The sequence below is a fragment of the Pieris napi genome, chromosome 14 (assembly GCF_905475465.1).
Source record: "Pieris napi chromosome 14, ilPieNapi1.2, whole genome shotgun sequence".
NCBI classification, from domain to species: Eukaryota; Metazoa; Arthropoda; class Insecta; order Lepidoptera; family Pieridae; genus Pieris; species Pieris napi.
In genome coordinates, this window is record NC_062247.1 from 5,765,890 (window position 1) to 6,314,927 (window position 549,038).

At 32.5% G+C, this 549,038-nt stretch overlaps 30 protein-coding genes across 54 annotated transcripts; 12 read left to right on the forward strand and 18 right to left on the reverse strand.

The window, feature by feature from the left end:
• Positions 1 to 942: 942 nt before the first annotated feature.
• On the reverse strand, positions 943 to 2,004 carry LOC125056193 (proline-rich protein 36-like). Its single transcript, XM_047659195.1, has one exon. It carries the CDS (start codon positions 1,908 to 1,910, stop codon positions 1,242 to 1,244), a length of 669 nt encoding a protein of 222 aa, XP_047515151.1. The 5' UTR covers positions 1,911 to 2,004; the 3' UTR covers positions 943 to 1,241.
• Positions 2,005 to 16,251: 14,247 nt separating this feature from the next.
• LOC125055842 (ribosomal RNA small subunit methyltransferase NEP1) lies at positions 16,252 to 17,953 on the reverse strand. The gene is made up of 4 exons (XM_047658483.1): positions 17,800 to 17,953; positions 17,510 to 17,655; positions 17,068 to 17,311; positions 16,252 to 16,653 (listed from the first exon to the last, which is right to left on the reverse strand). Exons 2-4 carry the CDS (start codon positions 17,651 to 17,653, stop codon positions 16,331 to 16,333), a joined length of 711 nt encoding a protein of 236 aa, XP_047514439.1. The 5' UTR covers positions 17,654 to 17,655; positions 17,800 to 17,953; the 3' UTR covers positions 16,252 to 16,330.
• Positions 17,954 to 18,237: 284 nt separating this feature from the next.
• On the forward strand, positions 18,238 to 19,710 carry LOC125055845 (autophagy protein 5). 2 transcript variants are annotated; one of them, XM_047658485.1, is made up of 5 exons: positions 18,238 to 18,614; positions 18,682 to 18,887; positions 18,965 to 19,089; positions 19,204 to 19,401; positions 19,524 to 19,710. In XM_047658485.1, exons 1-5 carry the CDS (start codon positions 18,459 to 18,461, stop codon positions 19,628 to 19,630), a joined length of 792 nt encoding a protein of 263 aa, XP_047514441.1. In that variant the 5' UTR covers positions 18,238 to 18,458; the 3' UTR covers positions 19,631 to 19,710. The 2 variants fall into 2 exon arrangements, with proteins under 2 accessions (XP_047514441.1, XP_047514442.1); XM_047658486.1 differs by having other exon boundaries at positions 18,337 to 18,355.
• LOC125055844 (torsin-1B) lies at positions 19,698 to 23,177 on the reverse strand. Its single transcript, XM_047658484.1, has 6 exons — positions 22,858 to 23,177; positions 22,519 to 22,793; positions 22,288 to 22,439; positions 22,076 to 22,221; positions 20,858 to 21,005; positions 19,698 to 20,548 (listed from the first exon to the last, which is right to left on the reverse strand). Exons 1-6 carry the CDS (start codon positions 23,060 to 23,062, stop codon positions 20,419 to 20,421), a joined length of 1,056 nt encoding a protein of 351 aa, XP_047514440.1. The 5' UTR covers positions 23,063 to 23,177; the 3' UTR covers positions 19,698 to 20,418.
• Positions 23,178 to 27,564: 4,387 nt separating this feature from the next.
• On the reverse strand, positions 27,565 to 29,925 carry LOC125056011 (protein-serine O-palmitoleoyltransferase porcupine). The gene has a single exon (XM_047658818.1). It carries the CDS (start codon positions 29,448 to 29,450, stop codon positions 28,125 to 28,127), a length of 1,326 nt encoding a protein of 441 aa, XP_047514774.1. The 5' UTR covers positions 29,451 to 29,925; the 3' UTR covers positions 27,565 to 28,124.
• A 925-nt stretch (positions 29,926 to 30,850) lies between these two features.
• Positions 30,851 to 53,903, forward strand: LOC125055757 (ATP-dependent helicase brm). The gene is made up of 27 exons (XM_047658321.1): positions 30,851 to 31,617; positions 36,079 to 36,551; positions 36,634 to 36,931; positions 37,081 to 37,265; positions 37,798 to 37,936; positions 38,168 to 38,357; positions 39,036 to 39,174; positions 39,771 to 39,945; positions 40,187 to 40,294; positions 40,476 to 40,593; positions 40,805 to 40,940; positions 41,172 to 41,253; positions 41,496 to 41,653; positions 42,176 to 42,353; positions 43,304 to 43,546; positions 44,395 to 44,561; positions 45,631 to 45,819; positions 46,480 to 46,638; positions 46,848 to 47,019; positions 47,365 to 47,474; positions 47,876 to 47,996; positions 49,047 to 49,232; positions 49,920 to 50,116; positions 50,347 to 50,475; positions 50,740 to 50,866; positions 52,396 to 52,576; positions 53,112 to 53,903. The coding sequence occupies exons 1-27, from the start codon at positions 31,183 to 31,185 to the stop codon at positions 53,249 to 53,251; spliced, it is 4,935 nt and encodes a 1,644-aa protein (XP_047514277.1). The 5' UTR covers positions 30,851 to 31,182; the 3' UTR covers positions 53,252 to 53,903.
• On the reverse strand, positions 32,276 to 34,546 carry LOC125055758 (zinc carboxypeptidase-like). Of its 4 annotated transcripts, none has more exons than XM_047658322.1 (6): positions 34,188 to 34,546; positions 33,622 to 33,991; positions 33,327 to 33,444; positions 33,004 to 33,194; positions 32,727 to 32,811; positions 32,276 to 32,653 (listed from the first exon to the last, which is right to left on the reverse strand). In XM_047658322.1, the coding sequence occupies exons 1-6, from the start codon at positions 34,469 to 34,471 to the stop codon at positions 32,379 to 32,381; spliced, it is 1,323 nt and encodes a 440-aa protein (XP_047514278.1). In that variant the 5' UTR covers positions 34,472 to 34,546; the 3' UTR covers positions 32,276 to 32,378. The 4 variants fall into 4 exon arrangements, 3 of the variants coding, with proteins under 3 accessions (XP_047514278.1, XP_047514280.1, XP_047514279.1); XM_047658324.1 differs by having other exon boundaries at positions 33,021 to 33,194; positions 34,188 to 34,545; XR_007117958.1 differs by having other exon boundaries at positions 32,727 to 33,194.
• On the reverse strand, positions 53,895 to 57,091 carry LOC125055759 (zinc finger protein 37 homolog). 2 transcript variants are annotated; one of them, XM_047658325.1, is made up of 3 exons: positions 56,452 to 57,091; positions 55,742 to 56,369; positions 53,895 to 54,352 (listed from the first exon to the last, which is right to left on the reverse strand). In XM_047658325.1, the coding sequence occupies exons 1-3, from the start codon at positions 56,822 to 56,824 to the stop codon at positions 54,100 to 54,102; spliced, it is 1,254 nt and encodes a 417-aa protein (XP_047514281.1). In that variant the 5' UTR covers positions 56,825 to 57,091; the 3' UTR covers positions 53,895 to 54,099. The 2 variants fall into 2 exon arrangements, with proteins under 2 accessions (XP_047514281.1, XP_047514282.1); XM_047658326.1 differs by lacking the exon at positions 56,452 to 57,091 and having other exon boundaries at positions 55,742 to 56,445.
• Positions 57,092 to 59,193: 2,102 nt separating this feature from the next.
• Positions 59,194 to 61,609, reverse strand: LOC125055694 (60S ribosomal protein L5). Its single transcript, XM_047658175.1, has 7 exons — positions 61,451 to 61,609; positions 60,892 to 61,005; positions 60,672 to 60,821; positions 60,263 to 60,423; positions 60,020 to 60,178; positions 59,630 to 59,747; positions 59,194 to 59,426 (listed from the first exon to the last, which is right to left on the reverse strand). The coding sequence occupies exons 1-7, from the start codon at positions 61,451 to 61,453 to the stop codon at positions 59,229 to 59,231; spliced, it is 903 nt and encodes a 300-aa protein (XP_047514131.1). The 5' UTR covers positions 61,454 to 61,609; the 3' UTR covers positions 59,194 to 59,228.
• A 194-nt stretch (positions 61,610 to 61,803) lies between these two features.
• Positions 61,804 to 65,533, forward strand: LOC125055695 (1-acyl-sn-glycerol-3-phosphate acyltransferase alpha). The gene is made up of 5 exons (XM_047658176.1): positions 61,804 to 62,016; positions 62,094 to 62,227; positions 62,306 to 62,487; positions 64,665 to 64,830; positions 64,919 to 65,533. Exons 1-5 carry the CDS (start codon positions 61,826 to 61,828, stop codon positions 65,071 to 65,073), a joined length of 828 nt encoding a protein of 275 aa, XP_047514132.1. The 5' UTR covers positions 61,804 to 61,825; the 3' UTR covers positions 65,074 to 65,533.
• On the reverse strand, positions 65,326 to 69,983 carry LOC125055693 (protein-associating with the carboxyl-terminal domain of ezrin). The gene is made up of 7 exons (XM_047658174.1): positions 69,554 to 69,983; positions 69,285 to 69,470; positions 68,996 to 69,135; positions 67,567 to 67,676; positions 67,025 to 67,354; positions 66,647 to 66,834; positions 65,326 to 66,292 (listed from the first exon to the last, which is right to left on the reverse strand). Exons 1-7 carry the CDS (start codon positions 69,761 to 69,763, stop codon positions 65,552 to 65,554), a joined length of 1,905 nt encoding a protein of 634 aa, XP_047514130.1. The 5' UTR covers positions 69,764 to 69,983; the 3' UTR covers positions 65,326 to 65,551.
• Positions 69,984 to 71,945: 1,962 nt separating this feature from the next.
• LOC125056074 (NADH dehydrogenase [ubiquinone] 1 beta subcomplex subunit 8, mitochondrial) lies at positions 71,946 to 73,046 on the forward strand. Its single transcript, XM_047658991.1, has 3 exons — positions 71,946 to 72,109; positions 72,181 to 72,398; positions 72,757 to 73,046. The coding sequence occupies exons 1-3, from the start codon at positions 72,019 to 72,021 to the stop codon at positions 72,967 to 72,969; spliced, it is 522 nt and encodes a 173-aa protein (XP_047514947.1). The 5' UTR covers positions 71,946 to 72,018; the 3' UTR covers positions 72,970 to 73,046.
• A 147-nt stretch (positions 73,047 to 73,193) lies between these two features.
• On the reverse strand, positions 73,194 to 74,051 carry LOC125056075 (mediator of RNA polymerase II transcription subunit 22). The gene is made up of 3 exons (XM_047658992.1): positions 73,748 to 74,051; positions 73,563 to 73,664; positions 73,194 to 73,441 (listed from the first exon to the last, which is right to left on the reverse strand). Exons 1-3 carry the CDS (start codon positions 73,842 to 73,844, stop codon positions 73,224 to 73,226), a joined length of 417 nt encoding a protein of 138 aa, XP_047514948.1. The 5' UTR covers positions 73,845 to 74,051; the 3' UTR covers positions 73,194 to 73,223.
• A 2,091-nt stretch (positions 74,052 to 76,142) lies between these two features.
• On the reverse strand, positions 76,143 to 79,371 carry LOC125056270. Its single transcript, XM_047659300.1, has 2 exons — positions 77,848 to 79,371; positions 76,143 to 76,220 (listed from the first exon to the last, which is right to left on the reverse strand). Exons 1-2 carry the CDS (start codon positions 79,177 to 79,179, stop codon positions 76,143 to 76,145), a joined length of 1,410 nt encoding a protein of 469 aa, XP_047515256.1. The 5' UTR covers positions 79,180 to 79,371.
• A 1,213-nt stretch (positions 79,372 to 80,584) lies between these two features.
• Positions 80,585 to 86,956, reverse strand: LOC125056098 (argininosuccinate synthase). The gene is made up of 10 exons (XM_047659035.1): positions 86,778 to 86,956; positions 86,123 to 86,228; positions 85,700 to 85,860; positions 85,143 to 85,227; positions 84,819 to 84,964; positions 84,198 to 84,319; positions 83,795 to 83,946; positions 83,396 to 83,487; positions 81,318 to 81,466; positions 80,585 to 80,758 (listed from the first exon to the last, which is right to left on the reverse strand). Exons 1-10 carry the CDS (start codon positions 86,840 to 86,842, stop codon positions 80,598 to 80,600), a joined length of 1,239 nt encoding a protein of 412 aa, XP_047514991.1. The 5' UTR covers positions 86,843 to 86,956; the 3' UTR covers positions 80,585 to 80,597.
• A 738-nt stretch (positions 86,957 to 87,694) lies between these two features.
• Positions 87,695 to 99,078, reverse strand: LOC125055937 (protein ROP). Of its 2 annotated transcripts, none has more exons than XM_047658696.1 (15): positions 98,899 to 99,078; positions 98,073 to 98,219; positions 97,775 to 97,930; positions 97,071 to 97,174; positions 96,033 to 96,181; positions 95,797 to 95,857; positions 95,102 to 95,256; positions 94,271 to 94,422; positions 93,553 to 93,707; positions 92,468 to 92,548; positions 91,475 to 91,642; positions 91,197 to 91,286; positions 90,618 to 90,715; positions 90,206 to 90,288; positions 87,695 to 89,664 (listed from the first exon to the last, which is right to left on the reverse strand). In XM_047658696.1, the coding sequence occupies exons 1-15, from the start codon at positions 98,924 to 98,926 to the stop codon at positions 89,531 to 89,533; spliced, it is 1,761 nt and encodes a 586-aa protein (XP_047514652.1). In that variant the 5' UTR covers positions 98,927 to 99,078; the 3' UTR covers positions 87,695 to 89,530. The 2 variants fall into 2 exon arrangements, with proteins under 2 accessions (XP_047514652.1, XP_047514651.1); XM_047658695.1 differs by lacking the exon at positions 97,071 to 97,174 and adding an exon at positions 97,471 to 97,574.
• Positions 99,079 to 102,304: 3,226 nt separating this feature from the next.
• On the forward strand, positions 102,305 to 223,229 carry LOC125056218 (ras GTPase-activating protein raskol). 12 transcript variants are annotated; one of them, XM_047659235.1, is made up of 19 exons: positions 121,946 to 122,117; positions 123,226 to 124,151; positions 139,108 to 139,229; positions 151,759 to 151,939; positions 208,100 to 208,328; positions 211,304 to 211,373; positions 212,154 to 212,281; positions 212,838 to 212,981; positions 213,681 to 213,826; positions 214,133 to 214,372; positions 215,293 to 215,492; positions 216,264 to 216,472; positions 216,690 to 216,802; positions 216,982 to 217,148; positions 217,998 to 218,228; positions 218,639 to 218,736; positions 219,166 to 221,134; positions 221,374 to 221,489; positions 221,759 to 223,229. In XM_047659235.1, the coding sequence occupies exons 2-19, from the start codon at positions 123,347 to 123,349 to the stop codon at positions 221,991 to 221,993; spliced, it is 5,403 nt and encodes a 1,800-aa protein (XP_047515191.1). In that variant the 5' UTR covers positions 121,946 to 122,117; positions 123,226 to 123,346; the 3' UTR covers positions 221,994 to 223,229. The 12 variants fall into 12 exon arrangements, with proteins under 12 accessions (XP_047515195.1, XP_047515191.1, XP_047515190.1 ...); XM_047659234.1 differs by having other exon boundaries at positions 121,946 to 122,103; XM_047659236.1 differs by having other exon boundaries at positions 121,946 to 122,103; positions 123,264 to 124,151.
• Positions 223,230 to 223,336: 107 nt separating this feature from the next.
• LOC125056219 lies at positions 223,337 to 225,523 on the reverse strand. Its single transcript, XM_047659247.1, has one exon. The coding sequence runs from the start codon at positions 225,433 to 225,435 to the stop codon at positions 223,381 to 223,383; it is 2,055 nt and encodes a 684-aa protein (XP_047515203.1). The 5' UTR covers positions 225,436 to 225,523; the 3' UTR covers positions 223,337 to 223,380.
• A 9,320-nt stretch (positions 225,524 to 234,843) lies between these two features.
• Positions 234,844 to 299,968, forward strand: LOC125056020 (hormone receptor 4). Of its 4 annotated transcripts, XM_047658830.1 has the most exons (9): positions 266,915 to 267,081; positions 280,730 to 280,948; positions 284,723 to 284,827; positions 289,379 to 290,482; positions 290,558 to 290,769; positions 290,838 to 291,233; positions 292,072 to 292,264; positions 295,659 to 295,774; positions 295,985 to 299,968. In XM_047658830.1, exons 2-9 carry the CDS (start codon positions 280,933 to 280,935, stop codon positions 296,063 to 296,065), a joined length of 2,223 nt encoding a protein of 740 aa, XP_047514786.1. In that variant the 5' UTR covers positions 266,915 to 267,081; positions 280,730 to 280,932; the 3' UTR covers positions 296,066 to 299,968. The 4 variants fall into 4 exon arrangements, with proteins under 4 accessions (XP_047514787.1, XP_047514786.1, XP_047514785.1 ...); XM_047658831.1 differs by lacking the exons at positions 266,915 to 267,081; positions 280,730 to 280,948 and adding an exon at positions 234,844 to 234,932; XM_047658829.1 differs by lacking the exon at positions 280,730 to 280,948.
• A 1,604-nt stretch (positions 299,969 to 301,572) lies between these two features.
• LOC125055988 (eukaryotic translation initiation factor 3 subunit I) lies at positions 301,573 to 305,884 on the forward strand. Its single transcript, XM_047658792.1, has 5 exons — positions 301,573 to 301,733; positions 301,836 to 302,062; positions 302,143 to 302,275; positions 303,162 to 303,329; positions 305,349 to 305,884. Exons 1-5 carry the CDS (start codon positions 301,731 to 301,733, stop codon positions 305,805 to 305,807), a joined length of 990 nt encoding a protein of 329 aa, XP_047514748.1. The 5' UTR covers positions 301,573 to 301,730; the 3' UTR covers positions 305,808 to 305,884.
• A 606-nt stretch (positions 305,885 to 306,490) lies between these two features.
• On the reverse strand, positions 306,491 to 308,660 carry LOC125055753 (serine/threonine-protein phosphatase 6 catalytic subunit). The gene is made up of 6 exons (XM_047658314.1): positions 308,382 to 308,660; positions 308,091 to 308,236; positions 307,871 to 308,012; positions 307,166 to 307,323; positions 306,898 to 307,010; positions 306,491 to 306,753 (listed from the first exon to the last, which is right to left on the reverse strand). Exons 1-6 carry the CDS (start codon positions 308,547 to 308,549, stop codon positions 306,563 to 306,565), a joined length of 918 nt encoding a protein of 305 aa, XP_047514270.1. The 5' UTR covers positions 308,550 to 308,660; the 3' UTR covers positions 306,491 to 306,562.
• A 779-nt stretch (positions 308,661 to 309,439) lies between these two features.
• Positions 309,440 to 318,267, forward strand: LOC125055752 (RNA-binding protein RO60-like). Of its 2 annotated transcripts, none has more exons than XM_047658311.1 (12): positions 309,440 to 309,564; positions 309,845 to 310,167; positions 310,353 to 310,527; positions 310,921 to 311,079; positions 311,240 to 311,451; positions 311,803 to 312,008; positions 313,720 to 313,856; positions 314,199 to 314,330; positions 314,851 to 315,024; positions 316,091 to 316,221; positions 317,191 to 317,441; positions 318,104 to 318,267. In XM_047658311.1, the coding sequence occupies exons 2-12, from the start codon at positions 309,970 to 309,972 to the stop codon at positions 318,237 to 318,239; spliced, it is 1,911 nt and encodes a 636-aa protein (XP_047514267.1). In that variant the 5' UTR covers positions 309,440 to 309,564; positions 309,845 to 309,969; the 3' UTR covers positions 318,240 to 318,267. The 2 variants fall into 2 exon arrangements, with proteins under 2 accessions (XP_047514267.1, XP_047514269.1); XM_047658313.1 differs by lacking the exon at positions 309,440 to 309,564 and adding an exon at positions 309,611 to 309,628.
• A 4,083-nt stretch (positions 318,268 to 322,350) lies between these two features.
• LOC125055944 (coiled-coil domain-containing protein 28A) lies at positions 322,351 to 323,869 on the forward strand. The gene has a single exon (XM_047658704.1). The coding sequence runs from the start codon at positions 322,603 to 322,605 to the stop codon at positions 323,197 to 323,199; it is 597 nt and encodes a 198-aa protein (XP_047514660.1). The 5' UTR covers positions 322,351 to 322,602; the 3' UTR covers positions 323,200 to 323,869.
• A 712-nt stretch (positions 323,870 to 324,581) lies between these two features.
• Positions 324,582 to 467,924, forward strand: LOC125055941 (GTPase-activating Rap/Ran-GAP domain-like protein 3). 2 transcript variants are annotated; one of them, XM_047658701.1, is made up of 25 exons: positions 324,582 to 324,912; positions 366,297 to 366,402; positions 437,777 to 437,846; positions 444,638 to 444,733; positions 445,793 to 445,874; positions 447,524 to 447,627; positions 448,138 to 448,269; positions 448,875 to 449,001; positions 449,516 to 449,614; positions 451,485 to 451,588; positions 455,644 to 455,749; positions 456,340 to 456,482; positions 457,136 to 457,258; positions 457,579 to 457,738; positions 458,349 to 458,489; positions 459,135 to 459,401; positions 459,700 to 459,809; positions 460,663 to 460,776; positions 461,405 to 461,516; positions 462,070 to 462,159; positions 463,024 to 463,145; positions 463,383 to 463,528; positions 464,073 to 464,206; positions 464,921 to 465,038; positions 465,667 to 467,924. In XM_047658701.1, the coding sequence occupies exons 1-25, from the start codon at positions 324,861 to 324,863 to the stop codon at positions 465,758 to 465,760; spliced, it is 2,952 nt and encodes a 983-aa protein (XP_047514657.1). In that variant the 5' UTR covers positions 324,582 to 324,860; the 3' UTR covers positions 465,761 to 467,924. The 2 variants fall into 2 exon arrangements, with proteins under 2 accessions (XP_047514657.1, XP_047514656.1); XM_047658700.1 differs by lacking the exons at positions 324,582 to 324,912; positions 366,297 to 366,402 and adding an exon at positions 408,661 to 409,238.
• On the reverse strand, positions 402,096 to 404,196 carry LOC125055943 (ZZ-type zinc finger-containing protein 3). Its single transcript, XM_047658703.1, has 2 exons — positions 403,912 to 404,196; positions 402,096 to 403,732 (listed from the first exon to the last, which is right to left on the reverse strand). The coding sequence occupies exon 2, from the start codon at positions 403,721 to 403,723 to the stop codon at positions 402,755 to 402,757; it is 969 nt and encodes a 322-aa protein (XP_047514659.1). The 5' UTR covers positions 403,724 to 403,732; positions 403,912 to 404,196; the 3' UTR covers positions 402,096 to 402,754.
• Positions 467,925 to 468,023: 99 nt separating the features above from the next.
• LOC125055942 lies at positions 468,024 to 471,602 on the reverse strand. The gene is made up of 5 exons (XM_047658702.1): positions 470,001 to 471,602; positions 469,723 to 469,783; positions 469,187 to 469,302; positions 468,461 to 468,636; positions 468,024 to 468,172 (listed from the first exon to the last, which is right to left on the reverse strand). The coding sequence occupies exons 1-5, from the start codon at positions 471,428 to 471,430 to the stop codon at positions 468,093 to 468,095; spliced, it is 1,863 nt and encodes a 620-aa protein (XP_047514658.1). The 5' UTR covers positions 471,431 to 471,602; the 3' UTR covers positions 468,024 to 468,092.
• Positions 471,603 to 471,725: 123 nt separating this feature from the next.
• Positions 471,726 to 473,116, forward strand: LOC125056053 (39S ribosomal protein L30, mitochondrial). Its single transcript, XM_047658916.1, has 3 exons — positions 471,726 to 472,030; positions 472,198 to 472,324; positions 472,762 to 473,116. The coding sequence occupies exons 1-3, from the start codon at positions 471,918 to 471,920 to the stop codon at positions 473,056 to 473,058; spliced, it is 537 nt and encodes a 178-aa protein (XP_047514872.1). The 5' UTR covers positions 471,726 to 471,917; the 3' UTR covers positions 473,059 to 473,116.
• LOC125056052 lies at positions 473,102 to 474,006 on the reverse strand. Its single transcript, XM_047658915.1, has one exon. The coding sequence runs from the start codon at positions 473,804 to 473,806 to the stop codon at positions 473,165 to 473,167; it is 642 nt and encodes a 213-aa protein (XP_047514871.1). The 5' UTR covers positions 473,807 to 474,006; the 3' UTR covers positions 473,102 to 473,164.
• A 1,709-nt stretch (positions 474,007 to 475,715) lies between these two features.
• LOC125056081 lies at positions 475,716 to 483,662 on the reverse strand. Of its 2 annotated transcripts, XR_007118002.1 has the most exons (14): positions 483,467 to 483,662; positions 482,974 to 483,166; positions 482,581 to 482,699; positions 482,324 to 482,418; positions 482,173 to 482,236; positions 481,860 to 482,083; positions 481,170 to 481,324; positions 480,903 to 481,053; positions 479,958 to 480,055; positions 479,459 to 479,550; positions 478,996 to 479,184; positions 478,066 to 478,434; positions 477,301 to 477,707; positions 475,716 to 476,895 (listed from the first exon to the last, which is right to left on the reverse strand). XR_007118002.1 is itself a non-coding variant. In XM_047659015.1 (13 exons), the coding sequence occupies exons 1-13, from the start codon at positions 483,507 to 483,509 to the stop codon at positions 477,397 to 477,399; spliced, it is 2,103 nt and encodes a 700-aa protein (XP_047514971.1). In that variant the 5' UTR covers positions 483,510 to 483,662; the 3' UTR covers positions 477,208 to 477,396. The 2 variants fall into 2 exon arrangements, 1 of the variants encoding a protein (XP_047514971.1); XM_047659015.1 differs by lacking the exon at positions 475,716 to 476,895 and having other exon boundaries at positions 477,208 to 477,707.
• Positions 483,663 to 483,942: 280 nt separating this feature from the next.
• Positions 483,943 to 544,867, forward strand: LOC125055751 (probable E3 ubiquitin-protein ligase HERC2). 2 transcript variants are annotated; one of them, XM_047658309.1, is made up of 89 exons: positions 483,943 to 484,370; positions 484,453 to 484,627; positions 484,770 to 484,914; positions 485,106 to 485,270; positions 485,604 to 485,858; positions 485,978 to 486,133; positions 486,731 to 486,859; positions 486,960 to 487,080; positions 487,389 to 487,557; positions 487,986 to 488,196; positions 488,608 to 488,756; positions 489,477 to 489,636; positions 489,716 to 489,813; positions 490,102 to 490,257; positions 490,332 to 490,437; positions 490,518 to 490,623; positions 491,027 to 491,240; positions 491,377 to 491,521; positions 492,116 to 492,198; positions 492,403 to 492,485; positions 492,568 to 492,710; positions 493,415 to 493,611; positions 494,295 to 494,511; positions 494,640 to 494,877; positions 495,073 to 495,243; positions 495,763 to 495,981; positions 496,584 to 496,746; positions 497,275 to 497,393; positions 497,513 to 497,685; positions 497,822 to 498,351; positions 498,549 to 498,673; positions 498,757 to 499,124; positions 500,096 to 500,262; positions 500,973 to 501,112; positions 501,873 to 502,056; positions 502,713 to 502,949; positions 504,042 to 504,160; positions 504,311 to 504,503; positions 504,877 to 505,028; positions 505,403 to 505,496; positions 505,964 to 506,115; positions 506,606 to 506,747; positions 507,165 to 507,293; positions 507,655 to 507,819; positions 508,952 to 509,053; positions 509,513 to 509,614; positions 509,933 to 510,159; positions 510,825 to 510,893; positions 510,994 to 511,165; positions 511,568 to 511,663; positions 511,964 to 512,118; positions 512,404 to 512,631; positions 512,860 to 512,979; positions 513,530 to 513,631; positions 513,943 to 514,098; positions 514,777 to 514,938; positions 515,611 to 515,841; positions 516,110 to 516,233; positions 516,695 to 516,813; positions 517,414 to 517,569; positions 518,013 to 518,244; positions 518,735 to 518,874; positions 519,226 to 519,372; positions 520,068 to 520,187; positions 520,636 to 520,771; positions 521,347 to 521,499; positions 521,746 to 521,913; positions 522,573 to 522,670; positions 523,450 to 523,606; positions 523,957 to 524,141; positions 524,713 to 524,993; positions 525,489 to 525,709; positions 526,084 to 526,178; positions 526,658 to 526,764; positions 527,289 to 527,466; positions 528,064 to 528,187; positions 533,359 to 533,488; positions 534,503 to 534,609; positions 535,005 to 535,132; positions 535,981 to 536,130; positions 536,550 to 536,672; positions 537,507 to 537,717; positions 538,078 to 538,272; positions 538,733 to 538,905; positions 539,636 to 539,766; positions 541,989 to 542,152; positions 543,100 to 543,254; positions 543,869 to 543,981; positions 544,234 to 544,867. In XM_047658309.1, the coding sequence occupies exons 1-89, from the start codon at positions 484,134 to 484,136 to the stop codon at positions 544,397 to 544,399; spliced, it is 14,409 nt and encodes a 4,802-aa protein (XP_047514265.1). In that variant the 5' UTR covers positions 483,943 to 484,133; the 3' UTR covers positions 544,400 to 544,867. The 2 variants fall into 2 exon arrangements, with proteins under 2 accessions (XP_047514265.1, XP_047514266.1); XM_047658310.1 differs by having other exon boundaries at positions 492,412 to 492,485.
• The last annotated feature ends 4,171 nt before the right edge of the window (positions 544,868 to 549,038 follow it).

Here is a 549,038-nt window from a genome sequence, read left to right on the forward strand (position 1 = left end):
GTAAACTATACATTAATTAACTATTATTGTTATCTATTGATTAATTATTAACAACCCAATAATAAGACAACAAAATACGGATACAAAGAGGTACTTATAGAGTGAGAAAATTAAACTCATACCTCTTTAATGGCCTATAGCTACGAAACAACACAATTTGTGATGTGGTATTTTTTGATAATTTCAATAATTACCGGGAATGTAACAAAATTACGAAGAGATTCCTCCCTCAGGAGTTAACTTAATGTGAGCCCATTCGGCTTAGATTACTTTAAAATAATAAGACTATATTTTAATTATCATAAATACTTATGATAATTAAATTAATGGTAGATGGTGTTACTCTCGAGGACGTTTAAAAAATATAAGACCGGTGGCATCTACTTTAGTATCCTTATTTACTTTTTACCTTGCAATTACTGAAATCACTGAGTAATGACAAAACTATACCTAGTACTAATATTTACTTGTATTCATGAGTGAAGCTTATCTCTAATGACGTTGTTGCTCTTGTGGCTTCTGTTATCTTTTAGGTGACTCTTTATTGAACAGTGAACACATAATTATTAAGTTCTTGAAGACAGTACCTATGTGCATTTAATTAAATTTCGTTTATTTCCTACAAAATACGTAACAACTCAATTGAAACGATAAGTCACAATTCTATGAACAATGAATTGAAAATGAATCTATTGATGGTGCAGGTCTTTCTAAATAATCAACTGGCTGAGCTGAGTTTAAATTGTAATTTTAAAGTCATGAATGAGCGAACCATTTATAGTTACGACCAATGGAAATATAGGTATTGTTAGGACTTCTGAGTAACAGTTTCTTTGTTAAGGGATTACATTTTATCAGGTAGAGAAGGTGGCTGGCGCCGGCGCTACCTGCCTCCTAGTAAGTCCTGATAGAGGGTGAACAACAAAAATGAAATAGATAATATATCATAGTAAACAACATTTTTATTTGTAATAATAATAATTAAGTATATCATAATAATCTGTAATAGTTATACTTTATAAACCGCACTTATAAAAATACATTTCAATTCTAAATCTAATCTATAACTCTATACAAAATAAGCAGTTATCTCGAGACAACGGCGTAAAGCACTATGGCGACAAGTCATTCTTAGAATATTAAGGCACGGTGTTGGAGGGCTACGCCCCGGGCGGCGCCAGACGGGCGTCGGCGGAGACTAGATCACAGTAGGTACGGGGCCATGCCCCAGCGGCGCTGTTTCATCTTAGCGGGGTCGGGTAGGCAGGTCCTAGCGTGCCCCAAGCGGGGCACACCGCGCCTCCGCACCCCGCAGCGCTCTGTACTGGCACGAATGCAGACACGTGAACGCCACTACTAACGGGTAGGGACGCTATGGCTGGCCTCTTTGCTTCGTCTTCTATTAGGTATGGTCTGAACAATTTAAAAGGTTTTCTCGAAGGTTCTGGAGCCAAAGGCAGCCGTGGATACGATGGAACCGGTGCTGGAGGTGGTGTAAGGCGTTTTAATGACAAATCGATAGGTTCCACGGTAAAAGGCGCGATTGGCACGGGAGCTGCTATCGGTGTGGGCACTTGGATTGGCAAAGCCGCCGGCGGAGGTGAGGGCAAGCGAGCGCTCTCTGGCGAGCCGACGGAGTAAGGCGGTGGCGAAGGAGCAGGTTGCGGTGCTCTCCTCAAATGCGCTGCACGTAGAGCCGGTTCGGCTTGTAGCCATTTCTGGATTTGTCGTCGGTGAATTCCGAATTTTCTCGCAGTTGCACGTTGATTTCCTCTGCATTGAGGATCTCTCCTGTACGCGTCGAGAACTTGGAGCTTAAATTGTGGTGGAAATATGCGGCGGGAACCAGCGCGGCCCTCTGAACGACGGTCTGAGGGCGCGGGGGCCGAATGCGTATGGGCAGCGGCCATGTTGCGAAAAAGACGTGTACGCGTGATAGCTGTCGGCGCCGAACTGACTGTCGCTCGCTCGACGCGGCGCGGATGTTGGCGGCGCGCTTGTTGCCTGCGGCATGGAGCCCACAGCGCGCGACTTGAGCCGCGTATATCCATTAGCCGGCATTCATAATGTTGCTATAAAATAGGTTACTATTTAATTATTACATAATAGTCATATAATTAAATAAAAGCTCATCTTGACCCAGGCAAGTACAATATAACGTCGAAATTAATTTTTACAATATTTTTGTATGTATCAAATTAAGATCAAAATGTTTAAGATCAGTTCAATATGGTTATCTTAAATAACATTGTTCTTATATAAATAGGAAACTATTTGTTTAGTTAGTAAATTTTGACATAGATAAGCCTTTGAAACGTAAAGGAGTTTAACAATTCGTTAGTTCTATAATTGATGTACAAAATTAATATACTTAGTACTTGTGAGTATATTTGTACATAAGTTATAAAACCCCCAGCTCACCAATAAAAATCTGGCAAAACTAAATTGAACCATTAGGTGATTATAATAGTGTTTTACACATTATTAGGTTCTCGTTGTTTAGATTTAAAATTAACAAGGTTAGTATGTTATCAAATTTTGAAGTTTTTTTTATTTTCCAACAAACAACGTGAACAAAGCTTTAGGCATTAATCTCGCCTCATTCTCGGCGTGAAAAAATGCCGCAAGTGGGAGCCGATAGCACGTAGCGCCACCATTGCTATCTCTTTCCAACTTGATCAATTAAATAGGTGTGAATGAAATAGATAACGTACCAAGCCCTGCCTTGGTCGCTGCCACATCCGTTTACGAAACAAGTTTGCATGCGACGTTGTCGAGTAGTCAGAGAGCGCGGGCGGTTAGTGGGCTCGGGGCCGCGGGGGAAGGGCGCAAGCGGACAAGAATGTGCACGATGCGGCAACGTCGCTGTCCATGGCAGACAGGGTGTCGCCGGCACCGCGCCGTAGACAGGCCGTCGCTCAGCGGCGCTTGCCCCCCTTCACCCGCTTACGTCGCCCCACACCCGCGTTGCCTCAGCTCACATCAACAAGTTATTTCAACTCGAGCTACGCAACTTCGAAAGGGTGTAAGTACCATACAAGTTTAGGGTGGTTAAAACATTTCAATATAAGTTGATTTCTTAGCGCCGTTGTCGATTCGAGGAAAGTCAGTATATTTTTTGTGTGGGTTGAGCGATAAGCCTGCTTTCCGTACCTACCTCGGGTCCGGTGACCGTGAAACCAAAAGCGGCCTTTAGCTTGCAAATGATAGTAACATAATATGTACATATTACATTTTCAGGTAGCATAAAGCTCAATGAATTTACCCTTATTCCTAGTGAACAATAACGTTCAAGATGTATAATTTTTTTAAAATTTTCTGCTTAAATGTTACTTATTAAGTACATTAATTATAAAGACTATTCTATAGTTTGCTAAGGATAATCAGACTGTTAAGAAAAATGATATAGGGGTATAATGGTAGATTTAGTTACGTAAGTAACTTAAATTACAATTATTGCTATCACCAATATATTGTTTTACCACCGAGATTCAGGTAGGTACAGATCCCTACTCGCCACTCATTAAGACATAGTTCAATATTTCCTCATAATCTTTGAAAAAGGTACCTAATATAGAAAAATTGAAGCACATTTTTTAAATAATTAATGAAGCTAGGTATGTGGCGTATTAATATCCGGCCCAAGCGTCTTGATTAGAATTCATCTATTCTTATTATGACAAGTTATGAGAGGCCACAACTGGGTTTACCAAAAGTTTTAAAGCATTAACATTTTATTGCATTTTCCTGAAAGCTGTGTTAGTTTGAGTTAAGTTTAGTAAATTTTATAAAGTCTGTGTGAGAAAAAACCGTCATGGAACACGAGGTTGACGCAGTACTATTTCCTTTCTTGTTATGTTGGCAGCATTGGTACGTCATTAATCATTATAGTTCGACTAATCATCTTCATAAAAATGCTACTATCCTGATGCTTATTGGAATTACCGCCACGCCGGTTCTCTATTTGCACAGAGTAACTACTAATATTAACTACCTACTTTATAGACCATAAACAATTCTTGCACCAAAAATTTAGGTGCTCATATACATACGTACCATTTAACGTAATATGTCAATCGAAGCATGGCGTAATGGTTGCAATTACCTTGTTGTCAAAACTTGCGATTAAAAAGAGTCGCGGAGAGTTTCTTGCCCGTTCTTCTCGCACGCTCTACGCCCTTGAAACTGGTAAATGTAAATTTGGAGTTATTTTTTTAATGTTGACTTTCATAAGTGTACATAGTTGCCAATATGATTACAACAAATATGATTTGATTCATCCAGAATTTAGTCAATATTGACTAATCCAATTATAAATAATGTTTTTATTACCTACCAAACAATATCTAATTATCGCTGGTAATTCTATTTCCCTTTATAACCCTCTGACTATATTCAGGAAGGCTAAGCAAGGAACATAGAACGATTTTACTGACTTAACAATCTATAGATATCTTAAACTTTATTATAAATTCTATGGTAATTATTTTTTAAATTGATGTTTATTGTTTGAATTGACAACACGTGATTCATCATGTCTAACGATTGTTTTGTAATTATAACGAGATCATTTGTATTTATCTACGTTATAATGCATAATTGGTTGTAATTAGCACTATGCTGACTTATAATTTTTTTGTAGGTGTAGAGTTTTGCAATATCTAAACCTGTTTATCTTATTAAGAGTAGAGAGGTTTTTGTAGAAAAAATCATGTGCGCCATTTGCAAAGGAATACCTGCATACCTTACATCCAACGTTACACAGTTAGGCTGATCACCTACTTACTTAACAATAAAAAAAACAATTTCAAACATACATCAAGTGTACCAATCCCATGCCCCATGGTGGGCTTTAGAATGTAAATTTGTCTAATCAGGTAATGTCATCATTTTCTTGAAGGGCATAAAAATATAAGTACATCTTTCTGTATCCGCGATATTCCATGACCCCAGAGGTTAATCCATAGTGTAACTTGCGTTTGATCAATTGATTTACAGAGGTTGTATAAAGTACATAGATTAATGTAATTTATACTCTAAGTTACAAGTATTAAGTACTGACACAAGGCCAAGTACCTTGTAATTTAAGCCACCATGACATCATGTAATAAACAAGGCCCGACTTTTTGTACTTATAAACTAATGTTTGTTGCAATTAAATCCTATGTTTTCCTTTAACCAATGACGTCTATTAATAATTGAGTATAGTTCAGCTGCACATGCAACTTATTCTATACATTAGGATTTATTGGATGTATGTCTCTGTGTTCTTTAAAATTCCTGATGAAAACAAAAGACACTTATATTGTTTAATCGAAAACAGCTGGTTAACAGTTGGTTATGTAACGATATATCGATATAGTTCGATAGTTAATTGTCGGCCTTCTGGCTTCTGGCATCTTAAGAAGATCCAAAGTATACTTAAAATTTATCGTCTTAAAGGCTATTAATCCGATGTTGGGACTATGTGATACTATAAGTCTACTAGAACATATTGTTTTAGTCAAAAACCGAGGGCAAATGGAGTGTCACATGATGCTTATAAGGTTCATGAAAGCAGCGTTTTAAGTATTTTTAATAGAACTAAATACAAAATTAGTAATGTTTTGGAAATACTAATTTTACTTCAGTTTAGTCTAATTTCTGGGCATTTGAATGTTGTTTCCGTTAAATTGTTATACGACTAAGATAAAATACGATTCGTAGCAATTACAATTGGTATTTAGTTAGAATCCAAATAAGACCATAACGCGCAATTGAAATATTCAACTGCGTTGTTCACATTCATTTCTATGTGACTCATGATCTAGTGGGTGTAATATACCTAGTTATAGATGAATGAATGCATATACCCTTTATATGGTCAGGAATAAATATTTGTTGTATTATGCGTTCCGTTCTAGTTGACTCAGCAAGTTTATAGAGCTTATCAATTAGCATACAAGTTTCTAACTATTTACGCACTTGTGGATATTTTATATGGTCATTAGGGATAGAATAGTAAAAACAACAGTCCCCGGCGACTTCGCATGGTTTTTGTTGTTGGTACGGAATGTCCTCTTTATACGCTTTCGGCAGCTTATTCTTGATAAATTACGTGCCGCACACTATCTATAATTAATAATTTTATACCTATCTGAGGAGCCGATCGAATGGACAGTCTAGAACGATGTCGACTTTTAGAATTTTAAATGTCTAGAATTGACTCTTAAGACCTTACGGAAGTTGAGGTAAAACTATTTTAGGGTTACTACTTTTACACCTAGAAGATAGACATTTATATGGGGGCTTAGGAATAGAAAGGGAAAGATTACGTATTTACTTAGATAATATTGGCCCTGTGTTTCTAGACAAACAGTCGCCTGTCGTTAAACAGCTAATAACTTCTGAGACTCAGCGACGCCCGCGCCGCATCGCCCTATTGATGACTTCGATAGCACACATTTATAAAACACTAATGTAAATTAAACTCTATATCAAAGCAACAAGGTTAAATTCACAGTACCGTGTAGAACAATTTATAATTCTATATCGATGAACACGTAGGCCATAAGATCTCTGAAATTTGTCTTTATTCCCATGCAAAACGGTGTATAATCGTGCTTACATGCGTTGTTGAACCAACACATCGAACATCCACATGTTACAACATCCATGTTTGAACTTTGAATCTCTCGGGTCTAAAGAGAAGAAGATTTTCACCGGACAGATTATACACATGATTTTTGTTTTTTTTTCTATTTCAAATAAAGAAAGTATTTTTGTCTTTCGTTTCATATAATATGTTATTCGAATAGAAATGACATTGCATAACAGCTAGCCTTATCAAAATTCAAATAAAAGTCCATAAAATATAAGACTAGAAAATAATTATGGAATGTTGTTATTGATCCTGTAGAGATGAAATCTAAAAAGTTGGTGATTCAACTGATGCTGGTCCATGTGTAGCGGTTTTGTCTAACATGAAGCAATCCAGTTAACCTTCTGCCTTGTAAAATATTATTTTTCTGTAGAAGAGACATTAGCATTCATACATCACTTTTCTCGACGATAGTCTTTAAGAAACTGTGATTATGTTGCTCTGTAGTTGCCGCCACTTTTAACGAAAAGTTATTCCCAAACAAACGCATAAGGCTAGGAAGAACTCGTCTCGGGGGAGATCGTTACTGATATCGTCCTTGACGCTTTTAATGAACATTAGCTTCGCATTCCATTGTCTATGGGTCAAATAGGTCTTTACCTGCGTGAATGAAATAACTTCTTTGGAAAAAAGAATTTCGAAGATAGACATAGCGGCTCAGGTGCTTAATTGTTACTAATCTAAATAATATTGGATCTATGGGATTACTTAGTACTTAGTAGTTTATGAACATGAATATAAGCCGGAGTTATTATAGCTTAATTTCCCAGTAAAACAATACTAATTGACTGATGAGACTTGCCTTAAAAAGCTATCACTAAACGTTTTACTACGTTTGTGTGACTTTTTCTACCTTATTATTACTTACTATGATATTTTCTACCCTATCGGAGCTTCAAAATAAATATGCAAAAAAGCTTGACGTGATATTATTATGACTTTTGCCAACACGTTAAAATTCGGTATTTATGTGTAAACATCAAACCTCGAATGTGTAAAACTTAAATTCACAAAACATTCTTACAATATAATACTAGATTTATCAATGACAAACAAATTGATGACGAACTACATAAATAGACAATTATCAATACGACCTTCTGAAACACCATCCACTTCGATATAACCGATTAGATTAAACCTAAATCACCAAACAAGCTAATAAATGGTAAGAAAATCTGTACCACGTGCTTGCTTGGTTATATTGACAGAATTAATAACTAAAATGAAAAAAAAAGTAAAAATTTTATGGACCAGATAGATTAGGGGTCTATAAATAAAGCTTATTCAATCTATAACAACTCCTCAAATTATTCTAGCAAGCTGTGTTCCTGTGTATATTATGTGGACTACGTAATTAATGTTTTATTTGATATAGAAAGATGGTATCTTTGGTGTCTTTGGTGCCACTAATGGCAGATCAGAGCAAAATAATTATGTACCTAAACGCGCTTTATTGGGCGCTTGCAAAGAGATTATTTTTGCATAGGAAATAGAGCGGGCATTATACACAAAAACTAAACCTTAACCAAATTATTTTCACTAGGAAACAATTCCTGTATGACATTGAGGAAACGTTTTACCGTTCCTGGAAAATTGATGAAGTTATTGACGCATGACAACACAGATTTTGTTTGACAATTTTTCCGCTCTTTACAAATACTTTGTATATCTTTGTATCCCACCTACTTACTTAGATATACATATTTATAAATATACATTACATTTATAAACTGCATTCCTAAAACAGTTAAGAGCTAATTTAGGTGATAATTGCTGACAACTTGAATGTCTTGGTATGGACTAAGTTCCAATTAATTACTCATGGAATTTCCATTTCTAATTCATATCAGTTACCTACTTAGTAATTATGAACATATTATAGGTAATATTCTAATACATTTGTCTATTAAAACCTGATTTTAAATGTTGAAAGTCGTAAGCGCGAAACCGTTACTTGAACATCATTGTAGTTTTATTGAGCCCAACCTACTAGTTGCTAGGTGGTTCTTGATTTAAGCTTTTATGGAGTCTTCACAATTATTTGTTTTCTTTACTTTTTATTTTAAATGTATTAATTGCTTATACGGCTCTTTTAGTAGGAGGTTCGAAGATGCTTAAAAGAAGTTCAATTGTTAAATCGTACATATATTTAAAATGCAAATATGTATTATCAAGTAGGATATAATGACTATTAAGTAGAATATGCGCCTACGTGCGAGACCGCGCGTCGTCAATGCATACCTACTTTGTACAAAACAATCTTTATCAAGAGTCAAGACGCTTATTTTGAATAACCTAACGATATCATAGGTTCGATATTTCACTATATATTGCATAATATTAACTAAATATTGCTTGACGGTTGGCAAATTATTAAAACTTTTGCGAATGGATCTTGTTTCTGTTTTTAGTGAGTAGTTCTAAATCTATCATCACAAATAATACTTACAACCCTTACAGTTTAATCTGAATTTTTTATAGAACAGAGGGCTAACGGGGACAATCTCAATGCGTTGCCGGCCTATTAAGAATGGGTCCACGTTTACTTAAGGAAATACATCGGAGATACATCTATTTCATAAATCTCAAGCTGCTTTTGGTTTATTTATTGAAAGTCATGTGAAATATAGTTACTTACCAGATTTTTATTATTTAATCAGAGTTGTGACCAAGGTTAGCCAGGTATTGGTGTATTAAGTCCTTTCTTTATCTTAAAATAAAAAGCCATGACCTATAGGCTTTTAACTTAGGTGCTAATTTGTAATTACTATTTGGCAATTAAAATGACCAAAGTACGTCCGTACCATAACTAAACAACATTTACAGTTGTTTAGTAATATATATTATTACTTACTTAAACTAAAATCTATGCAATAAGAGATGCACTTTGTACTAGTATACCTTACCTACGATGTTAAGCATGCGCTTTGTGTCCTATTAAGTTATTTATGAAGCCAGCTTTCACCTGCACATGCGTTTGCGTGGTTAGAATAATGACAACTTGTAACTACTTGGTGCGGTGCATAGACTAAACTAAGAATAGAACAAAAACTAATAAGTGTTAATACCTAATCATCACTTCACTCACCACTTTGTTCCATATACAATAGTAAGCAGTTTACCACGAGATTAACCAATGTATTAAATGTGCCAATCATTTGTTATATGATCCTATCTTAGCACATTATTTTGCTTCTCGATTTGATTTATAGCCCATACAATATTTTATGTATTTAAAGAAGTACTAATAGTTGATGTCGGTTATTAGAGAATGGAAAAACTATATTTTATCAATGTGAAAATAGTTCTCTACCACTGAGGTGTTAAACATTATTGATCAAAAGGAATTAAACTCTCGTCCTCATAATATTTTCTCTACGGCCAGAAATGACTGTATAATAATTATAAAACAAGTTTAGCGACTTAAATTGCCGTCTGTGCTAGATCATAGATAATAATACGTTTTGTAGTTGCAAGAGTTGTGCAATGGGCAAACAGTGGCGCTAAGCCAGATCTTGAATCAGGGACGTGTTCGCAAATTTATAGCTGCAGATGTTTGACATTAATTAACTTTCTGCTATTTGTTGGTTTTAGTTTAGATTGTTCTTTGTTACGTTTTCAAAGCTAAGTGATGTACAGGCGCACGCTTATGGTAACTTGTCCAGTACATAGAAATACTTAAATATTATACTAGTGAATAGTGTAACCGTTTATGAATACGCGGTTAATACAAAGGTATTTAATATGTGCGGGAATGATTTAAGGAATTATTCTTAATTAAACATAGTATTTTTTTAAATATATTTATTTCGCGCTGCTACCGATATAAGGGGATAACGCAGAAGAGTTTAGGAATTTTCCCACGTTATCGGCTACGTTTGGACTGCAAGTGTACATGAATGATGTCAACGCAGCGTAATGTTATCTACATCCGTTTGCCACTCATGCGCTGGCTATATTTACTGTTAACTATGTAGATATGATTATGACGAACCGATACCTCAACATATTTTCTTATTCATAAAAGCTAAATCAGTCAAATTACACCCATCTCATTAGTCTAATTGTGTTTACGCTGTGATGGAAAGAGAAAGAAGTTATTGATGAGATGGGGATGTTTTGAGTAAACTTCTAAACTAAAGCAAACTAGCCCTAGTTAATATGCTGTTGTAGGATCATATTATAACAAATGATTGGCCCATTTAATACATTGGTTAACTTCGTGGTAAAAGCTGCTTACTATTGTATATGGAACAAAGTGGCGAATGAAGTGATGATTTATATACATACACCTTCCTACTCACCTATTTCACTTATAATTTTAATTAAGGCATGTGTGGTTGTGAAAATCTGGGTATCTATCAAAGACCTATCTGGTTACTATTTGCAAAACCAACTAAACCAGTGTGGTAACTTATAAGAAGTAAAGAATATTCAGCTTTACAGTAAAACTAACTAACACATATTTCTAAGATTAGAAGTTCGTTCGTATTAAAGAAGTTTCAGCTAGTAAATCGTACTTGAATAGTAGTATCCTGTATTCTAGAGTATAGAGTAAAATAGTACCTTTTGTGGTGTTTTAAACGAAAGGTACAAATGTACATAGACTGGTCAGTGGTCACTCCTGGCACGACTTCTACTATAGTGAGTAGTGTCCCATTGTTATGCAGTCCAAAATTACTTAAAAGTGAATATATTAAATGAGAAATTAATAGTCTACAAACTTGTATAGAAAATGGAAAGCCAAATCGTAAAAGTAGATAGATAGACTCGATCGGTTTCCACGCAGGTCAGAGTGAGCGGAAACCTGTTTGGTAGCCGGCCGTGGGCGTCTGCCACACCTAACTTGATACTTAATTTTAATATTACAATACTTCAGTTGTTTCATCAATCTCTCGTATAAATAAAAAAAATCAAGGATAAAATTTTTCATAATTAGATATTTTACCATAATCTATAGTTTTCCATTCTTTCCAAATAAGAAAACTCGACTATGTATAAATTAGTCCCACTATTTTAATAAAAACAATACCTAAGACAGGGAAGTGCCTTAAGACAGTTTGCAATGGAGATTTTTTTAAAGCTTTTATTATAAAGGATTTAGTAATTTCGACTGACCTTTTATAGGAATATTATGTACAGTAGTGTTAAACGTTACACGCATTATTAACGTAATATTCTATATAAGTACAAATGTATAGTAGGTATATATTTTATGATGCGTTCTTAATTGTTAATATTAGTAAAAGAACAATATATTAAAGTATGTTTAGCTATTAGAAAATAGATGACGTATGTACCTATATAATTTATAAGCAAAGTGCGTAATAACTATTGTTTAAATTACTAAAAAGTAGAAAAAATAAATTTCCGAGAAACTTAATTTTTTTTACTTTATTAAGCTTGTTCACTTTTACATCCTTTCCTTAACAAAGTGGACTGAACAGGTTGTAATTTTCTAAGTCTGGTACACCGTCCATTAAAGAGTCCACAAAAAATTAGGTGCCAATAAAAGGACGGAAACCCATTGTTTGACGCCGTACGTATCAAGAATTTGATAAAAAAAACATTAGGGTCCGTTCCAAAGAATTGAACAGAATACAATGAGCCCTTTGTGCGCAGGCGCCGAACGGTCTGGCTGTACGTCGCGGGCGCACGAGGCCGCCGCCGTCAAGTCTAGCGCACACAATGTTCTCGTTATGAAGTATGTCTATGACGTTAAGGTTGAAATTCGAGTACACGTCGGCGTTTCTTAACTTCATGGTTGTTTATAAAGCGGCACTTTGTTCAGCGTCTTATATTACAGCATTGGAGTCGACGCTTTTTACGCATTTCTATATTCCCGGTGCCTGGGGGAACCGTTCGAGCAGTACTCGTAATATCTGCACAAAAAAAGTTCATATTCTTTGTTGTGGCGCTTGAGATTGCGTGGGTTCCAGTTTAACGTAATCAAAATATATTTTACACCTCGCTTTCGAGTACTTAGGTATGCCGTATGTATTTCCCATACCTACAACTTAAATTTGAATGTCAAATATATTTCGCTACAAAGTATACTAACGTATTTCGCATAGTTGCTGAAGCTGAATTTAAAGGCTCACACTACACAAATAATAAGCCACAAACAATGTTTTACGCTTATAAAAATGCCAACCTACACTTGTTTACGCTCTTGTTAATTCCAAAAACGTGGCTCTTAGTCATAGTAGGTACAACTATATCACGCCACCTCGGCCTATGACTCGGCTTACACACGTTATAAACCTGTTATTTACTTATTAACATTATGCGTAATAAATAATTTATATTTTGCGGGCGGGACAAGGTACATTCTACTTTTTTTTGACTATCATGATGTTTCTCAAAGAAGAATACGGTTTCTTACTTTATATATTTTTTAACGAACGGAATGTTTATATATTTGGTATATAATATATTATGTATTGAACCAAATTTAACACAAATGTATGTAATATAAAACAAATCCACGTAGTCCCATTTATCTTTATTCACCATTTTACTTAAACTCTCGATTCTAAATTGAGGAGCGGCGATTTGGTTTCACCAAAATTATATTACTTTTAATGTTAATCTACATAATTTCTTCGAATAACTAAGAATATTAAATGTATGTGACTTAAACTTAGCAAATTTTACTAAAGATAGTTATGTTTAGTTAAGAATTAAAAAAAAAGTTTATTGTTGAGAGATCTATATATCAACAGAACAGTTTACTTTTTAGATAAGTATAGATAGGTAGAGATTTTTTTAATTTCGTACCTAGCTAACATAATGTAGCCTACCAAATTATTTTTAATACTAGTTGACTATAATACGTGTTGACTATTGAACGCCCATTGTTAGTGCAAAAGCCATTCATAATTCATTGTTTACCATATTCGGTATTTTAGGAAGTTCATTCAGAAAAAGATAAGCATTGTAACTATTTCTACAAAAACCATAAGATTAAAGTTTTTTTCGTTAGTCTTTCTGCATTTGGTAACGGAAATTTTACGTTTTATTTTAATTGTTTGTATTCAACGTGTTTTATAAAAAAGAAATATAATACCAGGTAACTAGTTTAATTACCTCACATTTACACATAAAGTACATAGTAAACTGCGAGAGCCTAAGTAAGTACTGAGAAAAGGGAACACTTGCACTTCCAATTGCAATGATATAGTAATGGTGCCATTCATAACATTTGTGTTGTACTATTACACTATGAGGCAATTCAGTTTTTATAGTGGCGAACACCAATAGCGCAATGTCAATGTCATATTCTGGATTGACCATACTTACTTTGTTACTTTTTTAATTTACTTTCGTATCAAGGGTGGATCTAGAATGTGCCCCAGCAATTTGCCCATCTACTATATAAAAATAAGTCGGGTTTTCCTTCCTGACGCTATAACTCCAGAACGCACGAACCGATTTCCACGGTTTTGCATTTGTTGGAAAGGTCTCGGGCTCCGTGAGGTTTATAGCAAAGAAAATTCAGGAAAAAAATTTATCAGAAAAGCGGGATCACCAAAGGAAATGTTACATAAAACGAAGCAATCTGGTGGCGAAACGGAGTTCGCCGAGTTTGCTAGTTTCATATATATTAATATTTTTTTTATACCCACATACGTTTGTTTAAAGTATTATTGTATTACCATTAGTAAAATTAACAATTTGGATAGTTATAAAAAATCTATAAATACCCACTTACAAAAGTTATTTTGTAACCATATCATTTAGAATTTAGTTATACAGAAGGATGCTGTCTTGCCCTCTCCACCCTTGTTTCATATGTAAATGTAGAATTTCTTATCACCGACCTGCTACCGAGATATCATTGTTTAAATAAATAATTTGACCACTATACGGATTACATTTTTGTACGTTATTATAAGGTAGTAAATGCACCCAATCACTTATTTAAGAGGTTTGACAGGTCTTGAACGTAGGTAAAGGTACTCAGTAAACTTAATTACTGTGAAATCTCTACTTAGCGTGATTGTACACCATATTAATAACACTACTGGTAGCAAGGACTTATTCACCATTCTATAAGACTGTGTAGGTACTCCATTTATAAAAGATAAATCACAGAACTTCACACACATCAAATATTTGTCATAAATATGTATTTATTTTTTTGCTTGTATTCTACATAGAATATAGCTAAATAGCTATTAGCTAACATCTAGTTATATAATTGCTCCTACTGGAATTTCATAGCAATCTAGACTATACAGCAATTCTTCGTAAGGCTTAAAAGGTTTAAAAACCACAATAGCTGTACTATCTACTGCTGCTGCAGCAGTAACAGATAGTATAATTATACCCTATGATAATAACTATGGTATCATCCATTGAAATTATAATCTGTTTTAGAATAATAATTTTATGTCCGCGTAATTAACGATTGATTTAAGCAAAGGACAATGAAAATATATTTGTAGCTGACGAATAGATCTAAAGTAACTGATAACCTAATGACTCTACGTAATGCTGTTAACTTTATAAAGCTAAAACTTGTAAAAGTAGAAACTACATTTCTTTTTAATTTGGGATTCTAAACCATGACCTCCACCAAACACAGGGTCACTCAAATGAGTATAATTTTTAAAACTTGTTTACTAATGAACACCAGATTTAATTGTCTTTAAATCATGTTTTTATAAAAAAGCGGCCTTTACAAAGAGAAAATACGGTACTAATTTAACATTTGCAAAGAATTAGTCGGGGTGTTTCTAAATATGTCGGTAATTGTGCGGATGTCTGTATTTCCGTTTTGAAACCGAGGGAAACTTTTTTTAACTTGTTCGACACATATTGGGTGAATTTATATACGGGTCCATCGACGAAAGTTTGAGTGTCCATGGGTTTTGGTATCACTTAACATTGGGTGAGCCTCTTGAGCGTTAACACCGTTCTATAAAAAAATAGAAAAAATCTTGAATAATTCATATTGTATAGAAAATTTTTAAAAAATCCATTCTCATAAAAAAAAAGTCTTGGAAATAGGAATCAGGAGCCCTAACTCCCACAAATTGCGCGGTATTTAGCTTCACGTCACGCAACACGTACCGTGTTTGTTTACTTGTATCGTACCGAAATGCAAAAACACTATAAAAACACCAATAAAGTGTCACTAGGTATTCCAAGAAATGCGCAAGTACAAAAACAATAGTGTAAGATTATGAAAAGGGATAAATTATCTCCAATATCATGTTTATATGTAGTGAAAATCATTAAAAACATATTAAATATGCTATATTTCATACAGTAAATTAATATTGTAAATTAGAAGCAACTTTCTATAAAATATTGTTGTTACTTGTTCACGAAAGTTCATTAAAACTTTTTGTCTGAGCTACTTAATATTCCTAAATCAGTAAATAAAAATTTTAGTTAAAATTAAAAAATTAAAGGATAACCATTTTTAGTAATCATCCTAGTTGGCCTAAAAATCACAACAGATATATCTGGGATAAATAAACTAAGTTTTCTTACAAACTTCTCTTTTAATGAAGAATAAAAATAGCTGCATTATACTATCCCATAAGTACTGTAAATATTCCAATCAAAGTAAAGTATTATGGTAAAAAAATAAAATATTATAAAAAAAACAGTTTATAGTGTATGTATAGTTTATAATAATTACATTTTATATTACTATACAAACTATATAAAATTTTATTCTACTCCCCATACTTCTTCAAATGCTGAACAAATCTTTGCACAAGTCAATGCAGCTGATAGAGGATAGTTACTTATAGATATCGCATCTTCTGAATAGTCCACCTCTATTTTACCATGTGCCATTGCTCCTATGATCATAACTATTGGTTCTTCTTTAGGAACTAATTCCCGACAAGTCTTAACAACTTTGGAACTGAATGACATAGTGATTTTTTTCACTCCAACAGGCATATGTGATGTTATTGGGTTTTTAATAACTTTAAGGAGTTTCATTGGGCCATCAGATGCTCGAATCGAAAATTTGTGCAGTAGCTGAACTGAAAAATTTACAAGATGTTATTATTTCTAAAGGCACATGGTTTATATACTAAAAACAAGGAGAAAGTATTTTTATAGAACAGGGCGCTTGATGTGATCTTTTCTTGAAGGACCCCATGTCGAATTGGATCTAAAACAGTTCAGTGGGCAGCTGTTTCCACATAGTGTGGGTGCATGGCAAAAACTTATAAAAATGCTACATTGTGGAACAATGGATGTCGAGGTGATACGGGTGGAATTTCGTATTCTGCCTCAATATCCAATGATTTAACTCAGCTACAGATATTAATCTAAACAACTCCTCCGAAAACTCTCCAGGGTAAATGCAGTAAAATATATGGAGTGATGGTGTCTCTACACAATTCCAAGGGATAAAGCCACAATATATAAAGCTAGCAAAAGTTCTACCATACCCATTAATCCAGCAAATCTTTTGAATGTCCTGGGAATCCGAGTTTGTGGATTTATTTCTATTAAAACATTTTTCTCTGTGTGAATATAAACTTGCAGGAGTCCCGCTCTATTTAGTGGTGAGTCCATTAACATTAGAAGAGATTGATGAGTGATATCTGGACGACATGAACCTGGATCTCTGTCATTTTTTCGTAGAATGTTAGCATGATCATCACAATTTAACAATTCAAAACTGTTGCCATTCTGAAATCAAAATTAATAACTTACAGAAAATGGGTGGCAGGGCAACTTGGATAATAGAAGTTTCATCAACCAAAATGTGGTCAAATAATTTCTCATCACAATTTAACAATACAACATTTCACTGTTCATTCTAAAATTATTCATGTGATATTTAAATAAAACATAATATTTTGTAATTATAAAAACTTCTAAATTTACCTTTACTGTTTCTAACTGAGCATTCTCTAATACAACGATTAAACGTTTTTCTTGTTTCTGAATGTGCGATGTTACTAAATGTCGAGGTATAGGATCGTATTCAAAGTCATCTGTAGTTTCAGCATGTTTCCTTTTTTTACCCATATCTGGAATGAAAAAAAATAAATAAGCACTATAAGAATACGAGTTACGAATTATAAAGGACTAAAGGGATCTTTATCTAGGTTAGAAAATATAAACACCATTACGATAAGTATTAACAATTAAGTATAACAGTAATTAAGACTTACTGTATATTTATTTTGCCCGTATTTTTTAAATATGAAAAATAACAACCACGAGGATGTATGTTTTTTTATTTGAAATTGTAAACAAATAAAACGAGCTCAGCGGCTAGCTTCCATGTGAGCCGTAGGCCGTAGCCACTATAGCCTTTAACACTTAACAGTTGACACTTGACAGTTGACAGTACCTTATTCTCAATTGCTATCTCATGGGTAAATTCAATATTGAATGAGATAGCAATAGATTGGGGCTGAGCCCTGAGGTAACTATTTTTTTTAACAGAAATTCTACTCTATGAGGTATCTAGAGGTCGTGGTTTGTCGGTCTTGGTCGGTCGGTCACTAAATCGGTGTGTCTGTCTAAAACTAAATCCCCTACTATATTTGATATCCATGGCCTAAAGGTCTAGATACCAGGCCATAAACTCAAAAAAAAAATTATATCCAAGGAATAGGATGTCAACAGTCAACTCTCAACTGTATAGTTTAATTTGTATTGTTTTTATATTTTGATATTAGATTTCGATAAGTATTTTGTTAATCATACTAAAAATATGTTATTGTAAGTCAGTGGTAATACTTGTATCAAAAATAAAAAACCTATACTTTAGTATCTATACTTTAATAAAAAAGTATATAACTCTAATATACGAAATCGTTTAGTTATGGCGAACGACCGGGAGGTTTTGCGTGAAATATGGGATGGAAAACTCCCCGTTTGTTTTCAGCTAGATCAAGAAGAGATTATGGAAATACAGCAACCAGACCCCTTTTATGTAATGGTTCCCCGGTTAAGTTATTTTCCCCTTGTAATTGATAAGGTAAATTTAATTAACTATTTTAAAATCTTGTTTAAAGCAGATCACACATCATAATTTTTATTTTAAGATGAAAAGGCATTTTCTTCGTTATATATCCCAAGAAAATGCTGACAATGAAATGTGGATGGATTATAATGGTCAACCATTGAAATGGCATTATCCCATTGGATTCTTATATGATTTATATTGTGGAAATGATCCCCAAACACCTTGGACTTTAACAGTGCATTTCAGCAAGTTTCCTGGAAATATTTTGCTTCACTGCCCGAACAAGTAAGTTCAATTTACATGTATAATAATAATAATAGCTTAATTGTTTTAAAAATTAATCTATACCTTTTGCATTGTAGAGATGTAGTAGAGGCTCACTATATGTCAACAGTAAAAGAGGCTGATGTTTTAAAACACAGGGGACAAATCATGTCTGCTATGCAAAAAAAAGATCACAACCAGTTATGGTTAGGATTACAAAATGGTATGCATTTAATTAAGACAGAAAAAGTTAAATCTAATTGCAGTATTGAATATTCATAACTTATGCAACATTCCACATTTTATATGAATGTAACAAATTCAATTATCATTTCAGACAAATTTGATCAATTTTGGGCAATTAATAGAAGACTTATGGAAGCACATGGGGATAATGATGGATTTAAACATATTCCCATTAGGATATATTCCGAAGACGGTACATGCACACAACGGTTAATTAGTCCCAAAAACATTGATGGAAGTAGAAAAATAATTCAACAGCTTATATCTGAACTGTATCCAGAAAAACCAGGTAATTTCTGATTCAACAATAAGGATGTTTTGAAATGAAAGTAATTTTAAAAATGTTAAGTCTATATTGATAATAAAAGTACACCTTATATTAGATTAAGATTTCAAAATGTGATTTTTCAGTAAAATTAAGAACACATGGCATCACAATCCCACTTGACACACCACTGCAGTGGCTATCGGAACATTTAAGCTACCCAGATAATTTTCTTCATGTCTGTGTGTGTTAGTGCTTCTTTTTTGCTATAATATTATACAGCTTAGTTCCAGTATATTTATGTTAAAATGACAATTAAAATATATTTACTAACAGGCAAATTTTATTTATATCTTAAATATTACAATTTTTCTTTGACAATAACACAGTTACATTATTATTTTTCTAAAGGAATGTCTCTGGGTCAATAAGTGAGATGGTTGGTAAAAATTTGTTACTTGTAATTCAATTCACAAAAGCAGATACAGTCAAAACCATTTATGACGACATTGTTTAGAACAACATACTGCTTATATTGTCCAAAATTCTGCTATTGCTGAATTCTATTCTACTAGGTACTTAATAACAACATTGGCTGTTACGACTATCTGTTTTTACGACCAAATATGAGTATTGAGTAGTCCCTTCGATGTTGTTATAAGAGATTGTGTCTTTTGAACTGATATAAATTACTAGTTACAAGTATGATGATTGCTTGTGATGAGGTATTTTACAGTAGCTGTTGATTCATGTATCTTGGTTAGGATTGAAGAACAAATATAAATACATATATGAATGATATAACTTTGAAATCCAGAAGAGATTCTTCGTATCTATTATAAACCAGTCCATCTTCCATACTCACACTTGGATCTGTATTTAAATCAATCAGACAACAGAAACAAGAATTTTAAAATTAAACATTCAGGTACAGGTACTCAGTTGCCATTTATAGTAAGTGAGACATTAGCTTTATAAGCTGTTATTTTGTAAAACAATAATAAGACCTTAGTAATTTTTCTACAACTGGTTTTAAACCATTCATAAATCACTCTTGACTTTGTGTTTCTGTATTACATATGGAATTTGTTTTGTAAATCTTTTACAACCATTATTTGCAAAAATAGGCTGATCCTCTGTAGGTCCATATGTAATAACTGACAAGGCATCTCTAAAAAAAACAATATCTAGTAAATTACACAGTAGTACACAATTATTGTAAAGATTCTAAAATTTCTCTTCAATTTAGAATCATTTAATATATCTAGTTCATAAAAAAAATTATATTCTCTATTATACTAAATATCATCAAAACAATTTTTGCCTTTAATTAAAATTCTAAATCCATAAATATGTATAAAACTATTAAAACTTTTTAAAATCCTAACATCTCAATGTTCTTACATTAAGCTATTAGAATGTTAATATAAATGATGAAAGAACATTACTGATTATATACATAATAATATTTGGAACTTACACCATCATTTCTTCTGTTGGGTGATATACCCCATGAGCTCTAAATTCAGCTAATGCACATGTCTCAACATGTTGTTGTTCTAGGGGTAAAAATGGTATGTAGTGATCTATTAAATTTTGAGCTATGGTAGCAGATTTTTCAAAACCACCTTTAAAAAAAGAGATATATACAGGTTACACAAACATTGTTAGCTGATTTTGATAAAAAAAAATATTTAAATAGTGTTGACACAAATGACAACCATTGAATAGTATGTTATATGGTGCGTTCCACTAAGCGCTCACGACGATCAAAATGCTCCTTTAGCCATTCCACATACCGACCGCGGTCGTTGTGGTCACGGCGAAAACGTCACTCGTGACGTCATGACTAATGCTCACGCAACGCTCACAACGACCCATCTAAAGAGGTGGGTCGTTGTGAACGTTGAGAATAATTTGGCGCAATTTTTGATTTTTTTTTTGAAATATGACAAATAATAATATTATTATATTCAAAGCTTAAAGATGGCGACAAGAAAAATCACATTTTCATAGTCAATAATACGTGGCCTAAGTTGTCGGTTTTCACGATTATAATTTTTTATAATTGCATCCCATTCTTCATTTGAGCTAGATGAACTAGTTTCTGGAGCTTTATTGCGATGCATAAGCAAATATCCAACTGCCGTCAAAGCCATTTCGATTATATTTAAACTTAAGTTGTTTGATAACTTCACCAAAATTATTTATAAAATATTCAATTATTCTTCACTTTTAACATAAATAAATTTAAGTCACAATTATTAAAACTTATTGTTTATGATTACCTAACCTCCTTAAAATTCTACTATTTTCAAACTTGACATTTGTAATATTTACATGAACGCCCGAAACGCTCCATAATCCATTCCACTTGAGTTAACGACAGTAACATTCACAATCAAGTGGAATGGGGAAATCAGCGGTCGTGAGCGTGAGCGTTGTGAACGCTTAGTGGAACGCACCAATAGTAGTTATCAAGTATGGCCAAAACTTTACACATACTTTGAGGCTCATGAAATTGACATAATCAGTAATTTAAATTTGTTAAAAACTAAACTATGTAATATATATATTTTCCAGTTCATAGTTTGTGGTCTTAATATTATAAGTTAATTAGTTTTATAGATATAATGAACACAGAAAAAATTATAGATATTTCATAATTGATTCAATAAAACCCAAAATAATCATTTACCTGTACTGTATGCTGTTCTTCTTATAATTGGTTCAAAGTTTTGAAAATCTACTTCATTCCTCTTTAAACCTTCATTATATAATTCCAAGAGCTTACTAGATATTTCTTTTCCACCAATATTGGAAATAAAAACAAAAATACTATCCCTGTTAAAAACAAATTATTAATTGAGTTGCATTATTAAAAAAAATATATAAAATTAATACTCATACCTAAAATCTATTCCATCAACTGCATGGTGATGGTCTAACATGGGTTTAATTGCATCAAGAATAGTTGGACACATTTCATGGATTTCATCAAATATAATTAATGAAGTTGGACAATCTTTAACAATCATTTTGACATCATGGATCAGTTTCATCTGCAAACAGGTGTAAAAAAATTTGTTAGTATAAATATTAATAATAATATATTTTGTTTCCATAAAATCAAATCCATACCTGCGTTTCATGTATTTTAGTACAATCAAAATCTTTTTTTCCCATAAACATTTTCACAAATTTGCTCTCCATTCCCTTAATGAACAAAGATTCTGCTATCATACTTGTAGCATAGTTTTTGCCCACCCCAGACCAACCATGCAAACTTATTACGAGAGCTTTCTTGTTCCTTTTAGTGTCATGATGCAAAGCTTCTTTATGAGCACTCAAAATATTTATTAACTCGGTTACAAGAGGTTGACCAAACATTTTCTGTGATAGTAATTCTTTTAGTTCTGGAAATAAGCATAACTTAATCAATATCCGAATGAAATAAAACAATATATTCTTAAAACTTACTGTTTATATCATATGGCACGTATTTTTTATCGCAGCATTCCGTGAAATGACAAATTGTGTTGGACTTTATTGCATCCCATCCAAAATATGAACCAATGAGTATGGACGACCCTGCTATTATAGAAATTGGCTCGGTAGACACATAATAAATATTGCTTAGACAAAAGAAAAATAAACAAGTTACTTTAATTTTATTGCTCTTCATTATTTTGTTTTAATCATTAGCAGAAACCTTGCAAAACATATGTGTATTGTACCAAGTGCGAAATTATTGATCGTTTGAATCGGCTTAATAAATAGGATACTAATTTAAGTAAATATTAGTCTACTTCTTAATACTAGTAAACAGAGGAAACACTCGCATTCGATAGGATATTAATTTTTATTATATCGAAAAAGGTTAAATCGTAGCCACTGGCCACAGCTCATAGTCGATATAAAACTTTTGATACTTCGGAATTCGGATTACATGATTCTTGTCTTGTCAGAGATTTAACGGTTGACAGTACCTTCAAGTCAACGGATTGCCTATGCCATAATGCCCACCAGGAAAGGATTGTGACAGGATTGTGTGGTTTTATAAAACCACGGTAAAAGTGAAACTTTTTTTCAAATTATAGACATTTACCTAAAATTTTTTGGAATAATATTCCATTAAGGGTATAAAAATCGCTTTATTAATCTTAATTTTATACTTGGAAAATTGGAATGATAATGGGAAATCATAAAAGTAGACTTATAACTAATATTTTTATTGAACTCTGTGTCTTAGAGGGTACGACATTCATATTTCATAATACTTAACAATTATTTAGATTATATACACATATTAAACAATAGTCTATACACGGTCAGCTGCTATAAACTATAGAGTACCTATAGGCGTCGCCATATTGGCCTTGGCTGCTATGACGAGCGCCTTTCACTTTATCCCTAATCCGCGGCCGACCGTCACGCGACATGCAACACACAGACGAAAAAGTTTGAGACGATATTATAAAAGTTTCACTTTAAAAAATCGTTAGATGCACTTGGTGGTCTGTAAACACTTAAAATAATGCAGTTCTCAATCTCTACACACGGTGATGTTAGTGAAAAAGATACGCGATCTTACGGATGAGAATACAGCAAAGCTCGTTTATTTCAGCTATTTTCATAGTATCATGGTATCATATGGTGTTATTTTGTGGGGTAATGCAGCTGATTAAATCGATATTTGTAGCGATAAAGCGGGCTATAAGAGCGATCTGCGGATTGTCCCCACGGGAGTCAATCCGAAGGAAGGTCAAAGGATTACATATTTTGATTTTGCCAAGTCAATACATTATGAGAATATTTTTATGTGCGGAAAAATATAGATATCTTTAAAAAAAATAGTAGCGTCCATAATTATAGTATTTTAGGGGATTGGTTCAGAGTTGCTTGGTTGTGATAAAATAAAACTCCCTAATTGTTTGTAGAGAAGAGGTGAAGATGGAATGATATTTTATTTTCAAAACTATGTACATTTATGTTGTAGCTTTGGCAGTATTGCACAATATAGCCATTGATTTAAAAGAGGAACCTATCTCTGATGATGATGAAGAGACCCTGCCCTCACTACTAACAGTGCCCTCATCTCAAAATATACTGCGTGGAGCAGCAGTGAGAGCCATTTTTATTGATGAAAACTTTTAAGTTTGATAGTTCTTAATTTAGGTTGTTTTAACAATTAAGTTATTTAAACAAATAAAACACTATTTATCTTTAAAAAATATTATTTCATTATACTATTTATTTTTAAGTGACTCTGAGTAATGTCTTCATCAGAATTTCGGTTTGTAATTTTAAATTAATCATTACTTGGTTGTGTTCTATTTGAAGCCGCTCATTTTCCAGAGCCCGAAAGCTCATATGATACGAGGCTTCTCCAAAACTAAAACTACTACTTGCTTTCTGCAACAAATAAGAGAATATTAATTTAAGCTCTGTCCATGCAAAACTTAAAAAAATATATAATTCATATTATACAAATCCTTCCTGGAAGAATAGTCTATATATTACCCAGATCAAAATCCGTTGTGTAATTTAGAAAAACTAATTGCACATGCTACAGACCTGGATAGCAACTTTGTTTTATTCTATTTAGAGATAGAGATAATTTAAATATAATACCGGTGTCTTCCTTGTAGGTTTTTTGGAGTTGTTGTTCAGTCCGACGTGATTTTCTTTAACCTTTGGATTATAATCCTACAAAATAATGAAATTGTTAAGTTATGTTGTCACTGTTGTGCACACCTTTGTATGGCTTTTCTAGTATTCAAGTTATGTCAAAACTGATTTATTACATTGTTGGCTTTATTTTCTTTTGGGATATCAATTATTTCCAAAATGATTTTATTTGTAATATCCTGAAATATATAAATAACATCTATTAATTTAAGTATCATGTTGAGTGGTTCGTACTGAGGTGTTAAGGTGTATTATACCCACTCTCCATTATAAGTGGGAATGGGCTCACTTCTGGCTGGACAGAGTTTTGGTACTAGAAGTGCAACATGGATGTTCTGAGGTATTAGAATATCTCTGTAGGGGAATACAGTACTGTTGTAAGCATATGCTTATGCTTGAGAGGTTGAACCTTGAACATCACCATACATCATATTTATAATTAACTTTGCTACCTCGACACCATCACAATCAAATTCACTGAAATCGACTTCAGACTGTTGCGGTATCATCTCTGCCACGTCTATTGTGTCTGGAGAAGGTGATGGTGGCTTTGGTCCACCTCCAGTTTTTGATGTTTCACGGCGATAAGATGACAACTCTTTTTTGTATTCAATTTAGTGCACTTCCACTGATTCATCAATTGTTTTTTGTCTCTTGTCCTTATATTGGCTAGATTAAATCTGAAAAATTACATGTTTTGATTAAACAATGTGGTCATTTTTTGGAGATGCCTGCATCTTCAAAAGATGCCTCCATACTTATTAAAATGTTTACTTCTCTGTTATATCGCTCCAAGCCTTCATTTTCTCCTTATTAGTATTCGTGCTTAAATCTTTTTGCAAAAGCAATGAATAACTTAACTTAATTCTTTGAAAAACTCCTTTATTTGTTTAAAAGGTACTACAAAGGTAATTATGGTCATTCAAAATTCTTGGCATAGCTGCTAACTTCACGCATATTATATTTCTTTTTACTTGTAGATTCTCTTATTCCCATCTCGTTCGCGCACGCTCGGCGCCCGGCTGGTTTAAAAAGAATTTGTTAGTAGGCAACTTCAAACTGATAATTTTGTGTCACGGTGCGCGCGCATCGTAAAATTTCTTTCTCATCAATTTTTCATAACGCGCCTAAATAGCCATTGATTTATAATTAAATATTATTATTTAATAACTTCAAAAAAGTTAAAAACAATCCGACCGGGAATTACTTATAATAATAACTTTAAGAAATACAAATCTTCCATTTCAAGAGGATCAGCTAATCAAAGGAGATGCAACTTAGGAGTTTCCCCTCCTGGTCCAATTTACACATAAGTTATTAACATTACCTCATAGTAGCGAAAATGTTGAACGACTTTTTCGCTACTATGAGCTTCACTCATAAAAAAAAGTACGTAGATCTACGAACGATAATTATTTTTTTCTTTAATCAATTTTTACTAAATCTACGTAATTTTCAAAATCCGAGTTGGCAACACTTCTTACGGCCAAAATAAGTACATGATGGTACACCGTACAAGTATGAACTAAGAAGTTAGAAGTAGTACATCTGTCATGAGTCATCTACAGTGTAAATTGTAATGTGGCACTGTATGTAGTTGTTTACTTTTATTAGCTGAGTTTACTGTTACACAAATACTTTCAAATACATGTCATAAAAATGGCATTGAATTTTAAACTTGAATCAGGTGTTCAGTTACTGTCACGACTATCAAAAAAATCAGTAATTGAAAATTTTTATCCTACTTTGTTCAAGTGTGGTCCGAAAAAAGATGAAGTTATTGAAATATTTAGTAATAATAGCGCAAATCCGCTGCTGTATGATTTGATATCAGAAGCCCTGCTCCCGCATTTAGTTGGAGGTGTTGAAACTGGAATAGTATTTTTTAATACTGATGGAAATTTTGATAAAAACAAGTTCATTGAATTATTTAAGCACAAACTTTATACCAATGTAACCGAAAAGAAAATAATCAATTTGAATGATGAAGCAATGGATATAATAATAAATAGTTGTTTAAACAATTTCACTGTAATAGATGTTTATGATCCTTCTCAATTCATAGTATCTGTTCAAAATTTAGATAATATGTTAATGAAACACTCAAATATATCGTTAATAATATTTAATACTTTAAGTGCATTTTATTGGTCAGAACAAAGTTTTAAAGTTACAAAAATGGATTTATATTTAAAAAAGCTGCTTAAGTTTGTACAGAGAATAACTAAAGACTTTAAAGTAGTGATTTTGTACACTAGACCTGAATATTTTTGTAGTAGTAAAGAAGCTATAGAAAATCTGGAACCATGTTGTTCCATACCAACTGAGGAGAGAATAAATTACCGGTTGCAAGTTAAATATTCAACTAATAATAGTGACAGCAATTATGTTATTGTACAAACTGCTGATAAACTTGTAAAAATACCATTTATATTAATTAATGGAAATATATCTTGGCAGAGATGACTAATTATGTTTTAAATAGCAAAGGTAAACTTGAATAAAATAATACACATACTTTTATTGATTTTGCAAAATAAAAAAATATAAATTAATTTTACAAGTATTAATACTGATATAAAACCTTATTAAACAATTATGCATGTCTTCTATAAGATTTAATACTTCTGATAAATAAGTTCATCAAATAATTACTTTGTGTTTTTAATATATAAGTTTGTTAAAAAAAAAATGAACATTTTACATTATATTCATATAACATTCTAGAAAAATTGGGTTGGTGAAGTAAATATACCCCCTTATTAATAAGTGCAAAATCAGTCTGTTGTAACTAAAGTAGTGCTAATCTCTTTCTGTTAAATAGTATTTTAAAAGTTGTGACAGAATGATACAGAACAGTGTTTAAGTTAACAGTATAAGACTGATATTTTTTTTATTGGGTTTGTTTTCATTGGACTGGGTGTTTTGCATTTGATTATTATGCATTGATGATAGACTAATTAACTGTCAACCTAATTTTTATACTGTAATAAGGCAGCTACACATGTAATCAGGTATTTTTCTAAAGGGTTTACATACAGGATTTGAGACTTCACTTACATCATTAAATATATCACATAGAAAAAAGTAGCTAGGCCATGGTTAAAAAAATCTAAATTCTCCCATTTACTAATAGTATGAGAAAATGAATATCCAGTTTCTTGTATTGAAAATGATGCTTCAAACATCACTCCCAAATATGCCAAGTGTATGACAGTTATTAATGAAAATAAAGTGTTTAAAAACACTGTTAAAATGCAATTTTTCTTATATTTATGCTCACACTGCTTTGTACATGGGTTTGCTAGGCAACATGCTTCTAATGCAGATGCTACTTTAAGTCTAAAATTATATTCAATGTAAGAAAAAGTTCCTATACTTAATAGTACAGCTGATAGCTGAAAGTTACATCCATGGAGGAGTGATGATACAACATATGTAGATAGTATTGCAAAGAACTGTCCATAGGCATGACATGATTTAAATACATAATTCTTGAGCCATTGGTGCATGGGAATGTTCCAAAATATAACAACTTGCACTAAAGATCTTGGTAACTCAATAAATAAAGGTTTTGTGATTTGGATTTCAGAATGGCAATCATTTGTCAACCCAAAACCAGCACTCAACATAGAAACCATAGACATGCTTGATACAAAATAATGAGACATCCTAAAGGCCTGAGCATCTCTATATGCTAAAAGCCACTTGGTACTATCATCGCTGATGATCCAAGGCACAATACAATTAGATAAGTTTAAAAATATTAATGCCATTGCCATGTTTTCTGCGATTACTCTAATCCATCTCTTTGTTAAGAATTTGACACCTAAGTATTGATCATAAGAGTGGAATGATATCCATGGACCCAACATACAGTTAGCTGGGCAAAATATGTATCCGAAAAATTCAACTGGGTTTATCATTTTCTTAAATAAACTTCGATCCAGTTCTATAGCTACTGATATTATCTTCATAGAGGCTATCATTTGAATTCCCCGTATTTGTTGCCACATCTTCGGGTTAATTAGGTGTAACTCACACAAGAGCAGAAATGATATAACACACAGACAAGTTATAGGTCCTCTCACTCTTTTTCTTGTAGACAATGATAAAATTAAAATAAGTATATATACACTTAATGTAAATCCAAAGATCCAAATAATAGCTAATCCTATACTATGATACAACAGTAGGCCCCCAATAATGAAGCTCAGGCTATGACGAACATTATGAGGCATGGGAATATATTGTATAGCCATTCGTAAAGCAACACTTGCTATTAGTAAATCTTTTGCAAATCTTAACCCTTCATAGAGGGTAGGTTCAACACAAAAAGATAAATATGACCAAGTACTTTCAATATATTCCTCTTCATCCATTTTTTTACTTTTTAAGATAACTAATCAGATAAGGAGACCGCCCTTGTTATTAAATTATTCACGGGGAATTATAGCATAATGTTTATTACTAAATTTTTTGTTTGATAAAACGATGGTTCATAGCTTCAGCTTGTTGTTTTGCATATTTATTCACTTATCTTTAACTAAATTAAATTAGAATGATTCCTTTTAGGTAAAATATTCACTTCTCTTTTAAATAAAAGTATTCACAATTATTCACAACGCTTTAAGATCTTATTTTTCTTTCTTGGACTTGACGTAGTCACTCCGTTAAATTTAAAAATTCACATCACAGAATACAGATATCTTAATATTGGTCTACGATTCAACTAACAAATGCATTCAGCACAGATTTTAGACATACTTGCTGTAGCTTGTGTGTTTATTTAAAACATGATATGTATAATACTTATTTAATTATACATTTTGTTTACTCAATCATTTTCTTATTTAGAATAATGAATTTACAAATAGACATAGACATAGAAGAAATAAGTCATAGCGCGCTGTTTTCAAATTTAGTTTTCGACTTTCTACATACACTACTGTTAAGGCATCTTGTCTAGGCCCCCTTGACTAATATCAACAGTTATATAAAGTTACAGATGATTTTTTTTTAAGTTTTAAGAAGTGAAACTTCTTTAGAATCGTTGTGATTTCAAACCGGATGCAACGGAAAAAGCGACAGTAAAAAGAGACAGACACATAAATTAATAGGATTTGGCGTGGGAGAGAGTGAGATAGGAATGCTTCCTATCTCTAAATTCATTTCAAACTTTTATTATATTAGTTTTTACTAAATAAAGATTGAAATTAAAGTTATAAATTAAAATTTAACATTAAAAATTAACATTTAAGAAAAGGTCCTACATTTAGATAGAGAAAAAGTCTAATTTACATATTTTAATTATAAAAACTACGTTTTTGAAGGTTTTACTTCTACCACGTGTGAATTGGACACATATTGGATTTTTTTTTAATTTCGTTGTATATTAGTTTTTTACCCTCCAATTCCATTCATACAACACAAAACAGCTTACCACAATTTACATAAAACTATAATTTAAGATATAAATAGTTTATCTTGAAAAGATTTAATTAATAATATTAAGTTTTAAATATTATATTAAGTTGCAAACAGTGAGAGAGTTTCGTGGATTAAAAAATTAGTAGTATTAGTCAGTATTTGATAAATATTGTCTTTTAACAAACTTCATGTATAGTTGCAATATTGTATTCTTTATTTTATGAAATTTAAAAGGATCAAGCATCAGTATTTGATAAATTACTGTATGTCGTATGACGACCAAATTCCCTATCCTAGTCCTCAATCTATGGTGGTCGCTTACATTTTCTGTCTTTAATATAATATGTATTCTGTGATCGGAGGGTTCACTAGTCTGTGGATTTCACATATTTTGTGTAATTTTGTGAGTTCATGTACATTGTACATAACTTTTGAAGAATCTAACTCAAGAGAGACAATATAATGCGATGATTGATTGTGATAACTTTATCATATTTCACTAAAAAGAACTGTATTTGTGTATAATAACATTGTCAATTAATGTTTCATTGAAGTGTTGCAAGTGACAAGTGATTGGTTTGGAACGCTTTCACGACAGTATTTCGTTGCAAAGAGATTTTGTTTACTTAAACTTCTTACTATTGCGAGTATATTTGATATGCCACGTTAAAAAAAGTTTCAAAGATGGCTAGTCCTTCGCCCCAGAACAGTCCAATGCCTCCACCCCAGGCCCCTAGTCCTATGGGGCCGCCGACGCAAAGCCCGGCTCCGCCGCATTCACCCCATAGTCCATACAGTCAACAACATGTGAATGGTCCACCACCGTCTCATCCGTCTGGATCAAGCCAACCACCTATTTCAAATCATATGCCAGCATCAGGTCCTCCCCATAACATCGCGCCAAATGGTAACGGTCCGCCTGGGGTTCCACAACATCCAAACATACCGCCGAGCAGTCATCAAATGCCTTCCCATATGGTTGGCCCTCACATGTCAGGACCACCTGGTCACCCTATTAGTGCTACTGGGGCTGGCCCTAATGGACATCCAAATATGCCTGGTCAAGCTCCGCCACATGGATATATGCAGCATCAAATAGGTCATATGCCACCAAATCAGGTAATATATATTTTTTAATATTACACAAAAATATTTGGGCAATAATGAGACTTTGTCCGACCTTTTATACATTTACCAATAAAAATTATCTATAGGTCCAAGTAGGTGATTAGCTTTGTGTTGCTATAAACAATTATTGTTTTCCAAGACATCTATTTCAGCTGCTAGATTAAATTAAAATTGATTGGATAATTATTGACACATCTACATAATAGCATGTTAGTTTTGTTATGCTTATTATATTTCTTTAATTAATTAAGCTTTGGAGGTGATTGGTGTCTTATGTCTAAATATAAAAATAACTCTCTAGTATTATACGGACAAAGCATTTAGTGTATTTTTGTGTCTTTAATTGTAGAGTTTCAACCCAAAAATAAATTTATATTATATAAATTAACACTATCAGTAATCAACATAGTCAAAATCTTTAAGATCATAATATGATCAACTACACATTCCTACATTTCCATTTGCCAAAGCCTATTAAGAAAAGTTTATGTTTCTATCCACAAAACTTCTACAATACTTGTCATTGTTGATGTTTAAGGATAAGCCACTGTACCTTTTTAATCTTAGAAGATTACTTTTCACAAATAAAGTAGTATTAAATGTACTATAAGTAAGAAACTAGCCATTATGTTATTATTTTTTTCCATCCTCTTGTGTTGTTTTGGAAATAAATAAATGTGACAAAACATTCTTTGACTTTTCAAGCTACATACAAATAAAATCAATATGACAAGTCAATCAACAGCAAATAATTATAGAGTGAAAAGCAGTAAGAGTAATTTTAGGAAAATAGTAATTTTAGTTTTTGTATATACAGATATTGTACATTGGTTGTTAAACAGTGGTCCATAAATGTCTTTTGCTATTAACAGAGTTTCATTCAATGTTGTATAGAAATGCTGTGTGAGTTGTAAAATATGATCAGGTTTAGGAAGAACATAGTTTTCATATTTCAGGTATTGTGTAAACACTATAGGAATATTTAGCTTTGTCTTTACCCAATCTGCCATGTTACCACTGAAATTATCTGTAATATTAAATACATTAAAATGTGTTAAAGCAATTCATAATGTGATTTAAATATTGGCAGTTATTCTTACAAATTAACCGATTACTTGTGTCAACATAATAAGTTACATTGTAGATTTTGTTTACTGTTGTTGACGCTGATGTAAGTATATCCAGCTGAAAAATAAAATCAGTATATAAAAAATATACTGTTGTGTCATCTTTGCAACAAAAAGTTTCAACATTGCAATTGCATCAGCAATGTTCAAAATTAAGACCAGTTATTGACACTATACGGTTAACTACAGACAAAATGAAGAACATAGAAATTATTCTCTTAGTTAGAAAAAAACTATTGTTTTCACTAACAACAATATCATGATTACTGGTTGGTTTCCTGTGTGCATAAGGAATTGTTATAAATTTACTGAAGCCTTTTAAATTGATAAATGCAATCATGTTTATAGCAAGTCCATTTAAAACGTAAGACAAGGTATGTGTCTCCTCTTCAGACAATGGTTCATACCCTGTGTAAATATTTTTACATTCTTCTTCCATCACTGCAATAAATATTAAAGATTACAGTTGATGAAACCTCGCTTACAAACACAATCAACTTATTTAGGCATGAATGTTATAGGAATAATATTTATTTAAAAATATTCTTAAAAATAAGTAAGTTATATATTTACATCTTGAAACTTTTTGTTGAAACCAATTCCTGTCAATATTTACTCCAACAGAAAGGGAACCGTTTAAACAGGAAATTGGGGGAAAGAATTCTTTTCTGTTTTTGGACCAAAATCTATCCTGGAACACATATTATATTGAAGTATGATCATTTTTTAAAGTTAATGTTAAGATGTCAGGGCAATTTAATATATTATATTGCTACATTATAATACACAACTAGCATAATTTTGAATATTTATAATTGTTTTGATTGACAATTATGCTTTAAGTATATAATGAAGTTGAAGTACATACATATATTTTGCTATACACAAAGCCATCTGGATTAATAATTGGGGCTAAATAGAAATCAAAATATTTCAATAAGCTGTTATCCATATCATTATCTTTAAGTAATTTTATAAGAAAGTTTAGAATCACTGATGATGAAACCCAATCTTTCCCATCCTCACTGCCTACAATAAACACAATTGGCTTTTTACTTCCATTTGATATTTGAAGAAGAAATATATCTCTCCGTTCATATGTCTTTGCAATCACAATTTTCTGTACATTTATATTTTTCTTTACTTGAGCATCCACCCATTGTGTTATGCCATCCCACTCAAGGAATGAATTAGAGATATCAATCTCTTGAGTGATATTTAATTTTTGTGTAGTATCCCTGAAAAGAAAAGGATATTTTTACATTTCAATAACTATGCTGTCAAACAATATATAACTAACAATCTAGCTTCTGAAGAAGACTGTTAGGGTAGTAGAAATTTTATATATTTCACTCATAAATATTTTGTAGAATTAGAAGGGTTGAGCATTTTGTGTTAATAATTTAGGATACATAAAAAGTATAATAAACATACATAAGATTTCCTGTAAAATAAAGATATTGAATGTTATAAGTTTGAAGTTTTGTTTCAAATATATGAGCATACTGCTCTTGCACTGCCACATCAATTGGTATTGCTGCTTCATTTGAAATCCCATTCAAAAAGTTTATTGTCTTTTCTTTAGTGTAAATAGCATACAATACCCTTCTTTCACGCTGGTTAAAAGCTGTAATCTTATAGAATCTATATTTCGAACAATTAACAGTCAGAAATGTATGTAGTGCAAAAAGGAACCAAATAAAATTTGTTTGTATCATAATGTATATTTGTTAACACACAAGATGGTCATGATATACTTGATTTGTCAATTAAGTTATTTTTTTTATTAACAAGGGGCAAAAGGGGGCAGGCTCACCTGATGTTAATCCTCACCGCCGCCCATAGACACTCACATTGTCAGAGAGCTCGCAAGTGCGTTGCCAGCTATTTAAGTATTAGTTTCGTATAGTAGATAGTTTCGTATTTTGCCTCGACGTCCGGTGATGAAACTCAGCTGCAGGTATCCGAACAACTCCTCTGAACACTCTCCGTGGTAAATGTACGGTAACGGTAGAAGATGCAGAGAGATCCTACATCTCTACGGAACGCTAAGGCATCAAGCAGCTCGGAAAGTGACTGGTCGTCGACGATTCGCATGCTTAACGTTGAATACAGTCAAATAGAAGGAGCTGGTCCTCGGGAGCTCTCACCCAGAGGTTAGAACAGTACTCAATGTGGAGCCGAATTCGTAGTTTATGAAGTAGCAAGCGGTGTCCCGGAGTGAAGTGAGCTCACCAACTTAGACCTTTATTTAGCTTTCCCTTTCAAATGACCGCGAAACTGAACGTCATTCGATATGTCAACGCCCAGTATTCCGATGCTAGCTGAGGCCTTCACTTCAAGCCTTAAATGGAACGCCTCAGAGCGAGGTAACGCTTCAGAGCGAGGTAACGCCTCAGAGCGAGGTAACGCCGCATGAGTCATGTTTTTTCGACTCCATCCAATTATAAGACGTTGTCACGTCAAAATACCTGCCCGGGCTGTATAAATAGTAGACCCAGTTCTGTCGTCTGCATAGTAATGAATGTTGCTAAGTTGCAACATATCATTAATATGCATAAGAAACAGGATCGAGGATAGGACATTGCCTGGTAGGACCCCAGCGTGCACGAGTTTGAAGTCGGAACATGCTCCGTCAATGACGACCTTTCTGCTCCGATCAGGAAAATCTGAAAACCTAATTGCATAATTTATCGGCGAGCTTCGAAAGTAGCGCTCTGAATCACACCCGATCGAAGCCACTCGCTATGTCCAAACTTACCGCCAGCGCCTCCCCTGTTGGACTCAATTGCCTCTGCCCATCTAGATGTGTAAAGTAAACAAGAACTCATCACCAATTGAAAATCACGACGAAAGCCGTAGTGACGATCGCTAATCAGCTGTTGGCCTTCTAGATATCTCAGGAGCAGGCCGTTAATAATGGATTCCTTTTTCTGGAGAACAAGGTTTTGGCTATTGGGCGATAGTTGGACGGAGCGATCGGTGTGTGTACCTATAGAAGCGTTCTTCGAGCACTTATGAGCGCGTTATGACCGGACCCAACTCAGGAGTACAATTACGAAGCACAATTGGGAGAATGCCATCAGACCCGCTCGACTTTGATTTGCCTAACACATTCTTAATATTGTTGTAGAAATCTACTTTATTTAAACATTTGACTACTGACATCTTACAACTATATGATAGTTAGTATAGTATGATATGAATGAATTATATACATATATTAAGGCTTAATTAAAAGGTTGTAATGCAAGCACACAAAATAAGAATATCTTATATTGTTATATGTTTTGATACATTAGGATTAAATGCTATTTAACTCCAGGCTCCATTGGGTATGCCCGGAGGTCCGCCACCCCCAGGTCAACCACAAGGACCCCCTCCGCCCGGAATGGCTATGCCTCGAGGAGGCCCACCACCACACAATCATCCTCAAAGCATGCCACCAATGCCTCCACATCACAACATGATGGGAGGATATCATCCAGCACCATCTCCAGGGGCTTCTACACCGCCCGCATCTGCTGCCGCAGCGCCTCCGGGCCAACAGCAGCCACCTCCATCGCAAACTCCTCCACATGGCTCAATACCACCGACGTCAGCAGCAAATGGTGCACCATCTTCGTCGCCAATGCAAGGATCTCTAGCGTCTGGACCAGATAATTTGAACGCGCTGCAGCGGACAATTGATTCGATGGAAGAGAAAGGCATGCAAGATGATCCCAGATATTCGCAGTTGTTAGCGATTCGAGCAAGAAACAGTCCACACTTTTCAAATGCTCAATTGAATCAGTTGAAGTGAGTATTAATTTTAAATATTTAATCTTTTTTTATGACGATAAAGTTTTGTCTATTACAAGCAACCTTACAATATTTACAGAGCCCAGATCGCAGCTTACCGTAATCTAGCCCGCAATCAGCCAATAACGCAACAGATAGCGTTAATGGCCACTGGAAAACGTAGTGGGGATTCGCCTTCGGAATGTCCTACTCCCCCTGCCCAGCCACCATCCCCCTACGGTGGTAACTCGGGCTCTGGCCCAGCGGGGACTGCAGGCGCTGGGTATGCGGGAGCTGCGGATTCAGCGCGCGGTGGAGGCGGTGCTCCGCCAACGCCTCTTCCTATGACAGGTCAAATGGCCCCGCCCACGCAACCGACGCCGCCACTTGTTAATCCCGTAAGTATATTTAAACCCTGTATTAACAGTATTCAGCCTTTTGTGCCTTCTAAATCAAAAGATTTATTGTTTCTAGATTGAAGGTTCAGTTTGTTTCCAATTCAGCATTAAATGAGAACATTTTATTAGTCTTAAATTTTACGTTTCAGCCTGTCGGTGGTGCCCCACCAGCGAGGGGTGCGGCTCCCGTTCGCCCGGCTGCCCCCGGAGCTCCAGGTTCACAGCCAGCGCAAGCGGGGGCACCCACCCCTGGGGCGAAACAAAACCGGATTACAAGTATCCCTAAACCGGCGGGTATAGACCCACTCACGGTGCTGAATGAGAGAGAGAATAGGTATGCACAGTTTTCCTAAGCTTAGATCACTTCAGGGCGGGGCATCTCTGTAAAACCGTTATTTATTTCCAATGTTTAACTCAATAGTTGTTAAGGCGATCAGTAATATAGCGATTTCTTCGGAAACCTAATTTTTATATAGTTTTTTATTATTTTGCTTACGACGAAAAGTTATGACTGTACCATATTATCAAAGCCTGAACAGTTAAAGTTATGGAGGAAGCTTGTTGTACTATTGTCATACTTATATAAACTAACGATTTAAATTTTTTTAAAGTATTTTTCGAAGTCTAATGAAACACATAAATTTCGGTCTATTTAAAGAAGGTGATCAGCCACCTGTACCTACCCACCCTAAACAACTATTGTTCCGTTGTGAATAGCATCCTGGATCTCGGGCCTATAGCGTTATTTATTTAGAATTATGTTTGAGTGAACTCGTTACTATGCTTATATGTGCACGCGAATAGGAACAGTTTCATAATTTTAAATTCAATTAATCGTAATATTCTAACAAATATTTTTTCCTTAGAATCGCATCGCGTATATCTCACCGTATGGAAATGTTATCAAACCTGCCGGCGAACATTCCCGAGGACTTGAGACTGCAAGCGCAGATTGAACTCAGAGCACTACGACTTCTTAATTTCCAAAAACAATTACGATCTGAGGTGAGGATTAGTCATTAAATACTTGTTTTGTTATATTTTTTTCCATCCCAACCATCATTATATTAAAACAGAACAAGATAGAAGTAGTAAGTCTAAAAGCGCCAGTCTAGCAACTTTAAAAACAAATTATACCATATTTTTCAATAGGTAAAATAATAAATCTTTTCTGAATATATCTCACATGTAACATTTCGATTATAAATGAAACATTCAATTCATTTTTTTTTATAGATATTAGGCCAAGTTCGTCGCGATACTACTCTAGAGACTGCAGTAAATATAAAAGCGTACAAACGAACGAAACGCCAAGGTCTTCGCGAAGCTCGGGCTACGGAGAAATTGGAGAAACAGCAGAAACTCGAAGCGGAAAGGAAACGTCGGCAAAAGCACCAGGAGTTCTTGCAAACTGTGCTGCAACATGGTAAATTTAATAAAGAAGTTTTTCTTTGATTTTTGTTGGTACTGATTTTTTAAGGGGCCTCATAGCCTAGCGGTCTTATTAAGTGGCAGCTAGGTGAGGGGTACCGGGTTCGATTCCCGGTTCGAGGGCAAGTTTTAATTTAATTTAAATTTGTTCTCGGCCTTTTGGAGGGTTGTGCGGTACCGGGCGAGTGCCTAAACCGTACGTGGAGGACACGGTCAAATTTCTAAAGACAAGCACGAATTATAAAAAAAAATCCTATACTTGACGCTGGCTAATGCACAAATCGTGCCAGAGCCTTAAAAAAAAAGAAGTTTTTCTTTGATTTTTTTATTAAGTGCGAGTAAATTCTGAAAACTCCAAAAAAGTCCCGTCTAATGTGGTCACATTCGGCGTCTATTATATTGAACCCAAGACCTGCAGATTCAATGCTTTAAGCGATTGCTACCTATTTGAGGGTACAGCCAAAAAATCTTAATATTTTGCCACTATTTATGAGGTAATTTTTAAATCGGGTATATAATTACCTGATCTATAAAATGAAAAAATAGTCATGTTAACCAACACAGTTTAATTAGTCTACCTATAATATGAACATGTATATGTACAACATTGTAATGTTTTTGTATCTTTAGTTATATTCCTAAAGTATTTTAATCGGTAAAATAATTCAAACAGCAAAAGACTTCAAGGAGTATCACCGAAACAACGTCGCGAAACTTTCTCGTATCAACAAGGGTATAATGAACTATCATGCGAACGCTGAGCGTGAACAGAAGAAGGAACAAGAACGGATTGAGAAAGAACGTATGCGACGGTAAGTTAAAAATGCTTATTCGTTTTAAGTACATATACATTGTGTATGTTTTTTTAAATTTAAAAGTATTTTATTGACTTTCATATTGTTTTACTCAAAATTAGTAATGCTTTATATATTTTCAATCCATATCCGACACTTGATTTTCAAACCTAAAAGCCTGGAAAGTTAGAACTCTAGCAATGTAACAATTGATTTTTCTTAAGATTTGAAGAATTGCATGCTCTAGCTGTTTAATTTAAAAAAAAGTTGCTTGAACTAAAAAATGTACTAGGTGGTTCACACAGATTTTAATATACTAAAGCGATATTTCCCTTGATATATTATGTAAATACAAGTTGAAAACAATCATCGTCATAATATTAATAGAGTATTTGTAGGATAATACAACCATAAAAACAAGCAATTACAGCAAATTACTTAAAGACAGCTACCTAAGCTGTGCGACGTTGCCACGCCGTGCAAAGTTTTTTAATTTCTTACTAAAAAGAAAAAAAAAAATATTAAAAATGTTACATATAAGCAGCTTAAATAATTCAAGATATCCGATAGTCTGTCTCCGACACATTTTATTTATATATATTTTCTTCTCTTAGTCTTATGGCAGAAGATGAAGAAGGTTACAGAAAGCTTATTGACCAGAAAAAAGATAAGAGATTGGCGTTCCTTCTATCTCAAACTGATGAGTACATTGCTAGCCTCACTGAGATGGTTAAACAGCATAAGCAAGAGCAAAGAAAGAAACAACAAGAAGAAGAACGAAGGAAACGGGTGAGTGTATGTATATCGTGGGGGGTATATGGTTTGTGGCGAATTATGTATTTTAAAAATACTAATTACATATATAATTATAAAAAAACGCAGGAAGCTTTCTTAAAAGCATTGGTAAAAAAAAAGATATTATTATGAATGTATGTATGAGATTTTATTCTATAGCCTAGAACTGTTTCTGAATGGCACCTGCAAATGCTGTCTATGGTATAATTTATAAATATTTTAATACAATTTACAGAAATCGCGAAAGAAGAAGGTTCTAGAGGGAGGTGAGATCGACGCGCTTGATGATAGCTCGCAGACATCTGATTCGCGGGTTGCCGTCATGGATCCCAAGTCGGGAGAGGTACAACAAATACTCAATATTAACTTAATCATGCAAAAAATTTCTTTAATAATAAATATTATTATTTTGATTTAAGGCCTTGTAAGAATATTTTCATTCTTTTTTAATGCTTACAGATTAAACCAAGGCGATAGTGTCGCAAATACAAATAATATTAAAATATAAAATTAATTCGTTATAGACTTTGAGGGGCGAAGAAGCTCCATTACTATCGCAGCTGAAGGATTGGATGGAATCTCATCCAGGATGGGAAGTGATGTCTGATTCAGACGATTCTGGAGATGATAGTCAGGATGATGGTAAGACTAATATTGGCTAAATAATTAATAAAATATTTTTAAGTAGCCGTGAAAAAAAAAACAGTGAATCAAAAATTGTGTTTGTAGGGAATATTATTGAAACATATTCTGAATTGGCATTATTTTAAAAATTGTGTTTTCATTATTATTTTTGAAATCAAAAGCACTTTGTCATGCATGCAAAATATAATAATTTTATCTTTTTTATTAGAACATGGTAGGAGGAGAGGGCACAGAGACGAGAGGACTGACAAAGAGAAGAGTGATGAGGATAAAGCCCGAGAGATGATCAAGAAGGCCAAAGTGGAGGATGACGAATACAAGACAGAAGAACAGACGTATTACAGGTATATATATATCTTATAAGAAATTAATCAGATCAGAATTGTTGTTTAAATTATAATCTACTTGTACAGCTAGCATGTATGTGTATAAATCTCAGGAATATCTTTATAGTATAAGTAGTGTATGTATGCAAGCTGCACTATATAACGTAATATAAACATGTAATAAATAAAACCCAACATGCCCTTTTCAAGCTTGACTTTTTTATTTTTATTCGCTTTTTTTTATTGTAGCATTGCCCACACTGTGCACGAGTCTGTCACAGAGCAAGCCAGCATATTGGTGAATGGAAATCTTAAGGAGTATCAAATTAAGGTTAGTTTTATATTGGTGTTTCTACGCCACATTTTTAATGAATTATATATTATAAAGGTTTGTTGTATATAAAAATGAGTTGTTAATATTCGACAGATAATAGTCAAACAAACAAAATTATCTTTCATCATTATTTTAGTTAGTTAGATCTATGTAATTAATCTACTTATGTAAATGATTCTCGACTAATTATCTGTTCACACTAATTTAAATTTCATTCAATACGTTTGATTTATAACCAGGGTCTCGAATGGCTGGTGTCACTATTCAATAACAACTTGAATGGAATTTTGGCCGATGAGATGGGTCTCGGGAAAACCATTCAAACTATAGCATTGGTCACATACCTCATGGAGAAGAAGAAAGTCAACGGGCCATTCCTTATCATTGTGCCCCTCAGGTAAGGAAAAAAAACATCAGTATATTAATGCAGTATAATACATACTTTCCACTTATTTATTAAAAACAAACATACCAGTGTTTTATGATCATTTGTAAATCTAATAGGCAAGAAGGTGTCCTGTGTCTGACACACGCCATACACTTTTTGGAGTTAACTAACTTCACCGTTCGAGCGTATTTTAAATGCACACATAGTTAAGTCGGGGATTGAACCTACGATCTCAAGGATGAGAGTTGCCCGCTGAAGATGAGGCCAACAATGCCTTATGTATAAAATATTAAATCTTTCATGATTTATACTATTATTTACGATTCGTCGCAATTGCTTTTTGTATTTTGAATTTAGAATTCACGGGGCATTTTATGAAAAAACATGATAAAGTACAAAAACTATTTGTGACTTTCACTACCATTTTGTACTATATGTCACATTTGTATGACAAAATAATTAATATAACACTTTTAGCCATTTTAATTCATCCTTTTGTACACAATATATGCTATTTTTATGATTTTATAGTACACTATCGAACTGGGTGCTAGAATTTGAAAAATGGGCGCCGACAGTACTGGTGGTGTCATACAAGGGTTCGCCGCAATCCCGTCGTCTCGTACAGACACAGATGCGTTCGACCAAGTTCAACGTACTGCTCACTACGTACGAATACGTTATTAAGGACAAGGGTGTACTCGCTAAGGTATGTATTAATTCATCAGATTTATCGAAAATTAATCAACAAAGCTTTTTATAAATTTGAGGACTACTTAATGATCCTAATCCTTGGGATTGATTTGCTCCAGTTCAAACAATTTGTATGACTCAAAACTTGGCGATTAAAAAGAGTGGCGGAAAGTTTCTTGCCAGTTCTTCTTACCCGCTCTACGCCCTTGACTTGCGAACTGGTAGTAAATGTAAATTTACGATTAATTTAACTTGACGATTCAAAGTGTACTTGTTAACTACATGAATAAAGATATTTTGAGTTTGAGTTTATTCTTGAATAGTGATTTTGAAAATGAAAATGTTTTTTTCAGACTAGTGTTAGTAATTACATAAATCAATTCTTATTTGAACGCTATTGCGTATAGTATGTTATTATCACCTGATGTCTTTTGTTGCACCAGTAATTATGTTATACTTTTTTACTTATTTCATTCATATCTTGCGATATTGCAGCATCTTTGTGATAAAGCACGTACAAGCAATCCCAATTTGTAAACAAAAGAACGGATTTCTTGGAAAGTTCGTTACATTTTATTATTTAGTTGTCGTTATTGAGGATGTGTGTATTCCAGAGTGTATCATTTTATAGAAGACAGGCTTAACCAACCAAAGCCGAGTGACTTCGACGCTTTAGAGGATTTGTCGTTAAATAGAGACACGTTACATGGAGTTTACACTGCATAATTATGTATTAAACACTATATTTATTGTTTTTTATCTAGAAGAGTAATTCCCAAATTGGACTACTACTATTTCTACTAAAGTTAACATTTTTACCACATAACAATGACACTGTCGATAAAAACTTTAAATATGTCTAACAAATAAAAATTTAAAAGCTTTAAGCAAAGAGTGTTGTACCCGGCCAATGTTTCGGGCCGTTATACTGTTTACGAAGATTAAATTCTACTTTTATACCCTCAGGTACAATGGAAGTACATGATAATTGACGAAGGTCATCGTATGAAGAACCACCACTGCAAATTGACCCAAGTGCTTAACACCCACTACGTGGCGCCTCATCGGTTGTTGCTAACAGGAACGCCATTGCAAAATAAGTTGCCGGAACTTTGGGCGCTCTTGAACTTCCTCTTGCCCTCAATCTTTAAGAGTTGCTCGACTTTTGAGCAATGGTTCAACGCCCCGTTCGCTACTACTGGGGAAAAGGTAATGTCAAATTCAAATCATTTATTTCAATTAGACCACCTAAAATGGCACTTTTGAACGTCACACAAAATACAAAGAAGATTCTAGTTGCCCCTTCCAAAAGGTAGTTTCGTGTGGAGAAGAATGGACATGAAACTCCACACTTTCTCTTAAAATAGGTTTACTATATTTTGTTTACATTAGTTAAATAATTATATGTGAAGACAGTGTACTCTTAGAATAAAACTACTAAAAAAGTTACAATACATGTTCCTCACATATTTACAAATATCGAAACCGTAGAATATTGTACATTAAAGAGTAAAAAAATAATATACATAGGTACATTCTTATATTTATAAACAAGCTCATTCACAAAAGTCTTTCCACTCATTTTGATAATTTTAATGTGGGATACATGTGACCATTGCAAAAAATCATACAATTCAATGTTTTTTTTGCTAAATTCGAATACAGCACATGGGAATTGTGGCGTATGAATGTGTCATTTATAGAATTCCCTTTTAAATTGGTCTCATTGGTCTAGTGGTTAGTACCCCTGACTGCGAATCCATGGGTCCCGGGTTCGATCTCCCTGCTGAGACAAACATCGATGTAGCATGCATTTGGTGTTGTGCTTAGGTCTTGGGTGTTTAAATATGTATTTATATGTCTATCTATCTATAATATGTATGAATAGCCGTTGCCTAGTACCCATAACACAAGCTTCACCAGCTTAGCATGGCACTAGGTCAATTGGTGACATGAGCACAGTCGATATCTATGAAATTTTGTAATAATTATTTTTTTGAGTTTAAAATAACTTAAATCATACTTATTTAATTATGCATACCAATTAAAAATTTCAGGTTGAACTGAACGAAGAAGAAACCATTCTTATTATCCGTCGTTTGCATAAAGTGTTACGTCCATTCTTGTTACGGCGTCTCAAGAAGGAAGTGGAGAGCCAATTGCCTGATAAGGTGGAATATATCGTTAAATGTGATATGAGTGGTCTGCAACGTGTGTTGTACAAGTAAGTCGAATTTATTTTGTAGATTATAATGTACTAGTGGACCCGACAGACGTTGTCCTGCATGATATTTCAAGCAATTAGTAAAGCAAAGTATGAAAGTACCGACTGCAGCGCCATCTGGCGGGCTGATTTGTAAATCTAAACCATTCCCAGATCCCCTTGAACACACACAAAAAATTTCATCAAAATCGGTCCAGTCGTTTGAGAGAAGTTCAGTGACATACACACTCACAGAAGAATTATATATATAAAGATATGCTCTGTACGGTAGTAAATTTGCAAAAAATACTTTTTGACCTAGTTTTTGATTTTCCTATCTGCCTGCGTTTTGACTTATAGTATCGAAAAATAGTGCTGAATTTACATATGATATAACATCCGTTTGCTTTGCTTATTAACAGTTTGGACAATTTGAAAAATTTATTTCATTTTCTGTAAATTGACAATCGAAACCTTTTAGATTTTTCGTTTCGTGTCTTCGAAAACACAGACTTTGGTATAGTCAATTCAAATGCGTGACTCGAAAATAGAAGTGGCATCCACGAAAGCGAGCTTTTACCCTTTGATACAATTATTGAAGTGAAACTTCTTTATCGACGTATGGGAGAAATTTTGTAGCACATCGTCACTTTTTCGGTTACGCGCCATGTTGATTTTTGAAGTCAAACTTCTTTATCGGCGTTGGAAAAAAATTTACCGTCACATTTTTCGGTTACGCGCCATCATTTTCTTGTCCCTACCACGGTTGATCCGAAGAGATTCGAAGCCATTAATAATAACAATATATAATAACGATAACAATGAGAGTAATAATTCTATTACAATTAATGAAATTCTGTAATAATCTTAGTAGTAATAAGGTAAAATGAAATAATTGTATTTGTATTGTTATTGTTAAACATTATATAATTTAACTCTATTTAACCAATTTCTGTAAAGTTGCATATATAGTAGATCATTTTTCGAAATATAAGGTCATTAAGAAGTTTCACTTCTTACATGTGTACACCTAGTACACGCACACATTTTATATTTAAGCCACTGACTTAAGTGAATTTTTAATTTTTAGGCACATGCAGTCGAAGGGTGTTCTTTTAACCGACGGTTCTGAAAAGGGTAACAAGGGCAAAGGCGGTGCTAAGGCACTAATGAACACAATCGTACAATTACGTAAACTGTGTAACCATCCCTTCATGTTCCCGCATATCGAGGAAAAGTTTTGTGACCACGTAGGAGGCGGTGGTGGGATTGTTTCTGGGTAAGTTATTTGTCTGAAGGCAATACAGAGTTGTATGTTTGAGTTTCGGCTTTGCTGCTATAAAATGTTGTATGTCCGCAATTAATATTTGCTCTTACGTTGACAACATCGTGAGACTGAAATCATCACTTGTCTATAATAACCAAGATTTTTTGCGCCACTCATTTACCCAGACTTTAGCAACCTGATAGCGTTAAACCTATTTAACATCTTAAAAAAGCAAATCATAAATATCAGGTAGCAATCAATTTAAGCGCTGAAATCGAGATTATAAAATCGATTAATTTTCAGCTTCGTTAGCAAATCATCAAACTAATTTCAGTGTTTAGATAAAAAGGAAAGGGAAATTGAAATGTACTGCAATTTCAAGTTCTCTTCTTTAAATATTGACTGTACAATAATGGAAAACAATTTGTCGTATATTGGTCTTTAATCTTTTTGTTCTAAAAAAATTTCTTAATTTTAGCATTTTTTTTTATAAAAAAGCAATAGCAGCATTTTTGCTTTATATTGTATGTTATTTACTCGAGTATATACAATTTTCCGAATTAGCAAGCGTTTTCTTATGGCAATTTTACAATATTTGAAAAATTTGGCAGTTAAAATGAATTTAACTTCAATATAACATGTCTACATATAATATGTTTTTTTTTTTTTTAGACCGGATCTATACCGTGTCTCTGGTAAGTTCGAGCTGTTAGACCGTATCTTGCCGAAGTTGAAAGCGTCAGGACACAGAGTACTAGTCTTTTGTCAGATGACACAATGTATGACCATTATTGAGGACTACTTGTCATGGAGAGGATTTCTTTATTTAAGGTAAGTTATAATTTGAGATAGGTTTAAAATGTTATGAATATTTTGATACTATTTATTGCTTAGTTTGTTTTTGAGGAAAATGACTATTTTGATTTAATGAATAGATTAATTAAAATTAAACATTAAAAAGTATTAATGATTTTTTCAATATGATTATTTAAATATCAGCATATATTGGATTTGTATTTTAATGTATGGTATGTTTTTAGACTTGACGGTATGACAAAAGCCGAGGATCGAGGAGAATTATTAAAGAAGTTCAACGATGTGGATTCTGAATATTTTATGTTTTTACTTTCTACGCGTGCTGGTGGTTTGGGACTTAACTTGCAAAGTGCTGACACTGTCATTATATTCGATTCTGACTGGAATCCGCATCAGGTAAACCAAAAATCTTTAAGTTAATAAGTGTGATACATTATTTTAACTTTTTTAAGGTAGGGTCAATAGGGTAGGGTAAATTGTACTTTAAGAAATTAACCATTAGTCGACGATATAGCCAAAGTCTTGTCACTTGTGTTTGATGACAAATCAAAAAATCATATTAAACCAAAGGAATATTGCTTGTTCTTTTTTTCTTACTTTTGAACAATATTGAAAATACACAATCACGAACGTGAGCTAATTGATTATTACTGAAAATACGTGTTTCTATTTTCTGTTGTAAAATTTAATTATTAAAAAATCGATCATAAATATATTCATCATTTCATTTATATACTTCAGGATTTACAAGCTCAAGATCGTGCGCATCGTATCGGTCAACGTAACGAGGTGAGAGTGTTGCGACTGATGACTGTCAACTCTGTGGAGGAGAGAATCTTGGCAGCTGCTAGGTGAGATATAATAATATGTTTGTATATTTAATACTTGGTATGTTAAACACTATAAGTACAATAAATTAAACAAAATAATTATTTATAGAATAGAATTATAAATAAATAATAAAAGCAATAACTTTTTCTACTATAGGCAGTTGAATAAATAAAACAGCACAGTAATGTTGTGAGAGGGCGTGCTTTATTATAGTTAATTATATTCTTATACATTTTTATTAATATATCTTATTTTTTATTTGTTATATTTGCTTTGGCACGTTGAGAAAATATAATAAAGTACTTATTTACATTGCCTCAGTTTTTTTCCGGCAAAAACACCTAAATACTGAGATAACCTTATAAAAGTATAAACAGCTTGCCCCTAGGAGTAGCTTAAACATATATTTTTAATGTAACAGATACAAACTGAATATGGATGAGAAAGTAATTCAAGCCGGTATGTTCGACCAAAAGTCAACTGGTTCTGAGCGGCAGCAATTCTTGCAGAGTATTCTTCATCAGGATGGTGACGATGAGGAGGTTTGTTTAGTTTTAACGTATTTATAGATACTTGGTAATATATGCATCCTTACTTGGGTTAACGGCAGAATATAATAAAGTCTATGAAATGTTCTTTGAAGTATGAATAATATCTTATGAATGGTTAGACAAAAATAAGTATGTATACAAAATAATCACATATTTATATAGCTACTCAATTTAATTCCCAAAGAATTTTGAAAGGGTGACACATCACACAAGGTGTGATTAACCAAATTAATAAAATAAATTAAAGTGAAATACACCATGTATTCCACTGATCATTCATAATTTTTAGACTACATTGGCCAGAAATAATTAAAAAAATAACTATGCAGTCGAATTAGATTCATTCCTATTATATAATATCATAGAGTATGGTTGTAGTATTAAAGGCCCATTTTTTAAGTTGTAATTAATGGGAAAATCCATATCTAAAATGGCTCAAAATAAATTAAGAAATACGAATTAAACGTGATAAAGATATTTGTATATTTTAAGGTTTAAGAATAACTTTATTTCTCATAAAAATTGCATACATAATTCAGTTACTGAGAAACAATATTTAAAACTAAGATTAAAAATTAGAAATTAGAGCGCACAGATGTAGGTACATATATAAAATAACAAAACAGCACCAAAAATGTGGGTAGACATAATAAACTTCATCAGTCAACCAAGCAAAACACAGATGTTCGAAATTGATTTTTTACTAGATGTGGCATTGATGGCATAGTCTGATATATAAAGTTTATATTGATTATTTTATTATTTTTCGTAACACTATTTTATTTTTAGTTTATTGTTATATTTATATATTTAGGGTATATACATGGTTTATAAAAAAAAAATTACAAACTAAAATCACTTATAGGCAGATTTTGGTGAATATCAAAATGCATTCCGCAATCTGTACGTCATTTGATCTATAATTGTTTAGTCAAGCCACACTTCTTATACCTTACTGAAATACCTAATTTTAATTTCTTTATTAATTTATTTAAACGCTAGAAAGTAATGGTTTAATAGAAATATTATTTTTAACCTTAGGAAGAGAATGAACTACCGGACGATGACTTGATAAACGAAATGATCGCTCGCTCTGAAGATGAGTTGGAGATGTTTAGACAAATTGACATAGAACGGAAGAAAGTTGAAACTCAGTCGCGGCTCATCGAAGAGTCCGAACTGCCGGACTGGCTGGTCAAGAATGATGATGAAGTCGTTTGTAATAAGGTAAGGTTTTAAAAATTTCGACATTTCACAATATCGTATTTATCAACCATTGTTATTATTCTATTTCTGTAATGATAGTTTTTGCTACTTGACGCATTACTCGGAGGGCAAAGTTGTTTCTATTCCTCGCAAATCGTTTGCGATATTTAAGAATCAGGTTGATTGCCCCAACCTTTTAATTATATTTAAAAATTATCCCATTTGTCACTCCTTTCAGAAGAACGCGTTTTGGTCATAACTTACCATTATCCAGACTGAGCATTCTAATCAAATCGATTATTATGTTTTTTTTCTCTTCTTGTTTTATGTTTTGCCTATAAGTGCTTGTCACGTTAAATAATGTATTTTATTTTTCTTATGTACCAATGATGGATGAAGACGAAACTCTTGGTAATCCATACTTGCCGAGCGTTGGCAAACTTGTAAATAATATTAAACATATTATGAACAGATGCAGAAATGTGTATACCCCATGACCTGTTGGGTACTTTTAACGTCGTTGCCTGGCAACAGCAAGCAATATTATCTTATACTGTATACGGTGTATTAATTTATACTTTAATTAAATTTTAATGAATTGTACTACAGTAAGATTGAATTTGGTACTAGACTCATATATATTTCACCATTTTTAAGGCTTTTATTCAAAGTACTAATACCTCTCATTGTAATGAACTAAATTTTTAGGGCCAGGGTTGGAATTATTTGGATGAAGACGAAACTCTTGGCCGAGGCTCCCGTCAACGCAAAGAAGTGGATTATTCAGATTCTCTTACTGAAAAGGAGTGGCTGAAAGCAATTGATGAAGAATTCGAAGATGACGAAGAAGAAGATGATGACGATGAAGTTCTTGATAAGAAGAAAAAGAAGGGACGAAAAAGGCGGTATGGTTATTTATTTATACATCAGAATTACACATTGTTGTAGAGGCAGGCGAAATTCGTAATACATACGAATAAAAAAATCTGATATTTTCTTTATATATTAACTTTTAAATTGCCTTATATCACTCAAAAATTCTAAAACTTGTACGGTTTTCATTAATGACAAATATTAAGTTATCTGTTATTTATGTTTTAATGCTTGAAAATAAAATATTAAAATGTAATTTTAGCCGCAATCAAGAAGAATCTGACGAAGAAGAGGCTCCCAGTTCCACAAAGAAAAAGAGTAAAACTGAAATTAATCAACTTAAAAAGAGATTGAAGAATATTATGAAGAAAGTCATCGATCACACAGACGAGTAAGTTACATTTATTTACTATAGTAACTTTAGTTAAGAAATTATAATACTAATATCGCAAAATAAGCAAGGGGAAATGTATTTTTGTTATGTTGACAACATTGTTACGTTATTATAGTTCGACAATAATCTGTATACTTACTAGGAAAAAAAATAAAGTATATAATTTTTGTGAATAAATGAAATAACAATAACAAACCTCCTTTCGCACAGATTACTATTCAAATATTGTTGGAGGTTTATTTAAATTGATATTTATTATAGAGCTGGGCGCGTTTTATCAGAGCCGTTCATGAAACTACCCTCTCGTAGAGAGTTGCCGTACTACTATGAAGTCATTAAGAAACCAATTGATATCAGGAAAATCAACAATAGGATAGAGGATGGAAAGGTAATGCGATACTGATTTTGTATTGATTTCAATAAGCCGTTTGACGCCTCTAAACAATTTAAACAGTATTTAGATTATTTTTTAAACTAAAAATTAAATAAAAACAAAGTGGCCATAATGGCGGATACAACATCGATTTAATTTATGCTAAATTATTGTTAAATAAGTAACCACTTTAATTTATAGTTTACTCTGTGCTCTATAACGACAGGGTTATTGATATTTGACTTATTCCCGTTAAGAGGTAATAGGAGTGACTTTTTCAGTCAATTTTAACCTACGCATTATGCAAAAATAAACCATTTTTGAGTTATCGTTTTTAGATAACTTCAAAATAAGCCAAAATTCAACATCAATAATTTATTTAAAAACCATCTATTCAATTAAATCTCAATTTTTCTTCTTATTTATAAAAAAACGATTAAACGCTGCATCTGGTTATTTATCAATATTAAAACACCAATTATCGTTCCAAATATAAATTCCGCATACTCTGTGGTGAGCGCGCTCGCAACGCGCTGCCAATAGACCAATAATAGACTTTTTCCATTGGAGCTATTTCGTACATACGAAATTGGGTAATATTTTGTTGGATAAAACTTTAGTAGCAAAAATGTCAAGCAACACCGACGATACTGATGGAAATTTAATTCCATCTGACATTAGAAACAGCTACGAAACTGACGAATAGTCTTTTGCCAGAAAATTCAAAAAAAGCTTACGACAAATGTTAGCAAGACTTTATTACTTGGAAACATATAGCCATGAGATTAAATAAAGTAGTAAAATAATCAGTAAGTCAAAACATTTTTTAAAGCAAGCTTTTTTTCCCATTTCATCTTTTAATACCTAATTATATGCAGTTGCATAAACTACTATTATTTCACTATTAGTGGGGAAAAAAGCTTGCTTTGAAAATTGTTTTGACTTGCCGATTATTTTAAAAATATAACCGTTCAAATAAGGTTGTATACTTTCTAAATACCTGTGTATCTCTCTGTAGAGATACTGACAAAGTTGTGAGTTAATTACACATCTACAACCCTCGAATATGTCAGAATTCTATGCATTTAAGACGCTAACTAAATAATAGTGGATCCATTATCCGCTATCTTCCATGGACTGTTTAAACAGAGATAATATAAACAATGTGGTTATCCTAATATATTTAACTTTGTTTTTAATTATTTGTTATATTTAACCCACCAAATCACTGTTGCAGGCCACTAGCAACTTTATTATGCTAAAAGTAATTGTTTTATTTTTGATTGTGTGTTGCATTAGTTTTATATATTTTAACCAAATAAATAATTATTATTAATTTTTCCTTCCGGTCTTCCATTGAAAATGAATGTCTTATTTGTCGTGACACCTGTACTAATTGTTGTCTCGTCATTAAGGAGAGATGCAATTATGTAAAATAGATTAACTTTGTTTTTTAATGCACAGTATTTTTATAACATTTTAACGTTGTTATTGATTACGATGTGCAGATGTTATGATATATAAAGATTAATATTTTATTTCAGTACAATGACATATCAGATCTAGAACGAGATTTCTTTACTCTGTGCGCAAACGCTCAAACATACAACGAAGAAGTATCTCTCATTTACGCGGATTCTGTGCGCCTGCGTAACGTCTTTATAGAAATACGAAGGAGATATGAAAATGCTCAGAATTCGGATGATTCAGATGATAATGAAAAAGGTACATTATCTCGTAATTAATAGTAATCGTATGTATTCAAATTCTGTATTATTTATAGTAAAAATTGTAAAGATATAGGTAGCTAATACTACATTATTAAAAAACAAATACTAAATCTAAGCAAACTTCTTATGCCACTGAACAGATTTTTATGATTTTTTGACAATGATGTCCAAAATATAAAATACAATTTTTTTATTTTATAATTAGGATTTCAGTATATTCGGCGAAGTCGAAGTTATCTTACCACCAACCCATACTATATAATAAATACCTCTTCACTTAGCGTTTATATTGTAAATTTGCAAAAATCTTGGAAATGAAAACTCCACACTACCTATTTACAATGGAGCGACATCTATTCTTAAAAAAATAATTACTAATTCTTACGAAACGTCAAGTTAAAGGTGTTGGCGTTTGATAACACTTTAATTTAGCCGTTACATATAAAATGTTCACACTTTCGTTAAAATAACTTGTTTGTTAACTGTTACTAATAAAGTAAATAAATTTTCTTTATAATTAAACTTTACAGATGAGGAAGACTCGGATGGGGACTCAAACCGTTCAGTGAAGATGAAGATTAAAATCGGTAAAGGAAAAGGCAAGAACACTCCTCGAAAACGTAAACAACGTAAATATATATCTGACGATGAAGATTATGAGATGGATTAATTGTAAGAGTACATTTTATTAATGACCCTATTTTTAATAGCAGGACTATGATTTATTAGTATAAGAACTATGTAGTAATTTAGAATAATTATAAACCTATTTAGTACTAATTTGTGTTTTCAACATAGACTGAGTAGGACATTGATAATAAATTTTCTAGAAATCAGAGACATTTGGGATTTTACTTATATTGACTCTTACTTCCATTTATTATCTGTGGGCTAGTTGCTTAGTCTATGTAGTCACAAGGTTTTTATGAATCTAACAAGTAGATGCCGGCAGTTATTTAGTTATTGGTGGTAGAAAATTGTCGTAAATATCGCACCATTCCTAACTTGTGAATTGGTAAGTGTTTACTATTGAAATTATAATATTTAGTATAAAAGATACATTTCTTAATGCTACTGAATAATCTCTCAGTTGGTTTCACAAGATGCATATTTATCTGTAAGAATACAAACTCTCAAAAAGTAACATTAGGTTAATGTTTTATTTCCTTTGACATTTTTCTATGTAATAATTTATGAAATTCAATATGTTCCACACTGACAACTGTAGTGTAAGCGAATATATTTATAATTGATTATTGACTGTATTTAGACATAATGAAAAATTTTTGGAATCACATTCAAATAAAAAAGTATTACATAAATATTGTTTTATTTTTGAATAGTAAATTTGTATTCATAACCTCATAATAGCATTCCTTTGAAACAATAACATTTATATCAGACAGTTTTAATTGAATTGAAGGAATACTTCAATTTATATTAGACAAGAGCCAAAAAACCGTCTGCTCTGAACAGTAGTACATATTCTGGGCTATTCCTCTATTGATAACATTTCTATTATAATTTTATTTGAATTGAGCTTTTAACTGTCCTTGATTCTTTCCACTTGAAATCTGCCCATTTATACTTTATGTTATGGACAGTCATCATATGTTTGTTAAGGCTTGTGCTATATGTGAACCGTTGTACACATACTGGGCAAGTAAATGGTTTTTCTCTTGTGTGGACTCGTTGATGTCGTTGAACATCTCCACTTGAAAAGAATGCTACGTTACATACTCTACATTTGTAAGATTTGTCACCAGCATGTCTGTAAAAGGAAAAGAAGGTAGTTTGTACTATTTCGTGGTACTTTCAAATGCGCAGAAATTTGAAATAGGCAGAGGCAATTGAGTCCGAGGGGGAGGCGCTAGGGGTAAGTTTGGATATATCGAAACCCGATCAGTACTGGAATAAACTTGTGTCAAAAGTTGAAACTCTGATGGACTCTCGGACTGGGGGACAAAATCTAGTACAATTTCACTTCAAGAAGACACAAGTTTGCGCGTTTCCGCTTAAAACACCCTTTGTCGCTACTCCTCTCTTCGAAGACACTCTCCTTAAAGCTTCAGCCAGCATCAGAATACTTGGCGTTGACATATCGAACGACGTCAGTTCGCAGTCATTTGAAGGGAAAGGCTGAATTAGCATCGGAAGTCGAGACATAATACGAAATTCTACCCGTATCACCTCGACATTCGTCGGTCCACAACTTGTTTTTATTGACCCACCAAAATATGTCCGAACCAATTCGTCTTAGGGTCCTTCATGAAAGAGTGTACCAATTCAAAAAAAGGCCGGCATTGTCAGTGTACGAGCGAGAAGTAAGCGTACGTACATAGAACGTCTGCCGACATAAATTGTATAAAGTGAACTTTGGGAAAACAGAATTCAAACCCAGGACAACTGCGTGCCGCAACAAAGACGGTGAAGTTGTTAATGAGCTCGATGGTATACTCAAAAGATGGGCCGAGCACGTCAGTGAACTGCTAATTGGAACTACGACAAATGCAAACGTTACACCTGACCAAGATGACCTGACACTTGACACTAATCGGAGAGACGACATGGGGTATACAGGCGACCTGGATCTTGTCACACGAAACAAAAACCACTTAGCGGAATGTTTTAAAAGCCTTCGAAAAGCAGTAAATTTTATGGGCCTGTCAGTAAATGTGGAAAAAACATAGTATATGGCGACAACACCATTGGAAGCAAGAAAACGGGTTTAGAAAGAAGAAAAGAGAAGGGGGGGGGAAGATGTAAGCTTTGAACATTATGGTATTAATGGTGAGTAGTGATAATAATCCCAGCCGAAAGATCAGTAGACACATGATAGCAAATCCCTGCTACTATGGCCTTCGTAACAATAGGGGTTTGAAGTTGGACGCGGGGAGCACTGGATAGATTGCGATGGCGAAGTGTACTTGAGGAGGCTAAGGCCCACAAGGTGCTGTATAGCCATTGATGATGATGATTATTGTCAGTGTCCATGGGAGCTGGTATCAACATCAGATGAGCCTCCTGCAGTCTGCCTATATAAAAAAATCAATTTGCTTAACTTGGAACAAGAGAATCTACATAAGTTCACATGCAGAAAAAATATTATTAATATAAATAAGCAATTGTAATTAAGAAAAAGAATTTGACTGTTACTTACCTCTTCAAGTGAACAATAAGATTTTTCTTTGTATGAGTCTTATAACCACATAAATGACATTCAACTTTCTTTTCTAAACTATGCTTCTTCTTATGGTTTAGCAATTCTGAAGATGTCACAAATGTATCTCCACAATCCTCACAATTGTAATTCCTCACATTATAGTGACGGTGCATATGATCTTGTAAGCTTTCTTGTGATTTTAACTTTTTTTGACAAAGATTACATGAAAATGTGGCATTCTCATGTACTTTAGAATGTTTTTTCAGCGTAAAAGCATGTTTGAATTGCTTTCCACATACAGTACACATGTAGTATGTTAAATTACTATGTGTCTTTTTATGGGCTGAAAGACTAGAAGATTGTGTAAATGACTTCCCACATTCACAGTGATATGGTCGCTCTCCATTATGTCTACGCATATGATTTACTAAAGTTTGACTGTGTGGTGTACTATAGGTACACCTTGAGCAGTGATATCTTCGGCTAGCACCAAATCCTGTTATTTTTCCCACATTTCCTTTGTGTGTCTTCATGTGCTGTTTAAATAACATACCATTTTCTAGCACTTTATCACACATCCTACATTGATATTGGCTTAAACCTTTATTAACATTTTCATGGGAATCTAAAATTTTAACATTTTATTTATATGTAATTGTAGTCATTAAATGCCAAGATAATGAAACAAGCTTCATTCAGCAACATACCCAAAATTTCATCTTGATTAACAGGTAGCTCATGATTAAAATTATCATCTTTGTTATCTTTTTCTACACATTTTCTTAAATCATTATCAAAATATATTTCTTGGCAGATAGTTAAAAACCTCTCATTAAAAGTAATACATTTTTGGCGGAACTTGTTAGCCGTCTCCAACTCATCCACACATTCATAACAAATAAGATGTGGCAAATTCTTTTCATTTGATAAAACTATTTGAAAACATTCTAATAAAGTATTGAGTATGTCTTTAGATTTTCCATCTGGATTAAACAAATCCATAGCGTTATTTACGCAATTTAAGCAGATTCTGCAGAGAGAAGAGACGTCGGCCACTTTATTAGTATTCATAACACTCATTGAGAATACATAAAATACTAAAGCTAAATAAAGTTTCGGTATTTCTAAAATAACTAAATAAATTTATATTTTTATCGGTTTGTGTTTTAAATTAAACTCGTGACGGCTTTTAAATTTTGTCTAAAGTAGATGTGTAAATATTAAGTTTTTATATACTCATGTCCTCTACTAAATCTGTGAGAATGTTATTAGGTATATAATTACATATAATATTATAATAAATAATTATTAATTATACAGTAACTTTAACCCACTGCCCACAGATCAAGTGGAGAATGGAGATGTGAATAGAGGTCTCCCGTCTCAGGTCAGCTTTGTCTGTTTACATGTAGCTCTTTGGTATTAACCATAGACAGCGAATGGGGCAATATTACGGACGATTAAAAATATGAACGCCTGGCGCCTGATACTAAGACTGTGCATTACACTTTGGAAGTCTTTCCCTCGATGACGATTGTAATAAGAATGGTTCTAATATCAATGTATAAAACTTCACAAGCCCTCGACTTATTGTGCTAATAACGAAACCAAACTTTTAAACACAGTAATAATTATTTATTTTAACAAAAATAATAACCTACGGGGTTTATTTGCAAAACTTTCAACCACTTTATCATTAAAATTATTTAGGTTTTTATTTATTATAGCCCTATGTACATTCATCATGGTCAGACCATTGAGGCGATCTTCTGCCATGGTGCTTCTTAGCCATGTTTTTAGTCTTCTGAGGCTGCTAAACGATAGCTCTACTGTTCAGGTCGTGCATGGTAAAGCGATCAAAATTTTCAATGCTTTTTCGTTTCGGGAAATAAGGAATTTGTTTTTTTAGGACATCAACAACTGTAAGATTTGTTAGATTAAGCCTATCGTGCCACAATTGCTGCCAAAGTTCGATTTCATTCTTTATGTTCGGTAAATCATAAAACTGGGCAATAGATTCACAAGTTTGTTTCAGATTTTCAGTTGTCATCTTTTGCATCTGCGCCGGGTGTAACTTCGATAATGAGAATGATGGCGGAAGGTGATAATTCAATCCAAGTATGGTATTACTAAAGACCTCTTCCAGTATTCTGAAGGGCTTTCTGCTGGATGATTGCTTCTATGACGTTGTTTCCCCGAAATACGCGGCATTAATGTAATGTCCGACTTCCTCCGCAACAGCAGTAACTTCCTTTATAATTTCGTTTATCACTTTTTCCGGATTTTCATGGTGGTTTTTAATTAAAAAAAGTAAAATCCTTTTAACGTGTTCCGAGGCTTTGACCACGTCCAAAGCTACAGATTGGAGTACGTTGACAACAGGTTCCATCAAAGCCGAGTATTTGGCTACCAGCATGATCCCGAGAGTGAATGAAATTTTGGAAGTAGCCGCATGCAACCAATTGTGTAACGGCAACCGGTGAAATGAAACCCATATCATGAGACATGAACTGTCATAGAGTCAAAACTTCTTCTAAGTCCTTTAATTTCCGAAGAAAATCGAATCTCCTATGCTCTTTTTCTCAATGCCTTACCATAAAAAGTGACTCGCTCGCAGCGGCTCACGTCTTTATAATATATACCCAAACGATTATGTCGTTGAAAGAAATGTATTGCACACACACACACACACCATACCTACCTCCTACCTACATATTTTTACACTGTTTAATGGCTTTGCGTTTTGACAAATCTGATATAGTCGTAATAAAAATGGCGGCGATTTTAAAAACGGATGTCAAAATCTTAATGTAATTCGGAATATTTCAATACTTTGTACATTATACATTAAATAAACCTTGTGATGTGGCATTTGATCCCTCTCTTCAACTTCCCCCACTTGGCGACGCTCTTGTGACCAACGCCGATTGGTGCGCGCGCATTCTCGCTAATCCACGCGCCCAGTGCCCACTAGCGAACCTACGGGCTACGCGTCATCAAGTCATCACTCATCAGTCTGAAGTTGGCCTGCGTCAGAGTTGATCACGATGGATTCGGACGATAAATTAATTTACCTGGTGCAAACATATGAATGCCTATTTAATCCAAAATGGCAACTACGTAAAAGAGCAGTTTTTTTTAATTTTTACACATACTCTTAGCTTGGAAATGAGAATCTACTTAAACACAATAATTGCTTAAGAAAAGATATGCTGTTTATTTACATCAATGAACTTTTGAAATAAAAGTTAAATAATAATTCAATGTCGCAATGTGTAGACCGTGCCAACATTTCTTTAATATACCCTTAATTTATTAACTAGCCTGACAAAATTTTAATCGTAACTCGGCTGTATGCAACATTTAGCACTTATGATTTCAATTAATTCACATTTAATATAGCTGATTATAGTTTTAGGAACTTTATTTAATATAAAATAATAATACAGTTCAATTTGTATGGCTTTATTGATGTTAAGGGCCACTAAGCTTCCTGAGCTTGAGATTGAAGTTTTTTAATGTAAGACTCCTTCTTTTGACTGACTCTGTTCTTCCTTTCTGCCAATGTCAACTTGCGTTTGGTCCACCTCTTTTTCTTGGCAGGATCCTTCTTGGATTCTTTCTTCTTGTATGATGGGTCAGCTCGAATGGCTTCATGAGCTTTTTTGTATGAGCCTTCCACCTGTACAAAAATTTGATCCATTTATTACCAGCTCAAAAACAGATTTGCATAATAAAGTTTGTGGCAATATAAAGTCAAATTCTCTGCAAGTAGCAGAGGTATAAGACAATATAAGAGCACATTAATTTTGTCCAAATTCGACACTGTTGTAATTAGGTATTATTACTCAGTAATTTGGTTGGACGTTAAGAAGTTACACTTACCGCATCTGCAGCAACACCAAGTTTGATGTATTTGCCAAATTGTCTTTTGAAGGAATCTTCATCTTCTTGTTCCAAATTACGCATGTATTCAGCAACATGAAGACCAAAGATATGGGCTCTGAAGAATTAAAATAAGGTATATATATATATATATATAGGCAAAATACATAACAGTGATTAGAAATAGCATTATTGAAGATGTGATTAAAACCGGTTCTAAAAATTAAAACTTAATTTTTATTACAACCAAAAATCTTAATATTAATGTGGCTCTGCAATGCTGATTGAAAAATAGTTAAAGCTACTTTTCAAAGGATGAGTAGAGCAAGTTCGAATGTGTGTTTTATACAATCATCATATATTTAGCAATAATTTGATTTTATATTTTACCTGTGAACCTCAGCATTGAATTTCTTTGCTTCAGCATCATAACCAGGGAACCTTTTTAGGGAGTGTGGAACGTTAAGGCCACCATCAACTGCACCCTTCATGGCACCAAAAACTCTTGCACCTGTAGTTGTTCTTGCAAGACCAACATCTAAGTAACACCTAAAAGAGTATCCATCAATCAAATTAAATTTTGATGTATGCTAAAATAAAATTGTGATAAATTTAAGAGCTTAACAAACCTACCTAAATGCACCTGGTCCATTGTCAACTGGCTCTACATTGTACTCATCACCTGTAACTTCAGTTGCTCCAGTGTAAAGAGAATCTAACCCAAGCCTTTGCAACAGACGTCTTGCCAGCAATAAGCCTGTGCAGTAAGCAGCAGCATAGTTGGTTAAACCCACCTAATAAAAAAAAAACAATATTACATACTTGGTGTCAAAGTAGTATTAGAATTTGACAAAATTGAATGTTGTGTATTCAGTATTGAACATATAACAACAGGGTGTTATGCATTTGTACAGTGCTTCAGACCGCCCGTTCAAAATCATCATTTTGCCAGTATAAATAATTTGACATGTACATTTATCTCTTAATATATTGCACCTACACCATCAACACCTAAGGAAATAGAGTAAACTTAGATCACTACCTTAACACCATAACGAGGTAATTCATGGGAGTATGCAGCACAAACAATGTGGTCTCCTTCAATGCGAGAGTATGCAACCTGGCAGGTGACATCCTTGTTGGATAGACGGACAATCAGCCGGTATTTAGGAGTATTGTATTTGTTCTTGTCCTGAAAAAGGATATTATATTAAATTAGAACGAAATTTTTGTTGAACTAAATATGGCCAACTAATAATTACCTGAACAACAAGTCGCTTGCGGGCATAATAGTCAGTTTTTCCTTCACGACGCCTCCTAAACTTAACTTGATAACGTTTGAAGTATTGTTTGTTTTTAACTACTTTGACGAAACCCTGGGGAGTGAACACATCCTTTAATAAATGAAATCAACAAAATTTATGAACATCGATTAGATCGCCTTATATCAGAGACACTTTAAAATCATTTTCGTTGCTTCCGAATACAAATTACTGAATATAACACACAAAACGTGTAATTATAAACAGACAAATTCGTGCCCGTCCACAACATCAGATGACGCGCATGTGTCGATTTCTCATCATACAAAGTAGTAAGTACCTAACTTTAAATACTACAACTAATTTAGCCTGTAAGATTATTGTAAAAGTTAAATCACAATGTCAAATAACATATTTAATGTAGCGTTGGGTACACGTCAATAACTTGATCACTCAATACTATAGACATCACGGAGTTTACACCGAAAATACTTAAAAAACAAGTAGTATAACAGATAGAAGGAACATTAAAAATATATATTTTTTTTATAAATCTCACCATTTTAATTTATTTCAATTTAATTACGAGCACTCCGGCTCCGGCGAAGGCGTGCTCTTAAAAAGAAAGAATTATCAAAATCAAATATGTCAAGACTCAAGACTAGCCAGCCACTACCACTAGGGAAGTTTAATATTGTCATTTGTCAAATCAATACGAATTGTCGACGACGACAATTGACATAAGTGATGCGAGTTGAACAGGTTTTTTAATTTATAATTTCAATTTATTATGCTGCATTAATAACTACTACGAGTATTAAATTGCCAATTGATTATTATAATTTTTTTACCTTTGAGGTTTTAGAGCACTGGCAACATTTTATTAAAGGAAAATGATAAAAAGAGATTCTATTTCCTTTCTCTATGGTTCGTTATGGCTTCCTTCTATTCATATCCTGAATTATTTTTGGCGGGTTTTATATTTACCTTGCCTTTTTTGTATGAAAAAAGCAATGTTTTTCGATATTACTTAAAGTTTTTTCTTTATTATGCCTATGTCTTAATTACTTGTACCGTTCTGTTACCAGTAGTGCTTCTTTATCCGCGCGATGTAACAAATCTAGTGTAAGTTATTGATTATTTTTATAAATATTTTCTAATGACCTTTACTTGTTTAAAAATAAATTCAAAAAATTCTGTAGAGTTGCTTCAAGATTTTGCCGATATGCCTCTCATATTGTAGGCATAGAATGGGAATTGCGTGGACTTGAAAATTGGAATAATGAGGAGTGCTACATTGTTATTTCCAACCACCAAAGTTCACTTGATATATTGGGTAATATAGAAAATACATATAAATGAAACATTCTATAGTTGTGTCTTCCACTTTTATGTATTCTACTCATTTTTCAAGGCATGTTTGAGATGTGGCCAAGGATGAAGCGTTGCACTGTTGTAGCTAAACGACCTTTGATGTTTGCTGGTGCTTTTGGATTTGGTGCTTGGTGCTCTGGTCTTGTATTTATAGATCGCTTAAAAACAGAGAAGGCGCGAAAACTAATGAAGCAAGCCACTGAAAGAGTAATAGCTGAGAAGGTATTCTAAGTTGATTATATACAGTAGGGATTTAAATTAAAGCATAAAGACAAAAAGTACATTTTCAAAATTACAACCATGAGAAAACAGTAAGTTAAAATAATAGATTAATTAATTATTCTTGAAAAAATTGGTACCTACTTCTAATTATTTTGTTTACAATTTTCGCACTGCATTTCAAAAGCTCTTTCTTATTCGACGGAGAAACATAACTTCGTGGCCATCAAATTCGTTATCTTCTGCCCATTTTAAAGCTCCTACTTCCTCTGAATTACCAACTTTTTTTGGGAGGCGAGATCTTTTACGCTTGCTCATCATCCTCACACATTGCCGCTCGCACAATCACCTCATTAGTTAACTCTTCATATCTTTGTACTCACTTTCGGCATCACCAGCAGCCCATTCTTGAGCTTCTGCCTCACTTATTTGAGGATTATTGGGTCCTCTCAATCGAATAAAACAACACATCGCAATCGAACATCATCTTTCTTCCCAATTTCTGGGAGAAAATTAGGGTGCAAATGCCTTAAAATCGGTCCAGCAATTAGCCAAAAGAAAAACTGTATACTTTAAAGATTTAAGATGAGACCATGGCATCTCAGAACATAATGCAAGACAGAGACCAACTGTCATTTTCGGTAATTTAACTTTACATTTTGTACAACGTTTGGTCCATTGGTTGTATACACGCTTAATGGTTAAGCGGCAGAAACATTGCAAAAAATTTGCCGTCTTCAGAGACCAGTTTATCTGCTGATGGATGCCCAGTACAATTATCCAACAATAACAGTGCCTGGGGGGGCAAATTAACAGATGCCTGATGGCGACGACCCGCGTGAACGAATTCATTTTTCAACCACTCAAAAAACAAGAAACAAGCTTTCGTAACCCATGCATATATTTTTTGCACGATAAAAAACAGGAAGACGTGGTGATTTAAATGCCCGCAGGTATTTGATTTTCTGACAACAAGTAATTGAAGTTTAGGTTCCACTCTCATCTGCATCATTTTCCTTCCGGAAGCCGACTGCTCATTGCCAGAGGCTAAAGTATGATGGATCAAAATCGTCAGCGTAACAAAACATGTTACGCAGTTAATATTTTTTTGAAGTGAAACTTCTTTATCGGGGTTGGAAAAAAATTTAGTGTAACATTTTTTGGTTACGCGTCACATGTTTCGGTTACGCGTCACATTTGACCGTTACGCGCGTCTTTTTCTCGTCCCTACCACGGTTGATTCGAAGAGATTCTAAAGCATTAATAACAAAAATTTATAATAACTATAACAATGATACTAAAAATTATATTACAATTTATGAAATTCTGTAATAATCTTAAATGAAATAATTGTATTATTATTTGTATTCAAGTCTGTGATATTAAAAGCCTTTTGTTAAACTTTATCTAATTTAACTTTATTTAACCAATTTATGTAAAGTTAGTTGCATATAGATAATTTTTCGAAAAATAAGGTCATAAAGAAGTTTCACTTCTAACGTGTGTACACTAGTACACGCACATTTTTATTTTCTTTCATAACTATCAGTTGAACTCTAGTTGAAATGGTCCGATAGCGGCTTCATCAGTCGACAGCTTTCCACCGACAATTTTTTAACGTCAGTCCCCGTGGCGTTTTTTAAATTTGTCTAACCGGCTTGCATTAAACCCGCTGTTGGAGTTTATAATCTGGCGATAAAAAATATGAGTTTATGCAGAAATCATGTCACCACTAAAAGGAACATCTAATCGCCTAAAACTGTATTTTCCGATTTGATTTTCGTACACCGGGACCACGTTCTGTTAGGCAAACAAACTTCAAGATTTTGTCTTTGTTCATCTTTATGTCACCTACAGTTGACCTGCCTATACTAAACTTCCGAGCAATGATAAGGTACCTGTTACCTTTATCTATATTAATTTTAATGTTGAATGTTTATGTGGCGGCGCCATGTCAGCGAACGCGCTAAGTTAACACGACATGATAGGTGATGAACAAAAGACTAACGACGGATTGGCTCATGGAAGCCCGCACCTACACCCAGTACCCACCTCCCCGCGAACCCCTTTGCGAGGCCGGATTACAGCGATCGGCGAACAAGCGGGAGTCCGAATTAACGAGGCCCTACTGTATTTCCATTAATATTATTCATGTAACATTATTTTTTATATTATTTCAGACCAAATTGTGGGTGTTCCCTGAAGGGGCACGATATAATAAGGGTTCAATTCAACCATTTAAAAAAGGAGCATTCTATTTAGCTATAGATGCTCAGATCCCAATTATGCCTGTTGTATTTAGTCAGTACTATTTTCTTGATAATGACACAAAAACATTTGAACCAGGTGAGTCTTCGAAACTTTAAATAATCAATATTATAGACAACATTAGTAATGTTAGCTCAAGATAATTCATTATTATGATTGTTACCAGGCAAAGTGGTTATAACTACTCTTCCACCAATTCCTACTAAAGGTATGACCCGCAATGATTTGGAAACTCTCTCTGATATGGCACGACAGCAAATGACAGAAGTATTTAATGAATCCTCCAAAGATCTAGTCAGACAGAGCAAAATTGCTATGTAACTTCTGACATTTTAACATGTGTTAATTTGTTTGCTAGTGACATTGTTTTAAGTTAATTTCAATCAATCTGTATTTTTTCTAGTCACACTTAGTGCTTATAATATGTTGATATAGTTTGTTGTCATATATACATTTGGCTTAGCCATATATTATCTGTAATGTAATTTGGCTGTGTATATACCTTATGTATGCTCATTAATTGTGCGGTTGTGAGACTGGGCGCTTCATATTAAGTTTAAGAATCAAGTTATACACATTTTTAAATTGTTATATTTTAATACATAAAGAAGTGTAGCAATTTAAATATGTACAATATAACATCACATGAAACCATAAATACAAAATTCAACCTTGAATATTATGTTGTAATCTCATTTCAGGCATTGTTCCAGATACATGGTATTTACATTTATAATATATTATCCCTGTTTTTATTTTAAGCAATAAATAATTATACTAACTATGTTTTTGCTTACTATCAATCATTCCATGTATCCTCCCAACCAGCATTTTCATCTTCTTCATTACTAGGTACAAAGTTTAATTTACAACTTAAATCTTGATTACTTTCATCTTTTAATAAAACAACTTTCTGTTTCTCTATAACAGGTGTCATATCAGCAAAAAAATCAAAATCATCATCTCTCTTAGTCTGTTCAACTTTACTTTTAATATCCAATTCTGAAATGTCTTTAATTTTTCTTTTTGCGTCTAGACCAGCTTTTTGTAATAGAACAGAATGGTCTTGTTCTTCGTGAGCAGAAATATTACCATGTTGTAAGATATTATTTGTTTCTTGATCATCTTTTACAGAACTATAATCATCCATAGGAACTAGACTACGATTTGTATTTTCCCAATCTTCCCATTCTTCATCGGACTCATTTTTTAAATTTGAAATATATTGTGTACCTTCTATATCCACAGCCTCGCCACCCACAGGAGTAGGGCGTTCATTTAAAACCAATGTTTGATCAAACATAGAATTTGAATTAAATATGTTCTCAGAGCATTGCTGATTCTGTAAACTTTTTCTATTTGCATATTCATCAGAACTTTTTGGTATAGAATCATTGGAGTTTGGTCTGCCATCAGTAAAAAGTTTAGTACGCTTTCCTCCTACTACAGTGTCAGCTCCTAATATTGGAACTAGTTCACTTAAACACATCAGGGTAGCAGAAACCAAGTCATCATCAGTATCCTTTATACCAAGTAGTAGCTGAAAATAAAAATGGATGAGAAATATTTAATATTAACAACCATCACAGATAATTAATTACACTTTTACAGATCTAAAAAAAGCATTGTTATTCTGTAACATGAATGAGACAAATTGGAATCCTACAACTATATGTAGGATTATCTACAATAAATATGCTCATTCTAAAGAAAAAAAAAGCCTTGTATTATTATTTTGTGTAAATTTCTTTAATCTATCTGTCTTCTATACACAACATACTACTTCAATATAATTTTATGAATTAAATATAAAGGGAATTGAGCCTACAATCTAAATACATATGTGAAATGAATGAGGGTAAAGCTGAGTCGTATAGAAAATATTTGTTTTCACCTCTGGTAAAATTTGGTGAGCAAGCTCTTCATGTGAAAAAACATTGACATATTTAGAGAAGTGGTTTAATAATAGCATTCTTATTTGACTATCTCTGACAGAAAAAAGCTGTATTACTCTTGGCTTTAAATACTCTTTAAAGATAGAAACACTAAAAAATCCATTTTGTTCTCCATTCTGTGTTCTGTCTGAAAAATAAAATTAATTAAAGTTAATAAAGTTGCAATGTCAAAATGACATTTAATCATGTTCATGAGTAGTTTTAAATATTATTTATTATTAATAAAATAATATGTCCAGAGTTAGAACAATGTTCAGCATTTTGTAATGAATATGATTTACAGCATACTAATAGTCTTAAGAAATAAAAATATTTACCATAACGGGGTTTTAAAATATATGGTATTACATTCTTTCTCGCTGTATGGTCCAAAAGGGTTAAACGGGAAAGCAATAATCCTCCAAATTGTTTAGCAACAGTTTCTTCGTCATAATATTTTAGACATTTTAAAATATCAGAAAAAAAATGCATTTTCTCATCACTTCCCTTCAATGGTAAATTACTCAAGAATTTGTATACTGATATAAATTCGTGGTTGAAAAAGTTGTGTTGCAGTATTTCTATCAGATTTGGTCGCTTCTTGCAATCAGAATTTTGCAGGAATTCTCTACAATACTCCTTAAATTCATTTAGATGTGAGACTTCATCTGTGAAAAGAAATAAGTTTGGGCTTTGACCTTTAAATTTTCATATGTACTGGTGTAACCACTCTTAAAATACTGCATATGAACAAAGAGACAAAACATTCTTAAAGCAAGTGAGGACAAGCCTGCAATAATAAGAGTTGTATTTTTATATGGTCAAAAAAGACACTTGATCAGAATGTTTTATTAAATTATATATACACATATATACATACCATTATTACATCCCTTAAATACATCTTCCACCAACACTGCAAAGGCGTACTGGTCAACTTTAGTTGTTACTTGGTTAGAATCTTCATTTGGATCCACAGCTTTATCATACCTTAAATAGTGAACATAACATTTTTGTTGTAATACGAGCCCCGATGCAAAATAGTTCGTCTAGTATCGAAAGTATTGCAAAGCGTAAAATATAGAAAGTAAATATTGGTAATAAAAAGTAAACCACAATTTGAGGAACATTTTTGAAGTTTATTTTAACATAACTGAAATTCTTTCATGACTTTACATAACATAAAAAAAATTCCACCATAGGGTTTCGATCGGCGACAAGTCCGGGCTGTTAGATGGTCATTCGATTGTAGGGATGCTTTTCGCCAGTAGCCACGTCTTTGTTGTACTGGCAGTATGGCAGGAAGCAACATCCTGTTGAAAAATTAAGGAATCTTGATGCAAAAGTGACGGAATAGAGGGTAGTAAATTCTCTTCCAAAATGTTTTGATACCCTGCAGCATTGATAGAACCATCCACAAACTGCATACCACCAACACCTTGTGCAAACATGCAGGCCCATATCATAAGAGACGCCGGAAACTTCACTTTGCGTTTGAGATAATCAGTATGAAATGCCTTATTTTTGTTCCGAATCACTTTTTTCTTTTCAACTGTCACTTCAAATTTGGACTCGTCACTCCAAATGATAGTACGCCACTGATCGGAAGTCCAATTTAAATGATCACGAGCAAACTTCAACCTCTTTGTCTTTTGTATAGCAGTCAACAGCGGTTTCTTTTAGTGGTGTAAAATCCGTAACCCACTCTTTTTAGGACTCTTTTGCAAGTATCAACTGAGACGTCTTTGTGAATCACATCCTTCCATTGCACCGTTCACAAATTCAAATTATGCAAAATAATTGTACAAAGAAGGAATAATCTTATTTAACGCACTGATGAAGAACTCTTTTGCATCTAATTTAAAACAGGACATGTATAAATTTAAAAAGCTAAAATAGTTTATTGGTTCATAATTAAAAAATGGCATAAGTAACGCGAAATGTGATAGTAGAACAGCTTAATTTTAATATTTTATATAGATATACAAAAATAATGAAGTTAGAAAGAATCTCAGAGAAAATTTCACACTAGACAAACTATTTTGCATCGGGACATGTACAAGACTATCATATAAAGTTGTCATCATCACTAAACCATTTTCTTATTTAATCAAAAAAGGACCACTCAACTGAAGTCAAATACATATAAAAAGTACTTCTTTACTATGAGATACCCTACTAAATCTTTACACTACTATTCCTAAAATAGAAATTCAAATAACCTATATTTTTATTGTGTATTCACCTTTTATGGTGTAACATAGTTTTGAATGCACCTTGCCCCTAGCACCTTTAACTTTAGGATTTACCTGTGAATTCTAGCTTGTTTAAGATATGCTGGAGTTAATTCAGAAAAATTGCATAAATATTGCAGACCACCCAGTTTCCATTGTCCATCACCAGATAAATATATTGAACATATACTTATATTATTGTGAGACACACCACCCTAAAATAAATATTGTGTTTAATAAGTTTATATTTATATTAACAATAAATAAAAATGTATTTAATTAAATTAGTCACTTTTACGAGGTTACTGCTATTGAAGCATATTTAGATTGCATTAGGATATTAAGATATTTAAATATTACTTACTTGCTCATGTAAAAAAACTAATGCCTGTAGTATATTATTAATTCCAATACATTTTTGTAGAGGAGTTTGTGATGATAATACATGTGCTAAAGGTTGCACAAATTCAGTTGCTAAATGGAATGTAGATCTTTGTTGCCAAGCTGATAAATATCTAATAATAAATGGATGCCGATATTTAAGGATATTCTAAAAATAATTGTGAAATTAATAAATTTGAAACATTACAAGTAACACAAATATACCTTATATAACTATCAATTTTGTCTTACATTGCAAAACTTTTCTAGTGGTGATGAAACTGTCCATAATGGTCCCATAATTGTTTCTCCTTTGAAAACAGACACAGATCCATCACCGTTTAAACCAAAATATCGGCAGCTATCTCTAATTGTAGCTTTATAGTGACACCAAAAATCTGTGGTCTCCGTCGGTTTTTCGTCAATTTCTAAGCCTTTTAACTGAGAAGCATCATTTCCCATGGTGACAAATTACCAATTTTATTTCTTTGAGATCAGCACTTCACGCTAGATTAACATGTCACATTTAGCTTAAATTTAAACCCAACCAGAAGCGAATTATATTAATAATATAAATTAAATCGATACAATAATAACTAATATATATTATAAACAAGATATTAAATTGATTGAAAATATTGAAATTCACAAATCACAGATAACTATTAATTGTTAGTATTTAGTAAGACCGCGAGGACGTAAAGTTGCCAACTCAATTTTGAAAATTGCTGTGGTTTCCCGAAAGTAGTGTAGATTTATTGAATTTGAAATTAATAGTATAACATAATGAAATAAGAGAAAACCTTTTTAATAAGCTAAATTAACAGTAATATATTTTGGTTACATTTGATACATTGACAAAAAACACTAACAAAACAGATGGACAATGACATCTCACATCAGTTTATGGTTGATAGTTTCATGTAAGAAGTTTACATCATTCTCCCGCATTATTTTAAAATGCTGGTGTTTTACGGACGCGTCCAGATCTACGAAGTGTTGGCTCAGGCGGTGGTGATGATGGTAGATCGGTCTCTAGCTCTCTGCTATTATCAAGTACCACAGGTCCCGTCTCATTAGATGAAGGAACGTGCGAACATGCGACGTTATGATAGTCATTATTTATTCGCAGATCTACCCCTTCTGAACCCAATGGTGCTAGATGACGATTTGATACCGTTGTTTCTCGGCCATCTGGGAACCGAATGTATGAATAATCAGGATTGCTGTGTATCAATTTAACCTCTTCTACTAATGGCTGATATTTATTTGTACGATTAAATTTCTTCAACAAGACTTGTCCAGAATTTGTAAGCCACGATGGAACAGAAGTGCCGTTAGTAGATCTTCGTAGGTGTCTCAACATTCTTTCATGTGGAGTGCAATTTATGGCTGTACAAAGTAATGATCGAATTAAATGTAAGGCTTGTTTTAATACTTGCTCCCAATTTTCTACCGAAAGATTCTTCGTCTTCAGCGCCAAAAGAATCGTTCTCCAAAGAGTAGAATTCAATTTTTCTACTCGACCGTTACTTTGAGGGTTATAAGCTGTAGTTCGAACATGTAAAAATTCCTGTACTTCGGCAGAAAAAAAATGCTATTCCGCGATCTGAATGAACGTAAGAAGGCATGCCGAATAGCATAAACAAGTTGTTGAGGTGTTTAATCACATCTGAGCATGGGAAAGCAAACGGAAAACGTAAAAATTCGTCAATCACGGTTTATAACTATGAATTTGTTATTATTGTTTGTTGGAACTGGTCCTTTAAAATCTACGCTAAGGCGCTCAAAAGCAGCCGTAGCTTTAACAAGTTTCCTCTGGTCATCAAAAGTATTTCGGAAGAATCTAGGTTTTACTTCAGAGCAGGTTCGACAAGATTTTGTCATTGTTCTGACTTCTTCAATGGAATAGGGAAGGTTTTTAGAGCGAACCCAGTGAAACATTCTCGTTACCCCTCGATGACAAGAGCCTCATGCAGCGAGAAAAGTTTTGTAGTACGTGTTTCTACAGTGGCACCAACTCCGGATAGTGAATCAGCAGCATAGTTCTCTTTCCCCGGTCTGTACATAATATCGTATTTGAAAACAGCAAGTTCCAGTCGCCATCTTTCAATCTTATCATTCTTTATCTTACTTGAATGTTTCATATTAAGCATAAAAGAAACCGAGCGTTGGTCAGCTGTTACCAACATAAAGTGTCTACCAATAAGGAAATGTCTCCATTTCTTCAATGATTCAACCGTGGCGTACGCTTTTTTTTCAATGGCGGAATAGTTATACAATATAATATCGACAATACAATAATTACGCAAAAGCGGTAGTGTATGTAGAACTTACAACAACACTTAGTACTAAATCGCCGTCCAGAAAAAATAATACCTGAGATGATAATTTGTAAAAATACTTTTTTAATAATAAAAATAAATTTTATACTCTTGTTACATGATGATATTAATTTATCCCTAATGGGAAAGGCAAAGGAATAGTCCATACAGCCAGATCTTGTTCTTGGTAATAATTACAGATTTTTTTAGTTTTAAAGGCCGAAGCCACGTCTTCAATGTTCTTGATCGTCTTGTTAGCATACATTTAACATATTTTTTACTAAAAGTAAAAAAAAAAATTAGAAAATGTCAAGTGAAATTTATGTCAATTGTCAAATGATATCACTAAATACGGATGTCCGAATAAAATAAACGTGATATTATCCATGGAAAATGGCTTCACTTTTAATTAAAAAGGCATATTTGCATAAACCAAATGCTTTTAAAAATACTGTTGCTATAATAAGCAATGCAACACGAAACCGTAATTTTTGTTTCATAATTTATTTCAGTCTGTTATAAATGTTTTTGTTACGTCATTGCGATTATTTTCAGATTGGAACTACCAATACAAACCTGGTCAATATCCTAAGACACCAGAGGAAAGGGAAGCAGCAGCAAAGAAGTATGGTTTAACAATAGAGGAATATCAACCATACCCAGAAGACATGGGATATGGAGATTATCCCAAACTTCCAGACATTGGTGCAGACTCGAAAGATCCACATTATCCCTATGATAACCCTGAGCTAAAAAGAAACTTCAATGAGCCTGTATGTATTTTTCTTCTATCTTTTATATGTTATCAGAGATTAAATCTTTGGGCTTAGAATATATTGGTCTGAACATCCAATGGCTTGAATTGATTTAGGTGTACCAATTTTTTTCACTCTTAGGTCAGTATAAAAAATTTGCATACTTATAAATAATAGTTAGTGACTTCTTTGTTAACCAATTATTCTTGTTTTCATGCTGCTGTAAACCTTTTTCTGAATATTGCATTACAATTCTTTATCTGTATTCTGTTGTATGGGTGTTCTTTGAAATTAATAAAAAAAACATTTACTCTTAAATTTATAATGTAGTGCAGTAGTATATGTTTTACTATAATACTTTATCTTTCCTTTTCAGTTTCATGCAATTGCAGAGCTAATAGGAGAGGATCGCTATGACATTAGCATGAAACCAAGAATCCCAGTCTGGCAACAATGGAGTTGGTTCTTTGGAGTTATTGGAGGTTTCTTTGGTATATTCTATTACTTAGAAGATTACAAATTTGGTAGACCAGTAACTGCCAAACAGTACCCTCAAGATGGACCCCACTATTTATTCAATGCAAACTGATTTTCAATTGAATATAGCTAATTTAAAACTTAAATTTAATTGCATTATTAGTATCCAAAATAAATAGTTTAAAAATTTATACTTGTTTCTGTGATTTTAATTTATGCCTAATTTATAGAAATAGTTTCTAATATAAATATCATTCCAATAATGTTTAAAGATACATACATTATTTACATTGGTGGAAAAAAGGATATTCTTTTGAAGTTAACAACACAAATTATTTTTAATTATAGTAATTTTATTGATCATATTTACTTATATATACTAGTAAAATATTCATCTTCCAAATCATACAAATCAGCAGCTATGTCATCTTTAAGGGACATTAGTTTTTGATCACATTCTTGCTGTTTAGTTCTGAATAACTTTGAGTTTTGTGTAATTGCTTCATTTACAGATGGAAAATCATTAAGAATTAAATACTGTTTAATATCTGATACTAGTTTCATTAGGGATTCTCCAGCTCGAACTGAAATAAATATTTCAAGTAAAAACAAGGCTGTACAAATATCTCGGCTTTTACTGGCCAAAGGTCACATTTTAAGAAATTATTTACCAGTAAACTATTTAAAAGTAAAAGAATATCTTACCAATATTGGCAGCTCTGACTTGCATTTCAAATGTGTCTTGTTCGATCTGGGTCATTCTATTAAGCTGAGATTCATTATCACCTTTAGCTAACTTTATGATTTCTGTAAAAGTATAGAAACATTACACCACAATACAACACATTATGTTCGTAATTTTAATAAAATATCACTTTTTCGCACAGTACCTTCAAAGTTTTCTAGCATACTTTTAACGTCTTCTTTTAATCGAGTTGTATATGATTTAAGTAATGCTTCTTTATTTTGAGGTAAATTACGATGCATTTTGTTCTGACGAAAATGTTTGGTAGTAGATAATATTTGATTATATTGTCGATCTCTCAAAATAAACAAAGTACAAACAAATTATTATGACGAGGATTTTACTGAACCAACAACATCTTTACTACATAACAACAATAAACAAATGTATTGAAAAATTTCAACTTTTTTTTATTAGCACCACAGTCCACAGATATAGTGCAGCTAAATCACGAGTATAGTCCTTTTCATGAAAGAAGTCCCCCAGACGCGGCGCTGCAATCGCATGACGTAATGTTGCCATTTATGAGTAAAAAAATTACCTATTTTATTTACATTTAGCAGATGTAATTTATCAAATAATACTATTTTCTGCATACTTCGATGAAACAATATTTATGTTATGTAAAAATTATATTTTTATTTACTTATATTAGCGGTGTTCTACCTACTTACAAATAAGATAAGATAATAGATAATAAAAGATATAGGGTAAAGAAAAGCAATACAATTTTTATTCAGAGTTTTTAATGCATAATTGTTGGATTACAATTTTTTGTTACAGTTTTCTTTGACACACCTGCAATTAAATTATGAACAGTTAAAAATAATAGTAACTTTAAGTTTATGATGAAATTATATAGTTTCATCACGTTATGTATTTGTTCAATTTTGTCGCAAAAACGAATTTATATCATAAAAGTCCCATCAATACAGCAAAAAATTATTAAATGGCAACTCTAAAAAGTACCTGTTATGGCGGCAATTCTCTTCCGAACATTGTTTAGTGGTATTAAAACACCTTGATTCTTATGTTCCGCTTCACAGAACTCTTTCACCTTTAATATAATTTCTCGAGCCGAACTTTTTACAACTTTTGGCATTGTAATCAATCTACAAAATGCACTAAGCTAGTTAAAAATTCACAAAAATACACCACAACAAACGAACTTGATAACATCGACGAATGACAACATTGCCGACCTGTCAAATTTAGTTCCAAAAATCACCGCGGGACTTCTTTCATGAAAAGCACTATAAATACAACACATGAACACAGTGAAAACCATAGACCATCACCCTTAGCCAAACCAAAGTTTTTAATCTGTGACTATACCCTGGGTGCCCACCCATAGTCATGTCGGTTTTCGAAAATTTGTTGAAGTAATCTACTATATAAAAATAAGTTGGGTTTTCCTTCCTGACGCTATAACTCCAGAACGCACTAACCGATTTCCACGGTTTTGCATTCGTTGGATAGGTCTCGGGCTCCGTGAGGTTTATAGCAAAGAAAATTCAGGAAAAAATTCAACAGAAAAGCGGGATCACCAAACGAAATGTTACATAAAACGAAGCCATCTGGTGGCGAAACGGAGTTCGCCGAGTTTGCTAGTAACTAATAAGTATCATTATGAACAGCTTGGGAGAGAGGGGGTTTCCTTGTCTCACGCCTCTACCGTATTTAATGTATGTACATATTGAAATAAGACAAAACCTAAAGAATATAAGGTTTTAATAAGCTAAATTAACAGTAAAATATTTTGGTTACATTTTGATACATTGACAAAAGTTAGTGTCTAAACAGATTGACAATGTCATCAGTTTATAATAGTATCATGTAAGAAGTTTACAACAAAGAAGTTTACATCATTTTCCCGCACTATTTTAAAATATAATCTTTTAATAATTCTGGTATTTTACGGATGCGACCAGATCGACGAAGTGTTGGCTCCGGCGGTGATGATGATGGTAACTCAGTGCTAGATATACGAAGTGTTGACTCCGGCGTTGGTGATGATGGTAGATCAGTCTCTAGCTCTCTGCTATTATCAAGTACCACAGGTCCCGTCTCATTAGATGAAGGAATTTCCAAGTTTTGGTCTTCTGTATCCGTATGTGGTTCTGTGACGTTATGATAGTCATTATTTATTCGCAGATCTACCCCTTCTGAACCCAATGGTGCTAAATGACGATTTGACACCGTTGTTTCTCGACCATCTGGGAACCGAATGTATGAATAATCAGGATTGCTGTGTATCAATTCAACCTCTTCTACTAATGGCTGATATTTATTTGTACGATTAAATTTCTTCATCAAGACTTGTCCAGAATTTGTAAGCCACGATGGAACAGAAGTGCCGTTAGTAGATCGTCTTGGGTGTCTAAACATTCTTTCATGTGGAGTGCAATTTATGGCTGTACAAAGTAAAGATCGAATTGAATGTAAGGCTTGTGGTAATACTTGCTCCCAATTTTCTACCGAAAGATTCTTCGTCTTCAGCGCCAAAAGAATCGTTCTCCAAAGAGTAGAATTCAATTTTTCTATTTTACCATTACCTTGAGGGTTATAAGCTGTAGTTCTACTAGTGGCAATACCTCGAACATGTAAAAATTCCTGTACTTCGGCAGAGAGAAATGCTGTTCCGCGATTTGAATGAACGTAAGAAGGCATGCCGAATATCATAAACAAGTTGTTGAGGTGTTTAATCACTGTTTTCGAGCTCATATCCGAGCATGGGAAAGCAAACGGGAAACGTGAAAATTCGTCAATCACGGTAAGTATGAATTTGTTATTATTGTTTGTTGGAACTGGTCCTTTAAAATCTAAGCTAAGGCGTTCAAAAGCAGCCGTCGCTTTAACAAGTTTCCTCTGGTCATCAAAAGTATTTCGGAAGAATCTAGGTTTTACTTCAGAGCAGGTTTGACAATATTTTGTCATTGTTCTGACTTCTTCAATGGAATAGGGAAGGTTTTTAGAGCGAACCCAGTGAAACATTCTCGTTATGCCTGGATGACAAAGAGCCTCATGCAGCGAGAAAAGTTTTGCAGTACGTGTTTCTACAGTGGCACAAACTCGGGATAGTGCATCAGCAGCATAGTTCTCTTTCCCCGGTCTGTATATAATATCAAATTTGAAAACAGCTAGTTCCAGTCGCCATCTTTGAATCTTTTCATTTTTTATCTTACTTGTATGTTTCATATTAAACATAAAAGAAACCGAGCGTTGGTCAGTTACCAACTTAAAGTGTCTACCGATAAGGAAATGTCTCCATTTCTTCAATGATTCAACAATGGCGTAAGCTTCTTTTTCAATGGCGGAATGGTTTTGTTCGCTTGAATTCAAAGTTCTTGAGAAAAACGCCACTGGTCTAGAATTTTGAGTAAGTACTGCTGCAATGGAATGATCGGAAGCGTCAGTTTCGACTGTAAAAGGTATATTTACATCAATTGCATGTCTAGAAGACTTTGCGATATCATTTTTCAGGCCTTCGAAACATTTAATTTGCTCGCTTGTGAGCGGAAAAGTAGTCGTATTAGCAAATGAGTGGATCCGTTCAGAAAAGTTTGGAATCCATTTAGAATAATGTGCGAACATGCCGAGTGTCTTTCTTAAGGTCGGTAAATCGCTTGGTGCAGGTAAATTAATCAGTGGCTTGAGTCGCTCACTGTCAGGTTTAATTATGTGGTTTTGAATATTATAGCCTAGAATATTAATTGACTCTTGAGAAAATTTGCATTTTAGCATACTTAGTGTTAAACCGTATTTCTTTGCGGCATTCATAAAACTTTCTAAGTTATGATCGTGTTCTTGAAGAGTACGGCCACAAATAGTTATATCATCAAGATACGCATATGTGTTTTGAAGCTTTTCTTTCCTTATAATCCAATCGATTGTTCGTTGGAAACTCGAAACACCATTTGTTACTCCAAAAGGGATACGCCTGAACTGGTACAAATTTCCGAGCGCTTCAAAAGCGGTAAATTTTCTTTCTTCTGGTAGTATAGGTACTTGATGGTACGCTCTTTTCAAGTCTATTAGGCTGAAAAATATATTCTCTGCCACTTTCGAAACTAAGTCCTCAATGTTTGGTAAAGGGTACGCGTCGAGTTCTGTGTAACGATTAATCGTCTGAGAGTAATCAATCACAAGACGTTTTCTATGAGTTTCGGTATTTGTTATTAGTACTTGGGCCCTCCACGGTGATTTACTTTCTTCAATCACGCCTTCTTCTGTAAGGTTTCTGACTTCCTCTTTAATAAATTCACTATCCTCTTTGCTGTGCCTTCGAGACTTAATAGCAATAGGTTTGCAGTTGGGAGATACATTTGCAAAAAGCGGTACAGCTGGTACTGATGCTTCGGCTACGTTACATACTTGAAGTGGATGTTTTGGCCCACCGAAAGAGAACTCTAGCGATGAATGTTCTTTGAGGACGTCATGGCCGATAATTATATCAGCACAAAGATTTTTCACGATAAGAAGATTCACGTTATCATATTTATGATTTCCAATTTTCAGGCTTTGCAAAGTTTGACCTTCTACTTGTGAAGTATGATTAAGAGAGGCCATAGAAATAATCTGATTGCAGGATTTTCTTTTTAACCCGCATAGTCTTGCAAAACTGTCATTTATAAAACTGATGGAGCTGCCCGTGTCGAGAAGTGCCTCTGCTCTTATATCTCGAATATACGCGGGTACAGTTGCTTTGTATAATGAATAAGGTGAGGCTGCTGTGATACAAGAAAGATTTTCAGTACCTACTACCATACAATTTGTAGGTTTAGAAGAGCTTCTGCAAACAGTGGCAAAGTGCCCCTTCTTGTTGCAGAGCTGACAAGACTTTTCAAATGCAGGGCAGTTCTTACGAGGATGTATTTGTCCCCCACAAAAGAAACATTTTCGTCGCCGAGGATTATTAACAGAAGAGCAGGTCTCGTCGTGCACAGTTTGTGATTTGGTACAGACTAATTTAGGTTCTTCTTCAACGGCATTTAAAGACACAGTATGGAAGCTTTGAGAGTTGATCTCTGCAGTTTCTAGAGAGAGTGCTTGGTTATAAGCTTGATCAAGTGTTAGATTTAAGTTTTCTAAAAGCCTTTGTCTGATTTTATGCGATGATATACCGGATATGAAAGCATCACGCACGCTATCGTTTTTGTTTGATTCTGCATCAACAGCCGCAAAGTCACAATCTTTAGAAAGTAGTTTCAAAGCTTGTAAATATATGTCGATACTTTCTTCTGGTCGTTGTTTCCTTGTTGCTAACATGTGTCTAGCAAAAATCAGATTTTTTGGTTTTACATACAGTTTTTGCAGTATTGTGATCGCTTCTTCGTAGTTCGTGGCTTCGCTTATATATGTGTAGATATTTGGTGATATATGATTTATCAAAAGCTGAAACTTTATGCTGTCCCATTTTTCTGGCGGAGGAACCGACTGTGCATCTGTTTCTGGAGCGGTCGGTTTCTGCACGAAAATGAAGTTTTCGAAAGTCTTATGCCAGTGTATCCAAGCTTTCGTACCAGAGCTATTTGACGGGTCGATATCAAATCTTTCAGGGCGAAGATATTTATCCATGTTGCTTTTATTTAGCTTATTAAATTGAAATAAGACAAAACCTAAAGAATATAAGGTTTTAATAAGCTAAATTAACAGTAAAATATTTTGGTTACATTTTGATACATTGACAAAAGTTAGTGTCTAAACAGATTGACAATGTCATCAGTTTATAATAGTATCATGTAAGAAGTTTACAACAAAGAAGTTTACATCACATATATTTCTTTTTGACGATCTTAAGTGTACATTGTGTTACCTATATGAATAAATGATTTTTGACTTTGACTTTGTAGGCTCTTTTCGTGCTTCTGTACGTGTTTATTTTTGTGGTCGTACGTAAAAGTGGAAAATGAAAAAAATAATAATCGAGCGCGTCAGGTTTTCTAAGGGGGTGTTAAGTGAACCTAAAAAAGCTCTCATCTTATAATCTGATAATTTGGATGTGACGCAAACTCGCAGTCATTATATGAATGTGAAAAAAAATCGAAATTTTGAAATACTCAAGCGCATCAGATTAATATATATATATATATGGTTCATCTTTATATCCTAGACGTGATGCCTCATAATCTGACGATTATCTGGAGGGATTCACCTAATCTAATAATTAAAAAAATATATTTTTAATCATTGAACTTAATTGATTGATAAGCTCTGGAAATAGCAAAAAGTGTAAGTGTTGTTCAAGTAGAACTTGTAGTTATTATATAATAATTTAAAAAAATGCTTATAAAGAATAAAAAGTAAAAATTAACCGGAAGAACCGGTTTACTTCGACGATATTCTACAATATTTATAAATTTTTCTAATGTTTAAACGTAAATTTTATTTATATTATAAAGTGTGTACTTTTTGCAAAGTACACACTTTATGTTAATATTACTCATAGTTAATATTTTTAAACTAATATAGGCAGCCGCACGTACCTATTAAACTTTATCGACAAATTTTTCTGACTCCGGCTAATGTGGAAATCGTCAGATTATATATTTTTCGTCATCCTTGAATTAATTTCTTCAAAAAAAAAAAAAAAAAAATCAGCCACGCTCGAGAATGTCGAGATGACGTTTGTTTTACAACTTTGCCTGAAGCCCTCGGGCATGCAAACTCCCGCCCGCGGTACAAATTAATGTTCCAATTTGTACCTCGGGTAGGAAAGGTAGAAAGTATCAGGCAGGGAGGATATCTGAATCGCGGTAAGAGAGAGCAAGGCCGGCTTCGCAATCTCTAAGTGGTAGTAGACAGCGTGGATGTTGGAATTGTGCCCCATAACATTTGTGAAATAGAGTAAAAAAAATACGATAAAAGCAAAGATTGAAAAGATGTCACTAGCCACTGTTGGTCTGTGTGGTGTCGTATCGACGAGTGGGTGCAGCTTGGGTGAAATGTTTTACAATAGTATACTTATAAATAAAAATCCAAATTAGTTGTTTTATTTATTTAGCGTTGTTGGAATAACGAGAAAACTCTTTCAGACGAATAGCATTTATATTAATAAAACCGGTACTATCCTCTGGTGAAAATCCTCCCGCAATATCCATAGACACAAGATCCTTATTGTAGAGACTAGTGGGACTTTTTCGCGCGGAAATAGTTACTGTAAGCAAAACAATCTCGTTAATAAAATTTGTATATATCTCGTCAATAATGCCGAAATAGCATATAAATGGTCAGATAACGTCTTTGTGGCCTTTGTGGCAAAAAATAAGACGAAAAAAACGTCATAGATGCCATACATTATGCCCTAAAACAGAAGTGGTAATGGGCGGGGCATATAGCAAGATACGAGTATATAGATAAAAGATGGACGTTAAAGATAACTGTATTGAAAGGACCAAGCGGACGAAGGAGAAGAGGGCGCGAAGGGAAGCGAATGGAGAAAGAAAGCCATGGACAGAGTATATGTAGGATAACAAGATTAAAATAATGTATAAAATGTAAAAAATCTAAGTTGTATATTTGTCATAATTAGTAATTAAACGGGCTTTTATTATTATTATCATAACTTCTTTGTGTTTCTACGTCGATATTTATTATACAGTCTTGTATAATTTTGAATGGAGTTAACAATTAATAATTCATATATCAGTGATGTTAAAGGTTGGAAATATTAACTAAAATTATTTTATTAATATCGTGTAAAAAAGGGAGCATACCATTGCCTTTAAAAAGCTGCACAGTAACTTCACCGGTGACGGATTGTTGCGACAGCTCTAAGCATTTTCTTGTGTACGTGGCCTCGGGTGAGAACCAGAAACCATTGTATACGAAGTCGGACATTTTATCTTGAAGGATCTTCTTAAGTCTGTTAATTATATTTCCGTTTAATGACAAAGCATTAACAAGAAATGTATTGCGTAAAGTTACAAAATCAATATGATTTCTTGTTTCATAACGTAGGCATGTTTGTTACTAAGTTTAGGTCCGTCGGTCACTAAATTTGTGCTTAGTTAATACCTAATTGAATTATACAGGGTGGTCAAAAAGTCGTGGATCAAACGCAAATGGGGTTGAGCTTAGAGACCTCCCGTAGAACAATTTTTTGCAGCTGATGACCTCATCTTAGACCAGTGCAGATAGCCTTCAAAATAAATAAAAAGCGAAAAAAATTACAGTAGGATGAAACCCATTAGAAAAGCAGGGGAATATGATCAAAATGAAAGGAAAAATAAATTACGGTCGATCTGAGGTCGGGAAGGGGTAGGGGGGGGAGGTTTAAGGGTAAAAAACGGTTTATCTCGATTTCCGGCAAAACTAAAAGTCCTATCGAAGAAAGTTAAATGGCAAAGTTGTAGGTAATAAAAAGATCTAAAACTTTTGTATTCACACATTTTTCACATAACCTCAAAATTGGTGTGAAAAATTCAAAAAACCAAGTTTTTGGTTTTTTATTTTTATCTTTTACAAAAGTTTATTTTTTTAAACGAAATTTGGTGAAAACTTACCTTATTATGTCCCAAATATACTGTAATTTATTTGATTAAAAATATTTATTTTTTCACCTTATTTTGAATTAATATCGAAAAAACACCCTAATTTTCAATCGAAAATTCTGACGTCAAAATTTCAGCTTTTTTCAAAAAGTTCGTATGCTTTCAGTTCGTTGAAATCTCTACTTTCCTATGGTAAAAAAATATATATATATTACCATAGTAAATCTTCTCAGAAAATGCAAAACATCGTATGCAGTAACGCCCAGACCCGTCATACCCTTCCCTACTTCTCTATGAAATACGAAAATTTTAGCTCATCTAAAGGCTAAAAGATTTTTTTAGGTCACTCAGGTATATTTAAGTTATCTTAAAATAGTAATAAATAGGCATCTAATTATAATTTAAAGAAGATTCATAGAGAAGTAGGGAAGGGTATGACGGGTCTGGGCGTTACTGCATACGATGTTTTGCATTTTCTGAGAAGATTTACTATGGTAATATATATATATTTTTTTACCATAGGAAAGTAGAGATTTCAACGAACTGAAAGCATACCAACTTTTTGAAAAAAGCTGAAATTTTGACGTCAGAATTTTCGATTGAAAATTAGGGTGTTTTTTCGATATTAATTCAAAATAAGGTGAAAAAATAAATATTTTTAATCAAATAAATTACAGTATATTTGGGACATAATAAGGTAAGTTTTCACCAAATTTCGTTTAAAAAAATAAACTTTTGTAAAAGATAAAAATAAAAAACCAAAAACTTGGTTTTTTGAATTTTTCACACCAATTTTGAGGTTATGTGAAAAATGTGTGAATACAAAAGTTTTAGATCTTTTTATTACCTACAACTTTGCCATTTAACTTTCTTCGATAGGACTTTTAGTTTTGCCGGAAATCGAGATAAACCGTTTTTTACCCTTAAACCTCCCCCCCCTACCCCTTCCCGACCTCAGATCGACCGTAATTTATTTTTCCTTTCATTTTGATCATATTCCCCTGCTTTTCTAATGGGTTTCATCCTACTGTAATTTTTTTTGGTTTCAAAAATTATCGGCACTGGTCTAATCTATCATCTATTTGCGTTTGATCTACGACTTTTTGGCCAACCTGTATAAACCAACCCATTTTTGATCAAATAAAAAAAGAAACAGTCTTTATTCAAATCTACATTAAAAATGACCGGCTCTCAATAAGTACGAAAATGCATTATAGAATCATGTGTAATGAATCATAATATTAGGGGCAACCTAACCAAGGTTGCCCAGAATATTTTTTGCTAAACCGATCTCTAATTACCTCAGAACTTCCCTATCCAAGGCATATGCTTCTAAATCAAGGTGAGCCAAGTGAAGGATGGTTCCAGCGGGAGTTTCATACAGTCCTCTACTCTAAAATTTAATTAGTCACATATAATAACGTCACTCATAAGAATCATAAATTCAGTCTAAAACTGGGTGAAAAGGTACTTTTTTTTAAGAAAACATTTTCTTAAGTCTATTTAAATGGAAAGTTGCTAGCAGAATAAAACGATCCCATTCAAAAACGTGCTATAAGGATCTTTTAGCACATTAATTTATATGAAAAAATAAATAAAAAGTGATTGAACATTCAATAGCTATTTGAGACTTATAGTTATTAATAAGAAGTTAAATATCGAAAAGGCTACTAACAAAATTTAGTAAGTTTCATATATACCTTAAGACCGAGAAATCTGTTTTCTACGATATCTATTCGACCAATGCCATGTTGCCCTCCCAGCTTGTTGAGAGTCTCAACTATCTTCAAAGGGTCTCTAATTATTAAAGACTTCTCGTGGCCGCTTGGAATGTTTAAGGTTACCGGTAAACCTACATATCGTATTACTTTGGATTATTATTGTTTAACAAAAAATTCGTCAGAATTTACCACGATCCTTAGACTGAACTGAACCAGTTAGTAAGAAATTATTGATGTATCGTGTAATTATACAATACAAAATTCGATGATATGCCTCTGAATCTGAAGCACTTACAAAATTAAATAAAAAATGCATTCTGCAAAATTATTATAAATTATATAAAGAATAAAATAAATAGCTGGAGCTGTTTTATTCTTTTACCTTTTTCAAAAGTTATATCAATGATGGTAGGATAATCATCTGCTTCTTGAAGATCCCGGGTCATTTTGTAAATTCCTTTCGGCGGGATTGAACCCGGATCCTCTAAAACTCCGGATTCATAGCTATGGTAAAATATTAATAAAATAAATTTAAAAAAAAACGACTGGTTGCACTCCGGGAGTGCCGGCAGAAGTGATGTGCATTTTTGATATTTTGAAATGGTAAGGGAATAATTTTGCACGAATTGTTTGAAATATCAATATAAAAGTATGTACTATCATTTATGTGGTAGAATACAATATTCATTTAATGCGATATCGTACACAAACATGACAATTTATATTACATTAAATACGCCGCGCCAGCTGTCTACTCTCTATCCGTCTTACGAATTTCCGATTAGGTCACGTGTCCTGACGCGAGTTTAAAATTTTTTACCCATTCCAAAAAAAGTGTACAACGCCGCTATAGAAGTTTTCACTTCAATAAACAAAATCTAAAAAAAATATACTAGCTAGGTGTTCCAGTCAATAGACCGCATACACATTAATCTGAACAAGACAAACAGAATCAGTAGGTTAAAACTGAGTTAGGTAGTCGTATACGCGTATATTTTCTTACCTAATGTGCATTATATTCTCATCTGTCGACCAAGGAGCTTTAGGCGTAGCTGATACTGGAATTTGTTCCTTCTTCGCATATTCAAGTAAGTCGCTTCTTCCTTGGAATCTGTTAAAGAATTCCGGAAGTCGCCATGGAGCAATCACCTTTAGATTTTGAACAAGGTTATTATAAAAATTGTAAAATTGACCCGTGACTGTTAAATAAGTATGAAGCATTTCCATAATGTTTACATAGAATCACGAAACAGTACATAAAATTAATAATAGTTTAAAAAAGTATTTTTTTATTATTTAAAAATGTTTAGTAGGTTTGTATACTAACTTTGCCATCAGGCCAAAGTGAATAAACACTTAATTCAAATCTCACTTGATCGTTACCCTTGCCCGTCGCCCCGTGTGAAATGTATCTGTAAAATAATAATTAATTTTCTTGGTACATACTAAATAACTACGTTCATTTGCCTCTATTATAAAATCTCAGTCTAAAATAATAACTTATCTAAGTAGCCTGTAACAGTAGCCTCAAGGCATAGAAGTTATAGATCGCTGCCATGTAATGTTTTCAAGGGGAAGGTGAAGGGGGGGTGAGGTTTTTAAGTCAAGGTGCTTTTATAGCGTGACCGAGTATTTAGACCTTAAGTTTAACAATTACTTATAAATGACTTAACTTCTTATTATGACATTTGCATGCCTATTTATATATGGCTGATTGTGCGGATTTTTCTTGTTGTTCGATTTTTTTATTTTTCTAATTGTACCACTAACTGAGCAAATAAAGGATTTATTATTATTATTATCATGAGTATACCTTAATATATTAGTCTCCATTTTAAAAAAAACACCTTTTACCAATAATTGCGCTGTTGTTAAATTACTCACTTTGCTCCCAACTTCTTAGCGGCGTTAACAATTCCAACAGAGATACACGGACGGGCTAAGGAAGTACCAAGATAGTAGCGGCTTTCGTATACCAAACCCATTTGGACGGCCGGGAGCATATAATTAGTCACAAATTCACTACGTAGATCCTCAATAATTACCTATAAAGATTGAATTTCATTTCAAAATATTTTTTCACCGTGAATCCTATTCAATATGAATTCTATTATTATATTTGTTTGAAAATTTGAGAAAATTAGTAAGTACATATTAAAATAACGGTGTACGTTAATATCGAACGGATTTCAAAGTGTTACTCATCATCATCATCAACACCCTTTAGCGCCATGTAGAACGTAACAATCAGTATATAGTAAATAACGATAAGAAGTTCTGAAAAAACATATGAGTTTTTCGTCTTACATCTTTAGCACCGATACCCAGAGCCTTCGATTTTGCTTCACCAAAGTTTTCATCTTGGCCTATATCCGCCATATAGCAGACGACATCGTAATTCTTTTGTATCAACCTAAAAACATAAAAATGATCTAAACCCATCAACTACACGACAATAGAAACTCAAGTTTTTTATATTAACTACATAAAAAAATTGTTTATACAATATTCGTCATCTATATAAAAAACAATGAATCGCAAAGATGATGCTATTAGTGGAAAACTCGAAGACAGCTGGACTAAATCGAGTATTTTCTTTTAAATTAATTTATTTTTCCACAGGTTTTATGGAGAGAAATCAGAAAAAAAAAATGTACTTAGGTTTTTCTTCCGGAAAAGCAAACAGGCTCTATGGGGTAGCATAGTATAACAAATGTTACATATGTTGGTATGTAGCTACTAAAATGGTAGGATAAGTAAAAAACATATTGAGGCGAAACGAAGTTCGCGGGGCAGATATTATATAAAAAAAATTTTTTTCGCATGTCAAAAAGGAGCACAGTAAAATTATTCCACTAAAATGTAGCATACCTTATAATTAATGTTTTATGGTACTGTTTTTCTTCTAATAGACGATATAATTCTAATAGTGTCCACTAAAGCATATGCATACTATACATACCATTTTAGAATGCAGCTAGTATCTAAACCGCCGGAGTAAGCCAAAATAATAAGGTCTTTAGCCATCGTTGTCCACACCAAACGGAAACTACACTTGAACAGCGACTATAATTGTAATTAGTCGGTAATAATAAATTTAAATATTTACTTTTAAGATAACCCTATTTGGACGTAACTCCGCAATCGAGAAATTTAAAACACATTTACACATTCAAAGCGCACACATACACACGTAAAGTGACATATCAGTTTAATACTTTGAATATAATTTATTTACTACTAAGTGCTATATAATTACTAAATATGTACTGACAATATATTTAAATTACGTGTGACGTTGTTTGTCCGCTATGGACTCCTAAACTACCGAACCGAGATCAACCTCGAGGTAATCTCAGGTGGTTCCGAACATAACAAGCAATGTAGATTTTTACAATATAAAACTTCACTGCTTTTTCTAAGCATGATATACCTATAATGTATTTGAAAAGTAGACGTCCTCGCATTTGTGTCTGCGCACACACTTAGGCACATCTTCTGTGTAATCCCCGTCTCAATAAAGATCCGCAGTGATCGGGTTGGCGTGAAAGTTGTATGTTTAATATCTATGTCCATAACATGGACCTTTTACAGTATGAACTATTGATAGATTTGATAATTTTTTTAGTTTAAGGTTGCGTATGTCAAAATAATTCTAGAAGAGGTACTGATTGTTTTAGTTCCATGCTATAGTTTTTTTGGCACCGTGTAATGTTAAATTATGATATACCTACCGTAATTTCTTGAGTAAGGAAAAAAAATGCTGTAACGATGCTATTAAGGTTTATAAGTAATTGTTTTATATAATTCCTTTAAATTCCTGCAAAACCCATCGTCTCTAGCGTCCTATCGACTCATATCTACAAATAAAAACATAAATAATGATTACAAATAAATATTTAATAACATATGAATACTGACAAACTTTATATTTTAATATTTCTACATAATTGCACAAGAACATTTCTAATTTACAGCGGAAATACACAATTCAAAGCAACATTTTTAATTTCCGCTCATAACTTTAATGTTATTTTATAATCATTATTAACCGTTAGGTGATAGTATGAAGCGTATATTTTATCAATTCTTATTTTAAAAATCCACCACATATTACATTTCGTAGAATTGGTAAAACTCAAAAATACCGTCTCTATAAAAGAAGTATTGATAAAATCTCGCAATTTTTGTCGTATTTCAACGAGAAATTTTTCTTTTTAATAGAAAAACTTTGGCTCATAAAGTTTTTCTATTACAAGAATGTGCTTGACCACACAATTTATTTCCCTAAACTATACAAATCTGCGACAATTATTTTAAATTACAGCCCTAAACATTATTATTATTAGTAAGAATAAACATATTTGCTAGAGATAAAGTCATGTGACTGAATGATTAAATCTATATATCAATATGTAAACATGGAATGTAAACATTGCTATTGCTAAGGAAAACAATTACTTTATTTTTATATTCCGACATATACTTAGATAATTTTATGCCCACAACAAATAATGGGTACAATATAACTATTATATAAATTGTAAATATACTGGAGCCGATTTGGCTACACACACAAAAATTACCAATATTCTCTTCTCGTGTTCGATTATTTTAATTGAAAGCGAGGATTCTGTATATAATTGAATACTGTATATCTTTTATCTCTAAGACATAGAGAGTTTTAAATTTTATTAAATCGCAATATTTTCCATTCTGCCTAGCCAATATCAGTTATGCATTAATACACACAAATTTTAATATTCATAATATTTTGGGAGACTGTGCTACCAAAACAGTTCCATTGCCATTTAATGTTAATTATAAGGTATCAATACACAAAAACTAAATTACAAATAGATACCGTTTATGACATTAAATGTATTTAAAATCTAAGTGATATTTTGAAATATGCGATAAACACTTAATTCATATATTTTTTTCTACTAACATGAAATGTTATTATGTCACACTTACAACACTTAATTATTTAATGCGTTTAATTTAAACACGCCACTATCTATTTTATATTATAATCATAATAAATTAAGATAAAATAAGGTATACAAGCCATAAACTATAATACTTTTGACGAAACATAATAAAATTTAAGTAACGGCAACAATAATAAAATCTAAATGTAAAACAATGATTATCTATTCCATAGATAATGTGAAATTAGGAAATCGACATGGGTTGTCAAAATTATGCTTACTAAGTAAACTTTTTGGTAATTATTCAAACACATTATACTCTACATTAATGTTAGGCTCTTTTTTACGACGAAATCTATACAAAGCAAGAGATAAGTTTAAATATAGAAGCGATCACATTTATCTTCTGTCATATTAATGACTTCATCTTAATATGCAGCCTTAAGCCCATATTTTTTTACTAAGACACCACTAGTTTTCGAAACATTTTATATTTCAAAGTAGTATATAGTACTACCACGCAAAAAAAGGCAAATGCAACGAGGTGTTAATAAATAAATAAAACCTTGAAATGTTCATGAACGGAGATGCTTCTTTTTATAGCATACAAATTAAACGAATACATGTATTTCCATATTATATTCGAAGCCAACCTCAAGGATTTATAAGCTGTCATGAAATTATTTCATTGGACGTTCAGTTAATATTGACTTAAATGGGATTCAAAGTTTTATTGAATTTTATATGAAATAAAAATAAATTACCAAATAAAACTGTCAATTTAAGCAGTGAGAGAGCTGAGGTCTGAGAGGAAGTTGTCGGGCGTAAGGAGGTGAGAGGATCCGATGATGACCTCCCAGTTCTTGAGAGCGGCAGTCACTTCATAGGCGGCACGCACCTCTGAGAAACATACACCTGTAAACAAACACTTATTATTATAAATAATCTAATACGATTGCACTACGCTATTTTTTCAACCTTATTTGTAAGTCACTATAGCTTTATATATGAAATAAACTGCTAAATTTAACGTACTTAGCAAATATTGGTATCAGAGAAAAATCATAATTTTCATAGTAACTTTCGTAATGTAATAATTGAAATATTATTTACTTTTCCGTCATTTTCTACTTCTGTTATAAAAGTGAAGATGTTTGTAGGACTATTTTTAAAAAAGTGTACCATAATCTTAAACATAGAATTGCAAAACAACATTATTATGCAAAGCGTAATAATAAATACTGATTACATTTTATTTTGCTAAAACCCTCGACTTAACACTTAAATATTTTTTCAAAAGCCGTCAAACTTAATGGTTTGACAGTTCTCAAGACGAAAAAATAAATTAAAATTTGTACAATATTGTGTAACGTGGAGAAAACAATTAACAAGGGGTCTTAGACTTTACAAAACTCTTAAATATTGAAGTACTTTAAATATTTGGCTTAATTCATACCTCCAACAACAAAAACGATAAGTCTCGGTACATTTTTGACTGTCTGCTGCGCTTTGTCCTTGTGCCAATGACCGTAGCGTACACTGGAATAATAAAATTGACCTTCATAAGATTGATATTCTATTATTTATAGTGTTGAAGTTGTTGTGGGCTTATCTTTTTTTTTTTTAGTACAAGAATTAAAACACTATTAGATCACATTCTGTTCCTTAAATAACAAAATCAAACACAAAAAGAACATATTTTTAGTTATAATTTATATATATAAATATATTTCATGAACTGGTAAAATACACAGCTTTATATGAATTCATAATAATTATAAACAAGCAAAAATTAAAATAATGGATTTTTATTTTTTATATTTTAACAACGTGGTCACACTTTTTAGTGTGCTGGTCAAAAAGCTTACCTAGTAGGTGCTTGATATCCCGAGGTCTGAGCACGTCCAGCGAGGAATGGGAAGTGACGTTGGTCCAATTTGTCATCGATAGCGTCTTCCATAATGTCCTATAAATAAATTTACATCATACAAATAAATCATGCCACAATAATGTTCTAGTAATTAATAATAGTCATACATTCTTTAGTGTTCTATTAGCAAATAAAATTGATATATTTTGATTAATGCCGCCTCCGCGCCGTATCGCTGATGGTGTATAACCGTCTTGAGTTCGATTTTGTTGAGGTCCATAAATACTTTTTACTGTTGGCAACACTAGGAGACACAACATATACAACAAAACAGTTGTGCCTTACGCGTTAGCCTTTTTATTTCAAGATCCTAACAGATTTTAATTGAAATAATGTAATGACGGACATTTGACATTTACCTTAAAAAATAAATAAAAACTTATTATGAAGCGTGGATTAAAACTAAAACTTTAGCCAAAACAAACATATGTTATATGCGATAAGAAACAGACAATCGATACTAATAAAACCATGTTTAATTTAACAGATCATATACTTTAATACTTTTAACCCTAACCTTAAGAACTGGAGTCCATCGCGACATCTGGTAAGTCTGTTCAGTAATCCTCTCCTTGCGGGGAACTTGGTACTGCTTCTTTCTGTTGCCCTGTATATGAAAATAATTGCTTCATTGGTATATATGTTTTCTATACTTAGGTGAGTGTTGTGGGAAAGAGAACGCACGAGTTCGGAAAAGGTAAAGAAAAACCTCAGTATGTAATAGCCCACATCCCGAATGCCATATTTCCCTGCAATACGCCACTTTTTGAGCAACTGTATTAAAAAATAACTTACATCAACGACCACATTCAGTCCAAGGTTAGCCAAATTAAGCAGGGCTTGCTTGTCCGAAGGTTCCAGTTGCGCGTGAGTCACCAGTTTGTTCAAATTGTCTTCAGAGATACCATTCTTCGACATGATGTATAGAGCGATTATACGCATCTTGTCGTAGTTTTTCACAGCCTGTTAATAACATAGATCATTATTATGGGTTATTGTAAGTGTATGTCTGCAGGAAGATAGGAAAAAATGTCACAGACTACATAATATAACAGAATTAGTGCAGACTAAATATTTCCGACAACCGCTTTGTATTCGATAATACTGTTTTATAATATAATATAGGGTATGTTCCGATATACACTGCGAGTACTGTATAGTGCTCCCACTGTTCAAAAATTCGTTCCGCTATGGACTGCCAGTATACAGCCGCAGCGTCCTAGGGAAATATATGACGTCACAAATCCCCGCTAGACTTCTACTGCGAGCACTGGCGTTTTCGAGGTAAGGTACTCGCAGTGCGTTGATCACGTGATCAATCAAAACCACTTGAATGCCTAACGGCTGATATAACTTACAGTTTAATAACAAACATTTAAAATTCTAACTTACTTTCTTTGTAGTATTAATTCAATTGACAGTTAATATTAATATAGATTTTTTTAATGCGATAATACTCCAATAATAGTTTTTCTTGTTGAATTGAAAAACTTTGATGCACTCATTTGAAAACTGTGTCGAAAAACGAAGCTGACTAGTATACTGGACTGCGTTCCGTTTTAAATTGTAACCAGTATAGCTGGCTATAGAGAAACGGTTTCACAGTATACTAAATTGACGGTACTCTGTACAGTGGTCGCAGTGTATATCGGAACATACCCTTTAACTCTGCCTGAAAAGTAGAATATTTATCAGCTACTAGGTTTATCAAAATACTTTTTTGTATGCCCGCTAACTTTGAGATGCTTAAGCAAAAATGAAGATATTAAAAGAAGTTTAATATATTACCTGATCCAGAAGCACTGGAACAATGCTTCTCATGTGATCCTTTATCTTTTCACCCTCGGCATCAGTTCCCATGGCAAGGTCCTGCAATTTACATAATCTTGAAGAAAAATAAGGACTTTCCAAAGTTAGGGTAAGATGCAAAGTCGATCACCTTAGGATGTCAAAATCTAATGTTATTTATTTACCTACTTATAATTAATTATACAACTACTTTAACAGCTTATAGCCAATGCGATATAACTCAATTACCGCAACATAGGATATTTAGCGTAATTTTTGCGTATTCGCTCTGAGAACATATAAAAATATCAACCGTTTCGCTTAGTACGTATTGTACGTTGAGAGTGCCTGGTGCCACAAATTCGTTCTGCCTCTAGGGACTGTAAGTAACCTTCGTTTCTGCCGTTTTTAAATAGCCGATTGTTACAAAATACTGAGTTCTTTATCTTACTTGTTGTATCCAATCATCCCTAACACAAACAACGTTGGGTACATTAAAGGATAGATAGGATAAGTATCATAAAGCCGTTGGTATAAAAACCGTGTAAATTTATTTCTATACTCTGATTTTTTATTCCGTAGAATTCTGAGAGCTATAAATTTTTGATATGTCAGAGATTACAAACCTTTTTGGGCGGACACATTTTCCAATTTCGGTACGAGTCTGAACATTGGAGTCCACATTAAAAGTGGTTTTACGTGATAATTACGTCCCTTTTCATCACAAACAGTAAAAAACTAACAAAAAAAAAAATAACCTGTAATTAGTAGACAGTGATGCCAGCTAAAAGAATAAAATAAAGTAATTTAAGTTAATTCGATATTGTTCGTGATATTGAAATATTTGTTATTTTTGTATTAGGTCACTTGAGTAAATAAATATTAAGATTTACCTTTAGGGAGGTAAAACATAAAAAATACCCTATTATTGTGTTATTGCCTTCAAATGAGTCTCCCCCTTTTTCGGCTTTTTTCGGAGAACTTTTTTAGTAGCAACACTTATGAAATGTCAGAATTCTACGGAATGAAAAATCAGAGTCTAAATGCGATCCATCATGATATGTCAATGTTGTTCTTTATAGTACCTGTTCAACTTTGCACAACTTGTCGACGTAGCCTTGGTAAACCTTCATGCAGTCTTCGGCCAACCGCAGATGAGTCGCGTATTTCGATAACTCTTTTTGGTACTGCGGCATCTTCTTTATCATAAGCGATAGATCCCTCATTGATTGTTTGTCACCTGTTTTTAATGTAATTTATATCTTTATATATATAATTCTTCTGTGAGTGTGTATGTCACTGAACTTCTCTCAAACGACTGGACCGATTTTGATGAAATTTTTTGTGTGTGTTCAAGGGGATCTGGGAATGGTTTAGATTCACAAATCAGCCCGCCAGATGGCGCTGCAGTCGGTACTTTCATACTTTGCTTTACTAATCGCTTGAAATATCATGCAGGACAACGTCTGTCGGGTCCACTAGTAAAGTATAATATGTGAGTTTTATTATTTTCAGAGTAAAAATGAAATTTATCCTAAACAAAGTTTAAATAAATTATTTGGGTGGATTAAACATTAGAAACATTGTGGCCGATACATCGTGTGATAACAAGCGATTTCTTCGGAATCGGAATAATCAGGAATGTCAAGAAGAGTGCTATATTATATAATTTATAATCAATATATTAAGCTTTATCTTAAACCTTTTTTGTTTTGTGCAGGGGAAATTATAAAATTAAACTTAAAAAAAAAATAGTATATATTATTATCTTTAGTTTATTAAGGGATTTATACGATATCATACCTCCCCCCATTCGCTTTGACTCTGTGAATTTCTTCAAGTTCTTGGTGACTGAGGTGGAGACCACGGCGATATGCTGATGACGAAGTTCCACCCAAAGTTCATCATTTTCATCTAGAAGTACTTCCTTCATAGAACCCGCGGAAGCTTCATACCTTCAAACCAATATAATATCTCATCACCATTCTTTATAAAGAGTGAATTTTTCAAGGGTTCTTTTGGGTAAAAAAATCCAAACTACAAGGATTATTGGAAAACGCTGTCAGAAGCCTCTTAAATGCAACGAAACTTTTAATTTTATGACAATAATTATTGTAAGTAGAATTGGTTTTCAAATTTGCTTATAAGTTTGAAAAGTGTACGTCGTATTATCAAAAAGTTTTTTTCGTTTGGATGAGACACGGTAAACTAATTTCTAAAATTTTAGAGTCACAAGAGTCCTAGATAAAGTATATCTGACAGCTGTCATATGGATATATTTCTGAATAGAAAACGCATCATGCCTATTCGAAACGAGAACATGCTTCATTCAATAATAAATATACATATTATGTGGATAAAGTATTGTGATTCAGAAGGAACTTTTTGGTGAGCTAGATTCGCCGTGTCGCCGGAATATTTTTAAAAAATAATAAAGGAATGTAAATGTAAAAAAAATCGATGGTTCGTTTGATTGTAATTAGTCAAACGGAGGTAATGGACAAATCTTTTGCCTTATCACCTCTAATGAAAGTATGGTTTATGGTTAATTATGGCAGATTTCTGCTACACATAATTTTTCTAATATTACTAGACAAATTTTAGAGTTATGGAAAATCAAAATATATTTTTTACCTGTAGACGTCGTTCTCAATGGGCAATAGATCATAAGCCATAGCCTGAAGGGTGAGCTCATGCAACAAAGGAGATACACAGTCAAAGCCGCGGTCCAACACTAATAGTTGGGACCGGGCCTTTTCTGGTCCTTCACCCATTGTTGGCTCATCAGCCTGTAAATATTTTTTATTTATATAAACTGAAGCATATTGCTCTTATGTTTAATGTTGTGTTTGGTTTATGAGAGTACAGTGAAATAAGTTGTCTTAAGAGAGGATATTCAGACAAATTATTATTCACATAACTCCATGTTTCAACTATCAAGACGAGCGTTTGCCTGCACTTTGGTGGAAGGTTTAGTCCGGTTTGTGGTATGTCAATAGGTCAACGGGTCCGTTGTGCGTAGAGGTACAGTTTTAGATGGTAAGTCACGCCTGACTAAAAGCTCGCTCGTCTCGATTCACAGAAGTCTATAGTAAAATGGGTGTAAGCATTAGGGCATGAGCAAGGCGTATTATTGCGACTTATTCGCCCTCTACGCAACATCGAATAAATTATTCGAACGGAATAGTACCTATAACCCGTGGCTTATATGAAATATGTGGTTTACGGTATCTCTGAACATATTAAAAGGATGTTACATATGGCAATATTCTATAATAATCTTTATTGTTAGTAGCAAAACTAAGCACACTTTTATAAAATTGTCTTACCTTATACGCGTCAAGTTTCTGTTGAATGAGTTGAGCAAGCTCCACATTACGTTCCCAGTCACTGAAATAACAAGAAGTTGTTTATATTCGAAATTTCGAGTTTGGTAGTACAAGTGCAATTTAAAAAGTATGTAACTGTTTTGTGTGACAATACAAAAAACAATGTAAAATGAAAAATATATTGTTACTATGTTCCATAGAAATTCTATTTCTTATGATTTATCAAAGAAGTCTACCTGCGATAGCGCACTGATGGGTACTCTCCAAGAGTGGCGCAGAGAGTAGCAATTTGTTCTGCAATTCGCTCCATGTTAGCATTACGAGTCTGCGTCAATGCTGGGTTGTACATGCATTGGAAGGTCTCCGGAGAATCCAATGAGAATACCTAAAAAAGTTTACACATTTGATATCTTCTATATTGACTCATCATGTGAAACCAGACATTCAACTGCATAAAGCAATCCTATGTTCTTCTCTCAGTTTCAAAACAGATAGTTTTGTATTTATAATATTAGTGCTATTGGTATAGTGTGATTATGTAACTCATACTCATTATTATAAATTAAAGTGTACATTTATATAAATTACATATAACTTACTAGCAATCTAGAAATCAGACAATTGTATATTGGTATGTCTTTAAAGGTTTAACAAGAAAATTCTTAAGTAAAAAATTAACTAAGGGAGCGTTCAAGTATTACGTCACGCAATTTTTAGAGATTATCGACGCCCCCGTGTAAAGGCCGATTTACATTATCTTAGTGTTTAGGAGAGTGCTTTAGGATAGTACTTTAGTTGAAACATGTAAACGCTACTTGCTTTAGTAAACGCTACGCTAAAGAACTTGCCTTTCAAGTTGTACTAAAGCACTCTCCTAAACACTAAGATAATGTAAATCGGCCATAACTCGCCGTAACGTTTTTCTGTACTCAATTACAGTACTGTAACCAAGTATAGTAAACGTTTCGTGACCACCTAGTGACTCTATAGACCTAAAAGTTACCATTATGTGGTGTAAAGTACTGGAATATCGAAAGTAATACATATTTACAATAACGCGTAATTCAATCCCCGCCCCGCATCGTAACGTTTTACAAAATGTCCCCCCCCCCCAAATTCGTTGCGTAATACTTGAACGCTCCCTAAGCCCTAAATTAATAAAGCAAACAAATTTAATCAAGAATCTAAAATCTATTGATTGATCTGTTAAGATCTATTTGCATGAACTTCTAACTACTCAAATAAACAAAAATCTTATTTCAAATATATTTCACCTGACTCTCATATGGTAGGAAAGCAATGTTAATTTCCTTCAATGTTTTAATTTTTCTGGCTGCTGTGGACTTGCAAAGTTCGTTGAACAATTCCTCAGGACACACTTAGCAGCGTGCAAAATAATTCAACATTACATATACCTTAATGATTGTTGCTATACAATTCTTTAATCACCACAAATCTCAAATGATAAATATATTCAGTGTTATACCTTTGCTGCCATTACATTTTTATTGTATGGCTTATACTATATATTAAATAAGTAATTAAGCATTTATTTGTTGAGCGAATTGTATGGGAAATCATACTAACAAAATATACCAACTCAAGATTTATGTTGATGTGACATATAAATAAATATTGGGGTTATGTGATTTAAACAAGCAAAATAAAACAAACCTGTTGTTCATAAGGTATATAAGCTATGTTGATTTCCTTTAATGTTTTGATGAACTTAGCTACGCGACTACGGGACAATTCATCAAATAGTACATCAGGACAAGCTGGAATGAATTTAAAATGAAATGCAACTAAAATCAAAATTGAGTAAAGTAATTAAGCATAAAAGTATATTTAAATAGAAATAAGAAATAATATAAAGGGAATAGTATAAATAATGGTAAAGGTGGAAATAGGTTGATAGGTTGGAAATCGGTTTACTACATCTCCCATTTGGTATAAAATGCATATTTTCATTGTTTACCTTCAGTAAAGAACACGTGAGCAGCCTTGTACATAATACGATTTCCAATAGAGAAGTCATTTATTAAGGCATGCACAGACTTCTCAGAAGGAGTTATCAAGTAAATGCCATCCATGGTGTATAAGGGTTCTCTCTTCTTGTGAATGTCTTCTACCACTAAAACAAAAATGTATTTTTTACAATGATAGGATACTATATAATTTTAAATAATAAACTACCCTATCGCCATGTTATAATATTTATATATTAAGTTAACTCAATAATATATTATAAATGCCATATTGCCAAATATACATACAAGTAATTCCTTCAGCAGAAATGTCATGCATTTTACAGCATGCTGACACCATCCTCATTGACAATTGGTCTACAATTAGGATCCTCCATTCTACCTTTTGATTATCTTTTCCCTTTGGCCTATAGCGAATTACTTCATTCATGATCTCTGTAAGAATTTTAAACATGAGTAAACAATATATATATTCTACATAATGTCTATAACAATATTCAGGTTGGCTGGTGTTATACAATTATGATTAGTTAAGTTTATAAATATATCTACATTAAAAATTTCATAATGTTATTAAATGAAGTATATCTAGTTGTGTGCAATTACATTTATTCATTGTAATGAGATCACAAATGACTTTTTAAAAACTATATTTTTAATTTAAAATTGCATACAAAGTGGACAGTTCATAAACTGCAGAATGACGTTTTCGTTTGCCACCATTCCCACCCCACTTTGAGGTGTCAAGAAAATCAATAACCACCTACTGTAGCATGAAGTCAATATTTCTACTTCTAGGAAGAATTAAGATATTATTTAAAGTATAAACATTATTCCTTGTAATGTTAAAACACAATAATGTACGCAGTGAAGTATTAAGGTCTTTTTATATACTTCTTTGACCTATACACGACGAAATTTCTGTTATACAATTATTCATGAATAAATTTAATAATAATGTAAATCAAAGGTGATATTTTGTAGTAAAATTATAAATTAAAAACATCATCTTAAAAACCAAATCTTAGTCATCAACGATGTGGGATGGTCTAAATCGATGTTACTCAGCCATTTATTAAACAATGTTAATGTACAAAATGTCAGTTCTACTTACTCTGACCCACAAGAGCTTTTAGAGCCATTTTAAGGAGTTTAAGTATTTATAGCACAGCACGATAAAAGCTTATTTCTTTTTTAGGACAGAAATAGTTGATGATTATTCCAAAATCCGAACACAAATTGTATTGCACTCTAGTCTCTAACACAAATTAAGAATTGAGATCAATTGCTAGAAATTTTACACTTGACATTGACGCATAAAGAAATATAATGTCAGCTGTCGGTTGACATTTAACTTAGACTAAAGGCTGATTTACACGTATTAAGTTGCCAAGTCTTAACTAAATTTTAACTAAATTTCAAGTGACTTAATTTTAAGTAACCGTTTACACGTAAAAATACTTGTAAGTATTAGTTAAACTCATTTATTCGCTCAAGATGGACGACCACAGAACAAAATATTTTAGGATTTTCTCTTCCTGATTGGGGATTTACTGTATTGTATGCTCCAATACATGATTGTGAAGGTTCTGGGGACTCAACGTAATACGTATTTGAAGAAGGCGAAGGAGTAAAACGGCTACTATTATTCATTGGGGAAGGGGTTCTACTGCTGTTCATTAATTGTTGTATACGCATATCGGACAAATAGTTTTGGATATGTTTTTGAGCTTCCAGCGCCGAAAGCAAAAGCATAGCTTTGCAATGACTCCGCCAGCTTATGCTTTTCACTTAAATTTAACTAAATTTTGCCTGTCCAAACGTGTCAAGTGATTAGCCACTCCCACCAACTTAACCGAAAAATAGACAAAATTCTATTCTACCTTGTTTAGTTGCAACTAAATTTTAACTTGCAACTTCTTACTAAATTCACTGTTTACACGGGTTAAGTTACTTAAAATTAAGTTAATATTTAGTAAATTTTTAGTCAACTTAATACGTGTAAATCGGCCATAAGTATCTATTAGATAGAGTGTATGCCACATGAGTTAGATATACAAGCTTGAAAACTATGTTGGATTGATTGGGTAAAGTGAGGCAAATTCGAAATAAACCAGTGCTGCCAAAGGCCATAAAATCATGTACTGCCGAAGTGACTTTAACGGAACATATTGTTGGTATAGGTCTACCGGAATCTCAGGGCATAAAACAAAAATAAAAAATGAGATTTTCATATGGCAAAATCAAAGTACGATACTGGTCCTAAAGGTAAAAAAAAGGGTGCGTGTACTTATGTACGCGCGTAAGAAGTTATACTTCTTTGGCATTAATAAAAATAGTTTTAGATTGCATGCAAATAATTAATTACAAGTAAATAATCAAAGACTGGAAAAGGAGTCATTATAGTCAATAAAGTTCAGTTTACATTTGAAAAATTAAATAAATTAATATTTATTATTATTCTCTTACATTAAGTGTAACATAAATTCTATTATTATTCGAATGTTGTTTTTAAATTATGTCCAATGCCGTAGCATCTTCCGTGGGCAACTTCATTCAGTTAATTTTGTGTCACGGTGCGCGCGCATCGTAAAATTTCACTCTCAGTCTCTCTTCAATTTTTCATAACGCACCTATGGAAGTGTCAAAAAAGTACGAGATGTGTCAACCGCTGCTGAGATTTTGTGACTAAAGTTTTTTGCCTTTCCCATTAGGGATAAATTAATATCATCATCGTGAGATTTTGTGATTTTCGAATCGATGGAACACCCTTCATATTCATCTCTAGATTAACTATTTCCGCGATTAAAGGAACATTTTAGCGGCTGCAGTAGTTGCCGTAGTATACGATTTTTTAAGGTATCAGGGAGAAGGTTTTTATAAGGGAAATTGAGCTTTAGATAATTCATAATAGATATAAATGAAAAATAAAATAACATTTAATAGAAAATAATTGTGTCATTTTTTTTATTGAATATTCCTTAGAGACACCTCTCACTGACACTTTAAAAAATATATGTTAATTATTAAATTAAATCAAATAATTAACATATATTTTTTCATAAAGCCAAAATTCGGTCAAGATTTGATTGTTGTAAGAAACCTAAGTAGCTTTGAGAAATTCAGTCTCAAATCTTTATTTCTTCTGCTATAAAACAAACAGTAACACGACGGTCCCCAATATTTAAACTTTAAATTATTTTATCAGTCTCTACCGATGTAGGGCGACCGTTGCGAGATATGTCGTTAATAGAAGATCTTCGCTTGACCTCATCATACCAACGTACAACCATATAATATGGAGAAGCATGAACCCCTTATGCTGCTCTTAAGTCTCGATTTACCAGTTTCGTAGTATGTAGTACATATTTTATCATCGCGCGAACTTCAATTTTTTAAGAACACGTTCCGACACGACGCAGAGAAATGTCTTCTATTTAAAAAAAAACAAAAGAGAATGAATTGCTTTAATTATTATATATATTTAATTATTAGTGTATATGTAAATATACGTGTATATCAGTTCAAAAGTTTTATATTGAAGCCATGATATTATAATTGTTTATTACACAAGAATACTAGTATTAGAAATAATATTACTTATATTATATGAATTATGCACGTAGGTTCTATACATAATATACAAAAAAAACTTAATACCATATATTGTCAATATGTGGCCTGACTCATTACCTGCAACTTCTTCTGCACGCTAATTATTTATATATTCTGTCATATTTAAAAAAGTTTTGAAGTAGTCTTCAATGGTTGAGTAAGTACTAAAAATAGTCATAGTTTACTTATAAATAAAGCTAACTAAAAAAAAATTAAATATAATTTACTACATATAAATCAATAATTAGTTGCGCGTATTTATGAACCTAAAATTGTATTTGTCAGTATTGCACTATTAATATTAAGCATCTTTAAGCTCATCCAATAGGATCTATCGGACCTATATTGGTAGCTTAAAATATGAGTGGGAGAAAAGAATTGGAACAGCATAATATTAGAACTGCGCGCGCATTTTCATCAGTAGGGTAGCTGATGATAGCCACGTGAGAGGGTCAATACGAGATGACAGAGAGATGCTATGATAGAGCTGTTTCTTTCTCGCATAGTCGAGCAACCATGGCAAAATTCAGCTCGTTCTTCGGTGGCATTCGGACAAAGTCGCGCTTCGCTAACGAATCACACCGATTCACATATCACAGATTAGACAAATCACAGTTCAGTTTTTTGTAAACTCGTTAGGTGGTGGATGTGAATAATGTTGGAAGAACTGTTTTGTCACGTGTGCTAGTTTTAAATTTCAAATACTTATTTTTGTTGAGGTGATTGTTTTAGTATTAAGAAGTTGAAAAGAGATATTGCGGCCACTTTAGAAAAATATTTTAAATTTTCTTATTAATAATATAATCCAATATAACTCTTTTTTATCACATGTGGGTATAAATAATACCTTTATAATTAGTTTAAATTTTTAGTTATTTTTAATAAAATATTTTTATTTACTTTGTTTTTAGGGCCATTATTAGTAATGGTCTCACTATTTGTGGTTTTTCAATAACAAGTGAAAGTGTATCTTTGTTTTAGTAGGTTGAAACCATTGATAGTTGATTTTAAACTTTCTTAACTATAGTGTCGGTGATTGTAAATTTCTTGGTGATGCAGTGCGGTTGCAATTTTTTAGCACTGAATTTCTAAGAGACAAGATGAATGATGATATAAAATTAGTCATCGTATACCCTTGTCGAGCTGAAGGCTGGTTAGACAGATGCGGTAAGTAAACACTTCATTATTTTGCAGACAAATGTATTTTATTCGTATTTTTATATCAGGTCAGTCAGTCAGGTCGATAATAAGATTTTAATGATGATCAAGCCTAGGAAGCTGTTGAATCCAATACAACGTGTATGTAACAACGGCCACCAAAGGATTGCCTATTATTTTTATTATCTGGCTTATACTTATCTAGCCAGTAGACTAAAGTACCTTTATAGTCTTTATGATGATGGGGACTTTTCGGTACTTTAGCCTTACCAATTTTTCATTGAAAAATAGTTCTAAGAATACATTCTTACAAGTTTCGTAAGTCGTTACTACGTACCTACCTGGACAGAGCTTATGTATGTAGTTTATTAGGTACCAATTTAATATTTTAAAATTATGTATATTTAACATTGTAGAAGAGCACGAGACGGCTTACATTAACAGTTATTCTAGGGTATAAGAAACTATAAACTTATTTGTGCCTTATATCATATTGTTTATAATATTTTTTTATTATTCTGTAATGTTAGGGCTTTTGGATTTCTACTATCAAGTTCCGTTTCGCGATTGATCGATTTGCTTTCTAGCTATCTTTATTTAGACATACTAATAGGTAGGACATCTTTTCCACTTCGCCATAGTATGTAAATTCCATCCACATACGGTACAAGCGCACTTATTTCCAGAAATGGCGCAAATGAAACTTCTGCTTAATTATTTAGTAAAATGGCATCTCTACCTATAAGTACGTAAATTAGCGCCCTTAATTTATAATAGCGTGTTTCAAAGTAAAATAGAATTAAGAAAATGTTAAAGTAAAACCTTTCCCACATACGCCTAAACTCTGGGACACGTCTATGGTTTTATTACGGCAAAACCATCCTATCAAATTCTACCTTGGTATTGAATTTCCAAAAATTGTGTTCTGAAATCCACATCCCAATTAATACTTCTACCTCTGTTTAAATTTAAGCAGAAAAATCTGGTTAAGTTTCCGGTTTAATTCAAGGTTTTGAAAATCTTATTACTTCGCCATGTTTAATATTATGCTGTAATTAAAAAGCGAAGGTAGATTGATTATACTACTTCCTTAAATCTTTAGATACGAAATATTTAGATCAATTTAGAAAATACATAAGAGTTTTCTCTCACTTTACATGACTAATAGATGAATAATGCAAGAAAATCCACACCCTGGTCGTGCCTTGAATGAGTAAATGTTATTCGTGTTTCATGATGCATATAACTCAGGATTTACATAAAAAGTGAAAATTTTCTCGGAATCACCAATTGAAGAGTAAATACCAAATCACTTAACGTCAATGAATGTTTACGTTTTTCTACTTTTGTACAACAAAGACAATCAGCTAACATATTTTTAGTTTCATGGATTTTAGGACAACTATACGTATATATTTTCTAAAGCTTATACATATAACACTTTTGCCCCAGACAAAGACAACTGTTACTTTTGACTTTTTCCTTTTCCAGAACATTATTTTTAGGTTTAAGGTGGTAGCACGGATAGTCCGTGTAAGCCTGGGATTGGGAATGAATCAGCTTTAAATTAAAAAAAATAAAGGTTTGTGTCTTACATTTTATTCAATGTAAGCTACACGTACAAATTGACGTGCTCCAATGGTGTGGGGACCGTTAGATTGTAAGACGTGCCATGCCTATAAAGTACATTCTTATAGAAAAACTGTTTAATTTTGTGTTATTTCAACTTTTTTATGATCATTACCAACAAGTGAAGAATTTGAAGTCATGTTTAGTTATTAAATTGAATTAATTACGCGAACCACACATAGTAAGTAAGTATCGTGAGTTTTACTTTACTTCTGTAATCCCGGCTCATCTAAATTAACCTGTACTTAAGGGAAATTATTCTGTATTTTAAGTATCATGTGGTACATTATAAAGTTAAGCGAAAACACTTAATAAGTGCGAGGGAGAGTGGCAATATCGAGGGTGCTACCGTGCTTGTGAGGAGATAATTATGCCTCCCGGGGATGTCTGTTAGGTCATTCCAGGCGTTCGCTAGGGGTCGACGATAAATCAGGATAAGTATACGATCATCACTGAAGCTCCCATTAGTAAATTAATTGCTTAAATTTAGATGTCACAGAATGGAATTGGGTTCAGACCACTTTAATAATCCTGTCTCTAGTTAGGGTCGATAAGTTTTTTTATCTGTGAAGTTTACACTGAGTATCTTTACATCATGAGTAGCTTTATTGTAAGGGACGGCGATTGTTAAAAATAAACTAATATACTGCCATAAATCTATCATTAATGGGTCTTAATAATTAAAATTCAATTACTACATTAAACAATTAAATGTTAGAGTCTAAATTACTTCTTTTAAACGGTACAATAAAATAGCATCTGAGAACCTTAGTAATCTAATAAAAACGTTTACATTAGGTAAGACAAATTAATAAATTTCTTATTAGTTACGATTCGATATAGTCTGGACAACATCAACATACAAAAAAATCTCAAGCACAGAAGCAATGTATGTACGAGTCACATAACTTTTATTAATTTGTGTATAATAAAAGTATTATGTACAATATTTTTCGTTTTGATATGACAAAATATGTTAGCAAAAAAAATATAGAAAAACATTCTTCGATCGTAACACAGAATGCACAATGTACACACCTATACTTAGTTACATCATGTAAGTTCCATTATTGTGTAATACTAATAAGTAAAGGGAAACCAACCTGTGTCAATACGATATACAACTTTCTGTTATTTTTACATAGCGACACCTTTTTTCTTTAATTGCAATTGAACGAGGTTTAAATTTAGTTCGGTAAACGTAACGGTTACAAAATTAGTATTATTATTGCTTTATCTAGGCAAGGTGAGAAATACCTAACGCTATTCGTGTTCCATTGTTTCAGAGATACTTTGAGTATATTTTTTTAGGGGAAATTTTCAAACAATGTTGTTATAGGTAAGTTTTCCAAATATATAATGTTAATTGTTATAACGATTGTTTACCCGATAAAAATATTAAACATGTAATAATACATTTTTAAGTGACAAAAATGTATTCAAAATCAATAGAACTTCAATATTAAAGCCACAGTTTGTTAAAATTACCATAAGTTGGTGAAATTGATCAAAAATTTTAACGAAATCTGTTTCTCTGAAAAAACTAACGAAAACTTTAAATAGTATTTTGAACTTCTAGGCTCGTTTTGTTGGTTGAAAATTCCTCACATGTATTTTTTTAACATACTAGTTTAACTCATTGAAATTGTTGAAGCAACGCTACCCATATTTGGTGGTCCATTATTCAATTATATTTGAGAGGTCAAATACTCCCACGGTCAGCTGTTCAGTGTTTATCAGCCGATATGACCCTGCATTGCGTATTCATTGTTTCAACGCAATTGGGAATTGTATTTTTTTTTACAATGCAATCGATTAATTACTGTAATTAGGTTGAATATGGAGCAACAAAATTGGCTGGCACAGATTAACGAAAACAAGTAATTTCGCATATTGATTAGTTTTGATTATACACACAAATTACGGTGATAAAAATAGCTTTGCTTATAATGCCTGAAAAATTTCTTACTACATATATATAATAATATCCTGTTAAAATAGTTATTGGTATTTTTATTAGTTTATCTTAATTAAAAAGCTATGCAATGGCGAACAATCAGCGTAGCTGTTCCATCTAAAAATAAGTTTTTGTCCGAGTATTGGCGCTAGAGCGATGTTTTCTTTTTATTTCCCAGTGGCCTAGCTGTCGAATGTCAAGACAATGAAAAGAGCAACGTCATTCTATTGAAAACTTTCAATATTCAGATTGGCTTCTTAAAAAATAGGACGAACGCTGATAATGTTTAAACTTACTTGTTTACCGTTCGTCTAAATAAAATAGAGAATTTATGTCTAACTCGTCCCTTTAACTTTCTAACCTGGGCTTATAGAGCTCAATCATGACCTGCGATTTCGGGCCACTCGAGACCACTCAAGACCCCAGCCTTGAACCATCGGCCAGTCTACGGTCAACCCCAGACTCTCTCTCAATCGCTCAGCAGGCTCCTTCTGCAGCATTACATTGCTTACAGAAGGAGACCGGCTATGAGGCCTTTAACCTAACCTAATCTAATTCACTGGGAACTGAGACAATACTATTTAAGTACATCATGCATGTAATAGGTATGAACACTTATTTGTTTAAATTTTAAGGGGTCCAAAGTCATGCTCCTTGTTAATATTACTTCGGGTAGGTACTACATGCAAGTCATAAAGAACAACAGAAAAAAATTTGGAGCAGTTTTAAGATGGAGCCATGATTCGACAAATTTACCGAAATAAAAGTTTACATTACCTTGGTTACACATTTAAATATAATTACCGCATGCCGTGTTTGCTCCATAAGGGTGTGCAATTAATTTATTTTTATTTTGTACGATTCTAGATGTAAGAGTTTATTGCAAGGCCCGTCCGAAATTCTTTAACCCACATAAACGGGAATATATTGTATTAATCATATATTTCTACGTTTCGAGTCCTTCAAAATTCGTGGCTAGCGGGACACCGTCTCATCAAGTTGATAAAACTAACTATAATATTTGGATTACAAATACACTCTATTGCCAAATTTTGCCATATTATCGTCATTTACGATCGCATTGGTATTTGCAATATCCCGCTAGGTTTTTAGAAAAAATACTGATTGTGCCGATTAGCTTGTCATACTTAGCACTGGATTAGCACATTCATATAAACACTTCTGAAAACTTAAACCATAAACCATCAGTTTTAAATAACAACCTGTATAAGGTACGCATGGAGAAAACAAATTTCGTAATACCGACTTTTTTTATGTAATGTGTTTTCGGTCAAATGCCGGTTACCGCTACATTACAACTTTCTCTAGCCTAAAGACATGGCAGTTGAAAGGATACTTGATGTGCTTCCTTTGTAGAATAAGTAGATTATTTGTCTTATTATATATTGATATCTCTTTGTATACAATCCATCCAGAATTTAAAGAACTTCGGTTGTAGCATAAAAACAAAACCTTATGGAGAATATTTTCCTGCGGGGTCTTTTACTACTTCAAATTACTTTGCCAGATCCGTCTCATAGTGAATATTCACATAAACAACGAATACAAAAGAAATGTCTTTTATATTCACATAGCGATAAAAAACATTGAAATGTACTGTTATTTTATGACATTTATGTGTACCATTTAATATTAATAATACGATATTTCAGTTGGCTTGGTTCAGTGGAGCGAGTCTCAAGAGACTGGATGACATTCTCTTATTACCATGAGAAAAATTGACTTGGCTAACATGGGACATTTACTAAATTAGTTTTCACCACAGCTTTATTCGGCTCTGAAAAATTTTTATATAACTTAGCATTTTAGTATGTTTATAAAATATATTCTGTAACTGAAATGTTAGAATGTAAATACTTCAAATTATAGTTTCTTTTCAAGTAGATTGTAGAGTTAACAATGGATCAGAATAAAATGGTGATTTCATGCGAACTTCCAACTTAGGTCGTTGCTCTGTCAACGGTTATTGACATGTAAATAAGTACTTAGTTAGGTTTTTTTAGTTACCAAGATTGAATGTAATAATTAGATAAATCGAATCGAATGTAATAAATGAAAATCTCAATGGGTAAATATTTAGTGCTTTTTACTATTGTATAGGACTATAATATGCTAATGCGTTGATAATATTAAAAAAAAAAGATTACGAAAGTACAGCAATTGGGGGGTACGCTTAATATAACTAGGATAAATAAGAAGATTATATATACAAATTTGGAAAAAAAAAAGTTTTTTTCAAACTTATAATACTTAAAAACTACGGAAATACGTTGAAGTATAATTAAAGAACAAATCCTCAAATTAAAATGTTAATTACGTCCGTGTTGTAATTTGTACGTTGGTAGAACTGGTATATTATCTCGCATCAAAAGATATGCTTTAAATTTTCAAGATCTCAGACTTAGTCATCAAATCTTAATATTGTGTAAATTTATTTACTGGAAAAATTACACAAGCTGGTTAAAGTTTAGTTGTAAAGGAGAAATAGTATTTATATGTCAAAGAATTAGTCTCCCCTAACTTCCACGATTTTATGTCACGACTTTCATGGCTTATTGTTGTTTAAATTCATGAGAACTACACAAAACGATATTACAATGAGCGGGCGTGCATTTTTCTGCCCAGTAATTTAGATTGCAAAATACAGGCAAACTGTTTCCATGGTTGACATAAATGCAAAGCGTAACTGAAGCCGAAGCTAGACAACGGGCTTTTTACTCCACCCTCAGCCCTCGGTTGCATTGTGCATGCCTACAGGGCACCCTCGTTGCCATGACAACGCCTATTTCTGCGAATTATTGACAGACGCCGGTCCAGACGCTTCCCAACCCCTACTGATGTGTCGATATCTTCACTATTCATTTGCAAAAATAATGATATTAACATAGGGGAATATTATGTAGGTTGAGGCTAGATTCCTATTACTAATACGTTTTATTTATCACAATAGAACAAATAGCAAAGAAGAAAATTGCATACCTAATTCAATTATCAAACGAGGTCACACCGTTACTCAATGTCTACCTGTAGTCCGATCGTATGATTGTCGTAAAGAATTTAATTAACCACTTATTATTTTTAAATTGGCATTTTATGAGCTAATGCTATAGGCATGATCAATTAAAGCACATTAATGTACGAGTTGTATACATTTTCCTTCTTATTATGAAAATGGGATAAGAATAAAGAAATAGTTTATTTCGCTTTCATAGGCATACATAATATAGAGAAAAAGTACTGAAACATAACCTATCTGCAGAACTTTTAATACGATGGGCGGGACATGGCGTATAGTAGTTCTATAAATAATCTCACCTTTTATAGTGTTCATCTAAATAATGTCACTATTAATTGAGGACAGTTAAGTGTCAACTGTCCTTTAAAATTTCTAAGTTGTTTGTAATTAAGGTCAACTGTTGGTAGAGAACGAAAAACCAGGCAAGACGATTATCATCGCGTGTTAAACTGACACATAACTTATTCGGCTTGCTTAGAAGATATCGCTTATTAGCGACATGTTTGCTCTATTTTTAAATTAAATGATTTTTAAAAATAATCATTCCTTCTTTCCTTTAAACGATAAAACGTCTTTTATCGTTTAACATCTTGCACGTGACCTACAGTCAAATAATAACATAGGATGCAAAAAATTAGTGCTATTATTGATCCGCAAAGGTAAAACACAGTTCCTGTAAGATATTGTTATATTGGGGATATTGAAGACGTGTTGATTCTGTCAAGGCAATCAGTATGTGCCTTCTATTACCGAAACCATTATTGGTTCACTAGGAATCGAAATCGAACAGCCTGTTACCAATCAAAGTCCCATAGCCGGTTAGTTGTACAATTATGAGTATATATCATTTAAACGCTTCTAAAAATGTACCAAATAACTATTGATTTATTAGAATTTTAGCAGACTATAATATATAGTGTTAACGTTCCGATTGATGTCGGTTGCCATAACAGCGATAAACAAAACAACAGGCGATGTAATTCATTATACGTGATGTATTGATATTGATTTTTTATGATATAAATTATCAGGATAAGAATATAATTGATTAGTCTATTTTAATTGCGGTAGATTAATTATGGGGAGCTGTTCTGTATATTAAAACCGAATACTCAGACCGTATAGGTACGGATTTACTGTACACTAAGGTACCTATATATATTATATGTATATATATACTAGCCGTTTCGCGCCCGCTTTGCTGGACGAATTAAAATAAATTTTATGTTTCATTATTTTTTTTTTTTTCATATTTTTATTATTCTTCTTTTTAACTTCCCGCTAAGAAAATTGAAATTTTTCGAAAATAGAGTTTTTAACAGATGTTGACGTTTAGAGGTTCTAGGAAGCCTCCCCGAATGTTTCCGCGGTGAAGTCCGTATGGATAAATTTTCATAAAAGTAAAACAGCAATAAAAAAATGAAGGAACGTTGGAATTGGAATAAATAAATAGCCATAACCATCCACCATCTCTCTCAACCACCAAAATTTCGCATCGAATGGTGGTAGTTTCATGTCGATGCGATCAGTGGTTTAGGCGTGATTGAGCCTCAAACGAAGACCATTTTCATTATATATATATAGAAGATTGCCTTAAGTGTTAATGTATTTTTATAGTCTTTGTAAATTTGTGCTATTCATTTGTCTTACTTAAAATACGGCGCTTAATGCATGACAGATGAGAAGACCGATAGTGGTATTGTTATTTAATATTTACATTTATATGGACTTTTATTTTATTCTTCGAGGGTCATTGTAGGTGAATATAAAAATTACAGAACAGTTATTTCATTTCATTTACATAACATTACTAAACTATGTAAATGAAGGTGTGGAGAATTTCTTTTGGAGAACATAGTTGTTTTAAGACAAAATTATTAATTCAAATTAATTTCATTTTATGTTACATAAACAAAATTACAAAGGTTAGTTTTCTTCAGCACACTACAGTAAACAGGGAACCTTATATCACGGAAAACATTTACCTTTCGCTTTGAGATAATGGAGTCCTCAAGCCTGCCCTCTTTTAACAACCCTATGCGAAACTCCCTAAACGAAAAAAGAAAAATGTTTTCGTGAAATTGAAATGCACTCTATATAACCTTAACATCATATTACAGTTTTCTTAGAGGTATTATCGTTCGTTTTAGAGGTATTACCGTATCGGTTTAGAGATAGACATTTAAAAGGGCCTGAAAGATACCCCATAAGGAATAATACTATAATTATGTATATGATTATGAAAATAGTCGATTTTATTTCATGTGGCATTATATTTGTTGTGTGAAAGTTTATTTGTAATATATATATATATATATATATTACAAATAAACTTTATATATATTTGTTATATATGTATATAACTATAAGTATTTCCTTTGCTACTCTATCGTATTTAACTCGATAATATAATTAATTTTGGTACTAGGCGGATACAAGTTTCGTCTATCTTTTCGTTACAACAGACATAATAAATGCATGGGAACAAGCGAGATCTTTATAAAAATTAATCGCAAGATATGTCGCAAAGCGCAAAACTCGAAGACGGCTGGACCATTTCAATTTTTTTATATTTATTCCTTGAACTCTGAAGAAGCTTTTTATGGAGATAAATTGGAAAATTTTGTTTTATTTAGTACTTAGGTTCTTATTTCGGAAAATCGAATAGTCTCTATGGGGTAACATAGCAAAATGTTGCATATGTTGGTTTGTAGGTAAAAAGGTAAGGCTAAAAAGCTAGGCTAAGTAAAAAAAAACATATTAAGGCGAAACGAAGTTCCCGGTGGCAGTTAGATTATAATAAGTGCAAGTGTAACACTTGTAACACTTTCATCTCCCTGTAAAGCAGGGTATGGCTATTAAATTTAGAACATCATTTCAACTGCAGAAATTTGTGAGTAGGCGCTGTTTATATGTATCGTAATTGTGTTGACATTTTATATCTGTGTATCGGCTTCCTGTGAGGTTGCTTTAGTTTATATTGTAAAGTTAAAGTTTACTATAAATCTATTACATTATTATTTAGTTATTTAAGATAAACCGTTTTGTTTTACATTTATTTTTCCCATACTAAAGATACGACATAATGGATCGTCAAAGAGAATGTAATTTTAGTATTAGATATAAAATACTTAGTTAAATAGAATAAAAAACAAAACAACCGAATGTTACACCCTCGAATGTGTCCCCTATTTCGTTTTATTGCATTTTGAATTGGGATTTGGGGGTGATTAAATATTTGCTGATTCCTAATGATGTAAAAATCTTACGAATAAAGGGGAATTCAATTGACATTTCTTTTATCTCCTGAATAAGCGATTTGACTTATGTAAGTTTTTTAAAAATATTTATTGTATTTATCTCCACAGATAATTTAATCGAATGTAACATTATTCTGCAGTTTTTTAAGTATCTTTTAAATGTTTTAAATCAATTTGCCGTATTGTTAAGGTGTCGCTAATGTCTTACTCTATTCAGTACTTGCCCTAGATAACGATTCGCTGTAGTAAGTGTAAGGAAGTGGAAACTGAGTAGAGAGGAGACGAATTACCGTCAGTTCTCATCCCTCTTCAGTCATCTTTATAGGTGTAATTGATCGGTTCGTTTGTAAAGAAAGGCATTTAGAAACATAACTTTCTATGGTGTGCAGAACGCATTTAATGATATTAAAGTACCTACGCATATTATGTCTGAAGAATTTAGTTTCATTGTGTTCAAATTTTTTATATAATTACGTTTATTATTGCGAATGTGTGGTATTCTGTTGAAATACCGAATGTATAATACCGAAGTTATGTATATTGCGACAGTAATTTATTCAACTAGACGGTTTTTAATTTTATTAACATAACAAGTATATAGGCAATATATTGCATAATTAACTGTAATAAATACATAAATTATATTCATTTTGAGGGCGTCTATAAAATTAACCAATTTAACAATGACATTGAATCCAGATTCTATAATCCCTGGATTTGTTTGATCGCAAATAGTCGCAAATGGTCACCCCTATAACCTCCTAAAGGGAATACCTACGTCAAATTACCAATAATCGTGTATATACTACTTCCAATACAAATAAAGAATGATTTAAATATAATATAGGGAACAGAGCAAGCATTACAAACAGAACCCGAACAATTTTAGTATTGAAAGTAAATAAAGGATCCTAGTTGCAGGTTTTTTTACTGGTATCTATGATATTTTTTGGCTTCAGAATTAAAACCTAACAACTCACAAAACAACTTTAGCTAACACACATTGTGACTTTTAATCCATATGTATTTATTTAAATCCGATTAATTTGGTTGTCTTCCTCCTTTTAGGCTTAGTTGTTTAAGATTCAATTAAATAATTATTAAGCCTGAAATCTAAAATATTACATAATAATAAACTTGTCGTCGTTATTATTATTATACTATTGTATATAAAATTGAAATACTATTTACTTAGACTTTTTATTAAATTAATAACAAAATAAATAAGGCAGATTTATTTTATAATATAAAAAGCATAATACATATTACTTATAGGTTTCATTAAATAATTTGTGACAAACACATTGTTCACATTTTTCTTCTTTACATGTCATGCTTATTGTCCGCTAAATTAGTATACTCTTTGGTCTTAACAGAATTCTATAAATAAATTAAACCAGCGAAACTTTTTTCGCCCAGGTTTTTGAACCCATTATATAATCCGAAATTTTGAACCTAAACGTATTTAATAGGAATGCGTCTACTTATTCGGACATTGATTTCTATTTGCGGCTATTAAATTAAACACGGAAGTTGCAAACTTCATTTTCTCTAATATTTTATTGATTCAGCTAAACAAGTTTAATAATTATAGTGTATCACACAGTCATCAATTTAAACACGTACGAGGTGTTTTATCATGCGTTCTAGTAACAGCTGATTATAGATCAATGGATCGATTGTTTAAAAGAATCCATACTCAACACGACAATCCAATTTACGTGTTTTAAGAACATAATTGAAATAGTTTAAACACTCTTTTATCCAACCATGCTTAAATATACATATGAATTAATGAAATTCAAAGCGTATTAACCACGATCGAAAATATTAAAATTAATACTAGATTCATCTTTGTAATTTTATTTCTTTGGACAAACCAATTCACATAAAATAATAATATAATCATAGCAATAGCGACATTCATTTTATTAATGTTAGATTATGTGAAATACACATACATATCAAGAAAGCTATTTTTAATAAAAGTTACTACCTATGTACATTTAAAGTGGAATTGAGGAATTAGTAATGATAATTTTGTTCAAGTTCATTATATATTCGTAATTAACCGTACGTCTGCGTTGCACCGGATGGGTGAGGAGTGAGGACTGAGGAAGGACGTGTCCAGGCGTTTACCAAATCAGTGATCTCACCATACCAATTTCGTAAAATATTTACATATGCATGTCCTTAACTCTGTACAATGCCATATTCAAGCAAAGTAAAAGAGCCACGATTTATTTTTAATTTGGTTTTCTGCACCTACAATACCTGCAATGTTATATTTTATTTATTTATTTATAGTAATATATCTACGTTTTTGGCTCCACGGCGTATTGATGATATTTTTTAATCAGAAAGTTTGAATTTACATATTACATATAGATTGTCTAGTAGTTTTTTTTAAACCTGCAATTTTTTTATTAGTATTTATATCATGCAACATTGTACATCGTGCAATATAATGTTAAAAATAACCATCGCTAATCACATTACTCGTAAAAATAAAATTTATATACCCAAATATTTTATACTGAACTTAAAACATTACACATTAGGGTAAGATTGATTGCTTCAGAGATTTGACTAATTGATATACCGATTAAGTCTTTATAAAACATATAATATTTTTTCTTGAGATTTGATAAGAGCTGAAGATTTATTTACTTTCGTCTTTTAATATTTATCCGGACTTTCTTAAGAGATAGAATACGTTTATTTAAATACAATATCAGGTAACTTGTAAAAGTATTCACGAGTCGACATATGTAAATATGGACGGCCCTTGTTTCCTTCTGTCCTGTGTAATTCGATATATTTTATGTTATGATATTTAATGGCTTATGTTTAACTTACCACCAGGTATAGTAACATATAACAGACAAAAATAGTAAATGATTACCAAAATTAAACCCGCATTTTAATGTAAAATTACAACCTAAGTTTTAACATCTCGCTATCCTATTTAAGCAAACTGGCTCCAAAAAACTCATTGTTAGCCCAAAAATAGTTAATGAAAACCAAATTATTAACCATATTTTAATTTAAAATGAAATGCAAAAAAATAAAATCTCGTTATCCGATTAAAGTAAATTACCCTCGGCAAAAAAAATATTTTGCCAAACACAGTAAAGTAAATTTACTCCTAACCTTTTTGTCTCCAAATTGATTAACCACTACAAAAAAAAATTATCTTGAGCGTTTCGTTTACAACCAAATGCTATACCTAAAATAAAAAATAAAACTCTTACAATTTCAATAATCCCTTTTTTAATTATTGAAACAATCATTAAAAAGATAGTCCTCTTAAAACTAATAATAAACAGTTCAAAGATCTTAAAACTAAACTAATAATAAGCATTTAAAAAATCTTAAGAAGAATCAGTCTTCTGTATTAATTCACTGCACAATTAATGCTTTCTTAGCTTTGGCTGGTCGTCCTCTTTTGCGCTTCATGCCAATCGGAATAGCTCTGGCCTCTGAAGGTGGCTGGACGTGCTTAAGCCGAATCGCCAATCCAACGAGATGTCCCAGTGTGGTGGGAGAGGATCGTAAGCCGCAGACATAACTTAATATGGCATCATAATGCTTCATTTGGTAATAAGCCTACATTTTATGTCAATCATAGTGGTTTATTTAGGCAGAAATAGCGCATTAATTTGCTCGCTAAGATTTGGTGATCATTTACTACATTTGGTGTTCGAATACAATTTGAAGTGCAGTCGTGACTAAAATAGCTAGTACTATTGTAATTTTAGACGTTATTTATCTGGTGTTAAGTATATATTTTTGGTAAAAGAACTAAGGGTATCAAAGCATTTTATGGTGATCATTATATTTAACCCCATATTTAATCATAATATACCATTATTTTGAAGCACAGTTCTATTTGTATTAGTCCTGCCATCTAGTGCTAAGTAGATATATTAAGAAGATGTATTAGCGCCATCTGTGCAATGACTTTTGACTCTTTGACAAATATTGCGTCCTAAGTAAATGGAGATCTTTTACTAGATGGCAGTACCTGATTATGAAAATATATTTAAAAAAATTATATAAATATTCAAAATAATGCTTTTAATAAATTTCATTGTGGTTATTATTAAACATACAACTCCAAAGTTTTTCTTGGACACTACGCAGACATTATATATAATATAGGATACTCAAATACTATTTACCTCGTAATCGTTCCTACCTAGGTCCAAGAGCCTGTTAAAATAGTAGTTTACAAATATAATTACGTATAGCGCAAAATACTCGCACTTAAAAAACGCTATCATAAAACAATCTCCATATTAATTACCTATATACTTTTTGTCTGGTTATATTTTAATTATTTTACACTAAGAATTTTTGCAACTCGATTAATGGTTTGGTGATTTGAAATGACGGATGTTGGTGTTACAGTGGGCGTCATTGTTCTTTAATTGCCGTGAAGTTGATGAACCCAATGAGGTTTAGTTGCTAAATTTTTCACACCATACATATTTTTTATATTGTACTTTATTCTATAAAATCTTTTTAATTTTTATACTTTATTAAAATAAGAAAGAGATTTATACTCATAAGTATGAATATGAAGATGTTGTTTGTTGATTTCGTTAAATACGCCAATCTTAGCAGCAGCTATTAATTAGTTCGAATTGAAAAAAAAATTGTGTTGATTTATAGAAGAAATACATACGCGGGTGACATTGCGGGACATAGCTAGTGAGATAGTGTCTGTGTATAATCTACATTGCATACAAAAATTAAAACATCACCACAAAAAATTGTCTTATTTGAAATATGATACCACGATACTGTATATTTACCAATGCTCTCAGGAAATATTGACTTTAACTTTAGTAAACTGAGCGCCATAAGCTTAGTTTGTCTATACGTGTAGCTAGTAGCTTCCCGTGTTAATCGAACTTTTATTTATATAAGCCTTAATTTAAAAAAAAAAACACGATTTTTATTTTCTAGAAGTTTCTCAATAATGATATTTATGTAACATAAAACCAAAGTGTTAATACTTGTTACATTTATTTAAATACTTTAAATATACATATTTTTGTCCCAGGCGTCTGTCCTTCAAAGCTTCAATATTTAATAAATAACTCGTTCACTCAACGTACGTATGCACGTTACATAAACTTATTATTTGCTTTTCGCAAGCAAAGCTAAGAAATAAATGTTTAAAGATAAAATGTGGTAATAAAACTTAAAGTTCGCCTCGTTAAATCTAAACACGGTCTGCGAATGCAAATACGAACTGGTTTGAGACTAATGCTCGCGTGTGTTGCTGATAGTACACCCGAGGGGTTCAAATCACCCTCTTTTTAGCTATCAGATAAAAACTTACAAGCCCCTGTGTTGTCGAAGTCAAGTGGATATGAGTCGGTCTAATGTTTCTTGTCCACTGTTGTGAAATCGAACTCATTTTTACAAATAATTCCTAATTTAGGCTGAAAATGGTAATGAACAAAAAATACTGGTATTATTGTGAAAAAGCGTGGGGCGCTCTGTGCCATATTTTTCGTCTATAGAGCAACCCACGCTTTTTCACAATAATACCAGTATTTTTTGTTTTTCAGCCTAAATTAGGAATTATTTTTCACTTTTTAGTTTGATGTGCTTTAAAAGCGTGTTTTTTAGTTTTTTTTAACAATTTTTTATTTTTTAGTTTAATTTTTTTTTCGGATTATTGCATTGTCATCGATCTTTGACAGGTGCGCAAAATTTGTATAAAATCTGTCCGTTTAAAGTGGGTCAAAATCGAGTCCGAAGGAGTCGGTTACATACATACATACATACATACAGGTGAAGCTAATATAAAGCGTGTAAAAAAGGTAACTACACAGAAAGACAAAATAAGGTATATTAATTTAAGTATAAGTCGTATTTACCAGATGTACATCTCCCTGATATCCATTGTCACTTGTGTTATAGAATATGGGATTGTTGGGGTTACGATGGTTCCCCCAGTAGTCTTTTCCCTCGGAGATAAGTTTAAATCAAAGTCAACAATAGCATTAAAAATGGGATATTATCATGTAGAGTTTTGAATGCTTTTTATGATTGTCAATTGTCATTGCTGTATCAAATTGTGACATCTGGATTTTATTAACCGTCACAAAGAATGTAGGGACTGGTTATTAAATATATTTTGAAAAATTATTCTTAAATATTGACAATAATTTAAAATTGTATGATAATATTTTCAATATTACGAATCTGTATAAAAACAAATTGAGAAAACACAACGCAAAAAGTTGCTACTTTTTACTAGATTATTAAAATGCGGAGTTTTCCGTACTATGAAGATTTAGCCACTGAATTTTAATTTATCATTTTAAGTTATAAAATAAATTATGATACATTAAAATATGTATATGCAATATTTTAGTTCATATTTAAAATATCATTTCTAAACCTAATCAAATAAAATCGAAACTAGAAAATAATGGTTCCTTGCTTACGGAAATAATTTAATTTGAAAAATATTAATTTTTTCATTACATTCCCTAACGTATATTTAAGATCAATTCAAGAAAATGCATTTAGATTGTTTTTAAACGGTAAAGATAGTGCCGGTATTTGGTTCAATACTCGGGCCATCTAACAATTTAGATATTCTCTTTATAAACTAAAACCTGCGTGATATGAAATAGCCATGGGAATTATTTATATGAATAATATTAAAAGGATTCTGTGATCATGCAACTACGAAATAAGTCTTACCATTCAATTAATTCTACTGAGCCGGTACATTAACATTCAGAGCGCACATAAACCTCGTACCTTTACTTACGACGAGATGTTTCCGTACTATGTTTATGATCCAGCCCCATCCTTAAGCTCCAGGCTATTATTTTATACTAAATGCAGAATTCATGTGACCTTAAATGATGTTCTAAGTTTAAATTATATATTAAACTGGAACGTATTTGTCTGGACTTGATTTTAGATTCGATGTAAACTAATCTATATATATAAAAGAAAGTCGTGTTTGTTACAACACTTATAACTCGAGAACGGCTGGACCGATTGCAATGGTTTTTGATTTGTTGGATTTGTTTCCGTCCCGAATAGCAGAATAAGCAATAAAATATCGGATAAGTTATCGAATAACAATAAATTAATAAATTAATTTTACGAATGCAAAAACCATATGGTGCCATCTGTTGACAAAACTACGCATCATTTTACGTCGAATTCGTGTCAGTTCAAGAAATTCCGATCTTGAGGTGAATGAGGAGATGCATAACCATGCTTTGATCCTGATCAAAAGATGTTGGATATCAGAAAGTGCTTAACATGCAGTATCGCCATATTGACGCTAGAGAGAAGATGCCTAATGTGTAAAACTGCCATTCTTCTTTCGCAATGGCAAGCAATAAAACATTTCTGTATTTGCAAAAAAGTTGTATTAATGTAATACTTAACATTAATGAAATCCTAAAATAAGTTAAATTAAAGTAACAACGATATTATAAGGTTGTAGGGCGGAACGAAGTTAGCCAGGTCAGCTAGTTTGTAATAGATTTAATGCAGATATATTTATGTAACTTAACACTTATTTGCCAAGTTGCCACTTAATAAGCCAAGTTATGCTATTCATACCAATTGTTGTTAGCGATTGGCGCTCACTCCTAGAAAATCTGTCTCTTCTTTTATTCAAACAAAATCATAAATGATTTATTTTTTATGATCAGGTTAAATTTATATTATCCTTTGTGATCGTCATGTGTAGCGGCCTCATTTATATTAGTAGTAATATTATTAATTATTATAGTTATTTACAAAAACCTGTAGAATGTTTAGTCCTCCTGCCTACACTGGAGTCAGTATTTTCTACTAATAATTGAGGCTTACAGTCAGTTTATGATACTAAAAAGCTCAAATATATAAGCCACTAGATGTTACTTGTAATCACACTGTCCGGAAGGTGTACGTTTTTGAATTACGCGACTCAATTGGATTTGTAACGTAAGCTTCGCATTAAGCTAGAATATTGGTTCATTTTTATTTATTCGTAATTACATACATTATCAATTGAATTTGCTTATCCTTTATTAATATAGTTGACGGTAACTTCTAAAAATGCCCTAGTAGTATTCAACGGCGGATCCAGGGGGGGGGTCATGGGGGACATGACCCCCCCCTGAGCAGGACTTAGGTGGACCACTAATTGAACATAATGATTTTATATATAAATTTGTCACCATACAGATTATATGTAACTACATACCTTCAATATTTAATTAATTTAATATAATAACTTTGTATGATGGCAAACGTTTGGGAATGAACGCATCGAAAATTTGAATTTTCCGCGCCACACTTGCGCGCGCTTGTCGCTATGAAACGTCTAGCTAGACCTTACCTCAATCGGAATCGGAACGACTAAACTTCAACATATCATAACATAGTCTTATTTTAAATTGTAGCATCAATATGTATCCTAATATTTGAAAATTAGATACACTACCCTGTCAGCGAAGCGACAGCAGAAAGGTCTTTCTCTACGTTGCGCAGAATTAAATCGTCGCATTGAAACGAAATGAAACTTTACGATCTATTTTACAGTTTAAATGCTTCAATGATTTTTAGCCTATCCACCAAAAAAAATCCACCGATTACAACAAAAAAAATACCAATTAAGTACCATTTTTTTCTATGGTTTTGGTAGCTTAGAACCCTGCGGAGTTTCTAAATTTAGCTAGAAGCTATGGAAACTTCTTTTTGTATTTTTAAATAGAAGTCGAATGTTTGGACAAATCCAGCTAAAAACTAAACTTCTAACTTTTTTTTTTTTTAGTAGCTTTAACTAATTTTAGGAAGCTGATATATTTTTTTATTTAAACAACATTTAAGACAATCATTTCACAGAAAAAAAAACTGCAAAATACCTACAACAAAAAAATATAGGAATTTTTCAAACCTCGCTGGCAGAAAACATTAAAAAAACACAAAAAAAAAACTCGAAAACTACAAAAAATCGCGGAACATACATGGGGTATTTCGTATGCCCCTAGGTGTGAGGAATCTAAAAAAAATTATTGACGTCACTAGTTGGACCAACCTGTATGTACACAATATTATGTGTTAAGTTTTTCAAGAGTACAATAAAGAATAAATATTTTTAAGTGCAATACTTACGTACATTAATAAAATATCTACTTTTTACTTGTATCTATTGTTATCAAAATTAAATTATAAGTTCTTGACTTGACCACGACTATGTGACCCCCTCCTGGCACCAAAGCTGGATCCGCCCTTGGTAGTATTATATGTTCAAGAAAACAAGTTAAATTAACCATAATTTTGCAAATGGTTGCTCAAAATATGGCCATCAAGAAAATATATTAAGTTTAATGCAATGTAATCATATTTGCAAAGCTTGTACGAGTTCAGATTTACCTCAAAATAAAAAATATTTTGTGTGAGAAAATCGTGGTGTTCAAAATTCAAGCCCCAGTGTAAGACGCCCTGCGCGGTTAGCATCCAGTCTGCCTGGGCGCGACTCGGAACGCGCACCGTTGTCATGCGCGCACGCAAGCCGATAATATTTTTTGTGACAGTGTTGAGCGGAGTGTTTTTTAACGGTTTTACTACTTTTGGCATTACGTATTTCATTGATTGTTTTCAATAGAGAGTATTAGTGAATAGGTAAATTAAACTATGTATGGATTGTGTGCTTTAGGGAAAATTAAGTTTAATATAAAAATATTGTATCTGTTTATTTATAGGAATTTATTGGGTAACTTTTTGAGAGTTGAAATTCTACGTACGGTACAATACCAGCTCAACCAGTATGTAGGTAAAAGTTAATAAGGGGAAGTTAGATGAGATGACATCTGCAGACCTGGTTTAAAATCCTCATTTCGCCATTATATACAAGTTAATGTTGCCGAAGATAATTAAATAGTTAAACAAAACTACATATTAACTTCTAAGGGTTTATGTTTATAAACAAAAAGATCAAAAGATTTTATTTAACAATATAAATTCATTATACAGATATTTCTTTTGTAAAAACTAAATTCTTATTTTGTATTCATGATAAATTATGTTCCTGTGTATTCTTACCGAACCGGCCGCAGTATCTATACAAGATCTCTGGCTGCGGGCATCACGAACTACAAACGATTAACTATTCACTTTTCACGAAAGCCTATTCTGGTACAATAAGCTTAAAGACTGGACAGGCCCGCGTCTGTTATTATCAGCCCGCTATAACAATTTCAAAGTACTTACAAAATAATTGCGTTTTCTAAGCACGACTCTCAGGCATTGACCTTTTATACTTACACAATTCCTCTTTACCGGATGAAATATTTAAAATATCTACACATTTTTTAATTAGCCTCAAATGTTGTAATTAATCGATAGCTGTTGCCTTTATAACCTTGTAATTTTTGCAATGCCTTAATTTGAAGATTTTCCGCGAACTGCCGAATTTTGTGTGAATAATCTGATGTTTTATTCTCTTCTAGATGATAAAAGTATGTGTTATACAAAATCTAAACGCTTATTATTCGACTACGATTTACTACGAAATTTTAATTTTTAAACTTAATAAGTGCTTAATGTTTTTATAAAATAAATAATATAATGTATAATTAATTATCAGCGATAAAGAAACGCGATTAGATTGTGTTTAATTATTAATGCACATGTATTGACAAATAAGGTTAATAACGTTATTTAGGCTTTCAACATGCAAAAACAATCATGCGTACAATGATGTCATTCTAAGTGCATAACTGGTTTTTATTAATATTTGCGCAGTTGCGGATGCCAACCGTAGTGAAATTGATTTTCCTCAGTTACTAGAAAGTGGGTCATATTTAGTGAACTATGAGGAAAAGAGATTCGTATTAGTGATTTAATGGAGTGATGGTGTTTAGCGATGCCCGACTGGCGGTACAACGTGCTGTCGACGAGTGAGGCGTTCATCGAAGCCGAAGGGGGTCCACCTCGTGACCCCTTCGCCTCTAGCTATCCTCGTCGTGCAGACCGTTCTCGACCCTTGCACACTTGCCCTTACACAACTATCTTCCATGGCGCGCGCTCCCACGTTCCTTACCGCCTACCACAAAGCGATGGCGGAGATCCCTACGCAGATGCATATTCCGTAGATAGATCTTCAAATTTGACTGATACATCGAGTTTCGCTCGTTATGAAGACTGTCGCTCTCCCTTAGAAAGTGTCGCGCACCAAAAAGATCTTAATTTCTCCAACGAAAGATTGGATAGTAATGACGTTGTTCAACAAAAAGTGCCATACGCATCTAATGTGTTTTTTATATCGTCGCAAGAAGCTCAACAGAAAGATGTAAATGGAGCAAATTTGTTTGTCGTGAATGGCTCGGAGTCAGATGCTTTGTCATCGTGTACTTGTGACAGTTTTGAGCGATGCGAGTTTGATTGTAGAGACTTTGAACCTTTCTCTGATACGTGTTGCTGCGATCCTCTCAGTGATGGCGTGTGCAGTCGCAGTCCGAAAGAAGTGGAATCACCTGAACAGTTTTCCGATGGGGCTGTGGAAGAAGATAGGACATCAGTGCGAAGTGACATGGACGGGTTGGACTTAGCGTTATTTGAGCCAGCTCAAACCGACACTAAAGAATATAACACTATCGAACAAAACAACTCCACTCCAGTCCCAGCAACACTGTGTGGAATTTTGCATGTGCTAACAGACGCAAACAATGGTAAGTCTCATGCTAAGGGTCCTTAATTAAATATCACAAATATGTATTATTTACAACGATGTTTATAACAACGTCATTGAACTTGGTACTGTAATGTTTTATGTCCATACATACCAGCTGTATTGGATACGAGCAACGGTGTCAGGAATTACTATCGCATCAATCACTCAAAGTCATTGTCATAGTCGCAATATCAGTAAGCTATTGTGAAAATCACGGTCTAACCTAGGTTTAAGTATATCTCGAAGAATGTTAACTGCCATATGTGCTGCATCGTTGCATAAGTTTTTACACGAGATTTTAAAAATCCATTTCTTTTCTGTTTTTTTTTACATAATGTGTAAGAATTTATGTTAGATAATAAATATGTGCTTTTATGGCAACACCTGTTAAATTCAATTGTCATATTATTTCACATGCGTTAATGACTTAGTAAATACATGGATCTGCACTAAAATCTGTCACTATTAAGAGATAACTGTATCTCTAATATGAAACTGTTCATCACGGAAGCTGAGCTTTTATGGGAGTGGTAGCGCTGACTTACCGTTATTCACAAGTTTCTAATTACCTGTAGATAGGACGATTGTTAACTTACATGCAAATCCGATGGATCTCGTACAAGATAAAGATGCACGTGAATTCATTAATGAATAATGAACGAGTAACGGTTCTGCTGCATACATAATGTATATTGAAATTCTCCCTACGAGATCGCTAAATCAGGCAGGTTGACAAAATAATCTAAAATTTATTTTATTCAGCTTATCTGTATAGGGTTTTAGCTTTGAATCGTATTTTGATTTGTTATGAATCTATTTTACGTATCTACGTAGTAAAGCGGCAGTCATTCTAATGATCGTACATATAAATGGGAACATATAATGCTGTTAACAACTAAAAGCGATGGGCTCGACTTTTTAAAATATTTTTTTATTAGTAGTTAATGTATAAGTAGTCTAGTCAGAGCTTATCTTTCATAACCACCCTGATGAATTGATTAATATATAATAATTTGTCAAATTTTGCTTATTGTGTAAATCATTAAAAATATTTCGTGTTATTTTAGAGATTACCTTTTAAATATCATAATACAATATTGCTGTTAAAATTCATTGGGAATTATAGAAAATGAAGTATAAGCAAAGAAAAGTGGATCATCACAATATTCGCTAAGTCTTAAGTGTTTTTAAATAACAAGTATTATGTCGAATAACGTATTATTAGACCGTTTTAAAAATTCTTTCATTTTAATGCCCGTTGGGATTTGATAACAGGTTTATGAAATCAAGTTTTAGCACAAAATATAATTTCGATCGATGATATTATAATAATCGTATATATTGTTAAGTACCGTAACCAAACACAATTTGAAGGCAATTAGGTGACCATACTTCTTTGCCTGTCAAGTCCAAATATTAATTATTTGGCGGTAATTGAACTCAGGACCTCAAGGTTTGTAACATAATTACTACTATAGAAGTCGCAAGGACTTATTATTTCCTTTATAAAGTCCAGTCTTAGTAAAACAATCTAAACGAAAATGCAATCCTAATTTGACAAATTCACAGAGAGTATTTAAGTACTATTAGCCTTATTATTATTAAGCCTTAGTTCTTCGGTTAAAGAAGAATCTACCAAAAAGGTAGTAGACCTTTCTTAAAGTAGAGTAAATATGTATTTAATTACATTACACATACAATGTTATTTCAAGATGAATTCTCTGAAATGTTTTAAAGTGTCAAATAAGCTTTACGACTTTTCAGTTTTTAAAAATTGAGTGCTCCCATTGTTATACAATGTAAAGTCACGGCTGCTGGCCACAACTGGCAAGTAATAAACACTACTCACGGTCATTGTTATGGTGTTCTGTTGAACATGGGATAATACTTTATAATTTTTTGTACATATATTTAATATTTGTTCGTATCTACATTGTATTCCGATGCAGACGGGCTATATAATCATTCACATTAACTTCTTGGTCCTATATAAAATACGCAATGTAAGTGCTACATCGCAAAAGTGTTTTTAATAGAAGCGCTATCAAATCCGTCTTACATTATGACTAATTTGAACTGCAACTTCGTTTGAGTGGACACAGGATAACACAGAAGTTTAGCACAAAATCTAACGATCACATTTATTTAGAAGATTATCAAATTTCTATCGACTAATTCACGCACGTCTATTTCAGTTGTTATTATTTTATCTAAAGAGGTTTTATTTAAATATGTACGCGAAAATTAAACACAATACTAAACGAACTTCTACATATAAGTTTAGTATAAATAGTAAAAATACAAGCACGGAATTTCCAAGTAAAAAACTGTACTCAATTCGAAGCCTTGATGTAATAACTTTGTGTACTGTTCTAGTCATTTCCTGAGTTCCCGTGTAGAGACTATTTAGCGAGGAGCTAATCACTCGCAAGTTTCAACTGTTAGTATCTTTCGTTTTCTTGTTTCTAAACAACTGCATTGCAAGAAATACTTACCTACTTTATTTTATCGGTGTGGTCACTGTAATATTTACGTCTGTACGTTCCTCTGAACGCAATAAACTCTAATCTACGGAACTAATTTTCATACCTTTCACTCGTCAGTATAATTCGTGAGAAAGTTATTTAATTATGACGAAAATTGTGCAGTCAGAACAAACCACTGGGGTTCAGGCGTACGAGCCCTTAATAAAAAATCAAGCTAGGTCGGGTTTCTGGCACGGTACTGACAATGAGAGCGCAGTACATTATTGCTTAAGTTTCATTGGTCTTCCTTGTTTTCGGCGCTGCTGTTTTCACATGGGAATGGCATTCGTTCTATTCTGTGGTCTTATTTAAAATAATTTTATAAACATTTAAAATATACGCACCAAAGAAATGCACTTTACAGTCCATCTGAGTGAGACAGTTATTGCGGTATAGCGATCGCGTAATGGCGAGCAATTTGTGTGCGAAACAATATGAAATTGAGCTTACGGTATCTAATTATGGTCGTTTTGATGTGGTTTAAATTTCGATCATTACGTGCCAAGCCTCTAAACATTTCGAGTTGTTAGTCATACGCATAATTGTTGCTAAATCTAATTTACACTGTAGGTCAAGCTTGTACTTACTTTAATGGATCCAATATACGTAATTTTCTCTATATTGGCAAACTCGTTAAAACCGTAGATACTCAAGGTATCTATTAATTAGAACTTGATCCAAATTTCTAAACTACAGAAAAAAACATTAAAATGACTAAATATTGCTAATAAAAGTACTCACTAACTAATTAAGACTTATAGGAGTTACTTAACTTCGTCTATTATTGTAGTCGTTTAACGTGGTCGGCTTAGTGCCAATACGAATTTTTCAAGGATTCATAGCTACATATCAATAGATTCCAGTGAAACGCGATGCTTATCTCTATAGCTGACGGAAAGCATCGATGAAATAGGAAATAACATAAGGTCTAGCGGACCTATTAAATGACTTCAGATAAGTTAAAACCTCAGATAGGCGTAGATAAGCTCGAAGCGAAGCCCATTTTATGTGATAGCTTTTGTGTAATTACGAATGTGTGCATTGCAAGTAGTCCGCATTTTCACTTAATAGCGCAGACATTATTCTGCGGCTGAGGTGATCACCGTTAGAACATAAATAGAAAAAGTAAAAGGGCTCGAATGTTTTATGCTAGGATCTTTCTACGATCACCTTATGGTTTTACCGTTAGAATTGCTGTTTTAAAAAATCTTTATTATTTATTCTTAGTTATATAAAATTTTGGTACGTAACGAAAGCTATATTAGCTTTTTATATACTGGTTTTATAACCAATACGTATATTAATTGTATTAAATGTTTTGTAATGGCCGTACTTATGTCAAGGCTACGTAATAAGATTCCATGTTTTTCATTAAATACGAGCGGTGACTGTGGGAATTATAGATATCATGTGCTGAATCATATCGCGTTACTCTTGTTTTGTCTCATAATAATATAGGTTTTATTTAATAGCTTCATTATACACAGGTGTATATTTTGACAACAATCGTATATAATTATAGCGAATCTGTAGTTAACTACTTGAAAATCAAATTTGTTTATATGTATGTATATTGTATGTGTTAATTGATATTTAAATTAATTAAATTGTTATTTCTGAAATTGAACCCATCACATGCGTTTAATCGAATTAAAGGTCAAATACAGGTAAAAAAAAAAACAAAAAAGATATACCGAACGCTTCACCAATTGGCCCAAGACCATAGACCATACTGGAAAAAATCTGCTGTTGCACTTTCTGTACTTTGTACTTTAATTGAATATTTATAACGTACCATAAACGTCAACTGATTTACCAATCACGCCATCGACACGTCACTTTCCCGCCGCCCCCCTTACCAGTGATACCTAAAAATGGCTTCTGCGAAGGCAAGGCCATTTGTTCAAGATGTTTGCCGGTATCTGTACCTTCAGTTTGACGAATACGAGTACTGACGTTCATATCTCTATTTATATGAAAGAATTTTCTTCTTCCATTCTCTTTCAGTTCTGCCTAGTCTTGGTTTGGTCTCTTTCAGTATCATCTTGAGTATTTTTGTTGGTTATATCTTATGTTTGAGGTCAGTATAATAATTTATGGTATGTTATAAATATTCAATTAAAGTACAGTCGGCATACAACACATTTTTATGAACATCTTTATTCTAGTACTTAATTCAAAAAAAGCTTGACATTCAAAAGAATGAGCATATGTTTTAGAACAATTGTAATGCCATTTATAATTCGTGTAATAAAACGGAGGAACTTGCAGCTTGCAGTATGCGCACGCGCACCTGTATTTACGGCTTGCGGTCACTCGCCAAACTGGTTCAGCTAAATATCTAAAGTGACGTCATACTAATAATACCAAAAACAGCATTTAATCAAAACAGCCTGCTTCATTAATAAGTCTGATTTCGATTTAAGAGAATTTTAACTAAGTACTAAGTACTTAAATATGCCAAAGAAGTGTCGGCCTATTAGTATTACTACTCATTCTACTAACGTAATTAAAAAAAATGTTCCTATCACATTCATTAATCAACTATAGTAGTATGCTAAATAAAGTGGATTATTATTAATTAAAGTGTTTATAAACCTCGAATTTAATAAATGCCTTGTTTCTAAGTTCACGCTACCGAACAGTCAAATTTTTTATACAACATCTTACTAATGTGGCAAGGCGGTTCGTACATAGCTTGTGTTCATAAAAAGTTTATTTTACGAAGGACACAGGCACCGATATTTTTTTTTAATTCACCTGGAATAACATGATGCTAACTAAAAAAAACACATTTCCACGTCTAATTAATGTAATATTACAATATTGGCGTATTACTTATTTGTCTTACGTATAAATAATATAGCCTATTGTAAAACGTAAACAAAAAAACATTTAAATCGGAACGTATTTGTTACCATCGTTACGAATTTATGAATTAAAAAATGGTAACTATGGTAACCATTATACTCTAGTGCAATTTAAGTATTAATAATAATTAGTCTTGTGACATTTAGCCGAATAAGTTTCGTATAGTAGTTAATCAATATTCTAGCTGCCTAAGTTCGAACGCCTAATAAACCATTCTTTATTAGGCACTAAATATTTGAATAATATAGTCGGGTGTAACTCGTTTCGTGACTTGAACTCAACCATTAATAAATAATCCCCTTTCACAGTGCCACAAGTGAACTGAAAAATTGAATAGAGTATTCATAAGGAGTTCTTTGATGCCGCTTTGAATAAGGCCAATCGCGACGTGATGTATTAAGAATAAGTCAGCTTTTATTAATGGGCACGACTAGATGAATTCGTCTTTGCTTGATAATATAGCCTAATGTAATATATAAATTGTTAAGGAACTGACAGACCCCGTTTTATTATGAAGACTTTTCTATACGCATCGTAATCTGTCAAATCAGATTTTGGACAAATTCTTTAGCGTCGAGACATTTTAAATTTACCATTAAGTATATGTATCTCAGATTGTATATATTGTTTGTAAGCAAAGATAGCAGATATATCAAGTCTAATTATTCTATTTATTTTAATTGAAGATTAGACATAATAATTATCGAAATATTTTCTATAATAAGTATGATCATAATTCATAGCATGCAATCTAAGGTTGATAATTTAAATAGCTTGCGTGATAATTTTAAGTAAATAAATATTGGTGGCATAGATATTATAACACTACTGGCCATACTTGTATTGAAAACTGGTTTTAAATGGAGTAAAAGGAGCTTAAGAAATATAGCAAAAAATAAAGTGATTATTACTAATACGTAGTGATATCTGATATGGTTTTTTATTTGTTATGTGTTTGATATTTTTCTACATAATACATACTTATGCACCGTAGAGTCTTATTAAGGTGCGACTCACACGTTTTTTACAAAATAAAGTCCTCCCTAATGTGCTTATTTTTTCCTGACAACGATGACCCAATGGATAATTTTAGAATAGAGAGAGATCCCACAGTACTCTGAGACATCCTTAAGTACTTAACATACAGAAATAAATAATATACCTATATAATAAGCACAGTAGATGCATCTAGTAATTCTGTAAATTTTTCAGTTGCCTATTGTATTTCATATGTAATTTATTTTATTCGATCCATATGTGGTAGTTTAGTAAAGTTATTTGTCTTCCTAAAGAGTATAGCAGTGTAGCGTCTCGGCTTCGATTTATGATAATGAACTATTGTATTGACGTGTTAGAGGAAGTGCATCTTCATGGAAATAGCTTACGTGTTTCCTGTGCCAAGACCTACATCAATGGTGAAAGTGCTTTTATGGCAATATGACATCTATGTCATGTACTCTACCATTATGAGGTAATTATGGGAACAAGTTGTAACAAACTCTTCCGCTTTGAATGTGTAAATGTGTTACGTTGTTGTAATTATATACAGTTAGTTTATGTCGATGATTTTCTTTGGAGTTATTTAAAAGTAGTGCTATCTAAACCGCCATAAATCTATATTTAAAATCTAAAATTACGTCCATTGTCAGTAATCAAAATTTGTTTTAAACTAACAAACATTGTTTATGTTTGTTTCCCGAAACTAATTTTTAATCACTCATGACCGTCACATCTTTATTGTTTCTAAGCTTTTGAATCTAAAACTTTAGTTTCACCGACTCGATCCATAAAAATTGTTCCACAGTGATAAAGCTTGTAAAACAATAATTGTTATTACTACATTCTACTGCGCATTTGTGGGAATGCATTATGTTTATAATGGTGTGTTTCCTGAGGCATAAAATTGCATATCGCTTTCAGCTGATACATTTGTTTTCATTCATTGTGTGATTCATCTACCTTTGATGACATAATGTACCTTAAGATAAGCTAACCTTCATACTTCAATACGCAAATAACTTAAATACCATTACAGCAGCAATAAATAAAAATTGCGGTTCATATATTGAGTAGGTGTACCTATATGTATTTGGTATAGTCCGAAAAAGGAACTCCCTAAGCGGATCCCATAGATTTGATGGTCATACAGTATAATTTCATTATTTATTACCAGCCCGTATTGAAGAATGTTTTTTCACTAATGTTCTTGGGAATCTTTCAAATTTTCTTTAGGATAGATCAAATTCATATTGTAAGTAAAAACTATTATTAAGTATTCCTCCTGTTTCATTCATCATTCTTACGCGAAGATTAATCTTAATTCGTTTGTTAGACTGGCTCCAGTCTATTTGTGTAGTTGCTTTCTCTATGTGGGCCGAGATTGGCCCCTTGCCGCCTACGCTATGTAAATTGTAAAATTAATGCTTAATGTACATCAATTTTATCTAATATGTCACATACATTAGGCGTATATATATTGTATAATTATGTCGCAATTTATAAATTTTGCAATGATTAATAGCTCTGATCTAGATCATTACACTATTTAAATATCAAGAAAAACAGCTTACCTACTATGTAGAAGCAATTCTTTTGACTTGAATGGAATAAAAGTTTTAAACTAGTTGAAATGGGTTACCTACTTATAGGGTAAAAGGTTTAAAAAGGTTAAGGGTAAACCTTATACGTTATTTGTTAATCTGAAACTCGAAACCACATTACTAACTAACCTCTGAGGTACAAAATCACTATTAAAAATTAAAGTTCGTTTACTTAAGTAAAAAAGTTCAAGCTCTCTTAGTCGAAACATGTTCATACTTTTGTGTTTTGTTTGAGATTTATGTTGTTGTAATTTTATATTCGAACTTCAGGCACGTACACGTTAGAACTGTTAACTATTCATACATAAATTCTGTCTACGTCTAATAATCTTACGGCATATTTATCACGATTTTATAGTTTGTCAAAGAACGTATCCATTTTCCTATAGTGTAGGATTACTATTTACTACAGTTATTAGAAAAAGGCAATATAAGAATTGCATTTATACCCGAACTATTTTAAAAATTCTTGTTCGTTCGTTGCTTTCTTTAAAACGTTAAGTTTGATTTATTTTTCAGAAGATAAATTTTCTACACGTCTAATTATCCCATATAAAGTAATACTAAAGGTTTATATTAAATTAATCTAGAATATAAGTTCCTCAACATATTAAAGAAATAATAATACCTAGGGTGGTCAAACTAATGACTACATGTTTTTATGTTGCGTAACTTAGAAATAACAGAAACATTCTCACGATGTATAAGTTCAATGCCAATGAACGTATGCGAACTAAGTTATAATTAGGGCTTTGCATACCATTTACACGTGTCGTAGTGTAATCGCAAAACCGGACTTTAAAAAAAATGTTTTTAGTTGTCATAAACTGTATCTTCATTCTTTATTTTATTAAGCTAACTGTAATACTACTGTATCGATACTCCCAAAGTAAATTAAACATTATGAAAAAATTTAGTCTGTCTTTTCTAGCCTTAGATTTCATTTGCACCTTGGTCATAATTCTTGAAAGGCAAGTAGGTGATCCGCATTCTGTGCTTGATATATGAGATCCTGATAGAAGGAGAAATCCGTTGGTGCACCGATGTGGATTGATCTCAGGACCTCAGGTTTGAGAATCGTGCGTCTAGCTACTAGTAAAAGTACTACTAATACTAACACTAATACTAGTAGACATGTATTGGGTTGAAAAGTTATATACAGTAAGAATCGGATTAACTCGCATTAGAATTTATATTCAGTTTGGAAATACGCTTCCTTTTGATTATTAATTAAAATATTCTTTAAATAATATAATTATTTTCTAGTATACTAAAACTAATTCAAATATTTATATCGTCCTGCAACATAAACGATTGTCTACACTGCAGCGTGAGTCAAAGCCCTTAGTCGATCAACGTGACCTTTAAAACTTACTCAGCTAGGGAAACCAGTTAGAAAATTGATTTTTGTGTGACATATCACTTGACCTTTGACATACAAGAATTTTCTAAAGGTAGCACAGTGTTGTCAACGTCTTTGTTTAGGCTTGATATTATAAAATTTGAACAATGGCTTGTCGACGAATAAAGAGTTTGAAACAATTAAACGAAAATTGATTATTATTTGTATGCGTCAGACACATTTCTTTTCTTCAACCTTTCTTCGAACACTTTCTTTCTTCATAGGCCCCCCCAGCCTACCATGAACTCTTATTGTGAGCCTATTGATAACCTACAACTGAGAAGCATCGCTAATTCGTACCATGACATCGAAGAAACGAGACAGTTTATGTTCCCAGGTGACCTTAGCGGTTATCAGATTTCGTTCGTTCAATTTGTATGAAAATTCGTACCATGACCGCTCGGCTGAACCGAAATTTGACAGTTGCGCCTTCCAACTATGACAGAATAAGCGATTCTAAAAAAGTTACTTTTTGTTCAACTTTTTTGTATCGAAATGTCCAAATAATCTATATCTATATATATAAAAGAAAGCCGTGTTTGTTACAACACTTATAACTCGAGAACGGCTGGACCGATTGCCATGGTTTTTGATTTGTTGGATTTGTTTCCGTCCCGAATAGCAGAATAAGCAATAAAATATCGGATAAGTTATCGAATAACAATAAATAAATAAATTAATTTTACGAATGCAAAAACCATATGGTGCTATCTGTTGACAAAACTACGCATCATTTTACGTCGAATTCGAATACTTAACATTAATGAAATCCTAAAATAAGTTAAATTAAAGTAACAACGATATTATAAGGTTGTAGGGCGGAACGAAGTTAGCCAGGTCAGCTAGTAGTGCATAAAAGAACCTATAAAACTCAATATGTATCTACTATGTTTATGTTTCGGATATTTGAGTTTAGACAGTGTGATTATAAATAAATTATTAAAATATCGACGGAGATGATAAACAAGACCCTTCTACCGACTTCGTAGATATCGAGTTTATTATTTGCTATAGATTAACGACTTTGATTCGTTTAAGTTTTCAGTGTACCTACAAATAATTGCACAAACTGTTCAATAATATTCAATTAATTATTTAGGCATAGACAAAAACATAATTTCCGAATATATCATATTTTATAATAAATAAGCATGCCACATCAGTAGTAGATATTTATTATAGTTAAATTTTTCCTCATTATGTTCATGAATTGTATGATTATCCTCTGCTTTCTGTTGTTTAAAAATACATAGGTATTTTTCAAATAAATAAATAAATAAATAAATAAATAATGTGTAAATAATAAGCCATTTGAAAATATTATAATAACAGTATTTATTTAGTTAGGGTGACTCCATCAAGATAGAAAAAAGTGTCTTCAGGCAATGTTCAATTGGATATAAACATATATTTATATACTTCATTCTCTCAATTCAGCGAGTTTGTCAGGGTTAAGCTGTAAAGAAAATATAATTATTTATATTTTATGAATTAGTTAACGTATAAACTAAATTTGTACAATTTGAAGGAAATAATTTTTATTATGATTTTCGAGTAATAAGTTGATTTGTAATATCTTTTGCAAAGAGTTTTATATCAGGAATTAACTTCAATATAGGTATTTATTTTTAATAAACAAATTTGTGAACAATAGTTACCCCATCATATTATTTTATAAGTTAAACAATTTGTAAAACTATATTTACAAAACTTAAATTTTGTAAACACCAAAATATTGACAGCTCCAATCAAAATTTGACGGAAACGTTTAAAAATAATACGTGTCAACTATCACAGCAGCAGAAAACTTTGTTAAAAATATATCAAAAGAATAGTTTTATATTAAATAAATATATATATTAAGACATAATAGCTTATTGTGATTGATGAATTATTGAAAATAATTTTATATTTATTTATTTTTATAAAAACATCTGTCTAAGAAAGTTTGACAGTTAAATTTCAAAACTAACATAGAAACCTCAAACAAAATTATCGTTCTTTCATTCGGTCTTGCGATGCAAATACCTTTCAGCTTATAGGCGGTCATTGTACGAAAAAATGCTATTGACTAGGTACCTAAACTCCACTGCATCTCAACTTTCTTAAAACAAAGTTCATGGTAGGCCCCCAGATCTCAGGAATTGATTAGAAGTCGAGAATTAGCGCTAAGTATGACTCCCATCAAAAAAATATGCTCACAGTTCTTGCTAAGTCTCGATAGTTGATACCAATCTCACGTTGTTTGTCCGCTATGGAATCCTAAACTACTTAACCGATATCAATCAAATTTGCACACCGTGTGCAGTTTGATCTTACTTAAATGATAGGATAGCTTACATATATAATTCTACTGTACGTGTGTATGTCACTGAACTTCTCTTAAATGGCTGAACTGATATAAATTTTTTTTTTGTATTGGTTGGAGCCCTGGATGGCTTAGATTCACAAATCATCCCGGCAGATGGCGCTGCAGTCAGCACTTTCATACTTTGTTTAATACCCTAATCGCTTGAAATATCATGCAGGACAACGTCTGTCGGGTTGTAGTATTACCCTTAATTTTATTCCTGGGAGACATAATCAGTCAAAGAGACGTTTCCTTTATGTTACAGTTGTGTACGGTTCCTAGTCATAGGGATGCTGTAAAGTGTAAATAATAGATAATACTATTATCACTCTATATAATACCACTCACACTGAAACTTTTGTTGTACACAAAATAATAAATGCTAAAAAAATATCCTATGCATATAGTGCTGAAGAGAGTGCCTGAGTCTGGCTATACTCTCGCCGCTCGCGACGTAACTCCGACGGTTTAGGTAATCGCCGCACTTATAAAACTAAAAAAGCCTGAGTGAGCAGCTTTGCTTAGCTCGTACAAAGGGATTACATAATATCTCATTTTCTTACCAAACTTTCCTTCAAAATTCATTACAATGTATACTTGAATTTGTAAGTTGATTTACATGTATTTATGAAACCAGTTAATATTAGCCAAATTGAATTTATTTTATCGGCCAACGTTACGTGTTTTAAACAATTACACGCGAGAAAGGACAATTACAATGCCATATTTGGATACATTTTAACAGGTACTACAGAAACTTGATTTTGTATTTATTTCGATTGCAACAGTTGTTTACGGACAGACTTAATAAAAGTTTAATTTAATCCGTTAATTATTACTATATACAATATAATTAGATATTTTTTATTTGTAAGCATATTCCTTATATGCTATTTATATCTATGTAATTGTAAGTATACAACAATCGTTACAGCACTTAGTTTTAAAATATGGTTGGTTGTATGTAACATTGTATGGTAGATATTTTAAACTTAAAATATGGACAGCAAACATCCTCCCACACTTTACCGAGCTTACATTGTAAGTTCGCGTGGCGATGCATAAATCAGCATTATAATAGGAACTTTTCAGTTCAATGAAGTGACTCGGTTTGAAGATTCACGTGTCGGCGACACATAATTTACGTCTGAAGGAGTTCCGTCTGACGAGCACAATGCATATTATATCCGTAAAACAAATCATATTTTTATAAATGATATAAAAAACTCTAATTAATTTAAATATGACATTATTCTAAGATCGAGTGCCTTCTCATTTGTACTTAATGATAGAGATTATGGTTGCAAAAGTTGGAAAAGCTACTCATATCCCGTCATCTATATCCGTTTTCTAGAAGTAACAATATATGAATATTAAGCATCAAGACAAATTTTATTCTTTCCTTTTTTTTTGGCATAAATATATTAACGTATAAATTATGTTTGTGTAATTAATTAAGTTCTTTTTAGATCCTATCTATTCTTAGGGTCGAATTTCTTTGGCTTAGTGATGATATATTAATTCATGCTGTGTATAGAATAAGTGGAGATTTGGGACATTAGCTAGCGCTGGTGTAAGTAGCGCTACAATAGGGCACGAAACTACATAAAACAAAAATGATTATAATCATGACTGAGACCCGAGTGATGGCCGCAATACAGACCCTAGAAATAGCTACATAATATTTTAATGCGTCCTATACAATTAGCAATGCTTACGAACATTACAATAGAATAGTTTGCATAACAATAATGAAACGGCAAAACAAAAGCAATCGCATACTAGCTAAAGGTATGCATCAAATTCACTACAATGGCCACTCAGACTTATTGGAAATGTCTTTGTCTAATTATATTACATTTTAGTCTAATTAGTAATGACGAGATTATTGGACACAATTCAGCTTGTACCCGGGTTTAGGCCAATTATGTGTCAAATGCTCTTTATACATCATGCTTACATATAACTGCAAAATTTAAATTCAGACATCCGCCGTTTTTGTTATTAAGTTCACATAATTGTAGTCTGCTATATTGTGGTTAATTTTGTTGTTACTTTTTCAATTGAAAACATAAAATATTAATCATTTATGTTGCCAATTATTGATGAATTAATTTAGAATCATTACTTATAATTTTAGAAAAGCAGATTTATTTTTACATATGTCCTTCGAGTCGTCGTAGCCTCCTAAAAAAGTAGTTAATTATTTTAATATGTCATTAGCTTTGTTTTTTTCGAAGTAATGCCAAAATACATGATTTATATGGAAACTGTGAATCACAGTCTATGCATAATTCAGATCAAATCATCAAATCAAAAGATATCGCAAAGCTTGTCAAATACTTTGAGAAATTGGTTCTGTGGTAAGCCAAAAAACAACATCAAATAAAGAGACTTAAGACTAGCAGAGAACATTGAAAGCATTTCTAAACTTCTCTTAGATAAATTAATACTGTGCTGTTAACTGTACGTCGAATAGTGTTAAATGAATTAAATGGAACACATTAATCCAAGTGAAGACGTGCCCCAACTTTTATGACTTATCCGCTACGGACGTTCTGTACAATTGCAAAGATCAATCTTAAATACATAAAAAACATCAAAGTTATTTAGAGCGACCCGTTTTATAGAATTGTAGTCAGTTATATTGTCTTATTAAATCACAAATTAAGTGATTATGACGATGCTAAAAGGTTAGTTTTGGCATTACTGAGCAAACAATGTTTTTTCTCTTGCCTTTTTCTGCGTAATGACTTGGAATTGGATTTCTCTACGAGGAGAACGTAAAAATTAACTGTGTAATATATGTATTTCAGTTGGCATAAATACTAAATAGGTCTCTTTACTGTGCCTCTGATATAGTTAAATAAGAACACCAATTGAGTTGATGGTACGATGCAGCTTGAGCATGACTTAAATGATAAGGGCTTTTAAGTGACCGTAATTTATTTAATAATCTCCTGCCCGTAAGTCTTGTTTATACAGTGTATTTAAGTCAGATTCTTATTTAAAGTCTGCTTCGCTTGATCTTGATGTTTTGTAAACGGCCACGGCAATTCTTGTAAATGTTAGGTTATTCATTAAAGTTAACCCGTGCGAAATGATAATAAATAAAGCTTAACAGTAATTTAGAGCTTTTATTACAGGCATTTGTTTATTTGCTAAAAAAATATAAAATATAACACAAGACAATATCTCTTTTCCAGATGTAGCACCAAGCGCTTCAAGCGGTGCAACATTGGGTGTTCCTCCTTCCTGGGAGCCGTTCTACTGTGTTTTGCAGCAGGATCGTCGTACACTCACCGCTTACACCAGCGAAGAACTTGCTGTAAGTGTTTCTTTTACTAATATGTAGTATATTTGGATTAGCTAGAAGTTTTGTATATTTTTGAAGGCATTGTATTAGGCTCATCTAGCGTACCTACGACGACCTACGACGCCTAAAAGTAAAATTTACACAAGTTTTTTTTATTTCTCTTATAAATATTCACTCAAGTACAATATTTTTTGTAAAAGATTTAATGCTCTTTCTTCCTGTTTGCACAATATATTAACAATTTGTTGATTTAAGAATTATAACATACAGTCAAAACCGTTTATAACGACATTGAAGGGACCGTATAGTTGCCGACGTTATATCCGATAGTCGTTATAAGCAATGTCATATACACAAGTACAGTACATATGTATGTACATAGTTATATTATCATAGTTATCTATCTAGATTAGGTAGGTATGGGTTATAATATGGTATGTTAATATTATTATATGTAAAGGAGTCAAAAAAGAAACAAAAATATTTATTACGAAATAATTAGGTACAAAAGTAATCAGTCATTTTGGTCTGTCTTTTCTTTAGCCCAGTCTCAAATATTTTTTGCATTTTACGTTTCATGTGACATGAGATTTTTATTCAATAGAAAACACTTTTCTCTTTTTTTGCGACATGATAACACATAAATGCACAATTGCACAGTCTAAACCACTTTTAAATCAAACTGTTACTCACGCAGTCAATTAGCGAACTAAACATGTGTAAAGTATGCAAGGTCAAATGGCCGGGAAGAGGTTCAGATGGGGCGGGAGAAAGTGCGTAGGTAATAATATGCCTAATATTCATTTAATGCTTAAAAATAAGATTTAAAATCGTTTCTATTGTTTTGTTTTGCTGAGAGAAGAAGCGGTTGGTCGTTATAGCCGATGAATATCGATAAAATTTCGTCGTTGTAAGCGATATGTCGCTGTATCCGATGTTGTTATAAGCGGTTTGTTTACTGAATAGTTTACTAGGGATTCGGACGGGACCATACAATCTGGTTGTAATAACCGATAGGTCGTTGTAAACGATGTCGTTATAAACGGTTTTGACTGTAGTTTCATATCCCTTTCCAATGTTTCAAAATAGCAAATCATCAAACTTATTTGTAGAAATCAGAAAATGTTTTTATACGCTGTACATTTATCGAATAACATAAATTGCTTCGTCATTTTCGGTAATGCAAGCTTGAACATGGAAGTCCATTACCAAATGTGAAGTTGTATTTGACATAATTTCTTGAACCCAAATGTTGAAATAATCATCTGATGAAATGACTCTTTTATTTAAATATCATATAAAATAATATAATACTAATATTATAAAGAGGAAAGGTTTGATTTTTTGTTTGTTTGAAATGAATAGGCTCCGAAACTACGGGACCGATTTCAAAAATTCTTTCACCGTTGGCAAGCTGCACTATTCCCAAGTGACATAGGCTGTTTCATTTAAAAAATCCTTATCAAAATAAATAGCAACGTTTCACATAAGCTACAATTTAATGGCATAAACACCAAAAAAGCATGATGGATTGGTATTCTCCTGTCCTTGAATAGTTTACTACTATGTAATATAACAAAAATCTTAGCCACAGCAACGCTTAGCCGAGTCTACTAGTTTACAATAAGAATATTAAAATATATCGAGGATTGAAATACACAACCAAGATTTTCAACGAAATCATGAAACTTTCCACAGTTCCCGCATGTAAACCGGATGAATGTATAAAACAAAATAATTTCAAAACAATCACAAAATCATTTACAAGTACTACACTCGTGTATGTTAAAAATGTAACTACTAATTATATTTCATAAACATTTTAATCTCTACGTGACCCTCTAATAACAGTTAATCAAGTAATATTTGAAGGCAACGATTATTATCTACTTGAGTAAAACGACTCACGACTTCGACGTAGATGTCGTTAAGGCGTTTCAAACATAAATCAAAATTACACAGCCTAACAGCAATTTTACGACAGAGTATACTATGTTTTATCTACAAAATTGTATGTTTACGTCTTCTTAAGTTATAAATATAATCTAGTCTAGACAATTAACAAAAATACATTAAACGGAACGTTCATATTTTATTTTATAATAGCTGAGGCAGATTTTATGATTTTTTGTCGTGTCAATTATTTTTTTAATTAGGATTTACTATGGTATTGTATAAAGGCAACAAAGACATTCTCATCGTGATTGAAAAACTAAAGCATCATTTAACTTTACACTTAATTTTAATTTATGAATATATTTAATTATTCAACATATAAACTCATTAAAACTTGAAGCTTTTAAAATAAATATTGTTCATTCATGATTTAAGAAACGTTAATGATATAAAAATACAAAAACATGTAGTTGTTATGTAACTTGGCCCTCTGGGTAACAGGCTATCTCTTCCATAGTTCAGCCGTCTTCAAAAATAACTTCGTTTGAATCTGGTAATTATTATACGTACGGTGTGTTGTTAACCGTAACCGCGATGTATCATACATGTGGATCTGAATTTTGACAATGTACGTATGTAACATAATCAATGTCAATTCTCAACTTGTTATGTAGCTCTAAAATTAAGTGTCTTGACACACCAGTAAATTTAGGGGTGGGACCACCCTTATTTAGGGGGATGAAATATAGATAGTAGTCGATTCTCAGACTTACTGAATGTGCATAAAAAAATTCATAATAAGCGGTCGAGCCGTGCCGGAGGAGTATGGGAACGAAAATTGTGCGAATTTTATATACATAGAGATAACGTATATTATTCCGATGTATATCATAGAAAGCTGTAAAACGTATACAAACATTTAATTAATAAAAACATCAATTTGACATAAATTAAAGTTTATTAGTCCTCAACGGAAACACACAGATGTCGATCCTTTGCAAAAATGCAAATCTTTTCACTTTATAATGCTAGTGGAGATATGCGATATGCAATGAATATTCCCGGTGTGTTATTAGGAAAGTGGAGTATGATCGAATAGCAGGATGTCGTAGGTATGAGAAAGGAAGCGCGGTGTTACTGTATGTAGATAATATCTGAGATGAAGATGTATGACTGTACCATTTGCTTAGGAAATTAGACTTGTAATTTTGAGCAATGGGCTCATGTGATACATTCTATTTCCTTATTGTATAGAATTGAGTACCGTTAAACAATCTACGGTAAAACTTACTTAAAACTATATCAGTTTGGTATAATTATGTGGCAGACACATAATTACTGTTAATTGAAATATATCTCATTTGAAGCTGTTTTCCTAACAATCAATAAATTTGCTAACATAACTATTACTATTAGAATTTTTTTAATACTTTATAAGCAACAATAGCTGTTGGTTTTAAATTAAGTTCATATAAGTAATGTATAATTTTCATTTTCATGCGGCCAGTCTTTTCCCGGATTTTACGTCGATAAGGTAAGAAATATGTGTTTGGTTTCTAAACGTTTGGCATTGTTTTTTTTCGTTTGATTAATTTAATTTAAATTAGGAACTTTAACAATTTTGCATGTTACTTCTAACACAGGCTACAAGACCTGCGTGGACCTGTATGATATTTAAGTTATTAGTTAAATTTGTCTTATAAAATATTAATATCACACTATCTGAAGCAAACGCACAAAATGGTGAAACAATGAAAAAATGAAAAAAAATTTCAAACAATGTACGTATTTAAATGTTTTATATGCAACTTTTAAACAGTATACTTTATTGTAACACAGTAAATATATAACGGATATTGGTTCATAAAGATTTATATGTATAACGCTGAGTTGATCAACATTGTTTCAATGGATAAAGAAAGAATTTTAATTAGACTTGACAGCGATTAATTAACTTTTGTAAATCTTTCATAAACTGATAACGTAAAGTAAGGATATTGCATTATTAGTTCTATTACGAAGATATAAACTAGTTAAAGTCTGCGTTTCGAGTCGCAACATATGTTCTATTATCCAGAGGTTATGGGGGATAGACAATTTTTTATCAGCTCCTTTGCTAATTTAAAAATTGTTAGTTAAACCATTGTTGAATTCACATCACTTATAACCAATAGAAAAGTAGAAAATGGCCGCTTCACAATTTGACGGTTTCACTTCGATAGATTACAATCTACCGAATAATAATACGTTAAATTGTAAGCAGTATGTTGAGTTGACAATCTTTCGACACTTTATAATCTCGCGAGATAGATTACAATCTAACGGTTTTTACAATTTTACGTTAACACATATATCTTTCTGTCACCCGATTTTGTTCACAGATAAATTAAGTTGATCTGAGTAGTGTCTTTAATCATAATTAATAATAATAATTTAAAAATCACTATACTACATTGAGTATAGTATAGATTAGGCGTCCTTAAGTACATCGTTGCTAAATATGGTTCGCCTGAGTACAGTGCACTCATAAGTCGTAGTATTTTTATCGCGCACGACACGCGCCCCACTTTCCATTTACGTAATAAATCAAATTCACTTTTTAAATACTGTAACCATTAGTTTCATAACAAAACAAGTATTTTTGAGTGTGTATTGATTACAACCTGTTAAATTTGGGTAATACAAACTTTATTCAATATTAATTATGAGTTTTCAATGTGTCATTAACAAAGACGAGGCCAAAGTAACTACTTAAATTGTGACTTGCGAATATAGTTCTAACAACAATTAATTTATAGCAGATACTATACTAGTAGGTCGTTTTTTAACAAATAAGACAAATGTACTTATATTAATTTCTACGATAATTAATTTCAGTTATAAAATGTGTCATTAATTCATACTATTTATGTATAGCTTTTGGTAATTTAGAGTCCTACAAATTATATGTTTTGAAGATCCAATATAACAAAATTCAACATTTTGGACAACTTTTTATTAATAATATACTAGGTCATGCACACCAATAGAGAAGAAAAAACCAGTTACGTAAATTTCATATAAATTTAAATGAGGATATTATTTATTATTAATAAAAAAATTATAAGTATATATTTTGTTTATATTGGATCATGAAAAACACTTAAATAGAGAGAAAACAGACCTACATTTAGGTATAGTATTCCGCTTTAAATTACACGTTTTTGTTAAAACTACGTCAACGCATAAATATAACTGTAATATTCGTTTATTAGGATTGAATTATTTAGTCATATTTATTTGTAACCATTACGTATGATTGATTGCAACATTATTATCCTTCCTGCTCCCTTTCTCGGAAGTATTGCTCGTTCGAGTAATGTCCTATTTTAAATTCACCGTCAAGACAAATCATCATTTCTGTCAGTTTCAGTTTACATACAACACGAAAATAGATGTCCTAGTTTTTATATTATGTAAGTTATCAAAGAACTTTGACATTTGATTATATCATCTGCAAAACCTAAAAAAAAACTACTTTACAAATTATCAAGAGACTAATGTACTTCTGAATATCTAAAATAGATATTCTTATAATAGATACGCTGTGATTAACGTTGTCTTTTTGTATGACAGAGGAACGAACTAAATATACAGAACATTAATCATATAATTCATAAGAATATGTGCTTAGCTAAATATATCCTCGCGGTTATTTCGTACAGTGACATCAACAACATATGGTTTCGATTGTTTTTATACAGATTTGTTAATCATTGAAGATGTGTTCCAAGATTAAAATTGTTTGGCTTTTGGTTGGGATTTTTATTAAATGAAATGTTACTAACTTCTCTTTTCTGTCTCAAATCGGTTTTCGGAGCCAATGTATGTCAGCCATACTATATGTTTACGGAACTATTTTATTTATTAGTCTATAATGCTTGGATTTGGTTTAGAATTCATGACACCTTTAAATTCTTTTCGCAGTTCTGCAAAGTTTAATGGAACTTAGTAAGCATTATACTTATTTGAAAAGTTGGATAATTAAAATGAGTTGTCGCGTCGAGTGATTGGAGACGATATGTCTCTTTGTGTGCATTTGCATGATGTAAATTACGCTGAGTCACACATGTTGTTGAACTTCTATTTAAATTGATTTTAACTGACGCTTCAGGATGAAACAATTAGTGTTATCATACTAACAACACTTTTAATTTGGTACTAGCAATTGCATTTTCGATATACTGGAAGCAACTTGTTGCTAGCAATAAGATCTAATTTATTACTTTAATACGATTAGTTATATATAGTTTAGTTTTGTTATATATACGTACTAGTGGACCCGACAGACGTTGTCCTGCATGATATTTCAAGCAATTAGTAAAGCAAAGTATGAAAGTACCGACTGCAGCGCCATCTGGCGGGCTGTGAATCTAAACCATTCCCAGATCCCCTTGAACACACACAAAAAATTTCATCAAAATCGGTTCAGTCGTTTGAGAGAAGTTTAGTGACATACACACTCACAGAAGAATTATATATATAAAGATAAAGATATAGCTCTGGCACCTGCTCGTCACCGAGACGTCAAATTATACAAAATATATCTTTAAAGTTGCGTATTGTATAAAGGTAAAGTGGTCTCTCCCAAGATAGTTGAGGCCCACTGAAAATCGGTGTTACTGGTTATAGTAATAGTGTGTTTTTTGTGTGTGTGTTTAGTTTTTTTTCTTTATTCTATCATATCATCAACAAAGTAATTAGATCTGATGTTATCCTTCGCTTTTATCTAATCAACAAATAAGCCAATGCCAAAGTTATGTGGAAGTTAATACTATTCATAGAGAACAAAACAAAGGTTTCGCTAGTGGGCGCCAGTGCCTGGGGATAATCGTCAAGTCGACTGAATATAAACTAACCATCAGATCTCGCTTCTCACCTCGTACAATGACTGTCTAGGGCAGGGATTACAAACCTTAGCTTAAGATATGGATAAGCATGGATGAGTATAATATATTTTATCCATTTAAATTTTAAAAACAACTTGTATAGTCTATCCTTAAGAGACTTGTTTAGATGTTTTTATGTCTGTGTTATCTAAAGAAAGAAAGAAAAAAGTTATCTTGCGGTTTATGAAAATTTGTTTTAGTTGACCAGATTTTTTTTCGCAGTGAAATAGTAAATTTTTGATGGCAGTAGGGCGTGACCTTATTGCTTATTTTCTATCCCGCAAGGATTTTAGTACTAGTTCAAAAAACGACCACTAATAATTGATTAATAGCTAAATAAAAAAAAAGAAATGGCTATTGATTTTTCTGTTGTGATTTCTGTACATAAACACATGTAAGTGATTCTCCCGATGTTTCCTTCACCGTTCAAGGCAATGTGCGTTCCGTTCATTGAAAGAAAAATCCATTGGTGCACAGACGTGATTCGACCACAGGACCTCAGGGTTGGCTGGCACGCTCAAGCCAAACGCTAAATACATTAAGAATGAAAGCGCATTAACAGTAGAATGTAAGATAAGTATAAGGCAATTACTAATAGTAGTAAATATTTTTTGAAATGTCAAGGACACCGCTCACTTTATGCCAACTTACATACAATTTCAAGTTATAAAATAAGGTACAGTTTCCGCGATATATTTATGAAGTATATATTGTTTTATTCATGTTCAACACCCCTGAACTTGGCTTTTAACACAATGCGCTATTTTAGTGCAAAACTTTTATTGCACATAGAATACGAACAGATAAGGGAAGTTTATTTATAAAGTGTTTCTTTGAAATACATTTATCCCTAAGCATACTTTATTCATAGAACTTTCAAAAGTGGACTCTTTTTTCTTCTAGTTATTGGCAATTGGACGAATTGTCTATAAGTATATGTATACTCATTTGTGGTTATAAAAATGAAAAGGTAAACCAGTGTCGCTACTACGGTTAGTCTCAAATTTCTGCATATGTTTCGTGATCATTTTTATTCTTATTAGGCAATTAGGTGATTGGCCTTACGATTATCAATAATTAATTTTACCTAGAATTCTTATTTAATTAATAAAAACCTACGTATACGCTAAAAACTCTCAATAAATATAAATTAATGTTGTCATAGTCACAGTTGCTATACTTTAACGTCGATGAAATCTTGCAAATAAGCTTCCAACTTTTTGATGATGTTGAAAAAACAAGATACAGCCTTTTGAAACAACCTTAATTGGCTTTTATTATCCGTAAAACAATATATTTTTAATGATATGTCATGTCTGGTACAATTAAAGAGTACTGATTTATGTAGGGACAACTTGCTTGAACTTGCCTCCATTTATTTCATTCTTGTTTATACGACAATTTTACCTTTTAGGGTAAGAATAACTTCCATTCACATATCTTACTCGGTTTTAAACAAAAAAGGGCCTATATAAAGAACTATTTTCGGTAAATATTATTCAATTCGGTTTACTGGTAGTTTACTGGAAATCTATGTTCTATAAATCAGTCTCGTTCAATTGTTTAAATATATTTTTTCTCTTTCTGACAAATTAGGTTTACACTATTATCTAAAGAGAATAATCAGTGCTTTAGTGAAACAGAGCTATGAGTGAATCTTTAAGTAAATATACCCTATATTTGTAGGTACGTTATTCTGTATTAAATTACAATTTATGGTATCAAATAACGTCTCCTTATACCGTAAATTGAAGGAAATTAATTATACTTCTATTAAATTCATTGCTTAAATTCACACATTTTGTTAAATAGAACCTTTTCAAAACAATATACGGACAGGAAATTGTATCAGAGTCACGGAAGACATTGCATAGCCGTTCGTGATTGGGGCCGAAACAATCTGAAATCGTTTCCTTCATAAATGCAATGGGGCAATAACTGACCAAATTATACTTATATAGTTTGTACCTATGTGACTTATGGGTGTTGTTCAAGCTTTAGAAAAATTAAAATGTTCCCTCTTTGGATTTTGATGCCTGGGATTTTTTTAAGTTATACATTTAGCTACACTATTTATGTCTTCATCTTTCAAAAGTTTTTAAGAATAGTGGAGTGAACGCAATTTAACTAACTGTAATCAGATATTTTAATTGTAACAAAATGTTTGGACTATTTGTTCAGACCTAAAACCGAGCTAAATAGAAAATATAGCTACATACATAGAGGAATACGGTAGTAAGTTTGAAATTGGTTTCAAATGTCTTTTTTTTAAACTTGTGTATTAATCAAGAACCCCTCTTCTTACCTAAATGTCAAGTAGTCAATATTCGGACTTCGATCACGTGGAAATAATTATATGCATTCGACCGTTACAGGTCATATAACCTCGATATTCTAAATAAAAAAATTTACACGGTTAGTGATTCATAGCACTTTTCAGAGGTAATTGGAGCGCGTTTATTTATAACCAAGTAATTAGGATAACAGACTTTACCATATTGTCGCAATTAAGTCCCTCCCTGACCTCAATGCGACCAAACGACGTGACATCACTAAGAAATATGAGATGATGATTGCTCTATGTTTTTGATTAACATTTTTATGGCTATGGTTTAATTTTTATTAACCTCTGTTGTAGATGTGTTTCACATGTTTAGGTTATAACAAAAATTTATTTATAGAGCCATAAAAATTAGTAAGTCACACAGAGTGTTTTGTCACCTTTATTTATTATATTACATTTACACGACAACGATAAAGAATATAAATCAATAGCTAATAATATAGACAAAAGACAACCGTATAATAAAACATTCTCCTTTTATTATCAACTATATAAATGACCGGACTATATATATATATATATATATATATATATATATATATTATATATATATACTAATTGGATAGTCTATTACATTTTTTTTAAATACACCAAAGCCAACAAAATAAAAACTTGTGATGCAGCAGTGTGCAAGCATGACTGATCTCCATGATTCCCCCTCTGGATCCGCCAATTCATTTGGGCTTCTTCATGCGACTCTTAAGGCCGATTTACATTATCTTAGTGTTTAGGAGAGTGCTTTAGTACAACTTGAAAGGCAAGTTCTTTAGCGTAGCGTTTACTAAAGCAAGTAGCGTTTACATGTTTCAACTAAAGTACTATCCTAAAGCACTCTCCTAAACACTAAGATAATGTAAATCGGCCTTTACAGTTAGTTCAAGTTAAGTTTTAAACTAAATATAACTTACGAATAAAATGGATGACCTAAAATGTATTTATGTCCCGTTTTATGATCGTGGTCTGCTTTTCCTCAAATAGATAATGGCTTTAAACGAAAATAACATATAATAACATAAAAGGGCAAAGCGTTTAATGGCTTCTTTGTAACCATAATTATTACAAAGCTACCTATATTAAATGTAGTAGTCGACTGGATTCGAGACAGGAGCCATTCGATTTATACGCTTTAATTTATTGAATTTATAATACTATGGCAAATAAGTAATATATGGTAACTTTTAACAAGTTATTGTCAATATTCGTTCGTTATTTTATTTATATATTCATTATTTTTAAAGGATTTTTTCTAATTCCATTCGTTTTTCTAATTAAGTTAAATCTAATATAAGCTTTGACTGATTAATTATTTTGAATTATTATGAATTAATAAAAGCATATTGCACGCATTTTTGCCTAGATAAGTCTTACATACATCTTAAAATTAAATAAGAATAATTTATATTGCACAAAGCAGATTAAATTAATCTACGATATGAAAGAGATCATAACTCATTGCGTCAAATGAAATAATTCAGGCCACAATGGAAAGGGCTGAATAGTGTATTGAACGTGGGAACTGACCATTGAGATCTAGGAACATATTTTATAACCTATACTCTTTTAATATCCAAATTTTTTTTAACACCTAGTAAGTAGCAATTTTTCAAAGAAACAATAGTTATTATAAATTTTGTTAATACACTCTTCACTAAAAACGGCTTAAATTCGGTAAAACGTGGGCACGTGGACGTGGGTAAGTGTAAAAATATTAATGGTCGAAGATAAAAAGTGACGAAAGCCGATTACTTTTGGTAACTAAAATTACACTAATCACTCGATGTTTCGATGGTATACTTTACTGTGCGCTTGCGACTTAGTTATCGTGAATACGTAGTCACACAGCTTGCAGCTGCCAATCACACTAATATAATTATATGTCGCAGTATTGCATAAATCACCCCAGAATAATTTAGCAGTATAAAATCAATTGAATAATTTTTCAGAGCCAAAGATCTTCCTGCAAACAATCTTAAATACATAAAATACATTGTCATAATAATGTTCTTTAGGCTGACTCAGTCATGGCGGCCAATCTCTATTGAGACTGGAGATTTTACAATGCATCTGCAGAGTAAAAGCGGATCCTCTATCCTCATACTCCGATGGCCGGATGTCCGACACGACCGCTTATGTGACTTACGTGAGCTTTAGGTGCTCATCGCACTGCGATGTTCAGACGTCACCATTATTTAAGGACTTAAGCCTTTAATAAAAGTCTTGGTTAAATAGAATAGACTTTATGATCAGCATAGCTGCTCTTTTTATTATAGATTAGGCAACAGGTTTGTGGTCAATACTCTCTTTTAACTCGTAAGAGAAAGCTGATTTATATGACCTCACATGGCTTTACCGACCCTGGGATACTTGTATTTATTTAGATAAAACCTATAGGAATTATCATTTAAATGTCAGTGTTGTTAGTTTGAAAAGTTGTAGTTGTCTGTCTTCCGGCAGAGTTTACGCTTAAAAGTATTGTCTACGGTTTACTAAACGTAAAAACCTTTTAACAACAAAACTTTTAGTGCTATGTAATACATTCGCGTTTATAGCAAATTTAATAAAAAGTAAACCGTATCTTCTTAATATTAAAGTAATAAAATAATATGGATAAAACTATAGTATAACTAAATTATACACGTCATACAAATTCCTGTCACTATTGTTTTTATAATAGCAGTTATAAAGGTCGCGTGCTCTGGATTCCATACGAGTAATCTTTCTTACACATACAAATTGATGTAAAGATGTGTAATAGCATTGCAAATGTCAAGCTTTTTAAGTGTAAGCAAATTATACAAAAACTAATAATCTTAGATTATTAGTTTTTTTAAGGCAATATTTTTTTTAAAAACATTATTTGGTGACTTATTGAAATTAAAACTCACCAAGATGTTATAACTTTTGAAATGATGTTTCGATTTAAAGAGGTAATAAAAAGTCGAAATTAGAAAGGTATAAAATTCCTAGTAAGTGAAAACCTTTCGCCCAGCCCGTTGGGAAATAGCATGTATGACTTATATAACGTCAGTTGACGTTATAATTGTAATTTTTCCTTTGGGACCAGACGTGGTTTTAACCATGTATGTACGTTTATATAAGGTGAAAATAACTATTATCATAATTCTAATTGGTAATTTATGAGTGCATTGGCAATCTAACTTCCAGCCATTTACAAAAATAATAGGCTCACTTAAATACAACTAAGTAATACTATTGTGCAATGTGAGATGTATCTGTTATTGTTATTTCTAATATCTCCATCTACACAATATTTAACTTCATGTATTTGAAAATAAAAATAATGTCAGTTGAAATTGAAATCAATGTTCTGTATTAACTAATTAGTAAATAATCAAATTTTTCACATTTCCAGAATTCGAACAATGGAGAGTACGCCACACGGAGTTTACCACGAGTAAGAATTGATGGTGGCCAAGCTGGTAATCCAGGAGTGAGATTACGATGCTGGGCAGCTCCACCTTCGATTACAGAGGAAGAGGCTGAGGATGAAATCGAAGAGGATGCTGTATCTCTACGAGCTCTTCCTGTACAAGGTATTTATTTATTATTTTACATTGTTTTTAATTACTTTAAAGTAAAAACCAATTAAAAAACTCAGTCGCCCATGTTTATTTTGATTTTTTTTTATATCTTTTATATTATATAAGAAGAAGTTTTGTTATATTTCAATTTAACTGTCTTAGTTAAACGCCATCTATTAGGTATAAATGTGTTCCTGGATGTCACATAACGTTATAAGTTTATTCTATTGAACAAGAGATGTCGCAATTTACATGGTGGCGTCATCTATATGATGTCTTTATATAGCGTTTATATTTTGAATAGCGCCATCTATTAGATAAGTTTGGATACGTAAAAGTTAAACTAGATGTCGCTTTTACAAATAGCGATTGTGATTACGATACTTATTAGTATTTCTATTGGATACACGATGTCGCTAGAGCATATCTTTATACATTCTATGATTACGTCTTATTGGTATTAGCGGCCGTTTTTCTTATGTTTTATATTTCGTGGACTAAACTGAACTGACATAAAATTAAGGAGCCCTATATAAATATCATTTTGGTTTTAGCAAAACGTATACCTAGGTCGAGGATTTAAATTTAATTTTCGATTATGCAATAGTTTATTTTATTATTATTTGGTGAACTTAATAAATTACTCTCCACATCACTGGTCATTAAAGCTCAGAAGCGGTTGAAAATGTTAATTGACTCGATCTCAAATAAGTTGGGTCTTTCATGCAGCCCAACAAATCGATTTGAAGGATTGTCATGCCTAGTGTAAAGTTTAGGGTACAGCGGCTACTTTTAACATTTGAGACATAAAATTTTAAAATGGACTCTAATTCAAAGCATTTGTTATTTCATGTCTCTTCTGGAATTGGCAATTTTGATAAACCCGTTACTATATATTTACTTAAACTCAATTATAGGCAACACAATATATGTTTGTCCGGCTAGCCCTTGGTTTTACTAAAGCGAACATATTTATTATACAGCTCGTTTTAATTGACATTGTTCCCTTGTCCCGTGTTCACATTAAAACAATGTACCACTTAAAGGACTTTAACCCTTTGTTTGAACTTAGACAGCTTGTATCAAAAACTCTGAGTATAAAGATGAAGAAAAAAGTATAATTCAAAAACAAGAAAACCTATTTGCATTTTTAAGTATTTAATAGTTTTTGGAAGTGCGTCGAATTACAAACGTTGTCTATTTTTAATCTAATAAAGACATTTTTTAATTTTACATGAAAAAGGTAAATGAAGTATTGAAGGATTCCATGCTTTGGCTAAACTTAAAAATACCTCAGACGTTTTTCAAACCAAATGTTTTAAAAAACCAGCAAAGCAAGAAACTACGATTGACGACTCGGAAATAGAAGACGTTACCGGTGAAGCGAGGAATAGAAATTTCTAATTTAGTACGGTGCTTTTTGCTGCCCTCAATGCGTTTATTTTGTAACACTTGGTAAAGGATTTAAAAGATATCTTATCTCGCAAGAATTAACTAACCATAATCTTTTCATAACACACACGCAATATATAGGACAATATCGGTAAATGAATGCTTTTGCTGAGTTTAACAGCAAGACAGAACAACACGCTTGACGATAGACTAATTATATGACACAGAACATTAATTATTTATGAACAATTTCTAATGGCCACTGAACGATACTGATGGATCAACAAGGTGGAGAATTCCCTTTGCTTGACGAATGATGGCTATCAAAGAAGTTTGTCGCTTCGAACGCAAAGGCAATGGAGTAAGTTAGAAATCACTTGTAGAACTCAGCTTTATTATTGTAAGTTATTTATGAGAATCCTTTTAATTAATGAAATACTAACTGAAAATGTTATTATTATATGTGTGGCGCGCGATATCTTTGTTATTTTTATCTAACTTTTTTATTCGTGTGATCTCGTTCGCATCACCTACATTAATTCAATTAATAAGTAAATATTTAATATATTTCTAGTATCAATAATTACTTGGATCATCATATTATTTTGGAGGTCATGACCATACGTTTCGACTAACAATACTTTTATAGAGGACAATAATGATGATTGTGCCATATTGGAGAAGCGTTACTGTAATGAGTGATATGTTTGATAATTTAATTTATCCTCTTTATACAATGTTTATTTTTGGGTATTTACATTCCAACACTTAGTATTGTCTTTTATTTACATAACTTTTACATAATTTTAAATTTAACGTCGGTGAAATTTATAATGTAAAATAATTGTAAATTTATAATAAAACATAACTTCAAATCCGTTAAAAAAGTGTTTCTCTATTCCAACACTTGTTAAAATTCTTTGACATCAATAAAATGTTCTTGTTTAAATTACTAATAAAAATAAATTAAAATATACAACCATGTTTACATAAATTCGTAGTAATATTAAAATTCTTTTGTAAGTCCAGAAATATATATTTTTGAAAAAAACAATTAGCGAATAAATAAGGTTTGTGATTAAGAGTCAAGCCTTTAAAAAAACTATAAGTTTTATTTGAAGAAAGAGAACTATATTTTTAATTTCCATCATAATTATAAACATCTGTTAATCCATACAAATGTTTTGCCGGTAGGTTCTAGTTATAAAGCCAAAATCATAAATAATTATGATTATGATTAATATAAAGAAAATGATTTCCTCGCAAAACCAATTGACTCACAATGAGACTAAGACTTGGTATTCCTGTTAAAAGAGCTGACCTGAATACTAATATTCTTAATGCGGTTAATATTGTCATCATTTTTGACCACTATTGTTTCTGTTAAGGCAAGTAGAGGTCAGACGGGTGGACGAAAAGTCCGTTAGTTTTTATATAATTCAACACCTCGCTATGAAGTAGTATTTGCGTAGATACAAAAAAAATCCATAGATAAAACAATTGTTGCTGGAAATCGAAGCCAGGATTTCCAGGAGGAGTTTTATACTCCACATACATAACACAGTCGTTACTTATAATTCGTTCTATAGCCAGATTAAATAAGTAAACGAACATTTATAAATAAAATTAGATTGAGCCTCAGTGAATCATTTTACAGGAAAACCAGTTTATAATTTAAACCACAAAAATAATCTATAAGGAACAGGAAATGAACTGTTTTTCTTACATAATCAACTTGTTGTAGTATAATAATTGTAGTTAATTACTTTTAACTATTTGTTATTATATTATAAAACTATTTTTTTAAACGAATGCGCTAATATAGTTATATATGTAATTACATTCCTACCCATCCATCTCTATATTAAAATATATCAAATAAAAACTTAAGAGACATGTACCAATTCGAATGGAAAATTGATGTACCGGTTATGGCTACTTATATAATGTGAAAATTCTCGAATTAAATGTCAAGTTTCTCACTGTACGTACTTGAAATCGTGGTTTCCTTTTAAGGCCCGTTCTCGCTCAGACAGGCGTTATTGAACTTTCGTACCTATCTATATAGAAAGGATTAAATTGTATCTTCTAGAAAACTTGTGTATGTGTTTCTCAAGTCAAACAGCTGTAGAATTGTTTTTAGGAAATATTTAGACTTGGATGTAGCGGAATTTTATTATTAAGGTTGGTTCGTTTTATTTTATTTATGTATATATTAAGGCGTGATTGACTTTTTCCCGAAGGGGTAGGAAGAGACCACGGATCTCCTCTTGCAACGGGCCTGACTATACCTGTTCCGCTTCATTCACTTTCACAACGCTGACCATGCTCGTTGGTTATGGGTGCTTTTGACCTGTCCCTTCTCTAGTATCTAGGAGATTATATTCAGGTATGTACGACGAAGTTGACCCAATCTCACCTTCAACGGTTGCCTTGTATATCGTACTTGTAAACCGCTTCTCAATCATAATTTCTACACGATCAAACTCTCGAAGCATTCCCTTTCGTATCCTTGTCATTACGTAATAACTCGTAATTATACTAAAATAGGTTTATTGTAATTAAATTACTGATATCTATGTACTAAAGCTCGTTAAAGTCACTAATTATGAAATAAAGAAAACTCCTTTAGGGGTATTATTAATAATACATGGTAACATCTTTGTTGTATGATTTTAGTTTGTCAGCTAAATGAAATACAACAAAAGGGCATCACGATTCGGAAGTATTATAGTTCTTTCATTCACGATCCGTAACTACAAAATTTAAGTTTTAAGATTTCGCTTAATTATAACTTACGCTATTCAGTTAAAACTTTTAGTCTGAGTAGTATTTTCTATTTCTTACCAGGATGCGAGTATAATCTTTCGCGCCGCGGTTTTTAAATCCCCGTGTCATTTGCAGCAGATCAAAGGTGCAGTGTCTGAGTCAGGGTTTTCAATATTCATAGCAGTATAGTATCTACATATCAGCGGCGCTGATGGATGTACTGTCTATTGTCTTCACTAATGTTTGTGTAGGGCTACCAATCGTCACTTTAAATATAAATAAATTATCGACTGTTTGAAAATCGATATTGTTGCGAAAACATTTGCACATGTTTTTCTCTATGCATATTGAGTTTCTCGGTTTTCTACTATATCACGATTATTAGAGCGTTCATAATTAACAAAAGCAAGGTTTTTCAAACTATCGCCAATTTTGTATGGAAATCGACATCTGATATATTTCACGTGACTATTCTGCTTACATTAATTTATTCAGAAACGCATACAGTATCTTAAAGGATATGGTTGACATCAATATATATATAAATGCGATGTGATGTTATCACTTGCGACTATTTTTAATTACATTTTAAGTAAACTGTTTTATGTGTATTTATAGCTTCAAAGGATTCCGACATTTAATTATACTTCATCTCGATGAAGGTAGAGACAGAAGTTGAAGTCTAATGATTCACACAATAAAATTGAATGCTTCAATAATGGACATAACGCTCTCGATCTGAATGTTAAGAATTAAGCGGAAAATAACATGCAATTAAGCATTTGACGCCCCTGCATTTCTCCGCCAGTTGCGACTCGCTCGAGTCAGTGCGTTACCTCGCTTCCGAGTCGACACACATCGATCGGTCGGTTTCATTTTTTTTACGCACACGTTGCTTTTATTAAAAGTGTTACGAAGTGCGATTTCAAGGTGTTTATTGTGTTGTGGTCGTGATAGCTTTTACCGGATGTAAACATTTTGTAATTTGAATCATTAAAGGTTTGTTATTAGAGTAACGTGATAATAGTATCACAAATAAGGCTAATAGTTACAGTAAATTGGCTAATTAGCTAAAAGAAAGAAAAATATATTTAATATTGGTAAATTAATTGGATTTTAAACGTTTGTGTTACTTAATGTAGGCACTTTTACTGTACTTTGATAAGACACGCACACTCAATCACGTAAGGGATTTAATAATATAATAACTTTATTAATTTCAATCACAGAACATCTAAACATAATATTTTATCGTTTGTGATAATTTGTTAAAATAAACTAAAGAATTAAATAATATATTGTAATTGTTTTTAGGAATGTATATGACTTAGAACTCTATAATCAATAATCATATATCAACGCCCGGATTCTCTAAGACATTCTTAGTATGTGCTACGAATGTTACATTTTTGTTTAAATGGCTGTCAATGGGTACTTTATACAAAATGGAATATCTTACTACTAATAATTTTGCTGTGGAAGAAACATTACTTAATGTTGCTGTCCAATTAAAAAAAATATATTATAAAATAATGACTAGTTGCCTACAAAAGGCAGGGTTTACATAAGTTCATTGTACATGTTGACCAAGCTTTTTCAACTTTAGGATGCACTCAAAAACAATGCATGCATTTCAATAGTATGCACCCTCCGAAATTGTGCAGCTCCCCTAGAACTTGATTTGCCAATCAATAGTAATACTTATAAAGAGAATATACTGAATAAAATTTTGCAAATAGCAAATATTGGTAACAGATGAATTATATTTGGGTTGTTTGATGCAACTCCCGGAGATGATTATTCTATTTAGACACGGGTTTAAGAAATACCAATTAACAAGTTAATCAAGTGAACGTAACAAAACACTTTGAACCTTATAATTAAAAAATTAACGTCATCTTGGTAACAATAGATTATCTTACCAACATGATCATTTAAAGTTTGAACACAATGTACAACAGTTAATTTGGTATTTAAATTAATTTGGCATTAACTAGAAAAAATATTTCAAAAGCAAAGAAACTTGAAAACATTAAAGCTTAATTACAAATGGCTTTAAAAATTAAACTCAACAAATCCTTCTATTAAAAAATAGACTCATAATCGGCAAATATGTAAAAAATATATATATAACGGACTGATAGGTACAGATAACTATGACTCTTTAACAAACGTTTGACTTAGTTCTCAAACGAATCGACTTAAAATATTACCTACTATTTCCTTAAAATATGTATGCAAAAGTATTTCATGTGTGAAATACGAGTACATCTATTATAATTTGCATTTAGGAAACTTTGTAACTGGACCTTTTCTTGAAACACCTGGACGCTTGTTCACGGCTCTTGAACACAGGACAAGAAAATACTTTCATACGAACATACAAGGTACAGAGTGCAGTAAATGAACAATTGCTGCTTAAAATAGCACTTTTCATCATAACATCCGCTTGATACCGAGTGTAGGCGTTAATGAACTAACATTTTGCTGTTTTAAATTGAAATGCGATAGGTCAAATGCAGATTTTTTGCTGTATCGTTTTTTGGTTGATGTCTGAAAATTATAAAGAAATCCGATGCTTTATGCTGCGTAAAAAATGCAAAGATTATAAAAGACTTTAAACTACAAGTTTTCAGCGTTCTTTGTTTTCATAGTAAATCCCTGTAACGCAATGCAGACCAGTCATTTCTGCGTGAGCATCGTTGATCAATTTTTTCGTTATAGACAAGTCCACAGAGTTCTTTGCTTTCCATAACTTTTGTTTAGACGAAAACCTCGGTTGAACGCATAGATCATAAGCGATTTCCTGATCTTGTCTTCTTATAAAACTTCAAAGTAATCTTCGGAGCAATTAACTATGGCACTGAAAATTAACTTCTGACGGATGAACAGTATTATTTGCAAATCCGTTACAAATGGAACTGTAAACTATAAATATTTTCGTGTTTTACATCACTTTGTCTCTCTGTACAGTTACATTTCCTGTGTGATGCAATGGACCAATTCGTTCTGATTGTTATGTTGACGATATGCTCGGTGCGATCACGCGAGACACTTTCTGTTCTCGCCAAAGATGGCCTTGAATGCATTCTTAATGTCTGTTTGCATCCATATTCCATGAAGCCATATACTTGCATGAATGAGAGAAATCCCTCAATATTTATAGTTATGTATATTATCTGTGGTTGTTCTAGTCTAACAGAGATCAAAATATTATATAATTACAAATTGCTTTAAATAAATAAAGCGATTTCGTATGCCACACTATAGATAATCAATATTCTAAAGATTACCAGTAGAATATTTTAAACTATTGCGGATCAATAAATATGTTTAAGTGAAACAGGATACATTTAGTAAATTCCTTATGTCGCGGTTTGGTTTTCATATTTCGGTTATTCCCAGTTTGTCTTATATTTAGCTCAGCCGATATACGGACTGAGCAAACAATGATAAATACAGATTACAAACGTCTAAAGACAACAAAGATAATCAGGAGTATAATGAATATATATTATATAGAGTGCATATTATATGATATATGTAGTATGTGTATTCCTTATATACACAATGTGTATGTGCGTACACATTCTACCAACCATCTACCAACGCCTGTATTCTTTAACTTTCAATAGAGACAGCTATACCGGTCCCAGCGTTTTTGTATTCAAGTTCGATGTAGTTCCTCAATATCCGTAGCGCTGATGTCGTAACCTTGGGTTCGCTCGGGATAAAAACTCATTATTGGGATCGAGATCGCTTTCGCTATTAGAGTCAGGGCTCTGTCCTATACTAGATCACCATATTATCCATACAGCTCGAAGATTCATACCTATATGATTTGATAGTAAGGCTATTTTGGTTCATAAGCGGGGACGAAACAGACGGCTAATCAGAGATCAACCACTTGAATGTGACAGAAATTAAAACGTCCCCATGGTATACAGGCCACGTGATGTTTGATTCTTCATAATAAAGTTTGATTGGTTAGATAAAAGTTTTAAGCTTTATAAAATATAAACAAAACAAATCTTGTTTCTAGACTCGACAAACTTAATTTAATTATCATTATAGGCAGCACGATTTTAAGAGTTAAAGCCGCGCTTCACACGTATTTATCTAAAGTTACGTCTTTCAATTAACTAATTAACATTAATGATATTAATATAAACGTGTTAAGACACGGGGTCAACGAGATCTCGTTAAACCCACAGAGAAACCGGCGAAAGCTGATTTGTGATGTATGAGATTTATGGAAATTGTGATCGTTTCGAATATATTGCGTAATTGACTCTGCTGATGTGAGATACTAATTTATTATGACACGTGCTTCGGTCGCGTGCACACACAACTTCTGTTTAGATTTATCAAAGACTTTTTGGGGTAGGTTTATTAAGACTTTCGGCTAAAAATATTAAAACTATGGATATAGTTAAATGGTTTATAGTTATAAAATATTGTTGATAGAAATTACACGGATATAGTTAAGTAAGAAAATGAACTTTAAATTGCGTATCTTAATTTGTGTTCTTAAGAAATAGAATAAACAATTTGTGATTACCACGAAAATGTAATTAACAAAAAGCAAATAAACTTTAGCGACGCATTAACGTAGTCTGAGGCCATTTGAACAAGATATGAAATGTTACGGAGTTAAACTAATTATTTTTTTACCAGCGTCTTGATGAGATTTTCTTTCCCGTTTTCGTCTTACGCCTGTGCAATTTCCACTTCCTATATAACTTCTGGTAGGACGAGTTATAAATAGTGTAATATAATAATAAAATCGTCGTTATCTTGTTAAGATTAACGAACGAAACACTCGGTATTTTACATTAAAAACTCTGACGTTAAAAAAATTATTTTAAATATATATAACTATTTTGATTGGATCTAAAACTACAATTAATATATTTCAGTAAACACTGAAGAAGTAGAATAAACATAACGTAATAAAATGGTTACTATTAGTCATATGTATAATGAAATAATTGATATAATTTTCTAGACAAAATTTCCGTTAAATAATTTAATTTAACATAAGTTATATTTTACGAATTGTTTGAGAGATGTCATACCAACCGTGAATGCGTAAAAATGCTGTGATGTTCGCATTTTACGGAATGCGTTTACGTAAAGTACCTAGTGCTCTAATTAAATAGGGTGACGGTAGCTTTAAATTGTAAGCTCAGCTCATTTCAACCCTGCCTTCAACCAAGGGGGAGAATTCATTAGGTATCATCCGTAACGCCTGGGGTAACCTAGGACCCCTTCAAACTGCGTTAGGGTGTCTGAATCCATTAAATACGATGGATTCGACAAAACAATAGGTTCATTTTATACTTGAATAGGCTTTCGAGGTTATTCATGTATATAGATCCTTTGTTTCGGATTTTTCTGTGTAAAATTGTTGAGTGTTTCAATGGTTTTGACGGGCTATTGTAACACATATTCGAAATTCAAATTGGTGCGCCATCCGTAATGTAGTGTTTATTCTCTATGGTCTTATGATCTAACTCAACATGGCGTAGAATCATTCCTGCGTTTTTTTATTGATCCCTTTTTAAGACAAATAAGCGATTAGTCTTTTAATTGTGCCTACCGAATATTAATTATTTTGCCTCTTATCCTATCCAGGGCCTTAGTTATACGATCTGAACATTACCCACTAAGCTAGATTATTGTAAGGGTATTCAAAACATCTCATTTCAATAATCGCTACGAGACAAATGCCAACCAACTAGATATTAATCTAACCCTAGTTAGATTCAAAGGCTACTAATCATGAGAACATTGATTTATCATAATTATATTAGCTAATTTATCTGCCATTGCAGTGTAAATTAATTTAATAATGCGACCATCGCAAGATAAAGGTGCCAAGGTCAACGCGAACGTCTAAACAAGCTTCCTTTAAGAGACAATGTTTAGACAAGTGCAATATTATTTTAATTATGCATTTCTATATCGTAGAAGAAAGCCACACATGATTAAAACTTATATCGCACTTGTCCAAACATAATTATTTTTACCGTATTAAAAATATACTCATAAATGTAATTGTAAAATAGTGGTAATGCGTTTGCTTTTCAAAAGTCCAGGTTAATTGTGACATTAATAAATGAAAATATTATTTAAAATAACTGCTTCTTGTTTAGAGCGCGTATAGAATCATAATTATAAACGGTCACATTATAGAATATTATATTTTTACAAGTTATCAATAATGGTTGAAATTCTTCATAATAGGGGGTGAAAATAAAACAAAGACGAACTCGAAGCGTTTCGTTTGATTGTGATTGGTCAACCGCATCTTTAGCCCAAACAGACACGGCAATCCATTTTTACGTTTTATTTGACCAACCGTGCATTCGTTTTACATTCTGACTTTGACGTGAAGTTGTACGTATATGCATTGTTCACATCAGAACTTACTCGCGTGATTTAAAAACTTAAGTAAAGCCAAATCTTAAGGTTTTTACTCATTTTATACCTGTTTGACTCAAGGTTTTTCTCATAATATTCATTACGCGAATAACGTTACACGAGTAGTATATCTCCTTAGCACGTGTCTGGAAAACAGATGAGTACGAGAGGCACTTGGAGTCTTATTATTCCTGTTTTATTGCCGTACCATAGAATACTTGTATGACAACAATAATAATTTAAAGAAAATAACGTATTTTCAAGAACGTAAAGCGTGGCTGCCACATTACTATTATGTATAGTCTTGTTTTCATATTATAAACTACGATTAAACTGGCAGCTGATAGTAACGCTATTGCTTCAACTTTATGATATAAGTACCAATCTTTATAGAGTACCTATTTTCCAAGTCAATAGTAACTAAGATTGATTTTAGAAAATTCTTATCTTATTAAGTTGTTATACTATTGTGGTACAAGTATATATATTGCTGATGCCTGACGTTAGCGTAGAGAAATCAGAAGTACCCTTTATATTAAATTGAATAATTTGATATTTTTCTTGCTTTCATATGGCTTATATTCTATCTAGATCTACGTTCGCCTGTAATGTACACTATCAAGGACAAATACAGTATTGATAACATTTATTCTTATTTCTTTAAAATTTTGTTAACTGATTCATAAGCTCTTGTGTTTATTAATTTATTCTACTTTTAAAGAACTTCGATTACCCTTTCTCAACTCTTGCTTTTCATACCACATGTGTAGTATATTGTGGTAAAATCATACAAATTGTAAGTACATTAGATTCCGAAACCATAATAAATACTTTAAATATAAATGTGATTAGAATAAATTCTTTGTTTAGGTGTGTATCATTATAATATTAACGTATTTCAAGCCAAGGACAACCTGTTTATACACACAAACAATATATAAAACAATTTAAAAATTGATTATTTTTTATATTATGTCATAGTTATAATACCAAGGTTTATATAAGTCAGTTGAATGAATTAATGTGTAATATAGATTAATTGAGTTTTAGGAAAGTAACTCAAAGAAGGCATTAGAAAATGATCATCCTAAACTTTGACCTTATAAATTCGGACCATCTGTCAATGTTAAAATACTCATAGCAACGGATTGTACATAAATAATAATTGTAAATATGATGTAAGAAAATACGTCAATGTATTGATCATCGGACTTGCTTAAACGCATTATATATTTGTATACGTAAATACATATTACCAAGACTTATAAATAGTCCTATATAAAATGTTCGGTAATCGTAAACAATGAACTGGCGCAATGCCATAGTAATTAGATTTTTAATACCTGTTAAATCATTCAGTGATTCTGCATCCCAAGGTTAGCAGGAAAGTCAATCAGTTTTCTGATTAAAACAAGCTGAAGGAAAAATAAACGTATTGTTTCCCTGTTATATATCATATATAATCTGGAGATCGCCGGTTCGTCATTTAATTCAACTGGTCAACATCACCAGTCTGGGTCTCAATGCTGTCAGTTTATTCAAGTATAAAGAGTACTTAAAGTTTTATGTACATATACATATTTGTATTCAATTTAACTAGGTTTTCGTCCACCTTAATTGAAAGCGACATCGCTTATTTCACAAATGCGTAGTTCATCTTACCTTCAACCGATGATCATTCGTGGGCGTGGTACTCAGACCCACGTGCGAATGAGTAATGTTTAACTTGATTTCAAAAGATTAACGCCTTGTGACTATAATTACTGTAGTGAAGATAGTTTTATATAATATACGTAGGTATGACCACAATGCTTGAGGCTAACTATAACCCACAAAATGCCTATAGGTATATTAGATAAATTTGTGTTTATCATGGAATATATACATAAATAGGATTTGTCGGGCCTTTAGTACTAGAAGCAATTTAAATTACACTTGGAATTAAATGGTGGTAGCATTTAATTCAAAGGTGTTATCTTTTTTTAAATTTAAACTGTACAATACTACATTTACTTATATAATTAAATAATATAGTTTAAATAAGATTTTATTTACAATACAGGTTTTTGTTTAGTTATAAAATTGATTCTGGAGTATGATTGTAAGTAAATAACAAGATTGTTACAAGATTTTATTTAGTGCTATTAGCGATAGCCCTTTGTGGGCCTTAGCCTCTAGCGTAATTGTATAAGGTTTAAGAAGAATAGTAAGGTACTATGTTAGATTTCCATAATAAAGATTATTTAAGTAGCTAGATAAAAAGATAGATTAATCAACCCGGTTACAATAAATCGACTGCAGTGTTCAAACAAAAGAACGAGGCACAAAAGATAATGTTTGCAACGATTTGTAACCATTTGTAGTGAGCAGGATCTGCATTTAGCGTATCGACCCGTTCACCGAATAGTCCACTGAAACTGCTGAAAATAGCCAATTTCCTGTCGCATGGAGCTTAGTTGCATCTGCATATGGATTAATAGTTTTAGTGCGACGAAATCTAGAATTGTGTTACTGAAATTATTCTTGTCAATTTGATAAAATGGTCAGGATAGCATATAAATAGTTGTTTTAATTTTAAAATATTTAAGTAAAAATTACGAAACATTGTTTAATCAATTAAACTTTAAGGCTTTATAACCATTAGTAGTTACCTTGGCGGTTTATAAATTGGGATGTGTGGCTCAGAGTGAAACTGGGTAAATGAGCTGAAGGATTTGAGCTTGTTATACGAGTATGAAGCAAACTTTGATTTTTTAAAATTATACAATGCTTTAATATAACATACATAACTTCAACACATACCACACGTGATATTAATACAAAGCAAAGAAGTACATACAGTCTTCCAAGTCCTATAGTAGTGTCTGAATATAGCTAAAATTCTTTTAATAATTACTAAGCACTGGTGATTCAATATTTTGTTTCGAATGGATGACCCTCACTTAAATGACAATAGTTATGACGAGCTTCCGGGGGTCATCTTGCCGGTAGCGTGATTATTATGACCATTGTATACCAGTTATAGCAATGTTGCTAAATATAGTATGGAGAAGATAACAATAGGTTTTCGATGGATAAATCTGATGATAATTTTGAACCCTACTGCGTAAATTACATTCTGATATTTTGTAATTAATGGTCAAATTTGAAATTTACTTTATTATTTTCGTATATAAATTTAATTTCTTATTGATAAAAAGTACCAATATGTTGTTAAACAAACAACATTAAAACAATTGTTCTTTTTTGAACAAGCTATGAGTCATAGCAACAGAAAAGAGCGTACCAATTCTTAAAAGGCCGGCAGCGCGCTTTCGAGCCTTCTGGCAGAGCGAGTGTCCGTCCATGGGCAGCGGTATCACTTAACATCTGGTGAGCCTCCTGCCCGTTTGCCTCCTGTAACATAAAAAAATAAAACAATATCAATATATGATATTTCGTAGGTTTTATTTATTACAATTTTTATCCAAGCATTGAGCAGATGCGGCAAAATACAAGTGGAAACATGAAAGAAGGTGAAAGTAATGTGAAATTAATGAAGAAAAATTACTTCAAAAAATTCATAAGTGTTCACATAATTGTTATTATAACAATAGTATCACACGAACGTTATCGTACATTTTGAAATAAAACAAATAAAAATAATTACAGTCTCTCGGGGTAATTAGTGAATACTTAGTATGAGAACTTTAAGTAATTACTCAGACCTCGTGCATTCAGATAAAATATTGCTGTTTATTATCTCGCTGTTATGACATGTGTTTTATCAAAAAAATTTCTCAACATTCCTAAAAAGAATCACTACAACAGCCTCGGCCAGGATTCGTCTGTATACACGCAGGCCTTGCGCTAAAAGTGATGTTGTTACAGCCCAAATTTGTTCTAGAACCCTTAACAAAAAATATTTGATGAAGAATCTGGTCTTATCATTTGACGTGCTAAGTTCTCGGGCTCAGTGCATTTTAGTACTTATCTATGGCATTTACTTTATTGTATGTTTATTTTAGTCACATTACTTATATTGGTATTTTAACATATTTTCCATATGACTGCATTAACGTTCACTTATTTTTGAGTACGTTCAAAGGCGATAAGGACATGACATATTTGGTGCTAGTAACCTCTACAGTCCGCACCTGTGAATTATTTTCATAAGTGTCACGAACCGTTGGAGTCGAATTTCACAGCTAAATATGGGTGAAGTCCGTTATAGGGTACACACGTTAAATTACTAGTTTGGCTTCGTAATGTTGTTTTATCATCGCGAAATAATTACTGGTACTGTAGCTTTTTCCATGACAATTATTATTCCTGATTGTTATCTACATTTACTGTTCTTCTCTTTCGAGCCACGACTTATATTCTTCAGTATACAATTTTGTAACTTTTTTTGCCAAAATGTTAACCTATACTATGTTTCTTTCGTATTCCCGGGAATGTTTTAAACATATCAAATATATGTTCTTTCTAAAGTAGTTATTTAAGATACTATTTTTTATCGACAATCACATTAGGCCAGACTTAATCGATGTTTTTTAGGCAATTAAGTGATCGACCTATGCATATCAACTCAAATTATAATTGTTTCGGTGACATGGCTATGTGTGTTATCAATTGTTTATAAATAAATAAACTCTATACAAGAAGGAAATAATAAATTACCTCATATGGAAGTAATGTTTCCAATAAGTAAGCCTAGTTTACTTGCAGAGTAGGACGTTTTCTATGAAGGGTCAGGCGGAACTTAGCAATGATAAAAAGCTGGTCTTAAGCTAGATTCCAGAACTTGCGGACTACAATTTCTCATGGAGGAAATGCTACTAGTACTTTTTATATACAATTTCATATGGTTTTATGTCTAATTGTCTCGTAAGGCGAGTATCATAAATCCAATTGAGGATCGCTCTTATAATCATCGTTACTTCAAGTCTTAAATAACTATTGAATATGTTGTCCTTGTCGTTCTCGTGTATCATTGAATGTAAGTAAACGTGACAAAATATAATACGTTCTGAATAAGATCGTGTCAATTAAAGCGTATTTAATATTAGCGTAAATAAATAATGCAGTTTCAACATTAATGAATTATTATTAAAAATTTATTATTCTCCTTATTGCGAAAATAATATTACCGTAAAATGTGTGTTTTTTTTATTTGGTTAAATTAAATTACTTAACATCATAAAACTATTATTAAATAAATTTATTTATGAATATTATGTTGTCACAAACCTCTTTGTTACTAATATTTTTATCAGACAGTCAATATTTTTGATAAATATTAGGAGCTATTTTAATAATAAACTTGTAAAATAGCTGTAGTTTGCGAAAAAATATATTTCCTTATTAATGGCGATGTATGATTCTTAGCCCGTAATGGATTCTAAACTGATGTAACAATAAGTGTATCCTGATTGAGTGACGGACAGACAGTGATTTGAGTACTAATACAGCTGAGGGCAGTGCCCCTATTCGTCGGACGCCTTGCCTTAGTTGACAATTGTTTAGACAATTGTTACTTGGTTCTTGCAATTTCTTCTGAATTAAAAACGGACACAATCGGCGCGAGAATTGAGGGGCGAAGGCCCTGTTTTTTAGTTACGTAGGTATGTAGGTATTTATAAAAATAAAAACAAAAAATAATTTAATTTCCTTATTCGGAAATATAATTTAACCTGTTTAAAATATTAATTAAGTAAATTATAATGTTAATATACAAAATCAATCAATGGAACTGAAACCGAATAGCTTTAGCATACAACGAGCCTTCAATATTATTCATATTACAATTAAAAACAGTGCATCGTACTTTAACTATTCCAAAATAACTTTCAGTAAAAAGATCACGATCGCAACACGATTATAATATAAAATTTTTGTGAAGTGTTAAAAGCAATGTAAATGAGTCTTCAAAGACCGAAAAAACGATTTAGAATGTGGAAGGCGATTATACAGAAGAGAAGAAAATATTCGGAATCTGATGATCTGCAGTGTGAGGAAACCTATTCAGCCCTGGCGACACTGCAAGGCGGTACTGCAGCCACACTACCGCCATCTCTTGACGCGCTTCGTGCATGTAAGTGTTTCTATCCGACAATAGATGGCGTTGTCTGTTTTGTTCAATTTTATTTTATTTAGTTTCAGATTGTCGATCAGAGACTAGTATTGGTACTATCACAAATTTCACAAAATGACATTGTAGGATCGTTAATTACCAGTAAACGGTAAATTTAGATATTTGGTAAAGATTTTAAAAAATCATAATTGTCTATCTGTGACGCACATTTGAACAAGAAAAAAACAAATTACTACATCTATGTTGGCTACCTAATAATTTAAGCTTATTTTTTAAGACAATTCAATAATATAAATAAAATTTACTTGAACATATGTTACTAACTCTAAAGTATTAAAAATATTACTTGAAGCCCCCTTGAATGATAAGTATATAATAGTTATTTAGGTATTTTAATAGTGGCCTTCATAAAAAAATACGTAGACAAAATACAAAACTCTACCACAGCGCACGCAAAACAAATTTTGAAGTAAAATTTAAATTTTCTAGTGAACCAATACAATAAAATTACAACGGTATTGTAATTCTCAACGGTTACCAGAGATAACTTTTTATATAGGAAATTATAAACTATGGTCAGTTATACCAATTTTTATTGTGTGAAAAACGTGATTCATGCTATTGTGTTTACGAACGAGCGTATCAAAAGTCGCTGGCCTCTAAATAAGGTTAATCTGGACAATTTTGGTGAATTTACCTTCGTGTACCATGAAAGCGACGACTAAAGAGAAAATGTCGTACAAAAACCTCTATACAAATAACAGCGTCATAGTAGATTTATGCGAGTTTAGTAAATTTACTATTTTCATCGTCATGTTTATTAGATTTTACTGATATAAACTTACTCTAATTTATCGAACATATCGAACAAATATAGGCTACATATTTGTTTAAACAACGTTTTAAAAAACTAAAGTATTTTGGTGTCAATACAGGTTTATTGTTGTAAGAATTTTCTATTATTATGTATATCAATACTTTAATTGTAACCCAACTAGAATAATTTTAGTTTATTTAAGTTTATTGAAAGTACAATTTCAATAAACTTAATTATTTAAGTAAAAATAATTTACTCGTGTTAAACATACATTTTAATTAGAATAAGGCAGATATGAAACAATATATGAAAAGGAAACGAGGTAATATTCTGTTTCAGCCACAATGGATCACAAAAAGCATCTCATTTGAGCCTGGACTTATTCGAATACAATTGTCATTGTTTAAGCAAGGCGTAAAAGGACAGTGCTATATGTAGGGATACCAGTCATATTACATTTTTCCTCTTTCTTCTTATATAGAAAAGCCTCTATAACTATACTGTGAAGCTTTGTGAATAGATTGATGAAGTATACAACCTTTAATTGGTTTTTACTTGTAAGTTATGAGTTATCTTCGATCTTATACACAGTAATAATGAACCTGTATTTTGTGCCAAAAAGTAGATGCTTCCGTCCTTATTGAAAATATGTGACTTTAAAGCAGATTTGCCGTCATTTTGGGAGTGATAGTAAAGCGTGAATTATTAGGTTTCTTATATTTGAAAGACTCATCGATGTAAATTATTTTAAAGTAGTTATACTCTTATTCTTAATGTTTCAAATTACTCACAACCCTGAGTAGCAAGGTCTATTTGTATAACAGTGAAACAATGCGTAGACCGTAAATGAAACTGAGCCACATAAGCTGCGACTGCGGTTGCACACACCATCCCACAATGTACTAAAACATACAAAAAATGCTGTTCACATACTTGCTAATAAAAGTAGTTATACTGTAGGAAACTTTTTATATTTATTCCTTTACAAAAGAGGCAACTTAATATACAATAAATACTAGCAACATAACTAAAATTATATATATAAGGTATGTAACGCACATAGCATATTATCGGGAACTTATAGGTTCCCGTCAAACGATAATTTTGTACAGAAAGATTAAGAAAATTCTAAACGAAATACAAAGAAGTTCTTTCTGCAGAAGCCCTTTCAATTTTGGAAAACTACGAAATCATTTATATCTATAAAACAGCTTTTAAAAAACTTAATGAATCTATGTAGTTATACCTGATAAACAAGCAATATCTACGCAAACGAATTATTAGAATAATTTATAATGACTTGTGCCCACGCTATCATAAATTCGTCTTGTTTATCAGAAATTTAATGAATTAATAAAGACTAATTACGTTATAATTAACTCAAGGCTAATAATAGTACGCTAAAGATAAGTTTATATAAAATTGTGATTTGTGCAGATTGTTTTGTTGTTGTACAATGCGTCTCCCACGTCACAGTTTCCACAAGTTTACGTAAAAACAACTCGTTACTGATTTATACAATGCTCAACAATAAATGTGACTGAAGAGAAAGAAAAGGATGGTAAATTTTGAGATATTATTCATTTATTCAAGAAAAACAAAACAACTTTATATCGACATCGATTATCAAGGACTTTTAAGTGCAAAACAGTTGAAACTATAATACATAAGGGCTTATAATTACTACTTTAGTTAACAACGCAAATGAGTGTTGACATGTGTAATATATTTAGTAGTTATTTAAAGAATTACATAAATGAAAAATAAACTGTATTAACAATTCGAAAACGCGCTTATATTTTTACAAAAGTTAAATGGGAATCAAACGCAGTCTTTGAGTTACGTGATTTGGGAAGAGTGCTTATTGTAATTTAGTTTATACTATATTTATTCAATACGTGGATAATTTTTAAATCCATGTAATCGTAACTGCTTTATTACAGCGCGCTTCAATCACTCATCGATCTGAAAGTCCATCGAAAGATTCAATTAGAAAACTACGAAGGCATAGTATACAATACTTTCGTAGTATAAGCGTATACTTTCGTAGTAAGACAAATAATTTTTGTGTAGGGTAGAGCGGGGCTAGTTGAGCATAGGGGCAAGTTGGGCAATCGAAATATCTCGGAAACTATTCACCTTACGCGGGAGTATCAAATACCGAAAAGAAGGAGTCGTAGGAGAGGTAATCATCGCACGATAGCTAGTGGCAGCTCGACGAGTGAGTGGAGTGTCACGGCGTTTTGTTTATTTTGTGACCAAAAAGTAAAAACATTGTTTATCGCAAGTTTTCGTCTGTCTTTGTCAAATGTTCTCTGTTTTCAATCAGGAGAGTGTTAATCTTTCAGAAGATTATTGTATTTTTGATTTGTAAATAGGTTTTGGGTCTAATTCTAGGCATTTATTTACAATCCTACTTTTCTTTTAAAATTCCGGGTTGGGGTAAGTTGAGCAACTATAGCTCAACTAACTCCACGACTTAAACAACTGATGAGTAATGAATCTTTTATTTTTGTTTGGTTGCTTACAAGAGGAGGAGATGTTCTTACACTACTGAATACTTAAATAATGCTGCAAAGGCTGTCCACGACGAGGGAAAAAGTGTGAATACCGCCGCTAAAGAATTCGGTATTGGTTGACGTTTAAATAAATTAAATGAAGGTGATGATTCATTTATGGGCTATACAACACCCAGGGAAGTATATCCTCTCTCACAAGAGAACTGTTGAAAAAATTCTTGCTACAAATGGTATTTTTCTCCAAAAGACGTCCGTCGCCTTGCCTAAGAGTGTGCTGAAATTCCACCAAGCTGAATTGCAAAAAAGATTTCCGGAAAAGAATGGTTGATGATGTTTTAAAAACAAAAAAATCATAGCCATCCATACAGAAACCAGAACCCACCAGCCTTGGTAATCTTTTTTAGAAATTATCGGAAGTAATGGATAGATATGGATGCTCATGTTTTGTTGATTCTAGTTTCGGTTAATTATACAAAGAAAATTTCTTTAAATTTTGTTGTTCTGTCAATAAAAGACTATAAATAAAAAGCTGACTGTCTAACACATATTTTATTTCATCTCAAATTAACAAAGAACCCATGGTTTGGCCTAGACATTCTTAGTGCTCAACTTGCCCCATACCCTTGCTCAACTTACCCCACCTATGGGGTACATTGAGCATACTTGACTTTCTGCATTTAAACATTTGTAGCTATTATATTGGACTTGTTACAAAAAAATACTATGGACACTTTTGTTAAGGGATAAATTACTAATCCATCAGGACACATAACAACTCATTGAGACTTATCATTGAGGAGCTATATCCAAGCAAGTGAAAAATTGCTCAACTAGCCCCGCCCTACCCTACATTAGACGCGGAGCTGTTGCAATACCTCACTGGTTGACCCACTTACTCTCGCCATATGCGATGTGTCTTTGTGCTTATAACAACAGCTAGCATATATGCATCGTCACTAAAAGGGTTTTGGCTAATAAATTACATTTAAAAAGGAGCATGTTGATGTTTTAAATGCTAAATCAATTTCGTTTAATAATAAAAAGTATTATATTCCGACCTGTTAACACAGGATTTTTTCTGTCGCTCTACATGCCAAAACTGCATGGATACTATTATGGTGTTATGTGAAACTGCTACTCATGAATTATCACCACAAAAGTCCCGAGTGCATTCTACACCATCTTATTTATAAAACCAGGAAATATATTATTGATAATTAACACTAAATCAGTGTAATTGACACTTTGTTAACTTTAATTTGTCTCTTTCTATTAAGTTGAGTTTAAGGTATGATGAAAAGAGATGAGTTCTTTAGTTATAACGGTGTGATTAAGACGTACTTATTTTTTTTTAAATAAGGTATTTGGCCTAATTTCTACATATATACGCAATAACGTTATGGACAAAGCACGATTAATGTCGTTGACGTGTTTTAAAAGTATAAAGATGTCAGCGGAATGGCTATAAAAATAATGAACACCGAGCAAATTCCATAAAGACAATTGCAGCTAATTAAAACCATTCGTCAGACGTCTTCAAAGAATCTACATTATTTTTGCCGCACTCATGTCAGTTTTAGTGAATTTCAAGAATAAATGTAAAGGGAATTAAAATAATTATGAGAATTATTAAACTCTTTTGTTCCTTGACCCCGATTCATTAAATAATTAAATACAATAAGTAGAATAATTTCTTATTCTAATAGGCAAACAGTCCTTGCTAAGATATCAAAATGCATTGCAGACTCGAGAACATTGAAATGCGAACTTAGTTCCTCTGAATCACGTTTCCACTTAGCTCATAAGATGTTTCTGTCTTGCTATTTGTATGACACTCGGCAAGCAAGTACATGTCTCGCGGGAGAAAACTTGCTAGCTACAAAAAACTAGTTACATACGTTCGGATGAAGATCATTATAAATTCTCAACTGTTTTTACTGGTTAAGCTCGGAGAAGCAATTTTAAAAGCTGGAAGTACTTTCTCGTTTTTCTTTAGCATTGAAGATGAGGTAACCTTATGCGGTACCTTGTTCAACCCACACTTTTGGTTGAATTAGAGATTAGTGATTCAACAAAACTCATTAGGAAATGATTCATCAAGCATTGTGCGGGTGGAGCTTTGTGCTCTTCATTTGAATTAATTAATTATTGTGTTAAGTATTTTCTTGAAAACAAAGTTTGTTTTGTTAGCTGAACTTAGTCGCTTATATTTTACACATATAACCTTCAAAGACAGTTTCAAAGCGTAACGTTTGTTTTGGCTTGCCTAGGTGGTGGATTCTTACTTCAATTAAAAGTTCATTTAGAAACTACTAGCAAACTCAGCGAACTCCATTTCGCCACCAGATGGCTTCGGTTTATGTAACATTTCGTTTGGTGATCCCGCTTTTCTGTTGAATTTTTTCCTGAATTTTCTTTGTTATAAACCTCACGGAGCCCGAGACCTTTCCAACGAATGCAAAACCGTGGAAATCGGTTCGTGCGTTCTGGAGTTATAGCGTCAGGAAGGAAAACCCGACTTATTTTTATATATGTAGTAGATTGTAAAAATGACAATTAACATATTTTTAATATTATATAAAATTCTATTTTTGAAATAGTTTAAGTTTTGACTGTTTCGATGTTAATATACTTTTTGTATTGTTATGAAATTCCGCACGGATCATTATATTATATTATCGTGATATTTTATGATAAAAAGCATAGATTTTACTTGTTAATTATTTCTGTTACAGGTAAGTACACCCGCCAATTACGTAGTAAAATAATTACAGGTAAGTAGGTACGATAGCGAAGAAATTGCTTACATTTGTTATGCTCTGAAAGTAACCAACGGATCCGTCAGTATTTTAGGTATATTAAATGTTAATTAAGATAACTGCGAATTAGCATTCTTTGATCGTGTTTTTATTGCCTTCGTTTAAGGATCTCTACGCATCGTTTTCCGCTTTTTGACCAAGTAGGTTAATGGTAATTGCCCTGAACTCTACAATACGGTCAGAGCCGACCTAAGATCAATTTTACAAATCAGTTTCATAATTAAACTAAATAGTGTGAAAATTTGGTAATATTTTTTTGCGTAGTCTTCGTCATTTGAGTATTGATTAATATAACGAATGATTTTGATTACATAATTTTATTTCAATCTCAAAATCACCGAAGCTGCCATTTGTAGTCGGCACATGACGATAGCATATTCAATATTTCAAAGTAAACAAATTTAACAATGCAGTACTTTTCCTTATTGTGTCAAAATGAAACGCATATAGTTGACCGGTATCTCCGGATGTCGGCATTAATGTGAATGTTGGATACGAATATATACCTACCGTTATACTGCATCAATGCATCCGTTCGGATCAGGGCTGCACTTGAGGTGTATCATACATTCTTAATTATATAAAATATACGAACAGTGAAAATTGCTATCCATTTTAACGCGTCACATGTATTATACATAATTTTATACTATGTTCTTTTCCGATGCTCGTGTTATCTTATAATAATTGAAATAAATATTAACACTTAAAAGTGTCCAAAGTGTCGATTTTGTAATTTTTTTTTTAATTTCCGTAAAGATTGTTGCTTGTAAAAGTCTACTTAGTGTGAAGTACTTAATGTAATTCTATGCAGGTGACGTTAAGCATCTGCGGGTTATCAATAATTGGCGGCTTCCACGTAATCTACCCGTTATGACTCTAGTTTAAATGCCAAAGAAATTTATAACAATAAAATATATCCAAATACTGAAGACAACCCTTTCGACTTAAAAGCGTGAAGATAATGTTTGTTTACGAAGACATTTCAAATTCATCGCCTTGAATCTTCTCAGAATTTCCCTATTCCTACCTGATACTATTTTGAATTCATATTTATGCTTCTGGATTTAGTTGTAAACAAAAATGATAAAATTCGTTTATTTACCTAGTCTTTTAAAAATACATAGCAATAAATACATGGGGGTAAAACTCGAAAATAACAACAAGCTATTTTGATATTTGAAATGTATATAAATAAATTGTAAAGATAATTCTTTATTTTATATATTTGTAAAGAAACCCAGTCTGAATTAAACATTGCACTATTTAGTGTAGCAGTTTTTGTTTAAGATAAAATGTGTGATATCTATTTAGAGATTAATTTTTTAACGATGTGACAGTTTAATTACGTACGTTACGTTTTCAGATAAATACAATTATATATTTTCCTATTTGTAGCTTATATATTTGTAATGAAACTTAAATAATTCATAACTTTTAATAGAATCTTAACTAAACCTGTACATCAAAATAATAATAACTCACAAATAGAGATTAATACTATTATCAGTCAATTTTTACCAATAAAGCCTTTTTATGTAGTGATAAAATTGTGAAAAGGCTCTTATTTATTGGCCTTTGAGTTGTGGCCTAATTTTAAAATGTGCCAATAATTTAACAGCAATGCAGATGCATTTGCTTGCGGTATGTTTCATAATGCAGTTGTGCAACGGAGAAATTGTTCTGATGTTTATTGAATCTGTTGAAAGATGTCTTCGTGAACTAAATACATAATGTGGAAAATATATTCTTAAATAGATTGTAGGATTAATAATAACAAATATTACCACGAAAAAATATTGTTTAAATTAATTGTAGGCGATTGTGGATTGTAATAAAGAAAAAAAGTTTTTATATCAATTATTTATAGTGTCTTGTTTAATTATAAAAGATTCTAGAATGTCAAAGATCTGGTTTTGTCAAAACGTTGTTTTCCTTCAACGTTTGACATGTTTGAATACGAGATTGTAATTTGAAATAAGAATTGCAAAAGTGGTCTAACATTTACATAGATATTATTGGTATATATAAGACAATAGTTTAAAAAAAAAAAACTGCAATACACTCTATACTACAAAAAATATAAAAGTTTTTTTTATTTACCGTACATATTGGACTCTTGGCATTGGTAAATGTTAATTAGGTACAAGTTTTATAAAACATTGTGTTACACAGTAATAGCGGTATCCCTATCTAGCCCAATTTAGGAAAACTAGTTTCTATTTAAAATTCCTGACATTTTATTCAAACATGTCTTATCGCATGGCCAAGGATCTTGTTACATTATCAAACGTAAGCCCACGTGCAGCGACGTTCGTGACTCATAGACAATTTCCTAAGCTTATTGGTATAACGCGGTGGTGCTGGGTTTGGTTACAAACAAATACAAATTGAGTCTAAGATATCTTTAATACTCACTCTTAGTATATAATTAAACCGCTTCATATCTATTGAATGAGTTGCCAGTACCTAAAAGGGATCTACATATATCCAAAATACCGATTTGTAATTTATTGTAGCTATTGAAATCAAAATTGACAACGTTTTTGATATACATATATATACTACAACTATCCTTATAATCAAAAGCCTTATCATGTGAATACATAACAGATGACAGAGATGAGATAACAGTTTTGAAGACAACTTCAAAATTGACCAAATATTTTCGTTATATTACAGAACTGTCTACAAGTCTAGTTAACCCTAGTGCGTTTGTTCAGAACTTTATTAACAAGTTCTGTTCACGCCACGTCTTGGCATATTCATATATGCCAAGTACTTTTTGTAGCTAACATTCGTGGTTTGTCTCATAAAAAGATAATCTATTCATGTGGTAATTATAGTTTGGTTTATTCAATCATCCGGAACTAACTTATATCGTCAACAGGCTTTTACAGTTACATTATAAATCGTTTTAACTTGCCCTTTCATGTTGGAGGAAGAACGAAAGGAGTAGAGGGTACTACAGAGCCATCTATTCAAATGCGTCTGAGGTTGAAGTGTCCTGGATATGGTAGCACATTATACCAAGGGTTATATAAGATTATACTATGCTTTTCATAATTCTTTATATATATTAGATTGACATATATATTATATTGAGATATATGCTATTAACTACGCTAAATGCACTATAACGTTAAGGAATAAAAGACATAGTTTAATCACGAAGGATCGTGAATAGGTTGCGGCTTATATTTATATATTGTATGATTTGACGAATACGAAGTAGACATTTTGTATAGAATCAAATCATCAAACAAAAAAGTCCATCGATTAATAGCATTCCAAATTGATGTGAACCTAGTATTTAGAATGTTTACCGTAAAAGTAATTACATGAGCCATTATCGTATTATATAATAGGTTTTCGCGGCCTGATGTTTATGTTTTAGCTACGCCAGATATATTTAGTCAAGGGTATCCTATTAGTTCTGCTCAATTGTTTAAACATTGCGTTTATCCAAATTTATGAGAAGACAAAATAATGAATCAATTTCTCATCGTTCGGCTGATGAACGTTATAGGCCACCTAAGTATATTATCACTGTTTAATAATTTATATTGTTACCTTAAGTCGTCACTTTGACACCGAAAGTGAGAAAGAAATTAAAAAGTAAAAACACAACAAAACAGCAGATAACGGTATCAAATATGAAATAGTTCATTGCATAAGTAGCACACCAAGTAATACTACGAAGCCCGGACGATATGATAAAGCTTATCATACGTGCTCATTTTTTCTATGCACGGTACTACGGTTCGATGGTAACCACTGAGCACACCATCCGTTGGGTAATGGGTTTGTACAATGTAAACAGCCAGTTGTGTTGCGATCTCCGAGCGCGCGTGTCGTGTTTTGTTGTCGAAGACCGGTATGCACCGACCGTCATACTAGTTGCCGCTTCACAATGCGCAGGAACTTCGGTTAACTCCGAATCAACTTTTGTGTGTGATCAGTGATACATTGAATTTGTGTGGTAAAGTACTAACTAGTATTTATAAATATCGGTGGCAGTGGCCCTATAGTGCGGTGTACCATCATTAATTGGCCAGTCAACGTATTGATTAGCGTGGCCTTAACATCACATCTCACGTCGTTGGCTGCAAGACCTAAATATAGCCCAAGCCAGCCCTTCGCGACGACAACTGTAAACATACGCTTATTTAAACTATGTGCCGATCCTTTGAACGGTAGTAAAACGTTTAATAATCTCACACTAAATAAACGCAGGTAAATAAGAGCATATATGCAAATTTAGTCAAAAATTTCTCTTTTGAAAGTTGAACCAGCAGCGTTTTAAATGGTTCAACATTAATTACTCGTTTTAAGGTACGTTAAAAGTACTCGAAAACAACGCGATATTCTGCATACTAATGTGGTTTTTCGTTGCCACAAAAACATGTCGGTCTTTAATACTGCATTTACGTAACGAATAAATTAGGATAGCGCACCTGCCTTGCTATTAATGTGTTATAGTATTTTATAGAAATATTTGCCAATCTTGTAAGTACTTGAAAGCATCTGTCGTGCCGGGTGGTAAAATCACGCATCGCAGATGGCACACCATCTTGCCCGCATCTCTGCTACCTGCCACACAATGCATTGTTACTATTCCCTTGTAGTTGTTACAATGGAGACCTGCTCACCCTGTTTTGTTCCAAGAAACAAAAACTCCTTTCAAAAACTCTCATTACTGCACTCAATGGTTTTAAATTTAAAGCGTCTCTTAAAATTTAAGAGACCTCATAACGTTGGGGTAATTATTACAAGTACTCATGAAACACTTAAAAACAAAGTAAAAAAAGTTTCGGGTAAATAAATACTTTTGTTAGTAGATTGATTGGAATGTTTGATACCGTTGAGTGGAACTTTTAATACGCGAAACACGTCAGAATCATCTATGCACGGTGCATTTGTATGCGACAGGAATTTTGAGAACATGTTCCCATATTATTTAAATTGCATACTATTTGTCATAGATATTTGATATTACACAGAGGACACGATGATACAGATACCCAATACTATAATTTTAATAAATTAACTAACACAAGCAATGCTAGTAATAAAGTAAATGATGATTTTACTACCAGTATACTATAAAAATTGATTCGCATACTGCATGTGCACGTTTATTTGGCGGCAAAACTTGTCATTATGATTTTAAAAGCCAACAATCGGTGAAAGTCGTAATGAAATTAAAATAGTTGAACCAAGATTAAAATGTGTTCAAACAGTCTATTTAACCGTTAAATAGACTGGTTTACGATAACATAAATCGCATCACGTTCCCAGTGACAGATAAGTATGGTTATCGTCATTGGACCGAATTTTTCTATCCGATAACATGCCGTGAGAACACCCCAAGGATCATCGTGGATTTATTATTTTGACAAGAGATTACGTAGTTTAATCTAACGTTTAAAATGGCTGTGTTAAGTTGTGCCACCCAGGCATTATGATGATTGTTTTAGTACTATTTATTTGGTACTCGTTTTTGGTATTTTCTTTATAACCAAGTTTTGTAACAAAAGTCTCAAATGTTTTAAAATATAATAGTGGACAATTTCACATCGTTTTTATGTGTATGTAAATTGAAACCAAATTTAAGAAGTATTTTCCTGCGACATCTGATCCAGTTTTGAAGGTGGTCTTCACAGTTGAGTAACGTTGTGTCCTCCAATGTTTAATTTGGTCGTGGAACAAGAATTTTGTAATGTGTTGTTCGGTGTTCCATCAGACATTCGAAATTCCACAGTGTAGATTTTATTTCAATCACGGTTAAATAATTTATAATGCGTTGGTAAATTGATGAAATTGAACTACTTAATAAGTATCTCCACGGCTCCGTAGCTTCTAAGTTTTTCGAAACTCTGATTGCGGTGAATTCCCAATTTCCTATGTTTTATATACACTTCATCGCTTGCTTGTGATTTTATCCTACCTTGATAATGTGTGGACTCAATGAATCTCATAGATTAAACTCAAACGTAGAAAAATTCACACCTGTCAACGAAAATATACATGTAATTATAAAAACGAATTGTAAATTAATTGAGCGCCTCCTTTTTATTACGTTAATTAAAATCGACTAATTATGAAAATAACACAGATAAAAGCATATACTCGATAAGTTACGAAACTAGTGACATAATAACTGGCTTTTGAAGATTTTTCTGCAAAAGCTTAAGTGAAAGTTCATGTTCAATTACATAAGTATCAAAAAACATGTTTTTAATTTCACTGATGATATCACAATATATCGAGTCTGATAAACTTTTGAATAATAATGTTTTATTTACTCAAATCGCTGTCGTGTCGTCTGTAGGTACCTACCTACCTGGGTTTGATTATTAAATCAAGAATAGTTTTTGTATTTGTATTCTGGTATCAAAGAAGAATAATAATATGCTGAAGAAAATATGTAAGCAGTGAAACAGATACAGAAAAAAGTGCTCAATGCTAAATTATGGCATCACTTTTCTTTGCAGGTTTACTGGTATACCTACTTAAAACGCACATTAAAATTACATTTGAAAGTGCGCTTAGTACGGTACTACAACTTTCCCTCTTCGAAAATGTAAAATCAATGGAAAGCAAATTACAAACCATCAAAACCACCGATAAAATTGAATTCGCTTAAACGACATAATATGCCAACGCAAATTGACATGAAATGATGACGTTCTTAATATTTGCTACGTCAAAACTACTTTCTGAGGTGGGCATTGGTTAACTTTAATTTATTCCAGTACCATGCCAAGTCTTGGGGTCATAACATATTGCTGTTAAGAAGGGAGACGAACAGTGATTAATCTAACTTGTTTTACGTTCCTTGAGATTTTTACTGGTGCTTGATCGACAGTGTACAAATGTCGTAATTTACTAGAAAGGGGTATAGAAATCTTAATGAGAATTTATGTTAACAATCAGAAGCTGAACGTGTGAGCCATAACTCGTTAGTTGACATCTTTAGCAGAGAAACCAAACAAGTAAAGCAAGTATGCACTTCTAAGAATTGTTTAACCTGCATTAAGTTTATAAAGGTGTTGTATTGTATTAAATACTTTAATACTTTTAAACTTCTTTTGATTTTCTTTAGGGCTTCGTCGACTAGGGGTCTCGTGACTTATCCTAGCATCCATCCGCGTATCTGTTATCATGTAGATTTAGTGTTTCTAATTTATAATTATCCTATATTACTATTTCAGGATATTTATGACTGGACTTAATAACTCTATAAGTATTGCATACAAATTATGTTTTAATAGAATAATATAGGACGCATAGGATATAGCAATTGCGACTGCTATTTCAAGTATCGAACGCGGACGTAAATCTACTACATATACATATATACACCAGGTAGTTGTCGTAAAGCAAAAATATGATTATTAAACATTTCTAAGCTTGTACAATAAAACAAAACATCTCGATTTGTGTACACAAATAGATGCCTCGTACTTAAGTAGTTTAGATACCATAACTTTGAAACATTGGTAAATATTTTGGTTCAATTACAAAATGATTATAATAGGGAGTTTTGGTTAATGAAGCGGTTAAATTTCGCTGTTAAATAGGTTATTTAATATTGCCGACAAGTTCCATTACATAGTTCCCGTTAAAATACAGGGAACAAGGCGATCGCTTCTGGCGTCCTTCCAAACTAAATTTTATAGCTGACACTGTTTGCTAAACTGGAGCGTCACGTAAATATGGCGGACTTGACTTTTTAGCTTTTCCAATAAATCTAGTTGGTTAATCTTTGACTATCCATGTTATAAACATGATGATTTATTCTTTTTGAACTTTTGAAATTTGAATTGTTTTATGTTATATCTTTTCGTAGACATTAGTTGTTCAACTCGTCCCTTCTTTGCTGGCCCTTTTTGAAATCTGTAAAACTGTTTAAGCAAGTGCGAAAAGTTAAAATCGGGATTATTGTCTTAGTAATAATTCAGTTTCCTTGGATTACATTTAAAAACATAGATAATAAGTGGAACGTTTTAATTATTATCTATGTACTAATATTTTAATTTCTCATCAACTGTTATTGTTTCTATTCCCTAGTTTAAACTATGCAAAAGTGTACATAACGTATATTTAATGAGGAATTTGAAGCTTGTCCTGCTGAAAATAGTTTTATGTTCCAAAATTACTGTTATGTATGGCATAGTTTCTGTTTTACGACAACCCTAAAATTATATTTAGATCGCCCGGATACGGAAACTAGTAACTGTGAAATGAACACACGTTTTGGTATGATAAGCATATATTTTGTGTAGTTATAAAGGCAACATGTCATTATTACTTTAAGAAACCATATGTCGTTCATTGTATTTAGACACAAAGTAACTCTGTTTCTATATGTATATTAAATATTTAATGGTACCGATATGTAAGTTATAAAAAGTAGAAATCTTTAATATATATACTATAAAATAAGAAAGGATTATTAAAATCATTGGAGATATATTTAGAGATATATTGATATTCTTGGGAAAGAGACGGTCTTGATCAATTTTCTTGTTTTTTCATAGATATGTTCTTTTATTGTCATAAAATTGTACCCAAATACTTATAAGTTTAAACACAAATCTAATCTAATCAATGATAATCTATCTATTTTAACTCCTGACGTGAACAGAAGTTATTTGTATCTGTAGCGACTACATCTCAAAAAGCAGACTAAGGACTTAACAATTATTTTCAATAAAAATTTAATTGAGCTTGCTTTTCCATCTATGAACTTTATCGGTTGTACCTTTACTTGTATCCGGCTGTCCATCCATACAATACGTGTATGTACATATAATGTGTACTCTTTTCCTTAGCGGGACATGATCCCATTAGGTTGTCGGCGGAAAGTGTGTCAGTGTGTTCGTAGTGTTGGTAATGTGTTGTGTGCACCGTGCTTAATCTCTTTCATTGAGCATTTATTCTGATCTCCTATTATGTACATCGTTTCTGATTAATTGGCTGCTAAAAGTGATACATGCTCATGTGAAATAGACTCAAATATATTGTTCTTTTTATATTTTTCAGTAATCAGATATCATTAAATATTTTAGAATATTTAAAAGGGTTTATTAAATAATTTAAATTAAATTGTATATTAATATTAGTACCTTAAACTTAGATTATCAGGAACTCATATTAAATACTAATAAGCTGTTCTTTATTTGTTACGTCTACCTTAGAATGTCATTACAAGTAACTAATGAGATTAATTTAACTGTAAGGCTGATTATGTATAATTTCATATATCATCAGTTTCACTTACAATAACGGTTATAACATGCAGTTATTTGCTACACTTCCCGCCACACGCACTGTTCGCTGCGCATACTATTGGCACACTAACAGCACAACGAAAGTTTATTGTTTATTCCACTTTTTCTCTCTTATCCAGTTTATTTATTAGTGACGAGTGCAGCACAAAAAAGCAAATAGGAGTTAGTGTACCAACCATTTTGTATTTACACTATTGACAGATCGATATAAAATATTTTTTTTAAAATGAAGTGATTAATATAATTTATTGCGAATAATAAAAGCAACATTCTCATGTAATCGAACTCCGAAGGGCACATTTGCGCAAGAAACATTCGCTAGCCAAGTTCACTCGCCCACTACCGCCCTGGCGTCTCCCACACTTAATAACTCAAGCATAACGATACGCCTAAATTACATACACTTCGGGGACTTTATAGTGAGTTATATAAAATTTACCTAAAGTAGCACAGAAAATTACGTCTTCTTATTGTTCCATATAAGCTGATAAAATAACATGTAATACAAGTAAGCGTAATAAATTGTATTAGGTAATAAATTTACACCTAACATAAAGTTTTCATAGATTTGTATCGTCTAGTATAGACGAAAGTTATTTTGTTTCCACATACGATTTTACAGTATTTCATACAAAGTATCAGCTTGTCAAGGCATTTAAAGAAAATTTTAATTAGGCTTTATATTCAGAAATGCCACATTATTTACTCGTTCCCGTCTAGTTGGTTTAAAATAATTACACAAGTGTTACAGACAACCCTTGTGCGGTCGTTGGCTTATGTCTCCCTTCACCTGGCGTATTCAATGAAGAGTAAAAGTGTTGGATATTAACAGGTTTCGAATATCGCTAATCGCTATTGTGAGCTTTCACCAAAATTCGAAATCTTTACAATGGGCTCTCGATATCAAGCGGAATCAGAATTTTTTTAAAGTTTTTTTAAATATATTACTATAGAATCGAATCCACATTATATAGCGTTAGTTTTTTCCGTCTAATTTCAAACTTAAAATTATCTCCTATTAAATTACTTCAAACTAATAAACAGTTGAATGATGGTACACGCTTTAGCATGCGCGCGCGCCTCCGTAGTTTAATACGCGCTTCAGTGCGTCACTGACTCTGAATGAAGACAGTCACGCGGTACATCATTCGTGTATTTTTAATTGATAACGTGCTGTGCCAAATCGATATTGCACAAACTTTTGTCTTTATCAATAAGGTGATGTTAGTGTTGTGTGTAGTGTGTTATATATTCTTGCAATTTCTCGGATGAATTTATGTATATACCTCCTATTTTAGCAGCGGGTTATTTTAGTGCTCCGTGTGAATAAACAGTATAGCTGTGAAGTCAAACTTGAACGATGTTTACCTCCTCGACACACATGTGTTACAAGATATATTGGAATTATTATTGTATTAACATTGCTTTTAAACATTGATCTGATCTTGGCTACTTACGTAGATAGTAATATATATTGCTAATATTTACGAGGAAATACGTATGTAGAAACGTTTAATAATCAATATCTGTTTAACTTATCCATTTAAGGAGTATCGGATGTATATCCGTACAATTGCTTTAAAGACATGCAAACTAAAGTTCATATTTTCGATTTCATTATCGAAATCAAATCGCAAGGAAATCTAAAGACGTCCACACTTTTAAAGAGAAGTGAGGTCAACAGTTCATTGAGCAATTGAAAAGTTCACTTTTAATATTAAAGTCCTGTTTTGAACTGTACTAAATTCAGGTCATTTATAAGAGCCATTAATAATGATTCGAGCATGTATAGCAATCTGTCGCAAATCGACCGCTTCCTCTGAAGATCGTTGAAGTCACTATTATAACATGATTTATATACCTGCCACGTCATTAGTGTTGTCATTGTCGCAAACGGATGCGTTTATTTGCCTCAACAGCCTATTTGTTAGTGAATAACAAAAGCTTTTAACCCTTTTTAATGCATCTATACTAACACATATGACTGTAAATACCGTTATAATATCTTACGCTATGCATAGGTTTTGTCGGTCCATACATGTTTTGCTTACATAGTCTTCGGTTGTTTATACCCTTAACTACATATATTGCCAAGATTAGTTATCATTCCGTCAAAGAACGGTCTAAATGCATACAAATTTAAGTAAGATAAACAAATTTATCAAGTAACATGCTGTGTTTCATCAAGTGAAAAATAAATCTGATTATAATAATATAATCAGAGTTATTCAATATTGACATATATATTTTGTGTTCTTATCAATTTCTTTGATATCATTTGACAAGGCCATTCGATTACTGTAAGCCTTGAGAATAAATGTTCTTAATTGCGTGCTAGTAAGTGCAATTTTCTGGACTTGCTGGCTTGCCAATGTACTCCCACTGGACTAGCTTATCGTGAAAATATCGCTCCGGAAAGGGTTGGCCGTTCGCCAGACTTGACGTACCTAATCCTAATATTGCTTCAGTGTCACCATTTATCGCCTTTTCTTTATTACTACCTATTTTACGGTCATAGTGAATGTTATTATTATTTAAAGTAAAAACTCCCATTATCTTTCAAATTGGTATAATATTACGAACTTAAATTCTTTTTCACGCCTTAAATTAGAAAACGATTTTTTTGCAACTTCTATACACATGTATGTTTGTTATTGTAATTGTTTGTATGCAATGCAATTTGCATCATTCTTGGATAGAAAAACCATTGTAGAAGAAAATTTACATTCATGAGAAATATTTTTTACAATTTTTAAATCAACATCTCGCGAACGAAATTACCGCCAATGTGTGCATAACTATTTTTGTCTAAACATACCTCTGAACATATACTGAGTCATAACTTCAGTGAAATTAATAAAACGCCATATTCTATTCGGGTTATTAAATCATTATGCGGACTGGAGGTATATCGAAGCGTTACCGTTGCGGTTGGCGGCACTTTGTATTGCCCTTGAAAGTTAACATTTTCATTTTCATTTTTAAAATATTACAGACATTGTTAGAAACAAATACAAAACACAATGTATAATCTCAATTTTAGAGGTAAGTTTTGTAGGTAAAGTAAAAATAAATACTTACAGCAGTAGTAAACTATGGTTAATATTTATTTTGAAGATTTTTGGATCACGTTTAAATAAACGTTTTATCAATTCAATAAAACTTAAAAACGTGATACAAAAAACATTTAATAAATTATTTATTGTTGAAATGAAAGTAAATTAGCTTAAACCGAAAATTTATTTTTAAATTTACACATTTGTTAAAGTTTTTAGCAAAATCATAAGAATATCAACATTTTAAAATTTAGCACAAATTGTACCTTACCCACGTACCTGTAATACTTTATTACATATAAAAGGTCTTCCGTGGTTTCTAAAGAGGTTCTTACGTCGCGAAGCTCCCACAGTTTCCACAAAACAATAGCTTGTTGAAGATTTCACTTTTTTGTCATCAAATTCGCTTATTGTAAAATTCTTCCTCTTCCTAATTTTTTACAAATGTCTAAACTATTTTTCCGCCTTCACTTCGAACACCGAACATGTAACCACCTAATATAGAACTATTGTTCATTAGTAACACTAAATAATGTTGAGAGTTATTTTAATTGGATTATGACTAGTCCATGCAATGTTTTTGCTGAATAATTGTTTTACTCCGAAGCAATTTGTGAAGCACAAAAAAAGATGACATACCAGTGAACCATACATTTGAAATGATCTAAAGTAACAAGAGGTGATAGATGCTTGTTACTTTTGTCAAAAATCCATTCATTAGTCCAGACTCCAGAGTCAATGTCACATAGGCATTCTTTGACAGGTCACTGAACCCATCTGCGCCTCCGCAAAGTAGTTTCGTTACTGTTGTGGACGTATTACTTTATTAGAAACTAGCTTGTTACGTTTCCTTGACTAGAAACCTTCAGCCGCATTTTTTGTTATTCTACTGAATCACATGACTGTACCAGGTACCTATACCTATTTTAAACGGACTACTAACGGTCTGAGGTCCGTTTTTGTTAACCAAATCGATGTATTATGTAATGCCGTTAAACCGAGAAATTGCAACGATCCTTTATAAATTACCTACCACATAAATTCAATGCTAATGAAATAAAATTACAGGTGATATAATAAAAGAAAAGTGCTGATATTGACATATTTAACAAGCGTGTAAAAAGTGTGAAGTAAATAAAAATATCAAAGTGTAAAATAGTTTTGAGAAAGAATTGTAGAACGAATCTACCTTAGTGTTGTCTATGGGACATGAGTGATAATGAGTACGGAACGACGTCTTTCACGGAGTTTCCACTCCTGTTTGAAGGGGTCGTCCACGGAGGAAGCTGCGGATGAAGAAGAGAGTTGTTACCACTCTCTGGGAGGACGGCACACACTCAGCAGATATCCTCAGGTGTATGTAGAGGATCTGTCAAACGTCACATTAGCCGACTTCGAGTCAGATGATTTAGATGGTGCGTATTTCGTATATTTTTTTTAGTTGATGTCGAATTAGATAAGGTTTTAAGTCTTTGTTGGTGTTCGATAGTGTAGTAAAATTGAAAATAAGTTTAGTAGGAAGTTTTCTTTTCTTAACAAATTCAACTATAATACAGCATACATTTTATGATACTTTATTTTAAATTTTTGACTTATTTTTAGTAAATAGTAAAAAAATATCATATCTTAATTTGTTAAACAACCAATGCATTATTACGTGAGAACTAAAAATTAATAAAACATGAATGTAAATATGCATAATTATCAACTACTGTTAAAACATATCACTTTTTTAATCACAACGTCATTTAATTGTAATATACGTTCAATCATGAAAAGATAAATACGTAATATTGCTATTAATTAAATTGTTGAAACAATTAAGTGAAAGTGAAACACGCACCCGTTAGGAAACAATTATTTTCGTCTAAAACATGATAAATTATCATTTTTGTTTTTATGAAGTATATTGTATATATATACTCGATTTATTTAAGCGCAAAACGTTTATTGTAATTTAGCTTTAGTAGTTATATCCATAAAAAGATCATATATGTATTGTAGAATCCGAAATTTCACCCGTGTACGACGTCCGTCGTTTCACAACTGAGCGTTTTTTAAGGCAGTTTAGCCGCGCACCACCACTATGTGGAACCAGCTGCCCACTGAAGTATTTTTGAACCAATTCGACTTAAGGTCCTGCATGAAAAGAGCGTATCAATTCTTAAAAGAGCAGCAACGCACTCGCGAGCCTTCTGGCATTGAGAGTGTCCATGGGCGGTATCACTTAACATCAGATGAGCCTCCTGCTCGTTTGGCCCCTGTTCTATAAAAAAAAAACACACGGACAAATAAAATGAACATTGTGTTGAATAAGTTTATCCATACAAACACTATAATTGCAAACTTTTCTCACTATAGTTTCAATAAATAAAACGCATTAAAACCAATCCTTCGAATTAATAATATTCATTAATAATCAATACAGTGTGGAACTTACTTGGCTCAAATGTATTTTAATTTCATATTTATTATAAGCAACCGCGTGTATAATAACATGCACTAATAGTGATTATGATATACTCTCAGTAGAATGATCTAATTAGTTACTGTATACTGGGTATAATAACATTCCAAGTTAACTGTATGTCCACCGCAGTGTTGATACACTAGTGTTTAACATAATATGCCTTACTCTTATGCAATATTCAAATAACATCCTATTTTATACGATCGGTAGGATCTTTTGTAGAAGTACGTCATAGCGTAAGGCAGTTCTTCATACGTTATGAAGTGAATCATATCTCACCGGATACGTAGTTGAACATTTTTTCACGTATTCGCAAAAGTTTTTACTCAGGATTATATTATATGCTGGAGTATTTGTTTATAAAGTGGTCAAAATTCTTAAATATTGCTTTCATTACACCGTACCACCACATTCAATGCACTTGTTTCACTTATAAATCTTGTAATAAAATTATTTCAAGGGCCGGAGTTGATGTACCTATTGTTAATTAGTCAGAAATTACAGATGACATAAGCTTGATTTCTTATTTTATTTCATATCTATAAAGATTGATAAATGTGCAAAATGCATTAATTTTAAATAAATTTGATATGAAACGTTCTCAATCTAAGCTAGTCTTTAAACATGATTTAAAAATATATTTTGTTATAAACGATACAACCTAGCTCTATTTACTACTGACTTATTAATCGATGTTTTAGGTTTTGTTCTTGTCAGTGTGTTTACATAAGCGCTTCTTCATACAAATACTTTTATTGTACGTATTATGTTATAAACGTGTTCGATAAAAACTTTCTATTGTTTACGTCGTCATTGTATAGTTCCAGAAGTCATAAATAACATTACTGTATACACTAATAATACATATTTAAAGTCGTATTTAAAAATTAAAAGTCTAAAAAGTAGCTGTTATAATAGGTTATAACAAACCGCCCGTATCGGAAGTGTTGTGAATTCCATCGTCTCATTTTTATACCCAGAACCAATCAAAGAGGTTGTTATAGCGACCTATTAATTCAAGGACCATCCAGTCTATGAATAAAAGACTGTTTTAGCACAGACAAATAATCATAGATGAATGAATGCTGTACTATATCGGCATACTAATCTAGTTCCTGTCGGCTTAATGTAGTCATTGTTAGTTGGCAGCCCCATATTCTAAACGGCGAATGAAAAAGTTTGAAATAGCTTTTTATATAATCCATTTAATCATATATTTTTCAGTATTTGATATAGGAATGATATAGGATACTATAACAATTCTTACGGACAAAATAAACAGATACAAATAAATAAAGTATTTAAAATAAACTAATAATCTTAAATTGTCCAATCACTTCTTGCAAAGTATGAAATGCATTCGGCTTTTTTCTTTGTTTACATTTCACTCCTAAAACAGGGTTCTTTTATGGGTACACACGTGCTAGTGTCTGACGATTCCCCGCACGTATGTGGCTCCAAATAGGTTGATTGTTTACGTATCACGTTTAATGTCAGTAAGTTAGATATTCGGCCCGTGTCTGCACACCTGCGCCTCACCGCTTACATCCGTTTCCTGTGTTTTTCAACCCTTTGTCAAAGATCTTAAAATCCGGTAATGTCATTTGATTAGTTGAGAATGTCCGATTAGCGGAACCATTGATGTGATATCTCAAAGAATCCGACATATTTTATGAGATTTGATTATTTATTAATATATCACACACATAGGATTACAACATGAGTAATTATTATAGGATTTTAACGTTAATTTGACATTGCAGCAATCTATTTTGAAATCAGAAAAGAAAAAAAAATTGTTGATATAATTTTGTAAATATTTTCCACATTACACATTAAGTTATAAAAATTAAGTTATTTTCACAATTAAAACACACAAAAATAGCAATATCACTAATACGTTTTATTTGAGCTTGTCGAAATTATAAAAACTGATCGAAATCAGAGACAAAAAAGTAATTTTTAACACAAAAAATTTCAAGGAAATTTCATGATATTGGCTTATTGTTATTACTTTATGGTATTTGGTTTCAAAGCTTGCCACGGAAGCTGAGTGCCTTTGTGCATTCCCCTTTGACATGAATGAAATTTGTGTAGGACCGGATACGGTCTACGTGTTAAACTTTTAGGCAAATATTAAAACTACCTGTAAGAACGTACTAAGTTTTTTAATATGTTCATATATTCAAAGTTCGTAGGTCTAATCTTACTTTATTACAACGCGAGCATCGGTTCATTTATAACAGCTAACATTTCAACTATTTACATTAAAAATATAATTAAATTCCTTATAATTCAAGTGCCTCATTGCGTGGATAAAATAGTTTCATGCATATATACCTCAAATTATCTAATTGTTCGTAATCGCATCGATTTTCATGGAATAGTGTTATTTGTTTCGTATACAAATGCAGATATTTTAGTTATGGCGCGTCTAAACGGGCCATGTTTTGCTGCAATTGATGGCTGCAACACTGTGGCCGGCAACATTGCAAACAATAGCAGTCACACTATGCAATATTGCAGTAATGTCCCGGCCATATAGCCAAACATGTTTTGTATAGCCACATATGGCCGATGTTGCCCCGATGGGTGGCCGGACGATCGCTAGGCTATCGAATTCAACTGCAATATTGCACAGCCAGTTCTCGTGTTGTTTCAGTCACTCTCTTTGTTATGGCATAGTGTATCCTTTTCTACGCGACTTGACGTTTGCTTTGAGTGAAGGGTGCCTGTTGCTTTATTCTGTGTTTTGCGATCAGCTGTATTTGACGTTAGATTACTACGTAAAAATGACTACTTTTGACATTCTAGTTCTTGATTAATTTATTATCAAGACTTATTTCTAGACTCAAATTGTCTACAGTTTCACGCCTATTTAAGTAAGGTCGAATCCACAATCTCTTCTTTTTCTGTTTCTTTTTTAAAACAATATAAGCTGCTGCGACAAGTGTGATTTCGTCAGCCATTGTTGCCGGTTTGTGTGGCCCGTTTAGGAGTCTGCATCATGGGCCATACTATTGCAGACATATTGCAACACATTGCCCAGCCATAGATTGTTCGGCCATCAGCTGCATTAAAATATTTTTCTAATGGCCGGACAATTAGTTGCCAACAGTGCAGCCATCAATTGCAGCAAATCATGGCCCGTTTAGACGCGCCATTAGAAAGCTATCGTGTCAAAGTCAGTTGCCAATAATGAAGGAAGAAAAGCAGGAAAACGGATTCATAACAACCCATTATAGATAGACAGCAGTAATACAGATTTTCCAACAGTTATGTTTCATGGAAATCAGATAAATATATTGTAATTAAAAAGGTCGTTATGACTGTGCATGAAGTCATTCTCGTGAGCATGACTTTACTGGTACAAATTATTCCATTTACAAAGTTAATTTGTCTACGCTTAGTTCATCTTGTATGTCCTAGTTTATAATAATAGTGATTAAGGTTTATTTAATTCCAAAAATAACACGTTACAAGAAAATGATTAATGATAAATAAAACAAAGATTGTTTATATTTTCAATTTATTGCCTCCACTTTTCTTGGATCTCCTTAATTTTTCCTAGCACTGTGTAGCTTAGCAACTAGTTACAATTTTAGGTCAGGTGTAGATTAAAGTACTTATTAATTACTATTATCAATCTACAGAGAATAAGCTGCATGCAGATTGCTGTGTGTGTATGACACACAGCTTTCAATCTTCACAACGTTCAAACCTCTACCACATTTCAATTGCTCCATAACTGTGACAGATTATTATCCACCGATTACACATGCGTAGAATATTTGTTTACCTAGATATCGTACTTCAGTTCGTTAATAACAGCGACGCGGTAAGATAAGTCAAACGCAGATTTTACGTAGCATATATTATACCTTGTCAAACTTAAGGTATAACTCATAAAAGGTAAAAAATACATTATAACTGCGACAATTATCCTTTGCACTAGGTATATTATTTAATTTTACAATAAATTTAACCTCCGTGTAAGCGTATTGGGAACTAAACGGAGTCATTAACAGAAACAATAGAACGATCTATTTGCGCATGTAGGTATATGATATGTATGATAAAACCATACGTTCAATATATAGAAAAGTTTGTGCTAAGGTTACTGCGTTCACATTATTTACGTAAACGTATCACGTTGAAGAAAGTTGAATGACATACAAACATATAAACTTACTTATTTAAAATTCCTGAAAGACTTGCGTCAATATGATTCATTAAGTTGCTTCTCTTGTCAAACATGATAGACGTGTTTCAGTATATAAAGGCCAAGAGAAAATCAGATAATGTCCAAGACTACCATAACAAAGGTTAATTGTTTCGTGTTGTTATTTAGTTTCAATGTGTGACAATTTTTTTAAGCTAAAAACATATATTTTTGAGAAAACTACGAAACACACCTACTATACAAACTTATATTTTAATCTCGTACGTTGCACCCCTTCTATTTTTACGATTGTGACAAGTTACCACTTGCCAATAATAAATTCTACGCCGGCACCAAAATTATAAAGTCATTCATAAAATGCACCACTTTTGTTGTAAACAATTAAAACAAGAAATTCGTACCTACTTTCTGATAAACGTTCAGTTTTTATCGCAAGTGAAAAGTATGCCACGGGAAGTGATAGTTACAAATGTTAATAGAACTGAAATTACTGCGAATATTCTAAGGAGCTAGTTCTAATTTACCATCTGTTAAAATGCATATTATGTTGTCCTGTTTTTCTTTTTTGAGTGCTGTAATATTTTTAGTTTTATTATAGTAAGCAATTTGAGAATGAATAAGCAACATGCAATTTGAGATTTATTAAAAAAATATTTAAATATATTTTTTTAAATATTATGGCAATAGTTTTAACTTTATGCCAGTTTCAAGTAAAAATATCATAAATCTACCATAGCGCCATCTATTGTACATTTAATAAAACTTAAAAGTTATGTTTCACACTACTCGCCGCTAGAGGGCAATATGTTGTCTAAAACCAAAGTTAATATCCCTAATAAGTAAATAAAATAAAATAAAAACCAATAACAACGGGAAAATATTAATTCTATTGTAATCAACTATTATAAGACAAACAAAACAACTTAGCATTAAAATTAATAACGATTGATGAAAAATAAATAAATGCTTTAAAAACGTTTAAAAATTGATTATTATCACCGGATTCAAAGGTATTTAGATGTAATTGTTGAAGATTATCTGTTTTTGACATTATTTTCATTACTAAATAATTAATGTAAATTGTAAGTAAACTATAGACAATCGACTAAACCAGTTTAGTGGGTTCAAGATCGATGCGTTCACTTTGATTACCTATTGAAGTTTACGAAATAAAATATGTTTTTGAAGTAAATATACTTATGTAGTTTTTATGAAAAGGGCACTTATCTTATAAAATTTTTATTTAAAAAAATATTAAAAAAATATACTACCTTGCCCAGGATTTACTATAATTTTTTTAAATATTTCCTAAAAAAATAATAACATTATTGTTCTCAAAATATAATTTTATTTGTAGTTATAGTAATTACATACAAAGTTATGCATTATTAAATTATTGTATGTTGTGTGAAGAGTACTTTATCGAAGAGGAACGAATATAGCCGACTTTTACCGACACTTTTAAATATGGCCGCGAAGTGCGCTTGGCGGTTGGCCCCTTGTTGCTTGTCAACAAAGTTATTCACGCCAGCTATGCGGGCGCGCGTGTGAAATATTAAATATAATATTACGTCTCTTATATAATTCGTTTAATGATATAAAATATGTGCAGTGAAAGTGAATTTTGTGTATAGTGCAATATTGGATTTACTTTAGAAGACAAACAAATAAAAAAAAACTTGGGAATATTTTCGGTTTGCTTATGATATTATTATAATTATTAATTTACTAGCGCAATCAGTTATACAAAATAAATACGCAATAAATAATAATTAAATTTCAACTAAAATTTTGGCCCTTTTAATAATGGTTTTTGTCTTTCGTTTTTAGCAGCTAGGCCTGCGTTATAATTAATAATCGGCTTTGGAAAATCCTAGTCTATGCTAATTTGAATCCACCAATTAGAAAATTGCAATCCAGGCTTTTTTCCATGTTATATATAATATAGGCTATTATAGGCTGGCTGGCTTGTGTTTCAAAGAAACCAACCTTATTACGTTGTATATAATATCTAATTATACTAAATACTATAAATGTATGTGTAGTTGCACCTTGTAAATAAAACCAATACACCCACGCCGACTTTCTAAATATTGAATGTTCGTAAGAGTAAGTTCACATGAGTCATTGAATCGTCCCATGAGGTCTGGGTCACATTCCTGAACTAAACCGGACTCTAGCTGTGCGACGTACCTACCCTTCCTTTTTTACGTGACAACTCTCTGTTCAAGAATAATTCGAACTTCGATCATGTTCGCTCAAGTTTCTGGCTTGATAGAACTTGAAAAGGTTGGATTTAGTTTTAGAATTCTAGCACATTTTTTATCTATTTCCTAAATATTTCACGTCGTAAAATACAATTCAAGAGCCAAGAGTAGTAAGTCTATATGAAGGAGTTAATTCTTTCTGCCATATTTTAAAAGTGTTTGACTTGATTTATTTTATGCATTTTTCGTTTGATTTTCAGACCCGCCAATTCTGGTTGAGGGCGACTGAAATGTAAAATAATCAGTGAAGCAGAAACGTATCGTCACATGAACATTACGATTTGAAAATATAGTTTAGAGTAACTGAACATTCTATGAGTTGCAACACTTAACATAACAACGGATACAAGAAGCTTGACTAAATTTAATCTAAGCATTTTTAAGGGCCTATAGCAACAAAAGAATAAAAACAGTCTTCATATTAAAAAAAATTTAAGTCAAAAAACTTTACTTGATACACACGTAGATACAAAAAGGGCTCTAGTTATTGTGGTGGCTTTAATTACACTAAACATATTTATCACATGTTTTATGCAAATTTTAGTATAGGGTATTTTCTGACCCTTCATATTATTGATCGATATTTATTATTCACATTTACACGCGGTCATGCTTTCGCCTGTCTTTCAACTTCCGGGCCCTAAGTTTTTTGTTCCCCATCTGTTGCGTTACTGGTTGGCAGGTGTCTTTTATAAAGCAGGTGTTATTTTCAAATCTACGTTAGGACAAAAGCTTGATTTTGAATCATGGTAAAAAAGTACCCATAACCGACGAGCACGTATGGTGCATGTCATGAAAGTAGATGAAGAGAGAGAGGTTTCAGAACCCTAGCAATTGGAGATCCGTGGTCTCTGCTTACTTCTTCGGGAAAAAGGTGATAACATAAATAAATAAAATTTGTTATTATAAACGTTACGATCAACCGATAATAAGGTCCCATTTATTCCAAAAATACATATTATATTCAGATAAATTAACGAGTAATCTGTGCCGACTGGGAAGATACAAAATAAATACATAGTTATATTTCTTATATTTTCGAGCGTTCGTATGTCCTACAAATAATACCATGTTAAATTTATACAGGATATATATATAAAAGATAATTCGTAACAAATCCTTTGTTATTATAATTTAGCCTGGCAGTTTTCCTGTTTATTTAGATAAGTATGTTCTCAGAATATACCACAATTTATTCGAAATTTCCTGCATTTACCAATAATCACGTCTGGTGACTCGAAATCGGTCACCCAAATTAAGTTGTAGTTCAATATCATATATTAACAATATATACCTATATGATTTTTGTTATTTTGTTTATAACTTCCGTCATACATTATAACACTGTTTATAATCTTTATAAAGACACAGAAACATGAATACTTTGCGGTTTCCTAAAGGATTTCTCACGTATAATTTCTTCCAATAATTCATTTGTAAATCTCACTTTTTACTGTTCCCTTTATGCTGTAAGATTTATCTTTTCTACCTTCTATTTATTTACCTTCAGTAGACAAGCCTTAAGGTTGGGAAATGTGCGTTCGTGCATTCAAATTGTAAAGTATTGCCCATTGTCTCTATTTTATGCCTCATTTGATGGGATTGTTTTGTAAATAATGATTTGGAAACTGAGACACGCGTTGAACTTCTTTAAGATACAATCTATGTAGAAGAAGAAGGTAGAAAAAGCATAATTTGGATGAGAATATATCTAACATTATGGAAATGTATGATTACTTAAATGTTTAAATGAAAATAATCTTTTGCGATCACAAATTAATAGGAAAGCAGACAGTATTGTGTTGTTGGTTGGTGTAATTTGTTGTTTTAATAATTTCTAAAATATCTTCAGGAATAAATAAAATGGCAACATTTTAGAGGTTAGAGTTGAGTAACTTAATAACGATTTGACCCCTGGTCACATTTGAGAGGAAACAGGGTTATCTAAATGTCAGCTAATAAAATATGCTCTTCCTATTAATGTTGTGCGATATATTATCAGCCTGAGGTATGTTAAGTTGAATTTATCATTGCGTATAAACAAATTTAGACATCCTAATAATATATTTTTGTAATAAATTATACGTCATTATAGTTTTTTTTCGATAGAATTGAATGTACAATTGTTCAGAAACATATTTAAAACTAAATGAAACGTACCTTAATAAATGTATGTAGTTTGCTGTTTATTTTTTTTAGAGATTGCTATATTGGTACGACCTTTAACACTAAATCACTGTGTGTATATTATTATTGACAAGTAGTTAATATTTCGGTAAAATGTTTACAAGTATAATAAACATTGTTAGTTATATAATTAATCAAACATGACCGATAAGGCGTGTCTTATGTTAGACATATTAGAATAATGAATGGTTTCAAATGCGTAAACCTTAATTTTTAGGCTAAAATTAAGTATGTCAAACAAATATTGGATTTGACATACGAAATCCATAATTAGCGATTCTGTTCTTTATTTTATAAATAAAAGTACAATTATCCGCCTAATATTAAGGGATTTCATTAACGGATCAAATAAGCATCAGATAACAATATATATCACACATAAATTAGTTAAACAGCGCTAATCTACTTTCAAATGACACGGGAGAGCCAAAGAACAAAGATTCAATAGATGCTTTAATACCTGTTAGCTTACCTAACAAATATCAAAATTTATCAAAATCAGTGACGAAACAGAACTATTTAAACCTTAACTAGAGGTGCATAATCATGTAACAATCATACTCTTTGTGATCGTGACCTTTTGTTGGTGAACGGTGGTTATCTAGGTCTTGTGTAATATTCGTCACGATCACGATAATGTTACGCTAATATTAGTTGCTCATAAGTGCCCGTTGTAAGATGTAATTAACGTAATTAATAATGGCGTATATTTAGGACATTTTCGTCAGTCTCAGTGTCAGATTCACAAACACTAAGAATACAAATATATATATAGGTATAGGTATAGGTAGGGCTATACTACTTTCAATCATTTCTAAATAAGCTTGTGTTGCCTAGCCTCCAACGTATTATTTGTCGTTTACTACAGCCTCCGAATGCAATCTTCCGGTTAGCATTCTTACAACTAACACATTCAACAAGTTTAAGTAAATTACGTTAATTTATTTTAAAACGTGCAAATTTTTATGTTTATTTAAATATCGTCTTTAGCTACAGTTACAAAAATTAGCTACAGTTTTAAAAAAATTGTACAATTATTTCGCTGAGACAGGCGCTTACAAAAACGTTCGTTCGTTTCATTTCTCAACTTGTTGGTTTTCATGCTCAAAAAAGGTAGTTGATTGTTATCTATAATTTCCTTTTACGTTGTTTTATATCAGCGGATCATTTATGCGTGCAGGGCATACTACATTTAAGTACATAGCACCGCACGTGCAGTTACATAATTTCAGAACTTGTTCTCATTCTAAGTAACGAAGGGCTTTTACCGTGACCCTTTCTAACCTATATCGCTAAGACTGATGACATGCATCTCTGGTGAGGGTCGTTGCAATATTGTATTACGAAGAAGCCCCGTTATGCATTTGATAATCCCCGCTAATTTTACTTTCGCCTTGCAAACAATATGTCTATTGACCCAACCCAAACATCTTATAAGAAAATTTTAAAGATTTCTTTATAAGTTTTTGGTTTTGTTACCATCTGCATTTTATCAACTAAAGCCAAAAGAAAAAATTATCACTTACTGCATTAATATAATTCTTAGACTATATGATTATAGAGAAAGGGTATAAGATATATTATAATGGGACCAAATAAAGAACTTGAACTTTCGAAGTCAATCATGGTATTCTTAACGGGATAGCGATCAGTTTTTGCTTCGTTAGTATGTCCTACTTAAATCAAACCTTGTACTTAAGACCAGTTTATAACAGTTATGAAATAAAGTTGTATCAAAGATGTATCAAAATCAAATTGGTCCCCTTCGTGAACGTCTCTTCTGAATTGTCATTATTTTTTCCTGAAATGAAATGTATTTACTTATATATATATATGTGTATTTGAAACCAAGAATTTTAAAAAAACACGCAGTTTCTATACCCAGACGGGTAATTGGTATGTCTCGTAGAATTTTGTATAAGAAGCGCATTTGACTGACGTTGAAACTTAAAACTACACACACCCTACAACATTTATATCGCATATTATATAATATAAAGTATATTATACTTAAATATAATATGAATTATAAAGTACAAATTACTTGCCTAAGATTCATGGTTTTGTAATTTCCAAGCTCTATTAAATTCACAAAGTTCCACGTGGGATGAGAAACCTGATTATAGAGGTATAGGAATTCCGCTGTTAATACTTGTTTAGAGGAAGTCATTACAACCGCTATTAATAATTCTTATACATGCATATTATTATGGTAATCCATACCAAAGTGTAGAAAGTAGCCTTCAATTATTGCTGGACAAAAAATATTATTGTAATTAGAAATAAAGTTCCAACCCTTGCGCACCACTTTTGTAAAAAAGTATCGAATCAAATAGGCACACTTCCCAATGCCTGCCTATGTTAAGTTTTATAGCCTCTGAGTCTCTGCAAGTTGAAGTAACTCGCAAGTACTTTCTCTTATAAAATATGCTCCATTTAAGAAAGTTTTCTAATAAAATATTGTATTTTAGCGTCATAGCCTTACTCAGCAGTAACAAAGTTAAGGAAATTTAATGAACATTTTTGCATTTTGAGATTGAAACTGCCATGGCGCTGCACTTGCTTTGTGTAGATTCCGACACGTGCGTTAGCCGTAAATTGCACAGAAGCCTTTTTTAGGTCTTTTGCTTAATCTCGTGGTAGGGGAAAGTTTCCCATACCGCATCAAAATTTTACCACAATACGTGCCGAGACCGATAATTTGTAATAAGAAATAAATTTGCTTGATATAATTTCAAAACATACAAATAATCGGTTCGATTATTAATTTCTGAATAGATATATTTTATTACCTTACCGCTCGTTAGTACACTGTTTTCTTGGTCTGAAATTGGTTCGTCACTTTCAATATAACGTTGCCAAATTTTAATCAAAATTGTCCATTTTGCAAACGGTCTATTAAATTAGTAGCATTTGTCCCAAATATTATTTAAATTAAATGAGTGCAATCGTGCATATTTATAATAAATGACAAAATTTAGACTAACAGGTTCCTTTTATATATACAAAAGGAACCTATTTGGTGATAGTTTCGTATAAATTATAAAAAAACTCCAAACAAATAACAAATGTTTTAGTGCTTAAAAGTATACAGAAGTTAAGAGTGAAAATGGTTGTGGCAGTTTAATGTTCTTTGAACATGGAATGTGGATAATTCTTTGTTGAATTATTTTCAAGGATTGCGTGTGAAAAATATCGCTGCGGACACGTTGTGGTAATTTATTTTTATGCATATTGTACACAGTCGGTGCGAAAGTTGTGTGAGAATTTGTTAGTTTTCATTATAAAAAAACATGCTACTATTACTTTATTCTATGTCACCCTGTTAAAATCTGTAGCTATAAGGACGTATATATGTTGAGTATTCTTAACTATTACTAACAGTAGTAGGAGGCCAACGAGTTCTACTTTTAAAAGAGAAATCAAATGACATTAAAAGATAACGTCCTTTGAAAAAGTTTTTTTTTGTTTTTTGTTAACTTTCGTCGCATGCGTGTAATGCAGAGCGAAGAGCAATGTATGAACGAATACATCAAACAAAAGGGAAATAGTATATCTTATATAAAATAGTATAACTTAGCAAATTGCAGTATCTCTCGGCAAAATTCATGTAACATTTGCTTGCCTTGAATCTTGATAGCGTATTAGTCATGCCAACTTCAACTCTAGATGCCAGGATTTTGCTGCATTTCTTAGGAATTTAAAGGCATACAAAGAACAGGATACATATTTTAAGCCATCCATAAATATTATGCAGAGATTGTTTGTTCGAGTTGGAAGTTGTAAGGGTTGTATCATATGGTTTTATAATCTAACTATGAAAACAAAAAAAAACCTAGCAAAATTCAGTAACTAAAACTGTTATATATATATAGAAAAAAAAATTTAAATCGAGGTCACGATATAATGAATGGAAAGTTAACGATATGTTTCCAACAGGGGTCGAAATAATTTTATTGGATTTTACGGAGTAATTATATAAAGTTATAAAACGTATGAAGAGCTTTGAAAGCGATGTGGCAAAAGAAGGCAGCACTATAAACATGATAGTTTAGTCGTAGTGTACATAAAATGTATTGATTGTACTGTACAAAGTAAGTCTTGGGCCTAGCACATGTGTCTATTTTGTTTTATGTTTTCACATAGCAGACCGGTTAATAGCGTTCGTTCCGCAAGCTTTATTTGCTCGCCTGTACTCATAACACGATCTCATTCTACATCACGACATCCGGGGCTTGTTTTATACGTTTTGTTTGTCTTAAATATTCAACGGATCAGGCTTTTATTACAGGAGTTTAATCGGCGGCTCGTTGTTTTAAATAAACACCGATAGGGTAACTTTATAAACTGTATAATAGATCACTTTTACAAAATTTTTCGAAATGTAGTGAATAGAAGCGAAGGAATTGAGATCTACATAAATGAATTTCTTTATTACATCATATATTAATTTCATCTAACTGAAATATTCAAAAGTATTTTATTAAAAAGAAACATTCTATACCTGTTTGTTACCATTTTTATGATCGCGCCATTGTGTGAGTGTACCATACATATATATATATACATAACATTCCGCATTTCATTTCATTACCTTGCTTTTGAATTAAAGTAAGCATGAGAATACATAAGTTCGCAAGTTAATTAACAAATACCATGTTCAACGACTAATTGCGTACGCAATATACTCGTAACTATTCCTAAATATATTTGCACGACACTTGCTCCTAGCTGTGGCACATGTGTAGAAACATTTTGACCTACTTCATTATAACCATCTCAACCGCCTCCGTTTAATTGTTTATAACCAGCTATATTTGTTAACTATAAAGGATTAATAATATTATGTTTTACGAAATTAAAATTTACTTGAGTCCGAAAGAGAACCGGCATGCGGCTTGGCCGTTATTTACCATGATTGTACATTTATTCACAAAAGTTATATAGTTTTTATTTTTTCATATATAGCACTGTTGCGATCTCAAATCACATGACGGCTTTTTCCACCTTAGACTCTATATTAATGGTTAATGAAACAGCTGATTTGACCGTGGAATATCTCTTTTAATAATTAGGAACATTGTCTAATGTTATTGCCATCACAATACCTTTCTGAAGCCGATTATTATGAGAGTGGTGGTAAAGTACAATGACTTGGCCTCCTTTACCCATTGGGTACTTGATTGGTTACCGCTGCATAATCTTATCGCTCCGTGATAATATGAAATTATTCATAGTTGTTGTTTAACATCGATCGATAGAACTTGTGAATAAAACTTCGTGAAAATGTTTCACACGACTAGTGTAAACTGATTTGCTGGTACATATTAATTTGAAACATGAAATCATAACTAAATATTCCTATGTTTTGTTCTTTTCAATAGAGTGAGAGTGATGCAATAATAGTTACAATGTTTAAAATTGATTAAAGTGTAATGTCTGTGTGGATGCAGTGAAACGAATAACGTTAATGCGACAAGCCTTTTACGTGGTGCACAAGCTGCCATAAAGTGGCATGTTTCCGTTATCGAGTAATGACCAGTATGAGTTCAACACCAATGTCGTCCCCCGCCTGTAGTGAGCAGGGTAGTCGTAAATCAATTTTCTATGTGCCATTGTTTGAGAGTTTTGAAAATTACCTGCCTCTAAGCCCAGAAGAAAAAGAATCACTTATAACTGGGCAAAGATTGGACGTACCCGTGAAACCAAAACGTAAATATGCATCAGACCGTGCAAAACTACAGATTACAAACCATGATTCATCCTTGACCGAAAGCGAAAGCGATGTTAGTTTGTTTAGCCCACGGCGGTATCGACCTTTATCGTCAACTAGTTCAAATGAAGCGCTACCGAGAGTAGGTCAGCGCGATCTCACAAGCCCTAGACTAGTATCTGGAAGTAAAATAAATAATTCGAAACCGCGACTCCGAAGTTCCACTTCATGTGAGGCACGGTACGATAGAGTTTATCACCCATCCACCAATAGGCTTAACAACTCCATCGTGAATTTACCATGCAAGTTACAGCCGCCAACAAATGTAAGAAATTCTAATTTGTCGTTAATAGCAGATTCTCCTAGATTACAAACCTCAACTAGTGAAAAATCGAAAACATTACCACAAAATTTGAACACACCGTCACCAATACGAGGAAGCAGTAGTTCTACATCAATATTTAAGAACCCTAAAATAACTATAACACCTGAGAGCCCCAACAAAAGTGTCGGAAAGATTTCTGGATTGAATTTTATTCGAAGATCCAGAAGCACTAAGCTTACTAGAAGTAATTCGCTATTAAGGAGTATAACTGCTAAAAATGTTGAGGAAGGCTTGGAGACCTCTACTGTTATTACTGACTTACGAGATAATTATGACGACTTCATAGACGCTCATGGTGGTGAAAAAGAAGTTATTGGTGCTCTAATAAAGAAGAATGAAGAGCAAGTAGCCAATAGTCCTTTGAGTATTAGAAGAGCCTATCTGGATGTAGATGATGAAGTAGCTGTACATTCAGGTAAGATTAAGAATGTTATTTTTACATGACGACGGTAAACGCAATAGTTTTAATACATAATATTAATTATACTGTAATACTTTGTAAATTATGTATAATATTTAATAATTTTAGAGAATTTAAAAGTATTTAAAGGTAAAACAGTATGTATATATTATATAATACCGTTACATGTACTTAATTTGTATTCAGCAGGCTTTTAGGAACGAAACCCCTTTCCAAGTTACCGTTCACTCAAGTGTATTATGAACTAAATTTACATTATTGAAAGTTACCTTTGAGAAAGTGGTCTAAATATCCCTAAAACATAAACTTTACCACACAGTATCTACCAATTTCTGTAAATAATTAATGAAATTTAGTAACTAAACCATTAAACATTATATTATAAGTTGAGCTCTCCTATAAATTAGTACTTCCTCGTGGGCGTTTATCAATTTTGTTATCAAAACAATGTTTCATTGCGCAACTTCCATATAATACTTATCCTTTAAGTTTGGTATGTTGTTGGCGCAGAACTTTATTTGACCTGTTAATAATTCAGGAAAAAGGATATGTATATATTCGCTATGTATAATTTAATAATTTATAAACTCTGTGACATTTAACGACACCATTCGACATAATATATATATAATATATATATAGGTAATGTACGTTTATTGGTCGAAAATAATGAATGAATTTATTTCTTGGAAGTCTACAAAGAAAATAAAACCTATATCGTTTACGTCGAAGCCTGTCTGGTTCCACGTAGTCCAGACTTGCAGTAATTATGCAGTGACTCACTTGCCAAACTAACGTGGAAGCTTATTGGTCACTCACCTCGAGGGTGAAACTTTAGGTATTCATTATCGGGATCATAACACTTAGTTTCCTAACGGTTTAGTATGTATCATTAATCGAAATATGAAATTGTGTAAAAATGTAATGAAATAAATGAGAAAATTTATGTTATAGCTGAATTTAGCTGCTTTTGTGTTACTCTAATTATTCAAGACACTTAGCAATTCTCATTTTGGCCTGATTTTAGGTATTTTTTACGATTTATTTAATATCAAGAATGGATGTGATTTTTTTGCACATGGACTGAATCCGCGTAAGCCCGAATTTACTCAGCAACGTCAAAAAAAAACTTATATAGAATACTTTATAAAGATATTGAAGTGGTTGGTCTTGGTTTCAAATGAATAGTTTTTATGAAGAGACACCGGAGTCTGATCATCTGCTGGCCTATAAAGAAATGTGTCAATGCCTCACTGGTGCCACAAGGGACTCTACTCAACATATTATATAAAAGTAAAAACTCGCGGTTTTTCGCAAAATACTAGCTAGTTAGCTAAAGGTTAGGGTAGATTAATATGTAGCTTATAATATTTATGCTCTTCATGGATTATGCAATTCCTACACTTAGATTTTTATAATAAATTTAATACGAAGGTCAAAATAAATATTTCTTGTTTTTAAATTTCAACGTTTCCACGACTTAAGCTCTATCAAGCATCTTTCCGCCCACTTTCTTTTTGTATTCATTCATCTGAACGCATTTCTTTAGAAAAAATATAATGACTTGCCAAGAACCAAACCTTACCGTAGTTCCTTTGAAATGGTATGCTTCAAATTTTTTAAATCCCATTAATTATAATGTTTAAGACGACCGTCTACTTTACATTAAATATATATATATAGTCTTTAAACTATTTTCCGGAAAAATTTATTAAATTTTATAAAATGTAATAAAAAAATATTTTATAGAAATAGCTACTAAATTCATATTGTGTAGTAACAGTTTTTGTATTTAGTTTAGGTGCACTTATTATATTAGTCATAAGTTTTTAATTTACTGGAAATATCGCTTATTAGAATAATGTTCCCTTATATGTTGAAGATTTATTGTTACTATAAGACGTCGATGCAATAACGGTAATGGCTTGCAAACATCTGCTTGTTCACATCGTGGTCGTTGACTTGTTATTCCAATTATGTTGAAACCATTTTTGTACTCATATGGGTTCATAAAAATCATTGACTCTGGCCTAGTTTCTTTAAGTCTTGTATACTTCTAAATGTTCCTCGTGGGGGTATAGAACTTCCTGATTAAATGTGAGACTAAATAATGTGCCTAAGCGGACCTTACCGTTTCTAATTCATTTATTCTTTTTCATAAAACAATAGAAATAACAAGCGTGTTGTAGCGGTCACGGGCGTCGTGCGCGCAACATCCTGCGGAAACCATGCGCTTGTATCGCTGCGTCGGCAATGTTTTGATTACATAGCTTTCGTAATACGATACTATAAGTGTATTGTACATACGATAAAAATAAATATATAATTCTCTTATGCAAACTTAAAACGATTAGAACAAAATCAGTCAATTCTGTTTCCGCATTTCGATATTATTGTTACAAATTTTATGTTATTACTATTATAAGAGCAAAATTATTTTATTTCGTTAGAAAAAAGTTCAACGATGAGAGAGATTAGCGAGTAAATGAACCAATGCATATATTATGTGTATTGTGTGTATACGGGAAGTGTTTTGGGATTAAGTTTATGACGCGATTCATTATCTTATTTGATAATATCAATTAAATGACTTATATCAGTTAAGATTGTGTTAAGGAAACGACGTGAAAGCAGACCGTGAAATTTACTGCTATTTATTATAAAAATATTGTCGTATTGATAGAATTTCGTGTGTACCAACCTTAATATATAAATTTATTGCATGATTGCTGTATTCAATGCCACTTAAATCGAGCGTCTTTGTAAATTTGTTTCAATTGTGTTAAATATGAGGTTCTTCCTTCATTCGCTCTCCTGTTTAGGTAAGAAACGTGTTGTGTAAATAATGAATGAAGCTTATTTATTTAGGTGCTGATAACATGGATGTGTTTTAATTACGACGGATTCGTTTGTGAAATTCTCTACATTTGTAATTTAAATATGTATTTAATTATTAATGTGGTAGGAGAAACTTTCATTACTTTCTTACGAAGACCACGGTGGTACATTTGATATTCTGGTTAATTGAATGTCTACATAACATTATGTGCAGTTTGTATCGGCATCTAATACTTATTTCAATTGAATAAGTTATAATAAGTAGCTGGTAATTTCAAAGTCAAAGTAATCGATATTCAGAGAAACTTTAAAGCACTTTTCATCTGAATTGCTTTAATTACAACGGGTTTGAAAAGCCGGTTCCACCGAAAAGATCCAGCACGGCAGTAATTAATCTTTTATTGTAATCATCAACATTTTCAAAAGCAAATTAAAATTAAAGAGAATAATAAATGCATGGAAAATACTTTAAATTATATGACAAAACATAAATATAAATATCTCTTAAATTAATATTTTACTTCTTTGTTCACAGATACATCGTATGAAAAAGCATGTCGACGTGGGTCAGCTCCGAGTACTCCGATCCCCGGTGGACAAACGCAGCACAGTCCATCGCGGCTGGCTTCGTTCTTCTTCTCAAAGCGATCTTTTCGAAGTAACCCCCTCAAGCGAACCAAATCAGCAATTAAGTTAGAGCCGCCAAAGGACAGGGTGTCGGCAGTGCCGTCTCACCCAGCTACACATGCCTTACGGACATCAAGGTAAACAAATATTACACACATTAAAATATGATGATGTATTAAGAATTAAATGTACTGGAAACAGGAATTAAAAAATATCATGGTTAAAAGCGTTTTGTCAAGATGTAGGTAATAATTTTAAGTTAGGTAAGAAGTAAAAATCCCACGTATGAAAGTAAAATAATGAATGTTCTCTAAGCCTATTTACACACACAGCTCCACTTTTTAGACCAGTGCAGATAGCCTTCAAAATAAATAAAAAGTGAAAAAAATTACAGTAGGATGAAACCCATTAGAAAAGCAGGGGAATATGATCAAAATGAAAGGAAAAATAAATTACGGTCGATCTGAGGCCGGGAAGGGGTCGGGGGGGGGAGTTTTAAGGGTAAAAAACGGTTTATCTCGATTTCCGGCAAAACTAAAAGTCCTATCGAAGAAAGTTAAATGTCAAAGTTGTAGGTAATAAAAAGATCTAAAACTTTTGTATTCACACATTTTTCACATAACCTCAAAATGTATGTGAAAAATTCAAAAAACCAAGTTTTTGGTTTTTAATTTTTATCTTTTACAAATTTCTTTTTTTTTAACGAAATTTGGTGAAAACTTACCTTATTATGTCCCAAATATACTGTAATTTATTTGATTAAAAATATTTATTTTTTCACCTTATTTTGAATTAATATCGAAAAAACACCCTAATTTTCAATCGAAAATTCTGACGTCAAAATTCCAGCTTTTTTCAAAAAGTTGGTGTGCTTTCAGTTCGTTGAAATCTCTACTTTCCTATGGTAAAAAAATATATATATAACCATAGTAAATATTCTCAGAAAATGCAAAAAATCGTATGCAGTAACGCCCAGACCCGTCAGTTTGAGCAGTTTTTATGTCTAATCTTATATATTGTGTTAAATAGAGTCATTTTCAAAACTCTTTTTACCCTCTTCAAAATATAAACACACCGAACTATATATGGTATTGATTTCATTAATTAGGTTTGAAAAATATGATAAGTGATAATAAATTGTGTAATAACTAATTTCATACTTCTGATAAGATATTTTAGTACTTAAGTTAAATTTAATTTAAAAAGTTATTTTTGTTTTCTATAATATAATAAGGTTGCTTTAAAATTATTTTGCGGTTCTTTTAAAGATAAAAACAATTTATTTATATGTAACCGATTACGTAATTGTTTGTTTAAAATATAATTGCGAATGCATCGATCTAGGTTAATTCTCACTGTTTAGTGAGCAAAATAAAGATAGATTGATTTTATTCAAATCACAAATGATGTGTATGCGAATATATTTATATAACCTTGTTTAACCTTTGTGTTAAGTTGTGTAAAATCGTTTTAGTTCGTCTAGGAAGTGTCCCAAAGGCTCAACTGATTGCTTCTCTGAGCATGTCTCTTGCAGGATGTTGTATTGATTTTGTCTGACATTCTTTAAATATGTGCCTAGTAGGTACAGGTATTGAAAAATTTGGCGATTGTATATTTTAATACATAATATATGATGAATGAAACTTCAATGTGTTGATGAAATATTTATAGATTTATTATATACTTAGTTTTAAAACAAAAGATGTTAGGACTAATAATTAACCAAAAACTAAATATACTTGAAGACAAGTAATAATTAATGATAAATCAACTACGTAAAATAATGATAGAAACAACATTTAGAGTTTGTTATTTTATAAAAGTCCTGCAAAACAATTATTTTAATGAAATTCCCAATGAAAATCCGAATGTATCCAAAATTACTTCTTGAATTTTTAAGTGACAAGCCAAAACTCGCGTCTTTCTCAGACTGACAAACTCTCAATCTTACAATTAAATAAAACGTCAGTTTTGACACGTGACAAATAATTAACATTCTAAAAGAAATAAAAAATTTTTTTTACCTATATTAAATTGTAATTATATTAAAGCTTTCTTAATATACCTTATTGCACAAGTACAACATGAGACCTATGTTGTGGTAAAATATTTATAATATACTATATCTTATATGTAATTATAAATTTATAATATGCTTTGATATGGTTTTTCTAGGAAGTCCTCAAATCAGTTGATGCCTGAAACCACATACAGCCTTAGTTTAACACTAATCTATAATTATTTAAGTTGTGACATTTGTGCTTAAAAAAATACAAAAATTCGGGATATGAAAGTTTATTTTTAAAAGTAAGGCAACATTAATGGAATTAATGTAGTATTTGCATGAACAATACAATAGTAATTAGAGTGTGTCGTGACAGCACCATATTATTAGGTGTCGTAACTTCATTAAGGTGTGTTGCCACGCCTCGTTAGGCTATTCATTAAGACTTTTATTACCTACTATTACACTAAACCTATTGTCTAATACTTTGTAGTAATAGCGTATTACGTGCCTAGTGCCATAGGCCATAGGGTAAGATGTAGAAACAGGGCTAAATGCGAACTAACTATTCCAGCTGTCATTTGTCAGCTGATTTTGATAGAGGGGTGATCCAGTTCGTGTATTATTACAATATATACTTACTTCTTTCGTTACAACAAAACAGTCGAACCACACCGATATTGTACTCCTTCATAATTGTCTGTGAAATTATATTCGCGCTGTTGTAATCGAGAGACACCGTGTTAAATGGGGATAGTATTTAAAGAATGCATATTGAAACAAAGTTTCTTACGATCAAAATCCTAACTAAGACATCAAAGTCAATATATTACTAAAGCAAGTGATAATCAAGACTACTAAAATAAGTAAGCGAAGTGGTTTTCACCACACGTATTAAGTAGGATTATATATTATGGAAATATTCTGTAATATCTGTTGACGAAAGTAACAATGATGTAATGTAACTCATGATAATCTTTATTAAAGCAGTGTCGGGATTTTGAAACAAATTCAAGTACTAAACTGCACGAAAAAGATAGTACGTAATTTTGTGTTTCGCTAGATTAGGAATTAATCAACATTAAAAGAAACATTTTGCGGTTTCAGATCGCATGAGAGTTTGTTATCAGCACATTCCCCCGCAGTTTCTACGATGGATTTGGGACCTCCAAATCAGGTAAATTTTATGACTTTTTTCATGTTTTTTGGAATAAATATAATGTCTATCTGCTGCTTGATATAGCTACAATATTTTATCACTTTTCCAATAACATTAAAAATCATTATAATACTTAACATTATAAATGTTTATCTTGTTATTATTACCTCACTCTGCTTACTCATCTTCCTACTGAGATCGGATTCACTTTAAAGGTTTAAATCCTTTGTTCGTTAAGATTACTTATTAATAAATTTTCTTAACTACTTAAGTATAACCAGAAACTAACTGTACAGCTAAAATGAAACTGACGCTAGAGGTTATACCTGAAGCCAGTTTCTAGATAACAAAAAATAATTACATAGTGTAAAAAAATGCAAATTGGAAGATAATCTAATATACAATCTCGCTGTGAGTCACAAAATTGAATTCTTTGATTAACATGTTTGACCCCGAATTGCATGTCTACAACGTTGTATGTAAATTCGATTTCTTAATATGAATTAATAACACCTTTATTAAACAATTAAGAATATTTGAGTGCGAATTTTTATCATCATTGGAGTGTTAAAAATTGTAAAATGTAACATATTACTATCATAAGTATCAGTTATATTTAACTATAGAGCTAGACAACTATTAGAACGGACTTTATAAGTTCTTAGTTTGTAATCGTTAAACCTGCATTAATATAAAAATAACTTCCTTCACTGTTCTTCGTTATATAACGATCAGTTTCGCTATTATAATTAATATGCATATTTGTAGTTTCTTTCATTGTTAATTTAAATATTACAGGTAGAAATTCGGGCACTACACTCATCGGTACTGGGCCGACCACATTGTTTCGCGTTGAGTGCGGAGAATCGCGCGCCACGATACTTCGCGTGTGCCTCACGAAAGGAAAGAGATAGATGGATATATAGGTATGTTTTTCTTTTAAGATATTTAGAGAAAGGTGACATAGCACTAGCACAACATAAAACGAAATACATTATCAGTTTGAAGTTAACATATAGCTAATTCGGTTATGTTCATGTACCCAATATGAAAACACCCAATTGAGTAAAAGATTCAGGCATATGGTGATTTGAATTTTTGAAGTTATACTTCTTTAGGCGCGTTTTGAAAAATTTATGAGAGTGAAATTTTACGATGCGCGCGCACCGTGACACAATATTAACAGAATGAAGTTGCCCACAAAAATTTAATAAATATTTATTTATTTAATTTTTCAAATGTAAACTGAACTTTATTGACTATAATGACACCTTTTCCAGTCTTTGATTATTTAATTGTAACTAATTATTTGCATGCAAAAACTATTTTTAATAATGCCAAAGAAGTATAACTTCTTACGCGCGTACATAAGTACACGCACCCTTTTTTTTTAATATTCACGTAGAACGGGAGTTTATTATTTAATCATATATATTTTTATTTAGTGCCTTACTCAGCATTTTACTTGTAACTTTTAAACAGCTTACGACAAGCAGCTCGTCCAGACGAGATCCGGACGAGGCGGTGTGAAAGAACAGTGAAATTGTGGCTGCTAGAGGCCAAAGCCATCCCACCTAAGAAGCGGTACTATTGTGAAATTTTACTGGATGATACTTTATACGCAAGGTTTGTACAATTTTATCGAAAAATGTGTTTTAAAGAGTGGTTAAAAAGGGAATATTTATTTTATTGTTCAAATAACTGTATTTTTAAGTTAATATAACTATATCGAAATTTCTTGTAGTCTAACAAATATAAATAAAATTTTTATTACTCTTTAATGTTAATATTCTACGGTTTCGATATTTGTAAATATGTGAGGAACATGTATACTAACTTTTTTAGTATAGTAGTTTATTCTAAGAGTACATTGTCTTCACATATAATTATTTAACAAATGTAACAAAATATTGTAAACCTATTTTAAAAGAGTAAGTGTGGAGTTTCTTGCCCATTCTTCTCCACACGAAACTACCTTTTGGAAGGGGCAACTAGAATCATCTTTATATTTTATTTTTTTTGACGTTCAAAAGTGCCATTTTAGATGGTCTAATTGAAATAAACGATTTGACTTTGATTTAAATGTTCATTGATTCACAAGGTTAGACCACACTATCAGGTCTCTTGATTGTAAATCGAGTGTGTATTTATCAAAATGATATATTTTTTCAATATTGACTATTATACTGATTTTGATCTTACTGATATTATTTTAAAAGAGGCGTATTACTTCCAAAGGTGTTTCTAAGACTGCTATAATCTTTTAAATTTTATGACAGATGTGTCTCAGTAGTTAAGTTCTAACATTAACTTTCTTCATTTCAGGTCTTCCTCAAAATTAAAATCAGAACTGTGTTTTTGGGGTGAAGTGTACGAGTTTAGCGTGTTACCAGCCGTACGGGCGATACACGTAAACGTATACCGTGAACCCGAGCGGCGCGCACGCAAGCGTGACAAACATGCACTCGTTGGTGGGTATATATTTATTTTACCAAACACTTTTAGCTATTAACCTATTTATATGAATAATCGTGAATTAAAATTAAATAGGGTCTCTATTTAGACATATAATATGTAAGTTAGTCCCAAGATCTGCCATACCATTCTTTATGCTGTATTTTCCGTGTTAGCATTGTTGGAGAATAAATAAATAAAGGATTTTAGTGCTGTACTATAATCCTAAAAAAGTAGTATAAGTTCAAGAAATAAGCTGTTATGGCGTGAAGTTACACTACTTTACTTATAAATCTAAATTAATAAAACTTTAATTTTTCCAGGCACAGTACGAATACCAGTTGACGACGTATCATCTCGTTACCTCAATGAGCGATGGTACCCAGTGAGTGAAGGCGATAAGCCTCAATCCCCCGGACGGACACCTGCGCCTATACCCGCCTTACGTATAAAATGCCGTTACCAGTGTGTAGATGTACTGCCGTTGGACTGCTATGCACGCTTCTTGGATTATCTGAAGAGGAATTATAGGCGGCTATGCGAGTATCTCGAGCCTGTTATTGGTGAGTTGATTTTAAAGGAATATGAATTAAATAAGTGTCATCTTTCAATACTGAACTTAGTTTTTTTTCCGCCCATGGCGCAGGCTATAGTCTTTCGACCATACCGCCTAGTCTTTCGTAGAATTTTTTCTTTATTTATATATTAGGCTCATTTATGTCTTTCTTTTATTATTTAGTAAGTATAATGTTTTGTTTCTGTCAAAATGTATGACGGATATAAGATGTTAATAATATTCTGATTCTTCTGTTCCGAATGAGACCATATGCATTCGTTTTGAATGTTTTCTTTTAATTTAAGCAATATTTTTAAAATATGGAAACTTTATCAGTTAGAATAATTTTAGAAATGGTTATTATGGGTTATATTCTTTGGCAGATTACGTCAACAAGACAATAGAATTATGACATGGTCAACTAGCCGGAAAACTTGTCATTAACTATTGTCTCAGAATTTCATTGTTGGGCCGGGGACAAAATAATTTTGTTTATCAAGGTTCAACACAATAATGACAAAAAATATATTCTACACCTAAAGCAATTACTGCGACTATTTTACAACCTTTTTTCAGACGTTTTTCCTGTAGATTTTTTATTCTTATACAATTGTCACGGCCTTCATTGTATGAGGAAATGCTTATTGTGTAATAGAAAGCATCATGATAAACAGCTGGAGTTTGAACGCCCATTCGAGGGTTTCGAACTAGTCTTACACTCTCCGCTCTACATAAAAACTTTCAAATTAAAAATCGTATCTTATCGTAGAGTAAATAAATGGAATATTCGGTATTTTTAATTTTTAGAAATAAAATTTATATATTCTCTTTAACAACGTTATTTTGCAGTTAAAGATGGGTAAATAAGATACCTTAGTTAAGCCAAAATATTAATATAAAATTACTCAATTAGTGAATCTCTTGCAGGTGTAAAAGCGAAAGAAGATATCGGTTGTGCCCTTGTACTTTGTATGGCGGGAGCTGGTTTGGCGCCGAGATATTTAGCTGATGTTGTTGCGTTAGATGTTCGGAGGACAGGAGACCATTCTCTGACATTCAGGGGTAATTCCCTTGCTACCAAGAGCATGGAAGCTTACTTGAAGCTTGTGGGCGATCAGTATCTGCAAGTGAGTAACGTACAATCATACAACCAAAAATATTTTTAATTATATTATTTAAGACTGATGTCAGAGTACTACATAGCAAATAACTCTATCCAAACATTTTTTCATATTGCAGCATATAAGTTTTAAAAAAATCAGTGGCGCTACAACCTTTTTAGGTCTGGGCCTCAGATTTCTGAATTTGTTACATGATCGTTTTTCAATCTAATAGGCAAGTAGCTGATCAGCCTCCTGTGCCTGACACACGCCGTCGACTTTTTTGGGTCTAAGGCAAGCCGGTTTCCTCGCAAAGTTTTCCTTCACAGTTCGAGCTAATGTTAAATTTGCGCACATTAAGAAAAGTCCATTGGTGCACAGCCGGGGATCGAACCTCCGACCTCAGGGATGAGAGTCTGAAGCCACTCGGCCAACACTGCTCTTGCACATAAGTTTTAGTGAACCATTAATACCACTTATGTTACATTTATTCTTCGCATAAAATTCATTTATTAATTTATCACGCCAGACACACTGTTTATATTATTTTATAATTTATTAGGATGACTCTTTCGTTATCATTTCATTTGTTTTCTACTTTTGAGTAGTAGTTACATATAAATAATATTTTATATATTATATATACTAAAGCAGTATTTATAAAAGCAATGGTTTTGATTTACGTTGATTAAATCACAATAAAGTTACAGATTCTTTTCCGTAACAAAATCTAACCCTTCGTAATAAGGAATTAATTTTTATGTACATCATAATAAATGAGTATCGTTAATCTTTCAGGACACACTAGGCGAAGCAGTATGCACGGCAGCGGGTCCGAGTGCGGTAGACTGCGAAGTAGACCCTCAAAGGGCGGGCAGCAGCGCAGCCTTAAGACGACAGCAAGCGGCGCTAAGGGACACAGTTACGTTGGCCTGGCGAGCTATCGCAGCCTCTGCGCCTCGCTTTCCGCCTCCATTGCGGGACTGCTTTGCCACATTTAGAGAGAGGTAAGAGTTAGTTGCGTAGTGGCTAACGCACAAGGATTATTAGGAAATAAACAGAATTTTTTTTGTTTCTTAGTTCAAATTACAACCAATAATCAATTAATTTTTAATTAAATTAGGTATTTTTGAATTTTGTTCGTTTGCTTTTAATTACTGCTAATGAATAATCCAAGGTAACAAAAATGGTTTTCTGTTAAAAATCAATTTCTTTTAATTTCAGGCTAATTGCGATGGGCAGAGAAGATATATCAGACAATCTCATCAGTGCATCAATATTTTTAAGATTTTTGTGCCCGGCCATACTGTCTCCCAGTCTTTTTGGAATTACTCATGGTTAGTCTAATTAAAAAAATTATAAATTAAAATTAAAAACCTTTTTAATGTATGCTTGCGATCGCATAAAATTTCAATGGCCTACTCCAAATAAAAATACGTAGAGAAATCAAAGAAATAAACAGGTCTTTAATAATAAACAATATTTAGTAGAATAAAACATTATTCTTTAAATTTAGAATACCCGAACGAGCGTGCGGCACGCAACCTGACGTTGGTCGCGAAAACTCTGCAAACCCTCGCGAACTTCACTCGGTTCCAAGGAAAGGAAGCTTTTATGGAGTTCCTCAATGACTTCTTAGAACAGGAGGCGCCCAATATGAAGTCGTTTTTGAGAGCTATATCTGTAAGTCATTTTTATATTGTTAAAATACAGTACATACATACAAAATACTGTTTTTATTTTTATCTCTCATTTACGCAACTCGCAAATTACTTACAATAAGTGACATTTTATGTATATATAACAAGTTTATGATTTATGTTCTATGATTTTCTCTATTGATACCAAAATTTATCAAATAGGTGAAGTAGTTTTTATAAAACAAACGTTATCAAAAACTACACATACATATTTATATAGATCGATATTTATATGAAAATGGAATGTATGAATAGAGGATCCATTTCACTTAACCGATTTTTTAAGTAAAACTTCTTTAGGCGCTTTTGTCGAAGAAAAGGGAGAGAGCGATTAAGACCGATAGAGAGAGAGTGAGTAGGGTGAATTACCTTATAGAAATTCTATTTTTAAATTAAAATTTCGTAAAGGGAATTTAAAAAATATGTATTAGTATTTTATATTTTATGCAAAATAATTTATCGAAATCTCAAATGACGAATTGTAAATTAAAATGCCACGTATTTTTATTATCGAAGAAATATTTATTTATAATTTGTATTATTTTCGACATTTTTAATATCTTAATAAAAATCTAATTCATTAAATTCCTAACATATCTTCCCTTTTCCCTCCCTCTAAGTCTCGGAAACTTAAAGTTTTAGATTTTTATAATTATGAACATGAGTTAATTTGCCAAAGAAGTTTTACTTCTGACATGTGTTAGGAATTTAACCTACTTTGTACGCACGCGCTTTTTTTATATGTTTAGACACCAATAAATATAATTTAATCAACAATTCGTCTTCATATTATTTGACGATTAACTACACGAAAATACAATATGTTTTACAGACTCGACCTCAAGAACAACAAAATCAGCAGCAACAACAACAGCAGCAGCAACATCAACCACAAGACAGTAAACGGAACTCGTCAACATCACAAGGGTCTGGGTGTGAGAATATAGCATCAGTAGAAGCTGATCCAGAATGGGCGCCCCACGTTGACCTTGGAAAGCAGTTGGCGACACTACATGGGTTGCTGGTTGATAGCCTACCTAAATTACCATCTGGGAGAACACAGGTACATAAATCGCCTAAAATCTACGTTTGGGTTTTCAATTACATAGTAATTTTACTATTCTTTCCATTGGATAAAAAAAAATACTTATATAAATTGATACTTAAATAATATGAATAATATTTTAGGTAAAATCGTTATGTTTATTTGCTATCGTCGTTTAACCACAACTCTGAACCCTCAATACATAACCTATACATAATTATTTCTTCAGTTTTCTTGAAACTTTCCTTAGAATATTTTTTTTATTTCTGTAACATACCCAAGGATTAATCAAAAGTCCATTCTAGGGCATTTGGCTTTACCGATATTTTGAGTTATTTCAATGATTTTATTATTGCGTTTTGGTTCTGTTTTTTTAATTAAATTATTTTTGTATATAGTTATATATATATAATATGTGCCCTTTCCAGGAGCTTGACCCACTGAACGACATATTGGATGAGCTCAGCAAGAAGTTAGCGAACAATGACATTGGACCAACGACGCAAGTGGCTGATAATATTTTTAGGTGAGAATATTACTAGTATTTGTAAAAAAAACTTCACCCAATTCTACGAAACTAGCACGCGATCAACCAGTTTTTACGTTGGGTTAGGGGTTAGGGTAGTAGGACTCCTTTCTCCGCAATTAGACTCGTGGTTGGTCCGTTGTGCGTGCGAGTCCTGGCTAATTTAGCCAGCCTAGCTCCTTCCAGAAGCACAGAAGTCTCCTGGGCACTTCACAGGCTTCCCGGAGCGACCTCACCGTTCCGAGGATTTTTTCACTACGTTGGGTGAGGTGATGTGATCGAGATTTTATTTATATTTCATAATTTTTTTTTAATCAGAAATCCTAAATATCTTAACAATATAAGCTAGTATAAAATTTAGTTATTATCAGCTTTCTAGTTTCATTAGAAATTTCGTCTTTTGCTAATTCATCAAGATTATATTTTCAGGTTCAACGATCCCACTTGCAATACTCCAACGAAACAGAGCACCGAAAACGTTGTATCAAATGGTCCACTCAATAACTTTGCACACAGTTCACCTATTATGAACAAAAATGGCGTTCAGTTCAATATAAGTCCATCGAAATCGAACGCGGAAGAATCAAAGTACAAAGGATCTTTTGTAACTGTCACAAAATCGCCCAGTTTTAATCTACGATCAGCCACACTACCACGAAACGGTTACGGCTCGAGCCCTAACCAAAACGTCAATCCTGACAGATACAGTTCCCAATACAACAACCAGGAACATTGCGTCAACCTAAAAGTGGTACAGATCGGCTTCGGCTCAGACCAGTTCCCCAAAGGCATCAGTAACGGCTTAAACGAAAGTTTAGAAAGACGCTACCAAGACAGATACAAGCTAAACAATTTCAACCAACAGCAATATAACTCTAATTATAGTACGGAACGATCCCCGAGTGGCGACAGCATCAATCATAATTATTGCGCTAATGAGATGCAAAATATTATGAAAGAAACCGCCACTTTAGACGAGTTATCAGACCTCTTGAAGTATGCGGACGATTCTGATATTGTCGACGAAAAAGTAATGAACAAGAAGAACATAGCACAATCCAAATCTAATAATAATATTGTGAACGGAAGCAAAAATTCTTATACAAATAACGGTTCAAACGTGTCTATCAGCGGTTTGTCAAATGTCGCCAGCTCCGGTTACCAAAGCATCGCAACGTACAGCCAAAGCTCCAGTCCGATCGAAAACACCACACACCTCCATCAGCCTTATGAAAATGGCGGTCAGCCCTTGAGCCGCTTTTCGCAGCTAAACTACCAAAAACAGAGAGACAAACAGTATTACGATAGTAAAAACGAGAAGTTCTACCCGAAGAGCCCAGTGCAGCAAAAAATCGAGTATGACATCCAAAAATATGGGATACAGAATTTCACCACGGCTGATAATGTACAAAATAATAAAAATTCAAGTTCAAAAGTAGCTCCATTAGTGTTCACTAACCCCGTCTACAATATGGAGGACAACCGACAGTCACAGGAAGCCAAAAAAAGTGATAACAGAAACTCCAAGCGATGTCCATGTGGCTCATCCAGTTCATCGATCGATGAGGAGGGCTTGAGCACCGACAACGCGGAGACTAACTCTGAAGAAGGTTCTACCAACTTCAACGACGACGGTAGAAACTTTGACCAACAGAATCGCAACAATACCCACCGAAAACTCGCCAGAGATAATTGTAATTTTGAAGACGTCTATCAGAGGAGCAATCATAGCAACTCGCCTAGGATAAGGGACGACGAATCGTCCAGCAATTCGCCGAGTCTACGCAAAAGTAAGACGCGAATGCCCAGAACGAACCCTATGCTCTCTTACTCCACAAATCAAAACCAGAACCTGAAGCACTTCGGTCAGCGAGGCGAGTCCCTCTACGAAAGCAAGCCTCATCATATTTCCACAGACTCCGGTTACCCCATGAGTCGTTCAGATTCTAACGTCGAAGAAGTTAATAAAGAAATGTATCGTTTGCAAATATCGCGAAGCCAAAAAGCATTGTACAACATGGAGGCGAAGAATTCGCCTGAAAAGTTTGTGAATGACAATGCAGTTCAAGAGACGAACTATCCCTTGGATAGAGCGTATTCGGGGGCAAAGTTGTCAGGTAGTAGGTTAAATGAAGATATGGAGAGGCAGGAATATTATGGGATAAGAGAGAGACGGGAGTCGCCGTCTCGAGTGTTTAGCCGCGAATCTCACTCCAGCGAGGCAAGTGAGAGGGTTCCAGTGCGGAGTGAGAGGGAACTACCAGTGAGGGACAAGCTTCAACGGCGGCTTAGCTTAGAGTCAGCGAGGGAATTAACAGATAGTTCAGATGAGTTGGATGACACCTTGTATAGCACAACAGGTCGGAGACGCAGCAAACATCACAGAACTATCGAACAGGTAAGCATACCACCCTTCTCATATACTCACTAGCTATCAGATCTATAGTCCTTATTACTCCTAAGTTACTTGACGAATAAAGTCACAAAATGTTAACTATTAGAGGCTCATAGTACAACAGAAGTCTGTCTATAACAACAAACTTATTAAAACAAGTGATTTGTAAATGAACTTATGGTAGATTTTATTATAAAACTTTATTAACCTATAAAAGTAAAACAAATATTTTTTTTTTTCAGTATGAACGTGAAATCGAAAGATTGAAATGTTCCGTAGAGCTGTTACGAGGTCGATTAGGCCCCACAGAGTCTGGACAAGATCACACGGATGCCAAAATGAAGGCAATTATATCCAGGTACCTACCATAACATAATTTTCGGTAAATACAACAAGGTTCGTCCGAGTGTTTTATGAAAAAAAATGGCGGTATTCTGAAAGTTATTTTTTCTATGAATTTTAATGAATCCGATTATAATATGAAAGCACATCACATAGAATATACTTAACAATATAAGAGCATTATTACTGAGAGTACTAATATTTATTTTGGTTATTTATTGCCTCATATTAGTGTTATGTAATAAATAAAAATCTAATATGGATAATGGATATTTGCAATTACAGATTAATCTGCGTAGAAGAAGAACTAAGACGGGAACAACGCAAAATGGCGGCCGCACTATCTCACAAACAGAGGGTAATAGAGGCGCAGGAACATCGAATAGCCGCGCTAGACGAGGCCAACACACGCCTTTTGTCAGCGTTAGTACATCTACAACAGAGGGCGCCACACACACCCACACATAACACACACAATAACTCACACTCGCCGCACTCACACCAAGAACTTCAAATTTAATCTTATAAAGTACACCGTATTTTGCATTTTCAAACGTAAATTTTTCAACTGTAAGTTTAATTTCGAATAGAATTTATTTATATTTTCTCGTACATTTTACTTTTTAGTATACGTATATTATTGAAATACTTCAAAGCTTTTGACCTCTTTCGCTATCGATAAGTACATATATTTGTTAATTATCTATAATCATTATAATGTTAGTGCTTCGTCGAGTATAAAAATTAATAAATAAATAAAATGGGTTTATAATACAAATTTAATCGATAGTTTACCAAAGATGGCAAAAGAGGTCGCTACTTCGTTTAGGGCATTATCAAAGATTCACGTGACTTTCACTTTTATATAGCGATTGGTAGATTCTAAAATATGCACAAATAAACGAACAAACTTATTTAAATGCATTTCTAATTATGTTGTATTGAATATTGTTATATTTAAAAATCTTTAATCACAATTGTTTTGCCATTTTTGTTTTGTTACATTAGTTTTAATGAGTTATGCTTTAAATCAATTTCGTTTATCAGTATTCTGTATAATTCTGGTTTCAAGTGACATTTCTATAATGATACCAAAGACAATGAATCCCTAAGGCTATGTACGCACTGACGGGGGCTTCTCTACTAAATACCGGTTTATCTCCTCTGCTTAATATTTCCATGGTGGCACTTGACGGTTCTATGATTAAGTGGCAATGTGTTGCAATAATTATAACTACGGATCTTTTTTATAAAAGAATACTTACTGTACGCTTGTTGGCTAAATAATGTTTTTAAATAAAATTTAAGTCAGAAATACTTTGATTAGCTATCCTATACCCCCAAAATAAAATACGCGTTTAGACGTTGATCCTGTCACCTTAGCATGCTTTAGCTTTTATGCCTCCCGTCAGTATATACGTAATCTAACTAGAGTGAAGTGGGTATACTGCGATTCTCTAGATTTTAATGTGTTATAGATTTTATAAGACTTGTATTATAAGTATGAATAATGTAGTCGGTATTGGATAGAAGAGAAATATTTTTAATACCTTTGAGTATTATGTGTGTATTAGACAGGAAAAATAAATTTCACATTTTGGAAATGTATCAAATTATATAAAACCGTTTGGATTTGCAATCGATAGAAACAACTTGGTTGTTCCATAATTAATTTTTAAGCCATAATTTTTTTGTAAATATACCTATATAGGTATATAATTATATCTTTACTTATCACATTAAATTATGAATTACATACATTTTTTAATTTGCCACTCCACTAATGATAAATTATTATTCCAAACTTACGTAGGTTATTGTTTTAAGTGTAAATTTATTAAGTATGGAAAGACGTACGCATTAACTGAAAACAGTGTATTGTACAATTTAAAATCGACATAAAATTTTTACTCCTCTGGTTCGATTCCGGCTGGCAAACATATGTATCGCTTTTTCGCTAACTTGAATTTACGTTCTATCGCCTCTTTAGAACTGTACGGGTGCATTAACTGCAAATCTTCTATCCGACTAAACAAATACGAAAAGTATATTTCACGAAATTTCTTGTCAGGAAACTGCGCTTGGTTCATCGTTGGCCAAAGCATATTATTGACATTAGCCAGTGATCTGTATAGTTGTAATTTGTACCTTTGAGTAAACTTACGGAACTTATCATTCAATGCCTGTTTATGTACCCATGTCGTGTGCCCAGCGTATATTGGATCCTTGGGTGTGTCAACGTGACCGTAACCCTTTGCTGCTAATGTTAAAAACATCTGCCAATAAATTGAACTCTGACGCAAGTATTCCTTCTTGTCTGCTGCTGTGTGTGGACCGTAGATTCTATAGCGCATCCATTCTTTTAATTCTGGAACGAGATGTATATCAGGCAATCTAGCCGCTATATTGATTTTTCTCATTTGTCGCAGTGCACACCGTAAATAATCTTCCGGTTTAGGACTTTGTCCTAAACATGTGGCTGAAGATCTTTTGGTGGTTTTCTTCTTCTTTTTTTCTTTCTTTGCTATAGTGTTAGGATCAGGAACGCACAAAGCGCTGTCAGTTTCCCAAATTCGTTTAAATTCCTTCTCGACATGAAGATGTTTCTCGTCCAAGTCATAAATTGTTTCGTAATTAAATTTATAAGGTGCGTGACGCGTGGGTTTTTGGAAAAATGGTAATTCTTCTGCTGGGAATACTCCTTCATTACCGTAGTCGTAGTGATGACCGCAGTGACATTTAGTACTTTTAACATAGTCAAGCGCTACCGATTGCCATTTATGAAGACATTCGCATGGTTGAGACTTAGGCGGTGGTGGCCATCCTCTAATGCCGCTGTTTATGTTAATATTTTCCCCTCCGATATTACTATAACCACCATGTATAAGTTCACCCATAGAAGGTAATATTGTGACGTTTGCTATCACGAACACCGGCTTCCCATTAATTTGGTGCACTCCAGTGATCATGTACTGAGAATTCCATATACCAGTACTAGGTGTATTAACTTTCTTTCTACCACGACCACGTTTTGGTCTACTCATACTAATACCGTAGGTTTTCTTAACTTCAGTCACACTGAACTTTGATCCCCCTCGTGTCTTGTGATGTCGACTCGTTCGTGTTACTGTTTTCATTGTGACTGCGGTTATCGATGAGTGTGGTTCAATATTCATTACTCCTGCCATTCTATCACAACAAGCACGTGGAATTCTCTTTTTTCGAGGCGGTGGTGGAGGAACAGGTGGCGGTGGTCTCATGATCGGAGGTTCTTCCTCATACGGCTCATTCAAATCTTCTAAATCGGGAAGGGGTTTGGGCTTAAAAGGTTTCCTTCTCGGTGGTGAGTAAAGAACTGCGATCATATCTTGCAAGTATGGTGATTTCAGTTCAGGTTTTGATTTAGGTATAGGCTTCTGTTTACTTTTCTTCTTTTCTGGGTCCGCTTGAAAACGTTTCTTTAGTAACTCTAAGAGATTGTTTAGCCCTAAGTAAAGTATGGCCGAAAGCATTAGTCTTGCATTAAGGGCATATGATAGCTGCTTACCATCAATGGGATGTCCATAGGTCACGTAAAAAAGCTGAGCTAGCGTTTCTTTCGGATCCTTACGGCCAAGGTAAAGACAATTCATGAGGTCGCCTTCGTTTGGGCGCGGATAAAGGCCTAAACGTCTCATTACGTTGGCACTGCGAACTGGCTTTCCTTCGAGAAGATCTTGATAGATGGAAAATTCTAGAGAATCTAAAGCCTCTCTTTGGGGTACGCTTAAAGCTTGGTACCACCTGGGACCGATCAAGTCTCTAACGGTCTTTAAGATTTTCTTGTCCCTCCGTTTGCGCAATTCCTTCAACTCTTGCATAAAGACTTGCCGTTCTTTTGTTTGTTTGGAGTAGACGACTTGTAACCGCCGCTCTGCGCGCTCTTCATAGCTTGTTTCGGGTCCATGATCCCCGGCAACCATCTTGATTAAAAATTCTTTATATCAAAGGAAATAACTACAATTTTGAAAAAAAAATCTTTAATCACAATACAGCATTTGTATATTTCATAAAAATAGAATAAAAATGACGTTTTATTGTTTTTTAATTACATGTAAATAGTCTGATGCAAAGAGGTTAATATAATTTGAAACAAATAATACGATTCAATGATTTGCATTGATTTGCAATTCAAATAATAATTTATGATCTATACATGTTGATTAAACAAATACCCACAACTTGAGGAAATGGAATAAAGGTAATTTTTAAACATACACCAAATTGGTGGTCGAAGTCTGTTCAGCGGTGTAAGCGTAAAGAAAGCTTTGCGAAAATGCAAAAGTATTGTTGCTGTCAGAGAATTGTAGCGCCACCTCTTGTCGAATAGGCATACTATTAACTATGTGTTCTTTCATTGGCTATTCTATTAAAGGTAAAATAAATAGTTTCCAAAAACTAATAGGTGAGGTAATCTTAATATCCTGATCAACTAAATATTTATCTTAGTTAATAGATATTACCTACAAACAAGTTAAGGTGAGTTCTATTTATTGGCTGAGACTATTGGCCACAGTTTAATAGAAAGGCGCCTTCATCGCCATGTGCTACTGACAATTCACTGTATATAAGAATTATTCTCCGAAACCCGAAAACTAAGATCGCATTAAATTTATGAAAAATTCATCCTGTAACGTCACCGTTTCCATAAATCACGACAAAATTAACATGTAACGGTGTGATAAGACGAAACAATTTGTTAGTCATGCGGGGGTCTGACGCGCGGAGATCAGCTGGTCGTAACTCGGCCGGTCCACGACCCCAGGGGGTGAACGACATTCGGTAACTCATTCATACGCGAATTCATCTCAATATTTAAGTCTTATATCCGGAAAACATCACTCATACAAGGATAGCTGGGGATGTCGCGAAATGGTAATGGGATCTTATAAGAAATTCTTATTGTCATTCAACTTTACATCTGCATCCGTGTCGTAGACTGGTAATCGTATAACATAAAATTTTGTTCTGTTACTAACCAGTTTATGTTATATAAAGCCGAGCCTTTTAAATTTTTTCCCCTACGAAATCTGGACAATTGTTTAACCTTTTCTTATTTCAGAGAGAGACCATGTATATCTAATGTTTAAAGTTCCGTAACCTCTGAATGAGACTTGGGGCTCTATATATTCCAGTACAATCCAGCTTCAACCGATTCTATGTCAGACTTTTTTAGTTCTTAGTGCATATCCGAAATATATAATAAGTTAGAAAGTTAACTACTAAGATCCGAAGGCGACATATATATATATTTTTATAGCTAAAAGTAGCTTCGCAATAAAAGGATACGTATAGATAAATTTGATTCCAATATTTATTATTAAATTATTTAATTTTTAAACGTAACTGAATTTATCATATGCATGCAATACATATTATTGTAAAAAATTGTTATATATATATATATATAAATTATTTAGTCATAAAGGCATTGACCCTACTTTCTTGCATTTCTAGATAGTATCTAGCATATTGCCTAGGCAGGGCTGGTGACTGCGCTAGCGACGTTCACTTTCCACGTGTCAGGAAGTGTCTAAAGGCACTTTCACTCCATTCAAGATCTCTCGTTCCGCCAATGCTATTCTTTACTATAACTTGTAATATAGTACGTATTTCAGTGTCCATTATTTTATAAAAGATTATATAGATTCGCTAATGGGCTTGACATACTACAAAAAGTTTTTTTTTTATTTATGATGATAAATGGTTTATGTTTTGTTGAACTTTAATTTCCCTGCATTACTTTATTACTGGATAAGTAAGGTAACATTTAAAATATGGTGCAAAAACGCACCACGGAAGACGACGCAAGTCATCCAAGTTTGTAATTTTGGTTATTGTATATCTTAACCTGGAAGCATAATTATACAAACATTTTATAAATGACAATACGATCAATCGATTGGGTTCACTGCTTTTTTCAGTATTTACAGGCGTCATTTCGATAGAGGGTTCATTGACCGAGCTCTTATCTGTGTGAAGAATGTGAGCATGTGTGTATGTTGCGCTTGCGTCTATTCTGTACGTATTTACATGCACTCGTAAGTGCACGTTATTATGCAACACACAGGGCGGATAAGTGTATTATCGTATATCAAAAATGTTTATTTATAAAGTTTAACCTCTTGTTTGAATTAAGTATCCTCTTAAGCCGATTTTAAACATTTTAAATATCTGAAAGGAAATGTGTATCACGACTAAATAATGTGTATAGTAGTGAGTTAAAAGATGCATGTATGGATGTCTTCATAGAAAATAAATCGTATCAAAATACTAAATTATGATACTGTTTTCGTGGCTTTGTTGATAACACAGTACGTATTACTAGTATTACAATAATTGTTTTAGTTTGGACGAGACAGAATGCCGTGACCGTAGTTCTAAGACACTCGTCCATAATTTCAAACGAAAGTTGACATATAACTTAAAAAAATAGAAAAACAACTATCAATATGACGATCCTTCAAACTTTAATGATTTCCTCAGAGCAATACGACTACTGCCTTGCGTTTCTGTAACACACTTTTCGAACTCACACAGCGGTTTTCACAGCGGCAAACAATAAACTACAAGCTCCATCCTTATCAGAATGCCAAATCATAAAATGACTGCTTCACGACTGATCTGAGCGCGACCGCTGCCGCGAAAACCGCTGTGTGAGTTACAGAATCGCAAGGCTGATATCACAGGATTCACCTAGACATATATGTACGTAATTGGGTTTTATATGTTTGCTGAAATTTTTTATAGTAGTTGTGGGAAAATTAAATTCTCCGGCCCAACACTCATTTAAACCTTTAAAGCCGCAGATAAATTCGTATATAATTTAAATAGTAAGTAAATATATTATGTACTTGGATGGAACAGGTGGTTCTTTTCATCCGAAAGGATAAAATGCTTCACGGAAATTAAAAAAAACAAAAGCCTAAAATTGTCCTTTGACAAATAGTTGTAGGGAGGCGATGCCCAAATCTTGGGTGAACAACCTCTTGATGCTTAGCGGAGACATTTTATTTTTATCCAAACATATCTGTTGGCCTCTGAGTAGGTTTAAACATAGTTAAATGAATTTAAGAGATGCTCATTAATATTATTAACAGTTTTGCACTCATACAGTTTCATCGTAAGAACGCGCCAGCAACTTCAACGGCCTTAGAAGAACCCGAGGCGATTTTGGTAGGTATAGCCCACCTCGTATTGAGTAGCAAAAAATCTAGTTAACTTCCCTTCGGATGTACCTACTCGTACTAAGAACATAAAAAATACTGTGTAGTGGTATATTTTAAGTAGTCGCTGATATTATATGGAGATATGATATTATATGACAATGGAGATAATATACATATAATATATATAATATAGATACAGCAAAGGGTTCTGAACGAAGAGCAGAGCAAGCTTGGAAATCGAAAAATAAACATTTAGTATTTATTAAATTAACATTAAGAATGAAGTTGCTGCTGCAAGACATAACAGGGACATCTATGATATAAGCGTTTACTAATCATATGTTAATTGCTTAGATATAATAAGTTTAAAGCAGCCTTATGTAAAGTAATATCAAAAAATCGAACAGCTTAATTGTATAAGTATTTGATACAACTACATAGGCCATCTATACCAACAGTAAGAAGTTATGCGAGTCATAAAGTAAATACGACTACTATAACAGCTTCAACTATGCCTACGTATATATCCAGTATTCCAAATTGTGTAAATCACTACCGGTGTACCATTATAATCGGGAAACATACATAATAATAATTAATCTAATTAAGAACCACTTTCTTTGCAATTGGTTAATTTTTTATATAATATCCTTACATTTTATAAAAATTTAATATTTAGGATTTTAAAAAATACCAAATTTACGTCACATTTGTTTATTTTACTGCCAACATCGCACTTTGCCCGTACTTCTAAATTAATCACTATCCAGAATTTTATAAATAAATGGGAATAGTATAGCGATATTCTTTGATTTCTTTTCGCCAGACGCCGTGAAAAGATGTTTCTTGCAACGCCATTCTTAAACTTTCAACGCTTCAAATAATATTTATATTATTCGTCACTGAAAAAGCGCTAAAATATTTTGCAATATTTTAGCGGGCGATGATCTCGATATCTTTTATTTTTGTTAGTGTTGAGTTAGATAACGAACGATAATAACCTTCTTAAATGAATATTGCATGTAAAATGTGTAAGGAAATAACAAAAAGGCAACTCATTTTACTTTATATAAAAATTTTAGATTTTTAATAAATATATTAAAATGAAGCCACCTTTGCATCGGGGCTACATATTTATTTTTATTTTAGTCAGGAATCTTTAGACCAATATACATACAAATATACCTACATACATAGATCGATTTCATTATACCTATTATTTACCTCATTATTTGAAAAATTATTGACGGCATTTTTTTTATGTTACAGGAGGCAAACGTGCAGTAGGCGCACCTGATGTTAAGTTACCGCCGCCCATGGACAATCGCACTGCCAGAAAGGCTCGCAAGCGCGGTGCCTTTTGAGAATTTTTCCTCTTGCAGCAGACACGCGTTTCAGCCTACATAGATGACTATTTCACCAAGCACACAACATGTCTGTCACAAAGAAATTAATTGATTACTAATAAGCCTATGTAAAAAAGTAGTAGCTTAATAAATATCGATAACGGTCATGACAGTATTATTATCAGTCTAATTATGGCAGGGCAACGACTGAGTCAAGGGTACGTTCACTCGGTCCCAAGTTCAAAGGTCATGGAGGTCATGAAAATGCTGAAATTCGGCAGTGGCCGTGAACCTTACGATCGATCGCAGACTATTTATGACCTGGCTAATGCTTCCTGTCTCGTCAAAGAAGTCTACGCCAGACGAATCGTCACTTATATTTGGACTTATTAGGTAAGTAATTTTACCAAGAATTTTATAAGATGCAAGTTGCGTGTTTGGCTTTGTCATCTAAGAATTATCACCATTCCCATGCACAGTTTTGTAAAACGAAATAACTTAAAAAAATAACTACATAAAAAGAATATGTTGTTATAAAACTAACCAGGAATATACTTCTTCTCTGGGGTGCCACTATCATGACCTCTATTCCACCAGGTGGTAAAAAAATTGCGAGATTAGATGGCGCATCAAAATAATAAGAGAAATACGTTACGGATAATTAATTTAGTTTACATTAGGATTTAACATAGCATTGATCCGACGTGACTTCGATATAATTAAAAACAATACTTTCGAAAAATTCAATAAAATGGCGTTATTCTTACGCACTCATGATAATTGTGATTCTCGGTGAACCCATATGCTATAATTCCTATATTTCATTATTGCTTTTCAATTTATAGATTCAACATAATATAAAAATTTAACCGCATTATGGTGACAATAAATGATTTCTTTTCCGTTTCCTACATTGCAGTTCGCGGTTGTGTGAGTGAGAAAGCGTATGTGTGCGTGCAGGATCGCGTTACAGCTGAAACAGGGGGCGCCTGCCGAAAACCGAGTTCGACGACCCGGTCAGGAGCATGGCCATGTAGCGCGCTTGACACTACTTAATCTTTTGTCTGTCTATAATACAGGCTAATGGACATGCTAATTTGATGTTGATAAATCCCTGCATGTGGTAATATTTCATTTTAAACTCACAGTGTTCAAGTCTTTGGGATATGTCAGTTCAAATGAATTTTTAAATATTACAATAAAATGAAAATAACAAAAAATACACACGAAAATGGGTCATGATTGTAGGATATAATACAGGTACATACATATGACATTTATTGGTAGTACAAGGTTTTTGATTTCTTTGCATTTCAAAATCACCACAACGTAGTATATTAGTTTTAATTATTGCCGCAAGTTAATTTTACGTTATTTTTAAACGATGTTATTATTGTAATAAGTATTGATGTATAAAAATTAATAAGGTCGTAAATTCAATAATTCTTCAGACGATACGTAGACACAGTTGGCGGCTCAAGGTCTTATCAAAGTATCAATAGCGTTCAAGTCACGCACACCGCTCGGTGATATATTTGGTGACATTGAACCGAGTCCATTGCCAACGACCTCACTCCTCGGGGAAGCTCCGCGGTTTGCGTAATCGTTGTGTACGCACGCACACATGCGCGACCAGTCAATACAAACTGTAAAAAGGTTTTAGCCTTTACTCTTTATGCCTTAAAGGAAATTGGGGCTGGCATAAAGGATAGCCTTGAGCGTCTTAAGTACCTTGAATATAACTTATTAGTAGGTATATACTCAGATTTTAAAACGCATATCCGTCGTGACGATACATTTTGTAAAATTTTCGTCGTATAATTTTGTACTATATTTTATCATTTTGGTTTAATAAAAAGTTTACAAATCCGCCCAATATAGTGACTTTGAAACTGGTATATAAATATAATATGTAATAAGTACAAGTAATAATTTAGTGAATTTCGCAATGGAATTCGTGATATAACCTTGCATTTTTATAAGCTTCATGTTTCATTATTTTTTTGCCAACCTACATATAGTAGCGGCGTAGTATCCAAACAGTCAAGGCGCAGTAACACGTTCGCAACCATGAGGTCGTGCGTACGAACGAACCCTGGCTGTTTACGTATGGATTTTAAATTCTATACTTAAAAGAGATTGGTAGGCATAGATAGCAGATAACTTGCTATAAAAATATAATTTGAGCACACACGTAATAGACAAATTTATGTGTGTTTAATTAATAATATTAATAATAAAACTTGTGTCTCCACGGTTTCGTGTTGGAAGGTTGGACTCGAAAAACTGATTCCTTATGAAGAAATCAACATGAGAAACCGTATTGAAAAATATGATGGGTATCAAATTAATTTTGGTAAAATAATACAATGAAGAATTATAAAAATTAAATATCAATGTCTGTCCGCCATCAATGTCTGTTTGCAACATATAGTCATCCGCCATCTTAGCGTGCCATTACACGTGGATATGCCAAAAATTACCGGTATAATTATGGCTGTTGTTATGATGAACGTAAATTAAATTAAATTTTGGTAATCTTTAGTGTTTTCTTGTTGTTTTTTTTTAAATTTGCAAAATTATACATATATATTGAAGATAATATAAGTTTTTTGAAGGTTAAGACAAATCCATAGTATGCTGTATTTTTTTATTGTTTAACGAACAAACTCGTTCGTTCGAGAAGTTCTTAATTCAACTATTTATCCCATTGTAAACGTCTGCAAATTTATAGTCATATATAACATAATATTTTAACCCTTGTATGAAAAGTTCTAAAAATAATCCTCCTTTAATACTATATTTAGTCGTATTCGGAAAAACTATATTCTAGAGACTATATTCTATATACGCGGATACCGGCTTAAGAGCAAAGCTCTCATTGACGTGTTCGTCGAGAGGCCTCGGTCAACGTTTACATAGACAAAGGGCATCGCCTTTAATTACTTTCTTTGCAAATAGAGAGCATTATATTTTAGTGTCATCGCTATCGTCTCATACTCCAAACATAAATACGTTTAATCGTGATATAATAGGCAAAAATTGTATAACGTAATTTATCCGTCCCCATTGGCAGATCGGACCACCCCCGCAACTTGAGGAAAAATCTTCAAACTATGTTAAAATTTATATTTTATTTATTAACACTTCGTTGCAAGAAACACAGCATAATTAAACTAATAAGAAGGGTAACGGGCGGCCTTATCTCTTTCGAACGATCTCTTCCAGGCAACTACTATAACAAAAATAAAAAAGGTGATGCGCTCAAGTGCCAAACTATATATACAATTACTCAGACATAACAATGGAACAAAACAAAGCAATTTTAACATAATATAGTCATTGAAAAAGGGCACATGAAAAAGGACACATGACTCATGATAATTTCAAATAGTTCTATAATTACGAAACTAAGGGATACGATGTGAAATGTACCTTTCCAAATACAAAGAAATTTGGTACATTGTATAGGCTTTCAAGGTTTGAATAATTTCTTTCTTAAGTTGGCCGATTACACCATTTACGTTTGAACATTCTCACACGAACGATATGCCATTGAATTACACGTGTTTATAAATATTGACATTCGACGCATTGTCTTTATAAAGGTCAGAGACATTGCATTTTAGGATCAACATGATTCTAAATCTGCAAAACGTTATCTGGAAAGAGTTTGTAGCAAATCTCCTTAAAAATTGTTTGAACGTAGGATGCATTTCTAAATTGCTCTCAGTCCCACAAGATCCAAGATTAAGAATAGGGAAAAGGAAAAACGATAGCACATGTGGTTCGCGTGATTGGGGGTCCGATCCTGGCGGAAGGGTCCCGTAGGAGTCAGGCGGGGCGGCGCGAAGTGGGCCGGTCAGTCACCGTTCTGCCGTAGCGTTGTGCGCTCGTCAGTGCCCCGTTCTTCGCTTCGAGCGTATGTTTATGTACTTTTCATAATTTCCGCGTATACCAGTGGATTGTGAACGTTTCTGTGTAAAGTGAGTGACTTGTTGTGGATTTTTAAGGATTTTCATGGTGATGCTGGTTGCTGCTGTATAAAACGTAGAGGTTGTTATTCAATTGCAATTTTACGTCACATTTGGTGCTTACAAATTAGTATAAGCTAGCTAATATATTTTTGATGGAGGAAATTACGCTCGTCAATAAATTTACACGTTATTATAATTTTATAGTGATTGCATAGTTACGTTTTAAATAAAATGTAATGTTTAATAGTGAGATTTATAATATTGTAATAAAATCCACCTATATAAAGACGTTTATTTGCATGGTATACTCTACTTTAGGAATTTATAGAATTTGTCTGAGTTACTCGTTAATTTAGATTAAAAACCAAAAATATTTGAAAATAACGAAATTGATATTATTTTCCCGGATTCTATAATATTCAAAATTTCACCTGTAAATACGCGTCTTCTACAAAAAAACTCCTAGTTTTCTGGAGTAGGAACTAGAAGAGTCCCTCTCTTCTAGTTTAGGAGTCTACTAGGAGTTTTTCGTAGAAGGACGTTTCATTAGCATTTACAAGTGATAGCTTAAAATCGATGATTTTTTTAATTGTATAGTTTATAATGTTAAAAAAATAATAGCAATACACCGGTATGGATTTCGGGTTGGTAAATTCGGTCTGAAACGGCTAATCTAATATGAACTTAAAATGTAATAATGCATACAAAGTTATGGAGTTATATAATTATTCTATTTTTTTAAATACAGCCAATTATAGTCATGTACACATTAACAAGGTTGGTAATAGTACCCTAACTTTAAGGCTTATTTTAGGTTTCTTAAATTCTGTATTTCCCGCAGGTTCCCACCCACCTTATCTTCACTCCCCTCTAACAGAGATGAAGGAAAAAGGCTGAACGGATACAAGTATCGACTAAATATAAAAATGTAAGTAAAATTATTTTGAAAAACACGGTGGATGTTGGAGCTTGTTTATTGGTACTAAGAAAACTTGGGTATAAACTATAGGTATATAATCGAGTAGGTACTGGAGTACAATATTATATTTATTAAGAAATTTCAGTCCTTTCGAAATACATTTTCGTACCATATTGGTATAGGCCCTATTTCTAAACAAAAAAAAATAAAGTATTTAATATAAACAATTGCAACTGAGTCCTATGTTAATCGAGCTATTTTTATCCATGAATTAATAATAATACTATTAATTTTATGAAATAGAATTTTACTTCCCGAATATGATTAAAAAACTTAATACCATCTCAATAATTATATATTATTCTGTTATAAAAGCTTAGAGACTTTAAATTTTAGTAATCGCCCCGTAAAATTCCTTTTACCTCACAAAATTATTATTAGTTTGACTTAGTCATTGCTAGATTTTCTAGTTTAAAATAAATCTGTCTAAAAAATAGAAATTCGGACGAGTGTAATGACATCCGCCCTCGCAAATAGTGCCGGAAATGCGACAATACTTGTTAGGACATTGTCCTGAAATAGGTATCGTTTTACAATTTTACAAATTAAATGTAATTATAATTAAACACTTATTCAAATTGTAACAAGGAAATGGCTAAATATGGAAGTACAAAAGTGAAATGCATTGATGCAATCGCACGCTCTCGTTTTAGATATTATTCAAGCTATAAATGAGCATTAAACAAAATGATTCCGCGAAACACATTAAATTTGTATTTCGAGGTGGCTATTTTGCTCCGTATTATAATGGGTTACAGTTTATTATTGTTTTTATGGAGTGTATTGTGCCAGCCATAATGCACGGTAGTTTACGAGGTCTTTCACCCTCATTATATAGGTCAGTTAGATTAGCACTGTGCCTTCGGCGCTACTTGCCTTGCTTTTACATGATTAGTTCGGTCAATGAAGTGAAAGTTATGTCATGCAATGGGTCCTACTCATCTGCACGTAAGTATGGGTGGTTTCTTCTTTTATAACGGGACATGTGTTACTGTTCATCTGAACTCAAAATCTGAACTGAGGAAATTGTATTTCAAACTCGTAGTTTTTCAAATTTCGAATTTTTTCGCTTTTTCAACTTCACCTAAGCCTTAAACTCGCTAAGTTTTCATTAATCCTTGTGTATTATATAGACGTCATTATCTTGTCGTAAATCATGAAACAGCTAATCAATAGTTTTTAAATATGTTAAGTAGGTACGTATGCACTGCGGTGGCTTGATGAGGGTTGATTTATAGCTTAACAAATTGAAGTTTTTGAAATCTACCCGCGCGCTCTAGTTTTTCGGGAGGTCAGTGTCCGATCGTGAACTCTGCAATTCGATCGTTCTGCGCCATATTTAAGGCCTCAGGTTCCCGAAAAAACATGAAATATGTAACCGGGAGAAAACCAAGTTATGTTAACGGTACTCCAATGTATAATGTTTATACAACTTATACTTAATATTTTTTTATCAAATTATATGTGTTCTATTTTAATTTTGACTTTATTTGTAGTTGGTAGCTTTTCCGATGTTAACGGAGAAATACATTATTTATTTGAGAAAATTAATAAAAATAGTATTAAAAATTAATAATTGTTTAATATTAATAAGTTGTATATCTGTCCATAAATTATCGTGGAAGAAATTAAAGAAGCGGGCATTTTAAATATTTTTATTGAAATTTTAATGTCCGGTATATTATATATTTTAAATAGGTCATCTTTATGTGCCATTTCGTGTGTATTTTATCGCCAAACGTGTTTTCAAAAGGGGAAAGCGTCGTTTTTGAAAACTTCAAAAAATCCGGTTTGCAGTTTTGAATTAAGGATTAATTTAATTAGTATACTGTGTAGGGTAAACGAAATTGATACGTTTCAAATTTTGAGTGACGTCGTATTTAATGCAGTTTTGAAGTTAGGTTTCTGAAGGGAAGAGTTGATCGAATTCCTTTCGTCCATTGCGAAAAATTTGCATATGAAACATTTTACTTTGCGCATTAAATTTTTGTACAGATGTAACATGGGGGACGCATTGAATACTGGAATTGAATGTGTAAAATAAGCCTTTACATATATTTACCGCTCAGGCTTCCCATGTCATTGCAATTGTTTTTTTAAAATATAAATAACGTAAATCACATTGCATTTTTGGTTTCGTGCTAATTTCAATTAAAATTCCTATAGAGATGCACCAACGCAGCTGCCTCAGCCACTTAACCTTATTCGTTATAACGCACACAATTTACGGATGCCAGTTATTGTTAACTGCAGTAAGGATGTAGAGTAATTTTGTAGTTCGCCGGTTAATAGCAGAGCGGTCTGCGCATAGGCAAAAGGGAAAGTATTGGCTTCCTGCTTGGGCTTGTACGCGGAAGTGTTTAGTTGATACTATGTATATGCACTTCGCATCTATCTTGTAATGAAGTGATCAATGTACTATATGTATTAATCGTATCGATCAATGTATTATTATTTAATTTTCTGCCTGCAAATAACAAATTACTTTAAATTTTACTAAGTAAAGATTTATATTTTTTTTTAAAACACTACCTCAAAAGACATTTAATTTTTGGTTGTCGGTTCAATATTAATTATAAGCTTTAAATTTCAGTCAAGTCATTATTATTTTATGGTCTATTACGTATTTATTGAGTTTGAAATAAATCAAGCAAAATGCAAAATTACTCTTAGGGAAGTGTTTGCTTTTTACTGGTAACATCGCCCATTGCCTTTCTAATTATTCTTTTTGGTCATTTTATACTACACTACAATTTAATAAAACTATTTCAGTTAAATACCTATATAATAAATAAATTTAAACACTAACGGTAATTTTAAGATCTCCATATAACTCAATTGTTGTCAGTTGAATAAGTTGCGGATATTATAGATCTACTTACTTCGATATCAATATTCAAAAAATCACGGATGGAGCTGTCAAACAGTACCTACTACGCTCAGTTGATCAGACCATTTACATTTACCCGACTCCGGAGTTTTTCGTAATTCAGTATTCTACTGCCATGTTTTTTAGATATATTAGAAACCGCTAAGTTTTTGCAGGAAAGTTCACTTATTGTATTAAATTTTCGTTTATAATATAAAACAGAAATTTTTAATAGAACCTGTAAGCGATGAGCAATTACATATAAAAATAACTATGGAAAATTAGATAAAGTTTTTATTTTTTCATTAAACTACGTTTGCTAAACGCGGCAACCGAATTCCTTATATATATCAAATTCGATTTAATCAAATCCTTGTAATGTTATCTAAGTACACACTTCTTTAACAAAAAAATATAACGTTTATTTTATTCATCACTAAATGTACAGTTACCTACTGTTAAATTTAACATAAGCTTAAAGCTATAAAACCATATGTATGTGTAGTATTAGTCTTACGGTAAGTGATACGCAATCTTTAGGACCTGGATTAGATCCCCAGCTGTTAACCAATGGATATTTTTCTCTGTGTCCAATATATACTTCCTTTTACGGTACTAAAGTAACAAATTTCGACGCGTGTCACGCACAGAATGTTGATTAGGCTCTATAAAAAGGACCAAAATACAGGATTCATAATAGGTTGTAGAGCTACCGGGCTTTTGACTATAAGTATAATTGTATTTACCCATTAGATATATTTGTGTGTATGAGTATACCGACGTGAACTCGAGAGAATTGTGCAGTGCAGCGTCTCTTCCGCCAACGTAACATGCACTTTCTCCGCTGCACTATGTTGCTGTCAATAAATAACAAGCTTTCTTCTCGTAATTAAGTAATAAAAACTTACAAGCGTTTTTGTTTTGTTAATTATTGTTTGATATGATAATGAAAGATTATTTTTATTTTTCCCATATGTTCGTTTAGTCAAATAATCAATTTATTATTCTTTTAATTTAATCTTTGTAAAAGTTAAATAAACCAACTACATATAAACCTTTTGGCAGTCAGTGTGACTATCGCCGACCGTGCCCGTTAACCTCCTGTTCTATAAAAAAAAATATCATTAGTAATCAAAGGATGTTTTATTTTGTTGTTTTAAATTTTCTTTAAGTATTTTTTAAAATTATACTTCTTTTGGTGCATTAGGGAAAAATTATGAGAGTAAATTTTTAGGATGCGCGCGCACACCGTCACAATAAACCGACACCCTGAATTTATTATTATAATAGCATAGTCAACATTTTAAAATAAAAAATGTCCATTTCTTTAATTATGTAGAAATATTTTTTTTTTGTTATATTTAAATTAACTTTATTTAACTAGATAATGCGTTTTAAACTTTAAACTTTCAATGTATTAAATACCTTTTTTCTATTGTTAGTGTCATTTTTTCTACAAACGTAGAAAAAGGCGTAAGATAACATTTTAACGCGTGTACATGGTACACACACACATGTTTTTTTTACATTTTGACGAATTTTTACTCAGTGACATAAAGCTACGAATTATCTTACACTGTAGTTATCAAGGTATTATTTGTTCGTTTCTCCCAGAAACTGAGTCTGGATCCATTTAGAAGTAGTTAGTTTAAAATGCAATGCGTGTCCCAACTCCCACGGGAATACCAATATAATCCTTAAGTAAACGAACGCGTCTCCAATTAAGTTAAAACCTGCACAGTAATTGTTAACTTGTAGTTAACAAATGTTCAAACATCAACAAAAAAAATTAATTAATTATTATTATTATATATAATATATATATGTAAGATATATCTTTATCTCGTTATATATTTACGCAAAACATAAAGTAAAAGATGCACATGCTAAAAAAATTGTAGTGTTACAACTTATTTGGTGATCATTTGTTTTTACTGATATAACGGGAAAGTAAGTAGCCTCCTGCACTTGACACATTCCGTCGAATTTTTGATTCTAAGACATGCCGGCGTCCTCGTGGTGTTTTTCTTCGCCTTACTAGAGAGTTAAGTGCGCATATACTAGATATAAAGTCCATTGGTGCACAGCCGGGGTTTTGAATCTACGACATTAGTGATGAGAGTCGCACGCTGAAGCCAATACGAAAACACTGTTCGAAATTATAATAATAATTACTGCTTACTTACTTGTCTAATTACTTAACTGAAAACGAAAACACATAGAAATTAATAAATTTGTCAAAAAAAATATTAAATAATTTCTATAGGTTATACCTAATAGGTACCTAATGATTTATAATAAAATTTTAATCTGAGAAAATACGGAAATATATTATTATTTGAGGTATTTGTAAGCTAGTTTGTAAGATGTAAAAAAAATAGGTTTTTAAAATGATTATTATGTAATATGTAACTTGTTAGTGACGCCTTACTTGTCGCTTTGCTATCCAACATCACATTACACCCCCCTTCAAGTCGCGCCAAGACCGATCGATGATTTCAACAAAGTACAGTTAAAAAAAATTCTCTATAATGGTATTTAAAAAAATTAAACATTGACATTCGTCTATGTAAATTATGAAAACAACAATTTATTTGAATAGTGTGATACGTAAGAAAGAGATGGGTATAGACTGTGCGCTCCGTATGCGGTAAGGACGGTCGACGACCCCGGGCCGACCGCGGCTGAACTTCGAATATTGTGCGTTTATTTATCAAGTCTTAGTAGTAGTACTATTGCTGATCGGAGATTCTTCCGCGATTAGACTTCCGTACGTCTTTATTGAAGGCAAACAGCCTTAGCGGAAAGGTTATATGATTTCCTGGTGAAAATATAAAGGAATTAATGGGTCATTAATCGCATCTATAAGATTAACATGAACATAATTGAAACTTAAATGCATTTGGATTTTATCAGGACAATAGGATTTATTTTAAACAATTAAGGTTATATTTAAAATCGCTCTATGAGTTTTTTTTTTTTTTTGCTCTATGAGTCTACGGGTGTTAAACCCATTTTGAACCGGTAAGACATTCCTTTATAGAAGTGATCGTATATGAATGACGTCTGAATTTTATGTATGACTAAGACTATCTAATCCAATCTAGACAAAATTGTTGTAAGCGCGATGACTACAAGAAAACTTCGCAACCCCGTATCGCTCTATTTTAATATGACAAAAATTTCATCTATTCCTTTACTGCATTTACATATTTTGAGAATTCATATTCTAGATGGTTTTATTTGGGTAAATGTATTAATAGTAGAATTTTGTGGAGCTTCGTTTGTCCACATTATTACAGTTTCGTAGCAGGATCCAACTTGGTTTTATAAAATGATGAGATATCATAAAATTTAAGGCCTTTTTTCGATCGTTGAGTGTTGTTTTTATGAGAAGCGAATATTTTAAACGATCTAAGCGTATGTAGGAAGAGACCAAAATTTAACTAACCAAGGTACTGTATCATTTGATAAACAGTTTTCCTGGTATATCACGTCGAATTTATACGTCATTTGACGTAGAACTTTCATAGACCTTTGATTGGTTTCGCTTTGCAATGACGTAAGCGTCAATATTATAGTATAATAAAACTTGAAGTAGACGTATTTTATATTAATCGCCGATAAATCATGTATTCAAATTAATGTTGTCTGATGAATGAAGATGTGAGTTCCGATAGCCATAAGGGCAAAGTCAATGACACAATTGAAATAAAATTGGTTTCAATGTCCTCCATATTAAACGATCTTACGCTGCTATTAGTCACTAGTTCGTCACCGGCTATTCAACCTCACATTTTTGTACGATTCATTGACTTTTACACTAATTTATGAAGTTCAGTGTCAAAGTGTTTCGTTTTCGTTAAACAAAAGTACGTAGTTTATTATTTATATTTCAGCCACATCTGAAATAGGATTTTTAGATTGTTCTGTAATACAACCTTGCTTAAATAATGTATATGTAGTAATTTTACTAAATAAATATTAATTTATTACGATAACACAAGTCTTATCTCTTGAATTTATTTTGTTTCGTGTAATTTCTATTAATTTCTCTGTAGGTGTGATTGTACGTTTATCAGCACATATGTAACCGATATAGACCAGAGTCATTGTCACGAATGTTTACGTACCTTATCGATGATGACTGAGCATGAGTTACACTTCAAGATATAAGATTATAGAACGTCACACTCTTCAGAAGAAGAGAAGAGTCAAAAAACACAGGAAATTTTGTAATCATTGACATGCATATAAGAACACTAGCGACGTATAGTAGGAGTATTAATTAATAATTAAATAAATTTAACATACATTCATTATAGGAATGAATGAATGAATTTAGACTTTAATTCATATGAAAATATTAATTTGGCGTCACGCGTAAATCTCCTCTAATATAATAATCGTCTCAATTGCGGTTCCATCCATTCTTACCTCATGGCTCGCAAGACCAGTATGCCATTGATTGTTTTGTTGTTTTAGTGATTTTTTATAGAAAACTTTGCCTCAAAATATTTGTAAAACGTATATCTCATTGTACAGCAATTACCTTATATCGGGTTCAAGTTCGGCCGGACGACAATGAACTTGGCCATGACTCATGTCCGTCACTGTAATGTTATGAAACCAACATCTGCAAATGCAACTCAACACCATATAACACTATTGTTCTAATATATGACAGTTGAAATACGTGACTAAATTTAAATTGGGTATGTGGATGCTGCTTTTGATTCATTGATTTTTATTTATAGACAAGTGATTAGCTTTTCAATCTGATAAAAACTTTCACCATAAACGTAGCTGACTTTCGTTTATTTAGTTTGTGTCAACGGAGCCATCGAGGGATAAAAGCGCAATGTTAATGAAGACATACAGTTAATGTTTGTAATGTGTTGATTATTTTTATAAAAGCAAAACCCGAATTAACAATGCCGTAACAATACCTAATACATCTACGTACGTCAAATATATGGTCTTCATTTTTAATTGTTCCTTGACAAATATATCTTTAAAAGTTGATTAAAAATAAGTAACAGAAAAATTCATCACATAAAAGGGGAAATAATAAGCTTATATGATTCTTATAATTAAATAACAATAATAAAATAAACAATCTAACTAGATTGGCCTGTTATAAAATTATTATTTTAATTGAAATTAGCACTACAAAACTTTTTGTTATATGTATGTATTCGTATTTTTTACTGTGAACGGTTTTGTGATCTTTTTCTAGAATACTATGAGTACATTAGGAACAATCCCACGGTTTAAGGCGTACTGGAGCTTGTGTGACGTTTAGGCATTCAGTGGTACATAAGGAGGCATTGCTTAGCATTATAAACATGTTAGGAGTTAAGATCGTTGAGGCAGTTAACGTTTCGACCGTGACATTGAATACAGAGTGACATTATACGTGTTTCGTGAAGTGATTTCATTTCCACAAGGTCTTCAAAGGCCACCTCGACGTCGAACGCTATTGGCATACTTATTCGTACCAGTAAACCGTTGTAACCGACGATCCTAATCTAGTTTTACATTAAAATATGTGGTATTATACCGCTCTATCGCCAAGGTCACACGCCATCATTTCCATAATTCAAATATTTAAAATCTCAATTCGAGTATTATCTTTAAACCGGTTTCCGTGCAAAGCAGTTAAAGCTCTTAAAAGAGCTTTCAGCTTATAAAGCGGCTAAAAATAAAACCTCTTCAGCTCTCATTGTTCGATGTCTCCTGGTTTTAATCGAAGAAAGCCGAAATGCGCCGAAGATTTCCGAAGGGATGACAACCGAGCTTTCCGTGGAACGCGGAAAACGTCGGCACATGTTGAAAATACGGATGGGCATTGACCCTTGGGCCTGAACTACAGCTGTTTGTGAACTAGTGCGGCGCATCCTATGCGTTTATTTATATGCCTGTGCGTGTAAGTGTCTACCGTTTATCTACTAGATCACTCATGCCCCGCCCAAAGGATGGCATGTGAGACGACAGTGAGCTTTTATTTTAATTCAACCTAACATGTGGGAAATGTTTGCTGGCAGGGTTTTAGAATAGTGTGGTATTTACGGCCATTTTTTAAAAGCCAACATGCCTTTTTGACTTACCTGATTGTTCTAATTGTACTATCATATATCCTATGTGTGGGACATGGTAGACTGTATCTAATTATGAAACCAAGGTAGATAAGTCATTATAGATTTATTTATTCGAGATAGAAAGGATGGAAACGCATTTTTATTTAATTCAATTACGAGAGCCAGACATGAAACAATGTTTAAGGAACTTTATTCTGCTGAACAAAAATTAATATTATTTTATATGAGAACTAAGTTATTAAATAAATTCGTTGCACGTTGCCATCGGACCGTTTTAATATTTTCTATCTTCTAGGCTCAGTTCTTGGGTAGGTACACATTAAAGGTTTAATGTCTCATTAAATTTATCAAATACTGCAATACTAAGAATTTTTGAAGGTTTTTAATACATATGTTTATTTTAAAAAACAATTAAATACTTAAATTTACGAAATTCCCAAATCTCATTTTACTTAACATCCACAAACTTACAAACTATAAACAAACAATTACAAGAAGTATGCAGATTCTTCCCCACACAAAACGCTTCTTTCGTCGAACTAATTAGGAATAAGATTTATAAGTTAAAATTTTAAAGCAATTAAGCCGACATGACTTTAAACGAACCGTCAGACGTGGTAACTTGACAAATACATTTAACGAAAGTAAAACTTTATCTTAGTCGTCACAATCCTGTTTCCGTTTTGGTACATTCTTTGTTATTTTTAAACCTTTTAAAAACACATTATTTTGTATATTTTGGGTTTATAATTTGGGATGTCAAAAGAGTTATTACAGCCTAAGTACTTAATGCATCCAATATTAAGTCGTAAACGGAAAGTTTAAGTACATTTTACCAGGTAAGTGAACTTTAGCGAAAAAATTCGGGCCTAGACTATATTGACGTGGAAACATATTTTTTGTTCTAAGGGAAAATACCGAATTAGGGAATATTGACTCGACGTTGATTCTTTTCCACACGGCCTTTAGCTGCTCAAAGGGTCGTTTTCACCCTGTACGGGGACAACAACTAACCACAACGGACTTATTGATCCCCGGGTTTCAGCCTCCACGTCGTCTTAAAACTCTGTCAGAACATACGACTGAGGGGGTGTGGTCTTACATTCAAAACAAACGGTCATAGATGTTCCGAAATTAAAATCTATGTAGAAAAATGGTTGGACTAGTCCACTATATTATTTACTATTTGGATACAATAAAAAATGATTATAATTTGTGTCGACATCTTTTCGTTATTGACCAATTCAAAGAACAATTATTCTTCCCTCTTTACTTATAAAATATATTTAAACATTTACAGTAGGTAAACAATTCATAAGTATTATTGTGGCATTGCATCCGAAAATTAACAGGCTCTGTAAAACACCTGACAATTTTATATTCCCATAATGAATAAATAAAATATAAAGAATGGTACCTAAATGTTAAAATTATTTAAGGCTATAACAAAATTTTCTCATAAATTTCTTTTGACACTTTATCGATATGAAAAAATATTTATGTAATAATTCTCTAATATCTAAATCATTTAAAATAGATACTAATAGGTACTTGAGTGTGCCAACTTTATAAAATAGTTGTGTCCGGAAATGGGAATCGTATGGAAGGTCGATGAACCCACTGCTGAGTCAATGTCAGAGCGGGGTCCAAGATTCGGCGTTAAGGGTGAGCACGGGGTAGCAGGGTGCATTCGGGGTAACGACCGACTCGGGGTTAACGCCCGGCGCCACGCGGCCGCGAGAACAGGCCATCCGATTGATTGGAGCAGCGCAACACTATACCGTACCCTTATGATTCAATTACCCCCGACCAATATAGGAAATTACACTTTGTTCCGTGACTGATAAGGCGTGATTTTGCCTGCCGAATTGCAATTTAATACGACTTTATTCCATACCTAATGCACACCTATACGTTAAGGGAAGTAGTTTTGCTCAAAATATTGATTTATCCGCGGGCTTTGCGGCCTCGTGGTGTGTGGTTGTGTGCGTGAGTCTATTTAGAATGTAGCACGTGGTCGTAGCTTGTTGACATGCGTTTTTTTATGACGGCGAACTCTTTATTACTTTACATAAAGCTTTTTTGAGCTTTAATAGTTGAGTATTTTTATTTAAATGTCTTATTCGAATTATTTTACCTTACGTTTAGAAAATTAATAATATTTATAAATATCAGGTTGATATTTATAAGAATAAAAGTAGATTGTGATTTAATATTCCATTGAAGTATTTTAAAATATATAAAATATGTATATGAACATATAGCGCTGACTCTGCGACAAACCTAAGCCAATTTAATGCTATTCTATGTATATTTCTATTTAATGCTCTTCCATGTACATATATTTATTATTCAATAAAAAAAATTCAGTGGCGCTATAACCTTTTTAGGTCTGGGCCTCAGAATTCTGTGTTTGTTTCAACTTTCATGATTATTTGTTAATCTAATATTTATTATTAAAAGTGATGTAAAAAAGTTCATTATACTACGATATGAAATTGGTATGTACATGAAATTGGTTATCGACATACGAACTCACGCACACATTAACACAACCTTACCCTTGATTTTGCTCAAGGTCTCTACCCTCTCTGACACGCATTCATTTCCATTGGTTTCCCCATAAAGCCATCCTCTTCTAAAGTGCGGACATTGTCGAAATTCAACGATCGGTCGTTGGGGTCAACGAACGAGACAATATACGTAATAAATAAACATTGTTACATAATGAATATCTATCAATTGTTTTGATTTGATTTCCGTCATGCTGCAAATAAATTTCGTTGAGTACATAACACTCATTGTTTGGTGTGAGAACAATAATATTTAAAGAACATGCCGGTACTAAGGCAATTGAATACCTATATAAAAAAACATTAAATAAACTTTACCTTCACGTATACACCAAAATAGTTTTTCACAGTAAGAATTTCAAAAAACCCTTTTAATTATTATACGTTAGTGGACACTTGCTAAGAATAATAACTGTGATGCTATATCTAATAAATAATATACCCTTTATTATTATACCACGTCTAGGTTTATCATTATTTAGTCAGAACCGAAATACGGATGTTGATCATAATAATCAATACCTTTAAATGAATAATTACAATAACGAATTAGCTACGAACATATTTAGACGTCAGATATAACAAGGACAAAATCGCTACAAATTAACGCCGATAAACAATGCGAAGTGCAATAACAGGCGCCGACGGTTGATTACGTTAGTACTTAGTGCATCGGGGATGGGACACGACCTACCCCCCAGGACCTAGGGCAACGATGCACCCTTGTCTACATATAGACGTCTAGATGGTCTAGATAGATGTCTGGCACTGACGCACACCAATGTAAGTAACGTAAATATTGCCTGTTTGGTAACGATGGATTTTCGGCTGTAGGTTTTATTTAAAATTAGTTTGACGCGTTTTCCTGTTTTGATTTATATAGTAATAGTGAAAATATTATTGATCGATTTAAATTACAAAAAAAATTCTATCGAAGCTTATTACGGAAGTTGATGTCCAGCGAGTACATCGTTGTTGAATTGGTATAAAAAGTAGAATTGTCTTAATTGAAGTCATCAAAATCGCTTCCATACAAATACTGTTTTAGTAAAGATTGGAGTTAAAGAGTGAGTATCTTTCATTTATTTAGAGTTAATACTATAAACTAGTTAGAAATTAATAGTAAATAACTCGGGATTTGACATATAACCGAACATTCCCGTGTCACTACAAACCATAATTTATCTAACCACGAAAGAATATTCTTATAGAGCAATGAGACATTACTTCAGTTAAAGACCTACCCCAACGAATCCGAGCGTTGCACTCAGATCTAGACAAGTCTGTGTGCCTAGTGCATAGGGCACACATATGCAACTGACACTCGCCGAAGTTCAATTACGTTATTGGGGGGTTGGGAGGTTTTGCATGTGTGGGACTACGTTTTTATAGCGATATTTTGCGTTGTTTGTTATTTACAAAAAGCCATTATATAGTGGGTGTTGAGTTTTAGTTTTTGGTTTGGCTCGAACAACTTGTTTACCGTGTTTTAATTTGGTATAGATTCGTATATGGATGGACTTGCACAAAATTGTAATACAATGAATTGGGTTGACGAAGCGTGCACACTTTTTAGGATTTTTAACATAATATAAAATAAACTGGTAACGAGGTTGTCTTGTATGTATTTACAAATGGATATTAATGTGTAATATAATAATCATTATAACAACCAATTGATTTACTCTCCGTTTTAAAATATTCATATTAGTGCTTTAAACGATAAATCACGCAACATCATTTTTAAGAAGCCAAACATGGCAGAGTTTTATGGAGCATTAATTTATTTTATATTTAAACAAATTTATATTACTAAAAATAGTACAGCGATATTTTGTGTTGGTGAGCATATTGTTTTCTGTTAGAATTTAGATATTGGTTGTTGAGATTAGAACAAATTAAGTAACCATCAAAATTTAGTAATGAAATGGTTTTTTTTTTTATTTATGTCCATTAATCTGAAATTACAATCATTTTAAGTATGTTTTTATGTATTTATATAATAACAAATTATATAATATATATAATTACCTAATACTTCATTGATATTAGATTTCTTTACTAGAATTATTAATAATATAGAATTTACGATTAAAGCATAGTCGAATAAAGCTATTATGACGTTATTATAAAAATCAAAATATGTTATTGTTATCTGGAATACTGCCACCTATCGGCGAGTGGCTCGACTTTCTTGCGTCCTGTTGTCGATAGATGGCATGACTAACAGAAAGTACTGCACTGCGTGTTTAATATTCATCTTAATTACTATATGAAATGCTACATATTTTAAGTTATGAAAGTCATCATTGCTACATAATTTGTTAGGTATGTTAGATTATTATTTTACATACAAAGAGAATATTAAATATCATTAATAAAAAATATTTTATTTTACTAATATTTCATAAAGGTTTCTCATTCTGATTTTCTTTCATCTTAACAAAGTCTTATTATCTTGCTACATATCTGTATCTTGCAGCAGTTGCCTAAAAAATTGTTGCTTTAAAAAGAAGACACACTTATATATAGCTTCTAGTCGGTATAATAGCATTTTCTTAGAATCTGCCATTCTAGGCTCGCAATTTCACCTCGCGGACGATGACTAATTATGTTTGGGCAGTGTGCCAGTGTTATGTGAATATTTAGGACACCGCCACAGACTTTAAACAAAACAAATTTCCAACTGTTAGGTAGATACAAACCGTTGAATGATCTAAGAAAATGACTTTCGTTTTCACTCGTTTTACGCTATGAGGCCGAGATGATTAACTGTGGAGACAATGGAACAAATTTTAGTATTCTGTTCCAATTCTATTGCGAAAGAAAGCCTAGAATTATATACTGATGTTCGCAATTTCATCTTTACAGAAACTAAAATAAATTGTATCATAATCGGTGCTGCCATTTGTATTTAAAACAGGACATTCTTAAAAAATCTTATGTAATTTAGTTTAAAAATGTTTAATATTTGTGTATTATATCACCAAACGATTTCTTCTTTTTAAGTGAAACCCTTAATGTATCTCAAGCACAGTCTTATATTTTGATTTTAAACCTTATAGAGAAGATTCAAAATTGCGTGTAGGTGGACTTCAGATTGATATATAATATCAATCTCAAGAGAATAATATATAATATGTTATTGATATACGACACGAATAATTTCAGCAACCTACTTGACTCCTAAATTGTAATCAAATTCCTGGTCTGAGTGTTGCAAGCGATGGTGATCTATCAAGATAACCCAAATTGTATGGGAACTAAGCATACAACTCTGAAAACCTTATAAACAGATTTCTCATATTTAAGATCAACAATAATTATAGTGTAAGACGATTAATATTCAATGTGTTTTGCTTACTGAACATTTTAGAAATACGTTTTATTCCACATTTATATGCCGTGTGATTATTTATAAGATATAGATAGTTTAGTGCCGGTGCCGTCGACATATAATCAAGATTAAAAGCCGAAAATTATCTATAGTCGGGTATCGAACCCAAACCAAAATCACATTGCAAAATCATGTGCGCAATTTAGCCGCAGCTAAAAATAATCAGAGTAGGTATCTACTGCTATCTCATCCCTACATTAAACCCTAGCAATACTAATGTATTAAAGCTTAAGGAAATCACATTCGTAAATTATAACAATGCTATTTAGTTCTAAACGCTCTATAGTTGAGTAAAGTAGTTAAATTTCTTTGTAATCTAACGAAAACGAAATCGCGGCTATAAAAATAAAGATATTCTAAAAATACGTGATTAGTGATTGCATGAACACTTATTGAGTTCCGAAAATAGACACAGTAAGAAAAGCACTTAGAACTTATGAAATATGAGATGTTACGAAGATTTTTGGTTACGACACAGAAGCTAGACAAGACTGTTGAGAAATTGTAGCGAACGAATGCTTGTTGTTATCACAGCCAGTATCTACGACATTTTTATGTTAGTAGAATTAATCATACTACATCACTTAACAGATTTTAATAAATTTAATCTAGAGATAAGCGATGAGGTTAAACTTTAACCTAATTATACAAGTGGTAATAAATGTTTGGTATTTAATATAATTTTTTTGTTTTATTTCTTTACATTTTTGTGGTAAAGGTACTAGCACCGCCACGGCTTGCTCGTTGCATCCGCGTTTAGCCTAGGTATGGTGTAAGTGTAGAGTGTTTATCAAAAAAAAATTTTGACTAAATATTATGTTATATTCAATCACAGAGAAAGATAAAATTAGTTGCTTAAGAAATAATACTTGTATGGTAAAAAGAACACATGATATTTTGGGACTTCTGCTAATAAATATTTATATTTGGAGCGCCAAGTAATAAATAAATATTTTAGTACTATTATATGATATATAGATCATAGCAATCGAAGCCACGAACACTTATTATGCTACAGATATTATTAGCTTGTTTTGGCGTTGTGTTGTGGGTTCACACCGAGTTCTAGGACGGTGTCGCAACCAAGTTCGTTTATCGTTATCAAGCTACACTGTCACCCAATTTAGGCGATAGCCTCCTTATTTAAGTCTAGACCAACTTTTTTGATAAGATTTTATGGCGGCCGAGTGCAGATTTGAATTTATTTTTTTATTCGGAATATTTTTATCTTAGCTCGTAAAAACTAACTTAATTATATTAGTAATTTAAATAAAATTAAAATTACTGTTATTGGATTGTTTGCGTTTATGACACTTTATTACGTTAACAGCTAAAGTAAACTAAAACATTCCCTCACCAGCAGGATTATTAGTTGCGTCGCAACTGTTATATGAGTAAATATATATTATATGATATGATGATATAAATAAGTTATAATAATACTAGACTGTGGTTGATGCTTGATTGAGTAGCAGTGTTTTAATAAAAAGTGTTTAACTTTATCATAGATATAATATTAGATTTGAAATAAGCTTTTGTATCGGCACTACTTATACTTCGAAAAATGATTAATATTTGTCCTCGTTAACAGATTATATTCTACGCAGAAACGGTCCTAACTTATAGACGATAGTTTTGTCTATTAAAAGATATGTTTTCTATAAAGCATGAGCTAAGCCAATGATATTAATATAACATTCGTATATAACGCTATTTTTTTATTAACACCAATAGACAACCCTAGGTGTTATAGAAATAGAAAATTCGTTTGTGTGCGTAAATTCGTGTTAGTGTTAAGTATATTGTGTGCAATAAGTACTGTTTCTATCTCTTTCATTCTCGACATTTCACTGATAGGTATGGCCTTGTCTAGTCGCATCTAATGCTGGCATTAGTCTGTTTACACTGCGTAGTACCATGGTTTAGTTACTGGTACCATTTATACTTCGAGTATAAACATTTGCGCAATTACTAACTATATTTTAGGGGTTAATATATAAAACTTAATAAATATTTCATATTATTAACTCTGAATCTTTTATAATAATTTAAATATTGTACCAATTATTTCAGTCATAAAAAATGAAAAATTCACTAACATCTTTACAATATAATCTCTTTTTAAACAGTTTAAATAACTTTATTGGTAATTTTGTAGGTTATGAAATATGTTTAGGATGTAGGTTATTGAACGTGTGTAAACAGGTGGCCGGTTATAAAAAGAATTTACGACGCTAAATTAGGTTCATGTTGAAACTCATGTACAAAATTTTAATACATTTCCTCCTTCTTTTCAGGTGAGTGCAAATCGTTTTATTTGGGACGAGAAACCGCAGGTAAGGTTTCATTAAGTTAAACACAAAACACAAATTCATGAAATTCCTCATTAATATCGAAAACAGCGTTATTGCAAAGCCGTTATTTGTTGATATAAATATTGTTATCTCTTTTCGGGCAGAACAAAAACATAAATGCAAAAAAATCCTTTTTATATATTTCTAAAATAAGCTTACATAAACATAAGCGTTTTTGTATCTTGAAATGAAATGAAGGACCTATTAATCTATAAACTCAAACTCAAAATATCTTTATTCAAGTAGGTAACTAAGTACACTTTTGAATAGTCAAGTTAAATTAATCGTAAATTTACATTTACTACCAGTTCGCAAGTCAAGGGCGTAGAGCGGGTAAGAAGAACTGGCAAGAAACTTTCCGCCACTCTTTTTAATCGCCAAGTATTGTCATACAAATTGTTTGAACTGGAGCAATTCAATCCCAAGGATTAGGATCATTTAAGTAGTCCTCAAATTTATAAAAAGCTTTGTTGATTAATTTTCGTTGATTAATTTTCGTATAAAGTCACTGGAGTCACAAAAGCTACTGGAAGTGACGCAGTAAGACAGTAGGCTGTGTCGTGCGAACGAGCCTTATGTCCCTGTAGCGAGTGTTGACTGTGCCGGAGTGTTGACCGGTATGTAGGTTACAGCAAGTCCCGCGCGACGCAGCAGATCTGTGCAGTTTTAACAAAATGCACTTCATTCGAATACACTTCAATGGCTCACGAAAATAGGTTAATAGGAGCTCCCTTTGACACTTTGTCTTTGCTTTAAACAATTTATTTAGACTTGTGAAATCGTTTAGGAGTTTGCTAAGCTTTTTAAAACTTTTATATAACTCCGATGAACAGAGACTAAATAGCAATATGGAAAAACGTCGTTTGACTAATAGGGCATTTCATGATGAAAGAATGTATGGATTTCCGTTACCACACGCAGAGACCGAATATAGCAAAGTGACATACTATACTAAGAAATACTCGTTCTGATTCTTATATCGGACATGTGCCATTAACTCGATCACGGGACGTGCTTCCATTATATTTATATCAATTGCCAACGTTGGTCACTAGGGCAAGTTCGCTTCTTTAAACGCAATAAAATCCGGACAAGTTCGAGACCGTGGCCGCGCGAATTTGGCGATTAATTCAGCTTATTCGTGCCAATTTATATTATTCGAATAGCTAAACAGCGATTTATTTAATCTTACCAGTTGCACAGTGACATTTTCTACCCAGGCTAAATTCTTGAAAAACTGAATTCATACAGACTAATATATCAAAGACCTGTCTTTGTACTCTTCTTATATTACTTCATACTTAAACTGTTAACTAATTTGGAAGGATTATGTTTGTTTGTGAAGGAAAAAACACACACACATAAACACAGATATAACGTTAACGCTTTCTTCTTTTTCCCCTCTAATTTCCTAATATTTATTTTAAATGTTTTTAAATTGATATGCATATATGGATATAACTTTGAACTAGTAGTTCTACGTATATAACAAAACATATTATGCGAGATAACATCTACAATTTAAACAAAAAAACATCAAATACTACGTCATTATTACATTGAAAAACTGGACTAAATTATTAAGGAAAACAACAGGACCTTGGTACCTTGTTCCTCGTATACCGTGTCCTTAAAATGTTTTGCCTCGCTATCTTAATATCACAATAGATAGCGTTAAAATAATAACGATAAGTTTCAATTTTACGAGATCGACAACCGACCGTGACTCCGTTTACGATACACATTGACATAAAAAATTTGAAGGATTTCGCGATAACATGACACAGAAATTAGAAGAATAATTCACAAATTTGTACCTAAATGTTATAGTTATAAATCTCGCAGCGGTTGTTGTGAAATAGTTTTAATGATCATAGGATTCAGCAACATTATTGAATCAGTTGCAACTGCTCAGTTTTGATTACCTATATTGAGATAATTTTATTTCCTAACTTATATTATTAATTTATTATAAAAAAATTACACTACACTACACCAAAACTCAAAACTGTGAAACATGTCGAATATCCTGGAAATCCTAGGTTAAATTTACGGCAAATGAATGTTTTTTTAGTTTCGTAGTAGGCTGACCTACTTTTCTTAAAATATCAACGAGACAGACTCCAATGCTTATCAGTCATTAGGCTCATTAGGGTTTAAAAAAATATATCAGTAATACTATCTTGGTAGTTACTAAGAAATATTTTAAAGCATGTCCCACAATCCAATCTGAGGTTTATTTTTGTGACTAGTTTTAGCTTGTTAGTATTTCGAAATAATACCAATGAATTCCGAATTCTAAGCCTATGTATGCAACGAAGTGCATTCAAGTGAAAGTGAATTTGCGATAGTCAAGGTTTTTAACATTCACTGTTGGGCAATTGCACATTTATGGTTTAACTTCCCAAACTCGAAATCTTAATAAAACTTATGGCTTCGTGTAAAAATATTTTGTGTGCGTACTAGCATTTACAGCTGGTAGTGTAGCAACTTCAGGTTAAACTAAACAGTTTTTTGACTCTTCCTGGTGAAACCCGAGTCCGAAGCCAGTTGAAGAAAGTTGTTCTGATTGTTCAAAAGTAGGTACTTAACAAATAAGTTTATTTAAGTAAAATTCGCTTTGTCTTTGGCTAGGGTTTATTGCCTAGGCTGTCGTGGAAAGGCGAACGCGATCTTAAAGGAAATATATTAAAGAAAATACCAAATCCAACTTTTCATTCAAAGCATCGCTGCTATTGCATCTAATACATTCATCGACACTAACAATGTTGTAAAGAGTGCTGTATCTTATTAATCTATTATAATATTACATTATCAGGTAACCTTATAATTTAAACCGGTGAGACTTAATAAACGATAAGTGATCATTGCGGAACAACGTGCAATGATCTTTCGATTCTAACGCTGGGTGAAAACAATTTCACTTTCTACAGTGTAAGCAGAGTATAGTATATATTAGACACATTAGAGTAATGGGAATGCGGATATAGTGTAGCTATAACGCTTTATCTATGCTATTGACATTAATCGAAATGTAACCTTCACGCTAAGTAATAATCCAATGTTGTAGCACAAAACGACATCGCCTTAGATTGTATTTGTTTGTGGTCAGTTTTCTTTCAAAATGGGGTTGGTGATCAACCTTCTGTACCTGACAAAAAAATACGCCGGGTAACTCAGTTTTACCGTAGATGCGAGTGTTAATTGCGCACGTAGATAGAAAAATCCATTGGTACAATGGTATCCAGACACTGATTGTGCCGAGTTCGTTGTGTTTAAAAGATATTAATGAATCAAACGCATAAGCGTATTTTCCCTATGCCCTTCCCTTACTTCCAATATATATTTATTATATATAGAGCACATAGTCATGTGGCACATGTCAAAGAAATATACGAAGTATGATAGTTATGTAACGAAATTTCAAATGGTCTTTTAAAGTAAATTGTAAATAAATAAAACAGATTTCTTTCAGTGTAAGTGAACCTTCCTTGACATTTATCAAACAAAACCTGAAAAAGAAGCCTGTGCGAGATACTTTTGTGAGTTTTGAACCTTTGTTCAGAGTAATTTGTCTTTGGCACCGTCACGCGTCCGGATTCAAAGACTGGCTGGTCCAAGTAAAAATACTTAGCAGATAAACTTTAATTTTGATTGCGTAAGGAATTTTGTTTGATAAAATTGACGCTCAACGTCTACAGAAAAACATTTTTATGACGGAACTAGACAAATGCACAGGCTTTACTTCTGTGAAAACGTGACAGCATTCGTTTGATAGATGGCTCTGTTCAACGAAGAACCATTTGTTGGAATGAACGGGGTGGTCATTTCACAATTCTTTAGCTTACGGACGGATTTCGCTAATTGACTAGTTATAAACGCGTAAGGAATTTAAAAGTTTACAAAATATCTGGGGAAAGCCACAAGGAAATGAATTACAACTAAAATGATGTGTATTTGACTAAATAATTATGTAATCGAAATTGTTGCCGATGTCACTCACATGACTAGAACACGTGATGAACCTGCTGCATAACTTGCAAAACAATTATTGACAACTTTTTATTTAGTAAAATTTGAGGTTAATGACATCAGCTAATAATATGACAGACGTAATAATACAAAATTATTGAATGGTTTTTTTTAATAAAATGTCAGAGATAGTGGAGTTCCCGATTAGATGTGTATTATTTTGTTTAGAAATAGAATAATAATAATAGAAAAGGAAAATATTTATACTGATTTAATTAATAAATATTCAAGAGGTTCACTGTACAGTATAAAATAACTGAGCGTAAACATTAACCACTCTCCCTGGTTTAATTTAACTTCACAAAACTTTCTTGTAATCTATAAATTAACATATTATTATAATAACTTGTAACGTACATACCTTATGCATGATGTACTGATGACAAAAACAGTCCCTATCAGACTTTGAGAGGTGATTGTGATATAAAAAAGAATTAGTGACATGCAAGACTCCACTTCCTTATGTCGCCAACTAACTTGAATTTCGCTTATGCCTTGGACCATGACAAGCGGTCGGCGGCCGGCCTAGTTTCGCTCTAGGAATAGGCGCCGCCCTCCCCGCATCCCCCACAAGGCAAGTAACCACTCTTTAGTAGTTAAGGACACACGACACACATGAAATTCACACTAGAACAACTGCACTATAATCGCCAAAGTTAGCGTCTAAATAAATTTATGCGGTCTTTTGGTAAATAAAATCAAGCTTTGTGGATCACCGTATTTTATTTTATCGGAAGTCGAACCGACGACCAAAAAAAAAATGTAGCAAAATAAAAACGATATATTCATTTTTTAATTAAAACTAAATTGTTTACCTAATATTATATGAAAAAATTGATAAATGCATGCACGGCACTAGATGATGATGAAGTTCTCTGCAATCGCTATTACTGATCATTACATGTAATGTGTGATTAGTAATATATCCATCGTCAGTAAAGAATGTCATCCTAGACACTTTACAGTTCTGTATCCACTAGAAATAGTACGTAAATTACAAACATATTATTTATCACTGTATAACAAATAATTTAATTCATATAATTTACAGTGTAGATTTTGTTTCAGTTTGCATTTTTTGTATACATAGTTTATTAAATCGAAACTTGAAACTAGTTTTAACTTTTTAAATTTAAAGAGCTGCCAAAACTATTTTTAGTGCGAAGTTTGACATATATCGATAGTGCTCAACAAAGTTAACACATAACAATTGAGATCTAAGGAATTCACAGACGACACACCTTTATATATCAAAACGCTATTTACTTGAACGTATACAGTTAAATTTGAGAAACCAGAAGCGAGTCCCGATCAATACCCGGGCTGACCGGGTATATCTATAGGGTAGGAGGAAGATAATCTCTTACTCGTGTATCGCGTGAACTTCGACCTGGGTTTTGGAGGTCATTAACATTTGGATAGGCCGCGGAACTAGGTCGGTGCGACTGCAGCGTTGTCATGGTAACGGCGCCGCCCTAGACGCCAATATGGCGTCTTATTTATAGATCAACAAGGCTCTCCGCTTGAAGGCTTTCTTGTTTATACAAGCAACAATGGCTACTTAGCTGTTTACTTTAGCTTAAATGGATTTCCTCACTACATTGTTACAGGAAATAACGGACAAGCGATAAGTAATTTCTAAATTAAAATTTTAATAATGAATCTAACGTCTTCTTTGAACTGTTTTTTTTAGATTAAACGAAGACGGCTTACATTAGGATGAATACATATATTATTAACAAGAAAGTAGATTTTATGTTAACTATCAACTAACTCAATTCATTGAACCTTAAGTATCGTGTCATGTCTCAAAATTAAGGAAAGCTACATAATCCGGTCAAATTAGACTAAAAAATAGGGGTAAGGTTACAATAATTCGCACTTGGCTGAATATTGGTAGGATTGCTCAATACACTATTATAAAGGAAATGTGAAAAGTCCTCATTGATCCGGCACGTGCAAAAAAATTTACTCGGGTTCAAAGGTCACAAAAACGGGGTTTTCGCGATTTTCAGCAAAATGGTAAGTTTTATCATAAAATTAGCTTTGACAAAAATTGTAGATCAGATAATTATCTATAAAAAATGTCTAAATACTTTTTTTCCTAAGAGCCACCGTTTTTGAGATAAAACGATTCAAAAAGTTGAAAGAGTTGTAATCGTCATAATATGCACACGTTTCCAAGCCACCTTTGAGGTAGTGTACTTAGCGCGTTTTTTTTTAATGTGGTTTCCCCGGTAGGCCTATTCCACTGATCTTATATGATTCTGTTTAATTTGAAACTATGGAATAACTGTAGATATTGACAAAGGGGTGTATATTACAAAAAATAAGAAAATTTATCCGTCTGAATCTAAATCATCATTAACTTCTGCTTTCTCTTGTTCTTGTTCTTCTAACAACAATCTGTAATATATTCATCAAACAGTTTATCGACTTTTGCAAAGTGTCAAAATCATGCACTTTTTTTACATGCAGTAACTGGTTGTGATTCAACATCTACATTTTTCAGGAGAGGTAAAACAACAAAGTTTAAAATGTTTGAAAAACTAAATTTAGTTCAGTGTGCTGGAGTTTTTAAAAAGAGTAATTCATTTCCACAAGAAGTTATCACCAACGGAATTCGCTTTCTTCTCGCTATGTATGGAGCTCCTAAAAAAATTACGTGCTTAGATAAATTCAGATATGCTTGTTTCGTTAAAAATACTCGAAATAAAAAACAAGTGCAGTTAGCATGTCTTCCTCCAACCCCAGCGGCTGCTCATCAACATCTTTTTCGGGTATATTACCAAGTTCAAGTGTAGCTTGGTAATCAGTTAGACCCAAAAGACTGGGGTTGGAAGTTGGTCGACAATTCATTAGAGCCAGTTAAAACTTTACTTCCACCTGCACCAGAAAAACTACTAAACACCATTTTTTGCAACTGTTAAAAGGGATGTAGTACTAAATGTGGTTGCAAAAAATTTGGACTGTTTTGTTCTGTAGCATGTACAAACTGTCAAGGCCGGTCATGCTCCAATGTTGAATTGCCAACAATTGAAGATTCATTTGATGTTGACGAAGAGACATGCGATGTGTCATTATTGGGACAATTTATTAACACCCAGAATAAAAAAGATAAAGAAGAAGAAGGAGAAGAAGGAGAAGGAAGAGAAGAAGAACAAGAACAAGAGAAAGCAGAAGTTAATGATGATTTAGATTCAGACGGATAAATTTTCTTATTTTTTGTAATTTACACACCTTTCATCATTTTCAGCCCTTGTCAATATCTACAGTTATTCAATAGTTTCAAATTAAACAGAATCATAAAAGATCAGTGGAATAGGCCTACCGGGGAAACCACATTAAAAAAAAGCGCTAAGTACACTACCTCAAAGGTGGCGTGGAAACGTGTGCATATTATGACGATTACAACTCTTTCAACTTTTTGAATCGTTATATCTCAAAAACGGTGGCTCTTAGGAAAAAAGTTTTCAGACATTTTTTATAGATAATTATCTGATCTACAATTTTTGTCAAAGCTAATTTTATGATAAAACTTACCATTTTGCTGAAAATCGCGAAAAACCCATTTTTGTGATCTTTGACCCGGAGTAAATTTTTTTGCACGTGCCGGATCGATGAGGACTTTTCACATTTCCTTTATAATAGTATATTGAGCAATCCTACCAATATTCAGCCAAGTGCGAATTAGTGTAACCTTGGATGTCTAAATTGACCGGACTAACAGGTGCCCGCTTGTAATTTAAGAATGTTATCACATAAAGTATCGATTTAATATGAATAAAGATCTCCGATTGTGTCATAGGTACATATGTGCGTCACTCGGGAACCCGAAATTAGGTCAGAGGGGGGGTCAATCCACTGTCACTGCCATGCATATAGCTCACATTGGCGTAACACTGTCCAAATCAACCATTTATTTATTGCGTTATGAAGCGCGTATGATAAAGTATGGATTTAAATTAGTGTTGGTACTTACCATATATCAATTACAGGACACTATTCTCTATTACAGCGATATATGTCTGGTAGAGTCCAAGCTGGTTCGCTTGTAACCAATATAACAATTGTCATGTACAGTAGCGTTTTTTTTATTGTATGTTCATAAAACATATTATTTAAATAGACATCTTAACTTATATTTAATATGTAGGCATGACTAAGGTATAAAGTTCATATTTATATATAGTGAATTGATGAAATGTCTTAACTTAAATTAACTTGATTTACATACTTCCGGGATACAATTATTTGGTGTTTTATAAATACAAAGCGATGGAACTTTTGTAGGTTTACATTTCCTTATTCCCATTAAACAATCCCTCACTTTGAGAGAACAGCATTACCAATAACCATGACTGGCATAAAATTTATTACCAGCAAATTGTTTCAAAATTGTTGCGTACACATGAAAAATACATGTTTTGCTTCTCTTGAATCTTCTTAAAGCCTAGCTTAAAATACCACTCCGTAGCACGACCTTCTGATTATATTAAGTATTGTATTTGAAATACATTATCGTTGTAATATCTTAACGTACAATAATGAAAGGTGTTTGCACTGCTAATTTTTAAAACTTTCAAAAATTCACTGTTCTATTTTTCAGTTTATTTGAGTTGACCCTATTTAGCTAGAGTTATTCCAAATAGTCATGAAATTTTAGTAAATAATGAAAGTAATCTATTGCTGCAAAACCTCATAAATAATTAATAAATCCATAATTATATTTTATATTATTTAAAACGTATGTTATGTACATAACATATGTTTTGATGTAAAGGACACGAAATAGGACGCTTTATATAATTATTGCCGACACTTGTTTTATCATATTAATTTCAATTACCAATAGCCATTATTTTCATGAATCAAAGACTTATCATCTTTCACTTATAACAAACTTAATTAAGACACTCATCACATTCCAAAACTGATATATCCTTTGATGGCAAATAATATTATCTATGCCAAAGTATGTATTCTATAACTTAAAATATATTGAACATGTGATTGCTTCACCAAGCGATTGGCGTGTTCTTAGTGTTAATAATATGTTTTATTTAATTGAGTTGCGAGAGAAAATCTTAGGGCCCCTGACATTGGGCTCTGACCTCACTTCGACTTTTGGCTGTTACCTTGGCATTGCCTATATATAAGCCTGAATGGCCGACGCATTGAAATTTATACGAATTTACAACCAATAAATACGTAGTACGTTTCGTTAATTTCGTCTTTTGTAAGCTATTTTTATTATATTGTATTTTTATCTCAATGTTTCTCGACGTTTTGGCAACACAATAACAATTAATACGGCGTCATCGTTCTGAACTTTTTTTTTTGTTGACATAAAGCATTCGCTTAGGTTCCAAACTCTGGATTCTGTAAAAACTTGTCGTTTGAATAAAAAAGGATTTAACTAAGAAAAACTCAATTGTTTTAAAGTATGTTTCAAAACATTTTAAATAATATTTTTTTTACTTTAGTTACTTATTACGTTTTAGTTTAAAATAAATGACAGGTCTATAATTTATTTATAATGTTAAAGTTAAACTCACGTAAATATGACTTGTGCGATTAATTTTTATCAACTCGTCGCGTTGGTTGTTTGGTCCGACATTTGCTTCTGGAAAACACGTCCTTAAATTTCAAGGTTTAAATTATATACTGCCTGATAATGCATAATATTTTAGCAATTTTAAGCCAAAGTAATTACGATAAAAGCAATGCACTTTAAGCATTCATCAATTGGCAGATAGAAAATAAGCAATTCAAAATGGATGCACCGAGTTAATGGGAGGCGCCTGCGCGGTGTCCCACTTACACGAGGTCACGGGGTCGTTTCCCCGGACGTATTGATCCGAAGGAAGTGGGGCTCCAGTGCACTGCTCTTGGTATTTTTACCTTCATATTATATCCCAACCCCCTCCAATGATTCCCTGAAGTATTCGCATTTTTCGCGGAATCAGCGAAGGGAAGTTTACCACTCAGTTGTTGTAGAGCTCTAGAATTGTCTACTACATAAGAATTATGTTGTTAGTCCATGTTATGCATTTTATTTAATAAGACTTGTGTACCTAGTTAAGATACTTATGATTTTTATTACGTTTCTTATCTATTATATATGTTCAATATAAATTAAATATATTTAAAGTAAATTTTGTGGTAATTAAAATGTAGGTACTTAAACATCTAATACTCTTTTGTGATATTAATATAAATTAGTATTCAAGTAATTACCATAAATACTAATGAAATGTAGCTAAACTTGACATTGATATTAACTGCAAAATCACGGATCATTTTGGAGTTATTTATTCGTAATTGATACATGTTAATTAATCTTTGTAATTTTGCTGCTATTACTTTTTATATTCGCAAGATTTGAACACTACGGTGACTGATTTCTCTTAAAAAATATTACGTTTCTTAGATATTTTCCTTTTTATTTCTAAAATAATTTTAGTAATAAGTTTTTTTAGAAGCATAACATATTATGTTTCAGTAAATAACACAGATCTACAATTAATCCATTTAGAGTTTTTTAAAGGGTTCAAGAAGTTCACGTCTCATTAATGCCCTTAAAATTAGATTATAGTACAACAATTAAAATCGCAGTTAAAATATTTTACAAGATAATAAATAAATAGAATGTTCTAATTATAATTTTAGTTTTTTTATAAAACTTATCTTTTAATTTCCGCAACATTCTCAAATTAAATAATGGTATATTAATAATAACCAAAAGAATGATGCGCAGAACAGTAATAGGAGCGCAAACAAGTGATATCGGCTTGTTATCATAAGTAGGCCTCGGAGGTAGGTCAATGACGTTCGTTCAACCCCTGCACTCGCACGTGCTGACCTCGACCACCCCTCTCCCCACTCCCCCCACTTCCCACTTCCACATCTTGCGATACTCAAAAAGTAACCCTTATGGTAGGAGACTTCGTGACATCTTCCTTTAACTATCTGAAGAGAGCGAGCACGTTCAAAAGCCTTTTGCATCTTCATTTAACTTAGGTTCATATGTTAACTATTTTGAGACAGACATTAATTTACAGTTTTTATGACATGACTTGACGTATAACGCGGTGGCACTGAATTTTATAAATAAGTTTGCATGTTATAATATCCTAATGTTAAATATAATGTTTCGGGATGGAAGGTTCAAAAGATTCACCTGCAACAAACAAATAGCTATGAAGCAAGGAAATTTTAATAAAAATGTATACACAAAAATTACATTATAAACAAAAAAACATTGAATAAAAATGTATAAACAAAAACTACATTTAATTGAACTACGATGGCTCGGCATAAAAAGATGAGTATTTTATTATTAATACATATATGGAAATAAGAGTCTAGTAGAGATATTTATGCGCTGTAGTAAACTCAGCTTATCATTTCTATTCTTATCCTTGCGCGCCAATGTGAGGCAGTGACAAATTGTCGTCACTTCTTTTATTTGTAGTTTTCAGTTAAGTTAATTTTAATTGAATAGAGTACTTGATATTATTAGTAATTGTGCGCGTAGGAAGGCTTGAGGGTGGCAAACGCCTACAGAGATAATTTAATAGGAGTATGAAATAAAACTCTTTTGTAAATAGAAAACCTAAGATGCATCTAGACAGTGCCAGTGTAGTCCTGAGAAAATATGGAATATTTCGCGAAAAAAGTTTAAATTTGCAGTGTAACGTTTTCATTAATATTTTATATTAAGCTCTTTCTCTTTTTAAATTACATTTTTGTATAAATTCTGTAAGTAATTACCCTCCAAATTATGATCCCTATACTTTCCTATTTTCTCAGCCTTTATATATATTGTTAAATTCCAGCGTAAGGATCCAATCTCATATTAATTAAGAAACACTACTTCTATCAACTCAATATTTACATCAAATTTATTTAGCACATACCTTTAGGAAGACAAATATGTTTTCGTAATATTATAGGCATATAAACAAACTTTTGAATAGTTTTTTTAAATTCACTGGTTCGGAAAGTGTGGTATGATAGTTATTTCGGTACAAAAATCAATGTCTGTTACCAAGCTGTTCTAGGTAGGGGCGAACGCAGGCTGCGCGCAGGTTGTAGTTAGGTCAATGACGTTCGATGACCCGATGCAGCCTGCGCCCTGAAACTAGGGCGAGTACCCCCTATTAATCACTTGTTTCGAACATATTAATATTCATGGTCATATCAGTCGAGAATAGCTAAAGGTATTGATTTTGGAGTTATAATTGCCGTACTTTATAAAAACAATGTACAAAAATTTAAATACGAGCATCTTACAGGCACATTCCGGCACCTAGATGTAGAAGTGATACATTCTTTTATTTTTCAATCTTCTAACCATGTTCTTTCAAATTATATTTTTAAATCTCTTTCACGCAGAAACATCGTATTATTTATTATGTGTACAGACGATGTTAAATTGCATTTAATCGAACATAGTAATATTAACTTGACCTTCATAAATCGGCTTTCAATGTAAATTACTATTGATAGTAATATTTATTCACTGATCTGACGTAATATACAGTTTTAAACCACACTCCTATTAATTATAAACACGAGAGTGGTCGCACAGATGGATAGATTTTTGTTACTTTATAATGCAATTACTAAACGGTTATTTATGAATCAGAATTATTTAATAATTGATAAATCAAAGTTTCCGTCAGTTATTGGTAGAAAATAAACGAATATCCGATCATTAAAACGTAATGTGCATTTGGAATGAATACATTAAGAAGGGAATGGTTTACACCATGAACATTATTTTTGCGTTTTTAAGTCGAAATATGTCCTCTGAGCGCTATTCAGGTTTTCGTACAAACTAAACGAATTGCGTTGTAGGTTTTGAATGCCTCTAGATACCGTTCGTCGTAAGTTTTCCGCATAAAACCTTACAGAATTATCTTTTTGGAACTTTTATATTTTCATTCTCTTACGCAAAGCAATTTAGGGAACTAGATATAATTAAAACTATTGACAAGTACAGGTATAGATATCATATATAATTTAATTATGATTTTAATAATTAATATTATAACCTCAATTGTATAATCTGATAACACTGCAAAGTATTGAGGCTATACATATGTTGTATGTTCTCTGGAAGAGCAGTAATAAGCTTTGTTCAACGCTTTTGTGTCGTTTATAATAAACAACATTGCAGAAAAGTCACCATAGCAGTATATTAAATAAAAATAAAGAGTGTTTATAATCGATTCATTCTGGACTACAGAGGACCTATATAAAAGTTTACAGTGCATGTGCAATCTTGCAGTCGCAAAGTACTAACCTAAGTACCAAGTGCTGGAGCCTTCGCGTAATGTACTCGTAAAAGTAGATAGAATGTCTAAGTCAGCCAGGCCAGTAAGAGCCAAGGCTATATTGTGTAATTGCGTTAGAGCGATTTGAGCCCTATATCGTTTGTAACAAAGTACAGAAACCATAGCATATCACTTCAATGACGTTCGTTGACTCTAACGCTCGGTCGGTGCATTGCTGTTTTCCTTCTCTATCTTTCATGCATTAATATTAGAAACTATTTATGTCATTTCAAATATCAATATTATTTATATTTTAATGTGTTTACGATGCAAGATATGAAGTTTAAATCTGTAACTAAAACTAATAGAGTATCTACTTTAACGAGATGATTCTATCTATCCTGTCTTATGAACTCTAACAGTAATTGGTAACAAGATGTTATTTTAGTCCAGTTTGTCATGAGCTCTGTTATTTCTTTACGTTCTCAATTATTGTCTCGACTACTAAGTAACGGTTAGACACAGCGAGGTCCAAATCAATTGGTCGGTTTGGACGTGAGGCGGCGTAGCTCGTGACCCAATTTCGCAGCTGCTGGTTTCAGCAGTGAGGGGCGCCGCGGGGGCAGGACGGGGGAAGGGGGGCAGCGCAGGCAGTGGGGAACGGCCGCGTGTCAATGCCGTCCGTTGACTCCAGCAGCATCGATGCGGCCTCTGCCTTACATAACCACCGACAATAAGCACTCTGCGAATGCGTGTGATCTGCCACCACATTCAGTACATTCTATTCCATATGTCAGATTTGGCCGACTATAGTAGACAGTTTATTGATTAGATTATATCAAAACGTATTAAAACAGTATTCAAATCCTATAAGGTTACGGTTTTGTTTATGCCATTATTTTTGACATTTCAATAATGCCGATCGAATACTTTGTTCACAAAAGATTGCAACAAATATACGTTGGAACTTCTGATTCATGGCGCTACTAAGTTCAAACTATTTTCCTGTCCATTGCTCAGATTACCTATTTTAGAAAATAGCTAATAATATAAGACATTTTCTAGTAGTGTGGGTACGTCATTGCTTTAATTATTCACGTGAGGGCTCGAATTGTGAATGGAAGGGTGACCCGCTCATTTCAGCAACGTTAACAAAGCCTGAGGGCGGGCGGCTCAAAGCCCGAAAGTGAAAGATGCGCGGGCGCGAGGTGGGGGCAAAGAGTAAGGGGGGCGCCAAGCGGCGAGCGGGGTCGCACGCCAGCGTTAGCGAGCTGAGTGCACCGCGCCGCAGCCTCACGCAAACAAAACTTTAGTTACTAACCTACTTCCGTACGAGCGCGAACCGTGACGCGACTCCCGCTACGCTCCACGCTTGTGCCGTGTATGTATGTGTGATGGACTATTTCACTGAACTGATAATGATACAACACAGTTGAATGGATAGAAATACTGTTCTGAGAAAACCGGCGAGTTCGAACATGTATTACGGTGAGATGTTTTACGGTACATAACAGCTTCTGTTTTGTTTGTACGGCGGTATGCACGCTCTCTTTTTACTTTTCACGATTTTTTTAACAATCACGCACATATCCCAAACACATTAAAAAACATATTGAAGGCTTACTGTTTCATTATATTACATAAATATTTTTGCAACAAAAAATAGAAATACGAGATAGAGTATTTCTGTATTTTTATGTAAATAAAAAATACACCTTTTATATATAATAGTTGACTAGTTTGCGTATTATTTTACCTTAACACTGTAAAGACAAATAACAGAGATTAAATAGTAAAAAAAAATATTTTAAGAAATTCACCCCCAATGAGTCGATAAATTTGATTAAATATCATATGTAGGATCAAAATATTGTATATAAATTTGAAAAATATATGTTATTATTTGTGTTATCTTAAATAATTGAGTAACCGCAGTAATTTAACAAATAGGTGCTCGCCGCCATATTGGTTTCGCTACGAATAGTTGACAATATCGCCACCTATCGGTATATTGTAACATCAATACAATAGATTTTAATCAATATATCACTGGGGAGCGATTTTATTTATTACTCAAATGTACTACAATAACTATACTGTCTACCAAAAAGAAAGGTAAACATACCTGTTGATTCACTTTCCTAATAGAAAATAATTTAACATCTTCTATTCTAACACCATAAAATGTATGGATAATAGATTTGACCACCACTTATTAAGCGTAGTCAGTAGTGTTGTATAAAGCGGAATACTGCGCTTTATTTAATAACATTATGGAACATTTCCTTTTTCATGAAATCCTTTTTTTACAAAAGTAAGTAATAAGATTAAAAATAATTATGTTTAGAACATCAGTACTAAATTTTAATAAAGACTTTACAAAATAATATTATATTTATAACATCATAGCCCGTAGCAAGTGCTACGAAAGCTACGTTGTAGACACTTTTCTGAACATAAAGTTAATCGGCATAGCTACTTTTACAATCTACACTTTTAAAATGTTGGCTAGATATGTGTTTATTTGGTAAACATGTACCGCACATACACACATGTTTAATTTATGAGTGTTTGTGTAAATTTTACGAAAACGCACACAGACGTGTTAGTTCTCGATTGAAAACTAGGTCGGTTCAGTGACCTATATGTTTATCTAATGATTGTAGCGGAGTAATGCCTTATCATATCAATGTTCGCGTTTTAGTTTAGGTTATCTGCCGGGCAACCTGTCTATTGCACTATTCTTTCAGATAACACCAATGTAAACAAGTTCCATTTCCGTATTTAACTTTACGTTACTTTAAGCCATTGGTATTTTACTTTGATCCGAAAATGTTTACTTTTCAAATCATACAAAAGTAAAAATGTCTATGATATTTTTAATACTAAAGATCATTCGATTTGTTAAAATGTCTAATGGTTGCATGTTAATATAAATTTGATAATGTTTTGAACAATTTTTTTTCCATTTTACGCTGTGAATAATATTTTGAAATCTAACATAGTTTTACTCATATCACCTGTCAATGTAAAATGTATTATTTCTTTACTAAGTTTGTTGATTACCAGTGATATACATTTTTAAAAAGGATGTAAATGCAAAGAAAAATAATCATGTCAATTTTGAATTCAAGTAAATTGATTAATAAAAAGTAAAAGTAGTCGATTAAGCCCGATCTCACTTGGTTCAAAATCTCGTCAGATATAAAGTGTATTAAAGTATCGCAATCACGTCCCCTTATCTGCACTTTCTCTTTAAATCCCACATTTAGGTCAAAGTTGATGCTCTTACGGATAAGATCGCGGACAGTTTGAATGATGAGAGACATTTGAAATAAATAGTTTTCGTATAATAAAAATATAACGTATTCCTAGTATTTTTTTCGGTCTAAGTGTGAAAAACGTTTTTTGTATTCTTGTTAATTCGGAATGAATTTCCGGCGAAATAAAAATTATTTCGAGAGGGTTTAGATCACGGCTCGGAGATATATCTGCAGAAGTTACCTAACCGCTAGAAAAATAAAATAACAATTTAAAATAATCTGAAATCCATGTAGAGGATTACTAATGCCAGTCACTCGCACACAAGTCAAAACCATAATCTTTTCCCCGTATTTTAAATTAAATGAAGTAGTGATAATATTAACTAAGAAGAAGAAGTCTTGGACTAATTGATTAAAGTACGACTCAACCCTCATGTCGTGCGGTCAAATCAGTATACTATTTTTTTATTATATGAGCAATTAACACTTACTCGTTCGGCAAAGGAATCTTCGTTTGCTCAAAGAAACAGATGCTAAGTCTAAAACCGATTTAGGGTTAAAGCACCACTGGGTTAAGTTGAGTAATAAACTCGGGTATATGGTAATCGTTTAAAAAGGACGGTAAGCAAAATATGTCCATTTACATTTAATTAATAGTAGGTATGTTTGATTTATGTTTTGCAGATAGTCTTTCTTTTAAAAATGAATAACTTTTTTCTGTATACAATTAAAATAAATTTACAAAGCGCATAGAAAGTTAAATGTGTGTGTCGTAATTCTTATTTATCTCATTTGGAAGGCGTATTATTGTGTCTTTGCCAAGGTCAGTGAAAGTTAGAAAGGATATGCAAAGCGTTAAATGTACTGAGCCCAAAATCATTTCAATTTCATCAAACTGTTTAAATTTAGGATAACAAATATTTTATTATAGTAATTATGTGTTTATCATTATTAATAATTTCGGTTTCAAAATTAGCCTATACTTTTGGTCTGGCTTTAAAATATTCGTAACGTAAACATTTCTTTTAAGCTATCGACACTATTCTTCGCATATATATGTTTTGCAAGTTTATATTCATTCTTGTACTTCAAGTTATACCAATTTTCATGTAATTTAGGAACAAGGTTCAATCATAATTAGGACCCAGTGTTTGTATTGTTTTACCTTCAAATGTACGAAGTATTAGCCCTTCATTTTTGTTAGATACCTAAGCGAAGGTCGACGCAAACTTTATATTTGACATCTGACTCTATCTTACTTGTAATTTAGGTGTATGAGTGAGCAGGATAGATGTTAGTACTTCGAGAGGTCACGCTGCACGTAGATGCGTCAACGCACGCCAGCAAGGTAATGTATTGTCGCTAGGAATGTATTATTGAAATGGTGCTAGATGCGTAATAGAATTGAAAAATTCATCATATGTAACGGATACGTATATGAAACTGTACTTTTATCAAGTGAATGTAAAGTGCAGGTGATTTTCCACTACAATCGTTAATTTCAATATATACTTTATTCATAAAAACAAAAACAGTGATACTATTTAAACAAAAGTGCTCAAGTATCTCAACTATCTAACTAATTGTGTTGATAAAATGGTCAGTGCAATAAAATATTTAAATGGTGGGGTGAATTTTTATGTTGCTACAAAATATTTAATTCGTACAGTAAAAAGTTGTGTTATGTTACCTTAATTATAAATTGTGTTTTATTGATTGGTATCTTAGTACGTATTCATATAAATTTGCTAATTTCAAAAGTACTTTATACCTTTACATATTGTAAGCAGAAACTTCGAACATTACTTCGGACATGGAGTACTTTCCCAATAGACTATTACAAGTCGCGTAAACTGACGTGCGAATGTTGCATAACGCTGCATTGTATTTGACTGTACTCTGTACAGTCGGGATGACTGCCCTAGATTCAAGATTGAAACCGACAATGCAAGTACATTCACGCACACAACTCGTCACGGTTCGTAAATAGTTCATAATATCGCCAACATAGTCTATTATCGCTCCCACACGATAACGCTAGTAAAAGTAGAAACTCCAATTTGAATACTAAGTAAACTTATATTTTAAATAGCACGTTTCCGTTCGTGTTTCTATTTTATGGGTGTAGTATGTAGGCCATTGTAGAGTCTAGAATATTTCACTCTAATCTTGGCATTTATACACAAGCAGTTCAATGTTCAGTTACTCACACTGCGCGGTTTTAATTCCGTAGATTTGTAGTAAGGGTAAAATTCAAAGGCGAGTCTTAGCGTGAACTTTGGCTTCCATATGTCAAAATACCATTCGTTTTAATATACGTGATATACTTAGCGTCATGTCTACACACTAAAATCTCACTTTATCTTTGAAGACGATTGAATCCAAAATGTTTAGAGTAAGTAAGAAGATATTTTGTTGCCCTCTTAAAATAAATTTACCTTATTTTGATCCTCAGTTAGGCTTATTTAAAAATAAATTTTATATTGATTTTTTATATTAATATATACATAATATTAACCATAATAAAATATTTCTTATTTATCACTATAGATTTTAATTACTATAGAATAGCATAAGAACATAATATGTAATCAAGTGCTGTCAAGAAATTAAGGTCAATGATAGTAAAGTCATAAAATTGACTCACCAATTCGTGTACCATATGTAGGAATGTTTCTGCGAAGCTCAGAACGGAACATGTCGCATATTTTGTTTCTTAAAAAATATCTTAAAATACACACGAATTGTTATTCATACTTATTCAACTTCAAGTCAAGCTAAAATATATGAAATAATATTCTTAAACAACTAATTCAAAAAAATAAAGGGTACTAAAATACAAACAAATGTTTCGATTTATTTATTTTAAATTAAAACTTTAGGGCAATATAAGTCCATAGCTGTTGATTTTTTTTACATAAAAGCTTTGTTAGAAATCAAATGTGAAAACTGTACGAGGATATTTCAAGGAAAAAAATTACTTCAATAAACTTATTAGATACGCGAGATATTAGTGACGCAAGAGTAACAGTCGCGTGTTTAAATAAAAACTTTTTGTCCCAGATTATCAACAAATAAATTATTAATAATACATAATTCAGTTAAAACACTAGAAGAATCTATAAAGATCTTAAATTAAATTTATTTGCCAATGAATTTCCCACGCAGGGCTTGAGCGTACCGACCTTGCATCTGAACCTTAGTGACAATGATGTAGGAGTCACGGACTTATGCTACCTCGCGTTTTCCTCTAGATAAAACGGATTTATACTTATTATGATTTTAATTGCATCATTATTCCGCACTGAAAGAGTTAGCTTCTCCGACTTAGTGGACCAAACTTAGTACATTTTATACGGAATCTGGAGAAATAATAAATATTTCGGGTTCGTATAAATGTAATTAAATAGTTAGTAAATCAAGCACAATAAAATGTCGAACCGATACCTTATTATATGGAGTATGAGTCGATAACAAACTTACACATTTTATTAAGTATCTCTTCAGCATAGAATTGTAAATTTAATATTTGATACCGTAATGCAATAATAGATGGCGTTATAAACAGTATTAGTTGCATACACTGTTTATAGCTTAATAATATTATCTATTAAATAATTTATATTTGTATACTTAATAGAGGATATTGCTTTTGTGTTAACTTTACAAACAAACTTTTCAAACTCTCCTTGAACATTTTTAACGCAGTAGAAATAACGCGCTTTCAGCGTATGGATTTTCAAATAAATGTTGTGATCTGTTTATTAAATAATTTCTATCTAAAAATGTATTCGTATGGAAAGTGAACGCATATTAATAGATGACCTTTCAATGCGTCAGCCAAACTTGCATGATGTAACAAACCTATAACATCTATGTGTGCGCATCGAAAGAGAAAGTGGTATAGCTTGACCAGTGCCGTGACTCGTGACTTTATCTATCGATGAAGTATAGTTAAGTTAGATATAAATTTCTTGTTTATTTTCTCTTTTTAAAAATTTTAATCAATGATTATCACTCAATATTTTTAACAAATTTTATATTTAAAGACTTTATTAAGACTTCGTAAACTGTGTGTAATAGAGAGACACTTTTGTGTAAGGGTATTTAATGTGCGTGAAATATAAATGATTCTAAGATCTCACACGTTAATATAATAAAAAAATTGTCGATAACATAACACGTCACTCGTATTGAATAAGACAGGTCCTACGGGATTTACCGTAAAGCTTTAAGTGACGTCACGATCTACACCCGATACCGTTGCATCGTCTGCGCTTGCGCATGCTAGACCGTACTCTCACTTTCTTTTACTCTTTTTACTTTTCGATCTATTGAACGGGACTGAACTTAATGCTACACTTTCGTTTATAATTTAACGAAGTATTTTGATTAAGACAGTATTGTACTATTAAGGATTGAAAATATTTCCATTTAGCTAGGTATATCAAAGGATTAATAAGGTCAATTTCTTACCTAAAATACTGTCTGCAGTGCCGTGTTATTAATATTTGTAATTTAAAACTTTAATGATTATGTAGTTAAGTAATTAGTTATTAGTTATTTTTTTATGATTGAGAAAAATAACTATTCTTGAGAAAAATACTTTGTAGTCCGATTAAGACAAATATTATTTACATCAGTGATGATAAACGCAACGCAATGCACATCACAGTAATTAACATATCTATTGAAAGAGCTTTGTAAGACGGTGACTCTTAAGAAATCGTGTATGAAAACACTTGTAATACAAATTTGACGGCCCTTTACCATAATCGATAAATGTTAATTCAAAGATAAAATCTTAAAGATCTTAAATGCTTAACTAAACCTTGACCACGACTGACATTAAAATCGTACGCCTTTCACGCCTCAAATGGCCGTTGTATAACTGACTTTCCATTTTCTTTGGCATATCTACTACTTATACAAATATAGAGAGCGCTTCGAAGTTGTTTCCAGAAATAAAATTTGATGAAATTATTAAATTTCGAGAAATTACGAAAATAAAAGTTTTACTTTTAAACTTTTTCAAAATAAACTTTACATAATTTAATAATTTCCAATATAAGGCTATCCAAAAAAATCATGATAACAGTAATTTTGTTGTAAAAGATATACCTATAAGCTATTAGAAAAGCGGTGATTCCAGAAATTATGAAATTCAGTATGAGTACAAAAATATTTCGCCATATATTGTGGCCGACACTGTTAAGGTCGATGTGTGGCAATTTTCCCATTTCGAAGAGAAGCAAAACCTTGACCTAGGTGTTAAATTTCATTTCGTCATTTACATATAATTTACGGACTTAAAAAATCGTTACATTCATTATTCAACTTCAGATTTTCTTACCAAAAGTACTTGTAATGATAAAAAAGATTGATCGTCTATTTTTGAGGTACATTTTGGTTTTAGTAGATTTTTTATTTACTGTGAACAAGGTAAAATAGCGATTAATTATTTTGTTTTGATTTTTTCAAGTTTGCAAATGGCGAAAAAGACTACAAACATTACAATTCTTCCGAAAAAGTAATACATACATATATTTATATATGTATATGTTAGGCAAAAATCAAGCGAAAAATTCCATCAGCCCCATACGTCGACTCTAGGTCGGTAGAGGGGCGCCCGCGCAGGTTGCGCCACTCTTTACGCAACAAGGCCGTTCACCCCGGAAGGCATTTTCCTTAGTTTCTTTAATGTGTTACTGTGGCATCGCGTGATCGCATGTTCGTTGCTAACACCCTCTCAGCTGACTAACCCAATTATCCCAATATATATTTAAACAACTGCTGAAGAAGAGTAGATATTTATTTTAATATAGTACACACATGTTGAGGTTTAAAATATTACTATAGAATTTGGCATGTAGCATAGTAAAAAAAATGTATTTTTCAAGAGTACCAGAGTAAAAATAATCTAATTAACATAAATTTATGAATAATCGTGAAAGTAAAAATTCTGTTAACCTCTAATACATTATTGTAGTATATCCATAGAAAGATATATGTCTTTCCTGTATAGCGTGAAGTTGCATGCCAACAGAATGACCGAGTTAATCGCTTACTTAAAAATGCTACACTTGATACAAATAATTAAATCACGAACAATGTATGTATCTAATTCGCAAGTGGATTTACAGTGCACCTAATGAAATAATAAAATATTTCCTTATAATAAATGATATCAATAAAAATTTAAAACCTTTTAAAATTTACATTAAATGAGAAATTTTCTTTAAAGTGTAGCAAGTCTATATAATTTTGATGATTTTCAAAGATGTTACAATCTCTCTATAACTCTATTAAATAAATGTCTAATCACTGTACAGGAAATAAATTTATAAAGACTTTCTGAATCAATCTATACACTGAAGCAGTGCATCTTTTTTACGTAATCTTTGTCGTATATCGTATGGTTTTCCTGTTTATGTTACCCAATTGTTAAATACCAAAAGACTTTAAATACATATTATATATGTCAAAAAAACGATCCAGTGATATGTACGAGTTTCGTAAAGTTATATGCTTATCAAAATGCTTTTATGAATGTAAAACATAAAAAATATTCATGTAAGAAATTACTTTAATAATATGTTAATTGAAAAATGTATTTTGGAATCAACTTTTGACAAAGTTATTTTAAAACACCACTTAAAAAAATTGTCCTAAATAAACAAGGGTAAAGACCTTTTGCGTAACTCATATTACGTGGCCCAGTGAGAGGCAATGTCAGCTTCACCGTACTGTTATGATAAGTTAGCAGAATTCATTGTTTTCTTATTTATATATTATATATTTCGCAGCCAACTAGCTTCATTAGCCGTTCAATTAACAGCCTAGCCGCTTAACTAAACGGCGCCGTTTAACTAGCGGCCTGAAAGATGTTGATTAAACAGCTAGGCAAATGACTTGGATCGATCACGTTTCATTACTTGCCTAGGCTTTTGACTGTTAATTTAAATTTAATTCTACTTTATGCTACTCTCAAACTTGAAACGAAATCTTCAAACAGTCAATATGGCGTCGGCAAACACAACTTTGATGGTGTTTTCCAAAACTGCATGAAAAACTTCAACTACAATGGAAAAGTGTAGTGACATTAATAATGTGAATCTGACTTAAGCAATTTAATTTTAAAAGAAATATTTTTTATGTCATATGTTTATCTTTTTTATTTCTGCCAAATAGTGACTCTATCGTACGAATGGCCTTATTAAATGTTGCAACAAACGGTACGCTTGAATATCTTTTAGGCCGTTAGCTAAACGGCGCCGTGTAGTTAAAAGGCTGTTAATTAAACGGCTTATTAAGCTAGTTGGCTGCGACATATATTTTATGTATATCTTGAAATAAATAAGGTTCTGAATTTACCTACGAAAAATAAATCTTGGCATATCTTACTGTCAAATGTTATAATATCATATATTTAATAAAATACCTGTAAAGAAATAGTATAGCAATCTCTGACATTTAGTAAAACAAATGAATAACGTTACACTATTATGAAACAAGCAACAATAACCTAAGACAACACTGGTAATTCTGAATCTCAAGGTTCTAGTGTCTCAATTAAAATAAACCTTTTGTTTCGATGGTGAACAAGTAACCAAAAAAGGTCGTTGACCAGCCTCGAGGTTTCTACAACTCCTTGATAACTGATAACAGTCTTTACACATAACGTTGCCAGAATAAAGCCAATGTTATTCGGAGTGAATACGACTTAAATTAAGATTCGCACCCACTCGTCATACGGCCTTCTATTTAAATATTCGCTACAATACATTTTCTACTATTTCGGATGGGTTTTTGCAATTTGAACTTAAGTACAAAGTATCAAGACTTAGAACTATGTTTGATATCTTACGATATTTTCGAAATTATCAAGTAAATGTAAGGTGTTTATCGGCGAGTTCTTGACAGCGAAAAAGTGAAAACAGTGGTGGTGGATGAGTTGTGAAACCGGGTGACGCAGGCGAAGTCGGCGCTGCCCGAAGGCACGCGGCGCGTACACAATGCTACCATTATGTAACGCCGTGTATACTTCCAATCACGTACGTGTTACTAGATTGGTTCTATTACTATTTTACAAATATTGCTTTTATTGTTAGATCTGCTATATAATATTAGTAAAAACAAAAATAGATGCAGATCTGACGGTTTTCACGTCATTGATATGTTTGATCCAGCACAACATACTGTCCTATTTTTAATCTCGGTCTTGTATACACTAACCCTCTTATAAAAGTAATGTAAACCTCAAATAGCTTTTGACTGTTGTATCCTTTCCACTGTTGTGTCGATTTGGAAACAAACAATACGATAAAACATTATTTAACTACGAAAAATATCTGAATCAGATGGAACAAGCAATATAAAGTAGAAAATACTACAATATCTGTGATATTTATATCTTATATATAATTTATAAAGAAACTCTAATCAAAAAATATCTAGTGTTTTATTTTTTATTAATGTATTTTTTTTGCCTTCAATAAAGGAGGTTCTATATCTAACTGTGTGTTTGTTTTTTTATATTAATAAGTCTTCGTTTGGAGTGAAGTTCGGAGATGAAGTTCCCTACTTCATGTAATAAACTTTCTATAAATACTTAACTAAATGTATAAATCTAATTTGCAAGTACAATAACCAATACCTCCAACTTTCTAATGATACAATCTCGGTTGACAGTTTAGGCATGCATTTAATTGTTACTTGGTTACCGCTAAACTGATTGAACAATAAAGGCGCTTGTGTCAATGACATGACAACTATTGTTTAAATGTACTACTTTCAAATTTTGCGTTCGAACCTTAAGTAATTAAACAATTGTTTATTATGGTTGATTCATAAAGGCAGTGGCTAAACCACAAGGATGCGAACTTGCAGCTTTGACAGTTGATTAAAATTTTAATCTCAGAATATTTTGAAAATCGCACTCACGCACGTAAAATAAGATATTTTGGAAATTGTCGCGGATGGACAGATATATACGAAAGAACATTATTCAGCAAGAATTCTGAAAATTGATTTAAATTTGTATGTTCGTGAGCTTATATTACATTATTTCGGTGGTTATTAGTTTTGAAAATTTATATTTATTACAAATATTTAAATTGTTTTAAGCTTATTACTTAATTTTATTAGAATTTCAACCAATGTTAGTAACTTAAGCGTAAACTAAACCCCTTAGTTCACGCGTTCGAACTCACGGTCCTCCATTGGATTTTTCTTTTTTAAGCCCTTGTGCGCTTGTACGATAAGTTAAAATATCGTAAGTAATCCTGCTTATCTGACATAAAAGTTGATATGTACAGATATTTAACCTTTATTTCGTAAAGAAGGCAACCCATAAAGGGTTGCAGCATTTGTAAGTTTAAAGTAACGACTGGGTATTATTAATGTGCCTGTATCAAAATTAAAGGGACATCAACCCATGAATATGTAAGTTCCAAATATCGCCGATAAAAGTGTGAATGACCTCACTTAGTTAACAGTGAGGAAAATTGCACTAATGACTGTTTTGTTTCTATGTATCTTGAATTTTATCACTATGTTTTTTTTAAAGTAAAAACAATTTATATGTTTGTGTGTTCCAAAGCGAAAGGCTTCTATTGCAATCAAGTTGTTTGAATAGAAAGAGTAGTACCAATTATTGTGATCTAATTTCTTTCCTATAAAGTTTTATCATAAACTTTGCCAGTCTCTCATGTTCTGTTTAGAGTCACAGAAAGCCGCTTATTTATTTGCATATATTATGTTAAAAATTTATAGGAAATACAATGCCACTTCAATTTTAGCCTCTAACATTTTTTTTTAAATTGGAGTTAATTTCAATTTCTGTTCTTAATATAATAAAATATCCGACTGTCCTAGCCGACTAGCCTAGGAATAAAACAATAATATTGTTTTTGTCGTAGAAGCCAAAGAGCAGTTATCACTTAAATTTAAGAGGGTATGTTACGAGTCCCCTAATAGAAACTCATTGCAACCTTATAAATTATGTTTTGTACGATAATTATCAACAAACCTCTTCGTTGTCTGAATGAAATAACAACTCATAAACTCCGAATATAATAATTTTAAATATAGGAGGATATTTATCAGCAGGTGGATACAATAGCCCACTAATAAACAAACATTTTAATCTTGTCTATCGGATATGCGTCACTTATCAAACCCTAGGTTTATTAACATTGCAAATCTCATAAGATTAAATTCGCCAGTTAGGTCAATCACCTTTACAAAAATCTTTAGACCTAAGAATCTAGGCGTACAAGAGATAAGATCTTATCAAGTCAATACCTGATTAAACATTTAGTTTTTCCCTTACGAAAAATGTCTTGTTTTTTTTAAATAGAAATTGGAAAAATTTTGTTCACACTTCTATTATATTGTTTAGTTAAAAAAAAAAGTACAAGTAGCTACTACTACTGTACTATTTACCTATATATATATACATAGACATATTACAGTTATACGAAAAACGACATACAGTTCTCTGAGTGTCGAAATTCAACACTGATTTTGATTTCATCGTTATTGATGTCGCCTTTCCTGTTTTTGAATAAAAATGGGTTACCTCGAGTTCGCTTTCACCTCTTTTTAGTGCATATTTTGCGTCACTTTGGGTATTATGTACAAGAGGATAGTTAACCCAGTTTCACACTACCAGCTAAATATATATTTGACTACCTGACTATGCGCATACGACGACAAAGATATGTAGATACACCTTGGACATTTTTAAAAATAAATGTGTTTCGTAATTTCATTCTCTGTTTAATATTTTGTTAGTTAAGGGATATAATAAGAAAGGTAAATAATTACAATTAATTATTTTAATGTATATTAATACACTATATATAAAAAAATACAACGTTAGTTAATTTAATTAGGTATGACTCAACTTTTGAAGACTTTATGTTGTAAAATATATATCTTTAATTACAATACTTTGAATAGCTTCCTATCTGTTTAATACAAATTATTCATTGTTAACACAATGAATCAGTAATCTAGATATTTTCAAATAGAGGCCGATGCGAATGAACTCTATTTTAATGTAATACAACACCAAACTGTGCCATCGCCCGTCTAACCTTTTGGACAAAAACTAATGGCTAATGTAGGTTAAATGAGTGCTTATTTTTTTACAAGTTTAAATTTGCATTGCCGTAATTGATGCGTTTGTATGATTTTCGTTAATTGTTTCTTATAATAGTTTCATTTATCAATCTGTACCTGGAATTATTGTAATAAACGCCCAAATAAAGTTAGCAGATGCTCATATAAAGTGATGCCAGTACAGCGTGTGCGCACGCTGCTGACCTACTTAACGATGTTATTGAGAAGTTCCCCCATCGTAGGAACCGCACATGCCTTGCCACGCCGTAACATATTGGTTACTCACATCAAAGTCAACCTAACACTGAAATTCTACTGCACATCTAACGAAATCCCTTGTCGAGTTCATCGACCCCGCTATCGAAATCGCACACTCACACGCGCGTCCTCGACCAAGATAAAAAAATGAAACAAAAAACGCCTCGCGTAACGGTGAATGAATTCAAGACAGAGATAACTATATTTCGGTGGTGAGCACTTCAGTCATAAGGTCGACTACGAAAAACACTAGCTCAATTTTTACAGTACGTAATTACTGAGTTGACGGTGTGTGCGTGAGCGCCGAGAGCGACGCCCGCGTCTGCCGAAACGGAGCCGGAATATTTAGGTGAAAGTGTTTCGAATTTCGACATGACGACATTTGCGCGCAGTCGTTATCGTGGTTTTGCCGAATCTAGAGGTTGAGAGAGCGCGCATGCTGACGCTATCAATCTTCACTTGTGTTATCCCCGTGTCTTTCTTCGCAGGAACGTGCATAGTGCTGCGTTAAAAAACTATGCTGATAGTTGGTGTTTCTTTTAGAAGACGTAAATTGAAAAGGTGATCGGTGGTTAGAAAACGTTGAACTTTGTGTTATGTGCATTTTGCCGTGCTAAGCAAGCTGTCGGCTGGCGAAAAGCTGGGGCCCGAGGCGTTAGACGCCTCCGCACACGCAACTCAACTGCAGACGATGACCTCTACAATGGGTAATTTATATATATTTTTTAAATATAATTTCATTTAAAATCTTATATTTAAAAAATTTAATAATATATCTTGCAGAGCCAGAAAATTTCCCTGGTTTCGTAGCTCGTAGCAAGTGCTACGCGCTACGCGGTGTTTCGTTTGCATTAATAATCGCAATATAGAATGTGTTTTAAAAAAATGCAATGTCAACGATGTGAATGTTTCGTAATCATTGTTATTAATTATTTTACTATTGCTAAAATTCAAACTAATCGGAAACCTAAAAATAACTCTTGAATTTGTGCAAGTGTGTTTAAACATACATTTTAATTTCATTTTAATTGAATGCATTTTAATACTATGTGTTTTAAAATAATATACCATATTCAAACCTATGTTTACAATTTTATAATAAAAATGTCAGGCAATTGATATGAAATATGTATGTATATACGAATTAATGGAAGTATTAAATAAATTTGCAATTTTATTACTACCAGAATAAGTATTGTCTATTTGGAAATAACAATCGGCGGATTGCGAAACAACGACACGTTTTGGGTTCGCCATGACATTCTCAAATCGTCTCATGGATCACGATCACGAAAATTATTTTAACGGAATATGAAATGGAGTAGAGTGAGTCAAAACAGACTCTCTTGTGTTAAAAAAATACGTTTATTTATATTTCAAAACTATTTTGCTTTAATTAAATCCAAGTATGTATTAATTTGTATGAACTGCATAAATGTTTGGCAAACAAAAACAAACAAAGGACTTTTACTTTAAAATATGGCTGACCTATGTCTATACTCTATGATTTGTTAATGTCAATGACCTCATGGTTTTGTCGCTGCCAAAATGTGTTTTTTACGCTCACTTTCCAATGAGGTGAAAGCGAAAAGGTATAATGTCACTTCCTTTCAAAACAGTATAGTGGGAGGATGCCTGTTCAGATAATAATAGTTCTGTTAACAACCATAATGTTCATTGTTGAATTTGAGAATTCGTGACTGTTATTTTACTTACATGTTTGATCAATATGAGAGCTTTTATAAATATATTCGTTGTCAACAATAACAATATTCAAATTATGTCGACAAACAATTTCGTTTACCAGGAATACTTACTATTAATTTTATAAATAACCTTTTTCGAATTTTTCTTTAGTCTATTCTGTCCTTATTAAATAAAGAATAAGATTTAGTCTCATAGAAATATTCATTAAACTCAGTCACAATAATATATATATCTCACAAAGTAAGAGCATTATTTATTAAGAAGTTTTTTAAATAATTATCATACAGGAAGTACAAAATCGGAAGTAACTAGAGGTTTTAAAATGGAACGATTGATCATTTTAATCGTGCGCAGCTTAATGTCAAGGTGCGCACGAAGGCTATCTAAATCCTGATCAGGATATCATAAATCGAACCTCTGGAAACATGTAGGAAAACTATATAAAAGCTATTCAATATTTAATAAATTTCTTTAAAATATATAACGTGATGCAGTCACCGGTTAAATAAATAAATATTACGTTATAGGTTAAAACGAAAATAAAACTACTCTCGTGTTTTGAAAGTGATTAAATATCACCCAATGAAACCCAGCTAAAGTATTAAATTGTCACCGAAACAAGTCGGCCTCGCACCGGCAGTGACATTGTAGCCGGAACTGTTTATTCTTCCGACTTCCAATGACCGCTAAGATGAACTTCATGCAATGAATTTATATTACCTTCAAGCAGAGCATATGAAATATTTTTAAGACAGAAACTTGGTGGGTAACTAACAGATACTTACGTCAATCGATTTATAAAATAATTATGTGCTGTAACTAGTTACTTGTCCATGGCCTTATTGGTAGCACGTAGTGCTTATAAATGTGGTTATCGTGGGTTCAAATTCCTGTGCAAAGTTCGAAGGCTGAGCACTCAGAGAGAGAGACAATTAGAGTAAAATAGACAGAGGAATGAGTGCTCTATGATTCTTAGAAAAAATACTAATTAACGACCTTTATTAGACTAAAATATTTTGATACTTTATGTGCGTGACTAAATTTCAAACAAACCGAATTAGTCCACCCGAAAACTTTGACCCCACTTGAAAAGGTCATTACTCGTTTAACCGGTATAATATTTTATTATTACATTTAACGTTCAATGGCGTATGATCTATTTTTACTTACAAATAAATTATTGATTTTAAAACATCTTAAAACAGCTGAAATTCCTTTATTGCTATTATTAAAAATCATAATTTTAAAAAAGGAACATGGTCGATTGCTTACTGGACTATATTTCTGAATATTTATGGAAGATAAAGAAAATTGGTAATTAATAAATGTTAATTTAGTCATATTATAAATAATTATATCGAGATCAAAAGTTCTTATGTTTACATATTTCCTGTCTTTTAAAAATAAACCTATGTAAAATATTTAACATAGCCGTTTCCTATTGAGTTGCGGAAGTTTAAACCGACCTTAAACAAAACTTATGTAGAAGTCCCGACGCACTACACAGACATTTTATTTGCTTCATTAAAGCGACACTATCAAGGTCTTTGACACGAATTTGTAATTGATAATACGCGAGCCAAAAAAATTTACACGTCTGAGTTATGTTATTTATAAAAAGAAAATTTGAAAATACGATCGACCGACGTCTATTATAAAACATCTTAGAATAAATGTAAGGAAATGAAATGTCCTTCTAACATTTCTAAATAAGGTTTATTTAAGTGTTTAATTTGATAGACACATCGTCAAAAAACTTAAAAAAACCACAAAAATATCATTCACTAAAACAAATCAAGTTGATGTTTCGTCATTTTCTACGTATGTTATATAAAATATTCAAGTAAACATTAAGATATGAAATTTTTATCGTTTTCTCTTCACGGCAGAATTATCTATGATCGTAAAAGTATGACGAAAGTGGTTTCTTATTGATCATCGTAAGAGCCTTTCTACGTACACTATTTCGACTGCGTCAGTTATGACGGTATTACAGCGTATATTAGTGCTAGTAATTTTAAGGCAGTGACACACTGTACACTTCTCTGGAGATATTTAAATAAAAAACCTTGAAATCAGTGTTTTATGTATTTAATTTAGTTTACAATATGTTTTCAACTTCTCTATGATATTGCGTAAATTAAACTTGTTGATCTTGCATTTTAAAATATTCCGAATGCTTATTTAAAACTTGTTGAAATGCGACGGAGAATTGAAAATACGCGACATATTAAAAATGTCGTTCTTTAATGAATTTTTAGGTATACCAGCTGAAATAATTTGGTAATTAAATTAAATATTCATATAGTGATTCAAGTTCATGACATGTGCCAATGTCAAGGACCTAAAATAATGTACACTTATGCACATTGCTATTTAAGTTATGACGTTACTCACAAGTCTATATATGTTAACTGTCATGGTGACGTAAGTTCATACATACATTGAATTGTGTACCTACACGATTCTATACGCGTCGATTTACAACGTATGCGATTATTGATTACTACTCAAAGTATGCATATGATATATTATGTAGGGATTAACACATGCTGTATAAAACAATATGGTTACTGCGTTGTATTTTATTTGAACGTACGATTTTGCTGCATTGCAATTTGTCCTTCGTCAATCGATGTTTAGATTATTACTGTTAGTTGACATATTCATTACATTATAATTGTAGTACGGAGTTATTATCCTATAAATAGTATATAATAACTAATATCTATAATACATTGAATAAAATTTAAAACTATAATTTTTGTTAACAGGAATAATGACACTCAGCCGCGGCCCGTGTGACCTCGACAACATGAGTCTGTTCCAAGACCTCAAATTGAAGAGGCGGAAAGTTGACTCCCGATGTAGTAGCGATGGTGAGTAGCATATAATGAATTGTATATAATAACCGGCCAGTGTATCATTCAACAATGCGACTCATTTTCAAAGCCGATCTCTTCAAAACAGGCAATCAGCCGTCAGTCAATAACCGTTTCTGTAACATATTTCTGAGAGCCTTCAAATGTTAAAGAACTACATTTATATCGAAGATACATTCAATTTTGCATTGTAAAGGAAAGTTCCAGTAAACATTTCGTAGCAATGCTACGTGCTACGAACGCTCTTTGCACCTACGAAGACCCACACATTTATATGATTGCAAATGTTTTTTTTTAATCTTTATTATTAGTTATGTAATAAAATCCGATTAAATATCCATTAAAACAAAAACGTTTTGAACTAAACCAAATTCTTAGTCGTATTATTGATAAAATGTATGCCTGTAATTGTACATACCGTCGCTCTATCAATGTCACATTCGAGCAATAGAATCACATTAATCAGTGGAAGGTCAGGAACGAATTGTATTGTTATTCCAAAGATCTCTCGCAGCAAACCGTACTCCGCTCACGATTCTCTAGTCACTTTCGAATGCGCTCCGTACAGTAATTTCGTTTTCATTTCAACGTGATTCAATTGCGATTATAATGCTTACGTTTTTAAGCGTTTTAAATTGCATTACATACAGAAATAAAATCAAATTACAGGGCAATCTCCTCGACAATAACACTTTTGCAAAACTATTTAAATTCATTCATTGACAGTTAATGAGTACCATAATTTAGTAATATAATCATTATAATATAGTAAATATATAGTGTTAAAGATAGAATTTACTATTGTCATTAATTTTTTAAACCTTAGTTGCTGAACTGATGTTATAATTGCATTTTTCTTTTTTATATGTGTATTTAATACCATATCTTTAAACTTTTTAATAAAACGTTCACGACATTAGTTTCAATGGCTCTTACTACAAAAACTTTCAAAATGCGTTTCAAGTATTTAATAGTTTTTATAAGTTTATACGAGTGTGAATATAAAAAGCTAAAAAATTTGGGTCGCTAAAATGTATATATATTATAGAGTCTTAATTTATTATTATTGTATAAATAACTGGTTTAAACTAGGAAATGCGATAACTATTAAAATTTACAAGGATAAGTCAATGTCATGTTATTTGCGCTTAATTTATAAGATGAATAAAAACAAATATGTTGTTTTTATTTGTCTCAATACCAAAATAGTTAATGCCTATTTTATTTCGCGCATCAAGAAGAAATATCCATTATAAAGTGAGTGAACTATGATAATTTATAAGAGAATATTAAATTTATATATTCTCCAATGTAGAATTTTGCTATACTCAGACATAAGCTTGCATTGAATAATATAAAGAGTATAATGTAAAAGTGATGTGAAATGGAACTTTCACTTAAAACGTGAAATAATAATTTGCCGAATACAAATCCGGTTCAACACGTATCGCTCCAATGTCGAGTTACGAACGAGTCGTAATATCTACTTATTATTCATTCTTAATTCATTTCACTTCCTAAATACGCTGGTAAGGCACAATCTCAAGTCTACTATTTCAACTGCTCGAACTAATATATATGTTTTGTGGTACAGCATATAACTGTCTTATTTAAATACGATAATTCACTAAACATTTTGATGAGAGTGCCAAAATAAGTAGTTTAAGTACGTTTCAAAAAACCCAAACAACAAACAATAAAATGCGATGACATCGAATGTACCAAGATAAAACGTAAACAGACAAAAGAGTACGTTTAATAATAATGACGATTTAGTTCTAGTATTAGTAATACAGTACCCGTAGGTATCCAAAAAAACAAGTTCAAAGTAAATTCAAAAACAAAACAAACGATGGTGTAACGTTCTGTTTTGAACGTTTTCATCTTTAAGGGAGAAATTTAAATATCGAGAAAGTAATCGTAATTGCAATCGTGACCTTATGAATAATACAAGAGTGAAAGACGTGTTCATTGCCGTACATTTGGCTCGAGTGCCTGAGAATCGCTGGGCAATTGGGCATGGTAAGCTTCGGTGATGAAACTGAAAACGAAACTTACAAACTCATATTAAAAAGTAAAAGCGTTTCAATTTGTTTATTTTATCGAGGTCTTAAAGTTTGGTAAAGGTGTAATTAAAACATTATAGATGAATAACATAAATAATCGCGCTTAAATCCGAAATATTTAAAAAAAATATCCTTATTTTTTATATGGTTATAAAAATCTCTTAAACTCATAACAACATGTATAAAAATGAAACGTGTATAAACTCAAACATTATTTAAAAAAATACCTTAAATGCGTTTCCTTTCAAAGTGTGTTTGTGTTATGTTGGATAAATTTGCATCTAAGAATATTTCTAAATATTTTTACGTAATTTCTTAATAATTTAGTCTTAATAATTTAGTTTTGACAAGATAGTGATGTGAAAATACGCATGCGTAAACCGGGGGAGTGACGTTTCATGACGCCACATCTAAACGTCATGACGCACCCCTCGCGTGCTACTTGTTAAGATAAACAGGAACGTGCAAATGACACGCCTCATTGCGTAAATGTTTCGCTGATTTAAGTTTTTTAGATGCTCTTGACATTGCCAATTATTGTACCTGTTTTTAAAGTGCCATTCAGTCGTATCTCAGTATCTAATATCGTTCATAGCATATTCTAAAACTGTTAATGGACCCAACGCTTACATTAACTTGTATCAAATTCGAAAATTTATAGTTATAATATATTACGAAAGAATATATTGTTTTATTGGGACACCAATCACGATAAATATGAGAAACTTAGGAAACACAAACGGACCGAACCTGTATATGGGAAAAAGTAGTAAGCTTAGAAAAAAGATTTTACGTATTAATCTAAAGAAATTAACTTCTGCACGTCTTAGATATTTATGACTTATAAGAAACGCCACTCATATAAATATATATGAGTGATATAAATCAATAAGTATTTTTTTCTAATAACCGAAACTATAACAAACCTCCTGAACCCACTTTAAGGGTTAACTTAAACAGCCATTGCGTACCCAGGTCTATATACTTCAATATATAATAGGACAGTTATGAAATTACGGGTCTGTTATGTAACGCTATAAATAGAGTGACTAAGGGCTCATGGGTCGCCCCAGAGCGACACGTGGCGTCAGGGTGGAAGATAGGGGGTAGGACTGACCTACTTTTCTCGGTTGATGACCGCATACGACCTTCGTGCAGCGATCGAAAAATAGACTATTACGCAATCTCTGTGTTTCGTGATTTTAGTTTAGATCTCAAGTTTAAAAAGTAATTCAGTGAAGCAGTAGCCAAATAGCATTGTAGGAATATGATGAAACTATGAGCGAAATGTTGATTCCTAATTGTAGCATGAAATCTCAAGTTGCAACGGACAAGTCTAACTATTAATACAGGGTTACCAATATACTAATAACTAAAGTTTAGCTATGCAAGACTAGGACCTTAGAGCCAATTGCATCACGCGGCTAGAAAGATCGGTCCCCACCAATGATGTGGCAAAGGACGCTGAGTGAAATAGAGATCGTCCTCGAAGCGAGAGCGGTGCACGCGTGCACTAGTCATTGTGCGGTTGCAGTTCGCACGCACGGCCGTGTGACCTAATAGCTGGAGGGGGAGAGGGGAGAAGCCTTGCGGTAGGTCGGGCTCATTGCGCCTAACGCCCGACGCCCGACGCCCGCTGGAAAACTTTCTTCCACGCGTAAACAACCGAATTTCCCGCGCGCGTTATGTCGCGGACGAAATAAACGCGGTTTGTGCTACGAGACAAGTGAATTGCTATGTTTAAGGGTAATCAACGCATATGGATTTAGTAAAAAGTCGGTAAAGTTAATACTAGTGACATATTAATATTTGGAATTTATAACTTTTTTACCTTTCTCGTATGGACAAAATATTATGACATAATGTTTTATTCGTTTAAATCAGGATAGGTAGTTTATGATATAGTTATAATTTGTAAGATTTATAGTGTTTTATAGGAATTATTAATTATATTGTTACTTTTACTATGCAATATTATACATAGGGTTCTCCTTTGTGAGTAGACTAACACGAACTCAAGCTTCCGGGCGGCACACTGCATCTGCGCGCGCGCTGCTTTCACTTTCTCTTCGCGCTCCACGCCGCATCTCGCGTTCGTTCACTGCAACGCGCGGCCACGCTTCCTATATTTTCAATAAATTTTCCATATTTTCCGTGTTCCGCATTCTTATATAATCTGTTAACTATTCGGTTTCAAAGTTAAACAATCGATTGTAGGTACTTGCATGGACGCCGGTATGTACAAATTACTTTGAGAAGATTTTCATTTAATGGATTAGTTTTCAGTGTGGTCGGGGCCGCAACACTCGCATCGTGACGCAACCGGCTAATCTAGTCGGCGGCGCGGGAAGTGCAGTGTCGCGTCCCCGCCTCTCACCCCGCTCTAAACTACCGCGCGGTCGTTGACATTTCACCTAGTTTCTATTTATCATTTTAAGACTAAGTTTCTTTGGGCTATTGTTGATCGTGATTGGTGTTGCAGGCGAGTCGGCAGCGGACACAAGCACGTCTTCGCCGGACCCTGGCCCGCCGTCGCCGCGCATGGCAGACGCCGGCTGCAGCACGCCGCCGCACCCGCCGCCCGTGTTTGATGGCGGTGGCTCACCCTCACCCTCTCCTGCAGCCTGCCACCCAACCGTTATTCGCTCCGCCCCACCTAACTCCGTCATTAAGTTTGAAGGTGCACCTGCACCCATTAAAATTGAAATCTCTTCTGCTGGAAAGCATGACTCTTCCCCATCCTCCCATTATTCATCTGTCAAATTAGAAGGGCCACCCCCAGATCACCCGCATTCCTATAGACCTCGCGCCCTCGCTCCTCCCCCGCCAAGTCCCCACGCCTCTTTATCGCCAAATCATTGGCCTCCCGCAGCTTGTATTAATGGGGTAAAACCTGAACTCATCGGCGGTCATTTTCCACCACAACCATTAGAACCAAAAGGCGCAAGAAGTTCGACACAATGGAGAGGAGCACCCGCAGTGATTATGGGCGAATCTGGTGGAGTCCGGACAATGTTCTGGACTCTTCCTGCACCTACTTCTGGCGGAGAACCATCTCCGGGAGCTTCTCACACTCCAACACCACCTGCATCAGATCCTAACACATGTAGTGAAGAATCAGCAGCTCGACTTTTGTTAAATCTAGGAGGTGAGTTAAGGCGAACTCAAGGGCCAAGACTAAACATGGAACTATTGTGGGCTGGGGACGTTTCCCAATTACCGGCTCATCAGCAAATACATGCCTTAAATCTTAGTGCTGCTGCTGGAGGAGTTCCTGGTATTTCAAATGTACCAAATCCAAGTCCCTTAGCACCACGACCCGAGTTAAGAACATATGCACCTGAGGCTGAGCGTGATGAAGATGAACAGCCGATGATCTGCATGATTTGTGAAGATAAGGCGACTGGTCTCCACTATGGTATTATAACTTGTGAGGGTTGCAAGGGTTTCTTTAAAAGAACTGTGCAGAATAGACGAGTATATACATGTGTGGCTGATGGAGGCTGTGAAATAACAAAAGCGCAAAGAAATAGATGCCAATATTGTCGCTTTAAAAAATGTATCGAACAAGGGATGGTTTTACAAGGTATTGTATTTTACCATTTACATTAATAATGTAAAAATATAACTTTGATTTAACCTATATCTTTTATCTTTACAGCCGTGCGAGAAGATCGTATGCCTGGAGGTCGAAATAGTGGTGCAGTGTACAATTTATATAAGGTTAAATACAAGAAACATAAGAAGCCAAAAACATCAACTGCAACGAGTAGGGCGTCTCCCCCAGAAAAACCTAAAGACCCTTTACCACCCCTCCCACCGAACCTCGTCAATGGGACCATACTTAAGACTGCTTTAACAAACCCAAGCGAGGTAAGTCGAGTTTTTACTTTACATAAAGTACAAAACTTTTTGATTTACGCATAAAATTTTTTGTCCAGGTGGTTCACTTGAGAGCAAGACTGGAAAGTGCTGTGTCATCGTCGAGAGATCGAGCGATACCTATAGATAGGGCCCTGCATATGATCAGATCACTGATCGATTGCGATGCAATGGAAGACATCGCCACTGTACGCCATTTACCTGATCTCCTGCACGACACGTCAGAAATAGGTGATAAACTATGTAAGATTGGCGATTCAATCGTCCACAAGATGGTCGCTTGGACGAAAAAATTACCGTTCATAATGGAAATTCCTATGGAAATACATTCAAAACTATTAATGGAAAAATGGCATGAGATCTCAGTATTGACGACAGCGGCATATCAAGCAATGCATGGCAAACTAGCTCATGCGCCACCTTCATCAGACCACGAACATGATTTTATGCAGGAGGTTAGTAAAACCTAATTATTGCTATATATAGTTATGTATGGAATATAGAGTAACTTTCTAAATTGCTTCCATATATAGAACTAGCGATAGAATTTGATATAATGTTATTGCAATCTCGGTAACTAGCCTCACTCGAGTGGTAATCGAGCGGTCACATTCGCTGTACACTTCCGCCATATGCGCGAGCGCAGTTACGTGATCTGCATCGTTGCATAACCGATAGAAAGTCGTCTCAGCTGCACTCCAACAATCATGCAGATGCAAAACTCTATTAAACGCATTTTCAAATTGTGTTTAAACCAAAAATTAAGAAATCAAATAGATAACTGTAGAAACTTGGTGAATAAATGAAAATAATTATTGCATATATTACATAAAGTGCATCGGTAATCGCGGTAGTTACACAAAAACTGTTTTCATTGTCTAGTGCATTTCCTTTTGCTTATGTGTTACAGTATTACGTGAACAGCTAATGAGTCTATATACTTTTTGTTTGTACGTACAATAACACGAGAATCTGATAATAACTTCGTTGTTGATATTTAATATCCAATAATTTATTTACCTAAATGGAAGATATTATATAAATAGCATTACAATGACTTAGAGAAATGATTATATGTATCGTTGTATTTCTATGTCTAACAAAGTATTAAATAATATCAACGTTTCGCGTACTTCACATCATGTTGACCAATGTAAATGTAATAATCGAGGAGCGGAAAAACAAAAATAGTAAAATAAACTAAAATCGTAAATTATTAGTGTAAAACACCGTTAATCAACTTGCATTCTCAGATAATACTTAGTCAATGTTATAATAATTGTATTCTTCCAGGTTAACGCAAATCTTAGAACGTTACAAAACTGCTTAACATCACTCATGGGAAGACCAATAACTCTAGAACAGCTAAGGCTGGACGTGGGTTTAGTGGTAGAGAAGATGACCCAAATCACTTGTGTCTTTAGGCGCATCCAGCTTCGAATGGAGGAGTACGTCTGCTTAAAAGTCTACATTTTGTTAAATCAGGGTAAGTTTATATTTTTACCGAAATAAATGCAGCGTAGTAGTGAACTCTTTTTGTTAAAATATAGGAAAATTTGGCCGGTAGAAAATACTTTGAATTCATTGAAAATATCTTCTATAAATATATATCAAGAAAATTGTGAAAATCAGTGCGTTATTCAACGACTAGTGCCAATTAATTGATAGTGGAAAGTTTACTTGCTGTACTAATTTTTCGTGGATAACCTTTCACCACTTATAGTAATTAACCACTTTTTTAGGTTACTTAAATAGAATTGTTTCCGTATCTTGATAATGTTTAACGTTTTCAACAAGATTATATTGTAAACCCCAAAAGATATTTAATTAGTAATGTGGTTATTTATAAATTTTAACAACGATTTAAGATAATTCAAAAAATTTTGGTAGCCATTAAACAGATAATTTTTTTTGATGTCGATAAAATATTTTTTCCTAACAATTAAATGAGCGTTAAAATAGTTAATAAAAGAGGCCGCATAATAGATTTATGCTTGTAGTATATAGTACATGCAGTAATCCACTTATAGACCAGTCAGGGGTGCATCGCCCCACGGTTAATGTAGGTCAGTTACGAGCTAGGCATCCTATGACGTTGACTCACTTGACGAGTACTCGATATTGCGACTTACGGAATATTCGATATACATTAGTTTTTGGGTAATATCTTATTACAATAATAGCGTTTCAATCTTAGCATGTTGTAATGATTTTTAATGAATTCTGTACAATGTTCCCTTAAATATCTTATTTCTAAAAAAATGTTTTAGTTTCAAAAACCAAATGGTTTTGTATTTTGTAATCAAATCTCGTTAATCTTCTCTTGGTTTTATATATTGACTAGCAGACTCGGCCAAGCGTTGCTGTGGCTAAGATTTTTGATACATTACATAGTAGTAAACTTTTCATGGGAAACGGCGGAGTACACCAGTCCACCATGCTGTTTTGGTGGTTTTGCCATTAAGTTGTAGCTTATGTGAAACGTTGGTACTTTCAACACAGCGCCATCTGTTAGAATTGTGACTATCAAATAATAAACAAATATTTTGCAATAAAATAATATTGCGGGTATAAATTGAGATGTAAGCTATCCTATCTTTTAAGTGGGATCAAAATACACACGGTGTGCAAATTTGATTGATATCGGCTCGGTAGTTTAGGAGTCCATAGCGGACAAACAACGTGACACGTAATTTATATATATTAAGAAGATAGTTTACTAATTACGCAAGACTGTATAATAGGACAAACTTATTATAAACTATGCGAATTAATGTTGTAAGTTAGTTAACACGAAAAACATTATTAACCAAAAGAATTATCCTATATTGAGTTGAATTTCACAAACATCTTTCAATTGGTGAGTTCGGACATGAGTTCGTTAAGATCATTATGATTTATGGAACAAGTAACCCACTTACAAGCGACGTTTCTGAAAACGATTATAGTACGTTATAATTTAAGTTATTACTCGAAATAATGATATCAGGATCAGTAAATGTGATATTAATAGCAGATTGTAAATTACTTATTTAAGTTAAAACTAGCTGCTGACCGCGCCATTTTCCTAGGTATGACTAATAATAAACAAAGCGATTTTTTTTAACTTACTGCCGTAATTATTACTGAACTGAACGTGGAAATGTGTAGGAGGAAATTAGGAGGCTACGGAAACCCCGGAGTCCCATACTCTTAACCCGGATTTTAATCAATATTCATAAATTTTTGGTTAAATCTTAAGGTTACTTTTCAATTTAGATTTCGAATCTTTTCAAGAATTCAAACTGATAGGATGCGGAGTGGTATACTTGTAATTCTACCACCACCAATAACTCTGCCACTTTTGAAGAACTAAAACATTAAATTCATCGTATAATTTTATAATTAATAATTATAAAATAATAATTAATAATTTTATTAATTAATTTTATTTTTTTACACTCAACGTAAATATCGCAAGTTAATGAAAAATTATTAGAACGTGAAAAGAAAACTAGCTTACCGATATAGCATATTCCCAACGTAATGAAAATATGACATCCTGCATTATCGCAACTGGGTCAGCGCTCGTTATGTTTTAAATTTATTTTCAACGCTTGCAATGAAACGCCGCCTTGGTCCGTGATTTATGGTTTCTATGTAATTCCTTAAATTTTATGCATCCACTTTATTCATTAAATTTACGATACTTAATACTATCAAATAATCAACAAAATATTCAAATGCGAGAAAATTAAAAGCAATAAAATTTTTATTTAGAAATATTAGAAGGAACAAACTTTTATGTAGGTACATTAAGAGCATCGTTGAAGTGAAATGGAAAGCGCTTGCGCAACGTACCGCGCGTTGGCGTATATAACTGTATAGTACCTACGTTATGAACACGTACTAATCCATTATAGCAACGCCGCCATGTGTCTTGGCATTTTAATTGAAACAAATAATTGATTAATTTAATTAAATGTAACGGTTTCACGCAAAAAACTTTTTAAAATATGTTTTAAAGATAAGTCTTGATAAATCAATTAAGTAATATTTCATTATTATTTATGCAGTTATAAGATTCTTAAAAAACAGTCCGGAAAAACATTGTTGCCGAGGGCAAAAGACGTATTCTATACACGTACCTAAAATCTCACTGCCAAGATTTATAACCGTAACGAAGAGCGCAACAGCACAATGCGTTAGCTAAGTTACGTCAGTCGAACGGGACAGCATTTCACTCTCAGCGAAAAGTGAGATGCGGAAGGGAACTTTCTCTTTTGCTAGCGGTGAAAAAAAGCAGATTAGCCGTGCTAACTCGCTGTCAGCGTTATTGTGTAACGTTCACAAACACGTTTGATACGTAATTATAAACTACGAAGTGATTGCAAAATTATAAAATATTCTCGCTTAGACTCTTTGTCAAGGACAAAAATACTGTTTGACCAAAATTTTTAACGAGATTCGTCAATTAAAAATCATTCATTTGAACGTTAATACCGAAAATTTCAAATAAATACGTATTTATACGTAACGTAATTAATACGTATGGAAAAGCGCACGCGTGTGAGAGAGATAGTTATAGTGAGTGAGGACGCGAGGAGCTCGAATGCGCGGAGGTCAACGGCTAGCCGCGGTCGTTGCCCCGCTATCGGAGTGACCTACTGAGCGAGTGACGTCACCGCCGCACCGCACGCTGGCATTGGTCTTCGTACGTCTTTGAGCGTCATCTAGTGGCGAATAGGGTTACTAATTTAGAACTGCAAAATTAATTACCGTGTAATTTTTATGTTTAATGTACAAGCATTACCAAGATAATTAGATACCGTATTTGGTCCACCCCTCCATGTTTTCAAGAATCGTTATTGATTATTTATGATGTTCTATTTTTTTTTCAGAAGTTGAGTTGGAGGGAATTCAGGATCGATATGTGCAAGTTCTACGGAGTTATTTAGAGCATGCTGCGCCACATCACCCTGGTAGACTACAAGAATTATTCGCAAGAATACCGGAGGTACATTTTCATATAAAATTCAATATATAAAATTCATTGAGTGGTTGCACCACCAGACTTTCATTTTTTTAATGAAGTTTTGCATATAAATTATTAAATCGTATATCCATTTGCAACATTGAATGAGTGGTCTTATTTCAAGCACAGGGATAAATCACTTGAGAAAGTTGGTTTGAAATAGAAAGCTCCTAACAATTGGTTCACTTTCAGATACAGGCAGCGGCGAACTTGTTACTAGAAAGCAAAATGTTCTACGTGCCGTTCGTGCTAAATTCAGCTGAAATCAGATAGTATATGGCCGAGCAGGGTTTGTAGTTCTCGATGTATGAGCGACAACCTCGCTCCCGCCGCGCCCTTGTCTTATGAAGCGGTTCGCGTCCACCACCTGTGTTCACCAACGCACCTAGCAATGTTCCTACTTGTTTGAACACTGCGGTCTAGAACTTTCCCTCTAACAAACCCTTTAAACCGTGTTGTTGCCGTTTATGGACGATTTATTTCGCGATTCTTCAATGATTGTGCGACGAGTGTAGACGTTATATGTGTGTGATGGGTGAAAAATTATAACGTCCCAATTGACAGACTGATTTATGATTAATAGTTATTTTTAGTAAGGGACTTGAATGCGTGTTTTATACGTGGTAGTGTATACTACTTAGTGTTAATTAGAATATATATTGCTATTTAAATTTGTCAATCGGAGAACTGCATAATATATTCCTGTAAATATAGAATAAGTTTTTGATAGGTTAGTCGTTGTTTTTAGGAGTTGTTTCTTTGTAAATTAATATTGCTGTTTTAGTTTGCATTTTATATCTAGAGTTTAACCGGTAGATTTATTTTTTACTGGGTGTGTATTATCGGAAAAATTTAGTTTAATTTTGTATGACTTATTCATGATAGTAGCACTAAGGACTTATTCTCAGTGTTTACCAAGACTGCTTGTATACAATTGTACTGTTTAATCCTAACTTATATAGGAACTTGGCGCAGCTCGCGTTCTAAACTTATACTTAGTCACAAGATATGCATTTTTACTGCAAAGACTTCGCATAAAATTGTGCAAACTTTCCTTTGATCTTTACCCTTGAACCGCATGTAACTGTAACGTGTAATACTTACGAAAGTTAAGATAAAATGTACTGTATATTGAACGACCTTTCATAGCTTTACGTATCCGTAAAATTATTTCATAAATACGTTTTGCCGTTTACTATTGTATAATGTTAATGTGTTCAATTTAAATAAGTTCTCAATTCTTAAATGTCCAGTCCGTTGCACACAAACCTGAATCCACGCAAAATAATGAAATAGTTTTCCTTCGATTCAAATTTAAATACACAGACTGCGTGGTTTGCTAACACAATTCAGTAGTTATTAACCCAATCATTTCACAACAAGTGCTATAAACATATCTGACCCAGTGATGAACATTTATACTGTCAACTTTATGATCAGATAGTTTAATAGCACTGTAACTATTTATACCATTAAACTAACATTTTCTTTAACATTTGTCGTCATGATACATAATTATGATTAAATCACCTGATAAGTACATAATTATATGTAGGGATGTAATATACCACACATTAGTCATAAAATCATTGTATTAATTAGGCATAACTAAAATCCGGTATAATAGTGACACGCAAAAACTTTTTTTCTGTACGAATTATAAGTTGCTAAAGGATATTTGTCTGTTAGTAATTTAAATTATATTAAACTCAAAAATAAAATTTGGTCAACATTGGTGATACAATTCTGTAAAACCTTCGAAAACTTCAGCGAAAATCTAACTTTTCTGTCACTATTGCGCCGGATAAATTATTTTAAGAACTTTTCGAAAACCTAACATACACTGTCAATAATCACTGCCTCCTTGTTTACTTCATATTGTTAACTATAAAATAGTGTAAAAACGTTCCAACAACGGTGAACAGTTACCATTAGCTTTAGCGGCGGTTTATGCCAACCTAAAATTAAGTAATACAACCAAAAAGTTCGTTGTAGGGACTTAGGTTCTAGGTTAAAAATTTTGGCTACGTTTAAAAGATTTTTATGACATATTAATACATCAATCATCCCATATATTTATAACATTATTTCATCAACATTTTCAATCATACATTGACCATTACTCTCATAATTAAATCATGAAGTCCAACTGTTTTGAGTTAAACGACCCCTTTTTTAGTTCACTTCGAACTCATTATCACACATTTCATTAATTAACCAGCTTTCATTAAAAATATCGTAACGTTGTTGACATAAATCCGTAAATACTGTAAAAATTGTTTGTATAAATAAATTAGGAAATTCTGTTACCTGAATGAGCGACTTACGTCCGTTCCTCATCGTGTTACCATTAGTTAAGTTTTAGGATACATTTTGTACATATTAAAAAAAACAACCAGTTAAAAATACTGCCATTTTATGCCTAAAGTCATGTTGTTGTTTATTTAATAATTAGATATATTATAAATTGAAACAGCGACAAAATATCGAAATCGCCCGATATTTCAAACAAATTCAATAGATCCAGGCACACTATTGGCGAACATTCATTATCCTAACAAAATGGTGCTTTGGATTTTGTAATTTTGTCCATAAAAAGGCTTATCTACATTCTGACTAATGCATATTAATTTAATATATAACTTAATCTAATAATTAGTTCTTAAAACACCATCAACACGACGGTGTTGAATCTAAAGTCTGAGGTAAGGATGCCTTTATAGATTTTTAACATGTATCAAGTTAGAATAACCGCGACTTGTTCGCTCGTCTTATTCGTTAATATTATAAGAATTGACACTTATTTTGTTAGTAAAATAGTTTATTCAGGAAATTAATGGCGATGTATCAAAGGATAATTAGAATATAAGAACGTTATTTGTGTTGTACAAAGGATAGTATTAATGAGAAAATTGGCGCATTACTGGCGAGTACCTAATTAGAGTAGGACGTGAAAGCCTATTGAGGCTATATTTTAGTACATTAAATTACCTACCAGAAGTAATCAGTAATCTGCTTTCTAATACTGCGTTAGATAAACAAAATTTCAGGCCGTTATAGTTATTGCTTTGTAGAACTACCATCGGAATTGGTACCTTTGATTAGTAATCGAATACTAAAATTCTGTCTTTTATAACCATTTGTAAGAAATGTTTTCTATGGCATTATTTATGTATTTTTCTATAAATATAATTGTTGTATTATACACGGCGTATAACAGTATAGACTAACTTCTTATATTCAAATACTTGTACACGTTTTGACAATCTTGAATCGTGTGTGCATATTGCCTAGATATTATTGCGAAAAATAATTTGACTGATAAATTAATTAATCTTAGCTTATGATGTTAATGTATTTATAAGTTTCAAAACTGCATTTGACATCCCTACAATTCATAAGATATTGTAGGATTGACGACATATTTTCACATTTTAGAGTAAGATTGTTGTGTATAGCGTTTCATGTACGTATTTCGGTAAAATGGAGGGTTAACTGTACATTACATTATAATATAATTTAATAGTTTCAAAACAAGCGATTGTAAACCATAATATTCTCTATATTATATATTTGGAAACGTTGATCAAGTGTTTTTGTAATTACATGTCACATATGAGCAAGTCCTAAGGCATATAATAATGTCTACATATTATATACATTTATTACTACAAGTTATATACTCCATGTTTTACATAATCATGTTCGTTATGTTGACTCAAACACGTTCGCTTCATGTTACTCGTTTTTTACGTAAAAAACACCATATATATATTCACCACGCAGTCTCATAAAAGTGCCTCAGATTAATGATTCATTGAGTGTTTACGTAAATAGTTGGGCTCGCTCAATTTCAAGACTTATCGCTTTCAGTAGTTATTTTTAAGTAACTTTTAACTGTAGAAAATCACATTAGCTGTCTGCTGTACTGTTCTCGATGGAAAAGGCTGTTATTCGACCAAGTTAACTGACTGTTTTTGATGTATTTAGAACTCTGACTCGTTCGAGTGGTGCGCCTGGTAAAGTTAAGATTGTGTACTGGTTTGCCAAGAGAAGTTACCTACAGTTGTGTTTAGTTAGCAATGCAAAACGTGTTTGTACTTTAATTTGTTTTTTAGTTGTACTCTTGGAAATCAATGGTTAATAACTTAAGAAAATAAAATGTATGTGAAATAATTTTGTCTTTATTTTTTGCATAAGCTTTGAAAGTAGTCCAATAATTAAGTAATACAATTGATAATTTGATTGATCAATAAACAGACGAAATCGCGAGCACCAACCAATTGTTTGAGCCGATAAAGCAACTTCAAATTTCAATAATACCTAAAGAACTAAACCAAATAATTTTAAGAGATAAATTATCAGATTGGACCGAGAGCTCAAGAATTTTGAGATTATATAATTATTTCATTAAAACTAGACAGGCATTTCACCACAGATCAAATCTGCTCCCGTAATCTGTAACATCCAATAAGAACAGCGATACTGATCCCGACTTTTCGTATGCGTGTTCGATGTAGTTCTCTCAATATCCGCAGCGTAATCATGGGAAAGCGCTGACGAAAAGTCATTATTTCGATCGGGCCTCTCCAGGTGACTTTTTACTACCTATTGGGTTGGAATTAGAAATACGTCGCCTGAATTTGACGATACTGATTATCATACATAATCTCGGGGGACCTTGATTGGAACCCCCAAGTAATTTTGGCTGCCGGAGTTCCGTCTAAGTCAGTGATTCCCGAAGTGGTCTATATCGACCCCTAGGAGTCTATGACAACCTGCAAGGGGTCTACGTCAACGACAAAAAATTTGGGGGTCCATGAAATGCCATGTCCAAGTAATACAGCAAAAAATTATTAAATGGCAACTCTAAAAAGTACCTTGTGGTAGATTTTTGTGAATTTTTAACTAGCTTAGTGCATTTTAAAGATTGATTACAATGCCAAAAGTTGTAAAAAGTTCGGCTCGAGAAATTATATTAAAGGTGAAAGAGTTCTGTGAAGCGGAACATAAGAATCAAGGTGTTTTAATAATTAATAGAGAGTTGCCGCCATAACAGGTACTTTTTAGAGTTGTCATTTAATAATTTTTTGCTGTATTGATGGGACTTTTATGATATAAATTCGTTTTTGCGACAAAATTGAACAAATACATAACGTGATGAAACTAGGTAACTGAAATTAAAACATATATTACATATTACATAAGCATTATAAACTTAAAGTTACTATTATTTTTAATTGTTCATAATTTAATTTCAGGTGTGTCAGAGAAAACTGTAACAAGAATTACAAACGAAGGTATAACAGCGGCGTGTATTTCGAAAAAAATTGTAACCCAACAATTATGCATTAAAACTCTGAATAAAAAATTGTATTGCTTTTCTTTACCCTATTTTCTCATCTTTTCACCGCTAATATAAGTAAATAAAAATATACTTTTTACATAACAGAAATATTGTTTCATCGAAGTATGCAGAAAATAGTATTATTTGATAAATTACATCTGCTAAATGTAAATAAAATAGGTAACTTTTTTACTCATAAATGCCAACATTACGACATGCGATTGCAGCGCCGCGTCTGGGGGACTTCTTTCATGAAAAGGACTATACAAGGCAATGTTAGAAAAATGCAGGTTAAATATAAAATATCAAATTTTGTAGTATGAAGTGATTTATTTTTTGGGATTTTAATATATAGTGAAACTTTAACAAAATTTCATATAGATTCCTGTATCACAATGACACCTGTCACTACTCTCTTGTTAAACAGTTCTTTACCTGTGGATAATGGCAATAGACATAAAATTTAATCTGTGAATTGTGATTTTTATTTTAGCTAATAGCTTGTTCCCTAATTTTGCGGTCTGCCACATGTTGGAGGAATCAAAATTTTACTCATAAATATTCTTTATTTGATTATAATAAAGTTGAAAAATGGTAAGAAAATGTTTCATATCGTTTCTAGTGACAATCATGATTAGAATATAAAATTTGTTTGAGTATACCTCGAATTAATTTCCATGTATCGTGTCATTACAGAAACCTCTAATGCTGCAAGGGCACGAACGTGCAATAACACAAATTAAATACAATCGTGAAGGAGATTTGCTATTTTCCGCTGCAAAAGATTCCAAGCCTAATGTTTGGTGGTCACTTAATGGTGAGCGCTTGGGTACTTTTAATGGGCACGGTGGAGTGGTATGGTGCCTTGATGTTGATTGGCAGAGTATTCATCTGATCACTGGGGGTGGTGACAGCTCGTGCAGGTCAGTTTACATTTAATTATAAGAAGAAATTCACATTATTTCTTGTAACAGTTGAATAAATATTTTATTTAATGTTTTAGACTTTGGGATTTGGAAACTGGAAAAAACATAGCTACAATAAAAACAAATTCTTCAGTGCGCACATGTAACTTCAGCTACAGTGCCTACCAAGCTGCCTACACTACTGACAAAGCTATGGGTCATCCTTGCGAGGTAAATGTCAAATCATTGTTATTTTTTAATGCCCAAAATATTTATAAAAATATTTATTGCTTAATGAAGTCAAATACAGTGTAAACTCCATGCATTGTCTCTTAATAATACAACAAACCCACTAAAGCATCAAAATCACTCGGCTATGGTTGGTTTAGCTTGTCTTCCATACATTGATACACTCTACATAGATTACACCCACCCTCAACAATGACCACAATTAAATACTAAAAAGTACTTTTTAAGTTGCCAATTTAGTTAAAACTGCGGAGCTGTGTACATTGTATTGTTGCTTTATTGTCCTAGTGAGAAATAAACTCTACTGTCAGTACTCATCATACATACCAAACTATCCAAGAAATCCCTTCTTTTATTTTTCATATTGCGCATGCTTGCATCACGAAGATGCCTCAATATAGCAAGATATGAATTAAAAATACAACCTAACTACTGGTACAGTACAAACATAACAGGCATTGCATTCAATAGCATTCAAATACGATTTGTTTTTATGTAATTTCAAGGGACCAAGCATTATTTTTTCATTATAGAGAGTTATTATATTATATTCGTTATACGGAGGGAAGAGAAAAAATAACATATTTTTTTTTTAAAAATAATTTTAAATTAAAAAAAAAAAATACACTTAAGTAACTCTTTGTAACATCAAAATAGGCACAGTCCCTTGAGTGTTGTTATATAGTTAATACTGTACTTGATACCACAATTTGAAATATTAGTCCGTTATGTATAAAATAAAATAAAAATGTATATTATGATATAATGCATTTCCTGAGTACTTTTGTGATTATACAATTAATTTTTTTGGTTTTTACATTTTATTAAAGATTCAATTTCAGACTTAAAAAAATATATTATCTTCCAGGTATTTATCATTGACACTAGAACTATTGATGATTCAATCTCATCTGCATCATCAATTTTAAAATGGGAAGTCACAGACTCCAAAGTGACTTCTATGATTTGGGGAACACTTGATGAGACAATAATTACTGGCCATGAAGCTGGTGATTTAATCCAATGGGATTTAAGAGTATGTATAATTAAATTTAATAGTAAAAACTTTGTAAGGATGTATGAATGTTACAATAACATATGTATTTTAATACTACAGTAAAAATTTCATCTTGGTAGAAATGGGACAGAACCAGTTAACATTTATTTGTTCATGAAATATAGTTTAATATTATCATAATAAAACATTACTTGCTAAGTTTGGGCAGATCAATATTGCATTGAACACTACCGATCTTTGGGGTATTTCTGTAAAAATAATTAGTAGCATAATTGATGTAATTGCTCCCCATATAGCTATAATTTTCAACAATAAAAGTGGCGAGTTTCCCGATCTAATGAAACATAGTAAAGTTATTCCTTTATTTAAAGCAGGTAGTATGTCCGACCCCAGTAACTTAGACCAATTTCCGTACTACCTACTTGTAGTAAAATATTTGAAAAAATTATATTAAATCAACTGGTATGTCATTTTAACGTAAACAAATTATTACATAATAATCAGTTCGGTTTTACCAAAGGTCGCTCGACAGCCGATGCTGGTGTTGAGTTATATAGATATATAGTTAAGGCTTGGGAGGAGTCGCATGACGCTTTAGGTGTTTTCTGCGACTTATCCAAAGCATTTGATTGTGTCCAACACGAGACCTTAATCGGGAAACTCCGTCACTATGGCATCAAGAATACCGCACTGAATCTTCTGACTTCCTATTTACACGGAAGAACTCAGAAGGTTGAAGTGAATGGTAAGAGGTCCTCTGGGTCGGCAGTAGATATGGGGGTACCACAGGGCTCAATTCTTGGCCCTTTCCTCTTTCTTGTTTATATAAATGATCTACCTTTCATGGTAGAGAGAAAACATCAGATAGTTTTGTTTGCTGATGACACGTCCTTGATTTTTAAAATCAAACGACAAATAACAAATTTTGACGATGTCAACAATGCTCTGTCTTCGATTGTCCATTGGTTTAGTATGAATAACCTTCTACTTAATGCAAAAAAGACAAAATGCATTAAATTTTGTGCAAAAAATGCAAGGGTTATGGATACTAGACCAATTATAAACGGTGAGGAATTGAATCTGGATGATACAACTGTATTTCTCGGAATCACCATGGATTCAAAACTTCAGTGGTCCCCTCATATTAACGGATTGGCGAAGAGACTTAGTTCTGCAGCCTACGCGGTTAAAAAAATTCGCTCACTTACTGATGTCGATACAGCTAGACTTGTTTATTTTAGTTACTTTCATAGCTTAATGACTTATGGCTTATTATTATGGGGTCATGCTGCTGATGCTGAAACTATTTTCATCCTGCAGAAGAGGGCTATTCGTGCAATCTATAATTTAAAATGTAGGGAATCTCTTAGAGATAAATTCAAGGAAATTAATATACTTACCTTTCCCTCGCAATATATTTATGAAAATATTATGTATGTATACAAAAATAGTGATAAGTTTACTAGAATAGAACATACGCACAATGTTAATACACGGAACAAACGCAGGCTGCAATTTCCCCGTACTAGACTATCTAAAGTTAGTAATTCTTTTTTGGGGAAAGGGATACTCTTCTTTAATAAAATCCCAGAGGCTCTTTTATCACTGCCTTTCAATAAATTTAAGAAATGTATTAAAGAAAAGCTGTGTAAAAAGGCTTACTATAAAGTCAACGATTATCTAGTTGATAAAAGGGCCTGGGACTAGTGCTAGACAGGCTACTTCTAATTCATTTGCGATATTTGTTTTAAATAAGTGTTGTTTGATGATTTGCTGTTTTAAAAGAGTACCGAGAGTTTTTTACGCCGGCTTTTTCTCTCGGCCTACCCCCTCTGTCTTCTTTGCCGATGAGTAGGGATGCCTTCAAATTTAATGACGTGGAATAAGTGATACATGTATCTTATGTTCCATAATAAACATATTTTATTTTATTTTTATTTTATTGGATTAATGCTTTAAAACTTTAAGCTCTTAACATCAAGATCTGTTAAATTCAATAAACAGGCTCAGGATAATTATATTTTAATTCTTTTTCAGACTGGAAAAAAAATACACTCGATTAAAGAACACAGTCGTCAAATAAATGACATGCAGCTATCCAGAGATGGTACTATGTTTATTACAGCCTCTAAGGACCAAACTGCAAAGTTATTTGACACAAGCTCTTTAGAATTATTGAAAGAATATAAAACAGAACGTCCAGTAAACTCAGCAGCCCTTAGTCCAATATTAGATCATGTTGTACTTGGTGGAGGTCAAGATGCTATGGAAGTAACAACAACCTCTACAAGACAGGGTAAATTTGATGCTCGCTTTTTCCATCTTGTTTTTGAAGAAGAGTTTGGAAGAGTCAAGGGACACTTCGGGCCCATTAACAGTTTAGCATTCCACCCAGATGGTCGGAGTTATGCATCTGGTGGAGAAGATGGTTATGTGCGAGTGCAGAGTTTTGACCAAGCCTATTTCGATTATACTTTTGATTATAATAGAGACTAAAACTACTCTGAATTGTTTTTTGTAAAACTTTCTTTGTTGCTCTATAGATCATTATATCATAAATAATATTATAAACACAATAGTCTTTTACTTTATACAAAACTTCCAAAGTTCAGCCGTCATTTCTGTAATATAATTTTTTGAGGGCATAATTATTTAACATTATTGTCCGTGTTAAATAATATTTTGAACATGTTGCCGTTGCATTTTACAATGATATTAGGGTATATAGGTGTAGGGTTTGCTACCCTTGGCTTTCGACCGCTCTGCTGGAAATATGTACGGCGTTTACGGATAAAGTATCTGTATATGTGTCCAAAAGGAATTACACAAATGCTGTACAGTAATAAATTACCTATATTGCTTCAGTCTGCAACTATCGTCGAATTAAAAATTTGCACCGACTTCCGGTACCATCACTTTAGTACGCCACTAGGTTTTTCGACATTTATTTTTAATCATCTATACACTATAACAAAGCCGTACATATATAATTAGTCGAAATTCCTCATTTGTACCTGAGAAATTCCATTCACTCACGTACTCACATGTACCGCTCAGAAGTGACGGCATAGTGCTCAGAGTTATTTTCTGATATAGTAACAGCCTTCTAAGCATTATTCACGTTGGTTCATTTCACAGGTTTTTCATGGGCTTGTAGTCTATAAGTACTAAACAAGTCCAATAATAAACACATTTATTGTACAAAATTACATTTATGGAATAATTAACAAATAGGTACTAGACTAAACTTTTTACAGAAAATAGGGTGTTGCTTGTTGTGGAGGGACTTCTCTTTCACTGTCGGGCACTGCATTAAAAAGTTTAGCATTCCTATCATTCACACTGTTAAATTCCATAATTGATGCAACATTTCCACATCTATAACAATAATTTGGTGCTGACCAAATGGTGACCAATCTTTGGTCAAACATATATTTATAACCTGAAAACATTAAATGAATGAGAGCATATAATTACTAATTTAAAGCAAATTTAGTGAAAAGGCAAAAAATACTTCCTTTTATAAAAAAAGGTCCCAATGGTCAAAATGTACACATCTAATTATATTTTCAAAATTCATACATACCATCATTTACTAGCTGATGTGCTCTACATATTAAAGTGAGATCATTATAGCTCATGAAAAGCTCTGTGACCACTCTCCCAAAGAGCCATCCAGCACCACGAGGGCTTACTGACCTGTGAATTTAAATAATTTGCACAACTACTGTCTACTCTAAATTAACATCAGTTTTGCTAATAAACACCTCATGCAAGCAAAAAAATATTTTTTTGTGAAATCTATTCTGTAAAAGTTCAGATAACACTTACATGATTGTCTTACATGATCTTACCATTTAGTATCATCTTCAGTAGGATCTGACCACAGTAAGTCACAAAATGCACCCTTGTGAGGTATTTGTTGATTTCTATCAATACAACGGATTTGATCCAACATAGATATTTCAGGAGAGAGACCACCGTGCACACAAAGGACAGATTCATCAATCAACTGAAAAGCAGATTAACACATTTTCAAGTTCCTTGTTGTGCAAATTAAGCATAATCCGTCAGATATAAAACTACATCTAATAAGAATCTATTATTATTATTCTTATTCTTCTCTTATGCTTGAAAAAACTTTGATTATCTTCAAATATTTCACACTAGATTTACTCAAATAAATTATTTTTAATAAGAATTTTAAATAATATACAACATAAAAGTTTGAAACAAGTTAAAATGTTGATGAAACTTATCTACAGTTGAGATTCGATTAACCAGACTTAATTATTGCTAGGTATTCAGATAATGGATGTATGAAGAAAATTGTTTCCTGTTATAGAATAATACATAATGTCAAGTACTTATAAACAACAAACAAACAAAAATAAATTAAACTTATTAAGTAACAAAAATCAATATAGACATGTTAGTGCACACATGAAATCAAATTGAAGGTACACATTTATTTGATTAAAGTTGGTAGTATGGATACTTGTGAATCTGCATAACTGAGGGAGATATAAAAAAGAATTCATTGTAAAAAAACTACTTACAGCCGCTACAGTAAGAAGATCAAAAACCCTGCAACAGTCTTTCCAGGCATTTGCATTTCCATATTTGTTTAAGCACTCATCATAGAAACCATAAACTTTTGTTATTTGACATGTTTCATGATTTCCTCTCAATAGAATTATCCTAAAGATTAAGAGAATGAAGATTTGAATAGTACTGAAAGCAAATGCCTCATTCATCACTACAAATACAAATTCTCACCTATCTGGATACCTAGCTTTGAATGCCATTAATAATGTAAGTGTTTCAAGACTATAGTACCCCCTATCTACATAGTCTCCCATAAATATGTACTGTGTTTCTGGTACTTGTCCACCAATGTTGAAAAGTTCTTCTAAATCATAGAACTGTAATCAATAAATAAATTCGCACGTATCAGATGTTATTGTTATAAATGTAACTGGCCAGAAATCAACTGTTCGGGCACTTCTTATTCTCAACTTTTAATCTTTATATACTGCACGTTGTAACAAGAGTATACCAATAAAATACCTGTCCGTGAATATCACCGCAAACAGTTACAGGTGTCTGTACCGGTTGTACATTCGGCTCCTCTAAAAGAAGATCACAAACAATATTACACAGCTCTCGCAAATCGTCTTCTGGGAGATATTTACACCTTTTGGCAATTTCAATCCACTTGTCTACATCTGCTATCATATTTATTTACGATTGTTTTACAATTTAAATATGAAACTACGTTCAATGCAATTGATTTGGAAATAGGCAAATGAAATCCACAGAAAAGAGTTAGTTAGAACTCAGAGGTAAGAATCTTAGAATGCTTGTCAGTTGTCACACCGTTTTTTGTGGCGACATCTATTTATATCGATCCTACAACTTTTTTTTTATATGGCTCTGGCAAGGTTTGTGCATTAGCCAGCGTCAAGAATAAGATTTTTATAATTCGTGCTTTTTGCCTTATACATTCGACCATTGGTGCGTTCCACTAAGCGTTCACAACGCTCACGCTCACGACCGCTGATTTCCCCATTCCACTTGATTCTGAATGTTACTGTCGTTACCTCAAGTGGAATGGATTATGGAGCGTTTCGGGCGTTCATGTAAATTCTAAAATAAACAAATAAAATAAATTTACTAAATATATATATTAGTAATGATGATAAATATCGTTTACTTATTGAGTTAGGTTATGCTATCCATTATTCAGGAAAAATATATAAATAGCTGTTGAATATAAACTAAAATCAATTGTATTAAACTTATATTGCATAATTATATTTACCTCTTTCTGCACGAGCAGCTTCAGCTTCATAAACGATAGCTTCTACTACAATTTCTCTTTCAGAATCATATAATGTTATTTTTCTTCTTCAAGATCTTTAAGCTTAGAATATCATATTTCAAAAATAATTCCAAAAATTGCGCCAAATTATTCTCAACGTTCACAACGACCCATCTGAGTTCCGACAGACTAGACGTTCCCAAGCTTATGGGATCACCATACGAATTCGTTATTAGCTTGTCACACCTGTCGTAAAGTGATTTTGTTTTATCGTAGACGGACTATGGTTCTATACTCTATCTACGTGTTTTATGGTTAATGGTCTGTGTAAGACCAAAAGACTGTCAAATTACAAACTATGTAAATTGTCAATTTGCTCTATTCATTTCATTAATCATTATTCATATTGTGGCTGGTGAAGAATAGTAGGTAGGAACGAATTTAGTAAAATTTATATTTTACATTGTCTTGTCTTCTAAAAGCCACTGTTATAGTATGAACTTTTTACATCCTTTTTATTTTTGTGATTGACTTTTGTGATTGTTTTTTATTAATTGCAATTTAAATGGTGTTTCGGTAACAATGTCCATTTTTTCTGGCCACATCCTCAGTTACGCAGAAACTGGCACATGTTTCGCTTGAATACCGACAAAAAACTAATACACTAGCCGTATGGTGCATGTACCACTTCTATCTTTATGTTTTTTAGGAGCAACGTAATAGCCGAGTACATTTTTTACGTATCGTCTTTGGATGGAAGTACTGTCCTTTGTTGTTGACGGTTGTTCATAAGCGTTCTGAAGTCATCCACGACAGTTTTTTACGAGGCGTAAAATGACGGCGTCATCTACTATCGATCCCAAACTAAGGAATCGTTTATTGAGATATCTTCATACTGGTATCGAAATACCAAAATATTTTCCTGGATGCTGGGCGGCGCATAAGTATTTTGAAGACTTTAAGCCACCTGTACTGCAGGAATTACTTCTAGCTAATAAGAATAATACTGAGGTTGTAAATATTATCTTAAAGGTAATTATCTAATTTATATTTCCTGTTTTAGTTTTTTTTAATAAATCTATTAAAAAATAATTTACAATAAAAACATAAATACTATCTAATAAATAGTTTTTTATCATACGCAGATTACAGTTTTCAAAGTTTGAAATACTTTTAAACCTATAAAGATGTAGTGCTGTATTGTATACTATTTTTAGGCATTTCATGATGGCCACTTTACTCGTTTTGAGACCTTTGCATTTTCTTTGGCAAAATGTCTCTGTTATGGCTCAGAAAGAGTAAAAGAAGCAACATATCGGGCGGCTCTTGAAGTTTGTAAAACCCCTGAGGAAATGTTGATGTTCAATAACTTTCTACGACTGTTAAATACTGGTAAGTACAGTTGATTTATTTTATAAAACAGAATTTGTGTTTATTATTTACTATAAAATTTTAAGTTTCTGTTTGTTTGAGAGACATCTAATGTCAAATGATTTGGTTTGGAATTAAGGATTTGGGTTGTTAAATTGTGCATTGTGCAATATTGCAATGTTACAGCTTAAGAAAATGTTGTGTGGAAACACACATAATGTAATGAAATTAATGATTATTATTTTATAGACAATATATAAAATCTTAACTTTTGAAACAGACATAATAGCACTTAAGTTTTTTATAGTATGTAAAACTACACACTACTGCACTTAAAATAAATTATTAGTTTTCTTATTCTTTATTATATATACAATATACATATTGAATTTTAGTATTATCATTTTATTTAAGGTAATGGCAGGGGTTGGTGTAATTTTATAAAAAAATGGTATTTAAATAAAGATCCCATGGAACTAGCAAAAGAGGTCACTAGAGTACGTGCCAGACATGGCCGATCCCATAAAACATTGGTGGCAAAATCCCACATGAAAATTGATGTAAATGATTATGGTAAGAAAGAGTATTCAAATTTTTATTTATAACATGTTTAACTGTTAATCATAAGTATGTTTTCTAGATCATTAGAGAGTCATCAATAGAGATTATTTATATAATAGGCATAAGTAATGTAAAATTTTCCTGAATTTTACAAAATAATATGTTGTTCTAGCACGAGATGCTATCATAAAGTACATAATGTTTGGGCTAAAGCGAGCTAAGACCATTTTGGCCAATGCTCAAGGAACAGAGGATATCTTTGATTACATAGAAAAGGTTGAGAGTATGCGTCATTGTGAAGACCCTAAGGATGCTGCTAAAATTGCTGAAGATAATCATTTCACCTTAGATCATGTGCCTGGACATCTTCTTACGTCACAGGAGGTTAAATTTTTTTATTAGGATCTTTAAATTCTATAGCTTATGTTGAAAGAACTAAAAAAAGGTGCAGTGCACTTCATTAAATCCTGTTCTTTTTAAGTGATGTGGGTTGTTTTTGTTTTGTTGAACAGCTGTAAGTTTTAAGTTGTAAGCCTGTTAACTACTTAGCCACTAGTTCGGTAAAATATTTGCAATTAACTATTTGAAATAAAAAAAAAACATTTTAGGATTTTTGGGTATTAAAAGAAATATTATTTTTATTAATGAATCCTCTAAATGTCATTTTCCATTATTAACAAATCATACATAGTTAGCAAATATATTTGGAACATCATTCAAAATTATTTTTTTCAGGTATGGGAAGTAATATTGCCTCAAATGCCGTTGCAGCAAGTGTTGCATAACATTCAACGGATACACAATATGGGTTTTCTAACAGAGAGTTCTACTACCACGGCTATTCTGTGCTCTCTACTCACAAACAACGACAAGATTAAAACATCGAAAGTAACGCCTATTGAAGTGTTCATTGTTGCTAGCAACTATGAGAGGAATTCTAAGTAAGATTTTTAGATTAACTTGCTTTTTTATTACTATTAATTTGTTACTTATAAGTAATACCCATGCTAGATTTTACTATGTTACAGTTTTTACAGAGTTTAAAATCGTATTTTTTTCTAGCAGCAGTCGCCGAAAATATTAATTTGTATTTAGTTGATCATTTAATCCAAGGTTTAGGGGTTAAACACAAGCAAAGGAGTCAAAAAGTAATATAGTTTGATCTGCAAGTTTTAATATTACGTCCTTACATATGAAATTGGCGTTTTGTATGGGAGGACAAAACATATTTTTTTAAAAATGGTATCTATTTAATTAATCAAAGGATGTACTTTTGCCATCAGCTATGTAGACCTTTACTAAAAAACAATTCGGAGGCGAATCAATAAAATCTTTGAAGGCGGTTTCGAATTCTGCCCCATCAGAGTTGAATTTTTTACCTTGATAGATGTTATACAAATTTCGAAAAAAATGCTAATCTGTTGGAGCAAGGTCCGGGGAGTGTGGTGTCTTCTCGTCTTCTGGTCTTAGATATTCCTATTGAAGCTCCTTTAATTTGGTAGCAGTCTGTTGTGCAGTGTTTGGTCTAGCGCTGTCGTGAGCAGCAGTGGCCTAAGGCGATTGACCAGCCTTGCTTGTTTAGCAGCTAGCTTTTCTATCATAGTTTGCAGTTGCTGACAATAGACGTCTGCCGTATTCGTCTGGCCAGATTTAAGGAAGTTATAGAAACCCCGGCACTAGTCCATCAAACGCTCACAAGTAACTTTTTTGGAATTCATTTTCACTTGGGGTACGGTTTGGCCGGTTCGGCTGGGTTCAGCAATTGATACACTTTTCATCACAGTTAATGTTTCTTTTTAAAATTCGATTTAAAATCCCTACATTATTGCGCCGGTTGAGTAATGTAACAGTTGACGCGCGTTTGTCGAATTGCTTCACTCATTTCGTGAGGTCCTTTCAAGCTTTTTCACCTTCCCAATTAGCTTCAAATATTATTAGGATTAATACAGTTTTATCAGTAACACCGACGCCTGCAGCTATCTCAGACGTAGTTCGCGATGGATCCGCTACCACAATAGCCTTCAATTCTTCGTTATCAACTTTGGTCTCCGGCCGTCCACGGGGCTTGTTCTGCAGGTCGAAATTTCCAGAACGAAAATGCTCGAACCAAAAACGCACTGTGTTTTCTTTTGCGACACCGACGCCATACACATCTCGTTGGTGTATTGGTGGCACTGTGGGGCAAATGAAACGAATCATTCTTTTCGAAAAACAATTGCACAAGTAAATAGCTGTAAAAATTTGAATTTGTAATTCCTAACCAAAGAGGAGATATTTGAGGTCAAAATGGCCAGTACGCCAAAACGTCAATTCCATATGTTCTTTACATACCTAATATCCTAAGAGCCCAGGGCTCTTTGCTTAGGCCAGATCTTCGTCATTTTATAAAAGCTGAAAGTTCTTCTGTGCGTGTCCCTTATACATGTAAGAACGACCAGAGACTGTAGAGTTTACTACCTGTTATCTGCCACAGTAACCACTACCCAAACTCTATAGTCTCTGGTCGTTCTTACCTGTATAGGGGACACGCACAGAAGAACTTTCAGCTTTTATAAAATGACGAAGGTCTGGCAGTCCTGGGCTCTTGATCTATAATATAAAAATGTATTCTCCTTTATAGTTGGACGAAAATAATTTTTATACTATTCACAGGCCGTTAAAATATGAGAAAGCTATAGCGGCTCTGGATAAGCAGCAACGCCGGCGGCAGAGACAGACATTTAATCCAGAAAATAAAGTTTGGGAGTGGACTGTCACTCAGCGACACCCAAGGGAAGTTAAAATTTGGGGTAAGTTTTTTCTGTTTCCAATAGGTTATCTATTGTGGCTTATTGCAGTAGTTAAGAGTGGGATTCTTAATCACGAGGCGTTCTAACTCCTGACTTTGAGCTAAGGTTTTTATAAGAAAACTATTGAGGGACCTATCTTACGAGCCTAAAATTGGTCTATCGGTTGTCGTGTATCATATATTTACACCGCATATATTTACATTTTAAGCTTCAGAAAAATTTCCAATACAAAAATGAACAATTCAGTCGGTCCCGTTAGGGGTTGACGGCTATTATATGTGGAGCATAAATAATCTGAAGTAAAAATCTATTTCTTATATTAATATCTCCTTAAATTTATAGGTATCGATCAAAAGCCGAACAAAACCGTGATTGCTACATTGCATCTTCTCATCAAGAACACCTGGACGCTGACTACGCCCACTAAGGCCCGTTACTTGATCACGCTTGACATGAGAGACCATATGTTTAAAGGTTATTAGCTTGGCGATGATTTAATTGTAAATGGCCAGTAGGTTTTAATAAAAACTTGTGTGCCTAAATTGTGATAACCATAAAGAACTTACCAAATTGATATAAAAAAGAAAAAATTTAAAAATTATGTTTATGTTAAAAACACATGTAAAAATTATAGATTTTTTGGATGACATAAAAACTTGCGAATAATGTGGCCCAGCTAAATATATTTTGTAAATAATGATTTATATGGTGAAAAACTAAACTAAAATCGCCGCCATGGTTAATTTAATTTAAGACGCTTCATTCAACATGAAATACTAGACAATAGACAAACTAATTCTAATTTTTGTTAGCAATAGGTACCTCAAAAATCAGTGCAATTGCACCGTTTTAAAAGTACTCACCTGTCTCTTTTTTTCAAATCGGAAACACAATTTGATAGAAACGGATGAAAATTAATTAGATTGATTGAGTGTATTTAGATTGATTTGATTATTATGAACAAGGGGTTTATTATATAAAGTGATATTTTTAGGTCGTCATTACTGTGAAAAGTACACTCTATCAAAGAAAAGCAAGAAGAAGGATGTTGCAGCAAATAATGGCGGCGGAGGCGATGCAGACAACGTACAGCCAGCTGTGACTAGGACCAAGATGCGACAATTTGCCGAGTGCTTCTATAACTCACACGTCTCACCTGGAAACGCCGGTAAATAATTGTTCAGTTCTGTTCTGTCAATGTGACAGTAGTAATAGGGGTTTTTAATATAAAGTGATAATGAGTATGACGCAGTTATCTTTTATTATATGTTATTTCATTATTCGACGTAGTCACCTTTCAGTTATTTACACTTTGTATCTTTCTATAAAAACCCTGTTTCTGATCCCTTAAATCGTGTACCACGGCGGCTACTGCGTCATTATCTTTAAATTTATGGCCCTTGAGATGCCCCTTTAACCGCGGAAATAGGTAGAAATAACTAGGAGCTAGGTCCGGAATATGCAGGATGTTCCGTTCATTCAAAGCCAGTTTTTTTAATGGCGCTATCGCAACTCTGGACTTGTACGTGGGGGCGTTATCTTGGTAAAACAAAACAACTTTAGCTAGTTTGCCTCGCCTTTGTTTTCCTTTTTTGTCACGCAACTTTCTTATTTGTCCTGCGTACAAAGCCAGTAATAGTGGCGCTATGATTAAGGTATTTAATCATTACCACCCCTTGGCTGTCCCAGAAACACCAAATTTCTTTGTAGTTGGAAATGCCGGTCTCTTTCAAGTCATCGAATGTTTTTTGTTCCTCGCTTGAACTCAGCACACCGACGTGTAACCGTAGAATATGGAGGAGCATATGAACCGTTGTTCTCAAGTCTTGATTTACGAGCTCCGAGTAAACATTCTCAGTCATTACATTCAATTTTTAAGAACACGTTTCACAAACAAATGGCTTCTATTAAAAAAAAAAAACAAAAAAAGAATTGCTTGCTTTTATCATTATATCTAAGGTCTGGGTATTTTATTTCTTCCGGTATTTTTTTTCATGGAAAATCTATAGCATTATCACTATTTATTGAATAATAGATACGAGGGATTTTTGTCGTATTTTGTTGTTAACATATTGTGTTTGTTTTTTCTTAGTAGGGAAATTTTAAAGCAATATTTACGATGATGTCAATACGATGTTGTACAATGCATCTCAAACGAATAAATAGCCAAATAAGAAGTTAACGAAACGGCGAATATGAAGGAATTGAATTAATTTAGATATAAATAATTTCAGCTATCATCCTGATGCTGCAACTCCTAAAACGCGAGAAGCATGTTAAAGTAGCAGTTTTCACTGAACAAGGCATTGAACTGATCGATGGAAAGAAATGTAACGATATTGAGGACACGGCGATGTATCTGAAGGTAAAAAATATATTTAAGCATTTTTCTTGCAGTTGATTTTTATTAAATGTAGCGATTTTGCGTGGATTTTTTTAGAAGTTCTTATAATACAAATTATGTAACGTGTTTGTGATTTTCGTTAAATGCTAAAATGTTAACATTCTCTGATAATTATTTATAAATTATTTAAAACATTTCATAGACTTTTCAAAATCAGATTCTTATATTTTCCCGGCGTTGAGACGTGACGACCGACGAATCGCCCACAGGTGAAATAACCTGCGGCAGAGGTTAGTTTGCCAGCATAATAAATCCCAAGCCTAGTGGAGTATAGGAAACCGGCGTGAAGTCATGCAATAATAAATAAATAAAATAGCCTATATTTTAGACAAGTTCCTTTTCTTTACTCATGCAATGACATAGGCCTCCTACTACAGAACCTTTTATTCTGCCCTTTCTCGCCCTACTGATGACCAAACCTTACCTGCAATCAGTCAAATCAGCAATGTGATACAATAGGTACACCTTATTTTACTCGCGTGTAAAAAAGCAAATAGAATGACCAATTGAGATTAAAAAACTCATTATGACTTATGGTCTAGAGATATGTACTAGGAACCTAAAATAGCTGCTGACTTTAAATAAAACTTTAACAGATATATATATATATACTGACCAAGGCCGCTGTAAACCATTCAAAACGTTGAGTAATGTAAATAAATTACAATTTCGCGTTTATATCCATTATAAAGTATTTAAATATATATCACTCACACTTTAATATACATAAAAGACACAATGTTTTGTTTTATCAGTCTTACTACATACAGTTAAAATAACCGTTAAATTTACCGTTTTGAGATTATAATATGTTAATGAATAAAACTTAAAAAAAATTATAAATCATCATTATCATCACCCATCAACAAAAAAAAAAATATGGTTGACATTCCAAAAGTTATAACTTATTATTGTCAATTTTTTTTACAGAAACAGAAACTTGGTCGCGTACAATTGGACGCACCAATCGAATGGGCCAGCAAATTGAACGAAAAGTTCGACGTGTTTATCAACATGATCGACCGAAGTACCCGTTACATGGAGCTGGAAAAATCGGCCCGTGGAGGCAGAGGACCTGGGGGCAGATTTGGCCCTCCACCCACCAACAATGATGTCGTGGACCACTGCCCCGTGAGAGCCCTTGAGCGCTATAGGACGAAGACGGCAAATCCTGATGCTAAGTAAGTATACATTAGATATTAATAAAGCATTTAAGCACATAAAAATAAAAAGTGTGCGTGTACAAAGTACACATGTCAGAAGTGAAACTTCAGTGGCAAACTAATCTTGAAGTGTTGTTCATATTTATACAAATCTAAAAGTTTAGATTTCCGATACTTAGAGGGACGGAAAAAGGAAGATATGTTAGGAATTTAATGAATTTAATTGTCATTAAAATATTAAGTGTCGAATAATAAATAATGTGACGGTAATTTTTTTTCCAACGCCGATAAAGAAGACTTCAAAAAGGAACATGGCGCGTAACCGAAAAACGTGATGCGTAACGAAAAAATGTTACACTAAATTTTTTTCCAACCCCGATAAAGAAGTTTCACTTCAAAAACACTGAAAACTTGATAATTGAGAAATAATCAATCACTGAATACCAATTTAATTTCATAAAATTAATAACTTACCTTACCATTAAAATACCTTTTTGTTCAACTTCGCTCATATGAATTTTTTATACAATCAAATATGTTTTTAATTACTAAAACGTAAAAAGTCCATCAATACAAATTATAATGCTTTTAGTTTGCGTGAGCGTTTTGACCTCAGGTTTTTATCCCAGATTTGAGGTGGACCCATTTTTAGATAAATATAATGCATTATTTTTTTCAAGGTTGATAGTGATGTCGCTAGCATCCCATCGCTTGCAGACAACAGACGGCAGTCATGAGGGTGTTCTTGATATCGTAGGAGTCGACGAGCACGTACCTCAAGTTATGGACGCGTTCGTTCTCGGAAAGTTCAAGTAAAATGTCAACAGATAGCGCTGTTCTAAAATCTCCATAAATTACGTCATACATACATACGTCATACAAAGTTAAAATGTGTGTGACGTAACTTACGGATTGCATTATCTCATACTTATCTGTTCCATTGATTAACTAAGGGAGCTTTCAAGTATTACGTAACGCAATTTTTGGAGATTATTGCCCCCCCCCCCCCCCCCCCCATGTAACTCGCCGTAACGTTTTTCAGTACCCAAGTATAGTAAAACGTTTCGTGACCGCCTAGTGACTCTTTAGTTACTATTATGTGATGTAAGTCGAAAAAAATATTAACAATAACGCGTAATTTAATCCCCGCCCCGCATCGTAACGTTTTACAAAAGGACCCCCCGCTCCCAAAATTCGTTACGTAATACTTGAACGCTCCCTAAGCTTGAGTATAATTTCAAAGTTAATATGTCCTTGGGGTAGATAAGTCTTTGGTAGTTTGCGCTGCGCCTATACATAATTAACATTGGTATTATTCTATTGGAATATTTAGGAACAGCGACTAGGCTTTCCGATGTGTCTATGAATTACTAGATATAATGTAATGTCTTAGAGTTAAACTATAATACTGAAACCCCTTTTTTGGGATTCCGTTTTGGCTTTTAGCTCATAAATATACATGACATATTTCCTATGTAGAAAACTTTTCAACTGTTTACCTCAGTATTTATGTTTTCAAAATATTTCTATTTAAAGTTTTAATCATATGAGAAAATCTCAATTTTACATTTGATTTATTTGGCACAAAGGCCTACTATGAGTGAGTCAGGCAATTCTATTATCACCAACTCGTTTATGCTGGCGCCAATATAAAATTGGTAATTATACCACACCACTATGTGTTCCGGATCTCATATAAAATTACATTTGAATGTTTGCCTGAAAATACGTATAATGTCAATTTACTGCACATATTAAATGTATCGTGTATTATAAAAAGAATCAGAATGTTACGCTTTTTTATTACAAAGAACAGGGTTTTATCCAGTTAAGTTTTAGGTAAATGGGAAATGTGGTCTGAAAATAATTTTCAAAATGTAAGTTTTTGCATTTCCTATTTGTTAATTATATAAATCAAATATATGTTTAATACCACGTAACATTCTGCAATTCTGTCCTGGACCATTGAATTTGTATTGTGTTTTTATATGTGCGAACATACAATGGTTGTATCTTCCTAATACCTTTGGATCTCTATGTGAAACTTGGTTTCATACTTAAGTTTTTGTTAATGTGTTATTAGGTTTGCAATACCATTACAATCTAGTTTGAGCTAATGTTAAATTTTATAGTTGTGCACGGACTTTGTGAATTCATTAATTTTGGTAAGTTAGAGCGAATCGCAAACAGCAAAGCCATATCCTTCTTTGATTAAATATAAGGCAAGTGATAATCTTCGCTGACGATTATTAGAAAGATCACGAAAATATTTTTGAATTAATTAATTATTCACACTATGTGAACAATTAATTAATTCAAATTCAATTACAGACATGTTTGTTTTAGATTTTGTAATTTAAATGCCAAAACATTCTATTTTTCTATGCGCAAAGTCCGTGAAGGCAACTACAATTTTTTTTAGTGTTTTGCTTATAGGAGCTTTTATCCATATATGTAGTCTTAATCATAATAGTTGTAGGGATACGTCACAAGGCGTGAGCAAATTGCTGTATTTTCTTCTAAACTCTTTTTTATTTAGAAATATGATTCCATAATAAACAGAAGTCAATAGAGCACGACACTATAAACGATTACTATAAACTTTTGTCATCACTAAATTTTGTCTTGAAGGCAGTAAAATGTGTCAAACGACCTCTTTAAAAAGGTTTGAAGACGTTTTTAATTACTAGCCCTAGGCTATGAGCTTATAAATAGGATGGTAAGAGGTATTATATTAAAAGCGGCATTTTAATATTAAGTCATATTTTTTTTTTTCTATGTTCTTGCTCACACCTCGTGACCTGTGTTAATCGTAATATATTGTTGTGGTGACCCTTAGATTGTCAAATCATCTCAAATATATCTAGGGTTAGCCTTTGTATTCGTATTGCTTAGTATTTGTAGCTTAACAGGGTCTTTTTGGTGAAACAAAAATCTGGCACCTGCTCTCTACAATCACTGCAAAGTGTTCAAAAAATAGTGACGGAGGTGACGTTAGGTAAAATTACTTTTATTTCGAACTATAAAAGCAAATATTTCCGATACATCCGTCAATATATCTGTAACAATATTTGAACGCTAGTACTCATAGATATTCTTTTTATTTATAATTTATGCAAAAATTTATTAGATTCCTAATTGCCAAAGTACATAATGCATTTTTATTACTAGTAACTGTACTAGCTTTCAAATATTATTCTCTATCTAGCTAAGTAATAATTCTAGCATATCTTTTCTCCTTAGGAAAACGAAAGCTGGTACGTGCTCATAAACGGTTCATAAAATGTTATTTAGCCAGAGAATTAATCTAGAGTTACCAAAAGCATAATAGCAGGTCTGGTTTCGAACTAAAACTTTTGTGGAGGTAAATTAACATTAACGTGATATAAAGACTAGATTTCGTTGCAAAGTCATAATCCTGCTGTACTCATAGGAACTTTCCTGGTACTGGGCAAGTATCAGCTTTCTCCCGCGTGTAGTTAATAGGTAAAAACTAAAATCCGTTTCAAAGTTGGTTACTTTTGTACTAATACGAACGGATTTTTCAGAATCTGTGATCACTTGGTACTCTCTTGGGATTAAGTATTTTTTATAACTGAATGTTGAAAATTTGTAGGAAGCTCGAAATTACTAGTTGCTCTGTGTAATTGTGTATGTTGTTTTGTTATATATACTAACGTTTTGGGTAAAACGCTAATAATCAGCGCAATGTTTATTTATTGTAAAAGCAACCTTGTATGCTATGTGGCAAAATTTGCTGAGCCCTAGCAGACCACATTTGTTTAGTAAAACGAATATATTACAATTGCTAATTTAATTGAAAGCCGATCAGCTTTTTTTAAACAATTAAAATGTCATATTATTACATCTTTAATTGCGACGCTGAAGGTAAAGTGATTCATAGGGCTATACCTAACCTGGTAAGGTTATTCTCATGTAATGAAAAATATACCTATATCAAAAGAAATTTAACTTAACTTGGGAGGAGTGTAGCTCTGTGACCGCCTCTAATTGCTGTGATTCTGATAAACATTTTTATTCATGGCTCACTGATTTCCTTCTGTTTATAATATACTTATAGACAAAAGTGTTTATGTTGAAATAGTGTTCTGTGATTATGATGCCTTCACAGTTTTAGATGTCGTGATGTCGATGTGTAGTCACACAGTATCGGATACAATAGACTTTTTCACAAATTGATCAAATCATTCTCAAAATTGTTTTAACTTTGTTATAAGTATCATTGGTGGTTAATGATATTATTTGTGCTATATATTGTTGTTGTTTCATATACATAAGACTGCTTTAAATTTCTTTTTATATGCATTCTACACAAAAACGCTGAATGTCAGTCCGTCCCATTTATTTTCAGTCAGCATTAGTTTATAATTTTATTTAACCATTCACAGCAGCATATAGTGCACGATATGAATAACATAGTGTTACAACATTTCAAAAATGTACTTGCATGTTTGTTTTCATAATGAATAAACTTATGATATCTAATAATGTGTTTAATTTTTTATAAGTACGGATCTCCTTCATAATTTTACCAAAGCTGCACTAATTACCCTATGACTGTTGTTGCCTTTCATGACTGTTGTCTCAGATGTAGATTGTAGGATGAGTCCATCAGTATATAATTAAAATAGTGGTCCTTTTGCCACGGAATATGTAAACACAGTCATGAAGTTTTGTACTCTGTACAGGAATAAACCGTACGTCGGAAACCATTAGGAAGTTAATTTTTTTACAAGAACTATGTCTTGCCTTAGGAAAATCCATGAAAAATTAAATTCAAGGAGGGAATGACAACATGAATTATCTTTTTGCAATAGTCTGTAGTCAAATGCTACGGTCGTGTGACATGCTTGCCCAAGCCCCATGGCATGAACCTGTGCTCTTCTATTATCTGTGTAAATTTGTATTTACCTGTGGTGTTTATCTCAGCTGGTGTACTGTAAATGTAAACTGTGTAATGAAGAACAAATATTTTACAAACAACAAATATTTATTTACAAAGTTTACTATTCTAATTTAATTCATACGCATTAATCTGTATTGTATTTAAAAAATTGAGTTAAAATAACGTACTAGAAATCCATAAAACGAATAACTCTCCTAAATATTTTGTAATGCAAAATAACTGATAATTGTGTAATATAAAAACGAAATCTACATGAGCTTAGATTTGGAACAAAGTATCGAAACACAACAACTAATGCAGAATGAGGGGGAAGATGAGGAGCCGAAGGTTTCTCCAACAGCAACCTCTCCGGTAACTAGTAATAAAATGTCGAGCGGTGCAGCAAGTCTTACATCTAAAAATGCTCAGGGTTTCTCAAACACAGCCAACAGTCTTAATGATTCCACTAAAATGTCGTATGTCAATGAAAGAAGACAACATCGTGACTTCATGCGTTCCTACAATAATAGGCCTAAGCATATACCTAAAGAAACACCAGATGTCAAGCACATGGAGAAGGCTCTTTTAGATTTACTTGAAGATTTCCATACAGGAAAATTAAGTGCATTTAGTACAGGCTGTAGTATGGAACAAATGGTTAATGTTAGGGATCAGCAAGAGCATTTGGCTCGGCTGCATTTTAAATTATATGGTGATCCAGAGAAACCATCTGAGGACAATTTTGAAAACTCTTCACCAAAAGATAAGATGACTCAACTTGTACAGAGTTTAGAGCAATTGTCTGCATCAATTGAACATTTGCAGTCAGATGAAGCTGTTAGTTCTAGTAATGATAAAAAAGAGTCATAAAGATCAATGTTTTTTTTTTCATTTCTTTCTGGATATGTATATAAAGATAAATAATATAGTAGAAATATTATATCTTATTAAATATAAAACAGTTTCTGTGTAAAACATGAAGTTACTCAATAAAATTGTTGTAATAAAATATAGATGAACAATGTATGAAACTATTTCAGATTTGAATTATTCATTCATACATTTAATATGTTATAGTAATATTAATTTTTTGCTTTAATGTATGTACATAGTAACTGTGTGTGTTAATATTAGGTGATTTCATTAGTATGGTCTCTAACTAATTAAATAAAAATATATTGTATTATTAGCTAACATATTTTATTGATTAATTATTTATCTTCAAGTATGGCTTATAAAATGGTTATGCATATTTTTAATGTCACTGCAGCCCTGTTGAATATATATATATATTTTTATATGTGAATTTTGATTGTGTCCTATTAAGTAACACTCCAGACGCTGTGGAAGATGATAGGATGTGTCAAAATAAATAATTCTAATGTTTGGCTACATATAATTAATTTTTTTTTTATAATCATGGTTAATTTTTAATTTTTTTATCTATTATTAAATAGTTAATTCTTCTGACTTGGTGATCTTCTATTGATTCCGTTTCTATCAAATTACTGCGACGAAATAAATAATATCTCAAATTTCATATACACGTTTTAATTTTCTCCTTATTCCGCTTATTTACCTCTTATATTTAACACCATAAGGACAGACAGTAGATGTAAATCTCATTTACAATTAAAGCTAGAAGCTTGGGAGGAAGAAATGAGGTGTAGGTGCTTGTTCACTGCTGTGACCAAGCGTGTAAGTCAGTCGCGCTTCACATCGCATTGAGTGCGATCGTACCGAGAGTAAAATTACTGAACCTTGTTCACAGATACAACTTTTGTGACACAAATACATAGAAAAAGAAATTTAATTCGATTCTGCGCTTAAATTATTTTCATAAATATAATAAGTGTGAGGTAAATATTTTTTTTTTACTTTTACGTCACAATTTTTTATTTATTCACATCTTTGTTATTTTAATTTATTTACTTAATTCATTTTATATAGATTGGAATCAGTAAAACGACAATAAAATACTATTTTCTGAGGCTAAATATATTTTTTCTCTTAACGGTAATTTAAAATAGTTGTTTTATTATTTATTAACACATGCCTTCGTGTCAGACTTTTTTATAGGAAATATTAGTTCTTCAGTGAAAGAATGTTCAGTGATCATTAAAAGTGTCTACATGTTTATGTACAAAATTCCGCATACAATAATTATCGTAGCAAACGCGTAGCAGCTTCATAAGCGTAGCATTCTTTGTACTTTCTTTCATTGTAATGATTCATATTTGTTATTTTTATTGAACTGAATTGATATTTAAATTTTGCTCTCTAGATTTCTAAAATATCTATTCTTTATATTAAATTTTCCCCTTTATTATTTTCTGTTTTCATTGTTTTATTGAATTATTTTCCACAAAAACATTGAATAACAGAGAATAACGCTGAACAAGTTTATTTAAAAATGTGTCCGTAAATCAGTTATAAATAACATAGTTGGACAGAGGACTGTTTGAATAATTTATTTTCTAATCCATTACCGCACTAGAAATGTAAATGAGGGTGAATATGTATTGATTGAGATGGAGAGGCGAGAAGACAGTCGAATTCGGGTACCAGCTCCTCAGGAACAAGGTAACATTAAATTATGATGCGACACGCAAAACAATACTTAGTACGCATACTAGCTTTATAAATGAGCACCTACGGATGTGACCTTTCTGTTAATGGTTCTAGTGAAGGGAATGGACCTACAATGGATAGAAATTTCTCATAGAAAAGTCAACAGCAATAGAGATTTATTGTTTTATAAATAAATTAGTTTATATTCGTAAGATTCATCTCAGGGTTAGGTTTGTCTGTTGGTATGTTTTGGTATAACCCAAAACAACATTTTGTATTTTGTATTTTGTATTTTGATAGGTATCAAGTTATTCTTAATAATATAATATGTAATTAACATTTTTGTTCTCATATAAGATACCTCTATTATATTAGTAAACTATATAAATTTACTTATGTAAATCACCGCGAATATACCTACTACTATGTTTATACATATATACCTGACAACTTACTTTCTTTTTTGATGTCTATATAAATGTGAAATTGTTAAGTTTCTCATGTTACTACACTCATGACCATGAGTAATATGAATTTGAAACTTTTTATAATAATGTAATCAATATAATTAGGTGATTAAAAAGCATTAAAAATTGTACATTAGGTATTTACCATAGTTTTAACCTAACATTAACAAGATTTAAATAAATACATTGCTCTTAAAATTGAGATTTCTTTCTTTTATCTCAATTGGTTCTACGCAAATGTAATAAAATGCCATCCAACCATAAAGTAAGTAACATTTAAGAACTTTTACCTCCTATGTATGATGTCGTCTACCTCTTCCACCTATTCGTGTTGGTCAATATAAGATATTTCGTAGATCATTTTTAATACATACAATAATGTATGTCGTCTGAAATAGAACCCCATGACGATAAGATACGTAGGTAACATTTTGTTTCTGTAAGTAAGACGAGGAGTCAGTATTCTAGTAAAGAATGTATTTTGTATGCAGAAACAGTAATATTATTTCGAATAAAAATACGAGAAACATTTCATAATTAAAGTTACGTAAGTCACTACCTAAGAATTTAATTATATTTACTCGTATAAATTTATTTCGTCACAAATCAACAAGTCTTTAAGAGTTTCTAGTGAAATGCTATTGAAGAAATATTAAATAAATTATTTCTGGTTGTTAAAATGATTAAGGAAATAAATGCTATGCTAAAAAATATTATGCCATTTTAGGCCTATTGGCTATGCTATTGGTATTACTCCGGAATGGACGCCTTTTGAAGAAAATTCTCTTATCAAATCGCGTTAATTATGTCAATCATTAATTTTAAGTAGAATTCCATTAGCACATAACTGTGAAAAGATAGAAAGCATACGCCGTTGCCAACTTTGCCCACAAAAGAATTTGATCTTATATGGTGGCAAAATGAATTGTCAATTTATTTGTAATAAAAGATTATTTAGGACATTTCAACAACCATTATTTTGGTATTTTTCAAATTAAAAATGTTTTATGATATATATATATATATCTATATTATATATTGTGAGCAGGTGCTTGAAATCACTTCCAATGTTTAGTGTAAGCAGATGGCAATCCGCTACCTTTCCCAGATCTTGCCTTGACACGCCACATTCTGACATCACCGAGTGAAACTCGTAATTCTAGTGACCAAATTTCGCAGTAATACCCGAACAAAAAGGCCTAATGAAGGGCTCAACGTCCTCAAACTTACACCCTTACAAGAATGGTGCTGAACAAAATTTTTGGGAGGCAAGTATCCAGTTGCCGTCCTGACGCTGTCCCCGATACTTGTCATTAGTTACCGACCCAAGAAATTACGACAAGTATAACATAACCTTTCTCAAAATAGTTTCAACTAAATAATGGGTTCACAGAGGCATTTCTCATTAATTACTGAGCTCCTGACACAAGACGAGATTTGGATGAACCTGGTTAAATTCTAGAAATTAAATTAAGTATCTCTCAGCATCTAACGGAACATGTATAATCTATATATATAAAAATGAAACCCGTTTTCCGTTGTCACGACATCACATGAAAACGGCTCGACCGATTTGTCTGATTTTTTTTTTATTTTGTTTGTCATTGTCAGGAGAAGGTTCTTATAAAAGAAAAAAAGAAAAAAATTGCGCGGAAAATTAGAAAATTCAAGAATACTTAACCACCATACAATTCGAACTTTTTGGTGTAACCTTATGGCGTTTGACATAACACAACATTGACAGAATGCGTGCTGCAAATATCGTCAGAGGATGTAAGAAAAATGAATATCGTTCAAAATAAATGCTTCGATCGGAGTTATTATATTGATAATATAATAATATGCGAGCCAGAAAAACAAACAAAGAATGTTGTATAACATAAAGCATTAGAATAATAAACACTTTGTTTCTGAAATATTTTTTAATTCATTATACCAATTTGAAATCAATATCCATAGTTAAGACAGGACAACGTCTGTCGGGTCCGCTAGTTTATTAATAAATATCGAAGTCAAAATTATGTTTTAAGTCCTAAAATGAGCACTGATTATGTTGATTATACTTTAGAGTTTAATCTAAAATATAAAAATGTAAATAAGCATTAAATATTATACTGCAGTTAATATAGTTTAAAACATTACAACAATAATAAACATAATATAGTTTAAAAACATAATAAAAGTAAAACTGTACAACACAACAATTCATAAAAATTAGGTATTTCAATTATTTTTAATTAGAGGTGTAGATATTTAAAACTCTCATTATACGCTTATTATTTATAACGATTCAAAGAAAATATTAAATACAAATTACATGTTTGCAAAATTAAAATGTATATGACAGTTTAATTAAAATGTAGCGGGTCTAATTTCAAGTATTTTAATTATGTTAGATTTTAACTTAATCTCCGTGTTTTAAATGCCAAAGCGATTTTTTTTTGGTTGTTATTGATTACATGACCTCTATGACACAAATGACCTAGGTTTGATTCTCTTTTAAATTACTTGGGTAATGTTCATAAATAAATTTTACTATAATTTTTTTCAGTTCATAAATAAATAAAATATAACATTTATAAACGTAAAAAATACTTAGGTTCAATTAAATCAAAACCTTATAAAATAGCTTATAAAAAACAAATCTCGCTCGTTAAAACACTCTTTGAATTAAAAATCTGTTTTAGAACAAACTTTGTTTTTAATTTGTCTGACTGCTATCAAAAGCGATCCGAAGTTTCATTACTTTATATCGAATTTAAAGCTTCGCTGGCGTTGAAGTATACATATTGGAATACGATTAATTCGATTTATTGCGATAACAAAGACCAAACAATACAAAGAGATTTTTACATAACTGTTGAAAACAGTTAATATTTCTTTATTTGCGTTAGTTAGTAGTACGACTATTGTCTTTAAAACGTTACAAAAATCATTATGTTTTGGCATTTATAAATGGTTTGTCCCAAAGCATTATAATTGCTTATCATTTTATTTTCAGAATTAAAATTAAATATACGAAACATAATATTTTACTTTGATATCATCTTTTAAATAGTAATTGATTAGGTTTAACATTTTGAAAATTTTCCTATAGTGAAATTTGACTGTCATGAAAATACACGTTTAAAGGAAGCTCTTAATTATATTGGTCATAACGAGAAGTATTTTTTTTATTATACTGCAGTGTATTTGTGCTCTTAAATAGTTTGATTGTGGTGTGCTAAGCTCAGTAAAATAAAATAAGGGGTTAGAGGTTGTATGGAAATCCGATGTATTGAAGGTTGAAATGTCAAATCTCATTTAAGAGTTTTGCTTAGAACTCAACTATAAAGAGTGTAACAACCTTTTTAATTAATTAAAGAGTTGTTCGTCCATCGATTTTTCTTTAACTAATTGTATTCACTTATTGATTTGATTTATCCTAACTTATTAATACAATAATTAATTGTCCAATAAAACCTAGAATCTTTAATAAAGAGGCCTAACGGCTATATATACATAAGCGAAATAATTATATAACCGAATATTTATCGATCCAGTCTCTCGACCACTAGTGGCGCGTAATATCAGGCCAGAATCACATACTTTATCTCTTTGAGGGTTTTCCGTTACTACGCTATTGACGTGTGATATCGTACGGTAACCGATATTGGTTAAAACTACTACTCGTTATATATTTCCGTAGCAATGATTGCGTCTGGTTTAAATTCGCAGAACTCTTATCTTTATATATATATAAATCTTCTGTGCGTGTTTGTAATTAAACTCCTAACTGGCTGGCCTGATTTTCATGATTGTTATGTGTATGTTCAAGTGTATTCGAGACTGGTGTAGATTTACAATTAGATTACTTATTGTTTTGTTTTATAAGACGGTTTTTTTTGTATTTAAGACGTCTATTCAGGACAACGTCGTCAACGATAACTGAAAAAAAAATGGGCTTGTTTCAAGCGTAGAAGATAAACTCTGTATTCACATTCCACATCCGAATTTCAAATGAATGAATGAATTTAAACAAATCATAATTTATTATCACAAGCTAATTAATCAAATATCAGTATTTTTATAAAAAGGGCCAAGCGGTGGGTACATATAATGCTAAGTAATACTTCCGCCCATGCTCATAAGTGCTTTTTGGAACTGCATTAAAATATTTACTTTTCCTAGATAAACGAAAACGATATGAATAAAGCTTAAACATTTTTAATCAGTATCGTGGTTGTATGCACAAAGATAAGAATATAAAATTCCGTTTAAGCTCTATCTTTATTCTTTCAGCTAAAATGGGTTTGTTGAAAATATACACAGTTTGTTTACTTTGCAGTTCCGAGCGTGTTTGCGTGCTCGTGTTAATATACATTCGAGTTAGGTACTTACTTGTTTTTGCAAACTACGCGAGGCTAAATTAAATTTACAAACTATAAATGCACAATTAGTGAATAAAATTATTCATAATTTTCTGTACAATACAAATCTCAAAACATTCAATAGTGGTAGGATAATTGCAGTTTTCCATTTTGTATAGCAGTTTTGTGAGAAAGCTAAACCTTCTGTTCAGATTATACTGGCAATAAATAGACACTGTTGAAGTATTAATTTTCGGTATTCGATACTAAGGTAAGTTCCTTGCGCTTCCATTTGAACTAGTTTCAGAATATGACCATTACAGGTTTTGGTATAGTAATTGAATAACACGAACAGAGCAAATTCGTTGATGTTGACGTCATTCATTATCCTAGGAACTACGATATTAGTTCGCATTCAAAACTGATTTTTCGAAACAGAAACTTCAGTTTCTGTTATCGATTCTAACTAACCTTGCCGCAGTATAAATGTAGATAGTTTTTTCCTTAAAATGCACCACTTTAACTAACTATGATTGTTTTCGAAACAATCACAACCACTGTTTTATGTACGTAATGACTAAGAACAGTAAGGAAAGGACCTTCACTATCAGCTGATTTGGTTTGTAAGGTATTTGGTGTTGCTGGGTTCGTTTCTGGGTAGAACAATTTCAGTTTGTAAGTTATATTTGCCTATAAAGAATAACAATCAGTGCATTGGACACAAGAATATCGGTCACTTGGGTAGGGGGTAGTTACTAAGGAATTACGGGACTACGAAATAACGACGTTATATAAATATTAGAACCAGTTTTTATTTGGTTAAAAATGCGTGTGTCGCACGCAGTGACTCATAATAAGTTTATAGTTAATATGTCATGTAAAATGCTTTGCAAATAAAACAACTATCTACAATCACAAAAATATGGTCACCATAAATGTAGTCCAGAAATCAATCAATTTGATAAAATTCTCATTAACTAACGAGTAACAAGTGATCTATACTGCGAGAGAAAACACAGGTATAGCACTACCGGATGAGGCGAGAAATAACATTTTGTAGAGAAAAGCGTGTATGAATGACGTTTACAAATGGAACGGGCGATAAATATAGAAATATTGTATTTATGGTAGTACAAGTTTTATTTATTCACGTGTATTCTGCATCTAGATAAAAAGTTGCCGCCTCCCGTGCTTACTTTCGAGTTTCAACTCTTAAGGGGATTGAGTTTGATTATCTAAAGCAGTTATTTTCGTTTGAAAGGTACAAAGCATTCTAAAAAAACATTATTGTAACAAACGCCATAATATGTCAGACTCTTGCCACTTTTTAGGGGCATTTAGGAATTTCGCTTACAAAAATATTACTTTTATAATTTAAACTTTACGTTTTTACGACTTAACTATCTATGTATAAAGACCGCAACGAGTTGTAATTTATTTATTATATATTTTTCATTATACATAAAGATTGTACTTATATTTTTATTTCCAACACACAAATATACAGTATCAACAATATTCTTAACCTATATAGTAACAATAATAACAAAAAAATTATAAGTAGAAAATTAAAACAAATTTTAAAAGTTTGGTCAATGTGGCAGTGTACCTTTAATGCTGACAACATTTCCTCGCTGTATTGTTATACTTATTCGTTGAGCGAGAAAAGCACCAGCTATGGAGTCACCGGGACTATCTACCAGGCGCCAACTTAATTCCTTAATAATAGCGCCTATGCACTTGAACCCCACAAACAAATTTGGACGAAACGCGACAGCTTTTGTGCTTGTCCGAGGGAGGTTAACGTGTCCACACAAGTAGCATCCCATACCAGAGCCCGTTCCATCCTCTAACCGAACGATCAAAGAAATACCGTTACACGCTAATTACAAAGGAAAAAGTTCCATGATATGAGCGTTTTTCAATTAATTTGAAGAGTAAGATGATACTTACCCATAACATAAGCTTCACCAGCTTAGCATGGGACTAGGTCAATTGGTGTGAATTGTCCAATATAGATTGTATAGGAACACCTATAAGAGTCTAATTTTATAAATATTATATAACTAGTAGGTATATTTTTATAAAGTTTTATACAATAGTATAAAACATTAAAATGTATCGTTATTGCAAGGTGATGGATTGGCTGTTGTTTCAGAGCGGTTCTTGTTATTCACAAAAGCAGCAATTTATATCTGTCGCTATAATGGTACATTGTTTGCTGAATATATTCACTTACGTGAGATTTGTATCATATCTTTTTTGATGGAACGGCCATCTGGATATGTATTTGGATATTCGTTTCATCGAAAAATTTTATAGCAAATTAATTTGCCAGATTTTAACACGCCAACAAACTAATTACAAGATTTTTTATATAGGTTTTAGCAAGGTCAAAAGTCTCGTTAGTAGTTCGTACCTAACTATTACCATTGGTATTTTAAATATAAAAACCAGGGGAATTCGAAATACTTTTTTTATAGAACAAACGGGCATGTGACTCAACTTATGTTAAGTGATACCACTGCGCATGGACACTCTCAGTGCCAGAAAGCTAGAAGAGGGTTTCTTGAAGGTCTCTAAGTCAAATTGGTTCGGAAATACTTCAGTGGGCAGCTGGTTCCTTGGTGGTGCGCGCTCATTTGTGGAACGACGGACGTCGAGGTATACGAGTGGAATTTCGTATTCTGCCTCGACAACCGTTGATTAATCTGAACAACTCCTCTGAACAGTCTTCATGGTAAATGCGGTCGTCCGCATAGCAATAAATGTTGATAAGTTGCAACATTTCATTGATATGCAGAAGGGCGAGAGAAGGGAGGCGGGCCAATCTCTTGTCAAATCTGGCAGATTTGCCCTGGCAATCTCCTGTTTAAAGGACTTGGAGGCAGAGTTATATGCTTTTTTTAAGTTAGCTGGTAAATCTAACAGAAGTAAATAATGGCGTCGTTACTTAAAAATTAGAAGGCATAATAACTGTATGTCGAATATAATGTATACAAAATAGGTAGAAGAAAAATCCTATTTGTGATCTTATATCGAATGTTTAACCCAAACAAAATGTACCTGTATCTTGAGACTTATCCTGTTGTGATAGATATCGTTTTAAAAGTAGGGCAGGTGTATAATGCCCTATCTGCGCTGTAGAAATCCATAAGCACCACATAATTAAACGAGCGATGTGTGAAAACGATCATTGAGTGGAATGTGGGTAATTTGCATTTAAAGTGAGGCAATTTGCTCTGGATAAGCGCTATTATGGTTCTAACCATTTTGCGTGGTCGACAGTTTTAACAGTCCTTTGTTAATGTTTATTTTTACAATAGATATTGTAACGCGAAATAAATAAATATGTACGGTTTAGTCTTGGACTTAAGCCAGTTAAATAAATCAATCGCTTGAACTTTGTAATAAATACTTTTTATTAAAAAAATTGATCGCGTAAGACTGCATAAAGTTTGACTTTTATATTGTTACACGAGACGTCGATAGAATACCCTTTTAAGCTTTTAAAACGTCTTCCAATCCTTCAATAATAGTCCGTCAGCAAAAATAAGGAAAATATGTTACTTTATTGAAATAGTTCAAGTATTATATAACGTCACTTGCCCGTAATCTTATGTTAGATATCCTTTTTAATAAATTAGGTTAGACTTAAATTACTTATTAGTCTTAAGTTAGGCTAGATCGTAATATTCCATGATGTCTTAGTGTACACATGTATAAAAAAAAAACTTGCCCGTAAAATGTTCCCACAGCAAATAAATCTAACAATTTTTCTCACACATATCAGCTGAGAACACCGTTTCGACGCGTGGGTATTTTCCAATACAATAAATATTTTTCCCATTAATCCTTTATATCCTTTGTCGGCCTTTCTCTGCCTGGCCACAAAGTTTAACAGATTTACATACAAATTACCTTGTACCTTTGGTCAATATTTGCAGAGCAATTTAATTCGGAGTTCGCGTACTTGAAGCGCCCTTGTAACTTTGCGCAGATGGTCCAGCGCTTTTAGATGATTTGGATACTTGACCTTTCTATGCTTACCGCCAAGAAGAGCTTAGTTGGAGCCATTTTAAATAAATATTAAATTAAAAAAGGTTAAGCTACAGAATAAATTATTAAAGTATAGTAGTTAGTACCATTTCAAGGTTAATGTTTTGTGACAATGTACAATTACTTTAGCTGGCAAAACAAGAATTCAAGTTTAATAATTTTGAATATTGAAATTGTGATAATTCAATGCGGTTTAATCCGGAAAAATAATTTAAAAACCGACTTAAAATGAAAAAAACAAGTCCATATAGACTTAGCTTTTTGTCATTTCACTCTGTTTGAAGTTATTTGAATTATTTTCCGTTATTTTTGGTTTTCTATCAATAAAACGTACGATCACCCATTTAGTCAGAGAATTTCGTTTAAACCCGATAAGGTTCTTCTCTCATGTATTTGCCACTGTCTTTACTATTCATGTAGTTTTAATCAATCATACAGAATTAATATATACACTACAAAATACAAACAAATCGAGTAGGTTAACTACTTACTTAGGTTACTTTTGAATCAAATAAGTTTAGATTGCTACGGTATATCCGTCTTTGTTAAGTATTTGTATAGTCTGTGTTATTATTAGAAAATCGTTTATTTTAATAAACCTTTAAGCTTTCGTTTTCAATTTTTGTACCCAGCACCAGCTTGTAATAATACTTTTAGTATGTCAAAGCGTTTTATGAAAAGCTTTGTAAATACGGTATTAGCTGCAAGCTATTTGGTTTTCAATATTGATTTAGTACAAACAAAAGGGATCTTAAAGATTTAATATCGTCAATATCTGCATATCAAAATACAAATTATTTTGCATTATTTTAATAGGTGGTAGAAAATATTCTATTAAAACGACTAATGACTTGAACCATCCTTGGTATTGGCCTCAGATTTTGTTGTTTTCTTGATGATTTTGCTTTATGGGCAAGTAGGTGATAATTCTGTATCTGACACACGTCGTTTTGGCGGACGTGCTGATTATCTACGATGTTTTCCTTTACCGTATATCGATTGCGCACAAAGAAAAAAAACACGTGCACAGCTGAAACTGAAATGTACCATCTCAAAGTTACAACTCTCACGGCTAGCCATTACTCATACACTGTTTTAATTAATATAATAAAAAGATTTTGACGTGATAACGTCTTTAAAATCGTTTTAGTCAGGTGACATGTTCAGAAACTTGTGTCACACCAAAACCTCACGAGCGCGATCGCAGGTATAACGAGGGAGAGACGGACCGATCTCCCGTCTCATCTCGAGCGCTGCCAGTCATTCCGTGAATGTATGAAGAAAAATGTATATCATAGTCGAATAAGTAAACTTGTCATTTTATACCCGAAATTTATCATCAAAAGTGTGAATAAAACGATAGATGTAATTTAAAATTTGAAAAAATTGTTATCTTCATTAATTCCTTACTTCCCAAAAACTTATATCACCAATAAGACGTTATCACGTAAACATCTCGATCGTAAACCTACTTTACAAACAACCAATATTTTTTTATTAAAAAATCAAACAAACCTTCCTCGCTTTGTAAACGTAAATCATAAGTTCAATTCCTAGAAAAAACAATAATTCGTTTCTGATTTCCGAAATAGACCTATTGATAAATTAATTTTCAACAGGTGCACACTAAGCACACTAAACGTCGGGACAGGTTCATCGTTATTAAATAATCCAATTCGTTTATTCGATATAAGTATTTGCATTACAATTTTGAGATTTGGGGATCCTTTTCACTCGGTCAATTGGTGTGAATTGTCTTTTAAGTAAAAGATAGATACCTATATCAGGATTCCTAGCTCTTCCATATCAAAATAGTATAAATTGTCCTTACAATTTTAAGATAAAGAGTGACATGAATAAAAATATACACTTTTAATACAGTGTTCTTAAATCCTCAGTAGAGGAGAACACCTAATAAATAATGAGGTGGATTCTTATGCTTTTTAAGACTCTAAATAAGTTAAGCACGGATTAATCATATGTCTCTCTAATCCACGTTTGTTGATTAAGTAAATAAGCAAAGCTGTAATGTCACATAACTTATTCCTCTGTTAAATCACATCTAAGCCGCTTTGTGCTTCAATTTCCGTTTAGTTCTCCACGGGGAATTTTCACAATATCAAACTGTTAATAGGGTTTGATTTTGAAACAAAGGTTTTTCTAAATTAGGTCAGGAATGTTTCATTATAAGAGTATTTCGTAAACATCAAATTATGCAAACAACCGCTTACGCCCGTGTACCAATGGATAGGTTATGAATGTTACGAGTCGGAGTCTTTTTTACAAAAGAACGCGAGTCTTACGATCTCGATAAGAAAAAAAAAACGACTGCTATGTTAATATGATGTAAGGTCAGAAACGTTATTGAGTTTATTCTAAGATCAATTTCTGCTAAGACATTTACGGTGGCTTTTGAAGACCTATGTTTTGAATATAAATTCGAATTGAAATAAATTATCAATGAAATAAACGCAGTAACGTGTTTAACGAAAATTTAACTTTTGGCCTATGATCATAATCGAATAGGTTTAGAAAAACAGCTGCGTTTACAATCCGCCTTTTTATCACTATTTCACGAGTTTATTTTGATTATTTTTCCGACCCTAATGTCGGCCAATAGAATTGCACCATTCGACGTCACGTGGTACAACCTACATGGTATTATACTGAAAATTTTTTGTGAAAATTTTCTCTGGTCGTTGCTTCAAGAAAAGTATTAAGTAGTTGTTTTATTCATTATGAAATTCTTATTTGTTAACGGTACATTTCGTCTCATGGTGCAATTCTATTGGCCGACATTTGGGTCGGAAAAATAATCCCCCGAATACCACTCGAGCTTCAAAATTATCTGAAATACCCGATAATTTTGAAGCTCTTGTGGTATTACATATGAATAAAAAAAACAATAGCACTGTGTCTTGATTGGCTTAAAAGTTAAAAGGAAAGTGGAAGCAAAATTAGTATTAGTAGCACAGCTTGCTTCTCGCATTTTAATCCTATTAAACTTTTAGACTTTCCTTTCAAATGTATGATAAAGGTAATGTCGTGGACAAAAGGATTTTGTAGACCCGCTGTAGTTATCAATCTTTCGAAGAACCCAGGCATTTGAAATACTACACAATAAGATTTTTACTATAGATAAAAGTCTGTGAGATTTATTGGTAGTCTTTACATTGGAATAAGTTCGTAGCTAAACTCCATGCATCGTAACAATGTATCATCGTAACTGATAATGTAAAAACGATACTTCATGCAGTAGGATCAGGCATTATTTGAGAGTGTTTCAATGTACAATTTGGACCAGGAAAGCTCAGAACAGAGCAGAGTGGAGAGAAATGGAGGAGGCCTTTGCCAAAGTTGGGCAAACAGATGGGTTGTCGGTGTCACCGACTCACTAGTGTTAAGTTTAAGTTTAAAATTATGTAATTATTTTCTATCTGATTAAAGGCTTTATTATTTATTATTATTATTACAATGTACAATAAACGTTATTTTATAATAATAATAAGCTTCTATTTCTCCAAATCTGGCATCCTATTTCCAAAAGATATTGCCGTCAGCATCCAATTTTTACCAGATTTCACTCTCATCGGCCTATCGCTCTTTGGTCTGCCCTTGTTTCTCTATTCTTTTTACTGGACTTGGACTGGCCAGTCGATTACTCTTTTAGACCATCTTACAGATGGAAGATGGGCTACGTTCCCGGCTCATCTCCATTTGTGTTTCAAGGCATGTTACTCAGCGACTATTATTTTTATTTACACTTCGTTACATTTAAAGAAAAACAAATAATATAAAAATCCCATATACAAGGCCTTATCGCTAACAAGCAATCTCTTCTAGGCAACCGAAGTAAGGAAAATAAAAAAAACACAGTAATAGTGTAAGAAGTGCAACACCAAATCTTATTTAAAAAAAATTACATAATGTTTTTCGGCAGATACTTTCACTTCCCTTCCCACTTTAATTCCACAAAAACTTTTTAAGGATTCATTGGGATCAAAAAACATAAAAATAAGTATAGTTTTCGTACTGGTTACAAAATGTTTACTTACAAACGTCATTAAAAAATATACTAAACTTAAACTAAAACCGTATGCATTAAGATAATGGTATAAAAAAGCCGTTATTAAAAATCTTTTAGTAAAATGCCTTTCGTGTTCAAATACTGTAAGTGCACCATAGAGCATTGAGTAAAAAGGCTTCGAGCGTGTTTTCCCACCGTTATTTCATTAAACTTTTCCACGAACTCCGTATACGATTTTATTTTATTGCAATCATTAGTGTTTTGTTCTTTGTAAAATGATACGACTTTACAGATCTCGAGTAGTATTCTTTTATATCTTGTATTTCTTAAAATTTTAGACAATTATGAGATGATTGAGATGGTCGACACATTATTAATAATAAGTTATTCATAAATTATGAATGTGGCTAATATATATACTATTTCTTTCAAACGAAGATTAAAATATATTTCGATAGATAAATTGCTGTGTAGCTAACATTTAACATATATATATAATTGGCAGCGGTGATGCTTATTACACCACATATTCTAATAAAGATAATATAATATATAATTCATTAAACTTATAATGTCTATGAAAAAGGGAGTAGCGGGTGAAAGCAGAATAATAGTCAATTAAATTAGCGATAAAAAGTATAAGATGAAACGAATTCAATTAAAAGTGAAACAAGTTGAAATATGACCGTTTTAAAATATTTTCCAGACGTTACGGCACAAAACTTTAATTTGCAGCCATCTACAGTGCATTTTATCTTTTACGTAAGACACAGTTTTTCACTTCATTTTATGACTTCGCTTCGTACACTGACTTCCTCCCTTTCAATTTAGTACATATACAATATACTTCATTAAAAAAAGAGTTGTCTAAATTAAATATGTATTCATTTATACGAGGTATGCAAAGAAAATTAATTACTTAATGAGGCAAACATATGCTTTCTAGCAAGCAATCATTCTTAAAATAAATCATGTATTTAACGTACTCAAAACATAGGTGACATATGTTTTCTATTCTCTAAAGCTTTAACCGCAGATTCCGGTTGTCATTTGGCCACCCTGGGATTGGTCTTTAATGCCACTTGTTCGAACGTCTATGTATTCTACAGCTTATAGTGCCTGGTCATAACTGTTTTGGATATACTCGTATGTATCGTCTCGATGTTCTTCGTTATTAATGCGTCACTCCTACCAACAAAGACAAAAAACTGCTTAGTGCTTAAAAGGATACATTAAATTCGCGAATTAATTGGAATTTTAAGTTCAAACCGAAAAATGTAATGTGTTTTAATAAATTCAGTGTAAAAATGTATAGTGAGAAGCAGCTTAGAAAATAGGGTGGAACAAAGAATTAAAGACCGTTTTATTTTATTTTAATAGACAACTTTAAATTACGACGTTATACAGTGCTAAGGATATGAAAGTAAACTCTTGTCTCGGATCCCCAAAACTTTTTAAAACAGCGGTGATGGTCAAATCATATAATTATGCGGACTAAGGTTTTTTAATGTACATACTATTTTACAGTACTTTTTTAACCCTAGAATTTAAACAAACCGATTAATTTGCTAACACTAAACTAAAGTTAAAATATAAAATTATTTTTAAAGAGATGTCACAAGTTTTATCGTACTTATAACCTTACCTCTATCTCTAATAAGATCCCCTAAAATCGTTCAATGGTATGCGTGTAACCCAAAAACAATGAAAATATTTATAAATTACTATACATAATACAAATTAATAAAATTATATAACACAGTATTGTATTTCTTCCTGCAAATACTGCTTGCTAACAGTTTGTATTATGTAAGTATTCAAAGCGTTAGAGTGGAATATTCTACAGAGACGCGAAGTTACACCTGCAATTCTAGTACAAGATTCCTCACCGTTTTGAGTATTATATGATAATACTGAGTATTATACGTAACAGTTATAATACGTACCATTAATTAAGGTTTCTCCCGTTATATAGCAAGGAGATATAGAACTTAAAGTAACTATTATTAACATGAAAAGTATTACTACTATATGTTTTGTATTTAATATCCTTGCAATTTAATTCCGCAATTATTTTAAGAGCAATGTCCTTTGATTAAAAAAATCCATAATATATTAGCATATAGCAATATTTTTAATAAAAAAATAAAGTGTTCAGGAATAGGCAAAATTTTGGGCTGGAAAACATAATTTTAAATGAAAAAGTTGTTAGCTTTATCTAGCGTTTAACGTGGGGTAGAATGGCTAGAATTACGCTGGCTTAACGCCAAGATAAAAAAATTCACATACATCCCATTAGTGCTATTTGTACCAAACTTTTTCAAAGCTGAAATAAATTATGTCAAGTTAAGAAATATCTAAAACTGTATTTTCTTATTGCATTATTGTATTTTCGTCTTAATATACAATAAGAAATACAAAACCATTATTTTAAATCTCTATATACTCTAATATTTTTTGTGTCGTAGGTTTTTTACAACTAACGAAAAAAATGGGTTGCAGATTCAGCGGAGTAAGTGTGTGTAAGTAAACAAAAAAAATATTACTTACGATTATGTTAATCCTAAAACCTTTTCAATTACATACATTTTTATACAGGTTTCCCCTGTGTAAATCTTGTTAGGCTTTAGAAACGCAGGCAAATAAAAAAAAAATCATGTATCTTCGATTATAAATGAAAAAATAATAATTGCTTATTATCTCGTAGGAAAACCCAAACAACAGCGCTTTAAACAAACTTTGACCCAAGCCATTTTTCGGATAATTAATTTCCTCCTTTGTCAGGAAGTTGGGCGAAGAAAGTTTTTATTACGTGACCTCAGAAATATTATGTTTCGATTATACAGAAGCTATAATAGCAAACCCAAGAATATAGGGGACCTCTTTCTATTTATTATATTTCTTAATAAAAATATTTTAATATGAATATGATTTTTATTATGTTATTCTGTAGGTTATGATAGGATGTGAGGAGTTTGTTTAGTTTGGGGTCAATGGTGACTACTGACTAGTTATAATTAGAATATAACCCCAGCCAAGAGATCAAACTCAAACTCAAAATATCTTAATTCATGTAGGTAAATAAGTACTCTTATGAATTGTCAGAAAGAAGTTAAATTAATTGTAAATTTACATTTACTATCAGTTCAGATCTGTAGACACATTATGATAGCAAATCGCTGGCCATAGTAGATATTTCCGATCGCAAAAGAATATCTTCTCAGAAAGAATACCAATCTCTTTCTGTACAAACTTTGCTGCGACCCGTGCTCACGTATTATATTGAAACCTGGGCACTTAGCAAAGAAGACGAGCTTATTCTCCTTATTTTCGAGCGGAAAATTCTTTGAAGGATCTTTGGCCCTTTTCGCGATGACGGTTTTTGGGGTATGCGCTACAATGAAGAACTTTATAAAATCCTCGACGACGCCAACATTGTCCAATTCATAAAATGCAATAGGCTCAAGTGGTTGGCACATGTACACCGAATGGCAGACGATAGAACCTCAAGGTCCTCACAACCTGCTGCGTTGATAGGATGGAGTTGTCAAGAACCTCAATACAATAGGGGTTCGAAGTTGAACACAAGAAGCACTAAGTAGATGGCGATGGCGAAATATACTTCTGAAGGCTAAGGTCTACTAGGGGCTGTATAGCCATTGATGATGATGAGGTTAGGATAGACTTGAGGGCCTGAAGGAACTGACTCAACTATTGTGGAAGTCGAGCAGGTACTACACAGACCTTGGGCTTTATCGAGGCCCAGATAGAATGTGAAAACAGCAACGAGGCCATGGAGTCTCTCTGGAGTACAACCGTTGGTTTGACACTGATACTGTCGGCCTCTTTGAGAAGCCACCCAGCAGTGTATACCGACACATCAAACACATATGAAAAAGTCTTTTTGGCAGAACATGAGATGTTGCATAGTAATTTATGTAATATATTCTAGAGAAAGGTTAATGGAAACAAACCGCTGCCAATAAAAGCAAAACATTTTTATAAGTTACATAGAGAACCTGGGATTTAACCTGTTCCCAACTGAGCTGAAGTATAATTAATTCAAAAGTTTTTATTAAAATCTCTAACAGTAGAAATACACATATAAAACACAGTTTGAATTTATTTTATGATCTGTAGAACCTTGTTTAAGATGAGTACAATCAAAATAGTACAACGAATACTATTTAAGGCGATGGTTTTTTATGAGGCAGAAAAAAGTTAGAATTGAAATAAAAACAAAGCCGTTGTACGCTCCTTTTTATTTAAAATCCCTATTCAGAACGACTAAGTTGAGTTCTGACTTATCTCAGATATAAGAAAGTTTCGCAAGTTATCTACAATTTCGCGAGTATGCCACTTACTTAATACAAGATTTTAAGTTTAAAACAAGTTCCAAAACTTATATACGAATATGAAATGTGGGATTGAAGTGCAAAGTCTTTAAAAAAGGAGAACGAATGGTGGTTGGAACAAACGCAAGCAGCGTTCAATTTTAACGCTATTTTTGATTTTAATGTTTTAAATAAGTGATGCGTTTTTATATCACAAGATATTGAATCATTAATTACTTTTAGAAAGAGGTTTAATTTTCTTCAAAACAGATGAAGGAAACACATTTTTGCGTGTTTCGCTTGATCTGTCAACTAAGTAAACAAAATCTACTAATAATTTTACCTACCTAAAACGATAAATATTTGTGCGCCTTAATTAAACTGACACAATTTCAAGCAGTTTCTTAATAAAGTGAACAAATAAGCTATAGGGAAAAACATTACAAGTACACCAGTATATCTCTAATATTTATCTCATAAATAATGTATACCCAAGTCAACGAGACCCCTCGGGAACATAAAGGAACCGCTACGTTGTAGAAATCTGTAATAAAATAGAACAAGCAATACATTTATTTAACTACCTGATGGTTTCATGTCATCACTTATATAACCAAACTTGTTTGAAACATCAGTAAATGTACAAAGTAGGAATTAATTTTATATAACAAAAGCTAAACATGTGACAATTCATTAACTATTTTAATAAGTAATTGGTGCATATTTGTTGTGTTAATTTTTAGATTGAAATCGTTTTTTACAAAATAAGAAAATCTGATCGATGTTCAGAAAAGTGTCATATAGGCGAGGTTTTTGAAGGAGGTGTTACGAATATGTTATTAGATCGTATATGATAAGTTTTCATACTGAGTTGTGTTGCCGGACATTTTCCTTTGTCTATATTTATAGTATAAAGGCTTGTACATGAACTAGTCCTGTATATACTGATATTAAAATGTTTGAATGAAGTCTCAATCTCTATACAAATAGCCTTGTGAATATAAGAAATATATGAACATTGTGATCATGTTTTAAAATTGCGTACGTTCATCTAAAATTCCCATTACTGTATTGTACTGAAGCATCGTTTTGTCAAGAACAAGTACTACTTGGAATCTCATGGGAGAAATAAAGCCGAAATATCAGATAGATGGAATGTTCTTTAGAGTTATTTCGAATTAATAAAATGAATAATAACACTACAATTAAAGTATTCCAACCGTTTTAATAAAAAAAATATTATATTTATAACTTCGAATTAAAAAAAAACAAATTACATGAATTATATAAACTAGGATATAACCACAAAACTTGAATAAGACGAAGGTGTTCTATTAAATGTTTGAATTTATGTATTTTATTGAACTAAATAAATCTTCACGTTTCTCGGTTGTCGTTGTTAAACACGTCCTAAATAAAATATCTTTGTGTCTAGTAAAATAAATCGAGGTTTCAGGTATCTTTCTATAGCAATCACTCATCTGTGACCGTGCCAGATAAACATTGAACAAAGGACAGATACGCTTACCTCGAAAAACAATAAATGCCTGGAGGGAATAGATATTTTCTTTTAGCGAAGATTCCTTTGTTTACGCCCACGGCAAAATCACTTTACAATTAATGTAAAATTATTTTTTTAGGAAAACAAGGTGTTTTAAATGAAAGTAGCTTCATAGTTCCGTTAAAGTATGTGTAAGTATATTGTACAAGTGTCATGGTGTCAAGTCTAATCTAACTTTGAAAACGATAGACATTTTAAAGCCTTTTTATATTATAATCATGAAAAAAAATCGTCTGCGAAGTCTGTCGGAAAAGGATTTATTTTTTTAATTTATCTTATGTAATTTGTATGCATTATTAGAAGATTAACATATCTTATATGGAATTATTGAGAAAACTTGTATTTTATTCGTTATATATATGTGAAATAATGTCTATAGAAGAAGAAAAGTAGTAATAACATTGTTTTATCTACAAGACAGCAAAAAATGTAATAGTAAATCTTCATTTTTCTTTCATATCTGTTAAGGTGATATCAGACGGTTCACTCGAATGATTGTTCACTCGAGTGAATGCTTAATTATTTTTCATTCTATGTTCACACGGCTAAGACGAAATGATACAGAAATGAACATTCATTGTTCTTTCTTTTAAATATGTCATCGAATGAAGTCGTACGTCTTGGAATTAGTTTAATTTGTGATCATTTAATCAAAGATTTGACAAAAAAGAAGCAAAGAAAACGTCGAAGGTGGTGGGTGCGACCATGGATTGAAAGAAGAAATTTATTTAAAAAAAAAAAGTAATGAATTTTGATCGTTCCACTTGAACACCATTTTGCCGCATGAAAACAATATAATAACACACAGAAAAAAAAGTTATAATTTCGTCGACAACGTGATGTCCGTCGGCTACAGGACTCGAAACAAAATGGCCGAATCCGAATGAACGTTCTCTCAGTGTTCAGACCGTTCATTTCTCGTTCATTCGGAGTGGGAATGAAAGATACCGGATGCCAATATCCAACACTGTTGGATCGGTTCACTAATGAATTCATTCGGCACTCGTGTTTCATTTTTTGTTCAGACATTTCATTTCGAGTGAAATGTACCGAATGAAAGGTGAAAATGAACAAAAAATGAACCGTCTGATATCACCTTTAGGGTCAGCCATCGAAGTGAAACGTTGAAAGAACGTAAAATAAAAGACCACTTTTCTTGGCATAACAAGACATTCAGTCGAGGTCACTTCATGTTTATTCTAACATAATTAAAATTTTTATATTCTTAACTAATCCACAGAAAACATTTTTACTTTGAAGTTCGGTGTTACTTCTGTTTCTTTAAAATATATAATAAAACTCTTTTACGGTTTATGAAGGCGTTGTGCTGTCTACATTAAATGGATAAAAACTGTAAGGTTAGTAATCTTCTCTATAATTACTAAAGAAAATATATTTAACTAGTAAAACATATTTGTGCGGGCAAAATTTAGTCGCATATTCAATCTGTAACTGAGGTAGACAAAGTTATAAACGGTAACATAAGGCAAATCTTAAAGATAAAATATTTGTATGAAAAATCTTAGATTTTGACGTAACCATGGTGGAATAAGTTTTATATACAAATTTATGACGACGTATTTAAAAAAAAACAAATATAATTTATTCCTATGGGTAATTTATTGTACTTTATAAGTAAAAAGATTAATGTTTCTAATTCTAAATTTACATTTACTGCTAGTTCTGAAATCAAGAGCGTAAAACGGACGAGAAGAACAGGCAATAAATTCTCCGTCACTCTTTTAAACCACCTTTTTACAAAATATTTTTAAGCAACTGCAACCATAACATCATGCTCCTAATCACGTGACAAAGAAGTTATTTATTTCAATATAATAGTGAATAAATAAATAATCGATATCAGCAAGGCACGGTAAAGTAAGTATGCACTTACATTAATCAACAACAAGTATCAAGGTGAATTAAGACGACACTTAATACTCTGTTAAATTCGTAGAACACTCAGAAAGCAAAGAAAAAAGGAGGTATAAGTTCAGCGCTTTCTGGAATTTCTTATATCTTTTGAAACTTGTATAAATTTTCGTGAATGACATTAAAGTATCCAACCGAGAATTTGTTAATTTTATTCAGTATACTGTAATAAACTTTAATAGAGTTCTCAAAGTTATTTAAAGATCTTCCGGGTGAAATTAAACAATGAAATCTGGAGGTAATAAAGGAAAACGCCGAGTCATTTTCAAAATGACTTCAAACCTCGAAACAAGAGGTTGTCATTTCGATATGATTTTTTTGTATTAAGTTACATTCTTCAAATTGTGAATAAGATCAAACGATTGTACATAAAAACGGGTTATCTTTGATTAAGCGTGCTATTTTCAACCATGAAAACTCCTTCAAACAACCTCGTCCTAGGTGCGTAGCAACTTGAATTGCCTTTCAAGGCAACGGCAACTACCTTACAACTATTACGATGAGTAAAATTTAACTAATCTGGTACTAAGTTTTATTGATTTATTACTTATTCACACACAAAAGATGTCATGTACTGTACATAGTCAGCAGATGCGATGGTGGAATTAAAAATTAATGGTAACGACATAATATAAAAAGCTTAGTAAGCGTATTCAAAATGGCAGTCAGTATTTGACTTTGTAATGGAACTCACGTAAAAATATTTTTGTCCGTTAGAGTCAATCTTTCACTTAGGTTATGTAAACTATTAATACCAGAACTGCTAACGAGAGCTTTAAAAGTTGCCTTTTACGTTAATTAAAATTGATCCGTATGTTAAGCGGCTTAGCTTATGCTACAAAGTACACGTTGTTTCGAGGTAATCATTTAGGAAATTCACGTTTTCAGATTTTAGTTTACGTACGTTCCCATGTTACCTACACATTGAGTATTTTTTTTAAACTTTAACAAAAACACATTCTTGTAACAATCACTTAGTTTATGCTACTACATGACAAATAATGTTTCCGTTATAATACACTATTATCATCGTATTTCATGTTGGGTAGTGTAAAACAAATATATTACATTAGTGTTCCTCTTGAAAGTTTAAGTTTAGAACACTAAACTTTCTAATATCTAATATTTCCGATAAATAGAAAGACGGTATGTGTCCGTGGTAATGAAGACTGATTTTGAAAAGCGTACATAGTGTAAAAATTCAAAAATGTATATAAGAAATACTGCATTTGGCATCAGCTATTTTCGAATAATAACAACAATTTGGTAGCTACGTTATCTCGACAATACGTTGCAATGAATAATTTGCATTTATAACTTTTGCTTGTCCATATAATTACAAATAACAACAGTGATGATAAATGCTATCAATCTTTTTTAATACATATATGTGGAACCTTTAGTGGCCGTAGGTTATTATTTTCTCAAGGTAAATACATAGTAAAAAAAGTAATAGTTGTTAACTTGGCATACAGCCTACCTTAATAGCATTAAGTTAACCTTAAATTAAGAGTAATTGACTCTTCTTGTATGTTAAAATAATATAAAAATATTACCAATTATAAAGTTAGCCACTACTTAATTTTTTATGTACTTATGTCCTATAATTATAGTGATCATTACAAAAAGGTATGTTTCGATGGCAATCGAACCAATATTTATGATACATCCTTCTTCAATCAGGTTTTTAATAAAGCCCGAAATATATTGTTTGATTGTGTTCGAATCTGACTACAAATAATAACCCAGCCTATATTTGCTAAATTCTGATTAAACATCGGGGTTAGTTACGTAACTTAACTGTTTAGTTCTAAATTTAATACAGGCTACCTAATTCGGCTCTTCAAAATTATGTATTTGGTAAATCAATTACGTTTGTTTGTACAATATACAATGTAGACAAACGAATGTCTCTACAGCCTCTGGTCAGTACTTCTACTGTATCTGTTTCTTGTACATTCTTTCATAAGGCAAGTAGGTGATCGGCAATCTGAGCCTGATATACGCCGTCAAATTTCTAAATTATGCCGGTTTTCGATATGCATAAATTGATACAAGAAAGTATAACATCAAAAATTGTACACACATACAATTACACATCAAGTATATTAGAACTAAATTAAGCAAGAAGCAATTACAAAAAAAACATTTAATAATAACCAAAAAAGCAATAAAAACTAAAACTAAAAAATAAAATAATTACTAACACTAAATGAAACCTTTAACCTAATTAAGATAAACAAAGTTACGGTAACTTGGAAGACTGTTGTGAAATAAACGCTACCTGCATTTATCATTTGCGATATTACAACAATAACGCGGATTCACAGCTGTGAACGAAGCACTGTAATATAATATCGCCTAATACCTAGTCGCACTTACCGTCGACTCCTATCATAGTGTCCATCAATCAATGACAGGATTGTTTTTAAAGCGATGAGCTAAATCCTGACTGATTTCAGCATTTTTCTTTGAGATGAAACTCAAACGCTAGGAAATTTAAAAAAGAACATAGAATTGTTTTAGCACAAAAATAGTATTTTATGAATCTATTGGATTTTAATACCTATATAGCTACATTACGATTAGTACACTTACTCACTCATATATTGATCGGAACTTTTCTGAGTTCTTGGTGTAGGGGAGAAAAGTTAGTGGCACCATCGTGTGTATGGCGCAAAACTGCCGGGAAAATTATGAAACCCTGGGAAAGTCGAACTGGTTAGGTTTCTCGCATTTTTGATATTTTAGATTTGTATTAGGGAAATAAAATTAGGCTACATTTTACCCTTCGTGCTAAAAAAAACAGTTTTGCGTGGCTGGTTTTTTTAGTACTGTATTTGAAAAAAAAATTGGTAGGTTGCCCCAAGAATCGAGGGAAATAATTTTTAAGTAAAATCAAACTCTGTATGCTTTCACCAAAGCGGAGACGAGCGCAGCGGAGAGAGCGAGTTGAAAGAGTCACATATGAGGCTAGCGAGTTGACCGAGTTTCCCACGGAATTGAAAATGAAAATGTATGAAAATCATCGTTACGAGTATAGCGGAGTCCGTAATGAGTCCGTTCCGCTCGCAGTGGAAGGCGGGCATAAGTATTGGCTCACGGTGCTGTTACGCAAGCTGCAAAGCAGCGAAACGCACTTTTCACCTCGACTTGAGGATTTTGCCAGACGCGAAAGTCTTTTAATCGGTTTTCTAGCACATTTCATATGGCAAAAGTGTTGCCATAACAGAATCTCTCGACTTTAGGGTTATGTCTGCTGTCTGTTATGGATTAGTTATTTCTATTGGTGCATGTAATACGAGTATATGTAACGTAGTTAAACTGTCAACTTCAAAACACCAGACGTTTTTAAGCATTAATAAATAAACTCTTACAAAATTCAGTGCAAGAAATCGTATGTATGGGGAAGAAGGTTCAATATGATGATAAAATATATGACTAATATGAAGTTATACAACTTCAATTGATAATAGGATAAAAGGAACAAACATGATTTTTTTCAGGATGTATGTTAGAATCCGGATTACCAAATTTTTTTATATTACGGTCAATACTTTAGTATGAAATAGTTTAAAAAAGTTATAAAGAACTCTTTATTAAACATTAAAAGCTAAACCTTTCTGCATAGCATACCTTTTCATCATAAAATATGGTAGTGGAAGACAAAACAAAAATTTATCTTAGAATAATGACTAAAGCATCCTCATTAAAACTTAAGTAATTGTGAACAATTTCATAAGACAATTATATATTTCTAAGTCGACCATTAAAATAATAATTGGTGAGCTATTAAAGTTGTGAGAATTGAGTGAACCCTTAAAATTTAATTACAGCAATAAAATTCACGTATAACGGAATTCCAACCCAGTGTGATATGCTCTTTGTTAAATGGGGCTATAATCGGCATCACTCATGAATTATTAAATAACTTGTGCGTGATTGCCTCATAACAATGCATGTTTATGAATATAACTTGCAGTTAATTAATTTAACATAGCAGTTTTGTATATATATTTCCATCCTTCCTCTTCCATAAATATTCATAGAATGATTTTTATTTATTGTGCAGTCAAGACCACATTGCAATTTGGGCTTGATTTATACAAATCATACGTTTCCCATCCTCTCTACATATTTATACTCTGTACTTCTACTAAATAACTCATCTTTGTAACAAATGAATGTTACCAAACTTTGGATATTATCACACATTACTTTACACTTTTTATATAACGGGGCAGGAGGCTCACATGATGTTAAGACCCGAAGTTAAGGCCAGAAGGCTTGCAAGTGCGTTTCCGACCATTTTAGTATATATGTTGTTTCAAATATATATATGTAAACTTTAAAGTTTCATAATATAAATTAAACATATGCATTAAAGATAGTTGAAATGTGAACAAATGTGAACAAAAAACCTCCGGGTAACGCAGAAGATAATGAAGGGTGATAGAACAATTTTATATAGCCTATCCATTAGACAAACATTATGTTGACGAGGGTAACCGTGATCCGAAGTATCATGACAGGCGATAGCATTCCCCGGGGATCCTTATTGTTGATATATAAAAGGGTAACCCACTTTTATACATGCGTGTGGTATAAAATAAACTCATTTGCGTTTCACCGTGGTTCGTTGGAATTCGACCGCTATGCGACGTACATGACCTCAACATGAATGCCGACAGCATTACTTTCAGTACATCTCTAATTACACACGCAGTATATATAGCATAACTTAAAATAAAAAAACCCTAAATTTAAAACCTAATCTTAAAATTGAAATCGCGAGAGTATTGGTTATACTGATTTTTTATCAAAAGAGTATAATTGTAATGTACTGTTTTATACAAACAAAAGCACGAAACTGGAATATACAGAAAAAAATATTTTTTAATTTTGTATTTACTTAATGTGTTCCGAAATCAGTGACAGTTCATGAAATCAATTTACACTGAACATATTCAAAATTCATACAAAGTTCTCGCAAAACAATTATTTGGTAACTAATGCTATGATACCTGGAGACCTCAGTAGTAGTACATTAATATTCCTGTAAGTAGGGCAGCAAAATCTCACATCTTAACGGATATAAAGTAGATAAAACGTATACCATTTGTCTGATAGGAATTATTATCTTCTTCTTAACGGATATAAATTAGAGAAACTTTATCAGATTTATCTGATAGGGATTTTTCACCAATTATCGCGTTAGAAGTCAAATTACAATTTTGTGATCAAGCTTGGGTAAAACCGCAAATGCAATCGCATCGTTACCTCGGATCTGTATGCGAATACAACGCTCCGCAGTATAGCTGCAGTACGGCCTTAATATTACTTATGCACAACGTATCTTATAAAATTACTAGCTGTGGGTCTTAGTTCGTGTGGAAATGTATCCGGGAAAAAGTTACTATACCATAATCAGCCCCGCCATCATCTTACGCAAAAAAGCATTTCCTCGATCTATATTTTAATTCAATTCATATAATCAGTTGCAATAAATTAAAGGCTAGGCTAAGGCTTATAATACAATTATAATATTCGGATAACCACGAGTCAAGTCGAGTAACATCTTACAATTTACTCAAAATCAGTGTGTTTATTCTCTATAGAATAGAGTGTGGTTTACATTACATTTGAGTTATGTGAAATGTGTAAATGTTTTAATTTCATTCCTTACTAAACGATTCAGGTAATGCGTTCAATTTTAAAGGGTCTACGAGGTAACGAGTTCAGAGATCTCCTTTGGCACGTGCGCTTCCAATTTCAGGCATTCATTTACAAACTATCCCAATTCTGTATTGACTGGGATTTCGTGACTTTGTTACAAAACAGGAAATTTGTATTCAATACAAAGGCAAACATGGATCTATGCAATAGAGTTGAAGTTCAGTTGGAGATTTTACACAATTGTAAAGTTGCATTCTTTTTACTTTTTTTTTTCAATAATTTATTTCTGAACTTCATTTTGTTGGCACCAATGGTGTCTGGAATTTATAAATGTATTATAATATTATGGGTAATAATATGGTGTGACTTATTAAGTAAATAAATTTGAGACTACTCATTTCAGTAGCTTGTATATAAAAGATACATATCTTTAGACTTTACAACCAACGTCGGTCTTGCAAATATTTAAACCTCTACAAACTTGTTACTTTCTGAAGCACAAGAATAATAAATACGAAGTAACTTTTAAAAAGAGAAAAACAACTGAGTAGTGTCTTTCTTTGCTGTACTTTCTTATTTGGTTATAAATTTTTATCTTTCGATTACCTCGTGTTGCACGGTATTGGGCCAGCGAAATTATTTTTTTCGGGTAGGGAGAAAACTGACTTAAAATGCCAATGAAATTATACAATAATATGTCTGCCCCATGCTTCACTATGACTTTATGGAACTTGAAAAAAAAAAAAAAAATTAACGTGTTTCATATAAATATTTTGTAACAACAAATAACTATTATATATCATTTAATAATAACCAAAATAGCAATAAAAACTAAAAAATAAAATAATAACTAAAACTAAATGAAACCTTAAACCTAATTAAGATAAACAAAGTTACGGTAACTTGGAAGACTGTTGTGAAATAAATTTAAGAATTTGATTGCAACGCTGCCTGCATTTATCATTTGCGATATTACAACAGTAACGCGGCTTCACAGCTGTGAACGAAGCACTGTAATATAATATCGCCTAATACCTAGTCGCACTTACCGTCGACTCCTTTCATAATGTCCATCAATCAATGACAGGATTGTTTTTAAAGCGATGAGCTAAATCCTGACTGATTTCAGCATTTTTCTTTGAGATGAAACTCAAACGCTAGGAGATTTCAAAAAGAACATAGAATTGTCTTAGCACAAAAATAGTATTTTATGAATCTACCTATTGGATTTTAATACCTATATATATATAAATATATATAAAGCTACATTACGAGTACACTTACTCACATATTGTAGTACACTCATACATTGATCGGAACTTTTCTGAGTTCTTGGTGTAGGGGAGAAGAGTGAGTGGCACCTTCGTGTGTATGGCGCAAAACCGCCGGGAAAATTATGAAACCCTGGGAAAGTCGTCGAAACTGTTTAGGTTTCACGGAAAACAAAACCGTCGCGTACGCATTTTAGATTTGTAGAGTGCCATTAATAAGGGAAATAAAATTAGGCTACATTTTACCCTTCGTGCCCCAGCCACGTAAAACTGTATTTTTGGTAGGTTGTATATATTATAGTTGTATAGGTTGCCCCAAGAATCGAGGGAAATAATTTTTAAGTAAAATCAAACTCTGTATGGGGAAGTTTTATAACATTGATATGATAATTGATAATATTATTATCAATGTGCGAATGAAATCAGTACAAAAAAACGACAACTGTTTTGTATTAACATCAGAATTGGTTGGAATACCTTTTTCGCATATTATTCTATGGAGCCATTAATAGGTATGTTAGGGCGTTTAGACTTACTGCAGTATTTTTATTGCGGAATTTTCAAGTCTTCATACGTGGAGTTGTCAACATTTTAATATTAAGTATTGGCTCACGGTGCTGTCACGCAAGATGCAAAGCAGCGAAACGCACTTTTCACCTCGACTTGAGGATTTTGCCGACGCGAAAGTCTTTTAATCGGTTTTCTAGCACATTTCATATGGCAAAAGTGTTGCCACCACAGAATCTCCCGACTTAAGGGTTATGTCTGCGGTTATGGATTAGTTATTTCTATTGGTGCATGTAATATACGTAACGTAGTCAAATTGTCAACTTCAAAACACCAGAGGTTTTTAAGCATTAATAAATAAACTCTTACAAAACGCAGTGCAAAAAATCGAATGTATGGGGAAGAAGGTTCAATATGATACTAAAATATATGACTAATAAGAAGTTATACAACTTCAATTGGTAATAGGTTAAAAGGAACAATCAGGATTTTTTTCTCTTCCCCTTTTCTATTTTACCTTGTATGTTAGAATCCGGATTACCAATTTTTTTTTAAATTACGATCAAAACTGTAGTATTACCTGAAATCGTTAAAAAAATATAAATAACTCTTTATTAAAAATTAAAAGCTAAACCTTTGTGAATAGCATACCTTTTCGTCATAAAATATGGTAGTGGAAGACAAAACAAAAATTTATCTTAGAATAATGACTAGCATCCTCATTAAAACTTAAGTAATTGTGAACATTTTCATAAGAAAATTATATATTTCTAAGTCACCATTAAAATAATAATTGGTGAGCTATTAAAGTTGTGAGAATTGAGTGAACCCTTAAAATTTAATTACAGCAATAAAATTCACGTATAACGGAATTCCAACCCAGTGTGATATGCTCTTTGTTAAATGGGGCTATAATCGGCATCACTCATGAATTATTAAAAAACTTGTGCGTGATTGCCTCATAACAGTGCATGTTTATGAATATAACTTGAATATAACTGATCCGGCAAACGTCGTTTTGCCAGGGGTTGATCGTAGAGGGGTTGTATGTGTTTTTTAATGCTGTATCATAAAAAATTAAAAAATCATCTAAAAATAAAAATTAGGGGTGGACTACCCTTAACATTTAGGGGGATGAAAAATAGATCTTGTCCGATTCTCAGACATACCCAATATGCACACAAAATTTCATGAGAATGTCAATGGTCAAGCCGTTTCGGAGGAGTTTAACAACAAACACCGCGACACGAGAATTTTATATATTAGATTTCCATCCTTCCTCTTCCATAATTGATCATAGAAAGATTTTTATTTATTGTGCAGACAAGACCACATTGCAAATTTGGTCTTGCTTATACAAATTATACGTTTCCCATCCTCTCTACATATTTATACTCTGTACTTCTACTAAATAACTCATCTTTATAACAAATGAATGTTACCAAACTTTGGATATTATCACACTTTACTTTACACTTTTTTTATATAACGGGGCAGGAGGCTCACATGATGTTAAGACCCGAAGTTAAGGCCAGAAGGCTTGCAAGTGCGTTTCCGACCATTTTAGTATACATGTTGTTTCAAATATATATATATATATAAACTTTAAAGTTTCATAATATAAATTAAACATATGCATTAAAGATAGTTGAAATGTGAACAAATGTGAACAAAAAACCTCCGGGTAACGCAGAAGATAATGAAGGGTGATAGAACAATTTTATATAGCCTATCCATTAGACAAACATTATGTTGACGAGGGTAACCGTGATCCGAAGTATCATGACAGGCGATAGCATTCCCCGGGGATCCTTATTGTTGATATATAAAAGGGTAACCCACTTTTATACATGCGTGAGGTATAAAATAAACTCATTTGCGTTTCACCGTGGTTCGTTGGAATTCGACCGCTATGCGACGTACATGACCTCAACATGAATGCCGACAGCATTACTTTCAGTACATCTCTAATTACACACGCAGTATATATTATCATAACTTAATTTAAAAAAATTAAATTGAAAACCTAATTTTAAAATTGAAATCGCGAGAGTATTGGTTAAACTGATTTTTTATCAAAAGAGTATAATTGTAATGTACTGTTTTATACAAACAAAAGCACGAAACTGGAATATACAGATTTTTTTTTTATTTATTTTGTATTTACTTAATGAGATCCGAAATAAGTGACAGTACCTACCTACATGAAATCAATTTACACTGAATAAACAGACATTCAAAATGCATACAAAGTTCTCGCAAAACAATTATTTGGTTACTTATGCTATGATACCTGGAGACCTCAGTAGTAGTACATTATTCCTGTAAGTAGGGCATCAAAATCTCACATCTTAACGGATATAAAGTAGATAAAACGTATACCATTTGTCTGATAGGAATTATTATCTTCTTTGTAACGGATATAAATTAGGGAAACTTTATCACTTATAATACCACAAGAGGTTCCCTGCAAACAAATATAGTCGTCATGACGACTATATTAATTGTTTGCAACGAACCTATCGGGAAATATCGGATAATTTTGAAGCTCGTGTGGTATTCGGGGGATTATTTTTCCGACCCAAATGTCGGCCAATAGAATTGCACCATGAGACGAAATGTACAGTTAACAAATAAGAATTTCATAATGAATAAAACAACTACTTAATACTTTTCTTGAAGCAACGACCAGAGAAAATTTTCACAAAAAATTATCAGTATAATACCATGTAGGTTGTACCACGTGACGTCGAATGGTGCAATTCTATTGGCCGATATTTGGGTCGGAAAAATAATCAGATTTATCTGATAGGGATTTTTCACCAATTATCCCGTTAGAAGTCAAATTACAATTTTGTGATCAGGCTTGGGAAAAACCGCAAATGCAATCGCATCGTTACCTCGGATCTGTATGCGAATACAACGCTCCGCAGTATAGCTGCAGTACGGCCTTAATATTACTTATGCACAACGTATCTTATAAAATTACTAGCTGTGGGTCTTAGTTCGTGTGGAAATGTATCCGGGAAAAAGTTACATACCATAATCAGCCCCGCCATCATCTTACGCAAAAAAGCATTTCCTCCATCTATATTTTAATTCAATTCATATAATCAATTGATTGGCTAAGGTTTATAATACAATTATAATATTCGGATAACCACGAGTCAAGTCGAGTAACATCAACTAGTTAAAACTTACTCAAATTCAGTGTGTTTATTCCGTATAGAATAGAGTGTGGTTTACATTACATTTGAGTTATGTGAAATGTGTAAATGTTTTAATTTCATTCCTTACTAAACGATTCAGGTAATGCGTTCAATTTTAAAGGGTCTACGAGGTAACGAGTTCAGAGATCTCCTTTGGCACGTGCGCTTCCAATTTCAGGCATTCATTTACAAACTATCCCAATTCTGTATTGACTGGGATTTCGTGACTTTGTTACAAAACAGGAAATTTGTATTCAATACAAAGGCAAACATGGATCTATGCAATAGAGTTGAAGTTCAGTTGGAGATTTTACACAATTGTAAAGTTGCAATCTCTTTAGGTTTTTTTTTTGACGTGACAACGTCTTATAATTCGATGGAGGCGGCTGCATGCACGAAAAAACATGACTCATGCGGCGTTACCTTACTCTGAGGCGTTATCTTGCTCTGAGGCGTTACCTCGCTCTGAGGCGTTACCTCGCTCTGAGGCGTTCCATTTAAAATTGACATAATTGTAAAGGGTCTATCAATAGGGACTTCCGAACTTTTACAGTTGATAGCGGCCATCTTGTTGAAACAACATATGTCAAATTGGCTGTCATTTATTCAGACTGTTTTGACAAATCACCATGGATGGATATAGCGTTCAACAACACGTGCATATGATAAAATTGTTTTATCAAAATGGGTGTTCTGTTCGGGCAACATTCCGCGCGCTTCGCCCATTTTACGGGCGCCATAATCGTCCTACCGAGAGGACTATTCGCAGTGTGGTGGATAAATTTGAGTCCATTGGTTCAGTAAACGATCAACCAACACCCGTACGTCGACGAAACGCAAGATCTACCGAAAACATCGCCGCTGTCCGTGAGAGCATGCAGGAGAATCCGAGGCAGTCGATTTCGCGTCGCTCACAAGAACTCGGCCTTTCACAGACCACAACTTGGCGAATTTTGCGTCGTGACTAGGGCCTGCACCCGTACAAAATTCAACTGACCCAGGAGCTGAAGGTAAACGACCATAGACAAAGACTTGTCAATGGTCAAAGTGTTCGCTGAATGGGCTCTGGAGCAGTTGGCAACTGACCCTAATTTTCATCGAAAAATCATCTTCAGCGATGAGGCCCATTTTTGGATGAATGGGTACGTGAACAAACAAAATTGTCGAATTTGGGCCGATACAAATCCACATGAGATCCAAGAGCGTCCAAGGCATCCCGAAAAAGTCACTTGTTGGTGTGGATTTTGGGCTGGCGGCATCATCGGTCCATATTTCTTTGAAAACGACGTTGGCCAGGCCATCACCGTAAACGGAGAGCGCCATAGGTCGATGATTACCAACTTCTTGTGGCCTGAATTGGATGATATGGACACCAACGACATGTGGTTTCAACAGGACGGCGCTACGTGCCACACAGCTCATGCCACATTGGACATTCTGCTTGAGCGGTTCGATGGCATGGTCATCTCACGTGGAGATGATGTGAACTGGCCACCGAGATCGTGCGATTTGACCCCATTAGACTACTTGTTGTGGGGTTTTCTTAAGTCGCAAGTCTATGCGAATAAGCCACAAACCACAGCGGCCCTCAAAGCCAACATAACCCATGCCATCGGTCAAATTCAGCCAGATTTATGCACCAGCATCATGGAAAATTGGACATTTCGGATGCGCGCCACCCAGAGAAGCCGGGGCGGACATTTGAACGATGTTATATTCCACACATAATAAAAATTGTTGATGATATCTAACACAAATTTTGTTTTATTTAAATTTGAAGATAGGAAGCCCTTAATGAAAGACCCTTTATTTATGCGTACAAATAAATGTAACTTGATCAATTCAATTGTGATTTCCATTTACCTCCTTCTCTATATCCATACAAAATACCTATCAAAATAATAATTTTTTTTTTTTTTAAATGCAACCATCCCATCAATATTTTTTTATGACGTTGTCACGTTCATCTATCGTCAGTAAACCGACTTTACAGACAACCGATTTTTTTTCGAGGATTTCGAGGTAACGACCTCCTCCAATGAGAACCAGTGTTCTCTTGTATCGTATCTAATATATACTGTCAGAATAATTTTGGACGCAGTCATTCGCAAGTCGCAGATTCGTCATTGCTCAATAATATTAAAATACTTCTAATAATAGACCTTTTTTTTTTAAATAGAGCGCATCGTGCAATCAGTCTTCTGACTATGAGCAGATCAGTTGTAGGATCATTTGCGGGTGGAGATATTCCTCGTTAGGAATATATATCATAATAATATTAGCTCAGTCAATGCTGCTGAGCTCCAGGGTTCTTCGTCTTTTGAGTCGGTTTATATACTCCGGTAGGGTGAGTTGAACAGCTAGGTGGTAAGGATGATTTTCCAACCTAGTCTTGTACTTCTGAGCGTATACTTTTATTTCCTCCTTGACTGTAGGTATGCCTAGGTGTTCATGTACTTCAGCGTTTCTTATGAACCATGGCGGATTGCTGATTTGTTTAAGGATGTAATTTTGTGTTCTTTGAATTTTAGTTTTGTTAGTCACATGTAGCACCCCACAATTGTATCCCGTAGGTCCACACGGGTTTTATAACTATAATTATAATAATAGACCTAAAAAAATATATTCGTTATTTTTAACTAAGTAGAGAAAATCAACACCTTGTTTTCAATGCCCTTTCGACATACCTCAGTGCATATGGTAATAATCTTCAACGTATACTTCTTCATTTTCATAAAACCTCATTTTGAACCATTGTTCCAACAACTACCTACATTGTGGCAAGCACAATACGACTGAAACAATGCCTGACGAGTGTTAATAAGTTCTTAAATAAAATAAGTATTTCTCGCTTATGTTTCGGACATCAATCGTTGATAGGAAAACGTAAACATACTCTTTATATTATATGTAGCGAGAACCTAATAAACGTCAGTTCGCAAAATAAATAAATTTCTATATTACGTAATACCGAATAATAATTCACTTTACTTAGTATGTCCTGACCGATATGAAAGTACTGAGTATAAACTATTTATAGTAGGGCTATGTATACTACACTTATTAATTAGTCCTTTGAAAAAAAATATTCGTCTAGCTGATAGAAACTGACATTTTCTTAGAGATCACATCAAATTATTACCTATTTGAAATTTTTGGCTAAATAAATACCAATAGAAATAGTAAGTACAAAAATATAAAACTTATTTTATATTAGAGTGCTCATTTGTAAAACACCTGATTTGGCGATAAAAATATTGATAGGGCATTTTACAGCCGTCATTTGTTACATAAAAACGAAACACGGCAAATGAATGTTGTACTAGCACGCACTCCAATTTCAAATTACAGACCATATTATTACCAAGGGCAATAATTCAAGTCAAGAAATATTTTATGGAAAATTACTTACACTATCAAACATCAGATCATAATTTAAGCCTCGTACACCTAAAAATTAATAATCGAGGAAATTATTTATTGCAAACCACGTGAGAATGCAATATTAAATATAATTACAATTAATTTCACTCCTTAACACACGAATAGTTGCACTGAAAAATAATACAGATAAAAGTTAAATGTGTGTTCATTACTTTCATTATATCCTGAGAATAGTTATTTGTTGTTACAAAATATTTATATGAAACACGTTAAATTTTAATTTTTTTTTTCAAGTTCCATAAAGTCATAGTGAAGCATGGGGCAGACATATTATTGTATAATTTCATTGGCATTTTAAGTCAGTTTTCTCCCTACCCGAAAAAAATAATTTCGCTGGCCCAATACCGTGCAACACGGGGTAATCGAAAAATAAAAATTTAAAACCAAATAAGAATGTACAGCCCTGCGATTCTGTAACTCACTTCACGAACTCACACAGCGGTTTTCGCATCGGCGGTCGCTCTCAAATCAGTCGTGAAGCAGTCATTTTATGATTTGGCATTCTGAAAAGGTGGGAGCTTGTACTTTATTGTTTATCAGAATGCCAAATCATAAAATGACTGCTTCACGACTGATATCAGAGAGACCGCCGATGCGAAAACCGCTGTGTGAGTTCGTGAAGTGAGTTACAGAATCGCAGGGCTGTACATTCTTATTTGGTTTTAAATTTTTATTTTTCGATTACCCCGTGTTGCACGGTATTGGGCCAGCGAAATTATTTTTTTCGGGTAGGGAGAAAACTGACTTAAAATGCCAATGAAATTATACAATAATATGTCTGCCCCATGCTTCACTATGACTTTATGGAACTTGAAAAAAAAAATTAAAATTTAACGTGTTTCATATAAATATTTTGTAACAACAAATAACTATTCTCAGGATATAATGAAAGTAATGAACACACATTTAACTTTTATCTGTATTATTTTTCAGTGCAACTATTCGTGTGTTAAGGAGTGAAATTAATTGTAATTATATTTAATATTGCATTCTCACGTGGTTTGCAATAAATAATTTCCTCGATTATTAATTTTTAGGTGTACGAGGCTTAAATTATGATCTGATGTTTGATAGTGTAAGTAATTTTCCATAAAATATTTCTTGACTTGAATTATTGCCCTTGGTAATAATATGGTCTGTAATTTGAAATTGGAGTGCGTGCTAGTACAACATTCATTTGCCGTGTTTCGTTTTTATGTAACAAATGACGGCTGTAAAATGCCCTATCAATATTTTTATCGCCAAATCAGGTGTTTTACAAATGAGCACTCTAATATAAAATAAGTTTTATATTTTTGTACTTACTATTTCTATTGGTATTTATTTAGCCAAAAATTTCAAATAGGTAATAATTTGATGTGATCTCTAAGAAAATGTCAGTTTCTATCAGCTAGACGAATATTTTTTTTCAAAGGACTAATTAATAAGTGTAGTATACATAGCCCTACTATAAATAGTTTATACTCAGTACTTTCATATCGGTCAGGACATACTAAGTAAAGTGAATTATTATTCGGTATTACGTAATATAGAAATTTATTTATTTTGCGAACTGACGTTTATTAGGTTCTCGCTACATATAATATAAAGAGTATGTTTACGTTTTCCTATCAACGATTGATGTCCGAAACATAAGCGAGAAATACTTATTTTATTTAAGAACTTATTAACACTCGTCAGGCATTGTTTCAGTCGTATTGTGCTTGCCACAATGTAGGTAGTTGTTGGAACAATGGTTCAAAATGAGGTTTTATGAAAATGAAGAAGTATACGTTGAAGATTATTACCATATGCACTGAGGTATGTCGAAAGGGCATTGAAAACAAGGTGTTGATTTTCTCTACTTAGTTAAAAATAACGAATATATTTTTTTAGGTCTATTATTATAATTATAGTTATAAAACCCGTGTGGACCTACGGGATACAATTGTGGGGTGCTACATGTGACTAACAAAACTAAAATTCAAAGAACACAAAATTACATCCTTAAACAAATCAGCAATCCGCCATGGTTCATAAGAAACGCTGAAGTACATGAACACCTAGGCATACCTACAGTCAAGGAGGAAATAAAAGTATACGCTCAGAAGTACAAGACTAGGTTGGAAAATCATCCTTACCACCTAGCTGTTCAACTCACCCTACCGGAGTATATAAACCGACTCAAAAGACGAAGAACCCTGGAGCTCAGCAGCATTGACTGAGCTAATATTATTATGATATATATTCCTAACGAGGAATATCTCCACCCGCAAATGATCCTACAACTGATCTGCTCATAGTCAGAAGACTGATTGCACGATGCGCTCTATTTAAAAAAAAAAGGTCTATTATTAGAAGTATTTTAATATTATTGAGCAATGACGAATCTGCGACTTGCGAATGACTGCGTCCAAAATTATTCTGACAGTATATATTAGATACGATACAAGAGAACACTGGTTCTCATTGGAGGAGGTCGTTACCTCGAAATCCTCGAAAAAAAATCGGTTGTCTGTAAAGTCGGTTTACTGACGATAGTTGAACGCGACAACGTCATAAAAAATATTGATGGGATGGTTGCATTTTTTAAAAAAAAAGTGTGTGTATGTCAGCTACGACGCACGATTGGAGTTTACTCTTTACGAACGATAATTATGATATATATATCGAATAGAAAAAAAGGGTAAATGAACGCAACTGCTAAAATGATAAGAGAAACAAACATATATCTGTAATTATTCGGATTATTTATATTACTTCAATAAAGCGTATTACATAAAGTATGTTACAAAACAATATAAATAAAAAAATCGGTTGTCTGTAAAGTCGGTTTACTGACGATAGTTGAACGCGACAACGTCATAAAAAATATTGATGGGATGGTTGCATTTTTAAAAAAAAAAGTGTGTGTATGTCAGCTACGACGCACGATTGGAGTTTACTCTTTACGAACGATAATTATGATATATATATCGAATAGAAAAAAAGGGTAAATGAACGCATCTGCTAAAATGATAAGAGAAACAAACATATATCTGTAATTATTCGGATTATTTATATTACTTCAATAAAGCGTATTACATAAAGTATGTTACAAAACAATATAAATAATAATAATAATAAACGAGTCTATAATTTAAAATAAGTCTTGATTTCTATACAAAACGGCACGAACGACTTCCATACTTTATAAGCTGTGATGTTAGCTGCTGTCCCAGGATTATAGGTTCGGCTTGTATCAAATGCACTGCAGAACAAAGATGGCGATAATGTTCTGTGGCTGTCGACCATATTTTCATACTAAAGGTGGTAAGAATATAATATGTTTTTATAATATAAATGTTTGTAGTAGTAATAAAACGTACCTACATCATCTATGCCCAAATAGGATTTTCTTTCTGTGACCAAAGTTACCTTTATAGTAAGAGAAGAATAAGAATGAACAATCTTTTTAGTTTTAATTTCACTGACCATTACTATTGACAAAACTCTATGGCACGCTAGACAATCTACTTTTATTTTTTACACCTGTCAACACTGACAATGTTGTAACGTGGCTGTCAAAACGTGAATTCAAAATAGAAAAGTCTGTGTAATGTATTCCATCTCATTCTTTTACACGTTCAATCCTACAGATATATACGTTTGTCTCTTTCTACATAACGCCTCAACTTTTCGTGTTACACTTGATTTTACTTCTCATAAAATTTCCGTATTGATTTGAGTTATAAGGCCCGGCCTTATAACTCGAATCGTTTCTTAAGGAGTAAACTCCAAAAATTAAATTTTATTTGTTTGATAGGTATTTTGTATGGATATTTGTACGCATAAATATAATACAATTATGTCAATTTTAAATGGAACGCCTCAGAGCAAGGTAACGCCTCAGAGCGAGGTAACGCCTCAGAGCAAGGTAACGCCTCAGAGCGAGGTAACGCCGCATGAGTCATGTTTTTTCGTGCGTGCAGCCGGCTCCATCGATTTATAAGACGTTGTCACGTCAAAAAATATTATATTACAATTTTACAATTTATTTTTTCTCATCCTCATTATCATACGTCCCCGACATATAGAACAAATTTCTGGAGGTGATTTAAATTTTATAGTAGCATTTACATATTTAGTAATAAGTTCAGGTCGAGGTGGAAGGTGAAGGGTGGAATTTCGTGTTATGCCTCGACGTCCGATGATGAAACTAAGCTGCAGGTATTAATACGAACAACTCATATAAATACTCTGGGCTTATATATTGTATAATCGAAATTGATAATTTAACTTAATTTATACACGGCAATATATCGCATTGTATTTAAATAGCTTAAATTTGAATCCTGCGTTATTACGAACTAACCTTTAAATAGAGATTAAAGTAGTAACAGCACTAACTTTCCGATAGTTTGCCTAAGTATTCGTATCAAATATCGATGATTAAGTATTTGTTGTAAAGTTACTTATGATAACAACAAAGCGTTTTTCACGTTTTCTATAGGTATATATTCTGTACTATTATATATATTATTAATTACTTAAGATGTCATGTGGAACATGGCGATTAAAAAGAGTGGCGGAGAGTTTATAGCCAGTTCTTCTCTTCCGTTCTACGCCCTTGATTTGAGAACTGGCACTAAGTGTAAAATTAGAAGCATTTCATATACATTTCTTTTTTTGACGATCATAAGTGTACATTGTGTTACCTATATGATTAAATGATTTTTGAATTTGAATAGTCTTCAAAAGCAAACGTCGTGTATTTGGATGATTTTTCAGGAGTTTTAAAAATCTTCAAGTTAATTGATAAATTGGATTTGCGTCTTCCTAATTCGGTGTCTTTGACAATGCTGTTGGAACAATAGCGCATTCCAGGAGTTTATATATTTCCTTTTCAACTCCGTTTACGGCAAAGGTAGGCTTTTGTTCGCTATAATTCTGGGATAATACATTCCTGATATCTAAATTCTAGACTCTAGAGGAATTATATTTAATGATATTTAAGTGATTTTTTATATTTATTTACACCAGTGAATTATAATTTCTCAAGATGAGGTATTAAAATAACGAATTTCTGCCATGATATGAGAATAAATTTCTATTACTCTAAGCCCAAGAGATTATTGCTGAGCTTTCGCATAAATTATTTTGGAATGTTTTAATTGTACGAGATAATTATTACGCGCTTTGAGCTTAATATTTATTTCAATGTTTTAAAATATAAAAATTCATAAGTGGCAATTGCTTTTTTTATTTTATTTTGATTGAAAGATAAGCGAGTATTTAATGTGTTTAATAATTATTATAGATTACAAATAGCGAAAATATTCCTACATGACTTATAATTTGTAGGTTATGAGTTCGATTCTCACCCAAACAATAAGAGTTTTGTGTAAAAGACACGAAAGTCCAAACTTCGACTTGAAATAAATGTGTTTGCTAATGAGTAATGGTCTTTTGAAAAGCTAAGCCATTTTTACTAATTAATCCTATATATAGTGTTTTTGTACATGACAATATGTACATAGTGTTTTGTTGTTGCTAAATAAATAAAATCTATATATCAAACCATCGAGTTCAATAACAAATTGTAGTTTGTGTTCACTGTTCATAAAGCAGAATTGGAGCTGAATTCGGATTAAATTGTAAATACAATATCAACAAGCTTTTCTACCCGGTTGATTTGCACCGTGCAATTGTATTTTTATGTTTTCGTCTAGGCCCACAAAACCAACGCACAAGGCCCAACATTTAATACAATACCGTAATAAAACGTAATGAAACAAAATAACATTTGATACATTATCGGAAATTACGTAATATATTCAAACGTATCAAAACCGTTGTAGGAATTCTATGGTTCATCATCTTCATCAGCAGTTCGGCTGCCAAATCGTATTTACCGAAAGCATGAGACACATTTATACTCAAAAATACCAAAATCCCTTCAAATTGGCATATAAAATTTAACATTTTGAGTTTACCAGGGTTCCATGAGCTTCCGACCAAACAAAATACAAATTATCTGCAAAGCCAGAAAATCCGGTTAATTCCTTAGTTTTTAAGTGGGTTAAAAGTGGTGACATATCCGTCGATCCTAATAACTATTTAACAACATTTATCAATAAATTAGCTTATGGTCAAAGTCAATTTAGACGATAACAGACTCGGTGGATTATTTGGCTACGCTGAAAGCTATCGGTTTTAAACTGTATTGATCCCGGGTTCTAATATCTAGGCGCCTCGGTAGGTACTCTATGTAGAGATGTTGGACTAGGTGTTGTATAAACAAACCAAAACAAAACACAATTACTAAATAATAAAAAAAATCGTTTTATAGAGAAAGTATAAGTATTTTTTTTTTACCAAAATTACATTTTTATTTAAATATCTGTGACGTAAGCTTATGTCATTGAATGTTTGAAAGGCGTGTAGGTGATCAATCTTCTGTACCTACAGACCCGGACCTCACGGGTTTTTATTTATATATATACTGTTAGCCAAAGGATGCCCTAGATTAGATTTTGGGAAAATAAAGATATTTAGATTTTTCTAGAACATGGATTTCAATTTCTTAATGTTGTTTCTAGGGTCATCCTCATCGTGGGAGCAGTTTGTAAGGGAATCGTTGGTGCAAGCCGCGTGGCCCGTAGCACTGGCGCCTCCGCCCAGGCGAGCCCTCACTGTTGACCATCAGTAAGTAGACCTGAAAATGTAGTATGTAATAACTCGAAGAATTGAGAAGCCTCTGTTTAACTGATAATTTCGTGTATGGAGATCTTCTCTGACTTACAACTCGAAATATTTAATATCTCGCCAGGAATCGGCCCTAGGATTTATATGCGTAACTTAAGCCTCAAATATGGTTATTAAAATTTAGGTACTAGGTAAAATCAACAATGTTGGTCTATAGAATAAAATATATCTTAAAAAATTTGATATATTAAGTTGTTAAGAATTTGCACTATTTGTTGTCTCTTTTGGGCAATTGATTTGCATCAGCCTTAAGACACTATTTAAAATAATTATAAGACATAATAATTATTAGAATTTGCTACTAAATGTTGGCACCATATAAGACACGCCAAAAAAAGCCCTTCGGTGCTTCGGTGCAAACGATAAATATAATATTTCTACATGACGGGAAACAAAAAAGCTATTCTGATAAGACATTGCTGTTAAATGTAAAAATACGTTTCTATAAAGAGTATAATTTGATTAATTTTAGACAAAACTACAAAGTGGGATATTTCCGTAGCTGACCATATTATGGAATTAGCTTTACTTACACTACTGTGTCAACCAATAGGGTTTTAAGTTCTGCTGCCCGTGCTAATCCAGGTTGAGTTTCTTGTACTGTTAGCTTTACGAGAAATGTATCCTACAGACTGATTATACTAAGTAGCGAAGGATTTGTGAAAAAGCGTTACATTCAGTGTTAAAATTTAGCGTTAACAACGTAAATTAAGCGTTACATAAAAGAGATACTTTGGCGTCTTCGCAAGAAGATCTCGCGTGTCGAGGGAGTATTTTCTTATCATTTTAAATTGAGCGAAAAGGTTCGAACGATGTTCTATTTGTTACATTATATAGTGAGATAGTGGTACCTGATTACTATAGAAACAAGTACATAGTAGTTCTCAGCACTTAAGTCAGCCACAAAAACGTTTAATTTACTGCTAAAAGTATATGCATTTACCACACAATGTCTTAAGCTACAAGCGAAATATTCTAAGAACTGCGTAAACTGGCGTTTATTACGAATTGCCTTAAAATATATCTTTTTATACGATAAAAATTAATATTTATAATTAGTTTTAATCTATATTCTAAAAAATATAATCAATCATGTATTCAGTAGAAGACATCAATAATCGTTTAGGCTCGTTTTACCAACGTTTAATGGTGAGAGTTTCGATCAACAAAGTTTTAATTGTTCATACAATTTCATGACTTCGTACAAATTGTTACAAACTAACACAAATTTATAAATACATACGTATTACGTTAGTCGGATAATTTATAACACAATCGTTTTTGGTTCTATAAAGAATTTTGAATCAAGAGATACAAATATTCTGTAAAAAATATCTTTTAAATATTATACTCATGAATACTCAGAAAATTCAAACTGTAACACCCCATCGTGCCAGGCACGTGCCGCGGCTCTCTTACTAATTATTTCATAATTTTAAGGCAAACTGATTCACAGGCTTCTCTACATAACAAGAATTTTTGTTTCGACAGAAATTGAACAATAAGTTCATGCGCGCTAGTCACTAACAACGACATGGAGGGGCATCATTTGTCTGTATTTAATTCCTTTATTATTAGAGGCTTTATCAAAGTAATTGAATATGTATTATTCTATTCACTATGCGTATAAATAAGTTTATAAAGTTATATTCTAACGAAGGCCTAAGAAGGACCGAAGTTAGGTAACCCTATTTGAAACAATTTAAAACTATCAACTTTTCTAAGTTTCTAGAAAATCCATCTTGGTGCTGGCATCGCAAGTTTTATCTTATATTTTTACTTTAAGATTGATTATCGCATGGCTTTGAAGGACTTTGAAAGACCTAAATACATAATTTTTTATTACAAATACTAAACTAAGCTTCGAACTCATCTGAATATCTAGTCTAAAATATGATATTTTCCTTCACCGCAGAAGTAAGTGTTAATTATGCACCAGGAAAAAAATGCACAGCTGAGCTCTTACTTTGCAACTTCCAATAGCGATACCGACAGCAGCGGTCCTGATTTTAATAATGATTTTGTGTTCCACGCGATGTCAAGGTTACGACATCAGCGCTACGGATATTGAGAGAACTACGTCGAACTAGCATACAAAAATGTCGGGATCGGGTTCGCGTTGGAAGTTACAGGGTATGTCTTTGAACGCACGGCCTCAGAGTTGAGAACCGCACACTTACTCACTGCTACCCTGCTCACGATTAGGTGATATGTTCGTAGATTTTTACAATGACAAAAACTAATAGAAAATTGCAATTTAAATTCGAAAGCAATTTACTTCCTTTTAGAAATGTTTCAAAGTTTTTAAATTTATTAGGCAAATAAACGTATTCCGCTAGCTTACTTTGACTTTTCTTTACATTTTCAAACGATAATATTATTAAAGTTTCTCTAACTACCCTGACAGTTGTACATATTATAGTTAACTAGCGACCCGCCCCGGCTTCGCACGGGTGCAATGCTGATACTAAATACACTACAGAAAAACTGTGCGGCCGGCCGGTACCGCCGCAAACGCTACGTCCCGCAATTTTTAAATCTGTAATATCTTCGAAAATATTCACTTAAATCATACGGTGTAAAGGGCCATATAGATCTATATTAAATGAACAATGTATTCAAGGTATTTAATTGGTTAAGGATTAATGCTGTATTGGTTAAAATCGCTTCGAAAATTAGCCATTATTTGTCGTAAAAAGTAAATGACAAAAAAAAGTTATTGTGGGTTATCCATAAGAGATAGACATATACCATCACGGACTTTTCTGTAGACCTTTTCAATGTGTACAATACTTAGTACATTATTTTGATAAAACTCGTAGGGTTCAGCCTGCGTTTGCAATGTAAGCGGAAAAGATGTAATTATTTACGACATCACATTAGAAACCTCAAAAATAACAGTACTTCTCCACTATTTAATGGATGTTATTATACATATAAACCTTCCTCTTGAATCACTCTATCTATTAAAAAAAACCGCATCAAAATCCGTTGTGTAGTTTCAAAGATTTAAGCATACAAAGGGAAATAGGGACAGAGAAAGCGACTTTGTTTTATACTATGTAGTGATGTTATAGTTCCGTAGTAGTATCAATGGAAAATAGGAAGTGTGCTAAAGATTTGGTTCCTTTACAAGAGACGACTTATAAAGGAACTCTTTTATTACATTATATTTATATACCTTTTTACTTAATCGATGGGTCCGATGTTCATAGAAACAATTAGGAATTTAAACGCGTAACACGTTGAATATGTGCAAGTACATATAATATAAGATTTAACTTGTTAATTTTTTAAGTTAAAAGCATTCCAAAGGATTTCAATGTAAAAGGACATCAAAGATAAGGAAGGGAAATAAAGGAATTTTTATTGCAAGGGGCCGTCATGTTTTTACTCATAAAGTAATGAGTTTACTTCCATGCCTGTAGCTTCCCACAAATTTAAATATTCAGAGGTTTTCGTATGAACTAAAATTGGGTTGAGGGTGGAATGACCTTGATATCTCTGGAGAAAAAGGCTCAACCCGTGTTTATGACTTCCTTTGGGCATTAAGAGGATTTCAGACAATGCTTTTATGTTTTTATTCTGCAGATATTTGAAATTTTGTGCGCATAGAGTAGCTATTGTTTTAAAGATGCACTTTAATTATTCAAGTCATAACCACTATAATCTCAAGAAAATATCATGTTCTATACTCGTATTAACTCCAATTAAATTTTGCACTGAAACACGTTCAGCAGTTTATGCAGTTTTCTATGTTGCAAGCCTTTTGAATTTTTTGTTACTACATATCTGTTACCACCTAGTTTTCCTTTTGAGGTAACTCGAAATCGAACTCGACATAATAACTTCAATAACGAAGTGTCATTAATGATGATGCCGCACTCCTTTATGTTATCGCTTACAGACATTATGCAATTTCATTTCTTAACCTTTTTAAGTTAAAAATTAGTTCGAGATACAGATAATAAAACACTGTGACTTTTGATCTTCGTATAGGATAGTTATACCATTTTATGTACACCAATTATACCCCGAATAGTCAAAATCTGTAAAACTTATAAATAAACTAAAACAAATTTTACAGAAAAAACTATTTCATTCACTAAGGTGTTCGCAACTGAGAATTATTGAGATTATCACAGATTACGAACTTCGAGAGCTCTTCATCGTTTTGTCTAAATCTCCACAGACAGTCAGATAATTAAGTTGTATTATTTTATACTTTATATCTAAATTCATATTTTTGTTGAACCTCCTACTCGTAATTATATAAATAAATGCTTATGTATTTATCACCATAGTATAAATATAACGTACTAAATTAGGTTGTTTGTCACGCTTTCGAGTTTCAAGGCACTGGACCAGTTTGGACAAACTTTACAATAAAAACATGGGGATTGGAAAAAAATACTTTTTATTTTAATCCACCCAACCGAAACCATAAGCATAATCAGTGTTGAACGTAGTTAGGTATAACACCAAGACCAATGATAATACGACTTAAGTTCATTCATTTGGAAAGTTTAAAGGACCTAAGGTAGTTAGTTTTAGTTTACCTTTTAAGTAAAATCATTATGATGTAGGTAATTAATTCTAAAGGAAAATCGCCGATCTTTAAAACTTACCAAATAGGGTTTTTCCATAAATGTAATTGAAATTGACAGATTGGATGTGCCTAGTTAAAATAATGTTGGACTATTGCTATGACGTAATGTAATCTAGAATGTAATACTATTAGGTTGGCAGAACTGCGTTTCGCATCTGTCAAATAGTAGCTAGCATGTTTGCAATTTCATTAATCAAAGTCTAGTTTTAATCATAATTCGTAGAAATAGCTTATAGTGTTGACGTTTGCTGATATACTCTCACTCTAGTAAATGTATTGTTATTTCCCTCCTTAATTATTTACAAAATATTTCAGATATTATTGCATCGTGGTGTAACAATCCAAGTATAATATTAATAACATAGCAAATATTAACATTAGGTTATAATGACTTAATGGAAAAGTACATAGATCTCACAAACAAATTTTACATTATTTTGGAATTAATTTCGCTAAATCCCTTTTAATTGTAGCCATTTCATATTTGGAGAATACAAACGCTACGACACAGTATATTTAGGAAACCAGTATACCTTTTAATGTTTAGGCTATCTTCTTGAAACCACCTACGTGAAATCTAGACACTCTGTTTACTAACTCAACCACTTCTGTATACCAATTACGTATTTGTATCAGGTACGGAATTTAAGTATGCGTCACTCAATTTATTCATCATGTTCATCATAGGTAAGCAGGTGATGTCCCGGTGAGTTCGTGTTGGTACTACCCAAGGTGGTTTTAGTGGGCTCATCTGGTTCTCTGAATAGCCAAGTGCTTGTAGTGTGTCAAGTCCCACATACTATTGTTTAAAAAAGGTGATTGTGAACCTAAGGGTAACTGTTAATTTCGCACATGGAAATAATCCATCGGTGGACATCTGGGGTTCCTCGGCCTTGAGAGTCCACTAACCTAAAATTGTTGTTTATTACCATAATACAAGATATATTACACCAAGCATCAATATAGGAGCCACGTGGGTTAATGTAAAGCCTAATATGTATATTATAGTTAAAATAGTTATGTAGGATTCTGTCGATTTTGAATGTTGGGATCTACCCCAACATTCAAAATCGACAGAATCTTCGAATTCCGTCTGGAATACAACTGAGTGAACGCTACTTATTGAGAGCTTGATATATTCGGTAGTGGGCTGATCCATTTTAAAATAGCGTTGCTAAAAAACTTTGAAGTAACTTTTAGTAATTATGTTTCGTATAATTCGTACTTATATACTCGTATTTCTCTCTTTTTTGTAAATGTAATATTTTTACAACAGCATTTATCCAGTAGATTGAATTGATTTATGTATGAAAAGATTTAGTTTATAGGTGAATAAATAGATAGAAAATTAGTTCGATAATTCATATAATAAATTTTGTTTCTAAAGATCGTTAGTTACCACTTCAACGAATAGTTTGTGGTTAATTAATTAAAACTATTACCTATCTAAAATACTTTGGTTATAATTTAATATCAATTAAATAATATTTCTCTTGGACAATAGAAAGGTTTTATGTTTTCCATAGCAAATTCTAGTTTTTTATTAAATTTAAAGTATTCCTAATCTTAGTTAATATACCTTCTGTGCCTAGTAATTGTTTAACCATGAATTACCGCAGGCGCAATAATAATTAATAATTTATTTTTAGTATTATAAATATTTATTATTCAAGGCGTAGATTATTTCATTTCAGACAGCTATTTGAAAAATCCTTATAATTTTATTTGCTATTTTAAATGAATAACAATATTTTTTACATATTTGTAAGTTAACTAGTAGTTCATATGCGTTTATTTTCACTAGAGTAACATTATTACTTTTAAATTTAGGTTTTTTAGCGGACCCGATGTTATTCAAAGCAAGTAATATCTTGATTACATGATTAATATTATCTAGATACATTTTATTTTAAATATGATACTAATGTAATAATATTACAAAAAATATTTCATGCAACTAATACTGTAAGCAGAGACTCGAGGACGTCTATACCATCATAAGAAGAAAGAGATAGAGACTGGTTTCTGGTCTATACTGTGCCAACGAGGTCTCCACAAAACCAAAACGCAATTATGTGTCGAGATTGACGCTTTCGGTTTTGTAATTGCTTCGGAATATGTGAGGAAAGACAGGATAATTGAAAATATATTCTTCCTCTTCTAAATAACTTCCGTAGCACAGTTAAAGGCTTAAGGTAGGCAATGGCATTTTTATGGTGTATAAAATGGCATTGTAATTACATAAGGAAATATAAAAACAGTTCATAGCTTCATTAAAATAGTAATTGAGAAATATGACTTATAAAGCTTATTTATAATGTAAAATGAAATGAAAAAACTTATCATATATTATTATTTTAATGTTTTACATGCAAACCTAAGATTCATATTATACAAACCTTTTTAAACCAAAAAGTCATCAGTCTCTGGCTGGGCATCAGGGAGCTGTTGACAGCAAAGATTTGACGTCGTGTGGCGCCTAAAGGGACCTGCTGTGCTGTCAACGAAAAAATACTACCTACTACTGAAGAACAACTTTGAACCGCCATGTTCATCGAGTATTTATTATCCTATATCCACCTAATAGGTACAGTTAAACACCGTACCTATTAGGTGGTATCCTAGGCTGACTCACTAATCTATCTGATTTATTAAGACTTATGTGAAGTTCCCTAGCTTGAATAGCTAGGGAACTTCACATAAGTCTTAATTGTAAGAATATAATATAATATAATTTATATTGATAACATAATGTAAAAAATAAAATTACAAACATACATTTACAAAATAGTTAACAAAAAATATTTTTTTCCTCGGATGTCAAAATGTAAAATCCCAACGATAAAATTAAATGTAAATTATAATTTGTATGTTGTATGATGCGTACTTTGTGTGCGTAACCAAGTTAGTCCTCAACTCCATAATATCAATTGATATTTAGAAACCTAAATAAATATACATATGAGTATGCTAACATATTTATATTGACTCGTTTGTATGACTGATGTTGGTTCAACATTTGTTATATATCCCCAGGCACTTTATCGATACCCTGAATATTTTACTTTTATTGCTATATCGATACTCTTGTGAGGATTTAGGACATGTGTCATCTATGTCTTTATATGTATGGACCTATGGATATAGCTTTGTATCCCAATTCAACATCTGAATACGAAATAATACAAATTACGTCTTAAGTAAAAATAATGGCACAAAGAAAAACTTATATTCTTACACTTACACATTATAGACCCCAAATCTAGATTAATGGCCCCAAATCACCTGATTTAATATACTTTTTAAAATCATTTGAAACCATCACTATATGTCTTTTTGTTACTAATATAAGTTTTATTTTGTGGATGGGTGATGGAGTGAATAAATTGGGAACAAAATACATAAATATTACGTCGAGCTCGTTTCCCCTAAACGTTTCATTATTTTTGGCGCAAGTTATAAATCTTCAATAAAAAGCTTTGTTCACATTTCATATAGAATAATTTCATTCTGAATAAGGTTCCGGTTCATCAGCTTAAAATTAGGCTGTGAGTTTTATGTTCTCGTTTAGATAATAGCTCCAAAAAAAGGTTTTTTTTAATTGAATTTATAAAATAATAGTGAACTAACTACGACTGCGTTCAAACAGCCTAGGTTAACTAAAGTCCTATATGTATACGCCATTAACATGGCGTTTTTAGACACATATGGCTGATTACCTACTATAGGCTAGTAGGTAATTAGCCATATTTGTAAAGTAAAATCATTAGTAAAACAGACACATAAATGTGTTTGTCTCATGGGTAACAGGAAAAATAAGCTAGTTCTTAGTATGTGAGCGAGTTTCCGTCATCTGAGACCACAAGCCCTGGGGCTAGCGGATATGATATATTTCCTCGTTACTTGGTGTTCCATTGATCGATTTTTAAGTGAGCTCAGAAATATATTTTTTCGCCAAATATCAACGCTAGGATTTTAATCGATTGTGCGAATTACTAAACCTTTGATCACTGAGCTATAAAGTCCATTTAGTTCTCGGTATAGTAAAGTGAAATGGAATATCACGTAAGTTAAAACTTTTCTTTAAATCATCATTCCTATATAGAGTAGAGATGAGTTATGCAATCCTAGATTTATTTTGTCGCACGAACAGTGAATATATACGTAGAAAATATAGCTTTTTGACTCGTATTAATAATTGATAATTCATTGACCACATTGTAATGACGCCAAAGCTTGAATGAAACAGTTGAATTTCAAATGACCAGTTTACGCTGGCAATATCATTAAATAACTAGAGCAGTGACTAATTATTAATAAACTACTATAACTTATAAGTTTTAAGCTCAATATCAAATCATAACACTGTCCAAATATACTTTGGGCCGTTTATGTCCGACCTTTTTAATTATCAAACGCTGAAAACAAAATATGAGAGCTTTAAAAACGTTCCAAAAATTCTAACGACTATTTGGAGATTATTCTGGTCACATTAATATTTTGTGAGCTTACAAAGCTCGGAACGAGTTAAAAAGCTTGTTTTAATTGTCGCTGCAATAAAAGGTTCGTTAACTAAATGGTTTTTATTTTTAAATAAAACTCTACAAATACAGGCTTTATATTGTACAATGTGTATACAGTATCCGTGTTCATTGTTCAGGTGCGGAATTTTTAATCTATGAAACACAATTTTATAAAAAAAAACACAGTTAAAAGTTATGAATAATATTTTATAATGTGGGACAAAATGAGAAAAAAATACCTATTCAGTGTAGGCAAGAGATGGGGTAGCAGGCACAATTTAGTATACAAACAATATTATTTAAGACTAATATTAAGAACATTTTAATATCCTGTAATTATTCATACTGCATAACTGAAATTCTGCATAATTTGAATTTACTACACTCCACACTAAACTGGAATGAAGTACAGTACGCATTCTTCAAAAGTACCAAAAGCAAAAGGACATATTCCTGTTATATAAAACATATATTTTTTATAGTACAGGGGGCAGGAGGCTCACATGATGTTAAGTGATACTGCCGCCGATAGACACTGCCAGAAGGCTTGCAAGCGCGTTGCCGGCCTTTTAGGAATTAGTACGCTCTGGAGTTTCTTGCCAGTTATTCTCGCCTGCTCAACTACCTTGATTTGGGAACTGGTAGTAAATTTGTACCTTCCTTTTTTTAATTACTGATGTTAAATAAAATAAATACATTTTGATCTGGTTTTATTGTAAAAATAGTTTGAATGAAATATTCAGTAGTTTTAATAAAACATTTTTTCTCCAAAGACATGAACTCAGAATGTCCGATATAAAACGAAGGCCTACAACGCACTAGCCGGAATACGGCATGCCGCTACGGCAGACCGTATATACCGCGGCCTACCGCAGCGGCACACCGCATCGCGGCCAGCCGCTAGTGCGTTGTAGGCCCAGACCGTATCGAATATGGTCAATTATTTGTTTAGCTGCAAATTAGTACATTATATAATGTAGAACGTGGTATATTTCTAACTAACCTAGATCCTTACTTAAAATACGGTTTATTTGAAAAAGACATAAAATAAAAACTTGACTTTTACTGGAACTAGTTCTTACCAAGAAACAATCTTTTATTCAGAAAAGCAACGGACTGAATAATTGTATGCGGATTGTCAATCTGCTTGGAGAGAATGTTGTTGCAGAATCGTATGTTATATATGCAGAACTATGTATTGCGTGATATACTCACGCAATACATAGTTAGTAGTTGCAATCTAAAAGATTTTCAATAACCCTTTTCAACATTTGACTCGCAATCGTTTATAATATAGGCATTTAGCTATTTTACTGTATTCGGCAGAGGCTAAAGCTAATTAGATTATGGAACTAAAGATTCATAAAAAAATAAGGAGCTAACATCTCCGTCTGTTTTAGTACAAATTAAGTCGTCAATGTCAAGATTTAAAAAATCTTCTTCACTCCTTTCAGGGCGGTAATTTGTAAGAGTATAGAAGATAAAAGCGGACCACATACTTAATATAAACATTATTCATGAAGACTTGTGTATATGTAATAATCATAATTGGAACCTAACATTTCAATACTTGGAGCGTTTGTGGGACAATACAAAAAGTGTCTATAATATAGTTAGATATATCTACTGTTATTTTAACGTTGTCTGAACTGAAAGCATAGTATATCTACAAATCTGGTCGATTTGAGCTAATTATCTTCTTTATTTATTGTAATATACATAGTGAAGGTTACTTTGATAGCTATTCTATTACACAAAGATCTGACAATATGTTTTCTACCTGATAAAAAATTAGGTTCACCAAAACTGTTTTATGTGGACAGTGTTGTGTCTTTGAAAAAATACTATAAACCCGATTTGTGACAAAATGATATAAAAGTAATAAGAATGCTTTACATGCGCAGAGTTTATTTTCTTTTACAAGCCGCCTTACAGTCAGTACAGATGAACTAATCGAAGCTGCAAAATAATTGAAGTTTTAGACGCATTTTTGTTTGGCCTCAGTTTGCACATTGCTTATAAATGAGTTTTTCCATTTTTCATACTTAGCACAGCAGTGTCACGTATATTGAAATTGTTAAAGTGACTTCGTTCAACTCCATTCCGTACGTGTTTTGACTACATGGTTTTAGATTTTTGGAAGGATTTTCGCTTGAAATAATGTGTCTTTGGTGTCATGTTTAATATCATACAAATATGAGAACTGATTTTATTCTTGCCATGTTTTGGGGCGGTATTCCATTGCAATCTTTACTGGTGTATTTAAACACATGCTCAATATGTACTATAAAAAAACGTTGTAAGCCTTTAAAATTAAGTTACACGATTTTAAAGAGTTGTTTGGAATTTAAACCTTTTTTATAAATATAATCGCGTTTGTATCTGTTAAGTTTTTATTAATACGTATATGAAGTACTTATATAAACCAAAGAAAACATTATAAACCCTATCTGTCCTTACAATAATTTACGCAACTAAGAGGTCAAATTCTCATGTGCATGAGCGATGAAACTTTTGATCAAAGAGAAAATTAGTTTGGAAAACTAAAATATGACTACGTGAAATAGCACTTTGTGAAACATACATGAAGAAAATATTTTGTCCCACATTCATTAAGAATTTTAATTAAGTAGTTGTACAAAGTAATATATACAGTACAGTTGGTTTATCTGTTACATTTGTAGCTCAATGTTAAAATATATTTAAATGTCAAAATATCAGTTATGTAGGCAACTTGTACACTTATAAACTGAAAAAACTACTCTAAATTTATATATACACAGCCAGTTTACACAAGGGCGTAGGAAGGTCGACGCTACCGGCTAAAACCTCTCCGCTGCTGTTTTTGAATGAGGAGCTGCAAGCAGTACAACTTACTCCTTAATATGGAATGAATCTTATTGAATATTAATAGTTTGAATAAAAATAAAATAAAAACAAACTTTTAATATAATGTGATCAACATATATGTGACGTAATCAAAGTTAGAAGCTAAGGATAACTAAAAATTATAAAGAAACAATTACACAATAGTTAATTATATAAAAAGTAAGTAAAGTTCCGCATACCGATATGTTTTATTAGAGAATCTCACGGCCCATATTATCTGAAAAAGATGGCTTGTAGAGTCTGTGATGCCCTCCATTTTGGCTCCTCTATTATAGAAATAATATGCCGTGAAGGTTTGGTCGTTATTGCATTAAAATAATTAAATACATTTTGCATACACTCATAATACGAGTGAGAGTCCGATAAAACAGTTTTATTTCATACGAATAAACTATCTATCAACTAAACCAACCGAGCAACTAATCCGATAGACAATTCGGAACAGATGCTCACGCAATTTACTTCTTTAATATGTTTACATTTTACTGGGTTTCTTCACAAGCCATAAACGTTAAATTTTCATCCTTGACTTACCTTTGACCCTTATATTTTTCCAGCCCACGCTCTCTGCGTAGAGATTATTTTTCAAACAATTTTGTACACATCCAGTTTGTGTTGCACACGTCTCGAATTACTGTATATGATGTTTTACTTTAATAAGCTAATTTATTTACATATGAAATATAATAAAAGTAATTATAATAATCCAGTGGCACTTCAACCTTCTATGGAATCTAAAGAGTACATATGTTTCTTTAATCATTAGGTGCCCAACTAACGAACATTTTTCTGTCTAACGATATGATATTGAACTCTTAATCTTACCATGACAGGCCGACAGACATACAGGTTTCTTCAAATTGTTAAGCCTCTAAATTGCACTCTAAGACCTTAGATAAAAATACAATCTATAGTAACTACATAAAAATCTCTAAGCCTTTTGGGCATTTAATTGCTTTTACATCTCGTTAGGGTAGTCTTTCGGAATAGGGGCATAATTGGAAATTCTATCGTGCAAGCCTTCAAAGTTAATAGCAGGTTGGTCCTAATGAACACCTTCAAACTATAAAGGCTTTGGTTAAATTATTTAGTAGTTACATTAAGTATACCACCAAAAATAGAAATACGGTTTCTTATTCTTTATTCATACGTGTTTAGTATTGTTCGGAATTCGCACGTACAAATAGGCCACGTGTCAGTTAAGTGAGCTTAATAGGGCAAAGTATTGTCTATTTTAATGAAAATCAAAACCAATTCAGTAGTTAACGAACGACAAATTGACTCTTGCTGTCAGGGCAATGATAGCATATGTTGCTATGTTAGTAAACAAAACTAAAACTAAAGTAATTTAATTATATCTCTTCCCAAACTATGTTCAGAATTTAGGTGTACACAGATTCGAAAAAAAATCTTAAAGAAATCTAACCCTTTCATATATTGCCTATCGTACTTACTATGTTGATGAGTCACGTCATAGGCCTTTGCATAGCCGTAGCACACACTAAAGTCGTAAAGCGTAGCATGAAGATAAAATTCGGCGCTTTACCCTCCAGCTCATTTTGATAAGGTGAAATCATGTTATTATTATTATTTACGTAACTCGACGTTCTGAATACCGTACAGCAGTCGAAGTCATTGAAAGGCTAATTATAAATATGTATATATAAATATATTAGTAGATATATCATCATTCTATAACTGGATTTTCAAAAACATATTATATTTCCAAATTCTGCAAAAACAAATCAATGACACACACTGTCAATGCTTGAGTCTAATGCATTTATTTTATTTTTATTTATTTACACTTTGTTGCAATAAAAATAAAAGAAACACAAATAACACAATACATAAAAAATATTAGAGATGCAACGGGCGGCTTTATCGCTAATAAGCGATAAGGCCGCCTGCATGCAGGTTTCCTCACGATATGTCCTTCACCGTACGAGCGAGTGTTAAATGCGCACTTATAAGGAAAATTCCACTGGTGCACAGTCATGATTCAATCGTACGACCTCAGGGTTGAGAGGCTCATAGAATTAGGCCTACCCTATTCTGCATTTCCAGAAATATTAGAGTTTCACACAGATATGTCTGTATGAAGGTTTCATAATCGAAATTAAACAAGTAATTGTAAAATTCAGTTTTCTTTATTTCCGTGTCTTTCCTTCCTATATAGGTTGTTAAAATGAGCAACAAAACATATTGAAAGCAAGTTCCAACGTTCCATAAATCTTTATTCTTACCGACACGTAGCATGAAGCACCCGACTAGCGTTCGAGGTTTGATTCCTAGGCCAATAGTTCTATGGTTATATCACTCTAAACAAATGTTAAAATATCAGAATTTAAGTGGAAGGAGAGGCTTGTTGTGACAACAGTCAAATATGTAGTTTGAATACTGACGTAGCTGGATTGCTAAACCGCTGAATCCTAATAAAAGAGAGACCTCAAAAGCCTTTGGCTTCGGTTAGTGTTGCCCAAAATCGGTCTTGGTCTTGCAGTCTTGGTCTTGTTCTTGCACTTTTGCAAGACCAAGACCAATACCAAGACCGCCTTATTGTAGCAAGACCAATACCAAGACTGAAGCCTGCAAGACTTGAGCAAGACAATACTTAAACCTGCAAGACTCTTGCGTCTTGCAGTTAAGTCAAACTGAGATTTGGGCATTATTAAGTAGGTATTTGTATTAAATCCCGATTTTGAGAAACGTTCCCCAGTATCAAAACCGTAGGTATCGTCATAACACTAAACTAAGGGCTGCAGTTGTATCTGCAGTTGGCAACGTGCCGCTCGTCTGAAAGAACCCTGAAAGGTATTGTATTGATTAGGTAGGTAAGTACTTATTATATTTCAACTATTTATTAAGTAGGTAGCGTGTTAATACTCACAAATCTGTTCCCATCATCCCATGTGATGTAAATGTACCTAGAATAACTTTCTAGCAAAGTTCATACCTTGTTGATCTACCACAGATCTGCCAGCGTTGCCAGATTTTTTATTGTCAAGGCGGGATTTTGGAACTTTTTCAGTTAAAAAAGTGGGAATCTCTCGTCAATAGCGGGACATAGTAACTAAAGGTGATATTTTAAATCAGAGTTACCCTATCGTTAAACACTTGTCTTCTTAATAAAAAAAAAAAAATAAACAAAACAAAACTAAACCAAAAAAAGTATTCATATCATTAGACAAATGGCGTTTCAAATAATTGTCAGAAATCTGAGGAATGAGTATATGATATACCTGGTATCTTTTTTTGGTAGCTGTTAAAAGAGCTGGTGCAATTTCTGAGCATGGCAGTGGTGTCTTGAGTAACCCCAAAAAGCGGGAAAAATGTCCCGCGCGGGGCATTTCATGTTCATTAAAAAACCGGGACGTATGGCAACGCTGGTATCTACCTATAATAATATATTATGCTTGTTTATGTCTAATGTGCAGATTTTACGTTAGTACTCGTAGGTTGGTATGTGCTTAAAATTATAGCCAACAAAATTATATAAACATTATGTAGGTAGCTACTTATGTTTCAAAGTTTATATTATTCTTCTATTCAGAAAAATTTAAAACTAACAAGCTAGCGAGTCGAGTAGGTCTAGTAACAGTTTCTACGGCAGCCAATGTTATGGTACAGACGCCAGCACATTGAGCTCCTACAATCTGTCAAATTTCTTTAACAGATTTTCAACTTTATCGCTAGAGTATTAAGGTTCAAGGTTAATTGGGAAAATGTGACGTTCTGCGAATAAACTGTTGGTCGGTCGGTGTATTATATACCTAATTATTTGATAATTTACCGACAAAGACGCCGCGGTTTGCAACAAGTGTATCACAGCATTTGACACTGTTTGAGCGCCGCATTTGCCGACAAAGAGTACGGACAGAGGCACACAAAATTGTTACCTATTTTGGTAGGGTTGGTATAGGGGGATAAAATTAAATGTCTCAGCAGTAGGTAGGTATAAATTGAATGCTCTGAGTTTCTTGTACAAATACATTCTCACACTGGCTGTCCGGCGAGATCATAATTAATAACTAAGTAGGTATTGCATCTATTGAATTTCGAATATTTTAATTTCGAAATAATCATTGTTAATATCGGTAAATGATAGATAGTGAGTGATATACCTAGGTACTAAAATGTGAGCAGCAAGATTGAAAATTGTATATGCCATGTCAGTGCTTTCCATAAGTTTATTTTAAAAAAAGCTCTTAAGTAAGATTTAGAGTTCACTATTACACATAACAAATTATGAAAAATATATTTAGACTGAGTACTTAGGGAATTAGTAGAAAAAATATTCTATCGTAGATACCTAGTTAAAACGTTGTGTTTACTTAATTTTATTTTTCTGTGCTAATGCCAGCATTGACAACCCTACCAAAATAGGTAAAAATTTAGTCCGCCTTAGTCCTAGACTTTGTGTTGCCGCCGTCGCGTCGCTTTCATGTCAAAGGTCGCCGCCACTGCCCATGTTCCAAAGAATAAAATAGGTTTCCGGGTGCTCAGAACGGACGCCAATAGATTATGTTGTCCTCGCAAGGAAGATTGTAGTCGTAAGCATATTATAAAAAAATTTGTAATAACAATATACCTAGTTTATATTATTATTATACCTTTTTAAAGGACATTGCACTGCAAATTTGGAAGTGGGTTAATTTAAACAAACTTGAAACGTGGAAAAACTCCAAATATGAGTGACGTCGTGGGTTTTGTTTTAAAATCACACACTTCCAAAAATCGAGATTTAAAGTGTCGGTTTATCAACTTCTATCGTACCTACATGACGTGAGGCATGACCTAACGGAACATGCCTAGTTCCAATAAAAAAGGAACGTGATAAACAATATTATTTGCATTTATTATCTGCACTATATTTTTGCGTAGGCACAAAACCTATCTGATTCTGATTCTGATACTTCTGTTTTTTAATCTTTCAAAGATTTATTCTGTCTATCAAAGAACGCCGCATTTTTCTTTGTCGGTCTTCGGCTTGTGCTTATAAATATGAGTTTTTAAATAATTTTCAGTCATTTCCAATTGAGTTCCGCTTCGAGTCTATCTTATTTATTGTTCTCGCCGATTTACCTAGCTAGATACTCTAAATCCTTATTACTTTCGGAGTGAATGTTTACAATTTGACATGAGTGACGAAGATTCAAATAGCTCTAGTCGGAGTAGTGAGAGTTGCAGAATTAGATCTAAAAGACTTAAAAGCAAATATGACGAGTTTTTCGAAATAACTCATGCGTCCCAAATTGGTATGTGTAAATTGTGCCAACATAAGAAAGTCGAAATAAAAATGAAAAACAGAAACACTTCAGGCTTAAGAAAGCATCTAGTATCTTTTCACGGGAAGGAATCGCAAATATTTGTTCCTGTAAGAAAACCAACATTAAGTCAAAGTCAAAGTGGAGATATCACAAGGTTTTTAACAACCACTGCAATAAGTAGACAGGTAAGAAAAAAATATGTTACGTAAATACTAGGTACCCAATTAATAATTACAGTAATTTCCAGAGTAAAGTACCTAGCTGTTTCTCGTAGGTACTTTATTTTTGTAAATTTATGAAAAAAAAAACAATGCAAATTAGGGTGTTTCATAAATACCTACTTTACTTTTTATAGTTAAAATTTTTTTTTTATAAATTATTTAGTAGTACGTAGTCCTCAGCGTGGCAATTATGGGCAACTACACCCCGAATGGGAAGCCTTTGTCCAGCAGTGGACGTTCTAGTAGTTCGTAGTTATTAAATTTTTTTACGATTTTAATCTCTATTTCTACAAACGGGTGTTTGTATAGGTATCCTTGTATTACGTGTTACAGAAAGGGTAGGTAGGTATCTGGTTTAGAATCTGCATTCATTTGAACCGTGAGCTAAATAAAGTACTCTACTTAAGCAGGTACATAGTTACTTAATTACTGAAGCAGCCGCGGCACTACTTAAGTTTATTTTACTACAAACAAAAAACAATTTCCCAAGCTACAAAACCTACTTCGATTTTGTACTAACTAATATGTGTTCAATTATTTGTTATTTTGTAGCATAAAACTATCAATATAATAATAAAAATACCAGAAAAACAAATGTTATACGGAGTTGTTTCTTGGATGAATATATGTCCCCGTAGAGCGAAAATTCATTAAGTCCAAAAAACCTGTTTTGAGATAATGAGGGTTAAAGTTTTGAAAAATATAAATTGCCATAACTTTAGCATGTCATGCCATATTTTAATGTTTTTAGTTTCATTTTGAAGGAAATCAAATTAAGTTAAAATGTTAGCTACCCAAAGTGATGATTAAGTTATTACTGAGAAAACCTAAAAAAAAAACCAATTAGTTATTTGTTCTCTGTAGAATATCCGATGTAGTTATGAATTAGTTAATATTTGCCCCTAGTTAGTGATTTTTCACTCAGATCGAGTTTATTTTTATGTTATATGTACTTGATTTGGGTAATTTACGACTAACTGGTAGATATACAAAATATACATAATGAAAAAAAACTTAAGAGTTAAAAGACATTTTGTTTTATAATAGTATAAAATCTAACTACTTTTATATAAAAAAAATCTTCTACACTTCCTATGAATTAAAAATGTTAATATAAAAGTAACTTAGGTAATCTTTTATTTTATAAGCTATGTAAGTTTTTGATAAATAAAAAAATAGTTAACATGATTTCGTAATTTCTCTTATTTTCTATTAGGACCAAAGAATAGATTTATTTAATTTTCACTTTTTGTAAATCGGAAACTAGGATACCTACAAAATTGACGGTTAGACAGTTAAATAGGGGAAAAAACTATAGTTTTATTGGCATTGTTAACTCGATTTGGGCATTTTTCAACCTAATGTGTTTTCGCTCTACGGGGACGATTATTAATTGATTGACACTATTTGACACCGATCAGCTGACGTAGGTACCTATGTAATGAATGATTTGTGTACGTATAGACTTACAAACATTAATAATTATGTAGGTAATTATAGGTATTGAAAAATGTTGCCTTATTGGTTTCTTATCACTTATCACCATAGGAATCCGTGCCTTTGATATGTATGTACATTAAGTATATCCTTTCCGTAACACGATTATAATACAGATTATAGGTATACCTAGGATACCTAGATATAGGTACAGACCTATACCTAGGTAATTTATTCAAATGCGAAGCTAGTTTAGGTATAGTTTAGGTTTTCTAGTACCTATATTATATTTTTATAGATATCATGCTATGTTCATAGTTTTAAATTTTAATAGGTACCTATTATTACTATTATTAACACATATTTTAATATTTTATTTCAGTCAGTATCTGAAAACCGAAGTGACAACTTCATGACAGCTACAGTTGATTGGATTGTAAAAAAATATCTTCCTTTCTCATTTTTCGATGATGAAGATACACAGGAATATTTTCGATCGATATGCCCGAATACGATATTTCCTAAAAGGTCGACACTAAGAAGGAAAGTTAAAGAGCGATTTGAAGAACTACAATCGAATGTTAAAAATCGACTACAACAATATTCATGTAAAATGTCATTTACCATTGATGGATGGACGTCCATTGCTGGTAGGAGTTACTACGGGGTCACAATTCATTTTATAGACAATGACTGGAAGTATCGATCTGTAGTCCTTGATTTTATACCATCGCGCGGTCGACATACTGGGTTAGATATTGCAACGATTTTCCACGAATGTTTATTGGAATATGGCATAATTAATAAAATACAGGGTATCACGGTGGACAACGCAACTGCAAATACCAAATTTATGTGTGAACTTGGCAAACAACTGCTGCATTTTGATTCAGACAATCAACATTTCCGGTGCTTTGCTCACATTTTGAACCTTGGTGTACAAGATTTACTAAAGACCTTAGCTTTACACATTGAAACTGACAATAAAGAACAAGAACAGCAGTATGAAGACTATGAAGACGAAACTGAGGAAGATGAAGAATATGTGCCAAATATTGCTGACTCACGTACAGGTATTACAAAATTACGCAGTATTTCCAGTAAAATAAAAAGAAGCGAGATATTGAAGAGGAAGTTCCAGTCTGCTTGTGAAGCAGTTGGCGTGCCATCAAATCTCAATCCTATACTCGACTGTCCAACAAGATGGAATTCCACACATGATATGATTGGATTTGGTTTAAAAGTGAGACCTGGCATTAACATATTATGCGTTTCAGTAACCGAATTGAATGATTTTCAAATCACAGAAACGGAATGGCAAATACTCGAAAAAATACATAAGTTTTTAATAAACTTTAAACTTTTATCAACGAAACTTGGTGGAGAAAAATATGTTACATTACCGCTAGTCATTGTATCATTCAATCTATTGCTTGATAAAATTGAATCAATGGTAAAACAATTAGATGAGAAACCAAATCGAACTGAAGTGGATGAAAGGCTCATTTTAGGTTTCCAAGCAGCCCGAGATAAAATGCTTAAACATTATAAGAAGAGCAACTGGATTTACTGTACCACTTTAATTTTAGACCCAAGGCACAAAGCTCAGACTTTTGATATTACATTATGGGGGCAGCAAATTAAAACAGAAAGCCTGCACAAATTTAATGAACTTTATAAAGAATATAAAAGTATACGTGTAGTACAGCAACACTCGGTGTCTAAATCTCCAGAATTACCAAGAAATGAAAACAAAGTATGTGAGGATGAGGAATATGAAGATGTAATAGACTTTGAGAAACTGTATGCATGTCCCTCTACGTCGTCATCTGGATCTTGTCTTCAAGGCTTAGTTTCTGACGAGTTGGAGGAGTATCTAAGTAAACCGAGAGCCGCCAGCTCGGAAGACATTTTAGAGTGGTGGAGGACGCATGAGACGGAATATCCGATTTTATCCAAGATGGCTCGTGATTTTCTTTCGATACCTGCAACTTCAGTACCTGCTGAGAGATTATTTTCTAAAGCATCGCTAGTAATTAGAAAACATAGAAATAGATTAAGTGATGAATCAGCGAGGTGGTTACTTTGTATTAATTCTTGGTCAAAAGAATTAATATAAAGTAACCAATTTTTTTTAATTCGAAAACAACCATATTCATATTTAGTTTTAGCCACACAACAAAAACCTCTCGGGGTTTATATCTGCATGTTGGCGAGCCGTTCATATCATTTCTTTACCAATTTATAGGTAGATACAATAATACATAGGTATTTACATAGGTACATTAGGAGAATTTTTGTGTAAGGAAACGCTTTGACTTGTACTTATAACTTTTTGAACTCGTTTTGTATAACGTTTGCAAGTCTACTGGAAGTTAATTATGTCGATGCTATTCTGTACTGTACTGCAATTTTTTTATTTAAATAAATGTTAAATTGCATAGATTGTCTTTATTCTACAACTCTTCCATCCCATTCCATTAAACAAATTAATTATTATTAGTTAGTAAATCATCGCTGAAGACAATAGTCTTTACTAAATAATTAAATAAATTTACTAAATAAATAAAACTAATTTAAACTAACGTGTTCAATAAATAGCAATAGGCTAATAGGTATTTGTAAGTCTCGCAAGACTTGCAAGACTCTTGCTGCAAGACCAATACCAAGACCAAGACTGAGAGCGCAATACCAAGACCAAGATCAAGACCAGGTGTATTGTCGCAAGACAATACCAAGACTGGGCTAAGTCTCGTCTTGGTCTTGCATTTGGGCAACACTAGCTTCGGTCCAGTAAACACCTTATTTTTGCGTCAGTGTATGTAGTATTATTATAGTAGGTATATTTTGTATCGATTGCCTCTATATACATAGTTGCAAATTTTCGTCTTACAGACATTAGTATATATTAGTACAAGAGACAACATAGAGCAGTTCGTCGCTGAATTGACAAAATCAACATATATCTAGAAATTAAGTACCTGTCGAGTTCATTATATATATTCTAAGTACAAGGGATTGGAGAAAACAAAATCGGTTGTCTGTAAAGTCGGTTTACTGACGATAGTTGAACGTGACAACGTCATAGGAAAATACTGATGGAATGGTTGCACTTTTCAAAAGAAAATTTTAATTTTATTTGTTTGATAGATATTTTGTATGGATATAGAGGAGGTAAATAGAAATCACAATTGAATTGATCAAGTTACATATATTTGTACGCATAAATACTATTATGTCAATTTTTTAACGAACGAACGCTGCCGATTGTGCCTCTTTGACGCTCGTTCCGCGCTCTCGCTTGCACTTCAAGCCTTAAATGGAACGCCTCAGAGCGAGGTAACGCCGCATGCGTCATGTTTTTTCTTGCGTGAAGACGGCTCCATCGAATTATAAGACGTTGTCACGTCAAAAAACTTAGACTATTTCTAATAAAAATGTAGGAGAATTTTGGCGATGTTTTGACACTCCTATACCTCAAATAAACTCGTACTCCTCCTGCTTCAGTCTCAATAGATTAACTACCGTAGCCGCAGTTTGTGTTAATTTATACACAAAACACAAAGAACCGTTGTCGTTAAAACATAAAAAGCAATATAAATATTGAAATTCTGATATTGATACGAGGGCCCTTAAAAAATGAAAATACTTTTTTGTCTTAACAGCGCAATATACTCAACGAAGTATTTGTCGTCCTCATATCGTAAATTGATGACACTGACGATGAAAGATTTCGTCCAATATTGAGTCAGAATTTTTTCGATCACATGAGATTACAAATGAAAATGCTGAGAGACACTTTGATCAATACGTTCAAAGCTCACTTGAAGTATTAATCCGCCAAACATGAAATGTAAGCAAAGTTTCAATTCTTGCAAAATTGTTTTATCGTATGCGAAATGCGGTATTTTGTATTTTTGTGTGATCAAGAAATGATATTTACATTTAAAAACGATTATTGGAACGTTTTCGCGTGTAAATATTTCTCGCATCGTTTTATTTCTGTTACAAATTTGGATTCCAACAAATGTGATTACATTTAATGATTTTTTATTTCTCCAGTTCTGTTATCTAAAAAGATTTATGTATAGGTGCGTTGTTACATTTGTTACTGTGTGGCTTAGGGGATAACATTCGCCCATAGGTTATGGGTTCGATTCCCGGCGTAACCTATATCATCAATTACTTGATGATGATTGATTTCCGATTGATGAAATCAAAAGTCTAAAGCACTCTCAAACATACAAAGAAACAAACGTTTGTTAGGGCTAGTTGATCTGGTTCTTAGGGTAGGAAATTAAACACTCCAATGATGACTTGATTTACTATATTTCACACACTGACCCTACGTAAAATGTATAAACACCAACTTGAACAAAGGAATTGCCTGTGCGCATGTGCTACAAGCTGTTTTATCATCTAGTCCCCACTCTGACTCGACCTTCCCACTTCGGGCAGTTATTCGAGTCAATTCGTAACAATTCGTAAATAACCGAACGAGTCAAATGAGTAATTATTGCACATGCGCACTTGTAGCAAAAGAATATGTTTCATAAATTATTTAGAATATTATTAAATAAATAATAAAAGCTAACAGTCGGCCTTTCCTGACAATGTTTGCGTCTCGCAAAAAAAAAGAAAAACAAAAACAATGCTTTGTAAATTACAACTCAAAACAGAAACAAAATTAATTCTATGTATCTTTTAACTTTCATTCTTGAATTACATCTCTTTAGTTAAATTGAACCTAAATTTAATTTATGTTTATTTATAATGGAATAAAAGATACAGGTATCACCTATTTCACGTCATTAAATATGTATCGGTAGAAATCCCTATTCATCGGCAAAGAAGACATGTAGACCAGTGCAGATAGCCTTCAAAATAAATAAAAAGTGAAAAAAATTACAGTAGGATGAAACCCATTAGAAAAGCAGGGGAATATGATCAAAATGAAAGGAAAAATAAATTACGGTCGATCTGAGGCCGGGAAGGTGTGGGGGGGGAGTTTTAAGGGTAAAAAACGGTTTATCTCGATTTCCGGCAAAACTAAAAGTCCTATCGAAGAAAGTTAAATGGCAAAGTTGTAGGTAATAAAAAGATCTAAAACTTTTGTATTCACACATTTTTTACATAACTTCAAAATTGGTGTGAAAAATTCAAAAACCAAGTTTTTGGTTTTTTATTTTTATCTTTTACAAAAATTTATTTTTTTAAACGAAATTTGGTGAAAACTTACCTTATTATGTCCCAAATATACTGTAATTTATTTGATTAAAAATATTTATTTTTTCACCTTATTTTGAATTAATATCGAAAAAACAACCTAATTTTCAATCGAAAATTCTGACGTCAAAATTTCTGCTTTTTTCAAAAAGTTGGTGTGCTTTCAGTTCGTTGAAATCTCTACTTTCCTATGGTAAAAAAATATATATATATTACCATAGTAAATCTTCTCAGAAAATGCAAAAAATCGTATGCAGTAACGCCCAGACCCGTCATCCCCTTCCCTACTTCTCTATGAATCTTCTTTAAATTATAATTAGATGCCTATTTATTACTATTTTAAGATAACTTATATATACCTGAGTGACCTGAAAAAAATTTTTAGCCTTTAGATGGGCTAAAATTTTCGTATTTCATAGAGAAGTAGGGAAGGGTATGACGGGTCTGGGCGTTACTGCATACGATGTTTTGCATTTTCTGAGAAGATTTACTATGGTAATATATATGTATTTTTTTACCATAGGAAAGTAGAGATTTCAACGAACTGAAAGCACACCAACTTTTTGAAAAAAGCTGAAATTTTGACGTCAGAATTTTCGATTGAAAATTAGGGTGTTTTTTCGATATTAAATCAAAATAAGGTGAAAAAAAAAATGTTTTTAATCAAATAAATTACAGTATATTTGGGACATAATAAGGTAAGTTTTCACCAAATTTCGTTTAAAAAAATAAATTTTTGTAAAAGATAAAAATAAAAAACCAAAAACTTGGTTTTTTGAATTTTTCACACCAATTTTGAAGTTATGTAAAAAATGTGTGAATACAAAAGTTTTAGATCTTTTTATTACCTACAACTTTGCCATTTAACTTTCTTCGATAGGACTTTTAGTTTTGCCGGAAATCGAGATAAACCGTTTTTTACCCTTAAAACCCCCCCCCCCCACCCCTTCCCGACCTCAGATCGACCGTAATTTATTTTTCCTTTCATTTTGATCATATTCCCCTGCTTTTCTAATGGGTTTCATCCTACTGTAATTTTTTTTGGGTTCAAAAATTATCGGCACTGGTCTAATGGGGTGTAGGCCGAGAGAAAAAGCCGGCGTAAAAAACTCTCGGTACTCTTTTAAAATATCAAGTCATCAATAATTAACAATAGTCTTATCATATCATATCATATCAAAATCTACTGTGACCTCTTCATATTCACAATAGTCTTACATATCAAAATCTACTGTGACCTCTTTACATTCACAATAGTCTTATATATCCAATCTACTGTGACCTCTTTACATTCACAATAGTCGGACACATCCAAATCTACTGTGACCTCTTTACATTCACAATAGTCTTACATACTAAATCTTTTGAGATCTTTTTATGTTCACAATATAGTTTACATGACTAAATCTTTTGAGATCTCTTTATATTTACAATATATTTTACATAACTAAATCTGTTTTATCTCTTTATAAAATAAAGTTCACATCACTAAATGCATTGTGGTCTCTTTAAATTCACCATAAAGTTTACATAACTGAATCTGTTTTGTGATCTCTTTTTATTCACAATAAAGTTTACATAAATAAGTCTGTTTTATCTCTTTACATTTAAAATAAAGTTAACATAACTAAATGCATTGTGATTTTTTTTTAAATTCACAATAAAGTTTACATAAGTAGATCTGTTTTATCTCTTTACATTTAAAATAAAGTTTACATTACTAAATGTATTGTGATCTCTTTATATTCACAATAAAGTTTACATAAGTAAATCTGTTTTATCTCTTTGCATTTAAAATAAAGTTTACATTACTAAATGTATTATGATCTCTTTATATTCACAATAAAGTTTACATAACTAAATGCATTGTGATCTCATTAAATTCACAATAAAGTTTACATAAGTAAATCTGTTTTATCTCTTTACATTTAAAATAAAGTTTACGTAACTAAATGTATTGTGATCTCATTAAATTCACAATAAAGTTTACATAAGTAAATCTGTTTTATCTCTTTACATTTAAAATAAAGTTTACATAACTAAATGCATTGTGATCTCATTAAATTCACAATAAAGTTTACATAAGTAAATCTGTTTTATCTCTTTACATTTAAAATAAAGTTTACGTAACTAAATGTATTGTGATCTCATTAAATTCACAATAAAGTTTACTAAGCAGCAAAAAAAATATAATAATATTAATACCTCATAATATACAGTCTTACTGTATCGTTGTCCTATAGAGTCATCTTTTTCATCTTTGCTACCCTTGCTCTCACTTAAGACCAGAAATACCATCAGCTTTCTAATAGTACCCTGATGCGAGGCCCTGTGTAATACAACACCCATGACTGAAATATTATCCAATTGATTATTATCGATTCGCGGTAGAGGGCTCGTTTGTTGTTCTCATGTTAAGATCTAGAAAAATCAAAGCAAAATCAATTCTATTTTAACGGGCAAAATGCACAGCCTAGGACAGTGCACAAATTACCAGTCCTTCAGTTCTGTTTTTTTATTTTTCCGTTCCCAGTTTGATACACTGTAAGGCCGTATTACGGGTAATATAATTGTCGCTTAGCTTTATCTTAATTTCTGTACAAGTTTTAAAACCAATCCCTAAAAATTATTTGAAGAATCCCTCAACAAATAAGTATCTATAGTTTCATTCCATTTCCTTATTAACGTTAATCATTAATATATTAACAAATTAACGACTATTCAACAGTAATAGCGCTTTTACTGTTATCATTCTTATTAAATTCATAGTCTAGTCGACAAGTTGAAAATGGAACAAAATAGAGATACTGCTCTTAAAATTATGTGCGATAGCTCATTGGAATCGGAATGACGCCTAGAAAAATGTGCTAAAAGCGTGTATTAGCACATAAAAAATTGCAAAAGTTATAGACAATTAAAGATGAAAAAAAAATGGCATTTAGTTTTTTGCCAATATTTAATAAACTATTAATATTTAAGAAATTTCAAATAAAGATTCTGAAAGAAGAGGAAATTTCCAATAAAATACTCCTAACTCTCGGAACTCTATCTCCATTATTTATAACTTTAATTTAACGCTGAAAATAGGTCTGCGGGTGACATTTTTAGGATTCGCGCGTGGCGTCAAAAGCGACTACGGCACATTAATTAATTTATTTAAGGTATTGAATATTTTTTTTTAAATTTGAAAAAATTATGGTGTGTTCTGAACACTATAATTAATTTATTCCCGTTGAAAATTTTACTTAAAGTTAATTTTTCAACAAGTTAAATAATTGTTAACAAACGAAATTTTCTCGAACGACCGTCTTAATTGTAAGTGAAAAAAAATGTTTAAATAATGGTCGTAAAAATATTTCGCTTCGTAGAGCCTTTCTTACATACATACTTAACAAGATCGTGCCATAAAAGTTAAAAAAATATTTATACTTTGTTTATAACATTTTTTTTTACTTAAACAAAAACTTAAAAATCCATGTAATGTTGTTAAAAAAAATTTTTTTTTCTAAATCATCATATAATCGTTTTTTTATTAATACAAGATATTTATTGATTTGCAAAAAAAAAAAATCCCGCCATTTGTTGATAAATTTTTTTTTAACAAATTGAATAAATAAATATTTTAAAAAAAAATTTTAACACAACTTTATTACATTAAAAATTTTATGATTTTTAAAAAAAATTTTTTTCCTAAATAACAATTTTTAATTTTTACACGCTTTTAGCACATTTTTCTAGGCGTCATTTCGGTTCGAATGAGCTATCGCACATAATTTTAAGAGCAGTATCTCTATTTTGTTCCATTTTCAACTTGTCGACTACACTATCATTTCACCATGTCAAAGCGCCAAATGGCGCCAATGTCGGCTGCCATTATCACAATATCGCATTAAGCAATCAACATCAAATTCATAACTATTAATACCTGCGGTATAAACGAAAGGTAGAGGTAAGAAAAAATAGACCGAAGCATTTTATTACTACTTCAATACCTATGAAACTGAAAAACAATCAATGTTAAACTCATCATTTGACACTCAAAACATTTTCGTTTTCCTCTTGAGATTCTAGACATCAAATTTGTTCTGAATCTTTCTTTGAAGTAACGCTACATTTGTCCAATCGATTTTAAGAAATATCTTCTATGTTTGGACTAACGATCTACTAATTGTCTCGCCACGGACTTAAATTTGTAGCCTTTTCGTGAGATATACGTAAACTATCATTTAGACCGTACACCGATATTATTTTGCATCACCTTACTTTGTAGTGCTGTGAGGCAACGCCTGCGTAGCCACTCGATCTGCTGCAGCTTCGTGGTAAGTTTAACTTACGACTGCCCTATAGCCTGTACCTACTGCATTGGAAAGCAAGCTGCTTTAGTCTCACCAATGAAATAACCATAAGGTTCGACTTCTATATGCCTCGTCCCTAAAACGACTTCGTAACTCAGGACTAAAACCCTGGATTCTTATTGGGTCTAGTCATACTGGAAACAATCGTTACACAAAAGAAAAACATTGTACATTATTACTCCAGCCATCTTAATCTATAAGGATTGGCGTCGATTCTAAGTAACAAAGACACTCTATAAAATCAAATAATTTTTTTATTAATACATATATTTAAGATAGTTTAGAATATTATTCAACGTAGTAAAAAAAAAAATTGTTTGTATTGATTATATATATAAAACATTTAAGCTTTAATTACCAATAAAATATACTTCAAACAATACGTTTCAATTGAATTTTCGTATAACAAAGTCATAATATGATATTAAACTAACCTTCTACGATAAATGGCGAAAATTATTGTAAAATTTATTACTTTTGTAAATACCTTCTAAAAATGAATAATTATTTTAAAGTAAATTATATATGTAAAAACCTTATTATAATAACAGTCACTAAATAATTTCTAAAAATGGTATAAAATATATATAAAAAAAATTGAAATAATTAGTTCTGTAAAAATATTACAATATTAAACAGACTTGAAACTTCTAAAAATAATAAATTAATTAAATGTAACTTATTATAATATTCAACTTGCCAAATAATTTCAAAAATGGTAAAACATTTATAATAAAGTAGTCTGTAAAAAGAAAACTTTATTAAAATATTCAACTCACCAAAGAACCTCTAAAAAAAATGGTAAAATTATTATTATAAAAAATAAATTAGTTCTGTAAGAAACTTATTATAGTATTAAATCGGCTTGGAACTTCTAAAAATAATTAATTAATTAAATGTATCTTATTATAATATTCAAGTTGCCTAATAATTTCAAAAATGGTAAAACATTTATAATAAAGTAGTCTGTAAAAATAAAACTTTATTAAAATATTCAACTCACCAAAGAACCTCTAAAAAAATGGTAAAATTAAAATAAATTAGTTCTGTAAGAAACTTATTATAATATTAAATCAGCTTGGAACATCTAAAAATAATAAATTAATTAAATGTATCTTATTTTAATATTCAAGTTGCCTAATAATTAAAAAAAAAAATGGTAAAACATTTATAGTAAAGTAGTCTGTAAAAATAAAACTTTATTAAAATATTCAACTCACCAAATAACCTCTAAAAAAAATTGTTAAAATATGAGACAAAATTAAACTAATTACTTGTGTAATCTGTCGTAAATCTTAATATATAAATTACGTGTCACGTTGTTTGTCCACTATCGACTCCTGACTACCGCACCGATATCAAATATTTTGCACACCGTGTGCAGTTTGATCTAACTTAAAAGATAGGATAGCTTACATTTCAATTTATATTATTTTATTGCAAAATATTTGTTTATTATTTAACAGTCACAATTCTAACAGATGGCGCTGTGTTGAAAGTACCAACGTTTCACATAAGCTACAATTCAACGGCATAACAACCAATAAAGCATGGTGGTCCCCATGACTAATTGACTAGTGTTCTCCTACCGTTTCCCTTGAATAGTTTACTACTATGTAATATAAGAAAAACCTTAGCCACAGCAACGCGCTTGGCCGGTCTGCCAGTATCTTATAATAATGATTCAATTTATTTCAACTAAACCGACGGTAAGTATTATAAAAATATGTAATGTAACAGCTTTAAAATAAATAACGTTATATGTTTTACAGGACAGGTTCGGTGGCTGTCGATGCATAACTCATAGCAAAATCCCGAGTACATACCTCGCCATAATGTCTCCCTACCAGAGCGTTTCTTAAACACGCACTAAACACTCACTATAAAATTCTAATTAGTGGACGTAACTACATATTATCAATTATAATTATCAAAAACTATATATAAATCTAGTAAATCTCAACAAAGACTAATAAAAACATATGAGGATCGGCCGAGTAAAAATATTTGGGATCACCCTCATCAAATATTATAAAATTATGTATTTCGAACACTAGTATAGGATTCATTTTCTTCCATTTATGTTAGGTAGGTATGAAGGACTTCAGCTGGGAAGTTTTGATTTTCATCGATATAAGACGACAAGACAGGGCCGACGGGTTATAGTTGGTAAAAAATTTAGATAACCTAAAACAGCACAGTCCCACACTTCCTACGCAATAGCACAGTCTTCCGTTAGTAAAAATACAAAACTTCATAATCGTAAGCTAGGTTTCATAACAAATGTAACTAATTTACCTTCAAAGGTGTAATAAAAATAATAAAAAAAAGAGTACCTATATCTTTAGGTTACAAAATGTAGAAAGGGAAAAAAAATCGCATACCTCGTGGGCGTTAATCCTTTACACCAAGGATATGATATACCATATCAGTTTACCTCGATGGCATCCCGCTCTTCTGATTTGTTAGGGCTAGTTGATCTGGTTCTTAGGGTAGGAAATTAAACACTCCAATGATGACTTGATTTACTATATTTCACACACTGACCCTACGTAAAATGTATAAACACCAACTTGAACAAAGGAATTGCCTGTGCGCATGTGCTACAAGCTGTTTTATCATCTAGTCCCCACTCTGACTCGACCTTCCCACTTCGGGCAGTTATTCGAGTCAATTCGTAACAATTCGTAAATAACCGAACGAGTCAAATGAGTAATTATTGCACATGCGCACTTGTAGCAAAAGAATATGTTTCATAAATTATTTAGAATATTATTAAATAAATAATAAAAGCTAACACGTTTTTATACCTCATGTTCGTTAACGGAGTTTGACACAAACTATATACAAATATATAAAAAAAAGTCTTTGTAAAATAAATAATAATTTAAGTTTGAATATACACAGGCGACGTCATCGATAGCAGATCCATTAAACTATACAACTTTCATCATAGTTTATCAGTTTACCATGAACCATCTGTTCCAGAAAAAGTCAATTTGTTTTTGTATAGTCTGCTCTAATTAGCGCCGGAAAAGTTGTTGTTAATATGACGATGATATTTTAATACTAATGCCGAGAAGATTACATTACAGGGAATAAATATATAATATACACCTAAACATTTATAAACGGACAAACAAAGCTCAAATTTAGAACGAAAATAAATACATAGTATATAAACGTAATCCATAAATAAAAATACCTTATGTATAAAACCTGAGACAAAATATATTATATACCCACCAATATTTCAGAAAATTCAGATACCTACATATTTCCCTCAAGACAAGCACATGTAAGGGTAGTAATGACATCCTCGGCGACGATGTTTTTTACGACTTATTTATGGGATCCCAGTATGCGACTTTCTCGGTTTTTAGATAGGGTAGACCGAGGCGAATCGGATCACAGGGCGAATCGGATCAAAATAAGAAATGTGTTGATAATTCAAATATCACATTCACATAGAACGCACTTAACCGGCGTTTTGTGTCTCTCCATTTACTGAGCACCTCCCGACATAAGCAGTATTTCGATCGCACTTGTGGATCAGTGGCAATACCGCTCGTCAGCCACTCGGTTTTTTGTGTGTGTCGCAATTTGGCGCTCATCTAAGGTTACGTACTTACGTTTTCTTTGTGTCATATGACGGATTTGTCTTAAAATTTAACTACATTGGTTTATATTGTTAAGCAAGGTGTTAATATTGAAGAACCAATTCGCTTTTAACTATAATCTTAGAGGTTAACGTCTAAAATATTTATTTCAAAAGTCTTAATTATGGGGCTAATCGGATCATATCCTTAGGGGCGAATTGGATGATACTTTTAAACTGATTTATTACATGTTTGAGGTTATTGATTCATATTTATTTCATGACCACCGGAGAATGGTGTCAAGAAAAAATGAAAGAGGCTGTAAATTAAGTCCAGAACAAAGAGTTGACCTTGCGTAAAGCTGCTTAGAGTTTTTCAGTACCGTTCACGAGCTAACAGAAAAAAAGGACCATAATATATATGTGAATTATGTGCCAATAATTAAAATTTATCTTATTATTATATATTTTTACTGATTCCAAAGTTATTTAACACTATACCTTAAAATTTTGTTATATTTTGTGCACGATCCGATTCACCCCAAGAGTTGGGGCGATTCGGATATTTTCCTTTTTTTAGTTTTTAATAGCTAATTAAGTGAATATATGTATGATTTAATTTTTCAAATATTTATTGCATAGCTAATTGTTACTTCTTACGATTCTATCAATAAAAATAACATTATATAGCACTTTAGTATGATTTACTCAACCTCAAAGAAAAAGTGATCCGATTCGCCTCGGTCTACTATACTTCAATTCCAAAGTATTTACTTTTTAAGGGTAGCATGTCACTAAAATAGGTAAAAAAGAATTCTATATAAACTTTAAAACTTAATTATTAAAGAAACTTATTAATTAACAGTTACTTAGCCTCGCAAAAACCTTGAGTCTTTTTAAAGTTTAGATATACATATTATAAACTTAAAAAATTATGTCTGTTTAAACTAAAATATACTTTATTATCTTTGGATCTATGTTTGGATCCAAACGCATTTACTCGTAACTTCGATGGTATGTTGAAATATATATGTATATCACAATTTTATTAGTATATTTATATACTAATAAAATTGCGATTATTCGTGAGTTTGTATAAAGCGCAAATTCAGTCCCACATGGAGTACTGTTTTCACCTTCGGGCGGTAGCTCCCCAGCTCCTTCCAATTCATCCTTTCCACCTCGACGTATGGCGTCCCACAACACAGCGCTTTTAAGGCCCACATGCTCGTATGCCTTATGTGCAATAAAAAGAAAAATAAAGTTAAAATTCCCACCCCCACTTTCACACCATCACACAACACAGCCGAATTAGGTATTATATACTTAGTTAAGTTTGATTGATTTTTTCCTTTTAATTTTCGTAAATATTTGAACCTTTTTGTATATATGTACTATGTATTCTATCTTTGGCTATATATTGATTTGTTTAAGTTAGCTGTAGTAAAGCGAGATACATAAATTTAGCATAGGTTATACGCGCAAAAAGATCTCCTTTACAATCTTGTACGGTCTCGAGGCAGCATAAATTAAAAATAAATTTAACGAGTAGCTAAATAAAATTCCTTTCGCATTCGAAAAACGAAAGAAAATGTAAATTGAACCGTAGTACAGGGTGAAATAGATTTATGACGCTTGTCATCACGTATTTAATGTAAGGTCTCATCTTTCATAACGTGAATTTCATAGAATTATCCCAGTGTCATCGTTTTAAGATTTATTTCACGAAACTCATTTATCAAGTGCGGATAAAATTAAATTTCATTAAATGCAAAAAAATTTACTACGTGATAAGCTTTACATGATTTTATCGAAACAACTATTTTTCAAGGTTCATGTATGGTTATCTTAGGCGGGTTTTCAAGGCGTAATATATAATAATATAGAATCTTAATTGCGAGCAAAATATAGTAATAGATAATGCTAAATAATTCAATTGTACTTACTAATAGATAATCTACTTCAGTATAATCTAATTTTAAATAAACGAAACTCTTAAAAATTAACCTGTAGAAAAACTGAATTACTGCACAACCTTTTTAACTTAAGTAATTAGACGGAAATTAGAGCGTGCTTAATGTTTAAGTCCGTAGAGAAAAATACTAATTACATTAAATGTATGTTATTTTCAGTGTATCAAAACAAAAGTGGATCTAGGTAAGTTTTTGTTAGACACTACTAATAGGAAACAAAATAGTACTTAGTTATGCTTGGCTAAAAGAATACGCTTTTGCAAAAACGTAGGAAGAATATTGAACGTAACATTAATCAAATTATTCTAATTGCAAGTACATAATTAGTGAGATGCTCAAAAAGTTCTGTTACGCAACTGCTTGTATAATCGGTATTTAGGTACGATAGGTACACTGAATCGAACTAAGAAATCTAAATACGATTAACGTAAAAATGTCGTTTAATGACTTGAATGATTTGACCATGTATGCTCAATGCTCATAAGTACTAAACCTTTCTGTGTTAACGTGGGCGACATTATATATACGGAGGGTATACACAAAAATATTGTAATTGAAAACAGCGCAGCAGAAAATTATCATACGTTTAATAATTTGTACGTTCGGTCTTTAGAGTTTGCATGCAACTTTACAGTTAAGATTTTTTGGCCCTTCAGGATTAAAATTTTGTAGGCTTGATTAGATTGAATTTTGCGGCTCAAGCACGTAGGCACTTTGTTTAATTAATGTCACGCATAAGGATTTTTTTAGATTATTAAGTTATTTTCACATGCTTAGCATATACTTACTGAATTTTCACATGATTTCGAATGATTTGCCATTTACCTAAATATGTATTACAATATATAAAAACAATGGATGTTGATTCGTTAAAAATCAACCGATTGTTAAAAATGGTAGAAATATCTTTCGGATTTCTTTCTTTTGGTAACCCAAACATACACACATCAAAGTTATGATATATGCATTTTTCCCTTATCTTTAATAGGGAATGGATACATCAGATATCTAATTAAATTATATAACAAGGCCCTGCAGTTCTGAACTGCGAAGATCAGAATCAGTGACGCGAAGCTACTGGGGATAACACGTACCTACTCGCTGCCAATCCAATCTTCGTGAATAGCGACATTTACGGTCATCGATTTACATCCACCTGGATTTGATTAGAAACATTTTTATACAGATATCAAAATCGGTAATATACGTATGTGTGGTGCATCAGTAACATCCTTTCGATCTTTCAAGATTGTAAAAGGAAAGTATTATATATATATATTGACTGGTATGTACCTACTATGGATACACTACATAAACACGATATAGCAATACAAAAACAAAAATATTACGTAACTCCATCGCTTTGTACAATTATATAGGCGCTTTTTGATAATAAATCTTTCATGTGTATCATCAAAATGTACCACTTTATTGCAATTTATGAAAACACGATACTTATTAGTCTTTTTGGACGTCATAACTAAAAATATCCCGGGAAATGCGGTTATATCTGTGATCACTTCATAAGGTCCTTAATAATTTAATTGGCATAATTAATATTTTTATTTCACTTTAGCCAGCAGATAATAAATATTATATAAATATTTTGTACATTCTACAAGATCATATAAACTATAAACATAGTACATAAAAACCAAAGACGTCAATCAAGGCAAATTCGCGTGATAAAAGTAGTTATAATCAAATAATATGCCAGCCATTGGAAAAGCAATTCAATAAAAACCTTGATACACTACAATGCATATATCAATATGCAGTGGCCAGATAGGCCTTATATGTAGATTTATAGTTTAGATCGTCCCGTGCTCAGTGTTCCAAATCAGTGGATCATCATCACTCTCGCCGGATGCCCCACTGGCACGGTATTATTTTACATATTTATAATATTAAAACTTTAATTAATATTTGTACTCTATTTTGTAAATAATATTTAAAGTGAAACAGTGAGTGTTAATATGAAAATCTTAAGTGTTATTAATCTCTATTTTTAAAACAGTTGGACTGGTAAAAAGTATATCACAATTTTGCACATTTAACACAATCTTTATTATAATTGGTGAAAAAAAATTAACTATTTGTGTTCCATGTAAATTTAAAAATTAAACTTGGCTTATCTACATGTACTTTTAAATAAAAAATGATAATAATTAATGTACATCAATTATCAGATTCAAATGGGCTGTCTGACAGGGGTCAACTTTTCTGTAGGCATTATTTTCACTAAGCAGTCGGTACAATAATCTGTCCCAGTATTATCTGTCCACCGAGCTCCAAGAAAGTTAGTCTTTAGACAGCCAACACACATTGTTTTCGCCTGGTACACTGGTGAGGTCTCATCTAACAACCTCTGCGCTTTAGCTGCTCTCAGCAGGTCAAGCATAAATTTGTTTCCATTTCTTGCTTCCGAGGTCAATGATTCCTGGTCTTCAGTATCTTCATTAGGGTCTTCCATCTTCACAGGCACATGGAGTTTTGGAAAGAATGTAGATTTTTTGTAGAACATACTTTTACTTTTGTCTCTAATAAATTTGTTTTGTTTTGGTGCTCTCCCAGGTATTGGTAAACCAGCTTTTGCAAGTTTATTAAAGTATTTTTGTATACGGCTCATAACCTGAGTTGTTGTTCTTGTACCAAGTGCAGCAGCAATTTTTTTATAACGCCGAGCTTCTATAGGCTCTTCGGGGTAAATCTCCAGTAGCTCTTCCAGTCTTTTTTGTTCCTCAAATGACCACAGTTGATTAAAGGTTTCTGGCTTACTATCAGTAAAGGTACGCCCCCGTACTTTCATTGCAGTTTCTATTTCTTTATTAATTTTTTTATTGCTCTCTGACTCAAGAGACACATCTATCCCATATTTTTCCCATTCAATGTGAGGTATATCGGGTATTGATTGACGAGGAGGAAAATTTACAGCACCTGCCTTTAAGTTTTCTATGAATGATAAGGGATCCTCCAAAACTTTATTTTTCGACTCATTAAGGAGTTCAATATCTTGAAGAGCTTGTACTTTTAGTGCTTCTAATTTAACAATGTACTTTAAAAGCTCATTATAATCCTTGTTACTTCGTAAAACTAAGTGATCTGTTTCAAAGGAAAATTCACGATCTTCTTCAGAAATAACATCCTCTTGATGTTCCATGTTAGGTGCCTGAAAAATTTGATAAATAGGAATCATTGCAAGCTTTTCTTGAGCAACCAAGTAGAAACAATACATAATATTAAGAGAAAAGTAAGCAATGTCAGGTGTAAAACTAACAGGAAGTCCAAAAAGACTCAGTGTGAAATTAAGAAATAAATTAAATAGCGTTCACCAAAGAAAATACACACCTGAAAGTCGAAGCTCTTCTCTAGAAGGTTGCAAAAATCGGTAAGTAATAAAATACATTCAAACTTTACATAACTTTGGTTTAAATTATTTTCTTGTAAAGATTTTTAATTCCAGAAACAAACGCTACCTAGATATTCAATTTTAAAGTTATTATTAATAAATCAGTAAATGAAAGAACACAAAACAGTTGTATCTACTATCTGTAATAAGTAATAACAACAATAAACAATTCTTATTTCTTGAATTTTGATAGTTGACACCGGTCGGCGGTCGCCGACAGTCATACTAAGCTACTGTAGTCTGTATTATCGATGTCTTTTTACTAAGTATTCGTACCCCCTAGTGGTAAAATGGGCAACTTTCCGTAAATTCAGTTAATATAAATGTTTACGCCATCTACCAAAATAATTTGTAATAATCGGAAAATGATGCTTATCTGCGCCATCTCGCGATACAATATTCAACTTACTGCAAAACTTGTTACATAAGCGTCATCTAGCGAAACAACCAAAAACTAACTGGAAGGTTTTTAAGGTTTGATATATGTGCCATCTAGCGAAACTTTTTAAAACTAACAGTGATGAAATTTCCTTTTATATTCGCGCCTAAAGAAGCAATCAATAAATAATTATAAAAAATAAATAAATGGCGCTACAACCGTTTTTAGGTCTGGGCCTCAGATTTCGAGAGGTGATCCGCCTTCTGTGCCTGACGAACGCCGTCGACTTTTTGGGCCTAAGGCAAGCCGGTTTCCTTACGAAGTTTTCCTTCAACGTTCGAGTGAATGTTAAATAGAAAGGAAGTCCATTGGTACACAGCCGGGAATCGAATCTCATGTATGAGAGAGTTTATTATCGACGTTAAAATTTGCGCTGTGCAATAAGGATTAATGAATTCTTAATGATTGTATTGCTAGTATTTAAAGCATAGTTTTAGTTATCCTTATATTTCTGATTATGGGTATAAATTGAGAAAAGACATAATAAACTCTTTTGCAAAAATAAAACAGGCACCTTCCGAAGAATACTAGGAAGATTAGGAAGATTGCATTTTTAAGGAAGACAATGCTGGACATGGAAGCGTACATGCAAGGAGTTGGGCTCCGTTGTTTAGATTGTCCAACTTGAAGTCCTGGCCTCAAGGCCCATTGATATTGTCTGAAATGTTCTAAAGAGACGAGTAAGATCAGTGCAAGCTGCTCCACAAAACATCAGGAAACTGAAAAGGGTCATTGCAGAGTTTTCACACAATTCTTCTACCTTTAACACTCATCACTAATGTGTTATAACTACACAATACATAATAATAACCAGGACCTTTTCTTTATAAAATATAAATAATAAAAAAATATTAAACTACATCCTCATTACTAATAAAGCTAGGCCCAACTCCTAAAAACCTTATTTATTAGATATATACCTATTGTGAAAGAAGTGAAGAGAGTGATTTAACATGGAGTTATAATATCCCCGTAAAACGTATTAAAATATTCATTATTCGGATGTTTAATAATTCATTATTACCTATCTTATTATTCTAATATTTTCTTTGTTTTTCAATTTGAATATCAACACACATTATGTATTTATTATTCATGATACTACATAGTAGGTACACTTGCTTATAGAGAAAATTCAATCAGTTCTATTCCAGGCCAATAAATATTGATAAGCAATAACATTTCTATTCAAACCCTTCTTAGACCGCTACAGATTATAATATGGCAGCTTTGACAAAACATAATAATTCTTAAATTGAAATAATGTAGCTACGTTTTCATGGAATCTATGTATAAAATCGAGAAATGTACCTCTAAAGTGAAAAAATTTTGCTGCAGAGCAACGGAACGGTTGACCGTATAATTTAACATTTCAAAGTATTTTCTAATGTTATGAAAGTCTGAATAATACTAAATGTTACGCACAGCACAGCAAAATCGAAGTCTGATCTGGTTAAAAAATTAAATAGATTTTTTAAATACCTAATGCATTCCACATAAAGTTCTATGTAAGAACAGGTTTTTTTTTTTATGTAATAGGAGGCAAACGGGCAGGAGGCTCACCTGATGTTAAGTGATACCGCCGCCCATGGACACTCACAATGCCAGAAGGCTCGCAAGTGCGTTGCCGGCCTTTCAAGAAATGGTACGCTCTTTTCTTGAAGGACCCTAAGTCGAATTGGTTCGGAAACACTTCTGTGGGCAGCTGGTTCCACATAGTGGTGGTGCGCGGCAAAAACTGCCTTATGGATACAATTCTATCGCGTCTTGATTGCGAGAGAATACCAAATTCAACTTAAAACAGTCATTCACCTCCTTTTTTGAATGACGCGTTTACCTACTTTCCTAGGTCACATCTAACTACATACCAAAAGTTATACCTATTAAAAAACGCACCTTCAGGCTAATGAAGTATTGCATCATTTGTTGATGTTTTTTTATTACACTTAGCCGTTTCCTTTATTATAGTCGCTGCACTGCGTGAAAAAGCAACTATTAAGCTATTAAGTTCATTTAAAAATAACTTATACGTTGCAGAATATTATTTATTACTTTGACTCCAAACCTCCTATATATCACACTGAGGAAGTCGCGAGTAGTTAGGACTTGACCAATAATATCACGTCAAACATTTTATATTTAATAAAAATTATTTCAATCACAAACAATTTAATAACAGCGGTACTTAAGTGTAATATTACTAAGAGCAAGATCAGGCGGTACTCACGATCCTGGCAAATGATTTTACAGCCTTATCATTCCCCAGAGGATAAAAATGCCGGATTCGTACGCAGACTGCGGAGTTTTCTTAGACATTTTCCTTTATATTTCTTTTATTTCTTCGAAATGGAGATGCTAAAAGCAATAAATTACAATAGATGGTATTCTTGACTTACAAAGTAGGCAAGATACTGTTATCTTATTGAAGAAATTTCAGGCAAAAATTTTTAGTAAACAAAATTATCGAGAGTAATTTAAAGTCTTCGTTACTGTATAATATACTAAAGCGTTTAGGTTTCGCTCGTTTTTGATGACACTTCTTTAATTTAACACAAATTAATGAAATTAAGAAAATTTGGGCCGCATTTCCATGGAACAGTTTAGAATTAAATCCCAAAAAATTATAACAATGTTTATGTATTATTATTTTTATATACATACATTTTTTATATATTAAGAAAAAGTTATTTAACATAATTTCATACCTTAGAAATATATATTCCTTCGCATTAAAAAAGAAATTAGTTGCCTATATTACAACATAACATACATATTACATATACTATGATTTTATTACATCTTCGGACAAGTTAAAACTTAAATTGTACTTCAATTTATTACGAACACATTTTCTCATATTAAACAATTTCGCTTTAGCTAACTAGAGCGGTAATAGAAAATTATATGGTTTTAATGTGGGACCGGCACTCAATACTAGAATCCTAGGACTTGCTTGGTAAAAGCCTCTTTGAAATTACGACGCAGTGTAATTAATCCTTGAATAAATCTAGGTCAAACCTAACTTACAAAGGTCTTAATAGCTTTACATTCACTTCAGAGGTTTGGCATCGGAAGCCTCAATAAAGCGTTCGTTGACTTGACCTAGGTCTTAGATATCGTGACAAAAATTTCTAGGTAATTAACGTTGTAAAATTATTATACCTGCAACATAAACACTATTAATTCTTAACTATAATTTAAAAGGATAGGCTTTTTAAGAATAATTCTGTCAGTCAGTACCTACATTATTTATACATCTGTAGATGCTCGATAAATAAAAATGATAACTTTACCAGATCTAAATATACACAACTTAACAAAATCTAAGAAAGGTTGTTATTTTTTTGTTATGTATAAGTTACAATATAGTTATATAATAATCATTATCCTTTTATGCTCTAGACAATTTAAGATAAGAATAATAATATAAAAATATAAAATTCCTAACGGAATACAAAAAAAACAAACTAATTGTGCAATGCATAGTAATGCATAGATATTGAAAAATCCGCGATTCACAAAATGTCACGTTTTTCATTTATTTATGAAAACGGAGGAAAGTGAAGTGGTAAGTCTGGTCTGTACTACTTTTTTGATAAATTTGATAATACTTTTACTTGTTCATCCGGTTTTAATGAATATTGTGATGCTTCAATTGACACACATGTCTTTAATATATCTATAAATAGTTTTAAGTAATTTGAATTTCACAAATTCACAGCGTTTCAAATCTAGCGGGTATAGTTTTTACCATTTATCTAATTCGGCATTTCTATCCCTAAGTACTCCTATTAAAAAACTACTACTATTAAAAATCTCATATAGAGGAATCGGAAATTTCTTCGACCAAGAGTTTCATATTTATTTAAAAAAAGATAGCTTGCAATAAACAATATTGTGTTGTTGATCTTACCTTTTTGATATGAGATCTAATTTTCTAATGGAAAAGCGAGTAGGATGTTCAGTTATCTCATGGGTATTGTTTGCGAAAAATTATGAAATATCGACAATGTTCTCCAGCATGGCTTACACATCAAATATGTGTATATTTATAAAAGAAATAGTGCAGTATTTGCAATCGGTAATAAGCAGAAAAAACTCTTATCAGTGCTACCAATTCTAGCACGCAAATCGTCCATCAAAACTTGAAAGTTGGACACAATGAGGCCATATGCGGTAGGGGCAAAGGGTGTAAGGTTAACAGGCCTACCCTTACCCTATACAAGCGTTCAAGCTGTTTTCAGTCTTGTGGTAGCACCCGGGAGTGCCGCATCGCTCTACTATGATTTGTCTCGCCGCGGGAAAACTTAATTTCCTTCAATAATTCGAGTTCACTCATACAATTTTCGTAGAAGTGTAGCAAGTATTGTGTTACGCCCAATTGTTAATTTTCAGTGTTTATTATTGAATTCGATAAAAACTAATTCTGATTTGGTTTAAAAAGGAATTTAAAAAAAAATAGCTTCTTGCGCATTATTTAGCTGTAGACGTAAATAGAGAAGTGAAACAATTAATTTATTCGTCACAACGAAAATTGAAATCTTCTTTGCTGGCTTTGGAAATTATTCAAAAAAAATAGAGAACAGCAGGAACTATAATTGAATTTGTTACTGGGATAAGTATTTCAAGTGACACGCGTAAAAAGCGTTATAGTGGAAGCCGCATGGTTTGCGATGGTCGCGCAATGCTGTGCCTCGAGTCCCTGGTGACAAGGTGGCGTGAACGTGGTGAACGGGGTGAGAGGCGAACCCGGTCGCGTAGCCTATGCTCTTCAGCAGCCGATGGCAGCCTCCTCCAACTGCTGCAAAGACGAGCCAGTAGTGCTATGTAAGTCGAACATTATTGCAAATGTTATGTCAATTACCTCGAATAAGTGCTTTTATCGTAAAAAAACTGAAATCCCAGTTACATAAGGACTTCTTAACTACGAATGCGTACTTTAACCTTTTTAAACCACATATTTTTGGTCATACTAGTCTGTGTGTTGGATGGAATACATGACGATATGAAATTACAATTTCATAAAAACGTCTAAACTTTCGGGACAAAATTGTCTAAATAAACGCAATGACAGATAATATGCACTTTAAAATAACATAAAAGGTTTAGATACTAAAACCATTTCAACAATATATTTAAATGACGTATTTAAAACTCTCCGCAAAATGTACCGCAGGATATTTAATAAAAAGAAATGGCAAAATGCACTTCTGAATAATTTAAATAAGAAGAACCTTGAAGAGTATCGCGTGGAAGAATGCCAAAGCGTTACCTGCTCGTTTGAAGGGTATTTTCAACAAATTCGAGCAGATTGAATATTATCCTTGTTTTGAAATTCGTCGATTTTATTTATTCGTCTTTATTTAGGTATTATTTAGCTCGTAATATGTTGGAGCCAAACGCAACTTTTCATGACCGTGAAGAACTTCATAAGTTATTTATATATAAAATATAACTATAGCATATTATGATAATACCTCGAAATCGAAACGAAAATTACCTACCTATCTATTTGCACCATAGAAGACATACACCGTCAAACGAGGTTTTGCGTTTATCAATACATCTAACCATAACATTTTTATCATTACAGAAACTCATTACAACAGTGCGCTAATAAAGTTATAATACAAAAATACTTTTAAAAAAAATTTAACTGAAGGAGCTTGACCAAAATCGTATGCAAATAGCTCTAGGATTCCAATTAGAGTCAAAGCTCTTTGATCAAGTGGAGTGTGATTCGCTAATTAGCATTATTGAGTTCCAGCCCCGTCCATACATCATGCTCGTGTTTAGTCGGACGCTTCTATAAAACAATGTGGCTTATGAACTGATTTATGGACATAGTTAATATTCAAAGCGCATTCTTTTATTAAATTAACACAATGAATATGAAATACGATAGCTGTGAACCCTCGTTAGTGTATTGTTCTCATTTAATGATTTCACTTATAGACCTAGTGTTGTTAATTATGTGTTTGATAATAATTACGCGTTACGTATAGTTAAAATATGTTGTATGGAAATACTGCTATTGTTTATTAGAACAAGCTGATATCCGTCTTACATTCAACATTAGCGTTCATGTCTAAGAGAACAAGCACGAAATGTACAAAAATAATACTTAGTAGTAGTACAGTACGAAGCGCATTTACTTTTACATTATATGTTTTTGGCACCGGAAGACGTTTATCTGAAAACTCTAGTGCAATTCAAATGACCTAATTTTATCTCCTAAAGTAGGCCACAACATTGTATAGTAAGTTATATATATAACTTTTGTTTTCCCCGCTACGAAAGAAAACAACTGTTTATGATCATCCGTGAACGCCACTTTGTCATAATAAAGAAAGATTTGACGAAAAGATACACGTATTCAACTGCCCTTTTGGAAATAAAAATCGTGCTTTTTGAAATAAAATTAAATTTTTGTACCTTATACCTTACCATAGTAGGCAAGTTTGTTTCTTACGCAACTATGCAACAAAATATAATAATTTTTACTACCGACCTGGGGGTTTATAATGACAAGCTTTTGTTCACAATTTTTATTATTTTTTATAATTACCAGTCGTAAGATTTGGTAGTTTGATGCACAACTATTACCTATAACTGATTGTTATTCGTAGCTTAGCAATATACAGCTATATGTGTTCAGGAAAGAAATATGATTGACCTCAATAGTATATGTACCTATAATATTTAATAATAGTAATCCAGGGACGCAACAGAGGGTCTTGGCATCAGATTTCGTTCGCATTTGAATATTTACGTTTATACAACTAGATGGTGAGCCTTCTGTACTTGACAAATATCATCTTCTTTGGCTCTAAGACATCCCGGTTTCCTCACAAAATTTATCTTCACGGTTCGAGCGAGTCCATTGCGCATAGAGAAAGAAAATCCGTTGGTTCACAATAGGGATGTGAACGTATGACTTCAAGGAACGTATGCGCACGCTTAAGCTACTAGACGAACTTATAATATACTATAGTATTGATATATATTTAACTAAAATAGTAACCGAAGCCTGAAGCGATGTCAACTCCATAACCCCTAACATATCAAAATTCAATTAAAGCCTGTCAAAACTTCGAGTTTTTTGAGTGAGAGAGGCAAAATTAAGTTTAGTTTTGGTACTAGTAATTAGTTTGAAACTCACTTAAAACGTTATTTATTAAATTGAACTTATAACAAATTAGTTTATCATATTATACCTAATATGATAATATACCTAATATTATAATATACCTAATATTATAAACACTATTCAATAAGCCTCCGGACTAGTTGTTTAGCTTTTTGCTTGCTACCCTCACTCGTAACACAATAATAGTATATTTTTATTTTAGTTTAGTGTATTGTCTTCTATTAAATGCCGTAATGTTAATATACAGCTGTATGTGCTACTAAATACATCCTAACAACCAATAAAGGCACCTCTAACATAGGTAGGTAATAGCTGTACCCTTTATATGTGGACTTGTGAAAAGGCAAATAAAAAAAAACAATTTTATCATAAGTAAATTATCGGTTATTTATATTTAGATTCCCTAAATTAAGATAAGAATACATATTAAAACGTTTAATTTAACCTATTTAAAATATTGAATTTAGACATAATATAATAAAGTTTATTCAAATATAATTAGAGAATTACTCAAGGTTCTTAAGAATTAATATCTTTGAAATTTTGTTTTGATTGCCAGCAAAGTTTTACTTCAGCAAACTTATAGCTTAAAATTTAAATATGTTTAGATTTCAGGATTTCACTAAAACATTAACAGAAAGTACTGTTAATATTTTTTACCGCCTTTTTAAATGAATTAAAAGGAAAGGATTTCTTATTAATCAATTAATTTGAAGAAAGAATTAATTTGAGAAAGATTAAATACTTTGTAATACATAACGTATATGTAATGAATGTTGCAAGATTAAATCATAATATTTTATTACATTTTAAAATTGAATTAGATTAATTATTTTTTTCAAGGAGTATACTGCCCAGGCATGGAAGTAATCAAGGAAATTCTTGGAATTGATGTAAGTGGGGACTCTCCCTTTTCTCTCTCTCTCTCATTTGAGAGAACAACAAATGCTCACTAAAGGCATAATTTGTTCAGATACTAGAAAAAGGTAGTTTTAGGACATTTTAAAGTGCTGTTTAAAATAAATATTGCAATATTTCTATACATCTTTACTTGATACTTCTTTACTTGTCAACATATGATAGGGATAGATCATTTTCATAATATGTCATGTCAATTTCATGATCATTGTCATATAATGAAAAAAGATTCTATAATGAAAATAAGAATAATCCATAATAAGAACCTATTATGGATTATTAATGTAAAATAAAACAATAATATAAGGATAGATATTTATAAAAACTAAATAATAGAAATAATTAATACTAACTTACAATAACTTTAATATTTTATTATTAGATTAGCATTCATATAGAATTAAAAGAAATAGGGGATTTTTGGATTATCCTATTATTTGTTTTACCATTTCTATTATTTATTTGAACTAAAACAAACATTAAAAATAATAAATTATTAATAAACATCACTTACCTCTTGCAAAGTTACTTACACAAATACAAAAATTACAAAGTTTAATATAATTTCATAAAAAATATAAAGGTAACCACCGTCCATACCTTTTATTCACTACCCTCAACATATTATAATCATTCAACAAACAAACTAACCAACTAGTATATTGTGATGTTATATTTACACAGTATATTGAAACATTAACAACAAACTCATTTTATGCGACAGTAAAACAATAATTTATTGTAAATAGCAGTATACGAGTAACATAGAGTCGATTTGACGCCGCGTGTATGACCTCGTTGCTGTTGACGTATTTGTGGTAACTGATACACCACAAGCATATTCATATGCAAAACATTATAGCTTCGACCACGACAACTCTGGAAAGTCTAGGAATAATAGAATTGCCTTTGGTTCGACTATTACACGTTGAAATCATCTTTCGCGAATTGATTAGATTATTTACGCAAGTTGACGTTTCGTAGGCATTGAGATAATAGTGAAATGATAATAGTGTAACTATGTTTATTGTCTTTCTTACCTACGACATTGTTGCAATTGAAAAATAAAATAAATTATGCTACATTTGCTTGTAGCACTACAAAGAGTTTCTTCATTGTTCGTCGTTTTCTAATTATTTATATCTATACTATTTTATTTAAATATGCATATAAATATACTAATTCAATGTTTGCCTAGTACCTAACTGTGCGACTCTCACCATGAGGTCGTGCATTCGAAGCCCGGCTTTGATCCAATGGATTTTTCATGTGCAATTAACACTTGACAAAACATACTGAGGACTTCAACACGGAAATCGAAATTGTGCGTCATCTTACTTGGCCGGTAAATTTAAAATGACCTACTTCTACTTAATTTAACTAATTAAAATTATATTATATAATGGAACAGCTGCTGAAGTCGTGCAGCAGAAGCACACTGTGGCTACTGTGTACAAATACTTTCACGACCTGCATATATATATATATATATATGAACATTAAATAAATAAACTTATCGTATTTTAACATGCTTGTTAAAATTCACACAACCCAGTTGTTCAATATCACTTTGTTCTCATGAAAATTGGAATATTTTGGAAAATGGAAATAACATTTTAAAACTTTGTAGGGTGAACGAATTTTCGTTGTCACGATATATTCAAGGTTTAAACACATTTCGTACTAAAGATGTAAAAACAATTGAATGTGTATTCAAATACAAAGTTCTCTTGAATTATGCGGACTTTTGACGCTGTTTGAACTAACTGCTATTATGTCTGTTTTTCTCTTATAAATATCAATCTATTATGTAAGTGATATTAGAAGGATATGATAGCGATATATATGTACTTATTTTATGAAAGTATAGTCTTATTATCAGCTTAGGTTGGATTATTTATTGCTACATTTATATTATGTAGCCACGACGATAAGCTCTATCTTGTATAAATAGCGACAAATAATTAATTACCTCTTATTTAAAAAAATGCACTTTATTGCAAAAAGTTATACTATATGTTGTGAAAAATTGTCGTTTTCCTCTCGGATCAGCTAATGTAGGACACTGTAAAACCTCTATAAATCAGTCCTTTGTTAGGGCTCTAGGCGGAATGCCATTACACGACGACGCTGCAAGTCATGTCGCTTTTTTCCTAAGTACTAAAGTCAAATAAAAAGGATAGTCGTGTTCTTATTTCCACATACTAGTAAGTAGTACATACTATTACATAATAATATATATAAACATCGCAACATAAGCCATATATATTATATAGTCCCCATTTTGTTTAAAAATATATAAACACCCGTTAACCCGTGTAAGTATTTTTATAAAACATATGAATTTCGCGATCGGCGTTTAATTAATTCACATGTTTTACATCAATCTTAATCAACTTGTATTAATTAATGATACATATCGCCTACAAATTCCAAGGTGGTAAATCAATATTCAGTCACGCACAAAGCAAAGTTATATTCAGTTGGTAAAACAAAAGAATACATGTTTCAGTTTATCAACTGTTAAGAAACGTTGAATTATGTAATAGTTCGCTTAGCTTACTATTACGAACTTGTTGTATACATTATATTGGCCTTTGTGTAGGTTCACAAAATATACTATTAATAATTAGGCTTTTAAAATAAAATTACATATATTTTGCCTGTGGGGTAAAATTATAAAAAATCTGATCTTGTGTTTATTTCTGAGGCATCTGTTATCCTAAATAGTAATGACTGTTTTGTTTCTTGTTAAGTTTCCCGTTTAAGCGCTGAACTGAACATATCAGGGAAATTGTGGTAAAACTTATTAGGTATAATTACTCGTTCCTACCTAGTTCTACTACGCTGACAAAGTTGGGCAGAATAACTAATTGTGTTACTAATTGTGTTACAGTTATAAAGGTAATTTAAAAATCTAATTCTATATATTAATTAAAAATAAAATGAGAAAGTTTTTCATTTTAATTAAAAATTAATCTGTCGATAAAAAAAAAACAAGTACACAGATGTTTTAAATAACGTAACGTATGTCTCTAGCACACACTTACTAGTGTGTATGGCACATAACAAATATATAACTAATTAACCTTTTTTTAAATTTCCTCAATATAAACAAAAAGCAACTAGTAATTAGTGTCTGCGAGTCTATTATTTCTACGTTGGCGCTGCAGTTCTAAGTTTTGTAACAACAGGAAAACTGGAAGTTTCAAAACCCTGCACTTTACTGGCAGGTTAATGAAGAATATTCAATATATAGGGCAATAATTACCACAAAGCTCGGTAGCGCACCTCAGTTTATAAGACATATTACTGGTTTTAAACGCAAGATTTAGCAGCACTCAGCGTTTTGTACCCAAACTTGGTTATAAAGAAATTATGAAAAAAACTGGCCTTACATACTAACATAAATGTGATGAGATTTCAGATGAAAAATTACACACATTAAAGATTAGGCGCCAGAGAAATTACTTGAATTTATTAGGTCAACTTAAAATTGTTAGTTATAACATAACTAAAACTACTGATTTTATTAACAAAAAAAGAATATTTTAATAGTTGATACAGAGTGCATTGCAAATCAAGTTTCTAACAAAAAAAAGAATAAAAGTATTATAATCTTGAAATTTTCTGTCTATGTACGCATTTAACACTTATTCGTGAATTAAATCATCGTGACGAAACGTGAATGCCTTAGACCCAAACAGTAGACTTTTAAGTAGATGATCAGCCTTATGTTAGGCAAATAAGGCTGATCATCTACTTGCTTAATAGAAAAAAAACAAATGAGCATGAAACAGATACAGAAATCTGAGGCCCAGACCTAGAGGTTGTGCGTTGAATAAATTAAAAGACGTAAATTGCTAACGTGTCTATTTGTTTTATTTTTGTTGCGTTTCGTTTCAGTTCAGTTCTGCTCTATACTACAGTAGTCTTAATTACCTATTTAGTCCCGTTATTTCGTAGAATCGTAACATTCAGCCATATTCAGCGAATTATTAATACGATATGATTTAATATACATATAAAAATAAAAAGTGAAAAACTGTTGTTGCATTATAATAAGAAAGCTATAATACTTAAAAGAATCGGTGATTATTAATGTAAGTAACTGATGCGTATCATGGTTGAATTAAAAAATATACCAATAATAGTGTAAAAGGCCTTTAATCCAGTCACATCGCACCCAAATCCAATATAGGTCACCGCAGATATTAAACGATTTTGCCGTTGAATTTGGACTTAAGTGGGTTATTTGACTGAAGTTGGTTAAGGAAATCTAACTATTGAAATATTTCTATTGCCCCTCGTCAAACTACGCAGGAAGATTCATATAATAATTCAGACTTACACCCAAATATTTTTTTAAACGCGAAATATTCTGTAATGTTCTTATATAAAGATTTAATGTAAAATGGTGTTTTTCGCATGCAGCATAATTTCAACCTCGGATGTCGAATGCTGCATAATGAGGTGATTCGGCCAGGAATTGCGTATTCTGCGTTTTAGCTACCCATTGGAGAAATTGCTGACAGTGCTTCTAGCTATGCGAGCGTATTTTAGTACTTAGTATTGAGTGAGGCATCCGGTCTGCCGTTATTTAAAAAAGGAATAATCATCTTGACTAGTTATTTTTTACAATACGCATTTCTTGTGTTATTTCGTTTTAAATTTGTTTCTTAGGTTAAATTTGCTTTTCATTTCAGCATCCTCTCGGCCCTTACGTTATTACGTTTACTCTGTTTCCAAATCTGGATCGACTGCCAAATGCATGTAACGTATTATAAATTGCCCGTTAGCATTATTATAATGAAATATTAATAGCATGTTAATAATTTTAATATGAAACTTTTGCATATTAAATAAGTCGGTATAAATTGTTAAGCACTAAGTCCTCGAAATGTCGTATTCAGCGCTCCGAGATATTCATTAGGTAAATTTAAACTAAGCTGATGTCAGGTATCACGCTTCGAATTCAATTTGCACTGCTCGCGATTAATTTATTTATCGTTAGTTTTATTTGTGAAGAACGTATTAAATTGCAGACTTACTGGATTTTTAATCAAAGAGAAATCCTGAATATATATAGATTAAGAATATCTTATCGTTTTTTATATATGTCTATATTTTTTAGGTCTACCAGTGTTGAAGAATTATAGATAGATAATACATATCTATAGCTCTATCATTATTTAAAAAAAAATTGTACCTTCCTAAAATGTAAGTTAAACTAACCAACACCCCCAACACTAGCATTGCTGCAATTGCTGTAATAATAATATATCTATATACACAGCGCAAGCTATATATATATGTATATTTACATTACATTTATAAAAAAATGTGATAGTGATACGAAGTTCACCGGGTCATCTAGTTAAATATGAAAATCACCTAAATCACATTGAGCAAGTCCATTATTGAATACCTAAGTAAATCGATTTTTCGTGTTACGTATCAACTACATACAAATAAAATAAAATATATATATACATAGAAATACTAAGAACGCAGCGATTTCTTGGTATTTTATAGCTATATACTTGAGACCAATTCAATATCCAGATCGAGAGACCTCTACAAAGAACCCCTTTGTATAATCATTGATCGTTTAACGTGATTCATAATTGGTTGTACCTAAAAGAAAGATATAATATTGCGAGCTGATAAAATATGTTGTGTGATCCTCTCAAACCTTAAGAAAACAATCCGCTCACAAACACCTAAGTTACTTGGATACAAAACAAATCCGAGATTTAAGATTTTAAACTTTTAAAGTGCAGTCTTTCTTTTCGCTTAAATATTTCCGTTTTATGAGAACCTTATATTCAATGAGTATTTAGGTCACTGGAGACCGTTTGTGTCATTTTTTGGGTGAACGCAATATTCGAATTTGTTCTTGTATTTCCGTTTCTATAGAACGCTTTGATCATCCTCCCGTACACAATTAAATGTTTCAAAATACGTATATTTCTATTAAATTTTGCATCTTTCGATCGATAAAATAATTTCTATATTACATACAACCTTTGTATTTTATACGGAAGTATATGAAAAGGTTCCTCAGTAGTAATATTATATTTCAATATTGTGTATGTCTTTTGTTGAGTGTAAGTTAAAAGCAAGCCAGTACATTCGAGAACGGATCAGCAACAAGAACAAACCCATTCCTTTTGCTGAAATAAATCTTGATATTAGCTTTGTTTTTCTAGAATTAGTTTCTTATATTAATGTGGGCTTACCATGAGCTCTTATTGCGAGCCTATTGGCAGCCTACAGAGTACAAACTGACCTGCGTCGCTTATTCAAACTATGACGTCGATTAAACCAGCCAGTTTAGGTTTCCACGGGACCCTAGATGTAATAAGATTTTGAAAAAATTGCTATTCAATTTCAACTAGTCCAAATATTCAGATTTAAATAACCTATAAAGATATACCAATGATGGCCAATTAATATAATTTTGAATATATGTAATTAGACTGCTTCCAAACAAGAAGCCGGAAACTTTGTTGTAAATAGAAATTCATAAACAATGTTTTTTAAACTCGGCTTCGGCTTTTCAAAATAAAACTCCATCAAACTTGTATTCAAACCTGAAAGTTTTATATTAAAAGAAGATTACAATTTAATTACTATGAAATTCTGAAAGTTGACAGAAAAATTGATTTTCTATTAATTGGTATGTCACTATTTCGTGTATAACGCTTACTCGTATAAGTTTTCGTTTTCGGAAGATTTGGTCTAGTGTTGCCCAAAATCGGTCTTGGTCTTGCAGTCTTGGTCTTGTTCTTGCACTTTTGCAAGACCAAGACCAATACCAAGACCGCCTTATTGTAGCAAGACCAATACCAAGACTGAAGCCTGCAAGACTTGAGCAAGACAATACTTAAACCTGCAAGACTCTTGCGTCTTGCAGTTAAGTCAAACTGAGATTTGGGCATTATTAAGTAGGTATTTGTATTAAATCCCGATTTTGAGAAACGTTCCCCAGTATCAAAACCGTAGGTATCGTCATAACACTAAACTAAGGGCTGCAGTTGTATCTGCAGTTGGCAACGTGCCGCTCGTCTGAAAGAACCCTGAAAGGTATTGTATTGATTAGGTAGGTAAGTACTTATTATATTTCAACTATTTATTAAGTAGGTAGCGTGTTAATACTCACAAATCTGTTCCCATCATCCCATGTGATGTAAATGTACCTAGAATAACTTTCTAGCAAAGTTCATACCTTGTTGATCTACCACAGATCTGCCAGCGTTGCCAGATTTTTTATTGTCAAGGCGGGATTTTGGAACTTTTTCAGTTAAAAAAGTGGGAATCTCTCGTCAATAGCGGGACATAGTAACTAAAGGTGATATTTTAAATCAGAGTTACCCTATCGTTAAACACTTGTCTTCTTAATAAAAAAAAAAAAATAAACAAAACAAAACTAAACCAAAAAAAGTATTCATATCATTAGACAAATGGCGTTTCAAATAATTGTCAGAAATCTGAGGAATGAGTATATGATATACCTGGTATCTTTTTTTGGTAGCTGTTAAAAGAGCTGGTGCAATTTCTGAGCATGGCAGTGGTGTCTTGAGTAACCCCAAAAAGCGGGAAAAATGTCCCGCGCGGGGCATTTCATGTTCATTAAAAAACCGGGACGTATGGCAACGCTGGTATCTACCTATAATAATATATTATGCTTGTTTATGTCTAATGTGCAGATTTTACGTTAGTACTCGTAGGTTGGTATGTGCTTAAAATTATAGCCAACAAAATTATATAAACATTATGTAGGTAGCTACTTATGTTTCAAAGTTTATATTATTCTTCTATTCAGAAAAATTTAAAACTAACAAGCTAGCGAGTCGAGTAGGTCTAGTAACAGTTTCTACGGCAGCCAATGTTATGGTACAGACGCCAGCACATTGAGCTCCTACAATCTGTCAAATTTCTTTAACAGATTTTCAACTTTATCGCTAGAGTATTAAGGTTCAAGGTTAATTGGGAAAATGTGACGTTCTGCGAATAAACTGTTGGTCGGTCGGTGTATTATATACCTAATTATTTGATAATTTACCGACAAAGACGCCGCGGTTTGCAACAAGTGTATCACAGCATTTGACACTGTTTGAGCGCCGCATTTGCCGACAAAGAGTACGGACAGAGGCACACAAAATTGTTACCTATTTTGGTAGGGTTGGTATAGGGGGATAAAATTAAATGTCTCAGCAGTAGGTAGGTATAAATTGAATGCTCTGAGTTTCTTGTACAAATACATTCTCACACTGGCTGTCCGGCGAGATCATAATTAATAACTAAGTAGGTATTGCATCTATTGAATTTCGAATATTTTAATTTCGAAATAATCATTGTTAATATCGGTAAATGATAGATAGTGAGTGATATACCTAGGTACTAAAATGTGAGCAGCAAGATTGAAAATTGTATATGCCATGTCAGTGCTTTCCATAAGTTTATTTTAAAAAAAGCTCTTAAGTAAGATTTAGAGTTCACTATTACACACAACAAATTATGAAAAATATATTTAGACTGAGTACTTAGGGAATTAGTAGAAAAAATATTCTATCGTAGATACCTAGTTAAAACGTTGTGTTTACTTAATTTTATTTTTCTGTGCTAATGCCAGCATTGACAACCCTACCAAAATAGGTAAAAATTTAGTCCGCCTTAGTCCTAGACTTTGTGTTGCCGCCGTCGCGTCGCTTTCATGTCAAAGGTCGCCGCCACTGCCCATGTTCCAAAGAATAAAATAGGTTTCCGGGTGCTCAGAACGGACGCCAATAGATTATGTTGTCCTCGCAAGGAAGATTGTAGTCGTAAGCATATTATAAAAAAATTTGTAATAACAATATACCTAGTTTATATTATTATTATACCTTTTTAAAGGACATTGCACTGCAAATTTGGAAGTGGGTTAATTTAAACAAACTTGAAACGTGGAAAAACTCCAAATATGAGTGACGTCGTGGGTTTTGTTTTAAAATCACACACTTCCAAAAATCGAGATTTAAAGTGTCGGTTTATCAACTTCTATCGTACCTACATGACGTGAGGCATGACCTAACGGAACATGCCTAGTTCCAATAAAAAAGGAACGTGATAAACAATATTATTTGCATTTATTATCTGCACTATATTTTTGCGTAGGCACAAAACCTATCTGATTCTGATTCTGATACTTCTGTTTTTTAATCTTTCAAAGATTTATTCTGTCTATCAAAGAACGCCGCATTTTTCTTTGTCGGTCTTCGGCTTGTGCTTATAAATATGAGTTTTTAAATAATTTTCAGTCATTTCCAATTGAGTTCCGCTTCGAGTCTATCTTATTTATTGTTCTCGCCGATTTACCTAGCTAGATACTCTAAATCCTTATTACTTTCGGAGTGAATGTTTACAATTTGACATGAGTGACGAAGATTCAAATAGCTCTAGTCGGAGTAGTGAGAGTTGCAGAATTAGATCTAAAAGACTTAAAAGCAAATATGACGAGTTTTTCGAAATAACTCATGCGTCCCAAATTGGTATGTGTAAATTGTGCCAACATAAGAAAGTCGAAATAAAAATGAAAAACAGAAACACTTCAGGCTTAAGAAAGCATCTAGTATCTTTTCACGGGAAGGAATCGCAAATATTTGTTCCTGTAAGAAAACCAACATTAAGTCAAAGTCAAAGTGGAGATATCACAAGGTTTTTAACAACCACTGCAATAAGTAGACAGGTAAGAAAAAAATATGTTACGTAAATACTAGGTACCCAATTAATAATTACAGTAATTTCCAGAGTAAAGTACCTAGCTGTTTCTCGTAGGTACTTTATTTTTGTAAATTTATGAAAAAAAAAACAATGCAAATTAGGGTGTTTCATAAATACCTACTTTACTTTTTATAGTTAAAATTTTTTTTTTATAAATTATTTAGTAGTACGTAGTCCTCAGCGTGGCAATTATGGGCAACTACACCCCGAATGGGAAGCCTTTGTCCAGCAGTGGACGTTCTAGTAGTTCGTAGTTATTAAATTTTTTTACGATTTTAATCTCTATTTCTACAAACGGGTGTTTGTATAGGTATCCTTGTATTACGTGTTACAGAAAGGGTAGGTAGGTATCTGGTTTAGAATCTGCATTCATTTGAACCGTGAGCTAAATAAAGTACTCTACTTAAGCAGGTACATAGTTACTTAATTACTGAAGCAGCCGCGGCACTACTTAAGTTTATTTTACTACAAACAAAAAACAATTTCCCAAGCTACAAAACCTACTTCGATTTTGTACTAACTAATATGTGTTCAATTATTTGTTATTTTGTAGCATAAAACTATCAATATAATAATAAAAATACCAGAAAAACAAATGTTATACGGAGTTGTTTCTTGGATGAATATATGTCCCCGTAGAGCGAAAATTCATTAAGTCCAAAAAACCTGTTTTGAGATAATGAGGGTTAAAGTTTTGAAAAATATAAATTGCCATAACTTTAGCATGTCATGCCATATTTTAATGTTTTTAGTTTCATTTTGAAGGAAATCAAATTAAGTTAAAATGTTAGCTACCCAAAGTGATGATTAAGTTATTACTGAGAAAACCTAAAAAAAAAACCAATTAGTTATTTGTTCTCTGTAGAATATCCGATGTAGTTATGAATTAGTTAATATTTGCCCCTAGTTAGTGATTTTTCACTCAGATCGAGTTTATTTTTATGTTATATGTACTTGATTTGGGTAATTTACGACTAACTGGTAGATATACAAAATATACATAATGAAAAAAAACTTAAGAGTTAAAAGACATTTTGTTTTATAATAGTATAAAATCTAACTACTTTTATATAAAAAAAATCTTCTACACTTCCTATGAATTAAAAATGTTAATATAAAAGTAACTTAGGTAATCTTTTATTTTATAAGCTATGTAAGTTTTTGATAAATAAAAAAATAGTTAACATGATTTCGTAATTTCTCTTATTTTCTATTAGGACCAAAGAATAGATTTATTTAATTTTCACTTTTTGTAAATCGGAAACTAGGATACCTACAAAATTGACGGTTAGACAGTTAAATAGGGGAAAAAACTATAGTTTTATTGGCATTGTTAACTCGATTTGGGCATTTTTCAACCTAATGTGTTTTCGCTCTACGGGGACGATTATTAATTGATTGACACTATTTGACACCGATCAGCTGACGTAGGTACCTATGTAATGAATGATTTGTGTACGTATAGACTTACAAACATTAATAATTATGTAGGTAATTATAGGTATTGAAAAATGTTGCCTTATTGGTTTCTTATCACTTATCACCATAGGAATCCGTGCCTTTGATATGTATGTACATTAAGTATATCCTTTCCGTAACACGATTATAATACAGATTATAGGTATACCTAGGATACCTAGATATAGGTACAGACCTATACCTAGGTAATTTATTCAAATGCGAAGCTAGTTTAGGTATAGTTTAGGTTTTCTAGTACCTATATTATATTTTTATAGATATCATGCTATGTTCATAGTTTTAAATTTTAATAGGTACCTATTATTACTATTATTAACACATATTTTAATATTTTATTTCAGTCAGTATCTGAAAACCGAAGTGACAACTTCATGACAGCTACAGTTGATTGGATTGTAAAAAAATATCTTCCTTTCTCATTTTTCGATGATGAAGATACACAGGAATATTTTCGATCGATATGCCCGAATACGATATTTCCTAAAAGGTCGACACTAAGAAGGAAAGTTAAAGAGCGATTTGAAGAACTACAATCGAATGTTAAAAATCGACTACAACAATATTCATGTAAAATGTCATTTACCATTGATGGATGGACGTCCATTGCTGGTAGGAGTTACTACGGGGTCACAATTCATTTTATAGACAATGACTGGAAGTATCGATCTGTAGTCCTTGATTTTATACCATCGCGCGGTCGACATACTGGGTTAGATATTGCAACGATTTTCCACGAATGTTTATTGGAATATGGCATAATTAATAAAATACAGGGTATCACGGTGGACAACGCAACTGCAAATACCAAATTTATGTGTGAACTTGGCAAACAACTGCTGCATTTTGATTCAGACAATCAACATTTCCGGTGCTTTGCTCACATTTTGAACCTTGGTGTACAAGATTTACTAAAGACCTTAGCTTTACACATTGAAACTGACAATAAAGAACAAGAACAGCAGTATGAAGACTATGAAGACGAAACTGAGGAAGATGAAGAATATGTGCCAAATATTGCTGACTCACGTACAGGTATTACAAAATTACGCAGTATTTCCAGTAAAATAAAAAGAAGCGAGATATTGAAGAGGAAGTTCCAGTCTGCTTGTGAAGCAGTTGGCGTGCCATCAAATCTCAATCCTATACTCGACTGTCCAACAAGATGGAATTCCACACATGATATGATTGGATTTGGTTTAAAAGTGAGACCTGGCATTAACATATTATGCGTTTCAGTAACCGAATTGAATGATTTTCAAATCACAGAAACGGAATGGCAAATACTCGAAAAAATACATAAGTTTTTAATAAACTTTAAACTTTTATCAACGAAACTTGGTGGAGAAAAATATGTTACATTACCGCTAGTCATTGTATCATTCAATCTATTGCTTGATAAAATTGAATCAATGGTAAAACAATTAGATGAGAAACCAAATCGAACTGAAGTGGATGAAAGGCTCATTTTAGGTTTCCAAGCAGCCCGAGATAAAATGCTTAAACATTATAAGAAGAGCAACTGGATTTACTGTACCACTTTAATTTTAGACCCAAGGCACAAAGCTCAGACTTTTGATATTACATTATGGGGGCAGCAAATTAAAACAGAAAGCCTGCACAAATTTAATGAACTTTATAAAGAATATAAAAGTCTACACGTACAGCAACACTCGGTGTCTAAATCTCCAGAATTACCAAGAAATGAAAACAAAGTATGTGAGGATGAGGAATATGAAGATGTAATAGACTTTGAGAAACTGTATGCATGTCCCTCTACGTCGTCATCTGGATCTTGTCTTCAAGGCTTAGTTTCTGACGAGTTGGAGGAGTATCTAAGTAAACCGAGAGCCGCCAGCTCGGAAGACATTTTAGAGTGGTGGAGGACGCATGAGACGGAATATCCGATTTTATCCAAGATGGCTCGTGATTTTCTTTCGATACCTGCAACTTCAGTACCTGCTGAGAGATTATTTTCTAAAGCATCGCTAGTAATTAGAAAACATAGAAATAGATTAAGTGATGAATCAGCGAGGTGGTTACTTTGTATTAATTCTTGGTCAAAAGAATTAATATAAAGTAACCAATTTTTTTTAATTCGAAAACAACCATATTCATATTTAGTTTTAGCCACACAACAAAAACCTCTCGGGGTTTATATCTGCATGTTGGCGAGCCGTTCATATCATTTCTTTACCAATTTATAGGTAGATACAATAATACATAGGTATTTACATAGGTACATTAGGAGAATTTTTGTGTAAGGAAACGCTTTGACTTGTACTTATAACTTTTTGAACTCGTTTTGTATAACGTTTGCAAGTCTACTGGAAGTTAATTATGTCGATGCTATTCTGTACTGTACTGCAATTTTTTTATTTAAATAAATGTTAAATTGCATAGATTGTCTTTATTCTACAACTCTTCCATCCCATTCCATTAAACAAATTAATTATTATTAGTTAGTAAATCATCGCTGAAGACAATAGTCTTTACTAAATAATTAAATAAATTTACTAAATAAATAAAACTAATTTAAACTAACGTGTTCAATAAATAGCAATAGGCTAATAGGTATTTGTAAGTCTCGCAAGACTTGCAAGACTCTTGCTGCAAGACCAATACCAAGACCAAGACTGAGAGCGCAATACCAAGACCAAGATCAAGACCAGGTGTATTGTCGCAAGACAATACCAAGACTGGGCTAAGTCTCGTCTTGGTCTTGCATTTGGGCAACACTAATTTGGTCACTTCTAATAGTGCTGCATTGCGTTCGCAATGCAATTAAACTAGCAATAAAATGGATTGTACTCTCTGCAGGCAATTTACTAAATGTGCCATTTCAGTATTTTCACATAAAAATGTTCATTAAAATTCTACACACAACAACACCCTCGCTGCGGTAACCCAGTAACGGGGACGGCAATTTTTGCACTAGTTTGGTCTATTCGCGGTCTCTTGCGATGCGACAAATAGCCTTAGGGATATTGAAATCCTAGAAATTACAAGCTAGTAGATCCCGTCAAATATAAGTAAGACTTATTGGAAAGAAACTTGGGAATTGAAACATAAGTATGTTTATAGTAAAAACATAAAGACAATCAGTCAATTTGTAGAATTAGGATATGAGCAATAAACACGACTTACGCGTCATCTCCAAACCTGTATGAGGCTAAGTAATGGTGATTGGGCACATCCTTTTCACACTCGTCGCATTTCTATGAAGACCTCGTATAAATAATTTTTGTCTATGGAGAGCCATGTGACTGAGTGGATGCAGCGAAAATCGATCAATCAGCGGTGTTATGTAATACTTGCCTGAGTAGGTACCCGTTATTGATACTGCTAACGTAATGGGTACAATAAGTATATACTAGATAATTTATTAGAGTTGTAGATAAAATGTACATTGAAAAGAACCGCTGTCAGATGCAGATATGCTGTCGAATTACGGGTATTATAGAAAAAGTCAATTTCCTTCACACATACGTCTGATGTACTTACTTCCGGCCGTATCCTACTCTAACCCTCAGAAACAGTCGAGACTTAACGCTAAGTATGATTCTCGTATGTCCAATTACTTTTTATATATTAACAGCGCTATGCCTAAACATTTGACTAAAAAACATTATTCCATAGCTGAAAACTCACATTTGCATCAAACAACACACAATAAAGTACTGATATCACCGTGCTATCGCATTAAACTATGATTTGTATAGTTAGTTGATTAACTACATTGATATGTAATCCATAGGGGCACGTTGTATTGATTCACAAAACGTGCCGGTTTCGAAGAAACTTTAGGTTTAAAATTGCACAAATTTACTTGGAAAATGAAAAACATTGAGTTATGTCTAATTAATGTCTCAAATGGTAGATTCAATGGTATAATTAATTAGGATTTGTCAAAATTACTGAATGTTTTAATTATTACATATGTCGCAAAATATCATGTCTCCGAAGAGACTTTATAATCCTATACGTAGGTAGGTAAAACGAAGCGGAAATAATATACTACATATATAGTACTTGTATATATATTAAGGTGATTTATTATTGTCTCTGTTTAGTATATAAAATATTAAGAAAATTATTTTAGAAGAGAATGATCAATGTTACTCATTTCTAAGTAGGTATTACATATTATGTTAGACGCATTGTTTGTATGTTGTAACCCTTAAATAGTTAACTCTGAATGCAATTTTTCTCTATTTTAGATTAAATGTAGACTTCTAGTAGTATTATAGAATAGACACTTTATAATACACCTTACAAAATACTTTCTTCGGTTAGACTATTGACAATTAGTAAATTGCCTTCCAAAGCGATGGTCTTAAAATATTTAATTCCCGTCATATTGAAACCAAATCCTAAACAACAAATAAGCCACGTAGGGTTTATTGTATTTAAACTGTTTCTTTCTTCAAAAGGTGTCTTTTTAAATGATTATAAGCGTTGAAGCCAAAAATGTAGGTCGCTCAGTGAACAGCTAATTGCAGTACTGTCAGACTGAAGTGACTAATTGACTTTTTTGAATAGTAATTAAACGGGGTCTAGAGAATTTTTTATGAGGTATACTACCGATATTCAATATTTTATTTCAGATATCAGAAATTGTTTGTTTGAAAAATCTTCAGTGATGATATTTCTGATAATCTCCCTAATATTACTTTAACAACGGACAGCATCTGTTTGGAAGAAAACATATGTTGGTTGATCTATTAAATAAGTAGTAGTGTGTTAAGTCTATTTCAAGAAAATCGAGCAAAGCAACAGCACTGATTTTTTTAAACATTTATGATGTAATCCTGGACATAATATTTTTAGTTTCTATGACACCGAACCATTTCAAATTAACAAAGTTTTGGAAAGAAAAAGATATGCTAAAGATCGGAATATTAGATAATTGTATGAAAAGGTTAAAGCTGAAAGTTCTTTCTTTGTATAAATTAGCCCTTTATGAAAGAACTTGGCAAACATTTTGATCATAATTTTTTTACGAACCATATGCAAATGTGAAAATCCTAATCAAACATTATCCCTTAACAGACTTTATAGACCCTTTACGCCATGTTTGTTTTTAGATCCACCTTATTCTGGATCCATACATAAAACAGATAAGCCTTTAAATAACAACAAGCCCGGTGACTAGGGTAGGTAGGCAGGTCCATACCTATAGCATCAATTAATTTTTTTAAATGGAACATATTCTATTGTTACAAACATTCTTTTATATGATACTAGCTGCCACCGCGAACTTCGTTTCTCCTTAATGTGATTTTACTTAGCCTACCTTTTTAGTACATACCAACATGGAACATTTTGCTATGCTACCCCAGAGACTGTGCGGTTTTCTGGAATGAAAACTTTTAGGTTTTTCTGTGAATTTTTCTGTAAAAAAAATCATAAGAATTGGTCGACCCGTTTCGGAGTAATATAGGAACGAACATTGGGACACGAGAATTTTATATATTAGATGACTTAAGTGCTGGTGATTTGGTGTTTCTGCATCTTAAGCCTTAGATTAAGTTTATCAAACCCATAATAAATATTTCTATGAGAGGCAGTCTCTTACTCTAAAGCTATGTACATCAAAATGTTTTATATTGAAGAATACCTAATGACCTCCAACAATCAAATCTTTCGAATAGAGTAAAGATTTTGTTCAACACTTTCAGATGAATTAATAATGATATATTAAAAGATGACAAAAGCAAGGATACCTTTTATATGCTAAAGTCTGAAGCAAACTTTTGAAGCAGCTCCAAAGATCTTTACACGTAATATGAAGGGTACAAATGTAACGAAACATTATTAGAGTGGAAAAAATCAGCGGGGGAAAATGATTTTACATTTTCGAATTTCGAAGCCCGTCGTGCCGTTGAACAAAAGCGTTCGCGACGTTCATGCTTTTATAAATTTAATTTAATTACTTTCGCAACTCCTAAAATATTGATTACGAATTATGATATATGAATAATGAAATGTGATTTCTAAATGTCAATCACCATCTCACAATGTTGTTGCCTACAATAAAAACATGCATTTTACACAATATTTATTTACAATTTTTTTTATTGCAAATTGGGTGCCTAATTAAAAATAATGCTGTCAAAAGCTCGAGTTCTATAATAATACATGTACAGCCGTAACTAACAGTTTGTTATAATAGGACTAGAGGACAGTGTTTCAGGTATTGTGATGTAACAACGAGTCAGGAAAATCAATGTTAAATAAAACTAAATCTTAATAAAAAGTTTACAACCCAACTCAAATACATAGTTACGAGAGTTATAAGGAGAAAACATTCAGTAGTTATTTGAGACTCATTAATGTGTAGTCAATTCTGTACAGTAAAGACGTACGAAAAACAATACTTTGAAATAAAAAAATTGTGTGAAACAACCTGTGAAATATTATCACTTATACACTCTTTTACGAAAAAAGGGCTCACTTTACATTTATTTCTCAATTTTAATGAGTATTACAAGAAAGAGGTTTTATTAATTTGACGATGTATTGGCATGATTATTTACGTTCTTTACGTATTGTAAAATTGCTATACTAATGTCGCGAATTGCTGAAACGATTTTTTATTATTATATTTGATTTAAAAAATTTACACACTCGGATATTTTTTGAAAATTAAATAATTTAATCTTTATTTCTACATTAAATATCAATTCGTGATATGACAGATAAATCGATAAGGGTCGGTATAATTATAGCAATTTACCTAAATTATTCCGAAAACACCGTTTTGTATTCCAAATGGGTCGAAACTGTGCTTCATGGTCTAAAGGACTGGAATAAAATATTGTTTTCTAATAAAACTAAATTCTCTTTGTGTGGCCTCTCACACACCAAAACACACCAAAACCAACCACCAACCAACATCGGTAAGTGCTGCGAAGACCACCGGAACGCTATGCGAAAGTGTGTTTAAAAGAAATCATTTCTTATGGCGAAGGCTCGGTTTGCTTTGGGTAACAGAGCGAACACGAGTTAGTTTTCGTAGAAAAGTGAGCATGCACGCCAATACTGAACAGAAGTCTTAATTCCACATGCACAACCCGCAATGAAGAAAATTCCCTTTTTATGGACGACACTACTCGCCGGCACCTTTCTGGCGAGAAAAGCGTACATGAAAGAAGTTGGGATCCGTCATTTAGATTGGCCAAGTCCTAACCTTACAATTGAGCTTGTCTGGGATATTCTAAAGAGACGAGTAAGATAAGTGCAACCTGCTCCACAAAACATCAAAGAGGTAATAAGAGTTATTGCGGAAGAATATTCCTTAACACGTTATTAAAATATCGTGGGAAGCATGTTCAGAAGAAGTCAAACTGTGATTTTGGTAAGACGTCACACTCTTTAATAGGTTTTTATATTTGTAACATTATTTAAGTATAAAAAGGTAAAAGATCTTGTCTTTTTTTTCGAATCCTTCTTATTCTATGGCAGTGTACATCGGTTTTAAAGAGCTCATCATAACATAATTAAAAAAATTGCCTGTATTAATTTCAGCCGTATTAATTGACTAATGACACGATTATATGTATAATACTATATAGACTACGTCAGATAATTAAATGAAAACGTCAGACATTTATTTAACTGAAATCGATCTGAGAACGTAAAATTTCATAGGTGGGCAGCTTTTTTTTGCGAAATAGTTAATGTAAATGATAATAATAAAGCACGTTTATTTCCAATCATTACAAATGTGCCGTTTAGATTTGTTGTATACATTTTTTCTTATCATCCTAATATCCTAACTTTCTTCAGTACCATGGATCGGATCCCCTTCCCGTGTAAAGGCCTCCACCAGCGTTTTCCAAATATATCTATTTGCCATTCGCTTCCTGTTAACGATTCCATATCTTCTATGTACCTTCTTTAGTTTTTTAGGGCGGCCTCTTCACCTTCCTCCTCTTGGTCCTTTCCAAAGAATTTATATGCGCAAGCAATATTAAAATGATTAATTGCCAAATTTTAAATTATTTAAAGCAGTAATACCTATTATATATCTACATATTTCATAAAGATAAAGCCTCAAGCGTAAAATAATAAGTACCGAACATTTGGACGGCTATCGATTTATGTGAACTAGTGCAACGATTTAAAAGCGTACCTTTGGGACCACTTTACACGCGGTAAAATTTTTATGGAACAGGGATTACAAAGACGAAAATAAATACATTCTGATATCAATAGATAGTACACGTAAGGACAATAAAAACCCGGTTAACTTCGTATCATCTACATATATAAGTGTCAAAACTTAAGACAATTTTTTAAAAAAGACCAAATAGATCGGACCTCATTCTACATATGACAACCAAGTCACAATTTTTTATTTATAAAAAGACAAATGACATCAAATATTAATTTCTCAGTGTATATCGCAATACTGTAATTATTACTAAAAAAACTAGACAGTTTTAAGCAATGGTAAAACAAAACAAACATCATATTAGATTGTTTCCAACTAATTTTATTTCGAGTTAAAAGTTTTGTTGATACTTTTGACAGATTTGATGAATGAAATTCGATTTTGTGAAACAAACGATGACATTTGAATTTCTGTTCCAAGTCGATCCCAGTTGGATAAACTTTCGTCCCTCGAGTTTCGACCTCCTAAATACAACACGTGTCGACATGTATAATTCAGCACACATTGTTTATAACCACAGCCTAATTCGGAGAACAAGTAAACAAGATACACTTGAGGAAACCATTTAAAATAGCACTCAACAATTTCGCTAACAGTTGGCTGATTTTTAATGCATCTGTGTCATTATCAGATAATAATATAACCGGCCTTGATTTTTATATGAATAACTCAATATATTAAAAATAATACCATTATTAACATTTTACGCAAATTTATTTTCCGGTTATTTATATTTCGTGTAGTTTTATCAAGGACGCATTCTAAGAAGAAAGCAAAAAGTCAGTTTTAAATTTAAGAGTTTTTATTTTATGTCTAAATAGTTTTGGAAATAGATTTAGTTTTACATTTTGTTTAAATTGATTTATTGACAATTGTGCTTTGCTAGGGATTTTATTCAAAAGCGTATACAATTTCGTTGAAAGGATTACACGTTCTAGTTAACTTATCTTCAACACGGAAGCAATACTTATAAATCTGTCAAACGTTGAACGTAGTATCGTACTCATAATCTATCGATTACAAAGAAAACTTGTATAAAAAAAAACATTACTTAAATGAATGCCTTTCTTAACTGAAAGCCTTCGTCGTGTCGTAACAATTGGAAACAGGTGTACCCTGACTTTTATTTGTAAGGTTCTAGTAAATAATAGCTCTTAACCTTGTTTTATTTAAGTACAAAGGCAAAGTTAATTAATAGTGTTTTATGTACTCCATTATTAGGTAGATTTTTATTGCCGGTTTTTATTGTATTGATTTTTATTGTACAACAACTACGTAATACTAATGGTAAGCAAATGATTGTTAGATAAATTTTTGTTTATTTGGACGAAACTCCGCTGGCTGAGTTATATCTACGTATACTATCGATATTTCTAATGGAGTTATTTTAAGTAATATGCTTTTTTCAAGAAAAAAATATTATTAATTTAAGCACAACTTTATAAAATTGAACTGTTTAACCTTAGTAAATAAATGTTAAGACTAAAGAGTCAAATAAATATAAAAAACTAAGTAACATTAATAAATTTATTTCTTAATTTTCAAGCATGTATGGTGAATCTCTTTTGTAATTAAAGAGCCCGAGTGGGACTTATTCATCGAATTACTATCACTACACATAACTCATACATTTTTTCTACATGATATCAATAACAAGAAACTATGTTAAAGAATGGAACCATGTGTTTACGCTCCATTAACTACATTTGTGAGTCATGTCCATTAAAAGAAACATGCTCTGATTAAGTGCTCTCAGCACTTATTGGGACAAACACTATTAACCAATTACAATCAATTTCGTTGTATTAATTCTAAATTATTTACGAGTATGATAATATAAATTTATGAAACCGGCTACTGCTTGCTAGAGACGTTTCACCTTTTGCAAAAACCTAGGCTGCTTCTGGTACGCAATAATTTTACAAGGACCCATCACAAAGAAAACTTAATTTTAAAAAGTCATTTCGTGTTTATGTAAGAAATAAAAAGAAAGAAAATAACTTTTTTACCATAATAAAGAAGCATGTATAAAAAAGAGATAGTGCACTAGGCCACACACTAGGATTCCCTGTGTTGTAAGCTAGTCTTTTTCACTTGACATATTAATGATTTTAGGAACTTACAAAATTAAACTGCTGTTGCACAAGAAGAATACTTTCCGATTCAGCATACATGTAGCTATATAAATAAAATAGTCATATTAGATACACTATTTATAACTCAAGAACGGCGACACCGATTTGCCTAAAAATTGGGGGAGCTGAACCAGCAACAAACAGAAAAACTAAAAATTTATCAGTCAAAACATCAGTCTAGCCGTTCATTTGTTAAGAATGGCATAACAAAACGCATTTGACGGACCGATTTTGATGAGTGTTTAAGTATTCGAGAATAGTTTAGATTATTTACAAAAAGAGTTTTTTTTTATACATGTGTCTTTACTAAGATATCATGGAACATTATAATCTAGCCTAACTTAAGACTATAATAAGTAATTTAAGTTTAATCTAGTTTACTAATAAGGATTTTTACATAAGAAAGTTTCCAATAACAGTACTTACAGTCTCTATTAAAGGGAAGACACTGTGTTCTTGTGTTCTATTTTTTTTCTTTCACTCACTGTGTATTTAATACTGACGTGCACTAACACTAACTCGCTAGTTAAAATGGTTTTGTCCTTTTAAGTCTTCTCACTAGGCCCGTAGTATCAAGGAGTTGAATAGCCTCGACATTCACGTGATGGTGGAGCCTATGTTCGTGGGCTCCAGCAGTCTTTTTTATTATTGTGGCGACGTCCTCTACATTAAGGTCCCGATGGAGGTCGTTATTGCGAATATATTTACAAATAGATGTTTTTTAAGTTTTAAATTTTGCATTTATGATGTTTGTATAGGAAAAAGTCAGTCGGATCCGGTAGTATGACATATTAAGAATTATTCATGAAATAGATTTAACAATCGAAAACCCATATCGTGTACATACTGGCGATATTATTTAAATCGAACGTGTGATTTAATAACAAAAGAAAAAGTCATAAATTCAGCGGTTTCAAGGTTTGAAGGGCCATATTGAATTCAAGTAACGCCGAGAGTTCGAGTCACGGTCGAGTGGCAGCTAAGCGATATTTGAAAAACTGCTTACGGGGAAGAATAGATATTATTAATCTCACTTTTGAAATTACGCGAAGCTAAAGTGGACAAGAATATTCGCTAAATTTATTAGTTCAGTATTATTCTGTTGAGTTTACTGTGTAATATAAGAGTAGTAATTAAATCGCTATTCATGATAATTTAAACAAATTTGATCAGTTTAATCCGTCATCATGACGGATGTACGCAATATAGGCGATTTTTTAATAAGGTGGTTTAGTACATTTAATGAGATAGAATACAAAAATGGAGAACAGGCCAGAACATTTCTACATTAATTGTTTTACAAGCACCTAACTTTATTAAATAGCGTTCTGGGTCTTTCGTATGAAAAGTAGTTATTATATCGTAAATCGAATCTCTAGGTAAAGCAAATAAACTTCTGGCTACTTTTTAAGATATACATAAAGCGCGACGGGAGAATGGTTTATCCACATATAGCCTTGACACTATATCCCTTTATCACCTCAGTGAACTCATCTTGTAGGCCAATAATCTTTAAAATAGGGCGTAGCTTATTATAGATATAGCTAACATTTAATTAAGTTAAATATAGAATAAATTATATGTTCTTTATTTTTGTCTAGGTATTTTTTTTTCTTTAGGTATAATAAAACTAAACGCATAAAATATCAAATGGCTCGTAGGTGTTATTATAAATTATTTAATTTCATATATAACTTAGTTTTTATACCTGTTTATACTAACTATACATAAAAACATTATACAACTAACTTATTTTTTTTTTAAACATAATAATATTTTTATTTACACAAATACAGTATTTACAACTTTCTTTAATATGGGGAATATAAATTTCACACTAACAAGATACGTTAAAAAAGTTAACTTTAATATCTAATTACGAACTCCTTGTAAATATTGGCAATATTTAAATTATCAGTCATAAATTACAAGAACATTTGTATATAAAAAAATAATTTAGCTGATTTAAACACATATATGACCCCTAATAGTGTCAAGTAGTAGGTACCTATTTTAGATATAAAACGCATTTTTTTATTTAGTTGAGATTAAAAGTAACATTTAAAAAGTTATTTGAATTAAAGTGTGAAGTCTATTTTAGTTCAGAGTTAACTTGGTTCAGAAGATAGGACTACGAAATATATTACTAAAATACGATATACGAGGAGAAAGGTAATGTCACATCATAAACGGGATATTAGATCTCACCTCTCAGTTCTTCTAAAGATAATAATATTATCTTTGGGTTACGCCAGTATTACTCGGCTCGGCTCGGCCGTAAAGCACTCTCTAAGTCGAGTTATGAATATAGATTCGCATTTCTATCTTTTCAAGTCGTTTTATTAGAACGTGTTGATAATGTAAGGATGTTAATAACAATAATAATAACATTATCGTCAAGACTAAGTCTAAAGGTAGACAACTTATTATATAAAATCATCTTTAATTTACGATTCAACTCAACTACAAAAAGTAATTTAATTTTTTTTAATAAAATTTTGCTTTCTTCTTCCGCTTCCAATTCTATCCTAAACTGATTGTAAACTTTACGCGGCATGCCTTTAATATCTTGTTATTAAGGACTTTCAAAAAAATGTTAATATTTTTTTAATAGCTTCCTCCTAAACCTTAACTGCTTAAGTGCTTATCGCATAGAATCCGTGTTATTTGGTTGTAAAGCGCCCTCCAATTATGCTTGGCCCAAGTAGATCTTTATCAAAGAAGATCTTCAAGTATCTATAAAAATAAAATGTAGGTTTAATTAATATCTCCCGTCTTCCTGTTTGTTGTTTAGTAAGAAATTAATAACACGTAGTGTATATTATGGAGGTCCGGTTTCTATTTTCTGAGGAAATTTATATATCTGAACTGGTTTTTTTCTCTAAAACTGTACTAAAGTTTAAATTTTAAAACAGATCTTTGAAAGATAATTTCCCTTATCCTTGGGCCCTCCTATAAGTAATTACTATATTAACAAATATGAAAGTAAACATAATTAAAATAAAGATTTTTATTTTTGAGAAAATTCTTCTAGGTGATATGGATCTGATTTTTAATTAACTTATTTTAATTAAATCATTGATAGGTAAATTACTTGTCGAGAAAATTGCAGCTAATTAATTCAAGTGAATATTTGCTGAGACAAAGCATAAGTTAAATAACGAAGTTTCCAATGACACGAGTATGTCGGATAATTAGATCAGAACTTTAGCTAGATAACTCAATATACCTTTTAAAACATTTTTTAAACTATTTCTTAATTAATACTTTACAATTTTACATATATTATTGTACTACTATAATACAGTAAGTGTATGATATGTGTGTGTATGCACAATCAAAGATAAACGCTTATTGAAATAAAAGATTGTGGACTAGGGTATCAAAATTCAGAGGCGGCAAATTTGTATATCTGCAACTAAATTGTAGTCTATTACTAAGACCTCAATTTGAAATTGAAAATAATCATACAAATAGGGAATGAAATTTTCAAGAAAATTTACTGCAATGTCCATGGTCGATATGGCACGGAAACAGTTTATCTGACTGACTATGCACTTGGCTCCTAATAAAAATGCCTTGTTAAACGTATCTGTGATGAATGATGATCCAAGCATGTAATGCTTTCATATAAGCTTTATACCCTTTCTGATCTAAATACGTAGTTTGTCAAACTAATTAATGTATGTGAATATGTAAAGGGTTCTACTAATTAACTAATTCAAGTCCGTTTTGTCAACAGCTCATCAGCGAGCGAGCTAATCTCCCGGCGTGGTGTTTTCTCACGGCGGCAGTATGGCTCTGTGGAACAGGTAACATTTTAATACTACTTCGCACCTATGAGTAACTTTGTATTAAAATTATTATATATATAGATACCTGCTCTTTTTTATATGGAGATAAAAATGTGTAAGCGCATCCTTCACAACCATGCGTAAGAAATCGAGCCTCTTGTGGATTATAGCCACTAAAACCTAACATTACGCAGACTCCTAGATCCTTATTTGCATTCTATCGAGACGTTTTCTGGTGTAGAAACAAACTCTGTATGTCTGTGCGATATATAAAAATAGACTACAAACATAAATGTTAGACAATATACAATTTTCACGGTAAATAAAATTAATTAATATAGATTCATGAAATAAATTTCAATACAAATCTTTCAATTTTTAGAGCAATATTGAATGCCTTACTTCTTCAGAGCTATTCAAGGCACTTCAAAAAATTGTGTTATTATGTAGCGTTTCACCTTGATATTTCAATAAAAGCAACTTATTTCATTTGTTATTTTACTATACGAGAACGTTTTATAAATTTATGTGAATCAGGTGTAGCTAATTAATCTACTCTTATTATACAGAGTACTTATAGGTTTGATTTTTTGCTTGTAATGGCTGAATTCTATATCTACTTAACCGATTTAAAAACTAGTTTCACCGATATAAAGCTAAATGGTCAGTTGGTAAGTCGCAAGGCAAGATTTTAAAATCTACATTAGATTATAATTTAGTAACTATAGAACCTAAAAAATATAAAATAGGCGGTTTCCTCATTTAACATTAATAATTTTATGTACAACGCTTCTCTAGGAAATTGAGCGTCGCACCAGTCCCTATGCCTGTAAACAAGTTAATTATAATACTTAACTTACACAATAACACATTTATTTTCGATTAAAAACAGTCACCGACGTAATTATAGTACAAAGCATTATGAGGATTGAACAGGCGAAGATATATTATGTGGCATGCTACGTCAGCGTCGAATCGATTAATCTGTTTTGTAACACGTGACTGGCGTATAAAATTAGTATTAAAAAAAAATTAAATATTGATTATTTAATTCATAGTTAATTTACACTACAAATTTTTTGAAAAATTTAATACAGATAAGACAAGTATTATTTACGTCCTACTTATTACTACTTTATTATTCGTACGTACGTACGTCGTTACGTACTATTATTTCCTTTTAAGAGCATCCCTCTACACGTTCAAATTGAAAAATTATTGTTGTGTTAGATTGTTCATTTATTGAGAAAGTATACAGGCAGGAGGAGTTTTATAACATCAAGTCCAAATTGTGGGTTTAGCCGCTAATTTATAGTAATAAAAAAATCAGAACGAATATTGACTCTTTCTTGATCTCTCAATTCGCTCTTTTTCTTTAAATTTGTGTAAAAAAGCAAAGTTAGAAACAACTTGATTATTTTTTACTTTTCCAAGGCAGCTAAAGTATGAGATGTATAATTACAATAATATCAATATACAGTTAGATCGTATTCATAATTTGCCTTATCCTTACCAAACCCTTTCTTCATGCGAAACCCTTCTTTAGCAGGGCTTAGGAAGCTCACCTGGAAACTAAATATTTCTTACAACAGGCTTTAAGAGTTTTCACTAATCGCTTTTTCTTCAGTCTTAATTCTATACTATTAAGCTCGTAGTAATAATTATTGGGGCTCTTGACCTCGGGTCTAAAGACGGTTCTTGTGTGAAAGCAAGCAGCACTTTGATTGGCAAAGAGCTATTGTACAGCTTGAAAGGTCACCGGGTCACAGCGCAGTCACATTCACGAAGTCACTTATGTAAGACTATAAATAAAAATATGGGATACAAAAAATATTGTTAGTATTAAAATGCTTAATAATCTTATCTCAAAACATATAAATAAACTTTATATCTTAGAAATAACATAGGACTATGTATTATATTGATAGTAACGACTAGCTTAACACCAGAGTTCAGACGACTTAGTTCTAGGAGACTTAACAAATCCTCTTACATGTCTTGGATACTTAAGAAACTATATACTCGTAAGTACACGCCTGGCGGCTTTCAGCTACTTAGAATTTGTAGAAAAACATGTTTGAGGTCGTTGGTATGACATGTAGTAATATTTATTTGTTAATAATCAGAATTATCTTAAATATTCATATGAAACTATTTGTACGAGTGAGTATTGAATAATACCTCATGTATTATAAAACTTGTAAAATTCTCAAAGGCAAGTAAATCGAACTTGTATTTGGTTTCAACTATGAAAGCTCCGCTAAAAGATTAAAGAAATCTTTAATCAAAAATATCAGTCGTAATTGGTACTAGACTTAGATGTTGAGAATAAGCAATCACACGTGGTAGCTGTAGAAAACAAACAAAGTTTGTAGGGATTACGGCTGAACATATTCAAGCATTAGTTGTGATTTGAAAAATTGTTTGGAATAAAGCCCGCTTTTGTTTGTTACCCTTATAAACTCATTAATAGTTATGCTATTATGCTTTCTATATATATGTATAACAGTGTAGTTAATGCACGCATAAATTGTGTTATTTAAAATATAATTTATAGAGTCATTAAGGCAGGAACTATCTGTCAATATATATCGTATAGCACACCAAGGTGTGTGGTGAAGGCAATAAAAGACCGTGCATTACTAGGCATGTACGCAGTCGGGACAATGCCACATCACCAACATTACGATTCTAACTCTGTTGTATGCGTCTCATATTATAAAGTATTTTTTAACTCCAACGGGATGAATCTTTTTAATATTGTTTTTTAAAACATAAACCTCTAGTTAGGAATATTAGATAGGCAGATTTTTCGTCTACTTAAGTGATCGTTCTTTCTTTAAGGTGGTAAGTTGGTATTAGTAGTATCTGTGTCTGACAAACGTCGTTGATTTTTTGGGTCTAATTCATGGCGGTAACAAATATTATCTGTCACCGTACCTGTGTATATTATTTATATAGATAGAGGAATCCGTTAGAATGTAGGGTCAAATGCACGACCTCAGTGTAGATAATCGAACGCTTAATCTATGCTTAAATATGCTGCTTTAACTATTCGTTCTTACTATTTTGGTGAAACACTACTTTCACCGAAGAAGCCCCTAAAAATTAACATATCATTTACGTTTTGTGGCAGAAACTTCAAACTATCTTTAAACTGAACCACTGTTTGTTTGTTTTGTCTTATTTAAAATGAATATCAATTATTAAAACGAAACGTAAAAATTTGTATGATACACATTAAAAGAAAGTTGTATTAGATGGATTTTTAGACAGTCTTCGACGTTACGACCAAATGTAAAAAATAAGGAAAAGTCTAAAGGATGGTTTTCTTCCCTCTTAATTTTATGAAATAAAAGTAATACGAACTTTATATTTTAACATAATATTTGGTCTAACAATATTTCATATTTAGCGTTATGCATAATGATATAAAGAGTCACATAGAATTAAAAAAAACATAGGCTGTGTCATTTATGCGCAATAACTGATAAAAACCCGTGCGTTGACGTTTATATAGTAATAGACGATGTTTTTACAATTTTTTAACACTGTGGTTTCCATGTCATAAGGGATACTGTACTGTATTTCTACCGTTAAAACTTTATTTCGCATACGGTTCATGCAGGCCCTAGTCGTTATCTCGTATCCTCATGGATCGTTTGTGATATTGTGTTGACAATCAATCATGCCTTTCATAGGTCGCCACATCATTTGCGTGCTAATTTAATAAAATGAGGTTATTAACTCTTATAACCACATAATTTTATACTGAATCGCGGTAATTAAATGTTTTGAAACATATAGGTGTGTAAAGGTAAATACATCATGTTTTGCTACTATTTAATAATAATAATAATCAGTGGCGCTATAACCTCTTTAGGTCTTGGCCTCACATTTCTGAATCCGTTTCATGATCATTTTTCAATTTAATACGCAAGTAGGTGATCAGCCTCCAGTGCCTGACACACGCCGTCGACTTTTGGGTCTAAGACATGTCGGTTACCTCACGATGTGTTCCTTCACCGAGCGAATGTTAAATGCGCACATAGAAAGAAAGACCATTGGTGCACAGCCGGGGATCGAACCTACGACCTCAGGGATGAGAGTCGCACGCTGAAGCCACTAAGCCAACACTGCTGCTTTGCTACTATTTGGTATTCTTTAATCCAGGGAAAGCAATATTTCGTTATATTAAGGATATTCATTTCATTTACAGAACATAAATAACATAACTCCCACGCAGCCATTAAACACCTCTCACTTCTTTAATTAAGTCAAAATAAACTTTCCCTTACCGTAATCGTTAATAATGATCGCAATGAACAATTTTATGGGGCACGTTTCAAGAGATCGTTTGGCTAGGTGACACCCGGGTTATGGCTGTCATAAAGACCTTTAACCTATAACCACTGTCACAGATAGAGTTTCTGTTTATAAAAGAACACAGAAACATAGCTTCTTATTTCAACTATAAATAAAACAATAAAAAATAAAAAAGCATTTTTATTTCTTGCATAAGAACAAAGTTAACTTAATACTATTTATATATACATTTTTAAGAAAATAAATTACACTGATTTTTTTTCTATTTATTTCCAAATTATTTTGCAATCCTCCTCCAAGGAAGTCCAGGTATCTCGGTTTTGGGTGAGTTACATCCAGCTCGAGCCAGCCGTTTTAGCAATGTCGTCCGCCCACCTCGTGAGCGGTCTTCCTCTGTTTCGCGTCCCAATTTCAACTATACTTAACTTATATTACTTCATAGTCTTATTGGTCTATTGGCTAACATATTCCACTGCAGATAAAAAAAATTAATATCCTTTGTTCGAATGAAGGCAAGATGTCTTCTGGATAATATCAATATTTTGTATTTTATTTATTTAAAGGCCTCCGTTCATCACTCGTCAGTTTGTTTAAGAAAGCAATGATAAAGAAAACCAACTTTCTTATAAAGATATATCAATAAAATAACGGAACCCTTGTGTGGTATTTCAGAAAGCATAATATACATGTGTTTAATGAAAAACCACTAAAGCCACATTCAAGGCCGTAGTGAAAGATGTTTTTCAATTTGTGAAGGTAAATTGAGCTACGGGACGGAAATGAGATCTCGAGTGAAATTCGATTTTATCGGGCATAAGTTCAAATATCCATAAATTTCTGTCAAAATCAACACCTCAGAACTAACTGTAATACAATAACCTTATAGTAATAGAGTGTGCATTTAAATAGCGTACTTTTATATCCTTTCACGTCAGATTCCATTTGATTCGAAATTCAAAATTTTAAAACGCATATTCCGTATTCAATTTCGAAAGTATAGTTTTGTTTCAAAAGCAAACTTTAGAAAAATATTAAAAAAAAATATTTCAGTTTAGTGACTATGAAAGCTATATATATATATTTTTTTTTAATTTTGTTATAACTTTTTTATTTTTTACTGACAGTAGTCTTGGCTTGTCTTTAGTAGAACTTATTCGAGCATATTATATGAAGTAAGCCATTTGTACTGCGTATTCCAAATTCGAATCGTCATCATCATAGCCACAGATACGCATGCGCGGTGACATGCTGGGTTTTGGCGCCATATTATGTTTTATTGTAATAAATTTCATAACATTATTATATGTTCTTCTTCTTCTAAGAACGTCTGTTATTAGAAAAGAAAATGAAAAAAGTGATGACCCAGCTATTTGTGATGTTACGATTGTTAATCTACGTGTTATTTTTTACATACGAGTATTATAGTAGCGTCATTGCCTTATGGCCGAGGAACTCTGTCCGTCCTCATTTTTTTAGGATTTTTCATGACATATACAATAACAAATTAACAAACCAAACAAGGTAAAGCAACCAATAATAAAACAAATCAGTTCGAGATTTAAGTATAAATTTAAAAGGATTTTACTCGTATGGTATCCGTTCAGGAGATATTGTATCCATTCCAACTCACATATTCTAAAACTCAAACCTTTTTAATAATAATAGTTAACCGTATATTTTTTTCAGCTTAAGGATAAAGTACTGTTTTTTTAAGTGTAAACAATTACTGAATTTATATTCGGCTTTAGTATTTATAAATTTAAATGCGTATTTGTTACAAACGTTACAAGAGGGAAACTACTTTTTTTGTACCCTGGTATTTAAATCTATGTAAATATACGACACCTTCTAACCATATCTATCAAATAGGCTAAAGAGTTTAGTAGGTACGTGTATAGTTAAAGAGGTAGATTGCTATAATCGCATACCTAGTTGAAAGTAATTTGCAACTATAATTATTTTAGTCTGCATTTCGGTTTTACGCAAGGAAATCATTTTAGCAAATTACATCCAGCACGAACTAGGTTAATAATGTAAATAATTACTGTTCAAAAATATAGTTATTAATTACAGTGATACGCGAACACGTAATACATTTTTTGTGTTCTTCGTTACCACGCAGATAGAGAATGAGATACGATTATTTCTAACGCTAGAGCAAGAAAAAAAAATTAATATATTGCCCTAAACTACCATAGTGAGGAAACCACTGAGAATTTCCAGGAATTTTTGGGTTACGTTACGTCTTTTCTGTTGGGTAACAATCTAGAGCCAGTGTGGATATGTGTTTGGATGCATTCTAAAAGTAATACGGTATAGATATCCTTTTTTAGATTTCTTCTACTTGTACAGATATAATTGATTTTTTAACTTTGTTCTTTATAATAGCCGTTTTTTATAACTGCATCCACTGGTTATTGGGACAAAAAATATCTGACTTCAAAACTCAACGTATGCTTAACGTATTAACGTATTTATTACAGTTATCTGCAACAGCTGGAGAGATCAGTGGGGCGGTCGACACGATCATCCGCCGATATCGACTAGAGAATGGGAATTCACTTGGCGAGAAGGATGAGGTAAATTACGTTATGTATGAATTGTACTGACGTTCTGATGTCTTTATCGTCATTTGTTTTTGGCATTATAATACGCAACTAGGTGATGAGCCTTCTGTTCCTGAAATACGCCGTCGACTTTTTAGTTTAGATTTGGCATGCCGGTCACCTCAGAAGGTTTTCCTTTACAAAGACTAGCAAAGCTAAGATTAAAAAATATTTAAATGAAAATTTATCAGGACAATTTTTATAACACAATAGCTGTTGATTGCAGCTTCACTCGCACTTGTTTGCTTTAAACTCTGATCATGACAGGTTTTTACACAACCATATTTCCCTTATTTTACCCTTAAAAGATTGTAATTTCAACAGTCCTGCGAATGCACAATGCATTACCAGTCAAATTGGTGAACCTCTTTATACTCTGTATTGGTAAATCTGATATATGAAAGATTATTTTCTTTCTTTAGTAATTGTTCGTGGCAGGTAGGCAACACATTCATTCGTAGGAAATATATTTTCCTCATATGAAAGACAGCGTTGTCATTTCGAATCAAGTCCGTCGTGTAACGTGGGACAATCTGGACATAATAAACACAGATTGCTTTCACAGATACGACTATATTTATAAAGTATATTCTGCTTGTTTTCATCAAAACGAGTAAAATCTTGTACAGCTTAGTTAGTGCCAGTACATAAAGTGAAATACATTCTGAAAGTGTAATATGTTCTTAAATATGAAATGTTAAAATAAAAATATATGGTAGATTCTCTCAAGCAAGATTACGTGATCCTACTAATATCAGACATTTATAAGTATTTATTAACTGATTGAAGCGACGAAACCTTTTATTAAAGTTAGATCTCAGAATTAATATAAAATAAAAACTTTTTACAGCTTCATATGAGTTCTTTATAAAAGTAATATTAAATTATAGTTTAGCAAATATTATTTACTTGGTTTAATTATTTATACTATAATAAATATATTAACATTCTTTTCCATTTTATATTTTTTTCTAAATATATCAACATTCTTTGAATCAGAGATTTCAATTAATACATGATTATATTTTACAGTTATTTGGACCACCAAGTGCTCCGGTACTCGAGAACCCTGAATTTCAAACGCGGTGGTACTTCAAATATTTTCTCGGAAAAAGTAAGTACTCATTACAAAGGACGACGTAATTTCATGCTTACATTTAAAACAACATATGTGCTTCCATCTGCACAGGCTTTCAAACAAAATGGTAAAAATATGATTTTAATTTCATTAATTATTCATGAGGCTTACTGACTTTTTAGCGGATTATTATGTTTAAGAGGTACTTAACCTTTTAACTTCATTATTATTCCATCCTAAAGGAGTTCTCGGGATAGAAAATACCTGTAACCAAAACTCACCCCACAAAATCAGACAATTTATTAAAGGAATATTTTAATATACACCTGGAAAAGCGTTTTAAATATCTTTTAACACTCTCGCACACAAAGACATACTAAAAAATACTCCACGTTCCAAAAAGTTCTTTATTCAAAGTAAAATATTACGTATTTCTATCGTGACACTTTTAAAGCCTTATGAATTGCAGATTTAAAAAATTCGCTATACGATCGCGAGTCGTCAAGGTCTGTGATAATGCTACTCAACTACAAAGTAGCTGTAACATACAAAAGAAAAGTTAAGGGTTATTATATAGTCAGTTTTAACGAAATTGTGGTTTATATTACGTTGATGTTGTTTGAGAACATATTGTAATACCAGTTAGTTGTTACTTTATTTTTAGTAGTTATCATTTAGACTAAGGTACTGATAAGATGTGAGTGATTTCAATATTTATTTCGAATGGTTAAACCTTATATTGATAATTTTAATTAAGGTTATAAAGTCTTCATTCAGAAGAATATTTTTTAATTATTATATAATCGTAGTGTAAACGTGTACACGTAGAAAGATATATTTATACCTGTAAATCATGGCAATTAGGACACAATAATCAGTTAATAATTTATCTTCGGTACAAGAACTCTTTGACATGAAATTGCCTTTTATTATTTTAATTTAGTATTATTTTTATATGCCATTTAATTGGCTGGTTGTGTGGTATTGTCGAAATTGTGTAATCCATCATATATACTAGATTCAGAGCAACTCAAAGACTAGGTATTCTTATTAAAATACGTAGGTATGCAATATAATCCTTATAGTTATGCGTATAAAAATTGTATTTAAGAAATGTTTAACCAAATATAATACCGAATGTATGCAGAACGCAAAGAAAAAACAATTCATCTGACAGAATATTTAAGTAAGAATGATTAGATAAATTTGTAAAAATAGGTGGAATACAATTAGAGATCATGATCATCAGTCTTCTTAGGCCTTCCATGACCCGTGGCATTCTAATTTAATGACTCATTACCATAAAAACATTTTTCACGTTTTTTTGGACGTAATTGTCTTCCGTGATATAATTTGTTCGTTAAATTTTGATGCATTTACAACGGTATTATAGCCGAAAACTGGGTATAATTTATTAATATTATTTAACATATTAGGTATTACGAGACGCCACCCAGGCGTTTACCGCCAACTTGTACTTAAAAAGGTTCTTTACATGTAATGTTAGTAACAAAAGAAATCACAAATACTTTGTGAATTATATAGCTAAGACATTAATAAACAACAAAAAATTAATGAGCTCATTAAAACTTGAATATTCTGAGTCGTCTTTTAATCCCTAAACCTAATCACGTTCAGTTTGACAAAGTTATCGGGCAGAAGCTAGTAAAGATTAATTGTTTCAGTGCATCAAAACTACATTGGAGTAGATGGCGCACGTGAACCATATCTTCTAAGCGTTGTACAGGAAGGGGCCGGACTTTTACGAGCAATTCTCTTTAATAAAATGGTCAGTACACTTTTTATTCCTCATTTTTGTAACATAGTACTAACATAACACTTTGTAATAAATTGTCATAAATAAAAACATATATTTACGTTTGAATGGATTTATTTCTTATTGTGGCGCCTCTTCATTACTGGACACGTCTTGGTTTTTTTTAATTAAAAATGTGTGTATTCGATACCATTGTTAAATTTGGAAACCCTCCTAAGTACTTATGTCAGGATTCCAATTTTTACAAATAAAAAAATCTACTTTTTACAACATCCATATGTATCAGTATATACTACGAGTCTATACGTAGCACCCTCTACGGACCTAATAAGGAGCTATGAAATCACAAAACTTTATTAGATAAATAAATATGTATAACTTATATTTTATATTATATTTTATGTATAGTGTATACTTTATTACTAGCTGATATTATATAATGAAAAAAATCACATATGACCAATCTCCAGAAAGCATGGAAGGTTTAATTACATCTAGACATTAAGAAAGACTTTTTAACAGGGCGCACACAAAATTTATTTACCGGCGAGTGCTTGGAGTGGTGGAGGAGGCCAAACCCCAACAAGGCCGACCCTTAAACAGATACTATCGCAGTTCACAGCCATTGAGAAAATCGATAAAATGCCCAGAGAGGTGATTAACTACTTTCACTTTTGCTAACATCAATCTTAAAACAATATCAATAAATTTTTTGTCTACTTTAATTTTATACTGAGGTTATATTTTGTTTAGTTAAATATATCTGAAAATAATTGATTTATCTTAAAGTTAAAATGTCATATATTAAACTAACATACAAAATTGAATTTAAAAGTATCCATTTATATATTTCAATTTCCTTTAAATTAAAGTCAAATTTAAGATATATTTTAGCATCTACTTTTCAAGATACCTCTTAATACATTCAATTCTCAAGTAATACAATACCAATCAATAGAAATAATAAATATTGTTATATTTTAATACTCTTCAATGCGTTTTGAATTATGTTCAATTTTTTAAAAGGAATTGACTAAAGCATATGAAGTGATTAAATTTTTATATTCTTATTTAATTTAGCTCACTATTTGAAAAAACATCTTTTATAATTAATGGGTCATATGCATGAAGATGATGCAGGCTATATATTACTTTTAAATTTCCTTGCGTTAAACCTGAAATTATACGTTTATTATATAAACAACACGTTATATAATATAACGACGTTAAGTAAAGCACGTTGTTGTATGTTTGTTAAGATCACGTGCCCGGAACTACAGAAGGACATATTGTTACTTGAAGAACAGGAGGGGTCTGTGAATTTCAAGATTGGTGTCGTTATAATGAACCCCGGCCAGAGGACTGACGATGAAATGCTGTCTAATGGTAATTGTTTTCTTTTACCTTTGTAGGCAGAAACAGGGAAAATGTTTTACGTAATCAAAACATACGACAAGAAACCTGTTACATTAGGTTTTAATTAGTACTTTGATGTTAATCATAAAATTATATATAAATTATGTCATTTATGGTCATCTAATTTACAAAATGGTAATTAATTGCATTTTTTTTGTAAAATTGAAAAACAAAGTTTAAGAATAAACTTCGTGCAGTTTATTATCTTAGTTTAATTATATATTTTTTTAATCAATATAATTAAATCTTTGTCTTTAATAAATCTAAAATACTTGTCTGATATAATAATAATGTGCATTTAAAATGAATATGAAATCGTAAATGTATATAATTTGTTATACAAATTGTTTGTTTAAAACCGCCTATAGATAGGCTATAGACGTGGGTTTCACTAAGAATAATTTTATTCAGTAACTTAATTCCGATCGCAAATGCTACAGTCATATCTAATCCTATTTTAAATTACATAAAAGCTCTATTTCAGAAAAAGGTAACGCGAAATGGGACAAATTTATTTCACTTTTGGGCGACAAGATTCGATTAAGAGGCTGGAACCGGTTTCGCGGAGGTTTGGATGTCAAAGGTAGGCAATATTTTATAGACATACTAAATATGTTAGGCCCAGCTAATTGGGTAACAAACGTAACTTCTTCTAAAAAAAGGATGCGTGTACTTACTTACTACGTACGCGCGTAAGAAGTTATACTTCTTTGGCATTATTAAAAATAGTTTTTGATTGCATGCAAATAATTAATTACAATTAAATAATCAAAGATTGGAAAAGGAGTCATTATAGTCAATAAAGTTCAGTTTACATTTGAAAAATTAAATAAATAAATATTTATTATTATTCTCTTACATTAAGTGTAACATAAATTCTATTATTATTCGAATGTTGTTTTTAAATTATGTCCAATGCCGTAGCATCTTCCGTGGGCAACTTCATTCTGTTAATTTTGTGTCACGGTACGGGCGCATCGTAAAATTTCAATCTCATCAATTTTTCATAACGCGCCTAAAGAAGTATAACTTCAAAAGTTGCTACAGCGCTTTTTATGCTTAATTTCTATTTCTAATCTAAATCATTTACATGATTTAAATCGTCCTTGATTTGTCGATTTTTGGTGTCAAATGAATCATTTTCTATACGTATACATGGTATTGTTATTAGTTTTCATATTAACAATTCTCTAATTTACAATTCCCGGTGTTATAGTAGTATATAATTTGTTATAATAATATTAGTTCCGTGTTGGTACCCAGTAGTAGTAAAAATTTAATTAAAAATGTATTCGTGGAACATATGTTATAGAAAACTGTGAAAAGACATGAATTTAATAATATTAAATATGTAGTTGTTTAAGTAATATCGCTGTTAAATCTGTCAATTCTTTTAAATTTTATTTGTGTTTGATGTTGCGCAAGGCACCTATTGCACGAATTTTTCGTTGATCTCAAAGATTATTTACTTACTGTACGTTCGGTAAATTGATATTACTTGGAAATATTTATCTAAGGGAAAATGTTTTCCAAATATTATCTAAATAAAGCTGTTTTCTTTGAAAACAATTTAGTATTACTTGATAGAGATAAAAACTTACTTCTTAAATTGTTTTGATCTCTTATAAATTATTGTTTTTGCAAATACTATAATAAATATACGGCATTTTTTTTTTGGTTTTGCAAGACCCATATCGAAGTGAAGTCACTTTTACAAATCCTTGATGCGAAACTTGACTCCATGCGAAATTGATACAATAATAATAATAAAAAAAATATGTTTATTATGGAACATAAGATACATGTATCACTTATTCCACGTCATTAAATTTGAATTTGTAGGCATTCCTACTCATCGGCAAAGAAGACAGAGGGTGTAGGGTGTAGGTAATACTAGTTAGTGTGAATGATACTATAATATCGGTAACCCCTAATAGAATAGACATAGCCTTTTACCTACCAACCTAGTTCCGATATCAAACAAAAAAACCATTAGGCTACCTGCTATGTCCGTAAAAAGACCAGTGGCGCGAACCCTTGGTCTTTGCTTTAGATTTTTGTAAGTATTTCGTGATTATTATTTTTTTACGAATAGGCAAGTTGATAACCATTCCATGAGTCGTCACGCCGTCGAGTTTTTGAATCTAAGGCAAGCAGGTTTTCTTCACGATTTTTTCCTTCACCGTTCATTTACAAGCAAGTGTGAAATGCACACAAAGAAAGAAAACTCCATTAGTTCATAGACGGAGTTCAAACCTATGAAATCAGGGATGAGGGTCGGAGGCTCAACCACAAGGCCAACACTACTCATGCAATTTGCCCTACCAAATAGCTTATATTATCATAGCTTAGCCTAAAGTAAAATATTAATATAAACATACAAGTAAATTCAACTCAACATTATATCTAACCCATTATTAGTTGAAATATCTATCTAATTTTAATTCCCGCAGGTGACATGACAGGCAGCCATTCCATTTACACGATGCACCAAGGGCACGAAATTATGTTTCATGTATCAACAATGTTGCCGTTTTCTAAGGACAATAAACAACAGGTCAGTCTAATATATGCAGCACATACGGTATGCACAGGCATAATACATGTAGGAAAACAGAGTCGTAATAAAAACACCTGTACACTGCCAATCGCACAACGGCTTCATTGTTTCAAAATGTACAGTTATATTTTATCTTAATTTAAAATCCATTAAACGTATTTCCTACGAGCGTGCGTCGGGTTCGCACGTGCAACCATGACCCGTAAAACTTGAAAAATTATATACCTAAACCTCTGAACACTCTGAAAACCTCACTCAAATCCATGCAGTTGTGACAAAACCTTTTAAGAAAATTTTGGGAAATAGTCTTCGTTCTTATCTTTACATAGAGATTATCTTCTCCAAACAGGGGTATAACATAGTGAAACGTTAATTCGATCAAAATAAATTTGTAAACTTCTAGACGAATACAAGAAATAACGAAAGTGTGATTGATATTATAGTTCTAAAAACCAAATGGTATATAAATGTGTTTTCAATCTACTGTATATGAATTATTCGGTATTCAAGCAAAATCTGTATTTTGATAAATCCTAGTATAATGCGCGCAGCCAAAGATGAGACCTGTCAGATGCTAGTAGAGAGGATTTCGCGCATGTACAGGCGCCTTCAAAATAGTTAAATAAAACAATTAGTTCGGATTAATAAAATATTTTATTGCATATCGAAATCGCTATCGCTGTCTTCATAGTTTATAAAACGTACACCGCTTATGTACTCTTCGGTGCGATGGCAACCACTATCAACCAATCTGGAGCTATTTGCTTCCTTCACAATTCTCTTCACCGTGATAAGTGATGTCTGAGTGGCAGCAGCGGTACGTTTTTGTACCGCTTTCAAATTGCCGACGCCTTCCTCCGCTTCTTTCGCCATAAACTTGTAAACGTCATACACCATCTTCCTACTTTGTCTTTTTAAAGTTTTGCCTCGCGGCATAGTCAACAAAATAAGAAAACAAATAACTGTAACAAATAATACAATAACGAATAACTATAACAAAAAAAAAACGAAACAAAGGAAATCAATCAACTTTTGTACTGATCAGTACTTCGGACCCCGTCCCTCCCCGCTTGCCTCGCTTACCGCCAAAATGGTCTGAGAACTATCTATTGCGCAGGTCTAACCACGTGATCCGTCAAGTCTCATCTTTGGCTGCGCCTATTATAAAACGTCTTCTTTCCTGTTTACATTCTCCTCCGATAACACATTTATTACGGTTCTCAAATAAAGAAACCTTTTAAGATAATTCCTGTTTATGGAAATGAGTCGGCTTATTACCATCAAAGTTGTTATTAACAGATTCAGAAATATTTTAAGGGAAGCGGAAGCTCAACAAAAACAGGGTCGACAAACCGTTGTTTGCGCTTTTCACCTATTTTCTATATAAAACTTCTAAAAGCTTTGTTTCTAGCTAGTAATTTAATTTTAAAGTTGTATGGATAGTTGGTGGGTTTCTGTAAGCTTTTAGAACATATTAAGCAACCTTTTTTAATCTGTGCTAAAACTAAAAAAACTTGTGTGTGAATTACATTAAATTGGTTTTGCACTAGGTTCTTGTACAAAATTATAAATTTTAAACAATTGTACTTTTGTAACTTATAACTTTCAAGTAGCGTCTAGTACCTACTAGCTTTTACGTTCAAATTTTAGTTTGTAGTTATGTAGTAGATACATTTTTGTAGCGGAGTCCTTGAGCAGCAACCTTTTAATATCATTTTCGTCCCATAACAGTGTAACAACATAATTAATAATAAATAAACCAGACACAGTATTAAATTCATCTCAATTCGACAGATCGTAACGTAACGGTACATTGGTCATCAGGTGAAATGGAAATCCCGCAATTAGACTAATTAATTCACGGTTCTATCAAGCATTTCAACGATTTTTTGGATGATTGATTTTTAATGTAATATTGAGGGGGACCTTAGATTACTTTAGTGTATGTTTAATAAATTAAAACCGACCGTTAATTTATATTAAAATTAATATTAAACCCTGAACAGAATATATATCTACTTTATATTATAGTAGTTACTTGAAATTTGTATAATGAACCCAATTAAATTGGATCAGATATTATAAATAATATAGAGCAGGGTTAGTGTTTGTAGTTATCATCAACTGTAAGGTTGAACCTTCAAGCCCTGTCTATAGTCCAACTGATTTGTCCAGTGTCGACAAACAAAATTGACGTAGAATAAGAGGTTGAAACATAAAACTTTAGAATTTAACTAGCGATATTTATGTAGTTAACTACTTAGATACAACAACTCACGTTGATAGCAAACATGTTTCTAAATAATAGTACAATGTAATGCATAATATTTAGTATATTTGTTTATTTTACAAGTAAGTATACATTTTCAAAGGTTTATATTTAGATCGAAATTTGTGGAACGTATTATTTCGGTTAGTTTTACAATATTCGATATTACGTGGGCGAGATTATGTGAATTATATTTTACATATTGTAATATAATACACAAACTTCGATAAGGATATCGGGTTTTAAATCTAAAAAGGAATGAATTTGAACTAGACCAGCCACAGCGGGGTACAACAAATCGCTTTTCATTTGTCTTTACTTTTACTTCAGACGTCCACATAACATATTACGATATACAATCTTGAACTCGATCGCGAATGCTCAACTTCACAGTGGAATAATGGATTCCCGTGACTCGATTTGAGTTTCATTCATTTATTTCGTTACATTACATTACGATGTGTCTTAAAGTCGAAACTTTAATACGGAGAAAGATAAGTTACTGTCAGTAATTATTTTTCTTTGGCAGTCTAATAATATTCATGTGAGAAAGAGCTGTAACGGTTAGCATATATTACTTGTGGCTACAAAATTACACATACAAAAGCAAATGTATTGTTACTAAAAAAATCTAATTAATTTTTCTGAAATAATTAGCGAATTTTTTTTTTCCAATACTAGGTATTCTGTTCATTTTAGTTTAGTTCCACTTTCTGGCACCTACTCCAAACTGTCAATAAATCGTCAGCAAACAACAAATTTGATGATGTTTTTCAGTTTAATGAAAATAGTATGGACACGTAAGAACACTAGTAAAATATAATTAATAAAGAATTTCTTATAGTATGAGATATTTTAGCTTATTTATTTCTGTCACATGATCGTACGAATGGCCTAAGCATTAGCCAGCCAGATTATTAAATGTTGTTACAAACGCTACAGCTGAATATCTTTCTGGCTCCTAAGCAACGCTGTTTAGTTAAAAGGCTAGCCTGTTAATTGAACGGCTTATTAAGCTAGTTGGCTGCGACATATAATTTGTCACTATTAGACAATGTATACATAGTCTTGATATAACAAGGATACGAAATATAGTCAGTTGGTCACACGCGTTTATTTATAAAAATGTCCCTGAGTTGGAATAACAAAAAAAAGACATAAATCAAACAAACCGAACAAATTGTACTATGAAATATATTCAAAAAGGTCTTTGTTGCACACACATGTGGATTTTTAAATTTTTAGGAATGTATTGTAAAACTATATTTATTATAAAGAAATAAAATTAAACGGATTTTAAAATCAACTGAATAGTAAAAGTTAGAACGTTCCATGGCTTGGCTTGTGATTATCATGTGTGTTTTATTTCATAATATGTGTTCCCGTTTCCTAGCGAACGAAGTCGCCTGGGCAATGGGTTTACACGCTACAATTTAGCCCAATGTTAATACCTGGCATAAAATTTAATGGCATTTATAAACTTTCCTGTCTACGAATTAACTTGTGATATAAAGATGCCCCTTTAGGAATCTTTTATATAACAAGAAAATGAAATAGAAAGAAATTGGTATATTACGATGTTTCTTTGAAAGTGTGATTGCAGTGTACTGCTGAATGTAGAATTGTTCTTTTTATATTGGAAATAACAAAATATTGTTAGTTCCTTTCAAAGTTTATTTTTGTATAGCGGAAAAGAGGAAACAAACAAAACCTCCATTGACCTTCACAAGAGCAAATGTTTGAACTTTGAACAATGTTTGTATGTAATTGGTATTGTTCATAGTTGGAGAGGAAGCGGCATATTGGGAACGATATTGTCAACATAGTGTTCACTGACGACACAGCACACAACACTTTCAACCCCCAATGTGTGAAGAGCCACTTTACACGTATCCTTTATAAAGAGTAGAGATAGTTGTTTAGTCTTTGTTTGTTTTATCTATTATACACAATTTTGAATAGTTATTTATACTTATCTAATTATGGAGAATTCGAGCTGCTCTCTTCTGTAGAACTACCACAGTTCCACCGGACTTGTTCGCAAAGATACCCACAATAAGTTAATAAATTTGTTACATTAATTTATTAGCAAGGGATATGGGAGTAATAAAGGCAAAATATAAAATAGCTATTATTGTGTCAATTCTATTTGGAATTGTAAAACCGGGCGTTACTTTACGGTAAGTAGTATCAATATCAATTGCAGTTACACAAAAATCTGTTTTAGTTTGGGTATTAAATCACAGACAAAATCGACGCTATTTCCTCAATAGCAAACCTTGTTATTCCCAAATGTATATTAACGTTAGTAAACAGCCATTGAATTTAATTCAGTGTATGGAATCTTGATAATAAATATACAGGGAAACATTTTTATACATTTTATAAGACTGACAATGTAACAAAATTTATAGCTTATATCAAATTAACTTAATCAACACTACACAAAATGAGGTTGATTTTCTTACAAGACAATCAGATATATTTGCCGTAGTATCTGAGGTGGAGGGTGAAGGGTACAGGCTGAGCGTGTACACAGATGACACGGTACCCCCGTTCGGCCCCTCACTCCCCTGCCCACCGATATTCAGCGACCCTCAGCTCTTTAGGGAATTCCTTTTGGTAATCTTGGCATATTTATATCACTATTTATTTCCGCTTCGATATCGGTTTACATATTTTTATAGAACGAACACTTATCTAAGTAATACAGGTACTGTACAGTATTATAACTCTATGTTTTAAATATTTCATATTAATTATATATTTTATAGAACTCTAATGGTGGTTTAAAATTGTAGTTTTTTATTGTTATATAATTTCATAGCACCTAATTTCAAGGCAACTCGATTTTCATCATTAACGGGTTGGAATTCACAGAAAGCTCTCCTACAAATACATATCAATAAAACGGGCGCTGAAATGTGTTTGTTTACACAGTTTACAGGATTTTCGGATTATATAATGTTGTATAACTTTTAGCCCTGAGCTACGTCTCCACTTCTGCAGAAACTATTAATGTAATTGTATTTCATTGTAAAGTACAGAAGCCTTATTCTCTATGGATAAAAGTAAAAAAAAAACAGCTTCAGAATTTATATTCTTTTCGATAGACCCAAAAATATAATAAAAAATACATTCACACATATTTAACATTATTAAATTAAATATGTGTCAATTATTAAAATATCCTCATTATACTGGTTTAATACAACATAGTGTACAATAAAAACTATAATATGTATGCTCGTTATATCACAAACATTTTGGTTTAGGTAAAACTAATGAATGGAGAGAAGGCTGCATTTCAAACACCAACGTTTGCTCTAAAGAGGCAAAGAACATTGGACACATTAATAAGAGATATTTATGCAGAACATTGTTCCGACCACAAAGTGGTAAGTATTTTTAAGTTCAGAAAAAAAATTAAAAATCGATAGTTATGCTTATACGAGTAGATTTCGTTATAGATAACGCCACCCATTTCACAAATCATTTAGGTATAATAATCTCTACGTCGAAGTACAAATAAAAGTTTAAGTAGTTAAAGAAAAATAATAACACAATTATTAACCAAAAAGAAGGAGAAATAATGGCGCTATGGCGGCGCCTATGTATGTGAGACCTAAAAGATTGCTTTTACGTCTAGCATACATATATTTATGACATTTATGATATACAATAATTTATGACCTCTTGAATGAATATACGCTTTCAGCCAATGTTATCTCGGCGTGCCCTATCAGACGTGTGGTCAGGCGGGGCAGGGGCTGGCGGCGCGGGCGCTGCACGTACCGAGCGATTTCTTCACGTAGGGCAGGCACTTAAACTGGATGCTGTGTTAAGAGGCGATGCACCTACCAGCCTTGTGTCTACCGGTAAGTTTAGGGACGTACCAGTAAAAGGACTTAATAGAAATATTTTTATAGGTAATAGAAATCATGGAGGGCATTGGCTTCGTTAATGGACCTAAAGGGAATTAAATTTGTAATTAATTCCACGTCTCTGGTGGATTATGAGAACCTGGCCAATCCTCTCACACGGCGGGTATAGTATAAGTGACAGAAAACTAAAAAAACTACTAGCGCTACAACCTATTAGGTCTGGGCCTCAGATTTCCATATCTGTTTCGTTATCATATGTACTTTGTAATAGGCAAGTTAGTGATCAGCCTTTTGTACCTGACCCACGTTGTCGACGTTTTTGGATCTAAGGCTTCGTCGCGATGTTTTTTATCGGACGTGTGTTAAATGCGCACATAAGGCCAAAGTCCAGCTGGTAATCGAAGTTACGACCTCAGGGATGCGAGTTGCATGCTCATATTATGACATGACTATTATTGTACCGCTGAAATTGAGTAAACGCTGTTAAATCTCGTGCAATGTTAACAACAAACACGTTTTTAAGGTTTTGTCTAGTTTCAATTCTTATGTATTTATTCTTGTCTGAAAGACTTATATCAGTTTATCTTTTATGTAAATGTTTCAGGTTCTGGAGGTTCCCGAAGAGCACCCTGGGAGGGAAGGTTATGGCGCGCGGCTCCCCTTCCCGCGACCCCTGTCTGCGCTGAGCAACTTGATGAAAGCCGAGTACTGCTCTCTACTACATCAAATACTTATATTTTAGAAGGTAAGAACGAATAATACTTCTAGAGATCATTTTCTCGAACTTGGCTCTTTCTCCATCAGATATTCTTTAAAAAATTCATTAAAAAGTATTGAATTAGTAATAAGGTCACTTGTTACACTCAATTATTTTTATATTTAAATAATATTTGACAATATAATTCCTAAGTATAATTTTTTACTAAGTAAAATACTTAGTAAAAATATCATATTTATGTGTCTAGAAAATGTGTATTTTAATGGAAAGAACACTTTAACAAGTATCGCAGCTAGATACTATGTTTATAAAGTATTTTTAATGTTTCAGTAAATAAATTATACCGTCAATAGGTATAGTCTAGACAGGTGTTAATCAATATTTTATCGCTTTTTCTACATTTTATGTGATGGCGCATTCCCATGCATCTTATAACGTTCGCAGGCACCACTTTATATTACCAACTCTGAAAGTTACGAGTTTTTGTTCATGTTCTTCGGAGAAAAAAATTTGATGTTTTTATTTATTTGAGTAAGAAAATTTTCTACATATATGTTGTAACAGATTGTAATCTATATATTCTAAAATACATACAATATAAAGTAATAATATATAGTATGTCTGTGGATTTATTTAAATGAAAATAAATAGTTTTTATAATGTTTTATATAGAAAGTGGCACCACGAGAGTGGTACTACGTTGGGAAGGGTGTGTCCGATCCGCAAGGATAACAGAACGCGCTGGCCTATTCCGAGTCGGAGCCAGAGTTACCTCAGGCGGGGGTTCCACTACAGGTGGTGCGGGGGGTGCGGGGTTATATGCCTTACCAATACATGAACTATGTGCTGGGGCTTGGGCCATGCGACCATTGCAGGATTGCAAACACGCAAGACTTCCTCGCACCAAGACTGCACATTTCTTTGATGTATTAGAACAAGGTAAATTTTTCTAGTTTGTTTCAATAAATAAATACATGTAGGTATGTATATATTTTTCGTCTTATGTTCTTAAATATGTGATATTATTATTGATTAAACAGCATATTCCAATTTAATACATTTTTAAGAAATCAAATTCACTCTTAATCTTAACTAAATTACTAAGTACATTAATAGTTTACGCAGGTTTCCTGACTTTACCAGTTGTATTAAGAAATTAATAAAAAATACAAATGAACTATTATATATTATATCTTTTAATTGGACCTTCTGTAATTTTGGTATTTCAAATGTTTAGGTGAAAATGGGAAAACTTTATTAGCGGTAGCAATAGGAAGAAGAATTCTACTTTTAGTTGAAGAGCCTAAGACTGAACATGAGATGGGCTTTGAATATACTCATGTCAAGGTAAGCGTTCAATGCGATGATTTCTTAGTTTATATATAACTTAAATTATATAGAACAAAAAACAATTATACTTATAATATAGCCGAAGATGTAATACACAGTATATACAGAAAGGTGTAAACTTTTAAGAAACTGAAATATATTAAATACACACTAGAAGCAGGCCCGTCAGAACTATGGTATTTTCCATATTTTTGTACGGATCAGAGTCCTGGTCAATTCGTGCACCGAACCGAAAACAAATTTTATTGAGGTGTGTCTTGACAAACTGGAATATGGTGGAGTGATGGCAAGAGTAGTCGAGGACGATCGCCTATCCGTTGGTCTGACCCTATTAAGACAATTATGGGTCTCAACATCTTATGTCTTGAGACAAGTTGAGGATAGAGTGGTGTGGAGGCAGCAATTCGCCGTATCGCTTGGGGCTTTTCAACCTTCAGTAATGAAGAATACGAAGAAGAAGTATATCTAATTCGGGTGTGTTGTGTGATATACACATAGATATCCTCCATATTTGAGGGAATATACGCGAGTGTGTGTATGTGGTTATTTGGTGCTATGGATATTTATAAAAATCCTATTAAGCAACCACTTTATTTAGAAATGATATTTTTGTATGTCCGTGAATACATATAGGTACTATGAGTTTGTGTGTTGTCCCATGATAATACAAGTGCGTGCGCCTGTTTAATAAATAACTATAAATTTAGAAAGCATTTTTTTAATAAATATGTATTTTTTTAGAATAAATTTAAATTGATACAAAATAGTCATGTTGTGGAGTGCCTAATTTCCCGGTATATGTGCAAAATTAACAAAAGCGTGTAAATTCTAATGTCGATTTCTTTAACAGGATATTCAACTGAGTGAAACTCCAGTATTATTAAAGTTAATGGACGGTGAACTTCCCGTCACAGTTGTGGGTTACAAACATCATTGGGAGGTGCTGGAGACTAGTACAGGCCAGGTATTTTCTTTAAAATTAATTTCTACTTAATTACTAATTCATAATTTAGGTCTGTATATCTATAGTTGCTACCCTCACCAGTTAAAATCATTGCTCATTTAAGTTTTTTTTGTTCACTATTTTATGATTTTTTTCACGAATGTTTGTAGAAAAACCTGCCAGAAAGCTAGCGTACTTTAGTTTATACAGATAATGAATATTTGAATGTATCAAGCTTTTCTCAACAAAATAAATAAAATATTTCTTTGGGCAAACGTAATGTTAACACGTACAACTTTAAGACAGACTTTACAACTTTTATCAGAGTTTCCAAGACGAAACAATAATTATTCACGTCGAAATCAGGAGTTCCGTGTTGCAAACGGCGAGTGTTTCTTGTCAACCTCCGTTGCTAATATATTACATACTTAAATTATAATTTGATATATTCTAAAAGGGATACAGACGTGCAGTTTGTTTCAGACTTTAAAGAACATCATTTTTTTTATATAAAAAGTCGTATTAATAAATATGTGGGAAAAATTAATTGCAGTCCATGGGTGCACTGCCGGGGATCAAACCTACGACCTTAGGATGAGAGTGGCATGCTGAAGTAAAAAAAATTTAATAATATCTACTAATGTTATAGACAGTGAAACGAGTTGATGGTAGCGAAGAGAGCGGCCTCCGTCGCGGCGCTCTCGTCAACGCCTTAAGAATTGGTGACGATAGAGATGTACAACTATTACTATGTTATAATCGTAAGTAGATTATTTCAGATCACACTTTAGTAAAAAGATACTAGTCAAGTCAATGTGTACAAAATTGTCTGTATTTAGATAGGTTTCTGTGTAGTCTGTGACAGAACGAAGGTATCATCTGTAAATGGATGGATTATATTTTATTTATTTATAGCCGCACCAACAAGGCCACACGTATATACTACCTTCTTTTTTATATTACCTATGGTTACATTTATTTGGAAACTTTAACTCTATATATATATCTCTCTATGTTTAATATATTTTCGTAAGACCCTTTTTTTTACCGACTAACTTCCTCTTTTCATTTATCGGGTATAGACCATCACAAATAACGTGGCTTTCTATTGGCAAAATAATTTTCAAAATCAGTTCAGTAAATCAAGAGATTACTCCTTACAAGTAGGTACCTCTTTATAATATTAGTAAAGATAACCTTGCTAACAAATACAATGGAATGTTTTCTTACTAAGGCCTACCATATATTTTAAGTAATTTGTAACAGAAATTTTGAAGAAGTGAAAAAGTACTTAAAATTACTTTATTTCTTCAGACACATGTCACTTCGAGCGCTTGACGACAAAAGGCTTGGAGAGCGACAGCGAATACGATTTCCATTGGACCACTGTTCCCACAGTTGTTGGTACGTTTTCTTTATTTATTACCTTTCAAATTATTAAACGTTAAAGTAAAATATATTAAGAAAATATTTATATGATAAACACCTTTGCGCAATACCCATTTCATACGAATACATGACATTATAATATGATTGCCTTACTTTGTCAATTTTTTGTTGCAAAAAATATGCATATTAATTTTACATTTACATTACGTAATAAAAATACATTCCTTAGGTAGATCATAGGTATAAATTCAGAAGGTATTTCACAAGTAAGTAAAGGCTACGCCTGGGAATTTTTTTTTTAATATCTGTAATCTAAATTATACATTCATATTATAGCATTGGGACAGTTAAAAAACGTTTTCCTTTGCAATCTACACTTGCGCATTGCCAACTAATAATTAATATGAAATAATTTATTAACAATTAAGTATACATACAGTATTTACAATTTTCTTAACCTAAAAAGTTATAATAAAAATCATTAAAAAGAAAAACAAAACAATATACAAATTTATACACTTAAATTTTTAAATGTCGTAATTTCTATGTTCTCATATAAATAGTGTGTGTGAAATTTGTAATGTCATATTTTTAAGCATTTATACTATTCAGGACTTATAATTAAATAAATTTAGGCCTCATTTCACTGATCACTAAAACGTAAACTTGAAATTTAACGTGTTACCAAATACCGTTAAGTATTTCGATAATACAATATAATATTAAAAAGAAGTCTATGAAAAGTATTATGGGTTTATGTCTATTTCCTCCATTAATTTTATCCGACAAATGCGCTATATAGGAAATGGCAAATTCCGATGCCCTAAGATAGAATTCGCCTGCGACTCATACTCTACAAGATCTATAAAATTATTTCAGTGTGTGCGTTTCCCTACATAATGGCGTTCGCAGAAGACTTGTTAGAGATTCGGTTGGTGGCGAACGGATCTTTGGTCCACGCAGCTTGCATCCCAGGCCTTAAAATTCTATGTGGAAAAAAGGTAAAAAAATAGCATCGTATTTTTTAACTGGTTGTATGAACCGACAACATTCTTATTACACGCTGTTAACTTCAGAGTATTTTTATATTGCCCTATGTCTTAACAACGACGGTTAGATATTTCTTCCATATTTTTATCCAAAAATAATGCATTACACTTACGCTATGACATATGTGATAATTAAACTATATTAACAATTACGGTGACATATACATATAAATTAATTGTAATATACAGGACATATTCTACGTAGCATGTGCCCCTGAATACGTCCCATTGGGCCGAGATATAGACCCATGTCTCGGCAGACATGAGAACTACGAGCTGGTGAGGCAGATGAGCAAATGTGGACCTTACTCAATAGACGACGACGATGATTATAAGTATGTATAATTTTTCTATTAAAAATATAGGGTACATTTTTTACATTGGAAAGTATTCTAAATAAAATATAAAGTTTTAAAGTTCTATGTTTTAGCTCCATATAAATATATAATTTCAAACAAATAACTCGATTAATGTAAGTTTTAACTTTTTTCACTGTTAGCGTTTTCATACTTAACATTGCTCTTTAGCTTAGAGGTAATTAATAAAGCACAGACCTGAACATACTATCTATAGGTTACCTAGGGTTAGGTACAACATGTAGCAAGGTATGTCACTGTACTGACATATTATGCATAAAACAAAAAATTATCCTACGCAAAACAAAATAAATACGTACAATATAAAACATATGTCTGAATTTATTTTTGTTTTAATTAATGATTATTTTGGGATCTAATTTGTAACATATAAAAAAGTATAAGGACTAAAATATGTCGTATCATTTCAAAAAAATAATATACGTAACATGTTTTTAATTAAATTTAATAGTTAATCTGAAAGAAGCTGTTTGCACTTAAACCTCTTAATACAAATGTTTAGACACGATCAAGCGAACAGGACACCGGAAAACAATTCAGCATCAAGCAGAAGCAGCTCCATATCATCAGAACAGGAGAACATTCGTCCGCCACTCCACAGAATGACTCCTATATCTCCGCCTACATCACCTCAAGGTACACATATTAAATACTTGGCAATTTAATATATTCTTTAATGTACAACAAACATTACCTGTCCACATCATGTCACATTTGACGGCTTATTGGTCTAGTGGTTAGTACCCCCGACATCGATGTGATGAGCATTTGGTGTTGTGCTTAGGTCTTCGGTGTTTAAATATGTATTTATATGTCTATCTATCTATAATATGTATGTATATCCGTTGCCTAGTACCCATAACACAAGCTTCACCAGCTTAACATGGGACTAGGTCAATTGGTGTGAATTGTCCAATCATATATACACATCGTATCACTAACTTTCGTACTAACTGATCATAAAATATCGTTTTTTTTTTTTTAATATTTTCTGATCAATGTTTCAATAAGTTTTAATTGTTTTGTTTTGTTACATTAGTTTTGTCTAAATAACTATACCTGTCTTATGTATTTTAGCCGCTTCTGCTTAATAAAAATCCAATAATTTGACATAGTGGAATCTGTCAGCCTAAGCTCTCGAATGTTTAGGCAAGTTAAGCAAATAAACAGTTCAAATCTAACATAATATACAACTACCTTGCTTTTAATAGTCAACTTAAAAGTGTCTTTAAGCTGTTATGTAAGGAATGTAACACTATTCTAATAAATTTAAGGTTTAGTTTAATTGGTATAAGTAATATTCTTAAGAATTGTTAATTTGTTCCGTAATAATAACATTTGCTATTACAGAAAACAGCGGTCGTTGTGTGCGAATTTACAAGATTCCGCAAAGCAACCTGAGCGCTGCCACTTACCAGCGACAGTCAGTGTCGGCCGACCACGTCGTCACTGCATACTTCTCTGACAGGTGAATTTATTTATTATTTTTAATTTAACAGTTTATTGACAATTCATTATTAAAGATATTTTCAATTTTTTTTATTAAAAATATACCCAAAACGCATTACACCATATGTTATGAAGAATAACTATTGAAATGTTATTGTATATATAATATATAAAGTAAACCACATCATATATACCTACTTAATACATTTTCTACAATATAAGATAAGATACAAGCTATCTATTCTAAAATACATGACAATTTCGGTGAACATAAAATTAACATAAAATAATAAAAATAGCAAAATAGAAAAGAAAAAAGATAACGTAACTACAAATTTTAGTTTTGACCTATTTATAAATACTTATAATGCGGATTAGGCTTCGGATCGCTTTTTTAAAAATTATCTATTCACTACCGATTATATTAAGCTCTGAATAAGTAGCGTTTATTCTATTGTATTCAGGAAGATTCGAATGAGAGGAGCCTGTTTTTAGAGGTATTTAGAATTTTAATTTAATTTTGAACTTTGAGTTCATTCTTTGGAATGAAAATTAATTATAAATATGATAATTTTCAAATTCTTATATATACTTAAGTACCGTCCTTATTTCTATAGAAGAATTTCAATACAATAATGAATTTTCAGGCCAAATAGCATAAGACAGAAATTGGCAGAGCTGCGATGGGACAGCAAATCACGTGGCGGTGGCGAAGAAGACATCGTTCATAATTCCCAGTAAATAAACGTGTTAGTATAATTGTAGTGTTAGACTCTAGTTTAAGATTGTCTTAAAGAGAAATCATGTTATATTTGAGGTGTATAACCGCACAACTGATACATGTCCTTAATATTAGCTTATCGTACATTTTTAACATATGAAAGATTAGGTAATTGTAAGACTTTCGAGGCGTAATTGGTGCAAATTAAAAATGTTTGCATAGAACATATTTTGACACCTATTTAAAATATCTACGACTCACCAGTCGTATTTTGCAATTAATCCGGGTAACGTAAGTTAAAGTGTTTATTCTATTAAATTGGGGGGTGTATTGATTGCGACAGTTTACGCGACTACCACGGAGAAATAGACACAGAAATGTGTCCGCCCCATACGGTATTGCCCCATAATATAATTCATTGTAATAGAATTCACGTTATGTTTCTCTCATTCTAGTTAACACATTTAGAATAAAATACACTTTAAAAAGACATATACATATAAAAGGCATATACATACATCACTAGCGAGCCTAGTGCTTGCTGTTATTAAGTAAAACGCACGATTTAATGTCAAAATATATAGGTACTTGTAAAATTCTTTCAAATAAACGTGTTTATCTTATAAGTATATTTTCTGTGTTTTTTGTAATGTATTACTGGTATTACTATTTACCGTACTGAATTATATCTGTAAATAGGAACCTTGACTGTCGTCTAAATTTAACATTTATTTGATAAGTCATAAAAATCGCTAGATAATTAATACGTAGAAGTAGCTGTAAATTGTCCGTGTCATTCATACAGTATTCCTGGGTGTCTAATGTCTATTTAGAATACCACTGGTAATTGTAACGAATCGTAAATTTAAAAAAAAGCAGTTTCTTTCAATAGAAAAAATTACGAACGGTTCTCTGGATATATTTACAACCGATATATGAACGCGTAAAGCTAAAAAAGTTTATTTTCCCTCTATTATGCATTTTAAATATATGCTTAATAAGTCTAAATGTCGTTTATAATATAATATTTGACTGCATTTATAAGTTTGTATATACGGTTAGCAATAGACTAATTCAGAATTTCCTGATACCCTGTATCACTCTTTATACTAGCGTAAGGTTGTATCTTCTGACATGCAAGACATAAAGTGATGTATATAATCTTCTCTAAGAATAGGATTCAAAATAAACTATTAAGTTCCATCCACGTTACGTTCTAAAACTTAATATTAACATTGCGATGCAAGAGAATTGAAGTTATATTTAGAAAATATAGTTATTTGTAAATAAATACATTAATATTTATTGCATACTATATATAGCCTAAATATTTTAATGTTATTAATTCCTAAGTCTTATTCTTGCTATAAACTTAAAAAGTTATAGCATAAGTGTTTAGTCCCATTGTCACATAAGAGCGATAAGGACAGAACGTTCAATGAATCTCCATAGATACTAGAGTGACTCTAGTATAAGTGTTTTCTAGAACTAAAATTAGGCTTAAAAGTTCGTCGATGTCTATTTACCCAAAAGAAGAACCAAAAAGTATTTAATAGGGAATATTTTAAGTAGAAAAGAAATGTTTAACGTATAAAATTAAGAATCGTTGTTTTAGGAATTTAAAAATTTGAAAGTTTTAAGGATAAAATAAATTTTTATTAAAAACTATCCTGATGTATATATGTACTTCGTTTCATAATGGAACAGAATCTAAATACCTCCGTTCAAACTTAAAAATATTATTTAAGTACATAATATATTTTTTACCATCAAAGTTATCCTACTATGCCATGAGTAGGCTTAGTATTATGTATACTCAAAATTCACAAAGAAAAATGTGATAAATAATTTGTGTGTTGTTATAGTAGACAAAATGAAATTATTGTAGATTTTTCTACTCACACTTATTGCCTACACGGATTAATTTGTTATTCGGGCAATAAGTGCGAACAGATTTGGATTAATGTTTCTAAACAAATTTAGGAAAATGTATGATGTTAAACAGATGTTACCAAATTTATGTAGACGATATTATTAGATAATAAGGTAAAGGCTCGTTACACCCTATAATTATTTATTTCGATATGTCGGTAGGTATTTGTTGTATCTTCAAGATATAAATTACCTAATTTAAATTAGGTTTGCATTTATTGAAAAAAGTTTTGTCTTGAGTATTAAAATAGCAAGTTGTATATTTAATTGAAATAAAAGAAATACATTTTTTATTTGTTTTCGGGGAACGGATCATGAAATTGTTATTTTCAATAAAATAAAATAAATGTATGTTCTAAAACAGATATTTTATTCCATAAAATTATCTAAATACAAATAAGTCTTATAAAATTCATACAATTAAAGTAACTTTTGTTGCTGTTTCAAAACAGTCACATCTAAAAACTTGGGTAGTTCTTGTTGAAGTCTTCCTTGATTACCTTAAAAATACAATCAGTCATAAAAATATGTATGACTACATATATCTAAGGACATAATATAGTAGTTTAATTTTGTTGGTATCCAAAAGTTCTCTATTCTTTAATTATTGAATTAAAAACCTTTTTAAACACATATAACCATTTGATAAAAATTAAGATGAAATTACCATTGCAGCTATTGCTGGTATATGTATATGCTGGACATATCAATATACTACTACTATTATCAGATTTTTTTAAATACATTAATGTTGTATTTATAAGTAACAACAGAAAAATATATCATACCTTGAATAATCCTGTGTTTCTCCATATAACTTTTGGTAGCAAAAGACAAATCATTTGCAGGTTTTGTTGTAACTTGAAGTCCATTGTTCAAGTACTTAGCAGCAAGTTGGTTCATTTTTAAACTTGTGTCAGTTGAAGGAGCCCTAGGTTGTATTGGATTTTCTCCAAATGTCACTCTAAAACATAATCAAATATATAAAATATAAACAAATGAAATAAATTGGGTAATGAATATGATTTTTTCTCTCAAGTCTGGAAGTTTTAATTTCTTTTTATCCACAATATTATGATAAGTAGCTCTTTACTTTAAGTAAAAACACACATTTGATGGGAAGTTCTTTAATACATACAACCACTCGCTATAATATAAACTTAAACTAAAAAAAACTTTTGTCCCAAACCGAGTAATTAATGTAACCCCAAACTCATTTAAAATAACTCTATAATTTCACAACTTATTAACTTCATCAACTAATCATCTTATTACACTGCTAGTGTTTACCTAAACAATGACAGTAGAAACCCCCAATAGAAAAATATCAGAGTATTCTTTTCCTAGGCTAGGCAGGCGTTTTCTTAGGGTGGTTGTTTTAGACAAAAGTTTCTACAAGTGTGGTGGATTTGCAAACCCAACTACTTTAATGGGTTTTCTGTACTCAAAAAATTTAAGACAATCCAGGTCCATTTGCACCTTCAAAATTATTTTACAATGTGTATTCTAAATACCTTTTAGTTACACTAACATTAGTCTTGTCAATTTGCATTAAACGTCTTGTATTTCTGTATAAGGCACTTGCTGATGACGGCATATCTGAATCTTGAAGTAAGCCATTTACTCGTGTCTGTAATCAGTTTAAATAAAAAACATTTAACATATATTGATATTAGAAGCATTTCATTTAGAAGCACTGTTTGCCCAGAGGCTTCAGCTTGCAACTCCCATCCCAGAGGTTGTAGGTTCAATCCCCAGCGATGGATAAATGGACTTTCTTTCTCACATCTAACACCTGCTTTTATAGTAAAGGAAGACATTGTGAGGACAGCAGCGTGGCTCAATTTCAAATATCCATGACAAGTGTCAGACAGATGATTATCTACTCGTCTATGAAATAAAAATGATCAAAAATCTGTTATGTATTCATTTTGAGACTAAGAGCAACATAGGGTTGTTGCTATTATTACTGAATTATTACATATTGTGTAGTTACACAAGTACTGACCCTTTTAAAAATAAAATGAATATATTACATTCTTACACTTACCATGACTTTATTGTAATAGGTCCATCCAACGTTAGCCGGATCATCGCTGTCTGTGTCAGTACTACAAAACAAATTTTTATAGAATTATGTTTGTACTTTAGTACACAGTAACATTTTAGGTATGCATAATATCTGGTAATATTCTTTTTTTTAAGTTGGAAGGGATGTACTTGCTTGTGTCAATGACTTATCAGTAAAACATGCAGTAATTCAATAGCTTTATCATATTGTTAAGTAGAAGTTATCTGATTAAATAACACAATTTTTTATATACTTACTCACTGTAATCCTTAACATCCAAATATAGACTAGGTTCTGGAGACATTTGTGGTGTTGTGTCATTGTTAACTTGCAAATTATACAAACTCAACTCATTAAAAGTTTTTTCTTCAAACCCAGTATTTTTAGTAATATTATCATTTACAAACAGAGAGTCATGCATAGATGTATCTGTATCATTTTTTTTCTGTATACCATCCAAAAAATTTATATTTACAGGCTGACCTTTAGACACCACTTCTTTTATGCTTATTTGAGATCTGTTACACTGAATTTGTGCTTCATTTTGCTTAATAAACTCTTTGTTTATAATTGTAGATGTTCTTACCATTTCAAAGCTTGTCATTACTCCAATAGATATTTTATGATGCTCTTCATTTGATCCTGCACAGGTTTGGTCAATAAGACACTTTTTAGAGTTAACATCATCATTTTTGTTAGAAGATGCTATAAACCGATCTACTTTTTCTTGCAGTAGCTGTAGCTGTTCATTTTGCAGCTTAATTATCTGAAACAAATCTGAGACGGTAGGTTCCCTTTTTTCCTTATTAGAGCTTTGTACATTAACACTTAATTCTTCAGATTTTTTGCTTTTTTCATATTTCTCTATTTTCCAACTTTTTTTATTAACAGCATTTAATGGTGATTGAGTACTTTCTGAATGGCAAACACAACTAGTTGAAGGAGGAAAGTGTTGTGCATAGTTTGCTTTAAGACAAGGTCTCGGAGACCGGAAGCAATGCTGTTCCATGTAATATTGATTATTATGACAATGATGACAATTGCAAGATCTCTCGTATGGATTTAGATGAGTGTGTTCATTTATTTTTTCATTTTGATTTAAAGTACCCAATTTAATTAGTTCCTTTTTTATTTCAAAAGGATTGTTTTCTTTTTCAAGTGTTATTATATTCATTTGGTCAGGTAATAGTTGCTGTGCATTAAGATTTGTAATATTTTCCCTTTTAGGAAAAAAGTTGTCAATTTTATTAAGTGTATTTGGTAACTTAGGGTTAGAATCCACGGGTTTCAAGATATTTTCTGGCACATAATTAATTTTGTAAACATCATTGTTTTTATGTTGGAATATTTTCTGAGGAACACTTCGAGGTTCTTGACCAGCTGAATCCAACATGCTAAGATCTAAATCACTTGATGGAAGTCCATGGCCAGAAAATGTTGCAAAATTAGATGTATGCGTTTTATTAACAGTGGGATATGGTAAACTATTTGAAAATTCAAATTTTTGGATTGAATCATTTGTGTATGATACCAAACGGGGGCTTCCAAAGCCATTATACCTTGGAGATGATAATAACGGTTCTGTTTGTTTTTCTATGAAAGGACGTGGAGAGTGGCATTCTGTGTCATAGTTCATAATGTTTGTATCTCTCACTTTTAATGGGGACGCAAATCGTACCCTCTTCATGTAGAACTAATTATTTAAATAGTATAATAAAATCCACTCGTATGTATTCGACGCACTCCTTTAAATGTTAACAGGAGTTATAAAAATTTCATTGAAATTGTAAAATAATCAATTAGTTCGTTTCCTCCTTTGTTTTGAACTAAATTCAAATCTAAACGTTACAAAATAATTCAAATAATAAAATGACAATTTACGTTTAGGTAATTACGTTACGATAGTCTGTAACCGCCGTCAGTGTCTAATAAATAATTCATTTCTATACACACTCCACAGACATCTGTTTACTAGTTAAGGGTAGACAAGTAACGTGATATAGTCTAAGTAGTAATTTTGATATTTAAAAATATTACTTTGAATGAAATTGAGTTTGACTTAGGAACATCGAGAAATAATATATACTGGTTTGGAGGTTGCTTATTAATTTATTATTATTAAACCTGATAAAACATATCTTGCTGAATTAATTGTGAATGAACTTGGTGAAAAAATGAACAAAACTATGCTCAAAGTATTTTCACCACTCACCCTTTTTTCTAGAGCAAAAGGTTACAAACATCCAGGTGGAATTCGTTGTCCTGGTGGTATTCTCTATTATCCAAGGTAAACAATTTTTTTCGTTTTGGTTTTACAGATGTTTCTTATGACGTATATAGCTTGATGTAATGTTATTTTGCCGTCAGCTTTGGATATTTACAATAACAAGCAAATTGGTACAACGAAATACATAAATCCAACCACATTTGAAATTTTTTATATTTATCTTTCAGGGATCCAAATTTTAAAGAAACTGAATGCACTCCAGCTAAGCTCTTTAGAATAGAACAGATTAAAACTACTAAACATCGGCCCTACTGGGAAAAAAATATATTGGAGGAGCTTAAAATTAGAGCTTTGGTAAATTACTGAAATGCTATCTATGCTAAAAATATCGTTAAACATTTAATGTACCACAATATTTCATTAAAAACTTGTACTAATATCTATAAGAAATAAGTTTTTCTAAGTAAAAGGATCAATACCGATAAAGAAGTATAACCATCTATTTTTGAAAATGTTCTTATTACAAATAGATACATTTTAATGTCTGTCCAATAAATTTAAATATCTAAAGCACATATACATAAATATATTTTTGATTAATATTGCCTAGTTGAGATTTTTGATCATTTAACTAGGAAGAGTTTTGTATAGACTTGTAATTCAAAAGAGGAAGTGCTAAAATTAATGGCTTATAGAAATCAAGAAATTTAAGTGAAAGATTTCCTTCATGAATAATAACTTTAACAAGCTACAATTATTAAGCAGTACTTATTGATTGGTCTTTATTTCAGCATCAATTTGCTATTGTTAAAAATATCCCTGAGATAAATGCAAAGTTATGGAAAATTAAACACTTAATAAAAGTTACTCCAATAACATTTCCCTACGGAGAACCAACAGTGGATGATATAAAACACACAGTTTTAAAAGAAAATGGTCAATGTATTGTAACCAAAACATTAAAGCCAAAAGATGATGAAATTGCAGCTTTAGAAGAATTTGATAAGGATCCAAAGAAAATGAACTCAGTTACCATAAAAAGAGATTCTAGACTAAAATGGAACAATGCATTTTCTGGTGGCTTTTAAAGTATATGTATTATAAAAATATAATAGTAAATAATAAAAATACTTAGTCTTAAAACAATTTATTTATAATTTGTTCCAAATATGCAACATTGGCAATTATCTATAACTATTCACTATTTTCATATTTTTTTTTATCTACTAAGCTATTGTAGTGTTCAGGTGTTTTGAAATAATTATCCAAAATGATCCCATGCTTTTTACCAAGACTATATCTAGCATCCCCCCAAGATACAACTAAAGTAGGTTTTAACTTCTTAAATTCATTTAAATGAAACGGGTGTTTATAAATAGAATTATACCAATGCCCTCTAAATACAGCCAAATAATTGTCCCCATCTTGATACATGCGCAAAACATATTTGGATATTAATACTTTGACTGCTATATGAAATACAAAGAATGAGGCAAGATAAACAAGGCATTCAGTAGCATTATTTGCAAGCACTACATCATCGCCCACAACTACTGGGTCATTTATTGTATTTATATCAAACAAAAATGCTGAGTAATAGATGGTTGCTGCTGCTATTGAGCTTGAAGAAAATGTTAGAAAGGTTGAAGCCCAGTTTATTGATTTGTCCAAAGGAGCTTTGTAAATAAGATTCCAATTACGTGATAATCCATCCTTATCTCTCCAGCGATCTTGTGTCTCTAAAAACCTCAGGGGATGCTGTGCACTGTAGCAAGCATAAGAGATTTTGAGCTTTGTTTGATTTCTGCATATCCCTAGTAGTCTTATGCAATTCATTGTTTACTGATCTATTAAAACTGGAATTAAAATTTATAGAAAGGTTTGATTCACCAAGGTTTAGGTCTTCGAAGACCTACCTACCATTTTAATATAGTATTTTTTTATTAATTTATTGTTAGGGCACCAATATTTTTAAAATAGGTTATTTGCACAGATGTTATTTATCAGCACCTGATAATTGACAGCTGTAGCTGTTATTAATATATAACGTGACAAGATAGATGTACTCTGTTTCTGTTAAAAGTGTTGCAAACTTTCGAGGCACGAAACTGCGCCGACGAAGTCTAGAACAATCAAAAATGTCTCTTTATTAAAAACCTTGTGTCACGTAATGTTTTTGTATATTTTTTTAGTGCTTGGATTAAATTACTTTCACGTTAAAATATTTGACCCTGTTTCTGCTTGGGCTTTCTCATTAAAGTTTTGATACTAGTTATTAGCAATTTGAATGCATAAACGCTGTGATTTTTTAAAAAGTAGTACATTACATTGGAAGCCAATTAAATGTAAGCGCTGACATACATCACATGTATTTTTATTTTGCACCGTTAAAAAACTGTGTACCTACTCGATATTTAGAAGAAACCTGCGTCCGCCGATTTTGATACTCTTATTAAGAAACCGATATACACAGACAACTGTGTATACTGTGTGGCCCTGATGACATCCCTCCCATTTTTATAAACAAATTTTGGTTGAACCTCTACTCATATTATAATCACTTAGCACTATCACAACGAGGGTTTATGCAACCGAGATCAACCATAACTTACATTTAACATAGTTCATAGGTGATGATGATAACTATACTGAATATTCATAAGTGATGCTTTAGAATTTAGATCGTTGCCTCCAAGCGAACACCATAGAAAAACTTTCGAACCTATTCCTTACTCAACACTCTTGAATATTGTTCAAGTATTACGTAGCCAATTTTGGGGGGAGGGGGGGTCCTTTTGTACAACGTTACGATGCGGGGCGGGGATTGAATGAAAGCCGTTACTGTTAATATTATTTTCGACTTTTCATTACTATACTTGGGTACAGAAAAACGTTACGGCGCGTTAAATATGGGGGGGCGGTGTCAATAATCTCCAAAAACTGCGTGTCGTAATACTTGAACGCTCCCTAAGTTATTAAGGCATATTGGCACTTTTTCATAAATGAATCGAATCATACCCAAGAAAACGCCGCTCCCTAAGTTATTAAGGCATATTGGCACTTTTTCATAAATGAATCGAATCATACCCAAGAAAACGCCAATGTTTAAGGCGTTAATGGCTTTAGTTTCACTATTCAAAACGTAACAATCGGTGTACCACAGGGATCTCATCTAGAGCCATTTAATATATTTGTAAATGATATGACCTGTTTCAAGCATTCTACTGAGTATACTCAAACTCAAAATAACTTTATTCATACAGGTAAACAAGTATACTAATTATGAACGACAAAAAAGAAGTTAAATTAATTGTAAATTTACATTTACTACCAGTTGGCAAGTAAAGGGGGTAGAGCGGGCATTAGAAGAACTGGCATGAAACTTTCCGCCACTCTTTTTAATCGCTAAGTTTTGAGTCATACAAATTGTTTGAACTGGAGAAAATCAATCCCAAGGGTTAGGATCATTTAAATATTCGTCAAATTTATAAAAAACTTAATTGATTAATTTACGTTTAACGATGGCTTTGAATTTATTTAGTGATAATTCTCTAATTTCGCTTGGGATTTTGTTGTAGAAATGAATACAATTTCCATATAAGGAGTGGTTTATCGTCTGGAGCCTGATATATGTATACAAACGATCTCATGTTTTATTTTGTAATTGGTAACTAAGAGACTGGAGCAGAGCAAAGGATTGCTTGTTGCTCCTGTCAGATTTCTATAAAAACAAAAACTAAAATTGGTTAACACAACTGACAAAATTTGTTTATTCAGGAAAGCTACATAATGGTCAAAAGTAACATTGCTATAATATATTTAGAGGTTAAGTCTAATCAGCAAAATGCAACTTTTTAAGTAGTTAGTTTTGGATTCTAGGATAAGTGACTCATAACTAATTACTAAGATAAAGTTTTTATCGCATATAAGAAGTGAAGAATTGCTCGTTTTTTTCTGCTTAGGTTCTCTTATATAGGTACGCAAATCTATAAAATATGTTTACAGAAAGAACTTGATCAAAAAATACAAGAAAAATATTTTATGGATTTACAGTTTCTCAGATAATTTCTTTGTAAATTCTATGTATGTACCACGTGCGATTGTATTACAGAGAGAAAACAATTACGCACTTATAAGACGCGATAACGAAAATATGTATACCTAATTGCGTCCTATAAGTAGGTACTATATGATAAATAATCAAATTTGCGCATCTTACGATTTAAATCTCTAATTATTAACACATTAAACTTAAAAGTAGAAGAACAGCCATAACAGGAATTATAATATTACTCAATAAATGAATCTAAAATAATATTTAAAATTAAAACAACCAATTGTTATAATATATAGAAAGATACATAATTCTTGTAATTACGAATATTCTAACATCTCACCTTCATTAAAAATTACAAAAGTGTAAAATATTTTTTGAGATCTTGCCGTAGTAACAGCAGACGTTTACTCCTAAATATTGCTAGTACACATTTCAAATACTTTATTCAAGAAATTGCGAAATTGTGTGATGTTATTTTATTTATAAGGTAAATAACAAGTCGCAATTCATTACTATGTGAGGACACCTTGTTTAAATTCTTATAAAAGATATTTGTGCATTGTAAAATGCACCTTAATATAAAGAAAATAAGGTTTTGAATCACGAGTGAGAGAACTACTGACTCAAAAGACGTGTCATTACCCTAGTAACGTTATACTAAAGCTTTTGCATACTATCGACACCGAGCAGCGATAACCGCTAATTTTTTTATTCGATTTACGTACATATTAAAAAAAGAAGAAATTTGTATTATGACCATGTTAAAGAAATATATAAATATTACGACGACTTTGTCTGTGGGCTGTCTATTAAAATAGAAATATTAGAAAACGGAAATTTGCTGTGTAAGAAAAAGTATGGCTTTCGTGTATGTGTGTTGCGTAGAGATGTGGGGTCACTCTGCATCTTCTACCGCATTTACCATGGAGAGTGTTCAGAGGAGTTGTTCGGATTAATACCTGCAGCTGAGTTTCGTCATCGGACGTCGAGGCAGAGTACGAGATTCCACCCGTATCACCTCGACGTCCGCCGTTCCATAACTGAGCGTTTTTCAAGGCAGTTTTTGCCGCGCACCACCACTTTGTGGAACCAGCTGCCCACTGAAGTATTTCCGAACCAATTCGACTTAGGGTCCTTCAAGAGCGTACCAATTCTTGAAATGCCGGCAAGCACTCGCGAGCCCTCTGGCATTGAGAGTGTCAATGGGCGGCGGTATCACTTAACATCAGGTGAGCCTCCTGCCCGTTTGCCCTCTGTTCTATAAAAAAAAAATATATGAAATTACTTTTCGACATACGATAGCCATACTTCTTTGAGTCTGTATCTTACCAAAAGGGCCCATTACTATACATATAATATAGAAAATATCTTACAATGTACTATTTACAGGAATCTGTGGCCGATCAACTATAGATTCCGAATTATTACCCGTTGGTTTACTTAGTAACTGTGCAAAGGAATCCTTTAAACCTTTCTCTATGTGACTAGAATTATTGAACTTTTGTACAGTTTCAGGTATTGGTATATTCGCCTTAGCTTTTTCATAGAATGTATTTGTTGCATTATTTTTTGTTTTCCGTAGGCTCTTCGGTAACGATTCAGACTTCAGTTTGACGAGAGTTGTGTTGACAACTGAGCAGTCAATTTGCATCAATGTTACGTGATCGCTTAATACGGAATCTGAAAAGTGTTATAAGAAATTAAGTTAGTAGGATTAGTACGTATTGTAAATGAATTGTAGATTATTATTATTATATTTTTTTATTATTATTTACGACGTCATGCCTTCATTGCTATAAGTACCGCTAAGTTTGTTATATCTGATTCTGAGGCCTACAATCTCTTTGTTTGTTTCATTGATAATATTTTAAGGCAAATACGTGATCTGTCCGTAACAATTACAGTTTCCCTGGAAATCGAATCTGATTTTAAATGTTTATAAATTTAGAAGAAAAAAAAATAGTTTATCTCGTGTGCTAGGCACAGAAGTAGTTGATCTTGTCGTGTCTTAAACATTAGACAATATAAACACACTCACCATTAGCACCCCGTGCTGGCAATATAAGCGCCATTTTCGGTGGCCTAGTGACGTTATGAGACACAGCTGGCAACAACAAGTGTTCTCCTTTACCAACACCAACTACGTAAAACGTATCATCACGTCTCTGCAAGGCTTGAAGCAATTCACTCCATTCACCAAAGTCGTTAAATTCATTATTCTTCCTTATATGTCTATTATACAGTCTTTCATAATACAATCCGTCGAATTCGATGTCTTTCTCTGTTGATCTTCGCAAACGCCGTACGCGCGTCTTGTCGCGAATATTTTTGCCGTTTTTAGTGGGAAATTCGACAAAGTCATCCAAATTCACTTTATTGAATAGGTTGTACGCTCCTAACAGACCTCCTGAAAGAAATACATAGTTGTTATAAAATTTGTGACTCCGATTCTTAATCGGATTTATGGGATATTAGGTTTTTTATCAAATTAATAAGTCCGTCCTCAAGAATAAAAGAGTTTTAACCTTCATCTTCATATTTCTTACAGTAATGGTGCTCCCACATTGCCGTTAGAAAATGTTTGTAAAAAAAATCTAACATAAAAACATTTACTAACAAATGTTGTCAATTGTTACATTTTGTTAGGAACTGTTACATGTTATAAGTGCTAGGATCACACTAATAGAAAATGTTTACTAACATTTAAATCTGGTATTGGCTCGCAGTTTGGTTTGCGTTCTAAGGGCGCCTACACGAAAATGGAAGAGGATCTACTCATTGGAATAGCAATGTTTTGTTTTGTTATAATGTTAACTAAACATTTTCTAACATGAAATTTTTTTTAACATTCGTGATTAAATGTTTACTAACGTTACCAAACATTTTCTAACTGCAATGTGGGAGCACCATAAGACGACTATTCGATTTGTTTCACTAATATTTATAAGCAGAAATAAAGAGCTGTTACCATTAATTTGTTCTTCGTTGACATATCTACGCTTTTTGGGCGCCGAGGTCCAATTTAAGGTCTTCCCACCGCGGATCCAACGTTTTAAGTCTCCTACGATTCGTATGCTCTCAGTCTGATTAATATTCTCAAACATTGTACTATTCTGACAGTCAATACCATCAGTACTGCGGTTTAAGTGTTCGTAATCTAAAATATTTACAAATCGTCATTTAATACATTCTCAATAAATTGTATAAGGACGGTCTTTTCACGACAAATAGATAGTCCAATACTTCAAAGTATTTCTTTTTTATAAATCCTATTTAAAAAAAAATATTAATCATACAAATTTTTACATGCGTTTCTGATGAAATTGTGTGTAGCAACAAATGTTGAATTTGATAATATACATACTACAGATTTTGCGAGAATAAATATAAGTTAATGTTACAAAGATCTCAAATTTAAAATTAATCCATACCTAAAGATACATCCTTATTATCTTCCGCCCATAATAAATGCCGATTACCAACATGAGAATGTGTTGGTCCAACAAATGGCTTGGAATTCCATCTACAGAAAAAAAAAGTTTAGGTGAGATACGTTTCAAATTCTGTTATTGGAAATGCTGGTCCGCTCTTAGATATCCGAGGCTATAGACAAAAATATTCTGCGGCAAGTATGACCCGTATAGCTTAAATTGTGTGATTTATTTCGCTTGTGACTACTCAGCTGACGTTCGCGGGTCACACATACCGCAAAATGATTTATTCTTGGCCAATAAGGCGTTGCAGTTAATTGATTCTATGAGACTTTTACGATAAACATAAAGAGCAGTCAAGCAAAATTAATTCGCAGTATAAATATTATAGGCTTGAACTCTATCCAAAGTGTTTTTACTAAGAAAAGATGCATTCGAAGTTAACATAGTGATAGAAAACATTCGCAGGCATAAAATATTAATGGAAACCACTACTCACCCTAAAATATTAAAGTTTAAGGAGACCATGAACACCATAGCGAAAATAACAGCAATGTTCTTTTTCGGTATTAACAATGACGAGTCTAGCCTTGGTATCTAAAAAAAATTACACTTCTAATAATTAACCTCCTCATTTTTTTAAATTTAACAAAAGTAAATAATTCAGAAAGCTTATTTCAATTGCTCAATTCATTTATTACTTATATTGTAAACAATCAAAGTAATAATGAAACAATAGAATGGAAATGATCCAAAACTTTCATTTCTGGAATCTATTGGCAATATATCAACTCTTTGTCTTGTCTTAATATATAAATTACGTGTCACGTTGTTTGTCCGCTATGGACTCCTAAAGTACCGAACCGATTTCAATCAAATTTGCACATTGTGTGCAGTTTAATCTAACTTAAAAGATAGGATAGCTTACATCTCAATTTATACCCGCAATATTATTTTATTGCAAATATTTATTTATTATTTGATACAATTCTAACAAATGGCGCTGTGTTGAAAGTACCAACGTTTCAAATAAGCTACAATTTAATGGCATTACCACCAAAAAAGGATGGTGGTCCCCATGACTGGTGTTCTCCTACCGTTTCCCTTGGTCTAAGATCCCGATATACAACGACCTTCACCGAGATGCATATTTAATGAAACATATTTTATATTTAATTTAATATGTCAATAAATATAATCCATAGGGGTTATCTAGCAAATTTCAGTCCAGAGTATGTTTAATTAATATTTAAAAAAAAAATTATACTACCTTGAATAGGTTACTACTATGTAATATAATTAAAACCTTAGCCACAGCAATACTTGGCCGGTCTGCTAGTAATTTACAAAATTTCAATTAACCCTGTGTCGCATCATGTTTATTTGTATTTTTTCCATTGGTTCTTAATTTAGAATATTATGTTTATTGAATTACAAGCATTACCTTTCGAATCCTGCCATTCGATTCCAGTTGATTTCTAAGTATTTTGTTTTCTAGTCGTAACTTTCCTATTTCCTGATGTGCCTCTAACAATTGTTGTTCTAATGCTGTAACATATTCTTTCTTTTTCTGGCGCGATTGGCAGGCTGACTCTCTGTTATGTAAAATAAGACACAACAATTTAGTATGTAAAGTGATAATATTAAAAAAAAACATTTTAAAAACAAATAGGTAATCTTTTTAGTAATAAGCTTTAATAAAAATAACTACCGATTTTTTATCATTCGCTGCTGTTTCTTCATAGCTTTAATATCCGCTTCACTTAACTGAGGAACTTCTAAGATAGGGCTTGTTGAATTGCATTCTGAAGCTGATTCCACTTGAACAGAGTTTGGACTTAACATAATATGACTTCTAGGAGGAGACTAAAAAATATAAAAAATTTATAATACATTTCAAATGAATTATTATATTTTGTAATACATATAAACGAAAATTGTGCTGGAAGCACAAGCATTGTGAATGGTCAGGACATGTTTTACTATAAAAGGGCCTGGGACTAGTGCTAGACAGGCTACTTTTAATTAATTTTGCAGTATTTGTTTTAAAATAAGTGTTGTTTGACTTATTAATTTTGTATGATGTTTTGCTATTTTAAAAGAGTACCAAGAGTTTTTTATGCCGGATTTTTCTCTCGGCCTACACCCTCTGTCTTCTCTGCAGATGAGTAGGGATGTCTACCGTTTCAAATTTAATTACGTGGAATAAGTAATACTTGTATCTTATATTCAATAATAAACATATTTTATTTTCATATATGGTGACTGCAATTATTTTGGCACCAGCTGGCACCTATAATAGCTATACAAATAAATTGCATGTCAAATTGATTCAATGCAACATAATACATAAGACATAGATAAAAATGTACCTACATAAATTATTAAAATCTTGCCATACCTTTATCTGATAACCATTTGAGCCCTCATGGTGTAATTTTTGTGGTAATACAGCAACTCTGCTTTTTGTGACTTGTGATGTACAATTAGGTAAAATTACTATTGGATTACATTGGCTTTTTATGGATACTGCTTTTTGGTAAGATATTGCCTGTTCCCTTTCTTCTTTCCTTCCGTTATTAAAATGCTCATTTATTACATTGAAATATGAGCCATGATTTGTACCTGAAATAAGGAATAGCTTATAACTTATGAAAAATATATAATATATTATTTTCTTTCAAAACATTAACAATGTTTATACTGTTATTTACCTTTAACTTTAGTAGAAAGTGAGCATAAAGTTTTTGGATTAACATAACTACCAATTCCATTCACCTGTAACAGGAAAAATGTTTCTTATTAAGATATTGAAAAAGGAGAAATTAAAATAAAAAGATATTATAATGAAGTTAAAAGATTTACCTTTATCACACCATTTTCTATTGACATTACTGGTACCTTTTGCTCGACATTCTTGATAATTGGTGCATTGTTCGTACATTCCACATCAATATTATCTTAAACAGAAAAATGTACCTAATATATGTAAGTTGATGTAGTTAAATAATTAATATTAAAACTTGCTTAAATTTACTGCATTTACTAGAAGGTTACCATATTCTATTTCATAAAAATGAATTAAATACAATGTTAAAGAGTAAACTAAACCAAATATCTACCTGATTTTTGTAAAAACTTTTCAACATCCTCTGGTTTAAGCTGGTATACAGCTTCAGAATCATTTGACAACCATTCATTAGGAGATTGAGATGAATCCCTAACTGATGTAGAACTGGAACTAATATATATATATATAACTTAGGAATTATAAAATAACAATATAAATATAGAAAAAAGAATCTATAATATTTCTTCCAAAATATATAGATACAGCTGTTGGTCAAGTGTCTATAATATAACTTTAGGAGTTTTTATTTATTTAAATACCATAATCATTTAGTTTAGTTATTGTTGACTGTTTTAGGCTTCTACTTACAACACCTACTATCAATGTATATTTAATTAAATATATAGGTAATCTAAAATCAATAGATTAATATAATATAACATACTTTTTTGTATCATCTTCACTACCAGAATCTGAGTTACTGCTTTCATTTGGAGAAGATTTTAAGCTGGCAATAGGTGAAATTGGGGAAACAAGGCTGGGTGCTGCATCAGCAAGTATCTCACTTGGTGATGCATCTGCTGAATTTAATAATGAAGACCAATGACAGTCATTGTTCAAGTCATCCAAGGCAAAGTCTGAAACATAATAGAGGAATGTCTTAAAAAAACACTGTTGTCTAGTATTCAGAAATATCTACTCCGGAATACGTAGTAGTATTTATTTTTGGCTACCATAACAAAAACAATGACAACCACTTATCTAGCGTCCAAATACTCCAACAAGAATAATGCAGTCCCATTATTCAAAAGCGATATATGATAATTTTCCGATTTTAATATTATGGGGTGGTTATTTAACAACGTCTGTATCTCCAATACATATTATTTTTTACGTTGTTGTGATAGTCGCCGGATATTGCAGAATTATATACTAACCGTAAAGATTGTCTTTATCACTTATTAGAATATCAGTATCCATTGAAATTTTTAGTTGTGTCTTAGACCCGAAGTGCTTATATTTTCCAGTATGAATATTAATATTATCAAGAAAAGGAGGTTTTCAATACAAAACAATAGTCCACATGTATTATTTACAAATTGCATTTTCCATTTATCCACAGATGGCATTTTTCTTATAAGTATTTGTCATTTAGTAACAAAAGTCAAAGAAGTCACTATCAATTTACCAAGTCTCAGTCGTAAATTTTTTATTGTAAATACATCTGTTCTGACTTCTGAAATGTATTTATTCGTCTTAATTTTTTTATATAGAATTTAGTCTAGATTTTGAGAAATAAGTAAGGTAAGCGGTATGGCCATCCTTTGGCCAAATAAAAACTATTTTTGAAGTTTGACTTTGACTATTGACATGACAGCTGTTTTTATTTCAATTTCGATTAATTTCTATTGGTATACGATTTCCAAATGGAATGGAGTAAACTACTTTTGAATTACATCCTATTAAGCAACTTCTTGCTATTTCTTAATTCAATATGAAACGTTTACAAAAACTTCAGCCTGTCTGCATTAATGGACAGCTGTTTTAAGTTTTCTCTTTTATGGATACTGGAATGTAAATCATAGTACACTGCTTTATTTTAAAATGTCTGTGACTGAGGAGCTAGAGGATTTTATTTTCCGGCCACAACAACATTTAGACCCAAAGTGGTTGAATCCTGACTTACAAGAAGCATTGCATAGTCCGGAAGCTTTGTGTACTTTGTTTAATAGTTTAATTCAAGATCGAGAAATATATTTCGACGCCGGAAATGGTCTAGTTAATGGTGCAGGTATTACAGCGAAACTCGGTGATAGTGGGAAATATTATTGTGGGCTGAGGGTAAGTTTGGTGCGTTAGGCGTATTTACTTTTTTATACTTACATTTTTCTTAATATATAGTAATTATGTATATATTTTGTAGATTCTTTCTTGCACATGTTGTGATGGACTCTGTGGGCCTCATTCTGGATGTGCCTGTCCTCCCTGCACTGCTCTTTCAGCTGAGGAAGAACTTCGGGCGTCAATTCAATCTAAACTTGTTGCACCATTGCACTCTGCTCAGGTCATAGATGAAATTAAATGGAAACAAGATCCAGGTGAAGAATGTGTTGTCGGCAATTGCACAATTTTCTTCTTTTTTCCATGCATTATTTCTTTAGTTTCTGTATTACTTGACAAAAATAGTAACAGAACTGACTTGACTAATGAACATTTGTTTTAATTGATTTTAATTCTTAGGTTCTGAAAATCTTCAAAATCTCATTGAGTCATTGGTTTGGGAGCAGCGGGTGAGAGCAATACATACAGCTGTAACCTGCCCATACATATCACAAATAAGACGACTGATTGTGCTCTGTAATAGACATCTTGTAGCTGTAATAAGGTGACCATTACTCAGTCATATTTTTACTGTTATCTTACATATTACTCCTTTATAAAATTACCTCTCTTGCTGACTTTTTAATGATATTATATAAAAATAATTATACAGTATCTTTCCCAAGGTCTTGTAGTTAAAAATTATTTGTAAAATATTGAAATAATGTTTTGTGTCATTGGGTAAAACTTTTACAGAGATCAAAGTCATCACAAAGAGCCAAAAAAAGTTAAAGCAGACAAGAAAACATTGCATGGAGTCAGTAATAGAGCATTGAGTAATGTTGTTAGTGCACTAAACAAACCAGTTGAAATTGGCTCTGAAATACAAGATGATGAAGAGCATACTGAAGATTCTGAAAGGTATATTTTATGACAGATATATCTATGTAAGAACTTTGTATTTTGGTATTAAAGTAATTGTAAATAAGGTGTTAAAGTAACCTTACAGAAATCTTTCTTTAATTATTTTCTATAAGAATAATAGTAAACAAAATTTTAATTTTATTTATTTGGAAACCTTAAATAGTAACTATTTGTTATGTATTGTTATGTAAAGACGTGCACATATAAACAAGTGAACATCTATTTTCCATTATTAGGTTTAAAAATCAAAGAATTTATATCATGTCCATCCCACACTGTAGACCTACAAGTATATGCTTAACTTGTGTTGTTGTACCAATTATATTCCAGTGCACTAGCTAGGGTGGGTGCCCGCGCTGCTTTACGTCTCGCTTTATCACTTGTACGTCGCGCATGGCGTTGCGGTGAAGACGCGGACGTTTGTTCATTACTCCTGCGGGATGCCCTTGAAGCAGTTAGGGCATTGCCAGATGCGGCGTTATATGCTGGGAATGGACAGACTGTAGCACAAACTCCGCGCTCGCAAAAGATATGGGCTGAAGTTGTTGATAGTGCTGCTAAATTCTTACATCAAGTGGTAGCTGGGTATGTAAAAACCTATGGTGTATTTTTTATTTAAAGTATAACTTAGTAGAATAGAAATTATATATAATGGTATTTAAAATCTAAAAAGTCTTTAATCTTATTTATATTTCATTTTACAGAGAAGTTGGTTGTAATGTACCACAAGGAGACTGGCGTACATCATTATGCGTTTGGGTGGAATTGTGCGCGAGACGAGCCGAATTACCAGCTTTATTGAAAGCAGCGGATGTCTTAGTCACCTTACCACCTAAACATAAACGACAATCGGACAACAGGTTAATTTTATTTTATATGTTTATGTCACCGTAAAATTGTAAATACCGTTAGGTTGTAATTTATATCGCGAGATTGTGAACTGTCGAAAGATTGTGAACCTCAACGTACTGCTTACAATTAAACGTATTATTACTCGGTAGATTGTAATCTATGGAAGTGAAACCGTCAAATTGTGAAACGGAACGCACCTCGCGCGCTGTTTGGTTGAACGGCATACATTCGACAACAAACAAATTAACAAACAAATATGGTGGCGCGGGGCATATGCCGTTAAATTTTACGGTGACATTTATAAATCATAAAAACTTTTGTCAATTTGCAAGTGTTATATGTAAATATATTTGTTTATTAAATTTATTTTTGTTTAATAATTTTCATGAAAATATGCTATAGTGTATTTTACATACTAATTGCAATCTATAAGATATATAACGGTGCTGTAACATTTGTGTGAAAAAAATCCTCTTTTTCTATGTTTACCTAACATATATATTCAAATAAATTTGATCTATTAAATTGCTAAGATATTTAAATTACTTACGCGCATTAACATTTAAAAAACCGATAAACACTTAATAATTATTATAATGTTTCAGGATTGTTTTGGAAGAATGCACAGCCCCACTAGGACCGTTTCTAAGACGAATGGCAAAAGTTTCCGCACCAAATCCCATAGTTAATTCTGATGCGATACCAGAAGACGATGCGACAGCTTCATATTTAAAGTATGTAACTGTGTAAGCGTATTCAGCTGAGTTCTTATACGTGTCATGCGAGATCATAATAGTTTTTTTTTCTATGTATAATTGTTTTTTTTTTCTACAGGGATTTAGACATTCCGAGTGGCGATGGTCTAATAAGTGTAAAGAAAGCTGGTATTGCATTGTTGTGCCATTTGGACAGACTCGGTGCACCATTGTTACCTCCATTGAAGGGTTTTGTTACTGTGAGTAATAGTGTGTACATGACAATGCTTCTATAAATAAAGTAGACTCGCAATTCCGAGTTCTTGCGTTCTAACCATGTCAGTGCACCAATTTTTCTGTCTACGTGTATATATTTTGTATCTAAGACGGGCTGATTTTGGTGTCTGGCTTTTTAGGAATAATTCCTTTACTACGTGAGAAAACATTAATGAAACCTATTGTAAATTATATTATCGCTTCTAGAACGTACGTTCGTGAAAAATAAAACTCTACCTTTGAAACATAATACATGCTCTTGGTTTTACTAACTAATTAAGTGAAATTCCAGTGCACAGAATCGGCCCAAGAAATAATTTCGGTGGGCATTGGTCCTATACAATTGGGAAGTCTGAGAGTACAGCAAATAGCCTGTGCGGAGAAACTGGCCTTGCTCCTAACACAAGATGGCGCCATATACACCCTACCTTATGATACATTGACACCACACTTGGTTCCTGGTAAGAGTCTTTATTGTTTATATTAATCACATGCGTGTTGCACCCATTTCCTATGTCAGTCAAGTTATGTCTTTATTTATCCTTATTTTTTTGGGTCTTTGACTTGTGCTTGTTCTTGGAAGTTTGGTAATGTTAAGATAAAATCGAACTTTTATACTAATTGAAAGCACGGAAATGTGTATTTTTACGATTAGCATTTGTACTAGGTATACTAAATGAAATATAGTAAATCTTTGCATTCAAGTTATAAGAAAGTTACATTATCAAAATCAATATTATTTACCCACAAGAGGATTTTGAAAGAATGTATCTGCCAATAATTTTAATCGTATTGGCGTATAAGAATGCTTGAAGAAGGTCTGAACGCCAAGAAAACTTTATATGATTTAAACAATATGTAGGTAAAAAGAGTTTTAATAAAATTCTAGGTCTCGAAGGAAAGACAATTTCTCAAGTGGCATCACATCCATTGGGCCGTCACTTTCTTTGTCGATCGGAATGTGGGGGAGTATGGACCTGGGGTTCTGGGGAAGATGGACGGTTGGGTCATGGGGACACTGCCCCAAGAGATGCGCCACAGGCTGTGCATCACCTGGCTCATCATGAGGTTGTAAGAGTAGCTGCCGGCCCGGCTTGCAGGTAAGTTGTATCATAATAGCAGAAAAAATAGCACTTAAATGATCGTAATTGCATTATTAATACCAATTATAAATTATCTCACGCGTTTTTTTACCATTTTGCGTTAACCTGCGGTGGCATGTTTGGTAAAAAGCATTTGCTTGTATACATATACAGCATGTAATCGGGTTTAAGACTGATTTCACAATTATTTTCTCAGTTTGAGTTGATACTGCAAAGGTCTTAGGTACTTATTCAATGACACTGCAAACAATGCATATAACAAATTTTCTTAAAGTTTTTACCTTAATTTACTTACAAAACATTTGAAGTCTTGTTATATTTTTAGTATCGGCTTCTAAAAGTCATTCACATAATAGCTTAATGTGTATGACTACTACGACACAATGAAAAAAAAAATTATTCATACAGTGCCGTAATAACATCTCGCGGCGCGCTTTACACGTGGGGTCGCAGCGCACAAGGCAGATTGGGACATGGTACAATCGAAAACTGTCTCACACCACAGCCAGTATCGTTCAACGCCCACAATATTGAACGAATCATTGACGTTGCTTTAGGTATGTTATAAAGTAGAAAACAATTTCTTCAAAGTATGTCCTTAATTAATACTTTAGGAAAGACTTTTAAGCTTGAACGGGATTATAAGTGCTAATAATTAAAAAAAAATAGATTACAACAGGATTGATTTATACTCTTAGGCCAGGCCTTCACACGGCATTGTCCTGCACGTTTTTTTGCAGTATACGTCTTAACGAATAAATAGTGACACATGTATTGTACATAGACCCATTCACACGGCGTTTGTACTACAAATATCGTACACCATTTATACGTTCAAACGAATACTCAACGGACTTGTCAAGCAAATCGAATGAACTTTAACGTAAATTCGGTTTAAAGTGGCACATAATATAGCTCTGTCTCGTTCTCGCTGACTGTGACAACTGTGTGAAGACTGCGGCTATTCGTATTTTACACGAATGAAAATCTACCATGTGAACACACGGGTGAAAATACGTTAAAAAACGAATACAAAGAAAACGTGCATGACAATGCCGTGTGAACCCAGTCTAAGGCTTGACGTATACATCAAAAAACGAGTCCTGAGTTTTTAAAGTTTATTTTTTGCAATTCTTATTTACACACATTCGAAAATAGAAATAAAAATAGTGATATAAAAAAACTCAAATATTTGTTTTGATGACACACAAATACTATTTACTGTACGTATATTTGTGTTATTATTACAAATATCAAAAGTACATCTTTGGTGATAGCATGGGGTGACGGTCAAACTCTGTGTTGTACGTGGGAAGGCGCGGTACAGGTGTTTGGAGATAGTGAAGGTGGCACTCCGCGAACCCTCTCCGCACTCTCAATGTTCAGAGTGACACGCGTTTACACGGGCGAGCACTGGCACGCAGCGCTTACTGATGGGTACGTAATATTATTATTATAAAGTAATAATAATAAATACTTTTTCTGTGAGTGAGGTACTTGATTTTAAATGTTTCAGCGGTCAAGTTTACACCTGGGGAAAAGGAGAGAGTTTTCGTCTCGGGCAAGGGAACTTGGAGACATTTAAAATACCGAAACTCGTAGAGGCTTTTCAAGGTAACAGGCTTTTCAGGTTTTCATCCTATTATTATGAAAGTATACATTGATATACTTTTTGTTTGATTTATTCGATAAAATATGACGTATTCTTTTAATTTTCTTTAGTCCCCAAAATTTGAGTGTGGAATGAGACATAAATTTGTATATTAATTGTATGTGTTACCACAAAGTAATTTATTTTATGGTTTCGAAATTAAAAAATAATTAAATTGCTGTTAATCCCAGACATAGCGTACACTCTTTTTATATTTTTCAGTAATTTATTTTATGTCGTATCTTTTATAGGTGTAAAAATTGTCGACTTATCATTGGGGTCAACTCATGCTATTGCTTTGTCGTCGGACGGATTAGTTTACGCATGGGGAACGCATGAGAGAGCTCAAATTTCCAATCCTGCCCCGCAACCAATGCAAGTTTTTAACCCATCTTTTAAGGCCAATGGTAAGTAGTGATTCTCTTGTAATTTGATTATATAGTTTTTATTCTTCAGATTTAATTTGCGTTTTATTTTACAGGTGTATCGAGTGGTCCAAATCATATAATAGCATGGAGTGAAGAAAATCCAAGAGACTTACCCTCCTCTATGCCATTTGTAATTGATCTATCAGAAAAAACGTTTCAGTAAGCATGCTATACTTTATACCTTTTATTTTCGGAGTTTTATTGTTAATGACAATTAATTTTTTGTATTTTTTTTTCAGATTTTTAGAACGATTATTAAGAATAGCAGTCGATCAAAGCATTACGGCGAATATGAAGGAAAACGAATGTCTGGCAATCTCATGTTTGAATCTCTTAAGATTACAAGTAAGTTAAATGTGAATTTTTAAATCTAATAATTTTTGTAATTGAACTGGTATATAAAATGGTATTCCTCTATAGAATTGGTTGTTTTTACATACCACATACGTTCTGATAAAATTAAATTCGAGATCAAAAGTAAGAAGTTTATACTTATATTTCTTTATAAACCTTAAGTATTATATAAAACAACCTTTAACCAAACCTTTATACAAAACTTATGCCTTAAGTTTCTTTAAACTAAGTAGCACCTTGAGGTTTTGGTTATTATTGGTGGTACTAGCCCTAATGAGTGAATGTTTTGTGACATTTTTTGGCATAAAGACATAGATTATAAGAAAATTATAGTCAGATAAAATATAGTGTAGTAGATTCTTTCTTAACATATTTCTATTCTAATTTATATCAGGTACACGCTTGGCAATGCGCCCGGGGTTCCACAGACGATATAGAATCTCGATCTTGGTGCGCCGGTGTGCACGCAGCTCTAGTGTCGTTGGTAGAGGGGCGAGCTGGTGCGGCCGCAGCTTCAGCCGCAAGAAGGGCTTTAGCTGCCGCTTGGCCTGTATTATTGCCGACGCCGCATGTTCGCGCACATCATCTTATCTCTTTACTACCTCAAGGTATTATATTATAATTAAAATAAGGATTTATGTAACCCTTCGTCCCTAGATTGTATACTAGACTGTAACCTAAATGAAATTGAATTAATTTTCTCACAAAAACCACATTCTACAAGAGTTTTATTTATTTTTCCAGGCTCTGTAGCCGCAAGTGCAGGAGCTAGGTTTATGACCGAGCTTTTGGTGTGGTCTTTGCTAGGCGGTGGTGGACTTAGAGACGCGTTGAAAAATGCGCTTCAAGCTAACTCAACTGATCCCTACAATCATTTACAATTGGACGAGTAAGTTTTACGATATCAATTAATTTTGCATTTAATCTAAACCTTAAAATTTCTTTACAAATTACTAATGTTTTAATATTGAAGAAAATAATTTAGTTTTTTTAAATTATTTTATGAATACTGTCACGTCCGTACATTATATTTCCAAACAACTAGATAGTAAATATGACGGGCTTGTCGTTCCGGTAGCATATTACTTTTATTAATTTTTTGCACGTCATTGTTGAATTACGTGATAAAAAGAAGCATGCACAAAGGCTTAAGGGAAAGACTTTGCCCTGGCTACAATTTAAAATTACAAACAGCTCGTAAAACATTGGCGGAGAGTTTATTGCCAGTTCTTCTATTCCGTTCTACGCCCTTGATTTAAGAACTGGCAGTTAATGTAAAATTAGAAGCATTTCATTTTTTTAACGTTCATTGTGTTACATATTGTATATTATTTTGACTTTGACTTGACTTTTACATTCTTAAAAAAGTTTATATATATAAAAATAAAAGGACCAATTAAATGAAGCAAGAAATTCTTCAATTTTAATTAATATACTTTATCAAACAGGTATTTTTACTGAATTTATTGTTTTTATTTTTTAGTGAATTTGATCAAGTCGACATAGTGACCGGCCAACGCAGTCGTCCAACAACCACCATGTCTGATGAGACGGAAACTATTCATGGTAAACTTATTTATTATGAAACATAATTAGTATAACATGATATCGTGATATTGTATTTTACTGTGGTATTCGGTTCATGTCAAATTTTATTTATGAATAATACTTATTTTATTATGCATTATATTCTAAAAATACATATAATTTGACACGATTATAGGATATAACTAAAATGGCCTAATATGTAAAAATGGTAATCCCAATTAGAATTTTCAGTTGAGCCTGTAGAAGAATATCAAATAAGCAATGAAGCGCCATCGGATGGAGCATCTGTGCCTTTGATGCATCTAGTAAGTGTTGTTTTTTAGAAAATAATAATTAAAATCACTAATTTTCACATTTACAGCCATAATAGATATCCATATATTTCAGGTCAAACATTTAATAAAAAATACCACATGTCAAACGCAAATGCACATAAGGTCTATAATGGACGGCGATACAAGTAAAACTGACGATCTCAAAGGGCATGATACAGTTAGTCCGAGCTGTGATCTCCTTATACGTTTTCAAAGGTATAATTTTTACTTGTTAAATATACTAAGATAGGGTTTAAATAAAACTTTATTTTTTCGTACACCAACAATTTTGGTTAATGTGAAACAATGTAGATAAATTAATAAAATCGCTTTTATATCAGTCAAAGAAGATTTTAAAAAGTACTGAGGACTCACAATGCTATCTATCTATCTACGATTAAACAACTATATGTTTATAGCACCTGTATCCTTATTAAAAAAAATTTAAATAACTCTCTACATAGTAACTTATCATTTAATAAAATCAAATACACCACTACACGCAATACTCGTCGAGCGAGTTTGCTTATCTTGCCAAAGCCGCGCACAAATTATTTAAAGAGATCTATTAGGTATGAGGGTGTGCAATTGTTTAATCAGTTGCCGTCTAAGGTTCGTAACATTATCGTGATTAATCAGTTCAAAGGGGCATTAAAGATACACATCAGAATGAGCCCATTAGACTAAAATTGGACTAGCTGATGGCGACGTGTATCTCGTTCGTATATACTTAATATTAAATTTCTCATGTAAATAAAAAATAATTTTTGTAATGAGAAATAAAGTTCTTTAAACATTAAACATTGTCTCGGCAATTCGGCAATAACCACTTTATACATTCCTAACAGGAGCTCAAATTTCTTCCTTGGGGAGGCAACCAAGAGCCACTGAGTTGGTAATCTATAGTTTATATTCTCCAGGTTATTATTCTGTGAAGCCATGTGGTCCCGTGGTGGGAGGGGTACACGCGGTGGTGTCCGTAACCTTATGACGCAATACGTCAATCTCCTGTCGGAGCACGTACAGTCAACCTTATGTTGTTTCATTACTGCCGTACACAGAGCGGACAACACTCAACTCAATAGTCTATGCGATCTCATTAGTGCTGATATTGTAGGTAAGTGTGTTTTGTGAAAGTGAAGTATTTTTGAAGTATTACTTTCTTCCTTTCTTTTCTTTTTAAAAACCAGACTTTTTTTGAAGTTATACTTCTTTAGGCGCGTTATGAAAAATTTATGAGAGTGAAATTTTACGATGCGCGCGCACCGTTACACAAAATTAACAGAATGAAGTTAGTTCTAGGTGGCATTAAAATCGATAATAACTATGGTCAAGTTGTATATTCTAGTATTTTTATATTTAGAACACGTGTTTCGTAACAGTGTAATTAAATAGTGTGAATAAATAAATATTATTTTGGTGTTTTTATTAAATCAATTTCATATACGACGGCGATAGTATTTACTAATAATAATTTTATTGATTAATTTTAATATTTATCGTTAATCACTACTGCATTTTAGTTGTTTTTTTTTCCATACGCCAAAGAAGTATTACTTCTAACGCGTGTACATAAGTACACACACTCTTTTTTTTTAATTGTGTAGAGATTTGCACAAGCTCAAATTTTGTTACAAATAAAGCGTAACTCAAAATTTTATATATTTTTTTATTCAACATTTTTACTGCTTGATTTTCCTAAAATTTGTAGTACCCATGTAGTTCGGATTCTAAGTGAGTTAGATGTCAAATTGTGACTCATGAGACTTGACAAAAACTTACGTTTAACTTAACTTACAGGTAGGGTAGTAAGTGAATTATCAGTATGGGTGTGTACGTGTGCAGCGCGCTCTGCCATCGCTATGTCCGATTGTTGCACGTCATTCATTAAAATAATACGTGCGTGTGACGAAGCGGCGAAATGCCTTCCATCCGCACAAAAATTAGATGCAGATCTTTTGGGCTGGCCTGGTTTAATTTCCAGAAAGAGCCAAGGCAATAACCACGTTGTCAGAAAGTAAGTGTTTTTCTCGTTTGCTTTCTTGATAGTGTAGAAAATACACAGTACATCTCTGAGAAGTTTGTACTTAGAATTTTTTCAAAATATCGTAAGTGTTTAACGTTTAAGTGATTATGCAATTATAGATGTGACCTCCACAACCATACAAAAGAAGGCGGATCGTGGATCATTATAGCTGGTTACGTATACGACGTAGAAAACTTTGATTGTGAGAATGCTAGTACTGTGGAGTTAGTACGTAAATTACGTGGCGCGGATGCTACTGCGGCACTTAGCGTGGACCCTCACGCTGCCTATCTCTCACGCCTTACTGAGAAGTGTGTCGGCCTTTATACTACACAAGTTTATAGTCATAAATGTCAGGTAAACAACAATCATGTTTTTAATAGGTACAAAATATATAATATAATTTCGAAAATATAAGTTTTGCTTTATTAGAATAGTAAAAGGTTTTGCAAGACTGCAAGAGTACTTGACTGTTTAGTATTAAACTATCGAAGTAAAAATAATTAATTCGATTTCTAAAAATTAAATGCTATATTATCATTTTCATTTCAGGAAAGTACTTCTACCCTACGCACCCATCATGTTTTATCTTCATGTGCGTTTCATCTAACCCTTGGTCTATCTCAGTGTGGTTTGAAACTAGCGCGATCTCTGCCGGTACAACAAGCTGAAAGAGAGGCATCTTCCTATATATCTGCCGTTTTCTTAAGAGGAGGACTTCAGGTACAATTTACTAAATTGAAATTATTTTATATAAATAATCCCGATCAATTTTATGCAAAATTTGCATATACTGTATTTCTCTATAAAAAAATATTCTTCGGCGAATCAAACAGACAGACATGTATTTACAAGCTATACGCCATAACCCATTTTAAAATCAGGTGATATATATATAAATATTGCTGACCCACAATTTTTATTTTTTTTGTCAAATAGGCTATATGCTATTATGCTTAGTTAATATCAGATTTATTGGTTTAAGAACTATGTTTTATGTCAATATTGAGCGTTTGTTATGGGCGGCATTAAGCCTGTCATAATAAATGCTAAAATAGTATATACACTCTTGTATAAGTTTGCTGGTCATATTTGATTATGTGTCTGAATTACACTTACCTTTTTATTAAATCATCCAATTTGTTTCTTGTCAATTATTTGCTTTTAACTGGAAACAAAGACGTTATGCTTAACATTAAGCAAAACATTATCAAGAAAATAATTTTCATCTAAATTTTATAGATATCCTGCCCTCCGAATCCTTTTGAAGAGGAAAAAGCCGAGGCTCGCAGCGGTTCTTCCACAGGCGGTAATAGTCCGGCGAGCGAAGGACCAATAACTAACATGATTCATCCGACTCCACAAGTGTCTTTGAAAATACGAGTTCCGAGGCTTAATGTTAGTACGTCACCGGCAAGGGCTGACGCTCTATTGCAGGCTTTGGCTGAACCTAAATTACACGTAAGTATATAATATATAAGTATATCCTGATATATCAAAAACAAATTCAAAGTGGCGTTTGAAAGTGACATACTCTGATTTTTCATTCCGTAGAATTCTGACATTTCATAAGTGTTGCTACTTACTTTATTTTATTCTTCAGCTAGCATCACTGCCTACTAATTCCAGGTTTAGTAAACCTTTAAAAAAAATGTTATCTTTACTTGTGCCTTTTTTTACTGTTTGTGATGAAAAGGGACGTAATTATCATTCGCCGTTAAACCACTTTTAATGTGGAGCTTCGCAATAAATAAAATGGATACATTACTAACAAATAAAATGCATGTATAGACTCAGATGTTGACTCGTATTGAAATTGAAAAATGTGCCCGGCCAAATAGGTTTGCCATCTCTGACATGTCAAAAAATGATAGCTGTCAGAATTCTACGGGATTAAAAAACAGAGTTTAGGCTCAAATATTAGTTAATATTTAATATCTAGTTTATATATTCAAGTTAAATGTTAAAGTAAGGTGTGGAGGCTCTAAACCTAATAAATTCTTCAGGAACCACTAACTGTCGACGTATCCTGAGAAAAAAGTAATATTTAATGATTTCTATAGGATCCACTAGCTTTACACCTATGGTGGGCATGTGAAAGGCGAGAAGGCTGTGCTCCTCACTTTCCACCAGAACATCCTCTAGAAGAATTGAGGAGAGCCTTATTGGCTGTTCTACTTTATCACGCCGGACTCAAAGAACATGCGCTGGCAACTGCTACTGCAGGTTAGTTAATGTTTTGTATGCACAAATTTAATCAACTGTTAAAGCGTATCGTCAAAGATAAGTTTGACAATTTATAGAAATTCATTTAAAACATGACAAAATCAGAGTCGTCAATGGAAAGTGTGATAATTTATTTATTTATTCAGAAGTTTCACAGCACAATACATAAATAGATTTACGTATATATAACATTGTAGGCCAATTACGAATCTTCACAAATAGTTTTTTTTGTCATAAAACAAGAAGGTAAACTTCCGAAAATATATTTTTAGTGTAAAACAAAAAAGAAAAAACAGAATTTAATTAGTTGAAAGTTAATTAGTTATCAATGTACTTCATTCATCATGGTTGAAATAATTTTGTGTCAAAGCTATCCTTGCTGTCCTCACACTCTCAGCGAACAAATCAATGCCAATCGTTAAGTCATAAATTTGTTCGCCGCTCTAACCATAAAGTTGCTCCCTCTATAATTTGTGTTTTCTCTGGGTACATGATTCTAAGTGTTAAAATATCTGATAAACCTTTTAGAAATGGAAAAAGGAGAAGTGAAACTTTCCCCGGCGATGTCAGAAATAGTTAAAGCGGTACAACAAAGTAAATGGACCTTGATGAGGACTCGACAGCAACTATCCAGAGGATATAAGGAGGTAAGTACTAAAGCTGCTGTCATAATAATATTTTCGGCGAGCTAAAGCTGTAGTAAAAAACAAATAATTTATTAGCTTTCTTTCTTAAGAAATTGAATAAATGGATTCGAATTTTTAAGGTATGCGCTGCGCCATTAGAAAGGGCCCGATTTTTGTTACACGATGTTCGGGCGGCGATCTCTCCAGCAGTATCTGCGTTGAACTCACGCCCTCCATCGCATCGTTCGCCAACCTCTAAAAGAATTTTCCGTAAAGTCATGAAGTTATCCAAAACACCCGACTTTAATAAGTGGTAAGTAAACAATGTCCGTAGTCTGGTTTAAGAGTTTTTATTATTACCCATAGGTAATAAACGAGATTTATTTTAAATACTACGATTTAAAAAGACGTGGAGTTTCATTCGTATTATATAACTCCTTTTATTGCAGTATGGAGACAACAACTAAAGAGTTAAGAAACCGACAAAACAGTTTGAGTAAAAGTATGTTAAAAGCAACCGGAAGCTTGCTACAAGGTGATGCACTGCTCATCAAATCGTCAATTGCAAGTCAATCAAGTAAAAATATCGAAGAGAACCAACTGCTTGTAATAGAACCAAAAGGCGATGGTGATTTCAATAAAGACAAAATTAAAACGAAACTCAAAGTAAGAGTATTTGATAAAGAACTAAAAAATGCATCTAATTACGACGAAAGCAGAAGCGAAATTAAAGAAAAAGATGAAATAGACAGGGATGATGATAAAACTCCGACAAATGAAATTTCTATGAGCTCCGTGAATGACATAACGGATAATTCAATTTTCAAAGAATCTATGGAAAGTGAGAAACAAGTGATGTTACTAGCTGATGATCTCAAAAACGAACTAATTATTGCTGATGAAGAAAAAGATGATGATAGTTCGGAAAGGCATAAGTTTGTTAATGCGTGGGTGTCGCGAATGGCTTGTGAAGAAAAGGGTATGATTATTGAGTCTTGGTTGAACATTTAATTTTCTCTAACTCATTTTTTTTATAGTGCAAACAAGTGTATTCAAAACAAGCAAGCAGAAGAATTTAATGGGGCTTGAAATGCAAGAATTTGTTTAATGTCGTAACGACTCCTTATTTTGATTGTATAACCAGCCTTTTGGCAAATAAATAATATTTTCTTTCAGATTTGTACTGGCTCCTGGAAGAAGTAACGCCGGAACAACAAAATATAACGACGGCCATAATAGACTTTGTCATTACTGAAGAACCCTGTGATATAGATATATTAAGAAGAGCTTTATACTGTCAGGTAATTCTCAAATACTTCAGAATCTTCAAATATCTAATAATTTTAATCTTTTCCCAAAAATTCAATGATTATTAAAATTACAGATTCAAAGAGCGGAAATAAGAAGAAATGGCTATTTTATTATAAACAGTATTATTAATTCGTCACAAACTATGTCTGATAGTATAAAGTACGCAGCTCTCAGCGGCATTTTAGGAGCGTGTATGGCCGACTCAGTACCACACACACAATTAAAACCTAGTATTCCATTGAAAAAACCTCTGGAAGGCATAGAATCTGTGATACCCTATTTAAAGTATATGGTGCTTCTCGAGAAGTCTAAATTGATGGATTTCATCCTAATTGAATTGAAATCTAGAGTGATTGAAGGCGAACAAAGCCAACCGTTGCCATTGAAAATGAGTGCGAATTATGGAGCACATGCGTTGTTAAACAAGCCAGCACGTGCGAGGTAAATGCTTGTTCTATTAAATTTCTTTTATTCTTCAAAATCACGCGTTTCTTAAGGGATTTAAAGTTTAAACTGAGATTATAGCAATACATAATATAATATTTGGTTAGATCTTACAAAATATTTACCTAACTTAGTAATTTTGGTAACTTAGTACAAAACTATTAATTAGTATTAATTACTTAAGCGACCTTGTCTGTGAGCTGCAGACAACTTTGGACCATTTGCTGGTCTAAAAGGGGTGATATCCGCTTCCTTTAACCTTCTTCTTATTGTTCGTGCACGTTTCCTCCACGCACTTCATTAAGCTCTGTTTTGAAGTTAACTGACGTGAGGGAACGATTTCACAGTGTAACAATATATCGGTCATCACAACCGGTGGTTGCTCGAGTTCTGCCTGTACCACGTCTCCTTTTGTAAGAACCTGTCTCCACAAACCTTCTGTTTATTCTAGAATCCGTAGCCTGGTTTAAATTTAAATTTCTACCAATCGTTCGTTGATCCAAGCCCTCCCGCACCAATGCTGTTGCCGATTTGAGCAGCTTGTTCGGGCGAAGTATCCAAATTATGGTTCAGAAACTCTCGATGAGTTAAAAAGTTAACCCAACAATTCTGCTGGTAACAATAATTCAATTGTCAAAAGAATAAAAAATCAATAAGAATCAATTTTAAAAAACACGCAAATCTGATACTACGAGTGAATTTTCTTTTCCCGGCTATATTCATTTGTTTTACTGCAGTTCTCTTTTTAAATATTGTTTTTTTTTTAAGATTAAGGGCCAGTCTCTCCATATGTATATAATTTAATCTAAAAAGTTTGCATACTTATTAAAAAAATCATTTCAAAGTAATCCTGAAGTTTCATGCAGTTTATGAGTCCGTCAGTGTATATAATATAATCACACTCATTTGTTTTATCGTGGATAAAAGGTGCTTTAAAATTAGTATAATATATTTTAATTACATTTTAGGTTCCTGATAATTCTCTTATCCCTCCTCATTGAGGGTTGTCAAGGTCCAGAGTTGGAACAACTAATTAACAGTGGAGCCCTTAGTTCCTGTCTTACTTTGCTCAAGCAAATTGGAGGCGACACATCTCAGCACGCATCGCTTATTTGCCACGGAACTAAATCAAGAGGTAGTCGTATCTAATTAATTTACGTATTCTTTAAGCGCTTTTGATGTTTTCTTTGGTTACCACTGGAAAGACATACCAATGTTGTAGCAAGATTTAGGTATCAACAACAGAATTTATAAAATATTCGCATTATTAGTACACTATAAAGGCTGTATACATAACGTCATAATCGTAGAACAATGTCGGATTTGAAAAAAATCCAAAATCCACTTTTTATCATATTTGGATACTACATTGCCTAAATATTACGTCTACATTAAAATTAAAATTCTATGTGTTTTAAATTTCAAATTAATCAGTCGGTAAAGTGACGGCTTTGATAGAAACATGTGATTTTTCTAGAAAACTGTGTAATTTAATGTTATTATTATATTTTGTTTAAAAAAAAAAACCCTTTTGTTTTTTTTTGTATGCTAATTTTCATAATAACAGAATATGAATTAAAATAGTTATGTCAAAAACTAAAATGGTTATATTATTTTGAAATGGCTGCCCTGTAAAGTTTACTATTATATATATAATTTAACAAAACATGATATAATTTTACTGGAAGTTGTAAGTAACCGTTTATTATTTGTATTAGAGTTGCCAGTGTACTAAAATAATGCTAAAAGGCTGCTTTACTACCTACTACTACTGTTTGCTACCTTTTGTTTCTCCAAAACCTTTGTAGGTTAACAATAAAAGTAAGTAAAAAGAATATTTTCCAGCTGATTGCTTGATAATATACGAGGATGAGAGACTCGGGGCTAGAGCGAGAGGTGCTTCACTCTCTGGACCAGAGCTAGCATCTTTAATGAAGATTGGGACGCGAGTGGTTCGCGGTAAAGACTGGAAGTGGGGTGATCAGGTAATATTAAAGCCATAAATAAAAAATACGTTGAATTCTAAGCCTCGTCCTTGGTATTTTTTGAAGTCGGTTAAAAGACGAAAATTTTTCCAATATAAAAAATGTGTTTATTCATTATAAACAATGCATAATAGTGTGTAAGAAGTAGTATAGGATTCGGGTGTCTGAAAATGTTATAACAATTAATGCTACTAATATTAAAAATGTGAATATATTTTAGGTATGAATGGATGTTACCGGTTAATACTTAATAATCCGGTTTTATCGCATAATTTATCGGTTTTATAGGATAATGTACCGGTTTTATAGTATAATCTACCGGTTTAATTGTACAATTTTACGGTTTTATATTATAATTTTACGGTTTTATAGCATAACATACCGGGTTTACAGCATAACCTACCGGTTGTACAGCATAATCTACTATAAAGACGTAAAAGTGTTTTCAACATAACAACATTACCTATGTTGTTATGTTGTATGTATTGGTCTCTGCTGCCTCAAATCCCACGACGACGGTTCTCTTTCCACACAGACTCTAATATTTTACTCAAACAAATCTGGAGCATAGATTAAAATAAATATTTATTGTAATGTAATAATATTTAAAGCAGGTTAATATGATTTTGATTTCCATAATTTGACATAACAATATTATTTAGCATCTTCAGAAAAGGTTGACGGCATTTGTCCTTGTTCTGAACTGCTTTGAATACCTCTTATAGTATTTAAGTATTCAATTCTGTTTTTTATTTATTAGGACGGTGTACCGGGTGGGGAAGGGCGTGTAATTGGTGAATTGGGTGAAGATGGGTGGGTGCGAGTAGCGTGGGACGCTGGAGGTACCAATTCGTACCGTATGGGGAAAGAGAGCAAGTATGATCTCAAACTGGCTCGTTCTCCCTCTCCACCACCTTCTGTGGATGAAACCGTGCAGGGGTCGCGTAAGTGATTTAACTATTTGAGTTCTGTATTTTAAAATGTTTAAGTATAGGTGTAAAGATTTTTTACAAAGAAGATCACCTAGCTGAGGGATGAGTCCCTGAGGTCGATGGGCTGTGCACTAATTGACTTTCTGTCTATGTGCGCATTTTACACTCGTACGTTGAAGGAAAACATCGTGAAGAAACCGGCATGGCTGAAATCAAAAAAAAAACGACGACTTTTGTCAGACAGAAGGCTCACTTGCTCAGCTTTCTGTCTGACACGTGCATATGCATCAGCTATGAAATAAAAATTATTAAAGAAACGGATGCAATCTGAGACCCATGTAGGGTTGTCGCGCCGTTGAATTATTATTATTACATCAGAAAATTGCTTTAAAAATAAAATCTTAAATAACAGTGCTCGTATAAAAATATAAATAAAGGCTAGTTTAATGTTTATATAGCTTACGCATGCTTATGGCACGATAGGAGTTCATAGTTGTGTAGAAAAGAATAAGAAGAAAGAATTAATGTTTTTCTTTATTTATGTTCTTTTCTTTTTCTATACAGATTTTTGAAGACCATATACGTCTTCTGCTTAATCATTGGACAGGATATAGTAATATGAACATTGATTTTATTAATATATGTTTATATAATTTATATATAAATAGCGGAGATGACTCAAGACTGGTGGCCAGTGAGCGAAGTACGTGCGGCTTGCACTAGCGCAGTACGTGCAATGTGCGCGGGAGTGGGAGCTAGAAGAGGTGTAGGCGGTTACAGCGTTACTGCTAGACGAAACGTTGCTGCCCTGCAGAGGCGGTTACTGGCACTCGCACATGCGCATGTGTCACCTCCACCCACTGCGTTTGCTGGACATTTGCATACTTCATTGGCTTTGTTGAGAGGTAAGTGTTACATGCCAACAAGTGATATCTCATTTAAGTTACCTTATCCGTCGGCTGATTTTAATTCAGCGAATGTCCAAAATGTCTGCTTAAAAAGTTATTAATATATTATTAATTTCATTATACAGTGTAAACTTATTATAACATCATTTGTTATAAGGATAAACTTCCTCTAACGCAAAAATCAGTTAAATTTATTTGGTTTAACCATTGATATACAAAAAACCCAAGATGCACAGTCTCGAATAAAAGTAACGCTCGAAAGTGTCCCGAAACACTATTTCTGTCCCTTTCTATAACAGTATGTCTATAACAGTATATGTTACAAGCATATATTATTGCAAAATCAACCTTACGCGAATTGCTTAAAGTTGTTATTACAACGCAGTGTACTTAAAGCAATAAAATTTTACGACCGACCGTGGTCGGTAGGACAAGGTATTGAGTGGAGTCGAACATGACTTTTTTATTTACAACTATTTAACATAATTTTAAATTTATCCGACTTTTCGGGTGCTTTACAGCGTGCGTGGTCACGGTGACTGAAGACAAAAGGTGTTGGATGTTAAATAGTTGTAAATTTATAATAATACATAACTTTAATCCGGTTAAAAAGTTTTTTCTTTAAATTAAAAAAAATGTTAAATTGGCTAACTCCTGACCTACACTTTATATAGCGTAAATATATTTGTCAAAAACTACACACAAAAAAGTTCAAAAGTACAAAAATTTATTTATGAAAAAAAGCACAAATAAATAACATCGACTCCACTTATTAGACGCGAGACTATTTGAAATGAGCGCACAATTTAGAATGTTGCGCTCATTTTTTGAGGACGTTTTTTAGACGTTGAGTTTGCATCTTGGGTTTTTTTGTATATCAATGGGTTTAACCCATACATTTACTCTTCCCTATAACGAACCTCTCTATAACGAATAAAAATGCTTAATCCCTTGAAATTCTTCATAAAGAGTTTACACTGTACTTGAATGTGCTTACCAGCTAAGTTTGTCATCTTCCTTATTCCTTTTCGGATTTCTTAGAAATCAAAATTAGCAGTTTATTGATTTCCAATTTTTTTTCCTTTCTAGCGAGTGCACAAACTTTGGAAATGAGAATATCCCTCTGTACAGACTCGTGGTTTGAATTGTGCTACAGCATTATATCACCAAATGATAAACCAATCACACAAGATTTGATATATTTGCAGGTTTGTTTTTATTAATATTTCTATGTTCTGTCTTTACGACAAATTCATAAGGGATATTAAATGGTCGTAATTTTCACTATCGCTTATAGACGCATATAGACAACAGCTCTTCAACGTATGGTGGTAAAAATAAAACAATATTAATTGCAGATCCAAGCCTTATGGCTTCTTCGTAGTGTGCTATCCGAACATAATGGTCCAATAGAATGGCGTCGTACAGTCTCCGCACAACTAATAGCACTTGCTGGTCGTCTATGGCTAGAGACTCATACGGCTGATCCGGCCTTAAGGCTCAGTTCACACTACACACAGATGCCCGCGCATATGGACGAGGAGGAAGTCGGTAAGTGTATTGTTTTGTCAAAAATAATTATTAAAAAAAAAACCATTTTTTTTGGTGTTTAAAATTCTTTGTCAAATAATATTAATGTCGCATACGTGTGAGTTGGTATTAATTCTGCTGGATTTTCGGTATATCCAAGGTTAATTATTGACCGGATGCCATGACCGGTTAAAATTTTATTATGTGGCAATAGCTGATGGCAACATTTTAATTGGCTTGATTACTAATATTAGTGGGTGTCTTTCGCTGACCTCGAATTTAAAGTTCTCTAAACGCCGAGTTATTTAAAAAAATTATAGATGTAAAAAAATAATTCGCGTTTTATCCGTCACAGAAATTTTTAAAAATTATTATTACTACTACTACTTTGCAGATAACAGATGGCGTGCGCCTGCGACATCTAGTTACACGGGCGCAACGTGTGCGGCTATAATAAATCTGTTAAGGCAACTACACACAATACAGCAGTGGCACGGCCCCATCACAAGCCTGCTTTTGGAGAAAATGCAGATGGCTGCTCAAATGGTATTAAATTTGTCCAAAAGTTTTGTGTCGACGTACATTCTTTCTATGTTTTAACGTAAAAAAATCTTTTATTTCGATCAAGTTATATTTTTTACGTAAAGTTAATTGTGCGTTGTACATGCGAGTCTGATCATTTTGCGATAGTCTCAAAATATCTTGAATCGTAATATGCTGCAGCCATTGTGCCGACACCGTATAAAATTTTAACCACAAAAAGTGATTTTTCTTTAAATTCCATTTTATGTCCCTGTATATGTCGTGCGTACATTTAAATTGCAACTGATGTAAATGTATGCTGTATTATAATGCGTAAATGTTTTAGTGTGCCTAATATATAATAATTATGTTCATAGATTCAAGGATTTTTGTTTCAGATAACGAGTGATTGGCATTGGTGGCCACATGCTAGTCAAGATTTGGCCCAAACTTTAAAACCAGCTCCTCCCTCGCTCAATACTTGTTTGATAGGTAATATTTATATTTATGATTGTAATAACGCTATCAAATATCTAATAAAAAAGTAATTTGAGATTTCAATAAATTATTTTGCATAAAATATAAAATACTTATATTTCAAAATTCTCTCTACGAAATTTTAATCTTAAAAATACAATTTATATAAGGTAATTTGCCCTTATCACTCTTTCTCAATCGGTCTCAATCGCTTCATCCCTTTTCTTAAACAAAATTGATATACAACTTCGTGACGCTAATATTATTAGTATTGCGTTTCATCCGTAAAAATTTTACACTCATGCGCCTAAAGAAGTTTCACTTCAAAAATTGTATTAACTACTGTGAGTTTGTCAATATCATAGCGTCAAGAATGAACATAATATCGAATATTTTAGTATCGTGTATCCAATGATGTTACTCTGTTTTGTATCCTTGACGACTTGATTTAAATTCTTATACCTTATGTATTTTCTTATCAGCTGGTGCTTTGGGCGTGGTGGGTGGTATGGAATGGAGATTGCGTTTAGGACAGCGAGTGTGTGCGGGATCCCCTCCGCGTAATGCGGTCATAACACAACTTTCTACACGCGCTAAGATCACTTTAGTTCACGATGATAATTCGACTACTAAGGTATTAGAATTCACATTTATCTTTTAGAAAATAACTAATCTTATAAAGTTAAAATATCTTGATGTTTATATTTTTGTCTTTTGTTTCGGTTTCTACTGTAGTGATGTATCCATCATTTCCTGATAAAAAGAATAATATTACTCCACTAACGGTATTAACCTAAATGGATCTTGGCCTTGGATTGCATCCGTTTCATCGATCATTTTTATTTAATAGACAGCCTTCTGTGTCTGACACATGTCATCAAGATTTGGAATTGAGGTTTCCTCACGTTGTCTGCCTTAACCATAGGAGCAAGTGCTAATTGCGCACTTAGAAAGAAAATTCCATTGGTGCACAACCGTGATTCAAACGCGTCATGCGTTTAGGAGATCTCAGGGATAAGGATGGCTAAAGCAACTAGGCCAACACTGTGCAATAAATAAATTTAAAAAAAACTTATTTATTTGAAACAAACGATCAATTGTTAATACGCATATAAAATTTTTAGACGGATCTAAACAGTGTACAAAGTATAGAATGTGAGAAACTGTCTCACCCGCTAGTTGGCGGTGAAAGTGCTCTACGAGTGTGTGCGGCGTTATTGGGCGCTGGACCACAGGCTTCGCCGATGCATCCACATCATTTGCCGGGTAATATTAATAAATATAGCTAAGCAATTTAATCATTTGGGCCTAGTAAAAAAAAGTCTCTATAGTAGTCCTAGTCTGTTCTGAAGAACGTTCTTACAATGTTACGTCAGTGAAGTTTTTTTAGAGTTGATAAGTGGAATCGAATTCAATGATTACTTCTGCAACATATTATTCTTTTATTTAACTATAAAATATGAAATTTACAAAAAAAATATTTATTTTATGAATAATATTATTGCTAATAAAATTACAGTACCGTATCGATACTTAATACATTTTATTCAATATTTTAAGGAAGCCACTACATCTGACAGATCACAAATGTTATTTTTTGAATGGGATTCTTGTAAAGAAATTTCAGTGTTAGATATCGTAAACAAGTTTAACTACTAACCTAATCACATTTGAATGATTTAGCGGATATTGACGTATATGGTTTGAGAAGACAGCAAATGGAACTGCTCACATTATCCGCCGTACGAGGCTTACTGACTACGCGGACTCGATTACGAAATGTATTAATGCAACCTCCGGATAACTCCACAGGTAACATAGCGATGATGGTTAAAACTCATAACTATTTTCTTAAAAAACTAAATAAATTTTACTGTATTAAATTATCACCGTTGATAAAAATTTCGAATCAAATTGCGCTTAATTAAAATTAGATTTTTATTCCTTCCGTAAACATACTTGTAAGCTTTCAAAGCTAACTTTAAATACATAATAATGTTTAATTAAAATGCTCACGTGTCTCTGCATCACCATGGTTTTTAAAAGACCAATTTAGCTAATTGCCTTTAGTTTTCTGAATAAAGGGCATTCAAAAATATACTTTTCAACCTTTAAGTGTAAAGACCTTTAAGTAAAATTAATTGTTATAATAATATATTTTTTAATTATTTAGGTTCTTTAGAAAGAACTGGAAACTCGCTAGGCACAGAAGGCACTTTACTACGTCGTCTACTAGCACTAGCAACTCGGCCTAGTCCTTTAGCCGCGTCACACACACCCAAAGAACTCGGCGTAGCCGCATTGGCTATAGCACAACAACTGGCTGCACATGTATCTAGTAAGTATTAAACCTTTACTGTGAAGTGTTATATGCCGGGGAACAACTAAATTTCTGCGTTTATTTTAAAGAACACAAGTAGTTCATCAAGGGGGAAAAGTGCCGATTCTTTAAATGAATCTTACTTTCTTCCAAGTGAATTAACTAGTGAAATAGTTTTTTATACTGAATCTACAAAGAAACTACTAAAAACTTACTGAAATACAATGAATGAAAAAGGAATGCAATCATTCTTATGAGTTATTTATTTCATATGTAGTAGTAGAGACAAAAACTTTTATGTCCTTACTTCAAAAATAAACTCTAATTTAACAATTTAGTTTCATACAACTTTGTATGTGTGCTTTCGGCGACAACGATTACTGCGTCGCTTCTGCCTATAAATAAAGTAATGTCTTCTTTATAGATATGTCAGTAAAGCTTAGGTTTCATAGAAAAGCGGTGCCGTTAACTAACGGCCGTCTTTACTTTTTAACATAATGCAAAAAAAACATCATTTTCGCTCGTCCAAGCCACGTTTCCACTCATGGTATTATTAAATATGGGCACCGCTACACGCGAAAAACGTTGAACTAATGTTTATCACCGCTATGACGGCCGTCATGCAAATGACAGCACCACTATTTGACGTTACGGTGACACTCATCGTTCTCTAGAAAACCTACTCCGATGTTTATTTATAGACAACGCATGGGTGACGTCACCCAACGTTACGGTCGTTGGATAACGGCACCGCTTTTCTAGGAAACCTAAGCTTTAGATGTTATCAAATCAGGCTTAAATGTTTTTCAACTGGGTACAATAATATTAGACTACCGGCAGGGTAGTACTGAGGGTATCCAACATAGTTACTGAGAAGGTTAACATTTCATGGTCATATGTTTGTTTGTATGTAATGAACAAGTAGGTGATCAGCATTCTGTGCCTGACACACGCCATCAATTATTTGGGTCTATAGTATGCCGGTTTCCTCACGACGTTTCCCTTTACCGTACAAGCGAGTGTTATATGCGCACGTAGACGGAGTCTTCGAATATGCGAATGAGAGTCGCATCCTAAGACCAACACTGCTTTAATCGGTAGGTGTAATTTAATTCCATTTTCGTATTTAATTGTTATTCATAATTCTCAGGTGACGAAAAAGATTTTGAATCTCCTCCAGAAATTCCTTTAATAGACAAAAGTAACATAATGCAAATATCTGCGGGTCCTTCTACGAGTACAGCGTCACTATGTAAGTAAAGAAAAGGGTGCGTGTACTTTATGTACGCGCGTAAGAAGTTATACTTCTTTGGCATTATTAAAAATAGTTTTTGATTGCATGCAAATAATTAATTACAGTTAAATAATCAAAGACTGGAAAAGGAGTCATTATAGTCAATAAAGTTCAGTTTACGTTTGAAAAATTAAATAAATAAATATTTATTATTATTCTCTTACATTAAGTGTAACATAAATTCTATTATTATTCGAATGTTGTTTTTAAATAATGTCCAATGCCGTAGCATCTTCCGTGGGCAACTTCAATCTGTTAATTTTATGTCACGGTGCGCGCGCATCGTAAAATTTCACTCTCATAAATTTTTCATAACGCGCCTAAAGAAGTATAACTACAAAAATATTTTTTAAAAGGACATATTTTTAGTACTACTTTGTTTGGGTACAACAAACAAAATTAAATTTAATGTTACAGCTCGAAAAGACCTCAATACGTGGGCTAATTCTTCACAAGTCCAACAAGTCATAGAGATGGGATTCTCCAGACATGCAGTGTACTCAGCCATACAGACACTGGGTCAGTGCTTTTCTTCTAAAATTATATCTGATGCCATAGTAGTACGTCTCCGTACCTGATTCTTACCTTATGTTAATGTGAACTCCCACACATACAAAAGTAAAGAATGCTACAAAGAAAAACACAATTTTACGTTTGTTCTGTAACGAAATACTTTTTTTTTTTTTTAAACAAGGGCGCAATCGACTCGCTCGAGATTGATCCTCTGTCAAAGGTTGCCAATACTCACTTCACAGTAATCGTCTCTACTTTGAAGTTTATAATGCCAGCTATAAGTTATATCGGATTGTAATCATAAAGTATTTAATTTTTTTATAGGTGGCACAAGTCTACCATCCGTCGAAGCATTAGTAGCATACCTCTTAGAACTACCACAGCAAGGTATGGACGACTCAGTCTTTGAATCGAAATCTCAGTCAAAAGAGAAGAAACAGACGCCATACCGTTGGAGAAGTTGCTTTGCGTCTGAGGATGAATACGCTCAGTACTTATCAGATATTATAACACCCGGAATGACTGTACGGTGTTGCAAGGCCTTTGAAAATGTAAGTGAATTATATTATACAGGGTGGCCAAAAAGTCGTGGATCAAACGCAAACGGGGATAGATGAGGTCATCAGCGGTAAAAAAATTATATTTATGATTTGAAATTTTTTTATATCGTATCACCGAATATTATCCTGAATACACTCAATAAACAACTATAAATAGTATGTCTAACGCAAGAACTCATCAGTACCAATCTAGTGGATATTATGAGAAAGATACAGAATGTAGATATTTTCGAATTTTAAGAAGAATTATTAAAAAAATGTCAATTTTCATATAAAAACCAAAATAAATCATAACTCTGCAGGGGTTGACCTTAGAGACCTCCCGTAGAACAATTTTTTGCCGCTGATGACCTTATCTATCCCCTATTTGCGTTTGATCCACGACTTTTTGGCCACCCTGTATATTAATATTGATATTAGTAGACAATAGATATTAATATTGTATTACTTTTATATCAATAATTAAAGCATTTTATTATAAGGATATTTCTTCACAAATAACTTCTACCTATATACATGTACGCATAAAAAATATTATGCGGCCATACTTCAATACTCCATTGAAAGTAATTCAAGTGTAAAGTTTACCAATAAACGTATTAATTTATACTATAAATCATTTAAATATTTATTTAATAAGTATGTCTTCTATCTAGATCGCGTTGGGTGATGTGGGACAAGTGCAAAAGGTTGAACGCGATATTAAGCAAAACGTGTATCTACATGTAAGTTGATAAATTCTAAACTTATTTTCTATGTAATTTATTATTTCAATATTCTATGCAAATGTCTGTTTAAAAAATAATAATAAATAAATTATTTTAGATCGAATGGCGTGGCCTAGGTCGAGTTTCGGGTATTCGAGCGCTTAACGCAGAAGTAGTATCGGGCGCACCGCCGTTTACCGCAGGCGATCGCGTACGCGTACGTTCAGCTGTCACGCAACCAAGATATAAGTGGGGGTGTATTGATCACTCCAGTGTCGGCACTGTTACAGGTATGTTTGTGTTACTACGCAGTTCAAAAATAGACGTCAAAGTAATTATATTTATTTATCCTTGCTATTAATGTAGATACCACTAAATAGATCTCGCTCGTAATATTTTTACTGAATATTTTTACTGTATAATAGATTTCTTAAAAGCATAAATGTAATATTAAATATTCTGTTTAAGTGTATATTGAGTAGCTAATAAGTTTCTAAAACTTAAGACTTTATTAATAATGAAAAAATAAGTAAGTTTTGTTATAATCCACGTCAGCACCTGGATTTATTTGATATCTACGTTGACATTGATTTCACTAGGCGTAAGACTAGCAAAAAGTTATTTATATTGTGATTTTTTTAATAGTTGATGTAAATAAGTAAATAACCGTTTTTATTATCTTACATAAACAGCTATATCCAGTAATGGTCGAGACTTAACAGTTGATTTTCCTCAACAACCTGGCTGGACTGGTCAAGTCAGTGAAATGGAATTAGTGACGGATCAATGTAAGTGTTTTCTTTTAATTAAATCCTTTCATTATAAAACAATAATGAAATCTGCAGTTTCAAGTTTATTTAACTTCTGTTTCATTAAATTCAAACGGTAATGTCAATCTATAGATTTGTTTTCCAAAAAATAGATTGCGATAGTTTTTTTTCTAAAGACAAATCAATTTTTTTGCAACGATTCATATTTTCCGGCCTTATGAGATGCCTGCCAAAGATTCTGTCTTGAATACTGAAATAGCTATTTTTATATATCATAAATTTTCAATCCATATAAGCTCATATATTTCTTTTATATAGCGGAATGGGGTGAAAGTGCTGGTGGCACTACCGTAGGTTGGCGTGGGGCCGTACGAGCGGCGCGAGTTTCATCTTGTCGTTCAGGTGCAGGTGCGCGTCGCTTATTAGACTCGCAGCCGCACACCTATTGGCAGAGCTCTACTGGCACTGGACAGGTAACTATTTTCTTAATAGTCCAGAAAAGAACCTTGGAACTAAAATTCTTTGGTTTGTTTAAATATGGTAACAGTCTCTACTGTAATCTTTACTGTATTACTTTGACAAACATTACTTACGATTCTGCTTTAAATCACATTTTAATGATTCTTTATTGGCACAATCACGAAACACTTTAATGTTTTTACTTGTTTTTAAATAAATATTAAGTAACTTTAAGATATTCTTTGTTTGAAGAAAAAATAATAGATACAAAGTACAATTTTCAACTAAAAACTTTTCAGCATTGGATTCGCATCGAAATGCGCAGTGGCGTACGTATACGTCGATTAGGGTTGGGCGTGGCTGGTGGTGTGCACGCTCCCTCAGCGTTATCAGTTCGGGCGGGTTCGAGCTTCGAAGACTCCGCATTAGCGCCACTTGCAGCAGTGCCTTGTGCGCCTGCGCCGCCATCAAGAGATAGACCGCCTACGCATTTAGCTCAGATTCAGTTACTATCGGACTGCAAGCAGGTTATTATAGAAACCATATTTAAGAATTCTGAAAGAATGTGTGTGAAAATGTGCTCTTAATATTTTAGATAATTGTTTTTTTTACATGTTTTACTATATTTTTTTAAACAGACTCCAACGAGAACATTTATATGTTGAGAGATTCCATTAAGAGTTAAACCAAAACTTTGTGCTATTATTAAACAAAACAAGTTTAATTTTTTTTTAAATCAAATATTATAATTACAGTGTTATCCATGCATCGAAATTGGGATAAAACAAAATCGCAACGTAAATGCTGATTGTCGAGTCTATGGTCTTTACATTACTGGATTTAGACCGAATCCACTTTACACCGATATATTGTCTGTAAGTAGCATTATACTTTTCTTTTATAAAAGTACGTACAATTTAAGAAACATTGTATGAAGGATCAAAATATAACCCGATTGTACGGTTCTTGGGTCATCGGGGTGCTTTAAATAATAGAGATTTTATTTTTACTCTATATTAACCACTCGCGTACAAGAATAGAATATAAGCGAAATAATGAAATGTTATTTGCTATGAAACGAATGAATGTAATGTAACAGTTGAAGAGAGTGCCTGGCTATACTCTCGGGTCGTAACTTAGGACGTAATGTCGACGATTTAGGAAATCGTCATGCTTCTAAAAGTAAGAAAGCCTGAGTGAGAATAATGTACAGTCTTGGGTCGTACACCGATACTGTTTTACCCGATATTTAGTGATAATAAGGCCAGTTTTATATCGCAAAACTCTATGTGACAAATTCTACTATTTAAGCTTGGATTTGATGATGTTGAAGTATACTGTAAAATAATTCAATTCTGCGGTACACACCAGTTTTTACATAGAATTTAAATAAAACATTGAATCTTTTTACTAACAACATTTCAGAGTATGAACTTTATTGCCGAGGATTGGATGGAGAAAGATCCGCCTACAGGTGTCTTACCCACTGATAATAACGTACCATCTGTACAACCGGACTGTCCAAAAGTAAGTGAACCAGAAACTACGTAAATTCTTTGCCAATAGAAATACCATAGTTTGTGGGTATATACTTATTTATGGAATGTTTTTGTCCCAAAAAAATAACTTATCTTTTATGGTTAATGGTTCCTGCAATATGTGCGATTTTGAGGCCCTAGACAAAAAAAATAACTCGCTAGTCAGAGTTATCCTTAACTTATAACACGTAAATATTTCTATATGTATTCGATTAGTTTGAGTCATGTCAACCGCAAAATACTATTTTACTAGATATTTTTAATCTAGATTGAAAAAACAAAAAACTTTTTTTTAATTAGGTATACGTATGGGGACTCAACGATAAAGACCAGTTAGGAGGAGTAAAGGGTTCAAAAGTGAAAGTACCGATATTCTCACCGGGGCTTAGTGCTTTACGGCCGGTACACATTGCCGGTGGCTCGAAGACATTATTCATTGTGTCACACGATGGAAAGGTAAATACATTTTTTACTGTATATATATACTGCAGTACCTTTATTTACAACACTACTTGGAATAGTTAAAACGTGTTTTACTTATTATTTATAAATTTTTGGTTGAAATACAATTTAACATTATGCATATTATCTATATATATATAAAAATGAAACCCGTTTTCCGTTGTCACGACCATACATGAAACGGTTTGACCGATTTGTCTGATTTTTTTATATAATATACCTTGAAGTACGAACATTGTTCTTACGGAGAAAAATTAAAATAAAATTGAGTGAATCAGTCTAAAAACAACACTTTTCTATATTCCCATACAAAATATTCGTAATAATACTTAAAAGTGAATTTGAACTTTAATACCATAGCATAAAGTTCAAGTGTTAGTGGAGGGGTTCCGGGAAGGTAAATTTTTATTTTTTGACATAATGTATTTGTTGTCTTATCAATTTTCTTTTTTTATCTTACTAGCTAGACCGGTGTCCCGAATAGCAGAATAAGTATTTTAAACAAATAAAGAATCGACTGTTAGGCGGTACGATGTTCGCCAGGCCAGCTAGTGTTTAATAATAATTTAATTTTATACCAACTTCTCTTTTAAAGCTTAATAAACAAGTTTAACACTACATTTTATAATATTTTTTATCGTTTATTATTTTATTATTATTATCGTTTTCTAGCTATTTGTATGCGGAGAAGGGACTAATGGACGGCTGGGTTTGGGGCATAGTAACAATGTATCTACGCCTCGAGCAAATCCATACCTCTCACACGTACTTGTAAGGCGAGTTGCGGTACACTCTGGTGGAAAACACGCTTTGGCACTCACTGCTGATGGGAAGGTATATCGACTATTTTTAATATTCAAATATCCATTGTCCGTTTTATTCTGTAAAATCTGTGTTGGGACGTTTTCCATTTCCAACTTGTTGTTCTATATTTGTTACTAGCGAGTGACTCGCGACCCTTTTGAAAAATTATATATCAACACCTTGCTCATCGATCATTCTAGATATTGGTAAAAACCGCAATAATGTATAATATCTTATACATATACGATACAACAATACTTCATAGTTTTGAGAATTGTAACTCTAAGGGTCTGTTTCACAATGTACGGATAAGTTCTACATAAGTTCCAAATTAGTTATTTATTACTTATTGGTAGGATAAACACTATTGTTGCGTTTCACGACTGTCATATAGCGCTATTCGTCACATCATAAGTTATGAGTCCGATGAATGTCAAATAGCACAATTTATCTTCTAAATAATTAATGTGTTGCATAGCTATTTGGTACTTTATCCATACATTGTGAAACAGACCCTTAAACACACAAAACATTAAAATCCCCATTGTTATTCCCTAGAATACAAAGTTATAACAAAGCAATTTAACGTTGACCTCAAAATTGGCAATCAAATCATTCAAGGTCAGCTTTTGTGATGTGGATCTAAAACTTTTTGTTAGTTATTGTTGTACTATATCATGATTAAATTTTTTTTTACTCTAGGTGTACTCCTGGGGTGAAGGAGAAGATGGCAAGTTGGGTCACGGGAACCGTTTAACTTTAGAATCTCCTCGACTAATAGAATCTCTGGCGGGCGAACGGGTCGTAAACATTGCGTGCGGATCCGCTCACAGCGCGTGTGTAACAGCACGAGGGCATTTGTATACATGGGGCATGGGAGAATATGGAAGATTGGGACACGGGGAGGATAATACGCAGCTGTCGCCTAAAATGGTAATAATAACTTCTTCTTTATGAATGTTGGCTACAAACTTATGTTTTATAGATAATTTTTGCATGCCTTCTGTGCCTGACATACATCGTAGAATTTTCTCGATGACGTGGATTTTACTTGACCTTGAGTATTAGACGTGCCGGTTTCCTAGCAATTTTTTATATACTACTATTTATATACAGTCTCAATTTAATAAGGACTTACTGTTATAAAAGTGTAGGATTTCCAAATAATATATAAAATATAAAATAATTATTTAATATTTAGGTGGAGGCGCTAGCTGGTTTCAGAGTGATCCAAGTGGCGTGTGGATCACGTGACGCACAAACGTTAGCGCTCACTGCGTGTGGAAAGGTGTTCTCATGGGGTGATGGTGATTTTGGAAAATTAGGTAATATTAAATTAAAGAAAACACTTTTTTACTGGTTTGAAGTTATGTATTTATTATAAACTTATAATTATTTTACATTAAAAAAAAATCCTACGTTTCGCGTGCTTTACAGCGTGCGGTGTCACGGTGACAATATTAAATTATACATAAACCTTTTTAAAATCAATTCAGTAGAGATTGGCATTTTGCAAGTATGTTTGTTTACAATTCGTGCTATGTTTTATACTATTATTGTAATGACTATCTTGTATTTATATATTTACATGTGCAATTTATAAAATTAATCAATGTCACCGGCAGATTTTTTAGAATATTTTGTATACGTTCTCTTTATTCAGTACCTACTGAGACTAGAAACCTGTCTATTTTCTATTATTTTCGTAAGTCATTCTGTGTTATATTCTTGTCTTATTCTACCTTAATATTTAATTTTGTGTAAAAAAATTGTACGTCTTCTCTAGGTCGTGGTGGCTCAGATGGTTGCGCTGTACCGATGAATGTTGAAAGATTAAATACACTAGATGTCGTTCAAGTGGAGTGTGGCGCTCAGTTCAGCTTGGCGTTGACACGTGATGGAGAGGTGAGAAAATTCCGAGACTTTTTTAATTGCTTTTTGTGGCTAATATTATTAATGCAGAAATGGGCATTAATAACATTAGAATCTATACAAATTACTATCTTTTACGCTTTTATGAATTTGCTTAAAAAGTCAAATTTAACATTCATAACTTTGTACTATGCCATTAAACACTAAGAAAAACGTCTAGATTTTTACGTGTTAATTATTATTCTTTCATTACACGTATATTTCGGTCAAAAGACAGCCTGTGATAAAAATAAACTCGAATTCATTATTAGGATCAGACAGGCGAAGACATATTATTTACAAGCATTTATGTCATCGTCGATTCGTTTAATGATGTAATATGTAACCGTATTTAGCAAGCAAAACATAAATAAGTTATTCTATTTTCAAATTGTCAATATGGAGCTATGCATATGCGTGCATCCCACGATTTAAATGTGACCCCGAGGAGTGGTTAATTTAAACTATTAAATAGGTATTATTTATCAATTTGTATAATAGTGCTTACTTCATTGCTCCTTGTAAATAGCCAATGTTTTCATAAATAAAATAAGAAGAAATATAAGTCCTTTTTGCTATTATTTTTTTTTTTAGGTTTGGACATGGGGCAAAGGTGATTATTTCCGTTTGGGTCATGGGTGTGACGCACACGTCCGTCGCCCAACGCTAGTAGAGGCGTTACGAGGCAAACGGGTCATACACGTAGCCGTTGGGGCGCTACATTGTCTGGCTGTTACTAGTGATAATCAGGTTAGAATATTTTTAACCAAATTTAAAATTTCTGAAGGTCATTCCAATTCAACTTGTATTTGTATAAGTCTACGTAATTATTCCTTCGCCTGTGAACTTATCTTGATAGTTGAGGTGTTGTCTACCAATTTGGTTCAACTACGAAATGGTCCTTATGTCCTTGAAATATTAAATAATATATACTTAATTCGAGAGTGTTTTAGTGTTTCATAATTAAAGATACCTTTAAAATGAACAAGTATTTTTATTTATGCTTTTCGATTGCGAATTGGTATCTGGTATAATAATAAAACTTGTTTTATGTAATTCATTAAGATTTTACGCATCCGTATAAAACTATCAGTTCTTAGATGTAGTTTGATTATTTACATCTCTCTAGTTATTGATTAAGTACGTTCTGCTTTTCTTATTAATTTCTTAAAGGGAAGTATGCTTTATTACAGGTATGGGCGTGGGGCGATAACGATCACGGTCAACAAGGTAACGGTACAACTTGTGTGAACCGTCGACCGGCTTTAGTAGCGGGAGTCGAAGGTGTTCAAAGGGCAGCTGCTGGCTCCTCGCATTCTGCCGCTTGGGCGATTCGTCCTCCCTTACAAGCGGATGTTACTACGCCCCATGTTGCTCCATTGCCGTTCCCATCTCTGAAAGATCCACTTGGAGCTCATAGCCTTGGTAAGCACTACTCATGAATCAATATAGTTATGATTTTACCGTAATTCACAAAGTCAGTAGTAATTGTGACAATATATTTTTATCTAAAACTTGACCGGGCTCCGTGAGCATACTTGATACTAAGAAAAATATCCAAAAATCTTTCGTTCTATTATTTTTTATACAATCTTATACGTGATTTATTTACGTATGTGAAGGTAGTACTTGTATCTAAACTTTAGATTCTAAAGTATTAACAAATATGAGACTACTTTTTGTTCATTTTGTCTCTAATAATCTTTTAGAAGGAATTTAATGATTATTTACGTAATTGGATTATTACTCTTTTGAGAGTATGTACGTGTTTGTGACTAAAATATAAGTTTATAAAAAAAATAAAATAATATATATATTAATACTTATGAGGTCGATGCTCAATGCTAATAAAAGTTATTCCGATTAAAAACCATCCAAATTATAAGGGTTTATCTATACATGCTTATATTCCCAGGCCTTTACGCTGAAGAAAATAACATAGAAGAATCACAAAGTGCGCGACCATCCCTCGCAGCTGCGGCATTAACCTTGGAGCCACCAGTTGCTGTTCAACATGCATTATCTCTCATTCTATTGGCTTTACACATCACACAGGTACAACATGAGTATCAAAATGTACAAAAACAGTTTAAAATGTCAATCCACCATAAAATTCAAAGCTTTGTCTTCAATATTCTATATACATACTTTAGAAATTTAAACTTCTAACATCTGTGTCTTTTTAGAGGAAACATACTTAAATAGATAATCGCGAACAATCCATAACAAAGAAATATGTATATGAGTATCAAGAAATTGTGATACTTTATACAAAAAATAACGGACTCAATTATCCAATAATAAAGTAAGATGTCATTTTGCTGGTGTATTCTGCGTATATCAATAATCGGACTCATAATTTACGTGGGCTCGTCATGGTTCAAACTAATGCAAATATGTTTATAGGCACGCTGTCTGCTTGTCGAAGCATTGAGAGCACACGAAGTATGCACAAGTGCTCCGGCAGTGGGTTTGGAGACTGAAGAAGATGATACAGAAGCTGATGCTCGTACTGGTGGAGGAGAAGCACCGGCTGATAGAGCTACGTTACCGGTGATTTGTTTTTTCAAAATGTTGACTTAATAAAAAAGAAACACAACAATATTGGGCTTAAATCTTGTTATCCTACTCATGTTGACAATCCTCACGAAATTTAGAAAAATAAAACTTTTCCTTTAAACTTTTTAATTGATCCCATATCAGTACATGACAGAACTTTGCTTGCTTTTAATTCAAATAACCTAGCTAATAGTAATCCAGTAAAAGCACTAAATCCCCCCCAAGTTGATATTTTTTCCTTTTAGGCAAATTCCCATAGGTCATGATCAGTCTCTTGTTTTGGTCACACATTTATTAGTTGTAAGGGCAACGGCTATAGCGCACATAATAAAAAATCCATTTGTGCACAGTTGAAGTTTTAACCCTCGACATCAGGGTTGAGATTCGCGCGCCTCGGCTAGATACTGATCTTTAATTTGCTTACACTGCCTTTTTAAATCTTCTGTTTTTTTTTTATATTTCCGCCATCGCCCAAGATCTCTTGATCTCTCAAGATTCTATACTTTGATAATACAACTTTTTACATTATTTTATTTATTATACAAATCCAATACATACGTATAATTTGTATTTACAATTTTCTTCACCTACAAAGAAAATTAAAACAATATTAAATAATTTAGTCCCTGTGGCAGTGTACCTTTAACGCTTTTATTTGATTTCGTTATAGCATATTATTTTCTTCACAGAGTGGAGCAAGCACTCCTTTGAGTGGGTCGATATCATCCCGGCATTCGGCTGTGATGTCATCTAGCGCTGTTTCCGTTGCAGCAGCTACGATGACAGTTCAACAATCTGAAGCACCCAAGGTTTATATTTTGAGACTTATTGATACTTTAACAGTAGTAGCTTTCGTTTTACCCAGTGTTTACCTATTTAAAAAAAATATTTAAGGAAGCATATCCTATTATGATAAAGTATACTACTTAGAATGAATACGCTCCGTATTCAGTATAACAACATGTTCCGGTTGGTGTTGGGCTAGCCGAGGTTCTGCAGTGCGTCAAATATTGCCGAACTGGCGGGTTTAATCCCATCTTTTGGAAAATCGTGGCATCCTTGTATCGTGTTAGGCATATCACCAATGGTGCTAATAAAAAAGAACATGCATATCTTTAATCGTAGTATGCTGTCCATGCCCCAGTATAGGAGTTTTTTATTTTTTTGTTGACTAACTAAAACCGAACTGTTACTAATTCATAACTTAAACATTATGTATATAATCTGAAATAAATAAGTTATTATTATTATGTTTAGGTGGAATTGGATGACTTCACTTCGCAACTTGGCGAATCCGATGCGAGGGCTTTAGTGGATCTTTTGAAATTGGCTGCAGCTGGACGGATCCCCGAGGCTAATAATGCTGTTAAAGTTATCACTGATGTTCTTATGGGTATGTATTTATATTAGTTTTCGTTGCATCTATATAGACGGTTTTGTTAAGGGTTAAATCTTAAAACTAGAAACAGTTTTGAAAATTTTAATAGGTGTATTGTTAATACATTAAGGACAAACAGTGTTTTCAACCCTAAGATCGCTTCTATCGTCTATTTACTATGAAAAAAAATCACATAGGCTTATTCATAATCGATTTTAATAGACGTGCTTACAGATTATATATTAGTTTATTGACTCTTCCGTCTCAATTCTCACCTTGTTTCGTTTATAAAATGATTAGCATAAAATAGTAGTCTGATAGCATACTAATATTTATACATATATGTATTAGCAAAAACGTGCAATATAATAGATGATATTTGACCATATAATCAAAATGACGTTTTAAAGACAAAATATTTAAAAATGTAAAGGGGGTTGAGCGTTAACGTAAACTTTTGCTTCTGTAAAACATGTATCCACCTCTTATGTAGAAGTATAACTTCATGAAAATGGATTATGTATCTGAAATTCAGTTAAATTTTTACTCAGCGGATACTATGTTTGTTTATTCTTTGATTTTTATTCTAGCTTTGTGCGCCAGATCTGCGAGCATAGCAGATATGGTAGTGGAAGTGTGTGTGTGTGAGCTCGAAGAAGCTGCAGCTGGGGGCGGCCGCGCTCCTCCCTTGCCCGTTACCGTTGATAGCCCGCATCCCTATGCAGATGATACTGATATATCAGGTATGCATACATTGCTATTTATAAACAGAATGCAGTGTGTTAGTTACAGAAAATGTGTGATATAGTGTGAGAATATCCTAAACCAAATTCATGCGTGGAAAGAGTTGTCATGATTACAGAAAAACAAGGGATTATTGCTATAACGCAGTTCCGCTCTTCCTTTACTTTTATAAAATGGATGGTTCATTCTAGAATGAGATCATAACATATTCGTTCTCAAAGTTCAGTATGTATTGTGTTTTGCAGGCGTAGTTAAAATCCCCGGAGCCTCTTCTCTCAGAGTTTCCTTCGAACAAGGTTGTTCGACGGAGCGACGAAACGACCCTCTTACAATATCTGATGCAGCTGGGAGAGTTTTGGCTACGAGGTCTGGAAGGGAACCCACTGATTGGGCACAGGAAGTTATTGTTAATGGTAGAGTGCAAGAGTATCCTAAAATGCGCTTCTAAAAAAATATATTTAGCTAATCTAACTTTCAGTGAGCGCGATGTCGTTATCTGTGAGTGTGTCACAGAGCATTATAGTTAATAATAGGTGTAAACACAGAGTTTTAAATTTTATAAATACCAGCAATTAAATTTAATGACTACAATTATTTAAAATGTATTGTCCAGGAAGTCCATGCATAGATGTCATAAAGGTTCTATAGTACAAATTACATTCAGTAAAAAAAAAACGTGTGGCACTCGGGGACCGCGGTTAAGCTATTATTAAGTATAGCATTTTTTATCAACTTATGCAGTTATAATTATTTATTTATGTTTTATTTAAGCAGTATTTGTTTTTCTTTGATATTATTTCACTCTACCAGACTCAGACTATAACGCCTATATAGGCTGTCTCACTCTAACGCGTACACCGGCCGCGCTCACGCTACGTCACCGATCTCGTCAGAGAGATGGGAATGCGCAGTATGCGTTCTGTCCCACTCTAACGCGTATTTGCCGCACCTATTACGTCATCGTGTGTTAGGTTTTTTTCGTTACGGAATTTCTTGATTCAGTCGCCGCGCTCAAAGCCCGCGATAAAATCTATGCAATAGCTTAAAACATTTATAAAGTATTTATATCTAGGTGATGAATTACGCTGGAGGTTCACTAGCGACGGTTCAGTAAATGGTTGGGGCTGGCGCTTTACGGTACACCCGATTTTACCGACACACACTCCTTCTGTAAGTATACAATCACCCTCAAAATATCTTAACAAACTTAGTTTATTGTATAGAAGTTCGATAGACGGAATCAAATATGAACCTTAAAATCTACCTTAACTGGAGTATAATTTCAATTTAATCGCCTCCATGGCTTTTGTGTCATGCTTGCTTAAATGTCATTGCTTGTGGCGGCGTCCATGCGTCGGGTTGTCTCTCTCCCTAAAATATGGCGAGGGGCCGATGGCTGGCCATGCGTCATACTCGTGAACCGGTGCTACTTGTGGTGACTGGTCGTACTTGAATTCGTGTATGCGATGATGTTAATAACGAAATTATTAACATCATCGCACACACTATGTGTTTGCGTGTTGTTCCCACGAGAATGTAAGTGCGTGCTCCTATTTCTCCATGCCTCCTGCTGATAGAGGACAAGTCTTTGTTATTAATTTATGTTATTATTATTTATTACTTAAAATGTCATATGGAACATGGTGTAATGGTGGCAGCCCCTTACAAAAGATGTGTAAAAAAACATGGCTATTAAAAAGAGTGGCAGTTCTTCTCTTCCGTTCCACGCCCTTGATTTGAGATCTGGCACTAAATGTAAAATTAGAAGTATTTCATATACATTTATTTTTTTGACGTTCATAATTGTACATTGTGTTACCTATATGATTAAATGATTTTTGACTTTATCTCACAAGGCGACTAAAACTTATCCCAAAGGTTACTTCTCTCAACATACAAACGACATATTATTTTCTGCGAAGTTGTGTTAAGATTATTTCTATGTATAGGAAAGCGGCACAGACCGATACGTTTTATCGTGTCCATCAGTGGAGCTAGCTTGGCGTCTGTTGGATGGTCCTTTACTGACCGCCATTTCTAATGACCACCAACTCGCCCCAAGATTGGCACAAGCGCTTGCCATCTGTGCACAAATGCCTACTTTATGTGAGTAACTAGAATATATGTTTGATTCAATTATCCTTTATATCAATAAAATTTGTTTTATCCAATTAACAGCAGTATAAATAGTAAAGTATATATATGGTAAGATATTAATGTTCTTATCGGAGAACTAGTTGTAGAAAATTTATAATATTGTGTTTTCAATAGTTTTACGAGCACCAGTTTTCAATTCGTGTTATTTTGTTACTTATTTGTTTGTTTTTTGATTAATGAAAAATATAAAAAATGTTAGCTTTAAAAGCAAAGAACTTAAATATCAAAAAATTCTCCATAAAGAATATCATATAATATAACGTCTACAAATCGAAATCTGTATTTGTTGGCATTTATAGCGTGGCGTGCACGCGTTTGGTGCGTACGTCGTTTACGAGGGGTTGTATGCGGAGGGGAAGGAGAGCCGACAGCCGGTACACCTCCAGCCTTACAACATTTACCGCAGCTGTTACAAGCTCAGTATGAACACGAAGAACCGGCGCTAAGGACTGGCACACATCTTATGCACACACACTATTTGAAGGTAAGTCTATAAGTAATACGTAATATATATTTGTTTATAAATATTTATTGTATAGAACTGTTGATCCGTGACCAATAGTGATTATTGCAAAGTAGAAAATTATTGTTTTTTTTTTATATATATATAATTGTAAATTGCATGTTTATTTTTTTTATCTAGTTTGTTTTTTTTACTTTTAATGTTTAAGTTATTTTCTTTTCTTCATTGTAATGTTTCCCTTTAAATGTTGTGCACACTTGTTATTGATGCACATGCATGTATCTTGTTTTCTATGTTATGTGTTCTCTGTAAGTGTTTGTATGTGTTTCGTTAGTGTGCCTTTTAAAATAAAATAAAAAAATAAAATAAAAATAACTGAATAGGTTTTAAAAATTGGTTAACACAGTATAATTTTTATTGAGACCAACTTCAACAAAAGAGGGTTATCAGTTTGACTAGTATGTATATTAATTTAACATTTGAACAAGTAAGTGGTATATTCTATGTAGATCCAGGTATATTCCAACTTAGGGAACAGTCCAAAATGTCAACAATACAATATAATCTCAATAAAAAAACTAATACATTTTAGGAACTGGCATGGCTAGCGTGCGGTCTACGTGTAGACACTCGAGTATGCAATGGCACAGATGCGGCCCGATGGGCGTGGTTTAAGCGGTACTGTTTATGTGTACGCACTGCGGACGCATTATTACGTCGGGCGTCCCTCCCTCTACCCTTTCTTACGGATGTACGCAAAAGACTAGCTGATCTAGGTGTATATACAGAAGAAGGCTCCAGTGATAGCGCTTGGGAAGATAATGCGAAGTTTACGAGGCAACACGACGAGCAGTTACTGCATTGGGTCAATAAGTAAGTTGGAATACATTTCTTTTCCATACCCTTGAACAAATCTCATATTTTAAAGGTACTTACGATACGTAGGAAATTATTTGATAGGTTTTTGAAGTGAAACTTCTTTAGAATCGTTGTGATTTCAAACCGGATGCAACGGAAAAAGCGACAGTAAAAAGAGACAGACACATAAATTAATAGGATTTGGCGTGAGAGAGAGTGAGATAGGAGGCATTATACAGTGTATAAAGTTTAAATTAGTGTGTATTTGAACATTTTCTGAAATAAAAAAACAGATTTGATGAAAATTAAATAAGTAAGTCAAGTAAGTAATTTACATAATTATTTTAATTATAAAAACTTTGTTTTTGAAGGTTTCACTTCTACCACGCGTGAATTGGACACATGATTTTTTTTATTTTGTTTGATCCTTCTTCACTTCTTTAGCTTATTCTTCTTTAGTCAACCACGACAGACAAACCGTTGGACATATATTAAATTTATCCTTTGTAGACGTCCTGAAGACTGGACCGGTTGGTGGAACGGTGGTTCTCGAGGTTGTGCGGTATACGGCTGGGGCCACAATCATCGGGGGCAGTTGGGAGGGGTCGAAGGAGCTAAGGTTCGGTCGCCGACCCCCTGCCTCGCCCTTGCCAGCCTCAATCCAATGCAATTAGTGGGTGGAGAACAAACTTTGTTCGCGGTGACTCCTGATGGGAAGGTGTATGCTACTGGTAAGTTTACGGAAAATTGCTTATAGACAATTTAGACATCTCCCAACCAAGCTTTGCCTACTAAAGCTTTAAACCGACACCATAAGTATAAATTTTAACAAGTAATAATATCTTAGGAATGAGCTATAATAACAAAAGTAATTACAGACTTTTTTTCTGTTTGGCCAGTTTAACTTGTACCTGTTATTTATAATTAGGGATACACTTTTGTACAAAGCGTAGGTACTTTTTGATCGCGTGACTTTTCCAAAGTAGAGAGAATATATAGAGAATTATATTCAAGGAGAAGTTTAGCAATTAATATTATTTATGACATATATTTTCATAATAGTGTACTTTGAATTATATAATTTTAAAGAGACTACTTTTTCTAGGATACGGCGCAGGAGGACGGCTAGGCATTGGAGGCATAGATTCCGTGTCACAACCTACATTACTTGCATCTCTTCAACACGTGTTTATTACTAAAGTAAGTATTCTTATATCTAGGTCCTTTGTCCTCTATTGATTTCTGGAGAAACCAAAAAACTGTTTAGGGTTACTTTCAAGAAAGGAAAGGTCTGCCCAAAGTTTGTTCAAATGCTTGGAAAAACATAAGTTAATTTAAAAACTACTTTAACCTGATGATTTTTCTTGTTTTTCTGCTCTAAGTACCAACAAATTTCTATAATTTTATTTTATTGTGTGCTTGTATTATCGTACCCTATATGTTTTAATTGTAATTTTTAATTTCTATTTTTTTTTTTGTGAAACTTATGTTTACGTTAATTGTCACACATTTTAGATGTAAGATTTTGTAAAATAATTAGTAGATTTAGTACTGTGTGTGATGTCGTAAGCTTAATAACTAAATAAATAAATAAATAACCCAGAAATGCCAGTGCCTTGCTGCAAACGTAGTCAGCTAGATAAATGTAACTTTTTTTAATTTATCAATATTATTCATAGGTGGCCTGCAATTCGGGTGGTAAGCATTGTCTAGCTCTTTCGTCCGATGGTGATGTGTACAGTTGGGGTGAAGGCGAAGACGGAAAACTTGGCCATGGCAACAGAGTGTAAGTAATTTCTAATAATCATAACTACTGATTTATTTCTAAGGAAACATTATTTGCTTGTATCAAAATACCCAATATATATATATATAAATAAATTGCTGTTTGTTTGTCTCTCTAAAACTCGATAATGTCTGGACAAATTTGGCTAATCTTGAAATATTTGTGGAAGTTCAGAGAAACATTTTTACCGATAATAGCGCTGTATATATTATATAATAGGCTTTGTTATTTTAAAACGCCTTAGAATAAAATGTATAATGATGTGTCACATTGTAAAATTATACAGGAAAATTAATATCTGTAAAGAATTTTTCTCTCAGTAAACTTAATTTTACACATTTTAATGGTTTGTTCCAATCGTTACCAATACCTTTTACCAATTAATTGAATATTGTATTTATTTTTCTTTCTTATTATATATATAATATATATACATATCTGTTATCTATAATAACTCAGATTTTTTATATTAATTGCATGTTCGAAAATGAAATGTTGCAATAAAAAATAAATTGTAATTCTAGAAGCTACGATCGCCCCAAATTAATAACGTCCCTCTCTGGTCTGGAAGTAGTGGCTATAGCGTGCGGAGGTGCACATTCCGCCTGTCTCACGGCACGGGGACGAATTTACACCTGGGGCAAGGGACGCTACGGCCGATTAGGGCATGGGGACTCGGAAGATCAGCTCGTGCCGAAAATGGTAAAGATTTCACTTATTCACTAAGAATTTTATCTTACCTACTTGACTTTTCAGATTCCCATACTTTTGTAATATACAATTAAATACAACAGCTCTTTGTAACTGGATCTATTTTGATTGTTAATTTTTACAACCATAGGTTTCTAAAGTATTCAACGTAACATGTTCAAATAATATATAATTAATTTTCGTTATTTAAATGCCATTCAAAAAGAATTACCGTCAAAACCGTTTACGACGACATCGTTTAGAACAACATACCGGTTATATTGACCAAAATCAAAGGTCCCGGTTGAATTCTATGTATTAGGTACTTAATAACAACGTCATCGGCTGTTACGACTATTGGTTTTTATGACTATATTAATTGCTGGTTAATTTATCTTCCTCAACATATCACTCCCTTGGCAACTTTTTGTAGATTAAATAACACGAAATTTAATTGTTTATATTTTTTAATTTAATAACGAGATGATAAAGGTTTTCTGGTGCGCTAATAAGCAGCAAAAACAAGGATGACAGAGGATAATTTTTCCATTTACTTAACTTTATTAGTTTAAATTAAATTATTATTTAATTATTGAATTTTTTACACAGGTTGAAGCGCTAGTAAATTACCGCGTAGTAGACGTAGCATGTGGGTCGGGCGACGCACAAACTCTTTGTATTACGGACGACGACAACGTCTGGTCTTGGGGAGACGGAGACTACGGGAAACTTGGTAAGATTTCTTAATTTTATTTAGTTTAAAAACTTATTGCAGGTCACTAATTGTTTTTTTTTTAAAGACAATTCACACCAATTTACCTTGTCCCATGCTAAGCAGGTGAAGCCTGTGTTATGGGTACTAGGCAACGGATATACATACATATTATAGATAGATAGACATAAATACATATTTAAACACCCAAGACCTAAGCACAACACCAAATGCTCATCACATCGATGTTCGTCTCAGCCGGGGATCGAACCCGGGACCCATGGATTCGCAGTCAGGGGTACTAACCTAAACTAATGTAGGTCGCAAAAAGTATTTAAAATTATCAATACAATAAACGGGGTTATTGGTGATTACACGTATTCGAGAGTACGTGTAATGGAGATGATAGGTGATTCTTTTTGCGATAATACTTTTTTCAAAATAAATATTTTATGTTTAATTTATGACTTATTTTGAAAAATTTTAAAATAACTCAAAAAAATTTTTTTTCACTTTTGCATATAATACTGATAAAACTAAATATATCACGAGTAGTATGTACTCCTATCACCTACTTACGGGAATACGTCTAATTATCAATAACCCTGTATACAAAAAATACATATGCACGAGACATTAAAACTTACAGGGTTGTTTATCTATTTTTATATCAAGTATCGTTTTGTACTTATTTATGTAGGCAAAAGTTCCCATATAATTTTAATGCATGCTTTTTATTTGTTTATTTAAAATTAATTATTTTTATTAATTCGTAGGTCACCGATTATTAAAGTATTTACTTTAACTTAAAAGTCTAACTTTACTATGTTTGGGATTTGGAGGAATTTTTCGGTCTTTTAATTGTTTCAATTCCGAAGACATGAACGAACCAGCTTATTATTTATTACATACTATTATTAATAAATAAAGTTATTAAAAAATAAAGTCGACCAGAAACGCAGGCCTATTCTCATAAAGTTTACTCTAGCATGGAGAAAAATAGAAATCTTAAAAAACAACAAAAGATTCCCTGCAAACATATACGTGTCTGAAGACTACCCCAAAGAAGTACTGCAGAAGAGAAAAGAATTAAAGTCCCTACAACAAGAAGAAAGAAAGAAAGGAAATCTGGCTCTCATCCGATATGATCGGCTCATAATAAAGGAAACAAACTCAACCAAGGCAACTGAGAAAAGGAAGCGCTCACCATCTAAAACACCAACGCAATCTGACTGCTATGAAGGTACAAGGCAGACGGAGCCAAAGAAAATGATTGTAACCAATACATTTGAAAAAATGATACGCCACAGAACAAATTCTATTTCAGAAACATCTAACCAATAACAATTAGTACACAGCGGTCCCCGGAATCAAAACAAAAATAAAACCAAAGAACAAATACAAACAACCAACAAAATATACTTTTCCCCAAGCCGGACAGCGGTCTCCGTGGGGAAGCGCGACCGCAGCCCTCCAGCTGACCCTCGAGAGAGATCTCTGAAAATCACATTGGAGCAAACGAACCGGCCAAAACACAACCTACCAAATCCAAACCCACCAAAGCCCAACCTACCAAAGTCTAAGCAACGAAGTCAAATAAACACCAATATTTATATCGGCACGCTCAACGTACTAACACTAAGAACATGCGATCGACTTATGGAACTGGAAGAGGCGCTCAAGAACATTAAATGGAACATTCTAGGCCTTAGCGAAGTCAGAAGACTAGGAACAGAAATCACTGAACATGACGACTACATTCTATATTCTATTGGAGAGACAAAAGGACACTACGGAGTAGGCTTCATGGTCAGAAAGGAACTCAAGAACAGCATACTAGAATTCACAGGCATCTCAGAAAGAATAGCAATCCTAAAAATAAAGATAACAGGCTACAGAGAACACTGGACCTTGATACAAGTGTATGCACCAACAGAACAAGCAGAAGAAGCCACAAAAGACTCATTCTATCATCAACTATCCAAAACAATAGATGTAACAGAAAAAAACTTAATAATTATGGGAGACTTCAATGGGAAAATTGGCAAGCAAAGATCAGGAGAAGAAAATATCATCGGCGAATACACCATAGGAAAGAGAAATAATAACGGAGAACGACTAGTAAATCTGAGTCACGAAAACAACCTGGCTATCCTCAACACATTCTTTAAGAAAAAACCTAGCAAAAAATGGACCTGGAAGTCACCAGACGGTAGCTACCATAACGAAATCGATTTCATAACAAGCAATCAACCCAAAGCTTTCAAAGACGTAAAGGTAATAAACCAGTTCAACTTCTACACCAACCACCGAATGGTCAGAGCAACCTTACACTCCAAAAACCAGGTTAAATCTAGGCAACGCTACAAACAAGTGCTACCTTCTGAGGAATACACCCTTACTACCAAATTAGACGCAAACCATCTGCTAGAATCGCCGAACGCAATGCAGGAAAGATACAATAAAGAAATAAACAGAATGTATCAAGCTAAAAAACCAAAACAACAGACGAAGGAAATATTAAGCACACAGACCAAACAACTAATTTCGGAAAGAAAAGAATTATTCAAGAACAAAAAGGATAAAGACATATTAAAAGAAATAACAAGGATCAGCAAAGAAATTAACAAGAGTATAAAAAAGGATAAAGCAAAAAAAACAATGGACTGCATAATAAATCATATTACTAAAACAGGAGGAATAAGGAAAGCCCTAAAAGAACTACAACCACCTAAACAATGGATACCAAGACTCAAAAAACAGGACAAAAACTTAGTTACAAATAGAAAAACAATACTAGATACTGCAACATCCTTCTTTAAAGAACTGTACTCATGTAACAACAATTCCGAAACATATGCCAACCCTGACCCAGAACACGAAGAACCTATCCCACCTGTTTTAGAAAGGGAAGTCGAATATGCAATCCTGACACAGAAAAATGAAAAATCCCCTGGCCCCGACAACATAACAAATGAGACAATCAAAATTGCACTTCCGGACACACTAACAACATTAACAAACCTATTCAATGAAATATTAGATACTGAATACATACCTACACAATCATTGATATATAAAAAACCCAAGATGCACAGTCTCGAGTAAAAGTAACGCTCGAAAGTGTCCCGAAACACTATTTCTGTCATTTTCTATAACAGTATGTCTATAACAGTATATGTTACAAGCATATATTATTGCAAAATCAACCTTACGCGAATTTCTTAAAGTTGTTATTACAACGCAGTGTATACGTACTTAAAGCAATAAAATTTTACGACCGACCGTGGTCGGTAGGACAAGGTATTGAGTGGAGTCGAACATTACTTTTTTATTTACAACTATTTAACATAATTTTAAATTTATCCGACTTTTCAGGTGCTTTACAGCGTGCGTGGTCACGGTGACTAAAGACAAAAGGTGTTGGATGTTAAATAGTTGGAAATTTATAATAATACATAACTTTAATCCGGTTAAAAAGTTTTTTCTTTAAATTAAAAAATAATTTGTTAGTAAATATATTTGTCAAAAACTACACACAAAAAAGTTCAAAAGTACATAAATTTATTTATAAAAAAAAACACAAATAAATAACATCGACTCCACTTATTAGACGCGAGACTATTTGAAATGAGTGCACAATTTAGAATGTTGCGCTCATTTTTTGAGGACGTTTTTTAGACGTTGATTGTGCATCTTGGGTTTTTTATATATCAATGTACACAATGGACACAAAGCACAATAATCCTAATCCACAAGAAAGGAGACAAAGAAGACCTTAGCAACTATCGTCCTATCAGTCTTATGTCCAACGTGTATTAAGTCTTTGCAAAAATCATTCTCAACCGCATCACCAAACAACTTGACGAACAACAACCTATCGAGCAAGCCGGATTTCGGTCTGGATTCTCCACAATAGACCACATGCACACCTTGAAGCAAATTGTCGAAAAGTGCCAGGAATATGGATATCCCCTGTATCTGGCTTTTGTCGACTACAGCAAAGCTTTCGACTCTTTGGAGCACCCATGCATTTGGAGAGCGCTAAAAAACCAAGGCATTGAAGGGAAATACATTAGACTCATCGGAAATGTCTACAGCCAGTGCCCGGCCAGGGTGAAGCTGGAGATGCTGGGAGAATCATTCCCACTCAAAAAAGGAGTCAGACAGGGAGACCCTCTTTCGCCTAAGCTCTTTACTAGTGTGTTGGAAGAAGTCTTCAGAAACCTACACTGGGAAGATTGCGGTATAAACATAGACGGAGAAAGGATCAACCATTTGAGATTTGCAGATGACATTGTGCTCATAACTAACAACCCGGGAACACTACAAACTATGATCGAAGAACTGGCAACCAAAAGCAAAGAAGTGGGTTTAACAATGAACAAATCAAAAACAAAAGCCATGACAAACAGAACACCAGATACTATTATCCTAGAGAACGAAAACCTAGAATATGTGACAACCTACATATACTTGGGACAACTCATCTCCATGACAGAACAAGCCCATCAGGAAATAGAGAGAAGAACCTCAAATGCCTGGAAAAGATTCTGGTCATTAAAACACATCCTAAAGAATAAAGATTACCCACTTAGGATCAATCGCACCTTCAACACCTGTATCTTACCTATCCTAACGTACGGCTGCGAAACTTGGACCACTAAGCAAGTCACAAGTCAAAAGCTTGTGACTTGCCAGAGAAGTATGGAAAGGAGCATACTAGGGTACACACGGAATGATAGGAAAAGAGCTGTAGATCTCCGAAGGATCACCAACTGGGAAGATGCAATGACCAGAGCCAAAAGGCTTAAATTGAGATGGACAGGACACCTGCTCAGAGGCCAGAGAGCAAAATGGTCGAAAAAAGTCACCCAATGGACACCTCGCTACAACACCAAGCGAAAGAGAGGAAGACCATGTGCCCGGTGGGCTGACGACTTTAAAAAAGCCACTGGTCCTCTGTGGCAAAGACTTGCCAGGGATAGGAAGGAATGGAAACAGTTGGAGGAGGCCTTTGTGCCACAAAGGCAAGCTATACAAGAGGACAGCTGTGCTTGTTAAACTTTTTTTCTTTTTTATATACATTTATATTTTGTTCTCTTGTATTAGTTAAAAATAAAGGCTTTGAATCTTGAATCTTGATTATTAATAATAACATAATAATAATACATTATTTATCCTATTTTTAGGTCGTGGTGGGTCAGAAGGCTGTAAATTACCGATGCGCATAGATTGCCTAAAAGGCCTACGAGTCATCAAAGTTGAGTGTGGCTCGCAATTCTCAGTTGCGCTTTGTCAATGTGGTAGCGTCTATACTTGGTAAGAATATATTTTATAGACAACAAAATATTGCTAACGGTATCTAAAGAACATTGTAATTTTAAACAAAATTTTGAAGCAATAACGTGAATGTTGTATAAGCTCTTATCGATGGAATTGGATCATTTTTATATAATAAACTAGCAGACTGGGCCAAGCGTTGCTGTAGCTAAGGCTTTATAAGATTCTATATAACATATTGTTAAACTATTCAAGGGAAACGGTAGGAGATCACTAGTCATTGGGACCACAATGCTTTTTGGTTGCTATGCCATTAAATTTTAGCTTAAGTGAAACGTTGGAACTTTCAACACAGCGCCATCTGTTAGAATTGTGACTATCAAATAATAAACAAATAATTTACAATAAAATAATATTGCGGGTATAAATTAAGATGTCTCTGATCTTTTAAGTTAGATCAAACTGCACACGGTGTGCAAATTTGATTGAAGTCGGTTAAGAAGTTTAGGAGTCCATAGCGGATAGTAGTAGATAGTAAGCAAGTGGCACTACTCACTTCGTTAGGTCTTTCCCACTTTTCACATTGTATCCGTTTCTTCGATCATTTTTATTTTATAAACAAGTATTAGCCATGTATCAGCCATGTGTCTGACATATATAATCGATTTTTGTATTTGAGACATGTCAAGTTCTCAACGATGTTTGCCTTCACATCATATCATCATCACATAGCAAATGCTAATTGCGCACATAGAAAGAAAATTCCATTGGTGCAAAGCCGTAAGTCGAACGCACAATCTCTGGGATTAGGGTCGCACGCTTAAGCCAACTGCGAATTTTTGAAAAATAATATACTATATTTAAAAATATATTATTTAAAACTGGTTATCGTAATTTTATAAATTCTATAAATCATATGAAATCTATGTTAAAGTATATAATAAAATTTGTTTAATCTATTTATTCTGGAAGATTTTGTTTTAGATCTTTTACTTACGTATCTTAATCAATGTTATGTTGAACCTCGGTATCCTCATACAAATATATTTCCAGGGGTAAAGGCGACTACCACAGACTAGGGCACGGCAGCTACGATCACGTAAGACGACCGATGCGCGTTACAGGAATGCAGGGGAAAATGATCGTGTCTATAGCCACCGGTATTCACATATATTCTTAATTACGTTTAATTCATTTAACGACCATAAAAATAAGAGTCACAATCAATAGCTTACCCATGATTTTTGTATTTTTCACTAGTTTTGCATAGCTTTGATTCTTTCTGGAGATGAAATTGCCCGATTTTAAGTAAAACCTCTTTATAGATGAGATATGAGAGAGAATTTAGCTTTTTAAATGACCTTAGTTACCTTTTTAGGTGAAATTAAATGTAATTTAGATTACGTTCGTGTACAAAAATGTGTCGATTTGAAAGTTCATATTATACCATTGAACGTCATATTGACAATGCAATATACCAAGATTTTTCATATTAAATATAATAATCAAAATGTGAATAACAAAAAAATATAAAGTTTATCGGCATAACTTGCAGGCAGTTTGCACTGCGTAGCGTGTACGGATACTGGCGAAGTCTATACTTGGGGAGATAACGATGAAGGACAATTGGGAGATGGTACGACCGTTGCTGCACAAAGACCAAGGCTTTTGGCTGCTATGCAGGTTATTATTAATTTTAAATATGTATAGTATTAATTTATTTTTTAAATAATAAATATTTAATGCATAAAAGAAAATCTATGAATAATATTTTATGTATGACATTTCAATTCATTAGATTTAATTATTGAAGTGAAACTTCTTTATCGGGGTTGGAAAAAAAATTAGTGTAACATTTTTTCGTTACGCGTCACATTTTTCCGTTACGCGCCATCTTTTGAAGTGAAACTTCTTTATCGACGTATGGGAGAAATTTTTGAAGTCAAACTTCTTTATCGGCGTTGGAAAAAAATTTACACACATTTGTCACATTTTTCGGTTACGCGCCATCTTTTTCTTGTCCCTACCGGTTGATCCGAAGAGATTCGAAGCCATTAGTAACAAAAATGTACAATAACGATAACAATGATAGTAAGACTAATAATTCTATTACAATTAATGAAATTCTGTAATAATCTTAGTACTACATAGTAAGTAGTACAGTAATAAATTAAAATGAAATAATTGTATTTGTATTCATGTCTATGATAATAAAAGCCTTTTGTTAAACTTTATCTAATTTAACTTTATTTAACCAATTTCTGTAAAGTTGCATATAGTAGATCATTTTTCGAAAAATAAGGTCATAAAGAAGTTTCACTTCTTACGTGTGTACACCTAGTACACGCACACATTTTTTATTTTTATCAGTGTCCATAACTTCTTTAAGACAGCGCCAACGGTTGAATTTCGTCGCTACTATTGATTTATGATACGTAAAATGTAATATATAATAAATATAACGTTAAGAAAAATCACATCAATTAAATTGCTAATTATCTTATTATAGTTAATTAATATAAAAAAAACAGGGTAAGCGTATAACCAAAGTGGCATGCGGTAGTGCTCATACAGTGGCATTGTGCATTGAAGCGCCACGAGCGCCTCGTGCTCCGCCCTCGCCACCTTTGGAGTGCCATTTACTGAGAGACATGTCGCCACAACGCATGTGTCATAGATTGGTAAGAATTATATTTATTATTCTTTGTAACATTACTTTTTATTTATTTATATACACTTCGTTAACTTATACAAAAACATACATATAAAAAAAACAGTAGTTATTAGGCAACGGGATATCAAGCGATTTGTTCCAGGCACCCTAATGTGGAATAATAAAAAAAGAAACACCTACAGAGGGTAAAGTACAAGAAGTGCATAAATAATTGAGAAAAAAAACTCAAAATAACATGTAACTATAACTAAAATAAAATAAAGTAAAATACTTTCATTGTTGTTACCCAATTTTTCCAATTATTTATATTTATTAAAAGTAGTTTAAGTTATTGCTTCAATCAATATGTACGGAGAATATATTTTTAAAGTATATTTGATATTTTTCTCAATTTACGATTATGATTAATAAAACGCCCTTTCCTAGGTATTACTTCACCAGTTCTCTGAGCTCGTTTGTCCAAACTTGCCGTTGCTCATACTGGATGGACCGTTTGATCAACTACGAACTATGCTGTTTTATAGCGTTAAAGAAGCTGCTTTTAGAAAGGTATTGTGTTTCGTTATGGTTATTTTAAACGTATCTATAGACGCATAAAAAACAAACTTTTTTTCGAAAATGCTGAGTGAACCCTGTGTAACCATTATTTATTTTGCGATTGTTCTTTAATATTTTTACAATACAGCGCAATGGTTTATGATAATGCTTTAAGAATATCATACTATGTATTAAACAAACTTTTAAAATCGTCACTTTATAACAGACATGTTTTTTACACATTTCTTCTCCTAATTAACTGGACTAGCTTCTTATTTAAAACCTAATCCAGTTCAAAAAAAAATAGTTATTTTTACAAGAAATCTTCTTCAAATTAATCTTTCTTCTTCTTAATCTTCAGCTTAATCGCTTTCCAATACAATTAATATTTATGTATTAAAGGCCGGGGTTCACGCTTGTGAGTCGTTCTTCAAGTAACACTGCCACTTTTGAATAAAATAAATATAGTATAGTATTGTCTTTTATTGACATAACTTTACACATAGAAAATCACTTTTTTACCGGATTTAAGTTATGTTTCTACTTGCTGTTTCAAGAATACTGGCGCTCCCAACTATGTCCTTCCTTGGAGCCAATCGTACACAGTTGGGGATGATGTTGTGGTCTCTGCATCTTTTAAGAAAATTTATGGATGCTAGGAGACGAGATGCCTTTGTATAATTTTGTTTCCATTTTTCACTCCGTACTGTTGCACATAGTACTGTCTTTTATTGACATAACTTTTACTTATAGAAAAATACTTTTTTACCGGATTGAAGTTATATAATATAAGCATAACTTCAATCCGGTAAAAAAGTGTTTTTCTAAAATAAATGTACCTTTTAGGCCATAATGACAACAATGGTGCGTGAACGTCAACACGGTCCCGTAGTAGAATTATCCCGAGTAGCGGCAAGGCGTGCGAGACGTGGCGGGACGGGACTAGCTGGACCGGCGGGAATGAGGTCTGTCTTTGGGCAAATGGTAGCAAGATTGCCAGCGTTGACTCAGGATGCATTGGCATTGCCACATCGCGTTTGGAAGGTCAAATTTGTAGGTAAGTTTTGCGAATGAGTTGGATATTCTCTTTATATTATTCTTACCTTTTTAGTCAATTTTAAAATATTATTTATAATAATTCCTATTAATTAAAAGCAGGTTTTGTGTGACTTTTATACTAGACCATATTTACAAAAGTAGCACTTCAAGTGTGATATCTATTAAAATAATTATTGTATTAATAAACGGAATAAAAATTAAAATGATGTTCTTTCGCTTGATTGTGATTAGTTTAGCACCCTGTTTATTATAATTAGGCAACGTTCTTTGATGTCTGAATTATTTGAAGTTTAAATGCTCTTGCTTAGTTAAGACAGGTATTAAAACAAAAAAAAATACACTTATATTTTTTATTAAGGTGAAAGTGTAGACGACTGTGGCGGTGGTTACAGTGAGAGTATTGCAGAAATGTGTGAAGAGTTACAAAACGGCTCATTACCGCTACTCATGGCCACGCCCAACGGCCGCGGCGACGCAGGCGCATCCAGAGACGCCTTTTTGCTTAACCCCATAGCGAATACGCCATTGCATCTTAATTGTTTTAGATTTTTGGGTAAGATTCATATAGTTATATTACGGTCTGTATTATTTTCTTAAGATAAGAAGCTATTAAGAGCTAGAAACTGTTAACAGTTTGATTTAAACTTATATCGAGACTAATTATTACAACATTTAATTTCATTCTAATACTCACCTCACCTCATTCACTGTCACAAGTGCTATCGTGTCCGCGTCTTTTGAGACAACATTAAGAACGACCAAACAAAGGTTTACCAATTTACAGCTTATTATCTTTCATTCCGAGGTTGACGCCTTTTTTTACCTAATATGACTGGGCTAATAAGTTACAAAACTTAAGATCTATAATGCATTTAAGTTGTCCAATTCATTTAAATATAACACCTATGTATTTTACACGTCGCATAATAAGTATTGTTGAGAAACAATAGATTTTTAAGAACAACGAATTATAGCAAATTATAAGTCTTACGTCATTCTATACTTTTGTATAGGTGTGTTAATGGGTATCGCTATCCGTACTGGCTCTCCGTTGTCCCTTTCACTGGCGGAAGGGGTGTGGCGACAACTTGCCGGTCAGCCCTTACGTCCACAAGACTTAGCTGAAGTTGATAAGGACTTCCTTCCAGCACTTCTGTGTATACGAGATATGACACCTAATAATAAGGTGAGAGTTATATGAAAACATCTGAAAAATGAGACGTTTAAGTCAATTATCGATTAAAAGTCTTGAAAAAATTACACTATTAAAGCCATAATTTATGAATCAACAACAATTAAAAAGATCCCGAGAATGTTCGATGTCGATGACGTCATTAAAGCTAGAATTGTTGCAATGAGAAATACAAATCATTTATTTGTAAGCAAGCAAAAGAAATCATTCAACCGCCATTTAATTTTACATAAGCATTTACTAACTAGACTTTAAACATATTACAAAAAAAAGTAAAATCTTGTGATGCCATTATACCCTTAGATATTAAAAACACAGCAAAATCTTAATATATATATATAAATTACGTGTCACGTTGTATATCCACTATGGACTCTATGGTGTGTAGTTTGATCCAAGTTAAAAGATAGGATAGCTTACATCTCAATTTATACCCGCAATATTATTTTATTGCAAAATATTTGTTTATTATTTGACAGTCACAATTCTAACAGATGGCGCTGTGTTGAAAGTACCAACGTTTCACATAAACTACAATTTAATGGCATAACCACCAATAAAGCATGGTGGTCCCCATAACTGGTGTTCTCCTACCGTTTCCCTTGAACAGTTTATTACAATGTAATATAACAAAAACCTTAGCCACAGCAACGCTTGGCCGGTCTGCTAGTTTAATATAAATGTTTTATGAGTTAGTTAAAGTTAATCTATAACTCGTTACCAGGAGCTTCAAAACTTGGAGCTACCATTCTCGATACCGTCAGCAGCGGGTCATGAAGTACCACTATCAACGCGACACAAACGAGTCACGCCGCACAATAAGGATGAATACGTTCAACTGGCATTACATTACAGGTTAATGAATTTCTATAATGTGGTGTTATAAGAAACTAATGTGGTAAAAGTATATAACAAGTATTCCGGATAATATAAATCACTACATAGTATAAAACAAAGTCGCTTTCTCTGTCCCTATTTCCCTTTGTATGCTTAAATCTTTGAAACTACACAACGGATTTTGATGCGGTTTTTTTTAATAGATAGAGTGATTCAAGAGGAAGGTTTATATGTATAATAACATCCATTAAATAGTGGAGAAGTACTGTTATTTTTGAGGTTTCTAATAGTATAAGATCCCGCTATACAACGACCTTCACCGAGATGCTTATTTAATGAAACGTATTTTATATTTAATTTAATATGTCAATAAATATAATCCATATGGGTTGCCTAGCAAATTTCAGTCCAGAGTATGTTTAATTAATATTTAAAAAAAAAATTTTTTTTTATAATTTGCCTGTAGTAAATTTTTTGAACTTTTTTCAATCAATATTTTTAATCAGGGTAGTATTATATATGTATCACTAAAACCTTCTTTTATACTAAAGATGTATATATACTTTAGTGTCACATAAAAAATGTACACATAAATAATTAATTGATTAAAAACAATCTAACTTTTGCATATTCTATGGGCTTCATACTTTCGATTGGTATAGAATTTATCTAATAATCATACCGGTGAAATGTTTAAAAAAATATTTTTTTTTTTAAATCAATTAAAAATACTCTGGACTGAAATTTGCTAGGCAACCCATATGGATTATATTTATTGGCATATTAAATTATATATAAAATAAGTTTCATTAAATAAGCATCTCGGTGAAGGTCGTTGTATAGCGGGATCTTAGACCATAATGTGATGTCGTAAATAATTAAATTTTTTCCGCTTACATTGCAAACGCAGGCTGAACCCTACGAGTTTTATCAAAATAATGTACTAAGTATTGTACACATTGAAAAGGTCTACAGAAAAGTCCGTGATGGTATATGTCTATCTCTTATGGATAACCCACAATAACTTTTTTTTGTCATTTACTTTTTACGACAAATAATGGCTAATTTTCGAAGCGATTTTAACCAATACAGCATTAATCCTTAACCAATTAAATACCTTGAATACATTGTTCATTTAATATAGATCTATATGGCCCGTTACACCGTATGATGTAAGTGAATATTTTCGAAGATATTACAGATTTAAAAATTGCGGGACGTAGCGTTTGCGGCGGTACCGGCCGGCCGCACAGTTTTTCTGTAGTGTATTTAGTATCAGCAGCGTACCCGTGCGAAGCCGGGGCGGGTCGCTAGTAATATAATATTTTCTGAATATAAATGGTGTAAGATTTTGTATTCGTAATTTACCACGGCGTAAGAGTTTACGTCAATTCTAAGATTGATTGATTAGATACATACATTATTAAGTTCTTGTTCACGTTGGAAAGAGCGGGCGCGGCGGCGGGTGCGGGCGCGGAGAAGTGGCGTTTTCGCGAGTGTGACTTGTTGTAACAGAGTTACAGAGATTGTAAACATGGACGACATGCTTTTATTTTTAACCGAAAATTCATATCTAAAGTGGGAGATGATAAAAAATAGAATTGGTGTGCACGAAATTAATAAAGAAAGAGAACAACATCGACATTTGAGAGACATTCTTCAAGATTTTTTGGATATACCAGGATGACTGTTTTGATTACATATTGGATTGGACCGCCGCTAGTTCGACGTGAACACACACAAACATTTCACGCGTTTGATATTACCGCGAGCGGAACGCGTGCGCCAGTGGCTACCTTGCCCGCTACTTAGACCGCACGTGCGTTTCGTATGTGAACACTTGGATATTACGCCACATGTTTGATGTTTCGTGACCGCGCCCGCGAGTCAACGTGAACAAGTACTTAGTTATGTATAATATCTTTTACAACCCCTGATCTTGGCTACAGATTTCCCTTTTTTATTCTTTATAAAAACAAATCTTATTAGGCAAGTAGTAGGTTAGCAAGTACCTGACACACCCCGTCGATATTTTGTTCTGAACGCACCACCTCAGGGTTGGTATTCGCACGCGCAAGCTACAGTACAAATACTGCTCTTTATATATCAACAAACCTTATGGAATAAATAATATTACATGATATGTTATAAGAAACTACGCATATATTTATATACCTTTTGAATCACGTAGTTTCTTAAACAATTCAAAATAGTCTGCTATAACATAAATATATTTATAGACTTCACGAATTCGACGAGCAAGTACGCGCAGTCCGTGATGGTATATCCCGCGTAGTGCCAGCGCCCTTATTGGCTTTATTCACCGCTAACGAACTTGAGACGTTGGTTTGCGGCTCGCCTGATATACCCGTGCACGCACTACGGGCCTCTGCTACGTATAAAGGTATAGTTTTAGAACATTTGCAATAATGCAAAAGTTGTGGATTCACACGTATACGTCTTTTGCCTTTTAAATCGAATCGGTTTTAAAGGATTTTGTTTCAAAGTTTCTTAGTTATGAATTCAGAAACTAGACCAGTCATTATAGACATTCGAAATCGAAAATTTGATAATAATTCCAAAAGTTTTCAAACTTCGATCAAGTGAATGTTACATTGGGACGACAATAAATCTCATTTTGCAACCTTGTCCGCAGTCCGGAACATTGTTAAAATTGCAATTAAATTAATTTTTGCTGTATGGTCGTGAAAAAAATTCCAAAAGTTCTGCAAACTTGGGGAAGTTTTCGATATAATATTTCATATCACGTATAAAATTTGCAACCAACCTAAGTGTACGGAACATTTTTTGTTATTTATTTTATTTTCGATATATCTGTCAAATTTGCAGAACTTTTGGAACGTTTTCCTTCAGTTTAATAAAGAAAAACATTAATTTTTAATAACAAAAAATGTTCCGTACACTTAAATTGGTTGCAAATTTAACACGTGATGTAAAATAATATATTTAACACCACTCCAACTTTGCAGAACTTTTGGAATTTTGGTCTCAAGAACTGAGTAAATTATCATTTATTGCATTTTTAACAATGTTCCGGACCGCAGAGCAGGTTGCAAAATTTTATAGTTTGTTTTAATACCACTCCCGACCTTACATCAAGATTTGAAAACTTTTGGAATTATAATGAATTAATTGTCTTGACTGACTGGACTAAACGACAAAAATAATAATTTGTCTAAAATGTCAAACAATTTACTAAACCTATTGACACGTAATTTGTCCGTTTGTGTTTGCGCGTGTACTTTAGTAAAAACCTTAAACGTACTTCTGCGTATCAAATGATAAACGCCAGAATATTTTCCGGATTTACACCTAATTTAAATATTCCAGGCGTCGAACCAAATGCCCCTCTGGTACAATGGTTCTGGGAGGTAATGGAAGAACTATCTGGAAGTGAGCGCGCTTTATTCCTTCGCTTCGTGTGGGGACGTACGCGCTTGCCTCGCGCGCCCCAAGACCCACGACAGAGGGACTTTGTATTGCAGGTAAATTATAGAAAAATAATTAGTAGATTTAGTACTGTGTGACATCACACAGTACTAAATCTACTAATTATTTGCTAAGTAAGTAAGTAAGTAAGCTTAATAACTAAATAAATAAATAAATATATATAACAACTTTATCAGGTACTCATCATTTTTAATTTACGAATAATTTTCTGCGCAAACTAAAATTCGATAAAGACTTCCTATAATATTTGAAGCTATTGTTGGATTGTAACAACAATTAATAACGGTATATTATGAATTCGTTTTCGCTTACACCTAGGTACGATCGAAAAACTATGGAGACGTTACTCTGTAAACTCTTATCTTACACTTATAGTTGTAAACAGAAGCCATATTACTGCTCAAATAAGAATTAGCGCTCGTACTCCGTAACTGTCAATAGCTATAGCGACTTAAATTCCGCTACATGAGTGCTACGGATATTGAAGTACAACAAAATTACATACAAAAACATCGGGATCGGTATCGCTGTCGTTATTAGAACTTAGAGTACTTGTACATGCCCCATTCATTTTTATGAATGACATTATCCACAATAGATTTTTTTTTTTAATTTACTTAATTAAAAAATTTAAATTCTGTCTTCTCAGGTGCTTGACAAATACCAACCTCCAGACCATTTCCTGCCTGAGAGCTACACATGTTTCTTCCTTCTCAAAATGCCAAGATATTCCTGTAAAACTGTATTACGAGAGAAGTTAAGGTAAACCTTAGTTAATATTTTGCTACACATTAGTATTTCCTTTTCTATGTAGATTTATTTATAAATTTTTATTGTATGACGAAACCTTTTGATTTTTAGATAACTAAACTTTTTGTAGTAGGTATTCAAAAATGCGTAACCTAATAGATAATACTATTAAACCTTTATTTTCAAAGTAACATTTCTTTCATACTGTAAAACCCAAGATCTAATCAATCTGATTTTCTAAACCTAAAACATTTTTGACCATAGATACGCAATTCATTTCTGCAAGAGCATAGACACAGATGAATACGCACGCGTGGCCCTTAGCGCCGCCGAACGAGTTTCGTCCGAAGAGTCCGACACCGAGGAACCGCCCGCATCTACGAATCCACCGCCACTTTACTCACTTACTAGAACACCAACCTGGCTATAGAATCATAAATTTGTAGACGGGCGCACTATCTAGAGCACTGTCAATTGTCAAACTTTTGACAATTGTTAAGACTGAAGTTTGATTTCAGATAACATGATCGTTTTGGCTGACGTTGCATAAGATGTTTGTGCATTACGAAAAACATCTTTATTTTAAAGCAATAAAGGCTTAACAAGATCACAAAAATTTTGCTATCAGTAAAATGCCCACTGATAAGATTTATGTATAGATAGTATTGTTGCGTTTATTAACCGTCATTTGCTTCTCGTTGAATCTCGTTGAAACAATCTTGATTTACTCAGCTTTAGCTTACCTCAACATAATTGTGAAACTCCTATACAACAGTTTTAACATCAAATACATACATTTAATCGAAAGAAAAAACACGCGATACGTCTTTCCTAAAGTATTTTTTATGTAGGTATGTTCCTTTAATTTCACCGCCGCTTATGATAGATATGATCTATCATAATCATAATGGGCGATATCAACACTTCAATACCTTATTTGTCAGAAAATCGTTTGCAGCTCTTGCCTATATATACAAATATAAATGTAATGATGCAGGCTATTTACATGTAAAAATTGAATATTTGAGTGTTTATTTAATGATTTTGTAAAATAATTTATTAAGGACTTTCAATATCCATAATATAATTTACAAGCTTGGGAAATTACAAAATGCAGCTCAATTATACAATTTATATTCCGCCTTCAAACAACTGAAAATTTCTTAGGTTAAGTGTAAGTTAAAACATAAAGATTAGGTATATGCCATTCCAGTCACTTGATTGAATAATTACTCCACTACTCAACGCTTATATTAGTATTAAAAGGATCTGTATTAGGATGAATGATAAAGGAAGGTATGTCTAAATTACTTTATTAAGCAGGCTATATGTTTCTTATTTTTATGAGTATCTGCTTCTTATTTGGACTATCATTTATTAATAAGAAAAATTAATCTAATGTATTCTCTAGATTTTACTGGCTTGTGACTCAAAGTGAAAGGATTTTGGTAGTTTTTATAAAGAACAAAAGGTGAATGCTAGTCATAGATATGATGATGAGATATTTATTTCATAAGATGTTTTTTACCAATAAAAATTATATTGTAATCCATGGAAATTTCATTGTAATTACATATGATTGTGAAATGCTGTTATTCTGTATGAAATGGTGGTTTTGGTGCTAGAGCTTCAGTGTTATAATATTCCATTTTGATTAACAATTTACAATAAAACCATTTATTTCATTTGAATATTTTAAATATTAGTTACTTATTACTAGTCACAATCTTTTTTTTTTACTAAGGAATATACATATTGCAAACAAGTATGTATTAACACTATTATTTTTTGTAATTTCAGGGCTGTTATAAATTTACTAGTTATATTAAAACAATTATTAATTTAATATTTTTCAACAAGTCTCTTGTAAATTGTTAATCTAAGTAAAATATTAGACAGCACAAAATAGATGTAATATCATATTATATATTAATTTGGCTATAATACTATTCAAATATGATATATTGCTTTTGAATCCCAATGTTTTTGATCACCAAAGAATTTATCTTTGTGCTTCAGCTGAGGTGTGTAAAATATGTATGATTATATTATAAACTATTTATTCAAATTGGTCCTTTATTTTTAATAACAATCAATCGAAGTGCCCTTATCTCTGCCTATTATTTATTAGGTAACCTTAAGGTTTCTTAAGACAGCAACATAATTAAAAAACAATTTGGTTTTACATGATTTTAATTTCTTCTATTATACAACTGATCTTAAATCAAAGACTTAAAATAATTTAAAGTTCCTTGCTTTTGCCTAGTTAGACACAGGTGCTGCCACCTTCTTAGGTTTCAACATGAAGTACAGTATGACTACACCAAAGAATGCATAGGTAGCTTTAGCGGTCTGAAATTAAAATATATTACATTACTCTTCCATTTCTTTTAGGTAGTTTCTGATCTTACGTATGTGGATATTAGAAGTCCTTAAATCCTTTTCATAAAAAGCAGAATTTAAAATATTGTATGTCAGGTCAACTCCATTATTGAAGATATACTGATGGACTTGGGTTGTTGAAACAGTAACATGTCTCATTAAAGTCGTCTAGAATAGGGGTATAAAGTATGAATATTAAAATATACATACATTAGCCCTGCCGTTGTTTGTGTAGCTGTTGAAATATCTGGAGAGACCCTTGAACTGGGATTCATCAACTGGTTCACCGGCCATTCTGAAATGATATCGGAGTTCCCATTATAAGATCTAGAAGACCTTTTGTAAAGTTAAAATAATAGAATATAAAACTTTATACCTGTTAAATCTTTATTCTTATGTAATAACAACCTTAAAACTCAATTCACACAGTAGTCGCCTACTGTGAATTCAATTAGTGACAGTTGACAGCTCTAAAAGTTATTTTTCAAAAACACTGACAACTCATACGTTCTGTCAAATAAATAAAGTCTTTAAACCTAATAAACAGTACAGTGCTGTCAAATAGCCAAAGGTTTAGACTTTAGACTAACTTCTTAAAATCCTTAAATCAGCCGATCCTATCCGGGTATCGGGGTATATTATGGTCGACAGTTCCTTAACTTGGCATGACATCCTGCTTTGTGACAGTTTTTTTTTTATTATTTGTTTCCGAAATTCCGTGTCACCCATATTTTTTTTCTATCATTTATTTTTTTTACTCTGCAACATGTTATACCACTTTATTCCAGTTTATCAAAAACTTATTGGAATTAGCATACGAGAGTCGAGACCCACACTTAGCGTTATGTCGATTCTGATTCTGACGCCTAACGTCGAAAAAATCGAAAAAATCGTTATAAGTTTTAAGTAGCTTTCGCTTGAACGTGAGACTCGTATCGAAGGATAGGTTCGAACCCGGCTTTGCACCGTTGAACATTCTTTCTATGTGTGCATTAAACAATTGCTCAAACGGTGATGTAAAACATAGTACCTAAGGGAACCGGCATGCCTAATGCGGCGTTCCCACGAGGCGTTAATCACGACAGTCAACCACGCTTTCGTGAAATACACTTCTGTGTGAACGCATAGGCGTTAAACTTGCTTTCGTGAGGAACGGCGCACGACACAAGCGTGGATAGATCAAACGTGTTTGATTTTCAGTCGTGATATACCGTTCGTGAAGCCAAGATGTCGTCACAACAACGTGGAATTAAGTTTAACGACAGTGAAACTACGCGTTTTTTGGAGTTATATTCTATGGAAAAGGTGTTATATGATCCAAGTTTGGAGGAATACCGTGATAGAGATTTATATATCGATGTTTCGATAATGACTAAGTCGAAACACGAAGCGTGAACGGCACGAAATCCCCCAACCATGTGAACGTTTCATCAATTCACACTTTCGTGAGTGTCACGAACGACAGTTGACTAGCGTAGTTGACTGTCGTGATTAACGCTCCGTGGGAACGCCCCATTATACCCAGAAATTCGATGGCGTGTTTCACGCGCAGAAGGCTGAACACCTATTTGCAGAAAAAATAATGATCACGAAACAAATACAGAAGCTAGAAGTAGCGCCTCTGGTTTTTTTTTAAATATAGTTATATTCTAATAAGGAATAGGTAGACACTGAATACCTTAAATTTTGGATCCCAATTTATATATATCCCCGCGATATTTAATTTTCTTTTGAGCTCATCTTACTTCTTATCTTTTTTCTTTGATGAAGATTTGAATAATTTATAATACACATAGTACACGGCTAATAAGGAATAGGTAGCCTTGGTTACCTAAAATAAACTTTTTATTGATCTTATGAAGGAACCCCATACTATTTATATGACCTTGAATTAGGTTCCGGGTTTACGGGGGTAATGCAGATGACAATTATTAAGTTTCTAGTCCGTATCTTATAGAGATATGGAATTTTAATTAATTTATTTATTATATACACGATCTTAAATAGAAAATAAGTTGGTGGGGTGGAAAGTGGAAACACAAACTGGACACAATTTTTCTGTCCACCAGGACGTCGTATAAAATACGGTAATCAAATAATAAACAAATATTTAGCAATAAAATAATATTGCGGGTAAAAATTGAGATGTAGGCTATCCTATCTTTTAAGTTAGATCAAACTGCACACGGTGTGCAAATTTGATTGAAATCGGTTCGGTAGTTTAGGAGTCCATAGCGGACAAACAACGTGACACGTAATTTTTATTTACAGATTTAGTACATACTTCTCAAATATTTACCACGTTTTATGGGTGAGGGCTGACATATTTGTGTTTCGAGCATTTGAATATTTACTTACGTTTGCTCGGCCCCTATTAGTTTGACTGTTAAAAATACGACTGAAGCCTTTTAAATTAGGGTCATCTTCTACCCCTCCAGCCATTCCTTCCACATTAATATCTATTACTGAGTTAAATTTCGGAATTATTTGTTATGACAAGGAAAATGTCTGAAGCAATCGCTGCTGTCATTTATAATTTCATGTTTTCGTATATACGGTTCAAAAAGGTTTTTATTCATATACGTAACCGTTCGTGTCTACTGTCTTAGCTCACTGTAACAATTTTTTCAACGTAAAAGAGTAAGAGAACGAAAAACGTTCCTATTTACGAAGTTTATGGACTCATC

Excerpts from the sequence above, each read along its gene's own strand:
- LOC125056193 (XM_047659195.1), bottom strand. The coding sequence starts at position 1,910 with ATGGCCGCTGCCCATACGCATTCGGCCCCCGCGCCCTCAGACCGTCGT.
- LOC125055842 (XM_047658483.1), bottom strand. The coding sequence starts at position 17,653 with ATGGGTAAAAAAAGGAAACATGCTGAAACTACAGATGACTTTGAATAC. Across the intron at positions 17,312-17,509 it reads CTCAGTTAGAAACAGTAAAG|AATGGCAACAGTTTTGAATT; the intron begins GTAAATTTAGAA and ends TTTTGATTTCAG. Across the intron at positions 16,654-17,067 it reads AAGATTTGCTGGATTAATGG|TTCAGCTACTGCACAAATTT; the intron begins GTATGGTAGAAC and ends TAAATTTTTCAG.
- LOC125055845 (XM_047658485.1), top strand. The coding sequence starts at position 18,459 with ATGGCGAACGACCGGGAGGTTTTGCGTGAAATATGGGATGGAAAACTC. Across the intron at positions 18,615-18,681 it reads TTCCCCTTGTAATTGATAAG|ATGAAAAGGCATTTTCTTCG; the intron begins GTAAATTTAATT and ends TTTTATTTTAAG. Across the intron at positions 19,402-19,523 it reads ACTGTATCCAGAAAAACCAG|TAAAATTAAGAACACATGGC; the intron begins GTAATTTCTGAT and ends GTGATTTTTCAG.
- LOC125055844 (XM_047658484.1), bottom strand. The coding sequence starts at position 23,062 with ATGAAGAGCAATAAAATTAAAGTAACTTGTTTATTTTTCTTTTGTCTA. Across the intron at positions 22,794-22,857 it reads CGTGCCATATGATATAAACA|AACTAAAAGAATTACTATCA; the intron begins GTAAGTTTTAAG and ends GCTTATTTCCAG. Across the intron at positions 20,549-20,857 it reads CCAACAGAAGAAATGATGGT|AGATGCCTTGTCAGTTATTA; the intron begins GTAAGTTCCAAA and ends TGTTTTTTTTAG.
- LOC125056011 (XM_047658818.1), bottom strand. The coding sequence starts at position 29,450 with ATGGATGAAGAGGAATATATTGAAAGTACTTGGTCATATTTATCTTTT.
- LOC125055757 (XM_047658321.1), top strand. The coding sequence starts at position 31,183 with ATGGCTAGTCCTTCGCCCCAGAACAGTCCAATGCCTCCACCCCAGGCC. Across the intron at positions 36,932-37,080 it reads CGCCGCCACTTGTTAATCCC|CCTGTCGGTGGTGCCCCACC; the intron begins GTAAGTATATTT and ends TTTACGTTTCAG. Across the intron at positions 39,175-39,770 it reads GAGAAAGAACGTATGCGACG|TCTTATGGCAGAAGATGAAG; the intron begins GTAAGTTAAAAA and ends TTCTTCTCTTAG.
- LOC125055758 (XM_047658322.1), bottom strand. The coding sequence starts at position 34,471 with ATGATACAAACAAATTTTATTTGGTTCCTTTTTGCACTACATACATTT. Across the intron at positions 33,445-33,621 it reads TTGTGTATAGCAAAATATAT|GATAGATTTTGGTCCAAAAA; the intron begins GTATGTACTTCA and ends TATGTGTTCCAG. Across the intron at positions 33,195-33,326 it reads TCAACAAAAAGTTTCAAGAT|TGATGGAAGAAGAATGTAAA; the intron begins GTAAATATATAA and ends TATTTATTGCAG.
- LOC125055759 (XM_047658325.1), bottom strand. The coding sequence starts at position 56,824 with ATGAGTGTTATGAATACTAATAAAGTGGCCGACGTCTCTTCTCTCTGC. Across the intron at positions 56,370-56,451 it reads TAATCAAGATGAAATTTTGG|ATTCCCATGAAAATGTTAAT; the intron begins GTATGTTGCTGA and ends TTAAAATTTTAG. Across the intron at positions 54,353-55,741 it reads CTTATTGTTCACTTGAAGAG|ACATGCTGGTGACAAATCTT; the intron begins GTAAGTAACAGT and ends TTCCTTTTACAG.
- LOC125055694 (XM_047658175.1), bottom strand. Across the intron at positions 60,822-60,891 it reads GCAAGCGACTTGTTGTTCAG|GACAAGAACAAATACAATAC; the intron begins GTAATTATTAGT and ends ATCCTTTTTCAG. Across the intron at positions 59,748-60,019 it reads TTCAATGCTGAGGTTCACAG|AGCCCATATCTTTGGTCTTC; the intron begins GTAAAATATAAA and ends TTAATTCTTCAG.
- LOC125055695 (XM_047658176.1), top strand. The coding sequence starts at position 61,826 with ATGGCTTCCTTCTATTCATATCCTGAATTATTTTTGGCGGGTTTTATA. Across the intron at positions 62,488-64,664 it reads AAAGAGTAATAGCTGAGAAG|ACCAAATTGTGGGTGTTCCC; the intron begins GTATTCTAAGTT and ends ATATTATTTCAG. Across the intron at positions 64,831-64,918 it reads CACAAAAACATTTGAACCAG|GCAAAGTGGTTATAACTACT; the intron begins GTGAGTCTTCGA and ends GATTGTTACCAG.
- LOC125055693 (XM_047658174.1), bottom strand. The coding sequence starts at position 69,763 with ATGGGAAATGATGCTTCTCAGTTAAAAGGCTTAGAAATTGACGAAAAA. Across the intron at positions 69,471-69,553 it reads CACTAGAAAAGTTTTGCAAT|AATATCCTTAAATATCGGCA; the intron begins GTAAGACAAAAT and ends AATTATTTTTAG. Across the intron at positions 67,355-67,566 it reads ATTTAAGGGATGTAATAATG|ATGAAGTCTCACATCTAAAT; the intron begins GTATGTATATAT and ends TTCTTTTCACAG.
- LOC125056074 (XM_047658991.1), top strand. The coding sequence starts at position 72,019 with ATGGCTTCACTTTTAATTAAAAAGGCATATTTGCATAAACCAAATGCT. Across the intron at positions 72,110-72,180 it reads AAGCAATGCAACACGAAACC|ATTGGAACTACCAATACAAA; the intron begins GTAATTTTTGTT and ends GATTATTTTCAG. Across the intron at positions 72,399-72,756 it reads AAAGAAACTTCAATGAGCCT|TTTCATGCAATTGCAGAGCT; the intron begins GTATGTATTTTT and ends TTTCCTTTTCAG.
- LOC125056075 (XM_047658992.1), bottom strand. The coding sequence starts at position 73,844 with ATGCATCGTAATTTACCTCAAAATAAAGAAGCATTACTTAAATCATAT. Across the intron at positions 73,665-73,747 it reads TATGCTAGAAAACTTTGAAG|AAATCATAAAGTTAGCTAAA; the intron begins GTACTGTGCGAA and ends ATACTTTTACAG. Across the intron at positions 73,442-73,562 it reads AGTCAGAGCTGCCAATATTG|TTCGAGCTGGAGAATCCCTA; the intron begins GTAAGATATTCT and ends TATTTATTTCAG.
- LOC125056270 (XM_047659300.1), bottom strand. The coding sequence starts at position 79,179 with ATGGATAAATATCTTCGCCCTGAAAGATTTGATATCGACCCGTCAAAT. Across the intron at positions 76,221-77,847 it reads GTGAATTTATTAAAGAGGAA|TACAGGAATTTTTACATGTT; the intron begins GTCAGAAACCTT and ends TCTCTGCCGAAG.
- LOC125056098 (XM_047659035.1), bottom strand. The coding sequence starts at position 86,842 with ATGGCTAAAGACCTTATTATTTTGGCTTACTCCGGCGGTTTAGATACT. Across the intron at positions 85,228-85,699 it reads GCTAAGAAGTTGGGAGCAAA|ATACATTTCACACGGGGCGA; the intron begins GTGAGTAATTTA and ends ATTATTTTACAG. Across the intron at positions 84,965-85,142 it reads CACTTTGGCCTGATGGCAAA|GTGATTGCTCCATGGCGACT; the intron begins GTTAGTATACAA and ends CAAAATCTAAAG.
- LOC125055937 (XM_047658696.1), bottom strand. The coding sequence starts at position 98,926 with ATGGCTCTAAAAGCTCTTGTGGGTCAGA. Across the intron at positions 95,858-96,032 it reads CCATCAGTGCGCTATCGCAG|TGACTGGGAACGTAATGTGG; the intron begins GTAGACTTCTTT and ends TTGTTATTTCAG. Across the intron at positions 89,665-90,205 it reads TATCGTTTTTGTTGTTGGAG|GTGTATGTTTCTCAGAGGTG; the intron begins GTATGAATTAAG and ends GTTTGTTTACAG.
- LOC125056218 (XM_047659235.1), top strand. The coding sequence starts at position 123,347 with ATGCCCGACTGGCGGTACAACGTGCTGTCGACGAGTGAGGCGTTCATC. Across the intron at positions 151,940-208,099 it reads ACGAGCTCTTCCTGTACAAG|ATACATCGTATGAAAAAGCA; the intron begins GTATTTATTTAT and ends CTTTGTTCACAG. Across the intron at positions 221,490-221,758 it reads ATGAAGGCAATTATATCCAG|ATTAATCTGCGTAGAAGAAG; the intron begins GTACCTACCATA and ends TTGCAATTACAG.
- LOC125056219 (XM_047659247.1), bottom strand. The coding sequence starts at position 225,435 with ATGGTTGCCGGGGATCATGGACCCGAAACAAGCTATGAAGAGCGCGCA.
- LOC125056020 (XM_047658829.1), top strand. The coding sequence starts at position 267,030 with ATGGATAGAAATACTGTTCTGAGAAAACCGGCGAGTTCGAACATGTAT. Across the intron at positions 267,082-284,722 it reads GAGTTCGAACATGTATTACG|GAATAATGACACTCAGCCGC; the intron begins GTGAGATGTTTT and ends TTTTGTTAACAG. Across the intron at positions 291,234-292,071 it reads AACATGATTTTATGCAGGAG|GTTAACGCAAATCTTAGAAC; the intron begins GTTAGTAAAACC and ends GTATTCTTCCAG.
- LOC125055988 (XM_047658792.1), top strand. Across the intron at positions 302,276-303,161 it reads CTATGGGTCATCCTTGCGAG|GTATTTATCATTGACACTAG; the intron begins GTAAATGTCAAA and ends ATTATCTTCCAG. Across the intron at positions 303,330-305,348 it reads TAATCCAATGGGATTTAAGA|ACTGGAAAAAAAATACACTC; the intron begins GTATGTATAATT and ends ATTCTTTTTCAG.
- LOC125055753 (XM_047658314.1), bottom strand. The coding sequence starts at position 308,549 with ATGATAGCAGATGTAGACAAGTGGATTGAAATTGCCAAAAGGTGTAAA. Across the intron at positions 308,237-308,381 it reads GCGGTGATATTCACGGACAG|TTCTATGATTTAGAAGAACT; the intron begins GTATTTTATTGG and ends TATTGATTACAG. Across the intron at positions 306,754-306,897 it reads ACATCAGCTAGTAAATGATG|GTTATAAATATATGTTTGAC; the intron begins GTATGTATGAAT and ends TAATGTTTTCAG.
- LOC125055752 (XM_047658311.1), top strand. The coding sequence starts at position 309,970 with ATGACGGCGTCATCTACTATCGATCCCAAACTAAGGAATCGTTTATTG. Across the intron at positions 310,168-310,352 it reads TTGTAAATATTATCTTAAAG|GCATTTCATGATGGCCACTT; the intron begins GTAATTATCTAA and ends TACTATTTTTAG. Across the intron at positions 317,442-318,103 it reads ACGGCAAATCCTGATGCTAA|GTTGATAGTGATGTCGCTAG; the intron begins GTAAGTATACAT and ends ATTTTTTTCAAG.
- LOC125055944 (XM_047658704.1), top strand. The coding sequence starts at position 322,603 with ATGAGCTTAGATTTGGAACAAAGTATCGAAACACAACAACTAATGCAG.
- LOC125055943 (XM_047658703.1), bottom strand. The coding sequence starts at position 403,723 with ATGGAACATCAAGAGGATGTTATTTCTGAAGAAGATCGTGAATTTTCC.
- LOC125055941 (XM_047658700.1), top strand. The coding sequence starts at position 409,075 with ATGGTTTGCGATGGTCGCGCAATGCTGTGCCTCGAGTCCCTGGTGACA. Across the intron at positions 448,270-448,874 it reads TCGATAAAATGCCCAGAGAG|ATCACGTGCCCGGAACTACA; the intron begins GTGATTAACTAC and ends ATGTTTGTTAAG. Across the intron at positions 457,259-457,578 it reads ATTGTTCCGACCACAAAGTG|CCAATGTTATCTCGGCGTGC; the intron begins GTAAGTATTTTT and ends ATACGCTTTCAG.
- LOC125055942 (XM_047658702.1), bottom strand. The coding sequence starts at position 471,430 with ATGAAGAGGGTACGATTTGCGTCCCCATTAAAAGTGAGAGATACAAAC. Across the intron at positions 469,784-470,000 it reads GATGTTAAGGATTACAGTGA|TACTGACACAGACAGCGATG; the intron begins GTAAGTATATAA and ends TTTGTTTTGTAG. Across the intron at positions 469,303-469,722 it reads CCTATTACAATAAAGTCATG|ACACGAGTAAATGGCTTACT; the intron begins GTAAGTGTAAGA and ends AACTGATTACAG.
- LOC125056053 (XM_047658916.1), top strand. The coding sequence starts at position 471,918 with ATGAACAAAACTATGCTCAAAGTATTTTCACCACTCACCCTTTTTTCT. Across the intron at positions 472,031-472,197 it reads GGTATTCTCTATTATCCAAG|GGATCCAAATTTTAAAGAAA; the intron begins GTAAACAATTTT and ends TTTATCTTTCAG. Across the intron at positions 472,325-472,761 it reads AGCTTAAAATTAGAGCTTTG|CATCAATTTGCTATTGTTAA; the intron begins GTAAATTACTGA and ends TCTTTATTTCAG.
- LOC125056052 (XM_047658915.1), bottom strand. The coding sequence starts at position 473,806 with ATGAATTGCATAAGACTACTAGGGATATGCAGAAATCAAACAAAGCTC.
- LOC125056081 (XM_047659015.1), bottom strand. The coding sequence starts at position 483,509 with ATGGATACTGATATTCTAATAAGTGATAAAGACAATCTTTACG. Across the intron at positions 483,167-483,466 it reads TGATAAAGACAATCTTTACG|ACTTTGCCTTGGATGACTTG; the intron begins GTTAGTATATAA and ends ATTATGTTTCAG. Across the intron at positions 482,700-482,973 it reads AGTGAAGATGATACAAAAAA|TTCCAGTTCTACATCAGTTA; the intron begins GTATGTTATATT and ends TATATATATTAG.
- LOC125055751 (XM_047658309.1), top strand. The coding sequence starts at position 484,134 with ATGTCTGTGACTGAGGAGCTAGAGGATTTTATTTTCCGGCCACAACAA. Across the intron at positions 485,271-485,603 it reads CATACTGAAGATTCTGAAAG|TGCACTAGCTAGGGTGGGTG; the intron begins GTATATTTTATG and ends ATTATATTCCAG. Across the intron at positions 522,671-523,449 it reads TACCGACACACACTCCTTCT|GAAAGCGGCACAGACCGATA; the intron begins GTAAGTATACAA and ends TTCTATGTATAG.